Genomic DNA, 576,716 nt, shown 5'->3' with positions numbered 1-576,716 from the left:
AAACTTTGTAGCCTTGAGTGGAGGCCAGGGCCAGCCAGGAAACTTGGCTTCCTCCATCGCCGAGAGCAACCCAAGCCTCCTGCTCTCTCCAGCTCTGTGGCTGCTGACATTTTTGCTGGGATTTATTTATTTTCTATAATTGAAACTTTGTAGCCTTGAGTGGAGGCCAGGGCCAGCCAGAGGAGGCGGGAAGCTTGGCTTCCTCCATTACCGGGGAAACCCAAGCCTCCTGCTAGTTCAGTGGCCACAGCCATCTTGGTTGGGTTAATTTGCATACTAGCTCCTGATTGGATGGTGGGTGTGGCTTGTTGGCATAGCAAAGGTGTGGTCAATCTGCATATTTCTCTTTTATTAGTGTAGATATGAACTACCAGACTATAAACCACAATCATAAAATAAAATTATTACTTACTGTTTCAGACTCATACACCAGTACTTCATCTTTCTTCTGACCCCTTGGGGAGCTGCGACCCATAAGGACTACTTCTTTACTTCTTTTTATTTTATTTTTTCAATTATAGTTTACATTCAACATTATTTTGTATTAGTTTCAAGTATATAGCATAGTGGTTAATCATATTTACTGTTCCCCCCAATATTTCTAGTACCCACCTGGCACCATGCATAATTACTACAATATTACTGACTATATTCACTATGCTATACTTCACATCCTCGTGGCTATATTTTGTAAACAGCAATTTGTACTTGTTAATCTCTTCACCTTTTTCACCCAGCCCCAGCTTCCTCTCTGCTGGCAACCATGAGTCTCTTTGTTTCAACAGCAACTTGGGAAGAGTAAAATCAGTAACTTTTAAGTCTACCAGGTGATTTACGTTGCACTCTGAGCATTTTTTTCACCACGTTCATTGTGTGAAATGATTTCTCTTTTATCTGTCCCCCTCCCGACGAGATCTAAGCAGGGTCCCAAAGATACAGCCAGATGCACTAGAAGACTGGTGCTTTACAAATGTATTATCCCAACAACAGTATTTCTTGCTACACCAATGCGATTTTAACATGCTCAGAGTCACCTGCTAAAGTGTGAAAATTCTTCAGTTAATAGAAATTCCAGAAAGACTTTTCTTCACACACAAAATAGACATTGCTGGAGGAACTGTACTTTCTAAAATAAATCATTAGAAGCCGGTGCCAAAGGGCCAAAATAAAAACTTACATCCACCAGGCTTCCTAAATTATTTATGAGAGACTAAGTCACACAGTGGGACTGCGGCAAAATGGAAAAATCATTTTCGTGAATCCTGCCCATTTAGGCAGATAAATCTCAGTTTTAGCTTCAGAGTGAGAAAACTGCACCATTAACTAAAGACCACTTTATACATTTAAAAGAAAACGTGTCTGCTAGGGGTGGGGCTGCCTGTCCCTGGTTTCCAGCTACAGTGCAGATCGGTAAAGGCTTCCCCACGCAGGAGAAGAGATATCTGTGCCAGACAGCACACACACGCTGACCGACCTTATCAGGGGGGGAGGCCATAAAAGAGGAGACCCTTGTGAGGAAGTTCAGGCAGCATTACCAGAGGCTGGAGAGAATTCCATTCAGTAAGGCAGACTCTGTGACCCTATGGGCTGCAGAAAACTCACTCGGCCAAACAGAAAAGCGTGCAACTCCTCAGCAGATGCACGAGTGGGAAAATAGGGGCTAAGCCTTTGCTCTGTGCTTTCCACCTGGAATCCTCTGCTCAACCCCTTCCATCAAGTTCTCCCGATTCTTTGGTGGAGACCTGGGCCAAGCCGCACATCCTCAGAAAAGCTTTCCTAAGGCACCTTGTGGAGAGCTGACTTTGATGTATCTTGTGAGCCCCCACTTGTCTTGATGAATGGGTGCGGTACAAATCCCCATAACCTGCCTCTGTTCTCATTCTGGCCCCCGTGTGTCCTGTCTTAGCTACATTATAATGTCCCTGCTACCTCCCCACAGAGTCCGGTACAGTGCTTTCACAACATGGTTATTAATGAAAGCAGGCGGAATGACTCAGCCAATTATATTCTCAGTGTGGAAGCTCAGTGTGGGGAGCTACTGAGGGCATGTATGAAAATATCCTGGAACTGGCTTCGGCATGCTAGCCATCAGATCTTCAGGTTTCCCTATGTTTTAGAAAGTTCCTTTTAGTGGAGCATTATTGCAATCACTAGAAATTTTTTTTGTTAATTGAATATAAACTGGAACATCTACTTTATGAGGGTTATCAAATTTCAAAAGTAGGGCCATCCCTTAAGGCACCCATTGAGTGGTGCTGAGAGGTCCATCTTGCAGGCCTGAAACTGACGTGTTAGACAGCAATGGAAGAAAAGCAGTCTCCACACTGCTCAGGCCTCCTCTGTCCGCATGGATGTTAGGTTTAGATGTCAGGTAACCTAGGCAATACTTCTCTAAATTTTTAAATTTCACTTACCTGTAACTTTTGAAAATCAACCTGCGATACTCAACATACAAAGTTACAAAGAAGATACATTAAAAAATTACTATACAGTATACTAGAGTCTTTGCTGCTTTAATAACAACAAAAGGGATGTGAAAATACAGGGGATAGTGGGAAAAACAAACTCTGAGACATGGCAAGAGCAATGCAGGCTGACCCATTAAAATTTTTGGTCTAAAGGATTTTTCTAGTGCTTTCTGTCTCTCTTTTATCATTCCTTTCCCACACATGGTGCTTGCTTCCCATTCACTAACTCTCAATTCCCAATGTAATTTTTTCTAAGTCCTTCTCCTAAAGGACCTTGTCATAAAAAATTAAAAATAAATAAAAAGGGTAGGTATATGTTAATAACATGCTAGTTTTTCAGGGATGCTCCTTTCAGGAATATTTACATTTAAAAGGAAAATAAACTCTTAGAGTGCAAACTTCCAATGCTATAGAGGGCCATCTAGGAGAGTCAAGTGGAATTGAGAGCAGACGTGTTCTCCCAGTGCCCCCAAACCACTCCAAACTGCAAGCCATCAAGTCTCTGATTCTTTTATTTCTATTAAGATTTCACTTACTAGAGTATTTAGACATCAAAATTCAACACACTTCACTTTATGTTCAAATTATTTTAAAGGAAAATTTGTCAAGCTCTTATTCTATATTATTATAAACCGGGAGTGACTTTTTGTCCCCCAACCTGGGGACTTCTGTCAATATCTGGAGATATTTATGGTTGTCACAATGGGGAGGGAAGGACGACAGTTGGTGCTGCTGTCATCTAGTCCATAGAAGCTGGGAATGTTGCTAAGCATCCTACAAGGCGCAGGACAGCCCCCACAGTAAATAATTAGCCAATCAAAATGTCAGCAGTGCAGAAATTGACAAACCCTGCCTTCTATGAACTGACTGATATAAAGTCAATAAATATTTGGATAATATAAACACTAATGGCAATGAAATTACTGTGCCCATAGTAAGAATAAAAATCACTATAACTTGGAAGGACTTACACTATTTGCTTAATATTACTGGAACAGCTTTATTCTGGCTCTGAATTCTTTAAATTACTTTTTCAAAACAGTCAATTGAATAAAATAAAGAGGCTTTATATAGTTCACATACGTTATGCTAGAAATGAGAGTTTTAATTAAAATTGGCATTTCTGAAACTCTAATTGCTAGTTATTACTGAGGGGGGAAAAAGAAATACAAACATATTTCCAAGATCAGCCAGATGGGAAGTCTCAAGATAAGAAATTATAAGCCAATGTTCATATTCCAATCAGAATAAAATTTTGTTTATACATCTTGTTCTGCTTAAATAGTAAGCAGTACATTACTTAAATGTAAACTGCTATTAACTGGCTAATTAATTTTCTAACAAATCTTATTAGATTAATAAGTACAGATTTTTATAAGAACATTCTGTAATGTTAAGGATTCTATAAAATCTACTGGAATCACTAGTTTCTGATATGGCAAATGATCTCTTTGTAGAGGAATAATCTGCCTGCAGAAACATAAAATATCATTTTTCAAAACCCATTTCTGACTGATATATAATGAAGTACTTCTGTTTACATGCCCAGAATCAGAACAACACAGATGTCTTCCTGACATCAATTCATAGGAACATAACCATGAGACTGAAAACTGTCTCCAAACAAGAAAAGACAGCCAAGCGAGGGCTTTGACTTACTGAAATTTATCTCAAGCCCTTCCAGACATAAGAATCTTCAGGCCGCAAATAAGGCTGTTTTTGAGGGGTTTGCTTTTTTTTTGGTAGATTGATGGAATTGTTTCCTTTTATTCAAGTCTGTTCCAAGCCACTGAGAAAGAACTCCAAATTGAGGTACATTTCTTGCTAGTTGCCTGGGTTTGACAAATAAAACAATCATCAAAATCAAGGAGTGTGCACTGCTTTTTAAAGCCTGTTTGTTTGACATAATATAGCAGCGGGATGGCTAGGCAATAAATGGCATTACTTAACATAATCACTTAATGTTGTGTAACCAAGGTCAGGTCTCATTGCTTTATCACTTGCAAAGAGTTTTATGATAATAAGGTTGATTGTTAGTGTGAAGACATAAATTGCTCAGTAGTTAGAGTTGTTAACGAAAGCAAAGGAACACAGAAAAGAAAAAATAGGCTTGAGCAGCCCAAATCCATTGCTAATTGTTTGTGCACTTATTATAGGCTGACCAGGGCTAATTATCTAATTAAACTAAAGCTCTGTGCTGTAGAGGAATTTCTCTGAGCTGTGATGTTGGTTGTCAATTACCTCAGCGGGCCCTGTTGAAATGTGTTGTTCACTCAAAGCATGTTTTGCTTTTCTCAACAGTCATATATGGCACTCTTGTTGCATGGACAATTTATGCTTAGAATGGGGGGGAAAGTTTTCCTTCAAAAATTAATGTGGAAACTTAATAATAATGGTAAACAAGAGCTCCTGCTCATTTTATCCAATGATTTATATTCAGTAAATGTCTATATAATCTGCTTTAGGTAGAAACAACACAGACAAAAGAGAAATAAAGTATCATTATATGCCCATTACTGATGGTTCGCAAGTGCTGTTTTTAAAAGTACATTTTAAAAGTGTTGTTTATGATGCTCTGCAGAATTTTACAGTATTAAATTATATTACTTAATTTCATATAATTACAGTTTTTAAACTCACAGATTTTTTTTTTTTTTTTAGAACTGGAGGGAAAGTAGTAGACAAGAGAATTGAGGTTCCAAGAGTGAAATGACTTACCCAAAGTCACACAGCAGGTTGTTGGAACCCAGACTAGAACTGGAAACCTCTCAAGTGGATTGATTCCTACTGTTCCACTTTAAACCTGTACTGTCATTTATCACACTTTCTCTAAAATGCTATCTATAACAGAGCATCGAGCTAGACAAGATGTTGAGTTTGTCTGGAGGTTTTTCCAAAAGAAGGCTTTAATTAGTAGTATTTCACTTCTCCAGGGAACACGTGTAATTCTGTCCCTATTTATTCCAAGGCAGTCAAATGCCCCAAATATATTCTCAGGTATAAAGTCAAAGGAACAGGTTGAAAAAAAAAAAAAGGCGGGGCGGAACCGGTTTGGCTTAGTGGATAGAGCATTGGCCTGCGGACTGAAAGGTCTCGGGTTCGATTCCGAACAAGGGCATGTACCTTGGTTGCAGGCACATCCCCAGTAGGGGGGGTGCAAGAAGCAGCTGATTGATGATTCTCTCTCATCGATGTTTCTGACTCTCTATCCCTCTCTCTTCCTCTCTGTGAAAAATCAATAAAATATATTTTTTTAAAAAGAAAAAGAAAAAGAAAAGGGGGGGAAGGTATTATTTGCCTTGTCCATCTAAAAAGAAACTTCATGGTGGGTTTTATTAATCAGAGTGATTAAACAATTAAATTGCATCCTACATTTTGTTCCTAGGGAATTTGATCCTAAATTGGTAGACCATTAAACATCAAGCAATATTTTCTAAGCATCCCTCAATGAAGGCATTTCCCGAGAAAGCATAATTTCATTCTGAAGAGTTTTGCCCATCTTCACGTCCTGTGATGCTAGGATACAGCGTCTGTTCTCTGCAAGAACTCAGAACTCTGGGACCTTACCCTGCCCTGTTCCCAGTCATTTTCAGGCAAACATCAGCAATGAACATACAGTTCTTTTCTGCCAAGCGAAAGAAGATGATTTTCCCTTTTACTACCTATTAAAGATGAACATCAACTTGTGATTCAAGTCTATTAATTAAAATAAACATAAAGTAAAAACCTCTTTCCGCCAAGAGGAAAAGGACAGATGGAGAAGTGGAGGAGGTGGAGGTAGCTGATGTCTTCTGAGAGGAAAAAAAAAAAAAAAGAAAGAAAGAAAAACAAGAAGCATGAAATTGGGAGGTAAAGTTAATTAAAAGAGGTGAAGATGTGCTTGGATTTAATTTATAGTTCAGAACTATTTTGGATATCTTAATAATCGCACTACTTAAAGAAATGGAAAACCTCTAATATCAAGTTGGTAGGGGAGTGTTACCATCTTAAATCACCTTGCAAAATGGTAATATCTGGCCTTTGGCAGTGCTTCAGACTGAGCATAGCAAAACTATTGATCTGTGAAAGCTACACTAATTTTTCCCCCCTCAAACTCCCTATATGTCCTCCTAATTTTTTATTTCTTCCTCTCTTGTATCCCATTGCCTGAAATAAGACACTGGCAAGGAAGAGAAAAAAGAAATCAACATACGTCCTTTTCATTCCCACCTTACATGCACTGGTCTATGGAATCACAGTTAAAAAACGTCTACAGCTTATATCACACAACACAACGTCTGCCATTTATTGGTGCAATGTGTACATCTAAAGTCTAACCTGATCATTATCAATTCCTGACCTTAGCAATTTACCTGAACAGCTCATCTACCACACCAAGTTCAATCAGAGTGGAGGGGAGCAGAGTTACTGTATAAGATCGTAGTGGACCTAGACAGAAACGAGAGAGAAATGATATAAGAGAAAACTCATGTTTGGTTTTGTCTGAAGGGTCCTTAGAATTGTCTCCATCATCCGCACCGGGCTAATGAGATGCTGCGAGGAGTCTTAGAGACTGTCTCCCTGGACCATGGAGAAGCCGAAGCTGACATCTAGCGAAGTCAAGTGATTTGCTCAGTGACACACAGCTCGTTAGTGGCAAAGCCTGGCCAGGCTCTTCTGCCTTCACAACTATTTATTTTATTCTTACAACTTGACCTTCATTTGTAAGAATGGATAAGAAATATATGCCAACATTTGGTAAAACTGAAAAGAAAGCCACAATCTAAACCCAAAATATTTCAACTTACGTACAAATCTAAAAATAGGAATTTTTTTCCCCACCAGTTCATTTACCATGTTCTATACTAACATTAAAGGCAGATACAGGAGTAAGGTGGCAAGAGCTATTAGGAGAAAACCTTCCTGCCCACTTAAAAACAAATCAAAGCTCTGCAGGCAAGGAACCCTGAGCGTTTGAAACTGTCAGTGCCCTTGCACTCTTCTGACTGGGTCCCAGTGTGATCGAAGGGGATGGACAAAATAGATTCTGAAGAAAGATTTTGAGAAAAAGTCAGATGGCAAGCTACCTTCTGAATTAAGGAAAATAAATCCTCATACAGAGGAGGCCAGGGGAAGGGGGTGAAAGACAAAATACAAGCCTAGTTCTCTCAGAATGAAGAGATCATATAAATGAGCAGGCAGAGTTAATAAAAAATATATGCTGGGGGCTCTTCCAGTTCTTTTCAATTCCTGGTTAATTAAGCAACTATAAAAAAAACCTCTCAGCTTTACTCATGCTTCTGTGTGCTTCCCCCACTCCTAAATTTAATAGTTAGACGTGGGCAGGAGGTAAGATGTAAGCTGTATCAGTCTTACCTATCACCACATAGCTGTCAACTCGTGAAAAAGAAAATGTGGAGAGAAAATACTTTAAGAAATAGATTGGCAAAGAAATAGCTCATCAGCAAGTCCTGTCAGCTCTGCCTACCTACAAAATAGATCCCTAATCTTTACACCAGTTCTCTTGTCTTCCCTCTGCATTACTGCCTCCAATCAGGGTGTGGGTTTTTTTTGTTTGTTTGTTTTGTTTTGTTTTTTTGCTGTTACACTCCCCCCTAAACTCTGAGGGGGGGGGGGGGGGGAGGAATGTACAACAGATCAAGTCATTCTCCTGCCCAAAGCTCTCCAAAAGCTTCTTGCCACTTATAAGACCTAACTCCCTACAGTGATGCTAAATTCCCTATTACTCCCTACCCATGACTCCCCACCCCACCCCACCCCCAACTTTATCTCCCTCCCAGAACTCTGAAGGTCACCATGTTCTCTAACAGGCCTTCATCCTGGTCCCCAGTTACACCAAGCTCCTTTGCAGCCAATACTGGTTAAAATCACGGCACCCAATACTCTTTTTAACAACCTTAGGGCGGCTTCCAGGACTTGGAGTGTTTTAACTTCAGATATTTCCATGGCTGACTCCTTAATATTCAGGAGCAGCTCACATGTCATCCCTGACAACCCAATTTAAAGTAACACTACAGCCGAAACCTGTTTGGCTCAGTGGATAGAGCATCGGTCTGCAGACTGAAGGGTCCCAGGTTCAATTCTGGTCAAGGGCAAGTACATTGCTTGCGGGCACGTCCCAGGTAGGGGGTGTGCAGGAGGCAGCTGGTCGATGTTTCTCTCTCATCGATGTTTCTAGCTTTCTATCCCTCTCCCTTCCTCTCTGTTAAAAATCAATAAAATATATTAAAAAAAAAAAAAAAAAAAACTTTAACATGCAAAAGATTCAAAGGCAGTAGGTTTCCACATGATCTGGGAATCTGCACGTTCAACAAACATCCCCAGGTGATTCTGACACAGCACGTCTTTGGAAACTTTGTACTCTTTGGCTGAACAAGGAATAGCAAAGGCCTGAGGGGCGGCATTATCAGGAAGATGATTTAACCAATAAAAATCTTTTTTATCTCTACCTTGAAACTGACTCTCAAGACAAGTCAAACTCCATTTTAATTCTTGCTGAACATCATTTAAATTCATAGATCTTTACAGCTTTTAACCATTTTTAAACTATACTAATAGCTACTATTATAGGACAAGTACAATGTTCTGCACGCTATTATCAGTGTTTTACACATTATCATATTATCCCATTTGAATAGATGAGTTTCAGTTAAATAAGTACAGACAACTATTAAGATGTGACAGCTTCAGAAATCAAACACATCTGTATGTTACTAAGGGCTGTATCCTATGGAGTCTATACCTCCACTAATTACAGAAGTAAAACCAATAAATAAAAATCCAGATTTGTAAATGAAGGGAGAGGATTTTTCTCCTAAATACTCCTCCCTTTTTAGAAAAAGAATTCCTGGGATTTCATTAGTTGGTGAACTTTGACAATACATTTAAATACCTTAAAAATGGTATGGCAAACTCTGAAAATGAATTAATCTCAAGAGTCCTTTTCTGAAACAAATTGTCACCCTGTCAATCTAAATCACCAAATATTAAGAACTGATTCAATATTTAAAGATCTAATATTGGTTCTAGACTGATAATCAAGAATCATTCAGGGAACAGCTTAAAAATAAAAATTCTAGATTCGCTCCAGTTCTGAATCAGAATTCCTGTAATGTGATCTCCAAATCTTCACTTTTTAAAAAAAATATATTTTTTTTATTGATTTCACAGAGCAAAGGAGAGGTAAAGAGAGACAGAAACATCAATAATGAGAGAGAATCATTGATCAGCTGCCTCCTGAAAGTCCCCCACTGGGGATAGAGCCCACAACCTGGGTATGTGCCCTCACCGGGAATCCAACCAGTGACCTCCTGATTCATAAGTCTATGCTCAACCACTGAGCTACACTAGCAGGACCCAAATATTTACTTTTATAAAGCTCCCTATGGGCTTCTAATAAATAACCAGGGTTTAGAACAACTGTCACCCTAACCCCAGCATCCTACAAGTGAATAAATTAAGATCTAAAAAGGTAGGGTCTGCCTAAAGACATAAAGTAGCACTGTTAAGATAGAAAAACAATATCCTCCACATTTGGTGCTTTTTAACACCAATTCATGCTACTAGTTTTGGTAAAACTGTATGCTCTGCTGTTTATGCGCTGCAACTTAGCCTCCTGCAACTTACTCCCTCATCTGCAAACTGGGAATGATGGTGCTTGCTGTGAGGATTAAACAGTATAGCAGCCATTAGGAAATGCACTTAACACAGTGCTAGCATATCCCGAGTGCTCGTTATTTAGATTGCAGAACTCCCTATAAAAAGCATGCCGTTTTTAACTGGAAAGGATTTACTGAACCACTCCAACTGCAAAATGAACAAGAAGCCTATGTTTAACTTGGGAAGTCCAAAAGGATTTTGAACTCAGAGTTAAGAGCTTGCCTGACTGTCACAGGATGCGTCATAACCGTCTTCTAGTGCATTAATCTCTGCATGGCGACCAGCAATCTGTATTTTTTAAAGCTTCCTCCCTTACCCCTGCCCCGCCAAAGCTAGGTGCTTCTTCGGCAAACCCAGGTTTGATCAACATTAGTGTACAGAATCCATGACCACACACACACACACAAAAAAAAAAAAAAAAAAAAAAAAAAAGACTGTGCTCTGTAACCAGAAGAGGAGCGTCATCAGACACTGATGCAAACAACAGCTGGGGACAGCTGTGCAGAGTCGTCACTGTGACCACCAGGGACGGCCTCGACCCCTCTCCTCTCCTAAGAAACTTTAAAAAATTAGGAAAGTGCTCTCCCACAATTTCCACAGCCCGCAGTGCAGCCTAGGAGGCCACGAGGGTGCTAACGTTAACCCGGCGGCTTCCTTCCCGGGAGTGAGGCCAGAGAAAAAGCGACGCTGGACGGCTGACCAAGTCTGCACGGCGTCAAAAGGTTATCGACCCTCTTGGCCTGTTCCTGGGGTGGCCAACAAGCCTCCACCAGGATGCCAGCCACCTGCCGGAAGTGCGTCACCCCAGCCCGAGGGGCTGCCGGGAGTTGTAGTTAACTGTCTACGTCTCTTGCGCCCAATTCGCCTTTTTTTTTCAAATACTCAAAACACCTTGGACCTGGAAGGAGAGTCGCTTTATGACCAACAAAAAGAATCCTCCTTTTTTTTTTTCAGGTGACAGAGGAACTCCACTCGGAGCCCTTGCGGACTACCGAACTACAAGTCCCAGCATGCTTTGCAAGGCGCTGGAAGCGCCCGTCCACCATCATAGGTAGGGGCCGCATCAATGGAGCCTCGGGCTTAAGGCAAAGCCCGCCACGGTCCGCCAGGCCGGTACCTGATCCAGGATCGCGAGCGCCGGGCATGGGCCGGGCGCGTGCGCGCTCGGAGGGGGCGTGAGGCATCATCGCCTGCCGTTGCCAACGCGCGGCTGCAAGAGGTTAGCGGCCGCGGTGCCCCGCGCGCCCTACGAACCGGTCGTTGCGGGGGGGCCTCCCGCCCCGTGTGCGCGCAGCCGTGGCGGCCGCAGGTGACCGCAAGGGGCGGAGGAAAGGAGGGGGCCGGCCCCGGCACTCGGAGGATCCGCCGTGCGTGCCCCGAGACAACATGGCCTCCCTGATCCAGCGGATCGCCCGCCAGGCGTGCCTCACCTTCCGAGGCCGCGGGGGCGGCCGCGGCGCTTCCGACCGCGGCGCGGTGCCAGGCCCCGAGGCGCCGGCGCCGCAGGGCTTCCCGGAGAACCTGAGCCAGCTGAAGAGCCTGCTCACCCAGGTCCGCGCCGAGGACCTGAACATCGCCCCGCGCAAGGCCACGCTGCAGCAGCAGCCGCTGCCCCCCAACCTGCCGCCCGTTACCTACATGCACATCTACGAGACGGACGGCTTCAGCCTCGGCGTGTTCCTGCTCAAGAGCGGCACGTCCATCCCGCTGCACGACCACCCGGGCATGCACGGCATGCTCAAGGTGCTCTACGGCACCGTGCGCATCAGCTGCATGGACAAGCTGGAGGCCGCCGGCGGGCAGCGGCCGCGGGCCCCGCCGCCCGAGCAGCAGTTCGAGCCGCCGCTGCAGCCCCGCGAGCGGGACGCCGTGCGGCCGGGCGTGCTCCGCTCGCGGGCCGAGTACACCGAGGCCAGCGGCCCCTGCGTCCTCACGCCGCACCGGGACAACCTGCACCAGATCGACGCCGTGGACGGGCCCGCCGCCTTCCTGGACATCCTGGCCCCGCCCTACGACCCCGACGACGGCCGGGACTGCCACTATTACCGGGTGCTGGAACCCGTCCGGGCCCCGGGGAGCCCCGGATCCACCACCTGTGACCTGCCCCGAGAGGTGTGGCTCCTGGAGACCCCGCAGGCTGATGACTTCTGGTGCGAAGGGGAACCCTATCCGGGTCCCAAGGTCGTCCCTTGAAGGAGCCGCAGACCCCCTCCGCCCCCCCAGAAGCGGGGAGCTGAAGACATGCCTGCTCTCAGATCTGGCTGGGCCTGGCTGCCAGCAACCCACCCCACCACAAGGGCTCTCTCCCTACCCCCAGGCCACCTGGGCATTGGATCTACTGGAGTGGGCTGCGGTGCTGCCTCGGGAGCCTTTGGGAAGCGCGGGCGACTGGACTGCAGCCACCGCTGGGCACGGTTATGGGGGCGGGGGAGGCTGGGCTGTTTCCTGGCTTTGTCACTGCCACCAGGGTTTTGATTTGGGGGGGAGGGGAGCAGGGGGGACTCTCTGAAGCGCTTCCATCCTAAAGCCATAATGAAAAATATTCTTCTTTTGTTCCCATTCTATACAAAGTACACACGGAAAGGTTTTCTACCCCCCCCCCCCCCCCATCGCCTTGGCCTTGGGTAAATAGGGCTTGTTTTCCACTTAATGTCCTTTATGCCCTTTGCTCCTTGTTATAGTTTTATTGACTGCATGACCCGGTGGCTTGAATTGTTTTTAGTTCAAGTCGTTGGTCAAAACTTAGGTTTAGAGAGAGGAGCTGCTTTTTAAGCGAGCTGCCCTGCCTGGTTAATTCGTTGCCAAAATGAAATCATTTTCCCAGAGTTGGGGGATCATGCCCAGAACATAACTATGCATGCAGAGGACAAGATTTTCTTTCCTCCCCTTGCCCAGTAGCCAGTTTACTCCGGCAGCATCTGCTCAGAAATTCACACCTGCATTTCTCAGTGACAAATTGCCACATAGAGCTTATCTTCCCGGGGAGTCCCCAGATCTGTGAGTTGAGCAGATTTCTTGTTGCAGATTCACCTTTAATGCAAAATCCATATTACCCTCGGGTGACCTTCTTTGTCATAGTATAAGGTGGTGGGGTGATTCTTTATTTTCTAACCAGAAGGTTCAGTGGTACTGAATCAGTATGCTTCCAAACAACTGAATGTAAAACACCCCTGGCCAGCTATTGTACTCCATGTCCCTATTTACTTCCAGTATTTTCCTGCAAAAGTAGAGGGAAATGTTGACGAGTGTTCAGATCCTCTCACACCTAATGTTCCCGAGAGCTGGTGTTCCAGCTGCGTTGTTGGTGGCCCTGTTCTCAGAAACCTCTCCCTCAAGCAGGAGAGCCCAGAGCTTGCTTCATCCACTGGTGACCCAGGCTCTGCAATTGAGAATCAGTTATTCTGCTGGCCATTTTAGGGCACTAAAAATCCCCACTCCCAGCCTCTTGACCAGTTGTGCTATCTGTAACTAGTTTTATTTTTGTCCTTTCAATAGTCTGAGCAACTTGACCTTGTTTACAAACACATTGACACCATTTGCTTCCGGCCCTGAAGCACTATTGTTTCCCCCTTTTTACTATTTATAGGATTCCTTTTATTTCACAAACTTAATAACAAATTGTAGAGATGAACACATTAAAATTTGCCCAGCTGTTGTCTAAGCCCTCTTGATTGACTTGCCCATGTGGCAGTCCACTTCTAATATCTGTAATAGAGGGAAATTTGCTATTGGTGGAAAGTGTGGACCCTGTAGGAAAACAGTCTGTGCCTTTGCCTTTTTGTGCATACTGGGTTACAGAGGCCCAGTGAAGAGATATTTGTTTCCCAATTTTTTAAATAGAATGAAAAGGCAAATTCTCAATGAATTACTTACAAAAAAAAAAAAAAAAAAAGATGCTTATTCAAAGCAACATGCCACTGTTATAAATCCTGACACAGGCATAACACCAAGAATGTTCTCCAGAGTTACTAACACTGTTTTATGGTAGCTTTACATTCTGGTGTAATTTAATAATAACTTACAGTTTAATATAACTGCAGTTTGAAGCAGTTCTTCATGCATTCAGTTTGAAAATAAGTTCTAGATATGCAAACGATTTTCTTAGAAAACGTCACCAAATGGGTGTTTTTCATGGCACAGTATGAATGTGTTTGGTTAACAATCACATACCTACCTGTTTTGAATTATATTGTAGCAAAAAGTTAAGATTAACTTATTAAGACTGTGGATAGTAACGTGGATGTTATCATACAACCTGGAGTACATTAAATTAACCATTCTGGCAGTAGCACAATAATAAAGGAGAAAAGTTTTTCCAAACTTTACTATGAGAAATCTTAAAAGTTCTCAAATATAAGCAAGTTGAGTGAAAAAAACTAAGGTGCTTTTCAAAAGAATAACTGAAATTGTTGCAGGCCAGAACAGTAAAATGATATATCTAATTTAGTTCAAGAGGAACAGTGAAACTTTTGGTTCACTAATACATTCTGAATAAATTAATGGTGAACACAAAATGTAACCTGTTTTAATGAGCCACTGAGAAAAGACTATTATTACAAAGACGAATGTGCAGAAAAACCTTGCACTTTTCTGCAAAAACTGTTAGTCATGAGTGACCTCATGTGCTGCTATTGTGTTTCCATGTATTCCTGCAATATAGTCTGTTTTAGTAACAACTGTGGGGAAAAGTTGTCTTCCCTACAAAGATTAATGAGCACAATGATACTAACCACTTAACTTTTCTGTTGCATAACATTCAGTAGTTGCCTCCCATGGGTAAGAAGTTATCTGTCTAATACTTCAATACTTCTAAAGCCCTTTTAATTTTCTGGTTGTATCAATGGCCACTTATATCAATGGAGAGTATTATCTACCTACTACGTTATGAGAATTGATTTTTTTTTATTAAGCCTGATTTGCATGGATTGTTTACACCAATTGCTGTTTATTAATGAAAATGGTGAGCCTATTTTCAAAGTAACGTGTGTTTGTCAACAGGAGTGGGTCTCTGACCTTTTCACATTAATATCCTCTAACTTTTCCCAAAGTTTTCACCTGGTATTCCTCCTTTGGCATTGCCCGCTTGTAGGCACCTCAGTCTTGGCTTCCCAGGAGGACTCTGCCACTCACTCATCTTTTCCAAATGACTTTGAATCTTGTGCTATGGCTCTACAGCTTGATGAAGAAGCAATATACCTCTAACCCAGGGCTCTGCCCATCGCTATTGAACTCTAACACGAGGATAGTAACTCTCATGTAACTCTCCTGGTCTGAATTCGGGACCTCTGATCCCTTTAGTGCAGTGAGGCCTCTACTATCAAAGAGGGAAATCCTTTGTTAAGCCCCATATAAAAACTGAATCTTCAGATCCAGAGATGTTTACATTTCTGGATTAAAATCAGTGTACTTATGGAAAATAAAGGCATGTTTGAAATCGTTTGTAGGTAAGTCATACTTGATTATTGCAAAAATAGAGAAGGAAAATATTACTTGCTACAAATGACTACATTTTTACTAGCTGTTAGAGGTTCATGGTCTATACTGTAAGATGCTGTACCAACAACTGGTGGCCTGCAGAGTCTGAAGTTTAAAATTTCCTTGAGAGTGAGCTTTGAAACAGTTGATTGAAAACATAATCTGAAACTATTTAATGTTTAATCATACTACTTTGCTGCAACAGAAAATGTTTTCTATTTAATTTAAGGAAAAACTTGTACAAGGATACAAAAGTATTTTATCCATAAAGGAAAGAGCCTTTGGGTTTAAATATTTCCTTGTCTTTCCTTTTACTGTAAAATTTGTTTAATTGTTTAGAGTGGAGGCACTTTAGGCACTTGAGATGATGCTGACCATTCTTTCTCTCACACACATTGTATTGAACTGTTAAAATAGCACTACAGTCATTTTTAATATATACCTAACAGTGTGCCTTAATTAGCAGTTTAGGATATTGAAATTAAATAGCCTTGTTTATGAATAATTGAAAACCTTATTTAGGTTTAATCTATTTTTAATGCTTACTGAACCATCTCAAGTGCATTATGATCTTTAAGGAATTGCTCTCCAGAAGTTTATTTTTAATAAGAATTCCCAGTAGCAGCTGAAACATCAATAATATTATTCAATAAAGCAATAAGAAGGAACTAACTTAACTTTATATGCTTTATTTCTTGAGCAAAATAAAAAATGATATACCAGTGACAACTACTGAACATGTCAAGCCAAAAGTAAAATCCAATTAAAGATTGACCTAGCATGTTGAAATCAAGGAGTAAAAGTCATAAGGTTGACTCAAAAAGCACCTTACAGTCTATTATTCCACTTCACCAAGCCCATGTCAGTGTAAAAGTGATTATGTAACCGATTTGACTCATAAAATGTATTTCATGTTACTTTTTCTAGAAAAGCTTTTTTAGTCTTGCAAACTTTATATTATCTTAACTAAAGTTACTCTAAAATTAAAATTTGGCAAGACAATCAGATCTTATAAAACTTAGGTGTGCTAGATATTGATATAATGAAATTTTGGTAGGAGGGAAGTCTTCATTAAAAACAATTATCAAAATGTGGCATGGTTTTGAACGTGTCAAACAAAATCGGCCAAGCTAGGAAATAGGAACCTAAGAATAACGCCAGTCACTAGAAAATCTGACACTGAAGTTTAAAAACTTCTGGTTAGTGGTTATGGAAAGAGGTATTGTACATCTTTGAAATTTGAACAGGGAAAAAAATAAGAAAAGGGTTAATTACTTCCACATATTAGAACTCCAATTCTAGTGCTAGTAAGGACGAAAAGTAGCTTCTGAGAGTAGCTATTGCTCTCTCTGCTAAAGTACAGGCAATCGGTTATCAGCCAGGACTAAGGTCAGGGTTTTCAGGCAGTGTAGCTGAATAGTCATCACTCCAATGTGTTGTTACTCTTGTATAAGGATCCAGAAGCAGTGGGTGAAGTTAAGTAGGCCCAATTTTAGAGAAAGATAAGTTCATATAGATTTTTTTTTTTTTGGTGGCTTTAGATTTTATAATCACTGCAAAAGGCTTGCAGTAAAATGAACCCCATAATGTTCTCTTGCAAACCATCATCCAGTACCATGGAGGACAGTATTTGCCTATTTAATTCAAATTCTCTTTGAAATTTTAGGGTTGGTGTACACCTACCTTATCTAATGAGCTGGGTATTTTGGTAATCTCTAGACTCACCAAACCTATAGCAGATGAATGATCCTTCCCAATGGGGATAATCAGGGAGAAATGTGTCTGGGGTAATTTCTTTGGCGACCCATTAACACCGTCATCAGCCGTGTCTGAATGCATTTTTGATCTGAAGAGGTGATGCTGCTTTTCAAAAAGCTTTCTGTGGTCATGAGACTAATCCAGGAACCTGAAAGTCATTCCCAGCTTGGCCAGGCCACCACACTTTCCACAAAGCCACATTTCGCCTGAGAGCCTGCCCCTGGTCAGGTTTCTGAAAGCAGTTGCAAGCCTGCAGTTTCTGAGTGGGCACTTGTTAGTAAGTATTTATTTTCCGGAGCCCACTCAGGAGTGGTGAGAAGCTATAGGCTGTGGTAGAGGACAGAACAATGAGTCAAAGGAACGCCTCCCCACTTTTACACCAATGTAATGGGGAAATCCCCTGAACACCAGCGTTTGATTATGAATGAAGATTGCTTTGGGGCGAGAGGGCTGGTGTTGAAAGGCTAGCAAAGAAAACTTGGATATCCTGGCTTGGTCAAAGCACTGAAAAAACACTGCGTGACTATTGAATTTCCATCCAGCAAATCTTTCAGAAATGATTTCTAGAGCAGAAATATTGTTGAAAAGTATTTATTTACACTATAGTTATAAACCATCCATTATCTGAACTTCCGTTAGTGGTTTTTGTGTTAGAATAAATCATTTATGTTTCCACGACTATTAAAAGCTAATAACCAAACAAGTCAGTTCAGCAACATTATTTACATTGTTAACTGCAATTTGACTACAAAGGTAACACTTTTAAGTCACAAAACAGAGCATACAAAAATATACTTTCTAAAAAAAAAAAAATTCCAAATATTAATAGGCAGATATATACAGCCATCCTAAACCCAGGGAGTGATTTTTTTTTTTCATAGTAAGGCAACCCATTTACATGCAGACTCTGTAGCATTGTCTACATCACACAAGGCACCAAGGACACTTCCAACACAACTGCATGCATCCTAGCTTCAGAGAATATATGTACATCCCTTTCAAATAAGTTAACCTCCGACTCACTTCAAGAGGTCATAAATGCTTTACTTTTTTTTTTTTTTTCCCAAAGGTTCAGAACTTGGAGTACAGTGCACATCAAAAATACACAAAAATCTGAGTGGATTTACACTGCAAAAATAATCTTCACGTTTCTCAAACAATTCAAAAAGGAGCAGGTATTGCTATGTCCCTCCCATCACATTGCACTTCCGTTCTCCGAGTCTATAATACATATTGCTTAAAGGGTTGAGAGGACTAGATACACACTCTGATTCACTGATCCAGGGCCACACATGGCCGCATAAAGACCATGCGCTCCTCGTTTGTACGGTGTTCCCCAAAATCAATCCCAAGCCATAAAGTGCATGTCAGTTTTGCTTCTGTCTTTGCTGCTCCCCCCACCGGAAAGAATCAGCATCTCCCAACCTACTGTAGAAAACGTCTCAGGTCAACTCTGATGCTCAGAGTCAAACACCTGTAAATTGGTCAAAATAAGAGGGGGGGGGGGGGCAGCAACACCTAGCCAGACCACCCTTGAAAGCAGGGTTAAGGCCTGAGCCCTCTAGGCCAGGGGCTCCCACCGAGCCTCCTTCCAAACCTCTCCAGAGCCTTCGGTGACAGTCAACTCACCAAAAAAAGACTAAGGTGGGCCAACGTGTAGGAAGGACCTGCTCCTGAATGGAAAGGGGGCAGTGCTGGGCTCCACCAAGGCCCTTTGCCCAGAGAAGGGAGAGGGGGGCAGGAGAGGGTGGTAGTGTTTGTTGTGCAGCTCCAGCGGACCCAGGGCCTCTGGGACATCAAGAAACTGTCAGCCTGAGTCTGGTCTCAAGGTGTCCTGGTCCTAGAGGAGCAAGTGGCCAGGGACCCTCCTCCCATGGCGCCGCTGTTGCTGCCGCCGCACAGGGGCCCTCCGGCCTGCGTGCCCCCAGGGCACGAAGAAGCCATGGAAGCAGCTGGCCCGGACGAGGAGGAGGGAGCGCTGCCTTTGCGCTCCTTCTGTCTCAGGTGGATCTTGGTGTGGCGCTTCCTCTCGTCGCTCCTGGCAAACTTGCGGCCACAGTAGTCACAGGCAAAGGGCTTCTCGCCCGTGTGCGTGCGGATGTGGGTGGTGAGGTGGTCGCTGCGGCTGAAGTTGCGCATGCAGATCCGACACTGGAAGGGCTTGTGGCCCGTGTGGATGCGGATGTGCCGGGTCAGCTCGTCGGAGCGGGAGAAGCGCCGGTCACAGCCCTCCGCGGGGCACGGGTAGGGCCTCTCGTGCACCGGCGTCTTGCTGGGCCTGTTGGGGTACTTGCGAGGCCTCAGGATGGGCCGCAGGGGCAGGTGGTGAGGGTTATAAGCGGCGGCAACAGCAGCTGCTGTGGCAGAGCTGCTGCCGGGCATCCGGGGTCCCTCGCTGCCTCCACTGGCCCCTGGCCCGGTGGCCCCGACACTGGGGCCCCCCAGAGTGAAGTTGCGGATGGTGGAGAGTGGGGTGAGCGGAGGCGGGACCCGCAGGGAGTCCAGGGGGCAGGGGAAGGGCTTGCGGTCTGGGCCAGCTGCACCGTGTAGGTCCCTCTGGCACTGCGAGGGGAAAAATCCAGGGTAGTCTGGGATCATGGGGAAGAGGCCTGGGTCCGTGGTGGGCTTGGGGGATGGGTAGGAAGGAGGCGGCGGGTAGCCCAGAGAGGAGGCGGTGGAGGTGGTGCTCGGGGACAGGAACGCGGAGGGGTCCTGGTAGAGGTCCCCGGTGCAGCCGGAATAAGGAGGTGGTGGCGGCGGCGGCGAGTAGAGGTGGTCCAGGTCGGGCTGGGTCTGGGACATGGTGCACACGCCCAGGGGTCCGGCGCCCAGCGGGTTGGGGGAGGCAGAGGTGACACTGGATGAGGCTGTCGTCGAAGCTGGGGAAGTGACCCCTTGAAGGATGCCTGCACTCACAATGTTGATGATGCCTTCCGGGTAGCAACTGGCACCGGCGTACTGGGGGTCGATGGAGAACTTGCCCATGTACGTGAAGGTCTGGTTTCGGGGTGCGGAGACGGGAGCAAAGCTGCTGTGATACGGGAGATCCAGGGACCTCTTCTCTCCAGTCATGTCAATGTTGATCATGCCATCTGGGGAGAAGGAAAAAGGGAGGTGGAGCAGTGAGAACGCAGCCAAGAATCCCTTCTCACCCCCTCTCACCCGGGTCTATATGAGCATCTTAAGCACTTTAGGGTTGGGGAGGGAAATTGCTACCCAGAGACCCCACTGTGGTAGTCAGGACAGTCCGGGATTCAAACTACCTCCAGGAAAGCAGGATGGGCTACTCTCAATCCAGCCGTCCCTCTTCCCCATACACACAGCCATCTGTGGCTCTAGTCCCCAATAAAAACACCCAATAATAGCAACAACATTAAAAAGTCCTCATCTGCCTGAACCGTCTTCTCCCTCTCCTTTGCCCGGGGATCCCACGGCTGCGGCGCCGGGCAGACACCTCCCAGACAACAGATCCCAACAGATCGCAGCCAGTGCCGCCAAGTTGCAAGCCCTAGAGGGGAGCCCAAGAAAAAGGGGTCCGCGATTTCCCGGCTGCTCCCCATCTCTGGTGCCTTCCCTCTCCCCCTCCCTTTCTTGCTGCGCTCCTGCAGGAGGCTGCCGGAGGGGATCCGGCGCTGCGGTGGAAGGAGTTCATGGGTTTCCTTTCCCTTCCAATCTGGCCCCACACCCGCACGTCCCCGGCCCAACCCGGGGCCAGCTGGGCTGCGGGGTTTCCAGAAAGGCGCGGGGGGCGGGGGGGCGCGGCGGGACACTCCTTTTCTCCGCATCGCCAAGAAAACCAGCGGCGCGGGTGTCTCTCAGGGCCTCGCTGGAAGCCACTTCCCGCCGTGTCCTGCCCTCCTCTTCATCCTCCTCCTCCGCCCCCTCCTCCCGGCCTCGCCAGCCCCCTCCACTTCGCGGGCGGCGCACAGGTGGGGGCGCTCCCCAAGGCCGCGCCGGGAGCGCGTTCCGGGGCTCCCCCGGGTCTGCGCCGCCGGGGAGCGAGCGGCGGGCGCTTTCCTCCGGACCTGCGCCGCCGCTCGGCTCTCCAGGCGCGCAGCTCTCTCCTCCAAAAGCCCCGAACTTTCTCGTCATTTTGCCCCTCCCCGGGGAGAGGGGAGGCCGGGATGCCGCCGGCCGATGGGCCAGCACGGGTCCCCAAGTCTGGCGGGTGCATCGCTTCCACTCTCCCGCCTGAGCCCCCCGGGAACCGGGCGCGCGCGGCGCACGCCAGCCGGCTGGCTCGCTGGCGACCCGGTCCCTCCGCCCGCGCGCCCGGCTCCAGCATCCGGATCCCCACGCCCAGGGGTTCCTCTCCTGCACCCACTTCCAAGTCTCTCAAGGCGGTTCTGTCCACACCGATCCCCCTTCTCGCCCAACCCCTCTCTCCTCCAAGCCCTGCACATGTACCGCACCCCACCCACAGCCCCCCGGGTGGCGTGGGTCCCCGGTGCGCGAAGAAGGGAACACGCGCGCGCGGCTTACCTCCGGCCACTCCGTTCATCTGGTCAAAGGGGCCTCCCAGCTCGGCATTGGGGAAGATGGTCACCGACGTGGCGAGGTCCTCCACCGGGTAGATGCTGTCGGGCAGCTGGTGCACAAAACCACCGAGAGTTACTGGGATTTTGTCTAAGGCCTTGGCGGTCATCATTTGCTCCTCGCGCAACCTGGAGACCCGACTCCCTCGCTACCTGGGGTGCCAGAGAAGCCGTGTTGGAGAGGGGTTGGACGGAGCCTTAGGCTGGTATCTCCTTGTGCCCTCCACACTTAAAAGCAACCCCCAAAAAAGAAAGAAGGGGGGAAAAATCCAGGAGCAATAAAAAAAAAACTAGCAAACAAGTTGCTGTCTCTCTTTTTTTTTTTTAAGAAGAAGAATGGCTTATGTGCCCCGGACTCTCTCCTGCGTTCCGGCTGGGAAGCCAGGAGCTGCTGGTGTAGTGTTATGATCACAGTGTGTCCCCTCGCCGAGCTATTAATCAATTGCCGCTCTCTGGGTTAGTCGGAAAGTGTGGCTCTAAGTATTTATGGGCAGGTCCTCAATGCCCGTGACGTCGCTGCCCATATATGGACTGAGGAAAAGGGCCGGGCCAGCCGCCTTCTGACGTCACGAGGCTCATTTGCATACGGGCTCGGCGGCGCGGGCTCCGCCGGGCTCGCCGCTCCCGCCTCGGATTAAGCCCGCGGGTCCCCGTGGGGGTCGGGGGCGCGCGGCCGGAGCCCGCAGCGCGGGTGCGAGACGGAGGGCCTGGCGGGGAGGGGGGCGCACGGTGGCTCCAACCCAGGCCACTAGGGGTGAGCGAGCGGGTTCGGGCGGCGGCGGCGAGGCCTCCCCCGGGGCGGGCGGGGAGGAATTCCGGTTCTCCGGGACTTTCCAAAAAAGGCGAAGATCCGGTGCCGGCGACTCCGCCTCCCCCAGCCCTTGTTTGGAGAGGCCATTCCGGAAAATTAAACTTCGGAAAGAAACCGAGCGGAGCCGAGACGCGACAGTCAAACCCCTACTCACTTTTCTTGGCAGCTCAAAACCGCAAGAAGCGCAAGGAGGCAGCGAAGAAGAAGAAGGAGAAGAGAGAGAGAAAAAAAAGAAGCTTCGTGCATTCACGGAAGCTGACTGCTTTTTTTCTGAATTACTCGGTGGAAAGAAGTCGCTGGTGATAAGAGTGCATGCGGTATTGCTTTTTTGGAAAGTCTGTTCTATTTATACTGGAGCGAAAACGGAACAGGGGTTGGGTTGTTTGTTTGTTTAAGTATTCTGGGTACCTTGGGGCCCGGGGCGGGGTGGGGGGGAGAGGGAAAGAAGGAGGGAGGATAAACCCTAGGAGGAGCAGAATAATTTGGAGCTTGGAGAGAAATCCTCTCCATGCTCCAAGTCTGAGACCACCCCGCTTCCTCTGCCCGCGCGCTCCCCGCCCCCCTCCAGCTGCCGCGCGGCTCGGGCGCCCTTCCCGGCGCGTCTGGGCGGTCGGCTGTGCGGGGGCGTCCAGATGGAGGCTTGGACATTCACCCTGCCCCGCCACACACACACACACACACACACACACACACACACACACTCACTCTCACTCTCACACACGCTCCACTTCCGACGCACACGCTCCCGCCCCCGCCGCCTGCTGCACACACCCACTTGCACACCTTGTGCTGCGCACACACCTCCCTGCTGACAGCGAGCCGGGGCGCCCGCCCGGCCAAGGGAGAGCCCGGCCGGCAGAGCGGGGGCCCGGGGCTGGCTTGCTGGGCAGAGTGCTCTTCGAAGACACCCATCCATCCTCACCTTACTGCCTCCCCCACTGCCACTGGCAGCCCCCGACCCGACACCCCGGGGGGTGCGCCCTGTGGGCACACGTCCTGCTCCAGAACACACGTATTAGAAGGCATAGTATCCCCTTTCCTTGTCCTGGAGGAGCTCAGAGAGGTCCTGAAAGCAAACAGCATCCCCAATGCCAGTTTTGAGCCACGATCACCCACGACGCGTTTTTCTTTGCGATCAAAAGAAAAGAAGAACCTGACCCCAGTGCAAACCTTTCTGTTTAGGTCTCACAGCCCTTAAAACACACACACACACACACACACACACACACACACACTTTGCAGAAATACAGAGAGCGGCGGGTTAATGGCTCTGCTGCACGCACGGCTGCCACCTGCCCGGAGCACCCCGGCTCCCCGCCCGGAGCACCCCGGCCCCCAGCACCGGGAGCGCTCCAGGCCCCGCGGGAGGCTTGTCCCCAGTGCCCAAGCCTGGCGCACCGACGCCCGCCCGGCCCCTTCCCGCCCCAAGGCGGCCCACGTCGGGGATACAGCGCGGGGGCAGCAGCCTCCAGGGCCCGGCCCTTTCCCGCCCGCGGGCCGGGGCCGCACCGGCCGCGTGGGTCTCGGGCGGGAGGGCGGGAGGGAGCTAGGGCGCCACGCCGTGGAGGGAGAAGGCGCTGCAGGCGGCTCTCCCGCCGCTCACCTGCCGCGGCCGCGCCGCAGCCGCAGGAGGAAGCCGAGCGGCTCCCGCCCGGCCCCGCGGAGGTCAGAGCCTCCGGGAGGCCGGGGCGGCCGGGGCTCCCCCACCGGAGCGCCGCTTCTCCCCCCGCCCGCGGCGCGATCTGCTCTCCGGGGCCGGCACGCTCCTTCCTTCGAGCGCCCGGAGGGAAAAGTTTCTCGCTAGTTCTGCGCGCCCTTTTCCAATGGGAGGTTTAAGAAAATGGAAGGAAATCGCACCCTCGTGGGTACCCCACCCTCGGCAGAAACGTGCAAAGAAAGAAAGAAATAAAGAAGCCAAGAGAACTACGCGCTTACCACGTGCGCCAGCCCGTTCCTCCTGCGATCCGGCCGGTCCTGCGGTCCCCGCGCTGACCACCGGCAAGACGACGCCTCGGAGGGGAGCCCGACTCGCATCTCCAGCCCTGAGTTCAGGGGGGGAAAAAGAGGGGGGGGGGTGACCGAGTTATGCAAATGTGGGTCGTGGCAGCGGGGTTCGGGTTACGGCCCCCCGCAGCCTCCGAGGTGAGGCACCCACCGGTGGCGAGCGCGGGCGCGGCGGCAGCGAGCGCTTCGCTCCTCTGGGCGCACGTGGGCGGGCGGGCGGGCTGGTGGCCGGGGCCGCCCCGCTGCGGGCGCTGCCGCCAACCCCGCCGCTGGCCACCAAGCGCCGCCCCGAGGGGGAGCTCCCGGCGCCCCGAAAGCCGGCTGAGCGAGGCGCACCGGGCAGGACGCGATCTGTGGGGGCGGCTCTGGCCAGGGGGGAGCCGCGTGGGTTTGGGGGGCGGCTACTCATCCGGAAGCTGGAGGCTGGGTGGGGGGGTCCCCCGGGGGAGGGGAGGGAGTCCCACGGAGGAGAGGCGGTTCGTAGGAAAAGCAAGTTAGAGTAAATGGGAGTGACCGACCCTCTGGAATGATTCGGAGCTTTCCAACAACTCCCCGAGCTGCGCCACGCCAAGCCCAAGCCCCGGTGTGCAGGGTGTGCCGGGAGGTGGCGGGGAGCAGAGGCAAGCAGCAGCGGCAGAGAGGCTGTGCGGGCTCCGGGGAGGGTGCCTGGGGCCCGTCCTGGGAGGCCTTCCCTGAATCTCCACTGGAAACGGGTCAGTAGATACCTCCTGCTACCTTCTTCTTTTTTTAAATTTCTTTTTTATTTTCTGAGAGTGTAATGGAACAAAACGTAGGCATGATCATTTCAAACCCAGCCACCCTATGGATCGGTAATAAATTCAGGAAGCTCAAGTGACTTGCCTAAAGTCACGCAGCTAGGAACTGGTGGTGTCCAAGTTTGCAACCCAGTCTTCTGACTCCAAGTACACTCACTGCTCTGGTCGCTATGTCCTTCCCTCGGGAAAACCCAGTCCTGGAAAGGCAACTGTTCTGTGAGGATTGGAAGCCTGGGTCAGCCTACGAGGGAAGAAACAGATGAAGTTCTCCAACTTCACCTCTTTTCTCTGGCATTTCTGAGGAGAGGAAAGCTGAGGTCAGGGCTTTAAAGAGGCAAGGGACTGACATGGACACACACACACACACACACACACACACACACACACACACGGAGAATTAGGATTCTTGGGCTCCTCACGTATTTATGGACAGAGTGACCAGGTTGGCACAAAGTCAGCCTACTAATAGGCCCAACCCCCTACTGTATCCTTCCTGGAGGGAAGGAAAGGTGAGAAAAGAAATCGGTGATACAGATTTTAAAAAAATAAATAAATAAAAGTGAGAGATAAGAACTCCAAAGGTGTTTACAGAGCAAGATACTGCGCTGGGAAGGGGTGGGGGAAGGAGAGAGGAATGTGTCAGTTGAATACCGAGATGTCATGTCCTATACCATGGTCTCTGCATTTAGGCGCTTGAACTTATTTTGATCAAAAATTGAACAAATAAATGCCATTCTTTAAAATAGAGCTGTCAGAATGATCAAGTGAATGGGTTGGAGGAGCAAATGGATGCCAGGTTCTGGTGTGCTTTGTCCTGATTCCAGACGCAGAAAGTAAAAGAGGAAGGAAGCATGGGAGCCCTTTAGATTTCCCCCTGAGCGTGGGGGGTCGGATGGGGGCGAGGAGCAGGGGAAACAGCCTGAGGGTCCTGGCTGGCCCTCAGACTCCCCTCTGTGAGTGGTTTTCAGCGTTCCCCCCACCCCCACCCCCAGACACTGAGAATCACAATCAGCCATGAGGCATGTTACAAACCATTTGTATAACACTTGCATTTTGATTTATTAAGAAACATTTTGAACATCCTTGTAGACTATTTCTATTATGTCATTTTCACCCACTTTCATTTTAATACTGCTACTGGAGTGGGAAACAGAGGAGTGTCAGAATCGCCCTTAAATGTGGACACGCACACAAGGTGTGGATCTGAACACGAATGGTGTAGAATAGACATCCCAAATCTTCCATCCCAGTAGATCCTTCTTCAAGGTGCCCGTGTACTGAGAAAACTGATCAGTGGTTCTCTGCATATAGCAGCTCACTATGAGTCTGGTAACCCCAAAGACTATAATCCAAGCCCAGGTTATGGCAATCAAAAATTCTTGTGAAGCCTGAGAGAAGCATTGCATCACACCAGCCAAGTGTACAACCAAAGTCTTGTTTCATTGCACAAATAATCTGGTCAAGAGGAAATAACACCTTTGTAATCTTATTTTGTAGCAGCAGCAGCAGCAGCAGCACTAGCCTAAGCAGGGAGTGCTCAGGGTCCCTTTGGGGTGAACTATCACTAAGTCAGCAGATATCTATTCAGCATATACCATGTGTCAAACACTATGCCAAACCCTGGGAATACAATGGTGCCTAATACCAGGCCTGGTCCCTGATCTCTTGGAGCTTGCAGTCCATCACACAAATACACACTTGCAAGTCATGGCAATCTATGGCCACAAGAAAGGAAAAGGACAAAACCCAATCGAATCTAAAAAGACAAGGAACACATCTCTAAGTAGACAGAGACCTGAAGGATGTGCCAGGATTGGGGGAATGTTGGTGGATAGAGCATTCCAGGGATAAAGAGCAGGTATGGAAAGGTCCTGAGGTGGTAGGAAGCAAAGTGTATTCATGGAATAAAGAAAGTGCGGTGTGAATGGAGACCTCCAGGCCGCCTTCTAAGCCTAGTGCACTGGGGCTGAGGGTAGCCTCTTTGGAAGCACCCATCTCCCAAAATATTTTAACCTCTACGATGCTCCTTTTTTTCTGCCATTATCTTTTTTGGCTAATGACAATGGTATTATAATTTTTCCATTTGAGGTCTTTCTTTCTTTCTTTTTACCATTTACCTTCTGCAAATGAATGAGAACATGTTAACAAGATTTCGGCAAGAAGAGAGAACATGTACAGAAATGCTTATTGACACCAGCATTGTGTTTCAGTGACACACAGTGTTAATGAAATAACATTCCTTAGTTGTCTATTTCTCAATAAGGAAATGACAACGTGAATCATGTCCCATTTAAAATGAAGAGAATGAGAGAAATGCAGTTTTCTTGTAGGATCATATCATGTCAAACCTGCAGATCACTTTTCCAAAAAAATCAAAGGTAAATCAATGTGTCATTTATCAAGATTTAAGACAAGGAAAATATCAACCTCATGTTGCAGTTAATAAGTGATAATCTGTCAGTCTGATCATAAAGGCTTGAAGCAAAATCTCCATTCCAAATCACACTGTTTTATGCCTTTAAATTTTAAATCTTCCAGCTTACACATTTAATTTATGAAAAATGACGTTTCCTATTATCTAGGGAATTCCTGGATATTTTTAATGTATGTATCACTAGCCTGCTTACATTACCTGATTACAGGAAGTAATTTTTCTTTTACCAAATAAAGTCAGACTTCCCATAGAAGCTTGGTTTTTATATGTAGAAGCGGGTAGGGAAAGTAAATGCATCCAGTTGTCAGAGCAAGTTTTCTGCAGCGTTTAAACCATAAAAAATGAAAATAAACATAAACACTTCATATTTCAACTGAATAATCTTGATAAGAATAGTCACCCTTTACTGTGTTTAAGATTATGAGCTCTAGAGGCCCATATGGCCTGGGCTAATATCTTAGGTCCTGGGTTCGAATCCTGACTCATTCATTACCTGACCCTGTGGTTTTCAACAAGTTAGGTAACTATCCTATGCCTCAATTTCCTCATATAAAGTGGACAAAATGATTATACTTATCTCATGGATGTACTGAGGATTAAATAAGGTGATATATGTAAAGCACACATCACACTATTTGGTACATATTCACTAGTTGCCAGCCAGCTATTAAATGGTTACTACTACTGAATGCCCACTTTGAAAACAGACACTGTGCTATGTTTCCCTGGGTTCATTGCTTTACTCCTCACGACGACCTTTAAAAATAGGGTTGTTTATTCCTGCTTTAGAGATAAGGAAACTGAGGCTCAGAGAAGAATACAGAGCTTTCCCAAACTCACACAGGAAGTTGCAGGGCCAGAATATGAACCAGCTTTTGCCTCTCAATTGCCAAAACCACATCATGGGAAGCAGAGCAACCTACAGCAGCTACCAGCAAGCGTAGCTATACTTCAAATATTGATATATAAAATACCTGTGATATGTATTCCTAAATTCTGAGTTTCACCTTCCAAATACAATGATGATAGTATGACTGAGGAGCAACTTCGGGCTTAGGTTGTAAGGAGGAAAGACAATCCAGAAAGCAGTGGTTATTTGCACGTAATTTATATAAAGAGCTATACCCTTGTAGAAAATGTCATTTAAACTTCTAAATGCAGATTCCATAATAATAATCATCCAATTGATGTAACACCTATTTTCTACCAGGAGGATCAAAATGCATAACAATAATACTGTTGTTTTCCAAGGAGGCTTGGAACTGTGGGATAGGAATTTAAGATTTAGGAAGAGTGGATTAGTGAATGGCCTGCAAAATCTGGAGACAGTGCTCCATAAGAGACCTTCTTAGCCTAGGTGTAACCCATTGAGAGGACTTGGTAGTCTCTGTGCTGTTGCTTTTTCAACTCCATTATAAATTCCCTCAAGGCAGGAACCTCGAAGTATGCTTCCTGTCTGTACCCCAACAGGCAGAGATCTGGATAGGAACCCCATAAATGTCTTCCCAGCAGTGAGTGAGAAGAGGCCTGGCCCATCTGAGATTTTGATATGCTATCTCAGCAATTTTCAATAGGTGTGCCACAAGAATTTTTTAAAACATGCAATACCTGACTATATAGTCAGGGGCACTGACCTATCTTCCCTTAGATTGTCAAATTAAAAAAAAAAAAGACAATAGCTATCAGATATGAATGAATCAAAAGTAAACCTATTTTTGGTCAGATCAGAATTTTTTTTTTTTCTGGTGTGCCACAGGATTTTAGTAGTTTGTTTATGTGAGCCATGAGATGGAAAAAGCTAAAAATCGCTCTGCAATCTTATCAAAGGACTCCAAATTAACTAATTTTACTCAGCACACCACATAGTACTTCTATTGATTTCTCTAGGACATAGAAAGGCAAGGACCCCAGAAAATATCTAAAGGATTTGTCCTCAGGTAAGCCCTTTTTTGGAGGGTGAAATCATGAAACTGAGTTGCCACCCTCTGTTCTAGGTGTAGCGTGTGCCACTGAGGAGTGGCATCCAGCAGTGAGGACCCCTGTGGCGACATCTGCACAGAAGCCACGTTCAGATCTTCCCTCCCTCCTTCTAACGTACTACTGGTCACAGATGCAAGATAATGCAAGCACCCAGGGAATGGAAAGGACTCAGGGCAAGGAGCCCCAAGACCCCCTTTCCAGTTCTGTTTCTGCCTCTCGGGTTGGTGGTTGATGCTGGAAGGAACCAGCCGGGCTTCCTGTGCTCACATCACTCCAGGCCTTGGTGGCAGCCATTGGAGATGGGCTATTCTTTCCCTGGAGCTGACCAAGTTGTAGAGACATCACTTTCTCTCACACCTGCCCAGAATTTTAAATGGCAGCCCAAAAGGCCACAAGGTTTAGAGAGTTTACGTTTTCACTGCTTTAAGTGAGAAAGGCGGTCAGGGCAGCAGGAAAAGGATTGGTTAAAGGGAGCCCAGGCCTGGTTCTGGGTGCAGTACTGTGTGGTGGGAAGAATACTAGATTAAAAATCAGGCTCTCCCTGGCTGGGTAACTCAGTTGGTTAGAGTGTTGTCCTGTATGCCAAAGGTGCAGGTACAATCTCTGTTCGTGGAACATTCAAGAAGTAACCAATGGCCCAGCTGGGGTGGCTCAGTGTTTGAGCTTCGACCTATGAACCAGGAGGTCACAGTTAGGGCACATGCCCAGGTTGCAAGCTCGATCCCTATAGGGGGGTGTGCAGGAGGTAGCTGATCAATGATTCTCTCTCATCATTGGTGTTTCTCTCCCTCTTCCTCTCTGAAATCAATACATACATATATATATGTTTTTAAAGAAGCAATCAATGAATGCATAAATAAGTGAAATAAGCCCTAGTCAGTTTTGCTCAGTGGATAGAGCATCAGCCTGTGGACTGAAGGGTCCAGGGTTCGATTTCAGCCAAGGGCACATACCTTGGTTTCAGGCTCCTCCTGGCCTGGGGCCTGGTCATAAAGGTACAGAAGGCAATGTGTTTCTTTCACATCAGTTTCTTTCACATCTCCCTTCTATGTGTCTTTCCCTCCCTCTTCCACTCTCTCTGAAAATCAATGGAAAAAAATATCCTAGGATGAGGATGAATAACAACAATAATAATTAAGTGAAACAACAAATCAAAAATCTCAGGCTCAATGGTGTCTCTTCATAATAACGATGTTTCTAATAGTAACAATGGCTAATATTTATTGAGCATTTAAGAGTACTAAGCACTCTGCTAACTATATTGCCTTATCTCTTCGTCTACCAACCACCCCATGAAGCAGACGTATTAACACTTTACAGATGAGGAAACTGAGTCACCAAAACCCAAGCCACAGAGCTAATTAAGTGGAATTGCCAAGATGTGAACCCAAAGCAGTCTGACTTCATTGCTGGTGCTGCCAGGACCTACCCTAGCCTGTGTAACTAGACAAGCCACCTAACCTCTCTGGGCTTCAGTTTCTTAATCTTTACAATGGGGCTGGGCATGCCTAACCCAGCTGCCCTGGGCCGCTGTATTGTGGTGAATCAAAGGACGAGGAATGAGAACATGTGCTGGAAAGCAGGGCATGCCCTGCAAATCTAATGGTTTCCCAGAACATCAGCTTGGGCTTCTGGACCATTGGGAACAGCTGTGACTGTACATTGGGGTAGGATAGAAGATGACTTTTTTTTTTATTTTTTATTCCAGGACAGGGGCAAAGCACCAACAATTAAATGGAACTTCTATACTGTTTGCTTGATGATCAATCCTAAAGCCCTTCAAAGTGGCCTCCCCCCACCACATACACACACACACACACACACACTGGAGAGTGTCCAGATCTGTGTACTAGTGGAGGGAGGGTTGGGGAAGGTGACCCCAGAGGCTTTGGAACAAGTGCTTGGCAGGTCTGCTTCTCCTGATGCTAATAACAGGCCTAGACACATGATAACATTCCTTCTTGGATCCTAATAATTAACTAGAATGCATGTTTCTGCTCAAGGGCTGCTGGGTCTGAGAGAATATTGTGGTTACAATGCAATCACCACTGGTCACAGAACAATTTCAGTCAATGCCCTTGTTAAGCACATAATCAGCCTCACCAGAGGCCTGGCAACTTTCAACCTTTAGAGTTAGAATGTTTGCTTTTTTAAAATATTATTATTTAGGCAACAGCCTGTGGAAATTTCAAAAAGAGGGAAATCAGAACAATGTAGACCGTTTCTTCTCTCTGTTTGGATTTTATGAAATAAGAGACACCAAAGACTTCTCCAAACCAAACATTTTAGTCCCTTTGTCTGTTACTTAGACATCTTAGGGATAGAAGTGCCTTCATGGGACACTCTTTTCTTTGCTTTCCCTGTATTTGGGGCTTTTCATCACAAAGCTCTCTCTCATATAATGCCAACTTGAACGGAGTGTTACCCCCCAAAATAAAAAATGTTATCTAAAACGTGTGCGTGCATACACACACACACACACACACACACACACACACACACTCCCTCCCTCGATTCCATGCAAATTCCCTGGGGTCTGGAAGCCACTACTGTGACTTATGGAGCAAATCCACATGCTGGGAATGGGATTGCTTAGGTAGGTGACCAGAGAGCAGGTGAATACATAGGGATGAGCCTGTCTCGCTTCCAAATGCTGGGACAAGCTCATAGTGTTCGATTATTTATTCTGTGAATATTGATTAAGAACTTTCTAAACAGCAGGTACTGTGATAGGTACTTGGGATGCATCAGTGAGCAAAACTCCTTGTCTTCATGTATCTTACAGCCTGAAAATTCTTGTAAACTTAATTCCAAGAACCAAAAAAAAAAGGGGGGAGGAGGTGTAAGTCAATTTACAGTATCTTCCCTTGACCTCAGCCCAAATCACTTCTAAGCCACCCACACTCAGGTACAAATCTCTCCTAAGAAGATTGAGAGAATACTTGACTTGCTTTAGTATCACAGTCTGGTGTTTGCTACTCTTGCAAGAAGTTCTTTAGATACAGGAAACAACCCCCTTTTTTATTATGCATTTTACTTGCATTTTTCCCCTCAGGAGACATGAAAGAAGTTAGTCATCAGGTTCTGAGTAAGAACCAGTCACAGGCTGGAATATAGCCCTCCACCTTTTCTATTTAATGTGGACCAATCTCAGTTTCTATAGCCTTAGAATTTTTGCCTTTTGATCCTTTTACCATCCAAGCCAGCTCTTTGATGACCTTCCGAATTCCCCACACAGTGCTGGTAAAGCCCAATAAGACAGTTTATGTAGCTCTCTACCTTCCCAAGTCCCCCTTTAACATATTCCTTCTTTCAAGAATTGAACTATAATCCTATGGTGTTGGCAAGGCTGCCTTCATCTTTCCCACTGCCCACAGAAGCCAAATGAGACGCAGAGAGACCAAGTGACTTACCTAAGGTCACACAGCTAGTAAGGAAGCAAAGCTGGCATTCATAGAAATGTCTGTCAGTGCTGATGTTGAGAGCTCTGTCTGTCTAATGTGAGCCTCAACTACAGTCAAGATGGCCCAGGCATGTGACTGCTTGTGAAATCCCTCATACACTTTCATGGCTGGTGGCCAGTTGACATTTAGGTCATGTATCTCCTTCCCCAGGTGTGTGCTGACCCTGTTCTGTAACCCAGGGTCTGACCCCAGTGGGTAAAGACTGGTCGCATAAAGTTAAACAACTAACCAGCCCGATCCTAGCCCTCTAAGTCGTTGAAATAAATGTAGGGCCACCAGTCCCAGGGCCATTCCCTGAAGTCCTCATTTGTCCCATTTCTGTGAGGTTGGCACTGAATCACTGATTACCACTTTCCGGGTTATCAGCGTCTGGTGCAATGAGAAGAGATTCTTATCTGTGTGAGGTGGCTTCGTGTGGTTGAGTCTACCTTACTGGGGTGACCAGCCTGACCAGGGGGAGGAGAAAAATTCATCAGCTTCATGAACAGAAGGCCTTGATGGTTTTATGTTTTTCCAAACTTAACTAACCTTATGCCACAGTCTGCTAAAAGATGATCACAAAAGTGTTCTCAGGTGAAATCTTTTGTGTTTGTGGCTAACATTTGGCCAATTTTAACCTATATGTCTGATGGGTAATTCTGCCCTGATTCATTCTTGCACAGAGAATTAAAAGAGTATCATTAATACAATGGAAGGAGCTGACTAGCAGACCCAGGAACTGGCCAGTAACTGACCCAGGAACTGGCCATCTTCAGATCTCAGTCATCAGAACTCTAGTTTCAATAATCTATATTAAAACAATAACAGTGAAATTTCTGATAAGCTGACTGCCTAGTACAATTAAAAAAAAAATCAGAACTTCTTTACCACGACCTAGAACTCTTGGCCTGCTCTTGTCCTCCTCCTTTAACTACAGCTCTTTCCTCTTTTCCCATGTTTACCATGCTCAGCCACCTCTTAAACATCTCAAGCTCCCTTCCATCTCAGAACTCCTTTGTCTAGAATGGCTCCTGCCCCACCCTTTTGGTCATCTCATGTGTAGTCTTGTTAGAGACCAACTGTTTGTGACCCTCCCCCAATTTTACATGTTGAAATTAAATGCCCAATGTGATGGTATTAAAAGAGGGAGCCTTTGGGAGGTGATTCGGTCATGAGGGTGGAGCCCTACTGAATGGGATTAGTGCCTTTATAAAAAAGACCCTGGGAGTCTCCCTTGCCCTTTCTGCCATGTGAGGACATAGGGAAAAGACGACCATCTGTAAGCCAGGAACTCACCAGATACTGAATCTGATGGCACTTTGATCATGTAATTAAAAAATATCCTCTTCTCCAGAACTGTGGGAAATAAATTTTAATTGTTCATAAAGTACCCAGTTTATGGTATTCTGTTATAGTAGCCAAAAACAAACATTCAGTTCCCAGCACAAGCCTTCCCTTCCCAGTCTTCCCTGGTCACCTTGTCTATCATTAGGCTTGGTTCGCTCATATTAATATGTTTAGTGAGCCAGAGCTGGTTTGGCTCAGTGGATAGAGCGTTGGCCTGCAGACTGGAAGGTCCCGGGTTCGATTCCGGTCAAAGGCATGTACCTTGGTTGAGGGCACATCCCCGGTGGGGACTGTGCAGGAGGCAGCTGGTCAATGTTTCTCTCTCATGGATGTTTCTAGCTCTCTATCCCTCTCCCTTCCTCTCTGTAAAAAATCAATAAAATATATATTTTTTTAAATAAAAATAAAATATGTTTAGTGAGTAAATGCTCCATGAAGGTAAGGACTATCACCGTATGCCCAACACCAAGACCAGTGTTGGCATAAAGTATGCAGTAAGCATCTGTTGAATGAATGGAGTGAATGAGCAATGATCATCCAAGTTTGGGATCCACTCTTTTCCTCCCTGGGTCTCAGTTGCCTCATTTATAACATAAATGTAGCATCTAAGGCCCCATACAGCTTTGAAAGTCTACTATTAACTGGCCCTAAAGACCCATGGGAAGCCCAAGGCTGCCGCCTCACCATCACCCCAAACTAGACCGTGATTTTCTAGGTAAGGCAGCATCTCAAGTCATGATAAAGCAAAGCAGATTCGGCCTATAGGAGGGGCTCTGTCCTCTACAAAAAACAAACAAACAAAAAACAACAAACAGACTGCTTTTTCAGATAATTCTGATAGGAATTGTTCTATGAAATCTTTTTTACCAAATCCTGTTTGCCTTGCTCATGCCAAAGCATTTGCAGATGGATAGAACAAATCAATTTTAATATACAACGGTGAGCAAAGTAGGTTAATAATAATAGTTGATAATACAAGAATTAATAAATAGAATACAAGAATAAACTCTGCTTTGCATACTCACGACTATAACCTTACGTTTGCCAACTCTCTCTATATATATATATGACTTGTGATTAGATAGTAGACTGCTTAAAATGTTATGGAATGTGATGGAAAGGAGAGAGTTTGTAAAAGAAATGGTTTTTCTATTTAATTAGAGTACAGAAACTTAAAGCAATTTATATTCTTTGGTCTAAGGCAGTTAAGGCTGCGTGTTGTTTTTGAATGAATACTGTTCAATTTCAGTAAGTAAATACCATTATTATCAGCATTTGACTTTGAATACACTAATGGCACTTCAGTAGGCTTAATTTAATTTCAATGATGTACTTTATTTTCAGCTATAGAAGTGAAACTAAAATTTAAATAATTTTTTAGAAAATCAAGAACAAGGTGATCAAGAATAGGTTAGATTAATTGGGGCCTGATTATTTAAAAACACACACAGAAATCAGTGAATGATGTAAAAAGGAAACATGTGCAATAAAAAAGTATAATTTTTTGTTATGTTTCAATAGGATAAAAATGACAAGTTAAATTATAACTGACAGTTATATAATTGTTACCTGTTAGAATTAGGTATGTGTGTGTGGGGGGGAGGGCAATGTTGAAGAAATAATCCACTAACTATTTTTGAGAACTAGTAGGTGTTAAGCCCCACGCCAGAGGTTACAGGGAATAAAAGATCAATTATACAGAGTCCCTGCCTCTTGGAAATAGTAATCCAAGAAGGTGGTAAAGCAAGTACACAAATAAATAGAATATATGGAGGACATGGGATTGTCAGGCACATTAAAAAAAAATTGCCATGGGGTCCCAAGAAGGAAATAACAAGTGTCATAGTAGGGATCAAATAAAGCAAAGCACATGAGGGTTACTCATTTTCCAGATGTTGGTGAAGCCATGTGCTTCGTAACTCAGTACATCTCTGTATTCTATACTACCTAGTACAGTGGTATGGCTATGGAAGATGATCAATAAACATTGGTAAGATAAATAGATAAATACTCAATAACGGACAAAGTAAACATACTCCAAACATACGCTATACCAAGCATTTGGTAAAATTAATGCATCCTGGGGACTTGAAGATTGATCAAAAGTGTGACTCCCATAGTTGCAGACCCATAAACATAAATTCTTTACCTATTTATCATCTTTAGTTTTCTAGACAAAGATTATTGAACCCAATCAAGAAAGGAAAAATATACATTTGTGCAGTCTACTAAAAAAAAACAAAAAACGAAGGAGGTTGCATTTAGCAGCAGCTCAACTCTCTTTTCCCGTCAGAATGCTCTGAGAATTGCAAGTGGTTATGTGGCTTTGTGAGAAGAGAATGTGGCCCCTGAATTGTGCTTGCTTTCATGAGTGGTTAGATAGAAATAAATCAGCCTTGGGCACAGGGCCCTTAAAGCCCTGGTCCCTAGACTCCCCACTGTTGTTCCCCACATCACCTGATTAGTTTGGCCTGCACACACTGTGCAGACAGCTCCCCTGGGATCCACAGCCCCTGCTAGAAATGAACTGTGATAACATTCAACCTTCACATTTCAGTGTGTCTCCTCTGCTTGTACCTTCGCAGGGCTCCTGAATGGAATAAGAGCTGAGAACTCACTTGAGCTGCAGCCAATGAGTTTAGAGAGCCAGGGGTAAGCCCAAATCGTGGCAGGTAGCCCTTTACATTAGGCTGGAGGACCAGAAATCAGGAACTCAGGGGACACAGGGACTTAGCCCCAACCCTACCATTGCCTTCCATGGAGACTGCCTCAATGGGAGTCAGGAGAAGTTTAGCAATGAGAGTCTCATGATAAGGCAGGAGTTGACAAGCAGAGAGAAACCTGCCTCTGGCCCTGGCTTTCAAAGTTTCCATTTGGAGTAAATTTTCAGAATGGAAAATTGACTATTTAAACTTCAGTGATTTTTTTTTTTTTTTTTAAAGAATGGGCTTTTGTTGGTTCTGTCTCAGTGATCTTAATTAACTTTCAAAAATCTACCGCAATAACTATTACCTGTGATGCTTTTATAGATGAAATGTGATGGGCATAGATAAAGTTAAAATGTTAATTGCCGTAATTACCAAGTTAATATTTTAAGATTTATTTTCTACATTTTTCTGCTTTTGCCTTAATGTACATTGCAGCTCATCACAAAGATTTCCAAAAAAAAAGTTGTCTTTATGCCCACTGAGTTATTTTTCACTTTGAGGTTGCTAGTTATTAGTCAGAGATGATAATAATAATTTTTCTTAAAGTGCAGGCTGTAGTTGAGAATTTCCAAATTTCAGTGAGTCACCTCTGAAGTAGTCAAGTAATTTATCCCCAAACCTCAGACTTAGTCGTTGTACCAGGAAAGGGATCCAGAATTCCCCATCCTAACACCAAGCACGAGAACCGTGACCCCTTCATCGTGTGGGATGGCTGTCCTTGGCTAGCCAGTGTGAGCTGTTGTGGGCCCTGCAAGGAGGCCTCTGAGAAGGTCTCTAATTTTCATGCCCCTCAAAGCAGTAGCTTCTATGTTCACTGCCTTAGCATTATTGGACATGTGATAGCCCAAATCTATGTCCTCCTGCCAAACAGTGACAGACCATCATTAGCTGAACAGAAGAATCTGTACAGGTTACTCTTCAAGAAAGGCCAGAATAAGGGCCTGATCCACTAGGAGATCCAACTTCCAGACCCCATTCAATCAATAATGTTTGAATCAAGGAGTCTCCATGTGTCTCAGTGCTGGGTCTCTCAAACTACAGACATTTAAATTTTATGCTGTACTATTATTTACTCTATACTTTTCTTTAAATGGTTTATTTTAATTAACAAATATATCTTTAAAAGGAAAATTTATATTAATACTTCAAAACAGAAACTTGAAACACTTGGCATAAATAAAAATAAATGATAAGAATAGGTAAACTAAGGTTTCCAGCCAACACAGGGAAGTGGCTGTTGAAGTTCAGCTTCTGGGAGTAACAAGGATTAAACAGGGGCAATAGGAACTGGCTCACTGCTTAAGTCCAAAGGCTAAGACAGACTCTTCACTACCATGTTATATAATGTGTATTAAAAAATGTTTTGGGTCAAAGAAATATATAAAGATAAACATAGCCTTAACACCAGGATCTTAGCCAAGCCACCAGCTGACTAGTGGATCTAATTTGTGAATGAAATAGCCATAAGAAGAGAGGAAAAAAATACTGATTAGAAATCTTAGAAATGAAAAATATGCCATTGGAAGGAATAAAACAACTTAATAAAATAAAAATCAGGGCTAGAGATAGTCAGAAAGAGAAGTAGTAAATAGAAACATATTACTGAGGAATTCATCAGAATACAGCACAGACAAAAAAAGAGGAAGACGAGGTTAAAAAAAAAAAGGAAACAAAATGAAAGTAAAAGTAAGCTCACAGGAAGGATATATTTAGAATCTCCAACGGACTTTTTATAAGTTCTAGTAGAAACCAATGGGAAGAAATGATGATGAATCATTATGTGAAGAGATACTACTTGCAAATTTTAGCAAGACAGCCTATGATCAAAAGTGTATTAAGAAAATTTATATAGTATATTGCAGAGAACTCGTACCTCCCAGATCTTGATTTCTAATGCCATTCTTTAATGAAAGGTACTAGGACTCCTTAGAGAAATGGCTGATTTCTAGAACTAGAGCAGGAACTATACAAGATGAGTCTGGAGTCATGTGTAGTTCCAGAAAGTAAGGAAAAAAAAAAAAAAGAATACATTGATGAGGGTATATCAAAGGGATACAGGAGCCACCTGGAAGAGCTTCCACTGGTCCAAAAGTAGAATAGCTTAAACAACAAAATAAATAAGGTATTGGGTTTAACCCTCCCAAAGTATAAAAATACCCATGAGTCCATATTGATATAAATTATTGAATAAAATACAAATATACCAGGTAGAAAATTCCAAGTAATTTATGTTGACCCTTGAGACAGTGGAGCATAACTTCTCATTGTTTAAGTGTGGGTTGCACATACTGATTCCTTCCAAAGAGAACAGTATGGAAAGATGGGGGGGGGGGGGAGCGTAATTTTACAGCAGAGAAACCTGATAAGCACAAACTTAAGTTAGGTGATCAAGGTTAATATCAATAGTGATAAGTCATACTGATAGTATGTACCCTTGATATATGATGAAAATGGCAATTTACCTTTTGATCTTACAAATAACATTTTACTCCAGGCTAATTATGAGGAAAATATCAAACAATCCCTTTTAAGGTACTAGTACATTCTGCAAAATACCTAACCAGTAATCTTCAAAACTACCAAGGTCCTAAGTAGAGGAAAGCCAACCAAAAGGAAACTAAGGAGACATATGACTAAATATAATGCAGTATCCTGAAACAGAGGGAAAAAATGACATTAGGGAAAATATAAGTATAGTATGTACTTTAGTCAATACTGTATCAATTTTGGTTCATCATTGGAAATAAATTAACCATAATCATGTAAGATATTCATAATAGGTATAGAGTATATGGGAACTCTCTGTACTATCTTCTCAATAACTCTGTAAATAGAAAACTTTTCTAAAATTAAAAGTTTTTTTATTTTTTTTTTATTTTTTAAAATATATTTTATTGATTTTGTACAGAGAGGAAGGGAGAGAGATAGAGAGTTAGAAACATCGATGAGAGAGTCATTGATCAGCTGCCTCTTGTACACCCCCCACTGGGGATATGCCCGCAACCAAGGTACATGCCCTTGACCAGAATCAAACCCAGGTCCCTTCAGTCCCCAAGCCGATGCTCTATCCATTGAGCCAAACCGGTTTCGGCGTAAAATTAAAATTTTTGGTCTTTTTTATTCAAGTGACCAAGTGCAAGAATAAATAAAGACCCAATGGAATGAAACCATAGAACATCAATGATAATGAGGCCATCCCGAAAATAACCAGAGTAAAAATTACTACAGTTAAGCTAACTAAAGTTACAGTAAAATTTACCTTAATCAAACCCTGAAGCCATAGGAACCTGAATCCTGACTCTGTTTTCCCACCTGTAATGTGAGGACTAAGTCAATATTTCTGGCCATCATAAGAATGAGAAGAAAGGCTTTTGTCATGTGCTGGCAACATATCAATGCATAGAGCCTCCAGTTCATGCCAAATGCTAATCAGCTTGCTCTTTTCACTATGTTTTATTGTAAAGCTCAGGGTTAGAAGATGCTTTTTAATAAATAGTTATCTCCATACCCCACTTCAAGTCTCTCAGCCAAGGACAGACACATAGGGCTTAAAAACTCAAGGAACAACTGAGCTACCTCCAGCACACCATTTTACATTAGTTTCATCCTTTATGCAGTAAAATCAATTTCTTCCTTTTCTACCTTATGGAGTTAATATGAAATTCTCATAGCAAGTAGATATGAAAGGCTCTATAAAGTTAAAATTGTCTTCCTTTTTTTGTTAATCCTCACCCAAGGACATTATTCCATTGATTTTTAGAGAGAGTGGAAGGGAAGGGGAGAGACAAAGAGAGAAACCTCAATGTGAAAGAGGGACATCAATTTGTTGCCTCCTGCACACGCCCCAACCAGAGCTGGGGATCGAACCTGCAACCAAGTGTCCTTGACCAGAATTGAACCCAGAACCTTTCAGTCCGTGGGCCAATGCTCTACCCACTGAGCTAACTGGCCAGGGCAAAAATTGCCTTCTTAACACAAGAAGTGTTAGTCCTATAATAAAAAGCATCAAGGTACTGTTAAATAAATGGCAATATTATTATCCTTTCTATGTATAAGAAACATATAGGACTGTTTACTGATAAGTCTTTTTTTTTTCTTTTTTTTTTTTTTTTTGCTTACTTCTAAACTATACAGTGCTATTCCAGACAAGTAGGACTGCCTTCCTTAAGCACCACCTCTTGAGTGAATGAGGACTTTCTGTGTACCCCATCGAGGGGGTTCTGCATTGGTCATACTTGTCTACTTTTCTTATTTCTCCCACTAGACCATAAGCATCTTAAAGACAAAGGCCTGTGTCAGGTATGTAGTAGTGTTCCCAGCACTTGAACCCAGTAACCCACAGCCAGCCTTCCAAAATGGAGCCAGAATCCTGGCTCTGACACTCAGTAAATTGTTCTGCAGGCCTGTTTCCTCACCTGTAAAATGAAGTTAATTATGGTGTTTATTTCTTAGGATTGTAAGTAATAAAGATTAAATAGGGTAACTCACTCCCTGGCTGGGTGGCTCAGTTGGTTGGAGCATCATCCCATACACCAGAAGGTTCAGGGTTCGATTCCCGGTCAGGACACATACCAGAGGCAACTTATCGATGTTTATCTCTCAGATTGGTGTTTCTCTCTCCCTTTTTCTCTCTCTAAAATCAATGGAAAACATATCCTTGGGTGAGGATTAAAACATAAATAAAAATAAATGGGGTAGCTCATGCAACATGAGGTAACTTAGCACAGTGCTTGGCCCTTAGCAGTATGTAGGTATCAGCTGCTATTATTACTGCTGTTTCCGTTGCTGTCATATTTAAACCCTGAGGGAAAGAAAAGAACTAACATTTATCGAATTCTCACTTGCTGCTCTCCGTGTGCTTAATCTCTGTAACAACTCCATGAGTTGGGACTTACTTCCACTTTGCAGATGAAAAAAAGCAAAGCTCAGATAAGTCATTGGCTTATGGATTGTCACACAGGTAGAACATGGCTGAGTCAAAATATGAACTCAGGTCTGTCTCCACCATATTTATGGTTAGAGTGTTGGTGCATATGAAGGAGGAGAATGATAGAGAGGAATTCACTCACCTTGGGCTGAAGGGGCAATCCATCCAAGAGAGCTAAAGTAAAGGCAGATCTCTGAGTCTCCTGTCCATCTGGACACCATGTAATCCCAAATGAACATTAGATTTAATGACTACAGAAAAAGCAAGAGGAGAACCCTGCTAGCAGTTCTCAACCTGTGGGTCGTGACCATCAGAAAACACAGATATTTACATTACGATGCATAACAGTAGCAAAATTACAGTTATGAAGTAGCAACGAAAATAATTTTATAGTTGGGGGTCACCACATGAGGAACTGTATTAAAGGGTCACAGCATTTGGAAGGTTGAGAAACACTGTCCTAAAGTATCACCAAATCCACCAACAAAAAGCCCACACAGCAAGAGGAGACTAGAGTTCAGAAACAGTTGCCTCTTAAACAAGATATGTTTCCGTGCTTTCTGTTTTGCCATAGGCCTCAGACACCTCCTTGGTGTCCTTTTGTCTGCTAGGTCTGCTTAATTCATTTGTGTTACCTTACTGGTCACTCTGGACCTTTGCATTTGTGACCCTGCTATGAATAATCTTATGAAAACACATTTAGGAGGACTTCAGGCTAAAGTAATCATATTTGAACCCTCCTAGGAGTAAAAGTCTTACCAACTTTAGTGTGAGATGAAAACTATATAGTAAACATTTTCTGAGATCCTGAAATGAGTCAGGTACCTTATCAGATGCTGGGGTGAGAAAAAAAAAGCAAAGAGAATATAACAAAGAGAAGATATAGTATAGATCCCAGGCTAATGGGGAAGACATACAAAAACTGGCAACATAATCTAGGAGCTGCTATGAAAATGGCATAGGTAAAGTGCAGTAAAGTGGTATAGGGACAGCTTTCCCTGAGAGAAGACCAAGGAGGTTTCCAGAAGCAATGACACTTAACTTGAAACTGGAAGCTCATCAGGTGAAGGAGAAAAGGGAGTACAATTTAGAACAATGGCATGTCATGTGTGATCCATAGTGAGGGCCATTCCAGCATGACTGAGAAATTATAGGTTGTTTGGTGTGGCTGGTGAGCTGAGCGTGAAGGACAGAGAGCTTGGGGATGCAAGTAAAAGATGAGTTGAGGCAAGACTGGCCACATTTTTCACTCTTCCCTAAAGAATTTGAGCTTTAACCTACAGACCAATCTTTTTTTTTTAATCCTCACCCCAGGATATATTTATTGATTTTAGAGAGAGAATGAGAAAGAGAGAGAAACATCAATGTGAGAGAGAAATATTGATCAATTGCCTCCATGACCAAGGATCAAACCCACAACCTAGGTATGTGTCCTGACTGGAAGTCAACCCACAACCCTCTGGTGTATGGTGTGACACTTCAGCTAAATGAGCTCTTCAATCTTTTTTTTTAATTAAGTACTCCCATTACTTAAATATTTGTAAGCCCATACCATCAAATAAGTGTTATTTATTCATAAATCATATAAATATACTAACATCATTATTAATATCCAAATATAGATTTAGGATGCCATTCTTATTAAGTTAAACATAAATTTATATATCAAACACTCTTCAGGAACATGACAAAGTAAGTGTTGTATACTATATAAGATTGTAAATAGTAATGGATGATTATATTTAGGAATTAATATTTAGTTACTCTTCTCAAATTATAAACAATCAAAGATTTAAAAGTATTTTCAAGAAATTAAGTTGAAAGCAGTTAACTACTCAAGGAGTACAATTAACACAAGTTCTTATAATTAATGATGTCCAAGTGTTTCCAACACCAAACCATATTTTAGGGTAGGGGTTCCTATCTAGACTATAGTAAATGGTCATCCTGCTGAACAAAAATAAAAAGACACTTGTTTTCCCTCACAAATTCAACAAAGTGTTTAGATGCCTAAAGAACTAACAAATAAAAAATGAGCAAGAATATCATAGCAAACATTTATTATGCACTTAAATTTTGCCAGACATTGTTATAAGCAGCCTACATACATTAGTTCATTTAATTCTCCCAACTGTCCTATGAATTGCTATTATTCTCCCTGCCTCACCAGTAAGAAATGGGGGCAGAGATATTAAGTGTCCAAGATCACACAGCTTGTAAGATGGGGTCCAGACATATAAGCTTAACCAGTGGTCACAGACAACACGGGGGTGAGAGCATGCATGGGGAGGGGTTTGGGGTAAGAATGGGGGGATGAGAACAAATCAATAAAGAAATAAAAAAAAAGAGAGAGACAACAGAAAACTCATCCTTTCCCTTTGAACAAAGCTCACTGAGGAAAGACTATTCATGTTATTGGCATCAACTTTATTGGCACTACAATCTCATACTTCTAGCCTCCAGAACTGCAAAAAAATTAAATTTTGATTCTTTAAAAAAAAAAAAAAAGATACGGTCCAGTATAGGAAGTCTGGTACCAGAGAGCCTATGCTCCTAACTCCTCAATTATAAGAATGCTCATCTAAGAATTATTTAAAATATAGATAATCTAAATATAAATGTCAATAAGTTATGGTAAATTTTCAATATAGAATAGAACATACCCACAAAATGTGGTTTTTTTTTCAGAAAAATTTAATGATATAGGAAACGTTCATGAAACTATCAACCAAATAGTTAAAAATAGCCTTGACCAGTTTTCTCAGTGGATAGAGCATCAGGCAGTGAACTGAAAGGTCCAAGGTGAGGGCATATACCTTGTTTGCAGGCTCAATCCCCAGTTGGGGGTGTGCAGGAGGCAGCTGGTTGATGTTTCTCTCTATCCCTCTCCCTTCCTCTCTGTAAAAAGTCAATAAAAATATATTTTTTAAAAAGTCAAAAATCGGTGCTATTTATGGAGTGATTACTATGTTCCGGGCTCATTTGAAATTACTTATAATGGCTTATCTTAATTAATTATGGCACTAATTTTATGAGATAGATAATATATTCATCCCCATTTTATAGATTAGGAAATACTTCCAGAAGTTAAATAGTTTGCTCAACTTGATACCACCTTGAATTCAAATGCTAATAGTCTGAATCCAAAAAACAATGCTCTTAATTCTCTGGCAACTTCGCCTTTATTCTCTTATAAAACCGAATATAATTTTGAGTGTCCATTAATTCATTCATTTAATCAGTATTTATTGAGCATCTCATATAATCCAGACACTTCTGAGCAACAGACTAGAACAGTGAACAGACAGACAAACCACTCATTACAATAAAGTTTAATGAGCACTAAGACAAGGAAAGTTCCAAGGTGCCCTGGGAACCAGCTGTCTAATTAATTCCTGGCAGGACAAATCCTTTCTAAGTCCCATTATGTTTATATATTAGCCTGGGCAGGACACAGATGATCAATGGGCACTCCAAACATCCAGCTCAGGAGAGAAGCAGTTTAGTTGTTCCTTCTTCAATGGTTGACATAACCAGCTACCTTGGCCACAGATTGGATTCGGGCCTGCCAATAATAGCTATATTATGAAGAGCTGTCATGCCCCTGGTACAATGAGTGAGAGAGAGAAAGAGAGGGAGTAGGGGCTGAGGGATCACTTAGGGAGACTCTTGGGGAAAAGACTTAAAGGAAATCCACCAAAATTCTATTTCCAGCTAGCTTGATTAGTTGCCACCAGATAGAGGGAGTTGGATGATGTCATTTGCTTTGTGGACTTCTGTATTTTTTGTATTTTATACAGTGGATAATGTGTTGCATTCATATTTCTTGAATTTTCTGTAGTTGATAATATTTTATATGTGTAGGTCAAAACTCTAGACAACTTATACAATGACCAATTAAAGAGATTTAGTATTTTTCTACTATAGGAACTAAAATCCCATTTCCTACCGTGTTATTTTTAATTGTGTTAAAGTACACATAAAATTTACCACCTTAACCCTTTTTAAGTGTACAGTTTAGTATTAACTAAATATACTCTAGGTATTAAGTATATTCACATTGTTGTGCAACCATCACTGTCACCCATCTCCAGACTCTTTTCTTCTTGCAAAGCTGAAACTCTGTACCTATTAAACAATAACTCTCTGCTTTCCTCCCCCCAGCCCCTGGCATTCTACTTTCTGTCTCCACGAATTTCACTACTTTGGGTTCCTCATGTAAGTGGTGCAACACAGTGTATTTGTTCTTTTGTGAGTGCCTTATTCACCTAGCTTAATGTCCTCATAAGGTTCATCCGTATTGCAGCATGTGTCAGCATTTTCTTCCCTTTAAAGGCCGAATGATATTCCATTGTACACACACACACACACACACACACACACACACAATCACATTTTTTTTTAACCATTTACACTCTTCCACCTCTTGGCTATTGTGAATAATGCTGCTAGAAACATTGACTTACAAATATATATTTTCTCTCTGAGGCCCTGCTTTCATTTCTTTTGGGTATAAACCAAAAGTGAAATTGCTGGATCACATGGTAATTTTATGTTTAGTTTTTTGAGGAACTACTGTATAGGTTTTCATAGTGATTGTACCAGTTTACATTCCCATAAGCAGTACACAAGAGTTCCAATTTCTCCACAAACTTGCCAACGATTTTTATTTTATTTTTTTAACAGAGAGGAAGGGAGAGGGGTAGAGAGTTAGAAACATCAATGAAAGAGAAACATGGATCAGCTGCCTCCTGCACAAACCCCACTGGGGATGTGCCTACAACCGAGGTACATGCCCTTGACAGGAATCGAACCTGGGATCCTTCGCAGGCCAATGCTCTATCCACTGAGCCAAACCAGTTAGGGCAACATTTTTTTTTTTAATAGCCATTGTAATGGGTATGAGTTTCTCAAAGTAGTGAAATTCGTGGAGACAAAAAGTAGAATGGTCATTGCCAGGTGCTGGGGGGAGGGAAGCAGAGACTTATTGTTGAATAGGTACAGAGTTTCAGCTTTGCAAGAAGAAAAGAGTCTGGAGATGGGTGACAGTGATGGTTGCACAACAGCGTGAATATACTTAATACTACTAAACTGTACACTTAAAAAGGGTTAAGGTGGTAAATTTTATGTGTACTTTAACACAATTAAAAATACCCAGTGGGATATGGAATTTTGGTTCCTGTAGAAAAATACTAAACCTTTTTATTTTATTTTTATATATTTTATTGATTTTCACAGAGAAGATAGGAGAGGGATAGAGAGTTAGAAACATCGATGAGAGAGAAACATCGATCAGCTGCCTCCTGCACACTCCCCCACTGGGGACGTGCTCTCAACCAAGGTACATGCTCTTCACCGGAATCAAACCCAGGACCTTTCGGTCCGCAGACCAATGCTCTGTCCACTAAGGCAAACGGTTTTGGCCTAAATCTCTTTAATTGGTCACTGTACAAGTTGTCTGGAGCTTTGACCTACATATATAAAATATTATCAAGGACAGAAAATTTCTCCTGTGGTCTTGATTTGCATTTTCCTGATGATTAGTGGTGGTGACCATCTTTTCAGTCATTTATTGGTCATTTGTATATTTTTTTGAGATTGTCTGTTCAAATCCTTTACCCATTTGTTTTTGTTTCTGTAGTGTGTGTGTGAGTGTGTGTCTGTGTGTGTTTTGAATCATGGGAGTTCTTTATGTATTCTAATATAAACCCCTTATCAGATATATTACTTGCAAATATTTTTCCTATTTCATGGGTTGTCATTTTACTCTGTTGACTGTGTTACATCCTACTGTCAATTGGACATTTTCATGAAGTACGGTGACCTAAAAGAAACTGATTTTCCTCCTCAGGCCAGCTATTTATGGTGAGCCCACTGAAACAGAGGGCTAGATCTGATGCTTATGGTTATTGGTATGAAGGATTATAGCAGAAGTAAGGAAATCTCAGGTAGTCTTTGGCACAGCTCTCTTTAGACCTCACATCCAAACCACACGGCAAGTCCTCTCAATTCTTCCTCCTCCAGTATAGTTGCATCCATCCTTCCTGTCCATTGTTCACCTGCCACCCCCGTTCAGACTTTCAGGATTATGCTGTACTGTAGAGGATTTCCAGAGTTTGCTGTTGTTCAGAATGCCATTGTGAAAAATACAGGCTGCAAACTAAATGTTCCAGGTTTCAATAAACGGGAGAAGTACTGGGTTAACAAAATTTAAATAACATTTTAAAAGGAGACGTATGTACTACTCTTTGTAAAACTTTAAACAATAAAAATAAATAAATAAAACTTAAGTAAATTTTATTACAGGACTTCTCAGAGCCTAGCTTATGCTATGAGTATTATAAATCTCCAAGAAGAGATTTAATGTGCAGGTTTTCCAAGACTATTTAGCCACTGTACATATTTAGGAACATGAGTCAGGAAAGCACTATTTACTTTGAATAAGACCTAGAACTAATTTAGAATATAACAATGATTTCCTATATGGGCTCTCTGCCTCCAGTCTTATTGTTCCTCAACCTTCTGATCCCGGGAAGAATTAATCTACCTCACGTGCCACACAGGGGTATTTCCCAAGGCTACCAAAGTAAACCCATTAAAGGTGACTTGAGTTCTAGGCCCAACTTGCTCTTCTAGAGCTTTTGCTGACAGTGCCTCACATGAACCCTACACTTCCAACAAATCAAGGTAGGTGCAGCCTTTCCCATCTTCCGACAAAAACCCCCTTATGCCATCTCTGTTAAAGCCCTGCCATCCACTAGGGCCCACCTCTTGATTTTATCACCTCTCTCCAGGTGGAGGGAACACCTCCTTCATCTGGATTCCCCCAGCACCTCGCATTGTGTCATATCATCATTATCCCTCCTACTGGATTTTATTTTGTGTTGAGGAAAGGAGATAGTACGTCCTCCAACTTTGAATTCTTGGTCTTCCCTAGTATTTGCTTGGGGTTTATTTCCTCTGTCTTAAAAGAAAAACCTTTAAAAATCACACAAATAATAAAGGAACACATGCTTGTAAAAATCCACCAACATACATTCTTTTGAATTAGTGTTTCAGATTGCTTCAGATATATTCCCAGAAATGGGATCTCTAGGTCATAAGGCAGTTTCATTTTTAATTTTTTGAGATAACTCCATACTGCTTTCCACAGTGGCTGCATACCCACCAATAGTGCATGAGGGTTCGCTTTTCTTCACATCCTTGCCAATACGTTGTTCATTGATTTATTATTCATTCTAACAGGTGTGAGGTGATATATCATTGTGGTTTTAATTTGCATTTCTCTGATGATTAGTAACAATGAGCATCTTTTCATATGTCCATTGGCCAACTGTATGCAGGGTTGTTTACAATAGCCAGGATTTGGAAGCAGCCCAAGTGCCCATCAGAAGATGAGTGGATAAAAAACTGTGCTACATTTACACCGTGGAATACTACTCAGTCGTAAAAAAAAAAAAAAAAAAATCTTACCCTTTGTGACAGCATGGAGGGACCTGGGTAGTACTATGGCTAAGTGAAATAAGCCTGTCAGAGAAAGGCAAGTAACATACTAGTATGATTTCACTCATATGGGGAATCTAATTAATAAAATAAACTAACAAAATAGAAACAGACTCATATATAGAGAACAGACTGACAACAGTCAGAGAGGAGGGGGGCAGAGATTGTGGGGCTGAGGGAAAAAGGGAAAAGATTAAGAAACAAAAAAATCTAACCCCCAAAATATGTAGAAGAAAAAACAAAATCTATTCTCTATTCCCATCCTCCTCTTTCTAACTCTTAACAGAAAGGCCCATTAATTATCGTGTTTTTTTAAAACCTTATTTATATTTAAATATAAGTAAATACTTTTAAATATTTTCAGTTCCTTAAGCACAAATGAGATTACATTATATCTACTCTGCTATGACTTGAGTGTTTTCCTTTTATAATATAGTTTGAAGAGCTTCCTGTGTCAGTACATATAGATCTAACTTATTAGTTTTAATGGCTTCATGATAGTCCATTTATGGAGGTACTATACTATATTTAACCATTCCCGTTGGAAATTTAGTTTGCTTTTCTTCATAATTAAACTTAATGCTGCAATTAGCATCCTTGTGCCTACATCATTATGTCCATTATATGAGTGACCTGATCTATAAAATAAGGGTAAACAATTAGACAAATCTTAAGAACATATAAAAATTTGATGCTGACAAGTTGTCCACTAAAAAGCCAGTACTAACAATAAATATGTGTTGAATGAATGTTTCAAATGATATTCTCTAAAAGTCTTCTCTCTCTGGTCCAGTGTCCAGCACAGGATCACACACAAATAGACAGCACACGTTCCTATTTAGTTACAGTAGTGATCAGTTTTTACAAATTCCTACCAGTTAAATAAAGGAAGGGCAGTAGCTAGTGCAAAAGTCATCTAAGCATCCTGGCTGACTAGACATTTAATATAAGGAAAGATAAAGCAGTATCTTAACATAAACAAAATCAATTATTTGGTTACATAAATAAAAGGATAATTTCCAGGTCACAGGATCAAACAATCAATTCAACGCAAACAAACATCTGTCCCGTAGACTTGTACAAAACCATACTACATATTCTTTAATTTGGGGCACTCTTCATAAGACAGTCGCTGACAAGATGGGGGTTACTCAATATGACAAAAGCTCTCATGCCATGTCACACCAGGCAGAGCTGAGAAACTGAGATATTTAGCCCAGGGAAGAGAAAACCTAGGAGGCCCATGATAGCCATCTTCCACAACTTGAAAGGCTGACACGAGGGAAGAGGAAGCAGACATGCTCTGTGAACCAGCACTAATGGGAGGACTTGTCAAGCAGAGAGATTTCAACCCAGTGTGAGCTGACCACTTTCTAACCACTTAGGTCATTCAACAATGAAATGAGCTGTCTCATGAGGTAATGAGGTTCCCATCACTGAAGAGGTTGCAGAAGAGGGGTGTGAACTTTTAAGGATCTCGCAAAGGCTGGCCTAAAGAGGAAGGCATCTGTGGTGTCCTGTAAGCATGGACAGAAACCAGCTTCCTCAGGGCAAAGGAATGAGCTCCGGGTCTGTTTCCCCTTTATCCCAGCGCCTAAATCTGTGGTGCCCGGAACAATCCTCTCCTAACATTCCAACTGCGGAGCACAGACCACAGAGGTGATAAGCTTGCACTAAGGTGTTAGTACTTGCAAGTCCCTGGGGAGGAATGAGATATTATTTTTACAAAAGGTCTGTGGGAAGAGGGCAATACTTAATCTAAAAAGGGGGCTTACTAATAGTGACGATTACATGCACTGTGGCATTTCAGTGGAGGCCACGTCTGGGAGCAAAGAAGAAAACTCCGGGTACCCCTATCATAGGAGACCTCCAGTTCCATTCCCTGATGGACAGGCTCTGGGGGCCAAAGAAAAAAGGTGGACATCAACATTTACGGCATCAACTGTTTCCAACTTAAGGTCCAGTGAAAAGGATGAAAGGATTTTTGCCAAGAGAGGACCATGCTCAATGTCCCTACCCACCTTCTACTCCAAGATCCAAGGAACTGAGGGGATAAATGATTTCCCAGATTTTAAACACTTTCCTCATGTCCTCAAATTCATGGCTGCCTGTCTGCTGATCCTGTGAGCACCCGCTCTCTCAGGTGTGCCTGTTGCTCCTGGGCCAGACTCAAGCCCTCCATCCCTTCACCAGGTAGCTCTGCCCACTCCCCGAGGCTCCCACCCACCTCTCAGAGGCCTGTTCCAAGTATGATGGTGATGTCAGTGGTTTCTGGCTGCCTGCCTGCAGCCCACGCTTTCCTCCACAACAAAAATGCTTCAATTCTTCTGCCCCCATCGCCTTTCAAGTCGTCGCTCTCCAGCCGGCCACAAAGGGCTCTGTTCTGATGTCTCCTTAGCACAGACTAAAGACGGCCCCAGGGCGAGGGTTGGAGTTGGTGGGGGTGGGTGAGGAGACACTCAAGACCTCACATATACCCTTTTTCACTGAATGGTGAGGAAACTGAGGCCCAGAGAAGAAAGGAGTCTCGCCCAAGGTGCTACAGATTCGGTGGTGGAGGTGACACTGGCACCCAGATTTCCCCACATGGCATCCCATCTTTTCTCCCCATGAGCTTCTTCTATGTCGCAGCTCTGGCTGAGACTGCTTGATCTAGTTTTTATTTTGTATATTGTAAAAGCAAAGCACTGTCACTTCCTTTTCCTCCTTGTCTTTCTCCTTTTCTCCCCCTGCCCCTCCTTCCTGGTTCTTGCCTATCTTTTCTTTCTCTCATCTGCATCTCTCCTTCTGCTCTCTTCACACCTCTTCCCTTTCTTTCCTCCCATTCCTTCTCTTCTTTCCCTCTAATGAAGGATGAAGAAGAGCTGCTCTCTCACACAAGGTTGGGGTCCTCCATAGTCTGAGGAGGGACATTGATCAGAATCAGAGGAAGAGGCTGAAGTACGCCCTCTTGGTTAACTAGGTCACATTCCTCCAGACTTCACTGTCTTGACCCTCGTCTGTCTCTTTTCTTTCAAAGGGTATAATCTTATTTTTCTTTATTTTTTTCCTTGACCCAATATCAAAGCAGTCACTCCAAGTAAAGGAAGAATGGTCTGCTGCTAATTAAAGTGTTCCTCCTGTTGAAAACTTTCAGGCAGTGAGGAGAGGGGTAACCGAGAGGGAGGGTGGCAGTCACCTGGGAAGGGAGCACTCACTGAAATGCCGATGTTATCTGATGAAGCAGGTCAGTGTGTTCTCTTCAAACGTTGTTAACAATGAGAGACGAGTAGGAGTGCAGGTTTTGCAACCAGATACCTGGATAATGTGTAATAAATAAGGAACACAGATGAGATGGCCTTTTATTATTTTTCTAATCTATGCTGTTAGGTTTCACTTATGAAATGGAGGCAAGACAAAGCAGACATATTTCTCTGTGGGGTCCTCACCACGTCCCTCGGGTGGTCCTGGGACTACTCCTCCCCTTGAAGACTCACAATGTAGACTAGGCTGGGTCCCTGGGGTGTTGACAGAATTTCCCCAAACCCATTAGCATTGGGATCCTGGAAAGAACACCAGGCAAGGAGTTAGGAGACAGGGGTTCCTCCTCCCAGCACAGTATCTTCTATTCTTTGTGGTTCTAAGTAAACCATTTTACTTTTCAAAGCCTGGACTTTCTCATATCTGACTAAAGGAATTGAACTAGGTAAGTGGTTTTCAAATAATACTCCATGCATCCCCAGGGCTCACTACAAATGCGTTTCTTGGCTTCTACACACATAAAAATATGTATCTGTCAAACTTTTTAGAGAAACCTGCCTGTTGGTTTTATTTGCTTAATATATTGGGGTTCCAGGTAAGATTTAGTTTGAAAAATGTTTTCCTAAAATGTGAAAATCACTAAAGTAGATTCTTTTTTTCCCCCTTATACAGGGGCTGCAGAGATGTGCCCAAATTTGGCAAGATTGTCTTCTGGGAGTGAAAAGATAAGTCAGCCTCAGTGGCTCAGAGCAGAATTATGCAGCATTTCAGAGACACCTGCTCACTCCTAGACCCACAGCACTTAGCTCTGACCTGGCTGAACATATCCAAGGGAAGGTGGGGCTGGCCAGAAGAAAGGTCCTCCACATACAGAAGCGCTGAAAAGGGATGTTGATGGTTGCCAACCAAGCACTACCCAGCATGCCTGAGCTCCCACCCCTAATGATATGTATACGTTGTTTGTGTGTGTGTGTGTGTGTGTGTGTGTGTGTGTGTGTGTGTCCCCGTGTGTCTGTCGATTCATAAGGCTATCTTTGTTGGATGGTTTTATATTAGGGATGGCTCAAATATAACACACGTGTCATTTCTTCAAGATATTGCTAATCAACTGTCTCTTTCCCACCAAGTCTGAATGTGGCCTCATACTTCTTTTCAACACCCCAGACAGCCCTTAACAATCGATAAGAGTTGTTTCTGAAATGAAATCTATCTTTCATCCCTGCATTTAAACAATTGAATCATATAAGTAACTCCTTTTGTTTAGGTCTCTGACTCACCAAGCAGCCTTCTGATTATAACATAGTTTCCCATGGAGGTTACAGAAACCACGTGGACTTTTCTGAAGACAGGATTGTCTAGTCCTCTTGATAATTATATTTTTCACTAGATTTTTACATACGTCTTATTAATTCAGTTATTGATAATCCTTTCTCGAAAGCAAATTATCTTTCTTCCAATATGATGATAAATTAGGCATCTTAATATTTTAAGGTCTGAAGACTGAACCCTTGACTCTGACAGATCCACCAAGATATGATATCTTGATGAAGAGTTATCTGAACCACCACCCTTCAGATAAATTATTAATCATCCCTGTTTGATAAAATAACATGCACCTTTATTTCTTTCAAGTTTCTGTGATTTCTAAAATAACTCCAAACAGACGATTCTATAATTTAAGAGATATTTGCCACTTGAAAAATGAGTTGAGGGCAGAGAATAAAAATGTTTGCCTATTATTTATGAGAATATGTCCAGCCAGCTTAATGGAAAAAAAAGTGAGAATATAGAAGCCTAGAAACAAACACATCCCATTTCGCAACTCTTGTCTAGCAGACCTTGCTCAAAATCTAAAGTAAAATTCCTATATCAGAAACCACCAAGCATCTAATCATAAATTGTCTTCTTTTCTTGCATAATTTCTGAGATCATCTCAGAGGCATCATTAGAACTTAAAAACTATATGCTTACCAAGTGAGCCCTCTCAGAATGTATCACACATTGGCCAGAGAACCATTTGTCCTTCAATCAGTTTTCCTACTTGGCTTTGTCTGTAGAGTCAGTTAATTGAAGAACCACACAAAGGCCAAGGTTAGCTCAGTTTTCCATGTGAGTTCTGTAGCCACAGTCTACACCCAGGTTTGTCTGTAACTTTGCCCATTCACAACACTGAGATCAAGGTAATCTTTTTTTGTTGTTGTTGATGAGAAAATCAAGATAATATTTTTAAACATATGCAAAATTTTGCACATCTTTGTGCAAGATCCTGCAATGGCTCCCCTTATCACTCAGAACATAAACCCGTCTAGGTTCCTCATGATCCTCCTCCTCCCATCACCTCCATCTCTCTCCTGGTTTATTCTGCTTCTTTATTACCCTGGCCTCCTTGATAGTCATCAAACAATAGTGGCACATTCCCACCTTAGAATCTTTGCACTAGTTGTTTCCTTTTCCTGGAACCCTCTTTTCCAAGATATCTGCTTGGCTAATTCCCTAACTGCTATAAAATCTTTGCTTAGATTTCATTACCTCAGTAGGACCCATTCTGAGAACCCACCACCACCTTCCTACTCCCCGTTCTTTCAGTTCCTAGTTCCCCTTACCAGGACTTACTTTCCCCTTTCCCCACAGTTCTTGTCATCTTCTAGCATATCAGATGATTATTTACTTTGCCCATTGTTCACTGCTGGTCTTTTCCCCACATATAATGTGAGCTCCATGAAGGCAGAGATTTTTGTTCACTTCACTGATGGGCCTCAAGCACCTAGTAGTGCCTGGCACATAGTAGATGCTTAATAAATATTTTTGATTGAATAAATTGTTTTACATTTAGTAATTTTAGTCCTAGATAACACAGATGTTTTCCCCCCACCCAAGACTAGGTTAAAATGACTAAACTCAAGTTTCTCCATCCATCATCAGAAGTACAGTAACACCTCTCATGGCTTTATTCTTACGCTGTATAAAATCAAGATGAGAAAACTAACTTCTAGTTCTAGATCCCTTGCTAAGATTCCAAGATTCTGTCAGAACACTTCCTGGTAAACAGTACCCTGGTGGGCTGACAGTGCAAATACACCTCATGTTATCGACAGTGACCCCAATGTTATTAGTGCCAAAATCACCAACCAGCTCAGTCACACTTTGCAAAGTTTAATGAAGATATTATTTGGTATCATAAAGTCAAAACAAATATGAAGTTGACAATATTTTCTACCTTCTTCCAGTAGATGTTCTGTGGGAACTCTGTCTTACCCACCAAGAAAACAAGAACAAGAACTTTTGGAGATTTTTGAGACCCTTGAAGATTGCATGGGCCAATAACTTTTTAATACTTAAGCCAAGACACCTGCTGACTGCCAGGCTAGTTGGGGACAACAGACCTCCAGCAGAAATAATATCCTAATTGTCCTGGTTGTACCACTTTCTGATTAATCAATCCTATGGCATCCAATTCTCAGACCAGATTGTTTTGCTCAAAGCAAACATTATTGACTATGCCTAGGCTGAGATTTCAGACAACTCCTTCATCCCAGAGAAAAGACAATTCTGAATGCAGCAATTCTTGTATGCTGTTATTCTCTGGGGAAGTGTGAGACAGGTCATCTCAGAATAAAAAAACATCTCTAGTGGGTATCTAACAAAATTAAGGTCATCGCATCCTTTTCTCCCCCTCCCCCTCTCCTCCCGCCTGCCCAATTTCTGCCTCTTCTAATTAGTAACTTTGGACACCCAAAGACAAGCCACAGAGAAGTCAGGTCTAAGGAAGCAAGAGAAAACAAACAGCTCAGCAGTACTATGCCACAACTGTTTCTTCTTACTTCACCGTCAGTGATGCTCATGCATTTTCTATGCAGTATGTCATTCACCCTGAGAATATGTGTAAGGAGAGAGCATTGCAAGCATTGGACAAACAGAAAAATTTTCCCTCTCTACCTCCCTCCCTCTGTCTTTTCCTTCTTTTTTAAGGAGCTGTCACCACGCAGTTACTATTCTACACAGAGATACACACAAGAACCTCATCTTTGACCTCCAGGAATTCCTCCTTTAGCAGATACAACTAACTCCTCTACAAGGTGATAAATAACAGGAAGGAGCTGGGTGCGAAGTGCCTGGGAAGTACAGAGGAGAAGGAGGACATGAATTCTACCTGAGGAAGGAGTGTCATCAAAAAATGCTTCCCAGAGGAGGTGCTATTTGAGCTATGCTTTAAAGTTATGAGGCAAAGTTTTCCAGGGAGAAAAGAAATTAAAGGCACTTGATTTAAGTGACCTTTGTGGAAAGCAAACATTAAAATTGAGTTGTCCATAGGCTGCAACCATATGGCCTCAAAACAACTGGTTACCAAAATGAGTATTTGACCTTGGGCAGATGAAAAAAGAAGAGCATGGACTGAAGTTGTTGGTTTTTTCTCACAGGTTGACAGTTGGAATCAAGTAGAATAGAAACATGATCTGGATAATCTAGCCAAACTCAGCATAATTCTCTTGGCCATCCCAACATCACAATCAAACAGTGGAACATTTCACTTCCTGCCTTCCCTTTCCTATTTGAGGCATCTCCAGAGAAACAGAGGCAGAAGGATAAGCTCCAAGAAAGTGTGGTCTCTGGACCTGACATCAGTTGTAGAGATCCAGGGACACCGAAGGCACTGGGACCATATTTCTTAGTCTGTGATGCAGATTTCAAGATCCACAGTGACGGAGCCTTGAGTATATGAACTATTTCATCAAACAGGCAGATAGCTCAAGACGGAAGATGCTGTCATTTAGTCCAGTTCTTAAGAGGATCATAGACTCTGAGAACCAGAAGTGACCTCCCAACATCATTCTCACTACTGTTTTCATTTTACTCTGAGGAACCTGAGTCTGAGAGACTGAATGAGGTCACACAAAGTAGTGACAGAGTCAAGACTAGAACAAAGTTATTTTTACTTCTAAGGAAGAGCTCTATTCAGGAAACTTCCCTCTACATTCTCAAGACTTTATTCATACCTCGTTTTCATGGGGAAGAGAAATGGGAGTGAATGAAGAGTAAATACCAATAGGTAAAGATGATATTCCATAGGAGTCTGCCTTGGTCAACTTGAAAAAAAATCTCAGTTAGACACCCCACTGGAAGCCCCAGACTCCCTCTTAATAAGTCTCACACAGCTAGGTTTTCCACCTAGTGTTGGAAGGATGTGTTGCTTCTTTAGCTGAGCACAGGTAAAGCATTTAGCTTATGTCTAGGGGCTGTGCTGGATGAAAAATACGTATCTCATAAAATCACACCTGGAGTGAGTTAACCTCAGCTGTTGCAGGACCGAAAGCTACACCTCAGTTCTCCTAACCACACCGGAACCACGTCGTCCTCCTACTTCTCTAGGCAGTTCCACTTCTTGCCCCAGTCAAATGTTACCTTTGCAAGATTTCCTGCACAACGTCCGTAGAGTCAGCCTTTCCCCTTTCTGTGGACCTCATTACTCATACTTTTACATTCTGTTTCTAGTACTTGATCAAAGTGTTTAAAAATATCTCCATATAACCTGAGCACATAAAGTCACGTATTTCCAAAGCAACTTACGAAGTTGGGTGTATAAAGGAAAGAGTCCTGGAAAGGAGTAAGAAGATCTGGATTCAAATGTGCGTGGTCAGAGCCTGGGTAAGAAACGCATAACGTATTCATGGACTGTTAAAGCAAAAAGGGACTCTGTAGGAAAGGCAAGGGGCAGGGTTAAGGGGAAGCAGCAAAATCTGATGAAGCAGCCTGAGGCAGAAAGAGCAAGGAGACTTATCATCCTTAGGTCTGTAGGGACAAGGGGAGGAAATGGTTACTAGAATTGAGAAAAGGTAGCCTACAGGACAGTGGTGGCCTTAGGTCAAAGCAATAACCCCCTACCCCCCAACATAGCCCAGTAGGAAGACTGTTGAAGGGAAAAAAAAAACCAGCCTTTCCCTCCTCTCATCCACCAATCTCTTACCCTTGCCTCCCACCCAATGAACCCCAGGGAAAGCCAGAAGGCAAGGGGACTTCATCAATGTAGTTCACGGAGCAGGGTGGAAAAGGAGAGAGTGAGTCTTGAGGGGTAAATAAAGATGATCCAGCACAGGGTTTGAGTTCAATCCCCTCAGATGAGTCTCCTTACTCTCTGATCCTCAGAATCTTTATTAGTAAAAATGAGTGGGCTGATTATTAAACAGTCTCCAAGTCATTTCCCTGTATGACACTCAGTGATGCTATGACTCCAGATAAAATAATACACACATATTGATACTTTAGATTTCCAGAGGCAGACATTCTCAATAGCCCAGGATACAGTGGCTGCTATAAAATATTGCTTGAAGCAGTATGTGGAATTAGAAATCCATGCCTTTGTAACATAATTCAATGTTTAATAAATTTCCAAGCTATTACTATTAATCATTTCTGAGTTATAAAATACGTTACGATATACAGCTCTGTTTGTGCAACATCCTCAATATGAGTCCTGAAAAATTATCAAGTTTTCTTTTATGATGAGGTCTTTGCTTGGCCCTTAGTCTCTAAATGAACTCAGTGACCTTACCTTACCTCTTGGTAAGATGGAACTTCTTTCAATCATTTGTAAATAGATACAATTTACCTGTCAAGCATTCTGTTTCACTATGAGAGTGAAGAGGCAACCCTTTTCAAAAAGTGTTAGTGCCCAGAGGTAGCAAAACTCAGATCCCACAAAACCTCCACATCTCCTACATAGCCTTCACATCTCCCAATCAAGGGTCCTTGTGAGTGTCCTAGTTCCAGAGATAGAACTGACCCCACAGTATGTCAACTTTATTTCTGTCTTCCAACCAGTCTGTATTTCATATGTGCTGGTACTGTGCTAGGCACCTGGGAACAGCTGTGAGCAAAACAAAGCCCCTGCTTCTAAAGGAAGAAGAATCGTGCTCTGATTGGTTTGGCTCAGTGGACAGAGCATCGGCCTGCGGACTGAAGGTTCAGTTCCAGTCAAGGGCATATACGTTGGTATCAGGCACATCCCCAGTGGGGGATGTGCAGGAGGCAGCTGATCGATGTTTCTCTCTCTTCAATGTTTCTAACTCTCTATCCCTCTCCCTTCCTCTCTAAAAATTCAATAAAAATATTTTTTAAAAAATTAAAAAATAAAGGAAGAAGAATTGTGATTCAAGAACATGTACATACAAAATATATAGAGATGTGGGGGGGGGGGCAATGGTAAGATATGTACACAGATAATAATTTAATAAAAAAAATATAGAGAGATGTAAGCTGCATTTATATAAGTGCAATGAAGAACATAATACAAGATAACTGGATAGAATGAGGGGGATCGAGGTGAAGTAAAGGAGACAATGACTGGAGCCATGATACACAGGCTTGGGAGGATGTCAACATATGATATAAAACTTTTATTTTACATATTTTCCCATTTTTTGCATAAATATAAAAATGTTCCTTGATTCTAAGATCTTAGAACATAGTAACTGAAAGAATCCAATCAGCAATATTTATTTTAAAGGTTAAGGAATATAAGACTGAGAACTACAAAAGATGAAGCATCCTAAGCTGAATAATTAATTACAAAAGTTTGCAAATGCTTGGGTAAAATAGGGGCTATTATTGGATCCATGGGTGCCTGGGGGTGGGGAGTAGAGGCAGGAAAGCTAGGGGCTGGACACCTCTGCGTCAAAGAAAGTCAGCCTTAGGATGCTGCGGGAGAGAGAGGCGCAGAGAGGGAAAAGCTGGCTCCTGTGAACACTGAGATTGGTATCAGTCCATGTTATGTAAATCTGAAGCTACGTACATTTTTATGAGTGTGGAGGGGTTATCAGGCAAAGGATATTCCTGTGATATGGATGATAAATAAATGGCCATTTTTGCTGTTGCCTATAGGTGAAAGTGCCTTTTGAGGTGTGTTTAACATTATTTAAACTTTTGTTTTAGAATTAGAATGACTGCCAAGGTGGGGATCAGGAAGGAAAGAAAACGTGGAATGAGGTTTGCGAAAGGTATACTCTTGTATAAAATAAAATGTCAATCCACATGTAGAATTTTGCTTCCTCGGTGGTAGCGAGATAGATGTTGAAGCCAAGTCTGCTATCTTTTTTCATTGTCAGTTTAAGGAAATGATCATTATCTGACAGATCTGAAGCTTCCATGATTCAATGATGAAATAGCTCAGAAAAGAAGCGGTAATTCCATATAATGCCACAGAATGCAATCGTGGCTTCAGATCTGTAGACTGCGTCTCTGAGCTCAGTTCCATGGTATGTGAACCTAAATATTTCCATCAGCACAAATCAAAGGTATAAAGTTTAAGTTTTTCCCTCCAATACTTCAAAAGATTTAACAACAAAAACTGAGTAGAACTCTTATATCTCAGCCTAGGACAGATTCAGCTAACCACAGAAACAAACAAAAAAAAAAGTTGTCCCTATATTAGTAAGTTATTTTAATAAAACTCCTGGAGACGATGTAAAAGTTCTTGGACTTGATCTCCTGCCAGGTGTGACAAGTGACCGATTAAATGATTATACTTTCTCTTCTCTGAGAGAAATATTAATGGTAGATGAGATGATTGGCACGTCATCTGGTGGCATTAATATTAACTTCAGAGATGGAACATTCTACCAGTTTAAAGACTCTTTTTCTAGAAACTGATGACTAACTTCACCAAAACATTGATGACGATTGATTCTAATAGTACACTCATATCAACTCTATAAATAACACATCTGATGATTTTCCAGGTTTTGAGGAAAGTTTTTCTTGTAAAAAATATTTTTATATTCATATATGAATAATCACTACACTAATTTTATGATTTAGTCCAAGTGCAATACAAATAGTATTATATGAAATCCAGGATACCTGAAGGCCTGGCCAGTGTGGCTCAGTTGGTTGAGCATCATCTCATGCACCAAAAGGTCACCAGTTCAATTCCTGGCCAGAGTGCATGCCCAGGTTTTAGGTTCAATCCGCAGTGGTGGGTGTGCAGGAGGCAGCTGATGGGTGTTTCTTTCTCACTGATGTTTCTTTATCTCTCTCTCTCTCTCTCTCTCTCTCTCTCTCTCTCTCTCTCTCTCTCTCCCTCTCCCCCTTTCTCTTCCTCTTGCTCTAAAAAAAACAATAAAAACTTTTTTTTTTTTAAATCCAAGATACCTAACATGAATGCCTTTTCTAAAAAGGAGGTTAAAATATTTGCAATAGTTCATGAGTCTAACAAAAGTAGAAAAAAGCATTAAAGATTCTAATTCAGATACTGGTTCTAATTTTAAGTTTACTGTTTCCACTCATTTTACATGACACTCTTTCTAAAAGAAGGTATGTGTGTCTTTCTAGCCGCATGCAAAAGTCATAAATAATTTGAAGTTTTCACTTTCATTTCAAGCTGAGAGTATCAAGACAGAACATCACTAACAGTGGTTTTCACTCTGGTTTAAATCTGATTTGCTGCTCACAGATGAGTTATATTAAACTGTCTAAATCACAAAACTTTGGGAGAGGTCGTTCTGAATAGGGTCCATCACTAATACTGGATTCAGATGGGAGAAATTTTAAGCAAAATCATCCACAGGAACCATAATTCCTTTCAAAGTGCCTTTCCTTCTTTATCATGCAATGATCTTTTTAATGAACATCATGTCTTTAAATAAGAACTTCCTAGCCTAATGGGCAAGGAGAAAATATCTACAAATGAGAAACAACTGAACATGCAGAAATATATTTATTGTCCTATCTATATTACTATTCCAGCCACTTATTTTAAATTTTCAAATTCATTCTCGCCACTGGTTCCTCCATGATGGAGAGGCAAATTTCAGCAAATAAAAATATTGGATATCTTGAAACAGCTTTAGTGAGCATTGAACCCACTAACTCTCTCTCTCAGTAATTCAAATTACGTACTCAAAAACTTCATTAGAGATAATTGAGAAAATTGGGCAAAATACACAACTACTGAACAAGCTGAGTTTTTTTTACAAGTGCAAGAAGAATAATTTGCTATCAGTCATATTCTATGTAAATGATAAAATTAAAAAAGTAAACATTGTATTAAATTATAATATGTATATGTTTTAACTTCCCAAATTATGATTCATTGAAAAAAAATGTTCTCTGTGCTTTTCTGCAACACAGCAGTCAGGTCTATTTTATTTTATTTTAATAATTAAATTTTATTGTTAGAATAGTTTTAGGTTTACAGAAAACTGAACAGATAGTACAGAGAGAGTCCCCATATGCCCCTCTTTCCCTCTGTTCATAGTTTACACTGTTATCAACACCTTTCATTAGTATCGCGCATTTGTTATGGCTGATGAGTTAATATTAATAATTATATGAACTAAAATTTATACATTAGGGTTCATTCCTTGTGTTGTACAGTTCTATGGGTTTTATCATAGATAGTTTTACCAAATTTTATATTTGTCTTTATCTAATTTTGTTCTTTTATATAGAAAATAAAAAATAAATAAATATGTATAGTGAAATATCATGTAATGTCTATACTTTACAACACTTTTCATGTCAATAAATTCTAGGGAAAAAAGCCCTCGGTTCCTAGTTTGGGTTCAGAATAGGAAGACATGGACAGAGGACATAGGAAAGAGCCTGAGTAGTTCTGGGAAGAGAGAGTCTAGAATGTGAAGTCAGAAACTACATTGACCTCGACCTTGAGCACCACAGTGTCATGCACTCTAAAATCTTTTTGCTGTTTTTTTTGTTAAGCCTCACCCAAGGGTATTTTTCCATTGATCTTTTTAGGGAGAGTGGAAGAGAGAGGGAAAGACAGAGAGAAACAGCCTCCTGCACACGCCCCAACCAAGGCCTGGGTAGCAGAGGAGCCTGCAAACAAGGTCCATGCCTTTGACCGGAATCGAACCGGGGACTCTTTGGTCAGCAGGCCAACACTCTATCCATCCACTTAGCCAAACCAGCTAGGGCCATGCTTAAGTCTTAATAGTTAGATATAAGCCTGATCCTTTAAATGCATCCCTGACACCAGAAAGCCTGGCCACGAAACCTCTGACTGCCTGCCTTGGATGCCCCCAACCCACCAGTCTTGCCAGTTCCCAGTCCATAGAGGAGACTTTGGCACCTCTCCCACCTTGCTCCAGGGACCACTCTCAGCTTTGTCGTGTGCCTCTCTTTGTCTATTGCCTTTATGGTCATATCCCAGCCTCTTGACTTTTACCCAGTGGAGATGGAGAAGACTCATTTTCTTTGCTCAAGGAATTCACATTGGAGTTAGTTGCAGGGGGTTACAAAGTGGTAGCCCATGAGCTGCCTCCAGCCTCTGGATGTCTTCAGATTTGCAGTACAATGTGTGTCTCAGATGCTGTTTTAAATTTGAATTTGGTTGCCAGCAATTAAAAATTAGAAAATTTCCCACAAAAACAAAACAAAACACATCTTTACATCTAGCGTTGCTTGGAAAATCAGATACAACTCTGCACTCACATTGCTAACAATCAGCTGGAGATGAGTGGCAGCTGCCCTCCTTTGAGCAAAGCATTTGCTCCTTAGTTTATCACAGTCCCCACCTCTCTCTATTGCATGGCACTTAAGTTACTTACTGCATTTACATGAGCCTCCTGGCCTCTATAGACAGTTGAGTTTGCAACCCTTGGAGTAGCTGGCTATTTTTGCATTCCCAGTGGCCAAAAAGCCTGAAAAAGTCCAAAATATAACCTTATACCAAGCCCCACCACTCACCATCCATTGATGAAAGAAATTAATGTTCAAATGTGGCCACTCCTGCCTTTTTGTGCAAAGAAAACCCCAAGGCCACATTTTTCTTCCTTGTGGTACCTCTTATTTAAAAAAAAAAAAAAAAAAATTCCAACGTATTCAATGAAATGTCTCTTTATAGCAAAGAACTGCTGACCACCAAGCCAAATTTATGATCTGGAAGTATTATATGAAGAACTTTTGAACCTGGAGATGATCAAGGTGAACCTACTATACTTGGATTTGGAATACCTTAGACCCCTTGGACGATTCTTTTTTTCTGAGGATTTCACAAGGTCTCAACTCACTGACCTTATGTCATTCCTTTTCTCACAGACTTACTGAAATATAGGAGAAGGTAGCAAAGATTCTTTTCCATTTTTCCCTCCTCATGCTAGGGCTCTCTGCCACTTGCTTTCAGCATCACAAACACATGCTACCTGTTCAGCTGGATACACTTTAGCCAGCCTAGAAGGACCAACCAACCCTTCCTGTTCTGCCTCCATAGTAATAATCAAAGCATCAAAAATGTGATTTAAGCCATAGACTTGTTTGTCTCTTGCACCTGGTAATTGGGTCAAGTTGAAGTTCAAAAATTGGACCTACAAGCAGGTATGCACCTGCACCCTGCAGAACCTAGACCTTAACCAGTGTGAAGGGAAGGGCTTCCTAAGGGAATTGGAGATCCATGTAAGCATGCCCCAGGAGCAGCCTTTAATAGACATGTCTTTGTTCACCTCTATTTTTCCGTGTCGAGAATGGTACCTAGCACATTTACAGACATTTGGTGAAGATCTGTAGAGTAAATGAACAACTTTGTCTTCAGTAGTCTTACTTGTCCCCGACCCCTGGCTTCTGGTCATACCCTCACACTCTGCCTTTGGCATCTTTCACTTACAGACTGATTCAAGTCTGACCTCCCAACATTTTGGATCTGACATTTACTTTTTCCTTTGCCATAATGGTTTATGAATACCCTTGTTTTCCGATTTTTATGCTCTCTATTTCTCCCGGCAAATGAAAAGAGCTTAGAAGGCCAGGTCATTTGGCTTCCGGTTCTAGTTCTAACAATGGATATGTTTTGTAACCTCTCTGGGGTTCCCATGAAAATGAGTTGGGTGATCCATGTGTGAGAAATGGGTGTAATATATCCTAGTTGCCATTTAGGAATGTTAAAAGTTTTGGGGAGTCTTGCGGTGAAGAAAATCTGTTCTATGTTGTTTAAATATAGCAATTCCCAACATTCTTTTGATTAAGGAGCCACTCTTACACACACACACACACACACACACACACACACACACACACACACAAGCACTGTCCCTCCCCCCACATAACAGTATCTATTCACTTATATGGAATTAGGATCCCAGGGAACAGACATGCTTTGGGAATTGCTAACGTAGAGACTGTAGAGTCTGTTCAAGGACTGACATTATCTGAGTTAATTCATTTCCATTAAGGTAAAAGGCAAGGACACCTCATCACCAAGCAAATGGTATAAAATCAAGAGAATGACTGGTCTAAGAGCATCCTCTGAAAGGAAGCTACAGTGTCCCTCTTTACCAACTTCCTTTTGTTGGTCCATTTTTATGGGTCTGTCATTTATCAGCCATCAATGAGACCAAATGGAGTCAAAGCCTCCACCTTCCTTCCAGGGGGCATCTAAGTTGGATTGAGGGTAGGGGGTGGGAGAGCCAGCTGCAGCTTTTTATCTTTGGTGACAACAAGCAGTTGTGTTCCTGCTGGGGCAGTCACTGGGTTCATGAATAGTACCACAGTCTTTTAAAGCCAGGACTGCTCTTTTGATCTTCAAGTTCATATGACTCCACCATGGGCAAGGCCTTCTGTCCCATTCTTCCCTCCCCCTTCCTGTGTTTGTCTCTGCCCTTACAAGGATTTAGGCTCCCAGCCAGAACGAAAGCAGTGAGTTGCCCAGTTCAGAGAAATAAAGGAAAACACCCCTCTCCCCAATTTGATGGTCAATAGCTGTGAGGAGATATAATAAGGAGCCATTCAGCAAATGCAGCTTTTAGATACGTGAAGAACTGTATCTCTAAAGCTATGCTTTAAAACTTGTGACGGTTCCACGTGGTCAGAGGCTGTCATGCTGCCATGGAGATGGAATTTAAGTATAGAATTTGAGGGACTTTTGCCTGCGTGGTTGTCTTTTCTCCAGCCCCACCTTGCAGTTTGGTATATTTAAAAAAAAAAAACAAAACTGTAAACTCAACTTCTGATGCAAAGTGTTAAACAAAGAGCATGGATATTTTTTTTTAGGTAACTTATGCATTTATTTATTAAGAATCTACCCATTTTCAGTAATACTGATGTGTATCAGCTTTGCAAAGACTGGTAGGAAAACCCAGGCCTCCTGCCAGCCACAATAGTACAAGGCGGGTGGGGGTGGAGGAGGGGAACTCCATCACTGGTGTGGCCTCTACCAAATGGAACAAGAGCTTTGGTGTTTTCTGACCAAAAACCTCTTTCTTCCTTCCTGGGCCCAGACATTCACTTGGTTCTTTGTAGAGCAAGCTACACCCATCAGTAGAAGATGGCCAAGAACAGTGGTCGGCAAACTTGTGAGTCAACAGAGCCAAATATCAACAGTACAACAATTGAAATTTCTTTAGAGAGCCAAACTTTTTAAACTTAAACTATGTAGGTAGTTACATTGTTATTGACTTCATTAGGGTACTCCTGAGCTGGCCTTTGCTAAAAATTCAAGGGGCCAAACAGCCGCATGTGGCTTGTGAGCCGCAGTTTGCCGACCACTGGCCAAGAGCATCTCTTAGCCGATGACCAAAATTCCCATTTGGGAGGGGGTCACTCAACAGGATTCGAGCACCATTTCCAGAAGATCCCAACTCAGATGTAGTTACCAAAGTGGGCTGTTTATTCAAGCATGACTTTTGTTAGTTGCCACATATCCTGCTGCACACCCCCCTCTCCCTCCTCCTGATCCATCCCCACTGGCCTCCTTAATTCTGTTCGAACACTCCAGGCATGTATCCAACTCAGGGTTTTTGTACTTGCTGTTCCTTCCAACTGGAATGGTCACCCCTGTATATACACATGGCTCACCTCCCCTCTCCAAGTCTTTAATGACATTTTGTTAGTGAGGCTGTCCTAATCATCCTATTTAAAACACCAGTCCCTCCCCTAACCCAACACACTACAACAATTTCTACCTTCCTCTCTTGCTTTATTTTTCTCCATAGCACTTGCCACTATCTAACATATAGTTTGCTTATTTATTTTATTTATGGTCTCCTTCTCCACTGGAATGCAGGACCATGAGGGCAAGGATTCTTTTTCTGTTTTATTTGCTAAAATTTATAATTTTATCAGTAAAATGTCTAGAACAGTGCCTGGCCATGGTAAATGACTATTTGTTGCATAAATGAATGGACTGTCAGGCTAATTTCCACCTAACAGAGATTAGTGCCCTCCGACAAGGAGTATTAGGACTGGGAAGTTTTGACATCAGTCTTGTCGAACAGCTGCAAGAGGACCATCTAAAATCACAGGGCTCTGGGTGCGGAGTTGGCAAACACAGGTGTAAACGTGATGAAGACACTTATTTTTCAAGGTGACACTTAGTGGTGTTTTAAGAACTTTCCCAAGTCCTCTTTCCTACTGTCTCTGGGTTTCTGCTCATCACCAGAAAATTTCAGCCATATGTGCTGTTAACCATGAGGTCTCCTGCTCCCCCAGGCTCAGCCGTGATGAATGGTTCCATCAGCAAGGAGCCCTGTTTAGCCTAAACGCATGCTCAGATAAAGGAGACCCTCAAACATTCTCCAGCAATCCTGTCACAAGGAGGGGCGTTTTGATTCTCCAGCCTCCACAATAAGGCCGTCTTCCAATTCTCTCTGACCCTTTATAGCCATCTGGTTGCCAGGCTACAGAGATTTTATTCCCAGAATGCCTCTTACATCCTTTGCCTCTCTCCCTGGCTCATCACCACAGCCTTGGCCTGGTCCTTCTGGCCCTTAAGTGACCATGGCAATAGCTGCCCAACTCGTTTCCTATCACTGGTACCCTCCTCCTCCATCCATGTTCTGAGCAGCTGCCACAGTAATAGTCCCAAAGCACAAATGTAATGTCACACTCACTCTTGTTACAAAATGACCCCCCCTTACCCTTGAGACAGATCCTTTCATCTATCTACCAGGCTTTCTTCCCACTAGCTCCCCAAATAAGCCCTCCACCATAGTCTGTCTACTCATGTCCTCAAACACTTCTTCTCTCCCAAAGAAAACACGTACTTTCCACTATTCACATCTTTGTTTTTCACCCCCTCCTCAATCTCCCTACCTGCTTCTAACCATTTCCTGTCTGTTGGAATTCTACCCAAAGGTCCCTGGTGGCCCATTTGTTGATTGATTCAGTCAGTCAGTCAGTCAGTCAATCAGAACAGCGATTGGGAAAGCTCACATCTCCCTTATCCCTATCTCTCTAATGTCACAAATGACCTCTCCTCTCTAGATCTCCTGTGCATTTATCATGCGGTCCCCTGATTAGGGTTATTATTCTTACATACATCATTATTTCTCCAGCCAGTGTCTTTGTGTAGCCCTTAAGGGCAGAGACTTTCGTGCCTCTATTATATTCCTAGAGCACTTTACACGACAGCTTACTTGTAGCAAGTGCCCACACCATTCAGAAACGCTGCAAACAGTAAGTATATCTCTGGTCCTCTAAGAGTCACTGTAATCCTTCCGAGGCTGGGTTACGGATTATAACCGGTGAGCCATCACCAAGAAACATCTCCCCTCCCCCCATCCCCACAGTCAGCAGGGCCCATAGTCCTCAAGGTGGCCAGTTGTTATTCAAAGCTGAATGAGCTAGAAGCCCAGGGTGGAAAATAAATGTTACATAACTTCCTTCAAGATGAATTTTAAAAAGGAAATCATCAGGGTGAGAAGAACAGATACTTGATTTACCAGTTCAGGCTGTTGTACCAGGTGCGTACACAGGATTTATCTCCCCGATGCTCTGTGGCACACACCTGGATCCCCTGGGTCCCTTGTTAGAGGGGCAGAAGATTTGGTGACATATAAAAAAATATATTAAATTATAGGGGTAATGTGAGAGAATCAGGATAAGTAGCAAAAAATGGAAGGAGAGAAAAAAGGGAAGGAGGGAGGGAGGGAGGGAAAAAGAATTTCGTTTCATCTTGCCAGACAAGAACATTGTGAAGTAATTAAGTAGAAGGGTATCTGTGATATGCCAATGTGTAGCCTCTGCTGATCAGTTTCAGTCTAATGCATCTCTATTGTCTGTGATTTCCTGGCTGTTTGGTTCACACTCTGCCTTGCCATCAGTACAGACGTCCCACATTTACCAGTTGGCATGTCCCCTCTTGCCTTGACGGTGAACTCTTAGAGAAAGACACATATCCCTTTATCTCTGTTTCCTTGGTCCTAAGCACAGCCTCTGGCAGGCAGTGAGCATTCGGGATATGTGTGTTAATAATGATAGCAATGTAAAGCTGTGTTTCCAAAACTTCAATTACTGGCATGCCAACTTTGTGCTTCTTGTTCCAGCCGAGTACCACCACCTGTACAATTATGTGCTTCTTTCCATTGATGCATGTTGTTTTACTCTTTTAACTTTGTGCTGTTTATTGCAATCACATCTTTTGAAATCACACAGCTTGGGTTACAGTTTCCCTAATACATATAAAAATAAGTGGATCACTATTAAATGGTATTCATCCAGGTACTACCTAAATCATACACCTGCAGAAGGCCAATCACTGTTGGGAGGCACTGATCAATTGGGCTTTATTCCTTAAAACTGTAGAATAATTAAATGTATCAATTCTATACTTTAGGTCTTGCAGTAGGAATCCTGCCCACACCCACCAATCCTGTCTTCCTTTAGAAGAAAGTTAACACTGTATTTAAATTTTTTGTGTGCACCAATTATTTAATTTGTGGAGTTCAATCAGTATTTGGGAAATGGGGAGTATTTTATCATGTTCACAGATACTATAGTTAGGTTAATTTTGATCTTGAGAGGGAATTTGACCATATGAGAGATCAGTGACGAAGATTTTCTCAAATCCTGACTTTCCTCCTTGTTGATCCTCTCAACTCAATATCTTCCCCAAATATGGATTATCTACCTGGGAAATAACTTAAAAACCCTCCAGAAGGTAAATAGGTGCAGTGTACAAGCAGATAACTCACAAAAGAGGAAATGTAATTAATCAGCAAGGACATGAGAAAGCAAATAACCCTATTAGTAGTCAAATGAAGGCCAATTAAAATTGCACATAATAATTGCCAAAACTGGTTTGGCTCAGTGGATAGAGCGTCGGCCTGTGGACTGAGGGGTCCCAGGTTCAATTCCGGTCAGGGGCATGTGCCTTGGTTGTGGGCACATCCTTGGTGGGGGGTGTGTAGGAGGCAGCTGATAGATGATTCTCTTTCATTGATGTTTCTAGCTCTCTGTCCCTCTCTCTTCCTCTCTGTAAAAAATCAATAAAATATATTTTTAAAAGTTGCACGTAATATATCCATTTAAACTTTTAAATGAGAGGATTTTTAAAGAAATAATGCTTAATGCAAGTGAGGGTGGGCTGAAATTGATACTCATAATTTGCATGTGGCTACTCGTATATGATGCATAGTGACTGTGTGAACTAATAAGACATTTCCAACACACAGTTCAGCAATGTGAATCAAAAGTTCACAATTGTGAGGAGGCCTTTGGTCCAGTAGTAATTCTGTTTCTAGAAATCTAGTCTATAAAAATAACCGTATTATGGAAAACATTATCTGCATGAAAATATTTGTTACTCTATTACGTGTACAAGTAAAAATCAAGAAAGGGCCAAAATATCAACAATGAAGATAGTGAGTAAAATTAGTAATCTCTATACATAATGTGGATGATCATGAAAACATTTTATGGCATGGCAGAATGCTTTGGGTACAATAGGATATAAAATTTTATAGGTAATAATGATAAATATGTAAAACCATATGCATATCAGGAGAGACAAAATTCCTTTGTTCCTGCCAGGGCAGCCTGCATAATGGGCCAAGCACACAAACTATGCCATCCGATTGTCTGGGTTTGCAACTCAGCTCTGCTGCTTAGTAGCTTTATGACCTTGAGCAAGTTGCTTAACTTCTCTAAGACTTAGCTCTTCTCATCTGTGAAATGTAATAGCAATCTCCCCGTGTTGTTTTGAGAATTAAGTAAGATAATTTATGTAAAGCAGCATAGGGCTGGCACATGGTGGCACTGACTAAATAGTTATTCATCCTGTAAATATTTACCAATCATTGACTATGTGTAAGATACCTACTCTACTGGTAAGGCATAGAGAAATTTTATCTCCTTTCTGTTTTCTGCAATGTTTATCTTTATAAGGAAGCACTTTACTGCTCCTACCTTGTTTGGCCACCCTATCAGCAGGCTACCCTAAGAGCATGCTAATCACTCTTCCTGACTCTTCCTCTCTCAGCCAAGACAAAGTGAGGGCTTGATCGTGTCACACCCTTGCTTCAGCATCTTCACTGGGTCCCCATTGTTTGCAAGATAAAGCCCAGCATCTTTATTTAGGATTTTAAACTCTAGCCTCAACCTCTGCAGCCTCTGTTCTAGAGACTCTACTGCCCCATCCCAAACCTATGCAGGACAGTGACAGTCAAACCTTCTGTTTTAGGCAGAATGAAACTGTTCAGAAATTCCAGGGCCACTCCCCAAGGAAGTGGATTCAAAAGTCTGAAGTGGGGCCTAGGAACCTCTTTCTTTCATACCCTGTGAGAAACACACCAATCTCTTTCCTGCCTGGTAAGCCTGCTCTCCTGCCTGGTGGGCTCTCCTGCACTCTGCCAGACACAGATGAAAGGCTCGTGATGGGTTTCGGCCTTCCATGGGCAAAGATGGTCTCTGGACTGCCATGGTGTGTTATCAAAACTTCTACTGACATCATTGTTTCCTTGTGCTTTCTTCACTTGCTTACTTCTCTGGCCCTCTCCCCCACTAGATTTCAGGGACCAGTTCTCATTCTCCCTCAGAGTCACCGACCCGATGTAATATCTGACACCTCATAGTCACTTCCAGATGTCTCTGGGGTGTGTTCATGCACTCATTCATTGGCATCAGTTGTGGACAGACTGGATGGTGCTATAGGCTGCACTGAGCTCTAGTTCATTTGTAATCACCAAGGCTCATCTTACTGAGGCTGACCCCTGGCTCTGCTCATTTACCGCCCAGGCCATGCAAAGCCAGCACACTTTCTCACATGGACAATGTAGCAAGTAACCTGCAACCACATAGCTAGCCAGACACCATGTGTGGTTGAACGTGGATGGTGTGTGAACTTGGATGGTGTCTGGAGGAGGTTAACTAACCTTGGAAAATCACACTGCAGACAGGTGAGGAGGGCACAAACCCAGCTGGTTGGTTATCCTGTGCCCAGATCCCAAGTGGCTCACCATGAGCTCTCCTGTTTAAATGCCAAAACATTGCAGTGGTTACTCACATGAGCCCTGGAGTCAGACAGCTTTGGTTAGAGTTACAACTCTACCCTGAGACCCTGGGTATGCTCTGTAACCTATCTGTGCTTCACTTTCCCCAGCTGTAAAATAGGGCTAAAAATAATAATTAAATCAGGGAGTTCATGTGAAAAGTAAATGAATAAAAATATATACAATCTTAAGAATTACATTTTGTATGTAGCAACTGCTCAATAAAAGGCAGCTATTATAATTACATTTCTAAGACATAGCATGGGTTCAATGCCCACTTTAGATGGAAAGTTTTACTCTGGCCTTTTCCTCAAACATGTGCTAAAATTTCTGTGGTAATCTTTGTCTATGCTTACCTCTAACCTTGGAGACTGGACTTATTTCCTATCATGTTGGCTTCAATTCCATAGGACTTGCAAAAAACCACAGTAATACCAAGCTAATAGAATCTCTAACTTATGTGTTGGAGATAGGTTTGAAGTTGGAAAAATATAGCAAAAGAAAAATAAGAGTGTTACATTTGTGGGGGAAAAGAAATTAAGCATCCCAAAAATGATAGGATAAAACAGACTTTGAAGGAAAAAAACTGATAAGAAACAAAGTCCCATCTATTCAAACATTCTAGCAATATCTGCATTAAAAGGTGCCTCTTGCTTTTTATCCCTGTAGAAAAGTGTTGAGAGTCTATTATGGGACAAGTGTGGAGCTTACCACTTTACAAAAATTGCCTCTTTTAAAACTCACTTGCAAACACTATTTTCCTGACTTACAGAGGACAAACAAAAACACTTACTAGTACATTACGAATAATGGCAAAACTCGACTCTCTCCCTGCTCTGAGATGGCTCCACAGTCAAGAATTTTATGTTTTACCCACTGCTTCTTTGTTGCTCCTAATTATGTATCTTATAACCATCGGAGTGTTGTTTCACGGACTAGGGATTATAGCAAATATTTATCCAACATCAGTTTCCAGACCTAGCTCTGTAGCCCCCAAAGCCAGTGAGGAGGACGTGTCTTTGATAATCCCCCATTGAAGTCCTTACCCCCAGAACCTCAGATGGTGCCCTTATTGGAAAGAGGGTCATTGCAGATGTAATTAGCCACATTAAGATGAAGCGGACCCCTATCTCAATAGGGTGATGTCTCCAGAAGAAGAGGAGAAGAGATACAGACACTTGAGGGGAAATGCCAGGAGATGTGTTGACGTGCTACAGCTGCAAGCCACGGAACCAAGAATGCCAGTGATTGACAACCACCACCAGAAGTGAGGAAGAGGAGAGGAAGGATTCTCCCCAACAGGTTCCAGAGGGAGCATGGACCTGATCACACCTGGATTGTGGACTTCTAGCCTCCTGAAAACTGTGAGACAAGAAATTTCTGTTATTTAAAGGCACCCAGCTTTGGGACTTGGTGATAGCAGCCCTGAGTAACTAATATGTGACTCCTGGAATTGGGGGGGGGGGTGCCCTTTTCCCCCCATGAGCATAAACACAGGAAGTCCTTTTGTAGGTTTTTACCCCGTCAGCCTCTGAGAGCTGGCTGTCTCTTGTCACTGTGATAATGTAATGGCATTCATGACCACAAATAAAGAATTCTTAATAAAGAATTCCAGCTGAAACTGGTTTGGCTCAGTGGATAAAGTGTTGGCCTGTGGACTGAAAGGTCCCAGGTTCGATTCCCGTCAGGGGCATGTACCTTGGTTGCAGACACATCCCCAATAGGAGGTGCGCAAGAGGCAGCTGATCGATGATTCTCTCTCATCAATGTTTCTAGCTCTCTATCCCTCTCTCTTCCTCTCTGTAAAAAAAAAAAATCAATAAAATATATTTTAAAAATAAATAAATAATAATAATAAATAAAGAATCCCAGATCAAGTAACATCAGGGTGTAACCTGGACCCAACTACAAGTGTTATCCCTGATCAGTCGGCCTGATCACGGCAGACATTGTTGGCTTCTCCCCAGTAGTCATCCTTCCTTCCCCACTTTTACTAACAAACCCCTATGTTGTTCAGGTGTTGACCCCCACATCCTGCCTATGAGGCCTGTTCATTCTGTAGTAGCCATGGACTTTATGCTTGTGAAAGTATGCTCTGATTGGGCCCCTCAAATCAAATTAGCTTTTTATAGCTCATTTTGTTGGTGACAGTACTTCAGAGCTCAGGAATCTGCCAGGATTTACCATCCACATACTAACACCAAATAGGGCTTCTACATCCTGCCTTGTCAGGCAGAAAGGATGGAGTGATGACTCATCCGCCAACTCAAAGAGTGTGATGGCTTGTATGGCATAATCGCCAGCACTTACTAACAGGTCCCAACGGCAGCATTGCTGGCAAGCTCCTAGAGGGTAAGGGATCATCACTCTGTGCTTCTTCCCCTTACCCTCCCTCAAAACAAGCTGGTGGATAGCCACATTTTTAAAGGGTTCTTCTCATTCAAATTTAACTTGATAATTTTGTATCTTGACATTTTTTAACATACTGTATGATTCCATTTATATCAAGTTCAAAAATGTGCAAACAGCTATATGCTGCTAGCAGTGAGGAGATGGTTACTCTGGTGAGGAGGGAGGAGTAGAGATTGGGAGGGGATGTGGGGGGCTTTGGGGGGTCTGGTAATGTCTTGAGCTGGGTGCTGGCCACACAGGTGTATTCATTTTGCAATACTTGTGCTACGTGCATGTTTTCTGTATCTATGTTGCATTTCAGTGATTTGTTTTTAAAGATCATAGTTTAACTCACATTAATTTTAATGTTCTTTTTCCATAGTACTGTTTCCAGTGAAGTTTATATAAAACAACACCTCTTGGAAGGCTGACTTAATAAAGAATCCCAGATCAAGTAACATCAAGATGTAACCTGGACCAACTACAGGTGTTATTCCTGATCAGTCAGCCTCTTGCCCCTCACACCAAGGCACTGCTTTCTAGGAGCTAACCGCCACTGCCTGAAAATACTTTTTTAAAATATTTTTTCTTTTATTTCTAGAAAATGTCTTGCTAAAGAGGTCTTTCTATTTCACATGAAATGATTTAAGCCTGTCTCGCTGTGAGCTAGGCTCTTTAAATAGGCAGCTTCTCTCTTACATAATGGCCCTCACTCCCCCCCCCCCCCAAATCACACCTTTATTGCCTATAGTTGAATTTATTAAACTGATCATTTACATGAGCAAACTGAGCAGTAAGCAAATGCCTGCTTCCCCATCTGCTCACTTTCGGCATTGGTTTCTGGTGTGTTTACCTGAGACATCTAAAGTAGTTGTGAATAAACAAAATACAATTTTCTGAGGAACGGCTCATTACATTTTATATCACATGACACTCTCATCTTAGCTGAAGAAATAAATTAAAACAAAAACCCTGAAGAGCCGAAACCGGTTTGGCTCAGTGGTAGAGCGTCGGTCTGCGGACTGAAGGGTCCCAGGTTCGATTCCGGTCAAGGGCATGTACATTGGTTGCAGGCACATCCCCAGTAGGGGGTGTGCAGGAGGCAGCTGGTCGGTGTTTCTCATTGACGTTTCTAGCTCTCTATCTCTCTCCCTTCCTCTCTGTAAAAAATCAATAAAATATATTAAAAACAAACAAACAAAAAAACAAAAAAAAAACCCTGAAGAAACTTATTTGTAGACAAATTCCACTTATTCTGAATGTCATTTTGCTCACCTGTGATGACATATAAAATATGGGTAAAATACATTTGCAAACTTATATTTAAGGCTTTCAATTTCTGTTGAGACCTTTGGTCACATATCAAAATAAACTGAAAATTTCTCTGTTTTCCATTGAAGACCTCTTTTGTGAAGAAAGCTTCATTCTTCACAATTTAATAAACATTTATTCATTATCTGTCACAGGCTAAGCTCTGCGGCTAGTTTTAAATGCATATATGATTCATCGTGTTTATCAAGAGGGACAAAAATGTGAAAGGATCCCAAACAGGCAGAGAGTGAAACGACTGAAACAGAACTGGCACCACGACCTTGAGGGAGGAAACATTGGCTCTTGAAGAATAGAGGGGACCTTACAGGTGAAGATGGGGGGGAAGGAAGGTCACTCCCGGCGATGGAACAACTTAGGAAATGCAGAAGAGTGAGGAAGACAGAGGAGGGAAACACTAGAATTACAACAGAACCATGTGGCCAGAGCTGTGGGTGGAAGAGGACATTAAGGGGTTAATACAGGCCTGGGCAGAGGGTGGAAGCCAGGTTTTGAAGCCAACAGGAGTGACTAAAGGAGTTTTCTTACCAGGGTGTGTGTGTGTGTGTGTGTGTGTGTGTGTGTGTGTGTGTGTGTGTGTCTGGTAAGACATACAGAACCTGAAATTTACCATTTTAAGTGTATAGCTCCGTGTCAGTAAATACATCTACATTGTTGTGCAACCATCACCACTAGCTGTCTCCAGATTTTTCTCACCTTTCCCAACTGAATCGCCATACACAGCAAATACAAACTCCCCATTCTACCCACCCTTGTACAATCACCATTCTACTTTCTGATTTCACTACTCCAGGCACCTTATATAAGTGGAAACATACAATATTTGTCCTTTTGGGTCTGGCTTATTTCATTTGCATATTTCAGTAAAGCTGACGCTCTATCCCCTGAGCCAAACTGGTTTTGGCAAAGCTGTAAAATTTTTAAAAAGAAGGTATCAGGGGCTGGGAGGAGGGGGTAATAGGGAATTATTGCATAATTGGCACAGAGTTTCTGTTTCCAGTGATGCAAACATTTGGAAATGGACAGTGGTGATGATTCCACAACTCTGTGAATGTACTTAAGCTACTAAATTGTACACCTCAAATGGTTAAAATGGTAAACTTCGGATCATATGTATATAACCAACTTTAATATCTTATTTTTTTAAAAGAAGGTTTGCCTTACTTTAAAGGGACCCAAATGATTCCAAACTCTCTAGCTAAACACATGACACACATAAAGCCATAAGAATAAATACAATATCACAAAAATAAACACACACAGATCAAAGGACACGGCAAGCTAGAAGAAGGCTGGGAAAAGAGAGAAAAGCTGAAGGCAGGGCCACCAGCCAGGAGCCTGCTGAGACTGATGGTCCCAGTGTGGCCTGAGTTGTAGAATGTTGGCAGAGACAAAGGGAAGATGGCACATCCACAAGAGGCAGAGAGAACTCAGGAGGTGCCCAGTGCATGTGGCACAGGGCAGAAGGAAAAGTGGGAGATGCCAGATCAGGACCACATTAGGACTTCCATCGGCCCTCCTAAAGGGTACCTTCCTTCACAAAAAAAATTAAAATTATATTTTATTATTACATTGATATAAGGATGAATAATTATCTGTCTTGTAGATGACAACATTTTTGTCCAACCTACTAAGACACTTCTCCAAAGAGAACACACTTCTCATGTCTGTTGGTGGCCAACAGACATGAGAAGATGCTCAACAGCAGTAATCATCAGGGAATTGCAAATTAAAACCACAATGAGATAGCACCTCACACCTGTCAGAATGGCTATCACCAATAAATCAACAAACAACAAGTGCTGGCAAGGATGTGGAGAAAATGGAACTCTTGTGCATTTTTGGTGCGAATGCAGACTGGTGCAGCCACTGTGGAGAACAGTATGGAGGTTCCTCAAAAAATTAACGTGGAACTTCCATATGACCTAGCAAGCCCACTTCTGAGCATTTATCCAAAGAAATCTGAAACACAAATTTAAAAGATATATGGACCTCTGTGTCTATTGCAACATTATTTACAATAACCAAGATATGGCACAATCTAAGTGTCCACTGATAGGTGAACTGATAAAATTTAGTACATATACAATGGAATATTACTCATAAACATGAATAAAATCTTGCCATTTGCAACAACATGGATGGACCTAGAGGGTATTATGCTAAGTTAAATAAGTCAGACAGAGAAAGACAAATACCATATGATTTCAAATACATGTGCAATCTATAACATAAAATAAATGAACAAACTCATAGATGCAGAGAATAAATTGATGGTCACCAGAAGAGGGTTGGGGGAGTGTGAAAAAGGTTACAAGATTAAGAAATACAAATTGGCAGTTGCAAAATAGTCCTGGGGGTGTAAAGTAGAGCATAGGGAATATAGTCAATAATATTGTAACAACCATGTATGGTGTCAGATGGGTACTAGGCTTATCAGAGTTATCACTTCACAGTTATATTGTGTAATCACTAGGTTATATACCTGAAACTAATATTTAATAGTGTATGTCAACTGTAATTGAAAAGATTTTTTTTTAAAGTTTGTCCTAAAAGTACATTTTTTTTCCCTTCTGATTTTAAAAGAAATCAAAACATTTTCATGAGCCACCTAAACATACATATGTGGGCCCTTGGCACAGCCTCTTCTGAATGTCCTAGACCCCTGGTCAGCAAACTGCAGCTTTCAAGACACATGCAGCTCTTTGGCCCCTTGAGTGTGCTCTTCCACAAAATACCACGTGTGGACATGCACATACAATGCAATTGAAACTTCGTGACCCGTGCACAGAAGTCAGTTTTCGGCTCTCAAAGGAAATTTCAATCGTTGTACTGCTGTTATTTGCCTCTGTTGACTAATGAGTTTGCCAACCACTGTCCTAGACTAAAGGAATGGGCACTGGCCAGCTCTATCAGAGGGACCAATAGTCTACCTGAGTCTATTTCCCCTTCATCCCACTCCCTTCAGCCTCCCTGTCTGACGGACTGCTCCAGATATTGAGGATTTTTTTTTTTAATATATATTTTATTGATTTTGTACAGAGAGGAAGGGAGAGAGATAGAGAGTTAGAAACATCGATGGGAGAGAGTCATCGATCAGCTGCCTCTTGCACACCCCCTACCGGGGATATGCCCGCAACCAAGGTACGTGCCCTTGACCGGAATCGAACCCGGGACCCTTCAGTCCCCAAGCCGACGCTCTATCCACTGAGCCAAACCGGTTTCGGCGAGATATTGAGGATTTTTTTACTATGAATATGTAACCTGGTGGGGCAAGCCCTTTGGAGATTATTGGCTCGGATGAAAACTGTGAACTCTCGAATCAGAACAATTTGGGTCTGAATCGCAGCTCCTGCTTCCTGGCTGTATAAATTGGAACAAGTTGCTTCATCTTCCTAAGCCACAGTTTCTATGTGCGTGAGTTCCTAACCTCCTGGGGGTCTTGTGAGGCTTAAATGTGATGAGAAAACAGCCAGCTCAGCATGACGCCTGATACGTGGCTGGCAAGTGCAGGCCATGTTTACCTTAAATCCTGGCACTTACCCACCCCCTCTTCCGACTTGGTATAGGCAGGCACAGTCCTTTGGGGCTTGCGCTGAGGGGGAGGAGGAAAGACATAAAGACTATCGGAGAAGGGAACACAAAAGGGCTGAAGGAGTCCAAAGAGTAACGGAAGGAACACGAACCGTGTCATACTTGTGCCCAGGACAAACCCAATTAGCCTACAGTCTCCCACCCACACTGTCTGGACTGTTCCCTTTTCTAAGCACACAGGTTCATGTCATCCCCTACAGACATCCTTAAGATTATTCCCTCCTTCCAATAAGTATTCAGCTTTCTTTAAGTCTTATCCCCCCATGTCTTCTTCCCTTCCCACTTCCAACGCCAAACTCTGGACTTAACATTCCTCATTCTCCTGTCCTTTTAGCCCACATGCTTGCTTGCTTTTGCCTAGAATGCCTTTGTGTGTGTGTGTGTGTGTGTGTGTGTGTGTGTGTGTGTGTGTGTGAACTTCTACTCATCCTACAAGACCCAACCCTGAGGTTCCCCTCCCTCTGCAGCTGCCTAAGTAAAATTAACCCCGCCCTCTCCTGGGCTCCCACAGCACCAGCATCACTGTACTTATATCACTTTGTTTGATAATCATCTGTTTACACCTCTTACCCCAGCTGGAAGGTGTATTCCAGAAGGGGTGGGGCGATTGAACTCGAATTCATGGGTTACCTCCACCACGGGTTCCCACCCCAACAACTGCCTCACCTCCCGCACCTATTGGCAGCTCATGAATGAGGGAAGGTTTCTTCATTGTTTACTTGGTTTTGGAACCACTCTTCTCACACCTGCTCCAATATAGGATGCTGATTTATGCAGCAAATTAAAGACTCGATAATTAGCAAAGTTCCAATGAGGCATGAAGTAGCAAGACACTAGTAGGACTGTTTCCAAGATGAGAAAATATCAGGGAGATTAATTTGATGATTACCCCCTGGGTCTCCAGGTGGCTATTTCTAAAGGAATAGGGTGTGGGACAATAGCAATGGCACTCCCAAAGGCTTTGGGTTCATCCATAAAATCAGTACCCAGAGGGTCATACGGGGTGAGGGGCTGGACAGCTATCAGCCTCCTCCTCCCCAGATAGTTCTTGGCTTCTCCTCTCTTCTCCTCTCCTCTCCTCTCCTCTCCTCTCCTCTCCTCTCCTCTCCTCTCCTCTCCTCTCCTCTCCTCTCCTCTCCTCTCCTCTCCTCTCCTCTCTTCTCCTTTTCTCTTCCCTTCTTTTGTAAGGTTATCCTCCTCCTCCCCAGTTTCTACTTAGCCCTGAGCTCATCCAGATGAAAACCCTGGGATTGGGAAGTGGTTGTTCAGTCTTTAAAGGACTGCTTTCTGGAACTGCCCTTTTCCAGTGGGGAAGGCAAACTGCCAGCCCTCAGTGCCCGCTTTGGAGATATGCACTTGGAAGTGCTGACAGGGTAGATGCCAGGGCCACTGATTCATCGGGATTGCTCTTTTATCCACCCCCTGGAGCCTACGGCGGCAGCTCTGTGCCGGGTAGAGCCACAGAAGGGTGGGGGCGTCCCGGTTCTCAGCGTTGCTGGGGCCACTGATGAATGCAGACTGGCTCCGGACACATGTTCCCGAGGAACATGGTGAGAGGCAGCAGTGGCCCCTGTAGCTGAGAGCCCTGCTTCCTTCGGGGCCCGGAGAGCCTTTGTGCATCAAAGCTGGCTGGGAGGCACCCTGTCATGCCTACAGGATGCTGCCGTGGCAAGCCGGTGCCCAGCAAGGTGGTGCAGGCTCACCACAGCCTGCTTCACTCCCTTTGTCCCCGGGGAACCAGTCGTCCCTACTCCAGCATCTGCTGCCTCTCTCCGATTCTCATGGCCTCCACCCTGGCTCAAAGCCCTTATTGCACCTCTCACCCAAGCTCCTGCAATAATCCACCTTCTCCTCACTTGAACCTTTCTCTCCAGTGCTGCTGAAGAAACTCCCTAAAGCATACTCTGCATGAGTCTATTTACATGAAGCTTAAGAACTGACAAATATAGAAGATGTAAGTTAAACACACACACACACACACACACACACACACACACACACAAACAAACAAACAAAAAACAGTGGTTACACCCAGCCAAGGTGGATCAGTTGGTTGAATGTCATCCTGTGCACCAAAAGGTTGCCAGTTCAATTCCTGGTCAGGGTACATACCTGGGTTGTGGGTTCAATCCCCAATCAGGACATATACGGAAGGCAACCAATTGATATCTATCTATCTATCTATCTATCTATCTATCTATCTCTATCCTTCTCTCTAAGCATGTATTCAGGGGTGAATTTAAAATAATAATAATAAAATAATTATCATACTTTAAAAAAAATAGAGGTTCCTTGTGTGTACAGAGAGATTGCAGTATTGCCTAGGAGGAAGCAGGAGGGAGACTTCTGGGTATTTAAAATGCTCTGTATCTTGATCTGTGTGCTCATTCCATATGTAAAAATTCATGGAGCCTTACACTTAAAATTCATGCACTTTAATATGTTAAGCCTCAATAAAAATAAATAAAAAATAAAAAAGCAAAACAAAATAAGCAGAACAACTCTGGGTTTATTTGGCAAACATGTTGGAGTGCCTACAGTGTGGCAGAGGTTCAGGCATGGAACTCGCAACCCTGCACCCACTCCTCCCTCTGCCTTCCAGACTTCCCTGCTCTTCTGGCAAACACCACTAGACTCTCCGCTGATGTCCCTTTGCCGCTGGGGATTCTCTGAACCCTCACAGGGGCCTCGCTCTCATCCCCACCTCTTCCTACTCCCAGTTCCACTTGCCAAAATCCTTCTGGGAGGCTCAGGAAGGAGGTCAGCTCCTCCATGAAGCTTTCTCAGCTCGGGAAGCCTGTGCTCCTTCCTCTCTGCAGCCTCGTGTGCTCCTCTGGGTACCTCCTGGTTGGGAATTCTGACTCTCCTGCCTGACCTTCCCTGGTAGACACCCACCTCTGCAACACAAATTCACACGGAGCAGAAAGATGAGGAAAGGAAAGGGGCGAGCACCTTGGGCTGTTTCCCGGGTCTCCCAGCTGATCTCAGCCTGCTTAGCTATTGACGGGCACATGGTGTAGGCAAAAGCCTTCCCACCATCACACCACCACCCTCGCTGCTCTGAGCTCTCTGCCCTGGTTAGTAGGAGGAATCTGGCTGCAATGGTTTGTTAAGGCATTCAGTGCTCCAAACATGATCCCCAAGCACCTCATCAGGAAGAAAAAAAAAAAAAGAAGAAGAACAAAAAAGAAAGCAGGTGGTGAGAGAGGAGGGAAGACGAATGTGAAAAAATATACCTCCGACAAGTGGTTCCTTCAGAGATGTGACCTGTTTATTCCTCCCTATGGGGGTCTCTTTGGGGGTCACCTCTGTCTCAGAAGAGAGAACAGACCCAATTTCTGAGCATCAAGTGGATTGGACCCTGGTACCCAGAAAGCCATCAGCTCTGATTTGTACTTCCATTAGAGACCATCACTTTAAAGCATGACCTTGGGTATTAGTTTCTATCTATATGTTGCACTAAGTATGTATGAGCAGTATATATAAATATATTGATTATCTACCATAGGCAGGGCCTTGTGGAAAGGGAAACAGAGGATGCAAAAAATAGGATCCGCTGTTCCTGCCTCCCACAGAGTTTAAAAGCGGTTTGGCATATGTACGGGATATTAGCTGAAGCATTGTTTATAACAAAAATTAGAAGCCACCTAAATATCCATCATGAGGAGAAGGGCCAAATAAAAGGCAGCACACTGGCTTTCTAGAAGACAATGGAATCATTTAAAGGGACTAACTAGGGATTATACACCTCAGTGTTAATCTGTCTCAGAAATACACTGAGTGAAAAAGTCAGATTGTAGAATGATGCATATTGTACAATACCATTTATGCAAACACACAGATGATAAAAAAAATGCTCTTCATGTTCTAGGAATATATAACGTATCTGCATGTAAAAGTATGTTTTTTAAATGGTACAGAGGGACACGAACTCTCTCTCTGGGAGAGGGGAAGAAAGAGTATGGGCCTCAAGCATGTCAAACTGGCGGCCAGCAGGCGGCCCACCAGCTGCGAGTTTGACATGCTTGGAAGGAAGCTTTTGCTTTTTCAGTAATTACTCTCACTTTTTAAATAATCAGGAAGGGCTGAAACCGGTTTGGCTCAGTGGTAGAGCGTCGGTCTGCGGACTGAAAGGTCCCAGGTTCGATTCTGGTCAAGGGCATGTACCTTGGTTGCGGGCACATCCCCGGTAGGGGGTGTGCAAGAGGCAGCTGATCAATGCTTCTCTCTCACCGACATTTCTAGCTCTCTATCTCTCTCCCTTCTTCTCTGTAAAAAAAATCAATAAAATATATTTTAAAAAATTATCAGGAAGGCATGTCCTAAATACATAAGAAGCTAAGTAATGAGTCCATCTATAACCAGGACAACAATATAAGCAATGTGACAAGAAAGAATAGATTTATTGTCTGACAATCAGCATCTTCAATAATGGCCAGGCATTTCAAAGAGAGAGAGCTCACTCGGCACTGGGGGGCTCTGAGAATAGCTAAGGAGTTGGGGCTTCCTCAGAAGTTTTTGGAAAAGGGATTATAAACATTTGCATCATGAATGTATGTGGGGGTTTTCCCATATTTGTCAGGCCCTAGGGCACTGAAGAACACAGCATTAGACAAGCTTAGCTTGAGAGGAAATTGGGTTAGGAAAATGAGGGATGCTTTGGTGTAACCCTTGAGCCAGCTGAGCAAGTGACCAGAGACTCCCAGGGATATCTGCGATCAGCAAAGGTTTTGTATCAGTTTCCTTTATTGGATTGTAAGCTTCTCAGGGGCTGCGGCTGTGATGTCTTCCTTCTTGGACTCCAGTGCACAAAACAGTGTGTGATGTCATGTAACAGGAACTCAGGGAACACGGGAAGGAAGGAAGGAAGGAAGGAAGGAAGGAAGGAAGGAAGGAAGGAAGGAAGGAAGGAAGGAAGGAAGGGAGGAAGAGAGGGAGGGAGGGAGGGACGGAGGGAGGGAGGGAGGAAGGAAGGAAAGAATGAAGGAATAGTATAGAAAGGTCAATGACAATTAAGTACCACAAAGAGGTTTGTTGCTTGAATAGCTAATTCTTGGGCTCTGAGGCACATCTGCCCCCCCACCCCCATTTTCCCCTGCCAGTGTCCCCCATTAGAGTGTGGCTTCCTCTTGCTTCTTGCCTACCCTGATCAGAAGAGGATAAGGAAAAGGGCACTTGGAGGACGGATCTGAGATTTCAGAGGAGTTGGATGGGGACGAGGGGAGCAAATGTGTTGGTTGGTGGGGGGATTGTAGGGCAAAGGAGAGATGAGCAAACAGGAAGAGAGGATCAGGCAGGCAGGTGGAAGGACTGGAGCCAACTTTCAGAAATTGGAAGTGGAACTGGTTCATTCAGAGGTTTTCCAATGCGGAGCGCAGAGCCCAGGATTCCACAGTCAACCTCCAGGGGCTTTCCAAACAATGAGGCTGCCTCTGCCAAGGAGAGAAGATTAAAACTGCCAGAGGGACCTGCTCATCGATTGTCTACCTTACATACTGGGGCTCTGAGTAAGATTTTATTTAAAGGAAGGAGACACGGGTGGGTGGGAGAGAGAAAGAGTTAATTCTGCTAAAATATTTTAAAGAACAGTTCATTTGGGAGTCTGTGTGTGTGTCTCTCATGAAGTGAGATCTTATATAAAAGTATTCTAGGTGGAAAAGGTTCTCAATGCATGTTTGTGTTGGGCTAGAGATGGGGGGGGGGGTCTCAACCAAAAGACAAATTCAGTTTGAATTACCATATATTGCCTACCCTGCAAGATAAGGGAATCAGGAAGGTGTAGATGATTGGTGCTTGGTTCTCATTGATTTTCATTAATATCATGGAGCATTTCTCTTGAGCTCTGCTCAAACCTTGCTTGCATTTCATTAATTCTCACAGGGAGGCCCTATACCCATTCCTACCAAGGCTCACAGAGGTTAAACAACTCATCCAGCATCACAGCAGGTAGCAAACAGCAGAGCTGAGCTCTGAATCCAGTCACCCAAACATCAAAGTCCCTGAACAGGTGTGGCTGAAGCAAGATGCAGGTTCCTGCAGCAAAAGGTCCTGAGGAAGAGAGAATGACACTACCATTTTTGAGAGGGTTCCATGTTACCCAGTCCTCCAAGGAAAATTCCAGAAACCCTGCCTCTGTTGGGGCAATTGTCTTCCTGAGCCCTTGGGTGGACTGACCACACCTGGAAAGTCCATTCCCTTCTGAGAATGAATCAGAGAACAGGGCGGGTGAAGGATCTGGCTAACTACAAAGGAAAATGAGGACATTTCATGTAAAGAAGAGAAGATGAGAAGGAAAAGGGAGAGCTGTCTCAAACACTCCGAAAGCTTTCTCGAGAAAAGAGTGACCCAACTTGCTTTGTGCAGTGCTGGGTAGCAGAACGAGGGGCAATGTGGAAGGAAGCGAGAGACAAACTCCAATCAATAGTACAAATGGTTTTCCTTAGGTCCGTTTGAAAAGGAAGTTGGCCACACTACAGGTAGTGAGTATTCTGCCAAAGGAAGCAATCAAGCAACAATGGGAAATCAGGCATCTTGAGTAGTAAGCAGGAACTCATGTTGGATAGAAGTTTAAATGATTATTAGTGCCTCTTCAGACAGCAAGATTCCACCAGTTTGTAATTACACGTTTCTTTTCCTTTTTCACCATTTCTCGCTGAGCCACAGACTTAAGAATGAAATCGATGGTTATTCTAACCACTGAAAGCATATCGTTGTACAAATTCCTATATTCTGCATGTCTGTGTGAAAGGAGCCCCGCCTGTGACAGAGGCCTACGTGTCTGTCATTAGGGGCAGCATTTTTCACATTAATAGTACAAGTCAGAATAAATACCGTCTCCGTTTGTGAGACAGTCCCTGACAGAGGAGAATTGGCCTGCTTGATTAGGAATATCTGTCAGATGCTGGTAATAGGGAAATCCTTTTCCTCGGAGCCCCTAGAACCTGAACAGTCATAATGAGACCGATTTAATGAGCCTCCTGTTCTACAACAATATTAATTACAACCCTGTGACAGAAGGCAGCCAGCACAAGATAAAAATAGGTAAAATGCACAGGAATTGGATCACATTCAGAATCTTTTCCCCAGATACAAATGGGCGTGCAGTCATGTACATATGCAAACGGGTTGAACGCCTTCTTGAAGCTGTTTGGAATGACACAGAGTCCATCTAAACAGCAGAAATGCTTCTAACGTTGGGGTTTGTCTCTCAGAAGGCACCTACCCAAAGCTGTCTGTGTTGAGCCTGACCAGTCTGAACTTGTTGCAACCCTGGAAAAAGAAGAAAAAGGAGCAGGAAAGGTCCTTCTTGTCAAATGGGGTAGGCGCACCCCCAACCTTTTATTTGGTCAGGTCTCACGCGTCTCTCCCCTTAAAGACATGGGATTTCCTCAGGCAAAAATTTAGCTGGAAATTGTCATCAGTCCAGTTCTATAAATGATCGGCAAGGTCCTATTTACTGCTAATAGGTCCTGAGCACTACCAGACAGCAGATAAAAAATAGGTAAAATGTGCAGGAATTGGATAAATAAATTCTAATCATTTTCGCTTATGTGGTCAATGCTGACTGGTGCCTTTTACAGGAAGCTCAGAGATGTCAAGCAGTTTGTTCAAGGGCACACAGCCAGCTCATTGGAGGCCCAGATTCAACCCTGACTGACCGATGACTGACCCAGGGAACTTAACCGCGAAGTCACTTTTAAGAACCACGCATTTGCAGGGAGCTCATTCATTCAGCAAGTGTGGCCTGAGCCCTTCTGTGTACCAGACACGGTGCGGGTGCTGGGCGGAGATCAATGAGACACTCGCGCTATGCAGAGTGGTTGGGCAATTTCAGCAGATTGCAGCAAACTGTCCCACTCCCAGGTGAGCAGCAAGGAGACCCGAAAATGAGTAAGCCTTAGGCAGCGAATAGAGGGGAATGGAGGAGGGAGAGGTGACAGAAGGCACCCTTGAGATCGGGGTGGCAGGAGCACAGGCACTAATATTGAGGAACTGATAACTTGACAGAGACAGGAGTGATCTATCTGACAGGAAGGACTTGGGAAGAGGAAAACTTGATGGAGGTCCTTAAAAATAGAGTACAAAAGTATGGGCAGTGTATACGATATTTGCTTTAAATTCGTTGAAATTTTCTCATATTCACATAACCCTCTGACTCTTAAGTCAGGCAGAGGGAGCACAGCTACATGGACAAAGGACTGACTCCAAAGGTTAATCACCTGCCAATCAAAAGAGGCCACAATTGTTCTTTTCTCTTTTCTTACCTTGGTGAGGTTTTGATGGTGCAAAGAATAAGGGTAGTTGATGAAGGAGGCACGGAAGGGAACAGACATGGAATCCTGAGCCTGGACTCTGGCAGGCTGTGGTTACCCAGAAGCTGACAAGGAGCAGCAGGAACAGTGGGAAGAAAAGCCCATGTCCACATACACCGAAGGGCCACGGGCCTGAAAACTCACACTGACCCTGGCTCTGACCCCAGAGGCCACTGACTTGTGTTTCCATAAAATAATTCATACACGCCCCCAGTTCCCCACCGCCAGAGTGTAGGTGGCCCTGGCTGGACCACCAGGCTTTCCGCATCTCAGTCCTGCCAGCCTCTCCAGTGGTTCTCCAGTTTTACAATCGTTGGAATCACCTGCAGGACTGGTCGAACCACAGCTTGCAGTCCCCACCCCCAGAGTTTCTGCTCCAGTAGGTCTGAGATGATGCCAAGAATTTGCATTTGCAATAAGATTCTAGGTGATGCTGATGCTGGTGGTCCCACACTTTGAGAATTGTTACTCTTTGGTACAAGACAGGTCACCCGTCTCCAGAAAGACCTCTCAGCATTGCAGTCCTTCTTGCTTCTCTCCCCAGTCCTGCTTCACATTTAACTTGATACATACAGTGCCCTAGCTGATTTGGATAGAGCATCAGCCTGCAGATTGGAGGGTCCTGGGCTCAATTCTGGTCAAAGGCACATGCCTGGGTTGCAGGCTGGATCCCCAGTAGGGGGCATGCAGGAGGCAGCCAAGCAATGATTCTTTTTCATCATTGATGCTTCTATCTCTCTCCCTCTCCCTTCCTCTCTGAAGTCAATATATATATATATATATATATATATATATATATATATATATATATTTTTTTTTTTTTTAAATAAAAGAAATTGATACATACTGCAAAGACAAATCTACTGCCTCAAGGAGAGACCAAACAGATGAACTCATATGCATTGTGTGAAATGTGGGACCTATGGTGAACTAGAAAATTCAAGCAATAATAAAAGTGGGCAACTCACTCAGCTCTAGTTAATTTATGCTAGGTGTGATTTCAAGTCCAGTTTTGCCAGATTTCAAGAGAAGGCAGAAATCCTGATATTTATGTAAAATATCCAAATTTTGTCAAAGTTGGCTTAAGATTTTTAAAGAGAACAAGATGGGTCAGGTGGCCTCATTCGCTTCTTGCAGCTTTAATAGTTGAGGGTTTGGCCTTACAGTAAAGTCTCCTGATGATGTGTTCTGGCCAATCACAGGGTGAATGATTAGAAACACGTCTATGAGGGTCACTTACCCCTGTCATATTCTTTCCAAAAACATATAACCTCAGTCTAATCATGAGATTAGATTGGGGACATTCTGCAGGGTGCCTGACTAGCATTTTTCAAGGTCAAGATCATGAAAAATAAGAAAAGAGTGAGAGACTGATAGACTACAGGAGTCTGGGAAGATAGGACAACTAATACACTGAGATACGCTGGATTGGATCCCAAAGCAAAAGGAGGACATTGATGAAAAACCAACAACAACAACAACATAAAAATCCAAACGAAGTCTGGAGTTCAATTAATAGGAATGCACCAATATTAGTTTCTTAGTTTTGACAAATGTTCTATATTAATAATATAAGAGGAGAAGTCTCTGTTCTAGCTTTGCAGCTTTTCTACAAATCTAAAATTATTCTAAAATAAATTTATTTTTTAAAATTAAGTCAGTAAAATATAACTTTCTTTGTAAAACCTCAAAAGAAGTTCTATGAGCCAAATCTAGGCCGTGGACCACCAGTTTTCAGCCTCTGATTTAAAAAATAAATAAATAAAATAAAACTTCTTATATTTTGTAGACTCCTGATTCCAGATGCACGCTTTGGGATCTCTGAGGTGGCAGCTCTTAGTTTTAGGCAGGACAAGCTGAAATTCCAGAGAGTTTAAATCAGTTGTCCAGGATGTCACAACGGAGGGAGATCAGCTCCAGGTCCCGCCCTGTCTTTTTATCACCTCATTTCACTTCCTCTTGACCGTGTTTATTTACTCCAGGTATGGAAACACCTTACTTCCTCCACCAGATTACAAGCAATCTGAGGGCGTGCTCCATGCATTATTAATGTGAATACCGCAGCATCTGTCAGATAAAAGATATTTAACAAATAGTCCTATTTTTATGAAAACATTGATGAGAAATGGTTTTTGAACTTTGTGGATCTCCTTCACAATATTCAAGAAGCACTGTCCCATGATTGACTGTGTAAGTCGCTTCAGTTCTCCAGGCCTTGGGTTCCTCATCTGTAAAGGGAGAGGGCCGGCCTCAGTCCCTCCTGCCAGTGTGGCCCAGGAGCCAGCAGTACCAATATCACCTGGAAGCCTGTTAGGAATGCAGACTCTCAGGCCTCAGCCCACCTACTGAATCAGAATCTGCATTTAGCATGATTCCCTCCGGTGATCTGACAACTCACTAAAGATTGAGAAGGGCTAGACTAGTTCTCAACTTTTAGTGTGCATCAAGATCATGTGGGGTGCTCAAACATGCAGAGATCTCGACCCCACCGTGGAATCACCCACCAAGAATCTCTGGGTGTGGAGGCTGGGGCTCTGCATTTTTAATGAGCTCCCAGGGCCTGCCTTTGAGAAACGTAAACTGCCCTCTCAATTCCCCCCAGCCCACTGGACATTTTCTTTTCACCTCTCCTGACAGCTGCTCCCTGGGCCCAGCGCCCCAAGATGTTGTCAGATCAGGAGTGCCAGCCTTCTGGGGTGGGGAGTTGGGGTGGGGGAGAGCCATGACATGTCGCATTTACATGGTGCCAATACTCCCACCACAGCTGACTTCAAGCACCCAATGTGATGTCACAGAACCGGGAATTGGGGGAAGAAGAGCACAGTTAGCTCTGGAGAAGGAATGGGCTGCAGCACACCACAGCTCATTGCCCTTATTTTACCTGCACCCTAATTCTGAGGGAGCCAACCCTACCTTTGGTTCTTACTGAGTGCCAGTCGTGCACTCAGCACTCTACTAAGGATTGTGGAGGAGAGCAAAGGGGTACCAAAGATTAGACTAATTGGGTAGAGTGATTAAGTGCTCAGGCTTTTAGACAGGTCTGGTTTCAAATCCAGATCTGCCTCTTATTATAACTGTGTAACCTTGGTCAAATTGCTTAACCTGCTTAAGCAATTTATTTTATATAAATAAATACATATGTGTGTATATAGATATGCATACATATAACATATACACACATGACCATTGCCAAATACTAAAATATTTTATATTCACACACATAAACGATAAACACACAGCCTTAAGGAGGTTTGGTTCTAGTCCATCTAAGGAAATATGAACATGTTTCCATTTTAAAAATGGGTGGTAGGTACATGAATATTCATTTGTCTTTTAACTGTACATATATGGCATGTAATCTTTTGACTGTATTCTTTGTTTCACAATAAAAAGGATAATACTAACCTAAATGAAGTCAATCACTAATATGTGACATCTCATTATTTCCCCAGCTCATCCACGTTACTGTCCTGAAAAGTGGGGTCATTGGACACTTGGCTGAGAATTTGGGGTGTTAGCTGGATGCTTGATGAGGCTAAGGGCATATAATTCTCTTTGCAGCTTGTGGGTGCCAAGCCTGAAGAGACTTGAGGGGACCCCATTCAACTAAGGAGGAACTTCATTTATGCTTCATGGGGACCTGAGTCAGAAATTCTAGCACCGCCTCTCCCAACCAGTGCAGACACAATGGAACTCCTGTATATCAGTAGGCAGGCGCAGCAACAGGGCTCAAGGGAAGTGTGGCGTTTCTAATGCGTCACTTGGAAAAGACACAGGCCACTTTTCCGCTTCAACTGAAAGGCTTTCAAACACTGAAATAAGCTTTTTTACTCCTGCCTAGGATCCACTAAATGTCTGAACTATCTCCCCCTCCTCTATGTGATACCTAGTCTCAAGATGTTGAGTGATGAGAGACTGTCTGCCTGTGACTGGGCCACTATCGGACAGCAAGCACCTGGCTGTGCTAGTCCAGGTTGAAGCCCTTCTTTGGCTCTCAGGCTCTTCCCTAAACCAGCAGGATAAGTCCTGTCACCTCCCAAGTTTCTTTTCACTTTAATATTCTATGATTTGGGCCACAGTAGAGTATTCTAGAGAAACTCTAAACTGCCCTCTCAAGTCCAGTGGTATGTTTTGGCCTATCAAGGGGAGGGAGAAATCAGCACAATCAAATCCCATCACCTCCCACCCCTTGATTTCTTCTGCTTTTCCTGCTTTGTTTCTTGTAAGTTGTTTTTAGATAGGAAATAAGTAGGGGAAACTGTACATTGCTTTTAGCTACATTTAAAAAATAATAAATAATGCCTGCTATGTGCCCGGCACCACTGTAAGAGCTTTATGATATAAATATAGAATATAACAAGAGGAAGATACTATTGTTATCATTATCCCCAGTTTACAGATGGGTAAACTGAGGCTTGCAGCAATTAAGTTGTTTGTCCAAGCTCACACACCAGGTGTGCCATGTACGTGGCAAAGCCAGGATTGTGACTCCAGGTAAGTTTGGTGTTGGAATGCATGCACTGCTTTCAGAGTGTTTGTTACCCAGACAGAGCCTGATAGACTGGCCTTCCTTTGAGGAGAGAAAGCTAGGAGATCTCATTCGATCAATCCTGTCAGATTCTAGAAATGATTTTCCTGAAGAGATAGCCAAATGTTGACCTTAAAATTTGCTCAATGGTCACTTTGGAACAGAGCAGAAGTAGGATGGTTTTTAAACACAGGCAAGATCAGTGCAGAGGACAGCTCCTGTGACAAAGGCAGTGAAGTGGGGTTCTAGTTGTCCAGACTCTGACCCAATAAGCTGTGTACGTTGGGGGAGGTGCTTGACCTCTCTGGACCTGAAGATAGACTTCAGAGGTCCTTTCCTCTCTAAAAGACTTAGGAGTCTCTATTCTGCCTTCAACACAGGTTGTTGAAGATCAAGAGATAAGGCAAATGACAAGCAAGTTTCAACTGTGCTCTGAAAGCAGACACCAGACATGTAAATTCAGATCCCAGGAATGTGAGAGAAGGCTCTGGCATGGCCTTCTCATTTCAACGAACAACTAATCAATGCAGAAACAGCCAGGTAATTAAAAGCCACCTTTTCATTTTCAGACTTTGCCCATCACAGACTCACCCTGCAAATTACCTCTTTTTACCAAAGTTCATTCCAGACCCAGAAAACACAAAATTAACTCAAAATGGATCATAGATTTATGTAAATTTCAATATTATAAAACACAAGCATGTCAAACTCAAAGACTAACACAGGCCAAATAAGCAGGCATGTGGACTGCGGGATGTGAGTTTGACGTGCTTGTGCTATAAGATAACAGGAGAAAACTAGATGAACATGGCTGTAGTAAAGCTTTTTTAGATGCAACACCAGAGACACAATCCATTAAAAAAAAATTGATATTTTGATTGCATTAAAATTAAATCTTCTGCTCTGTGAAACACGACATAAAAAAAACTAGAGGACAAGTCACAGACTTGGAGAAAATATTTGTAAAAGACACATCAGATAAAGGACTATTACCTAAGCGCTTTCCCCCTCCAATATCCTTCCTCACATTCTTCATATCTGATGGTAGAAAAAAAATACCTTAAAAATATTCTATACAAACTGTTAGAAACTTTCCAAGTTTAGGAATCATGACACATCACCAATTTGTCTAAAACATGACAAATAGATGCTACGTTCCTTCATTATCCCTCAGTATCTTAATGAAGAGGAAGCACGCATTTGTTGATTAGTAATAAGCATGCCAATGCAAAGTTCTAATTGATACCAATGAAGAATCAGGCCCATGTATGTGTTAATGAGACCTCAATTTGCTTTTGGTTAATCACATGCTCCGTTCATCATCAGACCGGGCAGTGAGACCTCCACAACATTTACTAAGATTTTACCAGAACATCCATGCCCAGACTGTCCTCCCACTCACTTCACTGAGAGTCAGTGACAGGGATCCAGCACAGACACCAAAACCTAAAGTATGATGCTTGGGAAACCCTGAGTTTAGGACTCAATGAGGGTTTGGTGGATTATTTCCCAACCCTCTTATCCACTTGGTTTTGTAATTTAAAGAGGTCAGAGCCAAAGGGGTTGATAAGTAAATGAAAGTGCCTGGGGCGGGGGAGGAAGGGCAGAATTGTCAGCGAATTTAGGAAGTCACAGTACAGTGGCCAGAGATACCTTCTCTGAAGAACCCAGTGTTCTCACTTTGAGGGACAATGGATCTCAGTGGCATTGCCCCCCAGCCTGGGGAAAACCTGCTTTGTGCAAGCCAGAGGATCTGAATTAATTATTTTAGTCTGTGTCTTTGCAATCATGACACTGGGCAGAGTAACCCAAGGGCCTTTTCTGTATGGCCATTCCATGAACAGTGGTAAGCATCTATATCACACTTGAGCCATGAGTTCATTTGAGAATGAAGTCCTGTGGGATCTATGTTCAATTACAGGTCGGTCAGTCATTCGTGAGTCTAAAGAAGATCTATACTTGAATTATCAATGTCACCATCTGAAGGTATTCAGTGACCGAGGACCCCTATTAAAATTTGAGGAAGATGATCTTCATCCTTTTGGAGTTTCCATACTTCCCACATACTTTAAGCAATCATTCGCCTTACAAAGAAGGCATGGCTCCCCACTCAAAAAACTCTAGCTGGAAATGAAGCCTAGCCAAGCCTTGGAGGGTTTGAATTTAAATTCCGATGAGTAGAAAAGGCACATGGCCATTGGCTAAGTTTTCACCCTCGGTTGAACATTCTTCCCCTCGTAGAAATAATTGCATCATTCCTCCTATTATATTGTATACTTCTTTCCAATTTCTCAAACACCTTCCCAAATAATATCTCCTTTGGAACAACCCAGATCCAACACTGTTTACTTTAACTTGGAATTCTGTTCCGAGTTTTCTTTCCTTTCAGCCAGGTGTGGAGCTTTCTGTTGTCAAGCACCTCCTGGTCCTCTAGAAGCTACCTGGCTCCAGAGAACAAAGGTCAGGAGCAGCACATTCCAGGAGAACTTCCCACCATGAGGATATGTCCTACTCCTGTACTGTCCCAGAGACCCCTGCCAGCTCCACAAAGCTCCTGCCCACCTGAAACGGGGCTAGCTAGCATGACCGAGGCATGGGACATTAAAGTTGATTTCATTTGAATTAGTTCCAGTGAAAACAAGTCACACAGAACTGGTGGTGTTGTATCAGGGGAGTTTTCTCAGTACAAGCTAGAGAAGGTTAAATTGTCAGTCATCGTTACTGAACCTCCTTTCATTTTCAAATGGTACTGCTTTTCACACATGGAACTTTCAGATTTCCATATGTGGACGCTGAAAGATTTTTCAAACTTTGAATCAAGCCTCTATATAGTCCACATGGCCTAATGCTGGGGTGGTGGGCTCTCTCCTCAAATGCAAATATGGCTCAAGACAATGTGCAGCAATAGCAACTTTATTCTTCTATAGGATTTGGGAACCTTCACATCCCTGCTGGGAGGGCTCCGTGCTCTCAGGCTTGTGAATTCCTCACCCTGCACCCACACAGCTCGAGGCTTCTAAAGAGCGCTCTTTGTCTCCTGGGCTGGTGTGTCAAGGAGGCAAAGGGTTCTGCTGCACGGCAATTAATCAAATGGCCCACTTCTACCTTTGATCTGGGAGAAAATGGTCCAGATAACATGAAGAGGAGAAACTGAGAGACAGTGAGAGAGAAATGAAGGGGGGAGGGAGAGGAGGAATGGTGTTGGAGAGAGATGGGGAAAGGAAAATGGGAAGGAAAAGAGAGAGAGAGAGAGTGGTGAGAGTCCAGCTATCATTCTCCAGCCCATAGTCTTAGAAAAATCAGAGGTCTCACACACCACGGTGGCAAGTCCCTTTTCTACTACTGGCCAAATTCAAGCCTGACTGAGAACAGGGGCCTGATCTATGCTTTACTAAGCGTAAAAGGGGTTGATAATACGTATTCACTTCCTACTCCCAAAGTTCCCGCACCTACTTTTCACTCAGGTCAAAAAAAGGTGTCCCTAACAGTGGCATTTGAAAAGATCCTAAGAAAGTGTGCTCAAAAAAAAAAAAAAAAAAATGCGATAAGCCTGCAGGTCTCTGAGACCTCCTGTAGACGTTTAAACTTTCTTTTTCCTGATTGAAAACCCAGAAATCCACCGTTAACTGCAGAGATAGCAGGAACTAGTGATCATTTGCGATTAAATACAATAGCTTGGTAGCAAAGCCCTTCCTTTGCAGGGTTTACCTTTAAATGCAGCTCCTTAGACAATGGCCGGGTGGAAGGTAGCCCTGAAAGACAGGATGGAAAAAGAAACAACGTTATTTTGTTCAAATAAAGAGAGACGAAGTATTCAAAAACAAGGATTATTTTGGGATTTGTTTTGCTTTCCTTAAAAAAAAAAAAAAAAAAAAAAAGAGCTATAATATGTGTTCCTTTTGTACATCTTAAAAAACACATTAGGGACACATTGAGCTGATCAATATGAAAAATTATGAATATTCCACTCAATAATTAAGCATGTCTTCTTTTCTTGGCCCTTTCAATGACAGCATTTCCTGCACAATCCATCTGAATCCAGTTCTTTGATATTTTGAAAAATGGAGATTCCTCTAATTGATTCATAGAGAAAGTTTATTTATCGAAAGGAACTGAACAAAGTTAGGTCTGGAGATCATGGCAAGAGCTTTTGTTAAGAGCCTAAAAGTTGGCCCTTAACAAGGGGGGTCACAAGGAGATGCAACCAACTCATCTGCAGGTTTTCTAGAGGCCAGACTTGGTGGCACAAGTACAGAGACCCAAACACACTTACCCTCTTCACAGTTGTGAACTCTGCTGGATTTGGGGCCAGACTACAATGTTCTAAATTAGCCCAACCTTCCTAGGTTCTGTCCCATTTTCCCCGACAAGACGTTGGGAGTCTGGTTCTATCCATCACAGGTGAATAGGTTTGTTCTTGGCCTATCCAACTCAAACCCCCTAGGAAGTTCTTTGAATACCACGGAACATCATGCCATGCTTGATGTTGCACTAAGATCTTTCAATGGGTTGAAACATACAGCACATAAGAGCTGGTGTTCCCAGCTCACGGCCCAGCTCCACGCCTGAGGAGGCCGCAGAGAGCATGCCATTCTCATTAACAATGCACCGTCTCCACGTCTTTTCCTGAAACAGGCTCACCTTGTTTCAGACTGGAAGGTGGGGACAGAGGCGGGCAATACCTCGACCACTCCATCTCCCAGGAGCATGTTGCTTGCACCAGTGAAAGATACAAATGAGCATTAATACATGGCTGGTCTCTGGAAACCTTCAGAACACCCCTGAAATGTTTTTGAAGGGCAGAAGAGTGGCCTTAGTCCTGATCTGTCTGCATCTGCATTCCTCCAAACATGGAAGAAAACACAGTTACCCTGGATTATCTCTGGGTTTAACAATCAGAATTTTAGATACTGTGTCATGAGAATGACTGGAAACGGTAGGGAAGATTTGCAAATTTGGGAGACTCAGAGACTCCTTCTGTCTTTTTAACTTACAAATGAAGTGCAAATTCTGGTCCATTGGTGACTTACACAAGCTGACAAAATAACAATTCTTTCTGAGCAGCTACCCATCACCTCTGGACAGTTGCTAATCTAAAGTGCTAAGTGACAATGAAATGTTGCAAAATCACAAAGACTCACTCTGTCCATTTGACCCAGATGTCAGTACAGCACTGAGAAAGAATACCTCCTGTCAGAGGTCCACCCACGGCCTTCACTGCAGACTTGGGGGAGGGGAAGGGGTGATTGTGCAGGCATGGAGCCCTATGCTGGCCACACCCAACTTGCTCATACCACAGCCATTTCTTCACATTGGCCTGGCTAGCTGGTTTCAGGTCTCCAAAAACAGGATGGGTGGGGGTGGGGGGAAGAGGAGAGGAGTGTCACCTTTTTTCATAATGCTGTGTCCAGATACTTCAATTCCCTTGCACTTCATAGTTGCTGTAGAAAAAAAGAAAATGAAAAAGAAAGAGGGGGCTGCTCCACTAAGTATGGGAGAAGATGAAGAGAACCATAAGTGGACAAGAAATTGAAGGCACAAAAGTCCCTGTAGCTTGCTAAATACAATTTGTTCTGGAAAAATAATAGCACTAAGTGCTAAATCTCTAACAGGTGCTGAGCATGCATTGTTTCATTTACTTCAAATACATATTGTCCCGTGAGCTAGGCATTTTGTTTCCCTTTTACAGTTGAGGAAAGTCAAACTTTAGCTCAAAGTCACACAGGTGGTTACTGAGAAAGGCAGGGTCTGCACCCAGGTTGGCTGACTCCCAGACCTGGCTCTTAACTTTTCTAACAACCAGACAGTGCCTCATGAGGGCTTCTCCCTAATGCAGCTAAAATCTTCCAAACAAGAGAAATTCTTTTCCGCGTCACATTTCATAATCACCCACCATGACATTTTAAAATGCAGACCTTTCAGAGTCTTCCCTGGATCGCCTGCCGGATAGAGAGCAGGGACTATCTCAGGGGGCGTAGTGTGAACTAGAAATCAGACATCAGTCACGGGTGGCCAGCACAGGTTCACAAGGGCCAAGTCAGGCCAGACAAAGACTAACCACATTTTTAAAAATAAGGTTATTAGTCTGTTCAATCAGGGACATGGTGTATCTGATTTTCGACAAGATATTTGGCCAAATCTCAGGATAGTCTGGTAGACAGGATGGAGAAATGTGGGACTTGGAGTTGTGGCAAGCTGTCCTCCCTAAAGACTACTGATTCATGGATTGATGTCAGTCTCAGACATCGCTGACTAACTTTTTTTTTTTTTAATATATCTTTATTGACTTCAGAGAGGAAGGGAGAGGGAGAAAGAGACAGAAACATCAATGATGAGAGTGAATCACTAATCAGCTGCCTCCTACACAACCCTCCCTGGGGATCGAGCTCAGAATCCTGGCTCCCACCGGGAATCAAACCCAGGACCCTTCAGTCTGCAGGTTGATGCTTACAACCACTGAGCAAAACCAGCTAGGGCCGCTGACCAACATTTTTATCAACAAACCAGACAACCTAAAATCCTACAGACACTCCCATTGCCCTTCTCCTGGTACTTATCTCTTCCAGTCTCATCAATACACACCTATGACCCACTCTCTAGGCCAGTGGTCAGCAAACTGCGGCTCTTGAGCCCCATTCGGCTCTTTGGCCCCTTGAGTTTTTAGCAAAGGCCAGTTTAGGACTACTCTAAGTTAATAACAATGTACCTACCTATATAGTTTAAGTTTAAAAAATTTGGCTCTCAAAAGAAATTTCAATCATTGTACTGTTGATATTTGGCTCTGTTGACTAATGAGTTTGCCGACCACTGCGGCCTAGGCCATGCTTCCTTTTGTCTCTGGTCCTTGACTCATAGGATTCCCCAGCCTGGAACACTCTTTTTTATCTAACACTATGTCTTTCATATCTCCACTTACGGTCACTTCACAAGGGAGCTTTCCTTAACCACTGCCCACCCAGGCTGGACTAGATGTTCACCCCTGGACCTCCCTGCTACTGCCACGCGTGCCCACAACATGTCATAAAACTCTCATCATAACTCATAAGCCACACATGGTTGGTGACTACCAGTTCATATACCTCATTAGACTATAACTGAGGGAGGGGGTATATCTATCTTGGTGATAATACCCAGTATCATGATTGGCATGTAATAGGTTTTCAATATTTGTAGAAGAATTAACAAAATAATCTTGGATTAATTACAAAATCAGAATCTAAAAAAATGTGTCTATAATCTGGGACAGTGGGATGAATCTAACAAAATTAATTTCAACTAGAATAAATGTAAAGTAAAACAAAGGGGTGTAAAAAAAATTACCAACACAAACTAGTAAAGGAATGCATAAATTTAGCAGCACATGTGGAAAAATTGGATTTTTAATTAACTATGAATTGAATGTTATTGGCCACCAAGGAGATTATGTATTTGTAGTCTCTTTAGTTAGGAGCAAAGTATCTAGAGGTAATGAATTCTGCACTGGTCAAGCTATACTGTGTACTGTGATAGATGAGCAAACAAATGTAAGACTTGAAACCATAAAAATCCTAGAAGAAAACATAGGCAGTAAAATCTCTGACATTCCTCATAGCAACATTTCTGATTTGTCTCCTCAAGCAAGGGAAACAAATAAAAAAATAAATTAATAGGACTACATCAAACTAAAATTTTTGTGCACAGCAGCAGAAACCATCAACAAAATGAAAAGACAACCCACTGAATGGAAAAACATATTTTCCAATGATATATCTGATAAGGGGTTAATATCCAAAATTTATAAAGAACTTATACAACTCAACACCAGAAAATCAAACAATCCAATTAAATAATGAGCAAAGGATCTGAAAGGACACTTCTCCAAAGAGGACATACAAAGGGCCAATATGAAAAGATGTTCAACTTCACTAATCATAAGAGAAGTGTTGGCAAGGATATGGAGAAAAGGGAACCCTGGTGCACTGTTGATGGGAATGCAGACTGTAGAAAGCAATATGGCACTTTCTCAAAAAATTGAAAATAGAACTGCCTTATGACTAAGTGATTTCACTTCTGGGAATATACCCAAAGAAATCTGAAAAACTGATTTGAAAAAATATATGTACCCCTATGTTCATTGCAGCATTATTTATAATAACCAAAATTTGGAAGCAGCTCAAGTGCCCATCAATAGATGAGTGGATAAAAAAAGCTGTAGTACATTTATACAATAGACTACTACTCATCTATAAAAAAGAAGGAAATCTTGGCATTTGCAACAATGTGGGTGGACCTGAAGGTCTTGTGCTAAGTCAAATAATCCAGTCAGAGAAAAACAAATACTATATGATTTTATTTATATGTGGAATTTTTAAAAATATATATTTTATTGTGTGTGTTTCTTTTTTTTAGAGAGAGAGAAAGGCAGAGGGATAGAAAGTTAGAAACATCAATCAGCTGCCTCCTATACACCTCCTTCTGGGGAGGTGCCTGCAACCAAGGTACATGCCCTTGACCCGACCCTTCAGTCTGCAGGCCAATGCTCTATCCATTGAGCCAAACCGGTTAGGGATATATGTGGAATTTAATGAACAAAAACAAACAAAATAGAAATAGACTCATAGAGACAGAGTACAAAATGACAGTTCTTAGAGGGGTGGGGTGATGAGGGGCTGGGTGAAAAAGTGAAGGGATTTTTTTTTGAAAACACCTCATAGCAGAGGGAAAGGAGGATGAGATGGTAGAAAGGGGTAAAGGAGCAATAAATGGTGACAAAAGGAAACATCTTCAGTGAATACACATACAATATACATATGATGTATTGTAGAAGTATATATCTTATTAAAATTTCATTAACCACTGTCACTCCAATAAATTAAGTAAAAAAAAAATTTAAAGATTGATCTGCCTTGCCAGTGTTACTCAGTAGTTGAGCATTGAATTATGAACCAGAAGGTTCGATTCCCTGTCAGGGTACATGGCCGGGTTGCGAGCTCGATCCCCAGTAGTGGTGGTGCAGGAGGCAACCAATCATGATTCTTTCTCATCATTAATTTTTCTATCTCTTTTTCCCTTTCCATTCCTCTCTGAAATCAATAAAATATATTTTTTAAATAATGTTTTTTTTAAAAAAGATTGCTCTATCTTGAAGCATGTAATTCTTACTATTATAGATTCTTTTATTTTCTTTAGGGTTCTTCTATTATTGGTTTTTCTTAATTTGTGCTTACATAACTAATTTTCTGCCTTTCTTTTTTTCTAAAATAAACCTTTAGAGCTATATTTTTACTCCAATGACTATTTTCATTATAGTATTTGATTTTCAACATGCACAATTCTTAAAGCATTCAGTTCTCAGTATTTTAAATGTTTTATTATGACTTTAACTTACACCATGAATTTTTTTTGAAACGTGTATTTAAATTTTCAAAATACACTGTTTTAAAACGAACACTTTCTTATTAACTTTTAATTAAATTATTCTATAGTCACAGAATGAGTTCAGTATGAATTCAATCCTTTGAATTGTGTGGAAACATGCTCTGTGGCTTAATAGGTGGCAAATTTTTGTAAAGGCACCCTGTATGCTTAAGAGCAATGCTTATTCTCTGTTAGTATACTATATTTTATAAGAGTCCAATAAAGCAAGTCTGTTAACCCTTAAAAAATAAAAGAAAGATGACCAAACAGATGGCATTTGGAAGAAAATTACTAGACTGAAAAGAGTATAGAAAGCCAAGTATTACAAAGAATGGCCAAAGGACCGGGGGTTGTTCAGCCTAGAAAAAAGCAGGCTTAGATAAAGGGCAAGATCACTCACTGTATGTGGAAGGCAAACTAGACTTATTCGGAATCTCTCTTGAAAGTAAGTACCTGGATCAATGGTAGGAGCTACAGGTAGGGAGGGGTGATTTCCAGTTCAATACACAGAACTGATTGTAATGAGATCAGAGCTGTTAGAAAATGGATGGAAAGGGGTACTCAGGATGGTCAGGAACATCTTTATCCCCAGAAGTCTTCATGGAACAATTGCATGTCCACTTGGCAAGGATATTGTATGAAGAATTTAAATAACCAAAATGCAAGTGTAGACTTGACAACCTTCACAAAGACCCTTCCAAATAATTCAAGAAAGACTCTGTGGGCCTCATGTCGCTGCATTTCTGTGGCATCCCCACATTTACATGCTGGAGGCAGCCATGATGCTCAGTTCCGCGAACCCTGAGCTGTTTGTTTATATGTTGTTTTTTTCTATGTTGTTGTATCCTACCTTATGACTCAGAGCCTCACAAATTAAAAGTGAGAAGACCTAGTTCGTAGTCCCTGATCCTCCCACCTATCAGCTGTGGGACTTACCTTGTTGAAGTTCACATTGTGCATCTGTAAAACAAGACAGTCTGAACTAATCAGTTACTTAGCTCTTGCCACAGTGAAGTCCTAAGCATTAATCTTTCTCAGACTCGGTCCTCAGACCACAAGCATCACAGTCACCAAGGGGGTCTGTTTGACATACAGCTCCTTGGACTGCATCATAGATCTGTGCGTGGAGCCCCTTTTAACAAAGCACCGTAAGTTGTCAATATGCACACCGAAGATCAAAAAAACAACTCAAAAGCAAAAAGGCTACGTGCCCTTGAGATCAGAACAGCAGATAAGCAGAATTCAGGCCCAGAAATGTTAGCTAAGTTGCCCACCTCTCATAGTAAATCAGAGTTGTTCCTAGTAGAAAATAATCAGGTTCTTTCCTCTTCTCACTGAGGACTTGAAGACTTAAATGAGATGAGTGGAATCGTGTCCAAGATATGTCTAGGAAGGCTGAGAAAGCTTAAACCCTGTCAGATGGGGAATCAGCTTTGTAACAAGAGATGGCTGTGCTATATAACTCAAACCTCCAAAGCGAGCAAGTGCAACACCAGAGCAGGTGCAGCCACCAGACTGCCGGCAAAGGGGAAAGTGCAGGGTGAGGCCCATCAGCAAGCTCTTCCGGTTCACATTCACCCCTCCGGAGTGACAGGAGTCAGGTTTTGAAAAGCTGAGAAAATGGAAAGTCAAGGAATGCTCTTAATTAATTGAAAACCACCCTCTGCCAGGCCCAGGAAAGCAAGTCATTCACATGGAACCATCTCTCCATCAGAGGAGCGCTCATGACACAGAAGCAGCCCTGCAATATTCTTTTATTTTCCTCCCCAATTTCTTTTTTTTTTTTTTTTAATATATTTTATTGATTTTTCACAGAGAGGAAAGGAGAGGGATAGAGAGTTAGAGACATCGATGAGAGAGAATCATCGATCAGCTGCCTCTTGCTGGGGATGTACCCGCAACCCAGGTACATATTCTTGACGGAATCAAACCCGGGACCGTTCAGTCTGCAGGCTGACGCTCTATCCACCGAGCCAAACTAGTTTCGGCTTTCCTCCCCGATTTCAAAGTCCTAGTGTGTTGTTTAATAAAATTTGCCGTGAAGCTTTCTTGGTTTGAAGACCTGGTGACATGTGTAGTTCTTTATGTTAACTGGTCTAGAGGAGTTTGTTCTTGAAAGCCCCTTTGGCTGCAGATGTGAGATGTAAGGCCATCACCACCACCACATCCACTTTGTCAGACAGGGTGGGGCCAAAGTAGATTTACATTTTTTCATATGGGAAATAATATAACAATTAAATAAATCATTATATAAGAATAAACTCTGTTTCACAGACTCACAATTGCAAACCTACTTTTGCCCCACCCTATGTATATTTTCACTGAAGTTTTCCCAACATTGAGAGTCAACGGTGTTTTTCTTTTTCTTTCTTTAATTTATCTTTATTGTTGAAATTATTACAGATGTACTCTTTCCCCCTATTGTCCTCCACCCTGCCCCTGCCCTCCCCCCGGCCTAAGGCACTATTGTCTGTGACAACGGGTTATGTATATATGCACATAAATTCTTTGGTTAATCTCTTCCCACCCCACGTAAATTTTTCTTAATCTCTATTTCAAATACACATGACATCATGATTTTGAAAATTTGGTTTTTTTGTCTTATAGCTTATCATCCAGGCAAGCACCCTAAAATAACAAATAGTTGCATTAAGTCTGTGGCTTGCACAAGGCTCGCTGTCTGATATTTAAGCTGAAAAAGCCCAGATGCTGGCACATTCAATATTTATACATTTAGCAACCACCTCAAACCCTCCCCTTTTCCCTCCTACAAGTAAATCTACGAGTACTCATTATACGTAATGTACATATTGCCCAATATAGGGTTTCCAACTCCTCAGATGAGGCACATGAAACCATTAAGACCACAGATGTGCTCAGGAACATGTCAAGTATTGGATCTTGTGATCCTACACAACTTTTGCTGCTCCCCCCTTTCCCCCCATAACATTATAGAAATGATTCACTTATAAATCACAGGCACTAGTCAATCACTAAGTCATTATCACACTGAAATCTCCGGCAGCATTTCCTTAAATGACACCTTCTGCATCTCAGCTCTAAAAGTCACTTAAGCGTCTCCCCCAAATCAACTACAAAGCAAATAAACTCTAGGAAGGCACCTCAACCTAACACAAATATTCTTAATGTTGAAAAGAATAAAGCTTGCTTATGAAGAAAGCTAATTTCATATTCCTATCAGAGAGTCATCAAGAAATACTGCTGGAAAAATAAGAAGTACCTTACCCAGAAACAGTCGAATTAAGCAGATGGATTTTGACAGGACCTGCATAATTAAAGTTTCCACTGCAGCTTTAGAAACTCCTGTTCTGAAATCCATTTTGTCAGCCAATGCTAAAGGATGTTTTTTTAGCTCAGGAACCTAAAATCCAAATAGTCCCCGAGGAGAGGCTGCCTCTCAGCCTGGACACCCTCAGACTCTGCCTTTCAAAGAACAACTCTTTCCCCTGGAAATGGATCTTGGCATTGACATTGTCATGTTAATTGGCCAAATTCAAATACAAGTCATCTCTATACCTGGCGATGGGAAGACCTCTGGGCAGACTGTTTTAAAACTTTTTCCTAAAGGAAAAGAGACATGCTAATAAAAAGTCGACCGGGGCATGTTAGTCCCTAACAATTAAGGGCCCAAGACCAAAATGCTTTTTGTTAGCAGCTGCTGGCCAAGGAGCCTTCTGCTTTGCACTCTTTATTGGACATTAAGAAAAGGCGCCCAGACCTCAAGTCTCTGTATGATGATAAATGGTTGGAGGTGGTACGAATAAATTGCCAATCACATATAATTCAAACTTTGTGTCAACTAACAGTTTTGCTTTTCTCCCAAAGGGAACTGCATCACAGACTGTTCACAAGGAGCAGAAGTCCATGTCTAAAGGGGAGGCACTGAGGGTCCCCTGTAATCTGGCTCTTATGCCATGATCGTTATACAAGGCAACCAGTGGAGGGGTCCTGGGGACAAATATAAAAGGCAAAGCCCTCTTCGCTGGGTTAAAGCTACAGTTCCCCAACTCTACTGTCCCTACCTACAAAAATAACCCTTTTGAGATGGGATTCTTATTTCTGAGCCTGAAGATAAGACATTGTGCTGCTGAAAGCAACACTGGTTCAAAGCCATTCCTTCCCTGGCTCTGGAAATGACCAGAGAAGAATGACTTGGTTTCTGGGAATCCATTGTTGGAAACCTCTGTTGCTTAAAGCCTGTGTCACCATTTACCAGACAATAAATTATTTTTAACTGACCTCTCCTACCTGGTTCGGATCTACTACTGAAGACAAAGCTTTCAAAATGTTACAAGAAATAAATGGCACAATTGGAAAGAACAACTGGAAAGATCTCCATTTGGGAAGTGTAGATTTTAAATACCTGAGAACATGTGAATGTTAGCTGCAATACAGTCTCTGTAAAACTCCTCCCACTGATTCGAAACCCCCAAGCATTTGTTCGGAGGGGTCACTAAGAGATTCTCTCACCCAACTGGCTGGAAGGACCTGGTGATGGCAAGAGTGCAACATGTCTCCCTGGTGTGGAAATCATACTGTTCTGGCCCACTAGTGCTGTGAAGTGGTCTCAGGGCTTAGGGACAAAACTGGAGAGTCAGTCTGTGTGTATCTGAAAGCTGAAAAGCCCAGGAAATTGACTTTCTCCCCCAAAATGAGTAACAAGTAAAATAAAGATCTAGTTCAGTGGCCTGGAAGCCAGAGTTGGCTTACCTTTGGAGAGTGGATGGGGCTCTGAAACCAGGTTCAGATGAGAGGCACTTTGGACTTTCCCCAGAAGGCAACCACTTAGGCCTACGGAGGGGCTGGGCACATCGTGGCACTGCCCCCCTGCTCCAATTGGCGGCCCAGCATGGAAAGGTCTTCAAGATATGGGAAGGCCATAGAAGTTGCTTGATACTGAAGTATTTATGAGGAGAGCACATTATATTCCAAATTGGGTGCAATATAACTGATATAGAAATAGAAATATGAATATAGAACTCTACCTTAGCATTGGTTTTATGCAAAACAAAACAGACAAAAAAAACAGTAGTTCCTAAGGGTTGGTCTGATTTTTAAAATCGCTCTCCCTTATTTCACCTTGTGCCCCTACACACAAAACACACACAAACACACACACACACACACACACACACACACACACACACACTTTCATACAAGTGAAATCAGGTTGAAGAAACATATGTACAGTTTTACTCTGAAGCCCTTAGAGAACACCTAATCTTACTTACCTGCTTATGTGATCAAAGGGAATACTGAGGTTAGAGGCATTTTATGACTTGTCCAAGATGTAGGCAAGACTAGAACCCAGGTATCCAGTCTCCTAATCCAGGACTCTTTCCAATGCACTTGCTAAAATGTCAAACAAAGGGCTTAACCACAGCAATAATAGGCATCCTCCAATCTCTTCACCTACGTGCTCACCAGCCAGGGTTTCAGCAACCTAATCTCTCCTTAAACAGGGCTCCCACCATCACCCGCAGTCTGAATTTTGTCAACTGAGAAGCCAAGGGTCTCTCAGCTCACTTCAGCAAGCCACAGAAACATAAAACTGAGTGGCCCTGGAATGGTAAGCCAAGTCCAGTGTGTGTTTGTGGGAGGAGGGAAAGGGACTGTTGGAGGTAGATGGAGGTGGAAGATATTTTGAGGATAGATTACAGCGAGTCTTGAATGTCCTGATGAGAGGTGGGGACTAAAAAAGATTAAGAGCTTTGCTAATGCATAGGCCTGGCCTACTGAAAAGAAGACAACTGATTCATCATGATAATTATATTCATTTATTTCCCCTTTTAATGTATGTGATCTCACTAGAGTGGATGCTCCTTGAAGGCAGGGTCAATGCCTGTCATGGTAAACATCCCCTCCCAGTGGCTAGGAGGGTGTCTGGCATACACAAGCCTTGAAAGATACCAGTTACTGCCGAAACCGCTTTGGCTCAGTGAATAGAGTGTCTGCCTGCGGACTGAAGGGTCCCAGGTTCGATTCTGGTCAAGGGCATGTACCTTGGTTGTGGGCACATCCTCAGTGGGGGCGTGCAAGAGGCAGCTTATCGATGATTCTCTCTCATCGATGTTTCTAACTCTCTATCCTTCTCCCTTCCTCTCTGTGAAAAATCAAGAAAATATATTTTAAAAGAAAGAAAGAAAGAAAGAAAGAAAGAAAGAAAGAAAGAAAGAAAGAAAGAAAGAAAGATACCAAGTTACTGAGGAATGCAAACACATCTGCAGATATGCAACTCCCCTTCCACTTGTTACAAGAGAGCTCTGTGGGTCAGTGGCCAACATTCATATTTTGGAAAATAACGATAGTCCGATAGGCACTTTTTCTTGTAGTTTTTCTCCACCATTTACAAGAATGGCGGATAGAGGGGTTGTTCTGTTGTTTTTGTTGTGCTGTGGGCAGAGTTTCCTATTCATATTTCTGTTTCTACCTCAGTGATATGGCACCCAACCCAGAACACAATGTATTCTCCCATTGTAAATACTTCTGGATCAAACTTCTGGATCAAGCAACTTCTGTAGCCTTCCCAAACCCTGGAAACAATATCAAGAGGATAGAACAAAGGCTTGGGAATGATAAAGCTTCTCCTACTGGCTCAGTCTGACTCACACCTGACCAAGGACAAAGCACTTAACCTCAGCTTGCCTTGTTTTTACTATATGCAAAATACAGCTGATAACAATACAAGCCTCCTCCTTCCCTCCAAGGGATATTCAGAGAATTGGGAAGATGCTATCTTGGAAGTGACTAGAGCTCCTAGGATCTGGGCTCCCAATACAGAAGTGGTGTTGTTCTTAGGTTGTGCCTCAGCTGCTGTTTGTCAGCGTGAAAGGTAGATATTGCGAGACCTCTTTGGCAAGAATAGGAAGCTATTGCTGTGTGTTGACACAATGATACAACAAGCAGGAAGGCAGGCATCTTAAACGTTTAATGGTTCTGATTTGATTCATTGAACTTCTTCCTCACCTCAAACCTCAACCTCCATTATTCTTTATGGATCGGTGGTGTTGTTTTCTTTCTAACTCTTCCCAGCTTCCAGGACAACTGGAGAGCAACAAAACTTGTCCAAGGCATTGATACTTTTTTTTTCTAATTGAATCATAGAACCACAGGGGGGAATGCTGCTTCTTAAGGGGTCACCTAGTTCATTTGATTTAACAATCACACAATTTCTACCATTTTTTTTTTTCCTGTAACAATTCACTTCAAAACAAGGCAAATTGTAGATTACTTAAAAGAAAACTTGTCTGAGAGCGAAGAGCAGAAAATACATAGTTCCGACTGAGGATTAGAAAGAGGTGTTCAGAAGAGGGAGGTCTAGGCTCAGGGAAGGCAACTTACTCGGCAATGAGAACAAGGTGAGCAAAGCCACAGAAACGTAAAGCTGAGTGGGATGGGGCTGGTAATCAGAGTTCAAGTTATGGGATCGGAGAATATAGTCAATAATGTCGAGATAACAGAGTAGGGGCCAAGTGGGTGCGTGGGGGCAGTGAGGGGATAGAGTATGTGGTTTTCTAGCCTCTTTGCTATGTATCTGAAACTGGTGCAAACCGATATTGAATGTAAACTGTGGTTGAAAAATTTTTTAAAAGTTCATGAATGGATGAGTAATTCTGTGAATACCAAAATGCTACACACAGCCCAACCCACAGGGGCATTCTTACCATTCAGATCCTCTCATTTTTTAGGGTCAGAATTCACATCAGATTTGTAACTTGTCTCCCTTTGTAAGGAAATAATGGTAGGAGAGGATAATGGGAGGAAAAATAATTGCATGTTCTGAAAGTACACAACTCCAGTAACTATATTCAAATGAAATTGAGAAAATGGTTGAAGACACAGATGTATCCGAACAAGTATAGAAGGTGTAGAACAGATTGCCACTCTTTCCACAAACCAGTGATTCGGCAACAAGCCCAGGACGGAACCCAGGGCAGGGGACTTCTTCGCTATGGATACACCTCCTTACCTGGTAGCTAGAGAAGAAGATGCCAGATGCTATAATGTCACTTGAAGGCAACAATCCATAGGGCAGTCACTAATCTATAGAGGGGCCATAACAAAATGTGATCCTAGCAAGCTGATGTCAAAAAGGACTCCTAATCTCTTTTTTCACATGCATAAGGAACTGTGCACCGCATGTCAATGAGTTTTCCCTAAGCAGCCAGGCCATTGAAAACCATTTATGTGGTCCTGGGGATGTATTTTAATGGCATTAGTCTAAAGGTCAAGCAATGCAAAGAAAGCAGCCAGGAAGCAGGCCAACAGCTCAGCCAGGTAATTGGGCATGCAAAAGCCCTCCTTACAGTGGCCACTAGTTAGTTACATTTTTGTTTGTATCTCCATGATGTGATGTGGAAATGGTGTTCTTTTCTTTTCCTTTATTTTCTCTATTTATGTTAGAAAGCCAGCCATCAAGATAGCGTTCTCCTTCTAGAAATAATATTGCTATTGGCAATCGTTTATCAGCAAAAGTTGGGCTTTCATTCTAGAAAGGAGTTAGGGAGAGTCACGTACCAGCTCTCAGAACAAGCTTCAAGCATCACAATGAAGATTGGAACAAAATCGAGAGTGGAGGCAGGGCGTTAAATAAATGGAAATCCCCAGCTTCTAATTCCAGTTTGGGAGACCTGGCAGCCCAGATTGTTGGGGAAACACTTTCTTAATTATTTACAGTACCTATTTTCTTAATTATTTACAGTACCTGCTTGCTAAAGCTACAGAGAATGGCATCAATCTGTCTGTCTGTCCATCCACCCCAAAAGCATTTATTTAGCACATAAGTAATAGTGATAATAAGTAGTTAGAACTCCATTTATTTCACAGTACCTTCTAAGAACTGGACCCATTGGTTTATACATACATTAGCTCATTCAACATGGCACCAGGACATTGTATTTAATGAAGTTCATCAAACCAGCATGTGAAATGCCCCATTTTAAAGGGCTTTCAATATGGTCAGAAAAGAGAAGAGCCATTTGATAACCCACCAAAACTAGAAGAACATGGTTTGGAAGACATACTGTGTGTGAATAGTGCCTATCTTGTGGAGACAGACTCAGGTGAAAATGAACTTGAGTCATCATTAAATTATCCCAGAGCAGGCACATTGAAGAAGTGTCAGCCCAGCCTGAAAAAGGTCTAATTATTGAATGGTCCAGGGAAAAAGCCAGAGAGACTCTCTGTGACCTGTGGATCCATATTTTAGAAGAAACTCTGCTGAGGAGATTGCTTCTCTCTTTCATGTTCCCTCTCTTTGTGGCCTTCACAGCAGATGCAGGTGCTGGTGGCCAGGCCCACACTGCGTGTCCTCCAGTCCCTGAAGCTTCTGCCTGAGGTCTCCCCAGTTGGCATGCTCAGTGACCAGGCATGTGGCAGCCAGACATTTGTGAGGATGTTTCTGGAAGTGCCCTCTGTTCTACTCTGGGTGCTGCCAGAATCCATTCCCAAGATGAAAAAGACACAAGAAGGAAGGGTGTGCCTAACTAGCCAAGGACATCTTGTCCCTTTTGTTACCTCTGTCCCCACACACATTCACTCCCTTTTGCAGGGATACAGGCCTCTGGTGGGCTGACTGTTCTGCTCGGGACCCTTTACCCTGCCTCCATCCCTCCTGCTGCTGAAGAACCAGAAAACAAAACAAAGCAAAAATGCTTATGAGTGAGTAATAAGAAATCATGCAATATTTTTCTGAATATGACAGCATCAAAATGCTTTTTGCTGCTAATAGTAATATGTGCAGCTGGAATAATTTTATTACTAAAATGTGGCTGCAGAGAATGAAGATGGCCGCATAGGTAAACACACCTAATCTGCTGTCATGCACAACAATTTCAAAAATAAAACTACACAATAAAACGTCTATCGCCCAAGGGAAAGCTGGCTGAAAGGAAGTCCTACAACTAGACTGAAAGAGAAAAATGCTCATCATTTCAGGACAGATGAGAAAACTACATCCTAATCCCATCCACCTTTCCTGTGCTTGGTGAGGAGAGGCATAGGATGACACACCAGAGATGTAGAAACACCCCTGGCAGAGGCCGGAGTGCCAAACAACAATTTGGTTCCCAAACTGTTGGCAGCTCTTTGAAATAAAAGTGGATGCCATTCAAAAGTGGGGGTTCCCAATGACAAAGAAAGAAGTGTGGGCTGTTATTAGATATTGCTGACTATGTAAGTCCCACCTAGTACTGATGGTTGGCTATGAAAAAGACCGATAAAAAGTGGCCACCTGTGTGCCTGGGGCTTTTGATCAATAACAAGCCAGCCTATCAGAGGCCCCATTCCTGACGGCTCTGCCTGAGACAAAGGTCCTTTGTAAACTCCAGTGCCCCAGAGCACGGGCTCGGAGCCATGTTGATACAAGCAGGAGGAAGAGGGAGAGAAAAAAGGAAAGGAAAACCTTTTGCATTTCTCAGCAGAACCTTCGGGTTGAGAGCAGGGACTTTTTAAAGGAAAGGGCTGTCTTGGGAATGAAGAGGGCCATCCTTTACAGATTTCCTCCCCAGACCAATAAGACAGCGCTCACTGCCGCACGGTATCCGGCAAAGCAGGATGTGAATTGAGCCACACATATGGCTCGGAGGTACTTTTCTCCTTGTCTTCTCCTAGATCTGGAGAGGTTCAAGAACTTCCTTTTTTCTCTTTTTGGAGGGAAGTTGAGTGGAAGGGGAAGAAAGGAGCCGGAGAAGGTTATGTTCAGAATAAGACCAGAACTCTGGTGGTTATTTTAGTATGGAGAAGAACGGATCATTCTTTTCGAGAACTGTCGCTCACTTAAATAGGTTTCCCCAATTTGGGAGATCTCCAGAAATGCAAATATATCCACCTGTGACACTTCACAGTTCTTCTCAGGCTCTTCTCTTTTTCCTGACTGGATGGATCGGCTAGATCCAGTGGTCGGCAAACTCATTAGTCAACAGAGCCACATATCAACAGTACAACGATTAAAATTTCTTTTGAGGACCCAATTTTTTAAACTTAAACTTCTTCTAAAGCCACGTCTTCCACATAGACTTGCCCAGGCTGTGGTATTTTGTGGAAGAGCCACACTCAAGGGGCCAAAGAGCCACATGTGGCTCTCGAGCCGCAGTTTGCCAACCACGGGTCTAGAATAAAAATGGAGCAATCAAGTTCCCCTTATCTCCATTTTCAGGGACCTTAATGACTTCAATGTCTTTAATGCTTGTTACATGGCTTTCCTATTGCCAGCTTTCTCTAAATTTCTGCAGAACACATTCAGGTAAGCAGACTTATTGGCTGGCTTTGAAATTAAACTTTAACTAAACACAGCTATAGTGGGCAGTTACATTCTAGGCCAATATCTTCACTGACAAAGTCAACCTTTACCTTAACTGAGCCTGTCTTTTTGCATCTATGATAACATAGCCTTGAAATGTCTTGGTAACTTGTAACTTCCCTTTTTCTGGAGCCCCTGGGACACAACCAAATATAGTGGGCTTCAGGACAAATACCACAAATTCCTTCATTATCCTGTTTATTTTTACTGCACCCATCTAAGTATGTGTCATCATTTCATTTTTTATCCAATCTCAGGGGTTTTTCCGGCTTTGCTTTATCTCACCTTCTTAATCTATCACCAATGAATTTTATGTAATCCTCCTATGTCCCTCCTTTGATGGCAATGATTAAATACAAATGTAACCAGCCATTCTCAGGAGCATTATCGCAACTCGTTGAGGTTCTGCTTCCCGGCAAATGTCGACAATTTGGCTCAAATAAAGTCACAAAAATTCTTTACAGGTTTCAATGGTTTTTTTACATTAACACATTCTACTTTTTATATCATTATTTATGGGTCTGTCTTATCTCCTGCACTAGTATAAAAAGGTCATTCTTCATAAACATGACAAATTACAAGGATTAGGCAAAGTTGAGTGAATGTTTATTGAGCAAATTAATAAATAAAGTGAAACTGCATTCTTCTCTCTTAAAGCTACAGATCTTTCAAAAACACCATTCTTACATATTGCCCTCCCTCTGCAATGAGTGGCTCTGATGAGCTTCAATACCCAGCTCCTCCAGTGAGTAGGAGAAGAGTCTAACTAAATTCTGTGGCTTGCCAACGAATGATGTTCTGGTGTTGAGTGTCTCCTCCTCTAATTCATGGCCCAGGAGGTCGTACTCTTTCCTGATCCGAACACCCTCTTAGTGATGGACTTACACCCAGGGAGGCTGTACCTCAGAGCTATCCACCCAGCTGGTCTCCACCTCACAGCTCCGCTCTAATTGCAAAGCAATACTCTCCCCATCTGTAAGTGGAAAAGGAAGTCTCCATCTATTTTTATAGGACTGAGGGGGAGGCAAGAGGAAGCATTTCATTTAATTTCTATTTCTTCTCTTGGCCTCTAACTTTCTGGCCAACGTTTTCTATTTCCAAAGCTTTGTATTATGTAAACATAGAAGGGCCCTTCTCAAAAACAGAAGCAAGCTCTGCTAATTTCCAGCCTCCCTTCTGGCATTCTCAAAACTCCTTGGAAGCATCTTGATCTCAGGAAAATATGTTTTTGGCTACAAGTCACTTGTGATGGCAATGCTGGGTCAATAGATCCATTTGATCTATTTGAAAATTTTCCTATACTGTATAGAAAAATTATGTCCATGACTTTTCTGTTAGTCCAGGTCACACAAAGCTAAATGTGTTTCCATTGAACAAAGCTGGTTAAAGCCAAAAATAATTCTTAAGGAAGGTTTTTGTAACCCACTCCACAATTACACAAATAATTCAGCCCCCCACCCCACCAAAAAAAAAAAAAAAACTATCTTGAGAATGACATTATCCATGTCTTGATGTTGTATAGATTATGCAGCCTGAACTAATTCTAAATGTAGACTATTCGTACCTGCTTCCCCTATTAAGGAGATGTGACAGAAGGTAGATAAACACACAGGTGCAAGCTCCAGTGAAGACTATGTCATTTTCAAAATGGTCCAACACAAACATGCCTTTGAGATTGCTACCAAAGCTGGACAACCTTCATAGCTCTATATGAAAATAAAGGGCTGGGCCTATGCCTTAGAGCTCTGAGGTCCAAGTTTAGAAAGCTCACTTTGATGCAGCCATGAATCAGATGAAGTTATAAAGTTACAGAGATTATTTATATTTTTCCTACCTTAATCCCACATCACTCTACCCTCAGGGAGAGAATTTCTGGAACCAAGATTCTAATAAGGTGTACAAAATATATTAGATGGCTTGGAATTCTTCTAGATTCTTAGTTTTCCAATCTACCAAGGGTGGCAACAGATGGAACAGGACCCACTCTGTTTTCAAATGTTACATTTGTCAATAGAAACAGGCACTTTGAACAGATTCCAGTTGGTAAGATTCAATGAAGAATAACTTATGCCTCAGATTCCCCATTGGTAAAACAAAGGAGGGTGGGTGAGATATTCTCTCAAGTCCCTTACAGCTCTAATATTTTGTGATTCTCAGTGGTAAAAATGCAAGGATTTGGAATGACCAGTCTCATTTTTTCCCATTAAGCTCTGGGTGAATCAAGGGCCAGTATTACATTGCATCATCTCATGTACAGTAATGTATGAATGACATTATACAATGCCTGCTTTTATTAATGGGAACACTCTTCCAGCACTAATGCAATGCCCTTGAGCTCATTTGGGCCTTCTTTGTCAGTACCCAACCCAGTTACATTGTCAGGAGCTACAAGAACATGACATAGACATTGGAAGCAGTAGCAGTTGAAGAGGGCAAGCACATCAGAGAATAACTAACAGCCTATAGTCTTGTTCATGCTCATAGTGGATGCTGTGAATGCCTGGTGACTAAGAGTGAGTAACATAGAAACACACTAGTGGACTTGTTAACTGCCCAGAGTCAACACCTTTGCACCTTGCTATTTTCCTGGGGCTAAATCTTGGCAGAAGTAGAAGAGAGGCAATTCACATTCAGGAGTTCTGTTAGAGATCCTGTATGTTGGGAACTCTATTGGTGTTCTATCTCTTAATTGTATGGGATGATTCTCTTTCATTGAGCAGATATATATTCCATTCCTAAGAAGTTTGGCACAGGCAAATTTTGAGTCAAATCTACACACTTGATTCCTGATTGACCCTTCTGTCCTAAGTCCCCATCAGCTCTCTAACTCGGAATGCAGTAGAACGGAAACAGGGATCTTCCAAGTTTCCCATCATGACTCTTTCCCGGATGGGTCTAAAAAGCTCTCCTTGCTTCTCTCCTTTGGAAACTCCTGGGCCCCAAGAAACTCTCTGCAGATACCACCCTGGCAGAACGGCACCAAATTTCAGCTCTGAAAGGAGAGAAGGAGCAGTCAACAGCCTCCGACAGTATCATCATGCTATTCTTTACAAATGTCTCACCTCCCTGACACTGACTGACCTTGGCAAAGGGTTGAGTTCAGCATTGTCCTTTAATAGTTCCATTTTGCCATTAGTTTCTGGAAAATACAAGTAGCCAACATACTTCCTATGTGTGATACTCTTCTCATATAAAGATGGATCCTCTATAGACTCATTTTCACAAGGACCTTCTTTGAACTATTTTACTGAAATTATCCATTTTTGCTGGGACCATTCATTCCTATTAGTCCTTAGTGCCAAGTCGCAGGATAAGGTTACGAGCCAGGGTGGAGCCATAAAACAAAACAAAACCAATTGTCCATATAGAAACTGAAAAGAAATAAATTTTTTATAATAAGCCATTTGCTACATGGAATTTTAAGAATTTTAGGTTAGAATAAGTTTTCTGTCCATTTTGCCCTACTGTCTCTCCAAATCCTATCAGATTGGTAATGTCAGAGGAAGAGCTAGTTAACATTTATAAAGTGTGACACCCAGCATAGCTCCTTCCTCTGAGGTTGTGACTGATTTCTCTCTGTGCTCATTCTCCCTTTGTGGATATTCTTCTCCTCTTGTCAACTCATATTTCACTGTTTTCCCTTTAAGTACATTGAACAGGTTGATATCTCTCATACTGTAAAGGTGTGGAGTGCACTTGGCCTTGGACAAGCTTGGAGAGCTTTTTCTTTTTTAGGGAACTTAAAGCTGACATCTTCCATCCAACCAGTCATTTGTTAAGTGAACCTTTCACATCATTTGCAATAGGAAAGTAACACTGAACCGAAGTCTCTGCTTAGAAGTCCATACAGATTGCCTCATTAAGATATATTTGAATTTCCACATGGCTAGATATTCAAATAATCCCCAAGAAGTAGAAACACAAGAACTAGAATGGCCACTAATATGATGAGGCTGAGGTGAAGCACCCAGATGATAAATCTATAATTTTACAAGTCACCCAGATTCTAAGAGCCTCCACAGAAGTATGTGAAGAAATGAACCTGAGTAGATCCTATAATAACTATATGTGGTATAAGTTATGGTTGCCTTTTGGAATCTAGTTTGTGGGGAGAGAACCGGTTGGTGCACTCCAGAAGGTTTGGTGTTTATCACCATCTTTGGATATTTGGTCTGTTTTGCTCCTAAAGTATATTTTAGAATCATCCCCTAGGAAATATCAAGTGTGCATGATCATCCAGGCTGCAAGATGTGACCTTGGGGCCAAGGGACAGGGCCTGACCATGATTCAGAGAAGGTGGACCAGCCAGCTTGTGCTGAAAGACATGAGACAAATCTGACAGAGCTGTTTTGGTGTTCAGAGTGAAAGATTATTCATTTTAAAATGACTACAAAAATAAACCACTAAACTTTCTGCTGTTTCCTTCTTTTCAGAGAAAATGAACTATACTCCTCCTCACCCATTCCTCAGGTTCACCCCCTCGTGGGCCTCCCTCTGTTGACGTCCTTCCTGGATCTCTGGGTGAAACTCAAAGACAGAGGGCAACGTGGAGGTAGAAAGATGCTGCTTATCTCACTTGGCAACAAAATATAGAAATGTCTACTGCAAAAATAACTTGCTAATAGCGGCATGATTACATTTTTGCTATAGCCAAATAGCATTAAGAAGCTCTGCTTTTTGCTAAACAACTTAAGGTGCAAATACAGTGTTCAGAATCAGCACTTTAGGAGACAACAAAAGCCAGTGTCCCAGCAATATCCCCTTCCCCGCACTACCCTCCTGCAAGAGTTTCAGCAGGCCAATTAAAAACTCCTCTCTCTTCTCCTCCCAAATTTTGAATTAATACAAATATAGACAGTGGATTCTGTTTTATTGGGGAGGGGGGGGGAAAGAAGCTAGTCTGGGGGTTGTGAATTAAATGTGCAGCCAGAGTGGTTTCTTAGTTCATGGCTGAGTTAATCAGATGTGCCCAGCCAAGTAGGGGTGAAGCTACACAACCTCAGGCCTATCTGCTCAGGCAGGTTCAGGGGGCTCACTTAATGGCAGAGCAGGAAATGAGCTTGATCTGGGGACAGACTGCTGTGAGAAAGTGTGGATGAAGATTGTACACTAATCAAAAGAAAGTTGGACTGGCTGCATTCATATCAGACAAAGTGTATTTCAGATCAAAGAGTATTACCAAGAACAAAGAATGTCTTACATGCCCTGGCCACTGTGACTCTGTTGGTTGGGTTTTACCCATGCACCAAACGGTTGCTGGTTCAATTCCCAGTAGAGGGCATGCAAGAGGCAGTGGACAGATGTTTCCCTCTCACATCCCTGTTTCTCTCTCTTTCCCACTCCCTTTTTCTCTCTCTAAAAATAAGCAAATAACTAAATAAATCATTTTTAAAATTTATCTTTATTGTTTAAAGTATTATAGATGTCCCCATTGACCCCCTGTACCCTACCCCTGTCTACCCTCCCCCGCCCTTCACCACACTATTACTGTCTGTGTCCATGGGTTAGGCATATATGCATATAAGTTCTTTGGTTAATCTCTTCCCATCCACAAATGAAAGTAAAATAAAATGATTTTTTAAAAGAATGCCTTACATAATTATGAAGGGGTCAAGTCATCAAAAAAATATGACAATACTAAAGATCTAGGCACCAAAAATAGAGAGAGATCTAGTAACAGAGTTCCAAATCCCATGAAACAAAAAACTCAGAACTGAATAGAGAAATAGAGAAATCTACAATTGCAGTTAGGGACTACAACTCTTATCTCACAATAAACAATTGAACAAGTAGACCAAAAATCAGTAGAGGATTAGAACAAGGGTCAGCAAAATGCAATCTTTGCCAAATCCAGCTCATTATGGTTCAAAACAGCCACACCCATTTATGTGTCATCCTGCTACAACTGCAGATTTAAATAGTGTGACAGAGAATCCATGACCCACAAAACTGAAGATACTTACTCTCTGGCCCTGAACCTGTAGACCCCAGTAGTATAAGACTTGACAATGTTATTAACTAAACTGACTTAATTACCAGTTATGAAACACTTCATGGTACAAGAGATCATACATTCTTTTTTAATGCACACAGAACATTAGACCATACTTGGACCATAAAACAAGGCTCAGTAAGTTTTAAAGATTTCAAGTATGTGAAGTACATTCACTGACCATATTGGAATTAAATTAGAAATCAGTTTCAGAAAGATCTCTGGAAATCCCTAAATATTTAAAAACTAAAGAACTCACACAAATATCTCACGAGTTAATGAAGAAATCAAAAGGAAAATTAGAATATATTTTAATTATATGCAAATAAGACGAACAAAATGGGTGGGCTTCTGTTAACACAGCGTAGAGAAAAAATATTGCACAAAACACCGCTAGATATTTTAAAGGTCTTATCAATGACTGCAGCTTTTATAAGCAGTTAATCCATTTTATTGATTTTTTTCAAAGAACTAGTTTTCATTGGTTTATTTTGATTGTTTGGTTTTTTTATGTTTTGTTTTGTACTTAATTTTTGTTCTGATATTATTTCTTTCTGCTTAATTTAGGTTCAATTTGTTCTTTTTTTCTAGTTATTTAGAAAGATAGTAAGAGAATATTATGAATAACTTTTTGCCTATAAATTTAACAACTTAGATAAAATATACAAATTTCTAGAAAAATGTAAGCCACTTAGTCAAGAAAAATAATCTAAATATCTCCATGTCTATTAAAGATTAAATTTATAATTTAAAAATTTTCTACAAAGAATACTTCAACCTCAGATAGCTTCACTGGTGAATTCTTTCAAACATTTCAGAAAGAACTAAAGCCATTCTCCATAAGCTCTTCTAGAAAATTTAAAAGGAGAAAATAGTTCTTAACTCATTCTACAAGGCTAACATTTCTCTAATATCAAAAACAGACAAAGCTGAAACCGGTAAACATATTAAACTAAAACTACAGATCAATATCCTTCATGAACATAGATGTAAATTTTCTAAAGAAATTTTTAACATATTAAATACAATGATATGTAAAAAAGGTAATACAATGTGACCAAGTAGAGTTTATCCAAGGAATTCAAGGGTAGGTTAGCATGCAAAAATCAATCCATGTAAAGTAAACTATATGATTATCTCAGTAGATGCAGAAAAAGTACTTGACAGAATTTAATATACACTTCTAATAAAAAATTCTTAGCAACCTAAGAATAGAAGAGAACTTCCCCAATCTTAGAAAAGGCATGTATGATAATCTAAAAGCTAACATCATACTAAATGGGAAGGACTGAATGCTTTTCCTTTGAAATCAGGAACAAGTCAAAGCTGTCCACTTCACTTCTTTATAATATTGTATGGGAGTCTCTAGCTAGCAATAAGGCAAAATAATAATAATAATAATAATAATAAAAGGCATCTAGATTGAAAAAGGAGTAAAACTGTATTAATTCACAGATAATAATGTATATAGAAAATATGATGAAATCTATAAAAGAACTACTAGAATGAAGTTTTACAAGGTTGTACAATAAAACATGAATATACAAAAATCAATTGTATTTCTCTAAACTGGAAATGAAGGATCAGAAATTATATTTAACAAAACAATATTATCTACAACAGCCTCAAAAAATATAATATGCTTAAGTTTAAGCTCGATAAAAAGATGTGTAATACCTGTGCATCTAAAAACTGCAATACATCGCCCTAACCGGTTTGGCTCAGTGAATAGAGTGTCAGCCTGCGGACTGAGAGGTCCCAGGTTCGATTCCAATCAAGGGCATGTACCTTGGTTGCAGGCACATGCCCAGTAGGAGGTGTGCAGGAGGCAGCTGATCTATGTTTCTCTCTCATCAATGTTTCTAACTCTCTATCCCTCTCTCTTCCTCTCTGTAAAAAAGGAAAAAAAAGAAAGAAAAAAATCAAGAAAATATATATTTTTAAAAACTACAATACATCATTGAGAAAAATAGGTAAATGGAGGAATATAACCAAGCTCATAGGTCAGAAATATTGTTGAGATAAATGTTCCCACAATTCATCTACAAATTAAACAAAAACATGATCAAAATTAATCAGAATTTTCTGGGGGAGCTTTTATAAATATAGGGATTTGCTTTTTATAAAGCTTTCTAGATTATTCTCATTATAAGCCAGGTTTGGGAACCACTGGCCAATTGCACTGAAGAATAAATGACTAAGAATAGCTTTGAAAGCTACCTGGTGGGAGAATATGAAAAAAGAATTGTAGATGTTTGCAATTGAATATCATCATAAAATATTAGTGATTAAAAACACACACATTATCCCTTGTAGGGATAATGATTTTTTTTTTTAACTGAAATAGAACCCTTCTCCCTCATGAAATCTCAGGTAGAAAAATATATGCAAAACAGGACAAAGAGCACCTTTCCATGGCTGATACTGGGGCTAAGGGAGTGTCCTGTCTGTTTGCTATCCTCCTTGCCCCTTGTGGAGGCCCCTAAACAATATTGGCGAATCATATTTTAAAAATCATCAGCATAACCAAACCCAGGAGAGAACCAGAAATTCCCTCGGAAGCAATGGTAGATCTAATTACCAAAGCAACTCTCTTGACCCAAGCACAGCTCTCAGAGGGGTGTCATCAGAAAAGCCACACTGCCATACTCATGGAAGATCTGCTTCTCCTGCTGGCTACTACTCCCTGCTCCAGAGGCACCTCATGGTTTCTGCTTATTGAAACATCTACTCGTGGATTCTGTGCGTGCTGCTTTTTCTCTCCTGGATCTCTTGGTTTCTCTCACATTCATATCTCAAAAAGTCTGATTGTGTTGCCCAGTCAACATTCAGTGCAATGCATCTTTTGGGGCAGAGTTCTTCTGTCAAGCTATCTTATGGGTCACTGGCCAAGTCTAAGTACCTTTGAGTATAGATAACTAAGTACCTTTGAGTCAGGTGCCACTCCCAAGGATATTTTGTTAATGATGCCAGGGTAATGAGGTCATTGATAAAAAGTATAGTGACATATTCACAAGGGAACCAGTTCAAATTATTTTTTTCAAAAGTGGGTTTTAGATCATCACAACAGTACACTAGGACATTAAGTTAATAAATAACTATAAATTTAAACCATAATTTTTGCTTAATTTTATTTTTTCCTTAGTATTACTTATTTTTATTTTTTTATTTCTTTATTGATTAAAGTATCACATATTTGTCCCACTTTTGAAAAACAAACAAACCAAACCCACTTTTAGGTTCAAATAAAAAAATAATTTGAACTGGTTCCCTGTGAATATGTCACTATACTTTTTATCAATGACCTCATTACCCTGGCACCATTAACAAAATATCCTTGGGAGTGGCACCTGACTCAAAGGTACTTAGTTATCTATACTCAAAGGTACTTAGACTTGGCCAGTGACCCATAAGACAGCTATCCCCCCCATTCCTATCCCAAACCCCTCCCCACACATGCCCCTATCCTCCTGTTGTCTGTGACCACTGGTTAGGCTTATATGCATGCACACAAGTCCTTTGGTTGATCTCTCCCCCTTATTCCCACCCTCCTCTACCTTCCCTCTGAGGTCCAACATAATTTTTAATATAAAATTATAACAAAGTTGCAAGTCCAACTTCATAATACAAACTTATTGAGCTTATATTAGTAAAATTACCAAAGTGGGTGAAAAGATAAAGATGGGAGAGGAAGCATAAAATAATTATTGTGACTTTGAAATGAATAGAGAGGCCTCCCATTTTGTCTCCATTGCAACCTGAATAGCTCTTTAAATATGTGTTCATTTAAATAGAGGAATCCCTCCCCACTTATTTCCGAGCTTCCTTACATTAAGAAAATCAAACTATTCTTGAAATTAAAAAAAAAAACAAAACGCATTGCACATGATAAAATATGAAGAATCTTGGGACTAACTGACCACTTCAGTGATTAAGAAACGGTAAGCTATCCTAAAGAGCAGATTTTCCACTCTTCTTCATTAAGGTCTGATTGCCTCGCCCATTAGCATTTGGCTCTTTTATTATTATGATTGTGAAATGCTGTAGATGTTACCTCTAATGGACAAAGAAAGTGAACGTGGTTATCTTGATTAACTCATCAATAATCATTTGGAATAATTTTTCTTCATTCAGTGAATGGATCATTCACCTGCCCTCTAATAACTGTGTACATTGAGGTGCAGGAAATTAGCATAAAAATTATCTACCCAGGAGAGCTGGTTTCCACTTCCAACACCATAAAAAGCTAGTTCAGACTAACACTGAAAGCCTTTATCAAATGAGTGAGAAAAAGAAATGACTCCTTGGCCATGTTTTCATAATGCTATTATATATGCAGCCTTTCATTTTTAGGGTCCCACTCTTAAATAAAGAGTAAGATTAGACATGTAAGGGTACTCCTATATCTTCCATGTTGCTATTTTATTTTTGGTAAGGAGAAAACATCAAGCAGCTCTTATAAAGCAATGTTATCATGACTACAAATAGGAAACTGCATGAGGATATTATTCTACTCTTCTTCCTCTAAAGAAGAAGAAAAAAGAGGGTGGATTTTCTATTCTCATTCTTAGAATGGAAGTGAGATTTTAAGAGAGTTTGACATTGTTTGAGCTTCATGTCTCAGCTACTGCCAGGACAACTTAGACATGCAAACCTTGTTTCTAGAAAGCTTCTTATAGATCATCGGATCTAACCCAAAACAGAAAATTAATGTCATTTAATCATTCAGTAAACAATAAGATGGGACCTCTTGCTCAGATCTTCTGACTTAAATCCAACAATTGCTTTTTTAAAACACTGGTCATTACCACAAAATACCCGGAATCTGGCACAAATCCGGACATGAAGACAATATGGAAAAAGTAGGTGGGGGACATGAGGAGAGACTTGCAGATTATTCTCTCTCTGTGGCAATCTCTCTTTAAGCAGGCTCAAGAATGTATTGATTCTGGCTGGTCTCTGTTCTCTTTCAGGAACTTTCGCAATGCCTCCAGTTGTTGTCCTATCTTATAAAGGCCTTGGCACTATGTGTCTATTTGTTTCCAGGCACAGGTGAGCATATCAATACTGACTGACATAATCCTATAGGATTTGATTTCTGGTTACCTTCCCAGTCAGTGTTTACGTCAGCTGATTAAAGTAAGTGATAACCAGTCCAGAGACTCTAGTGCAGTTCTTCCAGGGACAGATGAAGTTCTCAGGGAAATACAGTTCCATGGCTGCAGGCTGGACTTTGAACTCTGACGGGGCGTCTCACAAACAGAAGGACTAGTTTGCAATGGGGAGAGGATGTTATGGGTCAGTAACTCACAGACAACTTGGCATTACATGATGATTGACATTGATCAGGGTGATACTATACATAACCAGATATCTTGGGGATGTGGGAACTATTTGACAAAATCCATAAGGTTGAGACTTTGGGACAAAGTGCTGTGCAACAGAAATATAATGCAAGCAACACATGTAATTTTAAATTTGCTCGTTACCACATTAAAAAGGGTAAAAAAGAAAGGGTAAAATTAATTTTTAAAAATATATTTTTATTGATTTTTTTTTTTACAGAGAGGTAGGGAGAAAGAGAGAGTTAGAAATATGGATGAGAGAGAAACATCGATCAGCTGCCTCACACACACACACACAGGGTATGTGCCTGCAACCAAGGTACATGCCCTTGACCGGAATTGAACCTGGGACCCTTGAGTCCACAGGCCAACACTCTATCCACTGAGCCAAACCAGTTAGGGCTAAAATTAATTTTTAAAAATATATTTTATTGATTTTTTTTACAGAGAGGAAGGTAGAAGGACAGAGAGCTAGAAACATCAATGAGAGAGAAACATCGACCAGCTGTCTCCCGCACATCCCCCACTGGGGATGCACCTGCAACCAATGCACATGCCCTTGACCGGAATCGAACCTGGGACCCCTCAGTCAGCAAACCGACGCCCCATCCATTGAGCCAAACTGGCTTCGGCTAAAATTAATTTTAATAATGCATTTTATTTAACCCAACATTTCCAAAATATTATAATTTCAACATAAAAGTTATCAATGAGATGTATTATTTTTTCTTAAAATCTTTGAGTGACATTGGTTAATAAGATTATAGAGTTATAGAGGCTTCAAGTGTACATTTCTGTGATACATCATCTGTATATTGCATTATGTGCCACTATCCAATGTCATATACACTGAGTGGCCAGATTGTTATGATCTCTGAACGCATAATAATTTGGCCACTCAGAGTGTGTGTGTGTGTGTGTGTGCGCGCGTGTGTGTGTGTGTGTGTGTGTGTGTGTGTGTGTTAGAGGCCAGGTGCATGAATTTGTGCATGGGTTGGGTCTGGCCAGTCTGACCAGGGGGAGGGGACAGGTGCAGTTAGCTGGCCTGCCTGCTGGTTGAACTCCTGATCCAGGAGACAATTTTCATATTAGCCTTTTATTATACAGGATATACAGAGTGGCCAGATTATTATGCATTCATAGATCATAATAATCTGGCCACTCAGTGTATATTTATTCTTTTATTCATACTAAATCTTCAAACTTTAGTGTGAATCTTATATTTACAGAATATCTCAATGTATATGCTCAGAAATGCTTTTAGATTTCACAAAATTTATAGTTAAGAAATAGATTCAGTAGAAACCCAAGTTATTTCCAATGTATAAGTTTTCTAACAATTGAATAAATTATTCAAAATTCAACTTCTTTTAATATTTATTTCCACATTGACAAAACTTGTTCTTTTTTAAAGAAGATTTTATTTGACTTTGAACCAAAAGCAGGTCAATTTCAAAACTACATCTGTACAAGTTAAGTAAATTTAGCCTCCTTTGTGTCCACTCAAGATTATTAACATCAAATTGAAAAACAGTAATCAATTAAAATACAACTCTAAATTTATCACTATCAACCTGTTCAATGTTTTCTTACCATTGTGGCAGCCAATTCTTATGAAAATATTCTTCATATTGATTCATGTTATAAAAATGTGTAAAATCATTATTATTAATTTGTATTATAAAAAGCTTTCTTTCAACACAATATTATTTTATCTGTCTATCTAGGTCACAAAATAGGTTTTCTCTTTCCTTGGACCTTCAAATTTAGCTCAGTGTATCCCAGAAATACAATATGATCTCCTTACTGAGGAAGTCCTTCTTGTTGGAATCTACTCTTGCCAAGTACCCCAGTTGGTGGCCACCTTGGGCTGCCTCCTCCTCTCTAGCTCCAGAAGGATCCTCTTCCTTTCTCTCAGCTCTCTTTTATGCAGAAGAACAGACTGACACCTTCGTTTCCCATCAGTGCTTTGTCTCATGATTGGAACAGGTTTCCCAAAGGGCTCCGCTACCTCAGAAATGAGTTAAGGAAGACGTGTCGATAATAGAAGATAATAATATCATGTCACTTGATAAAAGGATGCCATTCCTCAAGGAACCAGCAAGCACAAAATAGTGCCGAATGAACTGGAATTCAAAATGCTGAGGGAGACAAGATAAAGGTGGGGTAGGATCAGTACAAAAACAAACAAACAAAAAAACATGTTAACTGGGAACATCGAAACTGGCCTTATTCAGAGACAGTTCTTCCATAGAGCAATGTCAGGGACATGGGAGATGTTCACCTCAAGTCCCTCCCCTCCAGCTGCCGATTGCCCACCTTTCCCAGATAAATAATTCTTCTGACTTGAAGCTCCAAAGGCTGCTATCATATTGGAAGTATTAATAGAGAGGTTCAATGTATGGGGCCGTTATCTGCCTTTTGTCAGCACTGATTTTTGCTATTGAATTATTAGATCAGTTGGCCGGTCATCTAGCCAGTTCTGAATAAATGAAACCCAGATGGAAGCATTTTGATGGGAAGGGAAGTGGGGTGAGAACCTGGGATACCGGTCTGCAGGATGCACAGGATGGGAGCAAAGAAGCAGAAAGATACAGCTCAAGACCCAGAGCAGAAGAAGAAGCCAAAAGACCAACAATGCCTGACGAGAAGCCCTGGAAGCAAGGCCATTGGTGGGCAAAGAAGGAAGAAGAGGAAAGCATGCCCCAGCCTGCAGAAGGCATTTGGAGTTCACAGGGTGGCTCATTTGCTCCCCCAATTAAAGGCTTTTTGCTCCCTGCCTTGCCTCGCTGTGGTTTTCCCAGACAGAAGTGGCTTTGTTACTGGGTGAGCACCGGGGCCTGGAAGCAGCTGTGAGTCTGTGGACTTCCTGGTTGCAGCCTTTCTCCTCTGAATGCCGCGCTGGGACCTCTTGGTCCCCAGCCTTTTATCTCCCGTGTTTCATCTGATTCTCATTGAGTATATTCTGTAATTCGCTTTGTCAACTGCCGCTCCCAAGGAATCATTCCCTCTTGATCTTTCACTCTTCAATCCCTTTTTTTGTTCTGTCCAAAATGTAATTTTAATTAATTTTTTTAGCTTAAAATTTTACCAAAGTTCAAAGGTCAAATACTCTAAAATGTCGATCTCTAAGAAAAGCAGTCCCTTTTCTTTCCCACCTCGCTCAGACGCAACTACAATACATCTCATCTCTTCAAGTGATTTTTTTTCTCTAATTTATCCTCAAATCTTTGCATGATATAAACAGATGGTCACCTCTTAATTCATCAAATATACACATGATCTGTTAACTTCTTCTTATGGTAGAGGAAGATTTTAGCCCTCTCCCATATCCTTTACCTTCCTCATCCTCCTAATTAGTTACATCATAATTTGGGAGTTCATCCATTTTGAGTATTTTAGTCATGATTAAGTAAATATTCTTCGCTGTGAACCCACATGGTATAATATGATTAATTACATTCTTATGTAATTTTTTGTCTTTCCTGGAGTTAGTGATTCCTTCTTTTTTTTTTTTTTTTCACTTGATCAGTTAAGAAATATGAACTGCTTCATGAATTTACATGTCCCTCTTGGCTAAGGGCCATGTTGAGTTTCTTTTTCTCTTTTCCATTGTGGTATGTGTGCTTCCAAAGTAATTACTTCTGGGCTGCTTTGAGCCTAATGGCTGTTTCCCTTTCATTCAAACCCCAGAAAGCTACATGTCTTACTTGATGACAAAAATTGTTCCAGATCACAGGACCAACACCAAGCCTTACACATAACTGGTGCTGCATAAATATTCCAAACTCCACACCTGTACTAACTCATTTAATCTTCACAGCTGCCCTCAGATGCTGAGGATTATTTCTCAAAGGGAAATCACAGAGATAAATTTTACTAAAATTGGGTCACTCCCTTATTAATCAATCAGGAATTTACCAGTTTCGAATAGGTTAGGCTGTTCATAACACAACATATAATAAATAGTGGCTTTCCCCTAGTTGGTTTGGCTCAGTGGATAGAGCATTGGCCTGTGGACTGGAAGGTCCTGAGTTTGATTCCAGTTAAGGGCACATGCTCAGTTGCGGGCTCAACTCCCCAGTAGGGGGCGTGCAGGAGGCAGCTGATCAATGATTGATGTTTCTATCTCTATGTCCCTCTCCCTTTCTTTCTGAAATCAATAAAAATATACATATATTTTTAAAAGTAAATAAATAAACAGTGGCTTGAACAAATAAAGGTTTCTATTTCTCATGCAACAAAAATTCCACAGGAAAGCATTTCAGGACACAGAGACTCTACAGTGCCTTTGGACTTCTGTCTTTCCACCCAGCAATCTTTGGTGTGTCTTCACGCTTATTGCTTCATGGCCCAAGATGGCAGCATCATCACTACCATCGCATCTATAGTCCAGGAAGAAAAGGGGAAAGCAAAGCCAAAAATGTTTACTTGCTTTTTATTTGGTCTTATTTGGTCTCCTTTTACAAGAAAATAATAGTGTTGTTTTTTTTTCTAGATGCCTCACCAGGTGACTTTCATTTATATCTCATTGGCCAGAATGAGGTCACATGGCTGCTCCTTTCACTTACAAGGGAATCTGGGAAATGTAGTATTTTAGGTAAGGTATATTGCCATCCCAAAGAGACCTGAAGTCCTCTGTGCAGGCTATCATCAGTGTCTCTAATGTTCTCATATATGGGTAAGCAACACCAATATATCATGGAAATCAGATGAATGTCACACTATAGAAATAATAGAATTGGGCCCATTTCATTCCAGTGTTACCTTAATGCAATAAGATTTTCAGGCTTTCTTTGAAACTAGATCCAGTTTCCCACATATAACCATATTTGTTATAATAACTTCTTATGTGCTGAGATACAACCAGATATTCTGTACTATCAGGATTTCTGACAGTGATCTTGCGAATAACCTCATCCAAAAAGGTTCAAATTTCATTAGTGTATCTAAACCCTCTCATACACAAACAAAGACTAAAAAAAAAAAAAAAAAAAAAAAAAAAAGTAGTGCCAAACAGTAGGGAATCAAGTAAGTCAAGAACATTTAGTGATAATCAGGATTAATTTTTGAGGAAAATGATACTGTTGGGGTTTCAGAATGAATAAACAGCTGACACAATGAAATATTTGCCGTTCTTTTTTTACCTTATGTGAAGGGAGTTGTTTTCCCAAAAAGATGTGAATATCTGTTACACAAATATTAAATATAATTCTTATAATTACAATGGGGAAGAAACCTTCAAACACTCTATAGTTTAAATTAAGTTTATCTTCTCTATCCAAACCCCTCTTTAGCTAGGTAAGGGAGTTATAATTACTTCAACTTTTAAAAGATTGGAACCAAAGAATGGGTTGAAGAAGTTGTTTTTAGTGCCATCATGATGCAATATAACTGCCCAATACTATTCTCTACAGAAAAAGAAGTAATGAAAATATGCAAATATTAACAAACACCATTAAAATGGTCAGCCTGCACATAGAATTCTTACTTCAGCAAGTGTCAGATTGGTACATCATACTCCTCCTTGTCATTTCTCACAAGTTAAAGCATGAATGTTGTATGTACAGTAGTTATATATTCACTGCACCTTCTTTAACTTTCAGGACTCCGTGGCATCAATGAAGTCCTTATTCAAGCATTTGAGCTGCTATGCAGCTGTTTTTGAGAAAAGCTGTAAACTATTCAAAAGGCATTCTAGTGGTTATACAACCTCTTTGCACCTCAATTTCACCATCATACTTCTAGAAGACTATCGACACTCTTCACTTCTCATACATTTCTCACTCTACTTCCTCTGGCTCCAGCACCCTCCGTACCATGGAAACTATCTGACAAAGGCCAGCAATAAACTCCTGCTTAGAAAAGTCACTGGAAACTTTTTCAGGCTTTACTATATCTGAACTGTTCCCACTGACTATTTCCTCTTTGCTGGATGTTTTCTTCCTGTGCCTTCTGGCATGTCACTCCCTCCTGGCCCTTGGTCTCATTTGCATTCCCTCTACCTTCAACCACCTCTTGAATATCTGTGTTCTCCAGAATTCTGTCCTGGGCCCTCCTTCCTCCATACCATCACATTCCTCCTTGCAAACATATTGACTCCCATGGTTTCAACCAATACCACCCAACCACTAAGGATGGGTTTTAAATTTCCCAATAAACTCCAAATTTTTCTATTTTATTTTTCTGTAAAAATTACTTTTATTATGCAGTTAAATATGATTTAATTTTTAGAATTTTATGGGATTTTAATTTTCATAAATATTCAAATCCACCTGCCTTTATAGCCTGTCATACCATCCTTTGTGTGATGATTTTTGGCTATTTCTCAGAGTTCAGATCTCAATTCCTCCACTTACTAGTGTGAGTTTGAGCAATAAATTATACAACCACTTTGTGCCTCAATTTCCTCATCTTATAAAAAGAGGTTAATAATATTAAGTCCTACCTCACATAGTGTCAGGGAAGATTATAAATTACATGTAAAGCACTTGGAACAATGCTTGGCACTATAAGCCCTATATTTCTGTTAGCTAATATTATGTTATACTAGAGGTCTGGTGCACAAAATTTGTGCACAGGCAGGGGTGGAGGGAGTGGCGGTGAGTCCCTCAGCCTAGCCTGCCCCCTCTCACAGTCCAGAACCCCTCGGGGATGTCCATCTGCCAGCTTAGGCCCACTCCCTGCAGGGATCGGGCTTAAGCCAGGAGTCAGACATCCCTCTCGCAGTCCAGGACAGGACCCTTTGCTCCTTACTACCAGCCTGCTCACTGCTCTTTACCACTCAGCTCGCTGCTCCTTAGCACTGCCACAGACGCAAGAGAGGCTCCCACCACCGCCACTGCACTATCCAGCCATGAGCCAGGCTTCCGGCTGAGCAGCGCTCCCCCTGTGGGAGCACACTGATCACCAGGGGGCAGCTCCTTCGTTGAGCATCTGCCCCCTGGTGGTCAGTGTGCATCATAGCAACCAGTTATTCTGGTCATTCCACCGTAAAGGTCACTTGGGCTTTTATTATATAGATGGTCAACTTACTTATACTACCATGTTTCCCCGAAAATAAGACATCCTCCAAAAATAAGACCTAATTATAGGTTTCCTTCTGAGTGAAATATAAGGCATCCCCTGAAAATAAGCCCCCCCCCCCCCCAGGCTAAACATGAGAGATTTGGTCCACTGATTCTGAAGGAAATGGAGTCACAAGAAATTCACCAGGAAATTCAGGAATTGGATTGTTATGATAATGTTCCAGAAGATGATGACATGATTGTCATTGAATAAATGAGTAAATTCTTAATACTGTAGGATTCACAGTTTGTCTGGTTTGTGTTGACAACTACCGTATTACCGTACCATATACAGGTAATAAATTTCCTTTATTTTCATTTAACAATAAATGTGTACTGTATTCTTTTTCATGGAAAAATAAGACATCCCCTGAAAATAAGACCTAGCGCAACTTTGGGAGCAAAAATTAATATAAGGCACTGTCTTATTTTCGGGGAAACAGGGTAGTATACTGAAGATTCCCACATCTCTCTGAGAGATGCATCCTCTTTTGTGAGGATACAGCTACCTGTTCATATAGAAATCCTATAGGGCGCTAGCGCATTTGGCTCAGTGGATAGAGCATTGGCCTGCGGACTGAAGGATCCAGGGTTCAATTTTGGTCAAGGGCGAGTACCTCGGTTGCAGGGGCATGCAGGAGGCAACCAATCAATGTGTCTCTCTCACTTCAGGTGTTTCTCTCTGTCTCTCCCTCTCCATTCCACTCTCTCTAAAAAAATCAATGGAAAAAAAATATTGACATGTAAGGACTAAAAAGAAATCCTATAGGCACCTCAGTTGCAACTCGCCCAACTTGCTTTTCTCAACAGACCTCCTCCTCTGATCCTTGTTTGCATGAGTGATGCCGCTTATCACACTCCACCCAGCCATGAGGTATCACTGGTGGTCTGAATTACACGCCCTCATCCATCTAATTGTTTCTACCTTCCATATGTTTTAGATTCCTCCATTACCATTGTAACTCATCTTCTCTCAGCTTAACCCTTACTTCCTTTTCCAATTCAATCAATGTCTAAGACACCAATCTGGTCACATTATTTCACTGTTTATAAGTCTCTCAAGGCATTCTATTGTCTACAGCAGAGGTATCTAATAGAATTTACTACAGTGATGAAAATTTCTAAGTCTGCACTCTCAATATGGTTGACATTCGCCACATGTGGCTGTTGAGCACTTGAAATGTGGCTAGTGCAACTGAGGAAATGAATTTTTAATTGTTTCATTCTAATTGGTTTAAACATAAACAGCCTCATAAAACTGGTGGATACCATGCCGAAACCGGTTTGGCTCAGTGGTAGAGTGTCAGTCTGCAGACTGAAAGGTCCCAGGTTCGATTTCGGCCAAGGGCATGTACATTGGTTGTCGGCACATCCCCGGTAGGGGGTGTGCAAGAGGCAGCTGGTCAGTATTTCTAGCTCTCCATCTCTCTCCCTTCCTCTCTGTAAAAAATCAATAAAAATATATATTTTTAAAAAACTGGTGGCTACCATATTGGACAGCATAGATTTAGAGGAAAGAGCCCACCCCACCTGGCTTGGCAAGCCCTACATTCCCCTAACACCCAACACCCTGACCCCAGTAGTCTACTTACCTTTTACTGACACCCCTTTGTACTTTTTTTACATTCATGATTTTGCATATGTTGTGTCTTTTACCTAGAAAGTCTTTCTCGCCTTCTCTGATGGACTCTTTTTCAGCTTTGCAAACCGAGATCAAATGTTACTTCCTTTCAACCTGGCTGGTTTTGCTCAATGGGTAGTGCGTTGGCCTGTGGACTAAAGGGCCCGATTTGAGTCCAGTCAAGGGTACATGCCAGGTTGCAGGCTCAATCTCCAGTAGGGGGTGTACAGGAGGCAGCCAGTCAATGATTATCTGCTATTATTGATGTTTCTCTCTCTCTCTTCCTCTCCCTTCCTCTCTGAAATTAATTTAAAAATATTTTTTAAAATGCTACTTCCTTTCAGAATCCTTTTCTGACATCACATACAAGTATAAGACATACAGACTTACTATTTCTTCTGTGCTGTCTTACACTTCATATTTATTGCTATTATAAGTTATACCACATTATATTTTAACTATTTGTTTGTCTCTTCTAACAAACTATGATCTCTGTAAAAGACTCCCTAGCTCAGTATTTCAGACTTACTAAACATTTATTGAATGCAAAAATGAATAAATGAAACATGGAAAAGTAATGTTAATCAATAACTAGATACTTATACTGTGGTTTGCTGGGCATTAACAATCCCGTGTTTTTGTCATCTTTAATCATCTATCAAAATACCAATTGAAACAATCGACTTTGAAATAGTCAGTTGGCCAAAGATGTGTTCTGTTTATTCTGATTCTATATTCTCAAATTCTCAAAGCTCCACCCTGCACTAAATCAGATTTTTCAGAAAGGTATACATCTAACTCCCCTTAGTATTTCTATACTAAGAGCTATAATGTAGCACCACTATGCCTTCTTTTTTTGTTGTGTTTTGTTACTATAAGAAATGTAGGGACTGAATTTTCAATGAAATTCTGTCAAAGACTCTGTTCATGGTGTAGGTCAGCGCCTATATGAGAATTCTTCCCCTAGTACAATACTAGAAAGATTTTTTCCTTTGTATACACTTGCATACCCCCTTTCATTAGCTAATGACAGCTACATGAACCTACACACTTCCCTCTGGCTGACAAGAAGCTCAGAGTTAAGTTTTGTGCATCATCACATTCTCATTAGTAATTAAGTCATTTCTTTTTTTAAGCTCAAGGTAAATTTCATTTTTTAATCTCTGTCATAATAGTTTTATTGGATCTCAGATCAGTTTATATTGTTAAATGTCAGTACTCAGATCAGTTTATATTGTTAAATATTATTTAAGATATTATACATATTTTTCTTAATGCATCATTATTATTGAAAATATTATAGATGTCCCTTTTCCCCCATTGACTCCCTCCACCCATTCTACTCCACCTAGACCTTCCCCACACCATTTTTTGTCCCTGGGCTATCCATATATGCATATATGTTCTTTGGTTTTATATATATTATAAATACTAAATAAATGAAATATACAAGGTTTACAACCTTAAATTATCTATTTGTATGTACAGGTATCTGTATTTTCTCTCCAGCAAGCCATTTTCTTAGAGACAGGAACTCACCTTTTCTCTCTGTCACAGGGTCATACAGGAAGTCAGTGCTCAATCAATAGTTCTTAACTAATGGCATCAAAGCTAATTAATGCAGCTAAAATAAAAGTTTTGTGGTCTAATTCTAATATTTTATAAAACTACTTGTAAAACTGAACTACTATATTATTAGTAATTCTTAAGGTTAAAAACAACACATAATATATTGAATCTCATTAACAATCACAGAAATACAAATAAAAATGCTAAACTACTGTTCTTGGACTATTTCATTAAGAATTTTTTAAAGATGACTAGGTTACATACTGGCAAGCATCCTGAGAAATAAATAGAATTCTAATCACTACAGGTGAGAGTAAACAACCTCTCTAGAAGAAAATGTGACAAAATAGGCAAAAAGCTTTAAAAATGTTTATATCTTTGATACTGCACTTATATTTCTAAGGATTTTACCCTAAGAAAACAATAGGTGTACAAAAAAAATCATGTTCAAGGATGTTTTCACAGTGCAACTTACAATAGTAATAAAATTGGAAGTAAGACAACTGTCAAATAATAGAAGAGTGAAAATTGGCACAAATGTAATTTGGCAACATTTACACATGCACTTTATTTAGCGATCCTTTTTCTAGGAATTTACCCAGAAAGAATGTGTGAAATCTATATCTATCTATCTATCTATATCTATATCTATATCTATATCAAACCCTAATATGTAGACTGAACAGCAGAACAACCAAACAACTAGTCGCTATGATATGCACTGACCACCAGGGGGCATGTGTGGAACATGGCAGGCATTGACAGCAGGCAGCAGAGCATGGAACATGGGGGGTATCAGCCAAGGCAGGATGGTGGAACAGGTGAGCAGGAGCACCAGACCAAGGCAGGGTGCCAGTCACTGTCATCGGGGCTAGCCTCTGGTGATTACTGAAAATTTTTTGCTCCCATGCACCACAGTCCCACCAGGTGTTCACACCTGCTGCCAGCGCCCAGCACTGGTCCTGAGTCCTCAGCACCATCAGCGGGTACAAGTGGCGGCTGCTGGCCCTGATAGCCCCTGAGGGCTTCTGCACCTCCCCCTGATCCTGAGCGGCAATCAGGGCAGTAGCCACCACTCACACCTGCTGCTGGTGCTGGCCCTAATTGCTGCACTGTTAGTGGGTAAGAACAGGCTCAGCACCATCAGTGGCAGTGCATGGGAGCTGTGGCAGCGGGAGTGGGGCTTCTAGCAGACAGAGGACCGGGGCCATGGCAGGAGGGGCCAGTCAGGGGCACGGAGGATGGGCTGAGACCTGCCCCTGTGCCTGCTGCAGCCTCATGGCCCACAGTTCCTTTCAAGATGCACAAATTCTTGCACTAGGCCCCTCGTGGTATATATAAAAGAATATCTGTTTCCGGATTATTAAACTTTTCCACCTCTAGAGAATTGGATGAGTAAAACTCAAAACCTCTACATGATGAAGTACGAGACAATTATTAACTTGATGTTGTAGAAGAAAATTTGTTGACATGGGAAAATGAACACAACAAACTGTTTAGATACAAATACACTCTACAAAACAGCATTTATAGTATGTAATCATTTTTTTTAAATAAATACTTTGTTAATATTTAGGTATTCCATGTGCTTTTCAGTACTTTTCAAATGGTCTGAATAAAATTTTTAAAAAACGGAAAATCTATCCAAGACAAGTATGCATTTATGATTCTTAAGTCTCAGTATGGAAGCCGCTAACAATAAATTGTCCGACTTCGGATGAAAGCTGTTCTTATGATGTGGATCAGGTGCTTTACACTGTCTGTGTGTAGGCACTCTCTAGAAGTTCTATTAGGGCTTTATGAAGGGTGCTGCTTAATCCTCTGACCCATGCCAGGAAGCCAGGCCTATAGAGGCAGGAGGCTTCCATCACCCCAGAGCCCACGCACAGCCCAGAGCCTCTTCTCTGTGTCTTCTGGCCCTAAACACCACAGAGGCCTGCACGCCACTCATGGTGTCTCCAGCAGAGAGCTCATAAGCCAGCAAAGTCTTTCCCCAGAAAAAAGCCCAACTTCTAGGACTGAGGCAGAAGGTGCCAGAGAAAATGGCCTCACCAAGTTTTCTGTTTGGCTGCTGTCCCCCAATAAATGGGCCTCCTCCTCCCCCTCCTCCCCCCCCCCCCCAAAAAAAAGGTAAAACTAGTGTTTTGCTTTCTGGTCTATTTTGCAAATTATTGCTTAGGTGTACTAAGTAGTATTAAGAGGTCTGAAAAGAGTTAACGTTGCTGGCGAAGTCCTAAATTTAATCCCTTATTCAATGTAGTTCAATTTGGAAAACGTTACTGAGCACGATAACTCCGCAGGAAACTAGCCATACTAAAGGATGCGGCGTATACCAAAGGCACACTAGCTCTCAGTAAGCGTCTACTAGATGTCAGGCACCAGTTTGAACCTCACATTCCTGATCTCTGGCATTCTCTCCCTCACCCTGGGAGGCAGGAAATGTGATTCCTGTTTGACAGCTGACATGGAGACAGCAGAAAGAGAATTTGCTTAAGCCCAGACACGTGGTACTGGACCTAAAATTTGAACTGACCCCAAAGCCCATATTTTCCCCACTACTTATCAACTTATCAATTGAGGTTTGCAAGTCACCCATAGAGTGCACAAGTTATACATCCAAATATTTTTTTAAAAGAAAAAGAAAAGTGGAAATGTCCTATAACCACAGTTCAAATCCTTAAAGGAAGGCAAAGCTCTTCCAGGGACCCCGGAGGAAAGTCTCCACCAAAGGGAACAACAGCAGGTAAGCCAGATGGTGGAGTCTCCATAGGGTTCTGGGGGTTCACACAGCAGGAGCAAAGGCACAGCGGGGGACCAGAGGTTGTGCCTGGAGGTAGTAGGTAGAGACGTGGCTGGCGAGGTGGGCTTGAGCCACGCCACAGTGAGGCCTGAAGTTGCCCTACAGACAGTTTTTGAGCAGAGAAACAGCACAACCAGAATTGTGATTCACCATGTTTACTTAGGAATATTTGGTCCCCTTGTAATTTCATATGGGAATTTTAATATTTAAATAGCAAATAATGACCATCTTGAAAGGTCGGGGGTTGTTTTTTTTTTGTTGTTGTTGTTGTTGTTATTTTCTGCTTTTTAGTATGTGGATTTTCTTAGATTCTTAAGTACACTTGTAAATCTGACCATTCAGAACCTCGCAGTCTGAGGCTCACACATTAGTCTTTCATTAGGGTCCAATGTTGTTTTCCTATTCACCTAATTACTTCAATAAGGGCAAATGTGGATCGGTTGCTACGATATTTCAATCTGTTCAGCTTGGTTAATGAGGAAGATGGGATGTTGATGAATGGGTGAGTCCATCAATGTCTCTACCCCCCCCCATCCTACCCCTACTTAGGGTCTGTGTCATTGTAACCTTACTACTCATTGCAATCAGCTCTAGGGGCTCTGTCTTAGGATGGAAAGCTGGGATAACCAGACAAAACCAATAGAAACTTAATTTGCTAGCAGGAATAAAAAAAAAAATGGTGCGTGAACATAAAAAGACAGAGGGATGAATATGGCCTGCTTTCTTTTTGTTGTAACTCTTCAATGCTGCCTGACAATCAATTCAATTTAATAGAACCTCCTGGGAAGCATACTTTCTTCCCAAGCAGGAAACCGAAAAATGTCAGAAACACATGAAAGGCAGCTTACATCTGGAAGAGGAGAGACAGGTATGCTTCTAGAAGCAACACCTAGGAGTTGAACCCTGAGAATTAAGCAATTGGCACTGCTCATATTAACATTTCTTTATTCCCAGCATAAGATTGCAGCTTAGGGACATGTTGAAAACTCCCCTCTCAATATTTTAAAGCAGAGTAATAGGACCAATGCTAGAAGTGAAAGCCAAGGGACAGCAGGAGGAATAATGATCAGTTTTGACAGACATGAGAAGCAGGACAGGTGTCTCCCCTCCATTCCCTCCACCTCCCCCACTCCCACTCCCAGATGGAGCCCTCCACCCCTCCCACCTGAGTTCCTTCACTGTCCCCTGTTGGTTCTCCTTTCCTTACTCTCTCCCTGTTCAGGTTCACCCAGCAGCAAGCTTCCAGGGAAGCTGTGCACCTGTTCACCCACCATCCTCGACTCTGCGATGACTCCCTACTTCCTAAGCTGCTCTGCATTTTCAAACAACTTCCAGGGGAGCACCTACGAGCTATGGACAAGCCGCTGGGGTAGGGTGGGGGCATGGCATTTGAGAGGTGGGCCCCAGACCCATTCCTTCATTTCACCCAGAGCTAAGGGTTTTCATCTGTTTTGTTTACTGGTCTTCCACTTCAGATTTATTAGGTGGATAAAGCGCCAGCATGTGGACCAAAGGGTCCCAAGTTTGATTCCAGTCAAGGGCATGTTCCTTGGTTGCAGGCTCCTCCCTGGCTCAGGTCTTGGTCAAGCATGTGTGCAGGAAGCAACCACTCGACGTGTTTCTCTCACATTGATGTTTCTCTCTGTCTTTCCCTCTCTCTTCCACTCTCCTAAAGATCAATAGAAAAATATTCTCATGGGAGGACTAACAAACAACAAAAAAAGCTTTCATTGCTAATGAAAGTCTTTTAAACATACATACACACACACACACACACACACACACACACACACACACACACACACACACATATATATATATATATATATATATATATATATATATATATATATATATTACTGATTTCAGAGAGGATGAGAGAGGGAGAGAGAGAGAAACATCAATCTCTCAGTCTTCCCTGACTGAGTTGCAGGTTCACTGTGGCAATGGACTGGGTCTGACACTTCTCAGTAAAGCCCAATGGCCTGACTGGCTTTTAGCAAGCTATACTTAAAGGTCATTTGATGAGTCCACTCCTCCTTAATTCCAACAGAAGAGAATTTTCTTTTTCTGTTTCAAAAGGCTAATCCTGCTTTCATAGTCAGTGTGCATTTGACTGCTACCAAAGTCATGAATAGGTATAAACTGTTTTCAAAGAGGAAGTCACCACACTATTGGTCTCATTTCGGTCCTGGTCAGGCTGTTGCAGTTGCAAAGACCAGAAGCATAGTCATCCCAGCAAACCTGTAGCAGGGTGTTGTGTGAGGTGCACACAAGCAGCAAGTGAAGTGATGCCAAGCAGAGACTGAGACAACCCCCAGCATCTCCCCAGAGATCACCAACTCTGCCTTTTGAGCCAGGGCCTCAAGACTTCTCAAATCCCAGATAATATCAGAACGTTATATGGACACATGGCTCTTCCCACAGCCCCAAATGCTGAGGAACGTCTCAGTTCCGCACGGACAGCTCATCATCTCAGGTCCCTTCATTCAAATCTTAAGAAGAGAACCTGATTGGCTCAGCCTAGTCCTGGCTGGGTTCCTCCCCTTCAGTAGTTGAAGGAGGAATGCCCTACAAACAGGCCAACCTACAGAATCTCAGGGAAAGAATTTTACTGGAGAGGATGACGTGTGACAAGGACTGGTCTCTCTAATGATATTTATTACATGCAACACATTAGAAATGTGAAAGTGCATGGACAGAAGGAAATCAGAATCCTGGGACCTCCCTGAGTTAAACCGAGTGTGCCTGGTCAGCCAAAACCAACAGCAACTGGGTCTTTCTCAAAGAAGCTTCTTGGATCAATATTCTTAAAAATCCCCCAACTGTAAACAGACTCAAATGTTGTGTCTAAATTAGGAAATTTTCAAGCTAACTAAGCTTTGCATCCTATTATTTGTACTTTGAGCCCATTTTAAAAAATGCAATTTCTTCTGATTCTCTCAAAAGGACTTCATGCATATGTGTTCCATGAGCTTTCCCTAGTGAATATCTTTGGGATTTTTTTTTTTCTACTCACAACACAGTATTTGCTGTTCAATAAAGAATACTTTGAAATATGAGCTTAATATTTGAAAATCAGCATTTTTTTTAAAAGATGAAAACTTCCGGAAAGCAGATTTTATTTAAAAATTTTCTGCCGGGTTTTGATGTTGCCAATCTTATTTTTATCATAGCAAATAAGCTAGAAAAACTTGTCATACTGAAGCATTATTATCCTCTGGTTCTCCATTCTGCAATTTTTAACATAGAAACTGTTCCCATACAGTGGAAGACCAAAAATAAGTGAGAATTCCCACCAGACTTCTAACAAAAACATAGTCATGTTGTAAATTTCTGAAACAAGAAACTTAATTAATTCTCCAGGAAAGAATTATAGAGACACAACTAGCATTTTATGGACTAAAGGTGTATAACACCAAAAACCAAACTAAACATTTTTGAGACTACTTTACCTTCAGTGATAACAAATTATTGAATTTTCTGCCATAGGAAAGACTTATAGAACCCGCAAGACTCAGATTTAACAGAAAACAAATCAGTATTATTGGACATTAATGATTTTTGAGTCTTTGAGATGGATTTGATAGTCGACAACAATGATTCTGTCTTACTCACATTGAATCATGTAGAAAGGAGGAATTTTGAAATTGGCATTTCCCACACAATTTATTGCCTACCACTAAAGGCAAACACTGGTTTTCCCTAGTATCTCTCAACTTTACCTTCACTACTTCTGCAAAAGAACAGAACTTCCTTAACAAGGTTGGTGTGTGAAATCAGAACTCTGCTGTAGGGGAGAAGCTCTTCAGATCCTTCCCCTACCACTTTCTTTCTGATTCTCTGGGTATGCTTTGATGTAGCCAGTATTGCCTTTGCTTATATTTTCCCTAATCATCTACCTGATGCAATATACACACAACTGTATTGTTATTTTTAGCAGACAGGCAGATCCTTTTCTTCTGATTCTAAATATAGAGGTAACACATTGTCCAAGAATTAATTGCTTCCTCTTTTATGCTCTCCTGGCCAAGGGTACCTCTGTTCTAACATGAGTAATAGAAGTTGCCTTATTTAAAGAGTAGCGAATCAAACCACAAATGTCTCCCTAGATTATGCTCCTTGAGGAAAGTAAGTGTCTCCATCATCCTTGAATATCCCAAGGTCCTTGACATTGGACCTGGTGATATCAAGAAACAGCTTGTGGTTATTACAGTGTCCAGTCCTGAGTCATCCCAAATTAACAGGTAATCCAAGGGAAACTGCACTTGGCAATCTCAATCTTAAAATGTTTTCCTCCTCCCCATGCTCTAACCTGATTGTACAATATAACCCAAGCCTCCTTCCTAAATAGCAATTCTAGAACTGCCTGTTGCTTTGGATAAGGGAGTAAGGAACAGGCAGGAGAAGAGGGTCAGAAGACAGAGAGAAAGAGAAGGAGGAAGAGAGATAGTTAACGTTTTTGAGCTCCTGGTACCTGAAATCATGCACAGATGCCTTATCTCATTTAACCCTACCAACAATCTAAAAGGGAAGTGGATTATTATGTTACTTTTCAGCTGAGAAGATTGCAAAGGTTGAGTAACTGCCCAGAGTTACCAGTGAGAAGCAAGCCAGATACTCAGAAATTGTTAGGGGATTGAATAAATGATCTTATCGCTAACCACCACCTTTCCCCTGGCACTTCAGGGGGACAGGTCACAAACTGGAGCCTATCATTACATCCATCACATATCAGGGCACACATCCACCTGCCTATCAGCATGGATTAAGTGCTCAGTGTATTTAACCAGGAACACAGAAAATTACTGGAAGTATGGAGACCAAGAGACAGGAACAGATAAACATATCTCAGTATAGCTGCTCATGGACTTTGAAACTGATAAAGGGGCCCAGGCAGCATGGCTCAGTGGTTGAGTGTCAACCCATGAACCAGGAGGTCATGGTTCGATTCCTGGTCAGGGCGCATGCCCAGGTTGGAGGCTCCATCCCCAGACCGGGGGTGGGGGATGGGAGGGCAGGAGGCAGCTAATGGATGATTCTCCCTCATCATTGATGTTTCTATCTCTCTCTCCCTCTCCTTCCTCTCCTAAATCAATCAATAAATAAATATATTTTTAAAAAAGGAAAGAACTGCTAAAGGTGAAACCCAGCCAGATCTTGGAGACAGTGTTTACAGAAAGAGAAATCTAACAGAACCGGGAAAGCCCAGTTTTTGCTACACTACAACCTTCCACATCCAGGATTTCAGACAAACTTTCCACTCCAGATAAATTTCCTCTAGCAAGCTGTGTGTCTCGTTAAGGAAACATTTACAAATATTGTGCTCCTTTGGTTCTCGAATCACATTCAGCCTGGTGAGGCCACATGCTCCTCCAGAGAGAGAAACCATAGAGAAACACCACGCTCAGGGGCCCCTGAACCATCTCCTGGCCTCCAACTTCCCCAGCAGAGAGAGCCGATAGCCTACACACTCAATAACCCTCCACTAAACTTTTAGTCCACTATTTCCAAAAGTGTGAACCATCACTACTGGCCAAAACTTCCTGGTACATTTGTTGGAAAATCTCACACCTCACCAAGCCTGGACCTACTAAAATGGAATATCTAGGGTTGGAAGCCAGAAATCAGTATTGTTAGCAAGTTCCCGTGCTGCCCTGTTCACTAACTTCTCATCCTGCTGTGTAAGGCGGCTGGGGAGGAGGGAGAGAAGCTCCCAGCTTGCAAGGAGAGCCTCATTTATGTGAGTCTAACCCTCCATTTAAAACATTCAAAACCCATTACTGCTGCAAACTTTTCATTCCAGTGCCCGGCTTTGTAGAAGAATCCGGGGACCTAAAGTTTCAGCTTTCTTAAAATTGTACTCATTAAACAGCATGTTAATCATGGATCAGGGATTGCACATTATACAACCCATTAAGCTTTTATATGTTCCTGGACGACAGCAGATTGTATAAAATACAAATGATCCAGCGGTTAAAATAATTGGCTATAACAAATAGCAAAATTAATTATGGATGACCACATTGCTTACCCAGTTGACCTAAGTTATTAGCAGATATAATGGATCGGGGGGAAATATGATGTATTTTGGCTTCTACAAAATACTCCACAAGTATCCACTATAGTCTCAGGTCTCAATGCCAGCCCAGAGAATATATATAGAAAAGGCAGCGTGAGTGAAGCCAATGACGGTCCTCTAGAGAAAGACTAACTATGAATCCATGATAGGAACATAAGCTATGATGAGGTCCTGGATATACCAGTATTATAAAGCAGGAAGAAAAATTTTCACCTTTTTCAGTTAAATTGACTCTCCTGATTGTCTTCTGATTTGGCTCAGCAGTGACTTGCTAAGTTAGCATTCCCACCACTATGTTCCAAAGAACTCCAACCCTAAGAGATTCTGGGGAGATTTGGAAGGGGGTGAGGAGGCAGAGCTTCTGGAGCAAATACTTTGGAAAATTCCACATTTTTGAGCACCTTTTGGGGATTCACCATGCAAACTGGTCTGCTAAAGGTTCTGCGAGCCCAGCTGTAAAGACACTCATGAACTCTGCCTTAGTCAATATCTTTGGCTGCAGGCTGCAGGATGAACTCTGCCTAACCTAAGGAGAAAAGGGAGTCACAGAGAGGACATAAAGTATCTCCCAGAATAGGTGGAAGGATGGAAAACCAAAAATGTCAGGCACAGAAAAACACCAAAGCGATCTGGCTAGCGCACCACCATGGCCACCATGAGTCATCTCATCTCTTGCTTTGACTTTGTGACATTCCCCCAGATGAACCATCTCAACAAAAAAAACATTTGACCAGACAAGCCCGGGTATGAGGAAGCCTGTTCTCTGATTATTAGGGGCAGAGAAAGTATCAACATGCAAATCTACCCCATCAAATTCCTTGGAGTTGAGGGGAGGCAATGAAAATCCTTACTCCAGGATGTGCACGTCAAATAGTTCCCTCCCCCTAGACATACCAATAACAATTTTCCAGCTCAATTATGCCTACATTTTCCAAAAGTATCTACTGCCATTTCTTACCTAACACCTATTAACAGAACACACTTTTGGAAATGGGTAAATAATAGTAAACGGGTACATGATTAGCATGTGTATGAGATAATAAGATCAAAATGTATCATACAATATTAGTATATCCCATTATTAGCATGGTTATAGTGAAGGTATAGTGAGCTGTCATTCAGGCTTGCAGTCGTGTTATGAACAAGTCATCTTGGGAAGAAATGGGTCCTGAGGCACTTGGAAATGTTCCTACTTCCCCAATTTTAAAAAAAATATATTTCATTGATTTTTTTACAGAGGGGAAGGGAGAGAGATAGAGAGTTAGAAACATCGATGAGAGAGAGTCATCGATCAGTTGCCTCTTGCACACCCCCTACTGGGGATATGCCCGCAACCAAGGTACGTGCCCTTGACAGGAATTGAACCCAGGACCCTTCAGTCCGAAGGCCGACGCTCTATCCACTGAGCCAAACCAGTTTCGGCCACTTCCCCAATTTTTATAATTGACACGAATTTTGGTTAAAATAAATCCCAAGAGCAGCCTTAATAGGAAGAAATTAATGAGAAGGCACCCTGCTATCTTCAGGTATATTGAAAGGAGTCAGAACCTTATAGTCTTAGTAACAGTGGGCATGATGGTAATTTTGTGGTTATTCTCTCCATTAATACAATTGAAATAATTTGCAGGGCACTTTATATTTCACAGCGTGGGTACCTTACCTCTTTGACAGCAAAAGTTCTAGGCGGATAGCTTTCGTATGAGCCCAGGGTTCTCTGAACTCCAACATGCAGACCTGCCTTCTCCTTGCTCAACAGCAGGCTGCCTCCTTGAGTCACTGCCTAGAAGCGTCTCTGACTAGGAAATGTCACCAGCTCAGGGTCTTATGTGATGCTAACCAAAGGAAAGATGCTACTCTCTGCCACTGTAGCACTGAGGCTTCAGTTGTTTGTGTCTCCAGTTTTCCCACACTTTGGAGTCCAGAGTATTCACAGTCAAATTAATCCCCAGAGAGTACATGAGCTCAGTGCAAGAGAAATGAGGACCAGTAGGGATGCAGCTGGCCCACACATGACACAGAGAGGACCAAAGCTGAGTCTCACAAGCCTGGATGTTAGAGAGAGTCATCAGGCTGCTTACAGCGCTGACAGAGCGGTTCGGCATATGGATTCTGCCTTCACAGTGTCAAACAGAGGCCTGGGCTAGGTCGGCCCCTGCCTGCTTTGGCCACTGCCCAGCTCATGTCAGGCACTAAAATCCTGACCCTTACAGGCCCAGCTGTGCCCAGCACAGTGGATACCTGGTCAGGCAGCACACTAGCTATTGCTACCCACCAATGAGCAGGGCCCAGACGACCCACACCCATACATTGACTAGAGATCTAATACTGAATCTGACTAGTCAACCAGGTTATTGCCAGAAGTTGCTTCTTCTACTCCAATTTCCCAACTAGATGAGACACAGGCCCCATGACCCAGGCCTCTAAGGCTGACCTATGTTTCCTATACCTGTTTGTTAAACTCTAATAAACCTCTCTATAAGATAGGATTGGATTTGGCTGCACCTAATAGAAAACCAGAATAAAGAGACTTAAAAGCAAAAGGTTTGTTTCTTTGTGTAAAAGAAGTCCAGAAGCAAGGGGTCCAAACCTGATAAAAAAAAAAAATCATCAAGAACTTTGGAAAAGACAGGAGAAAAACGCCTATTATCCTGGAGCTCAAGGACTTTCGTGATCTGAAATAGCTGCCTCAACCACACCCACATTTCAAATAGTCAGAAGGAAGAAAGAGGGGAGACACAGGGACTTTCCTCAGCTGCCTATTCCTTTTTTTAGGAAAACTTTCCAGAATGCCATCATAATTTTCACTCTATTTCAATGGCCAGACGTTAGACACATTACCATATATAGCTTCAAGAGAGGCTGGGAAACATAGTTTTATTGTTGAATACATTGCTACCCCCAATAATATAGAAATTCCATTATTAACATAGGCAGTCTAGGGTTGGTTTTGTGGTTCCCCAATTATCAGGGTCTCAGGTTCCTTTAACCTTGCAGTCCTACTATCTTCATCATGGGACTTCTATTTTGTCTTAATCAGTGTGGGCTGCTATGACAAAATCCCATTGACTGGGTGTCTTAAGCAACATTTCTTTCTCACACTCCTGGAAACTGGGAAGTTCAAGATCACTGTGCCAGCAGATTTGTTTCTTAGTGAGGACTCTTCCTGGTTTGCAGGTGGCCACCATCTCACGGTGTGCTCACATGATCTCCTCTTAATGTGTGAACAAAAAGAGCTCTGATTTCTCCTCCTCTTCTTCTAAGGACACTAATCCCATGATGGGGCCCCACATGTGTGAAGTCATCTAAACCTGATTACCTTCCAAAGGCCCCACCTCCTAATACCACCACATTGTGGGAGGGCTTCAGCATATGAATTTGGGGGGACACAAATATTCAGTCCATAACATACTTCATAGCTTAAAAAGTCTGGTTCTGTTCCAGCCTTCACATCTATAATCTAACTATCTATTCTAGAAGAAAGAAAGCTTGGCCGAAACCGGTTTGGCTCAGTGGATAGAGCATCAGCCTGCAGACTGAAAGGTCCCAGGTTCGATTCCAGTCAAGGGTATGTACATTGGTTGCGGGCACATCCCCAGTAGGAGGTTTGCAGGAGGCAGCTGGTTGATATTTCTCTCTCATTGATGTTTCTAGCTCTCTATCCCTCTCCCTTCCTCTCTGTAAAAACTCAATAAAATGAAAGAAAGAAAGAAAGAAAGAAAGAAAGAAAGAAAGAAAGAAAGAAAGAAAGAAATAGTCAGATAGTCAGAAGGAAGACTATCTGACTATTTCCCAACTAGATGAGACACAGGCCCCATGACCCAGGCCTCTAAGGCAGAGGCCTGGTAAGGTAGAAGAGGTAAGGTAGAAGGAAGATTTTCTACCTTATTTAATGTGTCTCTGTGTAAAAAGAAAGAAAGAAAGGAAGGAAGAAAAGAAGGAAGAAAGAAAGGAAGGAAGAAAGAAAGGAAGGAAGAAAGAAAGGAAGGAAGAAAGAAGGCTTGGAGATGTTAAAGATACTTCCTGAAAGTTCCATACATCATTTTGCTTGCATTCCATTAGTCACATGGCCACACCTACAAGCTGAAAGGAAGGCTAGAAATAAATTTTGGATGGCCAGCTAATATTTGGGAATTCTAATTCTGGAAGATGGGGAAATCCATATTAGAGACCAGTATCATTTTCTATCACCATTTGTAAGGAAGACAGAATGGATGTTGGATAAGCGGTTAATAATATCTACCATCACCTCCCTAATTGCACTGGGACACCCACTGATGCTGAGACTTGCTTTGGTCGATAAGTTCTATCATAGTTCTGATCTCTGGAGTTAATCCCTTGAGTCTTAATTCCTGTTGGATTGGACTAGATTTTGCCACTCCTCTTGGGTTTGAAATTATGGTGTCCTCCCAAAGCTGGCCAATCATTCCTTCCTAACTATCCCCTTCTCTTCCCAAACACTATCTAAGAACTCCCAGCATGTTTTATATTGAAGACTTAGCCATTTTTAACAAGGTGCTGTTACTTTTGGGAAAAAAAAATCCACCCATTTCTTATCATGCAATAGATTCGTCTCATGGAAGTGCTTCTTTTCAAATTGGCCTTCTGACAAAACCAGACGGATTTGCATTTGGAAACAGAAACATATGAGGGAATGAAATAATGATTGAATAATTGAGGTTTGGCCTGCAACTCAATTTCTGAGCATTTTATACTTTTCTTCTGCATGATAATGTAGGAAGAAACTCACCAATTTTGACCAATAAAAAAATCTCAAGTTCAGTCCACCATCTTGAAATAAAATAGTAGCCAATGAACATCTTTAAATAGGCGTACTGTGAGTAATAGTTATTTTGTCAAGTTCAGGGAAATTTTATAGACATTTAGAGGTTATAAATGTGTCTGCTGATCCTGCATGAGGTCAACAGATATCAGCACATTAGACTTGGGAAGGGTTAGAATGCTACCATACGACACTGGAGTTCAAATCACCCTGAGTACATGGACTGGTGAGAATACCGAATTCATATCAAGAAAATCTGGGTTTGTAACCCAGCTTTAGCACTTTCTATTTATTTTCTTAATATATTTTTATTGATTTCAGAGAGGAAGGAAAAGGGAGAGAGATAGAAACAATCATGATGAGAGAGAATCATTGATCAGCTGCCTCCTGCGTGCCCCATTCTGGGGATCTAACCCTCAACCTAGGCATGCAGCCTGACAGGGAATTGAACCGTGACATCCTGGTTCATAGGTCGATGCTAAACCACTGAGCCACACTGGCTGGGCACTTTAGCACTTTTTAAATTTTGTGGCTGTAGGCAAGTTCCTTCACCCTAAAGCATCTTAGATTTTCCTTCTCTCTAATGAAGATACCTTCATGGGTTGTTTGAAGGTTAAGTGACCACATATGAGGAAGAAGCTAGCCCTATGTTTGGCCCACATCAATCTAAATTTATATAAAGAAAAAATTCAGTGCTACATTAATTAAATACAATACACATAACTCTTTTTTAATGGACTTTTTAAAAACCTCATTCTGAATTTCCCATTTTAGAAAAACAAACTAAATATTTTTTTAAAGCTCTATAGCTGGTATAGTATTTAGTACCTTAAACCAGTCAGTTATTTCTCATTAAAAAATATAAAATCTTGTATTGGTAATTATACCCATAAAGTCCATTTAGTTTTACAACTTAATTATATATAATAAAACTTTACTGCCACATTTAACAGGTATTAACCTAATTCTTTGTAAACAAAAGTAATATTTGACTGGAAGTGAACCCTAAGTTGAGAAGGACTCCCTTAAAATATTTCCTTAGTGTTTATTTTTCAGAAAGGTCAACTCAGCTAATGCAAGGGTTTGCTTAATGTCTTATTTGTATTATCTCAATATTTTTAGTAAAACAAATTTGTTACTATGGTGTTCAATTTTAGCATTACCACAAAATGGGCCAATATCAGGAAGGCAAAACCAACTGTGAGTTTTGCCAGAACAAATTTTAGTCAATTGCCTTTATACATTGGTTAAAACAAATTCTAAAACTCAGGGAATAGCTGGGGAAGATGAGTATTTTAGATAGATTAATCTCTTACTATATTCTGGAGGATTTGTCACTTTCTTTTATAACAGAACGAAAAAAAGAAAATGAATCTATCCAAGTGCTGAAATACATTACTTTTAATCTTAATATACTTCGGAGTGAAATATTACCAGATTTTCTACCTTATTTAATGTGTCTCTGTGTAAAATAAAATATTCTTTAAAGTTCTCAATAAAAATCCATAGGATACCATTAGGTTCTTAAAATATGTTTCATATGAAATATGTACAACTCGTAACTTCAGAAGGTGTCAACATACATATGTATGAGCAATAATATAGACTTCTTGGGTGATTATCTGAAATTCAATTTGGCTCTACAACTATTTATTGGCTAGTGTATAATCACAGATAACAAATTTATATAATGAATGACATCCACACTTCACAAGACATCATATTAGCATCACCAACTATCATTTGTGGAGCTCCCTACTATATATTCAGCCTTATAATAGGTTCCAGAGATACAGAGGCTTGTAAAATGCAGTCCCTGACTAAAGGACTTTGTTATATTATTCTTAACATTGATAATGACAGCATGTTACCTTGTATAGTGCTTTTAAATTAACCAAATATACTTATATCCATTATTTCACTTAATATCTTCAATATCATCCTCAATATCCTTATAAGGTAAGTTGTATAGCAGGTAAAACCATTCCTTTTTTTTTTTAATCCTCACCCAAGGATAAGTTTTTATTGAGTTTTAGAGAGTGAGGAAAGGAGGGAGGGAGGGAGGGAGGGAGGGAGGGAGGGAGGGAGGGAGGGAGAGAGAGAGAGAGAGAGGGAGAGAGAGAGAGAGAGAAGGGAGAGAGAAGGGAGAGAGAAGGGAGAGAGAAGGGAGAGAGAAGGGAGAGAGAAGGGAGAGAGAAGGGAGAGAGAAGGGAGAGAGAAGGGAGAGAGAAGGGAGAGAAGCATTGACCAATTGCTTCCCATACATGCCCCAAGCAGGGATCAAACCTGTTACGGAGATGTGTACTCTGACTGGGAATCGAACCCACAACCTTTTGGTGTACGGGACAATACTCCAACCAACTAAGCACCCCCCAGGGCAAACCATTTCCATTTCATAGGTTAAGTGAGCCTCAGCAATTAGATAACCTGCCGGGGTCAAGAAGCTAAACTGATGGCAGAAGTCAGGTTAGAACTGCATTTATACCTCAGGATTTTTCTAGTCTAATAGACTTCTTTAAAATATTTATTTAAGGAGTCCAGGTGTATTTATAAGATTTATAAAAAACACCATCAGTATGATAGGTAGCAAAGGCCAAATAGATCCGGACTCTCTCTGCCCAGGAGAAGGTGAATCTGACCTGGGTGTGAAGAATGTTAAGACACAGAAAAGCAGGGAAGAACCAGGAAAGCATCGCAGGCAGAGTAAGCTTGATCCAAAATGTGCTGCTGGACTACCATACTCCCTGGGCCATAATAAGCTGAAAGTAATTCATAGTTTGTTCACCCTTAACCATCTAATGCCCAGCACGGGCCCCCTGAGCTTTGCAGAGTGTAAACAACCTGCAGTGCCCTGACTTCTTTCCAATAACAGGTCCTCAGTAAATGTTTCGTGAGCAAATAGATGAAAGAATGAATGTCAGTAGTGCTAAGGTTGCAAAACCTTGCTTTATAATAAGTAGCAGCAAAGATTTTGGTTTAGTGGTGCAGACAGATGTTTCAAATAAGTAAATAGACTAAACATTATAGATAATAATGGATAATAATTACAAACTGTGGTAAAAAATTGTGTACCCATGTGGAAAAAAATTGGGAAATACCATGAAAAAAAATTATTGGGAAATTCAAGATGCCGTGTTGCTTCTGAGCAGAAGAGGATAATTACTCATTTCCAGAGAACAGCATTCTGGAAACATTTTTAGGCAAATTAATTACAAACTCAAACACACCAGAAATACAAGATAAATTGGATGTCTCTTTGGGGAGATTTTAGTGCCTAAGGCAATTGTTCTGCTATTTCTCCTCTGCCATGAGCATCACCACCAACATGAGAATAAATAGGAGAGTGTTTGAGACTCATTGAGACTCCCATTTTCTTAAAAATGCAAAGACAATTTTTTTAATAGAAAACTATTTGGGATTTTTTAAAAGATCCAGGATCCCTTTTCGGGTGGAATCAGCCCTTCTCCACTCCCTGTGAGTCTGGGGCACTGGACCATTTAATATCTCTGTGCATTAGTTTTCTCATCTGAAAAAGAAGAATCATAAAAGAACCCATTTCTCAAAGTTGTGGGGAATAAATGAAATGGTAAATACAGAATTCTTTAAAAAAAAGTTTCTGGCACATAGTAAGTGCTCAACAAATGTTAATTGTTGATGTTAGTCAGTTAGTTAGCTAGTTAATTAATTAGTTAGGGACTCCCCCTGCCCAATAAACTCCTCTTAAATGTGTGTGCAGTGGTGGCATAAATTATAAAACACATTTCGTCTCACAAGACCCCCAAGAGGTTAATGCTCTTGGAAGGAAGCAGTAAGTTTCCATACATTGTTATTGTTGTTGTTATTATCAAGTGAGCCTAGTTGCCTTCCTTGAGTTTTAAGATGCTTTTCCATAAAGATCAACGCGACAGAGAAACCTTCCCAAGAATAATTAGAAAAGCTGGATAATCAATGAAAAAAGAAAATCAAACAACTCTTTTGAAGGCACTGGATAGCGATGAAGACAACAAGGACCACAGGGACCAAGGTCCCAGATAAAAGGGACCCTTTTGAGATAAGCCCGACTTCTACCTTACCCTTCTCCGGGATCTGCTGATTTGCCTATTGGCACAGCTTGGGCAGAGAGGCTGAGAGCCAAGCAAAAAGCCAACAGAAAGAGAATTGCTGAATGGAGGTGTTGAGAGTCTTGTGGGAACAGGGGACAGAAACTGAGGTTCACGGCCACACGTTGTTCAGATTATAAGGGACCAAGATTATAGACTGAAAGGAAGGGAAGAGGAGGAAGGATGAGTCTTGTGTTTGAACCACTCTTCCCCTTGAGGTATTTGCTGCCTGGACTCAGAGGCAGAGGGCTGAGCAGAAAACCGCAGAGAAGAGGCTGAGGAGCTAAACAGGATAAAGGATTGCTCAGGATACTGGGGAGATAAAAAACGGAGTTCAGAGGCACCAAGGAGAAGGGCATCTGGTATTACCTCAGGCTTTTAGGTCTCCAGAAGGACTATTTTCTTTTTTTAGAAGAAAGGTGATCATGAAAGGCCTGGCTGGGTAGGCATAGTAAGAAACCTGGGCTTTAGATGGGGCTCTGGAGATTTGAGTGATATAAAAGATATAAGACTAATACACCTTCTCAACCACATATGGAATGAGAGAAGGAAAGGCTCAAACATGAATCCTAGGTTTCTGTGGCGAAGAGCTGGTGGTGTCATTTACTAGACAGGGAAAACAGAAGAAGCCAGTGTAAGAGTGAAAGGGGTTAGCAGTAAGGTAGAGGCAGAGGATAAATTCAGTTTGGGGATATGATGACATGAGGGACATCTGTGATGAGAACTACGCTGGGGAGCTGGAGTTGGAAATATAAAACTGAAAGTTAGAAGAGAACTCTGAACTGGGGACAAAGCAATGCGTGGTCGACATTTGCCTGCCATGTGTAAGTAGGCTAGGATGGACATAGGACAGAAGGCCAAAGGATCAGTGAAGGAAAGATGTTCATAAAAGCAACACGGGAGGAATTATTAGAGAAATGAGAGGAGAACCAAGAGAAAAGGAAAGAAGGACAGAGTTTAACTAAGGGAGTCTAGACAGCATCTTTGACCTTCAGAAGTAAAAGTACTCTGGGCTTCTCCTGAATATTTGGTTCATGTTCCTTTCTTTACATTGGCTGCTAGGAAGCTCAGAGACTTGGGACATACATCTAGCAACTACAGAGAGCTTTAAAATCATTATGTTCATTCACCTTATCCTTAATCTTGTTTTTATTATCATTATTTTCTCCACATCCTATTCTTTATTTTTTAAATTATATTTCCTTGTATCACCTTTAAATCCTAAGAGGGAGGGAACATGAGTAAACAAACACATGGCATCTAGAATAAGATGTCAAGCTCCTGGCATGGCACTGTGCCTACTATTCCCATTAGCTTGTGCACAGCCTGCTTCCCTCGTTTACCTTACCTGCCTCAACCCTGCAGGCATTTATTTAAGTTTGAGACTCCCAATCTAAACAATCACTAAGATCCTTTCCTGCTCAAAATTAGGAATGATTTATGACATGTACATAAGGAATCTGTACATCTTCAATGCTAAAAACTCATGAGTTAAGTTGCCAAATATAGTATCAAGTAGTCAGAATAACAATTATTAAATTCCACTAAAAACATCAAAACAGTGAACATATATGTACAGCATTTGAGAACAGGTTGTTTGGGATTCAAAAGCAACATGACATCATTTGCTCCAGATCTTTGTTGCTCACCACTATGAGGTCCAGTGCTAGCACACATGTTCAATGGGATTTAAAATAAAATGACTGTGTAGCATCATTAGACCATGATGTTCAAGGCTAATTCCATGAGCTTCTGCATTAATGGGGCGATACTCTGTTTGGCTTTATTCTATTAATATTTATAGAGTACTCATTACCATAGCAACTAAGTGCTTTCCACAGAGAACTGATCAAATTATTAGGCAGAGGTGAACAGGAGAAGGGAAGACCACTGCAGGAGCTGAAAGAAGATCTTACTTAGATCTCCCTCTAAATAACCCTTTCCTTCCCCAACCTGGCAAAGCACAGTTCCTTTTTTTTTTTTTTTTTTTTTTAACATATTTTTATTGATTTCAGAGAGAAATAGAGAGGAAAATAGAAATATCAATGAGGGAGAATCATTGATCTGCTGCCTCATGCATGTCCTCTACTGGGGATGGAGCCCACAATCCAAGCATGTACCCTTGGCTGGAATTCAACCTAGGACCCTTCAGTCCCCAAGCTAACTCTCTATCCAATGAGCCAAACCATTTAGGACCAGTTCTCACAAAGCATTTGTTTCATCCATTTCCTCCCAGGTTCCCAGCAATATCTTGTCTTGGTTCCCTGGAGCACTGCCCCATGCAATATTGGGTTCATTCTTGGCAAAAAATAAATAAATAAATCTTAAAATGTAAGTAATCTTCAACCCCTGATTTTGCTTTCCTATGCCCCCTTTCCTCTCCAGAGAGGCAGTAGAACATACCATTTCAGAGCCAGGCTTTGAAATCAGGCTATCTGGATTGGAATTCTAGCTCTTCCACTTACTAGCTAAGTCTCCTTTGGGGACTTGCTTAACCTTTCTGACCTTGGTTTTTCTCTTCTATAAAGTGGAGAATATTAAGAGTTCCTACTTCAGCTGAGTCAATGATTTGACTCATGCACATAAGACAAGGGGGGAATGAGAGGGCAGGGCGGGGCGAGGATGAGCTCCTGACTCCACTGTGGGGCAGGGCAGAGTTATCCTCCATTTTGTAACTGGACCCAGCCCAATCAGGGTTAGCCGAGGCAGTGACATCACCACCGACTGGAGTAAAACCCCTGGACTGGGCGAAGTTCGCTCTCTCTTCCGCCATGCTGCAGGCGTGAGTGGGACAGAGCCCATGCTAGCATGGAAAAGGCTCTTTTGTTTATTGCATAGGACCCGGCTCCCTGGTGGTCCTTGGGGATCACAAAGTCTGGGCGTAACAGTAATCAGTGCACACACCAATGTGCTATTAATAGGAGGGGAGAGGTGGAGAGTGGGAGGGAGTATATGGAATGCTTTGTACTTTCTGTTCATTCTGTCTGTAAACATAAAATTTCTCTAAGAAATAAAGTCTATTGATAAAAATAAAAAAAAGAGTTCCTACTTCATAGGTTTATCATGAAAATCAAATGAGTTTAAATACTTTAAATAATTCCTGCCACATAGAAAATGCTCAATAAATACTCACTGTTATTTCAATGTATCCTTATTTTCTACTCCCAGTCTTCAGAAGTATACTCATGCTGTCCTGCTCTTCCTGACTTTCAGTGAATGGATAAGACTTTTTCTCTAAGATGAGGTCTCTTCTAGAAACCACACAGAGGAGTGAGAGGAAGGTAACTCCTATCTGGCCACATCAATTGACCAGACAAAAGTACCTAAACTTCTACCAGTGGAAACACATTTCTCCGGGTAAAACAATTCCTTTATAAATATGTTCTACTAGATTTAACTTTCATAAAGGCAAAGACCATGCTTTTTTTTGTTTTGTTTTGTCTCCAAATGTAAAGCCAAACTTCACCCTCACATCCCATTCAAACTAAGATGTAAGGAAATAGCTTTGTTACCCTTTTCTAAAAACATGTACACATGCATGCACTAAGAGTTAGGGCAAACTGATTATTTCTGGCTCTATGACAGGTGGTAGGGGCCAACACTTTCTCCTTGACTTCATGAAAGTTTAATCTAGTAGGAGACAATACTAAAGAAAATGTTTTACCTAAAGAAATGAGTTTCCAGATAGAATTTAAGGCACCAATTCAGGAAGAATGTGGTTGGGTCTTTGTAAATTCCTAAACCACACTCTATCCCAGCGTTTTTCAACCGCTGTTCCGCGGCACACTAGTGTGCCGCGAGATGTTGCCTGGTGTGCCGTAGGTGCAGACAAGACAAGAATTTTATAATTTTTCACTATTTTGTTTACTTAATATTTCATAATAAAGTAATTATAAAATACTTTCTTTGTGTTTATTTGATTCCTATTCAAGAGAATTACTTTATATATAGTCAATATAGGCACAGAGTTAAATTTTTTAACATTTTCTAAAGGTGGTGTGCCTCGTGATTTTTTTCATGAAACAAGTGTGCCTTTGCCCAAAAAAGGTTGAAAAACATTGCTATAGACCACCAACTCCATCACAGGCGAGCTAAACCCTGGCGTGGAGTCAGAAGTATTCCTCTCCTTGGAGAGTTTCTCACCTGGTATGGTGTGGCAGTGCTATCAGTACTACTGATTCATCATTGCACAATCACAGAGACTATCTCAGACAAAGTCGGAAGCATCAACACCCAAATCTAAGATTTCAGATAAGCAACTCTTGAAACTTGGAAGAGGTCGTTTTAGGATAAATAAAGGAACACATTCCTTTACACTGTAGATAGTCAATTCATTACCTCATCTGGAACTTGTTACTGCAAGAGCCTAAACCAAAATTAAAATTGGGTTCAAGAAGGTTGAGATAAATGTATGAATGAAGAATAACAAACAGGCTCTTGAGGTAAAGTCAAGCAGGTTTCAATTCAATAAGAATCCACCAAGGACTTACTGCTATGTACTGACCATAACCTTGGACACATTTCTAACTTTCTGAAAGTACTATTCTCTTCCATGGAATGTCCACCTCAGGCAGGAGGCTGGGTTGGAGATAGAGTTTGCTAACTACTGGGATATTTCCTATACCTAATGCTCTTTATTAAGCACAATGTGCTTGCCAGATCGTAATAAATGCAGATCCCCTTTTCCCTTCACCCAGACCTTGGAGAGTCATTCACCAAAGGGCAATGGTTCAACCCTAGGAGAACTAACCTGAGTACTAGAAAAAAGGAGGGAAAGCCACATCTGTGCAAGTTTTTCAACAATTTCCAAGCCGAAGTTGAAATACTCTGCTTGTTAAATGGTAAGCGCTATTTTCAGTCTCACATTCAGCAGCTTGGGACCCTTGGGTGGGATGTCTTTAGTTATAGGGAGAGAAGGTCATCTCACAGGAGGAGACCCTGTTCTCCTTAGTGTGCCCTTTTGCCTCAAATCATTGACAAAAGCCCAAAATTCCATTGAGTCATAGCTTGTTTCACTCAAGGTCAGTGAGTGATTCTCAAACTTTAGCATGTTTAGAAACATCTGGAGAGCTTGTTAAACTAGATAGTGGGTGTCAAGGCCCCAGAGTTTCTGCTTCAGTAGGTCTGTTGTAGTGCCCAGAAATTTGCAAGTTTCCAAGTGATGCTAACTCTGCTGGTCCAGGGACCACACTTTGGGAGCCAAGTCTATCATGGTGTTCACTCAAAAGCAATCTTCACCCGGGACAGATTACACTCAAGCTGTCTTCAGTCTCTTACACCTGAGGTTGTAAGACTCCAAGAACCCTGACTGACTGGGGAGGTGGTGGGGGAGAGAGAAGGAGTTGTAGAGGTGGGGGGTCAGAAAGGACTGGATGATCTGGAAGTTTGTATTCAGTGTTTTGCTCTTTTGCCAAGGAGAGGGCTTTGGGGCTACTCCCCACATTATCCCCACCGCTCACACATCCACCTGGCTCTCTTACTCTCAACCTGTCTTCTGCAAGAGCCCTTCCTCCACCACAGGACTCCCAGCCACCTCCCAGGCGGGCAGCTCAGCTATCACTCTAGCATCTCCCTGTCAGGCAACAGCTGCTCCCAGTCCTGGGGAAACTTGCCTGTCAAGGAGTGACTGGCTGAGGCTATGAATTGCAAATCACCTCAGTTCCAGCCCAACCTCCCTCTTGGCCCAAGAGGCAGAGGCAGTTGTCCTGAAGGGAGGGACCCCTTTCCTACTTCACACACACACACACACACACACACACACACACACACACACGCACCAGGGTTGAGCTTCAAGTGGCTACCTATATGCCGATCCTTCAGAGATTGTTCCAGGGCTTCAAATGCCACACTCAGACTCAGACCAGGGAAGCAAAGATCCGAGGAAAAACTTGAGTCACCAGCAAAATGTGGCCCAGAGGAGGAAGGGTGGGGAGAATGAGAATGAGATAATCGACTACTAAAAGTAACTACCAGTCACCAGTATTTGGTTCTGGAACCTTGACATGTTTACTCGAGAGACTTCCCATTAAGGGAGGATGAATATGATAAATAAATCCAGGGCAGCCTCCAGGATCTCTGAATTTGCCCGAAGGAGTAAGACTGAAATGAGTAATTCTCTCTGAGCCACTCATCCTTCTCACGTTGATCAACTGAGCAGTGAAAAACGTTCACGTACACACACACACTCATACTCTATCTGGAAACCCTGCTTGCTCACTGAGGAAGCACATAAGTAACAACTGGTGGAGAGACTGGTCAGGCTGGAAGCAGGCTGGCATTCCCTTCCCTCCCCACCCTCCCTCCCTGGCTCCTTTCTTTCCTGCACCACCCGAAACCCACTTACTTCTCTGGGTGGAATTCACCACCACCAACAAGGTACCCCATTTCTGTGGAGCCTGAGACTCCTTGGCAAATCTTCCAGGGTATCCATCTTGCTCAACCCTTTTTTAATGAAAGCAGTCATATTTAAACAATATAGCCAATACCTTCATTGTCAGCGATACTATTTTCTAAATAAATAATATAAAAGAGAACAAAAGAGTAATACTGCATCAAGTTAAATTCCATCATCCATCTTTGTGGCTCTCAGGGTGAAAATATTAAATGTATTACTTCAGTGAGAGTAATTGCTGATAAAACATCAGATATCTCACTTTCCATGGAGTTATTTTAGGCACTTCTGTTGGCATGAACGTGCATCTTTAATGCTCTGAATTTTTTTAAAAACTTAAAGGTAAGATTGTAAGCAAGTTGTGATTCGAAAGGTGCTGTAAGGAAAAACAGTGTGTCTCCACTTTTTAAAGACCCATTCTAATGTGCTTTGTACAATTAAATTTATTTCCCAGTTTATAAAATTCAATTGCATTTCCGCAAAAGGAAAAGAATTCCCCTCCTTAGGACAAAGCCCCAGCAGCAAGTCATTATCACTTTTGACTAATCAGAGAGACACCACCTGCAGGAATACTCCCCTTTCTGTTGGCTCCCAGCAGAACCTTCCAAATGATGATTAATCACTGAATAAATGGCGGAATTGACAACAGCATAATGACAAAGAGAAAGCGGAGACGGGGCCTGATCAGTGGGTGCATGTGGTCCAGCCCCAGTGGGTGGAAGGCCGAAGAAGATGGATGACCCTGTAAGCGCTTGACACTTGAGTATCTTGTCTTTTACAAGTAAAAGGGGGTCACTTCTGCCAAATTCAACAAATAAGGCAGCACACATCAAGTGGACATGCTTCCTATGGCTGTCAGCAGTAAGAAGAAATGTCTTAAAAATTAAACTAATAAGCTTAAATTGACATCCTAAGCGCAGATGATAACAGAAATAAGAGATACTACAAATGACAGCCTAATCCATTATTGTGGAAGGCATTCGGAAGGTTTTACTGATTACAGACACAGATTACCCTATCCGTGTCCCTACTAATTTGAAAAATGATGAATCACTAAGTTCAAACAGGGCTCAGAAGAGTCAATTATACTAAGCAGTGATATCAAAAGCTCGTATTTTCTACACGAAGGAATAAAGCATGTTATGCCTAATAACAAACAGAAATGAGGCTGATTACCCAATCTCAATTGACCAAGTCATTAGCAATAAGAATGTTTCTCTAATTTTTCAATATTTCTATTCAGGATATGTACTCTCTGCCCCAAGGATTCCTACTAGCCAAAGTTTATTAACATGAAAAAAAAATGTACTAAATGAAATATCGGTTTGCAGTCGGCTTCATGCCCTTCAGGTACCATCAGTTTTCAGACCTTTCATCTCAAATGAAGAGAGCAATTACTGGTCAGGCTCATTACATCTCAGGCATCATTAATATCATCTTCTTTCTCATCATGATCACCTTCACCAATTGTTATTTTTTTCTGCAAAACATGGAAAACTTTCCATTCACAAGAGTTTCATGCACATCTTTCCATTGGTCCTAACTAAACAGACACCTCTCTTCTGTGCCCGCTTCTGCAAACACAATACTCTTTGATACTTGTCAATTCTGTCTTGTCTCAGGGACCTCTTTCCCTGTTGATTTATATCAAGAGAAAGTGTTTCGCTGGCTAAACCATCATATATCAAGATTTCCTGTATTACCCTGGCCAATGTGGCTCAATTGGTTGAGCTTCATCCCATGCTCTGGGAGTTCTCTGATTGGATTCTCCAGTCAGGGCACCTGCCAGGGTTGTGGGCTCATTCCCCAGTAGGGGGTGTGCAAGAGGCAACTAATCAATGTTTTTCTCTCTCTTTCTCTCTCCCTCCATCCCTCTCTCTCACTCTCTCTCTCCCCCTATCCTTTCCTGTCTCCCTAAAGTCAATAAAACATTTTTTTAAAAAATATTTTCTGTATTACTAGCTACCTTTTTCTACATTATTTCTTGTTCTCAACCACACCTAGAACAATGTCTTGTACCTTGTAGGTACTCAGTAAATATCTGTTAAATAACCTAATTTTTGGTTCCTTTTGCTAGACTCAACCAGCACCAGATCTTATATATGAAATCTTCAAAATCCTTCCCAAGTAGAGTTCTCAGGCACTAGAAAGTCACTCACTATGTGTCCTTGAGCAGGTGGCTTTAACTTCCAAAACTTTTCTACTTCTCTGAAAAAGGGGTGAAGATTTGTACCTTAGTGCATTATTGAAAAAAAAATTAAGTGAAATGATGTGTGAGAAATGCCGAGCTTAGATACTGCAAAGACTGTGTCATTTATTTTTGAGTCCCCAGTATAGAGCTTTGGACATGACCCATAACAGTAAATGCTTACTTAATATTAAATGAAAAGTGGGCAGACTTAGAGAGAGATAAAATACATGCACACATGATTCAACGTTTTTAATTCAGTAAAATGTGACAGCTTTGGTTTTCTTATTTTATCTTTTATATTTAAACTAGAGGCCCAGTGCACAACATTCATGCACTGGGGGGTGGAGGGTCCCTTAGCCCAGCCTGTACCATCTCGCAATCTGGGAACCCTCAGGAGATGTTCTTAGCGCTGTTGTGGAGGCTGAAGAAGCTCCCACCACTGCCACTGCACTTACCAGCCATGAGCCCAGCTTCTGGCTGAGCAATGCTCCCCCTGCATTGAGCATCTGACCCCTGGTGGTCAGTGCACATCATAGCAACCGTCATTCTACCGTTCGGTCAGTTTGCATATTAAGGTTTTATTATATAGGATTATTTTCCTCTTTCATTATCTCCTGCTTCTCATATTCACCCAACATACAAGTCAAACATTGGACATCATTCGTAATGAACAGCAGAAACCAAACGTTTAAACTTATCGTAGTACAGAGTTCCAGTTCCTCTCCTCCTCCCACATCCTACCACATTCCCCAGGGACACTGGGACACTCTACAGGTGTGTTTGCTGAAGACAGAGAAGTGCAAGGCTCCACTCCTCACCCCTCACTGGGCTCCTTGGGAGATAGGAGATTTAAAATCAACTAAGAGCCCTAACCGGTTTGGCTCAGTGGATCAGCCTGTGGACTGAAAGGTCCCGGGTTCGATTCCAGTCAAGGGCATGTACCTTGGTTGTGGGTACATACCCAGTAGGAGGTGTGCAAGTGGCACCTGATTGATGTTTCTCTCTCATTGATGTTTCTAGCTCTCTATCCCTCTTCTTTCCTCTCTGTAAAAAATCAATAAAATATAGTAAAATAAAATAAAATCAACCGAGGACAGAGTTCCCCCTGTAGGCAACTAAAGGCAATAAATACGATCAAATAGGAGCTAATTTATTGGAGGAAAACACCATAGAAATTACTAAGTCATAGCTAAATAATACTTAAGTAGAGAAAAACTAAATGTAAGTACAGAAAAAAAATAATTAACACAAGATAGCTTTAATTTGATGGATTTAGAGAAATCTTAGTGGGATTTGTTTGGTGTGTGTGTGTGTGTGTGTGTGTATGTGTATTTTGTTTTCTGTTTGTTTTTCCTAACAATCATATTTTTTACTTACAGCAATCTTTGCTACAGTTAATTAGTAATTACCAAAAAATAAATAAAATACATTTATAAATTATTAGAGTAAAATAGGAAAATAAATAGAAAAAATATGTTTATTTCTAACAACTTTTCTGGGAAAAGCTCTTTGTCACACATCTTTCTGGATATTTTAATTTTGGGTTTCATATCTAGGAACACACAAAACATGACCACTTATAAACAAAACAAATTGCACAAAATGTACCTTTTGTTCCTAATCCAAGGTAGTTCAAATTTATAAATGCTACTTTTAACAAGTGTAACATCATTAACTATTTTCCACAACTATTTCATTCTCTTCTCTCCCTATCTTCCAAAGATAGATTTCTTGGTATCTGGTATTGCCACACCAGCCAGGCAATAGATTTCTTGCCTAGCTGGTGTGGCTGAGTAGTTGAGCGTCGACCTATGAACCAGGAGGTCATGGTTTGATTCTCGGCCAGGGGACATGCCTGGGTTGCAGTCTCAATCCCTAGTGTGGAGCGTGCAGGAAACAGCCAATCAATGATTCTCTCTCATCATTGATGTTTCTATCTCTCTCTACCTCTCCCTTCCTCTCTGAAATCAGTAAAAGTATATTTTAAAAATAGATTTTTCCCCCCACTGATTTAATTGTTATAAATTTTCATATGTAGCCCCAGTGGTCTAATGGATAAGGCATTGGCCTCCTAAATTTTCATATGTATTGGGGGAAGGTTCAGCATACTATAGCATTTTGTTGATATTAGCACTGATTTTTAGCACTTGTTAGATATTTTAATTTGGTCCTATACATAGTACGTGCTCAATAAAACTGGACACTTGGTTATACTCAAGTGTCCAGTGAAAGAGAGAAAAACGTTCCTCTTGTGTCATCACTGTGGTGTTTGAGCGTCTCATGCTCTGAAGGCAAAGCCCTAACTCCAGACTGTCACCTGGGAGCAATGTGGGCGCAGACTCGGTCTTTCCCCAGAGGGCCCACGCCTCCGGACGGACACAGGCTGAAATCTGTGAGGCTGTCTGCTCAGTCAGGCATTTTCCTGAAGCCTGTGGGTGGACCGGGATCAGAGATGAAAGTGGTGGCGAGTCTTTATTTATTACAACTACAGAGTCGTCTGTCCAAGCCATCCATCCATTTATAGGGACGAGAGAGGCGCTTGAAACTGCAGAGAACATCATTAGTGTTTTATTTCCTCTCCCAACTACCTGTCTATGGTCATTGTGCTCACGTTGACCCAATCGGGGCTCAGAAGCGGTTTCCTGGCCTCGGGGACAAATTGTGAGGTGGCTCACCTCCCGGGCCAGGCTGGACACACTGAGACAGCATGGTCCAGTGACCTAATTAATGGGCTGGAAATTCCAGACTAATTGGGCTCTATCCAGCGTCAGACTTGCTGTGTGATGCCAGGTGAAGCACCTACCTTCTCTGGGCCTCTGCCTGCGCTTGTTTGCTGCCTGAGGAAAGTGCTGCTATGAGATAACATGCAACTAACAACCTTTCTGAGCCTTGGCTTCCTCGTCTCTAAAATGGGAATGACCAACAAATGCCTTCATTGCCTCACAGGATCAACATAAGGCGACAATGCATGTAAAAACTCCAGTAACTTTTACAGTGCCGAACTGGTTCTTCCTGGAGTCGTGATTAGTAACGGGGTAAACCAAGGACTCAAATCCAGCTTTGCTAAACAGACTAACTTCCCTTGTCTTTCCACGAACATCCAACAAATACTGAACCAATAGAGTGTGGTTTCGTGACACCAACATTCCTGAGAGGGCGTGAGCATGCCCTAGTATCGGCTAAGTCCAGAAAAATCCTGAAGCCAGCACCTTTTAGGGTGGAAAACAAGAAAACATGGGACAATGTTTAATTGAAAGCAATAGTCAAAGTGAACTTTTAAGTTCTCAAATGCACAGAAAGTTTCCACTTAAGGATTAGACACAGTGGTAAGGCTGCTTCCCTCCATGCTGAATCCCACTTGGCCCTCCCTCATTATATCCCCACTTAATTCCCCCATAATTTGGGGAGCTATGGTCTTTGCAAATATCACAGTGTTTACCACAGTGTATTTACTTCTGAGTGGATTAGCATGAATGTGTCAATTGTATTGGATTGCCAATTTTGTGGGAGTGATTTGAAAGCCTGCAGAATAAGCTGTTATTTAACTTGGGGAAATTGGGAAGGGGGGAAATGGCAGCGTTTTATGTTTTGCTCCCTTTGGTTCATATTTGCATGAAATCCTCATCCCCAAAGGCAGCTGGAATCCCAAGTATAATGATAACATTGGTGGTGAGAGGTTGGGACCTGGCTGGAAGGTGTGGCTTTGTGTAGGAGGCAATTTTCCATGCATGAGTAAAGCGTAAGAAATATTTATTTGTAGAAATTACCTATGATTAGGAAAAAGTAGGCTTGTTTTTTAGGCACCTTGTTTACAATATAAGCCAGCTAACTTGGTTTCTATGTAGAGACAGTCCCCATCATATCCGCTTGCCAACATCTGTCATTCTGTAGGACATTGACTTGTCATTCATTCTCTGCAAGAAACTCTCCTTTGGGGTGATAACACAATTAGATTGTTTATACAAATCAGTTAACTCCAAACTGACAAAAACAAGTTTCCTTTTTTCTGAAGTCACCAGAATCAAGGACGGGACAATTAATGAGGCCAAAATGAAGAGAATGTTGAGTTTCCACACACAGCACTGCTAGCTATAAATGAGCAGTCTGTGCACTAACATCACCAGAGTACCAAACCTAGGGGGTCACTCTTTTCTGCTTCTGGGCTCCCGTGTATCTTTTCTCCTTGTTCCTGTGCCCTGTGTAGTCTCCTAAACGTATTGCTAATGAGCTCCGTTATGATCTTGAGTGTATCTTATGTTAAAAACAGCTACAATGTGCAGGGCAAAGACGCACAGTGTGGCAGCCACCCTGGCCACCCAGTGCAGATGAACTTGGGTGACAGTCTGTGGGGGAAGCCTGGGTCCCAGTAGATCACCCCCAAAGAGCAGGGCATCTCTGCTGGATAAGCCATGGCATTTACCAGGGCTTGGTCATTAGAATCTAAATAACAAGAATGCCCAGTTATTATTGTTGTTTGTCTCCTTTTTATTTCATTTTATTTTTATTTTTTAGAAGAAAGTAGAAAAACATAATGAAAGTATGGAATAGAAAAAGAAGTACTGGGCCAAGAAACTAGACACGTAGATTAAGTGGTATCCCCAAGACTGTGTTTAAGAAGGACAGAGAGTTGGAGCAAGTAGGTTGCTTATCTCTCTGGTCCTCGGTGTCTTAATCTGAAAATGAATGGATTGCACTAGACCTGTGATCGGCAAACTGCGGCTCGAGAGCCACGTGCGGTTCTTTGGCCCCTTGAGTATGGCTCTTCCACAAAATACCACAGCCTGGTTGAGTCTATTTTGAAGAAGTGGCATTAGAAGAAATTTAAGTTTAAAAAATTTGGCTCTCAAAAGAAATTTCAGTCCTTGTACTGTTGATATTTGGCTCTGTTGACTAATGAGTTTGCAGACCACTCACTAGACTAATGAACTTTTTCAGCTTTTAACCTCTGATATTCTGTTTTTATAATGTTCATTTTTTTATAACTCTTCTTATTATATAAGCAATATATGTTAATCATGTAGTTATAGAAAATTAACAATAAAGAGCAAAATTAAAATCACCTGTTGGCTTGCTATGCTTACAAATATATTAAATATGTATTTATTTGCAAATATACCAGAGTGGACTTATTCCAAATATATGGAAATATATTAAGCATTAAAATATATCCAAATAAGCTGATACCAATCTCCCCCCCCCCCAACAAAAAAAAAAATCCACACTATGTTTCTTATTCCAAGAGCATATTGACCCATTCTCCTTCAGCTTCTCCATCAAATTGCTGCTGGCCTGGATACGAACTAACATTGGGATAGCAATGACCCTGACCATCAGAGAAAAAAGTACAGAACCTCAAAAGAACACTCAGAGGAGCCATAAGGACCACTTGGAATTACCTTCTTATTTTACAGATGAGAAAGTTAAGGCCGAAAGAGTCGAAATAATGTCCAACAACATAACGTCACTCAATGGCAGAGGCAGGGCTAGAACACAGCTCTCCTGCCCCCTGTTCCAAAACCATTGGCACTTTTTTATTGTTCTGGATTTTTTATCTACTTATTTAAACAACAACGTTGAAACTTCTGATTAAACTCCAGATCATGAGAAAACCTTAATTAACCTCCTTTCCGGATTAATGGAGGTCTCACCTTACCACACTCCGACCTCACAGCCAGGCACTCGCAGCCTGCAGGGTGAGCTGCCTTGAAAAGCAAGAATGAGTCATGGTGGTAAACTAGGCTTAGTAGAAAAGGTATGTGAGCCTGTATTCACACTACCCCTTGCAGTGATACTACACAAGCTAAGAAGGCTTAACTTTCTCTTAATCCACTGAGTTTTTCTTAAATTAAATGAAGTGACATCCCTACACATCCCTTAAAAAAAAAAAGGACACCAGAAAACGAAGTCAGATACTTAATAAATATTTGTCGGCTGATCGAGCTTGCTATGATCAAAGGTGCTGGTTTTCCTGGTGCTCTTGTTTATGAATGAGATGGGGAAATAGCACCCACCCACGCCTATCTCACGGAGAGGCCACGAGAGCAAAGGAGACAGTGGAGATCAGATCATTAGAAGAAAAGCTCTGGGAGTAGTCAGGTCTCATTCATGTTAACCTCTAGCCAGAGTCTCTGAGGGGCTACCTCTCATGGCTGAGAACTATGAGGCTTATATTCAGTCTGTAAATGGCCTCATTCACCAGGTCATTCCACCTATCTTTTAAAATTCTTCACCTGTAATTTTCTACCCAGTTTGCTTTGCTAAAGTTGTACTTGATTCTGGTCAAAGTCACTTCTAAGGCACCTAAGGCAGTTGTCTTTTGTTTTCCCTACCCAGCTCATGGGAAGGATATAAGATTTCCTCAAAGACAAGATGAGGTAGAAGCTTTCTTATTTTGAACAAAATCTACTGGATGATTCTGATATGCTGACCATCTTCTAATTCCTGGATGAGAATTTCTGAGTCTGGTTCAGCAGAAGAAACTGTGATCCAGACATTGGAGATTGTATGTCCAGGGTTTTATCACCGGTTGGAGGAAGAGGAGAGACCATCTCTTTCATATTTTAACTTGCTCAACCTTTTCTTTCCCCACTAGGAACCTATGTTGTCAACCATGAGGTAGTCTCATTTTATTTCAGAGTATATGTTGGTATCTCCCTGCATAATTAAGCAGAGAACTTTACACATAGCAGATGCTTAATAGATATGAATGAATAAATTAATTAATTAAATCCCAAAATTATTTTTCTCTTGCTACTCTTTAAGTCTTTACCACTTATCTGGACAAGAGATTATTCGGTGAGTCTCAAACTTGAGCACGCAGCAGAATCACTTGGAGGGTTTGTTAAAGAGATTGCTGGGCCCCATACTCAGAGCTTCTTATTTAATAGGTCCAGATGTAGCCTCAGAATTTGCATTTCTAACAAGTTCCCCCACGATGCTGGTATTTCTTGCCCAGGTACTGCATTGTGAGGACTGCTGGTCAATCTTACCCAAGTACTGCATGGGACCTTGTCTTTTTTTTAAAGGTTGGCTCCAATACTTACATTATGCTTGGACATATTCGAATATATATATGTTGAGTGGCCAGATTATTATGATCTCTGAATGCATAATAATCTGGCCACTTAGTGCATATCCTATTTAATAAAAGGCTAATATGCAAATTGTCCCCTCGACCAGTAGTTTGACCAGCAGGCAGATCAGCCAACCACCCATGTCCCCTCCCCCTGGCCAGGCTGGCTGGACCCCACCCATGCACAAATTCATGCACCAGGCCTCACACACACACACACACACACACACACACACACACACACGGGTGGCCAGATTATTGATTTCAGAGTGGAAGGAAGAGGGAGAGGGAGATAGAGACATTAATGATGAGAGAGAATCATTGATTGGCTGCCTCCTGCATGTCCTCCACTGGGGATAGAGCCCAAAACATGGACAATTGCCCTGACCGGGAATGGACCTGTGACCTCATAGTTCTTGAGTTGACGGTCAACCCCTGAGTCATGCCAACTGAGCTGGACATATTCTTAACCAATGGTCTCATTACCAATTTTTGTAAGCACACTATCCATGGTAACCTGCCACACTGATTATATATATGTGTGTGTATACTCACACACACATACTAAACTTTCTATCAAGGAATAAGTATCATTTAGAATATTTTTCCTCATCTATACTATTATTCTCTCCTATACATACAAGTGATGTTTATTAACATAGGCCCATGTGTTAGTCCCCACCTAAAAGAAATTAGCACTATCACTGTATTTTGTTGAGTACTAATGTTCAATAATATTTATTACAAATAACTAGAACATTTTAAATTAGACTAGGCCACAAATATAAGTATAACTACCCATCCATTTTATAGATAAAGAAACTGAAGTCCATAAAATTGTGAGGCTCCCAAGATTTCACTGATAAGTTGTAGCAGAGCCAAGACTAGCATCTAGCTCTCCTTTCTTCTGTTTCCATTTTGAAGCCTGCCATGATGCCCCTTTGGGCACTGTGTGTGATGCTATCATTGTGTAATTATGTGTAAAGGTTATTGAAATGTCTAATACTTCTTTTCCCAAAAAAAACCTACCTCTGTCTATGGAAGTCTTCTAACAATTAACAAAAATTCTTCCCATTTTATTTCAGAGTATATATTGGTATCTACAAAGATCCAGATTTTCTTTAAAAATATAAATACTATATAAATACTGCCCTCACTGGTTTGGCTCAAGTGGATAGAGCATCGGCCTGTGGACTGAAGGGTTCTGGGTTCGATTCCAGTCAAGGGCCTATCCCTGGATTGCTCATTCTCCAGTGGGGGGTGTTCAGGAGGCAGCCAATAAATGATTCTCTCTCATCCTTGATATTTCTATTTCTCTTTTCCTTTCCCTTTCTCTCTGAAATAAATAAAAAATAATAATAAATATATAAATACTTGCAATAAAGATACTGTCTAGTACCATAATATCTCATTGTTCTCAGGCACTATGCTAAGTGCTTTATGTGAAATACTCTTTTAATCCTAGTGAGTCTGATCCTTAATTTTCAAACATAAAAACTGAGACACAACAGGTTATTTGCCCGTATCACTAGGAGATCATTTTCTTTTTTGGAATCCTCATATACACAGTGAGTTTCCTAAGGGCAAGGACTGTATGCAGTTAATCATAGAAAGAACTCAATAAGTATATGTTGAGTGAATGAATCAATACAAGAAAATCTCTTAATATTTGTAATCTTTCCTACTGTTTCCGCACTCCTTAGGCTGCCATGGAGTGCCTTTAAAAATAAAAGCTCACAGTTATCCTGGAATTATGGAAGAACATGTTTTCTCACATAGCAAAACCTATAGTTTATTGTTACTTCCCTGAAATTTGTACACTTGCAAAATTTTCCCAGCTTTTTTCGCATAATGGGGCCCCTGTAGAAGCCTGTGCTTGCAGTGCTTTTTAGTTATTTACAATTAATTGTCCCAGTGGTAAATGTGACTCATCATCTCATCATTCTCATCCAACAGAGGGGAAACACACAACCAAGCCCTACCCAAGGTCAAAGTCAAATGAATGAAGGAGTCAAGGCATGAAACCAGTGACCCTGGCCCTAAATCTAGTTAGTTATGCCGCTGGCTCCGGGTCTCTTCCAAGATTTCTACATAGTTCCAAGCTCTCCTCGCTTTGCCAAATGTTTACCACATCTTTCAAGTGGAAGCAAGTCCTTTCAATTACGCTTACCCGGGGAAACCCACCCTACTGCTCTGAAGGAGAAATGGCCGAACCAGTTCGTCTAAAATAAGAACTGACGTGATTCTTTGTCTGAATTCTGGAGCTGTTCTGACAGCATTTTCTTGTTGGCTAAGGTCTCATCAGTAATGAACTGGAATATAAAAACAAAGACTGTTCTCATGTTGTTTCCCAACCAAAGAAGGCTGAGCACTGAATTGTTGGCGTGTTTATCTGAGTCTTGAGCTTGACTTTTTCCTGCCTAAATACTCCTTCCGGTTCCCACCAGTGTGCGCGCACACACACACACAAAAGCTATGTTTCCCGGTCTGCACAAGAGTCCAAGAAACAAGCCAATTTCTACAGTCATTAAACAGTTTCACCCCGATGTCTCCAGATTTTGTTTTTCTCTTGAGGGAATAAATGAGCAGCTGAAAATAACAGAGATAAAAATTGCACTGAGAATGGAAGTGCTATGACTTGTCTTAAGTCCCAATTTCATAATCCAATTTCATGTCTATACTGGCATCTTAATGGTGCCACATTTGTGCAGTCCCTTTGAAATTTTCATAGTCTCATTAATGTAAGAATCGAGGAACATGAAAGGTGAGAGTAAAGAGGTCATGCAAGAACAAAACCATAGCTCAAGACTTGGATATTTAATTAGACGTCCCATTAAGGTATTTCTTCTGGAGGGAGAAATCGCTCCAGACCAGCTACTATGGATCTACTCTAAGAAGCAAGGAGTAAAGGTCCCTGCAGCAGCCTTCCAGGTTTCCCCAATGCCCTCAGAATTTGAGACAGCAAACCTCAAACCCCAAAGTATTTCTCTGGAGAGATTTCTAGGTTTAACTGGGAACCACAAATAATTAGAGCAAGCTAACTTGTAGACAGTAGCTGCCCTGGCAAAGTCACCACAAGGGCATTCCTTGGCACGCTTGTGAATTGGCTTCCAGGCAAAAGAGACCAGAAGAGGAATCTCCACTCCCCTATCAGCGTCTTCCCAGTCTCCTCCCTGCACTCTCTTCCCTAACCCACACCTACAAGTTTAGGGAAGAGCCACAAAATTCTAACCTTGGTTGCTTCAAACTGGAATCACAATCAACTTGAACATAGAATGGTGTGGGGTGAGCATTTAGACTAATGGTTTACACTTTGTGCTTCTCTAGTTTAGCTGGATTTTTTCTTTTTCTTTACCCGTTACATCAAGGACAAAGCTTAAGTTAGGACAGGGCTTCAAAATTCAGTTATTTTCAGGAGAAAGGCACATCAAATCAACAAGTGAAGCAGGCTGGGTGTAAGAAACACACTTCCTATTCAATCTCGCTTTATTTTCTCACTTTTAATGGTGACGTGGACATAATAAATTGATTTTTTGTTGTCAATCCTCATCAGAGGACATTTTTCCATTGATTTTTAGAGAGAATGGAAGGGAGGGAGAGAGAGGGAGAGAGAGGGAGAGAGAGAGAGAGAGAGAGAGAGAGAGAGAGAGAGAGAGAGGGAGAGAAACACTGATGTGAAAGAGACACATCGATTGGTTGCCCCCTGCATGTAACCTGCATCCAAGGTATGTGCCCTCGACCAGAATCAAACCTAGGACCCTTTAGTCTGAGGGCCGACGCTCTATCCACTGAGCCAAATCGGCTAGGGCAGAAATTGATTTTTTTTTTTTCTTTTTTAACCTCAACTCTACCACACACAAAAATAACATTCCAAAGGCAATGGAAAACGGCGACTGACACTAAGCCTCGTGTTGGCAGTGGAACTGTGGAAAACAGGAGCACAACATAGCACTGAACAGCATGGCCCCTGCACCCCTCGGGCCCATTGCTGACATGCTGGAATTCAGGGCCCAGGGTGCCAAACTGTCTGATGTTTCAAGAGAAGCCAGAAATGTGTACTCTCCCATGTTGGCAACTTAGTCTTTTCTGTTGTTATTGTTGTTTTTTGTTTTTGTAAGAAACGCTGTTCCAAGTGCCATTGTGTGGGCTAAAAAGCAAACAAGAAAGCCTGTGTGCACCTTTTGCCTTCAGGTCTTAAGATCCTGGTGAGATTGGCTCCTTAGTTTTAGCTTCCCAGGAATCTGCACCTCACCCACTCCGCCTTCATCAGTGCACAGCCCTCCACTGCCAGCCTTCGCTCTTGGCCAAATCCAAGCTCAGCACAAAACTTTGGGATCAGCAAAGATAGTATTTGTTTGACTACATGCTTCCTATATGAGATTCACACTTGGTAGGATGAGTATTTTGAGAAATTTTCTCTCAATTGTGATCATGGGTGTACCCTTATCTATATACAATCTCCTGCCCTGAGAGAGAGCACTTTTCTATTAAAAAAATAAATAAATTCTGTTCCTGTGCGGAACCACTTCTGTGGGTATGAGACTGAGCAGTGCTGATTGGCCCACACTGAGCTGAACCCCAGGCACACGGGAACAAGTCAACTAAACAGTGAGAGCAAAGAATATTTCGTAGCAGAAATTAATACTGAAACTATTAAAATTAGAGGATCAGTCATCATTAGACATAGAAATACCCTTGACATAAGCTTACTTCATTCCACTCCTTTTACATCGGAAGAAACTGGGTTCCAAAGAGATTCAATGTTTGAGAAAGGCTGAACACCAGAAATCAAGTCTCTAATGTCCACATTCATTGTGGTTTTGTTATTAGCTATTCGCTATTCTAACAATACTCTCATGGGATTGCAGGATTTATTCACCAAGTTTAAAACGAGCAAAGGGAAGCCTATCCTTTGTCAGTCCTACTCAGATATTTGGTCTCTACTCTCAAATGATAGGATGGCATATCACATAGCTCCAGAGATAACACACTACCACCGTATTCTTATTTTTAAATTTGTGTTCACTTAGCAGGCAAGCGGGGCTTCCTATTAACCACACTGATCCTTGCTCTGTGATTAGCATGTCCACGATGCTACAGAAAAGCAGTATATAAATTAACACAACACCTCATGGCACCTCTGTGTACTTCCCTGAAATTACTCACAATCAGAAAATAACAGCACCTCACTATCAGAAATATGCAATTCGTTATTTCCTCTTGGCAGGCCCTAAGTGGAAGGCGGGAATCATTCTTCACAGTCATTGTTTCCAGCCCTCAAGGTTCTAGGTTGAATTTGGCCCCCAAAGTATCTCAGAACACAAAAAGAGGTGCTACCCTGGAATTCCTATAGCTTGACAACATGGTGTTGTAAGAAAAGAAAAAAATGTGGCCAGCCAGGAAAGAGCAAGGGCAATGAGCATGTCCACTCTGGGATTCGATTGTCTTATCTGTGAAGTGACAGGATTGAATGAGATGACTCTGTGAGTCACCTCCTAGTTTCACCACCTGCTGCTGCCTCTACCACAGCTAGTAGAGACTGGTTTGGGGTTTTCTGATGAGAACACACACGTCATTGACATCTTTAAGACTGACACGTAGTGTAGGGTTAATTGCTTACCTGGTCCAGAATATATCCCAACTTGATATAAATTATTTCACTCTATTGTTGTTGTTGTTTCTGTAGCTGCTGCATATTTACATACTTTTAAAAATGTTGTCTTTAAATTCCAAAAACTTGTTTACAAACGTCTTGGAGTATCTGCTTTTATGTTATTTTGACAATTTGTTTAAAAAAACAAACAAATAAACCAGCACATACACAGCTAAGACTTTGTTTTATCCTTAGTCTTTTAGGAGACATGGAAGCTGGAGGGAGAGAAACACTTGCCATTTCTTGGCTTTTGTCTCTACAGGGAAACCTTTTTTCTTCTTCTTCTTCTTTTGTCTTTGACTCTTTTTTCAAAACAAACATCACAGGAAAGGAAGGAAATTGTGGTAGAGACACTGAAAAAGTCCATACACTGCATTTCCACCCATCCTCTCCTCATTTCCACGTCTTGAGATGCTTCTTTAACAATGAGTTCAAGATTGATGCTTTTCGGGATAATGAAGCATGGAGCTACCTTAAAGACATACAGTTCTTTTTCAGCTCCTTCTCTGCATGGGCCGGGATATTGGAGAGGCTCAGCAGATTTCCGAGCGTTAATGTTCAACCAGGTACAGTAATGGGTATAAAGCACAGAGGACAAGACAGATCCGCCTGACAGATTCGCCACTGCGGCCCATTGAAGTTGGCATGTACTAGCCTTGTATGTTGCCTTGTCTAATTAGCTGCTGAGCTGTCCCCTGGCGCCTCGCTCCCGATGGAAACTTAGCGGGAAAACTCCTGTCACCAGGCATGATGTAGTGCTTGATTGTGTTACAAGATGTCCCGTGGCTGCGGTCCAGACTGTTTCAACTAATCATCAACTTTGCAGATTCCAACACCGGGGCTTGTCTACCAGGGCAGGAGCGTTGCAAAAGTCAGCGTGAATGACCTGAAGCTGCAAAGAGAATATAAGGAATTGCTTCGTTTATATGTAATATTTTTTTTAAAGGAGGGACTACAAAAGACAGCCCCATGAGTGGTCCCGAGAAACAGGATCACTTTCAAGTCAGGGCGCCTCACAACATCATAAGAAGGGAAAAGCACAGACATTTGCCATCTGCATATGGCCAGGTCTGTCACCAACTTCAGGTTAAAGTTCTAGTTGTTTTATAACTCTGTGACTATTCGGTTAGCTCCTCACTTTCTTCCCTTAAGGAGGAATTTGCCTCCCACTTGCACCGAAATGTTGCAAGTCTGTGCTTTTAGACAAATTATTATGCTTTCTGAGTCACAGTTTTCCCATCTGCAGACTGTTTTTTATAGGGTTGTTGTGAGTGACTTCTAAAGTGCTTATAACAATGCCTGACACATAATAAGTGCTCATTAATGCTAGCCGCTGGCATTATTATTTTTATGGTTTTCGAACCCATCATTCTAAAAGTAAAGGCGATAAAAGAGCACCTGTTGATAAGCATTATCTGTGCAGTGTAGGTTCTAAAGTTAACTACAGTTTTCAAGTGATAGTTGAGGGTACATTTTGAATCACATTTAGGGGATTATAATAACAAGTTGTCTTCCCATACAGCTTTTCTCCCTCCCTCCCTCCCTCCCTCCCTCCCTCCCTCCCTCTCTCTCTCTCTCTCTCTCTCTCTTTCTCTCTCTCTCAGTATTATGATACCCTGGTGACAAAAGGGCCCATTCCAAGCAGTGTTTTCAAGGACGAAGGCATATGCTCACTACAAATAGACCTGAGTAGTTCGCACTTAAAATGTTGGATGTCCGTCACTACCACGCAATCATAACTAACCCCAGAAGAATCGCCTCCTGTCATAATGCAACGTTTAGCTCACGAAACAGAAATAGAGCATGTGAGGTTTGGACAGGGGCAGGACCATATTTGGCCCCATCCACCCCAGTTCCTGTTTTCAAAATGAGGAATGTGAAGTCCAGAGAGGTGACTTGCACTGAATCAGGGGCTCACATCCTCCGTAACCACGGGCTGAGCTTCCTTTCTGGATCTGCTCAGAAGGAGTCAACCCAAGCCAGCCACATAACTGAGGGAGGCGCAAACTGAGGTTTCCCTCCCCATTTATCTGTGTCGGAAGGAGACTTCCTAAAATAGAGGGTGATATGAAAGCACAAACATTATTTCATACAACAATATAATAGTTCAAAATAGGCATGCCCAGTTTTTTAAAAAGAGACAGATAAACATGTGAAAAAATATCCAAAACATTTTAAGTGAAAAAAAACAAGTTGCAGAACAAACTATAGAATATCCATAACACAACACAATCCATAGGTGTGTGTGTGTGTGTGCGTGTGTGTGTGTGTGTGTATACTTGTACATACTGCATGGGGGAAAAGCCAGGAAATATATGCACTGAATTGTTAGCTATTCCTGAGGAAGGGAATAAGATTGAGGAAACCATGATACTTAGAAGGTAGAAGAACACTTTTATTGTTTAGCCTACCTACTTCAGCATTGTTCATATGTTTTATAGCAATAATTTTAGTGTTAATTGTATAATTATAACCTTGTTCAATGTGTTTTACTACATTAGCTATTCTATCATCATCTAAAGCATCCCAAGGCTTAAAGCTTTTGCAGAATCTATTGCAACAAAGGGAAACACTTGGCATAAGTGAAGTTACTTGCTGTGCCTCTGTTCTCAAACCAAGGCACACTGCGGTAAAAGTGCATCTCTGCCAGGGGCCAATAATAATATATGAATCTTGATTTTATTAGTGGTGTCAGTAAATACAAATTCTCTCTTACAATATTGACTAAGCTTCCAAAACATTTTAGAGCCTTGTTTAAAAGTAGAAATACAACCCTAGCTGGTTTGGCTCAGTGGGAAAAGTGACCAAAGGATCCTGGATTCCATTACAGTCTAGGGCATGTACCTGGGCTGCAGGCTCCTCCCCCACCAGGGCCCTGTTCAGGGTGTGTGCAGGAGGCAACCAATCAATGTGTCTCTCTCACATCGATGTTTCTTTCTATCTTTTCCACTCTCTCTAAAATCAATGAAAAAATACCCTTGGGTGAGGATGAAATAGTAATAATAATAATAATAATAATAATAATAATAATATAAAATAGAAATACAACAGTATACTGTGGTGTGTGTGTGTGTGTGTGTGTGTGTGTGTTTTAATGAAGATACATAAAATATAACATCCTCTCTGATCTCTCTGATTTGTACAGATAAATTATATTATTTTAAGAATTAATCATAGAATCATGCTTTTCAGTCGGGAAATTCCACCAAAAATGATTTTTTTTTTTTAATTCATGGTTACTTTATTCTCCAAACCCCATGGCTAGTACAATCACCAGCAGCAAAATAAAAATCAAGCTATATTTACCCCCTTAGCAAAAGTTATCTCCCAATTATACTTTTCTCTGAGAAACAGTAAATTATGTCACATTAAGAAATGTTCATTGAAGAGTCCTTATATTTGAATGTCAGTTTTAAAGTTCTTAAATTTTAGTTCAATTTTTTTTCTGTAAAGCAGTAATGAAAGAACCAAACTATTGTGTTGCTTATATAGGAAAATCATCAGAGAACATGACTGAACCTCTGCTTGCCCTAATAATGACTAGGTAGCCGTCATTTTTAAAAAACAATGTCACAAAAGCTATTTCGATGCTGTCATGCTTAAGAATAATTAGTTTCCATCAAAGCAACAGATTATCTGTTCATGTTGTCCACTGGGTCATTACAATGAACAACCAATACAGATAAATGATATCTAATCTTTTCTGCTCTCCTATTGGGCTGATGGATGGTTATAACATCTCCAATATTATAAGGCAGAAAAATTATGCTGACATTTAGAAGCAAAAGCACAGAAAGATAAAACTAAGTACAAAGCATGCCCAACACTATTGGGGAAGAAAGAAATATCTAAAGACAAATAGAACTGAAAACAGAATGGCAATTAGGCCACAGGAGAATTATGGGAGAGAATGGCTATACCTTGTGGGTGGCAGGCAGCTCAATTAATTACATAACAAGAAGGGGGGACCCGGGCATTTCTGTAAGACACATTATTAAAAGGAATATTGACTTAAGCATCTTTTAAATTTTATGCCCTAAAAGAAGACAAAAAGGGTTTCCCTGGTATTGATTTGCTCCTGAATCAGGTTGACTTTAAGGGAACATATAATGAGAAATGGTGGAGCAGCAAATGAGACTAAGAAGGAAATGCAATTACTTACAACTCACATTTACCAGGTTCAATAGCTTACAGCTTTTCCATGTCACTTCGGGTTCGTGTTGTGTTTGTCAGGGGAGTTGGCCAAGAACCGTTTTTGCCTGCCCTAAATGTGAAAGGCAACGAGGGGCTGTACCTTTTGATTCACTTCATTAGCATTTAACATTTATAGAAAAACTATGAAATGAGGATGGCTTAGACTGAGAATCAAGACAAGAGCTACCTTTAGGCGATTTTTTCAGAGATTTAGAAAATATACAGAGCGATGCTGCTTTTGCCTAAGAGAGTGTTGACTTCACTCTATTTTAAGCAGAAGTAAGGAAACTTTTTAGCTCTTTAGTGAGTGTTAATATGGTAAGTCCCTCCTTAGAAAATTCTGCTCAGTGTTCTCATCTGAGAATCAACAGTTTTGCAGGATTACACTCTTTCCATTAAAAACACACACAAACACCAACAACAGAACAACCGAACTGCTCGCTGTAAACGCAAGGAGCAATCCTGGGTTGGACCCTGGAACAGAAAAAGGAGGTTAGTGTAAAAACTGAGACAATACAAATAAAGTCTATAATTTAGTTAATAGTATTGTATTAATCAATACTAAGATCTTAAAAATGTGCTGTGGATGCCAAAACCGGTTTGGCTCAGTGGTAGAGCGTCGGTCTGCGGACTGAAAGGTCCCAGGTTCGATTCCGGTCAAGGGCATGTACATTGGTTGCGGGCACATTCCTGGTAGGAGATGTGCAAGAGGCAGCTGGTCGATGTTTCTCTCTCATGTTTCTCTCTCATCGACGTTTCTAGCTCTCTATCTCTCTCCCTTCCTCTCTGTAAAAAAAATCAATAAAATATATTTTTTTAAAAAATGTGTCGTGGTTATGGAAGATGTCAACATTAGAGGAAGTTGAGAGGAAGATATACAGAGGCACTCTGTGCCATCTTTGTAACTCTTTCATAAATTAAAAATATTTCAAAACATAAAGCAATCTCAGAGGGAAGGCAGGGATGGGTGGGTGGGAAGAGATTAACTAAAGAACTTATATGCATATATGCATAACCCAGGGACACATATGATATTGGGTGAAGGCCTGGAGTGTGTGTGTGGGGGGAGGGGGGCTGGAACAGGTCAATAGGGGGGAGGAAAGAGTACATCTTTCAACAATAAGATTTTTAAAATAATAATAATAAAGCAAAAAAAAAGTATGTTCTCAGACACCAAATCCCTTACCCCCATCACACTTCAGTATTAAATAACAAGTAAGCAATGCTTATTACACTGGCAAGGCTTCATAGCAAGACAGAAGAGTTGTTTTAAAAAAAAATCCTAAAGTTTGAAAATATTCTTTCTACACACACACACACACACACAAAATGAAATGGCAGGTATGCTCTTTTATTTAAGTGAATGGTTCTCAGCTGGGCCATTTGGCAATGTCTATAGATGCTTTTTGTTGTCACAACTGGAAGGTACTACGAGTGCCTGGTACCTAGAGTCCAGGAATGATGCTAACTAAATACCCCACAATGCACAGCAAAGCACAAAGGATTATCCTGCCCAAGATGTCAGTAGTGCAGAGGTTGAGAAACTGCTTTCAGCAATGAAGATTCAAAAGCTAAATGGCTGAGAAGAAATCAGACGAAGGGAAAGCTGTGCAAGCCCCACCTTTTAATGGAGTCCAGTAACGGTGGGAGAGGTTCTGAGGAGGAATGAGTAGCCAGAGTGGCCGCAGAGATAACTATACCACAGCAAGCTTCTCTAAGCAGAATATCCCATTGACAGCATCTCTTCCTGGAATCCCTACTCCTCTTCTTATCCAAATCCACTCTCCTTGGGAGTCTTTATATCCTCACTGCCTCAAGATTCACTGATTTCTCCACAGGTTTCCCCATTTTCCAAATCAGAACTTCTCCTAAAGATTATGTTTGATGAAGCTTATCAGCTATTCCACCCTTTACGTGGTGCACGGTAAATATTGTTTTAGAATGTTACATATTACTACTGTATTTCATAGATTCTGAGATGCCATCAGTTGTAAGCTGCACCATTATTTTACATACCATTAAAAATAAAGATGCTGTCAATTATTAAATAAGTCGTTATCAATTATTAGTTGTATCCCAAGAATGCAGACATAAATATTTTAAAAATTCAGAAGCAATTATATAGTTTTATCCCACCTTTAGTCTTTTTAAAATATATATATATTTTTTATTGATTTCAGAGAAGAACAGAAAGGGAGAGAGAAACATCAATGATGATAGAGAATCATCTGTTAGCTGCTTCCTGCACGCCCCCTACTGGGGATCAAGCCCGCAACCCAAGCATGTGCCCTTGACTGGAATAGAATTCGAGACCCTTCAGTTTACAAGCCTTTGCACTGAACCAAACTGGCCAGGCCTCCCCCTTTAGTCTCAACTTACTATATATTTTTACTATTATTGCATGGAACATATCTCTATCAGCAGTTGAAAATCCCCTTAAAGGCCCATTTTTCTTATATGTCTTAGTTCAATCTCAGCACCATGACCAATGCCCATCGCACCAGAATCAGTACTGGAAAAATAGAAAAGATAGTAGCACTTTGCATGCCATACACCCAAGCTACATTACACATTCCCATAAGCATTTCATAATCCGAAAAAAAAGCACTGTGAAGTAACACTCTTAGTATTCCTACTCAGTGGGTGAGGAAAGCGAGGTGATGAATGTGCCCAAGGTCACCCAGCTGGTGAGTGGCAGAACCTCAGCTCCCCCAGTCCTTCCATTGCAAAGCCCAGCTCCCAACTCCTATGCTGCTCTGCCCTCACGAAGCTTACAAACAGCTGAGAGCTACAAAGGCAGGTTTAGGATGGGAGGGAATGACAGCATTATGATTTTTGGTCACACTCCACATGCACTGTAATTTTACAATAAATATTATCATCTTCAAAAACAGGGACAATAGCAATAGCGACGAAAAAAAATCGAACAAAAATTGTCTGTTTCCAATTTTAAGCCACTAGGGGGCAAGGATTCACAACCCTCAGCCACAAACCAAGAACATGGAACAAATATGCTTTGAATGTGATGATGCCTTCAGTGGCCCTAAGAGAAATAGTTTCATTTCAAGTTTGCCCTGATAGGAAATTCTGTGGCACTCTTTGGATTAAAAACCTACAAAGCTTTAATTTTAAAATCATTGACAAGACATCCATTAATATTAAGAAATATTTCCATAAAAGAACAGCACCAAAAAAATTCCATCTCCCTAACCCCCTCCAAATTCTAATGTCATCGCTTTATTTCCATAGGCTTGTTCATTTTATATGTTTGTGTAATGGGTCAATTCATAATCTGATTTTTCACAGGATCAACTCTTCATAGCAACCATTCCAACTGTTATATTCAACTCAGCATAATATTTCCTCAAACATTTTGTTCACATTTCCATAATGTTAAATACTTAGATTGCTTATACTTTGTTTTAGTTGAGTTTCCTCTCCTAATGAAATTAATACCATAATAATTAAGCATTACAGGGGACAGGGAAACTTTTTATTTATTTTATTTATTTATTTATTTTAATATATTTTATTGATTTTTCACAGATAGGAAGAGAGAGGGATAGAGAGTTAGAAACATCGATGAGAGAGAATTATCGATCAGCTGCCTCTTGCACACCCCCTACTGGGGATGTGCCCACAACCAATGCCCTTGACCAGAATCGAACCTGGGACCTTTTAGTCTGCAGACCGACGCTCTACCCACTGAGCCAAACTGGTTTTGGCGGAAACTTTTTATTTCTGTGAAATTATTAATTTAGGATTCATCCCTCTATGTTCGTGATAATTGAGTCAAAGTATTGAACATCTTTATGACATGCTATATTGAGAGTTGAATAGTATAGAACAGAGATCCATTGACCCATTTCATTGTCCTGAGAAAAGGGGTGAGGGGGGCAGTAGCGTAGGAGAGCTAGCATTAACACACCTGTACTTCTCACAGCACTTTCACACAAAATGAAACGTTACATCTCCAAGCTGTGAGGACCTGACCTTTCTCTGGGGCACTGTGACTGGTGGAGCTCATCAATAACTGAAGTGTGTTCAAGAAAGAATATCGTAAGATAACCAATGTCTGTTACATGAAGAGATGAAATAATGTCTGTCAGGGGGGAAAGAGGTGCCTGTAAATTCTTCAAGGAACATATTGATCGGATTGATCACAGGCGTGCTAAAGGCATAATTACATCTGTCGTGCAAACACCACTTTGTTCATAAAGGATTAGACAGAAACAAGAATTGTTTTCCTGTTAATGAGGCTGTACACTTGGTCTCCAGAGTGGCTCCTTTATGATTTAGTTTATTTCTGAATGCTAGCTCATCAGCAGTCAGCTAACTTGGATGGAGTACCACCACCACCACCACCACCAACCTCCAGAGTCGGGCTCCTATCCAAAATACGCAACTGAGTTCTCACCAAAAACCAAAACCACACAATTCTTTGAGTCATAAGAAAGCCAATCTGTACGGAAACCCACAAGTTACTATTTCTCTTGACTTGATTTTCATAATATAATCCAGGACTTAAAAAGTCATCCCAATGGAAGCTTTTTTTTTGTTAAGTAAGATTATAAAATTAGCCAAATAAACTTGTGAATCATACATAAATAGAGCATTCCTATATCTGTTTCCAGGGAAGATCTACAAGGAGACACATTCTGGTGGAAGTGACACCAAAATAACATGATCCACACCATGGTTTGGCAATGAACCTACCATGAAGAATGAGCCTTCTGGTACTATCCATGCAACATCCCCCCATACCACAGGCTTACAAAAGGTCTTGCTCTTGTTCCTTTGTGCCTTTACAAGTTCTGCTCCATATCCTTAAAATATCTATCCCTGTCAAAACTTGGAAGCAGCCCTAGCGGGTTTGGCTTAATGATTAGACGCAGGGGTCTTCAAACTACGGCTGGCGGGCCACATGCGGCCCGCAGAGGAGTCTGATCCTGCCCGCCAGGTTTTTTGGGCAGTGAGCGCAGCCGAGGTGTTACAGTAGGAATTAGTAGTTCATATAGTCCGGCCCTCCAGCTCTCTGAGGGACCGTGATCTGGCCCCCACTTTAAAAAGTTTGAGGACCCCTGGTTAGAGCATCAGGACTGAAGGAGCCCAGATTCAATTCCAGTCAAGGGCACATGCCTGGATTGCAGGCTTGATCCCCAACAGGTATGCAGGAGGCAACTGATCAGTGATTCTCTCACATCATTGATGTTTCTCTCTCTCTCTCTTCTCTGAAATCAATAAAATGTAAAAGTAAAAGAATAAAACTTGGAAGCAACCAAGATTCCTTTAGTAAGTGAATGGACAAATATACTGTGGCCTATCCGGGCAACTGAATATTATTCAGTGCTAAAAATAAATAAGTTATCAAACCATGAAAAGAAAAGGAGGAACCTTAAATGCATATTACTAAGAAGCCAATCTGAAAAGGCCACATACTGTATGATTCCCACTATATAGGACATTCTGGAAAAAGTAACCCTATGGAGACAGTGAAAGGGTTGGTGTTTGCCAAGGGCTGGGGTATGGAATATAGAGGGAAGGGATGAATAGCAAAACACAGAGGATTTTTTCAGGCCGTGAAAATACTCTGTATGATACTATAATAATGGATACATGTTATTATACGTTTGTCCAAACCCATAAAACGCACATGTAGTTTCATCAGTTGTAACAAATGCACCAGTCTGATGTCAACAGTGGGAGAGGTTAATGTATATAGAGTCGGAGGTACACGGGAAATCTCTGTACCTCACACTAAGTTTTGCTGTGAACCTAAAACTGCTCTAAAAAAAATAAAGTCTCTATTAAAACGAACAACCTTCCACCAACCCCCTTCACCTGGCTAACTACTGCCTGCCTGTCCTTAAAACGCCATCTCAGAGCTGTATTGGTTTGCCCGCTCTCTCATGCCCAGCCCCCAGCCCTCTCTCATGCCCAGCCCCCAGCCCCCAGCCCCCAGCCCTTGAGGGCAAAGATGTAGCTTTATTTGCCTTTGCACAGGCATACAGCATAAGATCAGTAAACCTTGGTTGAATAATGTGTAAGAGGAGAAGCCTTTTTTCAACCAGCTCGGGTGTTATGAAGAAAGTACTTCTTTGGCTTTTATCATAGCCAACATACAGAGAGGTGTGCTAGAAAAAAAACAGCAAAATAAAACCAAAAACTGAAAACCCACCCAAAAGATGACCCGCCATTCTCCCATATCCCACACCCCATATCCCTGCAGGATCACTTCAGTCATAACCCAAAGGGTTAAAGTCCAAACATCCCATTAGCAGTTTAAAAAACAGCTCCAGGAGTCCTGCCTTCACACCAAACCTCACCATAATTAAGAGGAAGGGAAATCAAGGCTCTTGTTTAAAACAGGTGAAAAGTGCCCCCTCTGCCTGGTGAGCTGCCAACACAGCAAAGAAGTATGGAAAGTGCTTGGCCGCTGAGAAGGCCTCACCGGGTTCGAGTCACAGAGAGAAAGGAAACACCCGTGGCTCCAATTTACACACAGCAAACCGACTCTGCAGGCATAAAGGGCGCACACGTGGAGGAGGATACGAACCTGAGAGCCGGCTGGCAGAGTGGCATCCGCCTAATGCAGGGTTTGAAGGGAGTAATTTGCAGTTAGGAGGTGGCGTTCTCGTGAAAGGCACCAGCTATAGCTTCCCTCCTGCTCCTCCAGATAATAGTTTGTTAAATGCTCCAGCGTCTGGCCTACACAGAGGCAAACAATCAGTTCCTGAAACAGAGCTTTCTGGGTAAATCTGGATGCCTCACAGGTGAGGATTGTTTAGCTGTATTTAGATAAGCAACTGGGAATTCACTTCTTTTTTTTAATATATATATATATATATATATATATATATATATATATATATATATATATATATATTATTTCAGAGAGGAAGGGAGATGGGGAGAGAGAGATAGAAACATCAATGATGAGAGAGAATTATTGATCTGCTGTCTCCTGCACACTCCCCACTGGGGATCAAGCCTGCAACCCGGGCATGTGCCCTTGAAATCAAGTAGAACAGGGACCCTTCAATCTGCAGGCCAACGCTTTATCCACTGAGCCAAACAGGCTAGGGTTGGGGATTCACTTCTTGTCACTCCCTCTATTATCCTTTCTGCCCCAAACTTCCATCACCTCACCCCCTTAAAGGTCATCATTGCTGAGAGGAGTCTAGGGTGGAATTCGCTGTTTTCCTTTCACTAACGATGGCACCTTTTTTGCAGCTGCTACAAGGCTTCAAAGCTGTAAAACACATGTGTCAAACACAAGGCCCGCGGGCCAAATCCAGCCCGCCAGGCCTTGCAATGTGGCCCGCACCGCGCTGTCATCACTGCACTCCGCTGTCAGTTTATGACATTGTCAGTTTATGACTGTTCAGTAAACCATTCGGCCCGCGATTTAGGCTGGATTTTAGATTTTGGCCCCTTGTCTGATTGAGTTCGACACCCCTACTGTAAAATGTGCAGCGCGGAGCCTGGCACGTGGAAGGTACAAGCAGCAGATGCATAAGAAGATGGAAGGCAGGGCCCATCTCCACTGAGCTGAGGTGGGGTGGTGGCCGATGGACCATTGGGTTCAGGCCTCCTTTCAGAAAGGACCTCCAATTTAGACTTCTGAAGTCATCTCCAAGCAAGATGATACATGCACAGGAATAGAGCAAGAGATGGAAACCAGTTTCTTTACTAACGTTCAAACTGTGCTGCGTATTCGGACCACGTCACCTCTATTTGCTCTCTTTTTTTATAAACCCTAAAATTGTCTTATGGCTGGCATAGTACATTATATTGCAGATTTTAAAAATCTTATTTTTATTGATTTCAGAGAGGAAGGGAGAGCGAGAGAGAGATGGGAACGTCAATGATGAGAGAAAATCATTGATCGATCCCCCAACTGGGTAGGGCATGTGCCCTGACCCAAAATCGAATCATGACCTTCTGTTTCATAGGTTGATGTTCAACCACTGAGCCATACAGGCCCAGGTATATTGTATATTTGTATATTAAAATTGTTCATTTACTAAGTATAAAATTTTGTAATATGAAAATGATAAAGCATTTGTGAAATTCTACTTTTGGCATTTTCCATTTTTTAATTTACTAGGGGGTTCAAAAAAAAAAAAAATGAAAGTAGCCTAGGACTCTTATGATCCCTGGGATCCAGGCTGGAGAAATGTAGATTTGGGGGTTTTCTTGGGAAGGATTAGCAAAATGCACAATCAGCAATCTATCAGTGCTGTCCCATAGAAATATAATACAGGCCATAAGTATGAGTTACACATGTGATTTTAAATGTCTTCATAGTCACACTTTACAAAGCGAAAGACAGCAGGGAAATTAATTTTAATAATATATTTTGTTAACCCAATAGACTGAAGATATCATTTCAAAAGACAATTAATATAAAGGTTATGCCAAAACCGGTTTGGCTCAGTGGATAGAGCGTCGGCCTGCAGATTGAAGGGTCCCAGGTTCAATTCCAGTCAAGAGCATGTACCTCTTATTTTCGGCTAGCTGCATTTAAGTGCTCAGGGGCCACACATGGCTAGACAAATGACTAGCATGTAGGACAGCACAGGTCAAGAAGCCACAACTTACCCTAACCAGTTTGGCTCAGTGACTAGAGCGTCAGCTTGCAGACTCAAGGGTCCCAGGTTCAATTCCAATCAAGGGCATGTACCTTGGTTGCAGGCACATACCCAGTGGGGAGTGTGCAGGAGGCAGCTGACTGATGTTTCTCTCTCATCGATGTTTGTAACTTTCTATCCCTCTCCCTTCCTCTCTGTAAAAAAATCAATTTATTTATATATATATATATTGATATATTGATATATTGATATATTGAGATATTGAGATATATATATATATATATATATATATATATATATATATATAATTTTTTTTTTAAAGAAGCCACAACTTGCAGAGCCTTCCCTTCAGGTTTGTCTGGATAGATGGCATCTGCGCATTTGCCGTTTTAATGGTTAACAGTGGTACGTATAAGCAGCAGATTTTAAAAGATAGAAGAGATGGAACTGACACCTAGTGGACCTGAACTGAACATTTTTTAGCAAGAAAATGAACTAAATAAGAATCTATAATTTAACAAAAATGTTAAAAATATAAATCTTTTAGCATTCCTAATAGTTTTCCCAGGCCATGGAAAATGCTCTGTGAAAAACAAAAATGAATAAATTTTTTATTTTTTAAATAAATTTTTATTGTTCATATTATTACAAATGTTCCTTCCCCCACCCCCACCCCCTCCATTGCTCTCCTCCACCAGGTTCCCACCCCACCCTCTGCCCTTTTCCCACCCCCCATTGTCCTCATCCATAGGTGCACAGTTTATGTTCAGTCTCTTCCCACATTCCCCTCTCCCCTTTTCCCCAAGAATCGTCAGTTCACTCCCCTTCCATACCTCTGATTCTATTATATTCAACAGTTAATATTGTTCATCAGATTTTTTTTTAATTCCCTTGGTTTTTAGATTCACTTGTTGATAGTTACGTATTTGTTGTTCATAATTTTTATCTTTATTTACTTTCTCTTCTGAAAGAACCCCCTTCAGCAATTCATATAATTCTGGTTTGGTGGTGATGAACTCCTTTAGCTTTTTTTTATTAGTGAAGCTCTTTATCTGACCTTCGATTCTGAGTGATAGCTTTGCTGGGTAGATTATCTTTGGCTGTAGGTTCTTACTATACATCACCTTGAATATTTCTTGCCATTCCCCTCTGGCCTGAATGGTTTCTGTTGAGAAATCAGCTGACAATCATATAGGTGCTCCTTTATAGGTAACTACCTGCTTTGCTCTTGCTACTTTTAATATTCTCTCTTTGTCTTTTGCTCTTGGAATTTTAATTATAATTTATCTTGGTGTGTTCCTCTTTGGATTCCTTTTGTTTGGAGTTCTGTGCGCTTCCTGGACTTGTAAGTCTAATTCCTTCACCAGGTGGGGGAAGTTTTCTGTCACTATTTCTTTCAGTATGTTTTCGATATCTTGCTCTCTCTCAACTTCTAGGACCCCGATAATTCTGATGTTGGTTCGCTTGAAGTTGTCCCAGAGGTTTCTTACATTATCTTCAATTTTCTGGATTCTCTTGCCTTCTTGCTTCTGCGGAGGAGTGTCTTCTGGCTCTTTATGTTCCATATCTTTGACTTAATTCTTGCAATCTTCCATTCTGTTTTTAGGACTCTGTATAATATTTTTTTATTTCAGACAATGTATTCTTTATTTCTTGTTGATCCCTTATCATTTCTTGTTGATTCCTTATTAATTCTAGTTGATCCCTTTTCATATCCTCATAGGTCTTATTGACCTTTTCTAGGAAATTCTTAAAAAAACCTTATAAGCGTAGATTTAAACTCTATATCCAGTCACTTTTTGTCCTCCATTTCTTTCGTTTGTGATCTATTTCATTGTCTCAGCATTTTCGCAGCTTCCCTGATGGGGCGGGGTTTCAGGTTGGAGCCTACCGCCTTGGCTTCCATCAGCCCCGCCCTATGCGGTTCCTGAGTCTCAGGGTCCTTCAGTACTCGCTTTAAGCACCTCTGAGAAAAAGGTGCCCTCGATTTTCGCCTACTACCAAACAGTCTAGGCTCTCCCCCAATGAGCCCGGAACTGGAGTTCAGTTCAGTTGGAAGTGGGATTGGAGGTGACGTTCAGAGCAGTCTGGAGCTTTTCTCTTCTTCCCACCAGGGTAATCCCGCGGCACAGCCAACCGTCCCTTCTCTGCGCGCATGTGCGTGCCTCTGGGACCTCCTTTCTCCGCTCCCCTGGGATTCCGCCTTACAGCCCAGCTCCCTGTTGATGAGCCTGGGTCCCCGGGGTCTGGCCTAGAACTGGGGCCCAGCACAGTCGGAGCTTTTATCTCCTTCCCGCTAGAGAACACCAGCCGGGCACTCAGCTGCCCCTCCTCTCCGGCTCCGTCCTCTCCGAGCGCCGCATGTCTCCGTACCTTAGGCTTTTACAGCTCCTCCACTCTTCCTTCTGGTTTTCTCCTTGCTTCTCATTGTAGAATTTCCAGTAAGTCGACTTTCCTGTAGTTCTGGGTAATGTCCATTTTATATTTTAGTTGTATTTTATTGAAATTGTGTGTGGCTACGGCTAGGTGTTTACTTGTGCAGCCATCTTGGATTCTCCTGAATAAATTTTTTAAATTAAAAAAAATAGAAAAGGAAAATCTCTGTGAACATTTCTGCACAAGAAACCTGTGTAAAAGCACAGAGATGCTAACTGACTGTGCCTGTGGTCTATACCAGATAAAGAAAATTCTGTGAACAAACTGCAGAGTTCTTCAGGAAAAGAAGCCTTGTGCTTGGGCTTCTCACCTGATTCCATGAAAGCAGTAGATTTCTATCAGTCTCAAATATGAAGTTTCTGCATCAAAGTTCACTTGCGGTGAGGGAGTTCCTAGTGAGGGGAAAGAGACTGAAAACCATTGACCAAAGTGATCTCCTGGCTAAGTGAAGGAAGTCAGACACAAAAGCTACATATTATATATTTCAATGTATCAGACATTCTAGAAAAGGCAAAACTATAGGGACAGGAAAAAAAAAATAAGTCAGTGGTTGCCAGGGGGTTGGGGTTGAAGCTAGGAATGAGGGAGGGAATGGATCACAAAGGGACATGGGGTAACCATATCTTGATTGTGGTATCCATAAATTATACTACAATATACCTGACCCCATAAAATGACCATTTTAAGTCCTCTTTGTCTCTAACTGCTATAATTCATGGGGATGTTGGCTATCGGGCAGAATATGTGAAATGTAATTTGGATATTCAAACTGTCATCCCCATTTCCTTTGGAGAACTGCTTTTTCTTTGCATGCTATTTTGGTGAGATTGTCACTCCAATCCTCTCCTACCCAAGAAATGGGTATATAACCCAGTCTTTTCCAACTAGACAGTCTTTTCCAAGATTTTGAATCTTTATCATAAAGGGAGGAATGCTATTCTTAAAAGAAATGTGAGTTTGTTTCTGTGATCTAGGCCTCCAAAGCAGCTGTGGCTCCTGTCATTTTTATTCTTTCCTAGCTCAACCCTTAATTTCTATATCAGAATCTACATCATGGCTCATCCAATATCATATCTAAGTCCTCTGGCATTCCTTTGTGTCCTACAGAAGCTGCAAATTGAAACTATATTTCCTACATTCCTTAGTGCTAGGGTTTATAAGTGGTTTAGGTCCATCAAGCAGATGTATCTGCAAAAGGTTTGGGAGACAGCTGTGAGCTATTTAAGGTGATGGCCTCACAAAGGAGATAAGGTTATCTGGGACAACTTTGGTGAAAGTTCTGTCAATGACAACCAAAAAATCTTACTCATACATCTAAGCACCTCTTCACTCAATAAACATTCACTAGACAACACTGCGTGCCAAATATTTCATTAGATTCTGAGGATATAAAGATGACAGAAACAGTATTGGCTTTTTTGCAAAAGTTCACAGACTGGTACAATCACTCTGGAAAATCACTGGTCATCTACACTAATAAAAGAGTAAGATTCAAATTAACTGTACCTTTGTGACACCCACCAGCCAATCAGGGGTGAGTATGCAAATTAACCCAATAAAGATTGTTAGGTTAATTTTCATGTGCAGGTGCCTAATAGCCAGGCACAAGGTGGGACGCAGGCATTTCACACTACCCCAGCCACTCCAGGCCTCTGGGCAGCATGGGAAGGCGGGAAGGCGGGAAGGTGGGAAGGCTGAAGGCAGCTCTGGGCCGAAGGGAAAAGGTGGCTCAGCAGGAGTAAAGGCAGTGCTGGCAGCTAGGGTAAGGAAGGCCCATTCTTGAATGAATCTTCTTGTATCATGCCTCTAGTTATTTACTAAGCTACTAGAGCTTAGCATATGCTTGTGCTATGGCCCAACAATTCCATATCTGTCCCTAAGAGAAATGAGAGCATACAGCTACCCAAAGAAATGTACAAAAGGTCTGTGGCAGCTTTTTCATATTAGCAAAAAAACTAGAGCTAACATACCCAGTAATTATCAAATAAATAAATTTCAATATATTTGGAATATTCATATAATGGAATACTCTACAATAAAAACAAGACAAAACTATTGCCATACATAACCACATGAATGAATCTCAAAGATATAATGCTGAGAGAAAGAAGCCAGACACAGAAGAGTACATCCAATATTATTTCATTTTTATTAAATTCAAGAACAAGTCGTTAAAGTTCAAGAACATATTTTAGTAGTGCTCTTTTTCCAAACACAGAAATAAATCTATTATGATAGAAATCAGAAGAGTAGTTACCTCTGGGAGTGGAGTACTGACTAAGAAAAGGCCCATAAGTGCATTCTAGAATGGCAGAAACACTCTGTATCTTGATCTGAGTGGAAAAGTAAAAAAAATCTTCAGGCTGTACAATAAACATTAGTGCATTTTAGGTATGTTATATGACAATCAAAAAGGGGGAAAGAAATTTCAAAAGCTTACTGCCTACTTGGACAACCAAATGGCATTTCGAAAACCCTAAATGTAGGTGGTAAGTGCTATGGGAGAGGGGCAAGCTAGAAGGAGTCTGGGGGGAGGGGAGGGCCATAGGAGGAGGTGCCAAGTGGAGAGAAGAAGGTAAGTTTGATTCAACAACCACATGAGCATGAATTGACTGCAGGATTCTCAGAGGAAGCTCAAGTAGGCAGTTAGAAATAGAAAGCTGTACTTTAAACAATAAAGCATTTTTTAAAATAAATAAATATATAAAACTGGAGTCAGATTGACCTAATTATTTTGGCTTTTACTCTTACAAAGAAAACAAGAGCTCCTGAAAGTATAATCCTTGGTGTCTTTTACAATAACTTCTTGATAAACTAGTGTTCCCTTCTTCCTGGGACTTTGTTATCAAAAAATATAATTTGTTTAAAAGGATGAAGATATTCAGTGCTTCTCAGAACTGTCAGCTCAAGGCCAAGTCTTCATAATTCCATACAAAATTATTCATATGTTTTCGAAGGGAAAAGCGATGAGAAATGGGATAATATATTAAAGGAAATCAAATAAATTTACAATAAAAGATCATTAGGAAATGAAATCTTGCCAGCCTAGACAAATGGGCTCCATTATTTCATTTAAGTCAAACTAAATTACTGTCCATGTATCTATTAACACATTTATAAGTGTCGAAAATCGAGATGTTAAGATCTCGACTGTAGGTGTAAAATCAAAGTGATTTTGCTAAGTTTAAACAATCTTTTATTGTGAAGGAAAAATTTTTTAAATAATATAAATGTCACAGGGAGGTTTTCATAATTCCTTTTTTAAAACAGTCAGTGATTCAGGAGGTTAAAGAAAGTTAGACACTATTACATGCATATAAGTACAACCAATGGACATAAAACTCTGGGGAGGGAGGGTATGTATGGGAGGGAGGGAGGGGGGCAAAAAAAATCAATAAAATATATAAATAAATAAATAAATAAATAAAAATTTAAAAAAAAGAAAGTTAGACACTATTTACACAATTAAGCATGACAATGACTCTGCCTCTGGACTTCTTGATATGCAAGCTAATTAATGTATTTTTTTATTTAAATGAGTTTTCGGATACTGAAAACATCTTATATGGTACAATGACTTCACAGGGCCCTAAACACTTGCAGAAAATTGAACAAAACTTTCTAAGAGAACTCTGTACTCTGCAACACACATATACACTGATACCAAATGCACATATAAACTAATAACTCAAACACATATGATAAAATAAACAAAAACACCTTTTTTTTCCAAGTAAATTGCTAATACTGGGTAAAAATGAAGGGACATCGCCCTGACTGGTTTGGTTCAGTGGATAGAGCATCAGCCTGCGAACTGAGGGGTCCCAGATTCTATTCCAGTCAATGGCATGTATCTTGGTTGCGGGCACATTCCCAGTTGGGGATGTGCAAGAGACAGCTGATCAATGCTTCTCTCTCATCGATGTTTCTAACTCTCTATCCCTCTCCTTTCATCTCTGTAAAAAAATCAATAAAATATCTTTAAAAAAGAAAAAGAAAATTAAGAGACATTAGAATTACTCCTTCATGGAAAAAGTCTTGTAGGTTTAACAAATCATTTATTAGAAAAGTTATTGATAGGTGGACGAACTGATTCCACTACTATCCTGGAACCTTTATAATAAAGCGCTTCCCAAATACCCACTTTAAAACTATAACCCAGATGAGCCCACCCTGTTTTTGCCCCAAGTCCTTTATTTTATAAACTCACTTTTCCCTTAAATATTAAAAAGTATATACATTTTCATGGTTTTTCTATCTAAGTGATGGTAGCAGATCTTATTGCTGTTCTTGAATGTTTCCCCAAATTTCTATAATGAAAACAACTTCAAGTGCCACAACCTTTCAATCCCCAAGACTTACATGAGCAACTCTCCCTCTGGTTTTCTGCTCCCACTTGGTCTCACTAAACAGTCTTGTTTCCTGTGTTTCACATCATCCCAAACATTAGACAGGGCCCTTTTGGCTTAACTTCCCAAAGCCACTTCTAACACAAAGTTACTATCTGTAGCCTACTGTTAATAAAGGGATGGTAATAAAGACACGTTAACAGTTAATGTTAGGCATCCTTGTTTTTAAATTCCCTTGACTATCCCTGTCATTAATCATCCTTTCTCCTTGGGCCATGACCTCCCAATAGGCTTCTGGGCCCTCTCTCTCACCAAACCCGCTTCACAGCTCCCCACTGAGTTCCCCTTCCAGGCCCCGAATGGCCCTCTTTCCTGGGAAACTCAAGAATTCCTCTCACCTATTGAGCACAATACATTAGCACTCTCTTTGTTTCACCCCCTCCTCGGAGAACAGCTCCAATCACCTTTCAAATCAAAGATGTCCCTCAGGTTATTTCCTTTAAAAAAAAAAAAAAATCATCCCGAGATAAACTATGGCATTCCCCTTATGAGATAAAAAAGAAGCAGAGGCAGGTTTTATAAATAGCAATATTTTTTTCCCCCACCATGCCAGAATGCAAACAGTTTGTAGTCCATGCAACAGGATATTAACATGGGAGACTTCTGCCTTGATTTGGGGTAAGACCTAATGGCAAGTCAGTGCCAAAGCTTGTAGAATTCTAAATTGAAGCTGTACCATCTAGGAAAGTCTTTCCAAAGGGTAGCTAAGTATAGTGTGTGTACCCCTAACCCAAACCTCTCCTAAAGGCTATCAAGGAATTGAAGTTGCAAAAGGGGAGAGAATTTATTTGGAGGGAGTTTTTTGGTGTTCTGTGCATTCTCTTCCTCCCTCGTGAGGGAGAGGGTGGGGCAGCTTGTGTGCCAGTTAAGCCAAGTGAGAGGGGAAGTTTCATGAGTAACACTCAAAAAGCCCAGTGTGCCTCCAGAAGATCAGGGAGCAAAAGGACTGTGAGGTTGCATTGGAAGAAAACTGTCCACCAATGGCAGGGCAAAAATGCACAAGTGTTTCTTGTGAATCAGATGGGATCAGATGGAAGGGACTCATCCTGAGGCTGGTTAAATCTTGCCCAACAGGACTTCCTCAAGGAGTAAAGTAACCAATGGGGGGAGAGAGGGGTGCACCATGGGAAGCCCAGGAGCTGAAAAAGGAATTCTGGGTGATCAGCCAGAAAAGTGGATTTTCTTATGCCAAACCTATAAACAGGTTTTCTCAGTATAAATATCTCGCGAAGCCCTAGCAGGTTTGGCTCAGTGGAAAGAGCATCAGCCTGTGGACTGACGGGTCCCAGTTTTGATTCCAGTCAAGGCCATGTACCTCAATTGCAGGTTGATCCCCAGCCCTGGTCGGGGCATGTGTGAAGGCAACCAATCATGCGTCTCTCTTACGTTGATGTTTCAATCTCTCTGTCTCTCTCCCTTCTGCTTTTTAAAAAAATAAATGGAAAAATATCCCCAGGTGAGGATTAACAAAAAACAAACAAAACCTCTTGTGAAGAACCCATGAAAACATCAAGTGGGAGGTGGAGGTGGGGGGAGAGAGATCTTCGTTGTGAATATTACATAGCATAGCCAGCAGGCCCGATAACCAAGTTACACATGTGCCCATCATTAAAGATGTTTCATGGGCCTCACCTCTCTTCCCACTCCCTGCAAGATCCAGTTAACCCTGGAAGATCCAGAAACAACCAAGTGAGTGGGACAGCAGAGGGGAAAAACAAGGTAGGGACGAGTGCAAGAATTCAACCACATTCCACCTCCCGAGATACAGGTTTTTGAATGTTTTTCCAAATTTCTACAATAAAACAACTTCAAGTGCCACAACCTTTGTGAATTTGGTTGACACTTCTATTATAGAGAAATATAGATGCATACAATACAGCTAGCGAATAGGACTATCAGACAGTTATAAAGAAAATTCCATCTCATGTTGAAACTGTTTTTTAAACCATATAGAATGCACAGGTTTATCCACTGCAAATACATCTGACTCTGAGTGTTCACTTGCACACATCTGGCTGATGGAAAAATTGAAAATGAATAAGGATAATTTTTTAAAATATATTTTATTGATTTTTCACAGAGAGGAAGAGAGAGGAATAGAGAGTTAGAAACATCAACGACAGAGAATCATCGATCAGCCACCTCTTGCACACCCCCTACTGGGGATGTGCCCGCAACCAAGGCACATGCCCTTGACCGCAATCGAACCTCGGACCTTTCAGTCCGCAGGCCGACGCTCTATCCACTGAGCCATACCGGTCCCGGCAGAAAATGAATAAGGATAATTAAAATGACCAAAAACATCTTTTAGGTAATTAAAACCATCATGTAATGAGTGGTCTTATAATTAACTTTCTGAAATAAAACTGTAATTAGTGTTGTTCTGAATAGGAAAAGAACTGGGCAAAAAGAAATAGATATTAATAACATAGCAGGGTTTTCACACTGAGAAATAAGTGTATCTAGAACACACAAATATTGACGATTTTTCAACCTTTGGGTTCTAATAATGTAATTTCAACCACCCTCTCCTCTGATGAGAGCTAGAAAAGCTAAACAATAATGAAAAAATATTACTTGAAAACAGATAAAAGCTAATGAGAATGTAAAAGTATATGCTTTTGTTTAAGTATAAACTGATAAAAAAATATATAAATAAAATAAAAACAAAATTTGTTCTTAGATTTAATCTTGTTAAAATTTGGTGTGTAACGTTTTTATATGAATATGTGTTTGATTTGCTTTTGCACAGTATACATACTTTTAAATATTTTATCTTGCATCTTCCTTTTAGGTTTCACTGACCAATATCAAGAGCAGTTTTCCACAGCTAAATAATCTCTCATCAGGTGGCAATATAATTTATTTAACCATTTATCAATAGACATTAGGTTTCTCTTCATTTCTTCATATATTGTTTCAGCATTCATAATTCTGGAATGCTTCTTTGATTGTTAAAACAGAATTAAATTCCTAGAAGTGTAATAATTGAGTTAAGGGCATGAAAAATCTGGTATATGTTGTAAATCTGGTATATGTTATAAAATTTACCTCCAGAAGAATAATACTAATATAAACTGCTAGCAGCATTTTCTGAGAGTGTTTCTTTTACTATAGCTTTGCCAACACTGAGTGTTAACTGTCTCATCATTCTCAATTAATTACAAAATAATAATGTTCATTAATTAATTAGACAAATATTTATCAAGTGTCTATGTAGGTACACTGGCAAGCAAAACCAGACCTACTCTTTGATCTCTTGAAGTACATCATTTGGTACAAGACATAGATATTGAATAATTAATTATGCAAATTGAAATATAATTATAAACCAAGATAACTACACAAAAGGAAATTAATAGAGTACTAGGAGGGTGGTTTGAGATAAGGGTCAAGACATAACTGGGGAGTGTAGCATGAAGATGATATGATTGATTTTGAATTTCTAAAAGTATGCAATATAGAGAATGCATTATTGGACGGTCAGAGTGGATCAGGGAAAACCAGTTAATTGGTAATTGCAAGAAGGAGAAAATAATAGTTCCAACTAGAGTTTTACAGTAGAAAGTTGAAGAATATATCATAAATATCTTAATCTGAATATGATAAGTATTAGTAAGATTGAATGCTCTTCCATGTGTTTATTGTCATTTTATGTCCATCTGTGAGGAGGGGAACCAGTGGGCCTGGGAAAGCCTGTGAGAACTGTTCTTATTTTTTGCTCATTTTCAGCTGATGTTTTGAGCATTTTCCTGATTGATTTGTGAAAGCCTTTTATTGTGACCATATTTCCATCATAATATCCTAAACAACCAAAGAAAAGCTAGTGATTTAAACTACAAGTCCCTATTTCTCCTGTATGGGCCTGCAGATCTGCTGCAGAAGATCTGCTTCAGGCGGCCCAGGTCCTGGTCCAGTCCACACCTCTCATTCTGGGACCAGTGCTGCTTCTGGGCATGCTCATGCCTAAGAGAGATGGCAGAAGCACAATTGGCCAAGCCAAACAATGCAAACATAGGAAAGCCTCTGTGTTTCTTTTTCATATCTGCTTCCCATTGGCCAAAGCAAGTCAGGTGGCGATCACTAGGATGGGATGTTTACTCCACCTATTTTACTTGGAGGCTTCCCAAGTCACATGACAAGCTGGGTAACGTGTAATCCTGTTACAGGAAGGAACTGGGAACCATAACCTGATCTACCAAAAAGACATTTGTCATTAGCTCTTTCTATATGTATCAATACTTTTTCACTGGATTTTGTTATCAGCCATTTTTCATGATATTCAAAAGTTTTTAAGTTTATGTAATCAAAGTTATAGATGATTCCTTTGCATTTTTCTGCGCTAGGTATTGATTTGAAAATCTATGCCTATTCTAAGATTTGATAAGTATTTACTTAAATATATTTCTAATCGTTTTCATCATTTCATTTCTACACATAATTATTTTATCCACCTGAAATTTATTTGGGGCATATGATGTGAAGTAATGATCTAATTTATTTCTCCCAAATAATAAATTGCCTAAAACTATTTTAATTTAAAAAAATTGTGTACAATATGAAGAAAACTATTTTGTTGGAGGCTTTTAATGAAACAAAAATTAAATAAATGAATACATGTGGAATACTCGTGGATAAGAAAGTTAAATATTGAAGTTAAATATGAAGTTGTCAATATTAAATTGCCATTCAAATTCAGTAAAAATTCCAATAGATTTTTTTTTTTAAGACAGGATAACTAGTAGATGTCTAGAAGAGTAAACAGATAAGAATAAGTCATGGAAAGCGAAATGTTTGAATTATAATTATTAAATATTATGATTTAGATGTCAAGAACAGAAAGACCAGTATAATAAAATAGGCTGTTGCCTAAAAATAAAAGCCTTTTAAAGTGAGGCAGCATGCATTTATTCCAGAGATGGAAAGAATAGCTATTCAGGAAATCACTGATTCAGGCAGACCCCATTTAGGGGTCATTAGGAGACAAAGGCAGAAGGTATTTATAGAAAGAGAAGGGGGCCGAAACCAGTTTGGCTCAGTGGATAGAGCGTCGGTCTGCGGACTGAAGGGTCCCAGGTTTGATTCTGGTCAAGGACATGCACATTGGTTGCGGGCACATCCCCAGTAGGGGGTGTGCAGAAGGCAGCTGGTCAATGTTTCTCTCTCATCAATGTTTCTAGTTCTCTCTTCCTCTCTGTAAAAAATCAATAAAATATATATTTTTTAAAAAAAGAAAGAAAGAAAGAAAGAAAGAAAGAAAGAAAGAAAGAAAGAAAGAAAGAAAGAAAGGGAAAGGGAACAACTACATCAGAAGAAAGAAGGCATTTCTATTGGTGCAGATAACATAGCATAGTAATACTAATTCTAAACAATTTTAATCTTCAGTCTGATAACCCTCAGCACAGTAGTCTGAATATCTGCTTTCGTGTTTGATATTTTGCACACAGTTCTTTGGGACAAAATTTTGTTTTAGGACTAAGCTAAAGGTTATTTTGTCCTGTCTTAACATTATACCAAAGGTTTGCGGTATAAGTGGTGCAAGGCAGTTCCTCTGGGATGGCAGCTCTAACTCCATTTTATATGTTTTTATTCATTTCAGAGAGAAAGGGAGAGGGAGGGAAAGCTAGAAACATCAATGATGAGACATAATCATTGATAGGCTGCCTCTTGCATGCCCCAGACTAGGGATCAAGCCCCAAACCCAAGCATATGCCTTGACCAGGAATCGAATCATGACCTCCAGGTTCATGGGTTGATGCTCAGCCACTGAGCCATCCCGTCCGGGCTCTGACTCCATTTTAAAGTGACTTCATTTATTACTTTTTGTCATTTCCCCTTTTTTGATCATGATCTTTTCTTGAAAGCATACGCTGATCAATCATTAGAAAGCAGCACTGGTCAGTTACTAAAAGTTGGTGACTCATTTTGGTGATTGCATGCCCCTGTGAATCAGGAAAGCTCACTCCTTGTATGGCTCTTATAGAAAGGAAGTGGTTTTTGGAAGCCTTAGGCCACATTTGAGCAACAAGAACACCAGACCAGAGGAAGGATGTACATCATTTCTTTAAGGGAAAGTACTTTCTGTAGTTTCTTAAGGATTTTCAAATAAAGTCCCATAGGCCTTAGTGGTCATTTCAAACCACTGAATAAATCATATCTGAGTGGTGCCTTTATAACATCAAGCTATGAAAAACAAAGGTTTATAAAAGCAAAAAACATCTTTTTAATTTTTTAAATCCAATTTAATTTTTTTTAATTTTAAAGATTTTTTTAGAATATGTCTTCATTGGCTTTAGAGAGAGGGATAGAGAGATAGAATCTTTGAGAGAAACATGGATTGCTGCCTCCTGCATGCCCCCTACTGGGCATGTGACCTGACCAGGAATCAAACCAGTGACCTCTTGCTTCCTGGGTCGACACTCAACCACTGAGCCACACCAGCTGGGCCAAAAATTTTTATAATAACAAACAAAATGCTAAGTTCAACTTGAATAATCTTAACTAGCAGGCAGTCAGTTAAAGATATTAAAGAACTATGAGGTGCCAATGGACACTGTATTTACAGGATTGATGTTAACAGGCATTCAGCACCCTGAACTGTGTGGACTTTTGCACATTTTGACCTGAGAAGTAGGTTTAAAACTAATGCTAATGTTGATTTAAAAAAACACACACACACAATAGGGCCATGGCCAGTGTTGCTCAGTGGGTTGGGCATTGTCCCATGCACTGAATGGTTTATCAGTTCAATTCCTGGTCAAGGCACATACTATAGGTTTATAGGTTTGATCATGGGTAGGGGGTGTGCAGGAGGCAGCAAACTGATGCTTTGTTCTCACGTGGATGTTTCTCCCTCTCCCTTTCTTTTTAAAAAAGAAAAATCAATTAAAAATATTTCAAAAATAGAAATAAGTGGTAAAAGATCTAAAATCAAGATATAAAATTTTAAAGTCTTAGAACACCATTTATTAAAAAGAAGATCTTTTGAGCTAAAGAATCAAGAATCCTAATATCAACAGCAGCACTGAAAGGCCCAATATAATGGAGCATTTCTGAAAAAAAACATAACTTCCAACCTAGAAGCTGCACTGAGCTAAAACAGTGGGCTCATTAAAGTCATTTTCAAAATTACAGTTGACCCTTGGACAAAACACCTGAACTACATAGGTCTATTTATATGTAGGTTTTTAAAATAAACATATTGGAAATTTTTTGGAGATTTGGAAGAATTTGAAAAAACTTGTAGATGAATCATGTAGCCTAAAAATATTTTTTAAAAGGATAAAGAAAGTTAGGAATGTCATGAATGCATAAAATATAGGCATAGACTAGTCTATTTTGAACTACCATAAAATATACACTAATTTATTATAAAACATTACAATTTATCAAGACGTATAGACACAAACACAGACTGTACCTCTATACATGGTGCCATTCACAGTCAAGAGAAATGGAAGCAAATGTAAAGATGAAGTATGAAGTCATAATTGGGTAAAATTCACTGTAGTGCATACTGTACTGCTGTAATAATTTTATAACTACCTCCTGTTGCTATTGCAGGGAGCTCAAATGTTGTATCCACTCAGAATGCCATGTGACCCTAATCACCTCCACCTGAGCAGTTCATCTCTCCAGGTAATCATATCACAGCAAAAAGTGATCTCTTGTACTTCTCCTGTATTCTTTATTGTGTTTAGTGCAATAATGCTATAAGCTATAATAATGCTATAATGCTATAATAATACCATGGAACCCATCCAAAGTGTCACTGGTCATGCTGAAAGTGCTCCCAAAAGTCAGAGAGAAGTCACGCCATCACAAGAGTAAGTTGAATGGCTTGGTATGTACTAGTGATTAAAGATCTGCAGCAGCAGTTGCCTGCCATTTCAAGATAAATGAGTCCAGAGTAAGGACCATTCTTAAAAAAGAAAAAAAAATGGTGAAACCATCACTGTAGCTATACCAGCAGGTGTGAAAACCTTGCACCTTTTGCAAAAATACCTTTTTATCTCATATTGAAAATGCAGCTTTTATGAGAGAGCAGAATTGTTATAAGAAAAGCATACCTATAGACTCTAATTGAAATCATTATATGACAACTTAAAACAAAAGGAAGATGAAGGCTCTAAAGCTGGAGAATTTAATGCCAGCAAAAAAAAAAAAATGGTTTGACGGTTTTAGAAAGAGGTTTGGCTTCTAAAATGTCAAGATAACAAGAGAAGTAGCTAGCTCCTTCGAACCCAGAGACAGCAGGTGAGTTCCCAGATGCTAATATGAAAATCAATGAGGAGAAATGTTTTTAATGCGAATGAAAGGGCCTTGGTATGGGGGGAGAGTGGGATATCACAAAGGACATTTATTAATAAGGAAGAGAAGCAAGCACCTGTCTTAAGGCAGGAAAAGATAGCCTAGCTCTACTGTTTTGTGCAAATGGCGTCGGGCTTATGATCAGGAGTGGCCTTTCCTATAAAGCTGCTAACCCTGAGCCTTGAATGAAAAAGATAAGCATCCAACTTTCAGTCTTTGGGTTGTACAGTGAGAACGCTTTTTCTGGACTGATTCCATCGATGCTTTGTTCCTGAAGTCAGGAAGTTCCTGGCCAGTAAGGGGCTGCCCTTTAAAGTTCTTTGTCTTCTTTAAATATATCTTGTCAGAGAGCATTGATCAGCTGCCTCCTGCACGCCCCCTCCTGGGGATCCAACCCACAATCCAGGCATGTGCCCTGACTGGGAATCCAACCAGGACCTCTCGGTTAATGGGTGGATGCTCAACCCCTGAACCACACCAGCCAGGACCGAGGATTTGTTTTTATTGACTTGAAAGAAGAGATCATTTTAAGGGGTAAAAAAAAAAGGAACTGAAAGATTACATATGTATGTCTCCACCTAAAAGTAATTTATGGATCTGGTGGAGAGTTTTGAAAAGAATTAGTGATAGATTTTTAGAAAACTAAATATATTTTTAAAAGCCATTATATTCGCCAAAACTGGTTTGGCTCAGTGGATAGGGCATCAGCCTGCGGACTGAAGGGTCCCGGGTTCGATTCCGATCAAGGGCATGTACCTTGGTTGCGGGCACATCCCCAGTGGGGGGTGTGCAAGAGGCAGCTGATCGATGGTTCTCTCTCATCGATGTTTCTAGCTCTCTATCCCTCTCTCTTCCTCTCTGAAAAAATCAATAATATATATATATATATATATATATATATATATATATATATATATATATATATATAAAAGGCCATTATATTCTAGAAATAATAAAATAATATTATATTTTAAAAAGGAAATGCCATATTAGTAGCCTACATGTATTATTTTACATAGACATAAAAATCAAACACCAAGTAAGGATTAAACAAAAACCAATGTGTTTATATTAAAGAATGTGTATAGAGAGGGAGGTGTGAAAGAGTGCTAACTCATCCTCCTTAATTCAAAGTCAATAGGCAATTTCTAAAGTTGAAACTCAAGAAATAACAGTATAATATTAATATCTAGAAATATGGAGGAAAATGGCAAGAAACAGTTGACCAATTGAAAATTACTATTTTGAATGGGGAGGAATAGGGAACGGGTGTTTCATGTTATAAGCCTTTGATTATTTTTTTAAGCATTTGACTTTTCAACATATTTAAGTGTATATAAGCATTCTTCAATTCATTTTTTTAATTTGTAAAGGATTAATAGCAGTTTTCATTTATGTATCTTCTGCTCCCCCAGTTAACACTTTATAAACTTTAATGTAAATAATAATCATAGAAACAATGATATATGGCTTATGTACAAAATCTGGATTTCCGGATGTGAGGGCGATCTGGCTGCGACATCTGTCACCCCATTGATCGCCAAGGTTGATTCAGCTGATCTGGCTGGCTAGGCGGGTGTCCCCCTCCTCCCTCACCGATCCATGTGCGTCCCTCCCGAAGCTGCGCGCTCGGTCGAAGAGGACGACTTTCCCCCAAGAGGAGAGGACCGGTCTTCGGTCAAGGGTATACGAGTAGCTGCGCTCCCCTGCTAGAACCTCCAAACAAGCTCTCAAAATCTGGATTTCCTTTACATTTTTTTTCCTCCTCCAACTGAACTCTCTGACATTAGGACGAACGCTGGAGGGGCAACGTTCTCCCAGACAGAAGTGCTGGCAGAGCCATTGTTCCTTTTCGGAGCCCTTCCCCCACAGAGCCAGCAGGGAGGTGCCATACCTGAGTCCCCATCAACCAAGCTATTTCCTTGTCCAAGCACCACCAATCACCTTCACAAGCAACACACTCAGAGGACAGACTCACCAGAGTCTCACTGAAGTGTGTCCTACATGGAGGAATGGGCCCCTGCACAACTAATTGTCTACAATCGGTGCAACCAGTCCTGGCAGCCGATTGGCCTGAAGGTAAATCCTCCCATTAACGTGCAAACTGCAATCAAGGTTCAACTACAACAGGCACACAGCCCACTTGAGGGGCACACGCTCAGCTCAGGTGAATGGGAAGGCTGTGCCATGGAACCTACAGGACACCTACTACATTAGGCCACTCTACCAAGCCCAGGAGACATAGCAGCTCTACCTAATACATAGAAACAAGCACAGGGAGGCCGCAAAAATGAGGAGACAAAGAAACATGTCCCAAATGAAGGAATAGAGCAAGACTCCAGAAAAAGAACTTTAACAAACTGGAGACAAACAATCTACTAGATGCAGAGTTCAAAACACTGGTTATAAGGATTCTCGATGAACTTAAGGGAAGAGTAGAACTTAAAGAGAATTTCAATAGCATAAAAAGGATATGGAGCCCAGCAGGCATGGTTCAGTGGTTGAGTGTCAACCTATGAACCAGGAGGTCACAGTTTGATTCCTGGTCAGGGCACATGCACCGGTTGCCAGCTCAATCCCCAGTAGGGGACATGTGGGAATCTTAGAAATTTTGCAGGCCAGAAGGGATTGACAATAAATATTCAAAGTAATGAAAAGAAAGGACCTACAACCAAGATTATTCTGCCCAGCAAAGCTATCATTTAGAGAAGAACATATAAAGAGCTTCCCAGACAAGAGCAAGCTACAGTTCACAACACCAAACCAGTATTACATGAAATGTTAAAGGGTCTTCTTTAAGAAGAAGAAGGGGGGAAAAGATTAAAAAATATATATATTAACAACAAAATGGCAATAAATATATATCTGTCAAGTGATTCTAAAAAAAAACCTCCAAAACACCAAAATAAACAAGCAGAACTGAAACAGATGCATAGATACCGAGAACATTTTGATGGCTACCATTTGGTAAAGGGTTGAGGTGTATGGGTGAAAAAGGTGAAGGGATTAAGAAGTACAAATTGGTTGTCATGGGGATGTAAAGTACAGCATAGGAAATATAGTCAATAATATTCTAATAACTATGCATGGTGTCTAATGGGTATGTGATTTATTGGAATGACCACTTAGTAAGTTATATAATGTTTAATCACTATGGTGTGACCTTTAATTAATGTAATATTGTATGACAACTGTAATTGAAAAATAAAACATGATTTAAAATTTTTTATTGAATAAAAAAAAAACATGTAGTTGAGCCTTGATTGTATTTGGTGCCTAATAAAAAAAAATAATTTTAAAAAAATTCCCCCCTCCAACTATTAAATCTTTCAAGATCTCAAATAATAACCTTAGCCCAGCTGGTGTGGATCAGTGGTTATTCTATAAACCAGGAGGTCACAGTTCAATTCCCAGTCAGGGCACATTCCTGGATTGCAGTTTCAATCCCCAGTGTGGGGCGTGCAAGAGGCAGCCAATCAATGATTCTGTCTCATTATTGATGTTTCTATATCTCTCTTTCTCTCTTCCTCTCTAAAATCAATTAAAATATTTTGAGTAAAAATAACTTTAGCTATACAGGAAAACCTTCATTTAATATTTGTATTTCCTTTATAGTCACTTTATTTTGTTAGATGTCTTCCTTAATTGTCTCATTAAAATTTTCCATTCAATCAAAGTCTATGAATAATTCATAACAGCTAAATACATGGGATAAGTGCTTCTAGCTTTCAGAGTCTACAAATGTCATCGGCAGGGAAGATGTAGTTTTCCAATGCCAGTCCTCCAGGAATAGCAATTCAAAAGTTGCAGCCAGCAGGTTCTCAGGCTCCTTAATCCAATAGTTTTAATATATGTAGGTCGTGTCATCAAACAGGATGTCACCTCGCTCATCATGTCATCTGGCTTCTTCCATGTCCCAGCCCTTGCCCTGTCATCACCTAACCTGTAACTTTATTTTCAACAGTCACAGCCCTAGAGTCTCAGATGCTTTGTAAAAACAGCCTCATTATCTGTAGTGTTGTAACAGCAGTTAGAAACTGAATGACATTCAATTAAAATGATATTAGCAGCTCAGGAGTGATTTTGTTTAATTTACTCCTACTCAGATGTAAAAACATTAGCGACTTTTTTAATTGGAACTCATAATGTCTAACTCCTACTCGAATGCAATGAAATTAAAGACTTTGGTGCCTAAATACCGCTTAATTTACTCCTACCCATCTATAATGGCATTAAAGATGCTTTAGGGTAGATATTGTTTCCAATCAATTTTATTCAAAAGAAATCTGAGCTCACAGGTACTATTATTAAGCATGTAATAAAATAACATAAGAAATATATCTTTACAATTGGGGATAGAGTGGTTTTCTGTAATATTAAAAAGTAATCATTTTCATTTTAATGCAAGGATATTAAAAAGTAATATCTTAAATACAAGATGTTGTAAAGTTTTTTTCAATTGTTTAATAAATATGTGCGTCACAGCCTGTTAAACAAATGTGCATTGTTACATATAAATATGAAATAAATTTTATTCAGTTATAGCATGTGATTGGCTCATGCCTGATAAAAAATTTTTACCTTCCATATGGCTTAGAGAAAAGCATTTTTTTAAAGCTAATGTTAATAATTTTTAAAAATTGTTTTCCCATCATCAGTTTAAAGATTTTTTAAAAACCTTAATTTTCCCAAAAAGGCTATTTTTAAACACAGCAGAATTTTGAGTCCATATGTACTTGGGACAGAATAAGTATTCAATAAATAATTGTGGAGAGGGGCAATAAAAACTATTATAAACTAGAGGCCCAGTGCACAGATTCATGCACCGATGGGGTCCCTCAGGCTGGCCTGTGCCCTCTCACAATCTGCAAATAGAAAATATTTATAAAGCCCCTACTATGTGCCACACATTGTTCTGAACACTTTAAATGTACTCACTTATTTAATCCTTTGAATTAAGTAATGCTAAGTAATATTCTTGATTTACATATAAAAAGAATAAAATGATGGGTATTGCTGTTAACATTCTTTGGACTGCCTTTAGTTTGGAAAGTCTTTCAAGAACTTATAAATTCTTACCCCATAATTCTTCCCCATACAATTAATTAGAAAAATTATATTAGAAATTAGAAAGTGAGCAATGAGTCCACAAACACCCATACATGTGTGCATACATATATAGGCTATTTCAGCCCAAAAATAGGACTTAATTTACTTAGATAACTCAGAATAATTTCTCAAGATGTATCTCTTGGGCGGGAGGAATAGTAATGTTTTAAAGGACCTAATGACCAATTTTGCTGTATCCTCGTCACAGTTTCTGGTCGTGATCACTGATGGTCACAGAGTTAGAGGATAGAGATCTTAGTCTCTTCAGTAGTACTGCTTTGGCTGAAATGCATGGCTCCCAGACAGGTAGGCAGGGCCTAAGGTTAAGAAATGTTTTAATAATAGATGTCAGGGCAGTTATGTAACTGCCTAGGATTGAATTCTCACTCTGCCACTTGTTGATTGCTTGATCTTAGGCATGATAGTTAATTCTCTAAGCCTCAGTTTTCTTATCTGCGAACAAGAATAATAAGCTCCATTGTTTTCCCCCAAAACACTAGTCACTTCATATTTCCTATTTAAGTGAATATCACTCAATATATTTGTAATTTTTATTCCAGACTCTGAAGAGTCATCCTAGATCGATTGATATCTTTCTCTCTCTTCCCACTTCCAATGAATCACCAAATATATTTTATCTTCTAAGTATTACTCATTCAGAGCATCCTAGTTGCAATGAGACACAGTAGATATTCATGATAATAGGATAAATACATGAGCATTCATTCACCAAACATTTATAGAACCCCGGGTTTTTGCCAGGAGGTGCTAGGCTGCCAAAGATGCAGAGGTAATAATCTTTGTACTCAAGGAGCCTCCTGTTCAATGGGAGAGGTTAACAGTAAAATCCTGGTTTTAATGTGGAATAGCTCTTTACAGCACTATGGGATATGGTCATGCCTTATTGCAGACATACCAATCAGGAGTGCATCGGGCCCAGAAAACCCAACTACAGTGATTATACCAAATATGGGTGTATGGGAATGGCAAGCACTTAAAACTGAAGGGGTAGTTTGGAGGGAATCAGTGTAATCTGGAATCTGGATAATAAATATTGATTTTTTTTCTTTATTTTAATGTCTGAATTCCAGGCATCAGTCTGCTAGTGAAAATTTTCACTCTTCTAGATTATCTCTCATATGACTTTCCCAATGAGCAGCACATCTCTTGCTCAGTCTACAAAGGTACACATTCTAGGTTGAAGCTCAACCACTGAGCCATACCAGTCAGGCCGAATTCTAATTACTCCTCAAACCACACCTTGCCAAGAGAATTTTAGTCAATTCATTTCAATCAAGTCTCCAAATTTTATGGGAATCCAACAACCCATTTTCACATAAACCAAAAAAAAAAAAAAAATTACAGAAGCAATCTTCTTCACATAGATAGAAAATGTATGTGATGGTAAAGATAAAATTTTAAAATATCAAAAAAATAATAATTAGAAAAAAATCAAGAATTAGTGTTGGTTCTTTTAAGAGAAATTATTTACTATTTTTTAAAAAGACCATGACTGAGAGTGTCAACATAAAGTACTGACTGAGCTTGACATATAATTTTCAGTGATATAATTCTGTAAGTCAATGTGTTTCCCTGGGCCTTCACAGACAAAATGATAAAAACAACAAAAAGAAGAAGTAGTAATTAATAATAATAGTAGTACGGGCTATGGTAATAAGCCACATTGCAGTAGGAACAGTATTTCTCCAGCTCTTAGCTCATTCGTTATTTTAGTACCATCAGCACTCCCTGGAAAGTTCAAACACCATGATTTCCGGGCATCCCTAAGAGGTTCTCACATGCTCTTAGCTCTGGGGGGTCACCTTCCATTTCCCTCCTGTTATGAACTGAACGTTTATGTCTCCCAAATTCAGATGTTAAGGCACTAACGTCCAATGTGATAGTATTTGGAGGTGGGGCCTTTGGGAAGCAACTAGGTTTAGATGATGTCATGAGAATCAAGTGCCCATGGTGGGATTGGTGCCCTTATAGAAGAGAGAGACCAAATATCTCTCTCTCTCTCTCTGTGTGTGTGTGTGTGTGTGTGTGTGTGTGTGTGTGTCTCTCTTTCTCTCTCTTTCTCTCTTTTTCTCTCTCTTTCCCCTCCCCCTCCCCCCCATGTGAAAACATAGTGAGAAGTTGGTCTAATAGCCAGGAAAAAGGATTCACACCAGGAACCAAATTGGCTGCCACCTTGATCACGGACTTCCAGAAATGTGAGGAATAAAGATGTCTGTTGTTTAAACCGTCTATGGTGTTTGTGAAAGCAGACTGAACTAACACATCTCTTCTCTTGCTCCAACTCTCTATGGCCATGAGTGAAGCTCCTGAAAATCCCAAAGGCCCTACTGAGAGCTGCTGTCCCTACTATGGGTGGGGGCACTCATGGTCCTGAAGCCAGGTCAAACTCTGTCACAGGAATGGCTCCCATGAGACCATGAGGATATTTTTCAGACAGACCCTCTCTCTAGGAATCAGGCACAAGACGACACAGGACAGGCTAAAGAACGTTCTGCCTTGCTTTGCTTTGCTCAGGTAGACTTCGGTGTATAGAGCATTGCTGTGTCCCCAGAACTGTCCAATACTCTACAGAAGGTCTTTGATACAGTAGTGTTGGTGGAATAAATGCACACACAAGTATTCCTTTTGGAAGGGCCCTCCTTTTTTTCCTGGGAGACTTCTTGGTCCCTCGTGTAAGTAACCTCCTGGCAGAGAAGTATGTGTGAGGTAGGAGGATGTTTATATTATCTCCATTTCATGGATGTAAAAACTGAGATGCAGAAAGGTTTAGTAACTTGCCTAATAGCCCACTACCTCACTATATTTGCTAAGTACCTCTCATAGGTTTGTTTTTTATTTTGTTTTATCTTATATGAGTAATGCCTTGCCTTAAACAGCTTTGCAGCTCAGTATTTATTCAAGGAAATGGTGGAGGAAGGGGGAACGGGGACTGGAAGGGGATTAACAAATAGATTAATGGTGAAAAAGCCCAGTTTCTGAAAGTCTGTGATCACACTCCTCTCAAAGAATGCCCAAGGGCACTCAAGCTATTTACTTCTCCTTCGAATAAGAAGAGTGTGAGCCTTTAAAAATTTCCCACACTGCCTGACCCAGCAAACTTTTGGGAGGAAAAAGGAACTCTCTATTAGCTTCCAGTCTGACTTCTATGCCTCTGCTCTGAATGTTCAATTGTCAGGCAGGATCCTGGAGTGTATGAGTATATAATTATACTGTGCAGCCAAAACCAAGTAGGTCAGATGTTGGGGTCGTGTCTGTTTTATTATGATCCTCAATTTTTAGTCAAATGGTTTAAACTTTGAATTTCTTATGCTTTTTGGAAATATAAATTTTACATTCCCAAATCTGTTCTCATGTAAAGTGTTTAAAAGGGGGGATGGTTTCAGTATTTTATTTTACAATCTTATAAATTTATTTTCCTATGTGGTACAAACAACTGCATTTTAGGATTAGCCTCCACAAATGTTTAATGGGTATATTTTTTCTATGGATAGTAAGCACATAGCACTTGTATAAATACCAGACATTTAAGAACTCCAGGAGCAACTGGTAGCAGCCCCACCAATGAGAAATTTTGCTTCCCTTCTATTAACGGAACCATTTACAACAATATCGATGGATCTGGAGAGTAGCATGTAAGCAAAATAAGTCAGTCAGAAAAAGTCAAGAACCATATGATTTCACACATATGTGAAATCAACAAATGAACAAATAAGACAAACAACCAAATAAAAACTCATAGACACAGACAACAGTATGGGGATTAGCAGAGGGAAGGAGGGTGGGAAGATAGCAAAGGATAGAGAGGGTCAAATATATGGTGACAGAAGAAGATTTGACTTTGGACGGTGGGCACACAATGCAATACACAGATGATCTATCATAGAATTTTACACTTAAAATCATCATAATTTTATTAACCAATTTCATCTCAATTGATTTAATTTTAAAAAATAGACTTTGATATTTTACTGTCAAATGTAGTCCTATATTGCAATTGGTTTAAGGAGAATGCTTTGGTCAGAGAGTTAAAAAAAAAAAAAAAAAAAAAAAGACCTTCTAAATATATATTATCTTCAGAAGTTATCACTTGCATGTAAAAGACATAAACCAAGAAGGAGGGGTGGACAGAGAAGTTAATGTCAGCCAGGCAATGGCATTTGTTAAGCTGGAAGTCACTTTCTGACTCTTTGATCCATGCTACGGGGATAAAGTTGAGTGACTATTCTGGCACGCAAGGACATTATGTTGATCTATATGATAAATATAATATATATCATAGTGCTTCAGTACTGTGAAATACTAGTGTTTAGTATGAAAAGTCTTATTTTCATAGTTACCCCATTTGAAGTTATTATAGGTCGATGGCCTTTGGCCTCCTACTGTGGGTCTTCAGAGTCCTCCCACACCCTCGCTTCCTTTCTTTTCATCTCCTTCCTGCTTGAAAGTCAAAACCCTCATCTTTGAAGACCAACACTGGCACTATGCTACCCTGAACCTCCGGAGCCTCCGACTTACAAATGCAGAGAGAGGCCAGGAGGGAGCAGCCAGAAGGCAGAAGACTGTCCTCTGCTGTAGCTGGTCAGGAGAGCAGTTGGGAGATCAGAATTTGGGCATTTTGGACGCATGGAGATAAAGCAACCAGCAAACCATCCTTATACTTTTGTGGCAATTACATTCCCTTCATGACACAGTCATTTGTACATGTTGTTGACTGTAAATTCCCCGAGGGAAGATACTGGAGCTTTCAAACCTTTGTGCTCCCACATCACCAAGCCCAAGACCATATCCATAAATGAAAATGAATAGTTGATAGCCGAAACCGGTTTGGCTCAGTGGATAGAGCGTCGGCCTGAGGACTGAAGGGTCCCAGGTTCGATTCCGTCAAGGGCGTGTGCATTGGTTGCGGGCACATCCCCAGTCGGGGGTGGGCAAGAGGCAGCTGGTTGATGTTTCTCTCTCATCGACGTTTCTAACTCTCTATCCCTCTCAATTCCTCTCTGTGTAAAATCAATAAAAAATATATTAAAAAAAAAAATAAATTGTTGATGAATTGGGGTTTGCTGAGTTGCTTACAAAATATGCCACCTGAGCAGTAACCTATGATTTAGCAAAAGTGTCTGTATTAAGTGCTAAGAAAAATATATATTAACTGTGGATTTAAAAACTAACTAGTTGTACCTGGCAGGCATGACTTACTGATTGAGCATTGACCTATGAACCAGGAGGTCACAGTTCCATTCCAGATCAGGGCACATGCCAGCGGTTGTGAGCTCGATCCCCAATAGGGGGCGTGCAAGGAAACCACTGATCAATGATTCTCTCTCATCATTGATGTTTCTATCTCTCCCTCTTCCTTCCTCTCTGAAATCAATAAAAATAAAAAATAATGAACAAAACAGTTGTTTACCTGAAAATAGGGCTCTTAAAAGAGAAGAATTTTTAGAGTATTATTTGCCCAATGATCCTGAAACAAAGGTGATTAGAATTTCTCATAAACGTAGATTAGCATGAAATTAGTTCTACTTTAAGCTGCTAGTTTCAAAGATCTGTAACCTTCTCAATGGCAATTAACTTCCACAGCGAGGAGCTTGCCGTCATGACAGGCATAGTGGGGACACTTGCCTGGAGGAGGGTTCTCAGGCGTTAATGTGAGTGCACGTGGCCCGAGATCTTATTGAAATGCAGGTTCTGATTCAGAAGATTGCGGGGGAGGGAGGGCAGGGCTGAAACTCCACATTTCTCACCGGTGAAGCCCACCCTGGCCCACCAACCACACTTTGAGAAGCAAAGTCCTAGGACACAAAGTACTTACTTCGGCGACTTCACATGCTGACCAGTGGTGTTCAGGCACTAACTTCAGGGCCAGGCAGCTCCTAGTGAGGGCCATTTCCTAGTTCATTAGATTAGGATTAGGGGCCCATGATCCCTCCAATGGCATTGTCATTACGAAGCTGTCAATCAGGCAGACACAGTGACAGAGGGAAGCTGGAATCCAGAGATAAATCAAAGTTTAGGAGGTAAAAACACAGTGGATAGAGGTCCAGAAGACTCTATTAGAGGATGTCTCATAGAAAGATCAAAAGAAATAAATAGATGCATGTAGGTAAAAGGGGGCAATTCTACGCTAATCCTGTGTTCTTTAGATCTCCATGGAAATATGAGTTTTATGTGCAGTTTACCTTATTTCTCTTGCTAATAGTCAGCCTTTTGAAAGGACTCCAGTTGGTTAGACAATAGTGTGGACATAACCTGGGCAGTACAAAATATTTGGCATGTAGGTTTAGTGAAATCATTGGGGCCAGGTGTTTTTTTGTTTTTGGTTTGTTTTTTTTTCTTTCCAGAATTTAAACTTTTTTGGATTTTGTGCATATAGTGTATGCTACTTCACATCCCCAGCCAGGGCCTGGGGAAAAGTGCCCCCCCCCACCCCAATAATATTCTACAGCAAGACATATGGACATTCAGTCACACTGAGTGGGAGAAAATGAGGAATCTAAATAGTGTTACATCCTTTCAGGAGAGGTTTGGTTGGCAAACAATTTACTAAACTAATCTTGTGATTTGAAGATTTAGGGATTAACAGTTTAAGGGAATGTGGACATCTTCACAACCCCTCAGCATCCCATTTGGGGTGTTTTGTCTTCTTCAGACAGGCTGTGCCTATATTACCTTTCCTTACCTTCTCAAAATCAACTTCTTAATGTCTTCTCAATTATACTAAGGTGTAAGTGACTAATAGCCAGCTCAGCTATACTTGCATTTTAACAGGGATAACCACCATGTTTTGAGTTGAAATTTCAAGTATGAACCAATAATTACTTTCACCTAGGAATTTAGAATCCAGGAAAGTCTAATTAAGTGGGAAAAGATTAAGTAGTTCAATTCATCAAAATAAACTTTACCTTACCAAAAGTTGTTCCCTGCCTTTAGCTTAATTGACTTTGAGTTTTTTAATTTACTATACCATTCACTTGCATAGGGCATAGAGCTCTCCAGAATTAAAAGTGCTTTTGTGATCATTATCTCATTCCATGTGTATTAATCTTTCTCTCTCTTTCTCTCTCTCTCACTCTTTTTTTTGTTTTTTGTTTTTTGTTGTTGTTGTTGTTATTGAGGATACAGGTTTAAATAAGTGACTTGTCCAAGGTCACAACGTTGAGAAGTAGCTGGAAATCAGGACCAGAACTTCGATCAAAGTAGACCATCTCTAAAAAATATTGGTTAGAAATTAAGGTGGCAGCATTTATTCCCTCCCAGTTAGTGAAATGCAAATGTGATCTCCGGTGCTGGGATTCACTGTAGAAAAATAAAAGACATGAGAGAAAATACATGTGTTCTTTATTAGAAGGACCCCATTTTATCTGACAGTAGCTCATAGACCAACTTTCAGCAAACGGTCAGCCTGATATTCTTTGAGGTGTTACCGTCTCCTTGATTTCTAATAGCCACAAGGTCTTGGACTCTGGGTCCCCAGGCCACATTTGTTTAGTTCTCATTTATTTTAACTCTCTGACCCTGGAAGTCTGGGTGTCCTAGAAATGGCACAAGATCGATTCCACCACCATGGATTGCACACATTGCCCAGCTCACAATAAGCACTCAACAAATGCTAAGTGAATGAATAAATGCCCTATAATTACAAGATTCCCTCCTGTCATTTTGACTGAGTCAGTAACTCCCCTCCCTCCACTGCCTCAGTAGATACAATTTTCCCCAAAACAAATATCTGAATCAAAGCGTGGGAGGAAGGTTAATTTGCTTCAAAGAATGGATCGGGGAGTTGCTTTAAAAAATAATGCGACTGTGTCTATGGGAAAAGCTTCAAGAGAAAATATAGTGTGTACACAAGCAAAATGGAAGCTAAAACATATTGTATATTTATCTTCCCTAGGAAATGTCTTACCACTCGTATTTCACTTTCTCTGGGAGAAAGGCTCCCTTGACTACACACCACTTGCCTTCCTCTTTTATGCCCTGTGTGGCACGTTGTAGTAAAAATTTGCCAGGTTGCATACCTCTTTCTCAGCAACGATATTCCTTTTTATGCTTCACTTAACAAAAGGTGTCCGTGAATCAGCTCGAAATCTCGGTTCATATTTAGATGACGCATTTTCTTCAGCGAACAACAGTCCACAGTTAACAAATGCCAAACAGGAAGGGCACATCTGTGAAAAACAAGCCGAAGCTGGAAGAATGAATAATGATGATGTGTGGGTTGTGCTTTCTATACAGCAAACGCTGGGAAGACCTTTCTGTGAAGAGCCATCTGATCACAGTTGAAGAGGCTTTGTCCTACTCACCTCCCACACCCTTTGTATCAGCAGCTCCATGGGGGGAAGGAGATCGCTGGTAAAGATTCCTGGGTCAGTAGAAACTCAGGTATCAACTCAGACTCAACAAAATCCTAGGGCAGAGCGTCTCATTCTCACCACTTGTGGCTCTTAGTAGTGAGCAAATCCTAGAGAGGAGTGTTTTCTTCAAAGATAGGAAAGCTGTTTTCACTCTGTGCTTCAAATTGCCAATAGAAGCTTCTAGGTAATGAACTAGATACTTACATGGAATACTGGCTTAATTGGCATTTAATGGAGATTTTTATTATAAAACAATTTCATTTTTACCACAGAAGTCTTATATGGGGGCTCCCAGTTTTAGTCAGCATAAATTCCTATCATTTTTGGAAAATGTGTAAGTTTGCTTCTAGTTTGAATTGTGTATGTGTGTGTGTGTGTGTGTGTGTGTGTGCGCGCGTATGTGTGTCTGTGTATCTGTGTGTGTCTGTCTTTTACTAAATAAGCTCTGTGTTCAGTAAAATAATAAAATTTGAGTTTGATTAGGAAGTCATCAAATTAGCATTCGCTTTCCTGCAGTTTTTGATTCTTGGCAACATTTATAACTAACTTTTCTTGACTATTTAGATCCTTCTCTGTAACTGTCATAAAATTGTCATAATAATAAAACCCCTCCTTTCCATATGGAATTCCATTAACAGTTTGGCTGTTTCATCCATCATGAGAAGAGTTTGCTACTGAGGAAGAAGCTAACAGTATTAACCCTGGAACCTCCCACCTCCTCTCCCCATCCCCAAACTCAATTAAACCAGCATCACACCAAGACACACACACAAAAACTGCCGCCTATTTACATAACACAATGATCGGGTAATAAATCAACATTAATCATGAATGTTGCAACAAGTCACTGAAAATGATGTTTGACCTCACCGTGGACCAGGCTCATCCATCCATGAGCAGCATTCATTTCCAACTGGGAGCAACTTCCCACTCCCAAGGACAGGGTCAAGCCTTTCGGATACATACAACAAGCAGGTCTGATCTTTCCTTCCGGGTATCACTTTCCTTTTTTCCCTAACTCGATTACCTCCTTATTCTGAATCAGTTTTTTTCTGGAAATGATTCCAATTCCAGTAGCCAATCGTCCACGTGTCCATTTTCTCTAAAAGCCCTTCTTAACATCTAGCTTCTCGTGGTGCAGTCCCTGCTAAGGTAGAGGTTAGCTATAATGAATAGCATAGTCCTAGGCTGCCTGATTCCATCTACAATTATTCTGTACTACATTCAAAAGAAAAATTAAAGTTTTGGGCTAGTTTCTGGGTAGTGTTTTATGAGTTACAATATTTAGGAGGAGTTCTTCAAACCCTTTATGAGCTGCATGGTGTCACCTCTGTCTGCTGTCCCATAGCCTTGTCTTCCCTGTAGGTCTCTAGTTATAAAACTACTCCTGTCCAAGGCTGGCCGAACAGCAACAGCCTCACCCTAGAGCTCAGAATGAAGTCATAGTCCCACAGGCGGCACCCTGACGCAATCTTGACATCACATCACACTTATTAGTTATGTATTAACTAGTAAAGGCAGGTTTGTTGGTTTCTCTTCTCAAAAATGCTTTCTCAAGACTCTGAGCCTTTGCACATGCTGTTTGGATTTTTTTTTTTTTCTATTGTAGAAGCACCGACTCTTACCCAGCACTCACATTCCCACCCCCCAATGTGTATCTGGGAAACTGTTATTTACACCTCCAGTCTTCCCTGAGGACTGTGGGCTCCCCCAGCGGGCTCCACCACTCTGCTCTGTGCTCCACTCACTTTGTTCAGACTCTATTTTGAAGCCTGTCCCTGCTTGCCCCTGTGTAAGCTTCTGCCCATCATGAGATTATGAGCTACAGGGAACTAGGGACCATATCATTTCGTTTCTGTAGCCCAGAACTCAGCCCAATGCCTGTTATGAGAAGTGTTCAATAAAAAGTGTAATGAACTGCCCAGCAAGTGAGACTCAGTGGCTGAGCATCAATCTATGAACCAGGAGGTCATGGTTCGATTCCTGGTCAGGGCACATGCCTGGGTTGTGGGCTCGATCCCCAGTATGGGGCATACAAGAGGCAGCTGATAAATTATTTTTTCTCATCATTGATGTTTCTATCTCTCTCTCTCTCTCGCTTCCTCTCTGAAATCAATAAAAAAATAATTTTAATGACATATTTAAATCGGTATTTTACACAGTCATAGGTTAAACATGTGCCATTTCCCCCATGGCAAGCTGATTAAATAACTTAGATAATGTTTTTAACACACATCATTACACACAAAAATTAGAGTAAACTATGAATTATTCTGTCAACTTATGATTCAATGGAACAATGTATATTTTTCATAGTTATTAATATTTAGTGTCTTTAAGCAAATTAAAAAATCAAGCTTAACAAAGGTTAAAAATATCTGATGATACACAGATAATTGTAAAAGTAATACATATTAATGAAGTTTTATGACGGATTTTTTTTTTCTTTTTTGGTTAATCACTCACAGAATTATGTCAAACATATATCAAGACTTTGGCTCCTTTTTCATCCAACCTTCCAGCATTTCATTACTATAGTTACCTGATTAATGGATGCAATAATATATATGGCATGATATGATATGTTCACATTAAGTTTTAATCAAATATTACTAAATTCAGAAAACATTAAGTAAATCATGACTGATGAGGCAATATTGCTGTACTGTTATATTGATGACTCTCAAACTTTACTACTGAGAGTAACAGATTAAGCACAAGAAGTGAATTTTATGAGGAAATATAAGGATCTCAACTTCCACAGTTGTGTTTGGTTAATTGCTTTACAGCCACCAGAGGAGACGCTAGATCCATCACTTCTACCAGTGGCACAGATCCTGTAATTCCTTTTTCAGTTTCAAAATTTATATTTGCATTGAAAGACGGGCCCATTCATTATCCTTGGGGATTTGTTGTTTTCTAATCATAGTTTTAAACTAAAAGTTGTTGTTCCACTTACATGCAGTATCACAAACAGTCAAATTAATAGAAACTGAAAGTAGAATGGTGGTTCCCAGGGGCTGGGGGAGGGAGCAATGGAGAGTTGTTGTTAGGTAGGTATAGAGTTTCCATCCTACATGATGAAAAGGTCTGGAGATGTGTTGCACAACAGTTTGAATATACTTAACACCATTGAACTATACACTTGAACATGTTTCATATGGTAAATTTGATGTTGCATATTTTTTTTACCACAGTCTTTTAAAAAGCCATTGCATTGTAAATAGAATTTAGAACAGTATTGGGTTCTTTAATCTTGCTAAGGAGGGGAAGAAATGAGAAATATCATTTGTTGGATGACAGATGCGCATAGATGGATACACTGTCAAACAGCAGCAGCCTCACCCTAAGGCTTGGAATTAAGTCCTAGTTGAACATGCAGCAATCTGAAGCAATCTTAACCTCTCTATCATACCATGCTTCCTCCCCCCGCCCTCCCAGATTAACTAAATAGATATAATAAAACCCTGAGTACTTTATATGTAATGCCTCATCTAACCTTACAGCAAGGCCACAATATGGGCATCCTTATTCCAGGGTCGTGTGAGTGGCAAGATAATTAGGTTCCAAGAGTTGTGTTCTTCTTATGGTAGAGATTCGCAGCCTTCATCCATATCCCATTCTCCTCCTTTACCTGGACTCTCAGAGGAAAGCAATCCTGGCCCTTCCTGCACTAAGGAAGTTCATAAGACTCATGCAAGTCCCATTGGGGCTAGGGCAGTGAGACATCCCTGTGCGACTCTCCAGGCCATTTTCTGCTGTGACAACTCTGGCAACAAGGCCACAAGATGGGATGTCTGAGTCACCTTGAAGGAAGATGCCTTAGAATCCACTTAACTTGGTTAGGCTTTGTATGAGGGAGAAGTCAACTGGTATATGCTAAGCCACCAGGACTTTGAAGACTCGTGTTATTTCGGGATTGCCTAGCTTGGCTTGCCTATGACACTGCTGTAGATGAAATATGGTTGGTCAGGGATAGAGCTACAAGCTGAAAGTATTGGTTTGTATGATCATCAAAATGTTTTCTTACCTTAGCCTTGTCAACTGAGTCCATGTTTTACAACTACCTAGCCTCCTATTCACCTAACTTCTCCTTCTTTTCTTTCTCCTCTCTTTGCTCCTCCTCCTCCTCCTTTTCACAGAAGAATAGAATTTTGAGTCTCATGTCAGAACAATCTGGAATCAAATCAGTTTAAACCTCCTCACACTGACAGTGGATGCTGTTCTTGACCAAGTGGTTTCTATCCTCCAAGGCCAACATACCATATTCCAGTTTTCCTAAAATGTGGTACTACAAATTCTTTCAAGTGTATCATTAATTAGCACTTGTTATTCTATTTTCATACTTTTTATTTTTTGGCAGTTACATATTTTATTTGAAAGTATAGCCGAAACCGGTTTGGCTCAATGGATAGAGCATCGGCTTGGGGACTGAAAGGTCCCGGGTTCGATTCCGGTCAAGGGCATGTACCTTGGTTGCGGGCATATCCCCAGTGGGGGGTGTGCAAGAGACAGCTGATCGATGACTCTCTCTCATCGATGTTTCTAACTCTCTATCTCTCTCCCTTCCTCTCTGTACAAAATCAATAAAATATATATTTTAAAATAAAAAAAATAAATTAAAAAAAAGAAAGTATATTAGAAAACATCAAACTGGTGACTTTATGGACAAGGTTAATGGAGATATTGATGTTTCAAAAGTAGACAGATGTTTTTAGGAGCTCACCAGTACACAACAGGGCAGCCTGTGTAAAAATAATGAAGCTGAGCCCTGGCTGGTTTGGCTCAGTGGATAAAGCATCAGCCTGCAGACCAAAGGGCCCTGGATTCGATTCTGGTTAAGATCATGTACCTCAGTTTCAGGCTCTTCCCCGGCCTGGGCCCTGGTCAGGGCTCGTGCAGGAGGCAACCAATTGATGTGTTTCTCTCACATCAATATTTCTCTCCGTCTTTCCCTCTCTCTTCCACTCTTTCTAAAAATCAATGGAAAAATATCCTCGGGTGAGAATTAAAAAATAATAATTATTGTAATAACAATGAAGCTGAGAAAATGCTGCCGGATGGTACCCCAAGCCATGGTGGGAACCTTCCAAGTAGGGTTAGTGCTAGTCATGCCAGGTGGCCAGCTATGCCTCCTTCCTGCCAGCCTTTGGACAGAAGGAACACACCCAGAGGTGTTTCCCATACAACTAGGCCAGGTAGGCATGTCATCCAACTCTGCCCAAGGTTTTCCTCCCAGCCTCAGTCAGCGTCAACGAGAGTGCAAGAGGCCATCAGACAGGGCGAGGAATAGTGTTTGATCGCTAATTTCCATCTCCTTTTCTTACTGGAGCCCAAAATCTCACTATCAGAAGCAGATCTGGCTGCTGGTGGGTGCCATAAAGGACCCAGCTGCTCTGAGCTGGCAGGAGGAGGAAATAAAGGGATGGCACCTAGGCAGGGGCGGGGCCTCTCTTGCTCAAACAGCGCTGTCATGTTTGGCCTGGGCCCCTGCCAGGTTTTTGGGAGGGGGCAAGTCATTCACCTGGGTGCAGCCTCAGCACCTGGGTTCTCTGGTAAAAGGTGGTGTAGAAATGCCGAGATAGGCAGATTGAACCAGCCTCCCACGTGCTTAGGTGTTCAGCATAAACTGAAATACGTGAATAGCTTGCCCTGATCAGAACTCCAAAGACTGCTTAATGTTAGTAACACTGCCATAGTATCACTGTCTGTGCTGTACTGTATTCAGATAAAGGCTTCCCCTTGCTTCCCTCCATCCCCACCTTTTCTGCATCCTTCACCTTCAGTTTGACCCCGGGGTGACTCACAGTCCATTCTGGTCCTTATCTCCTACAGAGGGAGTTGCAGTTTTCTCACCACCACTGGGCATGTTGCCTCCTCCCTCAGCCAGGGGATTGTCACGGAACACCAGGCTGAATCTTGGCTCCGTCTCCTTTCCTTTGGTCTCCAATAACAATTCCACAAATCATCCTTCCTGTGGCCCTACATCAGTTATCAGGCCCACATGGAGAAGAGGGGAAGGGATCATGGGTGTGGGACATTGGTTTCCTTTCCTCTGACACCAGCCTGGCCCAGAGCATGGAAGACAAGGCCAGTGACCTGGGTCCTCAGGGTGGGATGTGGGCAAGGAGGTGAAGGTGGCCCACTCAGGTGAGACGCCATGACCCAGTGGCTCTCTGCCGCCACTTTACAAACCATCTGCGGGCCAGAGAGTCCACAGGGAGGGTGGGGAAGAGGAGTAAGGGACACAGGAGGAACTAGAGGCGTTTTTTTCCAAAGAGATTTTCTAAGAACAGAAAATAAATCAGCCGAAACCGGTTTGGCTCAGTGGTAGAGCGTCGGTCTGCGGACTGAAAGGTCCCGGGTTCGATTCCGGTCAAGGGCATGTACATTGGTTGCGGGCACATCCCTGGTAGGGGGTGTGCAAGAGGCAGCTGGTCGATGTTTCTCTCTCATTGATGTTTCTAACTCTCTATCTCTCTCCCTTCCTCTCTGTAAAAAAAATCAATAAAAAATATATTTAAAAAAAGAAAAGAAAAAGAAAAGAAATCAAAAGCACTCCACTAGACTGCTTGGGACCCTAAAGCTGTTTGTGAGGGGAGCTGTGTGAGCAAGGAAACTTTGAATTTACAGGTGAGTTAGAGGCCAAGGTGAAGAACATGTGACCCAAAGCAGGGGGAGAGGAGGAGGGAGAACAAATAGAGATGTAAGATAAAGACTTGGAAAGCTGAGCCAGTTTAGACGACGGATGGAAAGCCCCCTGCTCCCCAGCGAGGGTTTGGGCCTGCCAGGGCAGCACAAACTTCTGCCCAGGCCCTCGGGGACTCTCACCCAGCACCCTGCGCTGCTGTGGGACATGGGTTGGGCCTCCTATTGTTGTCTCAGTCTACACAGCAGAGCCTCTGTGGGGCGAGGGAAGCCAGCAGAACGTGGGCTGACATGCTGAGGAATGCCAGGGGGACATGGCTTCCTCTTGGCCTCACACCCCAGCCACAACTCACTCGGTTCCCACCTGGACTTGGGGTGACGGGGCAGATTATCTGAATTAACTCATAAATATTCCACGCACTAGCCAGAGCTATTATTACTTTGGGTGCCGGTCTATTTTGTTTCTAAAACACAATTAGGCCGAAACCAGTTTGGCTCAGTGGATAGAGCGTGGCCTGTGGACCAAAGGGTCCCGGGTTCGATTCTGGTCAAGGAAATGTACCTTGTTGTGGGGACATCCCCAGTGGGGGGTGTGCAGGAGGCAGCTGATTGATGTTTCTGACTAACTATCCCTTTCCCTTCCTCTCTGTAAAAAATCAATAAAATATATTTTTAAAAATAATAAAAACAATAAAAAACAATAAAACACAATTAGTCCATTAACAAACGTGCAGTTGCATCTTTACAATTGGACCTTTTAAATGATTTGAAGCCAGAGCCTAGACATGCAAGACATTTATTTATTTCTTTGCAACACGTGGCTTCATAAGTATTGTACAAATAGCCTTCGATCTGTGAGTTCTGCCCGCTGTGGTGGGAAAGGAAGAATCGTCAGGCACACCAGCACATAGGGGAATCCCTTTTGTTTAAGAAATGCTTCTTCAAAGGAATTGGCACCCCTGCCTCCCTTTGAGGATGTGGCTGTGTGGGAGGCTCTGCCGGTCTCCCTACAATGACAGAACTGAGGAGCCTGTCTTGGGTTGGTGCTTCCCTCAAAATGCACAGTCTGGGCAAAAAATACAGACACAAAGCATGCACAGAGGAGAAGTCAGTGCCGAGCAGAGTGTGGGCTGAAGAATCCTGCCTCCTAAGGAGGTGACAGTCAAACGACGCTGGCTCATCATGTGTGTCAAAGGCAGCGCTAGGCAGGTAAATAGCAATTAAGCATTTCCCACCCACACACAAATTCCATGCTGGAAATGCTGGTTCTGCAGGAGCCTCTTCCACTATTGGGTCCATTCATATCCAAGCCTTTCTGAGAAGGAAACAAACAAGCTTCTGATGCAGCAGGCACTGTTTCGGAATGTTTTTAACAGCGACCACAGGAAATCTCTAACCTTTCCATCATATTCCCTGGCATTTAGTCACTCACACTTGTTTTATTTTGTTTTCTATAACATGAAGTGAAAAGCCCATTGTCCCACAGTAAGCACAGAATCATTGGGCAGTGACTAAATATTTATTACAAGAAATCTTAAGTGAGCAAGACCTCACTTGAGTAGGACACGTGCTCCCCTGAGTTCTGCATTATTATCTAATTCTTTTGTGTTCAGAAACGCAGAAACCAAAGTATTCTCATTTGGACAAAGTATGAAGTTATATAAAATCCTACAAATAGATGGATTCTATGAGGTAATATCAAATAAATTAAGACAATGTATATATACACACACACACACATATATATGATTTAAAACATATATATATATATAATTTAAAACAATTTCTATCAAGCAAGCTACAACTATATATAATTCAAACTGTGATAAATTTCAAGTGGTAGCTCCTTAAGGGAAGGAACGAAGAGCTGAAGCAACAACTATAGAGGCTTTGTCAGTGAATGATGAACAATAAGGAAGACCTGATACAGTATGGTTTTTATACAGGCATTGCTTTCTAACTTATCCTTAAAATGTAATGCAAATAATACTTTGAATGAGTAGAAGATGTACCCAGATTAAAATGCTGTCTTTCAAAGTTGCTGCCTGTGTCAGTCAATGACACGCATAGCTATGTTACCCAATGTTATGACCTATGGGAAAATTTAGCCTTGCCTGTGTAGGCTCCTATCTCAGATAATGTTACCTCTTATCACAGTAAGACAATATAGTAAACAACCTCCTCGTCTTCCAACTACACCAGGAGTAGTAACTGCATTTTTATGTAAGCCAATTATGCTCTGGGATCGTTTACTGGTGTGAGGGAGGGAGGGAAAGAGGAAGAGTGAAGATAGTGATACAATTAAATAAAACAAATTGTGGTTTGTCTGGGGTTTTGGTCTACAACCTGCCAGGAAGTGAATGAAGGAGATGTTATTGGTAGGTGCCAGGTCTTGGAAGAAGGCTTCTCTGCAGGCTGGGTAAGTCAGTGCAGTGCCAGCCTTATATGTATAGGTAAGCAGGGCAGCCACCTACATGGCATAATTGGAGGCATACAACAAGGCCCTCTGGCCTTAACATTGCTCTTCCACTAGCTTGCAACAGCCAGTACTCTCCTCAATCAATCAATCTGTATTAACCACTCAATATAGCACATAGGTAAAATCATTAACACTTATTCCATGCCCGATGTTTGCTGAGCACAACAGCAAATACAAGATATTGTCCCTGACTTTAAGACCTAACCATTAGGTAAGAGAGACAAAAATAAAGTAGGTGAGATAATATCAAATACTTTAAGACAATATATAATTAAAACTTTGTGATGTCCTATCTGGTTTGGCCCAGTGGATAGAGCGTTGGCCTGCAGACCAAAGGGTCTCAGGTTTGATTCCAGTCAAAGGCAAGTGCCTGGATGGTGAGCTCGATCCCCAGTAGGGGGTGTGCAGGAGGCAGCCTATCAATAATTCTCTCTCATCATTGTTGTTTCTATCTCTCCCTCTCGTTTCCTCTCTAAAATTAATTTTAAAAAATATTTTTAAAAGTTAAAAATATATTTAAAAAGAATAGCTGTGACCCTGGCCTGGTGTCCTGCAGTAACTTGGAGAGCAGCCAGGGCATCGGAAGGTATATAAGAACTGAAAGGTGAAAAGAGGTGAGGAGTTACTGATGAAAGTCTGGAAGGAGTTCTCAATGAAGGGAATATCACTCAAGAATGTCTGCACTTTAATTAGACAATTGCAAAACTAACTCAGTCATGCTATAGTTATCTTTTCATTCATAGGATGACTTAATCCGCAGAGCTGAAAGGGCGTTGGGGATACTTTTAATCAGCTATCAGCCTTCAGAGAGGTTTTTCCCCCGGAGTGTTTTAAACTAAAGGTAATCTAATCTCATTTTTTAAATGCGGAGAGGTAAGACCACCCTAATTTACTTTCAATCATGAAATAGCTTTTTGTTTTCAAGAAATTATTCCCTGACTCAGTGCCCCCCAAAGTCTAGCTTTGACTGAGGTGCATGCCTATCCGGGTATTGTTCTAAAACTGATTTGCAGAGAGCAGACTACTAGGCTCTGTTCTCATAACCACCTTCAAGTACCAATTGTCTTTCCCCAGAGGTTCCTGGCTTCCTTCTTGACCCAGTCTCTTCTTCTCTCTGTCCCAGGTCATACTGGAAAGCATTTGACGGACATTGAGTCACAGAGGACAGGAAGCTTAAAATCCCACCCCGTTCTGCATGGTGCAGGGCAGCTGGCTACTGTTTGTTTGGTTGGTTGGTTGGTTGGTTGGTTGGTTGGTTGGTTTTTAAATCTAACTTGAACTGCTTATCCCATTCAACCCATTTCCAATTTTTATGGATCATATAAGATCAAGAGCTATAGACTTATAAAGTTCCTAAGCTTGACTGAACAATATTTTTCCAAGTTTTACATCTTTTTCAGTTTTGTCCAATAAAGTGGGTGAAAATTGCCTCTGCATTATTCTTTATTGTATACATAACAAACTTTTCAAATATAACTGTCTTCTGTGAGTGGAGCATTATATGAGAGCTTGAAAAAAAGCACTTTGTAGCCAAAATTGGTTTGGCTCAATGGATAGAGCGTTGGCCTGTGGACTGAAAGGTCCCAGGTTCGATTCCAGTCAAGGGCATGTACCTTGGTTGCGGGCACATCCCCAGTGGGGGGTATGCAAGAGGCAGCTGATCGATGATTTGCTCTCATCGATGTTTCTAACTCTCTATCCTTCTCTCTTCCTCTCTGTAAAATAATCAATAAAATATTTTTTTTAAAAGCACTTTGCAAATGAGTAAATGTATGGATATTATTGAGAGTCATGGTTCTCATTGTGGAAGACAGAATATACATTATGAGATGAGAGAAAACAAAAAAGAATCTTAAGAAGTGATTACTGGAACTAGACATATTGGTGTGCATTATGATTTCTAAACTATGTATGTGTATATGTATGTACTTATTCACTTTGGCACATCACCTATGTAGTAATCTCATTGAGAATACAGAACCTCAGTTTAATCACAAGGAAACACAAAATAGCAATGTTATATTTATTTTTAAAAGGGGAGGGGGCAAGTTATATATATATATATATATATATATATATATATATATATATATATATATATATTTTAATGTCAGTATCAGACAAGACAAGGAACAGTTGTAGAATTTGTTCCAGATTAGAGGAGGCCAGAGAGACTTGACAACTAAATGCAATACCTAACCTTAGACTGGATTCACGGGAGAGAAAATCTATATATATAAAAGCCAAGCTACTGGAATACCAGAACAACTAGTCGTATGATGCACACTGCAGTGGCCAACCAGCCTGATCAGGGCTCCAATCACCACCCCTCCCCCCCATCTGGCCCAGCCCCAATCAGCCCCTATTGGGGCTGGCTGGATGGACCCCACCCATGCACAAATTCGTGCACTGGGCCTCTGGTATATTATAAAGGACATCACTAGATAACTGAAAAAATTGAAATATAGATAGTAGATTATTGAACAGCCTTGTATCAGTGTAAAGTTAAGAGGCAAATGATGATATAATCATTCTTGGGAAATACACACTGGAGAATTTATGTGTAAAAGGCCATGATATTTGTAACTTTCTCTGAAAGAGTTTAGAAAAATACAGAGAGAGGAAAAAAAAGAGTTCAAGGAGCACAAATGATAGAGCAAATGGCATAAGAATTAACAACAATAGGTTAATCTGAATAAAAGGTCTAGAAGTGTTTCTTGTAACTAGAACTTTTTTATATATTTTTTTCCTTTATTTTTTTTTTATTGATTTTTCACAGAGAAGAAGTGAGAGGGATAGAGAGCCAGAAACATCGATGAGAGAGAAACATTGACCAGTCAGTCACCTCCTGCACACCCCCTGCCGGGGATGTGCCCGCAACCAATGTACATGCCCTAGTGGGACCTTCCAGTCCGAAGACCGACGCTCTATCCACTGAGCTAAACCGGTTTAGCTGGAACTCTCTTATTATAAGTTTAAAAGTTTCCATATAGAAAGCTTTATTTTTTAATATTTTTTTTTATTGATTTCAGAAAGGAAGGGAGAGGAGAGAGAGATAGAAACATCAATGATGACAGAGAATCATTGATCGGCTGCCTCCTACATGCCCCACACTGGGGATCGAGCCTGAAACCTAGACACGTACTCTTACCAGGAATCTAACTGTGACCTCTTGGTTCATAGGTCAATGATCAACCAGTGAGCCGCCCTGGCCTTGCCAAATAGAAAGCTTTAAAAAAGGCTTTGATATTCTGTAGCTCTAAGAACACAAAAATAAAGGAAGTGATTTCATGGGATGCTCTATTATCTTTTAATTATAATTGCAAATTAAATGTCTTGTTTACTTATTTGAATGTAAGAACTTACTTGAAAAATATTTGAAGAAACCTTATTTGAAAGTGACATTTTTAGGTGCTACAACCCTCTGCTGGGTCATCAATATCTTGGACTAAGTGTCCTGGAGCCTTGCAGAGAGAGAGTCAATAGATCTTCCAGTTTACAACAGAAACTCCCTACCCCACTGTACATTCACTCCACACACATTCATCAGTGTCAAATCTCACACCACGTCCCCCTCCTCAAACTCTTTCCCTTAGGTTGAAAGAACAACCCTATCTCCCCACCTGGATTACTTTTAGACTCTCTTCCCAAGCCTGGAATCACAGAGAAAAACAGATTACAGTTTGGAGTTCAAAGCCTGACAAACTAAGTGCACTACAGAATGTGCTTGGCTCTGTCTTCTGTGACAACTCTAATTTGCATAATACAGACGAGAGGGGCATATTTCCATTATTACACCTTTCATTTCCTAACAGTATCTCCCACTGCCAGAGATGTGCTTGCTTTTGCCCCTCAGGGTTTTGTTTTTGTTTTTTGGTTGTTTGGGAGTTTTGTGTGTTTTTTTTTACAATTTAATTTTAAACCACTTATGTTAGAAGAAAGTTTCCTTGAGCAGTCACATTGTAGAAATATAAGATCAGTATTTTACCTAAAATGAATGTGAAATATTTTTTAAATGTTTAGAGAAGATGAATGTGAAAAGTTTTGTGTGTGTGTGTGTGTGTGTGTGTGTGTTTAGAAGTATTTATTTGCACAAAAGACAGACATGGACTCCAAAAGACTTCATTCTAGATTATCAAAATGCTCTAAAGAAGAGACTGAAAAACTTGTTCTTTCACGCTGAACACCTCACTTGAGGCTCACGTGCAGGAAAATCTCCCTGAATGCTGGTCACTGAAGACACCTAGAGGACTTACTTAGAAACTACATGGGAACAGGACAGCAAGTGTTCAGAGGATACTGTAGCTGCCCCTGGTGTTTCAGGAGCCTGGTGGGGAGGAGGGGAACAGAACTGGGAACCAGGACTTTGGCTCTGAAAACCAGGAATTAGATCCTCAGCACATGCAGGAGGAATGTCTCTCGATGCTTAATGTGCTGCACTAGCTCCATAGGGCATGTTCTGTGATATTTCTGTTGAATAGTTAAGGCTGTCATCGACTAAAACAGAAAACCAAATATCCCTTACATGTGGAATCTAAAGAACAAAACGAACAAATTAGAAACAGACTCATAGACACAGAGAACAGATTGATGGCCACCAGAAGGGAGGGAGGTTGGGGGGCTTCGTGAGAAGTTGAAGGGATTGAGAAGTACAAATTGGTAGTTACAAAATAGTCATGGGGATGTCAAGTGCAGCATGGGGAATTGTCAATGACACTGTAATAACCGGGTACGAGACTTATTGAGGGCATCATTTTGTAAATTATATAATTGTCTGACCACCATGTTGTACACCTAAAACTAACATAAAATGCTGTTGAATGTCACCTGCCATTTAAAAATGCTACTTGTACCTGTGGATTATGTAAATTTTAAAACGTGTAACACTCCCCTTTCACTTACCAAACGCCTGAGCTTTGCATGCCCTGTGGTAAAAAGGAGCGATGACCCATCTTATCCCTTTGGCCCATCGACCTCCCGGCGTTCTTTCCAGTTAGGAGCAGGCTGGTGGAGACAGGGTCTTACTGCTTTGGGAACCTGGACTGTCCTGTCTGGGTGGGCAACCACATGCGGCTACAGCAAATGTAGAGGCCTGGTCAAACACCGCTATCACTGTAACAAGAACAACTACTTTTAACACAAAATTCCATGGCCCAGGGAGAAGTTTACATATTTCAAACAATATTCATTAACAAGAAATGCAGGTCGTGTCTAAAACTCCTTTACAATGGAATTTAACCAGGGCCCTCCGATGGAGGTATCACATTACTTTATGAGAAATTTTACTTTTCCTTTGTTACGAAGGGATCAAACTGCATATTGATCAAGGAACAGCTGCTTTACTGATCCAAATATTGATTACAAATACTTGAGCTTTCTGCCTGAATTTTTCCTTCTTTTGGGGGGGGCGATGCTTACCAGTGTCTGGAAATACTTACCAACAACAAACCCAAATGCGAGGCTGCATTTTTGTGTCCAGACAGGGTGTGGTTGGACATGGACTTGGAACTGGGGGAAATGTGCGTTTGGCAATTTTCAATGTCTTTTTCAGGGAGGAGAGCAATGAATAAATTTCCACCGAGGTCAGGAGGACATATGGGGATGATGTTTTTGCTCCATCTTGCTTGAGTACCTATATGGAATGGGTAGAATTAAGCTGTGTGAATAATTGTGATGTCCATACATAATGTATTTCAGTCTGGGGCTTGAATGATACAATTCATTTAAATCCGTGTAAAAAAAATAACATAGTGAAATGGTTTTGGATGGTTAATTAAGAACAAATGCTATTAAGAGATTTTGAATTAAAGTGGGACCAAGCCGAAACCGGTTTGGCTCAGTATAGAGCATCGGCCTGCGGACTGAAGGGTCCCAGGTTCGATTCCAGTCAAGGGCATGTACCTTAATTGCAGGGACATCCCCAGTAGGGTTGTGCAGGAGGCAGCTGATCAATGTTTCTCTCTCATTGATGTTTCTAACTCTCTATCCCTCTCTCTTCCTCTCTGTAAAAAAAAAAAAAAAAAAAAAAAATCAATAAGATATATATTTTAAAAAATAAAATAAAATAAAGTGAAACCAAGTGACCATTACAGGAATATTTAATACGAGCACGGTGATTCAGAAGACTCATAAAGGTAGAAGAAACAAAGGCTTATTTCAAAGAAATAAACTAATAAAAAAAAATTTTTTTTTCTTAGAAAGTATCCTGCAAGCCTAAAGCAGCTAGGATCATAGGTGCTTTTTTTCTCTCTCTCTTTTAAGTAGCCTAAGAGATTTTCTCAATCTTAATTTACTTATTTTAAATACTAGATACTAGATCATCACGAGTTCAAATTTTTGGAAAAAGAATAAGATATATTATAAAAAGCTTTCCTCCCATTCCTGTCTCTTAACAGCCAGTGTCCTGACTCAGAAGCAATCAATGTTATCAATTTTTAATGTATTTTTTTATGTTATACACACACATATCTTTCCCTTTCTTTTTGCACTTGCATGACATTCTAAACATCATATTCAGTACCTTTCTTTTTCCACTTAAAGTATCTTTGAAAACATAAAGTAGTGCGGAGAGCTCTCATTCTTGTTTATAGCTCTATAGTATTCCTTGGTATGGACACAGCATAATTTACTTAATGAGCCTTGGAGTAAAATTATGAATCAAATGACATGTACATTTGTATTGTTGGGAGATACTGCCAAAGTTCTACCAAAGAGGTTATACCATTTATATTATAGCAGTATTGTATAGAAGTTTTCCTGACCTTCCCCCGCCCCCGCCACCAGCATATTGACTTTTTAAAAATATATTTTATTGATTTTTTACAGAGAAGAAGGGAGAGTGTTAGAGAGTTCGAAACACTGATGAGAGAGAAGCATCAATCAGCTGCCTCCTGCACACTCCCCACTGAGGATGTGCCTGCAATCAAAGTACATGCCCTTAACTGGAATTGAACCTGGGACCCCTGAATCTGCAGGCCGACACAATCCACTGAGTCAAACCGGTTACAGCCAACATATAGACTTTTAAAAAATACCTGGTGTGGCTCAGTGGTTGAGCATCAAGCTATGAACCAGGAGGTCACAATTCAATTCCCAGTCAAGGCACATGCCCAAATTGTGGATTACATCCCCATAGGGGGTGGGCAGGAGGCAGCTGACCAATGGTTCTCTCTCATCATTGATGTTTCTATCTCTCTTTCCTCTCCCTTTATCTCTGAAATCAATAAAAATATATGAATATAAATAAGTACATTATAAAAAACAAAAGCACCTTCTTCTCTGAGCCTGAATGTGGTGATTTTCAAGGCTTTCCCTATTCTCAGTCTAGTCTGCAAAAAATCCCACTGCTTTTGTTTTTTATTTCTTTCTTTTTTTTAAATATTTTTATTGATTTCAGAGAAAGGAAGAGGGAGAGATTGAAACATCAATGATGACAGAATCATTGATGGGCTGCCTCCTGCATGCCCCTTACTGGGGATCAAACCTGAAACCCTGACATGTGCCCTTGACCAGAATCGAACCAGGGACCCTTTAGTCCACAGGCCAATGCTCTATCCACTGAGCCAAACCAGATAGAGCCCTACTGCATTTCAACATCGACCCTCTACTGCCATCTGTCAGTGTCTCCACCCTCCCCAGAACCCCAGTATCTTGCATTCACCCCCACACCTCTGTGCAGGAATGTCTTTTCCCATCAATACCAGCCTTACAACCTAGCACCTTTCAAAGCCAAGTTTTACCTTCACCCCCTCTATGAAATGCTGCTCAGTCATCTGGCCCTCACTGAGCACTTCTGAAAGCGTCCCAAAATAGCCCTAGCTGGTTTGGCTCGGTGGATAGAGTGTCAGCCTGTGGACTGAAGGGTCCCGACTTCGATTCTGGTCAAGGGCACATGCCAGGGCTTCAAGCTCGATCCCCAGTAAGGGGCATGCAGGAGGCAGCCCGTCAATGATTCTCTCTCATCATTGATGTTTCCATCTCTCTCTCCCTCTCCCTTCCTCTCTGAAATCAATAAAGGACCTATTTTTAAAAATAAAATAAAATAAAATAAAATAAGAGCTTCCCAGAATAATTACAGGCCAATGGAGCAATGGAGCTCTCTCAGCTCTCAGGACCGGCCTGGTCTGGGGTAAGAGTCCCTGGATTGGTCCTACTGGCCAAGTCTGTGTTATCAGTTCACCATAGGGTTTACACAAAATTATTATTCTCTATGCATGCAAGACATGGAAAATGAAGGGAAGTTTTCTAGGTTTCCAAATTCTTACTGGGGTTTTTCTCCATTTGCTCTGTATTGGAATGAGAAAGTTGACTCTTGACTATGGCAGCTGGATTTTGCTCAATGATCTAATGGGAAAATATTTTTCTTTACATAATATTGACCTAGACTTCCAATCCTATGCTAAATAGTAGTTGGTGAGGTTCATAGATGGGGAAACTGAGACCCAGAGTGATGAGTAACTTGTCCACTGTCACCCAGAGGAGCTAAGAGTACAGCTCAGCCTGGACCATCAGAGGATGTCATGAACCAGGCACTAGGATGAATTCCATCCTGTGCACTGAGGTGCACAACACCAAACTCCAGTCTGTCTAACTCTGTGTCTGACCAGCTTGCCACACTGCTCCGGTGAAGGCTTGCTGACAGACTGATGGGGTCTGCTGAGCCTAGAATGGCCTTGCCTCATGCTTCAGTGACAAAATAGGTGCCATGAGGCAGCCGGCATCATTACAGGGCCCTTCTCTCCCCACCACTGTATCTGTGTTCATCCTTATTCATTCCTTCCTATTCCAGGAAGGAGGCTAGGGGACCTCTCTTCTCTAGGCCCAGTGCCTGGATACCAAACCCTTCTTTCCCATGCACTGTTCCCTCTCCTGTGTCTTTGTCCTCTCCCTCGCAGCAAACATAATCCAGTATCTCACATCTTTAAAAAAAAAAAAAAAATCATTCTCTGACCTTCCCTCCCCCTTCTAACATCTCCTATCCCTCTTGGCGCTGTTCTCCTTCACAGCCAAGTGTCTCAGGCCAAGTGTCTCCACACCCAGCTCTGCTCTGATGAAGTCTGAAAAAGCTCTTCTGTTCCCTCTGACCCCAGCGAGGGTCTCGCAACAATCTACACTTCCACAGGCACTCCATCCAATCATTCCTGGGTTTTTTAATGAACTAATTTTATTTATTTTTCATGATATACTTACCTCTGACTATACATATTTGTTCAGTTTGAATGAATAAAAAAAGAAAGGAAACCCTTACCCATCAAAAGAAAATAAGCGCCTACCAGAAGCACCAGGTGAGCACATGATTGATCTGGTTGATGTGATTTGCTTCAGGTTCCTTGTTTTCTTCTGTGGTCACTTCCGTTTTTAGCCACTCTCAGCCATTAGTAAATACTATCACTGCTTTTTTTCCTTCTACAGTTGCCATAAATAAAACCTACCCTCCTACTTCCTGAACATTCCTGAGACTGTAACCACCACCTCCACCTTAGGTAACCTGTTAGGTAATCGGGAAGATTCTCCAAACCCTCCATGGAGCATGAGGGAAATAGGCTAAGCTCTAACAGCACTGGCACCCACTGCAGAGACGGAAATGAAAAACCCCACCAGAGATGGCACCCTGATCACAGGCCTCCATGGACGAACCTTGGCTGGGTGGTGTCAGCTGTTGGCAGTTGAACTTGGTAGGGAAGGACACCATGCATCAGAATCTTGATATCCAGGATCAGGGGCTGTGAGAGGAATCTTATTGGTCAGTACTGCTTTTTGTAAATATCTCAAAAGGGAGGCACTATAAGAAAAGGGAACACCTTAATAGTTCATTTTTCCATGGGTTTATTGTATGTCAGACATCACACATATAATTAATTCATTTTAAATCTCACAACTGTAATAAGGGAATATTAATATTATCCTCGTTTTTTATCCTCCTTATTTTTAATTGGGGGAAATTAAGGCACAGAAAGACTAAATTACTTGCCCAAGGTCACACAGCTAAATAGTAGAGCTGGAATTTGGACATAGGTGATCTGAATACCATTTAGGAAGCATTTCCTATACCAGCTCTCTTTTAGCATGTGCTGGTGGTGAATTTTCCCCTTTGGCCTTGGCTGAGCTTAGAGACATCATCAGAGAGACTTTCAGATGAAAACGGACAGAAGAATTAAGGCAGAGAATTAACTAATAAGAATTCGTTCACATAAACATTTTGTGCAAATAAAATATGTCCCCACTAGGTGGACCATAATCCTAAGACTTGTTGAGGAGACAATATTTGTGTGTCAATTATGAAAAAGTACCTCTCAAAGGAACCCTCATGCACTGTTGGTGAGAACGGAGATTGGTGCAACCACAATGGAAAACAATATGGATGTTCCTCAAAAAATTAAAAATAAACCTGCTTTATGACCCAGCAATTCTACTTCTGGGTATATATTCAAAAAAACCCAAAACACTAATTTAAAAGAATATATGCAGCCTATGTTCATTGCAGTATTATTTACAATAAACAAGTAGATAAAGATGTGGTACATACAATAAAATATTACCAGACCATAAAAAAGAATTAAATATTCCCATTTGTGAAATGGATGGGCCTAGAGAGTATTATGCTCAGTGAAATAAGTCAGAGAAAAACAAATAGCATATAATTTCACCTATATGTGGAATTAAAAGAACAAAATAAATGAACAACCAAAGTTGACTCATAGATGGAGAAAACAAACTAATGATTGCCAGAAGGAGAAGTGTGATGGATTAGGTGAAAAAGTTGAAGGAAATAAGTGCATATTGACAATTATTAAATAGTCATGAGGATGCAGGGTATACCATATGGAATATAGTGAATAATATTGCAATAAATATGTATGCTGCCATGTGGGTACTGGAAATATTAGGGGAAATGCTTTGTAAAGAATGTGATTGTTTGCCTGGTTGGTGTGGCTCAGTAGTTGAGTATAGACTCATGAACCAAGAGGTTAACAGGTTCCATTCTGGGTCTAGGCACATGCCAGTGAAGGGCATGCAGGAGGCAGCCTGTTGATGTTTCTCTCTCATCAATGTTTCTATCTCTCTATCCCTCTTCCTTCCTCTCTCTCTAAATAAGTCAATAAAAACATATTAAAAATATATATATATAGCCGAAACCAGTTTGGCTCAGTGGATAGAGCGTCGGCCTGCGGACTGAAGGGTCCCAGGTTTGATTCTGGTCAAGGGCATATACCTTGGTTGCGGGCACATTCCCAGTGGGGGGTATGCAGGAGGCAGCTGATCGATGTTTCTCTCTCATCGATGTTTCTAACTCTCTATCCCTCTCCCTTCCTCTCTGTAAAAAATCAATAATATATATATATTTTTTAAAAAAGAATTCTGGTTTTAAAAAATTAAAATAAATAAAACAGAATATGACTGTAAATAAATAAATAAATAAATATGATTGTAGCCCTAGCTGGTTTGGCTCAGTAGATAGAGTATAAGCCTGCAGACTGAAGGGTCCCGGGTTCAATTCCAGTCAAGGGGAACATGCCCAGATTGCTGGCTGGATCCCCGGTAGGGGGTGAGCAGGAGGCAGCCAATCAATGATTCTCTCTCATCATTAATTTTTTTTTCTCTCTCTCTCCCTCTCCATTCCTCCCTGAAATCAATAAAAATATATTTTTCAAAAAAAGAATATGATTGTTTAACCACTGTGCTATACACCTGAAACCAATACAAAATAATATTAAAAGTGAACTGTGATTTAAAAAAAAAATCAAAAAGAGAAAAAAGAAAAAGTACTTCTCCGTGCAGAAGAAGCCCATGTCAGGGCATAAGGGTTGGCAAATAAAGCAAGGGTTGGATTTCAATGCCCACAGGATCCCTCAACTGTGGGCCCTTAACATTCACAACTACAGGTAGTGGTTCCAAATTAAGGGCAAGAGAAAGAGACAACACAATTATCACGTAGCTCAGTACTGTCTCATAAAACTATTGGGTCGGCAGCTAAGTAATTGCGGGTTTCACACATATATGCTTCAGTTGAATTTTTAGGTTTGCAGACGTAGTACAAATGTAAAACACATTTTGTTATTTGATAGTTGGCTATTCAGCTGTTAATCAGTAAAAAAAGTTTTTTGATCTGTTTTGTAGTTTTCGTTTGGCGTTCGTTGAAAAATGGAAAATCAAAAGGAACATTTTCGTCATATTTTGCTTTTTTATTTCCGCAAAGGGAAAACGCATCGCAAGCTCATAAAAAGTTATGTGCTATTTATGGTGACGAAGCCTTAAAAGAACGGCAGTGTCAAAATTGGTTTGCCAAATTTCGTTCTGGTGATTTTTCACTCAAAGATGAAAAACGCTCTGGTCGTCCAGTTGAAGTTGATGACGCCCTAATCAAAGCAATAATCAATTCAGACTGTCACAGTACAACACGTGAGATTGGAGAGAAGCTTCATGTATCACATACATGCATTGAAAATCACTTAAAACAACTTGGCTATGTTCAAAAACTCGATACATGGGTTCCTCACGAACTGAAAGAATCACAGTTAACGCAACGCATTAGCAGCTGCGATTTGCTAAAGAAACGTAATGAAAATGATCCATTTTTAAAACGACTGATAACTGGCGATGAAAAATGGGTTGTTTACAACAATATCAAGCGGAAAAGATCGTGGAGCAGGCCAGGTGAACCAACTCAAACAACATCAAAAGCTGATATTCATCAAAAGAAGGTTTTGTTATCAGTTTGGTGGGATTACAAAGGAATTGTCTACTTTGAACTCTTACCACCCAACCGAACGATCAATTCTGATGTCTACATTGAACAACTAATGAAATTAAACAATGCAGTTGAAGAAAAGCGGCCCGAATTGACAAATCGAAAAGGTGTTGTATTCCATCATGACAATGCAAGGCCACACACATCTTTGGTCATTCGGCAAAAATTAATGGAGCTTGGTTGGGATGTTTTGCCACATCCACCATATAGTCCTGACCTTGCACCATCTGATTACTTTTTGTTTCGATCTTTACAAAACTCCTTGAATGGTAAAAATTTCAATAATGATGATGATGTGAAATCGTACCTGATTCAGTTTTTTGCTAATAAAAACCAGAAGTTTTTTGAACGTGGGATTATGATGCTGCCTGAAAGATGGCAAAAGGTCATTGATCAAAATGGGCAATACATTACAGAATAAAGTTATTTAGTTCCATGAAAAAATTGTCTTTGATTTTCTTTTAAAAATCCGCAATTACTTAGTTGCCGACCCAATATATTTACAGATTATGTCAAAGATCTAGAGGAATTAAAATGAAGTCAGGTGTCTTCAATCTGTACCTTGATGCCGCATCAAACTATAAACTCAATAAAAGGTCAAAGTTCATTTTGATGCTCAAATGGCCATAACTCTAAATACACCCTCTCAGCCCTGTTCAAGCAGAACTTATCTGCCCCCAACACAAGTAATTTCTGGAAATCCCCAAAGGAAAGCCTCACATGTGCCTACAACCCAGATGGCAGTTCTAGGTACCACATGGTGCTCCATTACCTCCTCCTCTGGCTCCCATTTGCCAACATTATCGGCTTCTCTGAAAACTACAGAAGAAGCAAGCCTTGCCAAGATTTTTTTGGAAGCCACCAAAGCTACCAGTCCTTGAGTGCCATAAGAACACTGGAATGCCGAGACTGGTTTGGATCAGTGGATAGAGCATTGGTCTGCGGACTGAAGGGTCCCAGGTTCGATTCTGGTCAAGGGCATGTACCTTACTTGCGGGCACATCCCCCATGGTGGGTGTGCAGGAGGCACAGCTGGTAGATGTTTCTTTCTCATCGATGTTTCTAGCTCTCTGTTCCTCTCTCTTCCTCTCTGTAAGAAATCAATAAAATATATTAAAAAAATAAAGAAGAAGAAGAACAGCAACAACAACAACAACAACACTGGGAGCAAGAGGGTAAAAGAGTGATCTCCTTCCTGTTCTGCACCACATCTTCTTACCTAAGCCCCAAACAGCTCTGACTGCATCCAGAATCCCCTCCCCTAAATACCCCATGCTCAGAATCTAAGTAAGCCTCTCGGTCAGTTTCTAACCTTCACTTATTAAATTAGAGGGTCTCCATCAAATCCAATCTGAGGAACTGAACTGGAAACAGACTCTATCAGCATCCTCTCCACTTCATCCATCTATTCCTTCATCCATCCATCCATCCATTTAATTGACATTGGTTTAGGCCAACTCCCTGTCTGACACTGCTCTAGGCACTGAGGATAAAATATTAAATAAGACAAATAAGGTCACTATCTCACAGAGTTTGCATTCTTGAGTGGGTAAGCAAAGAACAATAAAATCAATTAATCGATTGATTATTAGCTAGTGCTGATTGCCATGATGAAAACAAAACAAGGTGATAGGATAGGGAGAAACCAGGGAGCAACTTTGTTTTAATTTAATTAATTTATTTTTATTTTTCAATTATACTAGTAGTTGATATTCAATATTATTTTATATTAGTTTCAGATGTGCAACATAGTGGTTAGGCATTTACATAATTTAATAAGTGATTTCCCCTCCCCTTCAGCAAGTCTAGCACTCACCTGGTACCATATGTATTTATTACAATATTATTGACTATATTCTTTATGCTGTACTTTACACCTCATGATTATTTTGTGACTACCAATTATACTTCTTACACCCATCACCTTTATCATACAGCCTCCAGCCCAGTTTTTATCTGTCAATTATAAGTCTATTCTCTGAAAAAAATAAATAAATAAATAAGTCTATTCTCTGTATCTATGAGTCTGTTTCTGTTTTGTTTATTCCTTTATATTATTCTTTAGATTTCACATATAAGTGAAATCAGATGGTATTTATCTTTCAGAGCTACTTTGGATTAATTCAGTATTTTTTAATCCTATCAAACCCAACAATCTCTATTCATAACAAATATAACGGCATTTATGGTTCTAAAATAAAATCCACATTATGTATATTCCTAACTGTATTAAAGAGGAGAAAATAAAAGGATGTAATTTGTAATAAAATATGCATTTCAACATTGAAATGACTGAGCCTGACCACACTTGAAAACATAATGAGGCCATCTGATGTTTGCTTCTATACACTGAGTCATCATGAATACAATAGCCACAAGGTCCACTGATTACAGGAGTGTTACAAGTGACTCAAATTTTACCCGTGATGTTGTCTTTGGTGACATGATTTCTCTAAATAGGGAACGACTCTGGCTGATGCTTCAAACAAAACAAAGGAAACAGGCCTCAGGAAAAACCTGCTAACACCTTGAGAGGGACTTGCAGCTTCTAGAATTCAGAGAAAATAAATTTCTATTGTATAAGTCACCCAGTCTGTGGTTCTTCGTTAAGCAGCCCTAGAAAACTAGTACGTACACTCCCTTTTGGAGTTGGCCTGAATTAGAATGGAGCCAGGTCAACAGGCTATCCTAGTAACAGATGCCACACCACACTTCTCCCCATGGATCACCAATGCTTGTTACTCCTAAGTCAGATGTGTTATGTCTGGATTCTCAGGAGAATACATGGCCCCTCATACACAGAAATGGCTGATAAGTCCATCCTACAAGATCTTCAGACATGCTTAGATGTGCAAATTTAAATATTAGTCTCAAGCTTCGATTACATTCATTGGATGGGGGGAAAGGATGTGATAGGAAGAAGCAATTAGAAACACTGAAAATGAAAAGATGAAACTTACGGTTATTTAGTATAAATATCTTGATAACCCTGAAAAAAAACTCACATGTTATTTTATTAATTTACTATTTATCCAAAAATATTTATTGAGTGCCTATAATGTGCTAGCTGCTATGTGAGGAGCTAGTGCTACACTGGGCAACAAGGAAGACAAGTTCTGCTCTTGAATGCTTCTAGTCAGAAAAGGAGGCAGAGAACAAAACAGATGATTACAGTATCATGTGATTTCGACTGTTAAAAAACAAAATTCAAATGAGATCATTTGAAGAGCTAATTGGCTTTATAAATCAATTCATGATCAGGCTGCATCCCATCGAATGACTAAAAGAGGGCTCCCAGGTGTTGTACAAAATAGAGGGGTTTTATAGGGAAAAGAGTAGGGCAAGAGACCTCTGAAAGAAATGAAAAGAAGACTAGCCTGGTAGCACAGTTGGTTATTGCAGGCCTAGTGGGTTAATGCATGATCTTCCCTCTGTTTCCTCACAATGTGTACTGCTCTTTCATTACAGTCTTGTTATGAGAAAACCACAGGCCCAAAATGGTGTCACTCATGCTTTTAGTCCAAGATACCAAACCTAGACTTACTAGCTGATCTAATAATAGCAATTTCAACCTTTCCCAGAAATATAATCTTAATTAACCAGTCTGGAATTTTCTGGTCAAGTATGGTAATCTACCACATGAGCCCTTTCCATCCTCCCTCTCCAGTCGGTGTGATAAAAACACTTCCTGCCGAAACTGGTTTGGCTCAGGGGAAAGAGCGTCGGCCTGCAGACTGAAAGTTTCCGGGTTCGATTCCGGTCAGAGGCATGTACCTCAGTTGCGGGCACATTCCCAGTAGGGAGTATGCAAGAGGCAGCTGAACGATGATTCTCTCTCATTGATGTTTCTAACTCTCTATCCCTCTCTCTTCCTCGCTGTAAAAAAACCAATAAAAAAAAATATATATATATATATACACACAAACACACACACACACACACACACACACACACAAACACTTCCTTCTTCTTCAAAGAAAAATATATCCAGGCCTCCAAATAATCTCTTCTTTTTATTTTATTTTATTTTTTATTGATTGATTTTAGAAAGAGAGAAATATGGAGTTGTTGTTCCACCAATTTATGCACTCCCTGGTTGATTTTTTTTTTTTTTCTTTAATCCTCACTGGAGGGTATTTCTTCCACTCATTTTAGAGAGTGGAAAGAAGCGGGGAGGGGAAGAGAAGACAGAAACATTGCCTCTCACAGGCACCCTAACCAGGGTGGGGAACCTACAACTGAGGTTTGAGCCCTTGACCAGAATTGAACATGGAACCCTTCGGTTTGGGGGCCAGCACTCTAGCCAATTAGTCACCCTGCTAGGTTGATTTTTTAAAATATATATTTTTTTATTTATTTCAGAGAGGAAGGGAAAGGGAGAAAGAGATAGAAACATCCATGATGAGAGAGAATCATTGATTAGCTGCCTCCTGCACTCCCCCAATTGGGGATCGAGCCCACAACCCAGGCATGTGCCCTTGACTGGAATCAAACCCAGGACCCTTCAGTCCGCAGGCCAATGCTCTATCCACTGAGCCAAACTGGCTAGGGCTAGTTGAATCTTATATGTGCCCTGACTGGGGATTGAACTGCAACCTTGACATATGGAGATGTTGCTGACTTCTCCCTGTGTCTTTTTTTTTTTTTTTTTTTTTTTTTTAAATATATATTCTTATTGATTTCAGAGTGGAAGGGAGAGGAAGAAAGATTTTAGAAAGCTAATATGATACTTATACTCTATATTATAGAACAGGGGCTGGGCAGTCTCTCATAATAAATATACACATTAAAAAATCTCCAGTGACCCATGTGAATATAGCACTATAAACTGAGTTTTTATAGTACTAATTTGGTGGCAAAATCTAACCTAATGGTCATGAGACTACTCATTATCCCCCTTAATGATATATTCACATGGTTCACACATGGCAGTCAAGCTGTAAAACAGTCAGAGTCCTGAGGACTTTAGAACTGGAAAGGGAGAATTCAGCGTGAAATAACCTAAGTGTCTGGCCAAAGCTGACATCTGGCCGGCCTCCACGTACGCTGTGAAAATTCTCTGGCCGCAGTCCTGTTGTCCTAACATCTGAGGTTGCATCATACTTCCCACAGTTGCTTCTGGACCAAATGTCAACAGCATGTGATGTAAACAAGTCAGGGTAGAGAGGATAAGGTGTCTGTCCTATTCTTTCTTCCTTCCCTTCTTTTCTCTCTCCTTTTCCTACCTCCTTTTCTTCCTTCCTTCCTCTTCACCCCCACCCCAAGTGTTTTTCAGTTCCCTGAAAGGTAGAGAAGGCCCTGTGAAAAGACTGTCTTAGAAGTAACGAGTATAGTGAAATGAGAAGTAGGTAGAAGATTCCATGAGTGGTAAATTTCCATGTTTGTTTTTTTCCCCTCGGGCTGCTTTGCTGCTGCTCGCTTTCCTGAAGCCCTCACATGGCTTAACAGGACTCAGTCGGGAGTCTCCTGTGCTCCCGGTGGGATGGCAGCAAGGGGCATGGAACACTGGGGGACTGACGAGATTAGCAATGGACTTAAGAATCTTGGCAACTGGGTGCTGTAGGCAGCGGGAATGGCACCAGGTGTTCCATCAGTGGGGTCAGATGGGACCTGGGTTCAGCAACCTCAGCACTTGAGTTCTGGCTAAACAAGAATTCAGAGCCAAGACCCAAACAACAAGAGAACACTGAGTTATAAATTCACAGAGATAGAGGAGGTAATTCCTAGAAGAAATGGGTTTAGGAAACAAGTTATAGAGGCAAAGGAAGGGACCTTGGAGCTTGGGAGTGAAGAAGCCTATGGTAACACTAGAGGCTCGGTGCGCGGGATTCATGCACTGGTGAGTGGTGTGGCCTACAGGGATAATAGGCCTGCTGTGGGAGATCTGCTCACACTGGTTGATTGGCTGTGGACCTGCCTTCTGAATGACTGCTTCCTGGTCTGGCATCTTCCGTGGAGCCCGAGCGCTCGCCTCACCAGGGGACACGGTCAGGGCCCGACCAGGGACAATAGCACTGAGAGGAGGCAGAGTAGGCCCCAGTCCCACGGCAGCCACGAACTCACCTCCCAGCTTCCAGGGTCAGCTCTGTGAGTCCAGTGGCAGGGCTGCACGGCCTGTGGGAATCTGAAGGAGGCGGCAGGGAGTGAGGGGGAAAAGCCTGTGGCGAGGAGGCAATGATCACAGCCCAGGTTCCTGCCCTTCAGCCCAGGATTCACAGCAGAAGCATCCACTCATCCCAGTCAGCCAAGTGAGCGACGCTCCTGCTCCTGTCATATGTTCTGCCCCCTGGTGGTCAGTGCATGTCATAGCGCCTGGTCAACCGGTTGTTCTGGTCATTCTGCCATTCAGTCACTGGGCTTTTATTATATAGGATGCCTGGGGTAGAGAGGGGAAAGGATGGAGATTTTAGGGGAGGTCCCAAGGGAAGATCTCAACAGAATATTCAGCAGCTTTCCTGGTGTGACCTTTCAGGATTGTGGTCTCCAGTGGCTGGTTGGTCAGTGTATTATCCTATGTAGCTGATCCTAGGTCATGCATGGGGTCTCTGGTCTGGTTTTGTTGCTTTTCTGGACCTGGAGTTGAAATACAACTAAGTGGGGAGAGGGGAAGGGGCTGGTAGGGGATCACTGGGTGGAGGGACACATATGTAATACCTTAATCAATAAAGAAATTTTAAAAATAAAACAAAAACAAAACAAAAAATGAAATACAAGTGAGGCCTAGATGCTATCTCTAGGGAGGAAAGGTCAGAGGGTCCAAACTGCTGACCCTTGATACGCTAGGGGAGGAAAGGTCACCCTGGAGCAAGGTCCCACCCTACAATTGTTCTTTGCTAGGAAACTGGGGCTTTCTGCCCTCATGACCTTCTGTACGTACTTAACCCATTGTCCTTGCTCTGCTAATATCTGTCTAACTGCCTGCCACATGTGGAAAATACTTTTTAAAAGGAGGCTGAAGGCAAATCTCTCCTAGAAAATTTAAGGAAGAACAGTCTCTGCACTTTTCTGCCTTATAACTGCAATCATTTCCCCCCTACTGTTCAGTTTCTAAGAAGAGTCTACATTTATTTAAGGGCAATCAAACCCTTTCATCTTCCAATATTTCAGGATTCCCTTGATCCCTTCCCAACATGTGACCACCCTGTTGGGAAAAAAAAAGTCTAGATGGACTAGCATTATTTGCATCAAAGGGGCAGAGCAATAGGTAGGGCTGAAAGTGTGGGGTCCTGTGTAATTGGGGAGAGTGCATGAAAGGATTTGATTAGGGCTGTCATGTGTTCTGAAATACCCAGAAAGAAAATATAGGTGAAAAGGGATTCCTTCATGCTTGACAGATCAACAGGTTAGTTATTTTTTTACAAACGGTAACAGGCAGCCTTGCTGGTGCACTAGCAGATTCGTGGTTCTGTTGTAGGCAGTCAGATAGACAAGAACAGAGCAAGGACAATGGGCCAGGAACAGAAGGTCACCAGCATAGAAAGCCCCAGGTGCCTAGCAATGGACAACCATTGTAGGGTGGGACCTTGCCCCCAGGGCAACTTTTCGGCCCCTCGCAGATCAAGCTGGTCCTGTGGTTTGGATCCCCTGACCTTTCCTCCCTAGAGATAACATCTAGGCCTCAGTTATAGTTCTGTTCCAGGCCCAGATAAGTAACAAAACCAGCCTTGGCTGACCTCAATGCCAGCTGCACTGGATAATGCGTCCCCTGCCCCGGTGCCGGCCAATCAATCAGTGGAGACCACAACCCTGAAAGGACACACCTGGAAGACTGCTGAATATTCTATTAAGATCTTTTCCTGGGACCTCCCCTAAAATCCCTGCCCTTAGAACCCTTAGGGCTGAGGATTTAGTGTGTCTCCCTCCAGAACATGCCCCTGCCTTCCCCTTTTCTCCCCCCTCTCTGCCCCAGGCACCTTACCATTAGCTTCCCCACTCTCAAGCTCTGAGGACTCTTCTTTAACCTTCAATTGCGTGTTTCCTAAGCCCATTCCTTCTAGGAATTACTTCTTCTACTTCTGTAATTTACCAAATGAATGTTCCCTAAATGTTTGGGTCTTGCCTGGAATTGTTTTCCAGCCAGAGCCCAAGTGCTGAGGTGCTGAACCCAGCTTTGGTCTGACCCCCCCCCCCCCCCCCCGATCAAACACCTGATGCCATTCCCGCCAACAGTTCAAGGACATTTGGGATTCTGGAGAACTCTCTTCTGCTTCCTCACTTGTGAAACACTGACCTAATACAAAATTGATTCCATCATTGCTTTTCTGCCTTTATTTGACTAACTTTCCGCGGTGTCAGCTTACTGGATAAGAAACCTGCCCTGAATTTCTACTTTCCTTGGCCTCCCCTCTGTTGAGCTTTGTTGAATAGAATGCCTGACTCCTGCCTAACTTGGCTCTCTTCATCCTGGCTCATGCTGAAGCAACTGGACAGCTTGCCTCAGAGTCCAAGGAGTTAGAGCCTGCGACCTTACGCCAACCCCTGTTCCTCCTCTGTGCCTGCCCAGTCTGGTTTTTGAATAGTTCTTGGCAAAACCCCCAGAGGAGAATAGAGCCACTAACAATAGCCAATTCCCTTTTTAGCATGAAGCTCTTGATACTCAGGACTATGAGTTTAGGAAAACCCAAAATAACCTATGTAATTATAGTGGGTTACCCTGACAGTCTATTTCTGCTATTACCAACATTAGAGTCACTCCAGTGGATATTTAGCTGCTGATAGTGGAAAGAGTATTGGGCTTATAGCCAGACAGACCTAAATTCAAGACCTAGCTTGACTATTTACTAATTGTATGACACTGGGCAAGTCATTAATTTGAGCCCGTTGAAATCGAATGACCAAATGTATACATAAGTGCTTGGAAACCTGCAAAGTGTTATACAAAGTTGAACTATTGCTATTGAGAGATGAGGATAACTTAAAGTTTCAGAAAAAAGGAGAAATTTAAGTCTTCAGCCCTAGCTGGTTTGGCTCAGTAGATAGAGGACTGAAGGGTCTCAGGTTCAATTCCAGTCAAGGGCACATGCCTGGGTTGCAGGCTCGACCCCCAGTAGGGGGCGTGCAGGAGGCAGGAGATCAATGATTCTCTGTCATCATTGATGTTTCTATCACACTCTCCCTCTCCCTTCCTCTCTTAAATCAATAAAAATATATAAAAAGAAAAATATATATATTAAAAAAATTAAGTCTTCAAGGAACACTTGAATCAACCTGGAGCAAGACGTTGAACACCATACCCAGTCTTAAAACCAAATTATTTAAAACTATAGTTTTCATTTCAAGTTAAAGGCTGTCTTTCCTTTTGTTCATGATGAAATTGAAATGGGGAAGGATTGAGTAGTTTCTTTCATGTGAAAAAGAAAAGCCACAGGCCAAAATGGAGTCACTTGTGCTAAAAGGCCATGATACCAAAGTTAGATGTAATACCTAATCTAATTGGAGTTTCAACCTCTTTTAGGAGTGGAAGTTTACACCCTGTCAGTCTGGAATTTCCTGATCCTTACTATTGAGGTAATCTGCATATAAAACCCCACCTCGCCCCCACCCCTGCCTAGGGAAATTGTCCTTGCCTTACACATCCACTCTTCCTTTTGTTAATCCTCACCATTGATAATTCCATTGATTTTTAGAGAGAGGAAGAGAGAGAGATTGGTTGTCTCCTGTATGCTCCCCAACCTGGGCGGGAATTGAATCTGTAACACAGGCGGGTGACCTTGACCAAAAATTAAGCCCCAGACATTAGGTGCTTGGGCCAAAACTCTAAGCCACACCGGCCAGGCCTCCACTCTTCATTTCTTAGCTCCATCTTCTTTCTGCCATAAGGACCTTCCTTCCATTTTATACAATCCCTAAGAGTACCCTTCTATTTGCTAGATGGGATGCTGCCTGATTCATAAATCACTTAAGCCAAATTTACTTGGCTGAATTTTGTTTTGCAACAACATCAAGAAATGCTATCATCAGAAGATAAATCCTCATATTAGTAAGTACAGGAAAGAGGGTCATCTGCTTGCACGCTAATGGGTGGTTTTTCCTGTAGTTTAATCCATTGTTTTTGTCCCTTATGTTTTTAAAAATATTTTTTTATTGATTTCAGAGAGGAAGGGAAAGGAATAAAGAGAGAGAAACACCTCTGATGACGGAGAATCATTGATCGGATGCCTCCTGCATGTCCCCTACTGGGGTTTGAGCCTGCAACCCCAGGCATGTGCCCTTGGCTAGAATTGAACTCGGGACCCTTCAGTCCGCAGGCTGACACTCTATCCACTGAGTGAAACCGGGTGGAGCTGTCCCTTACATTTTTATCTTACATACAGTGAAAGAGGTTGGCTATTCAGACTTAGTCACATTTTTGTCCTGTCACTCTGTGCATACATGAAAAGGGAATCATAGTAAAAGACATTGGTTAAAGGTTTCCTAAGGAATCCTGGCTGGGTAGTTAAGTTAGTTAGAGCATTGTCCTGACATGCCAAGGTTGAGGGTTCGATCCCGGGACAGGGCACATACAAGAATCAACCAGCCGAAACTGGTTTGGCTCAGTGGATAGAGCGTCTGCCTGCGGACTGAAAGGTCCCAGGTTTGTTTCTGGTCAAGGGCATGTACCTTGGTTGTGGGCACATCCCCAGTAGAATTCAGAGAATTCAGAGAATTCAGAATTCAGAGAATCAGCTGAACAATGATTCTCTCTCATTGATGTTTCTAACTCTCTGTCCCTCTCTCTTCCTCTCTGTAAGAAATCAATAAAATATATATATTTTTTTAAAAAGAATCAACCAACGAATGCATAAATAAGTGGAATAATTTTTCTCTGTTAACATAAGAAACATTCAAACCTGTAAAGAATTTTTGTGAGTTTATTTGAGCCAAAGTGTTGACAATTACCAGGAGGAAGAATCTCAACAGATTGAGATAATGTTCTGGAGAATGGCAGTTTTGTATATTGTTTTATACCTTATAATCAAAAGAGGAGACCTGCCCTAGCCAGTTTGGTTCAGTGGATAGAGCATTGGCCAGAGGACTGAAGGGCCCCAAGTTGGATTCTGGTCAAGGATCAAGGGCATGTACCTCAGTTGCAAGCTTGATCCCCCACCCTGGTTGGGGCACATGTGTGAGACAGACAACCAATTGATGTCTTTCTTACATCAATGTTTCTCTGTTTCTCTCTGTTTCCTCTCTCTCTCTCTCTCTCTCTCTCTCTCTCTCTCTCTCTCTCTCTCTCTCTCTCTTCCTTCTACCCTCCTCTAAAATCCAATGGAAAAATATCCTTGGGCAAATACCTTCATGTGGCTCAATGGTTGAGCTTCTAGCTATGAACCAAGAGGTCACCATTCAATTCTCAGTCGGGGCACATGCCTGGATTGCAGGCTCCATCCCCAGTACGGGACATGCAGAGGCAGCCAATCAATGATTTTCTCTCACCATTGATGTTTCTATCTCTTTCCTTCTCCCTCCTCTCTGAAATCAATAAAAACATAAAGAAAAAAGGAGACTAAGTGGGTTACATGAAATCCATTGGCGACAGATTAGGGAGGCAGGAAAAAGCAAAGCAGGGGAAACCTTTGGGATTGGATAAAAAGTAAAATGATAGACACATACTTATTTTACTTAGGTGGGTGCAGGCTAGTTAACAGTCAACAATTAACTCAATAACAATGAGGGGATTTGTGGTGTCTGCAGAGCTATATTTGTGCTTTGAGGGGTCCGAAAAAAGGGAAATTACTTTGACATTCCAATGATAAATTATTGTAGATGCAAAAAGACAATAGACTCAGTTAAGATAAATAAAGATTGACCTTTGTAAGGGAAGATACTGGGCTAGGGCAATGGTCGGCCAACTCATTAGTCAACAGAGCCAAATATCAACAATACAATTGAAATTTCTTTTGAGAGCCTAATTTTTAAACTTAAACTTCTTATAATGCCACTTCTTCAAAAGAGACTCGCCCAGGTCGTGGTATTTTGTGGAAGAGCCACACTCAAGGGGCTGAAGAGCCGCATGTGGCTCTCGAGCTGCAGTTTGTTGACCACGGAATGTATGAATTGAACCTCATAGCATGCCAGGAACTTCTTCAATGTGGGAAGTCCCTCAGTGGTGGCCCATTTAGGTATGGATTCTTTCACATGGGATGCATTTTCCAAGTGAGTCTCAGAGAATACCAGGACCAGCTTTTAGATATTTTCTTAGAGTTCTCTGGTTCTATCTTGCTGAGTCACAGTGGAGATTTAGCATTAACTAGACATTCTCATCTCTGATTCAGTAATAGGAATGTCCACTGTGCCCTCAGCTGGGACGGCCTGGTGATTTCTGTAGCCCTCCATTGATGGCCTCAGAAGATAAATGGGCTTCTCCAATAGGTAAAGAAGTCTCCCATGTGTCTGAAAAGATACACACCTACAAGTAGAAAAAATAGCCAGCAGCAAGCTTTGGATCTTTCTGCTGTTTCCTAAACTTCAAGGAAAGCATCCAAAATAGGCCTAAAATCTTTGTATGCTTGTAACCTCTTCCTTTGATGACCTCGCTATGCACAGCATGCATGCTCTTCATAGCCTGGAGCTGGTCAGACCAACAGCTTGACAGGCAAGTGGCAGAGAAGAGGGTTGGCAGATGTCATGTTTGTGTACATTGGACATGGTTGTGTACACCCATCATGCCTTCTCTTTTGCTGATCTGGATGAAATTGATCTCAAATATTGGTGTGTGCTTGAATATGTGGACGAAAGGGGCCACATGCTAACTTGACAAGCTCAGGTTAATCATAAAGGATGGCATTAAATTAGACTTTAACTAAAAGCAGTTATGGTCTGTATCTTCTCTGACAAGGTCAACCTTTACCTTAACTGAGCTTATTGTCTTTTTGCATCTATGATAACATACCATTGAAATGTTTAGGGTAACTTGTAACTTCCCTTTTTTTGGACCCCTCAGGGCACAAACAGATGTGCTGGGTGCCAGAACAGATTACACAAAATCCTTCATTGTTATTGTTATCATGTTAATTGTTGACTGTTAGCTATCATGTACACATTTAAGTGAAAGAAGTATGTGTCTATCATTTTATTCTTTATCCTGTCCCAGAGGTTCTCTCCTCCCTTTGCTTTCTTCTGCTTCTCTAATCTATCACCAATGGATTTTGTGTAACCCACCTATGTCTCTTCCTTTGATTGCAATTGTTGACTGTTTGGTTCAAATAAACTCAGAAAAATTCTTCACAGGTGTGAATGTTTTTACGTTAACAAATATACCATACTCTCCTTTTTGTCTAGTTGTCATTGAAGTTATTAAACACAATTACTGTGGATTGATTAGTAGTAACATGAATTCACTACTCCTAGTTATAGTTTTATCAAGAAAATTCTGCCTCTGGATTTTACCCCGAAAGGATCGGCAATAATTTTCTTTGCCACATACCAGAGAATCACAAGTGTAATGACTTAAAGCAACACATATTTATTATCTCACAAGTTACATGAGTCAAGAGTCTGGCTTTTGATGGGTCTTCTGCTCAGGCTCTCAAAAGGCTGCAATCAAGGCATAGGCCAGGGTTGGGGTGTTACCTAAAGCGAGGGGTTCTCTTCCAAGCTCACACAGCTTTTGAAAAAAAAAAAAAAATTCATTTCCTTGAAGCTATGTAACACACGGTACCTCTATCACATCTCCCTGTTTCCTTTCAGCATAAATCACAATTATTTTTTACTAAAGGTCTGGTGCACAAAATTTGTGCACTCAAGGGGCGTGTGTGGGCAGCCCCTCAGCCTGGCCTGCACGCTCTCCCAGTCTGGGAACCCTCATGGGATGCCTGACTGCTGTGGAGGCAGGAAAGGCTTTTGCCATCACCTCTGCACTCACCAGTCATGAGCCCAGCTTCTGGCTGAGCAGCACTCCCTCTGTGAGAGCACACTGATCACCAAGAGGCAGCTCCTGCATCAAGCGTCTGCCCCTGGTGGTCAGTGCATGTCATAGCTAGTGGTTGAGCAGTCTTAGCATACATTCGCACATTATGCTTTGATTGGTTGAATGGATGACTGAACACTTAACATATTAGGCTTTTGTTATATAGATTGCCAGTGAATTTTTTTTACAGAACCCAGCACAGTGGTTTGGCGCATAATTGTTAAACGACTCAAGTATTATATTCGGCTATTTGTGACCCATATTATTTCTTTTATTAGCTTGTCAGCAACTTGAGGGCAGAGCACTGATTCATTCATGTTTGTCTCTGGGAAAAGGGGTGATCTAGTCCAGCACATGGTTTAGCATTGCTCAAATCTGACTTAATAAATAAGCCCAAGCAAGATAGAAAAAATAAAAACAAAAACAAACAAAAAGTAAAAATAAGTCCAATTAGAGTGAACTTGGGAAAAGTCAGGCTGGAAGGAAACTGGGAGAAGCCAACAGCCACTCAACTCCCCAACAACCCCACGTGCCTGCAGAAGAAGACAGCAAAAAGCTGAAGATAAGCATCTCGCGAGAGGAAAGACAGAACGCGAGAGAGCGCACGTCAGCCCGCGACCCGCCTCCCCTGAACCCCGCCCACCGGCCGCCCTCACTCCCACCTTGAACCACCGCATGTGACGTCACGACGCGTGCGTGGCCCCGGCGCAGGGGGCGGGCCCGCGGCGCCGGAGGAGGAAGTGGCGCGGTGGTTGCTCCCTCTGCTCCCCTCGGCTGGCTCCCGGGGCGCGGAGAGGAGCCGCGGTCCCGCTCGCCGCCCCACGCTCCCCGGCTGCGCTCCTCCATGTGCTTCGGCGTCGTCGCTCCGCTCCCTCAGGCCGCCTCTTCCGCCGGGGTCTATGGAAGTGATGGAAGGACCCCTCAACCTGGTGAGTGGCTCTCCGAGGGTCGCGTCCGCCCTCGGCTCCTTTACCTCTCGGGGCCGCTCGGGGCCGCCGCCGACCCTCGGTGCACGGGGCGCGGGGTTTGGCGGGGGTGGCGCTGGAGGCTGGGGGGCGCCGGCGGGCGTGGCCCACAGCGGCTCCGGGGCGAGCCGTCCCCCAGCCGTGGACCCCCTCAGGGATCCCCGGCAAACTCCCGCGTCCCGTCCCCGCCGCCTCCGGGCGCCCCCTGCCGCGGGGCCTGAGCCGGGGGGCGCCCGCCCGCCGGCCCTCCCGCCGGGGCTGCCCCCTCCCTCCCGCCCTCCCTCCCGCCGGGGCTGCCCCCTCGTGAGGCCTGAGGAGACCGATGCCTCCGAGCGCCACGTAAACACCGCCCTGCAGCCCCGAGAGGCTCCGACGCCGGTCCGGGCGGCGGTGGGCTGTGAGCCTGGACGGTCTTCTTCATTCGCAGAGTCTGAAGTCCGAGCCTCTCCGCTTTGGGGAGAGGGAGCAATGCGAATCCCTCTTCTTACCTCGTCTGTCCCCCTTATTCCATTTCTCATCTGTGTCAGATGCATAAGCTGAAAGTCTCCCTTCCCGAGTGAGTTGGAGACAGCTGGAAGGGAAAAACAACAACACACACACACAGGGTCGTCCTTGTTAGCTCAGGTTCCTCACTTCAGCAGAGTTTCCCAAACTTCTCTCGTGATGAGAGTCACCTGGTGGAGCTGTTGAAATACAGATTCCTGAGTCCCAACTAAGAAGTGCTAAACTAGAATTTTTGGGGAACCTATAGGTAAAATTGTATACTTAACTAGTGCTCTAGCATTTTTTGGGAACTAGAATTTTTGTACATACTTAACTATACAATTTTACCTATTTCTTAAAAGTTCCCCAAAATTCCACTTGAGCACTTCTTAGTTGGGATTCAGGAATCTGTATTTTAACAACTCCACCAGGTGATTCTCATCACGAGAGAAGTTTGGGAAACACTTGACTTTAGGCATCGTGACAATACATCCATGTTTGCCTTTCTCAGAAAAAGGACTCACGTTTTGAGGCTTCTCAGGTGTTGAGGTTTCAGCAACAGCTGAAAACCTGTTCTTTTCTGACTGGCCACTACATCCTGTGGTTTCCCAGAGAGAGTGCCTGTTTTGGGTACTTGGAAGGTTGTGTAGAGAGACAGAAGGGACTTTTTTAAGAGTCGCAGGTGGGAGATTGAGTTGCAGTGGTGGACATAGGGAGAATTAGTTTCCCACGTTGGGACCCTGCACCCTGGAGTCGTGGAAGAGCCCTGGGCTGGATTTAAAAACCACTCCATGGAGAAGCGGCAGGACCTGGTGGTTTTAAGAATATGGGTTCTGGAGCTGGACTGCTTGGATTTGAATTCTGGCATTGGCACTCAAGAGGGCGGATTAGTTGACCTCACCGAGGGTTAAAGTAACTACCCTGTTTCCCCGAAAATAAGACAGTGTCTTATATTAATTTTTGCTCCCAAAGTTGCGCTAGGTCTTATTTTCAGGGGATGTCTTATTTTTCCACGAAGAAGAATACGGTACACATTTATTGTTAAATGAAAATAAAGGAAATTTATTATCTGTATACTGTACGGTAGTACAGTAGTTGTCAACACAAACCAGACAAACTGAATCCTACAGTATCAAGAATTTACTCATTTATTCAACGACAATCATGTCATCATCATAACAATCCAATTCCTGAATTTCCTGGTGAATTTCTTGTGACTCCATTTCTTTCAGAATCAGTGGACCAAATCTTTCATGTTTAGCCTAGGGGGGCCTTATTTTCGGGGGGATGCCTTATATTTCACTCAGAAGGAAACCTGTAAGTAGGTCTTATTTTCGGGGAAACACGGTAGGTGTAAAGGGCTTAGAACAGTATGTGGTGCATAGGACTGTGTAAGAGTTAGCAATTATAGTCACCAGAATGTAAACCCGTAATTTAAATCTTCCTTGTAAAATAAAAGATTTGGGCTTGTTGAACTTGAAAAGTTTAAAATTCTTGGGCTGGAGCTAAAGCGATGGTTTCCAAATGACTGGTGCCAGGTTAGCTCCTCTGAGAAGCACCTCCCAGTTTTATTAAGTCCATCCCTTCCCCCATTGGTAAGAGTTGTTTACACATAAAAACAATTTGACTAGATTTGTGAGTTTTTTTTTTAGTTTTTTTTTAAACACAACGGGAAAATATATTGCCCTTTTCTTGTTTTTAAGGTGACATAGTTTGCAGTGAAATATAATGGGTGGTTCAGTATTTAAACGTAACAGGAATATTATTAGAAATAACCAGCAGTTTACAAAGTTCTCCAAAGTTCATGTCCTTGCAAAATGACCATTGGCTCAGTTCCAGTTAGCTTTACTTTATTTGGCTGCAGGCTGCAGCATAACCCCTGCCAAACTCCCACTACTTTGTGGTAGTTTACCAGAAGACTGGACTTGGGTGAGAGTTGTAGATGGAGCAGGAGAATCACCAGTTTAGGAAAGTTTAGTTCACTGGTGCTAATAGTATTATCTTTTTATGGAGAATTAAAAAAAATATTTAAATGTATTTTTTTTATTGATTTCAGAGAAGAAGGGAGAGGGGGAGAGAGAGAGAAACATCAATGATGAGAAAGAATCTTTGATCAGCTGCTTCCTGCACACCCCCAACTGGGGATCAAGCCCACTATCCGGGCATATGCCCCTGACTGGAATCGAACCCAGGACCCTTCGGTCCAACAGGCCGACGCTCTATCCACTGAGCCAAACCAGCCAGGGGCGAGAATTTTTAAACCCAGTCTTGTTAAGCAGGCTAGCACAATTCAGTAACTTTGTAGTCAAGTATTAGAAATTTTGGCATCTTGAATTTTTAAACCAAAAAAAAGAGAGATCTATAATGTATTTGTGTCACTGGTCTAAGTAATTACTTAATTTCTTAAAAATGTCAGATAGTTTGTAGTTCTTTGGTTTGTTTGCTGCCTATGTAGGAAGTGATGTCAGACCTTAATTTATACATGACTGTTGCTCATGCTTTGCTTACCTACTCGGCACACTCAAAGGACACAATTGTATTCTGTGCCTTTGGCCTCGAGTGCTGAGAATGTTGAGTAACTTAGCTTCCCTCTAGAGTGGTCAGCTTTTCTCATCTAAGAAAAGGAATCAGATAAGATCCAAAGAATGGCCTTGTACATACCTAGAATCTTTGTAATTATTCCATGTTAATTATATTGACAATAAGTTTTTAGTTGTTAATCCTCACCTCTTTCTCTCATTTTTTTTTTTTTTAGAGAGAGTGGAAGGACTTACCCTAGTTACTAAGGAATAGGGTTGGTATCAGACACTTTATGTTATTTATTTTGTTTTTTAGTACTATGTAAGATATTCCCCATTTTACTAGTATGGATGAAGACATTGAAATGCAGAGTAAGGGCCCTGGCCAAGTAGTTATGTTGGTTAAAGTATTGTCTTAATACTTCAAAGATTTCGGGTTCAATTCCCAGTCAGGGCATTTATGAGAAACAACCAAAAAAAAAAAAAAAAAAAAAAAAATCAGCCCAGCCTGCATGGCTCAGTGGTTGAACATTGACCTATGAACCAGGAGGTCATGGCTCAATTCCCAATCAGGGCACATACCCAGTTGCAGGCAGGCTTGATTCCCAGTTTGGGGTGTGTAGGAGGCAGCCAATCAATGATTCTCGTTGTTTCTCTCTCATCCTATCCCCTCTGAATAAAAACATATATTTTTAAAAAATCAGCTGATGCCGAAACTGGTTTGGCTCAGTGGTAGAGCGTCGGTCTGTGGACTGAAAGGTCCGGGGTTCGATTCCAGTCAAGGGCATGTACATTGGTTGCGGGCACATCCCCGGTAGGGGGTGTGCAAGAGGCAGCTGGCTGATGTTTCTCTCTCATCAATGTTTCTAGCTCTCTATCTCTCTCCCTTCCTCTCTGTAAAAAATCAATAAAATATATTTTAAAAAAAAAAATCAGCTGATGAATGCATAAATAGAATAAATCAATGTTTCTCTCTGTCTCTCCCTCCCTTTTCCCTCTTTCACTTCCTCTCTCCCTCTCTCCTCACCCTCTAAAAATAAATCAAATTAAAAACTTTTTAGTCTTAAAATACACACTACTGTTTATTTTTAATAAAGTCTTTATTCTTAAAAGTATTACATATCCCATTCTCTCCCCCCGCCCTCCCCATTGACCCTTTCTGGCCCACCCCCAACCCACACTACTGTTTAAAAATAAGTGCAGAGTAAGGGATAACAATGGGATTTGAAAGCAAGTTTCTAAGTAAAATACTGATCTTTCTCTTAGATCAGTGCTTGCCCATTTTTCCCCCCATTTGTTTTGACTGATTCACAGAAAGAAAATTTTCATAATTACTAGTACACACATATGTGCATGTTACTTCAGAGTTGCTACCTTGTGAATGTATCTCCCAGAATTGTGTAGAACACAGGGATCCTCATAAATGTCACCCAAAACAACAAAAAAATTGAAACTATGATGCCACGTATGTGCATATACACATACACGTGTACGCATGGTGCTATATTTGATATACTCTAATATTTACTATTGGAGTTAAGAAAATGCTGTTGTGACCCACTAAATTGATTTCACAACTCACTAGTGGGTTGTATCCTATAATTTGTCTTCACAGCAGATGGTGATGGTTATGAAAAAAAGCTAGGCTCAGTGGATAGAGCGTCAGCCTGGGAACTGAAGGGTCCCAGGTTTTATTCTGGTCTGGGGCATGTTCCTTGGTTGCGGACACATCCCCCGAGGTGGGTGTGTAGGAGGCAGCTGATTGATGCTTCTAATTCTCTCTCCCTCTTCCTTCCTCTTTGTTAAAAAAAAAAAAAAAAAAAAAAAAAAAATCAATAAAATTTATTAAATAAATAAACCGGAAATTTAAGAAAAAAAGATGCAGCAGAGCTGTGTTTGGGAAAAATTAATCCTTAGACTTAAAATAAAAAACAGGTGTTCCTGGACTTATTCTAACACTTGAGCAGTTATCTTAAGTATAATTATTTTATTTTACTTTGACATCCAACTCAATACTTGACTTTTAGGAGCTACTGCTTGCCAGTGGGAGACTCAGTGAATTGGTTGAGAAAGGGGGAGTAAATGAAATTTCTCTTTCTCTGAAGACCCTACCTACTAAAAGGTTCAGGAGTACATTAGATTTTCCTCTATTACCTTTTTTGGTGTTCTTTCTCTTTTCAATTTTACATACAGCTTTCCCCCAGGGACACAGAAATATATGAAAAATAAAATAAGGTAAATGCTGTTTTCTTTGGGAAAGAAGATAATATAGAACTGTATTTTTAAAGCAGGTAGCATATAGAAGTAGAATGTACTTTTTGGTGAGGGCTGTCACTTAGTTGTGGTAGGATTTTTGTCAGTTGGAGGTGATAGCAACCCACTTCACATTTGCTTAAATTAAATTGGGGTATTTTCTAGGTCTGGCCTGCATTTGAGGAAGGGTAATGACAAAGGGTGTGAATACCAGGAGGGCAGGGGCTTTGGGAGCCATATCAGAAGCTGTTTATCACAACTGTTGATAGAGAAGCAGAGAACATAAGTACATGCCTCAGCTGGTTTGGTTCAGTTGGTTGACCTGAGGACTGAAGGATCTTAGGTTCATTTCCAGTCAAGGGCACATATCTTGGATGCAGGCTAGATCCCAGGCCCTGGTCAGCGTGTGTGGGGAGGCAACCAATCGATCTGTCTCAGCAAAACCATTATTACTTGTTTCATTTTTGATTCTTATATAAGTATATTTCCAGTAGGACATGATCTCACTCATTTAGGGGAAACGGTGAACAGCATAGACTGATGAACAAGAACAGATCCAGAGATCAGGAGCCATGGTTCAGACTGTTGGACCTCAAAGAGAGGGTGGGGATAAAAGGGAGAGATCAACCAAAGGACTTGTGAGCATACATGTGAGCCTAACCAGTGGTCAAGGACAATATGGGGGTGGGGCCATGAGTGGGGAGGGAGGAGATTGGAATCGGGGGTTGAGGACAAATATGTGATAGTACCTTAATCAAGAAATTAAAAAAAAAAATCGATTTGTCTCTCTCACATTGATGTTTCTCCTTCCCCTCCTGTTTGTCCCCTCCCCCTCTTTCTAAAAATTATTGGAGCCTTGCTAGTGTGACTCAGTGTTTGTGTCAGCCTCAACCAGGCAGTCATGGATTTGATTTCCATTCAGGGCACATGCCTGGGTTGTGGGCTTGATCCCCAGGGTAGGGTGTGCAGGAGATAGCCGATCACTGATCCTCTCATCATTGTTGTCTTTATTTCTATGAAATCAATAAATATTTTTTTAAGAAGAATCAGTGGAGAAAAATACCCTCAGATGAGGATTAACCAAAAAGGAAGAAAGTACAAAAAAATCCTCACAAAGATATTAAGAAAATACCTGTGGGATTGCATCAAACTAAAAAGCTTCTGCACAGCAAAGGAAATTATCAAATGAAAAGAAAACCTACCGAATTGGGAGAAAATATTTGCAAATCATGTATCTGATAAAAGGTTAATACCCAAAATATTCATATAGCTCAATAGCAAAAATACACACAGCAAACAATCTAAAGAAAAAAATGGGTAGCCATAAAAGAAAAATCTTGCCATTTGCAACACGAGGGCATTATTCTGTGAAATCAGAATAATGAGAAAGACAAATAACATGTGCTCAAACACCGAATCATGAGAAAGACAAATAACATGTGCTCAAACACCGAATCATGCCAGTCCGGCCAGATTTTACTTTCTTAAAAAGTAAATTGAGGCCGGGACCGGTTTGGCTCAGTGGATAGAGCGTCGGCCTGTGGACTGAAAGGTCCGGGGTTCGATTCCGGTCAAGGGCATGTACCTTGGTTGCGGGCACATCCCCAGTGGGGGGTGTGCAGGAGGCAGCTGGTTGATGTTTCTCTCTCATCGACGTTTCTAACTCTCTGTCTCTCTCAATTCCTCTCTGTGTAAAATCAATAAAATATATTTTTTTTTAAAAAGTAAATTGAGGTAAAGTACCCATAACATAAAATTTACCATCTTTATTAAGTGTCCAGTCTAGTAGCATTTAGTATATTTAAACTGTTGTGAAACATCTTCAGAACTTTTCATCTTGCAAAGTTTAATCCTATTAAACAACTCCTCACTTCTCTCTCCTCAGCCCTTGGCAGCCACCATTCTACTTTCTATTTCTATGAGTTTGAATCCTTTAGATATTTCATATAAGTGGGATCATACAGTTTTTTCTTTTTGTAACTTATTTTATATTTCATTAACTTATATCTTCAGAGCTTATTCATGCTATAGCATGTGTCAGTTTCCTTTAAAACAAAAAATACACACACACACACACACACACACACACACGAGAGGGCCCGCTGCATGAAATTCATGCAAGAGTGGGCCTTTGCAGCCTTGGCTTTGCCCAGAAAGTCGTGTGGAAGGTCTTCCAGATGGCACGTCAGTTAATTTGCATATTATGCTTTTATTATTATAGATTTTTATTGATTTCAGAGAGGAAGATGGAGAGAGAAAAATCAATGATAAGAGAAAAATCATTGATTGGCTGCCTCCTGCATGACCCACAACGGGAAATCGAGCCTGCAACCCAGGCATGAATCCTGACCAGGAATTGAATTGTGACCTCTTGGTTCATAGGTCAACTCTCAAACACTTAGTAACACTGACGAGGCAATTTCCCTTTTAAGGCTGAATAATATTCCCTTGTATGTATATACCACGGTTTATTCATTCATCTATTGGTGGACATTTGGGTCGCTTCCACCTATTGACTATTGTGAACAATGCTGCTATGAACATGGTACAATGCTTTTCACTTTTTTAAGATAAGTTTTGCTAATCTGTGAGTTTTTTCGTGAGGAAACATTACATAGCTGTAAGACTTGTTGATTATTTGTCTTTCTCTTTGCCTGCTAACCGTTTAACTTTATGTGAGATATAACCCATCTGGATCTGTTGGACCTCTTAAAGAGAAGGAAACACATTTACGAAGTTGTGGTAAATTTTAAAATGTAACAGAGAGGTAAAGAGCCCAGTGACTACTCACTTAATGCATTTATCTTTACATTTGGGGGCACTTCAGTCACTTGCTTTCAGAACTGTTGCATTTGTCTTTGTTGCTTTGGTGACTTGTACCTAGAAAACTTTCCACCATAATATTAAATATAGGTATTGTAATTACTCAACTGTCCGATGTACACATTTTATATTTTAAAAACATGAATAGTAACTTTAAGGTTGAAAGGGGAAAATGAGTTATAGAAGAGAAGCAATTAGAAATGTTTGTCTTCTAGGCTCATCAACAGAGCAGACGAGCAGATCGTTTATTAGCTGCGGGGAAATACGAGGAGGCTATTTCTTGTCACAAAAAGGCTACAGGTGAGTATCCTCTTTAAGAAGTACTGAGTCTAAAACTGTAGGGCAGTTCTTTCCTCCAGTATTTCTCAATGCTTTATTTGGAATGAAAGTAATAATGATGTGCTGTGAACCCATAGACCCCCTGAACATCAGCTTGCATTTTTTAAAATATATTTTTATTATTTTGGAGAGGAAGGGAGAGGGAGAGAGAGATTGAAACATCAGTAATGAGAGAGAATCATTGATCAGCTGCTTCCTGCAAGCCCACTACAGGGGATCAAGCCCACAACACAGGTATGTGCCCTTGACTGGAATTAAACCTGGGAACTTTTGGTCCACAGGCCAATGCTTTATCCATTGAGCCAAACCAGCTAAGGCAGCTTGCATTAATTTTTAGTGTGTTGGATTTCCAAGTTCCTTCCAACCCAGACTTTTCTTTCTTTTTAAAAAATATATCTTTATTGATTTCAGAGAGGAACATCAATGATGAGAGAGAATCACTGATGGGTTGCCTCCTACACACCCCCTGCTGGGGATCAAGCCCGCAACCCAGGCATGTTCCCTGATTGGGAATCAAACCGTGACCTCCTGGTTCATAGGTTGACGCTCAACCACTGAGCCATGCCAGTCAGGCCAGACTTCTTTCTAAACCATGAAAGTTATACGTTCCATATTGGTAAATGATTTTAGGACATGGCTTTCTGAGCCCAAAGATCCCTAAAGTCAGCAGTGATTGTCAGATGTCTGCCAGTATATCTTGGTTATATTATAGAAAAGGAGTCTGGGTTTTAAAGCTAGCCAATTTGGGTTCTAAAAGTAATAATTAGTTTGACTCCAACCAATTTATTTGCACTGAGTTTCTGTTTCTAAGGTCTTGATAATGCAAGATGCATCAAACTCTTTCCTGATTTTTCATCCATATATTCATGTATATTCATGCTTGTAACATTGTGCAGGTGATTTAGGTATACAATTTATAGAGTAACTGGCTTCTTATTCAGACACTTAATTTTATCCTAGTCAGGCATACAACCTAGCATATGTTGAACTCAGAAATAGATCTTTGGGGTGTGTTTTGTACAGGTTTTTGTTGGCTGAAGAGCATACATAAAAGCTTTGGGGAAAGGACTGTTTTATTCATGTTTCATCCAAAATAGTATAGCTACCTTTCTTAGAGCAAACTCTTTATCACCTGTCTGCTAGAGGAAGTTACTCTCCTTTCCCTTTAGGCCAGCATGATAATCAGAGCAATGTTATTTCCTGGTAGAGTCTGCCTCTCCTGTATTACCTTACTGCTGAAAAACAGACCACATTGTGGACACTGGTTTGGATAAGTCTTATGTCAGTAATTTTTGCCTATAAATCAGTGATTTTCAGAGAATTTCATTTCATTTCACAGATAGCAAAAAGAGCAAAAGCTTAAGTAGGAAGTTGATAATATATATCCATTGACAATGCTTAGAACTCAGAATGTACATTTGAGATGAGCAGACCTCAAAGTGCAGTATTTCTGTGTATTTGGTTGAAAACAAGTCTTTTTTTGGCAAGGTACATATCTTTACTCCTGCAGGGGGGTGCACACACACATGGTCTGGGAGCACAGGCACACTGAGCAGGCAGTCCGCCCCGCTTTTTATTCCGGATGCAGCTGACCTGTCCCTTACTCTTGATTGGAGCTTATGCTCAGTCTTTCGTGATTGGCTAATTTAAAGGAAGGGGTTCACTTTTGCCAGAAAACAAGTCTTGACCCACCTTCCCATTAGACTGTGGTGACTCAGAGTAGATTAGTCTTTGTCATTAAGAGGCAATATTTTGCTCTGTGTGCCCCAGATAAGTTGTACAATCTGTACTTTGGTACCGAATTCATGATAGAATAGTAAAATATGTTATTTTAAGAAGCAATATATTCTTCAGATTTTCTTAGTTTCTTTCCCCCATCATTTGTTTAATATTTACTTTAAATATTAGCCTCGTGTTGTAATTGAAGGAAGCATTTTAACCAGATTTGTTAGGTTTCTGTAAGATAAATGTTTCTTAAGTTTCTGCCTTGGTGGAGCCAGAGCATTTGTTCCTTTTGTGACTCTGGAGCAAATCCATGACCATGCAATCAGATGAAAATGTTTTCCTTTTAAAAATAAAATATTTTAATTGGTTTCAGAGATGGAGAGAAAGTTAGAAACATCAGTGATGAGAGAATCATTGATCAGCTGCTTCCTACACCTCCCCTACTGGGGATCAGGTTCAAAACCTGGGCATGTGCCCTTGACTGGAATTGAACTTAGGACTCTTCAGTCCACAGGCTGACATTCTATCCACTGAGCCAAACCAGCTAGTGCTAAAATAAACCTTTTTAAAGGCCCATATTTAAAATCTGGGAAATACTTTAAATCAGCGGTCACCAACCTTTCGGACCTCATGGACCACCCGTTGGCGACCACTGCTTTAAATGACAGTGTGGCTGCTGTGGAATTCTTTGTGCTTTGGCAGCTCAGTGTCCTTGGGTTTCCTTTTCTCTCATGTTACAGTTTTAATGTTCTACAAAGGGAGGCATTCCAGTTGTTAAGTTTGGTTTTGCCAAATTGTTTGACATCTTTTTTTCTTTTCAGGAACAGGGTAACTATATAATAAGTAGCAGAGTTGCCTCTATGATCATTTCTCTTTGTCGCATGAGGAGTATTAAAACTCTTCTTTGCCCTGTTAATTACAAAATGACAACACTCATATTAATGTGCCTCTTTTCTTTTTAAACCAGCATATCTTTCTGAAGCCATGAAGCTAACACAATCTGAACAGGTGAGACATTTTCTTAATATTTACAAGGGTAAGAAGGATTTCTTGTGAAGAGTTGACTTGTGTATAAAACCAAGCATTGGGCCCCTCTCAAAACACTAATCACAATACATTGTGGGGCAAAAGTAGGTTTGAAAAATAATATAATTATTAATAACAATGCAAGAATAAATTTGTGTACTCTCAACTGTAAACCTACTGTTGCCACACCCTGTATATAAAACAGGCAAAAGAAAAGTATTTTAGAAAGGAAATGAAAAGTAAACGAACTGTGTTGATGTACCAGACATATCAGACGTGGTATTCAGAAACTTCTGCCCTTTTTGTGGTTACTTATGGATCTCAGATTGCCACATGTGTCCTAGAGATGCCTCGTAGGGCTTTTCCCGATCATCAGCTCATTTGACCAGGAGCTCACAGTACGTTAGCTGCCTGGGCAATGGGACCGGTTAGCCTTCCCCTTGCTTCTCAAAGATAATTTAAATCTGAACTTAACCTTTTCCCGAGCTCCTAAGCAATTCTGGTAATTTTTTTTTAATCCTTATTCAAGGATATTTTTCCCATTGAGTTTTTTAAAAAGAGTGAAAGGGAGAGAGGGGACAGGGAGAGAAACATTGACGTGAGAGAGATACATAGATTGGTTGCCTCCTCCTTGCGTCCTGAATGAAGTCAGGGATCACACCTGTAATCAAACCCATGGCCCTTTGGTCTGCAGGGTGATGCTCTAACCACCGAGCAACCAGCCGGGTTTTGTTTTGTGGCTGTTCCCCCGGCCCCACCCTGCCCTGCCCAGGTTTTTTTTGTTTTTGTTTTTTTTTTAGTTTTCAGGTAGAAGCCTAGAAGAGGGATTGCTGGGTCAGGAGCCTATTTTTAATATTTTGAGGACCCAGCATACAGTTTCCCACAGTGGCTGTACCAGCTTACATTCCCACCAGCAGTGGAAGAGGGTTTCTTTTTCTCCACAGCCTCTCCGACTCTTGTTACAGGGGTGAGGTGGTATCTCGTAGTTTTTTGGTGTTTTTTTGTTTTGTTTTGTTTTGTTTTCTCACCGGAGGATATTTTCCCATTGATTTTTAGGGAGAGTTGAAAAGGGAGGGAAAGACAGAAACATTAATAATGTGAGAGAAGCACATTGATTGATTGCCTCCTGCATGAGCCCTAATGAGGGCCCATGCTGGGGGGATCCTGAAAGCAAGGTATGTGCCCTTGACCGGAATTGAACCTGGGACCCTTTGGTCCACTGGACGATGCTCTGCTCAGGGAGCCACACCTGCTTGAGTTGGTTCTGGTACTTTTTAACTTTGTTTCACCAATGGCTTTAAATTGTTTTCTGTGTTTGGGGAGGGCTTCCCTAGGTTTTTAAATTACCGTTACCTTTATACAAAGATGATTTCCTGATTATATAAGTAGTAGGTACATAGGAGGTGTTTGGTAAATGGTTTGTTTAATTGAATTAAGGAGATCCTTTCCGAAAGAGATATCAGTGGCAAAGAAAAAAACACAGAGCTCCTCAAACAACCAAGAGAACTGGAAGTTGAATCCTATCACACAGACTTCCCTTTGATTATATTGTAGAACTGCTCGTGTTAGCCATGTAATATAGATGTGCACTGAACGTTCTGAGCACCCTGTCAGTGAAAAGACTTTAGCTAGTTATAGAATTGATGTCTACAGAGGAAAGTTTTCTGTTTTTAAGCTGAGTATCCATGGGATTGCAGAGAGTTAAGGCACAATTAAAAAAAAAAAAGTCTGATTCAGTATGTTGATTAGGAATAGTACTTCTGACTTGCTGAGTGAATGGTGTTCTGCTTATACATATTTATAAGCTAACATAAGTGTTAACTTACCTAGAAAGAACTAGCTATTTTGGAAAACTTTTGAGGTTTAATTGAAACGCAAACGTAGTATATAGATTTTAAGTGTTATCAGGCTATTCAGAAAGGGGGGTCTTGGAATATATTTGCTGGACATCACTAAAGAGACTCAGAATGTTAAATTGTGCCTTTCTTTCTGTGTAACAGGCTCATTTATCACTGGAACTGCAAAGGGACAGCCACATGAAACAGCTCCTCCTCATTCAGGAGAGGTGGAAGCGGGCCAAGCGGGAGGAGAGGTTGAAAGCACAGCAGAGCACAGACAAGGACGCCGCTGCCCATCTTCAGGCGTCGCACAAGCCCTCTGCCGAGGAGGCAGAAGGCCACAGTCTCCTCCTCTCTCAGAACTACAGCCCTTCCATGGAGAAACACCTGCCTGAAATTCAGAGGGTCTTTGACAGGGATCCAGACACACTGCTATTTTTACTTCAGCAAAAGAGTGAGCCGACAGAACCATGCATTGGAAGCAAAGCCCCGAAAGATGATAAAACCATTATAGAAGAGCAGGCAACCAAAATTGCAGATTTGAAGAGGCATGTGCAATTCCTTATGGCTGAGAATGAGAAATTAAGGAAAGAAAACAAACAGCTCAAGGCTGAAAAGGCCAGACTTCTAAAAGGCCCAGTAGAAAAGGAGCTGGATGTAGATGCTGATTTTGTAGAAAAGTCAGAGTTATGGAGCTTGCCGCCACAGTCAGAAACTGCCACAGCCTCTTCACCCTGGCAGAAATTCTCAGCAAGTACTGGGAAAGCCAAGGATATTCCAATACCCAATCTTCCTCCCTTGGATTTTCCTTCTCCAGAACTGCCCCTTATGGAACTCTCTGAGGATATTCTGAAAGGACTTATGAATAATTAAAACGGAAGGCCATAGAAGAGGTGAGAAGAGGAAATAGTACAGTTAATCCAGAAGAAACAAAAAAGGGAAAAAAGCACATAAAGGGTAATCCTGGAAATGCTTCGTTACTGGCCCCCGGGGAGAGGGGGCAGTGCAGGGCTCCGGAAGTGGTCACTGTGAAATACGCCGCGCATCTGACTTCCTGACTCAAGCTAATGATTCCAGACTCGGCAGACACTAAACTCTCGGAGGTTCGCTTTCTCCTAATACAAACCAAATGGCTACCTGGAATAATTTTTTCAAGCAACAATTGTTTTTCTTATCTTCAGGGTTAAAATGTATAAAAATACGTTATGTGTAATTAATCTGTAATGCCATAAATGATAATGCAAAACAAATAATTTGGTGGCCTGGGAAAGCTGCCTTGTATTTGAAACATGCTTTCTATCATGCATTGACTGTATGCATTTTGTTATGCACATTTCATTTGTTCAATAAGGTGTGTAAGACACCTTTCTAGATGAAACTCTGTGTGCCACACTTTGCACTACTCATAACATAATGATAACCTCAAGACTATCAGGAAAAATATTTAAATTTCCATTTTATGAAGAACCAAATTATTAGTTATGCTTTTTTTTTTAATTACCAGTTTACATAATTAATCAGGGTGCATTTTAAGTTCTAACTTTTTTTTGTTTATTGTATAATGCATCATTTGAAAATACCAAGGAAAGAATCCTTTGTTTTTAATGATGCATGAGTGGAAGTAATGCTAGTTGGCAGTATTTGATTGTAAGAAATCAATAAAGTAATTGTATTTTATACCTTTGGTGAATGTGGTTGGTACTTGAAAAACAAGTTTTATATGGTTTCTATGTTGTAAATTTTGAATATGAATTTGAAGAGATTCTGTCAAAGGATTACTTTGGTATGTTATAGATGTCCTTCAGTGTTTTGTAGTGCAGTTCCTCTCCAGGGAGAAAGAACAAGGAAGTTCCTGAGTTCTAAATGTGTTGCCAGCCTTTTCTTGTCCCAGCACACATGAAAAACGCTCAGGTGGAGCCGCCATTCCTGGGCACCTGCCCCCCAGCCTCAGGGAGTGAGGTGGTGGTGAACCGCTCGCATGGGCATTCTTCTCTGCAGAGTCCAGGGGCTCCGGGATGAGAGGCCACGAGGAGCATAGAAGGGAAACACATGGAGTGTAAGCACTGAGTTTGTTTAAAGCATAGTCTTGGCTTATTGTGTGGAATTGCGGACGTGACAGACATAAGGAGGAATAGCAAACTGCCTCCCCTGAGGAAACCAGGGACAGTGGGACTGAGAGGTAGGGTTGGCTTATATGTTTAGTGATGAAGCTAGCAGAAGCAGGATGACATGAAGTGACCATGCAAAGGTCATTTTTTTTTTCTTGCTACAGATGAAACCAAAAGTACTTCTTTTGACTTCTTAAAATATCTTAAAATGAGTTCCACTCTCTGTTAAAAGTTATATTAATTGGTTCTTCTCAGTGTTGTTGCCTATTTTGCTTGCCTAGCCTTATAAAACTTCAAATTTAACAAGTTTGTGCCAAAAATAAACTATTAGCCTAGCCACTTCTCGTTAAAAAAATATTTATTAGGGCTGACACGAATACTTTGAAATCACATTCCTTTTCTGCCACTACCTTCTTCCTCTCCTACCCTGGCCTCCCATGACTGTTAGCATGATGTGCATTTTGCAGGACCTTGCTCTCTGCATTTCCACTAACAACTGCACATTAGGTGAACTAATCTTTTTCGTTGTCTTTGAAGTTCTTTTTCACACTATTTAGTATTCTTGTTATATCTGGTTTTTAAGTTTCGTGTTTGCCTCTTAATAGAATATATGTGCCTTTTGACCAAGGTGACATGGTATCTTTTGCAGCATCCTAACGCAGGGTCTTCTGTAAAGTAGATTCTTAAAACAAAAAAAACAAAAACACACCTGTTTTCCTCAATTGTAGGACCTAGCCTCTGGGTTTGTGGCCCATCTCTGATTTGGGGTTTTTGGGTGTTCTTGTGTCTTTTCTGTCTAGTTTAAGGCCCTGAAAGGGACTTCAGAATAGCTTTCTTCCCCGTAAGGAATGCATTATTCATACATAGCAAGTTTAGCAAGTCTTGTCTTTCCTCACCAAGTGGTGGCCTCTGCCACTGGACCCAGATAACTGGGCATTAAAAAAGTCCAGGAAGCCTAGCCCTGAGTTCTTATCTTCAGCTTTTCACAGAGTGACACTAAAACACTGCTTTCAGAAAGTAAGTGGAAGGTAGGAAGCATCTGAGCTGTGCCGCTGTGGTGACATAGTAATCCATATTTCCTTGACACCATGCTTAAGAGAAAAGGGAATCAGAAGAAGGTATTTTCAAAATAGTCCCTTCAAAGCCGTTGTTCACATTTTATCAAGGTTATCAAAATAATGAAAATATTTTGTTTCTAGGTGAGTCAGTTAAAAATGTTAAATACATTATCTTTCTGTTTAGTACTTTTTTTGTTTTAATGTATTTTGGATGTCATAATTTTTAGGGCCTTTAAGACCTATTATTCTACAAAGAAAACAAATTGAGTCCCAGAGAGTTATGTTATGTGAAGTTTTATACCAGACTGGGAGCAGAGCCAAGAGGAAGGTGGTCTTACTAGCAGTCCCGTGCTGTTTTTACTGGGCTACACTGGAGCTCAATTGTCTACGTAGTTTTCCTACTGTGGCCAAGGGAACTGGTCATTCAAGTTTCTCCTCAGCTACGGATCATTTGGAAAAGTTGAGTTCATCCTTACACTCAACTGTAAGAAACCTATATATATATATATATATATATATATATATATATATATATATATATATATATATATATTGATTTCAGAGAGGAAGGGAGAGGGAGAGATAGAAACATCGGTATGAGAGTCATTGATTGACTGCCTCCTGCATGCCCCCTACTGGAGGTTGAGCCCACAACCCAGGCATGTGCCCTTAGCCGAAATCAAACCTGGGACCCCTCAAGTCCACAGGCTAGGGCCAAATCAGCGAGGGCTGATTTTTTTTATAGAGAATGGAAGGGGGAAGGAGGAGGAGGAGAGAGAAACTTTTGTTGATATGACGCATTGATTAGTGGGGAATCAACCAATTGATCAAGGTATGTGCCCTGGACCAGAATGAACCCAGAGCCCTTCAACACTACCCACTGAGACAAATAAGCTAAGACAATATCCCTTTTCATTTGTGGGGAGTTGAGATTCAAGTTTTGTTTTAAAAGATGAATACTAGTGTGAGGCAGTCTGCCATATATTATAACTTATTTGCAGGGTCAAGACATGAATTGTAATAATAGCTAGTTATTGAATCATTCTAGACCGGTAGGCTTTATATGTATATATGTAAAGATCAAAGTAACCTTTATATTTTTGTCATAATCTTAGTATTTTGGAGACCTCTGTGGGAGCAATGTGGCATGGCTGTTTAAAAAAGGTTTCTTCAGATTTGTCTCATCTCAGATGGACTCATGTCCTTTTAATAAGCACGGATGATGAACAGTGCCATCTGGTGGGCTGTGAGGAATTTTTCTTGGGTCAAGGAGGATTTGGTGGGCCACAGTTTAAAAGTCCCTAGTCACTAATATTTAAATAGTAAATATTCTAATATTCAAGAGTGGTTTATGGACATGTATAGGCAAAAAAGAAAAAAAAAGGTAAATAAATAATAAATAAAAAATCTCAAATCAGTGTAATCTGGCTAATGAACCATCATCTTCTGCCTCTAAAACTTAAAGCATTGCCCTAGCTGGTTGGCCTGCAGACTAAAGGGTCCCACGTTTGATTCCAATCAATGGCACATGCCTGGGTTGCAGGTTCGATCCCCAATGTGGGACATGCAGGAGGCAGCCAATCAATGATTGTCACTTACTGATGTTTCTATCCCTCTCTAAAATCAATAAAAAAAAAAAATATTTAAGAAATGAAGAGAGAACCATTGATAGGCCACCTCCTGGATACAATACCCCTCCTGGGAATCAAGCCCGAAACCAGGCATTTGCCCTGACCTGGAATCGAACTGTGACCTAGTTCACAGGTCAACGATCAACCACCTGAGCCACACGTCAGGCAGTACTCCGATAATAAGAACTGAGATTATTTAAAGAAGCAAACAGTTTGAAGTCGCCTCGGTGGTCATCCCTGTTTACCTTTTAAATAAAAAAATAAGCTTAATTAAAAAAAGTTTGCTAACACACTGTTAAGTTTTTGTTCAACATAATTTATGCAGAAAATAACTTTCTCCCCCAAAGTTCAGTTGCCAGTAGTGGCTCCTATCTCTCTGAGCCCACAGAAAACACCAGGAACGCTAGTCATGAGGAGGAGTAAATATCTCACTTTAAAATCTCGATAAACCGCTGCTGGTTGGGAAGATGTGAATGGAATACTTAGAAGCAAGTGTGGGCTCCCAGCTCAGAAAGCACTGCGGTGCACCAGTATGTCCTGTGCAGTTCCTCAGAAGTTCCACTAAACAGCAATGAACAGCAATTTCCCATGACTATACAATTTCTAGAGTTGGTACGCTTTAGAATACATAACCATTTGCCATGGAGCTCAATGTAAATGAACTAAATTGCTGCTTTCATTTCCCCTCTGGGAGGATGAGATGATGGATCAAGTCATATGATAACCAACAGATGTGCCAAATTTGTAACGTCTTAGAATTTGTTTCTGAAACCCTATGCTCCACTGGTTTTAGAAAGCTTTAATTTGAAGACTATCTGGTGTAGTTCGACTGTAACAGTTGCTTTGAAAATGCAAATTTGTTCCAACATGATTAATATGTAGAGAACAATTTGAACATAAGAATTTTGTTTTTGCTTAAGGGGTGATTTTTGTCTGCAAGAAAAACTTCATGAGGAAAACTGCATCTCCTTAGTCCTCATGGCGGTACTGAGACAAGCTCATCTACATCTGGTGTTAAACTTTCTAATTTCAGACAACCCTCCTTCCACTTCAGTCTTAGTCACAAGCTGCAGCCCTTCCGATGCCCACTTCCAGAGCAGACGTCAAGGTAAAGTGTCTTATTTATTTGTAGTGCTAATCCATTGCTTAAATATGGAACGTGTAAAAACCACTATTTTATTTTTGTCTTTGATAGTTTTTCAATGTTGGGCCCAAACCCTGGCTTGTCCTCTTTAAGTGCTCTGGTGTTTACTGGACTCTGCATAGTGCAGTGAATTTTTATTTATTTATTTTTTTGGTGGCCTATACCTTTTCCTTTCCCCTTTATACATGGAGAAAGTTTGCTAACACAATATTAAAAGTTTCTGTTCAGCATAATTGTTTCTGCAGAAAGTTAATTATAGTTATAATTTTTACATTACTATAATTACATAATATTGATATTTAAAAATTTAGGTGAAGAGTTCCCATATATGCCACATATGGTTACCCATTTCCAAACATTAGAAGACTCATAAATATATTAGGTTGGCTAAAATTTCATTTGACTAAGAAAAGCACCTGAAGCTATCAGTGTCTCTAGATTCTGATGTGAAAATAATTCATGCTCTTCATAGAGAGTATATCATACCTATGACCTACCCTGGAAGCCATCAGTTGAACTTGATCCTTGATAGGGATTTGTCTACTTAACATTCCTTCACCTTTTATAATCCTCACCATGCTGGCAGGGGACTTTCCTGACTCTCCTTGGGAAAAGAGTCCCCTTCCATTTGGCACCACATTTCGTATTTGTTCACTGAAGCAGCTGTTCAAATCTTTCATCGTCTCTCTAATCTGAAGTCATAGTCTGGGGGGTAGGAAAGCAGTGACCCACACACCCTTGCTATATACCTTCCTTGACCCCGCGGCCAAGTTCCTTTTCACAGACCAGATACAGGAAAGATAGGCCCTCCTCCAGTTTTAGCTGCAGTGGTTGGCTCACTTACAGAGAATGTGAGCAGCTGAATTCAGCTGTGAAAATCTCCCCACTCAAGAAAGGGAACTCACTTTGCATGCAGCCAGAAACCCAGAGCTTGCCAAGATTTCATTTTTGTTTCAGGCACTGCTTTCGTGAAAAGAGCCAGATTCTGTGAGAGCCAAAGTACTTGGTATACTACTAAGCCTCCTGTATCTTCGATACGGTTTCAAGGTGTTAACTATGGAGGTGTAATAGCTTTTGTAGTAAGGAAAAGTCTGAGTCTGAATCTCAGGGACAGACCTGGTGGCATATAGCTTTGTATCTTGGCCACTTGCTATACCCCAATACATAGTGCGTGTACTGAATAGCTGTAGAATGCTAACTAAGCCATTCTTTTTCCTCCCACGGCTGACAGTCCTGATCTGGTCTGAGAGAGCCTCTGTGATAAGTTGTTTTCAAGAAATATAATATTCTGAGCCGAAACCGGTTTGGCTCAATGGATAGAGTGTCGGACTGCGGACTGAAAGGTCCCAGGTTCGATTCCGGTCAAGGGCATGTACATTGGTTGCGGGCACATCCGTGGTAGGGGGTGTGCAGGAGGCAGCTGGTCGATGTTTCTCTCTCATCGATGTTTCTAGCTCTCTATCCCTCTCTCTTCCTCTCTGTAAAAAATCAATAAAATACATTAAAAATAAATAAAATAGAACATTCTGGCTCTGACTGGTTTGGCTCAGTGGATAGTCAGCCTGTGGACTGAAGGATCCCAGGTTTGATTCCGGTCAGGGGCATGTACCTTGGTTGCAGGCATATCCCCAGTAGGTGTGCAGGAGGCAGCTGATCGATGTTTCTCATTGATGGTTCTCTCTATCCCTCTCCCTTCCTCTCTGTAAAAAAATCAATAAAATAGATTAAAAAAAATAGAATATTCTGAATCCATGACTAAAGATGTACACGCACAGCAAAGTAAAGATATGAGAGCAACTTCTGAGGCTCACTTAATCTCACCCAGATATCATTAAACCGTATCCTTCTACCAGAAGGAAGGAACAGGAAACTAGACAATGATATTTATGGGTGCTACAATCCCAAAATGTGTGGCAGAAATGTATTTAGACACATATAATTTATTTTTTTTGAAATACATTTTTATTGATTTCAGAGAGTAAGAGAAAGGAGAAAGACAATGATGATGAGAGGGGAAAGACAATGATGATGAGAGGGAATCACTGACCCGCTGGCTCCTGCAAGCCCCCTACTGGGGTCCTACAACTCAGGTATGTGTCCTGACTAGGAATCGAGCTATGATCTGGTTTATGGTTTGACACTCAACTACTGAGCCATGCCGGCCAGGTAAGTTGAGGCATATTTTGAAAAATGGAATTTAAAAGTAAAAAACTGGGAATTTTCCAAAACACTCAGTGATGAGAGGTGGAGGGCTGCACACACGAACACACTCCTTCCTGCTTCCGCACACCTGCCTCACCTGCACATTAGCCGTGGAAAATGGTAAAAGAAATAGCTGTTTTGGAGGTCAAACCCAATGCCATCCAGGAAGAAGTGAAAAAGACTTCCCATCAACCCTGTGCCAGGTGGGGCATTACTGTGACATGTAATTGCCCCACTTCTGGCTGAACCTTGCTTGGAGTGGAGGGTGGTGTAATAGCCGACCAGGAGCTAAAAGATGGAGGATATACCTGGATAAAAACTAAGTAGCCTGCAAGGTTACAATGTGGATTTACTGCTTTTTCCTTTTAAAGTTATGTGCTTTCCAGTTGGGTAAAAAAGGCTGTGGAGACTTGACTTGGGGTGGTGAACACAATATGTTGTACAGATGTGTTGTAGAATTGTGCACCTGAAACCTGTATAATTTGACCAGTGTCACCCCAATAAATCCAATAAAAAGGAAAAAAAAAAAAAAAAGGAAAGGCTGTCCCTTAATATTCTGCCAGTGCCAGTGGAGAGCTACATATTTCAAGTAAAATTCAAATAGGACTACGTGAACCTCAAGCAACTAAGTGATTAATAGTCACTATTAAAATCAAGACTCTAAATCAAAGCAACTTATCAGGGTCACACAACAATCAGAATTATATTCTATCCAGTAAAGCCCCCGACTTCAGGCTCTTCCAATCCCCAAAAGTTATTGGCAGGAATCTCTGCTATGATACTTATATTTAATTGCGTACTTTTCCCCTGGCCAGTGTGACTCAGTTGGTTGGGTGTTGTCATATGTATTGAAACATTGCTGGATTCCAGTGGGGGATGTGCAGGAGGCAGCCTATCGATCAATGTTTTGCTCTCACATTGATGTTTCTCTTTTGCTCCCTCTCTTTTCCTCTCTATAAAAATTGTAAAAAAAAAAAAAAAAAGAGAGAGAAAATTGCACACTTATAATCATAGCTTTTAAAATTCATGTATAGATTCCCTGCTCCCCCCCCCCCCCTTTTTTTAAAATAAATGTTCGATAAGTAAATGATAGTTCCCTGCATTCTTGTTTTGTTGGGACAAGTAAGCCGAGGACACTTGTTTAATATTAGAGACCTGATGCACAAATTCATGCACTGGGGGTGGGGGAGTGGTGGTGGTTTGCCCTTCAGGCCAGTCTGTGCTCTCTTGTAATCGGGACCCCTTGGGGGATGTAGTAGCAGTGCGCCAAGCGGCAGGTGGCCAGGGAGGAGCCAGAACTGGACCTGGGTGCCATGCCACTTGTGCTCATTCCAGCCTGCTGCGCCTGCCACTGCCAGTGGGTAGTGCTGCTGCAGAGTGGGGACAGGCTCCTGCCACCGCAGCTGCTCACCAGCCGAGCCCAGCTTCTGGCTGCGTGGCACTCTCCTGTGGGAGCACTCTAACCAGGGGCAGCGCCTATATTGTCTGCCCCTGGTGGTCAGTGCGCATCATAGCAACTGTTGACCGGTTGCTCAGGATTTTATATATATAGATCACATGTGTCAAACACAAGGCCCGCGGGCCAAATCCAGCCCGCCAGGCCTTGCAATGTGGCCCGCACAGCGCTGTCATCACTGCACTCCGCTGTCAGTTTATGACATTGTCAGTTTATGACTGTTCAGTAAACCATTCGGCCCGCGATTTAGGCTGGATTTTAGATTTTGGCCCCTTCTCTGATTGAGTTCGACACCCCTAATATAGATGGCTAATAGAGTTGGAAGAAAGCTAGGAAAAAAAAGCTTACAAGGATAAAAGGTAAGGGGGAAATGTATCAGAAAAGAACACAATACCACAAGAAAACGCTGTTAATCACTTTGATACGGATGAAGCAAGCCAATTTTTGATAAAGTCCTTTTAATGGAAAATGTAAAACCCCTTTCAACTTCCATGTACAAAGCCATATGTAACACTTGCACTTAACAAATAAAAGCAAGCCAATGTTTAAAAAAATACATCATTAAATGTATATATGTATATATTTACATAGCATATTAAGTTTAATATTTAGCTTTAAAAGTCACATAAATTTTACCAAAATGAGACAATTTTAAATAAATTACAACTTTTGAAAATGTTTAATTGTACAGTCAAGAACTTCAACAAAATATCGAAGTGTCTGTATTTAGTATCTGCTTTATATACTTTATATTTTACAATTTTTACAATTATTTGGCAGTAATTTTCTGATTATGACATGAATGCTGTGCGATTCAGCAATTTCCCAAATGCAGGCAATAGCTGGTGTTTTGTCCTATTCTCACAGTAACTGTCTCAATGTAGTGAAAAATATCAGTTATTTTAGTAAACTGTACAAGGTCACATTTACACTTGATCAACAATATAGCATAGAATTTTGTATTTTTTTCCAAAAATAAATACATCATTTTAAATCTGGCATTTTCACAAACATCATATACACTATAATACAAAAGCAGCTATGAAGTGCTGCTTTTTAAATGTAGCTTGTTTTAATAACTAACATTGAGTCATAGGAGCTGTGACTTACGCTATACCGCTGTGATGTCAGTAACAAGTAATTACTACAAAGAGAATTTCTTGGCACTGATGGTTTTATGAAGCTCAAGTCAGTGTGCATACATATCATTGTTCAAGAGCAAGTAATCCCACTTCAATGGCCTAAAAACAGCAAACTGGAACACACCTAATTTTCTTCCATATCCTCTGCTTCCTCTTCATGTATTTTCAAAGCTCTTACCACTTCCTTGACTGCATGATACAAGATGTTTTTAACCTGAAACAGATGTTTTGGAATTATGCTAAGATTTAAAATTAACAAATATTAACTGCTATATTAAAAACTTTTAAAGGAAAGCCAAATTCAAGGGAAATAAATGTCAAAGATAAAAAATGTCAAAGTTAACTTCTGGTTGTTAAACCAAAAGTTAAACTCAGGGCCACTAAAAGTTATATAATTAAGTGCATAGTGGGGTTAATCTTTGGTCGTTACCCAAATGTGAAAAACTAGGCCATGATGGCCTATACTGTTACGCATGTATTAATATTTCTGAATATAAAAAGTCTGCAGAACAGAAGCTAGTTAGAAAATTCATCTCTTACCTGTAATTTATCATCATAATTGATTTCATCCTTCAAAAGTCTCAATTCCTGTGTTAAATGAAATGATTGTACGAGATGTTCTGGAGACACAAAGTCTTCAGTTACCTGAATACAGCTGTGAAAATTCTGAACCTATCCCCAAAACAAAAGCAGTGAAATGTAATTTTAGGAGGTGAGGATAGCCAAGTTATCTGTTAATAACAATGGACAATTCACCAGAGAACTTATTTTCTCCAAAATATCAAATGCATTTCAAAGCAGAAGTCCACACTTTCTCAAAAAGTTCTGCCACTGAACAACTTCATGTAAAATGACTGTAATTGGAGTGTTTTTAAAAGATGAAAAGTTTTCCAGGAATCCTTTAGAGAGGCTGATAATCAGATCTTAGATCACCAATTTTGTTAAGGCAGGTTTTTGGTTACCTATTGTATAAATGAACAGTGCAATCAATCTGGATGTTTGTTGTTGCTCCTTTGGCTGCTAGCCTTTCATCACTTCAGTTAAGTTTAAGAACAGAGAGTAAAGAAAATGAAACTTAGTTTATTTTTTTAGGAACTGGGATGGAAACTATAGTTTCGGATAGATTGATAAGAGTTTTAGAATTTATGCTAGTATTTTGTAGAATTGTGCTGTTTTTTCCAAATTAACCAATTAAAAATATCCTTCAATCTTTGGTGGCATCAGTATTATAACTGCTTTTTCAACAGTTGTCTCTCTCCTGACTAAATTGTTTTCATAAGAAGCAGGTAAATGTTCTGTTACTTGTTCAACATGTACAGAGCATACTTCACTCTTCATAGAACTCCTTTCTATTAAGGATCAGTATAATGACAAAGAAAGGACCAAGTTGATCTAATCTTGATTTTGTGATGTTTCTTGGTTGTCTTCTCAATGATATTAAAAAATGTAAGATTCACAGGAAATGAAAAATAAATGCGAGTTGAGCACTTAAGACATTTCATTTAAAAAAATATATATATATCTTATTGATTTTTTACAGAAAAGAAACGAGAGAGAGTTAGAAACATCGATGAGAGAGAATCAGCTGCCTCTTGCACGACCCCTACAGGGGATGTGCTGGCAACCAAGGTACATGCCTTTGACTGGAATCGAACCTGGGACCCTTGAGCCCGCAGGTTGACACTCTATCCACTGAGCCAAACTGGTTTCGGCTATTCCATTTTTTTAAAGAATAGAAATAAATTTAATTAGGAGGAGTGAGAAGAGGGAGATAGTAAGAGTGGGAATAGAGCCTGTGGAAAAACCTAATTAATGATAGGGAAATGGAATTCCTCCTCTGTGCATAATGATCATCTGAACAGCTGCTGAAGTGTGCAGAGTTCTTTAAAAACTAGCACTGTGCCGCTATTGGTAACTACGTAGATAGCCTATATCTATGTATATAGTAGGTTGCTGGTTCCTCTGGAGGATGAACATAGAGGATGCCTCACATTTTCAGCATTGCTGTTTAGTTTCACTACACCTGCAGTATGTATCTGTAGAGTAGAAGCTCTGTATTTCAGAGCATGAAACCATGGATAAGAGGTTCAGGACCTGTTCCAAGATTTAAATATAACAATTTTCCTCTCCTTTCCACTTCCCCTTCTCCTTCCCCTTTCCTTTCTTTTCCTTTCCCTTTCTCTCTGAAATCAATAAAAAAAATATTAAAACAAAAAAACCCTGGAAATTAGATTCCATTCTAGGTAAATATTCTAAAGTAGCCAAAGACACATAAGGAAAAGGCCAAAATTTGCATATTTGTACCAAGAGCACACACAATATATATAAAAAATGGAAAGTCACAATTTTTTTCATCTATATTTATATAAAAACTATGTTGCATTTTCAGGCCTTCAGGCCTCACAAATACTTAAGTGAATTATTCTGAGTATGAGAGAGAGCAATAAAAAACAACCCAGAAATCCCTGTCCCCATGAAGCTTATATTCCTGTAGAGTAGGGGTGTCGAACTCAATCAGAGAAGGGGCCAAAATCTAAAATCCAGCCTAAATCGCGGGCCGAATGGTTTACTGAACAGTAATAAACTGACAATGTCATAAACTGACAGCGGAGTGCAGTGATGACAGCGCGGTGCGGGCCACATTGCAAGGCCTGGTGGGCTGGATCTGGCCCGCGGGCCTTGTGTTTGACACGTGCTGTAGGGAGTTAAAAGCCAATCAAGAAAGTTAAGTAAAATTATGAAGCATGTTAGAAGGTAATGACAGCAATGGAGAAAAAGCAGGGATGATGACTGGTAATTGGGGGACATAATTTGCAATTCTGTTTTATTTTTTAAAAAAATATATTTTATTGATTTTTTTACAGAGAAGAAGAAAGAGGGATAGAGAGTTAGAATCATCGATCAGCTGCCTCCTGCACACCCCCCACTGGGGATGTGCCCGCAACCAAGGTACATGCCCTTGACTGGAATCGAACCTGGGACCTTTCAGTCCGCAGGTCGACGCTCTATCCACTGAGCCAAACCAGTTTCGGCAATAATTTGCAGTTTTAAACTGGTGTATTAGCTAAGACCTTACTGAAAAGGTGATATTTGGGCAAAGCCTTAAAGAATGTGAAGAAGTGCTAAAACTGGTTTGGCTCAGTGGCTAGAGCATCAGCCTGTGGTTACGGGCACATCCCCAGTGGGGGGTATGCAGGAGGCGGCTGATTGATGTTGCTCTCTCATCAATGTTTCTAGCTCTCTCCCTTCCTCTCTGTAAAAAAATCAATAAAATACATTAAAAAAATGTGAAGAAGCAAATTGTACAGATATCTAAGAGGAAAAGAATTTTAGGCCAAAAAATAATAAGGTGGCCCTGGGGTAGGAACATGCGAAAACCACAAAGAGGTCAAGGTGGCAAGAGAGAAGAACAGTGGGAGAGGAAGTGAGGGGTATGTGTGGAGTGTGTACCCACACGTGTGAAATAGGATACATGTAAAGATTAAGGCCTGTGAGGCTCTGAGCAGTGATGTAAACTAAAAACTAGACTTTTTAACAGAATACTTTTTGCTTATTTTGAAAAACCCTTACTCTTCTTCCAGCCCCCCAGCCCCCAAAGGAAGTAGATATATCAAAAAGATGTACAATATATGCATGGATTCTCCGTGGTAACAGTGGTTGCCTCTGGAGGAGAGTTCCTGCAGGCAGAGTTGAGAAAAAAACTGGATTTTAACCATGAACTCTTTTGTAATGTTTAAATGTTTAAAAATCATATAAAGGTATATTTTCAAAAGAAATATATTTTAGAACTGAATGTTCATGTGCAAAAAATTTGAATCCTGATCCATACTTTATACTATATATAGAAAAATTAATTAAAAATTGACCATAGAACTAAATGTAATAACAACAACTAGAAAAATTCTAAAAGAAAATGTAAGAGAAAATTGTTATGATCCTGGGCTAGGCAAAAAAAAAAAAAATAAAAAAAAATTTAGATACAATATTATATAAAAGAAGAAAACTGAGCAATGAACTTCGAAATTTAAAATCTGCTTTTTGGAAGACACCATTAGGACAAATCACATAATTGGGAGAATATACTTGCAAAGCACATAACAGAGTAAAGAACACTCAAATCTCAGTAAGAAAGAAGAAAATGCAATTATAAAAATAGACAAAATATTTGAACACACATTTACCAAGATAAATACAGATGGCAAACAAGCACAAATGAACAGATGAGCAACATATTTAGTTATTAAGAAAATGTAAATTAAAGAGATACTAATGCACATTTATTCAAGTGCTTAAAAGCAAACTGACAATATGTAGAGGAAATATAACTCATATATCTTCTTTGGGGAATGGAAAATGGTACAACCACTTTGGAGAACAGCCTGGTGATATCTTATCAGTTAATCATACATTCATCATGACCAGGCAATCCCACTACTCAGTATTTACCAAACTGAAATAAAGCCTATGTGCATGCAAAATCCTTATGTGAAGCTTTATAGTGGCTTCCTTTATTATTGCCCTAAACTGGAAACAACCAACATGTTCTTCAATTGGTTAATGAATAAAAACCACTGTGGTACATTTATGTAATAAACAGTTAACTATACCTAGCAAGAAAAAGGAAAAAAAATACTGATATACACAATATGGCTGAACTCAAATACATTATGTAAAATGACTGAAAGGCTACATATTATAGCATTGAAATTATGATGCATCTTATATAAGCAGAACTACAGGGACAGAAAACAGGTAAGTGGTTGTAGGAATATCAGGTGAGAGGAAAGGTTGACTAAAAAGGTGCACGAGGAAATTTCTTGGACTGATTGAAGTGCTCTATATTTTGTGTTGTGACCTACCTATTTATTTATCAAAAAGTACAAAACACTACACTAGTAAGAATCCATTTTATTATAAACAAACTAGAGGCCTGGTGCATGAAATTCATGCACTGGGAGTTGGGGGGGGGGGCTATGTCCCTCAGCCAGCCTGCGCCTGCTCCCAGTCCTGCTTGCTGCTCCTTACTGCTTGGCACACTACTCCTTAGTGCTGCCTCAGAGGCAGGAGAGGCTCCTGCCACTGCCGCTGCCCTTGCCAGCTGTGAGCCTGGCTTCTGGCTGAGCGGTGCCCCCACCTGTGGGAGAGCACTGATCACCAGGGGGCAGTTCCTGCATAGAGTGTCTGTCCCCTGGTGGTCAGTGTGCATCATAGCAACCAGTTGTTCTGCCATTTGGTTGATTTGCATATTAGGGTTTTATTATATAGGATTGGAACTTAATGAAAAACAAAAACAAAACACAAAACACCCTGCACCCTCCAGTTCAACACAGAAAATGGACATATAAGAATTTTCAAGGAAACTTGTATTATCTTTTCCTGTTTTCTTTTTTTACTGTTTGAAGCATTACAAATAGTAGATATGTCTCCTCCCCCCCCACCTTGATCTCCCCTGAAAACTTGTATTATCAAAGAATTATTCCTACTTAAATATTTACTATACTTTTATCTTAAATAAGCTACTCCTTTGAGGGCATTTCCCCTTTGGATACAGATTAACCATCCTATATAATAAAAGGCTAATATGCAAATTGTCCCCTCAATCAGGAGTTCGACCAGGGGCAGGGTTGGCTGACCAACTCCTATAGCCCCTCCCCCTGGCCAGCCCAGCCCCAGACCCTCTAGTTTTCTGACAAGAAACAGCAAAACAAAAAAACAAAACAAAACAAAAAAAACCCCAAACTGTATGTGGGGTAATCCCAATTAAACCTGAATCATAAATGATCCAACATGTCTGAGCTATTCATGTAACTCCAGGGGAAAATAAAACAATTTAACATATTTATATTTTGTTATGAAAAATGCTATTTGAATAATAAGAGTGATAAATCTAAATCTAACCTTAAAAACTAAGCACCTTTTATAAGGAATATTTACTTGTTCCATAACAATAGTGTCACAGATGCTAAACAGACAGTAGTAGCATATATAGTTATAGGAAACTCCTTGGTAAAACTACACATAATATATATCCCAATTACGAGGTGGTGGAAAGGTATGAAATCAATTTTGAGGCAAACTAGCTTTTGGGGTTCTTGGTTTTCTTCGTACACTTTTGTTACCGCATGGCCTAACCTCATCTGTGGTAGCTCCAGATAGTTAAGGAAGCCTAATGGATGCTTCCAATCTGTTCTGTACCAGGTGCCACACAATCCAGCCACAGAGAGAAGTATGTGTTTAGTTTTCAAGTTTTGTGGATCAATAGTTATAAAATTTACATACCATCTTTCTTTGGATGTCATTGCTATGTTGGCAACCTTAAGAGGTAGGAGGGACTCTGAAAGCCTGAATTTGGAAATAATCTAGCCAATAAAATTCATTCTACTCATACTGGGCGTGTTAAAAAAATGTATGACCTTGCCCAGATGCATGGCTCAGTGGTTGACTAGCGACCTATGAACCAGGAGGTCACAGTTCGATCTCTGTCGGGCTGTGTGCCCAGGTTGTGGCTTGCAGGAGGCAGCCGATTCTCATCATTGATGTTTCTATCTCTCCCTTCCTCTCTGAAACCAACAGGAATATATTTAAAAAACATGATCTCTAAGATTTAATACACACAGTCCTCCACTATTAAGTTTCAACTATAGAGAACCAAATATATAGTATAGTTAAGTGTTGAATTAATGTTGTCAATAGGTCCAATGACTTTAAAAGTGAAACCACATATAATGAAGCCAATTTTACCAGCCTAGTTGATATAAACAAGTTAAATTCCTATGGCATACGAATCGTTATGTGAGGAACTGCTGTATTTCTTTTTCCCTTAAGTCTTAAAAATTATATTTCAATCCACTAAATCAGAAATAATACAAAAATGGAAATATGGCTGATGTTTAAGCAAGTTAAAAGTTTATCTATACCTGATGAAGTGTTCCTGCTGGTAAGACAATGGCATCACCAAGGAACTGAACAAGAGTGCAGGTTTTAACTCCATATTCCTCAAGCAGTCTTTGACGGAGCTTTTTGTTCACATACCAACTTTGATCACGTATTGGATCATGTTCTGGTAGAACTTCAAGTCCTTGCTCTTTTGAAATCTGAAATATGGATTGAAATTAAAATATGCACCCCAATTTCAGTAAGGGAAATGGTAAATCCACTTCCATTAAATTTCAATTTTCTTTACAAAGTCTTTTGTTCTCACAATCATATGGGATGATTGAGCTTAAGTTAGAGAAAATATTCTACAACCATTTGAAAAGCTAGAGGATATTAAAACACTGCACACTGATAATATTTATGCAGTGCTCTAAAAAGGCACATTCCCTTCTCATCTTCCACTGTGAAGTTTAGTGGGATTACTTGCTCTTGAACAATGATATGTATGCACACTGACTTATAACTGTTTCCTTATAACTGTTTCCTTCCTTATAATTGTTTCAAGAGTACAATGTAGAGATGAGAAAAAGCTTAGTTTAGTAGCTTTCCCCCGAAAGTCAAATAATAAGTATGGACTTCATAAAAATTTCTTGATCCGCTCTTCTCTTAAGGTAGGTACTTTTTTTCCTTTTAAGATAAATAACCTTTATCCTATTAACCTCCTAACCCTTGACAAATCAACTTAAAAGGAACCATTTACTAATCACTGAATACCTTCTTTTTTAAAAAACATAATTCGTAATATTTTAAATTAAAATACCGGTAAGTATTCTGGTATAACATAGTAGATACAGGGCTATAGCCCTCTGCACTGACCAGAGCCCTATGTCCAATCAGAAGGAAAACGAAGTACTATAAGAAAAGCAGCAATGATGTTCCCCTAAAAAAATCTCTATAATTAGAAATTTTAGAAAATATTTTAACAAAGGGTGTTACATTCATTTAGAATGTCCAACAACCAAAATAAGGTTACAATTACTAAAAATTTCAGTCTATTCAAGTAAGTTATATCTCAGCAATCAGATATGATAGAGTAATACTCCCCAGGTCAACAGCAAAAAGAAGTCAATACACAATAAAATAAAGACCCTACGTCATTTAATGACTAGAAGCTCAGTGCACTAGCCTGGACGGTGATCAGGGCCGATCTGTGGGGCGACCAACGGGGCAATCTGGGGGAAGCTCCTACATTGAGCATCTGCCCCCTGGTGATCAGAGTGTGTCATAGCGACTGGTAGTTCTGCTATTTAGTAAATTTGCATATGAGGCTTTTATTTTATAGGATCTTATTTTGAATGCCCAAAAAGTTTTATTAAAAATTAGTCTTTGCTTAAGGTGAAGAAATAAACAAATTTGCAAACTAAATTATACCTTCTGAAGAAATTCCCTTATCTTGTCAATGTCTTTCCCAGCATAAATATGCCACAGAGCACCAGGTATTTCACTTGAGTCCTTCAATCGTTTTCTTAAAATGTCATCCAAATCTTCTTCTTCAAATTTCTTGAGTATTCCTAAAACACCAGAGAATATTTTCAAATTGGTCAGCAAAGGCTACCAGCAGAAAGCCAAGTCTCCTAAAATTGACCTAGCAGAGGCAACACAGTCCTTGATAGACTGGGACTTTTAAAGAGGATTCAAACCTCAAATGTTCCCTAATTCCTGGGAGATCTCACATATTATTTATCTGTAATCAAATGCAAATGTCCTACATGCTGTGGTTTTGAGGAAATAGCAGATCATTCTTTTGAAATGTTGGCAAACCAAAAACTGTACACACACACACACACACACACACACACACACACACACACGTCTGAAACAGAAAAGAAGTGGTAACTATGGTTATCTCTGAGTCTTCTTTTCCAAATTACCAGTTTCACTATACTGACACATTTTAAAGAAATGTTCTTTGAAGAAATCTAGTGCCTGCTACAATGAATACATCAGATGTTTCCTAATTTGCGACCGCAGAAATAAAAGCATTTTTATCTTTAAAATTATCTGTAAGGATTTCTTAACTCAAACATTTATTGTATGTTTACAAGTGCCAGACTCCGTCCTAGAATGTTGGGGATTATAGCTAAGACAGTCAAGACCTCGTAGAGCACATGTGTCAAACACAAGGCCCGCGGGCCAAATCCAGCCCGCCAGGCCTTGCAATGTGGCCCGCACCGCGCTGTCATCACTGCACTCCGCTGTCAGTTTATGACATTGTCAGTTTATGACTGTTCAGTAAACCATTCGGCCCGCGATTTAGGCTGGATTTTAGATTTTGGCCCCTTCTCTGATTGAGTTCGACACCCCTAGAGTAAAAGAGGGTATTAATAAATGTAGACAAATAAATAAGAATATCATGTAGTGAGTGCAGTTACAAGATGGGTTGGGTTCAGTTCTCAAATATAATTCTGATAATGTATATTTATAAAATGCCAGTTGATGATTTTTTTAGTTACTCCTTATCTGGATATTTTTCCAATGATTTTTAGAGAGTGGAAGGAAGGGAAGGAGTAGAGAGGAGAGGAGGGGAGGAGAGAGAAGCACAGATATGAGATAGACATACAGATTGGTTGCCTCCATTCACATCCCAACTGGGAGTCAAGAACGAAACTGCAACCCAGGTACCTCTCTTGACTGGAAATCAAATTCTTCAGTGTGTGGGCCAATGCTCTAACCACTAAGAAAACTGACCAGGCCCAGTTGATTGTTTTTAAATATAGTTTTAAAATATATATATATATATATATATATATATATATATATATATATATATATATAGCATACTTCCCACTGGGGATGTACCTGCAACCAAGGCACCTGCCCTTCATTCTGCGGGTATATGCTCTATCTACTGAGCTAAACCGGTTAGGGCTTAAATGTAGTTTTAAAAAATAACTATTTAAATATATTTTATTGATTTTTCACAGAGAGGAAGTAAGAGGGATAGAGAGCTAGAAACGTTGATGAGAGAGAAACATTGACCAGCTGCCTCTCGCACACCCCCCTACCGGGAATGTGCCCGCAACCAATGTACATGCCCTTGACTGGAATCGAACCTGGGACCTTTCAGTAAGCAGACCGACGCTCTACCACTGAGCCAAACCGGTTTCGGCTAAAAAAATAACTATTTAAATTAATTTTTTTTTGGATAGAGAGTTAGAAACTTCAATGAGAGAGAAACATCGATGAGCTGCCTCCCGCACCTTCCCCCGCAACCAGGGACGTGCCCGCAACCAAGGTACATGCCCCTGACTGGAACCGAACCCAGGACCCCTCAGTCCGCAGGCCAACACTCTGTCCACTGAGCCAAACCGGTTAGGGCTAAATTGATTTTTGATTCTTTTTATTTTATTTTATTGATTTTTTTATAGAGAGTAAGAGAGAGGAATAGAGAGTTAGAAACATCAATGAGAGAGAATCAATCAGCCACCTCTTGCACACCCCCTGCTGGGGATGTGCCCGCAACCAAGGTACATGTCCTTGACCGGAATCAAACCTGGGACCTTTCAGTCCACAGACCGACGCTCTATCCACTGAGCCAAACCGGTTTCGGCTGATTTTTATTTGATTCTTATAAGTGTATGACTGGGGATCAAACCTGCAACCTTGGCTTATCAGGATGGTGCTCTAAGCAGTCGAGCTACCCAACCAGGGCTAATATGTTTCCTTTAACCAAATTATAATTTAACAACCTTAGATAAAAGTGTTTCAATTACTTTTTCTTTAACTTTTATTGCTCTATAAATTAAAATAAAATCATAAGAGAAAGTTTATTCTGTTTAATGAAGATCTCTAGTGGGAGATGATAATAATCAATGAAGTAGCTTTAGCTGGTTTGGCTTCAGTGGATAAAGCATCAAGAGTCCCGGGTTTGGCTGAAACCGGTTTGGCTCAGTGGTAGAGTGTCGGTCTGCGGACTGAAAGGTCCCAGGTTCAATTCTGGTCAAGGGCATGTACATTGGTTGCGGGCACATCCCTGGTAGGGGGTGTGCGAGAGGCAGCTGGTCGATGTTTCTCTCTCATCGACTTTTCTAGCTCCCTATCTCTCTCCGTTCCTCTCTGTAAAAATCAATAAAATATATTTAAAAAAAAAAAAAAAAAGAGTCCCGGGTTTGATTCCGGTCAGGGGCACATGACATGCCTGGGTTGTGGGCTTGATCCACAGTGGAAGGCATGCAGAAGGCAGCTGATCATTGATTCTCTTTCATTACTAATGTTTCCATCTCTCCCTTTCTGAAATCAATTAAAAGAGAGAGAGAAAAAAAGAGTACAGTGAAATACAAGAGATAATTAACCCTGTGGCATCTCTGGCTTTGAAAGGATAAGTAATTCCAACAACAGGTCACACATTTCTGTGCTAGAGCTGGGACTATAACTCAACTGTCCCTGACTCTTAAATCCTTGGGTGTGGGAGAGGCAAAGGGTTTTTATCTATTACTAGAGGCCTGATGCATAAAATTTGTGCATGGGGGGGAGGTAGAAGAGGGAGAGAGAATCCCTTAGCCTGGCCTGCATCCTTTCCATCTGGGGCCCCTCTGACCCAAACTGACAATCAGACATCCCTCTTGCAATCTGGCACCACTGGCTCCTAACCACTCACCTGCCTGCCTGCCTAATGCACCTAACTGCTCCCATGCCTGCCTAGTCACCCCTAATGGCCCTTCCCTGACGGCTTGGTCGCCCCCAACGTGCATACGGCTGGGTTCCCTCAGCCCGGCCTAAGCCCTCTTGTAGTCCAGGAGTCCTCAGGGGATGTCCTTGGGGGAGCGGGCCTAAGCCAGCAGTAAGACATCCTTAGCTCTGCTACGGAGGCGGGAAAGGCTCCCAGACACTGCTGCTGCACTTGCCAGGCGTGAGCCCAGGTCAAGGCTTCTGGCTTAGTGGCACTCCCCCTGTGGGAGTGCACTGATCACCAGGGGGCAGCTCCTGCACTAACTGTCTGCCCTCTGGTGATCAGTGTGGGTCACAGTGACTGGTTGTTCTACCAATTGGTCAATTTGCATATAGCCTTTTATGATATAGGATAATCGATAATCAATAGCAAAGGGACCTGAGAAACAATGTAAAAGTGAGTTTCTATAGTTTTGGGAGAATTTAGGATAGAATGTATTATAGAAGCTGTCAAATATACAAAAAAGTTTAGTGAATACTACAATGAAACTCTTGGCAACTAGTCACTAAGATATACAAGTATTCTGGGCTCCAGATATAGATATGATGATCTAAGTGATAGCTGGATGCCACCCATTTCACAGGAAGTGCATATAAACTAGAAAATGCATAAAATTAAATCTATAACTCTATGAACAGTATTAGGAGTCAGGGAGTAGTTTCATAGGAGCTAAGACCAGTATCTGAAGGTGACATAGTGATTAAACAGTGCCATTTATTTATAGAGGTGGCAAGTAATGAAAGGACCAGAAAGAAAAAATTTGCCAGCTGTGAGAGCCAGAGCACAAGTAATTTCAGTGGCGTAGCATGTATAGAGCCCTACCTTATTCAGATGAAATGTGAAAGGGAGGCAACAGACACAGCAAAGAATTTGTTATGAGAGGAAGAGTAATAGGATGATGGCAAGAACGACATGGTTTGGAAGAAGTTTTCTTTTGAAAAGGAAGGAATGGTCCAGAATGTACTCCTACTCTGAAGAAAAGAAGCTAGGTAGTGGAGAGGGAAAATTTAAACGCCTATTTCTATAAAGAAGGGAATAACGGATAAATAAGGTTTTAGAAAGAAATCCAGAGGATGGAATCTAAAACCTATACACTGGATAGAATGTTATTTCTACTTTAAAAAGTGAGCTTTAACAGTCTATTTTCATTAACACAATATTTAATGCAAAGGGAAAGAGCAAATAAAAATATCCTTTTTAAATTAAAATTTCTATTATGTAAAATAAACAACACACGGGTAAACAATCCCTTTTCAAGTAAGAAAGATTAGAATATCCCTATATCCATTGTAATTCTTTTCGTAATCTTGGCTGTTAACTCACAGGCTGACATTCTGGATAACACTAGTGTGTGTGGTTATTCAACTGTTATTCCAAACATCACTATTCTCTAAGTTTCATTACCTGCTTTGGAGAGAATGCCATTTCCTTTTGCTATGCCAACATAGACTAGAATATTTACAACATCAGAAACTTCGACATGGAGATTTGTTGTTCCTATATCATGATCTTTAGCAGCAGCTACACCTGTATATGAAATAAAATTTTACTTGACTATTTTACATATCCCAAAACAGCTTTATGAGGAAAATTTAACAGTTAGTTTTACTCTCCATGATTCAAAACCTCCCCCCAAAAGTCACAATCCTGAAATATTACATAAAAAGTTAAATCAATAGAAAATGGAAATATTTTGAAAGGAATTAGCAGGTACTCATCTATATATGGGATATTAATTCCTAATACATTGATTTAGAAAAATATTTCAATGGGTCATTAAAAGGATATATTTAGTGTAACCTAAAAATTATTAGACAATTTATCTATGGAGAGAAGTTAGTTAAAATTCCAAGTTGACGGAAATGCAAATATATACCTACCATAGGCACTGCACAACCTTGGTCCTAGATCAGGGCGCACAAAAAATGCTGGCAGATGAGAGGCCAAATTGAATTTTCCTTCTGGATTACAATATTCTGGCAATGGCAGGCTTTTTAAAAAATCTTCATATCTGAAAAATATTGGCTTATTTTTAATACAGACATATTTTTAAGTGCTTCCAAATATATAATTTTCACCTTGTTAAAAAACTGAAGGCCTCTGATAGGTAACACTTTTCCTGTTTAAATGAGTGTATAATACATCCGCAAGCAAAGAACAGAAGCCATACTGAAATGGCAATGCTGCCTAATCAACACAATTAAACACCATGAATAGGGAAGTCCCAAAGAATGCATCCTTGCCATGAGCATTCTTTCCTTTACTATCCTAAAATAGACTCTCCCCTGCTGAGACTACAGAAATTCAATTTCTATTTTATTTATAAAATCCCCACTAGAGGATATTTTTTCCCATTGATTTTTAGGGAGAGTAAAAGGGAGGGGTAGAGACAGAAAGAAACATCGATGTGTGAGAGAGACGTCAATTGGTTGCCTTCTGCATGCGGAGATTGAGCCTGCAACCACCGTACATGCTCTTGAACAGAATCAAACCCATGACCCTTCAGTCCCAAGGCCTATTAACCATTGAGCCAAATCAGTTAGAGCCAGTTTTGCTTTTTAGTTTATTTTTAATTGAGGAAGAAAATGCATAACAGTCACTTTTTTTTTGTTGTTCCATATCTTCTGGGTATAAATCTCAGCTCAACTTCAAAAAGCTAAGTCAAAAAATTTTAACAAAACAACAAAAAACAAACTTCAAAAGATATACCTGGCTGGCATCATACTCTTGAATTCTTCTCCTGAAGGGCAATCTTTCAATTTTAAAATAACTGTTTCTCCACTTTTCGTTTTTTGTCGTTCTATAAAAAAATACAATTAATTACAAAAAAGGTAATCTTTGCCTTTTTATTTTTATTAATGTTTGGAGAGGAAGAAATGTAAAAAGTGAATGAATACATCAATTGTTGCACAGTAGGTATTTAATGAATGCGTGCATAATTGGCTTTTATTTCTTATGTACTTAGTTTTAAGACTTTTGTTCCTTATGCATATAAGTTCTTTAAAAAATACTACTACAATTTTTATTAAAATTACCTTTTTTAATTTTCAGTGTTTTATATAAATTTCATAACTCAACTTCCAAAGGTTTATGAGGTTGCCAAATAATATTCCTCATGTGATATAAGTAACCATAATTAAAAGACTTGTTTATGGCCAAAAGAAATTAGATGTGGAATCAAGAATAGGATTCAGTCTCCTTTTTCCAAGCACAGCTGGTTCCTGACTTAGGATGGATCAACTAAACCATTTTTCAATGGTGTGAAAACTGGCATTCAGTAGAAACTATTTTTCTAATTTTGAATTTTCCTCTTTTCCTATGTGGCATTTTGTGTTTATTTTGCCCACTGTATGTAAGCTAATGTAACACTTAAGGTAGTCTAGGCTAAAAGCTTGACATTCTATAGGTTAGGTCAGTGTTCGGCAAACTCGTTAGTCAACAGAGCCAAATATCAACAGTACAATTGAAATCTCTTTTGAGAGTCAAATTTTTTAAACTTAAACTTCTCTTAATGCCACTTTTTTTTTCAAAATAGACTCACCCAGGCAGTGGTATTTTATGGAAGAGCCACACTCAAGGGGCCAAAGAGCTGCATGTGGCTTGTGAGCCGCAGTTTGCGGACCACGGGTTAGGTGAATGCATTTTGACTAATTTCAACTTACGACTTTATCAGGATGTAACCAATTGTAAGTTGAGGAACATATGTACTTGTTTCTTTTTATTAGACAACAAAGTAATATAGAAGTTTAAAAGATTAAAAACCTGTTAAATTGTATTTACAATTTATTGTTTTGGGGGAATACTAATATGTTTAACAAAAAAACAGTAAACAAACAAAACAAAAACGTACTTGAAACTTCTTCAAAACCATCCCAGAATTCCTTGACATTGCCATTTGAAATAATGCTGTCTTTGCAGTTCAGAAGATCAGCTTGGTGGTCTCCAAAATCAAGACTAATTGATTCCGACTTCCATAAGCTCATGTTCATTTTCTTATGTACACCAGAAACCACTGCAGGCTTATAAATAGATAAGTAAAAGTTGAAAGATACATGGACACTTCCAAAATTAGACTCCATAAGCACATACAACAAATGTTCAGTTTTAGTACTAATGACAAATTGCGAGAATAAGAGCTATCAAAAATAGGCCCTGACTTGGAAAGGTGTTCACAATACAGAATATGATTAAAAAGAAAAAGTGATAAGGGAATTCTGTGTATAATACAGTAAAAATTTCACTTCTAGACAGTATAAATATGATTTTTGGTTGCTTTATTTACAGATTAGTTTTTAGACACAATATAACCTACTCATTTGTTTGTATGTATGTAATATATGTATTAAGATTTTTAAAGCAAATTATATAAAAAGTCCTTGAGCTTAAAAGTTGATATAAAGTTGGGACTAAAACATTTTTTGTTATTATATGTTTATTTCTAGTCTGCAGTTGCAAGATTTTTCAAAGAAAAGAAATGGGAAAAAAATAGTTATAGAGATAAAGAACCATTGGACAGACTATAGCAGGAAGGCAAGGAAGGTTGGGTTGATGCATATAAATATAACCAATGGATACAAGACATGGGGGGGGGGGTAAGGAAGGCTAGAGGGAGATCAAGGGGGGGGGGTGGGGAAAGGGAGACATATGCACTACTATTTATAATTCTTCAAACAATAAAAAATAATAATAATAATTTAAAAAGTTGATATACATTCTAAATTTCCATTACTTAAACCACAGTTACATTTTTTTACCTTGACAAGGATCATAATAAATAAAAATATTAAACTAGGCATAACATTACATCTCAAGCCTAATGACTATTCTCTGAAAGTGAATCCCTCCTTTGAAATCCTATGAATTAAAAATCCCTCAAGGCTCTCTAAACTAAAAACCAACAATTGAAGCTTTATAGCTGTTAAAACTCCAATGCTGATGATTAAAAAAACAAAACAAAACAAAACACAAATCTCTTAGGCAATATGATGTATTATTCTCAGCCTGCTCCCTCGCCCCCACCTTAATTCCTTTATTATAAATGAAGATGAAAGTCTGGGATATAGAGAACACAAAGGTGTGACTTAAAAAGTCTTTTGTAAAAGAAGTTTAAGTACACTTAAACTTAATAAAATAATTAAATTTAGGGAACCATAGAAGAACAACCTCTAGCTAGGGCTCTTATAACAATAGTCATCTCAAAACCAAAGAAAATAAAAAACCACCCTAAAATCTGGTTGACTACATGGATGACTGCTCCATTAAATTTACTTTAATGGGCTTAATGATATGTCCAACTATTATTAAAACAGTTCAGCTATTAGATAATTAACTATTGTTGGCAATTCACATATTAATTCTTAGCACCAATTATGCATATTCAATAACTCTTTTATCCAAACCTATGCCATTTTATCTGATGGTAACCAGCAGCTTAAGAAAAGATTTCTTAAAATTATAGGGGCAAGTTACTTAGACTATTCTGAAAAAGAACCCTTAGACTACCATCATCCTCATCTTCCAAAAATTCTGAAAACTCCATGCCTCTCATTCCCCTCTAATTCAACTATCTGCTTGATGTCATTTTTAAAAAACAAATCTTTATTGCTCCTGCTTGATGTCATTTTAAAATGTCAGTTTAATTTGATTACTGAAGTAAATCTATTGTCTGTAGGATAAAGTACAAATTTTTTAAGTATGATATATAAAGGCCATTCATAATCTGAAAAATCAGATTCACAATCATAACTGTATCTCATTTCTTTACCACTACCCCATAGAACTCTTACATCTGTGCTCCAGACAAACAAAACTACTTACTAACAATTCCCACAAAACCTGATGCTTTTGTTTAAAGCATCTCTAGCCTATTGTCTATCTAGAAAGATTTCACTTAACTCCTAGGGCATTAATTCAGATCAGCCTTTTTGAATTAGTACTTTAGTTTAGTCATTCCCTATTTGGGGTTTGTATAGTTACCTTGAACAAACTTCTTAGAATGTTTAACATGTTTATAAAAAATACTTAAGTGACTATTTCAAACCCACACAAAATTAAGCGGTCTAAACTATAACCCAGCAATGGTGTTGAGCTTTGAGAGACAAGCCTTGCTCCTCAAAAAAAGAAAAAAAAAGGAAGCTAAATATTGTGTGCTATCAGCCTTCTTTTATCCATGGCTTTTGAATTAGCAGATTGAACCAACCGTGAACAGAAAATAGTAGGAAAAATAAAAGATGTTCTGTTGTTGCTGATATGTACTATGTAGTTAAGGCTTACGATGGTTTCCTTTGCATTAAACACATAAAAATACTTTTATCTTTTCATTATTACCTTAACAGTATCATATAGGAACTATACACATAGCATTTACACTGTACTAAGTGTTTTTAAAAAAATATATTTTATTAATTTTGTACAGAGAGGAAGGGAGAGAGAGATAGAGAGCTAGAAACATCGATGAGAGAGAGTCTTCGATCAGCTGCCTCTTGCACACCCCCCACTGGGGATATGCCCGCAACCAAGGCACATGCCCTTGAACAGAATCGAACCCCGGTCCCTTCAGTCCCCAAGCCGACGCTCTATCAATTGAGCCAAACCGGTTTCGGCTGTACTAAGTATTATAAGTAATCTAGAGATAAAGGATGTGAGATACGACATCAAATGTATATAATGTACAGGTATGTATTTTTTCTGGGGAGAGAGAAACTAAACTGTCATTAGATATTAAAAAGAATTACTGACCTAAAAAAAGATTAAGAACTGTATTAAAACAGTTCTTATTCATATCTTACTAATTTTTATATAACTTATTCATTTTCTTTCTTTTTTTTTTTTAAATATATTTTATTGATTTTTTTTTACAGAGAAGAGAGAGGGACAGAGAGTTAGGAACATCAATGAAAGAGAATCACCGATCAGCTGCCTCTTGCACACCTTCTACTGGGGATGTGCCCGCAACCAAGGTACATGCCCTTGACCAGAATCGAACCTGGGACCTTTCAGTCCACAAGCCAATGCTCTATCCACTGAGCCAAACTGGTTTTGGCAACTTACTCATTTTCATATCCTTTGTGGCAAGCATAAAGAATGGCTTTTATTAGGTGCTCAATAACTATCTGAGGAATGAAGAAAGTGAAACAAAATAGCAATGATGTTTTTCAGAAAGCAAGAAAAAACTGAAGGTGTTAGTCCTAAATCATGCAAATTCTTAATTTTGTTCATAATTTGTGCATTGATGTCATACACTGCCATTTGAAATGTGTATCAAACATTACATCAAAACTTGGTTCAAACATTTTTGAAAATTATATAATGGAGTGTGTCATTTAAGACTAGATGAACTAAGTTAAAAATAGTCTATGGGTAAACATTAAAGGCAAAAATACCTATACTTTTCGTCAGTTCAAGAAAAAAATGCTAATATTATTACCACTTTAATAGCAGATATGAAATCTATTAAGTAGACTAAAAGAGAAGTGTCAAAAAAAGGAAGTACCAAACTATGAAAATACATTGGCTTTTTTTTTTTTTAATAAATGTATTTTATTGACTTTTTTTTACAGAGAGGAAGAGAGAGGGATAGAGAGTTAGAAACATCGATGAGAGTGAGTCATCGATCAGCTGCCTCTTGCACACCCCCTACTGGGGATGTGTCCGCAACCAAGGTACATGCCCTTGACCAGAATCGAACCCGAGACCTTTCAGTCGCAGGCCGATGCTCTATCTATTGAGCCAAACCGGTTTCGGCTACAATGGCTTTTTAAGTCAGCTGACAAATAAAAAAATCAGTGTTTTCCTAAATTCATATAAATCTGGCCAAAAATAAAAATTCAGAAACAATCAATCTGGTAATCCTGTTATATCTTACTTCTACTCCAACTGTATTAAGTACTATCCCACCCTTTTTTTTGTATTTCAAAGAAGAGAACCATTTTGCCTCTTTAGTTTCAGTTCCTCTATGAGTGTGCACTAAAATCAGCTTAAAATACTCACTTGTCCATGTTTCCAACACTCTTTGAAAAGCTTCCAATTATTAGTATTTTTATGATCCTTAAGCCAAAGAATATGCTTCTCACAGATCCAAGAATGTGGTATGTCACTGTATAATTTATTTTCATCCGTGGCAAATTTTCTGCTTTCTCTAGGCTCTTCTTTAAGATCTGGTTTTACATTTATCTTAGCGGCTTTATTTGGTGGAATTTTGTTTTCAACAACTGAAGCAATTATGTCATCAAGAATGTTTGGCATGGTCCTTCCACTTTTACCACTCTATAGGGGGGAAAATTATATTTTGAGAAGAAATGCAAACAGTTTAAAACTATCTTTTTTACTCTTCACCAAAGGACATACTTAGAGTAAGATGGAGAGAAAGAAAGAGAGGAGAGAGAAGAGAGGAGAGAGGAGAGAAGAGAGAAGAGAGAGAAACATTGATGTGAGAGAGAAACATTTCATAAGTGCCCCAACTGGGGATCCAAGTGGCAACCTTTCGGAGCACAGGATGACGCTGACCAATTAAGCAACTCCAGACAGACTAAACTTTCATTTTGATTTACTAACATAGCACACAACTAACACACATAACTTATTTGTCCTCAAGAATATGTAATCATGTCACTGAATATGGATCTGTAGTCCTTACACTGTTCCTGCCCTTTCAGGTGGGAATCAGAATTTTGGTGGTCTCCATGTGAGGCCAAGTCTGCAACAACTGGAACTGTGGCTTTCCTACTTCCTATATTGTTTTAGGATTGGGGCAGAGGGCACAAAGAGGTAGAATTTCCAATATACTTTTAATGGCCACTAAAAATGTATGCCTATCTATACAGTTATCTGTATTTTTCTCTGGAGAACAATGAAAGCAAAATTGATTTTTGAATATTTTACTTTAACTAACCAAACATTTACCTCCATGTTCTCCCCTCTCCCCTCATTAGATATATCGTTTTCAGATTCTGCAGGAGTATCTTAGGGCTCCTCTGGCATCAAAATGCCACTTATCTAACCTTATTCATTCATCTTGGAAAAACCAAAATCTCCAACTTTCAAGTTGTGAGTTATAATGCAAACAGGAACATGCCAAATAATTTGGTGTATTTGATCTGACTCTATTTACTATGTAGTTCAAAGCTGAGTATCCAAATCATCTAATCGTAAGGCCCATATTAAGGTAAAAAATCTAGCATTTCACTCACTGAGGTTCCCATCGAATATACTGGTGCAAAGGCAATGCCAGCATCTGTAGAACCCACACGTAGCTTGCCAGCTGTTGTGGTCAGTAAATCCCGTAAGGTTGAGCCTTGTTCATTATTCTGGGACACTGTAGGTGATATTCTGCTATTTGGAGAATCAGGACTGTCTTGTTCTTCCTCTTCTTTAATTTGCTTTTCAAGGGCAAATTCTTTATTTTCTGAAATAAAACATTTTATAAAATTAAACATGCTGCTAAAGTATCGAAAAAACAGGCACTCTGTATTTTATAGTGAGACATAAAAACTATACACTAGTAATTTATTCTCCTCAACACACACCAAAGGATGGGCTGGATCCTTCAAAACCGAGTCAAACGGTTGGAATATAAAAAGGCCTTCCTCAAAATCTTAGACATGAGTTTATACTTGCCACAAATAAGAACACTATAGCTGAGAAAGGAAGGAGGACTAGGTATAACGGCTAATAATGTGGATTTTTTTCAATAGATGGAGTTACACATATGTTGATATATATGCGATTTTATATGTTTGCTATTTTGTTGTATTGACAGCAAGCTTCAAAAGTTCGTATATCAAATTTTCTGAAGGTGTTAACATAGATATTTTTATGCTTAAAAATGTTGAATTTTGTGCCAAAAGAAAAGCATTTGCTAGAAGTTATAATTCATTATTTTGAAGAAAAGTGCTGCTTAATACTTCACAAAGCTTACGGTGAACATGCTCCATCTCAAGATACTTGTGAACGCTGGTTTAAATGTTTTTGTTTTTAAAAAAAATATATTTTATTGATTTTGTACAGAGAGGAAGGGGGAGAGATAGAGAGTTAGAAACATCGATGAGAGAGTGTCATCGATCAGCTGCCTCTTGCACACCCCCTACTGGGGATGTGCCGGCAATCAAGGTACATGCCCTTGACCGGAATCGAACCTGGGTCCCTTCAGTCCCCAAGCCGACGCTCTATCCATTGAGCCAAACCAGTTTCGGCTTAAATGCTTTAAAAGTGATGATTTCTATGTGAAAGACAACGTCCAGGTCAACTGAAAAGGTTTGAAGACTAACAATTACAAATATTAATGAAGAAACTCAAAAACAACTTGCAGAAAGATTAAACGTTGCTCAGTAAACAATTTATGATCTCAGTAAACAAGCAATGAGAAAGATTTTAAAGAAAGGAAATGGGTGCCACATCAACTAAACAAAAAACAAATGGAAAACCAAAAAGTCATCAGTAAAATGTTGCTTCAACGGCACAAAAGAAAGTCTTTCTGCATTGAATTGTGACTGGAGAGGAAATGTGGATTTATTTTGAGAATCCCAAACGCACAAAATCATGGGTTGATCCAGGTCAACCATCAACATTGGACTGCAAGGCCAAATCGCTTTGGAAAGAAGACAATGCTCTGCGTTTGGTGGGATCAGGAAAGTGTGGTGTATTATGAGCTTCTAAATCCAGGTGAAACTGTTAATACTGATCGCTACTGACAACAATCAATTTGAACCACACTTTGATCATGAAACTACCAGCATGTCACAGAAGACACACAAAGTAGTTTTGCTTCATGATGACGCACCATCACACACTTCAAAACCAGTTAAAGATACGTTAAAAGATCTTGCCTGGGTATTAACCCACCCACTGTGTTCACCAGACCTTGCTCCTTCAAGATTACCACTTGTTCTGATTGATGGCACATGCACTTTCTAAGCAGCTCTTCAAAACATACAAAGAAGTGGAAAATTGGGTCTCTGAATGGTTTGCCTCAAAACAAGAAAAGTTCTATTAGGACAGTATCCACAAATTACCTGAAAGATGGGGAAATGTGTAGCTAGCAATGGATATTACTTTGAATAAAGCACTTTTGATGTTTAACTTGAAATTACTGTGTATTCTTTGATTACAAAATCCACATTACTAACCGGTACACCTGTAATATGTGAATAACAAATCTACTGCCCAGAGGCTTTATTGATATGCTCATCCCAGAAATGATTTTACAACTATTTCTGATGTAATCACAGGAAGGTGAGTTCCTAATAAGAGAAGAAAAAGGCTTTACTGAGGCTAAGCCATAATGGGGAAAAAAAGACAAAAAAGTAAATTGTTTTATGTGAATAGTATCAATACATTAATGTATAAAAGTACATTATTGGTTATATTATAATACTCTATTATACAGCTGACCCTTGAGCAACATAGTTAAGGGTACCCACAATACCCCGTGCTGTCAAAAATCCACATATAAGTTTTTATTTCCTTTGATACCTATGGAAGATTGGTCCCAGGACACCCCACCCACCACGGATACCAAAATCCATGGATGCTCAAGTCTCCAATATAAAATAGCATAGATTAATGCATATAGTTGGCATTCCACATCAGTGGACTCCCAATTGTGAATCATAATTCACAATCATAATTCACCTGAACAGTACAGGTACTTATGGAAAAAAATTCACGTTAGTGGACCCACACGTTTCAAATCCATATTGATCAAGGGCCACTGTATACTTAGATAATTAATGATATTTACCTTTTTTTTCCTCTCTGGACTTTTGTTCTGCAAGATCTGCTAACCAGTGTAGTGGTGACTGGGATTCTGGGGGACTTAACTTGCTGTCTGTGCTTACATCACTCCCGGGACTGCTGCCGCCATTACCCTCAGACTTCTGAGGAGTATTTTGCTGCTGAGATTCAGGCATGCACAGAGAAATTTTATTATTGTGATTAAGAACATTCTGTAAAACCTGTAAGAATCGAACAGCAGAATTTTAAAAATTCTATCTCCTTAATTAATCCTTAATTAAAAGGAGTCAGATTTTATAGTAACAAACAATTTTAAAAATGTGTCTTAAATTGAATATAAAGTGTCAAAGCTAATTAACCATGCATTTTATTTAAATAATTAGAAATTTATACTCACTTGAGACACACCATTCATTGTAGGAAAATTACCAACTTGTATATTCTGTTTGTTAGTACAATGACAATGGGATTTAATACCATACTTTTCTCTAAGGGTATGCATCACATCTAGAAGATCTGTCAAAACTACAAAATATAATGGTGGTTAATTAAAAAGTTACAACTAATGTTAAAAAATTATACCTTCCCTCCCCTTTTTTCGGGGGGTGCCATTTAATTTTTTTCTTCAATTCTCCTATCTAGTACAGGTTTGATCATTAAACCAAATTCATATTCTCCATTCTTTACTCTCTTACAATTCAGTATTCAAAAAAAGTAGAATAACTTTTTATTATAAATCTAATAAATGTTTCATTAAACTCTAGATTTCCCCTTCTAAAAAATAGTTCATCTGTGATTTATTATACTTAGTTATGGCTGGGCTTATTAGCTTTATTAAATGGAGAATTCTAAGAACAGAGCACAAACAATTTAATATGAAATAAACACTACCCCTTTCTGGCCGGTTTGGCTCAGCCTTGTGGACTGAAGGGTCAACAGGTTTGATTGATTCCCAGTCAAGGGCACATACTTTGGCTGTGGGCTCAATCCCCAGCCTCACTGGAGTGCATGAGGAAGCAACCAATGGATGTGTCTCTCTCACATCTCACATTACTTTTTCTCTCTTTCTCTTCCCCCACTCCCCCCTCTCTCTTTCTGTCTCTCCCTTTCCCTTCCACTCTCCTTAAAAATCAATGGAAAAATATCCTCCATTGAGAAATAACAAAAACAGAAAAAAAACACATTACCTCTCCATTCCATTTAATCTTACATATGCCCAAATAATCTTGAGCAACTAAGTGCTATTACACTAAGTAAATACCGTGTTTCCCCGAAAATAAGACATCCTCCGAAAATAAGACCTAGTGCATGGAAATATAAGACATCCCCTGAAAATAAGACCTAGCGCAACTTTGGGAGAAAAAATTAATATAAGACACTGTCTTATTTTTCGGGAAACAGGGTAATGTATATTTATACTTACCAGAACTGGGTATAATTTGAGTTGGCATTAAATGTTTGTGATCATGAGGCTGTCCCTTCACACACTTTATCCAAGCATATAGTTCTTTATCTGTAAGATCACAACATATGTACTTTCATATCACTCACAGTTATACAAGTATAGAATTGATGGCTTATATATAAAGACCTTAACAGTTATATAAATGTCAGTGGTAAGATTCAAATGTATGGTACTTAAAAAAAAAAGAAAAAGATAATTCCACCATTCGAAGAATTTTATAAAAATAGGATATTTAGCTTTTTCTAAAATGACCATTCTTTATTATCATTAATGTGTTAGTTACCTCTTTCTACCCTGTCTGATTCTACCTTCTCTGTACCTAATCTCCTTTGATCATTTTTTTTCTGTGCCAAACATGGCTTTTGCCCAATCTTAGTACATTAGACTGATATACTTTCATCACTCACTAACTCACTTTTCTTTTATGCTTCAAAGACATGGAAAGAAATCATCATGAAACATGTGAAAAAGCCATTACTTGATAGCTACAGAAGAAAAACTGTGACATCTTAAATTGCAGTGCACCGGAGAGTAAGATAAAGAGATAAGTAATTAATGAGTTAATAGCTGTGGGCCAACTGACAGACTGCTCACATTCTGAATGTAGTTGGAGCTTTGCATCAATTTCTGTACTGATCATCATCTGCCACTGCCTCCTGCTTATGTATGAAATTTCAGAACTGTTGCCGGTAACCAATCAAAAGGAATAACTATTTCTTCTTTACAAACTATGTACTTACGCTAAACTGTCCCCCGTTCATCTTCCCATGTTTGAGGCACATGCAGGAGACAACCAATCATTATGTTTCTCTCACATCTACATTGTTCTCTGCCTTTCCCTCTCTCTCTTCCATTCTCTAAAAATCAGTGGAAAAATATCCTCGGGGGTTAATTTAAAAAGTAACAAAATAATTTAAAAAAATCTGACCATTAGTAAACTGTGGTTACTCCTATTAAAAACTTCCTAATGTATTATGGAAGAACGGAAAAAACACCACACTTATCTAATTTCCAGATTCATGATCCTAGAGAAAACATTATAAAAAATTTGACTTAAAGAAATCAACCAATGAACCTGTATACATATATGTATAACTCATGGAAATGGTTAAGGGCTTGGGAGTAGGGGAGAGGATGGAAGAGGGCAGGATAAGATTAAAGAAGAAAATAGGAGGACCTATGTAATATTTTCAACAATAAAGAATTTAAAAAAAAATTTAAATTTATATGAAGTTATGAACCAACCTCTAGAACTCTTCCTTTCCTTTGCCTTGTAACAATCTAAGCAAACGACAAATCCACATTTTTGGCAGACCCAATGAATGTTAAACAACGTTGCTTCACATGCATCACACATCTCTCGGACTCCTCGCACTGCCCTTTTCCAGGCAATTTTGGCTGAAATACAGAGCAACAAAAATATAATGGTAAACATACTCTTTTTCATGCAATTTTTGCTGAAATACACAACAATAAAAACATGAAGGCAAATCAAGAACTTTGAAGGATATACAAGGTCCCAAAACCTGTTTACAAACTTTATAGCTGATAGGTCAATTGATGTTTCTTTCTTTTCAGATTTAACCCATTGAAATTAATAATTCAAAATGTACATATGTTTTTGGGGGACACACCCTATACTAAAAATCAAAGGCAGATTCTTTTTAAAAATGTTTTTATTGATTTTAGAAAGAGAGGCAGATAGAGAAACATCAATTGGTTGCCTCCCATATGCACCCTGACTTGGAGCGAACCCGCAAACTGGGTAAGTCCCCTGACAGGGAATCAACTGGTGACTTTTCAGTGGATGGGAAATGGAACGATGATCAATTAACTGTGATGCACAAGCCACTTTGGCCAGGCAATAGCAGATTTCTTGAAGTAACTAGTAATTAATCTTGACACATTTGACATTTTGTACCACAAAATTCTCTGGTGTGGAGGATTATCTAATGGAGTGGTCGGCAATCTTTCAGACCTCACAGACCACTAGTGGTCTAGGGACCACCGGTTGGCAACAGCTGATCTAGTGCACTGTAAAATGTGTAATACTTATGTACTAGTACTCTAATCCCAATACTTTTTAGTTACTGAACCAAAAATATCTCCTGGGGGTGGGAGTGGGGTAAACCACTGATTTAAAGGAAGCCAAAGAAGCTAACATTTAGAGCTCTTACTATTGTAGGTACTTTACATAAGTAAACACAATTAACCTGACAACTTTCTAAACAAATCTATAAAGAAGTTATTCCTATTATATAGTCATACAGTTAATCAGGGTGTAAAGTTGAGTTTTAAATATACATCTAACTCTAAAGACTAAGATGAACTATACTAGATTAAAAACTTAAATAACTGGGATGGATTGTTTTTTCCTTTGGCAAATGCTGTAACTTCCCAATTTTATATCCAAACTGTCTTTGTCAATGCTAAACTATGTCATAATGGCAGAAACAGTAAAATGCTATTGTGATTTCACAAACTGCTAATCCATTCATTTCAACACTAATTGGAAAAAAAAAAAAAAAATATATATATATATATATATATATATATATATATATTTTTTTTTTCCTCATAAATATATATATATTTTTTTTATTAAAAAAATATATATATTTTTTAATATAGCCATAACCAGTTTGGTTCAGGGAATAGAGCGTCAACCTACAGACTGAAGGGTCCCAGGTACGATTCCGGTCAAGGGCATGTATCTTAGACGAGATCGGGCGTGTTCAGGGTGGTATGGCCGTAGACAAGGGCATGTATCTTAGTTGCGGGCACATCCTGAGTAGGGGGTGTGCAGGAGGCAGCCAATAGATGTTTCTCTCTCATCAATGTTTCTAACTCTCTATTCCTCTCCCTTCTTCCCATAGTGTTATACAAATGCCAAAGATAAGTAATACCAATTTTAGGTTATTTCAAGAAGTAACATTTTGCCGAAGCCGGTTTGGCTCAGTGGTAGAGTGTCGTTCTGCGGACTGAAAGGTCCCAGGTTCGATTCCGGTCAAGGGCATGTACCTTGGTTGCAGGCACATCTCCGGTAGGGGGTGTGCAAGAGGCAGCTGGTCGATGTTTCTCTCTCATTGACGTTTCTAGCTATCTCTCTCCCTTCCTTCTCTCTGTAAAATATCAATAAAATATATTTAAAAAAAAAGTAACATCTTCCCTATTACTCAACTTATCAACTTAACTCTTATTATTAATTTTTACAGAGAGAAAAGGGAGAAGGAGAGGGAGAGAGAGAAACAACGATGAGAGAGAATAATTGACCAGCTGCCTCCAGCATATCCCCTACTGGGGATTGAGCCTGCAACCCAGGCATGTGCCTTGTTCGCAAATCGAACTTAGGACTTCCTGATTCCTTATGATGCTCAACCACTGAGCCATATTGGCCGGATTAGAATGTATCTTTTACCCTAAGTATGTATAGGTGCACTTGTACATAAAAAGTGTTATCATCAAAATTAAAAGTCAACAAGACTAGGCAGGATTAGGGACTTCTCCCAAATAAAACATACTTCAAATTCTTAAAATCAAATTTATACAACTTCATGTTCTAAGTATATAATTTCCTTACCATCCTTTTTCACCCAGGACAAAGCTGTTTTTTCAGATGTTACTAATTGACAGAACTTATCACCTATTATATCCAAGATGTATTTAGAAGTTTCTATGTCTAGTTCATCATCTTCATAATTTTCATGTGTCCATAAACTCATAGCTTCATCATCATATTGGTCAGGAGAAGAGAAACCATCTATTCGAACAACTCCATTTTTACTAAATGACAATCTGAAATATTAAAGCATAAAAGAATTATTCACCAAGATAGAAGTCTAGGTATTTTAAAGTTGTACATTTATAATAAATTTATATTTTTATATTAAACTAGAGGCCCGGTGCATAAAATTCATGCATGGGTTGGGGTGATGTCCCTCTGCCAAGCCTGCATCCTCTCCAATCTGAGACCCCTTGGGGGATGTCTGACTGCCAGTTTAGGCCCCGTCCCTGTGGCAGTCAGACATACCTCTCATAATCCAGGATTGTGGGCTCCTAACCACAGGCCTGCCTGATTGCCCTAACCACTCTGCCCACCAGCCTGATAGCCCTCAATCACTCCCCTGCCAGCAAAATCATCCCCAACTGCCCTCCCCTGTTGGCCTGATTGCCCCCAACTGCCTTCCCCTGCAGGACTGAGGGGACTGGGGACTCCAGCTGGATGAGGTGGGGATGAGGGGACTGAGGCTGGATAAGAGGGGGCTGAGGGGACTGGGCACTGCCCATCTTGTGGCTGTTAGCACTGCCATCTTGTGAGGGTGTGATGGTCAATTAGCATATCCCTTTTTTATTAGATAGTATATTTATAATTTAAAAAGAAAACACAGTAGTTCACATATACACACACTTTAATTATTAATTAAATTTAACCAATTTAGATGATTCCCATAGTGTTATACAAATGCCAATGATAAGCAGTACCAATTTTAGGTTGTTTCAAGAAATAACATTTTCCCTATTACTCAACTTATCAACTTAATTTTAATAAAACAAAAACTATGTCCAAGTATTTGATGAGAAAAAGATTTACAATGTTAGCTAAATGTTTTCTAGAGCACTGCAGTTATTTTATACAAAATCTAAATCAGGAACCTCTCAAGTTGACAATGCTAGAAATTACTTAAGACTTTTACTTGGAGGGAGAATCCAAGATGGCTGCTCGGGTAGGCACCTAGCCGCAGCCGCACGCAACAATTTCAATAAAATATAAAATGGACATTACCCAGAACTACAGGAAAGTCGACTGACTGGAAATTCTACAACGAGAAGCAAGGAGAAAACCAGAAGGAAGCGCGGAGGAGCTGTAAAAGCCCAAGGTACGGAGACACGTGGCGCGTGGAGAGGACGGAGCCGGAGAGGAGGGAGGCCGAGTGCCTGGCTGGCGTTCCCTAGCGGGAAGGAGATAAACACTCTGACTGTGCTGGGCCCCCAACTGCTCTGAACCCCCATTCTAGGCCAGACCCCGGGGACCCAGGCTCACCCACAGGGAGCTGGGCTGTAAGGCGGAACCTGGGGAGGCGGCGAAAGGAGGTCCCAGAGGCGCGCACACTGCACGCAGAGAAGGGACGGCCGGCTGTGCCGTAGGACTGCCCTGGCGGGAAGGAGACAGGGGCTCCAGACTGCTCTGAACGCCATCTCCAACTCCACTTCCAACTGAACTGAACCCCAGTTTCGGGCCCATTGCGGGAGAGCCTACACTGTTTGGCAGCAGGCGAAAATCGAGGGCACCTTTCTCTCAGAGGCGCTTGCAACAAGTACTGAAGGACCCTGAGTCTCAGGAGTCCCATAGGGCGGGGCTGACGGAAGCCAAGGCTGTAGGCTCCACCCTGAAACTCCGCCCCATCAGAAAAGCTGCCTGCGAAAATGCCTAAACCAAATAGATCACAAACGAAAGAAATGGAGGACAAAAAGCGACTGGATATAGAGTTCAAAACCACACTTATAAGGTTTTTCAAGAGTATCCTAGAAAAGGCCGATAAAATAAATGAGACCTATGAGGATATGAAAAGGGATCAACAAGAAATAAAGAATACATTGTCTGAAATAAAAAATATTCTACAGAGTCCTAAAAACAGAATAGAAGATCGCAAGAATCAAGTCAAAGATTTGGAACATAAAGAGCCAGAAGACACTCCTCTGCAGAAGCTAGAAGGCAAGAGAATCCAAAAAATTGAAGATAATGTAAGAAACCTCTGGGACAACTTCAAACGAACCAACATCAGAATCATGGGGGTCCCAGAAGATGAGAGAGAGCAAGATATCGAAAACATACTGAAAGAAATAGTGACAGAAAACTTCCCCCACCTGGGGAAAGAATTGGACTTACAAGTCCAGGAAGCACACAGAACTCCAAATAAGAGGAATCCAAAGAGGACCACACCAAGACAAATCATAATTAAGATTCCAAGAGCAAAGGACAAAGAGAGAATATTAAAAGCAGCAAGAGCTAAGCAGGTAGTTACCTATAAAGGAGCACCTATACGATTGTCAGCTGATTTCTCAACAGAAACCATGCAGGCCAGACGGGAATGGCAAGAAATATTCAAGGTGATGAATAGCAAGAACCTACAGCCAAAAATACTCTACCCGGCAAAGCTATCACTCAGAATCGAAGGTCAGATAAAGAGCTTCACTAATAAAAAAAAGCTAAAGGAGTTCATCACCACCAAACCAGAATTATATGAATTGCTGAAGGGGGTTCTTTCAGAAGAGAAAGTAAATAAAGATAAAAATTATGAACAACAAATACGTAACTATCAACAAGTGAATCTAAAAACCAAGGAAATTAAAAAAAAAAAAATCTGATGAACAATATTAACTGTTGAATATAATAGAATCAGAGGTATGGAAGGGGAGTGAACTGATGATTCTTGGGGAAAAGGGGAGAGGGGGATGTGGGAAGAGACTGAACATAAACTGTGCACCTATGGATGAGGACAATGGGGGGTGGGAAAAGGGCAGAGGGTGGGGTGGGAAGGGGGAGAAAGGAACACTTGTAATAATATGAACAATAAAAATTTATTTAAAAAAAAAAAAGACTTTTACTTGGAGGATTAAAAAACAAAAACAAAACAAAACAAAAATAAAACAAAAAACAAACAAAAACGCCAAGTACCTACACAGGTTGCGGCAAAATAGGTTCAGTTGTGAGTGCACTTAACAGTCTATTCTTGTACTAACTATTGTATTTTTTTTCCATACAACTACCTGTAAACCTACTTTAATATTTTTCAATAATTAAAATGACACTTTATTAACCTGATTTCGATGAACAAGGGTGAAACTTTTTTTAAAATAAATCTTTATTGTTCATATTACAAATGTTCCTCATTTTTCCCCCTCCATTGCTCCCCTCCACCAGGTTCCCACCCCACCCTCTGCCTTTTCCCCACCCCGCATTGTCCTCATCCATAGGCGCACAGTTTTTGTTAAGGCTCTTCCCACACCCCCCACTCCCCTTTTACCCTGAGAATAGTCAGTCCACTCCCCTTCCATACCTTTGATTCTATTATATTCACCAGTTAATATTGTTCATCAGGTTTTTTAATTCACTTGGCTTTTAGTTTCACTTATTGATAGTTATGTATTTGTTGATCATAATTTTTATCTATATTTTCTTCCTCTTCCTAAAGAACCCCTTTCAGCAATTCATAAGATTCTGGGTTGGCAGTGATGAACTCCTTTAGCTTTTTTTTAATTTGTAAAGCTCTTTATCTGGCCTTCGATTCTGAGTGGTAGAGTATTTTTGGCTGTAGGTTCTTGCTATTCATCACCTTGAATATTTCTTGCCATTCCCATCTGGCCTGCATGGTTTCTGTTGAGAAATCAGCTGACAATCGTATAGGTGCTCCTTTATAGGTAACTACCTGCTTTTCTCTTGCTGCTTTTAATACCGTATTTTCCGGCGTATAAGATGACTTTTGAAACGAAAAAAAGTCAACCAAAAATTGGCCAGAGTCAGTGAGGCGGTCTATTAAAAAAAGAACTGCTGTTGCCTCGGAAGTGGGGGGTAGTCTTATACTGCGAATATAGGCCTAAACCTATGTTTTAACTGTAAAATTAGGTGTCTTCTTATACACCCAGTCATCTTATACGTCGGAAACTACGGTATTCTCTCTTTGTCTTTTGCTCTTGGGATTTTAATTATGATATGTCTTGGTGTGGTCCTCTTTGGATTCCTTTTGTTTGGGGTTCTGTGCACTTCCTGGACTTGTAAGTCTATTTCTTTCCCCAGGTGGGGGAAGTTTTCTGTCACTATTTCTTCCAGTATTCTTTTGGTATCTTGCTCTCTCTCTTCTTCTGGGACCCCATAATTCTGATGTTGGTTCGTTTGAAATTGTCCCAGAGGTTTTTTACACTATCTTCAACTTTCTGGATTCTCTTATCTTCTTGTTTCTATGGAGGAGTGTCCTCTGTCTCTTTGTGTTTCAAATCTTTGACTTGATTCTTGCGATCTTCCATTCTGTTTTTAGGACTCTGTATAATATTTTTTATTTCAGACAATGTATTATTTCTAGTTGATCCCTTTTCATATCCTCAAAGGTCTCGTTTATTTTATCAGCCTTTTCTAGGAAATTCTTGAAAAACCTTATAAGCGTGGTTTTGAACTCTATATCCAGTCGCTTCTTTCCCTCCATTTCTTTTGTTTGTGATGTTTCCTTGTCTCGGCATTTTCACAGCTTCCCTGAGTCGGTAGGGTGGCTTTGTGTGCTAAGGTGTCCTATATGATTCAGTGAGTCAGCCTCCCATTTACCTGAGGAGGACAGTCTTGGTGTAGCCCTTTGTGGGCTGTGTGTACAGTCTTGTTGTTAAGCCTTGTTGTTGGTATCACTGGGAAGCATTGATCTCCAAGCCAACTGGCTATGAGGATCAAAAGTGTCTCAGCTAGAAGGTTTTCTGTATTCCACTTGAATGGGGCGGAGTCTCGGGGTGGCACAAACTTTGTTGAATCCCGCACGATTGGTTGCATGCACGTGCAGCTCTTTGGTATAGACGCAGACAAGCTTTGGATTCCTGTCTGTCACTCCCTAGGAGAGTCCTATTCACTGCAAACTAGAAAGCTAGCCACTGGAAGGGCTTCTGTGCTCCGCTTGGATGGGGCGGAGTCACAGGGTGGTGCAGACAAGCTTTATTCAGCCCCTCCCTATGAGGGTCTGGTTTCTGAGTCCCACAGTAATGACCGCTGGCTCCACACACCTCTGAGAGATCTCAGCCCACTGCCTGACGGTCTGGCCTCTCCCTGTCTGGGGCCATCTATCAGAGCAAAAGGGTGGTTCTGATTTCCTCCTGAACAAAAAAGCCAGCCGCGCTTTAGCTGTTCGTCCTCTCCATGTGCAGGAGTGAGCCAGTAGTGAACTCAGCCCGCCCTCTCCACACTCTGCAAGCAAGCAGGCAGCGAAGTCGGGTGGCCGCCTTTTTGAGCGCACAGTTCTCTGTACCTTCACAGTTCCTGAGGTTCAGTGTACCTTCTCTCTCATTCTCAGACGGTAGAGCCTCCTCTCAGCCAGCCGTCCTGCGCTTCAGGGCGATGATTCCCCTGTTTTTCAGTTCTAAATTCAAATTTGTTGTGGTAGGCTGCATTCAGGTGTCTATCCTATGCCGCCATCTTGGTTTTTCCAAGGGTGAAATTCTTAATAAGTTTATTAGGAACCCATTAGTGTGTTCACTGCCTTTTAGCTTCTGACACCCAATTAATGTAACTACTGTAAGTACTCAGTACAGAGAAATTTAGGATAAATGGGAGGCAAAATTGCCTTTTCTTATAGCTGGTGGGGATTATTCAATTATTTTTGTAATTAGTCGCAAACATGGGATACTGAAAGTTCATTACAAGTCATTCTGGACTTTTCTAATGGATACCAACGTCTTTGCTTCTTTTTCACATTCTTTTCTTACCTTACCCTTTTTCCTTTTAAAATGCCAATATCTCCCTTTATTTTAGCCCATCATCTTATTTCAGCTTGATATTATTGTATATTTACCTGTATATTACATTCCAAACTTTCTAAGAGTTTATCTTTTCAAACCACTTTCCTTTGATTCCTTTTTTGTACTTTCATGTGTATTATCATCTATAACTATTTTGTTGAGAATTATTGGGTAGAAAGATCATGAAGTAAAGAACTAAGAAATAAAACTTGTCTTCCTACAAATACATACTTTAGGGATCTCTACTGAGCTATCAGCACTGAATACTTGCAAAGTACCTCCTAATTTCTTAGGAAGATAATGCTAATGATTAGAAAAATAACTGCAGCTAACATTAGAGTATACCATATGTGCTTGGCATTACATTAATGACTTTGTGTATTTACATAATCTTCATGAAACCCTTCTGAGGTAAAATACCTCTATCATCCATATTATGCAGATGAGTGAGGCTTAGCCATAGTCCTACCTACCATTATAATTCATACAGGAAATAAGAATGATTCCAGAATCTGAGATATTAGTCTCTACTTCCTAGGGTAAACCAGCTATTCTTCATTCACCTCTTACAAATCTACCTGTGAGATTCAGTATTAAGGTATTATTGGAAATGTTAATATTACCATTAAATATACTTTGGTTATATAATAATGTAATATTACAGAATAATAGTAACTATATCAGGTGTTCACAGTTAATAATGCAGATTTTGTGATCAAAGAATACACGGTAATTTCAAGAGAAACATCAAAAGTGCTTTATTCAAAGTAATGTCCATTACAATTCCCCATCTTTCAGGTGATTTGTGGATACTGTCCTAATAGAACTTTTCTTAGGCAAACCATTCAGAGACCCAATTTTCCACTTCTTTGTATGTTTTGAAGTGCTGCTCAGAAAGTGCATGTGCCATCAATCAGAACAAGTGGTGATCTTGAAGAAGCAAGGTCTGGTGAACACAGTGGGTGGGTTAATACTTCCCAGGCAAGATCTTTTAACGTATCTTTAACTGGTTTTGAAGTGTGTGATGGTATGTCATCATGAAGCAAAATTACTTTGCTGTGTCTTCTGCGACATTCTGGTAGTTTCATGATTAAAGTGTGGTTCAAATTGATTGTTGTCTGTAGTGATCAGAATTAACAGTTTCACCTGGATTTAGAAGCTCATAATACACCACACTTTCCTGATCCCACCAAACGCAGAGCATTGTCTTCTTTCCAAAGCGATTTGGCCTTGCAGTCCAATGTTGATGGTTGACCTGGATCAACCCATGATTTTGTGCGTTTGGGATTCTCAAAATAAATCCACATTTCCTCTCCAGTCACAATTCAATGCAGAAAGACTTTCTTTTGTGCCGTTGAAGCAACATTTTACTGATGACTTTTTGGTTTTTCATTTGTTTTTTTCTAGTTGATGTGGCACCCGTTTTTCTTCCTTTAAAATCTTTCCCATTGCTTAAAAGTGATCATAAATTGTTTACTGAGCAACGTTTAATCTTTCTGCAAGTTGTTTTTGAGTTTAACATGCATCTTCATCCAATAACAGTGGTAATTTTTGGTCTTCAAACTTTTTCAGTTGCCTTGGACGTTCTTTGTCTTTCACATAGAAATCATCACTTTTAAAGCATTTAAACCAGCGTTCACAAGTATCTTGAGATGGAGCATGTTCACCATAAGCTTCACGAAGTATTAAGCAGCACTTTTTTTCAAAATAATGAATCATGACTTCTAGCAAATGCTTTTCTTTTGGCACAAATTTCAACATTTTAAGCGTAAAAATATCTATGTTAACACCTTCAGAAAATTTGATATACGAAGTTTTGAAGCTTGCTATCAATACAACAAAATAGCATACATATCAAATTGCTTATATCAACATAAGTATGACTCCATCTATTGAAAAAACCGCATTTTTAACCAGTTCACCTGGTAAATTTTTAAACTTACACTATAAAACTTGGGAAATGATACTAATAATTCCTTTCTGTCCTATTACAACTTATAATTTTATAGCTACATATATGTTTAACAAGATAAAGGAATGGGTATTCCAATATAACGCACTGACTTTAATTTCATGTCTACATTATTTACCTAGATTTATATAATATTTTGATTGTTAGCTAATGCACAGATATAAATGGGACATTGTTTTGGCCAGGCATATACTAGTAAATGTTTAAAAAATCTCTATATGACACAAACTGTTTCCTATCACTTAAAAAAAAAAAAAAAAAACTAAACATTTCTCATTTCTCATTAGGGAAGGATAAATCTCTCAGTAGCGAAAGGCCATGAATACATATAAACCGTGTAAATATGAATTTATTCCAAAATAGCCATTTTTAAATTCAGTACTAAGTTTAATATCCTATATAATAAAAGGCTAATATGCAAATTGACTGAATGGCTGGTTGCTATGATGTGCACTGATCACCAGGGGGAGCGCCACTCATCCAGAAGCTCTGAGCTCCTGGCTGGTGAGCGCAGCAATGGTGGTGGGAGCTTCTCCTGTCTCTGCTTCAAGGGGGCAGTAAGGAGTGAGGGGTCCCAGACTGCGAAGAGGGCACAGACTGGTCTGAGGGACGCCTCCCAAGTGTACGAATTTCGTGCACCGGGCCTCTAGTTCTACAATGTTTCAGGAACAAGGCGGCTCCTATCTCCAAAAAGGATCCTCCGAATGCATAATTTCCAATATCCATAAACATATTTCCCCACAATTACATGTTTTTTAACTTACCGTCTAAAGTAGTAAAATCTACAAAACACTGGTGAATGGGTTGGTTCTTCTTCTTTTTTACTCCGAATAAGTCTACATTCTCGGCACTTTTGCAAATTAGGCCCTATCTCACAGCAGGAGTCATCCTGTAAAAAGGATTCCCCAGTTTGCTTCAGCTTCTTGACTTTACGCCAATCTTTTAATACTGAACGAGGGATGCCAGCTGTAAAACCAATAGGAAAATATTAGCAAGATTATACTTTAGAAAAGTATACTCCTTTAAGTAAGATTCAAGTCAATTATACAATTGTGATGACATATTAAAAAAAATATATATTATAGAAAAGTAAAGAGATTACAGTTCCACTCTTAATAGCTAAAAAAGTCCAGAGCAACACTTAGTATTTTACTAACCAAATGAAATCTTCTGCCAGTATACTCTAAATGCAGATCCTGAGTAAATCTTCTAGTTGATTCGTAAAGCTAAAAATACAACACTTCTACACAAAATATTTGGGACATGTAGAAGGAAGCTCCTTCAAGATTCACAGGAAGAACTTAAAGACTAAAGGCTAATACTTTTAGAAACAATAGGGTAGTTTCAGCATATTTAAGTTTTTGTGTGGTTTATTTTTAAAATCCTCATCCTAGGATATTTTTTTCCATTGATTTTAGGGGAGAGTAAAAGGGAGTGAGGAGGGGAGGAGAGAGAGACATCAACACGAGAGAGACACATCAGTTGATTGTCTCCCGCATGCGCCCCTACCAAGGCTGAGAAACCTGAACTCCAGGTCCATGCCCTTATCAGGAATCCAAACCACCTCCCTTCAGTCCACAGGTCGATGCTCTAACCACTGAACAAAACCAGCCAGGGCAAAATACTTATTTTTGCAATAACCTGATTCTCGAAAGTATGGTTCATTAAGTCAAGAAACTGGTAATTTCCTAACACCAATATTTAGGAGAAGAGGCACTAAGTTATTCTTCCTAATAGCTCTCTCCCCTTATTATAAGGTCCTCCATTTGTTATCAATGTATTGGTGAATTTTGTAGAAAAAGAAAAAAATTTAAAAGAAAAAAGCCAACATTAACTTAGCTATCTTTTTTTTATGACAGAAAAAAGGGGTACCACAACCCCAAAGAAAAATAAAACTGCAGAAAATTCATATTATAATATATATTGTTGTTCCATCACTTTTATTAACTTGAACCTAATTGTTGTAATAAACACTGGCTCAAGTAATCAATCATCTGTAGAGTAGGAAGAACTCAAAACATTATACACTAATTAAAGCCTGCCTACTTGCCTATTAAATTTTTACTATCTATTAACTTAATAGCAACCTATCTTGGGACAAGCAGTATTTGTTGACTCTTATGTGTTTTTTACTGTGCAAATGTATAATGTATCTATTACATCAGACATGAGATTTACATAGCTTACTATTTCTATCATAGTAAAGGAATAAATTTGATTTCCTATTCTTCTGCTTTCTAATCATGCCTACTTTGTGAATCAAAGGCAGTACAACTATTCTGAGACTATATTCTTCTTGCTGAAATTTTTAGCAGAACTCTGGTCCTGAGTTCCCACTATTGCTTACCTGTTAACCTCTATTGTAGGCAGCACAAAGCAAGACCACACATCTTAAAGTAGGAAGTATTGTGTTTAAACTCCAGTGCGGCACATTTAAAATCAGCATGTCATTAAGCACTTCTATGATTGATACCAGATTCTTTACAATTACAAGTTCTCCTATCTTCTGTCTTTAATTTAGAGCACATGTGTCAAACACAAGGCCCGCGGGCTAATTCCAGCCCGCCAGGCCTTGCAATGTGGCCCACACCGCGCTGTCATCACTGCACTCCGCTGTCAGTTTATGACATTGTCAGTTTATGACTGTTCAGTAAACCATTTGGCCCGCGATTTAGGCTGGATTTTAGATTTTGGCCCCTTCTCTGATTGACACCCCTAATTTAGAGCAAGGAGCAACTTGACTAAATCCACTAGACAGAGAAATGCATGTGTGTACACATATACCACTCATGGAATAAAATGTTTTCCAGAAGGCTTGTATAAAAGGTTTTTTTACTTCTTTCATTTTGTATAAGACAGATTTGTCCTATGGACTATATAAATAGAGCTTTCATAAGTCAGAATGAACAACAGAAATGGTACACTGTTGATAAATTTTTATTTGGTACACTTGCTTCCAATAACTTACTTTTAAAAGTGCAATCTACTTTTATTTGACTGGAAAATAACTATTAACCAAATATGCTTTCTTTTTATTGTTAATTCTTACCAGAGTATATTTTTTCCATTGATTTTTTTTTTTTTTTTTTTTTAAGAGAGTAGAGAGTAGAAGGGAAGGAGGAGACAGAGAGAGAGACAAAAACATACAGAGAGAGGGAGAGAGGGAGAGAGGGAGGGAGGGAGGGAGGGAGGGAGGGAGGGAGGGAGGGAGAGAGGGAGAGAGAGAGAGAGAGAGAGAGAGAGAAAGAAGGGGGAAGGAGAGGGAGAAACATCCCTGCCAGAGACACACATTGATTGGTTGTCTCCTGCACATACCCTGACCAGGAGATCAATACCCTCAATCTTTTGACATACAGGCTGACACTCTAACCTCTTAGCTACACCAGTCAGGGTCCAATATGCTTTTACATTCCAAATAATGGAACAGTCATAGAGTATGGATAATCATATCTTTGTGAACAATTTAAATAGTATTATAATAAGAAGCCAGAAATTTCCAATCAAATCTCTATGCTGTGAAACAAAATAAACAATAAGAGTGTTGTTGTTTTTAAGTGAATTACAAAGACACAAAGAACCAAATCATAAGACCAGTTGTTTTGTATTATATTTTTGATTATACTTAAGCCATTGATTTTATCACAAGACTTAGATATATTTAAATTTGATGGGCAATTTCAGTTCATAAAATTGTTGTGTTTAAAGATACATTATCTACTCAGGTTGAGAAACTAGATTTATAAACTCCCAATTTAGAGAACTTTCTAGATAGCCCAGAACAATAGCAAATCAACTCTGCCGATAATTAAAAGATGGCATTTAACAGTCATGTAATTTTATTTTGGACTTGGGAATAAATGGGACTTAACATAGCCTCTATGATTAATTTCACTAAGCATAACAAGTCGGGATGGAGAGAATGCTGATTCCAGCCTTTGTCTTAGATTTCTTACATAGGAAACAAGAACATTCAATCTCAAAAATGAAACCAGAATATGTACTTCATTAAGAGTTAATTTTATAAATTTAATTTCATTAAGAGTTTTCTAATAGGAACCCTGGAAGGTTCCTATTTTTGTTTTTTGTATGTTTAAGTATTTGACTACCTAACACCAAAGTAAATGTTTTATGAAGAAAGAGAAACAATATTGACCATATTTAGCGTCTTAAGAATTAATTGGTGGAATTAAGTAGAACACATGATATAGAAAAAGCAAAACTATACAATCCAATACTCAAATGGCAAATATTCTTTATCAATTTCCCTATCTTCGTTTTTTTCTGACTATATTTGCATTTCAGTCTCTCAATCTCTGTCTCTAGTTGAGCTAATTTTCCTTTGTTCTCTCTCTTTTTGAAAGTCCATCCTTTTCTGTGATTCCATTTTCCTGCTTTTCTCTCGTTCACTTTGCCTCTGATTTCCACAAAGGCATGTGGGAAAACCTCATTCTATGTGAAAAGGCCCAAATAAGGGCCTTCAAGCATCCAAATGCTCGTGAAAGAACTTCTTGAATGTCCACACTGTCACAGATATTTCATATACTGCATGTGGATTAATACATGAATACAGTGAGACCATTATATGCTTTCTGCAATGTACAACTGACCTAAAAATAAAGAAGCAAACTGAGAAAAACTATTACAAGAGAAAAAACAAACAAACATATGGAAACACTTTATAGTGAATATTAGTAGTATCACTTATATTGCTATTGTAGCCACAAATGAAACAAACATCAGTTTTGAAAGTTTTACTTATTATGCACATTCTTCTTGAATACAAAAATGAACACAGAGAACAATAATGAGTCTCACACCCCACTTTTAACTTTTAGCTATTGTTAAGAACTGCTTGAATGAGTGGCATTATTAAATAGAAGATAATTTCAGTATGGTCTTAGTTTTGTCATCAGTGAGAGAAGCATAAGCTAAGAGGCCACATCCACAGTACTCTGAATTCTCTTCTAAATATGTGACTTAGCCCAGCCAGCGTGGTTCAATGGTTGAGCACCGACCTATGAACCAAGAGGTCATGTTTGAATTCCTGGTCAGGGCACATGCCTGGGTTGCAGTCTGGATCACCAGTGCAAGAGGCAGCTAATCAATGATTTTCTCTCATCATTGAGGTTTCTATCTTGCTCTCCCTCTCCCTTCCTCTCTGAAATCAATAAAAATATCTTTTTTAAAATGTGACTTAAAGAAAGCATGTGTAAATAAGATTTATTTTTCAACTACATATATCTTGTTATAGGTAAATACTTAATATTTGAAATCCACTTTTGATGTGGCAGCTATAAATACAATTTGACAGTTTTTAGAAATGTTCAAAATTCTGAGTAACTGCTAGATTACACATTAATTTTTTGCCAGTATAAGTGCTAGGTAAAACATATATCTAGAAGACTCTTCAAAATGGAGAGAGATATATTCTCTCATTTCCTCTTATAGAATACTTATAAAATGTAGAAATGAGCTCAGTGAGCACACACATAATGCTAGAGCATACAAATAAAGTCAAAAGATGCTTTTAAACTCACTAGTCTTTAGAAAACCACACAATTATTCCAAGAACATATAGCATATTTTATCTGAGATTTAAGAAAAATAAATGTACTTACCACCAGTGCTATTGCTCTGCAATTTCAATTTACTTTTTTCTTTAGCACTCCTGCTGAGAACCCCATTGGGTTTTAAATCTTCCTCCATTTCACCTTTTCTCTTCTGCAAATCATTCTGCTTCTTTTTGTAAGTTGGCTTAGGCTGTCTTTTAGTCCTTTGTTCTGACTTGCTTTCACTTTCATCTGAGTCTCCACTTTCAGAACCAGATTCATAAGTTCTTTTGGCTTTTCTCCTATTGACTTTATCATCTTTTATATATTTATCAACTATGATCTTACTATCTACACTATTTTGTATATCATTAGATGTAGAGGCTATTAAATTAACAGAACATGGCTTAATAATTTCTGAAACAGAATTCCCTGAATTTTCAATTTTATTAGTATTTTTATCTTCTTCTGAATGTCTAGTAAGCCAGGCTTTTTTAAGTTTAGTATGGTAGTTTGGTTGACTTGCCTGGGATGCTTGCCCATTTCCTACAGAGTTTGCTTTGTTTATTGTATTACAGACTACAGTGCTATCCAAGACAAGGGAGGCTGAAGATGTCTGATTTTTCACCGCATTAGGCTCAGTCTCACTAGCATTACTATTTTTATACTGAGCTGCAGCCAATGCTGCCTTGTGCTTTTTTAAATGAATAAAATCAGTTGTGCCTGAGAACCCAGAACTGGGCTGAACAGCGCTTCCTGTCTTACTACTGGCTGGTGTAACTGGAGCTGTGGTGCTGACCTTGCATTCTTGTGTGTGAGCCACTGAATGACTGACACTTTTTGAAGAGGTACAGTCTGAGGATTTAGAGGGCAAAATGGTATTTGATAAAGAGTAGATTATTCCGGAACCACTCCAGCTGGAAACACTAGTGGTAGTGGCAGATGTGAATATATCCATTTTGGTGTTACACACTGTATTTACAGCAGACACAACTGAACTGGGAACACTGCCCTGTGAGACTGCCTGAAAGTTTTTTGCAGATTTTATGTGAGCACTGTCTGAATTCACACTTGGCAGAATTATTCTTCCAATTTCTCCAGCTTCTGCTGGTTTGAGGCAATCTGTTTGATTTGCCTCAGCTGAAGATCTTCCGCTAAGTCGATCTTTGGATGTTAACTGCATTGCTGGCACACTGTCAAGTTTTGTACTAGATGGTGGACGTACAATGACAGATGCCATAGCAGCTTGTGACTTTCCGCTGCTTTTCTCTACATGCCATTCAGCTTTCTCTTTGCTAAGGTTATTATTAGATTTCCACATTTCTGTCAAACTCTGTTCAGAAGAACTCTTAAAATTTGCCTGAGATTCTTTTGGCTCAGGAATTAGAGTTGGAGGCTTTTGTGACTCTTGAACTTTCCCACCAGCATTTACAGGCATCACTGGAGTTAAAGTTGGAGGGGAAAGGCTACTATAGCTGCTTTCCTTTCTATCCAGGCTGTGATGAATTGGTGGATGAAATACTGGTGCTCTATGTAAAGCAGGCATACTCCGAAGTGTATTTGTAGAAGAAACTGTCAAATGGGTAGGACTTCTACAGTCATTTCTGAAGGTTGTCACTGAGTGAGAAGCAATTTGATGGGAAAGGTGATCTGGTATTTTGCCTACTAAACCTTCACTTTCCGGTTGGTGTTTAATCAAAGGTGGTGGTTTTGAAAGAGATGATATAAATGAAGTTAGAGTTTGAGGATTAGCAGCCGATACAAGGGTATTATTCTGTTTTTCTGTGTAAATATTTGAAACTTCTTTGGATGGGTATGACCTTGGTGGTTCATTGACCACACTATTAGACAATGTAGTGAAATAGTTACTTTGGGGCAAACTCTGAGGCACTGAGTGCTTCATTTTATAAAGATCTGATACTGAGCATTCCACATCTTTGTCTTGTTTGATGACATGGCTTTTAGGGCTAGAAGATAACGATGCTATTCTGGGATAGTTCTCTCTCTCACCCTCAAGCCCCTTGATTTTAGTTGTAAATGGAGCAACATCAATACTTTCTTGAAGAATTCGGCGGTGTTCCTCCTTATATTTGTTTAGTCTCTCTCCAGTTTCCTGGGGTAGTCTCTGTAATGGATTCATCACAGGATCCACAAAATGTCTATGCAAATGACCATCTTTTCCAGTCTGTGACCTAGTAAGTTCTAGGTCATTTTTTGCTGATGTAGATGAAATAGAACGTAATGGTTCAATAAAAGCTTTCCTCTCCAATTCTCTGTAAAGAAAATACACAACGATATGATGTCAGATAGTTATTAGTTTTATTAGGGTGATCACTTCATAAATTGTATAAATGTCTAATCATTGGGATCTGAAACTACTAGTGTACACATCAACTATAATGAAAAAGTAAAAATTTATTTTAAAAGTAAACAGGTTTCTGTAATGACTTTTTCTTGGATTATCTAAAGATAGGTTCTATGCAATATCATCTATAATAATAAAAGTGTAATATGTTAATTAGACCGACATCCTTCCAGATGACATTCCGGAGGAAGCTGGGGCTGCGAGGAAAGCCCAGGTCCTGGGTGCCTGGGTCCTGGAGGGAAGCTGGGGGAAAGCAAGCCTACTCTTACACAAATTTTGTGCAATGGGCCTCCAGTTCTATTATACAAGTGAAAGACGATTTTCCATGTATTCTAATATTATCAAGTAAATTAGAGTGTATATCAAAACTGAAAGAACAGTACTTATTAAAAGCCCAGTTTTTAGAGATTAACTTAAAATAACTTGCTTATTAGAAAGTGAATTAAGAAAACGATAAAAGACAAGGCATTTGTAAATTTTAAGCATTGGTGAACTTACTCTTTATGATGATCTACTAAACTTTTTGTCAATGGTGGACTGGAATGTGTTGTAATTTTAAGAGGCCGATGAGGCTCTGCACTGGAAGGTCTGACAGGAATGTGACTAAGTAATCCAATACCATCTGCTGAGGTCACAGGGGTGGGTTGATGTAACCAAGAGCTGGGAGAATTCTATTTAAGAAAAAAAGGCAGACTTCAGTTAATAAAAAAAGCTAAAAAAAGCATCACAGTAGGACTAAAATAATGATATACTTATGAAGCATGTGACTTTTTCTAAATCCACCTAATGAAAAATATTCGGACAATAGGTAACCAACATAACTATATGAATATTTCCATATGTCAAAAGTAACCAGCATTAAACTAGTAATTTCTAGAAATTTTTTATTGAATGTAGATTTTTAAATTATTGCCTTTAAAAGTTATATAGAGAACACTGCTTATACGATTGCCTAAGATTCTATCAAAAGAATATATTGCTAATAAAACACCAGAATTTGTTATTCCTAAAATACTTTTAATCACAAACAGAACTTCTAATCAAGTTCATTTGCCAATTCTGTCATGAAAACAATAAACTTTTTCAATGTAATAATTTATTTAGAATATATGGCAGAAAATTATATTTTAAAATCCAATTATAATCCATCCCATCTAATAAAAGAGTAATATGCAAATTAACCATCACTCTGCTACACCGACAAGCCACGCTCATCAGACAATCAGAGGGAGTATGCAAATTAACCCCAACTAAGATGGCTACGGCCACAGAGAGCAGGAGGCTAGGGTTAATCCCGCAATGGAGGAAGCCAAGCTCTCCACACATCCTGGCGGGCCCAGGCCTCCAATCAAGGGTACAAAGTTTCACTTATAGAAGTTACATAAATTCCAACAGAAATGGCTTCTGCAGAAGGCTTGGCTCTGCTCCAGGCTACAAGGTTTCAATTGTAGAAGATAAATAAGCCTCAGATACCAGGGCCTCCGCTTAGGTCACCAGGGGGCGTGACCAGCCTGCAAACCACCACAGGCCTCTCGCCCAGGCAGCTCCACACCACAGGGGAACCCCCACCCTGATCCGAGACACCCTTCAGGGCAAATCAGCTGGCCCCCACCCATGCGCTAGGCTTGTAATAAAAGAGTCATATGCAGATTGAAAATCACTCCAACACACAAGATGGCTGCCCCCATGTGGTCAAAGATCCTTCCTCCCATGTGGACAACATGGCTGGCAGGGGAGGGCAGTTGGAGGGGCAATCAACTCTGCAGGGGAAGGCAATTAGGGCTGACCAGGCAGGCAGAGGAGCAGTTACACATCTATCAGGCTGGCAGGGGAGTGGTTAGGGGGTAATCAGGCTGGCAAGCAGAAGCGGTTAGGGCCAATCAGGAAGGTAGGCAGGCGAGAAGTTGGGAGTCAGCGGTCCTGAATTGTGAGAAGGATGTCAGATTGTCTGTTTAGGCCTGATCCCACCAGAATTGGATCTAAACGGCAGTCGGACATCTCTCAAGGGTTTCCAGATTGGAGAGGGTGCAGACTGGGCTGAGAGATACTCCCGCCCCCATGCACGAATTTTGTGTACTGGGCCTCTAGTTTCACTATAAACTGTCAGTTGTTGGGTCATTAAACTTGGACATGTGGAGTTATAAAAAAATTGTTTTCTCATACTGAATATGTTATAACATTGCTCTCTATGTTAAGAGTTACAACTATCAAGAGATACAGTTAGAAATTTTTTATACTATAACTCATTGGCATTTCTTCCAGAACATGATTTGTTGAGTCAAGATACCGGGAAAATATAATCCTTTGATTTTAAAATAGAGGGAATAAATTTTATATCTCTAAATGATAATGCAAAAGTCATATGATATAATGCCAAAGATATACTGCTGTCAAATTACTTCGATTAAGAAATATTATCATATATAATAAAAGCCTAATATGCAAATTGTCCCCTCAGGGAGTCATTCAACCGCTTGCTATGATGTGCACTGACCACCAGGGGACAGTGTGGAACATGGCTGGTGTCGGTGACACAGCGCTAACAGGTAGTGGCAGTGGAGCCACTGCCAGCCCGAATGGGCCCTGACGAGAGCAGGACCGTGGCTGGATGGTGGAGCAGGTGAGTGGGCACCAGCCTGTGTCTTTCCCTACCTCTTCTCTCTCTCTTTCTCAAAAATAAAAATAAAAAATTTAAAAATCAATGGAACAATGTCCTTGGGAGGATTAACAAAAAAAGAAAAAAGAATTGGGCTTAAAAAGGAAAATCCTATTACATTCTAACAACATGGATGAACTAACTTTAAGATTACGCTATGTGAAAAAAAAAAAGCCACCAAAGGTCAAATACTGCATGATTCCAATCAAAGGTAGCATCTATCTAAAGCACTTTGAATCACAGAAATAGAATGCAGAAAAAAGTGTTTGCGAAAGACTGGGGGGACAGTGAAGGGGAGGAAAATTAATGTTTAATGGATATAGAATTTCAGTTTTGCAAGATGAAAAAATTACAGCGGTCTGGTTGCACAATATTATGAATATACTTAATAGTACTACTGTACACTGTTGTTAATGACTAGGTTGGTAAATTTAATGTTACCTTTTTACCACAAAGTAAGTATGGAGGAAGATAGCTAGGTAGAAAAAGTTAAAGAAAATTCTGGAGTATTGTTGAAGAGCATCCTTGGCTGCCCCAAGGACTAAGTTGTCTCCTGAAGTTTAACAGGGACTCCTACTCCCCCATTTTTTACATTGGGGCTGGTAATGCCCTCAACACTTTCTTAGTATAAAAATGAATTGGATTAGAGAAACCACATAGTCCATGAAGAAAGGAAATCATTAAACTATTATCTTCAGCAATACTCTATTAAGTAGAAAGAATTTAAACCCCAACTTTACTAATATAAGGACCCTTTAACTTTGGCTGCCTTTACAAAACAAGGAAATTAGAGTCATAGCTTGTAATATAGCATCAACATAATGCATACAGCTGGGGAATATAACAATTTTATCTTTTAAAATTTGATAATATATATAAAAATCCTAACAACTATATATAATTTTTATTCCAGAAACTCCACTTATAGGAATTTAGCTTGGCCAAACAATTATGGATATGTACCATAATTAATTTTTGAAGATAATCTTCATAATACGCATAATAGAAACAATCCAAGAAGTTTTACTTCAAATTGGCTTCTTAAAAAATAGACTTTGAGATTTCATGGCTCTGAAGTTACTCTAACTGGGAAGTTTCATTATAATTAGAAAAATAACTTAAAAAATGTTAATGAATTATATAAAGAAATCTAGACAATTAATGAAATGTTTAGAAAGCACTTGTACATATATTCATGGATATGCGGCTAACTACAATATAACTTACCCTTCTTAATGAAGATTCAGCATTAACTGCATTTTCTGGGTGAACCCACTTGGAAGAAGGCAGACCAAGTCCTGAGTATGCATGTGTTCCATTTGGATATTGCCAAATAATTGGATAAAGACCAAGCTGACTATACGAAGCAGAAGGATGGGCTTGTCCAAGAAGATGAGGTGACTGGTGCTGTAACAACTGTTGCTGTTGTTGGTGTGCTAGTGCTAAGTGGCTCAGGCTGCTGGCATGAGCAGTCTCTAATCGTGGGTGGCCACCAAGTAAGGAGGCAGTAGGCACTCCAGGTAACACAGCAGGTAGTAAATGAGGGTGATGAACAGAATGATGTGGACCACTAGTCAGAGGGTGAGAGTTAATGGTAGGCAATGGAGTTTGACTGGATGATCCGGCCAATAAGTGGGTTGCAGGAGTTAAGGCAGGGTGATGGGTACCTGGATTTAAACAGGTTCTATGAGATGAAGAATGAAGAGAAAAAGGATGCTGGTTTAAGAAAGGTGAAATGTGATTAGCTCCTGTTTCTGACCCAATAAGTGCAGGATCTCTATAAACTGTGAAATGCTCATTTTTATCAATAATAAGAGGGCTCTTCGTAGTTTCTAATGTATTGCCTCGAGTAGGAACTGGATGAAAACTGCATCTTGATAATTCATGTTCTATCTTATTTGCCAGTCTTCTTTCACCAGTGGTATGGCTGTTGACATAAGTAGCCTTAGACTTAACAGAATCAGGAGAATGGGTAATTTTAGATTTAACAACTTCAGGTGAGGGATTAGATTTTGTTTTGTGACCATCTACTGAAACATTAAGTTTAGATTTTATAACCTCTGGGGGCGGACTTCGCTTACGCAGCTTATCTTCTATTACAGAACCTACACTTACAGAAGACGTATAAGAGGCATGCTGATTTTTTTCTTTTTCCGTATTTAAATGATCATTTCCTGAAGGAGCATTCTTAACATTTGATTGGGTTAAATCTACTTTAACTACATCACTGACCCAGCTATGGTCAGAATCTTGTTTTGATGCTTCCAAATATTTTGCATTTACAATCGAATGTTTTGAATCACTAACATTAGAATCCATTTTCTGAAGTGTCTGAAGGCCAAAGGTATTTGAATTTTCCTGAACCACCTTTTCAGAATTAGTGTCATTTGTAATATCAATAACACATTTTGGTGTGGATGGTCTGGATACAAACTGCTCCTTTGGCAATTCCACTGTATGTGTTTTATCCGTTTTTTCCTGAAGAATTAAATCATTAGGATTATGATCAGAAAGTGTGGTCTGTTCTGATGAATGGATAATCATTTTTTCTTGAAGCTGAGAGTTAACAAACGTCTGCTTCTCCACTTCTTCATGTTTTGTATCTCCTTGTATTTGATCCCAGGGAGGCTGGCTATCTATTAGTGTCTCTTCTCCTGTCTTCTCGTTATTTTGGAATTTTCCTTCTTCTCCATTTACCTTCGAAATGTTCTTATTTTTTAACTCATTTTCTGGTTTTGGCTCTATGGAATTATTTACTATCCTCTTATTTGAATTTTCTGAGTCACTGTTTTCAGAAAAGTCTGAAACATTGTCGGTTCGTAGTCTTTTCATATTTTGCTTCTTTTCATCCTCCTCAGGTTTCCTTCTTTTGTTCACCAACTGTTTGTTTTTACCTTTAGGATTTTCTGCAAGATTAAAAAAAAGAGGTTTTCCTTTTAATACTAATATTAAATAAGTATACTTTAAATGTATTTTTGTTTTATTTGTTCTCATTCCCTAAAACACACACACACACACACACACACACACACACAAAACAACAACAACAAACAAAACACAAACAAAAAACAAACACACACAAAAAAAACACCCAGGTCCTACCTCCTCGCCCTATATAATCATATTTTTCCTCCTTCATCTTCTCTTCATCTGGTATACTGCTATCAGAGCCCTTCCTCTTATTTGAACGAATACTTCTTTGTTGCTGGTGTGTATTTTGTTTTGGTACAGCAGCTTGGGAGTTCATTGTTGGTCTGGGACTATTTGCCTGGGCACGTGTATAATGACCCTAAAACAAAACAAAACAAACACAACAATTAACAATGACTTGTTTACTATCTTATCCTAAGCAATCTAAGGGAAATTTTTTTACAATGATCTAGAACTAACAACATACATACGTGAACAGCGTTGCTATTTTGACTAGCACGAGACCTTCGTCGTGATGTAATGCCAATATTTTCACCTTTTAACAAGGAGTGAACAACATCATCTAGAAAGGTCATTTGAACCATAGAAGGGTCGACATTCTGTGGTTCTAGTACCTAATCCATAACACAAAAAAAGAACAAAAATTAAATCCAGTCAGCTAGCCAATGTGTTATCAGGCACATTCATCAATGAGTAGAAATATCTAGAAATCAGTTAGGATTTCTTAATTTATAAGATACTGCTATACTTACAATAAGCTAATTTTAATCATCATAGATAAAATTACTTCAACCTTCTTCTCAGACCTATTATATCTGCCAAAATTAAAAAGCAAATATATCTATTGCAAGTACACCTTGAAAAACAAATGAGTATGATGCCAAGTCATAAAATGTATTTTAAAAATAATTTTCAAAAAACAGGTATAAAATAAAACTAAGAAGATAGAGCTTAGAGGAAAAGAACAAAAGTGTAAATAAATAATAATAAATTTTAAAAGACAGGTTAAAGAAATAATTTTTTAAAAATATTAAGGGTGATTTTGTTCTTCACTGAGAGGTGAAAGTTCATCACCTTTTCAGGAAAAAAATACCATTTAAATAACAGTATTTTGACAAGATTTTTACCAAAGCTTTCAAATTGTTTATAAAGGGGCTCTCATTAATTCAGATACCCTCTACAGGTAAGATGGTGTATCTTTTTTTTTTTTCCCCCCAGGAAAATAAACTACAGCTTTAAAAGATTTGAAATTAAGACTTTCAGACTGCTATTTACTTATTTATTTAAAATCTTTATTGTTGAAAGTATTACATATGTTCCTTTCCTTCCTCACTGACCCCTTCTAAATCCCGCCCCATAATCCCCACTCCCCTTTCTTCACCACTTTACTGTCTGTGTCCACGGGTTATTCATATATGCATACTAGTTCTTTGGTTGATCTCTTCCCATTCACTCTAGCCTTCCCCTCTGAAATTTTTCAGCAGACTGCTATTAAAAAACTTCATTTGAAATTTGTATTCTTAATACTCACCAAAAAACTTAAGGTAGCATACCAATTTTAAAATTTAATGTGAAAAGAACTACAGCATACATTAAAAGTTTTCATAATTGAAAATAAAACATTTAGGAAAGATTTTTATTCCTGGAGAGACGGGAAAGCTGACTTTACAAAATATTTTGCTGACCTAAGTATTAAAAAATACCCCACACTATTCAATTAAAATAATCTGATGTCTCTATTTAACAGACTGATTCTATCAGTGTTGAAACAAATTTGGCATCATTATCTCCCTGTGACCTAAAGACACCTCTATGTAACATCAATATATTTAAACTTACTAGGATTATATGATTAAAATAACAGATGAAAATTATATAGTGTCAGCCTGTTGATCCATTTTTGGGGGAATATTAAAAATTTGAATTGAATATATCTGTTTCCAGAAATATTATTTGTACTAATTACCTGATCATTCATAACGATCATGGTGCGAGTGAAGAGATCATGATGAGTAATTATGCCAGTAAACCACTGGGTGGCAGAGTCTTGTCTATATACTCTCACTCTGTATCCATTTAAGGAATAAGGACCTAAAAGAAAAAAAAAAAAGAAAAAAACCCAAAAACAACACAAATAAAAATAAAAAATAATCCAAGAAATAGGGATATCTTAAGTGGAGACATTTTCATTTAAAAAACTATCTTTTAGGAGAAACATGAGTTGTGACATAAATGGGCACTACTCACTCGGATATAAGTGAGTATATATTAGGGACAGATCATTATCAAGTTATTATTAAACACACTCTCCTAGACACAAATACTTCCTAACTCAATGGAAATAAAGTACCTTTAAGTCAAAAAGAATGTCTCTCGGATTGGATCGTAAGTTAATAAGAGGATTGTACAAAATGTAAAGTTATTGTGATCTAGAAAGTAGTAAGGTTACAAAGCTACTGTAACAAGATTGGGGTACATAGCTACATGGCTAAAATGGAATGGGTAATGTGGAACTTGTTGCCTCAGTCTCCTAGTTGCCAAACTTTACTATAAGAAACTATAAATTTTGAATTCTCTGTGATAACTAGGAAAACCTGCTAACAGTCTTAAAAACATGGAGAGATTGTTAAGTGAATTTATAAATATGGAACTAAAATGCTTTATAAAAAATATGGCATACTTTTGTATTAAACTCACTTCTTAAAAAGGTATCTACATGTAGATATACTATTCTATATGAAAGTAGGCATATTAAAACAAGTCAATCCACAGAATATACAGGATGAGGGCAAAAGTAGGTTATATTGTGAGCCTACAATATACAAAATTTATTCTTGTATTATTATTTATCGATTATTGTATTCTTTTCCTTATGGACAACTGTAAACCTACTTTTACCTCCTCTTGTCCTATCTAATAAAAGAATAATATGCAAATTGACCATCATCCCAATACACAAGATGGCTGTCCCATGTGGACACAAGATGGCCACCACAAGATGGCCACCACAAGATAGCCAGCAGGGAAGGGCAGTTGGGAGGGACCAGGATTACAAGGGAGAGCAGTTGGGGGCAACTGGGCCTGCAGGGGAGGGCAGTTAGGGATGACTAGGCTGGCAGAAGAGGGAAGTTGGGGGATACTAGGCCTGCAGGGAAGGGCAGTTAGGGGGACCCAGGCCTGTAGGGAAGAACAGTTAGGGGACCAGGCCTGCAGGGGAGGGCAGTTAGGGTAGACCAGGCTTGCAGGGCAGGCAGTTAGGGGAAAACAGCCTGGCAGGGGAGTGGTTAGGGGGTGATCAGGCTAGCAAGCAGAAGTGGTTAGGGCCAATCAGGAAGGCAGGCAGGCGAGAAGTTGGGAGTCAGCGGTCCTGGATTGTGAAAGGGATGTTCGACTAAATGGGCAATTGGACATCCCTCTAGAGGTCCCATATTGGAGAGGGTGAAGGTTGGGCTGAGGGACACACACACACCTCCATGCACGAATTTGGTGCATGGGTCCTCTAGTACCTACATTATGGAGATTAAAATTTCTCCAATTCACAGGTACCAGTGCACTTTAGGGAATAACTAAATAATGACCAATTTTCAATTCCCATTAGCACACCATCTATCTTATCTACTTGTTCCCACCACCAAACAATTTGGAGTTAGTCTCACTTTTTATTTTTTATAAATATGGTTTTAAAAATTGATTTTAGAGCAAGAGGAAGCGGGGGAGAGAGAACGATCAATGTGAAAGAGAAACCTTAACCTGTGTTATGTGCTCTGACCAGGGATCAAAACAGCAACCTTTTGGTGCGAGGGATAAAGCTCAACCAATTAAACTGTATCCATCAGGGCACTGCCTTAATATTTTCACCTCTAAGAACATGATAAGGAAGAAAGGTTATTTAAAAATATCAGCCTGGTTTCTCCATTAAATAAATAATAAAAAAAAAAAGACAGGACATAACAATCAATTTGTGGATTTTTTTCTATCCCCTTATTTTGAATCAACCCTGTTAAAAATAATTTAAGGCATTTAAGAAACGAATGGAAGTTTTAACCCAAGTATTCATTCAGTACTTGATATTAAGAAAGCATTTTTTCCCCAGCATAATAATGATGTGATGGCTTTAAAAACAGAATGTGGTGATATCTAAAATTTTATAAAAGTAAAATAAGAGTATGGACGTGACAGGATCTGCCATGGTTTTATAATTCCTGGGGCTTGGATATAAGCACATAAGTTCACTGAAATATTATATTAATGTCTATGTTTTAAATTATCCATATTAAAAGTTTAGAAAGTATTTAGCTTAAGAATTTAGTAAGTAGATGATCTGTTGCCATACCTACACAAAGCAAAACAGCCACAACTTTAGGGTTATCTCTCTTAATACTTAAATGGCTTGGAAGTTGAGGGCTGAGATAAATATGGAAATTTGACAACAAAATTCCTTTTATGGACATTAAACATAATATCAATACTTGTCCCTGTTTTAATTCAATTACACAAAAGCTTTAAATTTACATAATGATTTTACTGACAGAAAAAGCAATCACTGGGAATTCTAAAACCTCACTGATTTAAAAGTCACATGTTGTAGACAAACTTATTTCTAGGGGGGGGAAAAAGAAAGAAAAAACTAAGTAGTGTTGTAGTAATCACCGAGGACCGCAAACTGAAATAGACCACTTTTATCAGATACCAACAGCATTCTTCAAAGGAAATCAATTGTGGCTTTGGGCAACCCTCTACTGCAAACAATGCTTCCTTTTCCAGGAAGGACACACCTAAAGCATTCTGTAAATATGGAAATTTTTCCTATCAAAACATCTGTGAGGCAATAATTTCATGCCAGGCAGTTATCTCAAATTAGTTAACTGGTGAAATTATCAACTTTCTATTAAACTTATTATGATTTTGCTATTATTTTTCCTGGACTGTATACAACTCAAAATATTAGACTGGACTTTCTATTTATATTGCACATAATTGAAACAATCAAAACCTAACATCAGAAAATGTCCAGTTTAAAACAAGACCTAGCCAGTTTGGCTCAGTGGATAGAGCGTCAGCCTGCAGACTGATGGGTCCCAGATTCAATTCTGGTCAAGGGCATATGCCCGGATTGCAGGCTCGATCCCCAGTGGGGGGTGTGCAGAAAGCAGCCAATCAATGATTCTCATCATTGATGTTTCTATCTCTTTTCCTCTCCTTTCCGCTCTGAAATCTTTAATAAAAGATATATATTTTAAAAAATAAATAAAACAAAACAATAAAACAAAATAAGCCCAGCCACCGTGGCTCAGTGGTTGAGCATTGACCTGTGAATCAGGTCCCCAGTTTGATTCCCGGTTAGGGAACATGCCCAGGTTGCTAGGGCTTGATTTCCAATGGGTGTGTGCAGGAGGCAGCCGATCCATGATTCTCTCTCATCATTGATGTTTCCATCTCTCTCCCTTTCCCCTCTTCTCTGAAATCAATAAAAATATATTTTAAAAAATAATAAAATCAAAAAGAAACAAAATCTCCACACAAAGAAATACAAAACTTTAAAATAGTTACCTTGCATAAAAATCTCCTGAACCTTTTGTTCCTTTACCCAAATTTTCACTTCTTCCTGAAGTTGTGGGTTGTCCCTGAGAACTGGGTTTAGGCTGTCTATGTCCTCCTAGAATTACAGATTAAAAGGTCCATGTTATCCTCTTATAACATTAATGTTACCAAATTTTCCTCCTACATATTCTAAAGACGGAAAATTTCCTTGATCTAAATGTATGAAAAAACACAAGTTTTTAAGTAATAACAAAACACCAAAATAAATTAATCCATGGTAAAATTTGGTCCTTGACAACCATGTCATGTCCTAAAGGCAAAATCTGAAATCGACTCATCTGTTTTTAACTTCAAGTATGGCCTTATACAATCATCTTTTTAAAGGTTTTCACTTTTAGAAACAATATACAAATAAAACAGCATCAGGTCATTTAAGGTTGTCAGCAAAAGAATTAAGCTGAATATTTTATTGACAATATAAACATATATACTTGAGTTACCATTATTCCCATAATGCCTAAAACGTTGGCTTTAAATGACAAGTCATTTTCTACTATCTTGATTTAAATGTCATTAGTTTTGTTCTACTCAAATACAGCTGACCAGTAACTTCACTGCTAAAACTTTTCAAGCCAGTGCCAAAGCATCCAGGCAATTAAAATTACGTTATTGATAATATCCTTATAACAAGGTGGAACTAGACACAAAAATAAAAGTTCTCTCATTAGAGATGTGAATTACAAAGTCACACAGTTTCCCACAAACTCTTGGTACCCTGCTGGACTCTGACATTCTGTTCTCTCTTTTTCAAAGCACCTCTGCTGCTCCCCCTTTTGGGATCAGCAGCAGGAGCCCTAGGGTAAAGTTGAGAAGAACAACAAAGCAGCACTGCCAATTGGCGGCCCTTTTAAAAATGGACTGGCAGAATATGGAAACCAGTGAACAGAAGGAGCTAAATGAAGATAATTATAACTGATAAATAAAAATAATTTTCTGGAAGAGCCAAAGTGGCTGAAGAGTACAAAAGATAAATATCCCTAATCAAGCAGGTAGGTCATTCTTCACTCTTCTGCTTTAAAGTTTTTCTAAGTAAAACTTTTCCTTCTTATCTCATCACTGCTTTTAGGGACTACTCTGAATTTTTGGAGTAATACTGTGGTAGATACTGTGATTTCATTTGTACCAGTGAACACTACAGGTGAAATAAAAGCCTTAAGTTATCAGCTATATTCCTTGGAAAAGATACAAAAGTGCTGCTACTTTAAAGCAAAAGGAAATACTATAATGAAAAGAGTCGCACAAAAAGGTAGATTAAAATGTGTCATTTTGAAAAAAAATAATTGCCCATGCTAATAGTCTTCCTTTTTGTTAAAAAAACACACACCACTTTTTAGCAATCCCTTTTGCACACTAGTTAACATCGTTTTAAGAATAGAAAACACCATAGAAAGCTCAGGCTTGGATCCTCTTGATACACCAGGTGATAGACTGATCTATGACAGACAAAACACAGGAAACTTTCTGTTTCCCAAGGAAATCCATTATTATTTCCAGACAGCCCTGACAGCTATGAAGGTCTTTTAAAATCTTTCTTACTCTAACTTCAATAAAAGGGTCAAAGCTTATCTCCCTTAGAGTAAAACACAAATCTAATCGCTTTCCTAAGCTGATAGTCTAATCCAGTGTTTCCCAAACTTCTCTCATGATGAGAATCACCTGGTGGAGTTGTTAAAACACAGATTCCTGAATCCCAACTAAGAAGTGCTAAACTAGAATTTTTGGGAACATATAGGTAAAATTGTATACTTAACTAGTGCTCTAAGACAGATGTTATATATAGAGCACTTAAGTTAGGTATGCAATTTTACCTATATGTTCTCAAAAATTCTAGTTTAGCACTTCTTAGTTGGGATTCAGGAATCTGTGTTTTAACAACTCCACCAGGTGATTCTCATCATGAGAGAAGTTTGGGAAACACTGGTCTAATCATTCAGACATTTCAATTCTGGTTTTAGGTATCCATAGACTCAGGTCTCTAGTTTTAAACATCTATCTACCTTTATAACAATTGCTCTAGGCACTGTTATCCTAGACATTTACTTGGCAAGAAGATGGGTACTCACAATCACCTGGATGCCACTGCTGACTTTATACAAAAAGTTTACTATGACCTATCACTACCAAGCCTTTCTTTTCTTCATATATTTTATTAATTTTTCACAGAGAGGGAGGAAGAGGGATAGAGAGGTAGAAACATTGACCAGCTGCCTCCTGCACACCCCCCATCGGGGATGTGCCTACAACCAATGCACATGCCCTTGACTGGAATCGAACCTGGGACCCCTCAGTCCGCAGACCAACACTCTATCCACTGAGCCAAACCAGTTTCGGCTCCAGCCTTTATATTTGGGGGAGAAATAGGGTATAAACTGCTATTAAAAACAGCAATGCCATATTCTGTAGATAGGTTTAACATCAGTTCCTCTGTATTGAAATTTTACAATTTAAGATATAAGAATATAAAATTTACTTGCTCAACATTTATGTATATTTTATTTATTCAACAGGTTAAAATAATAGGCTGAATTTCCAAGATTAAGACACCATACCAATATCCTCTCAAAAATGACCCATTCATTTTCTACCATGAAAAGCATACCATTAAAAACTGATAACTCCAGCCGAAGCCGGTTTGGCTCAGTGGTAGAGCGTCGGTCTGCGGACTGAAAGGTCCCAGGTTCGATTCCGGTCAAGGGCATGTACCCTGGTTGGCAGCTGGTCGATGTTTCTCTCTCACTGACGTTTCTAGCTCCCTATCTCTCTCCCTTCCTCTCTGTAAAAAATCAATAAAATATATTTAAAACAAAAAACTGATAACTCCATTTCCTGAAATGACCTTATATAAGTTCAAATTACTGTATATCAAGTTCCTCTTCTATAAAGCAATATCTGCATCTTTGCATCTTAATGTTTTTATAAGATTAAAAAAATACTACAAGCAGTTTCCATAAAACATCCAATTCTGAATTATGCATAGTACCGGATGACAAGAATTACTAAATTAAAACCCATGAAAATTATCCCAATACAATGCCTGGTTGACTGTCATATTGTTACAGAAGTTCTCCTCTATGTATAGTCTCTGAAAGTGACAGGTATTTCTTTCTATTAACTAGTCATCATTCCCTTTGTGAGCTTTTTAAAGAGGATCAAAAAAAGATAGATTATAAGAGTTGCCAATGCTAAGGGAGAGCCAAATGAATGCTCCCTTCCCCCTTTTTTATTGAGCTGAACAATGAATTCTGTGAAAGTGCTAAAAATCAGATACGAGGCGGGCAGACTCACAAGATGAGAAACTAAGGATCTGGAAATTAAAAATGCTATAAATAGTCTTGCTGATTTGGTTCAATGGATGAGTGTTGACCTATGAACCAGGAGTTCACGAATCAATTCCTGATCAGGGCACATACCCAGGTTTTTTGCTCAATCTCCAGTAAAGGGTGTGTAAGGAGGCAGCTGATCAATGATGTTTCTATTTCCCTCTCCCTTACTCTCTGAAATCAATAAAAATATATTTTAAATAAAGCACAAAAACCATAGCTTTAAAAAATGCTATTTATTCACTATCTTTCACAGAATGCAACTGACTAATATAGAATTTTAGCTGTGCCTTGAGTAAAGATTAAAAAAAAATAATAAAACCCCCAAGAACAGTGTAGGGGAAGACCCAATCAGGGAGACAAATACAGCTTATATGAAACTTTGAAAAAGAAAATGATTAGGGTTAAAGAGAAAGGAAATGTCATACCACATCCTACCACAAAATTGTCTTCATGTATTACTGGGAGAAATGATCAATATACAGTATTTCAAACATTTTTACCTGATATTTTCTGCTACATAAGGTTAAGTCTATGGTTATTTCTAAAATGTTTCTAACTTAATTCTGAATCTACTAGTACAGTCAGTTTTGGATACCTTCATTCTTTCTTCGTAACACAATCTATATATATATATATGCCTAAGTGACTGAACAACGGAACAATGGACCAGTTGCTATGACATGCAGTGACCACCAGGGGCATATGCTCAACACAAGAGCTGCCCCTGGTAATCAGTGCACTCCCACAGCCAACCTCCTGTGGCCAGCCAACCGCCTATGGCCCCAATCACCCTAAATGACCAGCCAGGCCAAGGGACCCCACCAATGCATGAATTTACACACTGGGCCTCTAGTTTATGATAAAACTTAAAATTTTCCAGATTTACACAATTGCTAAAGTTTTTAGTTTTTGGCAGAATTTTAAATTCTTATAATTATTTAGAACTACTAGATTCCCTGCATATAAACAAACACCAATATTTTAGAGTCAATAGTGTTATAGATTTTATGTATTCACACTAAAAAAATTAAAAACCTGTAAGATGTTAAGGTACATGAATCAGAATTAAGCTGGAACATAGGATTCATTTACTCACTGCAATCCTTAATCTGCGTGATTTAAAAATAAAAACAAAACTGTCATCAATAGCAATTAAGCTTCACTTTTTAAAAAGCAAGCTTTAGAAGCAATGACCTGTTACAAATAGCCTGGGTAGCCTTAGCAAGTTCTTGCAAAACAGAATCAAAGGCATTGACTAGCTGTAGAAATCAGTGAGCAAGCCTGAGGTCAGCAATGAATCTAGAGGCAGCAATAAATCTTGAGGTGGGGCCTATGCTTTGGATTATAAACAAGTATTGTAGAACAAGGAGATATAATTTGTTGTTGCTGTTAATTCTCACCCAAGGATATTCTTTTCATGGATTTTCAGAGAGAGTGGGAGAGAGAGGGAAAAGCAGAGAGAAACACTGATGTGAGAGGAACATATCAACTGGTTGCCTCCTACAGGCACCTTAACCAGGCCACTAACTAGGTTTCTAGCCGTGGAGGAGTCTGCAACCAAGGTACAGTGTCCTTGGCCAGAATGGAAACAGGGAGGGACCCTCTGGTTGGACACAGGCCTATACTCTATCCACTGAGCTAAACCAGCTAGGGCAAGGAGAAGACTTTTTACTTATATGTTTTCCTTATTTATTTATATTATGGACTTACCTCTTACTGTTTCTTCTAAAGTCTTATCACAGTCTTCTTAATTAATTTGTCAATATATTACTATAAATTGAAAACAACCCTCTAGAACAGAGATTTTCAACCTTTTTCATCTCATAGCACACATAAAATAACTACTAAAATTTTTCAGCACACTAAAAATATATATTTTTTTGCCAATTTGGGGAAAAAAGTATAATTTTGATTAATTTACACCAGACAGTTATTACTGTGTTGATGTGTTGGCTGCTGTAAAAAAACAAACAAACAAACAAACAAACAAACAAAAAAACATAACAGAGGTCAGTGCCCCTGAAAATAGTCAGGTACGGCATGTTTTAAAAATTCTTGCAGCACTGGTTGAAAATCGATGTTCTAGAATAATATCACCTCTTCTCACATTTTCCTAACTAAAATAATCTACCAATCTTTCTAAATTGTTTTATTTACCGTATTTCATGGCTCCCAGTTTTAGAAAACAATCTTATAAAGCACATGAATGTTAAAAAAATGTTTCTCACTGAAACCGGTTTGGCTCAGTGGATAGAGCATTGGCCTGCGGACTGAAAGGTCCCGGGTTCGATTCCAGTCAAGGGCATGTACCTTGGCTGCGGGCACATCCCCAATAGGGGGTGTGCAAGAGGCAGCTGATCGATGATTCTTTCTCATTGATGTTTCTAACTCTCTATCCCTCTCTCTTCCTCTGTAAAAAAATCAATAATATATATATTTTTTTAAAATTTTTTCTCACCTAGCCAGTACAGCTAAGTGGTTGAGCACTGACCTATGACCTAGGAGTTTACAATTCAATTCCTATCAGGGCACATGCCCGGGTTGTGGACTTGATCGCCAATCAATGATTCTCTTTTACCACTGATGTTTCTATCTCTTACTCCCTTCTCCCTTCCTTTCTGAAATCAATAAAAATATTTATTTTTTTAAAATGTTTCTATCTCTTCCCCTTTCTCTCAAAAAAAAAAAAAATCCTCAGGTGAAGATTAAAAAATAAAAATTGAAAAATAATGTTAATTCATTTTATAATCACTATAGCTAAAACCTGGTAGCTTTGTCCCAGAATACTACAGACAAGTATTCCATCATCCTCAGAATTCTAACTTGAAGCTTATTGCCACTGTAAGCAACTGGCCATTATATATATAATACATCCAAATATTTAAGGACTCTCTCCTTGAAACTTACACTTGGTATTAGTTGCCATTATTTATATCATTAATAACTAAAACAGAAATGGTTATATTAATTTAAGTATACAGCATGAGAAAATATGAAAGCAGTAAAGTTACTAAATTTTCAAAGTCTCAAAGAGTTTTAGGTATTTTAAAGAGTTCTAGGTATCTCTGAACGCCTGGTAAACCCTTCTTTGATAGTATTCTTTCCAATTTACAGATGCGCAAACAGTCAAAGATTATGTAAATTACCCTCAATTACATGGCTGGGAGGGAGGAAAAGCAGCAAGCATTTGCCTACTGTCAAAACCCTTTCCACACATCTTTAACCAATACATGTACTTGCAGTATCAAGAAGACTACAAATTTTGCTTTATTTGTTCATTTATAATCAAGGTTACATTAAAGAGTTAAGCAGGTTATTTTTATTTTATTCATTAAAAATAATTGCCATTTGGGTTTTTCTGCTAACCTTTCTACTGAAATCAACCTCTCAAAAAATATTTTCTTGAATACACTTTATGTAGACCTAGAATATTTCTGCTTTTAAAAAAATCCTCAATTGAGAATATTTTTTTCTGTTCATTTTTTTCCGATAGAGAGGTGAAGGGAGGTCGAGGAGGGGGAGAGAGAAACACTGATGTGAGAAAGGCACATCCATTGGCTGCCTCCCACACATAACCTGACCAGGGCCGGAACAAACCTGCAACCAGGGTACCTGCCCCTGGCCTTGACCCTTTGGTCTGTGGCCCGTGCTCTAACCACTGAGCAAAACAGGCAGGGCTATTTTTTCATTTTAAATATATAACTTGCTTAGTGTCATTGGTAGATCTTCTTTCAATTACCATAGAGCAAAAATCAAAACAATTAAGTAAAACTTTTAAAACCACTTGAAGGAAAATGTGTTTCCTTCTAAAGCCACATATCAATATTCTTGTGATAATTTTAATAATAGTTTTGAATTTTTATGGCAGTTCAAAAGTCTGGAAGGCAATTTTTCTTACAAGTTATTTATCAGCATGATTTTTACAGAGTTGAGTCATCATGAGTTCAACCTACTGAGTCACCTGCTTATAACATCTGCCAACCACAATTTACTAACTGCAGCTTCCTCAAACTCAACACTGAACAAACTCAGGAAGGCCTGGTAACTGTTTAATGTTTTCTAAAGAAGCAACTGAAATATTCTTTCAGAACAGCCAAAGTTTAAAAAAATAAACAAGAAACAACTCCCTTGCACTGGAGGAGCACTCTACCTATGACAGTCTCACCCTACCTTTAGCTCCCCGCTGCTGGGGGTAGGAGTTCAACCTAAGAAATAAAATTATATGATTATACGTTTTTGGAAAGTACTCTACTAAAAATAATTCCTAGATAGGAACACATACAAGCTAGAGTATACATATAATTGTGTCACAAAATATTCTGATTTTAAGAGTTAACATCTGTTTTTTAAAAGTATCTTAAAAATATAAAAATGCAACCTTAAGCTGGTTTGGCTCAGTAGATACAGGTCAGCCTGCGACTGAAGGGTCCTGGGTTCAATTTTGATCAAGGGTATATGTCCAGGTTTTGGGCTTGATCCCCAGTAGGGGGTGTGTTGGAGACAGAAGATCCACGATTTTCTCTCATCACTGATGTTTCTATCTCTCTCACCCTTCCTCTCTCAAATCAATAAAAATATATTTTAAAAATACTGTTAAAAAACATAAATATAAAATGCAAAGGATATAATTTTAAAATGACTAACACACCAAATACTTTGGAGGCTAATATTTTCAGTGTATTATCATAACCTATAAACTTGAACTATTATACCATAGTTCTCTCAGAAAGCATTACTACAATCTAGTGAAAACTGAAATAATCAATAAGTTCCATAACTTGATTATCGGTGTGCTTGGCACACCAATAGTTGTTAAATGAATAACAGTACACAGCAGGGAGGTCTGGACTAGAGTTTTAGATTCAGAAGATAGGGTTTTAAATGGATCTGCCAAAGCCTTATTTAAATCTTTTATCATATGATCCATATTTCAGACTGTTCCCTTTATTGGGGTCTATGCAGAGGAAATACAAATACACAAGAAATACATTTTATTCATAAAAAAGGAAGAAGTTACAATTCCAATTCCAAAGTATCATAATACAGGAACAACTTACTTACCTAGTACTGTTAAGGAAGATAGTAGGAACCATGCACTTCACAATTATTTAGTCATTATTTCGCTATTCCTACGAAGTTTAACTTATCTAGAAGAGTGATTTTCAACCTTTTTCATCTCATGGCACACAAATTACTAAAATTCTGTGGCACACCAAAAATTATATACTTTGCCAATCTGGAAAAAAAGGTATAATTTTGATTCATTCATTTCGGAAGGCTAATGTTGTGTTGGCTGCTGTCATTTTTTTGTTTTGTTTTTGGACAATCTAAGACAGGGGTCTTCAAACTACGGCCCGCGGGCCACATGCGGCCCGCAGAGGAGTCTGATCCGGCCCGCCAGGTTTTTTGGGCAGTGAGCGCAGCCGAGGTGTTACAGTAGGAATTAGTAGTTCATATAGTCCGGCCCTCCAGCTCTCTGAGGGACCGTGATCTGGCCCCCACTTTAAAAAGTTTGAGGACCCCTGATCTAAGAGAAAACAGGTCAGTGACCATTCTAAATCATCTAATTAGAAAAAACAGAAGAGAACATAAACTGAAAGAGATATGATATTATAGTTTCTATCTACAAAAAGTTTTTTAAGAATATATTTTTATTGATTTTAGAGAAAAGGGGAGAGGGAGAAAGAGATAGAAACATCAATTATGAAAGAGAATCATTGATCGGCTGCCTCCTGCACGCTTCACACTGGGGATCAAGCCGGCAACTCATATATTATGTGCCCTGACTGAATCAAACTGTGACCTCCTGGTTAATATGTTGAGCTCAACCATTGAGGCATGCTGGGCAGGCTATAAAAAGTTTTTAAAGGTAACTTATAGAAGTGAAATTTAGAAAATCCTAGCAACTCTGAATAAAAACAATCATAATTATTGATAAATGTCAAGTGTTGTTACCTCTATACCAAACTATGCCAGAAAGACAAAGTTTGGAGTTTTAACTATTTTTAGTTTCTTCTGTAACCTCTTGTGCTGTCAAGTGCCCAATATGCCATTATCACACTTTTTAAAAATTCTCCTTTTGGCTTCTCACATGTTGTAGAGGAAACCAGATTCAATAGCTTGTTGAAATTATGTCTGAAGTATCGATAGTCTTTGTATATGGGACCAAGAGGTACTTTTATAGGTAAAGTATAGTAGGACTATTTTTTTTTTTAAAGATGTTTTTATTGACTTTAGAGAGAGAAATGGAGAGGAAAAGAGAGAAACAACAATTGGCTGTCTCCCATATATGCTCCAACTGGGAACTGGACTGGTAACCCTTTGGTACATGGATAGGGAAGGGGGTGCAGGGGAATTCAACCAATTGAGCAAACAAGCCAAGGCTATATTAGGACGTTATTTCATTCAACAAATTTTGAACACCAGATGTCAATTACTGTGCCAAGAGCCTGGTAATACATGTAAGAGGTTCTGTCCTTTAAGATTTTACAACCTGCTGGAATACACTCACACACAAATCAATGCAATACAGATTAAGTAAACTTTTATGTAGGATATGCCTTCTCAATGCAATCTACTGTGACTATTCTATTTAATACTCTAACTTGACTCTACCCTCTCTATTTCTAATTGGTCTTACCTTGCTTTATTATTCCCTTTTGTGTTAGTAGTAATTAAACTGTCTTATATGTATCATTTACTTATTATATATATTATCTACTGTGCCTCCTACAGATGTTAAGCTCCAATGAGGCAGGGTGTTTTGAGCAGTGCCTGGCACACCAAGAGTTGTTAAATGAATAATAGTATAGCAGGGAGGTCTGGACTAGAGTTTTAGATTCAGAAGATAGGGTTTTAAATGATATCAACAGCATTGGAAAGAGAACACTGCTTAGGGTGAATTGTAAAATGAAGATAAAAAGACTCTGAAAAACCTCCCAACATTAAAACTAGAGAGAGGCAATAGTTAGCAAAAGAGGGTTGATAAATAGAAGGGAAAGCTGAATAGAAATGTCATAAAAGCAGTAAGAATAAAGAATTTCCAAAATTGGAAGCGAAGCAGAAGTCAAGCTGCAATAATTGAAAATGTTATTGGAAGCTAAGAAAATAGAGATATGAAAGTTCAGATAATACTTTTAATAAATATGGTGATGGAAGATTAAAGAGTGAAGAAAGGGAATAAATGGATGTAAGAGATAACCTTTTAAATTTTAGAATGCAAATAATTGAGTTAATTTATATAACAAAAAGGAAACAACAAACAATACATTTAAGATTTGGTAAGTGGAGCAAGGTATCTGTAAAGATAGATTCCAGACCACAAGGACAAGGATAAGCCTTTTGAAATACAAGAAAAAGAGGGAAAAACCAAGACTAAAACAAAAAAAATCGAATGAGTATAATCCACTAGGGATATATCCTAAAGATAAAAACAAATAAACATAAAAGAAAACCCTGCCACAAAAAGTTTAGACTGTTTTCAGCTACTACACTGTTGGTGGTAATGTTAGTGATGTTATTCTAAGTCTGATAGTTGCTTAATGCAGGATAGAGCAAATTAGTAAACATATGACATTTTTATTCTTTCATTCCTGAAGCTGCTGAGAACTTTCAACTTTTTAGAACATGACTACTATGAATAATTAGAATTGACTACCTACAGTTAATTCTAACACTTTAGAAATTTATGCACATATGCAAACATATAGAGAAACATCTAGGGATGAAATAATACAATTAGTGGGATTTGCTTTCAAGTAATACACAAGAATAATAAGACAAAAGAAATATTGGCTATGCACTGTTAATTATGAAAATTGTATGATACAGGTAACATGGGAATTCACTTTACTCTTTTATGTATTTTTTTTTTTATTTAAAAATTTTTTTACCCTTTAATTATTGGGGAAAGTGTTTCACATCACACTTCTGCTCAAAACCCTCTAAAGGCTTCCCCTCTAATCTTAATCTGAACAAAACCCAGTTTTCACAACTGACTACACAGCCCTATTTAACCCCCTTACTATCTTACTACAGTTTTTGGTAATTTCCATATATTTAGTCTCTTTGCCATTCTTTGAATGTTTTCACTTTAGGGTCTTTCCTCTTTTCTGTCCCAGCTAACACTTTCAACCAGATTTTACTTTTCTCTGTAGCACTTACAGTTGTCTAATATACTACAATAGTTTGATTGCTGTCAGTCTCTTCTCCCTAGAGAGCTATATAAAAGCAGGTTTTGTTTTGTCTTGTTCATGGTTGTTCCTTAAGTATCTTGATTTTTGCCTGGGACATCGAAGGTGTCCAATTATTGCAAAATTTAATTAGTCATAGAAAAAAGGGGTATACATGACACAAGGAAAAGAGGAGGTAAATAAAGATACAAAAATAGGTATAAGGACAGGAAGTTAGGGGGGTTCCTGCTTGAATCTCAATTCCTGTGCTGCAGGACAAAGGTCATCTACTAAGAGAAAGAGAGGAAACTGAGTAGAGAATTTGGAATTAACTGCTTTAGAAATGGAAGCTAGAAAGGAGCACAGAAAATGATGCCAACTGGCCCAGGCCAGGTGGCTCAGTTGATTATAGCATTGTCCCAATAAACCAAGGTTGCAGGGCAGTCAGGGAACATACAAGAAGAAATCAATTAATGTATACATAAATGGAACAACAAATCTCTCTTTCTCAAGTTAAATAAATAAGTAAAATAAAACGATGCCTACTAATATTTACATTGAGAATGGAGACAATACCAAAATAAACGAGTATAATATTCTCTTACAATGTTAAGCATTTAAGGGTAAGGCTTTCCAAAAGAAATTTTTGCAATGATAAAAATGTTACATATATATCTACACTGTCCTAGTTTATTTCAGTATATGAAATGTGGCCGTGGTGACTGAGGAACTGGGTTTTCAAATTTACTTTTATTCAAATTTATTTAATTTAAATAGCCAAATGTGACTAGTGGCTACCAATAAAGAGGAGTGCATTTTTAGGGTGTAAAAGAAAATAGCTCTGGCCAGTGTTGCTCAGTTGGTTAGGTGTCCCATGCACCTAGAGGCTGCAGGCTTAATTCCCCATAGGGGTATGCAGGAGACAGCCAATCAATGGTTTGGTCTATGGCTCCTCCCAACCCTCTCCCTGCCTAAAAAGCAATTAAAAAATTGTAATAAAATAAAATAAATTGTAGTACATTTAAAGGCAGATTGACGAAGACAAAGAAGTAAAGGAATTAAGGTGCTGATAAGAATGGTTAAAATAACGTATTATAGGAGAGGTACCTTGGCTGAACAAAATAACAACAAAGAATAGGAATAGGCAGGAAGTTCACCAGTTACGTGACTCACTGGTGAGGTGGTAAAATCTGTGAAAGACACCTAGTTTAACTGCTCAGGGCTTACAAAACAATTACTTCTAATCAGTTTCTTGGAAGTATATGAACTAAGATTTACCCGACCAGATCTATTTATTTTCTGAACTCCTCCCATATCCTTCTGTTTATCACAAAATTTTATAGGTATAAAGTTCTTTCCTACATATTATCTCATAGGCAATGGCAACATTTACATAAAGCAGATATTGCATATACCTAATTTTATGGATGAAAAAATAAAAAACTGTTACGTGCATATGCCTTGCTCAAGATTTCAGACAGTAAGCAGCAGAGTTGGATTCAGCATCTGGGTCCAAGTTGACCTGTTGTTCTACTACCAAATTCTGAAACCTTTAATAGATGTAAACTTTTGCCTACCCCCAAAGCGCTAATATTTCCTAAAACACATTTTATGTGTGTATGTGTATAGATATAATGGTTCTGTTTCGTTTTGTTTTTTTTAGATTCATATTTTATTTATAAGCAAATGAAGACTATCCCCTATAAATAATTTAGCATAAGAAGAGCAACATAGAAAAGTTGCTGGCTCTACAGTGATATGTGAACGGAGTCCATCCAGCTATTTATTTAAACAATGATTTTGTTACTTATAAGGGGGGGAAAGCCATATGATTTCTTTATGTTACAGATATAAAAGAATCCAAAAGAAAAATCTAATCACATGTGTAATGTGACCAGAATGTCACTTTCATTGAGAACCCATGCTCCTCAAGAGCAATAGCCTCCAAGCAAAAGAGTTAATACTCATTAAGAGTGTCTGCTGGAGGAATGGAGAAACCTTGATCTTTAAGAGCCTGAACCTTCAAGTTCTCAGCTTCCAGCATGGTCTGCTGATCTACCTTTTGTTCTTCTGGGATTTCTTCAATGGACACTTGCTGAAAGGGTGTGTCACTCTCCTTTTCCAAGTCCAAATTGGTTAATGCTTCTCAAAAAGAGTCCTTCCATCTTGCAGCAGGACCAAGTGCTTTTTGTTGATGTCCTCAATGACACTGGCAGTACAGGGCATCTAGTTCATTTTGAGCTGAGAAAAGGCTGCAATGTAAAGCTGCAAAGGGCCTTGAGGTCACCCACCACTTCCTTCCTCCTATCTTGGCCGCTGCCTTGGTGGGCCTGGGAGGGAAACCAAACAGGGAATTGCACTTCTCTATCAGCTTTCAGCCGACGGGCACCCTTTTCTCTATTTTTAAATGTGATTAATTTGTATTAACTATTTGATTTAATTATTTTAATACTAAATCAGACACTCTGAAATCCTGGAGTTCTGAGGCAAAAGGCAGAGAGAGTTAATCCAAGTTGTGCCATCATCCAAATTGAATTCATAAACACTTAAGTACAAATGTTTGCTTATACCTATTTAAGTAATAAGACAGAATGGCAAAGATACTTTGGGAGTGATCAAGACCAATAAAACAAATTAGTAGTTCACCCTCTTCTTTACAGTACTGGTAGGGAACATCATTAACTACACACTCTTGGCCAGATAAGAGTCTTATGAGTCAGTTATTCAAAACACTAACATGCCAGTCAGATGCTATCAATTGATTCAAGTTTGCCTGACATAACATATATGAAATAAACATTAAAAATTCTCAACAATAGGCTTTATAAAGGACTGGAAGGGATTGTTAGTATGTGATGGAACTTAATTCCTTGAAACCAGGAGTGGATGTGGGAGAAAAAATAAATCCCATCCTTCTGAGGTACTTGAAGTATGTACTACATTTTGATACTTTATATACTGAAAAATGTTTTAAAGGTCATTAAGCCTAAAAATTATATATATACATGAGAAGACCTTATGCATCCAGATATTTTATTCATCCCGGTTGTTACACAGAATTTTCCATATCCAAAAATGGTATTGCATCAATAATAGAGGGGAGCAATGACATGTTATTTCCCGGGGGGGGGGGGGGGGGGGAATCTAGAAAAGCACTGGATTTAAAAACAAAATTACCTTACACTACTTGTAAATTTGAGATATATGGATATCCCTATTTAAATGCAAATAAAATGGAAACATATTACCCATTTAGAATTAACTTTTATCAAGTAAGTAGGCCTAAAAATCTCAAAAAAAAATAAAAAAATGAGTGATATAAAAAATTTGATCTGGAATTAACCTGATTAGATAAGGAGTCATGGACAGCCAGGAAAAAAAATCACAATATCAAGATTAAAGAGAAAGTAGAACTGGTAGGCCACTGTCTGCTGGGGGCCTCTCTTCTAAGCTGACTTCACAAGCCTGCTTTGAAGACTTCCACTTTTTCAATTGTCTTAATCTACAGTCCAATAGCTCTAAATAAAAGGAGAGGAGGGTGCACTAAAAATGTGTGGGGATTTTACCATTAGCATAATTACTGGGAAGCAAGCTGCAGGCATTTAAATGTGCTAAAGCCAGAGATGTCTACCACCCTATCATTCACTACAAAGCAAAGAATAAAATATCAATAGCACCTATGACTTAATTTTGTGTGTCAGTTTTGCTAGGCTATGGTATCTATTTATCTGGTCCAACACCAGTCTAGATGTTGCTGTGAGGTTACTTTTTTATGTGATTAACATTTCAATCAAGAGACTTTTAGTAAAGCAGATTACTCTCTATAATGTGCTTGGGCCTCATCAATCAGTTGAAGGACTCAAGAAAAAGAATGAGAACCTGAAAAGAAAAAGAATTCGACCTCCAGACACTCTTGCCAGACTTTCCAGACTGCTTCTCTGCCCTGTGGATTTTACATTTGCCTGCCCCCCAAATTACATTAGTAATTTAAAACTACCCAGCCTCGCACCACTCCCTTTCCTTGACGCAAATGCTTGCAGGCACACACATCTTTTTTAAAAAATAATTATTGCTCACATTTTACATGGTCACTTATGTGACACACTCAGTTCTTTTGTTAACACATTTGATTTCCATGAGATCCGCTAGTGGAGTTAGTGTAAGTGTTCCCATTACTTATTTATTTTATTAGAGAAGAAGGGAGAGAGAGATACAAACATCAATGATGAGAGAGAATCATTGATTGGTTGCCTCCTGCATGGTCCCTAATGGGGATCTAGCCAGCAACCCAGGCATGTGTCCTTGACCAGAATCGAACCAGGGACCCTTCAGTCCCCAGGCCTACACTTTATTCACTGAGATAAACCAGCTAGGGTACACACATCTTAATGGTTTTTATTTTTCAAGAGAATCCAAAGACAATCACTATTGAGAAATACTATTAGCTTTCCTTATCTTTTTCCCATGTTCTAACCCCTTGCCCTTCTGAGAAAAATAAAGCCAAGAAAAGGAAAAAGACAAAAATATGTGGTATTACTGCATTAGTTATTCCAAAGTATAGGACACTATGAATATACCTCTATTTTATAACTTTTGGCATGTTGCTATAACTATATTTTGTCTCGCCCCTGGTCTGAAAGAGGCTCAAATATTTTAAGTCTTTAAATCTTAGGATCTAGCAAAGTTACTGGCACATAGCAATAAATGAACGTCTTTATGTTATAGTTCAATAATCACTGACTCTTTTTTTATTGGATCTTTAAAAAAAAAAAAATATATATATATATTATTGATTTTTTACAGAGAGGAAGGGAGAGGGATAGAGAGCGAGAAACATCGATCAGCTGCCTCCCACACACTCCCTACTGGGGATGTGCCTGCAACCAAGTTACATACCCTTGACCAAAACCAAACCTGGGACCCTTCAGTCCTCAGGCTGATGCTCTATCCATTGAGACAAACAGGTTAGGACTCATTGGATCTTAAAAATGTATCTCTAAAGGCAGGTCTCTGCCCATTAATTTACATGACAAAAGTTACACTCCAAGACTGTATACTTCCACATGATTTATCTTAAGATTTAACAATCATTTAGACAAATTATGCAATTGTAGAAAAGTGAAATAAAGTGGTACCCTAAGTCATAAGAACAGTGTGGTATCAGCTTAAGGACAGACATGTAGCCGGAACTGGTTTGGATCAGTTGATAGAGCATCGACCTGCGGACTGAAAGGTCCCAGGTTTCATTCCGGTCAAGGGCATGTACCTTGGTTGCAGGCACATCCCCAGTGGGAGGTGTGCAGGAGGCAGCTAATTGATGTTTCTCTCACATCGATGTTTCTAACTCTCAATCCCTCTCTCTTCCTCTCTGTGAAAAATCAATAAAATATATATATATATATATATATATATATATATATATATATATATATATATATATTTTTAAAAGGACATGTAGACTAACAAAATAGAATAGAGAACTTAGAAATAAATTCTATCCGAAACTGGTTTGGCTCAGTGGATAAGAGCATCAGCCTGCGGACTGAAGGGTCCCGTGTTCGATTCCAATCAAGGGCACATACTTTGGTTGCAGGAACATCCCCAACAGGGGGTATGCAGGAGGCAGCTGATTGATGTTTTTCTCTTATCGATGTTTTCTTTTCTTTTTTTTTAAAAAAAAATATTTTATTGATTTTTTTTTTTTTTACAGAAAGAGGGATAGAGAGTTAGAAACATCGGCGATAGAGAAACATTGATCAGCCGCCTCCTGCACACCCTCACTGGAGATGTGCCCATAACCAAGGTACATGCCCTTGACTGGAACCGAACCCGGGACCCTTAAGTCCGCAGGCTGATGCTCCATCAACTGAGCCAAACCAGTTTCGGCTTTCATTGATGTTTCTAACTCTCTATTTCTCTCTCCCTTCCTCTCTGTAAAATAAATACATAAATAAATAAATAAATATTTAAAAATAAATAAATTCTAGAATAAATGGTCAACCGACTTTCAACTGGGGCACAAAGATTATATTCAATAGGAAAAGGACAAATATTTTGAACATATGGTGTTGGAAACTTGGATATCCACATTAAAAAAGTTGAGTTAGACCCTTGCCTTATAGCTATATTAAAAATTAATTAAAATTGGGAAAAGCTTAAATGTACACAAGCACTAAAACTATGAAACTCTTAGGATGAAAATTTTCATGATGCTGAAGTTGGTATTAATTTCTCAACTATGATACCATATGCATATGCAACAAAAAAATAAGTAAACTGGACTTCATAAATGTTTAAAAACTTTATATATATATAAAAAAACTATTAAGAAACTGTAAAGAATTCAGTGTTTTTTAAATTAAGAGAGAAAAGAAAACCCAAAGAATGGGAGAAAGTATCTGCAAAGCATCTATCTGATAAGAGATTGATAAAACTCCTAAAGTCAACAATAAAAATAAACAACTAAAAAATGGGCAAAGAACCCATTAGGATGGCTATTATTAAGGAAATGAAAAACAGGTATTCTTAGATATTGAGAAATTAGAAACCTTATTGGTGAGAATATAAAATAGTACATATACTGTAGAAAACAAGTTTTTGGATCTTTATCAACAGTAAAACACAAATTTCCAAATGCTTCAACAATTGCATTCTCAGATGTATGTCCCTAAGAATTGAAAGGCAACTGTGGAAAACAGTATAGTGTTTTCTCAAAAAATTAAAAATGGAATTTCCATTTGACCCAGTAATCCCACTTCTAAAAATACACTGAATGGCCAGATTATTATGATCTCTGAACGCACAATAATCTGGCCACTCAGTGTATATCCTATATAATAAGAAGCTAATATGCAAACTGTCCCCTCGACCAGGAGTTCGACCAGCAGGCAGCACAGTGAACTACCCATGTCTCCTGCCCCTGGCTAGGCTGGTCATACCCCACCCATCACAAATTCATGCACGGGGCCTCTAATATATGTACACACACACACACACACACACACACACACACACAGGCCAAATTATTATGCATTCATAGATCATAATAATCTGGCCACTCAATGTATATCCCAAGAAAACAGAAACACCCAACAGAAAGGATATATGCACCCCTACGTTCATAGCTAAAATTTGGAAACAGTCTAAGTGCCCATCAGCAGATGAGTGGATTAGAAAACTGTGGTACATCTACACAATGGAATACTATGCTGCTATAAAAAAAAAAAGAAAAAAAAGAAAAAGAAATTCTTACCATTTACAACAGCATGGATGAAACTTGAGAAATATAACAGTAATAAAATAAATCTCACCCATTTGTGTAACATAATGAATAACATAAACTGAGGAACCAAAATAGAACCAGAGTCATAGAAGCATCGAACAGACTATTCAACTTATGAGGGAAGGCATGGGATGAGGGGATAAGAGATCAACCAAAGAACTTGTATGCATGTATACGAGCAAAACCAATGAACACAGATTGGGGGGTAAAGGGGAGGGCACACACTGAGTGGTGGGGATGGCCAGGGAGAGGTCAATAGGAGAAAAAAGAGACATATGTAATACTTTAAACAATAAAGAATTATAAAAACAAAAACAAAAAAACTGAAAGGCAAGACTCAAACTTATATTTGTATATCAATGTTCAGAACAGCCTTATTCATAATAGCTAAAGGTGAAAACAAACCAAATGTCCATCAATAGATCAATTAACAAAATTTGATTCATACATAAAATAAAATATAAAGCCATAAAAAGAAATTCTGACATGCTATAACACGAGCGAAACTTAAAGACATATAGATGAAATAAGCCAGTCAAAAAACAAAAACAAAAACAAAAAAACACCACAAAACAAAACAAAAAGCCAACCACAAAAAGATGAACAAGTATTATATAATTCTACTTATATATGGTATCTAGAATAGGTAAAGAAAGTACAGACCAGAAAAGTAGAGCAACAGCTACCTGGGGCTGTGGAGAAGAGAGTATTGAGAAATGGGGAGTTATTATTTAACTAGAGGCCTAGTGCATGGATTCATACACTGATGAGGTCCCTCGGCCTGGCCTGCGGGGATCGAGCCAAAATTAGAAGCCCAACATCCCCCAAGGGGCCCCGGATTGCAAAAGGGTACAGGCTAGGTAAAGGGACCCCACCGCTGCGTGAATCCGTGCACCGGGCCTCTAGTATGCATATAAAGATCTTCGGTTAATCTTTCCCCATCCTCCCCCCTCCCCTCTGAGATTCGTCAGTCTGTTCCATGTTTCCATGCCTGTACATTGAGCATCTGCCCTGTGGTGGTCAGTGCATGTCATAGCTACCGGTCAAATGGTTGGACACTTAGCGTATTAGATACACACACACACACACACACTAGAGGCCCAGTGCATGAAATTCGTGCATCGGGGGTGTGTCCCTCACGCCCAGCTTGCACCCTCTCCAATCTGGGACCCCTCGAGGGATGTCCCATTGCTCGTTTAGACCTGATCCTGGTGGGGCTGATCTTGTTAGCCACACTCAGGTGGCTAACCCAACTAAATATGATTTAAAAGGCTCCTTCATCATCATTTCACTTTTGTAGGCTCGGGCCTAAACGGGTCGTCGGACATCCACTTTTGCAGGAAAGGTATAGTTAGGGTTTCTGCAAGGGGACCATCGAAACACACATTCTGCTTATTAGTTTGATTCCATGTACGGTACTTAACTAGTCCTTCCTGTTGTCCTAGTGGCTTAGCTCATTAATATTCATTCTGAGACAATTTAGGAATCACTTATTCTAAAAATACAAACCCCTATTCATTTGTAAATTACACATCCCCCTTTATATTTCTCCCACAACCAGGGTAGATATACCTCCTTGGTATCTGCTACTTAACTACATTTGCCTCTATATTTTTCTATGTGTGTTCCCCCATTAGATTGTAAGCTCTATGAAGGCAAGGTATATATCTTCCTGAAAATAAAACAGGAGGCCCTCAAATATCTGAATAAACAGCCCCAAGACTTATTAGTTACTGACTAAGGCCTACTGCTCATGTTTTGCCTTTAGTCTACAATATAGGAAGACTTGGATTTTAGAAACAATCCTTATGGCAAGACACGGCTTCATTTTAAAGTAATTTTTTTTTTAAGTTTGAGCAAATCTAGGACTACAAAATAACTACCTATATGCCCAACAGAAAAAAACTAGGCAGCTCAGAAAATAGGGAGAGTGCAAAACATCTTCATCTGTTTGGATTCTCTGCCTAGGGTAGTGCTCATCAAACGCGGCTCATGAGTGTAGTTTGCCGCTCTGTTGACTAATGAGTTCGTCGACCACTGCTTTAGGGAAAAACACTTAAACATTTTAATAATGTACTAATGTCTTTAACTTGAAGTCAAAACTTCTGGGTAAGGGTAATACCTTACGCAGTGGTCGGCAAACTCTTTAGTCAACAGAGCGGCAAACCTCGGCTCAGGAGCCGCAGTTTGCCGACCACTGGCCTAGGGAACAAATGAGTTTGAAAATAATACACAGATTTGGAGTACAGATTGATGCCAGTGATTGAAAAGTCTAGAGAAGTTGTGCAGGCATAAAATTAAGTAAAGAAATTAATTTTATATTTAGGAAATATGTCAACTCTAAAAAAAAAAAAATAAAGTGGCAAGCAAAATAATAATGTGCAAATAAAAGATACTTTCTATTTGATGGCATAAAGGCAGAGTAGTATAGAACTAATATCTTTGATTCTAAAGTTTTTGTTACAAGTTCTGTTTAGGTTACTACTAGCTGTGTGAACTTAGATGCCAAGTCACAATGTCCCTAAATCTCACTTTCTTTGCCTATAGAAATTGCTATTGGGCATATAGGTAGTTATTTTGTAGTCCTAGATTTGCTCAAACTTAAAAAAAAAATTACTTTAAAATGAAGCCGTGTCTTGCCATAAGGATTGTTTCTAAAATCCAAGTCTTCCTATCTCTCCCTACCTCATATTTCTTACTACTTCTTTCAAAGCCTTCCATTCCCCTTTACTCTATCTCTAGTTTTACTAAGAAACACAAATATTAGATCTTATAAGGGTGGGGTAGGTGGGAGAATAAACACTGACACACAAAAGTCACATGGAAACTAGTATTATGAGAAGCAAAACTTATGAGTAAGCAGAAGAAACCTGTCTTCAGAAAGGAGATTGAGGAAGGGGATAAAAGAAGGAATAGAATATGTGACTCGAGTTCCTGACTTTCTAGTTCCTAATTCCATTTTGAATAAGCTTTAGTTGTACTTTCCTGCTATGGATGTCCATGACATTTCCTATTAATATTTATAATATCCCACAACCCTTTTTAATTTAAGTGAGCTTCTATTTCTGCTACCCATTTATTTGTAAGTTACTTACCAAAGACTTGTATAAGTTAAATAAATTTATATAACCCAAAGGCATTACACAAAACTAAGATAATAAAATAACCTGTTCTCATAGGCTAACATAAAAATCAATCAAAATAATGAACATGAAAATAGTTTGGAAACTATTCAACTTTACAAATGTAAAATGTTAACAAACTGGGGGGGGGGAAAGCTTTAGTTTTCAGATTTTAAATAATATGGCTGTGAGGGTACAGAGAAGATAGATGGTGGTAGGAAATAAATAAATAATATGGCTGTGTTTTAGCAAGAATAAATAATATTAATACATTTTGACTGGCAGAAACCAGAAAATCCTTCTAAATGGTAACTAGTGATGGCTTAGAATATTTGAAATCTGATGTCTTCAGCATAATTTCACATACTTTAAATTCCTAACAGCAGGCACAAAAAATTAAAAAGAGTCTGGCAGATTTTTCAGCATATGATCGTAACAGATTTGGTACCAAGAAAGAACTATTGCAGACTGTGACTTATGAGTGTTTTTAATCTGAATATTGCAGAACAGCTCACACTTGCGCCAAATTTCAGTCAAAATAACATGTTCCTGGACTCCATGGGTACATCTTCAACACGCAAGTTTTGCAATCAATTTTTAGAAATTAAGAACTCCCCTTTTAATGGCAGCAGATATGAATTTGGGATAAATCAACATACCTGGATTTAATGGGACTTTAGTAAGCATATTTATAACTAACTTTGAAATTATGCCTATATAAAATCTGCAGATAGGAGACAAAGGAATATTTAAACAGAGTAAGGGCAAAATTACTAAATATTAAAACATGATGTACCAACTTTAAATTTTAAAAAAGCCCACTTAAATAAGGAAGTACAATGACTGTTTTAGCTCCTGGTTCCCCTTTTCTTATAGTTCATTCTACTGTTTAGGTTTCAGCTTGGTTCCACTATTGCAAGCTGTCACTTTTGACTAGAAATGGAAAAAAGCCAAGTACGACACAATAGTAGCTTCCTGCTCTGGCCTCATCTCCTAGACCACCCCCAGGCCATTGCCTTCTGACAGATGCTGATCCTACCAATATTCCACCAGCAGTCAATTCACAGCTATGGCTATGATCCTTTATTTTTCACACTCATGGTACAGTGTATTTTCATGCTACAAGCTCACAGTTCTCATTTTTAATGACTTTATGGCAAGAAGGCATATGTAAATTTCAATCAAATGCTAATATGAAGGTAAAGTGAAATAAAAGAATGCATATAAAAACTCAGGGACTAATTGAGAATGTGCTCACTTCTGTCAAAATACAATTCAGAAACAAATCTACAAAAATACAGAATACAAAGCTACCATTAAGTAATATTAATCCAAACAATACTGCTTAAATAAAAACAATTATTTTACATAATTGTGATTTGCATTGGCACTGCCTAAACTCATTAGTCACCTCTTTAAAAATAAACCTAGATTTAGGTTGAATGTCTCTCATCCATGAGACTAAAATAAGCTAGACATTTCTTATGGCTCCAAGTGTTCTGAAAGGAACCTCAAAAGTCATTTAGTTCAATTCTTATTCAAGTTTTCGAGAGGACTTCCAAACTTATAGTACTTATCTACATAGCATTATTAGCCCAAAGCCAAACAAACTTACACACACGCGCGCACACAGACAGACACACACACACACACACACACACACAACAACAACAACAACAACAACAACAAATAATTCTGTTACTTGCCTAAATTATCACTTACACTTTTTGAAATACAAATAACTATCGGCAGCAAATGGAGCTTATAACTATATTTCCCTGTGGGGGGGAAAAAAAGTATGCTTTGTGGAAGGTAATAACCACACAAGGGTTCCAAATCCTTTTAAATATAAGTTTCTTAAAATAATTGTTTAAGAAACCACCACGGAATCTTATAAATTAAAAAAAAAAAAAGGGGAGAAGAAAAAACACTACTAAGACATGTTCTGTGTTTTACATTGACCATAGCTTATACTGAGAGTGATAGTTTATCTAGCACCAGCTGCAGAAAAGAATAGTAAGAACCCCAGAGAAGACAAATAAGACAGATTGTTAAAAGTAAGAGGGGCAGAGTAATGTCCAATGGTTGTAGGAAAAGTTTAAATAACTAGCAAAAAGGTTTAAGATAACATCTACAAAAATGGAAATTTAGGGCATGTCTAAATAGCTACCTTCTACTGAACAGTTTCTATGTAGTAATAAACTCTTTATCATTTTATTTATTCTTCATAACAACCAAAAGGGAGATAATATGGTTATCATATAGATGAAGAAATCATTTATTTAGAATGCTTTAGACTTTCCCAATGTCACAAACTAACAAACAACAAAGCTTGAATTTGAAGCCATATCTACATGAATTGACTTGAAAATTCATGGTCATCAAAATTATGCTAGACTGATTATTCTCTAAGACAAAAGACTAGTGAAGACCCAGTTAAGTAACTGATTCTGATATATTTCAAAACAATGAAGATAATTTTTTTACTCTCTTGCTTTAAAACTTCTAATAATTCTTATGGCCTATAAGATAAAAGTAACTGTACTTAGCGATCATTTTCTTCTGGCCCCAGAATACTTATTTATTTAGTATGATGCCTATTATTAAAAAAAAACCTCTCTTCTCTAGCTAGGCTGTTATTCTACTTTCCCCTAAATCTTCCTTCTCTATCACCGAGCATGCTGTCCTTTCTGCCAAATGTCTGCATTAGGCTCCCTATCTTGCACTTCCATCTCTGTTATGATGAATCCCATTCCAAATTTTACCTCCTTCATGAGACTTTACAATTGCAATCTTTACTGACTTCTTTCTTTGTTTTTACTATGTATTTATTTCTTAAATCAAGCTATTTCAAGGAAATTGTTTTTATATAAGTTCTTAGCATAGAATATAACAAACTCATTGGGGGGGGGGGAAAGGACTTACACTTTTATCAACTTTTTAAAACATTAAGCAACCAGCAGGATGTTGTGAATGGGAAACCCACAAAATTTAAATAACTGTTAAATGAATCAAGTCAGCGAAATACTTCCAAGGCCAGACACTTAAAAAAAAATAGGAGTAAACCTAAGCATAAAATTTCCATTTAAAGACTTATTTTTTGGGGAAAAACCAAGTATCAAAAGTCAGTGGAACACCAAGAGCTCTCTAGTCCCTACTTCTCTAAATCACAACTACAATGCAGATGCTCTCATTTATGGTGGTATGGGGGTGTGGGTGTGTTCTACTTCCATATCCAGTGTTTCAAATAATTCTTACAAAACATTTCTCTTAAAATCAAGTTTAATTATCATTTCAAAATTTTTTAAAAACCTAAATTTTTATCTTAACAAATAGCAACAGTTTGCTGGGTGTTTCTGGAAATTAATTTATTTTTTTCTTTTAGTAAAATTAATAGGGATATAGCAATTTTTAATACCAGAAAGAAAAGGAAACAAATCAGAGGAATTCTGGGACAGAACCATTTATATAATTACACTAATAAATCCTGGACCAGATCAAATTTCCATTTCCTCTGTAAGAATGTTATAGTTTTAAAATACTAAAGTAATATATCTGAAGTGAGAGTAAAGAAAAAGTTTTGTGTTTTTTTTTCTACCCACCCAAACAATACTAACACGAAATTCTGTCTATTTCCTCTGTAAACTATTAGCAGTATCATCTTAGTACCTGCAGGGGGAAATGTGCTTATAAGACATGTTACTACCAACAAGATTTTTAAACTTGTCAGTGGCTGTCTTATGGCAACCATTTAATTTAATTCAAAATATAACATTTGACTAGTAACAACCAGCTAAGTGGTTTTTAAAAAAATCCTCACTTGAGGATATTTGTCCATTGAGAGTGGAAGAGAAAGGCAAAGACAGAAATACTGATGAAACACATTGATTGGCTGCCTCCTGCAGGTGCGGAGCCTGCAACTGAGGTACATGAGCTTGACCAGAATCAAACCTGGGATCCTTAGGTCCCAGGCTGATGCTTTGTCCAATGAGCCAAACCATCCAGGGCTCAAATAATTGTTTACCTTAGCTGACTAAGGGCTAAATTTCACCCTCAATCATCTCATCTCATCTTGGTTGTGAAGCAATTTCGAACTCCATAGGATAATAACAAAAATTTAGGGAAAAAAAAAAAAAAAAAAAAGAAATCTCTGCTACACTCCACTGTTTAAACTACTAATAACTTATCCTGGGCAATTGAGTTATTTTTAGTAAACCAGGTATACTGAGCAACAACTATCTCAGGGATATTCTGAAACCACAGCCAATAAATTTATACAAATCAATGATGGAAAAACTGTGGACCAAAATGGACTCAAAAGGGGAAATGAACTTTCTCATTGAAGGACTACGGAATGATAGATATACAGATCTGTTAAAGTCTAGACACATCCATTAACTAAATAATGTAAGACTCTTCTCTGTTCAAATTTTTAGGTAATATTTACTCCAGGTAGTAAGAAAATACTCAGGTTTGCTCCATCCATTTATTTCCTTTCACCAGCAATTCACAGTACAATAATATCTAATGTTTAATAAGGTAGTTCAAGGTCTATATTCTGTGATGACAGACACTATAGTATTAATAATCTTTTATCTAAACTTTGATCAGTTTATTATAACCCAGAACTTCAAATAGAATCATTCCTTCAGGTCTAGGATGATTCTACCCGATTACAGTGAAAAATGTCTAACAACAATTAATTTTAAAAATACAATAAGATAAACATAAAGCATAATTTTGAACAGGCACATTCTGCTTCAAATCTCTAATAGTTTTAAATTAGTACTTTTTGTATTATTCCTCCATTACCAATAAAAGCAAAGAGGATTGTTATCCCTGGAAAATTCTGGACCAATAAGGCAGACAAAACCCAGATGAATTGGTGTACAATTTTCAGGTAAAAATTAATTTTTATATCCTCTCTGAAGCAACCAATATGAAACTGTAGGTGTTAATGACCAGAAGCCAAAATCCAAGGCAAGATGATTTCAAAATCATGCTAAAAGTGCAATGACATACTTCATTATATAACTAGTTTTTATATTCATTTGATCATAACTTTACTTTTTAATGGAAACATTTTTAAACGTTTGTAATCACCCTCCAAAGTAAAGTAACAACACTAAAGAAATCATAACTCAACTGACAAAAAAAAAAACCCCAACAAACCCAAACCTATAAAAAGCACCTTTAAGAATAAATTGTTCTGTTTTTTTCCCCCTTTCTTTCACAGGCAGCTAAAGGACAGGAGAATATGCAGAGTTCCCTCCTACTTCCTCTCTTTTTCCCTTACCCCTTTACTTCAAAGTTAACTTCAGCCAAGCAAGATCAGGAAAGCTAAAAGGGAGAAGCAAATTTGTGTGCAAAAGGAATGAAAAAATAGAATTAACAATACCATGGTATGCTGCTTTAGTTGTTTAAATTAACATACATCCATTATACAGTCTATAAGATGTTGGTTTGACTTTTCTGTTTATTTAATTTTCTTTCCAAAATATTAAAAACTATAATCTATGATGGCTGTATTGCAATCTTCCAACTATAGGTCTCTTAAAAAACTGACTATATCCACTAACTTAATACATGCCATCTGATATTTAATGCACTGAGATCATTCAAAGAGGTAAGTGTAGGACTCAAACTGGTGACCTAAAAGTGAAAATATCTGTATTAATTCCATTATCTTACAATATGTTATCACTGTGATATACTAAAAAAATAGGAACCCAGAAAAAAAAAATAGAGTTATGCAACTATCAAAGAAACTAAAGGGAGCATATTATTACAGAATAAAATGCTGAGAACTCGCCCGGCCAGTATGGCTCAATGGTTGATCACCGCTCTATGAACCAGGAGATCACATTTTGATTCCTGGTCAGGGCACAGCTTGGGTTTTGGGCTAGATCCACAGTGTTGGGCATACAGAAGGCAGTGATTCTCAGCATCGATGTTTCTATCCCTCGCTCACTCTCTGAAATCAATAAAAATATATTAAAAAAATAAAATGAAATGCTAAGAACTCAAATGGAAAGATGATGGAAATTTCCACTACAAAAAACATTTCATTAGATTCACAGCAAAACATCATTTGTGGGAATTTTTAATACACTACTTTTATGTGCTCATCACTGTATAGACAAAAGCCATTTCCAAAGACTTTCCCTCATCACATTAAGTCTATAAAGGACAATTAACACCTAGATTCAGAAGAAATTGCCTCATCAGCCAATCAATGATTCTCATCACTGATATTTCTAACTCTCCCCCCCTCTTCCTTCCTCATGAAATTTAAAGAAGAAAAAAAGGAGACCATTTAAAAACCTGTTCAATTTTCCCCAAACTATTTTGACTTACACAGGTTATCCTAAGATTAAGGTATGTCAAGACACTATTTACAAAATCTATGCCAGTAACAGTTGCCATGTTTAAGACACCAAGGAATTTAATGTATTGTTTGGACAACTGGTTGGAGAAATGTATTCTGGGATAAAGCTATTCTAATTACATTAACTCTAAAATTGTTTCCTTTACCTAGAATATGTCTATATTTTCCAAATTCATTTAAATATTTTTAAGAACTACTAAACCATCATAGGTCTCTACAGTAAATTTTCATTCAAAATATTACAGCAAGTCTACTATGTACATATATTTTTAATCCAATTAAAATACTAAATATAAAAATTAAAACACAAACAAAAAGCTCAATAGTAAACCATCTATTACTTCTAAAACTAATAAATTCTAAAGATATGCTGGATCCTAAAATCAAGTGCTCTTACTCCTTCCAATTTCTAACTGCAAAGTTACATAATTCCTGAAACACAAATGGTTAAATGTCAAGTGAATCACTTTACTTCTGGAAGAAATAGCATTCTTGTAGGACAGAGGTCGACTTATCTATACTAGCAGAGCAATATAAGTAGCTTACTAATAAAGATAATCATATACTTCACCAAAACAAATAATACTACTCTTATGCCTTTATTTATTTATTATTATTTTTTGTTAATCTTCACCTGAATGTATTTTCCTCATTGATTTTTAGAGAGAGTGGGAAGGAGGGAGGTGGGGAGGGAGGGAAGGAAAGTGAAAGAGAAGGATGGGAAGAGAGGAGAGAGAGAGAGAGTGGGAGAGGGATGGGGGGTGGGGGGGAGGAGGAGATGAGACTGAGATAGACTGGTGCTGGGGATTGAACCTGCAACCCAGGTATGTGCCCTTGACCAGGAATCAAACTCAAGACTTTTTCAGTGATCAGGCCGACACTCTTACCACTGAAAAACACCAGCCAGGGCTTGTGCCTTTATTTTTAATAAAACAATAGAATTATTAAACTCTAAAACAGTTTTAGAAAGGAAAAAACAAAACACACCCACAAACCTATGAAATGTTAGCACATTCTTTCAATCATTATAACTTTTAAAAGCACATACTGTGGAGTATTAGGCCATCTGGCAAAGGGTCTAGCTTTTTAAAGTAATTTCTACATAATGATTTCACTTCTCTAAATCAATCCAAGCTGAAACTTCCAGAGTGCTTGCTAATCAGAAACCACAGATTTTTACCTAGACTCGCCTAGTTTAATTCCCACTAAAATAAATAAAACAAATATAGTTAAGGTGTATAGTAAGCTAAATGGCATTCACAATTAAGAACAAAACAAAATAAAACCCAAGGGAAAAGCTCTAACACCTCCACTATTAAACTGGGACTTGCTATGAACTTTTGGCTATACACAAAGTGCGAAAGGTAACAAGGACAAAAATGAGGCCTTATTAATGAAGTAATGTGAAAAGACCAACACACACCTATGAGGAGTTTATATTGATTAAGGTAACTATCTCATTTTAGTACTAGATCTAATAGAAGCTGCAAATAACTAATTCCCTAAGCATTATAACTCCACACACAACAAATCGCTGCTCATTAACTCAAGCTCATGTTCTTCCCATAGAAACAATGCCTCTAACATTTTATTACTGAAAAAACAAACAGTATTCTGAAATGAATTAGGAGTGCTTTCAGCCCTATGTAAAAAAAAGTCAAACTAGTTCACTTATCTTTCCTTTCAATGCTATTGCTACATTGTTTTAAACATATTAAGAAAAACCTATAAAATATACAATTAAATTAACCTAAAATCCAAATATATAGAAACTTTTGTGAAATTCTACCATAAAAAACTGTTAGAATGTTATAGAAAATTTAACATGTAGCTTATCCGACTTTTGATGAGTTTCTTCACATGATTTACATCAAAAAGCCTACGAGAAAATGTTTTCCCAATTAAATGTATTCGTATTTTAATTAATCACAATCTAAATGAATACGCCCATTTAAAAATAAAATGAATTATTATGCTAAACTGATATGTATGCATATAGTAAACACTAATTTCATTTAATTACATTAATTCATCCAATTTTTTAGAGCTGGAGAAAAAGATAATTTATACTAATATCTAATGAGTTATTTTCTAACAATGATTACTTAACACAGCAGGTACTTTATTTTGTTCATTTGTGTATTCCCAGTGACAGAATGCTGCCTGCATCATAATAAATTCTCAGTACATATTGGTTAGTTGAATAAATTAATAATTTGTCCTATAATAAAACTGAATTGGATTCCTTGCAGACCTAAATGTTAGCTGAAATTGAGTATTAAAAGAATTTCTGAATATCAGTGAAGTTTAATGAAGAGTTAACTTTTAAAAGAAACCTAAAATTTCTTACCTGGTAGGGCTGAAAGGCACTATCTTCGGTTAAAAAATCCAGTTGTTTATCTACAAGGAATTCTACTGCAGTGATTGAACAGGGTACATGCTTTTCAAACAGGGGTTTGAATATCTGGTAAGAGAAAAAAAATTTTCTAATGGTTATTTTCTGGGTTTTACCCTAAAAACATGAAGGGAATTATAATTTATTATAATGTATTACTGCCATTATAATGGTTTTAGGATATCAATTAACATTAGTTTTTATAGTATAATCTAGGGTAATGTTTTTATTCATACATTAGATTTTGTATTTATTAAAAAGGAATCAAACAGATTTACAAAATATGATGAAAAAATTTTAATATATTAAGCCCCAGTTTATTTTTTATGGGATATAATTAAACACAATGTGTATAAAAATTTCTGCTAAGATTAAAAAAGGAAAAATTGCTTCTGAAAAAGTAAACTGGGTAAAAATATTTATCCCATCTCATTTAAAAATTTTTGAGTATTATTCTTTATAAAAGAGAGTAATTACAATTTTTCCCCAGCTCACTTACAAGGATTTTCAATGATCAGGATGCATCTGGTCTTTTAACTCCACCCTGTGTTCTAGCCATTCCCCGCCCCTGTCCCTACCCAGAGCACAAAAATCCAGCTGCTTCAGTAAGAGCCACATGGGGGAGGGGAACCGGAAAAGAAAAGAGATGTAAGAAGTATTACACAAAACCCACAATTCAGTCAAGTCTTTCTAGATCGCCACTACTTTAAAAGGTGAAAGGCACCTTGGGGTTAGGGGGTGAGGGATGGGAAGAATTCATGTTCATTTGACTAAATACTCATCTTTTACATAAAGGATTTCACTCATACCTTGAGGTGGGGGAGGGAGTGAGAAAGGCAGGAAACGAAGAGGAAGGAAATAAAGGTATTATGCATGCATTTTTTAAAATGACTATAACACTCACTTTTGAAGTGGAAGCAGAGTAGAAACCAAGTGTCTTATATCCATGATACTATTCTAAAATTTACAAACCATGGCTTTACTATAATAGAATCTAAGTTTGGAAAATGGTATTAACAACCAACTCAGTTTTTAAATTACTTTTATCAAGGATAAATTTTTCTTGCCTACAAGGCAACTGTGTGACTGTTTCTATATAAACCAAAACTTTTGGCACAGACAGTAAAATTCCCAAGGAGATCCAAAAGCCGTAGTATTTCCCCCCATCTCTTATTATATCTCAACTCTAACATCGTGACAATCACAATAAACATTCTGAGGGAAAACTTTTCAAGATTCTTAGCTCAGAATGGCTCTTAAGGAGTTAATTTCTATACTTATAAAATTCCTTTTACTAGTAAAAGCTTTCAATTCAATTCATTGAGGAGCCTAACAAATATGTAATATGAGAATAAGCATTTAAAGCATGCCTTATTTCTACATTAGCCACACTGTGAATTTGTAATATTCTCTTTCCTAATTTAAAACATGATAAAAATTCTAACATTCCCACTTAAATGTTCAGTATTTATGTTTAAAAAATATAATCTCAGTAAGATTCTTCCTCCCTTGTCCTAGGGCTGACCTTTTAAGGAAATGTACTACATATATATCAAAACTATTTTTATTTGGGTTAGAATTACATTTCAAAACAGACATTCCCCCATTATTTGGCTATCTCTTGCTACTACTGTTGCCATCTAACACTTTCATTTACCAAGACTAAATCCCTAAAATTATCATTTCATTAAGTCCTATTCCCAAGAAATGACTAAAGCTTGTAACCCAAGAGTATTCTTTTATTTAGACTCTAAAATGTCTACCAATATATGACTAATTAACATGAAATACGTAACACTTTCATATTTTATCTGTTTAGTTTTTAGTCAACTAGAAAACACTGGAACCTTCTACAGAACTTTTAATCTTTGAACTTTAGCAAATGCTCTATTTCTTTTCAAATAGTACCAAGTCAGGTCACCACATGAAGGTTAACAAAAAGGTCTACAAAAGGTATTATCTAAATGACTAAGGAAACAATTCAATTAAGTAGGATTAAAAAAAAAAAAGCAAACTTCTTCTGAGTGCCTTTTTCTTAAGCAAATGATACAGGTGGTTTGCATTTCCTATGCGACTAAGTAATTTTATAATATGAAAAACATTCTTGTGAAGGGAATCTCTCAGAATTCTTGTTTTTCAAGGTACATCAAGAGTTCTAAGGATACATTTCAATAAGCCAACTTATAATTTAAATTACTGAGTTACGTAAAAAGCTTAGTTTCTAGACCAAAATTAAAAACAATTTCTCATTTTATGTTAGCATTTAGCTACCACAAATGTTAAAAAACTACTTTCATAATGTTCTATTTCTAATATATGAATACTTACAATCATGTACAAATGGAGGTCAAAAGTATGCTATATATCTTAGATAGTAAATAGGGCCACAACTTGCAAAATTTAAATGTTCACTCATATTTAAACTACAAATATGTTCCCACCAAGTACCGAAAAATATTTTTATATTTTTAAGTAAATATTTCAATAGATACTAAATGAGAATATTTGAAAATGTGTGACTGTCCCTACTTTATGGAAAATTAAACAATATAGAATACATACTGATTTTTAAAGTGGTAAATCAACGATGTATGTTATTAATTTTTATGGCCAAATCTAACATTTAGAAAACATCATTAACTTAGAAATAAAAAAATGAATCCTACAGCTTTTATGAATCTGTACTAAATATTTCATGGGTATAGGTGCACTGGAATGTAAAGAAACTAGAACTCATGCATAACTAAGTAATTCAAGATCTATCATTCTATGAGGAACTTCCATAGCCTAAGGGGAAGCAATGAGTTACCATCAGATGAAAGTCACAGTAGAATATAGCCCTTAAAAAAAAACAAACAAAAAAAAACCACACACACACAAAAAAAAAAAAACACAAAAAAACCAACCTATTATCCCATCTGATAAAAGCCTTCAAAAATCTAAATTAAATTAATTTAAAATTTATACTTTTTCAATTTTATCATTGAATTGAGTGTCTTTTTAAGGTTCTCTGTCAGTGTTAACAATAATTTAAAGAATAGTCTGCAGCCAAAATAAATAACTTGGTTGAGAGCCTGCATTTCTAGTAGGGCCTACCACGCTATAGGAAGAATGCTTAGAACAACTGTATCCTGTTTGGGGCTCCATGCTGCACCACATTCCATTCACATGAGGAAGAGGCAAACAGATGAGCCCTCCTCGAAAAAACATTTTTAAAATAAATCAGCTATACTTCTCCAGCATAATTCAGCTGGTCAAACAACCCATGTTAAAGCTCACCATTTAACATTTAACTGGAAATTCATGGAGTTTATGTCTGCAGTCCGAGTTTTTAACAAGCGCCGGTTAACATTTAATTTCTTTTCCAAGTAAAAAACTTGGGCTCTTTAACTACAAAAGTCTGATCTATATCTAGCTAAAGAATATACTGAAGCAGAAAACAATCTAAGCAACATTTTAGAAGTTAAAAAAAAAAAGCGGGGGCGGGGGGGGGGGGGGGCGGCTGGAGTGACTTGAAAGAACAAAGTCCAAATTCCCACCCAAGCAGGTCTATTGAAAAACACGATACTGTTAGCAAACAAGTTGGGGGTGGGGATGGGAGTACATCACACACAAAAAACCTCAGAAAACATCCCCCACTCACTTAAAACATTATATTCTGAAAAACATAATCGGAAACATTTTTTTTTCTGTAAACAAACTCGTTTTTAAAATAATCTTTTTACAGTTATGAATTTACCACACAATAAACTACTTTCTAAACAAATGAAATAGTTAAAAATTCTTAAAAGAACACTAAGGCTAGATCTATAAAAGGAAGTGACCTTAATACATAAGACCGAGAAGCAAAACCAAATGTAAATTAAGACAAAAGAAAAAGGAAGCAGAAAAATACAAACCGTACTTTGTTCTCGGTAATTTTAAAATATCTTTAAATCTCAGAAATCCACGACCCGGCTTTAAAGGTCAAGAAGTACAGCTGGTATTTCCATTTTGTTTTTGAGCAGTATTTTTTTATCCAGCCTAAATACTATTTCAGTCTTTTAAAAAAACGAAACAAAAAAACACCCAACACAAACTCACAGGCAAATGGCTCTCGAACCAAGCATTTCTGAAATCACTTGAAGCGTCGTCATTGTACAGGAGGAAAAGCCAAGACCACTAAACGAAGCAGAGGCTGTAACCCAACAAATCTCCGACGAGCAAATGACGATTTTCTGTCTGCTCCGGCTCAACCCCGGCAGTGATGAGGATTACAACTCGCTCTTTGTCATCGGCGGTGTGGTGTTAAGGACTAAGAAATCCTGCAGCTGAAGCACTACTGCATCCTCCGATCTGGGTCAGGATAATTTCTCTTGAGGTCGCTTACATAACCAGTAAGATACTCCAAATAGAGAGAACAGCCATCCACCAGCTAGAGAAAGCCTTTCCCACTGTACTGTCTGCGTGGAAACAAACTGCAGCAGCTTCCAACAGTGCAGACACCCAAATGAGAACGACTACTTGGCTGAGGGCACACAGAGAAGGGAAGAGGCGGTGCTCTGTAAACTGTAACTAATCCCCGTCACAGGTGCTGATGGAGTCACTTCCAGCACGAGTCACATTACTGGTGATTACTCATTTGGCTGCGGCCATAGAGACTGGCTCATAATTTTAACAACAGACAAAGACAGACTAGTGGCTAGACTGAAAGCTCAAGTTTACTGTCTCCTTCATAAAGCAAATGCAAATACAAAGTTTTTGCTTTCCAGATTTAACAAGGTGTGAAAGTGCAGAAAACAAATACTATATAAATCTCTCTCAAGTAGACAACAATTAAGCATAACTTTAAATCATCAAAAATAAGTTCAGTGTTTTCAAGTAAAAGATTTATTAGTATAATCATTTTTCCTTAAAAATATACTAATATAAACAACCTCAAGAAAAAAAGTTTAAAATAGTCTAAGTGAAATCAAATGATATAACCAACAATCCCAGAGGCACTATACTCAAAAGAAAAACCTGATAATATTAATTTTGGCAGATTTTTAAAAATATTCCTGGAACATTTTCATTCTTTATAAAAACAATTTAATATAATTTACAGTTATAAATAAACCTTATAATTTGAAAACATAAAATATATTTTCTGATGTTATTTAATATGTACTTTTTTAAAATTTATTTTTATTGATTTCAGAGAGGGAGACAGAGATAGAAACATCAATGGGACAGAATCATTGATCAGCTGCCTCCTGGACACCCCCCACTGGGGATTGAGCTCACAAGCTGGGTATGTGCCCTTGGTCAGAGTGGAACCTAGGATCCTTCAGTCCAACCGCAGGCTGAAGTTCGATCCACTGAGCCAAACTAGCTAGGGCTCTAATGTGCACTCTTAATTTCTTTCTTTCTAAACTGGAATTATACCAGATTGTCTAGTGTGGTAGCCACTAGTTACATAGCTACTGAGCCACAGAAATGTGATTAATCTGAATTTTGAGATGTTTGCTGTTATGTGTAAATACACATGCTAAATATGAAACATAATTCAAGTACCTGCAAGTGCCAGAAATTTTTAGATTTCTTAATGATGTATGTGAATTGTACTTTATTATAAATTTGGCCTATATAGGTACCTCAATTTCAAGAAATCTAAAAATTCACATTGATTTTTTTTTAATATCACATATGCAACCAGTTCATCAAGTCATGTTAAGAGAAAAACTTCAAACCACCAGTCCTGTCAGTTTCTTTTTAAAGAAAAACATCAAGTTAACTATTGAAGATATTTTGAATTTAGTATATAATGGACTTACACTTATAAAAAATCTTGATCATACATTTTGTTATAAATGCAAAATATGCATAATAGCTATTCTAAGAATGTTATTAATATATAGCTTTAGAACACCAATGGTGCTAAAATACAAAACTTAAGAAAGAAGTATTTTTCAAAGAATGAGTCCAATAAATATTAAATCATACACAACAGCCAAAGAAGTCATTAATAAACAACTCACGTAAGACATGACTATAAAACACTATATGGGAGAAAATATAATTTGCAATGTCATATAAGTTACCAAAAACCAAAAAACTGCATAAATATGTCAGCCTTATTATGATCCCCAAACAAAAACAAAAAAAACATATTTTATGCAGGTTATTATAAGCTACTAAATTTTAAATACATTTCATACTACATTTCTACCATTTATTGTATATTAGAGAGTGAATTTGTTGGTTTACAGGATTCACCTTACAATCTCACATAAATTTAGGTTTGATATAAATTTGAAAATAGCTGTTTTTGTTCCTCAAGTATTATCAGGCCCCTACAGAATCAAATAGCACACAGAACTACAATTAGCTAACTACTGCCATAATATTTATATTTCTAATGACATAGAATGCAATACTTTTTATAAAATAAAAATAAATACCAATACTGAAAAATCATTTATTTTAATTTCATTCTACATCAGGGCTGAAATAAAATGAGATACTTCATTACTATAAAGAAACACTAGCCTGCCGAAACCGGTTTGGCTCAGTGGTAGAGCGTCGGTCTGCAGACTGAAAGGTCCCGGGTTCGATTCCGGTCAAGGGCATGTACCTTGGTTGCGGGCACATCCCCGGTAGGGGGTGTGCAAGAGGCAGCTGGTCGATGTTTCTCTCTCATCGACGTTTCTAGCTCTCTATCTCTCTCCCTTCTTCTCTGTAAAATATCAAAAAAATATATTAAAAAAAAAAAAAAGAAGAAAAGAAACACTAGCCTGACTGGTTTGGCCTAGTGGATGGAGCATAAACCTGTGGACTGGGGGGACATATGTCTTGTTTGCGGGCTCATCCCCAGTGGGGAGTGTGCAGGAGGCAGCTGAATCGATGTTTCTCTCTCATCGATGTTTCTGACTCTATTCCTCTCCCTCTTCCTTCCTCTCTGTGGAAAATCAATGAAATATATTTTATAAAAAACAAAAACAACACTATACAGTCAATTCTTAATGCAAATGAAGGTGAACAGAGGTGTAACTATTTGAAAATCACAAATACCTTTTTTAAGATAGATTTTTTTTTATTTTTTTTTTGAGAGAGAGAGAGAGAGAGAGAGAGAGAGAGAGAGAGAGAGAGAGAGAGAGAGAAAAACAGCGATTGATTGAACCCAGAACCTGGGCTTGTGCCCTGACCAGGAATTGAACCAGTGACCTTTAGGAGCACAGGACTATGCTCAGCCTACTGAGTCACAGTGGCCAGGGCCACAAATATCTTTTTAATATTGAAGTTGAACTTGACATATTTTATAAATATATGAATTTGAGTTTGACCTCTGGTAAATTTCTAACACAAACAAAAGGAATGAACTAACAATATACTAGTAGAGAACCTACTTGGTAGCAAGCATTAAGTTGCTCAGCTTTCACATCAAGTCTCTTCATTCTCTCCGGTCCTTACAACTTATTCGGGGTGATAGATACCATCTTTCAGACAGTAAAAAGCACCAATTTAAGGACAACAGCACTTCAGTTCTTTAAATTGGTTGTCCTTGTGGTTGATCTGTACCTTCCTTAATGGATTAAGGAAGAATATTGAAGAGTTACTGTTAATTTTTCTTTCCTTTTCTTTTCCATTTTTTAGGTGGGGGGAGGGGAGCAGAAGGTCTTTTCTGACAGCTAATCGAGGCTAGAGGAAGAGGAAACTACTCTAGTTACTGCCCAGAAATACACATCTCTGACTTCCTTCCTTTTTGGCTGGTTTCTAGGTTACAAGCTGAATAAATCAACAGAGGTGAGAAAGTAAACAGAGGCTAAAAGGAAGGCAACATTGTATGACTATCTTAAGAAAATATGTTCCTTCCAATAATATAAGAACCTTTTTGTGCAATTGAAAGTTAAAATAAATGAATATTTTGGTTCCATCTGTCATGGGCCATAAAAGAAATAAATCCTCATCTTAGAGATACAGAAGCCTAAACAAACTAGTAGATTTCTGTAAATATATAGACTTTACAAAAATAAAAAACCTAACTGATTAACAAAAACAGATCCAGAGACAGAGAAGCATTGATCAGACTGTCAAACTTCAGAGGGAAGGTAGGGGAGGGAGAGGAGGGTAGGGAAGGAAGGGGGAGAGATCAACCAAAGGACTTGTATGCATGTATATAAGCCTAACCAATGGACAGACACCAGGGGGGGTGAGGGCATGAATGGGTGTGAGGGGGGAGGCAATGGGGGGATAACGACACATACTATGTAATACCTTAATCAATAAAGGGGGAAAATTGCAAAAAATAAAAAAGCTCTAACTTCAATGGCCTACCATTCTATATATATTTTTATATGTAAGGGTAGGAAAGGAAGATGAACAATGGTAGCTAAGAGGATTTCAAACTGATATGGTCTTATAGGAAAGCTAAATTAGATTTAGGAAAATATTTAATATGCCATACTGTACTAGAAATCTATGCCATTTTTCAATATGCCATGTTGTACTAGAAATCTATAAAAATATTTAATCAAACGTGTAACTCCTGAATCATGGTAATATACAAAGGATTAACTTCTTCACATTAATGAATACCTGAAGATCTTCCAGGTACTACCAAGGTTGTATACCACAGTTTCACATCTTCCACAGTCTATGAGCTCTATAACAATGATAGGAATTAACCTTACTGATTTTAAGAACTCTTTACACATCCCTAAAGCACAGAGCACAACCACATCAACCAATATGTATCAAATGTTTTATATGTGCAGGACACTGCTTGGCCCTGAGGACACAATGGTGAGGAAAACACAACTAAGTTCCTACCCTAGCATGCTTTACAGACTTTTAGAAGGAAACAGACATATAGAAATATCAAAGAAATAAAAAGTTACAATCCGGTTAATGTATTCAAGTAATACATGAAGAACTAGGGCTCCTTTAATTTCTTCACTATATCCTTGAAAACTGCCTCAGGCATCAGAGGAGGGGAGTGCAAAACAATGTGTCCTTTTTTTTTTTTTTAACTTTGCAGATATGTCATTGATTTTAATGACATAAGTTTAGCTAAAAAAAAAAAAAAAAAATCAATGCTGAGACTATGAGAACGTAATACTTTCTATGGAAATAGTCACTATATTTTCCAATAAGCATGATGGCTGACCCCAGTGTCCTTTATTTTTTCATTCTAGACTTTCTGAATACTAATACAGGACATATTCTAACTCTAGAATAGTTCCCAGAGTTTATCATCTCTTTGACTTCACTTTCAGAATCTCCCTGATTAGTCCTTCTTTCCTCCCAATATTATGAGGTTTTACTCACTTTTCTTTCTACAACTTTGCAGATGTGTGCGGCTAAGATAACCATATTTCCTGTGTACAAATAAATTAATAATTAAAAACTGTGTTTTGAGATCTGAAATTTAATGGTCTCCCAACTTACTAGGACATAGTAATATTTATATCCTGTTAGCACATAAAACCAAACATAACTAGAATTAAATGCTTAAACAACTTATGTGAGTTATTTAATTCTTTCAAAACACTGAAGTATCACTACTTCAGAAGTAGATATCTCAAAATTCATTAATATAATAATCATGCTTTGTGATTTACTTTGTTTCCCTTACTCATATGTAATATTCTGATTACTTAATATTTTTCCTTTAAACCTCTGTCAATAATAAATATGTAATTTTCCTACAAATTATTCCATAACTTTAATATAACTTTGATAAAGAATTCCAAAAACATTTTGGAACCAGACAAATCAACTTCATGAAAAAGCAAATATAATCAGGAGTGTTCTAGGAAGGAAGGAAAAATAAATAAATGATAAGAAACTAGCCCTAACAAATACTACAATATATTTCAATGTTCCAATTACTTATAAACCTTGTGTGAACTTGTAGTATAAATTAACAGTCATCAATGTACAATTTAGAAAGTCTTAAAATATAGCATCACATGAGCATGGAAATTTAGTGGAAGGTAAAAGGTGTTTTCAAATCAGAGGAAGAAAAAAAAAATGAGGAAAAAGTTTGAAAAGAAGGAAAAGAAAAACAGGTCAGCCCTAGCTGATATGGCTCAGTTGGTCATTGTCCCATGCACCAGAAAGTTGCTAGTTCCATTCCTAGTCAGGGCATTTACCTGGATTGTGATCTCAATGCCCTGGTGGTCAGCATACAGGAAGCATCTGATAGATGCTCTTCCCTCACATCAATGTTTCTCTCTGCCCCTCTCCCTTCCTCTCTCTCTCTTAAGAAATAAGTAAATAAAAATGTTGAAAAGAAAATCAGGCTGTTAAAAATGGAAATGGAACTTCACGGATTAGTAGTCTAATTTTTACAGATGAATATATGAACACTCAGAGACTGTGACTTCTTGTCAAAAATTTTTCTTTATAGAAGCTTTGGTCCTAGAACCTGGATTTCCTAATTCATAGTTGAATGATTTTTACATTGTAAAATAGTGTCAAAAAACTGTATTGTTTTCATGCTTATTGGCATGAAGTGACAAAGAGCAAAGTATTTTGCCATCTGCTGAATAAAACTTTAAACTTTGAACTTAAAATGGAGGAAAATGAAACCAGTCTAAAAGAAACTGCAAAATTATAGATTAACAAGGAAAAGTGGTAGAACATAATAAATTTATATATTTTTAATATGCTTTACTGACAGTTATGTCACCTTTCAGAAAGAAAAAAATAAGCAGAATTAGGAAAAGAAAGCAACTTGAGTAAAGATTTTTTGTTTTGTTTTTTTATGTTTCAAATAAAAATGTTTTAGAAGTTATGTTCAGAAAAAGAACACATGGAAAGATGGTAAAACACTAATAGTTAAAAGAAAAGTTTATTTAATTCCTATTTTGTTCTTGTTTTTTTTCAAGAAAAAATTTTAATATATTTTATTGATTTTTTTCAGAGAGTAAGGGAGAGGGATAGAGAGTGAGAAACATCGATCAGCTGCCTCCTACACACTCCCCACTGGGGTATGTGCCCACAACCAAGGTGCATGCCCTTCACCGGAACCCTTGAGTCCACAGGCCAACGCTCTATCCACTGAGCCAAACTGATTAGGGCAAGAAAAAATATTTTTAATATGTGAAGGGTAAACTAAAGATTAAAAATATACTAAACCATAAAGGACAGGTAGAGAAGCCTTTTTTGTTTAAAAAAAAGAAAAAAAAAGAAAAACCAGAATTAGTTTCCCTTATAAATAATAAAAGTGTATTAAATATGATTTGAAAAACAAAATGAGTCAAAAGAATCCCATAGTTTTAACCAAGAAGTCAAGCAGTTAACCATGTCATTCATTGCACTTTCAGCTTGTTTTCAAAAGTATATTTGTTACCAAGTGATTCAACTTAAATCACTCATTTTACTTGGTGCTTTTTATCATATTATTACATTGCCATCATTTCAAACAGCTACTTAATAAATACTTTAGCCCTAACCGGTTTGGCTCAGTTGATAGAGAGTCAGCCTGTGGATTGAAAGCTCCCAGGTTCGATTCCAGTCAAGGGAATGTACCTTGGTTATGGGCACATCCCAGTAGGGGGTGTGCAGGGGCACAATGTTTCTCTCTAATCTAACTCTTTCTCCCTTTCCCTTCCTCTCTGTAAAAAATCAATAAAATATATTTAAAAAATATATTTCAGGTTTTTAAAAAAGTAAATAAATACTTTATCAAGTAAATGTGCATTAAGTTTAATTACGTATTTTCTAGTGTTGGATATTTAAGGACATTTTTACTTCCCCTAATATTACAAAAAATAGTAAGAAAATCTTCATACTTATATTAAAGAACTAAAAATCAAGTTTAGATGGCTTAAATAAGTTACAGGTTAGAGTATTAAATTGATATAAACTCAGAGCCATTACTGGTAGTCTTTAAAAAAAAAAATACCATGTCATTAACAACATATTAGAGATAGGCATCTATTAATATTTATAAAGCAGAAAAGGGGCAAGTTACAAACTACACCTAATAAACTTGAGTTCAAAACAAAATCTGAAATGGATGATTAGAATCATAAAAACAATAGTGATTACTAAGAGCAAAATACAGGATGGGACAAAGTAGATTTTAGTTGTTCCTATGGAAAAGAATGCTAGAATTAATAAACAACAAATAAGCCCTAGCTAGTTTGGCTCAAGAGGCAGCTGATTGATGTTTCTCTCTCATTGATATTTCTAGCTTTCTTTCTTTTCTTTTTTTTTTTTTTAAAATATATTTTATTGATTTTATACAGAGAGGAAGTGGGAGAGAGAGAGAGTTAGAAACATCGATGAGAGAGTCATCGATCAGCTGCCTCTTGCACACCCCCTACTGGGGATATGCCTGCAACCAAGGTACATGCCCTTGAAACCCGGGACCTTTCAGTCCCCAAGCCGACGCTCTATCCATTGAGCCAAACCGGTCCTGGCTGTTTCTAGCTTTCTATCCCTCTCTCTTCCTCTCTGTAAAAAACTCAGAACAAACAAACAAAAAAATAAAACAAACAAAACCCCAGCATTGTACTGGCAAAAAACATATCGATTAATGGAACAGAATAGAGAGCCCAGAAATAATACTAAACCAAACTAATATTTGACAAAGGAGGTAAAAAACACACAATGGTGTAAAAGAGTCTATTCAATAAATGATGTTGGAAAAATGGGACAGATACATAAAAACATAAATTAAAACACCTTCCTATACCATATTCAAGAATAAACTCAAGATGGATTAAAGACTTAAATGTAAGTCTGGGAACCATAAAAACCCTAAAAGAAAACATAGGCAGTAAAATCTCAGACTTTTCTCTTGGCGATATTCTTTTGATTTATCTCTTTGGACAGGAGAAACAAAAGAAAAAATAAACAGATTGAACTACATCAAAACTAAACAGTTTTTACACAGCAAAGCAAATAAAGAAGACAACACACTCACTGGAAGAACATATTTGCCAATAATACATCCGAAAAGGGGTTAATATTCAAATCTCTGAATAACTCATATAACACAATACCATTAAAAAAATCCACCTAAAATATGGGCAGAGAACCTGAATAGACTATTCTACAAAGAGGACATAAAGATGAGCAATGTAAACATGAAATTATGCCTTAACATAACTAATCATCAAAGAAATGCAAATTAAGACACAATGAGACATCACCTTATATTTATAAGAATGGCTATCATCAATAAACAACAAGTGTTGGCAAGGATATGGAGAAAAGGCAACTGCAGTGCTCTGTTGGTGGGATTGCAGATTGGTGCAGCAACTATGAAAAACAGTATGGAGGTTCCTCCAAAAATTAAAAATGTAACTGCCTTATGATCCAACAATTCCATTTCTGAGTATATATCTGGAGAATTCTAAAACATTTGTTTTAAAGAATGCATGTACCATTATGTTCATTGTAGCATTATTTACATTACCCAAGATATAGAAGCAACCCAAATGCACATTAACAGTGGATAAAAAAGAGGTAGTACATGTACACAATGGAATATTACTCAGCCATAAAGAAGAAGGAAATCTTCCTATCTGCAACAGCATGGATGGATGGACCTGATGCGTATTATGCTAAGTGAAATAAGACCATCAGAGAAAGACAAATACCATTTGATTTCACTCATATGTGGAGTCTAAAGAACAAAATAAACAACAAAACAGAAAGAGGCTCAAAGAGAATAGACTGATGTTTGCCAGAGGTGTGAGGAGTGGAGGACTGGGTGAAAAAGATAAAGAGATTAAGAAGTATAGGTTGATAGTTACAAAATAGTCACAGGGATATAAAGTACAGCATAGGGAACATAGGCAATAATATTGTAATTACTATGTATGGTGCCAGATTGGTACTGGAAATATTGTGGGCAACACTTTGTAAAGTAAATGATTGTCTAGCCACTATGCCTGACACCTGAAACTAATGAAGTAGTACTGAATGTAAACTGTAATTAAAAATAAATTTAAAACTAACTAACTAACTAAAGATAAAAGGTTACTTTTAGAGTGGTTCTCAATCAGCCAGCTACAATGGCAGCTCCATGAGTTGAGCGAGCAAAGGGAGGGGTAACAGCCACAGGTGCTGATTCCTGTGGTCACTGTATATGGAACTTTATCTAATTTACTCTCTGTGGCCAGCAGTAAACTTGGCATAAAAGCCACTAGTGTGTATAATGGGAAAGGTAGACTGATTGATGACATTGCTTTGATGAAGGATGATAATGTTTTGTTTGTGTGTGAAGGAGAGCCATTCATTGATCCTCAGGCAGATTCTCAACTACCTGAAGGGTTGTCAGGATCTCATACAGACTGGCTTACATTAAATGTTGGAGGGCGGTACTTTACAACTACACAGAGCACTTTAGTGAACAAAGAACCCGACAGTATGCTGGCCCACATGTTTAAGGACAAAGGTGTCTGGGGTAATAAGCAAGATCATGGAGGAGCTTTCTTAACTGACCAAAGTCCTGAGTACTTTGAACCAATTTTGAACTACTTGCATCATGGACAACTCATTGTAAATGTTGGCATTAATTTACTGGGGGTGTTGGAAGCAGCCAGATTTTTTGGTATTGACTCACTGATTGAATACCTAGAAGGGGCAATAAAGAATTCTCATCCACCAGAGGATCATTCACCAATATCACAAAAGGAATTTGTCTGATTTCTCCTAGCCACTCCAACCAAATCAGAATTGTGTTGCCAGGGTTTAGACTTTAGTGGTGATGATCTTTCTTATTTGGACCTTCGATACATTAACTTCAAGATGGCCAATTTCAGCTGCTGCAATCTTGCACATGCAAATCTCCGCTGTGCAAATCTTGAAAGAGCTGATCTCTCTGGATCAGTGCTTGACTGTGCAAATCTCCAGGGAGTCAAGATGCTCTAATCTAATGCAGAAGGCACATCCTGAAACTGTGTAATTTTGAAGGTTCTTCTGGTCTTAAAACCAATTTAGAAGGTGCTAATCTAAAAGGTGTGGATATGGAAGGAAGTCAAATGACAGGCATTAACCTGAGAGTCGCTACCTTAAAAAATGCAAAGTTGAAGAATTGTAACCTTAGAGGAGCAACTCTGGCAGAAAGTGATTTAGAGAACTTAGACCTGTCTGGGTATGACCTTCAGGAAGCCAACCTGAGAGGTTCTAACGTTAAGGGAGCTATATTTGAAGAGATGCTGACACCACTCCATGTGACACAAAGTGTCAGATGAGACTTTAGGGCTGGAGAAAGATACTCAAGATGAAAATGTTTTCCTTATCACTTTTATTTCTCCACTCAGTTGTCTAGAAGAAAAACACAAAAAGACAAAACCATTTAGAGGATTATGCTTGTTCTAAGTGGTACATAAGGAAAAAAGTGGCTTTTCCCCACATTCTGGTTTTAACAGAGAAGCACTCATTTACCAGCTATAGGGAAGCCAATTAGACTGCTGCCTTTAGAGTGGAGTGGGGGGTTTGCCTGGCTTTATGACCAGGAATGGTATCTATCATGTTTGCTTTAAATAGGCATGATATGGAATTACCATCTTGATTTGAAATGCATTTGAGGATTTTCTTTTATGAGAAGCACAACATATTAAATTGTATTTATTGAGTCTATAGATGCATATGGATATTTAAGTTGTTAAACTTAAAATTTCAAGAGGTTGTTCAGGTTATAAAAAGCTTTCGGGCTGCCTCCCTTTACATGTCACACCATGTGAATATGGTGAGATCAGACTCCCAAAGGCTCTCTTTTCAGGTTCATTTTAATAATGGTTATTTTTTTAGAACAAAATAGTAGCTGAATTAAAGAAATCCTCCGTTCTTACTGGTTGAGACAAGAGTTGAAAGAAAGACATCATTGTCAGCTGAAGCTACAGTGGAACTCTATAGTAACAACCTATAGCAACAACTTTTAAAGGAACACTCCTCAGAATTTCATTCTAAGCAAGTTCCACTCAATGCAGACCAGGCAATTTTTTTATTTACACAATCAGCCTAGTTTCCTCCTGAACAGTCAAAACAAGCATAGGAAGATACTTCAAAACCAAAAAACCAAGGTGTTACTAATATTTAATTCAGTGACCAAATAGTTTAATCAGGGCCAGCTTAGAACTAGATACTAAGTCTCAATCAACTGTAATCAACCCTGCAAAATATGAATGGGTATTGCAAAGTCATCTTTTAGATAGCTACACAATAGATTGCAGCTAAAACTCTACAGTGGAGAATAAGAGATTTTAAACTATTTAATTATAGCCACCGAAAAACTTAAAAATAAAAATATTTGGCTGGTCCAAAATGTAATACCAGTCACTCAGCACTCGTGGTTCTTTAACTTTTATTTTCTGGTTTGGTTTTGTTTTAATAATTTTAGCCTCATTTTCTTGAGTCATTATCTCTCTACAGAAGCAGAGAAGAGGCCTGTACTTCCTCACCAATAAACGGTGTCTTTACATCTGCCTTAAATGGATTCTGAATTAAGCAATGAATTATTAAAACCCACTTTGTATTTTTTTGGAGGATGACATGTCTTGAATATTTACATAGCTTATTCTATATATACATATGTAAAGCTTTCCTTACAGTGAAGGTTATATGCATAGTGGGAGGAGATAAGGCCTTTACAGGTAAAGGAAAGCAACTTCAGAAATGAATTTTTATTTTTACCAGAGAAGTACTGTACTGAAAGTTAACTATTTTCATAATCAATATGTGCCTAAGTTATATTTAAACCATTTCACTCTGTAGTATATTTTCAACAACTATAGAAAATGTGGTTCAGTTACTTAAGGGTACCTCTTGTAGACATAACCTAAAAGTGCAAAAGAGTCTGAAAGAGGAAACATGATAGTCTTAGAAACTGCATAGTTCGGGTCCAATGTATACTGCACTAATAAACAATGTGAAATGTTGGGGGGCGGGGAAGGTTACTTTTATCAAGACAACCTGTGGTATGTAAGTCAATGAACTATGGGCTGGATGACAGTTCTTGATGCATTTGTACCTGATAAAGAGTACTGAATAATTGTATTGTTTTTAACTTATAATATGCTATCTTTTCATCTTTGTTCTTACATACTATGACTTGAAGGCTGTCTTTATATGACAACTAATGACAAAATAATTCTGAAATATATCATAAAATATAATGAAGAACTACATTTTTAAGTGATCAAGAAAAGCTGGGATAAGGATTAACCCCCAACGTTAACAGTGAAAAAGTTAGATCCAATTTTTAGGTTTAAAAAAATCACACCGTGTTTCCCCGAAAATAAGACATCCCCCAAAAATAAGACCTAGTGCATGGAAAGATAAGACATCCCCTGAAAATAAGACCTAGCGCAACTTTGGGAGAAAATATTAATATGAGACACTGTCTTATTTTCGGGAAAACGGTAGTAGAATATAATGAAGATCCAGCTCCCTAGAAAACCATGCGAAAGAATCTCAAAGACACAAAATCAATACAACCTATATATTAAAAAGTGGGGGTAAATTTTTGACACAAAGTGCTAAGACCATGGGAGTAATAATAGTCCCTTCATATTCTGCATTGTTTATACCATCTCCGAATGACTTGTTCAATTTGGGACATCAGAATATAAGAGAAACAATTATAAACTAAGGTGTGTCAAAGAAATGTAAAAATCATGAAATACTAGGATCATTAGAAGAAATAGATATGTCTTGCCTGGAGATGAGGAGGAGGACAAACAATAATTATGTACTATACTAGAGGCCCAGTGCAAGAAATTCGTGCATGGGAGAGGGGTGTCCCTCAACCCAGCCTTCACTCTCTCCAATCTGGGATCCCTCTCACAATCCAGGACTGCTGACTCCCAACTGCTCACCTGCCTACCAGCCTGATCACAACTTAACCACTCCCCTGCCAGTGTGTTTGCCCCTAACTGCCCTCCCCTGCTGGCCTGGTTACCCCTAACTGCCCTCCCCCTGAAGGCCTGGTCCCTCCCAACTTCCATCCCCTGCTGGCCTAATCGCCCACAACTGCCCTTCCTTGCAGGCCTAGTCTCAACCAACTGCCCTACCCTGCTGGCCATCTTGTGTCCACATGAGGGCAGCCATCTTGTGTGTTGAAGTGATAGTCAATTTGCATATTACTTTTATTAGATAGGCTAGAGGCCTGGTGCACGGGTGGGAATCGACTCGTTTTCCCTGAAGGGTGTCCCAGATCAGGGTGGGGGTTCCCTTGGGGCATGGGGTGACCTGAGCAAGGGGCCTGTGGTGATTTGCAGGCTGGCCACTCCCCCAGGCGACCCAAGCAGAGGTCCTGGTATCTGGGATTTATCTATCTTCTGCAATTGAAACTTTGTAGCCTGGAGTGAAGCCAAGCCTCCTGTTTGCTTCTTGGGGCAGCCATTTCTGTTGGGATTTATCTTCTATAATTGAAACTTTGTAGCCTTAAGTGGAGGCCTGGGCCGGCCAGGGTGTGCGGAAAGCTTGGCTTCCTCCATCACTGGGGAAACCCATGCCTCTCTCTGGCTCTCTCAGTTTCCACAGCCATCTTGATTGGTGTTAATTTGCAAACTCGCTCCTGACTGGCTGGTGGGCGTGGCTTGTGGGTGTGGTGGAATGATGGTTAATTTGCATATTATTCTTTTATTAGGATTATTTAAAAGGTTTGGAAAATTGAAAAGGTAGAGCCGCATAAGAAAAATTTCTAAGAACGCCAATTCTAGCTTCACACAAAGAAGAAACAACATTTCTAATAAACACTACCAAAACAAGCAGTTATTCACAAAATAGTGAGCTTTCAGCTTCCAATAACTAGAAACTATTCAGAAGAATCTCAATGAAAACTAACTTGACAAGTCTGTCATTGAAGGATTCCAATTCTCCTGTTAGCAAGGGGTAATTTATAAAATATTAAAGATTCTTTTCAATTATAAGACTCTTTCTTTTATTCAATTTATTGAATTGAATAAAGACTCTATAATTTATTCAATTATAATACAGCTTTCTTTAAGCCGCTTCAAGTTTAATGGCAAAGTGAAGCAAGTTTAAACCAAATTTTTCATCAACACTGCTACTACTTTTGCATATACAAAAGCGTAAAAAAAAGTACTGCTGAATGTTCATGTATTATTCACATAAGGTGGAAGAATTAGAAATAAAACATGTTATCTCCCATCTCAGAGTAAATTAACCAAGGCCTATATAGTTCAGCAGAAATAAAACTACATGGGAGACTTCTGTAGCATGGGATTACTATAATCCACAGATTATATCTTCTGATGAAAAAACAATGTAATTTTGTGGGAATAAAAAATATTACATAACGAGTTGCCTGAAATGCATACATGGGCAGGGTTCCTAGACCTGGCCAGCAATCAGGGCCTATCAGGGCCTTCTGACTGCTGGCCAAGGCCTTTCTTCTTTCCATGCCACCCCCTGGTGGTCAGCGCATGTGATAGAGAGTGATCAGTCTCCTGGTTGAACTCCTGCATGGACAATTTGCATATTAGGCTTTTATATATAGATTATATCAACCCAATCATAATTAAAGGCATGTGTTGAAATGATAATTTTAAAAAATCACAAAATAAAAAGTTAAGCTAAGATAAAATGTCTTACAGACTAAGGACCTGTCAACCATACCATCCTTAGAGAATAGAGCATATGCCCTTGTTTGCATATGAATGTTTTCTTGGCCTTTTTTGTTCTAAAACTAATTTAAAAAATCTCTTTTCCAATTTTCCTTAATAATTTCACTGTTTATAGTTTTGTAAAGTTGAATCAAATCTCCTATTTCTTTACTGGTTTTGTTAATTTCTGTCTGGCAAACATCTGTTTCTTGTGCACCACAGCTCTACAAGTCAACAAGGCTCTACAATTATTTCCCCATTACCTCCTTGTTTGTCAAAAACTCTGATGATGTCAGCAATAATCTGGAAGCTGGAATGTTTCAATTTAAAAAGGGGGATTCACAGTTCTCCCTCCAGGGAGCACATCCTTGCATTTCCTTTTCCCTCTTCTTCCCCCCAGGTTTGTATCCCCTAACATCTAAGGGACCCCATGAGACTTGTGACCAGAGGAGCAATTGGCAGCAGAAGCTCATCCAGGCTAACCCCTGAACCTGTTTCCAAGGTCGCCTTTCCCCCCCTTTCCCAGTGAGTCAAAGCAGCCCAGCCTAAGCTCTCTTGTTGCTTCTTCTACGCCTTTCCTTGTTTTACTGCCCTAAATAAGTTTTTGTTGCAGTTAATAAATTCTTGCTTGATTTTCTAAAAGAAATGAAAAAGGGAATTTACAATTTCCATTAAGTATGATACAGTAGCTATTTTGAAGAAATAATACATTTGTAAGAATTAATACATTTTAGGTGACAGTGATCACATGTGCTAAGTAGTATTTAAATTCAAAATATATATAGTAAGGTACTGACAACCATAGTTTTCTTTGTGTATTGACAATTTATACAAATATTTTGGCAGGTATGAAATATCAAAGTACTGCTGCACCAAGTAAAAGGAGTACAATGGAAAAGAAAACTTTACATCACACTGCAGTGTTTTATTTCACTTATAAATTATTATTCATTTAAATAAACATTCCTTCCCTTCTAATAAGTTGTAGGGCAACTGAAAGTTATATTTAAAAAGTGTACAGAGAAAATGAATACCCATAATCTACTTTCAGGTCAATAACCACTAATTTAATTTTAGTACACTTCCTTTAATCAAAGTCCCTCCCCTCTATGCTTAGTTCAGGTCAGTTGCTGTTTCACGGAGGACAACTTCCTTTAAAAGGCATGAGGCAACAAAAGTTCCAAGGTTAACTGAGAAAGGAAAAAGTTGAGGCCCATTAATGATACCCAGAAGCCTTACTTAAGTTTATCTCTTTAGAGAGAGGAAGGTTTGACAATTAGACTCTTCAAGGCTAATAAAGATTCCACCCAGGGTCTTAGTTTCCTCCAAAGTTTCAGCCAGCCTGTAAGTAGTCTGGGCAAATACACTTTAAGACTCCTGTGGATTTAGTAGTGTTTTTATAGCTCCTGAAACAGTTGTTTTGTCTTTTGGGACCTAAATGTTTCTCTGCATTTGACCACCTGTTTAGGAGCTTTTTAAAATAGAACAAATTTTCCTAATTTCAGGAGCCCTTAAAATCATCTTTCCTGCTTCCTGTTACATGTAAGTCAAACTATACTGTATTAACTTTGAGCTATATTTTACTCGGCCTTGGAAAAATGAGCACTTAAAAAGTTACATTTTAGCACTGGCCAATGTGGCTCAGTTGGTTGGGCTTCATCTCAAGCACTGAAAGGTTGCCAGTTAGATTCCCTGGTCAGGGCACACGATGAGCTTTCTGCTCAATCCCCAGTAGGGGACATGCAGGAGGCAGCCAACTGATGTTTCTCTCTCACACAGATGCTTCTCTTTCTCTCCCACTCCCTTCCTCTCTCTCTAAAAGAATAAAAATATTTTTTAAAAAGCATGTTCAGAATATTAATTTTTTTAAAATTACATTTTGGGTCCTGGCCAGGTAGTTCATATGGTTAGAACATCATCCTGATATGCCAAGGTTGTGGATATGATCTTGGTCAAGGCACCTACAGGAAGCAGACAATCTATACTAATAAAAGGGTAATATGCTAATTAAGGTGGATGTCTTGCGGACATCCATGCAGACAAAGCACCAAGAGGTGTGGGCCTCAGGCATCAGTAGGACAACCCCTGAGGGCTCCTAGACTGTGAGAGGGGGCAGGACGGACTGTGGGATCCTCCTGTGCACAAATTTTCGTGCACTGGGTCTCTAATGAATGTATAAATAAGTGGAACAACGAATCAGTGTTTCTCTCCCTCTTTCCTCTACCTTCCGCTATCTCTCTAAAATAAAAAATAATAAACATATGCATTTTTAAAAGTTATGTTATATTTAGGTAAAAAAAAAATCAAACCACTAAAAGTGGTTACAGCCTGGCCAGTGTAGCTCCGTGGTTAAGCATCAATCATGAATTGAGAGGTCCCTGTTTCAAATGCCTGGATTGTGGGCTCAATCCCCAATAGGCGACATGCAGGAGGCAGCCAATCTCTCTCATTGATGCTTCTATTTCTCCATCCCACTCTCTTCATCTCTCTCTCTCAAATCAATAAAAACATTAAAAAAGGGGGGGGGACTATTCATTTTCCTACTCTGATAGGAAGAAATGCTACATATAGAAGCAACTATTTATGAAACAGGTTTATCAATGTGTCATTTAACAATGCTTGTATACTTTCCATGGCCACTTCCTTTGCCAGGAAGAAGGGAGATTTTTTACCATTCTTTTACAGTGATAAACTAGACTGAGCTTTGTTATGCTTTATTATGTGGCTATAATAATTGATGAAGAATCCTGAAAGATATACTTTGTTTCAAGAACTTGATGCTCTCCATAACAGATTTGGCTAGTGGATAAAGTGGATAGAGCATCGGCCTAAGGACTGAAGGGTCCCGGGTTTGATTCCGGTCAAGGGCATGTACCTTGGATGTGGGCACATCCCCAGCAGGGGTGTGCAGAAGGCAGCTGATCGATGTTTCTCTCTCATTGATGTTTCTAACTCTCTATCTCTCTCCCTTCCTCTCTGTAAAAAAGTGTGTGTGTGTGTGTGTGTGTGCATATACATATACATATACATATACATACATACATACATACATACATACATACATATATACATACATATATATATATATATATATATATATATATATATATATATATATAAACTTGATGCTGATGGCACACAGTTGTGTTAGCCACATCCTAGATCAAAGGCTAGCCCCCCGTCCAGAAGCATCAGCAACACCAAGGGCTAAAAAAAAATGCAATTTCTTAGGCTTCACCCCAGACTACTTGATGCAGATTCTGGGGGTGGGACCTAGTAATTTGTATTTTAACAAGTCCTTATGTAATTCTGAAGCACTGTAAAATTTAAGAACCAGTAACAGTGTTCTTATTCTTAACTTTTTGGGAGTTGAGGAACTCTCAATCTGATGAAAGCTGTAGCTCCCAAAACATGACATGCATAATTATTATTTTTTCAAATGATTTGAGAGAGGAAGGGAGAGGGAGACAGGGATAGAAACTTCAATGATGAGAATCACTGATTGGCTGGCTGCCTTCTACATGCCCCCCACTGAGGAACAAGCTAGCAACCCAGGCATTGCCCTGATTAGGAACGGAACAGCGACCTCCTGGTCTATGGGTCAAAGCTCCACTACTAGCCACAGGAGCACTGAAGGGTCCCAGGTTCAATTCCGGTCAAGGGCATGCACTTTGGTTGCAGGCACATTCCCAGCAGGGGGTGTGCAAGAGGCAGCTGATTGATATTTCTAGCTATCTATTCCTCTCTCTTCCTCTCTATGAAAAGTCAATAAATATTTTTTAAATATTCGTTTAAAAAAATGTTTTCCCTGTTCTCTTAACGTGCCCACAAGTTGGCTGTAAGCAGCTTGCCCATATGACCAGGTGAAGAAAGTAGGCCTCTGCCACAGTTCTCCTTCCTGCTCTCCCCTGACTTTAACTTAGTAGCATTCAAATGCACCAATAAAACCCCATCTTCCTTTTCTAGTTTATTCCAACCAAATCCCCAACAAAGCCCACATGTCCTTGTGCTGCCTCTTGGCTCTCGACCTGCTTGGCCGAACCTGCTTCCTTGTGGCATGCAATGACTATTTCTAAAGGACTTATGAGTATAATAAACTTTGTTTTCATGTGCCTCTCTCTCTCTCTCTCTCTCTCTCTCTTTTTAATATATTTTATTGATTTTTTTTACAGAGAGGAAGGGAGAGGGATAGAGAGCCAGAAACATCGATGAGAGAGAGACATCGATCAGCTGCCTCCTGAACACCCCCCACTGGGATGTGTCCGCAGCCAATGTATATGCCCTTGACCGGAATCGAACCTGGGACCTTTCAGTCCGCAGACCAATGCTCTATCCACTGAGCCAAACCGGTTTCGGCTTCATGTGCCTCTCTTGTGTCTCCTCTGATGGCTTCATGTGACTGACCTACACATAGGGCAGGCCTAGGAATACTTAGTTGTTTTTTTTTTATTAATTTTTAAAAAATATATTTTATTGATTTTTTACAGAGAGGAGGAGAGAGGGATAGAGAGCTAGAAACGTTGATGAGAGAGAAACATCGACCATCTGCCTCCTGCACACCCCCCACCGGGGATGTGCCCACAACCAATGTACATGCCCTTGACCGGAATCGAACCTGGGACCCTTCAGTCCTCAGACCGACGCTCTACCACTGAGCCAAACCGGTTTCGGCGGGATACTTAGTTTTAAATGATATGTCAGTTGAATCTGAGGTTCAGTCAGCTTTGTGAACCATGAATCTTAATTGAAAACACATGACCTAGAGTGACTATATGTCAGAGAGAGTGCCCCAGTCCAGGACTCAGACATTCTCTAAACAGATGAGTCTCCTTGTCACTTTGCTACTTCAACTTCCTACCTTCTCAGAAAGCACAGAACTTTGAAATAGCTTACCAACAGCTTAAATTGGAAAGCTGCTCATTCACAATGTGGGTATATCTGAACCATGTAGCAAAGATCAATTTCACACACTGGATTTTCAAATTCAAATAATCTAGTGCTAGCAGAGGATAAGCTCTTTCGTATAATGTAGAGAGAAACCTATTTAAAGATGCTTTCACTTCCTAAAAATATGAAGAGGGTAATGTAGCAATCTCAGAAAGTGGCAGTGGTGCTTCCCTAGATTATGTGGAAAGAAAGATCACAGCCCAAATATAAAACAATATAAGATATTGTTTTCTCTTGAAGCTTAAAAAAGATAAGAATCCCAGCCCAGGCCAGTGTCTCAGTAGTTAAAGCATTGGCCCACACACCGAAGAGTCACAGGTTTAATTCCTGGTCAAGGGCAAGCACCTGCGTTTCAGGCTCACTCCCTGCCCCACTTCAGGAGGCAACCAGTTGATGTGTGTTTCTCCTGTCTGTCTCTCTCTTCTTCTCTCCCCTTCTTCCTTCCCGCCCTTCTTCCTTCCCTTTCCATTCTTTTCGAAAAGCAATGAAAAAAAATCCTCAGGTTAGGATTACACAAAGAAGGAAGGAAGTAAGGGAGGAAGGGAGGAAGGGGGGAAGGGGGGAAGGGGGGAGGGGGGAAGGGGGGGAGGGGAGGAAGGGGGAGGGGAGGGGAGGGGAAGGGAGGAGAAGGGAGGGGAGGGGAGGGGAGGGGAGGGGAGGGGAGGGGAGGGGAAGGAAGGAAGGAAGGAAGGAAGGAAGGAAGGAAGGAAGGAAGGAAGGAAGGAAGGAAGGAAGGAAGGAAGAAAAGACTACAATCATTGTTGTTCCCTACTTTCTACTTATAGGAGGAAAAACAAAAAGGAAGTTCTTCAAGAGAAGACATAAAGAGCCAGAAGTGTGGTTAATCATTCAACAAAAGATTTCAAAGCTGATTAAAATTGCCTTTAAAGCAGCAAAAATTTCCCAGATCACATGAACTATGAACTCAGAATGAGTTGGTAAAAGATTGTGGCCCAAAGAGGTGAAGGCCCGAAATTTATATTACAGATTTTTCAATTATAGCAATTTACTGTTGTTGTTTTTTGTGTGTGGGAATGGGAGAATAAGCTTAGGTATCCTATGCTGACATCTAGAAAGAATATATAAAGCTATAATTTAAGGTGCTTATCTTTAGAAAAATACATTCAAGTTACTCATTGAAATATAACACATAAAACATTCACTAGTAGTGAATCGAGCTTCCAAAGTACATACTTTATAAACTATAAGTTCATGGCATTAATTACTCATTTAGTTAGCAAACATTTATGAAGCACCTACCCACTGTGCATACATAGTATTATATACAGGAAAGTAAAAGTAAACTAACTTTGTTTTCCCTGGCATCTCTCCAGATAGCAAAAGAACTAAATGCTCTTGTCCAATGAAATTTAGCAAGAGTAAAAATGTTCAATATCCAGTTCAGGTTCCAAAAAGTCAAAAAGTACTTACTTAAATATGGTGCAACACACACTCCTACCCCATCCCTCACAGGCAACACATTACTATAATATGTGGTAAAACTTGCTTGACAACTTTTGATGCAAAAAGGATTAGGAAGTTTTATTCATTCTACAACTATTCAGTGGAAAATCTACAATGTCTTAAATATTGTCCCAGCAATTTTAGATGATATAAAAATAAAGCTAAACAGAAACTCAGTATAAGGCAACAGCCCCAATATATTAGGATCCCTTCAAATGAAAACTGAAGGCACCCATTCAGAAAATCATAGACATTAGAATATAAATAAAAGTAGGTAATCTTAACAGTGAAGGTCTGTGTGTAATCAAGTCATGTTAGGACTGGTTAAAGGAACTGGAAATATTTAGCCTAAAGTTTTTAATTATAATTTAATACACAGAAAAAACTTGATGTATCCTGTTCTAGAGCAAAGGATCTCAACCTGGGTTTAAAACAAAGAAACAAATAACAAACAAACAAAGCCTTTAAGGAGTCCATATAATCCTTGAAATTATTTATAAAAAATTATGAATGTGAGCATTTTTTTTTCCTAGAAAAGGGGCTATTGATAGTTTCTATCAGATTTTCAAAGAGTTCCTGACCTAAAAGATGTAAGAAACAGTGACCAGAAAATAAACTGTGGTCAATATATAAAAGTTATGTATAGCTAGATTTTAATTCAATGTAGTTGTAATTGTACAGTATATGGCCTCTTCAGATCTGCTTTTTTCATTTAGTAAAATATGCATTTAAGGTTCTATGTGTTTTCATGGCTTTATAGTTCATTTCTTTCGGTGCTTAGTAATAATCCAATGTTTGGATGTACCATAGTTTATTTATTCATTCTCCCACTGAAAAACTCTTGATTGCTTCCAAGTTTTGGTAACTGCAAATAAAGTTGGTATATATACTGAATGGCCAGATTTTTTTTTTTTAAATATATTTTATTGATTTTTCTTGCAGAGAGGAAGGGAGAGGGATAGAGAGCTAGAAATGTTGATGAGAGAGAAACATCGACCAGCTGCCTCTTGCACACCCCCTACCAGGGATGTGCCCGTAACCAATGTACATGCCCTTGAACGGAATGGAACCACAGACCGATGCTCTACTGCTGAGCCAAACCAGTTTCGGCTGAATGGCCAGATTTATATGATCTCTGAATGCATAATAATCTGGCAACTCAGTGTGAGTGTGTGTGTGTGTGTGTGTGTGTGTATTAGAGGCCCGGTGCATGAATTCGTGCATGGATGGGGTCTGGCCAGCCTGGTAAGGGGGAGGGGACGTGGGTGGTTGGCCAGTCTGCCTGCTGATCAAACTCCTGGTCGAGGGGACAATTTGCATATTACATATTAGTCTTTTATTTTATAGGGTATAGACTGAGTGGCCAGATTATTATGTGTTCAGAGATCATAAAAATCTGGCCACTCAGTGTATGTCCATGTGTAGGTTTTCGTATTTAAAAAAAGTTTTCAATTCATTTGGGTAAATACCAAGGAGTACAATTGCTGGAGTGTATGATAAAAATATGTTCAGTTTTGTCAAAAACTGCCAAACTATCTTCCAAAGTGGCTGTACCACTGAGTTTCCACCAGAAATGAATGAGAGCTCCTGTTGCTTCATATCCGCGTCAGTATTTGGTGTTGTTGTTTTGGACTTTTTTTTCACTCTGTAGCTGAATAGAAAAAGGATTTCTACCCAGCAATAGCAGAGCCAAACACTGAATACCAAGAATTTGCAGCAGAGAAATTAGGGTGGCTTTACTGGTAATGCTATGTAAGGGGAACGGGAAAGCTATTGTTTAAAGGCCCCAATTCCCCAATTCCCCAACTGTTTACTGGCACTTGGTTTTAAAGAGTAAAATTGGGGTAGTGCTGTTGAATGCTTGATCAGTTTCTGGTTATCTTCTGATTGGTTAAAGCTGGAGTTAGATATATTTTTAAATTTCTGGTCACCAATGCTCTGGCGCCCTCTAGTTTAGGGTTTACGTGACTGTAGGTCAGCAGTTTTACATCTTAAGTGAATATGTGTAGGGAAGAGGGTAGGAGGTTCATATTCCTGTAAAAGTAACTCGAGGTATACACAGTATGTTATCTATGATTACAGAAGGGGAACTAGTGGAGACCCTGATTTATATCTGAGAAAATTAACTTAGGTGAATAAGGAAAAGAAACTTCATCTTGTTTTTTTTATAAGTAAGAAACTGGGAAGGAGGGTGCGGTAGGAGGCGGGGTGGGGTGCCAGTTCCCAAAGGGATTCTGGCTTGATTGCAATTCTAGTAGGTGTATAGTGGCATCTTTTTGTTTAAATTTGCAGTTCTCTAATGACATCTGATGTTGAACATCTTTTCATTATACACATTTTTTCATATGTAAGTCATTTTTAATGAGATGTCTGTTCAAGGTCTTTTGCCCGCTTTTTAATCAGTTGTTTTGCTATTGAGTTTTAAGAATTCTTTATATATTTTGAACAACAGTTTTTATTCAGATGTCTTCTGTAAATATTCTCTCAGTCTGTGGCCTGTCTTCCCATTTCCTTAACTCCTCCCCCTTCTTTGTTGTTATAAATTTTTAAAATGATTTAGTAACACTGTAATTCCAGTATTTTAATAAGCTTCCTATGGATCTTTTTGTAGCACAGCCTCTGCCCCTGGGAGACTGTGCCAGTTAGTGTATATGGAAGGGACCACTTTATCATAGTAACTTCCTACACAAAACTAGTAAATTTCAGCTTAGCCATCAAAAATTCTGAATTATTTTGAAGTTTAAATCATTGTACTTCTCCTCAGTTCACTCTTTTGGTTGTCATGTAAAAAAGTTTTCACTTAGTTTATTCATGTAAGAATTTCAATACTGAAAACTAAAAATGGTCTCTCTTGTAGAACTAGCAATTTATGTCTAATTATTCATTTTGCTAAGCACATTATAATATTTATAATTTAAATTAAAGAAACAAAAACATGAATGTAAATTCAAAGCAAAAAATGTTAATTGAAACAGCAAAAAATAACTGAATAGTAAAAACCTTTGGGAATATTTCTTCCCTTTTTTAACAAGGGCAGCAATGATCTGGCTTATAAAATAAAATAATGAGCAGTGACCTGCTTTTTATGACTAGTGATTGTGCTATTTGATGGATAGTATTTACACATTTATAGTTTAAGTTTATATATTGATAATTCCACAAAAGACTACGAATTCCCAATTCTACAGTTAATATTACTGCAACTGATAACAAAGTTTGTGAGATACTGACTGAATCTTTAGCACTTACTATAATAAAATATTACATGGATATAAAATCATATCACATTTTAGAAATATCATTCATTATTCAAAAACATGATTACACAGCAAAAAGTCTAAGATGATTGCTACTTACATCATAAAAAAATTAATAAAAATGAATATGAAGTCACAGAAAAATAGCTAAAAGATTCATGACAGGTGCACAAAAATCAAACATACGCAATGCAGTTTTCAAATAAAGAGATAATAAACAAGACAATACTTTGAAAATATGTGAATTACATGAATGTTCTAAGAAGCAGTAAAAGCAAGTTTAGGCCAACAGTGGGAAAATACCCTTAATAAAGGTCTACAGGCAGGAATTATACTACTGGGAAACTTCAAAACCTTATGTAAATTTCTGAAAACACTGAAAACTGGTCGAGAAAAAGCTCCTGAGATTTTCCTATAGGGAAAGGCTCTATACTGGAAATATACAAACAAAATAACCTAGTAAGACTTGTTCATTTCTAATGCATACAATTCTCAAGATGCTTATTTATAGAAAAATATTGATAGTCAGAGCTGGAATTCATTTTGCAATAAGAATCCAAAAGTGAATAAATGAGGGCTAGCTATAGAAGTTTATGTTACTTAGTACACAAAACAATATTGACAAAGTAAAGAATACTATCGTCTGTGAGATTATTTCCAAATATTAGTTCTTTTGTAAAAATATTCTGATCAGAATTATAAGTTTTACAGTATTTTTACTACCCTTTTTCATATAATAAAGACCCTTTAAGAACTAATCTTTTAACAGTTTTGTTTTGTATTGTATAACTTCACTTCCACAGGTTTGATTTAAAGCAGGGGCAGGGAATGTCCAGCCTGCGGGCCACTTTATAAGGCCCACAAAATCTTTGGTTTGGCCTTGCCAAGGCAATTGGAGTGATTAATTAAATGTTTGACCAAACACAGTAGACTAACTTTTAAGTTGATAATTTGTATGGCCTGTGAATGGTCATATAAATATCCAAATGGCCCTTGGCAGAAAAAAAGTCCCCCACTCCTATTCAAAGAATTGTTTAAAAGTCATCCTAGCATTCATTCCCACAGACTAGATTACTACTAGGATCTATTTAAGGTCTGTGGGAGTAATTAAGACAGGACAAAGTAATCACATCATACTAATATTTTACAAATATTCCAATGCAAATCCACTTCATAGCCCCTCATTATTAACATGATACAAGACCACCTACCACTCTTAATCTTTCTCAGAACCATAATCCATTGCCATTCTAGCCAAGTATTTCCTCTAGCATGGTCACACAGTACAATCCTTCTAAACAGGAACAATCACTTCTACTATTGTTATTTTAGAACCTTTTATTAAATAGTCTCCTTGCCAACAAACATTTAACTAAAATGAAACCTGGCCACCCTATCATATTCATTCATCTAGCCATCAAATCATCAACAAATATCTGGGTAATAAGCATTTGTAGAATTAAACATCTTTTGCTCCACAGGGGTGGATAAACAACAATCACTACTTTCCGAGCCATATTCTTAAGAGAAGACCTTTTCTGTTTCTTTTAGTTACCACTATGGGCATGCTACCATGCTCTCAGGTGCTACACAACATAGATGACATTTGGTTTCCTCCTTAGTGAAAAATACTTTTCATAATCAATGCACCATCCTTAAGATAGGGCCTAAATTATTTTAAAGTCTAACATAATCTACCTTATTATTTCTGCATTCTCCTGAATTTGTTTTCTCACAGTAATGGCCTACTTACTGATAAATTCTAGTCTCTTTTTAAGTCTTCACCCTACTAAAATTCAGAAGCATTTCACATTACTGTTTTTAGAAACTTACTGCTCCCTTCACTGAAAATACTAGATTTTTTAAATACTTAATTTCAATCTTCCCAGCTGGCCCCACTTTTCAACCCTTAAACATGGATGTGGCTCAAGATTAAGTCTATCACTTTAATGTCCAAGAGTCTCATGGCTTTAAATATTATAGAGAGAAAATTGACACATCTACATGCCTTTTTTCCCCTGACCTTTCCCACTGTACTATTTCAGATCTTTTCTATTTCTTAATTGACTTTCTGGCATTTAATCTGACTCTTCCAAACTGACCCTAAAACAAATGGACTATTCCCCTTGTTCAAATCACTTTAGTATTACATATAGAAAGGTGTCCAAATCTTCTTCCCATTGCAGTTTAACTCCCCTTTCTAATTTTCTACTATGTCATTCCTCTAATTATGCACACATCATGCATTCTTAAACACCCTTTGTTTTTTCTTGTTTATTCTCTCTGATTTAGCTCAAGATAGTTCCCCATATCCATTTATTAAAATTCAATCAATCCTTTCAAAGGCCTAGTTCAAACAGCTTTTCGATGACTTTTCATATGTCACCCATCAAAATTAATCTTTTTCTATCTCATAGATCCATTGATGATTGTTAGACTTTTACTATAACACATATAATAGCTTTATTTATGCATGTATTGGGTCGGCAACTAAGTAATTGCGGGTTTCACACATATATGGCTTCAGTTGAATTTTTAGGTTTGCAGACGTAGTACAAATGTAAAACACATTTTGTTATTTGATAGTTGGCTATTCAGCTGTTAATCAGTAAAAAAAGTTTTTTGATCTGTTTTGTAGTTTTTGTTTGGCGTTCGTTGAAAAATGGAAAATCAAAAGGAACATTTTCGTCATATTTTGCTTTTTTATTTCCGCAAGGGAAAAACGCATCACAAGCTCATAAAAAGTTATGTGCTGTTTATGGTGACGAAGCCTTAAAAGAACGGCAGTGTCAAAATTGGTTTGCCAAATTTCGTTCTGGTGATTTTTCACTCAAAGATGAAAGACGCTCTGGTCGTCCAGTTGAAGTTGATGACGCCCTAATCAAAGCAATAATCAATTCGGACTGTCACAGTACAACACGTGAGATTGCAGAGAAGCTTCATGTATCACATACATGCATTGAAAATCACTTAAAACAACTTGGCTATGTTCAAAAACTCGATACATGGGTTCCTCACGAACTGAAAGAATCACAGTTAACGCAACGCATTAGCAGCTGCGATTTGCTAAAGAAACGTAATGAAAATGATCCATTTTTAAAACGACTGATAACTGGCGATGAAAAATGGGTTGTTTACAACAATATCAAGCGGAAAAGATCGTGGAGCAGGCCAGGTGAACCAACTCAAACAACATCAAAAGCTGATATTCATCAAAAGAAGGTTTTGTTATCAGTTTGGTGGGATTACAAAGGAATTGTCTACTTTGAACTCTTACCACCCAACCAAACTATCAATTCTGATGTCTACATTGAACAACTAACGAAATTAAACAATGCAGTTGAAGAAAAGTGGCCCGAATTGACAAATCGAAAAGGTGTTGTATTCCATCATGACAATGCAAGGCCACACACATCTTTGGTCACTCGGCAAAAATTAATGGAGCTTGGTTGGGATGTTTTGCCACATCCACCATATAGTCCTGACCTTGCACCATCTGATTACTTTTTGTTTCGATCTTTACAAAACTCCTTGAATGGTAAAAATTTCAATAATGATGATGATGTCAAATCGTACCTGATTCAGTTTTTTGCTAATAAAAACCAGAAGTTTTTTGAACGTGGGATTATGATGCTGCCTGAAAGATGGCAAAAGGTCATTGATCAAAATGGGCAATACATTACAGAATAAAGTTATTTAGTTCCATGAAAAAATTGTCTTGGATTTTCTTTAAAAAATCCGCAATTACTTAGCTGCCGACCCAATATATGTCTCTAGAAAACACTGAGCTTAAAGAAGACAAAGATCTCTTCCTTTTTACCTGTATTTTCCATAGTACCTAACAAGGTGTTTGCATAACAAAAACTACTAAATATCTGTAAAGAAGTTCTAAAATTGATGGTCCTTAGAAAAACACCATATAAAACCTCTTAGGAAATTAATTTTTAAAAGGCACTATTGAAATGTATTTATAGCCAGCATGCAATTTTAAATGAGGCTAGTATGTAAGGGTAGTACTAAAGCCATCTTGAAGTCATCAAGTTAAAAAAGAGAATAAGCAATTAGGGATTCTTCCTGAGGTAGTAAGAAATCTTCTAAAGTTGATGTAATATTCAGAAGAATTCTGAGTATTATAAAAGCCTTAAGTATTATAAACTGCAATTGTGAGTAAGAAATTAAGTGCTTCAGGCTCATGAGTTACAGCTTCTTGCCCAGATTCCATATAGGCTCACAAGTCAGTCTATTGATCAAGAAAGATGTATCTTTGATAAAATGCAAATTTAAATGTTGAGTTAATTTTTACAAGTAAGCTTCTTTACATGCAAAAACCCTACAATTTAGTTCCAAAGTATCAGAGGACAATTTTTTAATGTTATCGTCAAGAACAATTGATAGAATAGGTTGTTATTTTTTGCATAGTTACCAGTATGTTCTATAAAGTCACCATAAATGCTGAATAACCAAATACTGAGTCCTCCCCTCCAAGTGGGAATACAGGAATATATTCCTGTGATCATTGGGTCACAATATTTTCATCAACCTATCAATATATATATAATCTTTTATGTGGTTCTGCTTAAAGACACACTACTAATTGAGTCACTAAAATTGAAATCAAGGCCAACAGTACTATAAAACTCATGCCTAAATGTTTATCTCACTTTTTCAGCTACAAAATCTGATATAAAAATTTAATTATCACTGTGTTTAAGTATTTCTCAAATTTAATAATAATAATAATAATAATAATAATAATAATAGTAGTCTGGTTGGTTAGAGCTAATATTTCAACTATAAATATGACACAAAGTTATCCTTTAAAAAACTTAATTTTGAAAAAACTATATACTATCTGAATATATAGTATATAGTTTACACTTTCACACACCATGAAAAATTCCAGCTTTTAATTTTAAGTGCATAATTTTCATAGACACCTGTTTTTTTCTTTACAATTTGATTTTTAAAAGCCAAGTGGAAAGATGAGATTAACATGAAGTCTAAACCATACCATTTCAGAGACTGAGAACATTCTAAAAGGAAGAGATAATACAGTTTACTCCTACCTACAAAATGAAAAGGTTAAACAAGATGACTTTTTAAGTCCATTATACTGCTCTAAAATTACAGGAGACTAACTTTCTTTCAAGGACCATTAGGGGCCATGAAGGCACGTTCTGCAATATTTTTTGTGAATAAATCAGTGTTTGATAATGCCCATGTATTACAGAGTTGACAATGTGAAGAAGAATAATGTCTAATAAATAGAATAATAACAATGTGTAATCCAGTTTAAGATATACTTTAACTTTGCTTAAAAAAAAAAAAAGGATTGTTTTAATTTAATAAATTTCAAGCACAAATTTTGGATACATTAAATTTTTTAAAAAGATAATATGTAGAAACACATTTTAATTACATTTCACAAGATTTGGGATTTGCCCTAATTGGTTTGGTTTCATGAATAGAGCCTTGGCCTGTGGACTGAAGGGTCCCAGGTTCGATTCCAATCAAGGGCATGTACCTTGGTTGCGGCCACATCCCTAGTAAGGGGTGTGCAGTAGGCAGCTGATCGATGTTTCTCTCATTGATGTTTCTAACCCTCTATCCCTCTCCCTTCCTCTCTGTTTAAAAAAAAAAAATCAATAAAATACATTAAAAAAATAAAACTTTTAAAAAATATATTAAAAACATATTTAGGATTTTTAAAAAAATATATATTTCTTCATTGATTTCAGAGAGGAAGGGAAAGGGAGAGAGGGAAAGGGAGAGAGAGACAGAAACATCAATGATAAGAGAGAATCATTGATGAGTTACCTCCTGCATGCCCCCTATTGGGGATCGAACCCACAACCCAGGCATGTGCCCTTGACCAGAATCAAACCTAGGACCCTTCAGTCTGCAGGCCGACGCTTTACCCCTGAGCCAAACTGGCTAGGACAAGATTTAGGATTTTCTGCATTTTCTATCAATAGATGAAAAACCGTTAGCCATAACGGGCATATAAATTTTTTAAAGAAACAAACCACATTAACACAGCTTTAAAAAATAAGACAGTATCTATACTCTATTGCATAAGAGAATGACAAAATACTGCCACTAGAAATTTATCCCAAAGAATGAATTTCATGGAGTAAAAATGCTACCATCCTGTGGTGAGTTCCCTGACTGCCCCGGAAAACTTGCCCATTGAGTTGCCATTCACTGACAATTATGAGGCAGAGACCAACAAGAATACATTAAAAGCTGACTAAAAATGAGGTAATAGTCATATTCCATTACTATTTCACATGTACCACGCTTCAGGCTGGACGCTTAATGTGTTAAATCTGATTTATTGGCACCAAAACTTTTGATCAATAAAGGAGAAACACAACATGGTCTTGCTATTCTTTTTAAATATAAATTTATGTTCAAACTAGCTTTAAAAAAGAAAGCTTTAATCTTTTTAGATTTAGGAAAACACACCTAATTTGGCTTTCACTTTAATAAATCAAGTTATATCAATTTTATGTTCTTTGAGTTATGATAATAATAAACACACCTTAATATAATCTATAATTATATATACAAAAAGTACATTTCAAGAGTTTTTTAATTTAATTTTGACTTTTGTTTTTAAATCTTGTTCTCTAGCTAGAGTTCCAGTTCTTCACAAAGGAACTGACCCAGAAAAATGGAGACACTACCTCACAAGAAATAAGGTCAGACACAGCAGTCTGACAAAGTGCCTCTGAATGTTGCTATCAGACTGTTATTATAGGTACTTCAATCTTAATAAAATCTGTAAGACAACCAACTTGGAGAACATATCCAAAAATAGTGATGATCTAAGGGTGAGAATAATGCAATGCCAAGAAATGTCTTCCTACTACAATATACTAGTAAAGCTAAATATACCATTTAACATTCAGTTAAAATAGACTTGATTTCAAATGCAAATGCTCTTAAAAGCTTGCATTTTCATTGTGTATGTAAGTGGAACCATTATACCTGCCTAAAAAATTCTTATTTAAAACCAGCCTAGCCCTAACCAATTTGGCTCAGTGGATAGAGCATCAACCTATGGACTGAAGAATCCCCAGTTCCATTCAGGCCCCAGTACGTGACATGACTGTGGGCTCGATCCCCAGTCGGGGGTGTGCAGGAGGCAACCAATCAATGATTATCTCTCATCATTGATGTTTCTATCTTTCCTTCAACCTCTCCAAAATCAATAATTTTAAAAATTAAAAATAAATAAAAATAAAACCATCTTAACATCTTTTTTATTTTTAAAATATGTACTGTTTAAAGTATTACAGATGTCCCCCCTACACCCCATTCCTAACCTCTCCCCAGGCCTTCACCTCACTACTATCCATGGATTTTGCGTATCTATTTATATAAAAGCCTAAGGGACTGTTACAACTAAATGACTTGAATGACCGAAAAGACCGAAATGAGCGAAATGACTGATCATTATGATGTGCACTGACCACCAAGGGGCAGACACTCAACACAGGATCTGCCCCCTGGTGGTGAGTGTGTTCCGAGCCAACTCCTGTGGGTGGGTGGTGGCAGAAGCGGCCCCTTTCCCAGGAGGACCATGAGACTGGCGGCCAACCTCCCTCGTCCTGTCCCTCCCCCCAACCAGCAGACTCTGATAGGCACACCACCTGCTCGCCATGGTAGCAGCATAGCAGCGAGGGAAGGAGGAGGAGGGAAGGTGTGAACTGCGCAGTGGAGGAGGGCAAATGGGGGCGTTGGCATTCGTTCCTTCTGGCCCATTGCCTCTTCTCCCAACCCCGTTGGGGCTTTCAGGCCCTGGGTTGGGATAGGGAAATAGGGGTGAGTAGTGGAGGATGTGACCCCTTTCCCTGGGGGGCCAAGGGTCAGCTCCCTCCTTGGGGCCAGTGGCCCCTTCTCCATAGCTGGCAAACTTCCCATGGTCCCTCCCCCAGTTGGCAGGCCCCGTCCCTCACCCCAGCCAGCAGGCCCCAGTAGCGGTGCAGCAGCGAGATAAGTAGGAGAGGGAGGAGGCGGGGAACTGTGTGGTGGCAGGGTGCTGAGGGTGGTGTCAGCATCTAGCGTCCACTCCTTCTGCTCCCAGCCCAGTTGCCTCCTCTCCCAAACATGCCAGGACCTTTAAGCCCCGATTGGCCTACCCCAATCAGCCCTGATCACTAGCCAAGCCTAGAACCCCTGGTGAATTTCGTGCACCAGGCCTCTAGTGTGCATATAAGTTCCTTGGTTCATCTCTTCACATCCCACCTCCCTCGTCTCTCTGAAATACATCAGTCTATTGCATGCTTTAATGTCTCTGGATCTATTTTGTTCATTAGATTCTACATTTAAGTGAGATCATGTGATACTTGTCTTTCTCTGACTGGTTTATTTCACTTAGTGCAATGCTCCCCAAATCCATCCATAATGTTGCAAAGGGTAAGAATTCCTTTTCTTTTACAGCTGTGTAGCATTCCATTGTATAAATGTACCATAGTTTTTTACTCATATACTGATAGATACCTAGGCTGCTTCCATATCTTGGCTATATATATGGCTAATATGTAAAGTGTCCCCTAGAGAGTTTGACCAGGATAATGGGAGTTCCATTGCTCGCTATGACATGCGCTGACCTCCAGTGGGCGGCACAGAACATGGTGGGTAACCAGCGGCAGAGGGGAGCTGAGGAAATGAGAGGAGGAGGAGGTGGGGAGGGGGGAACCTGATCAGCTCTGATCTTCGGCCATGCCTAGGAACTCTATCCATACACGAATTTCGTGCACCGGGCCCCTGATTATAAATAATGTTGCTAATAACATAGGGGTGCATATATTACAAGGTTTTTTAATACCCTTCCTTTCAACTATTCATGTATCTCTGGGTAAATGGATATCAAATATAAGAAGGTAAGAGCCAATAATTAAATACTGTGAATATGCTATAAAATAAAGTAAAGCAATGTTATTTTCAAAATTAACTACCCTGATTTCAATGCTAACCATAGATTTGTTCACTTATCATTGGCTTCCACAACTCAATTCCTAGAGCTATTTCCTGGAATACTTTAATAAAATCCAATGCACAAACAAAGAAAAAATAATTAAAATTCAACTGAATGATGTTTAAAATACAATGGATAAATACCATAAAGGCTGTCAGCACTCATTATTATGTCTCATCAAGGTGTTATTATGGTTCCTTGGTTTCACATAAATCTATCTAGTTAACAGAAAATAAAAATTTGTAAAAAACATTATAAAGTAGCTAAAATAAAAATTAACAAAATATATGCAAGCCTGTTATGTATAAAATTTTGAAAGGCATCAAAGAACACAATACAGAAAATAGCATGAATTTGAATAGGAATAGCAACAGAGTAAAGATGTAACTAAACTGATAGAATTGGAATAAAAACACCAACAGATAATCTATTATTAAACTGGTATTTTGAGTTCTAGAATGTCACCTTGTTTCAAACTAGTTTCTTGAGAGAGGTCCCTCAGCCCAGTATGCCCCCTTTCACAGTCCAGGAGCCCTCAGCGGCAGGAGGCAACATGGCAATCAGGGGAAGGCATCCCTCCCATCACATCTCTACTGCTACCATTGCCAGCAGCGCAAGCCTTGGGCAGCCCTAATTACCTGAGCCTCAGGCCGACCTGGGCGGCGGGGCAACTGCCATCTGAGGCTTTCCTGCGCCTCAGGCCGGCTCTGGGTGGCTGGGGGGCTGAAGGGACTGGAGGACTCCAGAGGCAGGTGCGCAGGGTGGCCCCAGCCATGCTATGTGCCTGCTGCCTGGGCGGGGCTGAGGGAACCAGATGCTGCCATCTTTGAATCAATTAGCATATTCCCTCCTTATTGGTTGTGGACACCACCATCTTTGAGGGCGTGGTGGTCAATTAGCATATTCCCTCTTTATTAGAAAGCATCTTTAAAATATATTTTTACTGATTTCAGAGGGAAAGGGAGAGATAGAAACATCAACAATGAGAGAGAATCATTGATTGGCTGCTTCCTGTATGCCCCCTATTGAGGGCAAGCCTACAACCCAGGCATGTGCCCTTGATTGGAATTGAACCCGGGACCCTTCAGTCCACAGGCCAACGATCTATATAGAATAATGAATAAAAGTGTATGGTAGTAAAAAAAAAAATCCAACTGCAAATTGGACAAATGACAATAGGTAAACATTTTACTGAAAAGGACACACAGATGGCAAATAAGCACACAAAAAGATGTTCAACATCATTAGCCATCAGAGAAATATAAACTAAAATTACAATGCGATATTACTGCACAAAAAAGGGTAACTAATATAAAAAAAGTGATGACATCAAATCTGGCAAGAATGTGGAGAAACTGGATCATTCACACATTACTGATGAGAATGCAAAATGGTATATCCATTCTGGAAAAGATTATGTCAGTTTCTTAAAAAACTAAGCATGTGCTTACCACATAAACTAGCAATTGCACTCTCAGGCATTTATCCCAGAAAAAAAGATGACTATGTCAACACAAAAACCTATATGTGAATGTTCACCAGAAACTTTATTCATAATAGCAAAAAAATAAATAAACCAAATATAGTATCCCTTCTCACTTTCATACCATAATTTAATTCAATGAAAGAGCTTAGGTGGATGTATGTGTAGCCCAAGGACATGGATAATAGTGTGGTAAAGGACGTGTGTGGAGGAGAGTTGGGTGGATAGGGACAAAGGGGATGGGGATGAGGGACATCTGTAATACTGTCAACAAAAACAAAAACAAAAAAACATTTTAAAAACTAGTTTAAAATTCATTTGCTAGTGAGAACTTCAGTTGTGGGGAAAAGAGGGAGTTGAAAATTTTCAGGATTTAGGTGTTCATGCATGATATGGCATACCAACTGTGTTTTTACACAAAAAAAGTCACTTGCCCCTGAAGCATAGCATTTTTCAATAAACTTTTTCTATTCCACTGTATGAAATATAGAGGACAAATTAACCCTTTGCACTCCGAACCATTCTGGACATTGACTACCAGCTACTCGACGCTACTTTGTGGCGGAAACGTGCGTTGAAATAACTCAATTCCCTGTAATCACTAATAAACTGCAATGTCCCCTGAGAGGGGACATCTGAGTGATATGCTAGAATTCCGATGTCCCCTGAGAGGGGACAGCGGAGTGCAAAGGGTTAAAATTATATTTTATTATATAATTATTATTGAATCTCTGATTTAATTTTTCATATATGAACATTCAATTAGAAATAAAGGAAATAATGAGAGATCCAAGATGGCGGCGTAGGTAAACATCTAAACTGCTGCTGTGTACAACAATTTCAAAACTACAACTAAGAGACAAAACAAATATCACCTAGAACCACGGGAAAGCTGGCTGAGTGGAAGCTCTACAACTAGACTGAAAAGAGCATTCAGGGCACAAGCGCTAAAAAACTGAGGTACAGGGACATGTTAGTGGTACGGGCTGGCGGTGGATCCCAGCTGGCAGCGGGTGTGGCTTTCTTCAACCTGAAGAGAGACAAGCTCTCAATCTCTCTGAAATCCAGTTTCTGGGGAGAAGCTGTACTGTCTGCCATCAGGTTGAAAAGTGAGGGTGGCTTGCTTGCAGAGCTGCATGCAAGAATAATTGTTTGCTGTGCTAGGATACAAGATGCAGTCAGAGAGGCAGAGATGGCTGACTGGCAGCCATTGCTGTTTGCCATGCCCTAGCCTAGTGATGCCCTGAGACTCTGCCCCTCACAATCTACAAACACACCCAAGCTCCAGGCAGCAGCTTTTGCATATAAATGGCCTTCTCTATTGCAGTTTAACCTAGCAAACTTGCAACCTGGTGCAGACAGCTCCAAAGCCTCCAAGCTCCAAGAAGGGAGAAGAGGACTGTGGTCCTCACTGTAGCTCCTGCAGGGTGGCCTCAGATAGAAGCTGAACTGAACCCCATTGGAGATTCAGAAGCCAGGGTACCTAGTGGTCAGTGTGAGACACGAGATTTCAACTCTTCACATCCATAAGTGACACATTCGGGAGGCAGACTCAGTGAGCACCAAAGCCCCACTGAAACAAGGCTTGCACCATAAGCATGTCTCCAGTGCAGCCGTTCTTCCATTATAGACACAGCGGGTCCTCACAGCCAATTGGCCTGGAGGTCAATTCCTCCCAGTGCACCAACGGCAATCAAGGCTTAATTATACCAAGACTTTGCACTCAGCCCACAAAGGGTGTACCAAGAGCAACCACCTGGGGTGATTGTGGAAGCTCAGCTACTGGCCCCTATAGGTCACCTAGCACACAAAGCCACTCCATCAACATAGGGAAGCAGCCAAAATGTGGAGACACAGAAGCATGCCACCAATGGGAGAGATGGAGGAAAGTAAACTACTGGATGACAGAGTTCAGAATCACATTAATAAGGTTACTCAAGAATCTTCTAAAAACTGCTGAGAAATTTGAAGAGATCTTAATGAGAATGCAAAAAAAAAAAGGAAAAGGACCAGTCAGAAATAAAGCATATACTGTCTGAAATAAAGAATATACAGAAACTCGACTGTAGATCAACGTACCCCAAGAGTCCAACCAAAGATCTGGAATATGAGTAAACAAAAATCACTCAAACAGAAAGGTTGAAAGAAAGAATCCAAAAGTGTAAGGATACTGTAAGGAGCCTCTGGGACGGCTTTAAGCGTACCAACATCCGGATTTCTGGGGTACCAGAAGAAGAAAGAGAGCAGGATATTGAAGGCCTATTGAAAGAAATAATGACAGAAAACTTTCCCTACCTGGTGAAAGAAATAGACTTACAAGTTCAGGAAGCACACAGAACCCCAAACAAGAGAAATCCAAAGAGAACCACACCAAGACACATCATAATTAAAATGCCAAGAGCAAAACACAAAGAGAATATTAAAAGCAGCAAGAGAAAAACAGTTACCTACAAGAGTGTAACCATATGACTGTCAGCTGATTTCTCAATAGAAACTAAGTAGGCCAGAAGGGAGTGGTAAGAAATATTCAAAGTGATGAACAGCAAGAGCCTACAACCAAGATTACTCTACCCAGCAAAGCTATCATTCAGAATTGAAGGTCAGATAAAGAGCTTCACAGACAAGAAAAAGCTAAAGGAGTTCATCACCAGCAAACCAGGATTACATGAAATGCTGAAGGATATTCTTTAAGAAGAGGAAGAAGAAAAAGGCAAAGGTAAAAATTATGAACAAAAAGACATCAAACACATACCTACCAACAAGTGAATCTAAAAATCAAGTGAATAAGAAATCTGAATAACAGAATGGACTGGTGAATATAATAGAATCAGGGACATAGAAAGGGAGTAAACTGACAATTCCTAGGGGGAAAGGGGTCTGAGGGGTGCGAGAAAAGATTGGACAAAAATCTTATACCTATGGATGAAGATAGTGGTGGGGAGTAAGGGCATGGGGGTGGGTTGGGGTGGGGAATTAGGTGGAGGGGAGCTATGCGGGGGGGAAAAAATAGGAACACCTATAATAATCTGAACAATAAAGATGTATTATATTAAAAGAAGGAAGGAAGGAAGGAAGGAAGGAAGGAAGGAAGGAAGGAAGGAAGGAAATGAGTTTTCTTAATTGCAGCTAAGAAAGTCATAGAAGTCAGTGAGTAAACAAATCCTTGAAAAAAAATTTAAAGACTATACATTCAAATGATTCTCAAAATACATAAAACAATATACAAAAAAGTCTACTCCTTTTCCCTCCTTTCCTGTATCTCTCCTCCAAACAAAGACCCCAATCTGAAATATACACAGTGAAGGCAACTACACTTACTGGTTTCCTAGCATCTTTGTCAAGTTCCTTTACATGTCTATAAGTAGATAAAAACCTATGTATTGATTTTTCTCACCTGTTTTAAATGTTATTTTTTTTTTTACAAGAAAGGTAGTAAAGTATATGTAGAGCCCTACATCTTTTTATCACTTAATGAGATACATATTTAATTACTAAAATGCCAAATATAAAGCTAAATAAAAGTCCTACCATGAAACATTATGCACACATATAAGAGATTTAAATTTCAAAGCTGTCAGCAACACTGATGTAAAACTAAATAAAGAACATGTTAATGATTTACACAACTGTAAATGAAAAGTGAGACTGACTGGGAGTTAGCTGAGGCTGCTTGCCTATCTCCAGGAAAACATTAACCTCAGTAAGATCCTAAAGGCCTCTGTACAGTATGGCAATGCCAAGGTTTAGCTTCCTTATGATTAGCAGGCAAAGATCAAGTTACCTAATTTAAATCAGGGACCTCCTTTTTCAACACAGCAGCTATTTTTAGGTGGAGTGGCTAAAAACATTAAAATAAATAAAGTGCATTTCATAAATTAACAATACCATTTCAATTCTCACCCCCTGTGAAATAAAGCAGCAAAAGAAAATACCAAAAACACCCAAATAAGAAAACCCAGAAATGGCCATGTAATTTTTCCTCTGTTTGCAAATTCTATCAAGGGATGGAAAAGAAAAACATTCTATTCTTTAAGCTATAATGAAGCCTGAAATCTTGTCATCTTCAACTTCATGACTTCTTGGAAAAAACTGTTTTCAATATGGAAACTATATTTGTTAATCCAAGCCTAACGCATCTACCCTGAAGTATATTAAAAATTATGTAAAAGTTTACCAAAAACAAAATTAAGATCTAAAACCTACTAAGTATTCTTCTTCTTTTTTTGTTAACCATTATCTGAGGATATTTTTAGATTGATTTTTAGAGCAGGGGTCCTCAAACTTTTTAAAGTGGGGGCCAGATCACGGTCCCTCAGAGAGCTGGAGGGCCGGACTATATGAACTACTAATTCCTACTGTAACACCTTGGCTGCGCTCACTGCCCAAAAAACCTGGCGGGCAGGATCAGACTCCCCTGGGGGCTGCATGTGGCCCGCGGGCCGTAGTTTGAAGACCCGTTTTAGAGAATGAAAGGGAAGAAGAGAGAAAGAGAGCAAAAAACATCTATGTGAGAGAGATACATGGAATGAGTGCCTCCTCCACACGCCCCAACTGGGGATCAAGCCTGCAATCAAGGTACCTGCCCCTTGACTGGAATAGAATCCAGGACTCTTCAGTCCATGGCCTCTGCTTTATTCTCTCAGCCAAACCAGCTAGGGCAGTATTATTCATTTTTAAGCAAAATAACCTAAGGTTGCTTACAAATGCTAACTATGTTAAGAAAACATTAAAATTTCATCAAAGTGCCAAAAAGTGTTGGCAGATGAGCAAAAGACATATCCTAAGCAAGTGTCATTAGATCAGTCATGAGATTTCCTTCAGACCATGAGACCTTGGAGATGTACTAGTTGTCTGAACTAAGACTAGCCCAAATCTTACAAAATGACTAACAAAAAGCTTTATGTACTCCATAGGAATAACACAATTCTACAAATAGTTTATTGGGTTAAGTTAGCCTAACCTTTAATCCCATACCTGCCAGTCACCAGCTGTAGATCCATAGGCAAGTTGCTTACCTCCCAAAGCTTGCTAACTCACCTGGAAATGTAGATGATAAGGATGTTGCAAAGTTTGAATTAAATGATAAAAAAGTGATTTAGACAGTGCCTGGTATGGAGCAAAAAGTTACAGATAATGGTTTTGTGCTTTCAGATACCATATGTCAATGATGTTCAAGAAGCTCTAATACTATGTAATACTTTCAACAATAAAGACCTTTTAAAATTAATATTTATTTATACTAAAAAAGAAGCTATAGTACTGGAGAAAGAGAACAAAACATATGAGGAAAACACATGAACAAAAGAATAGTGTGCAAAAATATGTAGTACTTCTGGAAGTGCTAACCATAAGCAGACAGGTATAGATAAAATATAGCATTGTGGGAGGGATAGTGGAAGGATAATAAATTTAGTGATATCCTAAATTCACTAAAAGAATAATTCACAAATTTCAGGCAGTAACTATTTATGGTACATAAAGAGTCTCTAAATAAACATTTAACAGTTTAGGGTTTTAAAAACCCTTAATATTCTGCTTTGCAAAAGTAAAAAGAGGTAACCTGGCTTATAATTTAAAAAGACAGCACTTATTACTTCTATGTAATAAACATCCTATGAAGTCATTAAAAATGTCTGTCTATAAAATTACACACAAAATTTTTTTTTTAATTTATTATTTGAAAAGATTTCTCCATTTGTTTCAATGAAATTACACAAATACTTAATATTTTTGTAACTTTGAAAAGTTCATATTAAATGCTTTCATCTGTTTGTTTCATGTTTTAAGACCTTATTACCTAATCTGGTCTACTGACTTGAAAATCATTCTACCTTTTTACTTATGATAAATACATAATACAATTGTTAAAAACTTTATTTTTCGAAGTCAAGTAAGTTCTATATAATTAAATGCATTTAAAACTTACAACCATCCCCAGCCAGTTTGGTTCAGTGGATAGAGCACTGGCCTGCGGATCAAAGGGTCCCGGGTTTAATTTCAGACAAGGGCATGTACCTTGGTTGCAAGGCTCCTTTCCTGGCCCAGGCCCTGGTTGGGCGAGTACAGGAGGCAACCAATCAATGTATTTCGCTCACATCAATATTTCTCTAAGTCTTTCCCTCTCTCTTCCACTATCTAAAAAAAAAAAAAAAAAATCAATGGAAAAATATTCTCAGATTCAATAAATAAGTAAGTAAATAAATAAATCTTACAACCAATTATAATCCATGTGAATAATTCCAATACATATATGGATTAAATTAATAGAATACTAATTTTGAGACTTAGAGAATGTCAATTTCACTTCTAAATCATCATTTTAAAAAATAGTAACAGCATTAAGAACTCTTATCTTGACAGCACGTACTGAATTGGGGGCAAACTTGAGCTAAAATTCTTAAGAGATTGGAGGAAACAACAACAGAATGAAAAAGAGTCTGCTCAAAGACAGTACACTAACAAGAGAGACACTCCTCAGAACCCTGAGACCATAAAGGCTAACTAACCTCACGTTGAAATAAAAGGAAAAATACCCCTTTCTTTTTACTTTTGTGTGTCTCCAAGAAAGTTGGATTGGAATGGAGTAAATGTAGCTTCTAAAGAATGTCTTGAGAGTTCTAACACAAAACAGCCCTCATATGGATTCATTCACATCACCTTGGTGATACAAAAACTTCCAAGCTTTGCAATTAAAGTGGTCTAAGACCAATCAGAACATCATGATGGTACCATCCCAGACACATGGCAGATTCAACAGCAAATCCTCTATGGAGGAACCTACCATTTCCAGGCCTCAACATATTTTCACAAAACTCCCCCAACCATCTCAGCCTGGAAAAGGTATATGTGGAAGAGTAAAAAGTTATTAAACACAAGAAAACAAGGTAACATGACTGAGAACCAACAGAGACAGCAAACAGGACAATATTTAGAAATGAGTACAGAATAATTATGAATATTGTATGTTTAAAGAAATAAAAAGAGAAGTTTAGAAAAGTGTAGGAAAAAAAGAGTATTATTTTAAATAAGCAACAAATAAATGGGACAACATCAAACAAGATGTAGAAGGCCACAGTCAGCCTCCCTCTGTGGGAGGCAACTTGGCCAACCAGGGGAAGGCACCGCCACCACCCTCTCGCCCTGCTAGTACTTGCTTCTTACGCTAGCCCCGCCCCCCACCAACTGGTGGGTAGGGGGCTATCTGGGGACAGGCCATGTGGGAGGTTGAGGCACAGCAGGTCACACCCTATCCAGCCTCTGCAGAGGTGTGGCGCCCCCTCCACTCCTTACCCCCTACCACCGCCACTGCACCGCTGCCTCTGTACTGCCTCTGCAGAAGGGGCAATACTGAGACAGGACCACGTAACCCCCTCTCCCACTGCCTCTGCAGAAGGGGCTGCGGCGCTGGACTGGCCCACGCTACAGACTCTCCCACACTGCCGGCCACAGCCTTGCAGCTGCTGCGGCTCTGTCCGGAGGGACGTCGAGTCTATCAGGTCTAATTAGCAATTACCTTTTATTAGTAAAGATCATTAGTATAGATATGCATAGCCCATAGACACAGACAAAAGTGTGGTGAAGAATGGTATGGGAGCTGGGGAAGGGGGAAGAGGAGGAAAAATAGGGGACATCTGTAATACTGTCAACAAAAAATAAACTTAGAAGACATATGTACTGCTAATTGTAATAGTTCAAACAATAATAATAAAAAGAACTGGAAAAGAACCAAATAGAACTTTTAAGTAAAAGAAAAAGAGATTAAATTGAATCATTTTTGGAAAAGCAATGGATGGATAAAAGCTTATTCGATACACCGAAAAGAAAAAGTAAACTGGAAGTCAGGTCATAGAAAATACATGTATCACAGAGACCAAGCAATAAAATGATAAAACAGTGTGCAAATATTCACGAAAATGTGAAGAATACTTTAAGACTGTCATTGAGAGTTCCACTATTGAAGGAGAGGGGTTCTGATACTGAACAAAACCATTACTTTGTATCCATGGGATATACAATTTAGTAAAAAAGGCTGACATTCATCAAATAACCACATAAAATATATAAAATTATCCCGTGATAAATAAAATTAGGAAAATTTACTAAGTACTTTCCTCAACTTACTTATTTTTCAAAATGTATTTTTACTGATTGCAGAAAGGAAGGGAGAGGGAGACAGAGATGGAAACACCAATGATGAGAGAATCATTGATCAGTTGCCTCCTACACTCACCCTACTGGGGATTGAGCCTGAAACCTGGGCATGTGCCCTTGATGGGAATCAAACCTGGGATCCTTCCAGTTTGGCTCTATCTACTGAGCCAAACCAGCTAGGGCTACTTTCCTCAAATTAGATAATGAAGGCATGAAGTAATGAATAAAGTTATGTAGAAAAGTGTTCTTAGCAGAGAGAATATTATGTGCAAAGGCATGAGGCAGGAGAAAATGTTGTATTTTTTAAATACTCAAAGAAAATTATAGGGATGAGCTATGAAAAACAATAGGGCAGCAGAGGGTAGGGGTGGTTCTTAATGCTATAAGAGCAAGATTATGCAGTCTGTTAAATAGATAATTTGGTTTTCACTAAGAATAATGAGAAGTCAATGAAGAACTTTAAGCAATTAAAGTATAATATTAGATTTTGATTTAGAAAACATAAGTCAAAATAATTGTTTCTTTTGGGGAACCAAAGGGCATTGGGAATTCTTTTTAAATCATTACCGAATTGACATCCTTAAAGTAATCACAACTACAACAAATCAATTAAGATCATCATAAATCAACTAGAGGCCCAATACAGGAAATTTGTGTACTTGGGGGTGAAGGGGGTCCCTCAGCCTGAGCTGTGCCCTCTCACAGTATGGGAGCCCTTGGGGGATTATGATTGACAGCTTAGGCCCGCACCTTGCTGGGAGCAGGCCTAAGGCATCAGTTGGACATCCTTAGCGCTGCCACAGAGGCAGGAGAGGCTCCAGCCACCATCACTGCGCTTGCTACCTGTGAGCCCGGTTTCTGGCTGAGCAGCACTCCCCCTGTGGGTGCTCACTGACCACCAGGAGGAAGCTCCTGGGTTAAGCATCTTCCCCCTCGTAGTCAGTGAATGTCATAGCAACAGGTCTTTCTGCCATTTGGTTGATTTGCCTATTAGCCTTTTATTATATAGGATTGCCCTAGCAATGGAGAACTTCCTTCATGTCATTAAGAGATAAGAGAAAGGTAGTCATCAGATATCTTTTTATTCTCTTCTAAACCAATGAAATTGTCATTTTATATATATATATTTTTTTACTTCAACTCTTATTAACCATTTCTTCATTTTAACCAATTTTTTTCATTTTTATAGTTTTTATATATGTTTCAGATCTCTGGATTGAATAATACTTTTCTTAATCCTTACCTGAGGATATGTTTTTTATTGATTTGAATGAGAAAGGAAGGGAGAGAGAAAGTCTAAAAGAACATATAACAACCTGTGGAAAATACATGAAAGTTATCACTTATAACCTTATTTTTTAAACTTTTCAATACACAGTTGATTCATGTCTCCCTCAGCTCACTCATCTGGAAAATAGGAATTATGGAAGCATTTATCTCAAAGGGATGATGTAAAACTCAGAAAAATGGGTGGAACTTGGTAAGCCTTCAAAAATTAAATAGTTACATTACTCATATTATCTATCACATGTAGGCCCAACACTCCATAAAAAACACCTCCATCCTGAGACAAGGAAGGCTATAGGAAGCTTATGTCCATTTAAAATTACACCTAGGTGTGACAATGACTCATTTAGAAATAATCATAATTTTGGAATATAAAAGATGTATCTTAACTATACTTCATTAATACACAATGTATGTCATTGGTATATAATGGCAATAACATGTATGTTGAATTAAACAAAATGGAAGACAAAAGAGAAAAGGGGTTTAAAGGAGATTGATGCTGATTTAGGCATTGTGCGACAAAATAAATTTACTTTTAATGGGGAGCAATGTTCAGAAGAAAAAGACTTATTATCCAGAATGAGCAAATTAAAAAGAGTTTTCTTTCAGGAGAAAAGCAAGGGACAGGAATCAGCCTATGAAAATAATGAGGCTTTAGAAATATGGGCTAGGCAGATTCAACAAATAATGCTGAAAATACTAGGAATTAGTATTGGAAAATGAGTCTTATTCTGACCCAAAAGGAACTCTTCACTACTTTAATACATATGGAGGACAAGGCAGCCATGGGACAATGACACTCCATCTTAGCTGCTAAGGCTCAAGGAGCACACCTATGAGAATCCTATGGATCTACAAAGCTATAGAAGTTCATCTAGGAAACAGTTACAGGTGGCCAGGCCGGAGAGGAGGAAAGTTGGGGGCAAACAAGCTGGCAGGGGAGCAGTTAGACATCAATCAGGCTGGCATGGGAGTGGTTAGGGGGTGGATCAGGCTGGCAGGCAGAAGCGATTAGGGGCAAACAGGAAGGCAGGCAGGCGAGCAGTTGGGAGCCAGCAGTCCTGAATTTTGAGAGGGATGTCCGACTGGTCGTTTAACATCCCTCTAGGGGTCCCAGATTGGAGAGGGTGCAGGCTGGGCTGAGGGACACCTCCCTACCCCGTGCATGAATTTCATGCACCCGGCCTCTAGTAACTAAATAAAGATAAATTGTGACTAAGCCTATCCACAATAGTATTTGGAATATGGGTAAGATTTCATTCAGTTGAGAACACAAAACAAATTTCTCTGCAATTCTACCTGATATGTTCTTCAATGAAATGGAATTGTATCATGACCATACAGTCATATGGCCTTACACTGGCACTGTTGTTAGGATTCTATTACTTTATGTAAGTTATAAAAAAAATGATACTGATAATCACATGTATCAGGAGACTGAATTAAAGCCTTCTTTGTGATGTAGTACTGACAGAAAGAAAAAAAAATGGCTTGAGGAAGAACTAGATTTAGCTAACTTAACCATCAACCAAATTCTATTCTAAATATTTTTGTACCAGTTTGTCATAAAGGAAAAATAGCAGATCATGGGGGAAACAAATAATAGTACTAGAATATGAAAATGTATGTAATGGCTTTATAAATCAGATTAGATATTTCTGTAAAATCTATCCCTATTCTACACTGGCTCCTCCAAATATAGGGCATATTCATACTGTTGCTATTGCTATGACTGTTATGTAAATGCTACAATACATGTAGTTGTTCAGACAAATATAGTCATTTTGCTGGAAGAGACCATAGGCCAATGGCTACAGAAGCAACCCTACTGAAAGAGACTCAAAGTACTTGACACTTCAGCTATTGGGAGGTGCTCTCCAGGCCCCTAAAATGTCCTACTTGTTAAGAGTGTTACTGTTTGCCTGGAATTGGTTATTGCAGTCTAACCAGATGACTTATGATGAGTACTTTGAGCACTTCAGTATCAGTTCCAATCTCTAGAGATATTAGTTAGATTTATGAGAGGAAATAGAGACTAAAGCTCAGGTGTGCAGATGGTATATGACTGTGCTCCAATAAAAACTGTGCATAAACTCCTCTGGTTGGCAATATTCTGCATAATGTCATACATACTGTCTGGCTGGAAGGACATACTGATGCCCATGACTTCATGGTCCATATGTGGACCCCTGCCATGCATAGGGTTACTCTGTGCACTATGCATTTCTTCCCTTAGCTGATTTTAATTTACTTCTCTCTTTAGTAATCCTTAAGCATAAGTAGTATCATAGTTTTCAGTGAGTTTTATGAGTCATCCTAGCAAATCATATATCCTGAGAGTGGGACAACTGGTATCAAGAGAGAGGACAGTCTTATAAGGATTCTCATAAAACTGTACAGTTGGGTAAGATTGCAATGCTCTACTGAGAATTTTATCTTTCGTTGCTTAACCTTCACAACTCTATATGGTAATTTAGATAGACAGAGGGAAAATAAGTAACATAAGTTCATCCAGATATCAACAGCAAATGGCAGAGCAGGAATTTGAACCAGAAAATACAACATGAAGGCTTATGTTCTTAATATATTACATTGCCTCCCTAGATGACTGCTGAGGTTTTTCTTTCTCAGCAATTTCATTTCCTGAACCTATGACTAGATGACTTCTAAGGTCACATTAAGCCATGTAAATTAATGAGCAAACAGTGATTCATACAGAACTTAAAAAAAAATAACACCTTAAATAATCTTCATTATATTTTACTTTCCATTTTTATTATGTTTTAATTCTTTGTATTATTAAGGACAGATAATAAAATGCTATATTAACAATGACAACAAAAAGCTATATTAACAAACATAAAAATTAGCTGTTAAAATATATTAATGAGCCCTAGCAAGTGTTGCCTAGTTATTGGAGTATAGGGCCGAGTATCAAAGGGTGGCATGTTTGATTTCCCATCAAGGTTACATACCTGCGCTGCACATTTGATCCCTGGCCCTGGTTGGGGCAAGTGCAGGAGGCAACCAATCAATGTGTCCCTCCCTCTTCCCCCATCCACTTGGTTCCTTTCCACTCTTTACATTAATTAAAAAAATAAAAAAAAGTCCTCGGGTGAGGATTAATAGCAACAAATTAATGAAAGACTAAAATAATCTGCTAATCTAATTAATTTATAAAAATCTATTTCTAAAATAAAAATTACAATATGAAGTTATTACATTAAAATTTCCAATTAGAAAAATTGTGTTTATTAAACACAAATCAAAGTCAGGCATAATCCCACTATTCTCAAAAATGATTTCAATTACTTTATAATATTTTCTAATTACATAATTTTGATACTGCTATAAAATAAAGATCTGTGCTTTTTACTTGAATTTTATTTGCCCATATTGGCCTAAAGTATTGTTTTTAAAGCTGCATCTCAGAATATTAATTTAACAGCATTCATAAATTGTCAGACATCAGTGTTTTGTTTTGTTTTTAAATATATTTTTTATTCATTTCAGAGAGGAAGGGAAGAGAGAGAGGTAGAAACATCAATGATAAGAATCATTGATCAGCTGCCTCATGCATATCCCTATTGGGGATCAAGCCCACAATCTGGGTATGTGCCCTGTCTGGGAATTAAACTGTGACCTCCTGGTTCATAGGTCAATGCTTAACAACTGAGTTACACCAGCTGGACAGACATCCGAGTTGTTTTCCTCTTTTTTCCCTTCAGTTGGATTATAATGAATATCTTTCTATGTGTAACATTATGCTTTTCATTTTTCTATCTGCAATCCTAGCATACTGACTGGCTCATTTAAGATGCCTGATAAATTAAAGATAAATTAAAGATAATTTCCTAAAAGTAGAATTAATGAATCAAAGCATATAAACTTCTTTATGGTTCTTGCAACATAATGCTCTCCTACAAAATCATGTCATTTTTATGACCCACAAGAAATAAATGAGTACTTGCTCATTACAATATTTACCAGTATTAGATTTTATCATTAGAAAATTTTAATACTTTCTATATCTATAAGTTGACCTCAGAAAGTGCTTTGCCTTGCAGAGAAGTCATAACTCTTACAGTATACTGTCTTTACCACCACTTCACTAGTTACGAAAGTACAAAAACTAATAATTCTAATTCTGTAAACTCAATTGTAATTATGCAAAAACTCTATTTCAAAATTAAATTCATAGTTGGAATTTGGCATGTCTTCGTATTTTAGTAACATCTGGTTGAGGTCATAATGTAAACCAAGTATATGGCAATAAAATAGCCAGACATAAAGGCAATTTTGTGTCCAAGAACAGTGAATTCTACTTTCACCAGAAACACACACACACACACACACACACACACACACACACCCCTCTATAAGGAACATATTGATAAAGGTTTACATGCTTATGATCTGATCACAATTCCTCTTGAAACCAGAATAACCTATCTATGATGGAAATATTGCACTGAAAAGAAGAAAAAGTCTGAGCTTCCTAAAACTCACTACAGAAATTCAGATAAATTATTATAGATTAGCATATATAGTTAACAATAAAGAGGTAAGTTCTCTCCTTCTACATTTTTAAAGTAACTCATTTGGGTAATTTTATATTTTTCCCCATGACAATTTCAGGAACTACATTTGTGTCTGATTAGAAAAAAGGCATTGATCATAGCACTTTTATTATTTGTTTTGATTATTTGTAATGTTTCATATTGGTTACTTCCTTTTACAACTGGCTGTTTATGCTTTCCTGTCCTTTGATTTTAGCATAGAGTTATAATAACCAGGAAACCTGCTATAATTCTCAGTAGGGTTCTTTTTAACTACCTGGAGTAAATTCATCATTTTAAAATAAGCAATTAATTACTATTTGAAATGGATAAGATACTGTGCTAAATTCCCAGGAATTATACAAAAACATCTAAGACATAATTCCTGTCCTCAAAGAACTTACAATCTAGTAGGGAAAGACAGACATACAAACATAAAAATAATACAAAGCAGAATGTGCTAGCTGTTAAAACAGAGGTGCAAACAAAGCTCTACAAGAGCTCAGGATGGTGAGATTAATTTTGGTTGGGGTGGTCTGGAAGATGGGCCAGGAGAAAAGTAGTAGAAAATTCTGCCCCTTAGAAAATACAGTAGTATTACAACCCAGCTGGGTTAGGGTCAAAGCTCCACTCCCCACAGAAGGTTTTCCTAAAGGAGATGGAGCCAGGGCCCTAACCCAGTTAGGTAAGTGATTCGTTGATTTCAATTATGAGTTCCAACACTTTCTTTCCCTGGTATAAATAAATGTGATTTCATGAATATTTTACTTTATTAAAAAATATATAATTTAACATTATATTAAGCAACTTACATAAAAATGTAAGTTACCTAGGCCTCTATCATCAAAATGGCCTCAGGTGGTACCCTGATCATAGAGGACCAAACAAAAAATAGACACCATTTAAGCATGTTATATATGTGGTGCTCCAATACATATTTTGCTATTGATATCCTGGGAAGAAAAATGAAGAGATGCTGGAGAAGTAACCTCTGCATTATACTATCCCATATTTTGTTAAAGTTTTATTTATTTTTAAATTTTAAAAATGAATTTGAGAATAGGTTAATGAGTTTACATGATATTTTTGTTCTGTCATGATTTCAAGAACCAGCAGGCATATAGTCAGTTTCTAATAATTTCTCAAAGATAATAGAACCAATATGTAATATTTAACAGGTACCACAAGAGGGTGAAACAACTAAAAAGAGGATAATAAATATAAACATATGCAAGAACATAAAAGCAAGTATCATGTGTACAAGAGTTAAAACATTAAATTTGTAGAAAAGCAAAGAGTATTAATTTCCATTGTATTTCATTCTATTTGATACCTAATATAGATCCCTAAAATTTCTCAAATTTGTAGATATTTTGTTTTGCTATATATGAATTTAAAAATTCTGGTTTCATAACTGCTGCTTGAAGATAACCTTAAATGAGCCTCATTTTAATAAACAGATAGGAAAATAATAGAATCTGTCATATACTATAAGTAAATGAATGTTTGCCAAGTCTTGTAAAACTGAAAATGGTCATTTTCTAATAATTTTTAAGCATTCTTATTTCTTGTTCTATTAATTTTTACATTTTGAAACAAAGAAAGAAAGCAGGAAGAAAAAAAAGACACAATCTAATTGTCTAAATTAAGGAGCATACCCATTACTTAGATTTTCTTTAAATATAAACATACAATTCAAAAAGACTTGCTATCATAAAATTAGCTAAGCAAACCATGAAACAAATTGACAAGGTTTTTTATAATAGCTGTAATATAAAGAATGATCATAACAATTACTATAAAAACACAAAACCCAATACATTTTGCTAATAAATATGAAAAATACTCATCACATTAAAGAAATGCAAATTAAAACAAGTAGTATTTTAAAATATCAAATTAGCAGATATAAAAATGGTATAATAGTCAATTCAATTCTGCCCTCCTCAAGTTGGAAATATCCTCCTTTTGCATATGTTTGTTTGGGATTTAAAACAAGATGGTATAAAAATAAGTAATCAGCCCTAGCCGGTTTGGGTCAGTGGATAGAGTGTCAGCCTATAAACTGAAAGGTCTGGTCAAGAGCACATGCCCAAGTTGCGGGCTCAATCCCCAGTGTGGGGCATGAAGGAGGCAGCCAATCAATGATTCTCTCTCATCATTGATATTTCTCTCTCTCTCTCTCTCTCTCTCTCTCTCTCTCTCTCTCTCTCTCCCTCCCTCCCTCCCTCCCTCCCTCCCTCCCTCCCTCCCTCCCTCTCCCTTCCTCTCTGAAATAAAAAAATATTTTTTAAAAAAATAAGTAATTAATGCTTGCAGGCGAGGGGGGTAGAGGGACAAGAGTGTTAGGGCCCAGGTTAGATGAAAAGGCTCATACACTGAATGGAGACAATGCCAGAAAATACAAGATTTAAATAATTTGTGGAGCATCAGAAGATTTTTAGATTTTTGTTGTTTTCAAGTTCATACCCTCTGACCAGTAATTCTATTGTAATTCAAAATTCTAATATTAATCACAATTGTAGACAAAGATTTATCAGTTATTTACAATCACACAAAAATTAGAAACATTTATACTACCAATTATTAAAAAACTGAAATATGATATGATCAAATACTATGCAGCCATTAAAAATTGTTAGTTATTGCCATGTGAGGAGAAATGTATATAATGTAAAACAGTAAGTAAAATAAAAAGGCAGGAGCTACAATTTTAATGCAGTCTTAATTAAAACTATGATTAAAAGAAAACAGATTTGTATCATGTTGCTTTACTTCATTTATTAGTTTTCATATTTGTGTGTGTGCATGCATTTGTGTCTATAATCTTTAAGGTTTTCTATATATAGGATCATATCATCTGCAACCAAATAATTTTATTGTTCCTTTCAAAATTAAATGCCTTTCCCCCCTTTTCTTGTTTAATTGCTCTGTCTAAAAATTTCAATACTATTTTGAATAGAATGCCATCCCTCTCTTGTTCCCACTCTTAGTGGAAAAGCTTCCAGCTTTTCACAATTGAGTACGATGTTAACTAAGCAGAGGGATATAAAATCAACATGTAAGTCAGCTGCATTTTTCAAAAATAAAATTTAACAAAATGATTCCATTTACAATAGCATCAAAAGGAAAAAATTTTGTAGGAATTAACTAAGGAGATGAAACACTTGTATACTGAAAATTACAACAACTACTAAAAGAATTTAATGTCATAAGTAAATGGAAAGACATCCTGCATGGATTAGGAAGTGTAATATTGTTAACATGTCAATACTACCCAAACGCATCTACAATTTCAATGCAAACCCTATCAAAATCCCAACAACAGAAATAGAAAAATCCTGAAACTCATATGGGACACTAAGTAGCTACACAATCTTGAAAAAGAACAAAGTTGGAGGACTCACATTTCATGATTTCAAAACTTTCTATAAAGCTACAGTAATCAAAGCAATGTGGTAGTGCCATCAAGACAGACCTATAGACTAATGAGAGGCTGGGAAATAAATTCTTGCATATATGTTTAAATAATTTTTGCCAAGGGTGCCAAGCCATTCAATGGAGAAAGGACAATCTTTTCTTCAACAAATAGTGCTGGGAAAACTGGATATCCACAAGCAAACAAAATAAGTTGGACCCTTACTTAAAACCATAAACAAAAATGAACTCAAAAATGGATCAAAGGCCTACATGTAAGACCTAAAACAATATTATTCAGCATAGCCAAGAGGTGGAAGCAACACAAGTGTCCACCAATAGACAAAAGGATAAATACTAGTATAAATAGATAAGTACTAGTACAACTAGGATAAATACTTGTATATACCTACAATGGAATATTATTTAGCCTTATAAAAAACATTCTGACACAGACTACAACATGGAGGATCTTGCAGACATTGTGCTAAGTGAATTAAGCTGTCACAAAAAAGACAAACATTGTATGATTCCATTTATATGAGGTACTTAGTCAAAATCATAAAGACAAAGTAAAATAAGTGGTTGCTAGGGGCTGAGAAAAAGAGGGGATGAGTACATTTTCGTTTTGCAAGATGGAATAAGTTCTATAGATAGATGGTTATACAACAATGTGAACATACTTAATGCCACTGAACTTTATACCTAAAAATGATTAAAATGGAAAATTTTATGTTAAGCATATATTAGCATAACTAAATTTTTTTTTAATCTGTGGGGGGAAAAGAAAGCAGACAAATATATTTTATAAGACGATATGTCAAAGTAAGTTGGCTATTTGGTAGTGAAAATAGAATGATTATGATTTTTCTACTTTATAACATTTTCCAAATTTTTACAATGTGTACATTTTTTTGTGCACATTAAAAACACTAAGTTGAGCCAAAGCCGATTTAGCTCAATGGATAGAGCATCGGCTTGGGGACTGAAGGGACTCGGGTTCGATTCTGGTCAAGGGCATGTACCTTGGTTGGGGGCATATCCCCAGTAGCCGGTGTGCAAGAGGCAACTGATCGATGACTCTCTCTCATCGATGTTTCTAACTCTCTATCTCTCTTCCTTCCTCTCTGTACAAAATCAATAAAATATATTTTAAAAAAAACAATAAAAAAACAACACTAAGTTGAGATTTAAAAGGAGGTTTAGTGATTAAGTAGTTTGTGAGGTTAAAAGCTTTACAACACAAACAAATTTCTAAAATTATGAAAGTCATTTTCTACAGAAATTTTCTTCAAAATACTAAATAACTTATGAATATACATTAGTAATTGACCTTGATTTTAACCCTAAGTTTTTTAAGGTTATGTTTATTCATTAAATATAATACTGAAGCATACTTTTTAGCATTACTGATATTACTGCTACACACTTTTGAGACTTTTCACACAAAATTCACACCCTATATAATAGAAGTCCAATATGCAAATTGTCACTTCAGGTGGTCATTTGACAGGGAGACTGGGAGTTCCACCTCTCGCTATAATGTGTGCTGACCACCAGGGGTAGGAGGGTGCGGAACATAGCGGAACAGGGCAACACCACCCTGGCAGCAGGCGGCAGTGGAGGTACTGCTGGCCCTAATAGGCCCTGACAAAAGCAGGAAAACAGTGGGATGGTGGAGCAGGTGAGCAGGCAGCACCAGGCCAAGGCAGGTGCAAGAGGAGCCCGATTGGCCTGCCAATGGTGTCAAGTGACCGGGGAGCCCTGATTGCCTGATCAGGGCCAGGCCCCATGCTGGAACAGGGGGTTGGCAGTGACCAACCTCCCACAGCACCCAGAAGGGGGAGTGCAACCTCTTGCTAGCTACCTGGGGGCGACAGGGACAGGGAGAGAGGTGCATTGAAAATCCAGGAGGGTCCACTGAACTTGTTCTCAGTTCCCTAGGATGCCAGGACTCAGGTGCTAGGGAAGTCCTTGCGCTCAGGTACTGGGCACACGTGAGGAGACTGCCCCACACCCACACAGCCTCTTCCATGTGAGCCAGGCTGTAGCTGCCAGGACCACAGAGTCCAGTCGGGCTCCCCATGGGTTCACACAGGAGCCAGTCTGTGAGGCCAGCTGGGGAGAGCATACTGCCCACCCAGCTTCTGTGCAATACCACTGGGCAGCCCAGAGGTTCACACTGCGCCCCAACTCACTCAGAAGGCATCTGGTCGTGCTCACTGCATCTCCATGTGGGGACTCATGGAGGCGCAGTGACTCAGGTGGAGGTGGGGCACGTGAGGCATCTGGGGGCCCAGGTGCTGCCCAGAGCCCAGAGGTCAGCTGGGACCTATCCTTCCATGCCAGATGCTCACACTTCAATCACCGGCCAGGCCTAGGGACCAAACTCGTGCACAAATTTCATGCACTGGGTCTATATGTCATAATTACAAGTTTTAACCAATTTTTGAGATAATGTTTGTAAAATAAAAAGTATGCTAGTCATGGTTTTAAAACTACATATTAGCCATTCTACGTATTCATTCAACAAATAATTTTTAATACCAATCATGGATAAAATTATCTTCTTTATTTTGCTAAAGTATTAAAGGTATCCTATAAAAAAATCATCTTTTATCCTTCCATATTATATATATCTTTTTAAATGCCATTAATTCAATTTGTTGCATCTCCTTCCTCCATCCCTATCTTTTCTTTTTAAATACTTATCTCCTCATACTTTTAAAATATTAACTAAAAAGAAAAATTTGTAAGTAGTATAATTATTAGCAACTAACACTGTCCTTATAAATAATTTACGTTTAAAAGAATCTGAAAGTAAATACCCTGATAATACTTATACTAAAGGCCTGGTGAACGAAATTTGTGCACGGGGTGGAAGGTGGTATTCCTTAGGCTGGCCTGCGCCTTCTTGCAGTCTGGGACCCCTCGGGGGATGTCTGGCTAAGCCAACAGTTGGACATCCCTCTCACAAATTGGGATCCCTCACTCCTTACTGCCCAACTCGCTGCTCCTTAGTGGCAAACTCCTTACCACTTGGCTCGATGCTCTTGCTAGTAGTGAGCCCAGCTTCTGGCTGAGCGCCATTCCCCTGTGGGAAAACACTGACCATCGGGGGAAGCTCCTGCGTTGAGCATCTGCCCCTGGTGGCCAGTGCACCCCATAGTGACCTGTCATTCCACCATAATAGTTGCTTAGGCTTTTACTACAATATATAGATACCTGAAATACATTTTAATTGCTTTTAAAATATTTCCTCAATATTAATGTAAGAAAAAATTTTATACATATACATTGCATACCTATTACATGCTAAACAATGTCAAAAAACAGATAATAATGATTAAACAGATGTGGCTTTTTTCCTCATACAATTAATGACCTTACTAATTTAGCATGTTTCTTTTATAAAACTGAGAATTTATTATAATCTATTTTCTTAAATGTAACATTTCCTGATATGAAGTAATTTTACCTATTATTTGAACATATAATTTCACATTAAATATCTGCTATTATCTATAATCCAAGAAAACTATATGCAATTAAATCCTTTATAAGGAGCAGTTATAAAGTATCTTCTTATCCTCTTATTATTCACCTACAAAGTTTCACTTGGCAAAGTTGTTCCACACTGCACACAAACCAGTCAACTTTTCGTATCTTTTAATCCAATTTATAATTCCCTAATGCACATAATAAATTATTAGGAAACTAAATATGCTGAAAGACTACTAACAAAAAGACACATAAAGCCTTTATGTTCTTTCTTCCTCTTTTAACATGGCAGCTTCAGCAAAAAGAAAAAGAATAAGACAGAGAAGACCCTAATAAACCTTCTGGCTAAGGATGGAGGGACTGGTGGAGGAAGCACCTCTGTCCCCAATCCAGTCAGCTGGGCTCATGAAACTGCAACATGGACTGCAACATGGAAGGAGATGTTTCAACCACTTGGCACAAAAATGATAATGCGGTGTACAGAGCACCTACAGACCGTTCTATCCTTCCCACTGTTCCACAGGCTGCTTGGGAACTCAATATTGACAGGAGCTGTTTCCCAAATTGCCACCGCACACTGCTTTTCTAATCACCTGTCCTATAATGTGACAGAAGATTCCATTAAGGAATTCTTTACAGATTAAATAACAGTGTGGTCTCTTTACCAAGTGAATCCAGCAATCCAGCAAGGTTGAAAGGTTTTGGTTACGTTGAGTTTGAGGACCTAGATTCCTTGTCCAATGCCCTGAGTCTCAATGAAGAGTCTCTAAATAATGAGAGAATTCGAATGGACATCGATGATCAAACACAAGATAGACAGGGATGATGGTTCTTTTAGCTGAGATTAAAATCAAGATTCTGACTAAATAGATACACACTGGAGGACCCATCTGATACAGACAGCTTTGAAATTTATCCACCTAAGAAGAGGTGCTGACAAGTATTGAGATCATTATGATTGAGACCAATACTGTGATAGCTATTGGCACAGTTTTCATTATGGCCCAAGCCAGAATATGGATCCATACTGGGGCCAGGATTACTATCATGATAGAGGCAGCAGAGACTATAATAGAGGTTATGATTTCAGGATAGGCAGTGGCAGAAGAGCATTTGGTAGTGGGTACTGTAGAGATGATCACAACAGAGGAGGCGTGGACTGCTATGAAGACAAATATGACAGATATAATGATTATCCTTGGAATGATTACAGGTGTAATAATAGTATTCTCCCAAAGACCCAAATTGAACCTAAAGCCTTGGAACACTCCTAAAGAAGATAATTTCTCTGCTAACACCTTCTAGTCCAATGAAGCAGCATCTATCTTTGGAGAGGCAAAGTCTGTTGACACAGCTGCTAGACAATGAGAAGCGGAGCAGAAAAAGTGGAAGACACTGCAATGTTAGCTGAAATGGCCTAAACTAGAACCATGGACTTGAAAGAGACACACAAGATGGCTAAGTAAATAAACTCAGGAATAGGAAAAGTTAAGGATTGGAAGTAAGTCATCACAAACTGAGTCCTTAGCCACATCTGGCAGAAATTCGAAAAGGAAAGTGTGAGAAATCTCTAGAAAATGAAACACTCAATAAGGAGGAAGACTGTCACTCTCATCTTCTAAGCCTCCCGGCCTGGCCTGTGGGATTAGGCCAAAACTGGCTCTCTGACATCCCCTGAGGAGTCCCGGATTACGAAAGAGCGCAGGCCAGGCCGAGGGACGCCACCGGTGCACAATTGGGGCCAATGAATAACGTGGGAGGTTGGGAAACCGGGAAGGGACCATGGGAGGGCTCCAGAGCGTGTCTTGCTCAGTCCTGATAGACTGGACCCCAGCAGCAAGCTAACCTACCAGTCGAAGCGCCTGCCACCTAGTGGTCAGTGCACATCATAGAGAGCAGTTGAGCAGTCTTAGCATATCATTATCATATTAAGCTTTGACTGGTTGAACAGATGACCAGACAACTGAACACTTAGCATATTAGGCTTTTATGATATAGGATAATCAGCAAATAAATATAAACTTACATTCAGTTCTTATTCTTTTAAACTAAATAAAAATGCTTAATAAAACAAAATGTGATCTTACCAATGCAGGCCACTGAATCTGCTTGCTCTTTGATCCCTGAGTCTGGCTAGGGTTGTTCCTCCTGGCCCAGATTAAGTGGTATTCCACCAAGAAGGTTGAAAAATCTTCATAAACTCTAACCCACTCTCGTTTATCCCATTCAAGATCATCAAATTCCACATATACCTATAGAAGAGAAAACATAAAATTCCATAAGCAATATAGACTATGATATTTTAAAATATGTATAAGCTATGACATTGAGAAGACATTACCAAATTCATTATTCAAATAAACATTTCTCTTAAAATCATTAAGTAACCTATCCATAATCATATTATAACCCCTTATTATATAATATAAATCATAAGTTTATTAAGAAAAGCAATTTACAATAGACTGATCAATATCTAGTCAAGACATACTAGAGCACTCTATAGATACTGATGATTCTAGAAGCAGAGGTCGGAAAACATTTTCTAAAAAGGACCAAACAGTAAATATTTTAGGCTTTGCAAACCATATGGTCACTGTCACAGCTACTTACTTCTGACTTTGTAGTATGAAAGCATTCCTAGACAATATGTAAACAAATGAGCTTGGCTTTATTCCAATAAAACTTTAATACAAAGATAGGCTGCAGTGCAAAGATAGTTCAAAGCATAAAATCAATCAATGCAATATACCACATTAACAGAATGAAGAAAACATGATTATCTTAATTGACACAGGGAAAAAAAACACATTTGACAAGCAACACCTTCATGATTAAAAAACAAACAAACGTCAAACTAAGAATTGAAGGAAACAACCTTAACATAAAGATCATATTGAAAAACCCAAAACTATCATACTCAATGGTGAAAGACTGAAAGCTTTTCCTTTACACTGGGAACAAGACAAGGATGTTACATTTGGAAAACCAAAACTGACATTTTTATAAAATCTCACTAGTGGCCCGATGCACAAAATCCATGCATGGGGTTGGGGATAGGTGTTCCTCAGCCCGGCCTGCACCCTCTCCAATCTGGGACCCCTAGGGATCAAGATCAGGCCTAAACTGGCAGTTGGACATCACTCTTGCAATCCGGGACTGCTGGCTAACTGCTCTCCTGCCTGCCTGCCTGGTTGCCCCTAACCACTCTGTCTGCTGGCCTACTCACTCCCAACTGCCCCCCCACCCCCACTGGCCTGATCTCCCACAACTGCTGTCCCATCCTGGCCTGATAACTCACAACTGCCCTCTCCTCTTGGCCCCTAGCCACCTATACCTAGATCCCACCACCATGGCTTTGTTCAGAAGAATGTCTGGAAGGTCTCCTGGAAGGTCTCCCAGTCTAGTTAGCATATTACCCTTTTATTAGTATAGACAGAGGCTTGGTGCACAGTAGGGGGTCAGCTGGTTTGCCCTAAAGGGTATCCTGAATCAGGGTAGGAGCTCCCATGGGGGACAGGGCGGCCTGGGTGAGGGGCTTGTGGTGGTTTGCAGGCCAGCCACGTCCCCATGGGGTGAGAATCCCTGCTGGGGGATGTGGTCAGACTGGGTGAGGGGCTGAGGGCCGTTTGCAGGCCCCTCCCTTGGCGGCCTGGCCAGAGCAAACCAAGCTTCCCATGCGCTCAGGCCAGCTCTGTGGCTGCTGCCCACAGGCCCTTCCTTCAGCGGCTGACCAGTGCAGACAGGAAGCTTGGGTTGACCTGGGCAATGGAGGAAGCCAAGCCTCCCGCCCAATCCAGCTGGCTCCATGACCTTTGCCATCTTTGTCCTGCTTATTTGCATATTCCCTCCTGATAGGCTGTGGGTGTCGCAGAGTGATGGTCAATTACCATATTTCTCTTATTAATATAGAAGATTCAATCATTCTACCCCTTCTTGGCCCTCATTTACATCCTTTTCCATTCATTCTCTAAAATTATCTTGTCATAGAACTGTCTTCCCAATTAGTTCAGTTACATTGAAGGTAGTCCTTTATCTTTTTCTCCCACCCATCTTTTGTTACATTATACCTAAAGTGTTTCAGTTTCCCTATATTTAATTCTTGTTTGTACTGGACTCTTTCAAGTTCTTCAGTATGTATGTAACTCCCACGTTAACAAACTTAGCTTTGAACTTCTATAAACAGTTACCTGTCACACAGATTATATTATCATAATCATATACTCTCCTATATTCTTCAAATATAATATCTTTAAATTATATATGCAAATTCATTGAGGGTAAAGCTGTTATAGTGTCCAGTACAATGATGCACATTTACTAAGTGCTTAATAAATATTAAATATCTTCTGACTCCTGCCGAAACCGGTTTGGCTCAGTGGACAGAGCGTCAGCCTGCGGACTGAAGGGTCCTGGGTTCGATTCCGGTCAAGGGCATGTACTTTGGTTGCGGGCACATCCCCAGTAGGGAGTGTGCAAGAGGTAGTTGATCGATGATTCTCTCTCATCGTTTCTAACTCTCTATTCCTCTCTCTTCCTCTCTGTAAAAAAATCAATAAAATATATTTAAAAATATATATCTTCTGACTCCTGTAATCATGTACTTTTAAACATGGAGATAAACTGGTAAAAGATATATTTGATTCTGAGGTTTTTGTGCTGCTGCCTGTTAGAAAGCTAGTTAGATGTGTTTACCTATTAGAACTGGTAAAGACAGGAATACACTGTTCAAGGAGTTAACATCTGTTTCTAGTTATCCACACAAAGTCAACAGGAGCCCAAGTCAAGGCTTCTTCTAAAAATGATCCTTAGGGGTTGAGATAAGGTCTATCTGGCGTTATGCAAATGTTTCAGAGTATAGAAATTCTCCCACTATTTAAAATTGTATAAGATTCTCATATTTAATTATTTAATTGTTAAGCTATAGTATAAATGGGCTTCTGGAAACTCCAGAAAAACTAAAGTAGAGACAATGTTAAGGAAAACCTGAACACTATCTGCTTTGCCCTCGTGAACAATTATAATATGGTCTTATTGACAAAACATTTCAGTCAAGAATCTAAAAAGCCAAGGTTTGTATACATTTCTCTAACCCAAAGGACATATATCCAATGTAAAGTCTTGTAAATGTCAAGACCTACTGCAGATCGGAAGTCATACCACTAACAGTCTATGTACACATATTTTGTGTTGTGTATATTATGTACTGTATTCTTATAATAAAGCAAGCTAGAGAAAATATTAAAGAAAATAACAGAAAATGCATCTATAGTACTTATTTTTAAGAAATCCATGTATGAAAGGAATTGAGCAGTTCAAACCCATGCCATTCAAGAGTCAACTGTAGACGTGAGGCCCTCAATAAACTGAGCTGCAGACAGAATTGGAACCTCCTGTTTCAGCAAGATCCTGTTTCTCCAGTATTACCTCAATGAACAAGGAGACTGGGTCTATACCCCGAAGAAGTTCAATCCTACGAGACAACAAATCTGCTCAGTTCATCCTGCTTGGTTCTCTCCAGATGACAAATACTCTCAACACTGAATCTCCACCAACAAACGTTTCAAGATGCTGATGACCCAGTAGCTGCACCCTGTACTGTGACAGTTCTTTAAATTTCATGTCTTTCCTGCCACCTGTTACTCATCTGAGACTTTCCGAAACCAAGCTTTTCAGTCTGTGAGCCTGGAAGCCTTGCTCTTTGGAATCTGGTATCATCATTACCTTTGATCATGCAGTGCAAAGCAATCATGATAGCACCACCACCTTTAAAGGGAACACGTTTGCATCTGCTTTTCATATTTTGACTGCCACATTATTAAACTTTTTTTAAAAAGGTCAACTGTAATATTATACTAGGCGAAATAAGGCAGACAGAGAAAGATAAGCATCACATGATCTTACTCATATGTGGAATCTAATGAACCAAATAAACTGATGATCAAAAATAGAGCGAGACATAGAAGCATGAACAGACTGTTGAACCTCAGAGGAAAGGCAGGGGCGGGTAGGTGGGAAGAGATCAATCAATGAACTTGTATGCATATATGCATAGCCATAGACCAGACAATAGGTTGATGGGGGAGGGGGCAGCTGGGAAAAGGTTAATGGGGGAAAAGGAGAACCTATGTAATACTTTCAACAATAAAGATTTGTAAAAAAAATTTAAGCTAAAAAAAAGAGAGAAAATCAAGATTGCAGCATTACACAACAATTTCAAAATGCAACTAGAAGACAGAGGGGACATCGTCTAGAACCACTGGAAAGTTGGCTGAGTGGAAATTCTACAACTAGAAGGAAAGAAAAAAGTACAGAGACTCAGAGGAGCTGTGACGGTGCAGAGACCTGTGCATGTGAAAAGGGCGGGCAGCTGAATATGTGGCTGGCTTACTCGAGGTGCACAGAGAAGATGGACAGAAAGCTCATGGCTAGCTTTCTAATTCATGATGGAAACAAAATCTCTCGAATGCACTGAAATCCAGCTCCGGGTGAGACTTTGGGTACCAAATTCATTCGGGAAGAAACTGGACTGTCTGGCAATGGGCGAAACTCAAGAGCAGCCTTCTTTCAGAGGTGCGTGCAGCTATTGCTATTGCCGCAGGACACTAAGACACAGGGCCCTCTTAGGGTGGGGCTGATGGGAAACAAGGCTGTCTGTTCCACCCTGAGACTCCACTCCATCCAAGCTGAGCACAGAAGCCCTCCCAGTGGAGACACCACTGGTCCTCACAACCAACTGGCCTGGAGGTCAACTCCCCCCTGAAATACCAACAACAATCAAGGCTTAACTACAACAAGACTGCACACACAGCCCACAAAGGGCTGCACCAAGAGTATCCACCTCAGGTAACTGGGGAGGCTGAGCTACTGGGTCCTGCTTATACACCTAACACACAAAACCACTCCAACAACTCAGGGAAGCAGCTAAAATGCAGAGACAAAGAGGCAGACCATAAATGAAGGAAATGGAGGAAAAGTAAAAGATTGGATATAGAGTTCAAAACCACGGTTATAAGGTTTTTCAAGAATTTCCTAGAAAAGACAGATAAATTTAATGAGACACTTGAGGATATGAAAAAGGATCAACTAGAATTTAAGCATACACTGATTGAAATAAAAAAATACTATACAGAGACAAAAAGCAGACTAGAGGATTGCAAGAATCAAGTCAAAGATTTGGAATACAAAGAATCAAAAAATACTCTTCTGAAAAAAGCAAAAAGAAAAAAGAATTCAAAAAGTTGAAGATAGTGTAAGAAGCTTCTGGGACAATATCAAGTGTACCAACATCAGAATTATGGGGGTCCCAGAAGAAGAGAGAACAAGATACTGAAAACCTATTTGAAGAAATAGTGACAGAAAACTCCCCCCACCTGATGAAAGAAATAGATTTACAAGTCCAGGAAGCGCACAGAACCCCAAACAAAAGGAATCCAAGACACATCATAATTAAAATTCCAAGAGCAAAAGACAAAGAGAGAATATTAAAAGCAGCAAGAGAAAAACAGTTACCTGCAAGGGAGCACCCATAAATTATCAGCTGATTTCTCAACAGAAACTATGCAAGCCAGATGGGAATGGCAAAAAATATTAAAAGTGATGAATAACAAGAAACAACAACCAAGATTACTCTACCTAGCAAAGCTATCATTCAGAATTGAAGGTCAGATAAAGAGCTTCACAGATAAGAAAAAGCTAAAGGAGTTCATCACCACCAAACCAGAATTATAAGAAATGCTGAAATGTATTCTTTAAGAGGAAGAAAAAAGAGGTAAAGATAAAAATTATGAACAACAAATACCTTTTTATCAACAAGTGAATCTAAAAACCAAGGGAATTAAAAATCTGATGAACAGTATTAACTGGTGAATATAATAGAATCAGGGACATAGAAAGGGTGTGAACTGACAATTCTCAGGGGGCAAAGGGAGTGGGAGTGCAGGGAGAGACTGAACAAAAAGTGTACAAATATGGATAAGGACAATGAGGGGGGAATAAGGGCAGAGCGAGGGTAGCAACCTGAAGGGAGGTTTGGGGGGGGGGGGGGAAGAGGAACAACTGTAATAATCTGAACAATATTTATTAAATTTTAAAAAATAGTTAAATGTAGTTGGAAATCTTATTAGTTACCTTCTGATTATAGGTAATGGCTGATTCATTATTTACTAATAAATTTCCCACTGTATTTTATACTCAGTGGAAACTATAAATGCATAATATATTTAATTTACAATATACTAAGAGTTTTCAAATATTTTGCTCATCCTATATTCAACACAATCTTACAAAGAAAAAAATATGGGTGTTATTTTAACATATGATAAAATTGTTATCACAGAGGCTAAATTCCAAAGGTTCTTCACATAATAGGATTGGAACTAAAATTGAAAATTGTAGCACTGATGATTAGGATTAAAATTGAAAATTGTAGCACTGATGAGGAGCTGGGATTCCTTCTAGACTTAGTGATTCCATTTTTTGAAGCAATACATTACTTGAGCCTGTGTTACTAACTTTTTAATTAAAACTACCTATCCAGAGCTGGTGACATGGCTCATATGTCCCCATTTTCCCTCCCTTGGCTCATCTTCACCCTGCCCTTTCTTCCTTCTGGCCATCATTCTGTTGTCCATATTATATGAGTTATGCATATATGTTCTTTAATAGAACTCATGAAAACCTGTCACAGCTGAAACCGGCTTGGCTCAGTGGATAGAGAGTCGGCCTGCGGACTGAAGGGTCCCAGGTTCGATTCCGGTCAATGGCACGTACCTTAGTTGCCCGCACACCCCCAGTGGGGGGTGTGCAGGAGGCAGTTGGTCGATGTTTCTCTCTCATTGACGTTTCTAACTCTCTATCCATCTCAATTCCTCTCTGGGTAAAATCAATAAAATATATTTTTTAAAAAAAAGAAAGAAAGAAAAGAAAACCTGTCACAGTGATCTCTAAATGCTAGTAAAACTCTACCATAATTTCCACTTCTCTGGATTGTGTATCTTCTGCTTTCTTCCTTTAAATGAAATATGGATTTTCTCCAAAGACAGTTTTTTTGCTGGATTCCTCTCAAGTTATGTCTGTTTTCCCTACTATATCCCTTATACTACTGAGCTTAGAGATGGATTAGGTTGCTCATTATTCCTCATTGCAAAATTCATTCTTCTTCCTTGATCATCTATCCTACATGAACTATTCCTTCCCCTCCTCCGGTTAGAGTTTCTCCATAACTTCAATTTCAAACATTTGACTCCTGGAAACCACTTCCTAGGTTTCCTGCTCACTCTCTCCTATTCTGGCCTCATCAATCAATCACTCAGCCCAACACAGGACCTGCAACTTTTTACTGTTGTGCTATTATACTACAATTCTACTATATACATATGTGTGTGTGTGTGTGTATAAAATAAAACTAGACAAGCCACTTGCAAAATGCTAATGAAAATTATCCAAGAGTGGTATACTAAGTTTTCTTTAAGCTTTCCCAAATTTTCCAAGTACATGCTTTAAATTTTGTCTACTCCTCTGTATTGAGCAATAAATAAAATTGTGACTGTATATATAAAAAACACCTGAAAAAAATGTTTTAGGAATATCTTAATTTTCTATTCACATCTGAATGAAGAAAATTGGTTGTGGTAACTACCAGGTTTCAGGGTTTAATTGTCATGTTGCTCCCAAGTATAAAATAGCTTTCAAGAGCTCCAGCTGTAGACTGGGAAGAATCTCTATACCTATCTATAATCACACAGTGACTCCACTATAAACTATATATAGTTTCCTCATGTCAGATTTTAAAAGGATATAAGGAAGAAGGGAAACGTAACTAAGAATATTTACAAATTGGTATCATAAACCTTATAAGAATTTTGTCAGAATAAACTAAACTTTATAAATAATATTAAAAAAAAAACAAAAACCAATACTAGCCCATTGGATGCATAAGTGTAAGAGGATGAACTAAGAAGAAACAAGAATATTGCATGGGAAAGATGATGTAATGTTAACAGATGCAGAGAGAATAAAGAACTACTCACACCTCCTCTTTTGCATCCATCTTCTCCACCAAGGAGAATTGAGTAGAAAACTGGAAAAGGTAGAAGAAACATAGTTATAAAGTAAATGAAGTTGAAATGAAAAAAGAAGACAGTAAGAGAACACCTAGACACTTTAAATTAGTTTTTGTCTCATGACTCTAAATAGTCACAGACCCGAATTAGGCATGCATCTCTAATGTAATCTGTAAAACATAATAAGAAAGGAAAACAATTTCTAAAATGCACTGATTCTGGAAACTGGGAAAACTTTTTAAAGAAAATTATATATTAGCCCAGCCAGTATGCTCAGTGGTTGATCATAGACTTATGAACCAGGAGGCCAAGGTTCGATTCCCGGTCAGGGCAAATGCCTGGGTTGCAGGCTCCATCCCCAGTGTGGGACGTGCAAGGGGCAGCCTATCAATGATTCTCTCTCCTCGTTAATGTTCCTATCTCTCCCTGTCCCTTCCTCTATGAAATCAATAAAAATATCTATAATAATAAAAGCATAATATGTAATTAGACCAGATGACCTTCCGGATGAAGCAGGAATTGTGAGGAAAGCCTAGGCCCCAGGTGCCTGCCAGCTGTCAAAGAGAAACCCGGGCCCCAGAGGGAAGCCAGTGCCGGCAGCTGGGGGAAGGAAGGCCTATGCTTGCACGAATTTCGTGCAGTGGGCCTTTAGTGTATTACAAAAAGAAAATTATATATTAAAGGAACATAATTTGAGTTTAAAAGGCTCTTGACAATCCATTTATGTCAGTTTATATCTAGAATATAAAAACTATTATTTGCAATGTGTCTTGTAAGCACTACAAAAGAAAAAGGTTACACCAAGAGCAAATTTTGTTTCACTAGAAGTAACCCTAAACTTTGTTTAAAATACATTTTATTGATTTTTTTTTTTTTACAGAGAAGAAGGGAGAGGAGGGATAGAGAGTTAGAAAAATCGATGAGAGAGAAACATCGATCAGCTGCCTCCTGCACACCCCCTACTGGGCATGTGCCCACAACCAAGGTACATGCCCTTGATCAAAATCGAACCTGGGACCCTTCAGTCCACAGGCTGATGCTCTATCCACTGAGCAAACTTGGTTAGGACCTAAACTTTTTCTTTAGCAAGAAATTTATTCTTTTTAGATAGACGACTGTAACTAATACACTAAGAAATTTTAAAAATTATGAAAGAACTGAAAATATTCTTAGGAAGAAAATGAAAAATGTAAGCTCATTAATAATATAGCACACCAGGGTACTCAACTGGTAAACAACTATAACTTAAACTATTAACCAAGAACTAAAGTAAAACTTTTTGAATCTCTTCTAAAGTAATCAATAGGACTTTATCCTCATAATTCAGTCAAGATATAAAAGATTTAAGAGCCCTAACTGGTTTAGCTCAGTGGATAGAGCGTCAGCCAGCAGACTGAAGGGTCCCAGGTTCGATTCTGGTCAAAGGCACATACCTTGGTTGCAGGCACATCCCCAGTGAGGGGTATGCACGAGGCAGCTGATCAATGTTTCTCTCTCATTGATGTTTCTAACTCTCTATCCCTCTCCCTTCCTCTGTAAAAAAAAAAATCAATAAAATATTTTTTTATTAAAAAAGATAAGTCAATAGGACTCAACATTAAGAGAATAATTCAACATGCTGGGTAATACGATGAAGATTGCAAGAGATTTCAATAGAGCCCTAGCTGGTTTGGCTCAGTGGATAGAGCATCGACTTGCAGAATGAAGTGTCCCAGGTTTGATTCCAGTCAAGGGCACATGCCCAGGCTGCAGGCTTGATCCCCAGTAGGGCCCATGCAGGAGGCAACTGATCAAATGATTCTCTCTCATCACTGATGTTTCTATTTCTCCCTCCCTTCCAATAAAAAAAACAAAACATATTTTAAAAAGATTTAAATAGATTGGTAAAATGGGCAGAATAAAACTATAACTAAAATAATAGCAACAGCAGTGGCAGGTGACTTTATGCAATAAAAGAAGCTTAAGCTAAAGCTAGAATTTGGCAAAAGTAATGAACACTCCAATTTACAACAGAGAAGCCCCAAAGATTAAAAAATGAGGGGCAAGTAGGGCTAATAGGAAAAGTTAGACTAGTCTGTTTCTTTTCCTGGCTTCAGTCTCACTTTGGCAGAAAATGTGTGTTTTTCCCCTCACCCCTAGAAAAGGTTATCTTTGGGTCTCTGGATCAGGGAGCATATTTGAAGCAAGCTGAATGCAGACATTACTACTGAAACAGCGGATTAAGTGAAAGTTTACATAATGAAATGATGTTGAAAACCAACACCTTTCTCCCACTTCTAAGTCTATTTTTACCTCATTGGGTGAAACTTTTGAGAATTGGGGGGAAAGACTAGCAGATTTTTCTGGGAAACGTGACCAGTTTACAATAAAAGGCAACTAAATACACAGATATTGGGTGTTCCCCAAAGCAATGACCTGATCTCTAAACAGACAAGACTATATAGCCAACCAACCCTGTCCACAGGCTGAGAGCTCCCAATGTGTTTTAAAATATGAGTAGTCAGAATCATCAGTTATGTACTCCAAGTAAAACATCAAATATAAAACAGACAAAATAACACAGGGGGGAAAAAGTGACTTCAAAAAACAAGACTCTGAAAAGAGAAGAAAACATACCAAAATACTAATATAATATTCCCAATAAGAGAAACATAATCAAATCACAGAAACAGGATTATACACACACACACACACACACACACACACACACACACACACACACTATCTGGAAAACAAAAAAGTTAAAAAAAAATTAAACTTTAATATGAAAAATGAAAAATACAATAGAAGCTTTAGAATATTAAGTTAGAAAAAATTTCCCACTAACTGTTAGAAAAGAATGTAAAATGAGAAAAAAATAAGGACCATCATACATACTCTCATACCAATACAAAAGTTTCAGAAAGAGAAAAATAATTAAAAATTAGAAAAAAGAAGAAACAATTTAAAAAAATGTCCTAGAACCTAAACTCAAAGTACCCAGATTTAAAAGCAGCTCCTCAAGAGCTAATAAGCACCATGGATGAAGAGATATCCATCTAGGAATGTCATTGTGAAATTTCCAAACACAAACAACAAAGAAGATTCCACATGATTCTTTCAGATGACAGATCAAAAAGCAGAATGGCATGACTTTTCAAAAGCAAAACCAGTATCTGGAAAACATTAGATCAATACTTTCAAAATTCTTAGGAAAAATAATTTCCAATCTCTAAGCCAGAATTCTATAACCAGTCAGAAATAAGTCAAGTTTAAGAGTAGAATACAAATACTTTCAGATGAACAATCATAAAAGAAGTCCACACAGTCCTTTTAAAATAAATTACTGGAAGATATATTCCACCAATAATACAAGAGACTGTGTAAACCAAAATATGGAATCTAAGAAAAGAGTTAAATAAAAAAGACAAGGGAATCACCAGGATAATGGCAAAATAAGACCACAAGAGTTCTTAGAGTGTCCAGATATAAAAGCCCAAGATTCTAAAGATTAAGATAAAATTGCCAGGTTACTTAATATACATAATTGAGTGTACTGAGAGAATTCTACATAACTTGGGGAGTATCTGATTAAATCTGTGACAAGTACATAGAACACTAAATAAAGGGAGAAAATGCAAGGCAATTATTAACTCCCCCCAAAATAAAATTATTTTTCAAGAAATTAAAAGTTAGTATATAGGCAACCAAAAATACTGTTTATATAGTCACGATAATATAAACATTAGGTACCCATTTAACCAAAACTGAAATATATTGTAAGCACATATGGAGGAATATCAGTTTATCAGGTTTTTATATTTTTATCTATCCTTGTTTGTTTTTATGTTCTGTCTTTCCTACCAAGTATTAATATAAAAGAAAATCACTAAAGTTTAATAAGTATCATTAACATTTCAAAAGCATGATCATTGAGGAACCACAGTAAACCCTGATTTTTCAGAACTTTGGATTTAATGGACAAAATTTCTGGTCTGTATGTCCTATGTGAAAATTAACACTGTTAATTTTGAAATGCTTTTAAACAAGATTTGCTTATAATTAAAGTAACTGTTTATTTATTGTTATTAATTCACTTTTTATTTTGAATACATTTTAGCAAATAGGCAATATGTTGGGGAAAAAAACACTACTAATTTTGCCAACATAGATATTACATATCTACACTATAGTCTATAGATGTAAATCCAATGGTAAACAATTTTCAGTGAATGATTAGCACATGACCATTCAGTATCACTTGAGGTAACTGGTTCTATTGTCATATGGCATGACTGTAGCAGTTTTAACTCCTGCCGGCATATGTTTCCACATGTGTTAAGCCACACCTTAGCCATGTACAATTGTTTACTCACAGTGATTGGTGAATGCACAAATTTACTAGACCTATTCAGTATAAATTTTAAGTTACAGTAATACATATTGAAATCTTTTCTACAAAATTAAATTTTTCACACATAATTTTAATTACACAAACATGTCTACATGATTAAAAATAGGCAAACTAATTTGCCAATTTTTAATATACATATTCGGAAAAGCAACTTTATTATATAACTTAGAGGCCAGGTGCACAAAATTCATGCCTGGGGGGAAGGGCGGGAGAGGGGGGGCTCGTCCTCAGCCCAGCCTGCACCCTCTCCAATCTGGGACCCCTCGAGGGATGTTAAACGCAACATTTGGACCCGATCACACCGGGGATACCCCTTTCACAATCCAGGATTGCTGGCTCCCAACTGCTTGCCTGTTTGCCTGATTGCCCATGAATGCCCCTAACTGCTTCTGCCTGCCAGCCTGATCACCCCCTAACCACTCCCATGCCAACCATATTGATGTCTAACTGCTCCTCTACCAGCCTGTTTGCCCCCAACTTCCCTCCTCTGCTGGCCAGGTCACCCCTAACTGCCCTCCCCTACAGAGTTGATCACCTCCAACTGTCCTCCCTTGCAGACCTGGTCCTTCTCAACTGCCTTTCCTTTCAGGCCTGGTGCCTCCCAACTGCCCTCCCCTGCTGGCCATCTTGTGTCCACATGGGGGCAGGACCTTTGATCACATGGGGGCAGCCATCTTGTGTGTTGGAGTGATGGTCAATCTGAAAATTACTTTTATTAGATAGGACAGAGGTCTGGTGCATGGGTGGAGGCCAGCTGGTTTGCCCTGAAGAGTGTCCTGGATCAGGGTGGGGGCTCCCTTGGGGTGTAGGGCAGCCTGGTTTGCAGGCTGGCCACGGCCCCCAGCAACCCAAGCAGAGGCCCTGGTATCTAGAATTATTTACCTTCTACAATTGAAACTTTGTAGCCTGGAGCAGAACCCCCTGCTCACTCTGGCTTACTTACCTTACTTATACAATAAAACAGCACTGATAAAGGGCAGTAAACGTTTAAATATTGTTCCACACTTAACAGTGGTGTGAACTTGGGAAATTATATAACTTTTCTATGCTTCACTTTCCTTATCAGTGTAAATGGGTTATATAGTTTTTGTGAGGATTAAATAAGTTAACATATATAATTCAATACTGTGCCTTACATATAGTAAACTGTATGTAAGCCTAAATGTTTCAAACTATTCTCTCTGCCTCCAATCACGCCCTCCCCGCCCTCCCCCCTCCAGTCCCCAGCTTACCTACTACTGACAGACTCATTTTCTTAGAACACTTTTGTCTTCCCATCATTCATGTAAGCTATAATGACTCCTTTTGAATCAAGATCAAACTTCTAAGTCTCAGATTTATAGCTTTCCATTACCTAGGATAGGAGTCAGCAAAATATAGCCCACAAGCCAATCACCTGTTTTTTGTATATAAACTCTTAACACAGCCACCCTCATTAATTTATGCATTGTCTATGATGCTTTCTCCCTGATACCAGAGTTGAGCAACTGTGGCATAGTCCATAATGCCCACAAAACATAAAATGTTTACTAATTAGATTCTTTACATAAAATGTTTGCTGATCCTGGAACAAGTTCAGTCTCTTATCTGTACTATTCCATAAATATATTCTACAATGTCTAAAATAAAACTCATCTCTCTTTTTGTATATTTGCTCTTCTCAAATTCCTTATACAGTATTATTGATATTTAAAAATATTTATTGAGAAATTATCACACGCAACACACTACTCTAGTAACTGAGTAGACAGCAGGGGACAAAAAGAAAGCCCTAGCTTTCATAAAGCATATCTGCTTTTGGAGGGCAATAAACCAAATATTTAAAAAATCATACATATAAATACATGTCAGTTGGTAAGTACTTTGAAGAAAATCAAAGTTGTCTAGGAAAACAATGTCAGAAGACTGGTGTGCTATTTTACTTTTTTTTTTGTGGCATATTATCTCTGTTTTTATATATGAATACTTATTTCTTGGTTAATATAATTTTGTTTTTTCCATAACCATTTATTCCTCCATACTCTATCTCCATCTCTTCCAGCCCTTCCAAACACCATGTGTCCATGAGGTTTTTTTTCTTTTTTTAATTTTTTTTTTTTTTTTACTCAATCTCTCCACCTCTATCCTAAACAGAGCTATCGGACTGGTATGAGCCAGCCTCTATTTTGCCTGTTAGTTCAATTTGTCATTCACTTCTAAGGAGTGAAATTTTAAGTACCATGCTGGTTTTTTTTATTAAACCTCACCAGAGGATATTTTTTCCACTGATTTTTGCTGAATCTGTAGATTGCTATCGTGAATGTGATTATTTTTTTTAGTTTCCCTTTCTGATAGTTCATCATCCTATATAATAAAAGCGTAATATACAAATTGTCCCCTCGACCTGGAGTTGTCCAGGAGAAGGGAGGGAGACCCCAGCCAGAGGCGGCGGGAGGTGGCAGGGGGAAAGGAAGGAGTACCCATCCGGCCGCGCGCTGCTAGGAACCCTACCAGCACACAGAATTCATGAACTGGGCCTCTAGTTGGTGTATAAAAATGCAACTAATTTCTGGATATTTATTTTGTATCCTGCTACTTTACTGAATTCATTTATCACTTCTAGTAGATTTTTGGTAGAATCTTTAGGGTGCTCTATAAAGAGTATCATATCATTGGCAAATAATGACAGTTTTACTTCTTCCTTTCCAATTTGTATACCTTTTACTTCTTGTCTGATTATTGTGGCTAGGACTTCCAGTGCCATGTTGAATAAGAGTGGTGCATGTGCACACCTCGTTTTGTTCATGATCTTAAGGTGAACACTTGTAGTTTTTGCCCATTGAGTATAATGCTGACTGTGTGCTTGTTACATATGTCATTTATTACATTGAGGTATGTTCCCCATATTCACACTTTTGCTGAAAGTTTGATCATTAATGGGTGCTGGATTTTATAAAATGCTTTTTCTGCCATTTATTGATATGACCCTGTGGTTTTTATTCTTCACTTTGTTTATGTAGTGTATCATGTTTATTGTTTTGTGGATATTGTACCAAACTTGCATCCCCAGAATAAACCTCACTAAATCATAGTATATCATCTTTTTAATGTATTGCTGGATCTGGTTTAATACTTTGTTGAATATTTTAGAATCTATATTTACTAGAGATATTTTATTTGCCTATACTTTCCTTTGTCATGCCTTTATCTGGTTTTGGAATTAGGGTAATTCTGGCCTCATAAAATGAACTTCCTTTTACTTTTTTTGAAATAATTTGAGAAGGATAGATATTATGTCTTTGAATGTTTGATAAAATTCACTTGTAAACTTACCTGATCCAGTGCTTTGTTTGTTGGGATTTTTTAAATTACTGCTTCAATTTCACTATCTATAACCTTTCTATTCAGATTCTCTGATTATTCCTGATTTAGTTTTTGAACAATGTATATTTCTAGGATTGATCCACTTCATTTCAATTGTCCAATTTGTTGTTCACAATATTTTCTTACAGTCCTTTGTATTTATTTGGGGTCAGTTGTTACTTCTCTTTCATTTCTGATTTTATTTATTTGGGTCCTATTATTTTCGATGAGTCTGTTTAAAGGTCTGTCAAACTTGATTATCTTTTCAAAGAAGCAACTGTTTCATCTTTTTTTGCGTTGCTTTTTAAAAATCTATTTTATTTATTTCTGCTCTGGCCTTATTATTATTTCCTTCCTTCTACTCACTCTTTTTGTTTGTTTGTTTGTTCTTTTTCAAATTCCTTTACATATAAAGTTCAATTATTTATTTCAGCTTTTCTTATTTATTGAGATATAACTGTAATGCTATGAATTTCTCTCTTAGGACTGTTTTCTCTGTGTTCTGACAGATTTTAGTTTGCTGTGTTCTCATTTTCATTTTTTGCAAGGTATCTTTTGATTTCTTCCTTGATCTCGTTGTTTAGTAACATGTTATTTAGCCCCAGGTCTGTGTGTTTTCAGTTTTCTTCTTGTGATTGATTTCAAGTTTCTAGCATTACAGTCAGAGGAGATGCTGAATATGATTTTATTTTCCTAAATTTATTGAGACTTTTTTTGTGTCCCAATATGTGATCTATCCTAGAACATGTCCCATAAGTACTTGAAAAGAATATACACTCTGCTGCTTTGGGGTGAAATGCTCTGAAATATCAATTAAATTTATTTGATCTAATGTCATTTAACACTACCATCTCCTTGTTGATTTTCTGTCTGGAAGATATACCCATTGATAGTTAATGGGGTGTTGAAATCCCCTAATGTAATGGCATCACTGCCAATCTCTCCCTTTATGTCTATCAAGATTTGCTTTACATATTCATCAGGTGTGCCTATGTTGAGTGCATTAATGTTTAAAAGAGTTCTATCTTCTTAGATTGCTCCCTTTATCATTATGTAGTGTCCTTCTTTGTCTCTTACTATAGCCTTAGTTTTGAAGTCTATCTTGTCAGTGTATTGCTACCCCAGTTTTTTTTTTTCCCTTCCATGGACTAGGGTGCTAGTTTAGATATGGTGGCCTAAAATGAGGCAACATTTTAATAAAGTCCTGAATTAGTGAACCACAAAAATGCTTTAGGGAAATGCAATCCAGGAGAAGAGGAAACTTAACCCTCCAGTGGAGTGGATGCTATAATAAAACTGCACTCTAGGTGCCTTCCTTACCTCACTCGAACTTATATTCAGAATTATAAAGACCCTAGACCTTCCATTAATTGAAAAGCAAAGATAATCCAAATTTTTAAGTGGACATAAAAATTGATCTGGCACCACAACAGAAAGAGTATATATCCAAATAGCCAATAAGCATATGAAATGCCAGCAACTCAACAAATAACTCATCAACTAAATGCAAACTAAATATGAGAAAATTAACAAATATCAAAATAATACTGCCCTGGCCGGTGTGGCTTAATTGGTTGGAGCATTGTTCTGTGCACCAAAACGTGGCAGGTTTATTTCCTGGTCAGTGCACACACACAGGTTGTCAGCTTGGCTTAATCCCTGGTAGGGAAGCAGCCAACTGTTTTCTTCTCATATTGATGTTTCCTTTCTCTCATTCTCTCTCCCGATCTCTCTCTAAAATAGATTAAAATCATACATAAGTGCGCACGCACGAACACAAGCTGCCTTAGTTTTGTTTCTTATGAATTGAAAAGAGATCAATTTTTAAAAATTATCTGGGGATTAAGAATAAAAATATCTTTGGTTAAGGTATATTAATACTCTGAATCCTTAATTTTGAAACTTTGTAGCTATAATTAGACAATCACTTGCCTCCTTCATAAGAACATCGACATAGCAAGGTTGTTTTCCACAGACATGTGACCAGGCTTATCTCATGCTGAAGCAGAGGCAAATAGGCAAATTTAAAGACAGGCAAGTAATTTTCATCTCCAGTTTTTGAAAGTAATTACTGAATTTTGTCCACAAAATTCTGACTTTATAGGTACTTGAGTATAGAAATTCAATGTAAATATATTTAGAAAGTATTTTGAATTTCTAATTTGTAACAGGTAAAGATAGTAAAGAATAAGAGTTCCATATCCTTTCATGTAGAGGAGAATTCTATAGCTTATGTTTTAATCTTTTAAAATTTCATATAAATAAGTAAATATCCAAGGATTATTCTAGAAAATTTGCATATTTAGATGTACTTACATATTGGTTATATTCTCTGGCCAATCAGTCTACATATATTTATTTACTCATCTTGGTTGTTACTATACATCCTGTCAGCACTTTTGCAAAATGTTTCAAAACAAGTAGGATTTACTTTAAACATCCAAAATTTAAAAATATATAACCAAATGAATCATATAATTTAATTGGGCATCCAGTTTGATATTGACATAATTCTCCAGTAATAAGTTCACTAAGTAGCACAATTAGCAATTTCATACACCAAAAATTAATGAAATGATAATAGTGCAATTATTGTTTAAGTGTAAGTATAAATGTAAGTATAATAGTACAATTACTAACTTAAATATATAAATTGATTAATGCTAAATGCACACTATTTACTACAAATTATATCCTTCATTTAAAAGAACTAATTAAGTATATAAACCTATGCAATACACAATTACTTCAAAGCCACAAAATGGAAATATGTAAGATTATAATCTTTAAACTTTCGTTAAAATAAACAATTTTTAGAAATTCTACATCTGATACAATGGAAAGCAATTGGAATGCCCTAAGGAACAGCAGCACCTGCAGGAAAAGATCCAGTCTCACAACTACTGGTACTATCAATTCATCACTTCATTCTCAAACATTAAGGCACTCCTTCTCTCTCTTCCTGTGCACTCAATCAACGAAGTTGAAGCAAACAGAGCTTAGTGTTCATAACGACTCCCACAACTACACAGCTGGACCTCTTACATCCGCTAAAAAATACTGTCCTTTAGAGAACAGGCTTTATTTTAACACAAATTCATTCGTGCAACATCCTGCCCTTAGCTAGGAGTTCCAGATAGGATAACTTATCTGTGATACATTTAACCTCAATAAAAAAATCTTTACTTAAAAAACAACTTATAATTAAATAAGAACACTAAAACAAATGACACCTGCAATGTTTAACTTACAGAAGGAAAAATATGACCAAGGCAGAAAATAACATATGTCAACCCTTCATGAGAATTTCATAGGCAAAAATATTTTCAATAACAAAGTAAAATATTATTCATGCAACAATCAGGATTTTCTTAGTTGTTCTTAAAAAAGAAAAAGAAAAAAAAGTAAACATTTAAAAATTACCTAAACTGTACTCCATGATTTGGGGAAAATAATCTATCTCATTTTGTCAATATTTTTCACAGTGTTCTTAATATTTTAGAAAGCTTTTGATATAAAAAACAGTTTAAAATTTCCTTGACATGTTCCTAACCACTAAAGGCCTGTCAAATAACAAGGGGAAAACTGTCTAGTTGGCTGATAGTGCTGTGCTGGTAATTTCTCAAACATCTGCTAAAGGTCAGATTTCCATTGCATGGAACCAATCAATGGAACTACACAATCCTCCTTGTGCCATAAGAAGCTGAACAAAGACTATTTTATGTAAGTAATGACACATAAACCATAGCTTTGTGATAAATTATAGCGAAGTCTATCCCTTTCTCTTCACAGAATTCATACATTTAAAATACGATTATAAATTCTATTTGTATTTTATTCTAAAATTATGTTTATTATGTTCACAAGGTATATATAAAAAGACTCTTCCTTCAACTTCATAAAAAACAGTCATTTTTTAAATTTCACACTCCAAAAAAGTGTATCTCAAATGAAATTTTAAAGATAATTTAAACATAAATATTTATAGATATGGTTTTTTTAAGTATGAAAACTATAGCAGAATACCATTTAAATTCAGAGAATGATTCATTCTACAACTAATTCACATTAGTAGATAACAGTTAATTTATAAGATACATTATTAAAACTAAACTTGTCATTAGGAACATTCAGATTTTTCTAAAATCATGAGACTAATCTCATATACATATCATTTTTAATACATTCCGTACCCTAAATCTCTGGGAACTTGATCAATTATTAAAACCAAGTAATGAAACACAATAGGTTACTAAAGAATTATAGCTAAATATTATAAGAAGCATTTTCATTCAACACACATACAGAGAGAGGTACTACTTTATGGGGTCTTCATTTGTTTTTGTTTTTAAGATTTTTCTATTGATTTTTAAAAAGAGAAGGGAGAGGGGGAGAGAGAAACATCAATGCCAGAGCATAACATCACAGGCTGCCTCATGCACACACCAGGGACTAAGCCAGCAATCCAGGCCTGTGCCCTGGTGAGGGATTCACAAACCCCTGGGACATGAAACAAGGCCTAACCAATTGGGCCACACCAGCCAGGGTGGGTCTTCCATTTTTTAAGAGCAGAAATATTAAAACTAAATTTAAAAGTTAAAGTATTCTTCCCTTCAAAGTACCACTACTATGTGTTAAATACTAAAACTCTTGTCAAATTTTGATAAACATATTGTGGCTATCAAGTGATGATAAATACAAAAAATCATGCCATTTCATATAAACTTCCCATTTATGAATGGTTTTAAATCTTATACTAAAATACCTTGCAAAATTTAAATGATCAAATAACCATTTGAAAAGCTTTTTAAAAAGAGCCTAATGTCAGCATTTTCATGTAACTGAAATCTCTCATTTAAAAATATTAAAGCTACTATGAAATAAATAAATCATAAAACTCTGATTATGCCATATACTAAGGAATTTTCACCATATTATAGATGTAAATTGTTTCCTTCCAAAGAATGAAAGAGAACTTACTTCTAATGAGACTATCATTAAGTCGTAAAACAGTCCAATTCTTTGGCAAGACAATTGAAAGAAACCAGATATTGTCAAGTTAGAAGCACATAATTTTCCTGTGTAATACCTACAATTTTTTATTTTTCAGTGGGCTCTATCATTTACTTACTTTTGTAAACATCAGCTTTAAAAATATTTTTTATAGATTATTTTTTTAAAGAGAGAAACATGGATTGGTTGCCTATGAGGACTGAATCCAAAACTTGGGCATGTGTCCTGACCAGGAATTGAACTGGTGACCTATCAGTGCCTGGGTCAACCAACTGAACCATACCAGCGAGGGCTGGACCTAACGATTTATAATTTTGCTCTAATAACCTTCATTAAAGCTAAAGAAACGTAAGATTGGGTAATATTCTATATAATAAAAGCCTAATATGCTGTCTGGTTGTCTGGTCGTCTGTTCAACCAATCAAAGTGTAATATGCTAATGACATACTAAAACAGCTCAACAGCTTGCTATAATATGCACTGACCACTTGGGGTCCAGCCGATTGGGACTGAGCAAGACAGGCCAGACACACCCTGGAGCCCTCCCGCAGTCCCTCCCGAGCTAGCCAACCTCACACATTTCTTCCCAGCCCAAATCGTGCAATGGTGGGGTCCCTTGGCCTGATCTGTGCCCTCTAACAATCTGGGACCCTCAGGGGATGTCAGAGAGCTGGTTTTGACCCCATCCCACAGGCCAGGCTGAGGGACCCCTGGTAGGGGTGCACTTGGCCTCTAGTGTTAAAACATTTTCCACGATTATCATCATCACAGGATATAATGAGTTCCTAGGTAATGCTGTTGCTACTGGTCTGAGGACCATACTTTGAACATGATCATATTAAAGAACATCTGTTACATGCATCCTGACAAAATACATATTTTATGCAGTACACCGTTTTCAATTTCCCTTTAACACTTAAGCACAAATGGCTGTTCAGAAATTTCCTCACTGCTAATAGCATAAAATCCAAATCAGGACTACTAAAGGTATTAAAAGAAATAAAATCATTAGATTTTGATTTTTCTTTGATGACACAAGAGAAAGTCAGTCTGCTTATTTTTTGGCAATGCCAAAACCATGGACTATTTTCTATATACTTATGTGTCAAACTGTCAGGTGATGAATCATCTACCTAATAAAAGAATAATATGCTAATTGACCAACCATCACAATGCCCACAAGCCAATCAGGAGTGAGTATGCAAATTAACCCAACAACGATGATGGGTTAGTTTGCATACACAGGCGCCCAGTGGCTGGGGGTGTTCCACACCACTCGGGCCACACTGGGTCTCTAGGCAGCATAGAAAGGCAGAAAGGCGGCTCTGGCCAGAACAAGATGCTGCTGGCAGCCAAGGGAAGAAAGGCCCATTCTTGCACAAATATTCTGTGCATTGGGCCTCTAGTAAAAAATAAAAGCTACATTTATCTAATATGTAAACAAATACAGAGGGTCCCCTACTCATTATGGCTCAAGTTACATGACTTTATGGTGGTGTGGAAGTGATATGCATTTATTAAAAAACATACTGCAAATTATTTTTGTTTCTGTATTCATTGGGGTTTTTAGTTTTGTTTTTTGAAGCCAAGGATTAACAAGATAGAAACTATTGACCCAAGAACCCTAAGAGATAAAAAACCCAGAGATACTGTCCCCTGAGGTTGACTCGTCAAACAAACAAAGCACTTACTTGGTGGCCTTCACAGGCTGGATCTAACAAAATTAACCCATGTGCTTTAAGAAATTAAAGGTTGGGGGTACACTGAACATCTGAAAGAATTAGAGAAATTCCTGAAGCTCACAGAGCTTAAACCAGTTCTTCTTCCCAACAGTTAAAAGTGATTGACCTGCCCCTGGCGGGGGAGCTGTTGGTTAGAGCACCATACTGAATGCACCAAGGTTGCAAGTTCAATTCCGAGTCAGGACACATACAAAGAGCAACCAATGAATGCATAAATACGAAGAACAACTAATTGATGTCTCTCTTTCTCTCCCTCCCTACTTATTTCTCTGTCAAAATCAATAAATTACAAAAAGAATAAGACTGACTTCATACTTCACATGGCAGTAACAGAGTACTTAGATAAGTTTGTAATGGAGATTAAATAGCCGTAAACTAACAGATGCTCTGGTTGCACTATAAAAATAAAAAACTAGAACCTCCCCCCGCAATCAAACTACAAGTAACTTGACTGCATATCAGAAAAAAAAAAAACATTTTAGGAATACTAAAAAACAACACAGTACATAACAAGGTAACATTAATAGTATTTGGAATTCAAACAAAGATTACGAGGCATCTAAAGAAATAGGATTTATGAACCATAATGAGAAAAAAAAATTATTTAATCAAAACAACCCAAAGAGACACAAATAATAAGATTTTTTAAAAAAAACAAAAAAACAATTAGTAGACAAGAAGATTTAAACAATTATTATATTCTATGTGTTCAAAAAATTTAAAGATCAAGCACTCTAAGTAAGCACAGACCTGGAAGATATTTTCTTTAAATGTATTTTACTGACTTTAGAGAGGAAAGAAGAGGGAGAGAGTGATAAAAACATCAATGATGAGAGAGAATCACTGATTGGCTGTCTCCTGCACACCCCCTACTGGGGGATCAAGCCCGCAACCCAGGCATGTACCCTTGGCCAGAATCGAACCTGGGACCCTTCAGTCCATAGGCCAACACTTTATCCACTGAGCCAAACCAGCTAGGGCTGGAAGATATTTTAAGCAATTAACTCAAATAGAAATTGTGGAGATGAAAACAATGGTGTCTAAGATTAAAAATAACACTAAATGGGACTGAGAGCAATTGATATTACTATAGGAAATATTAGCGGAACTGAAGATCAAGCAACATCAATTAGTTGTTCTTCCTATTGATGCATTAATGTAGGAAAAGACTGAAAAAAATAATGAAAAGAGTATCAAAAGTTGTAGGACAATGTAAAATCGATAAAATACGTATAATTGAACTTCCTGAAGGAGAAAGCTAGGGGAGGAAAAAACAATTTTTAAAACTAAGAACCAAATATCTTACTAATTTGATGCAAATTAAACCTGCAAATAAAAAGAAACTCAAACTCAATCTCAAGAAACATGAAGAAAATGGCACAAAAGTCAATCATATAACCAAACTGCTTAAAGTCCCTGGTAAAGTGAAAAAGAAGACATGCTATGGATAACAAATGTTTGTTTTCTAAAACACTGAAAGTCTGCCGAAACCAGTTTGGCTCAGTGGTAGAGCCTTGGTCTGCGGACTGAAGGGTCCCGGGTTCGATTCCGGTCAAGGGCATGTACACTGGTTGCGGGCACATCCCCAGTGGGGGGTGTGCAAGAGGCAGCTGGTCGATGTTTCTCTCTCATTGACATTTCTAGCTCTCTATCCCTCTCCCTTCCTCTCTGTAAAAAATCAATAAAATATATTTTTAAAAAGTAAATAAATAATTAAAATAAAAATAAAATACTGAAAGTCAGAGAACAATACAACACTAAAGTACTTTAGAAAAAAATAACTGTCAGCTTAGAATTCTATATCCAGTAAAAATATACTTATTTAAAAGGTGAAAAAGTACTTTTACAGATGTGCAGTACTTTTACAGATGTGCAGATCCAAAAAACAAAACATGAACCAATGACTTCTGCTTGCTTCTACCTTTAAAAATTACAGAAGAAAATTTAATAGAAAAATAGGGAAGTACCAATAAAACCAGAAGCTAGTAGAGAAAAATCAATAAACATCATAAACCTATAATTAGATTAATCAGAAAAATATGAAAGAATACATATTACGAATTCCAGGAATGTGTATCTCTACATTCTATAACTATTAAGGGAAAGCATAAAGTAATATCAACAATTTAACACCAATAAATTTAACAAATTGAGTCAAAGGGATAAAAATTCATGAGAGAAACGGACAACGTAAACCCACTAAAAAGAAACAGCACAAATCCTATACAATAAAGAACTAATACACAAATGGATGTCACACCCTCAAGCCGCCACGTTTTAATGGTTCAGACACTCAACACTGGGGAGAGAGGAATGGGGACCAGCCAGGCTGCAGCCCAGGAGAGGGACAAGCTGCCCGCCCCATGGTCCCCTGTGGCTGTGGCTGGCCAGGGTCCTGGGTACCTGCAGCCAGCCAGAGGGAGGAAAGCCCAGGTCCCGGGTGCGGTGCAAGGCAGAGGCAGTGAGGGGCAATCAGGCCAACAGGAGAGCAGTTAGGGGTGATCAGGCAGGAAGGCAGAGGTGGTTAGAGGTGATCAGGCAGGCAGGCAGACAGGCAGGAAGAGGGGTTAGGGGCGATCTGGCAGACAGGCAAGCCGCTAGGAGCCAGGGGTTCCGGATTGCAAGAGGCAGTTGGACATCCCGAGGGGTCCCAGATTGGAGAGGGTGCAGACCAGGCTGAGGATCAACCTGTCCTTCAGGCCTCTAGTAAAATTATATTTATTAAAGAAAGCAGAGTACGTTCTTTTTTTTAAAAAATCAATACATTTAGACTTCATCAGGAATAGTAATTCTGCTCTTCAAATAACATGAAAGATAAAACACTGGGAGAAAATATTTTGAAACATCTCTTGAGCCGAAACCGGTCTGGCTCAGTGGATAGAGCATTGGCCTGCGGACTGAGAGGTCCCTGGTTCGATTCTGGTCAAGGGCATGTACCGTGGTTGCGGGCACATCCCCAGTGGGGGGTGTGCAAGAGGCAACTGATAAATGATTCTCTCTCATCGATGTTTCTAACTCACTATCCCTCTCTCTTCCTCTCTGTAAAAAATCAATAAAATATATATTTTTTAAAATCTCTTGATCATACACTATGTATAGTCTCAAAACTGAATAACAAGAAAACGGGTAAAATATGAACAGATACTTAACTAAAGAATACATATTAATGGCAAATCCTATATAATAAAAGGCTAATATCCAAATTGACCAAACGATGGAACGACCAGTCGCTATGATGCACAATAACCACCAGGGGGAAGATGCTCAATGTAGGAGCTGGCCCCTGGTGGTCAGTGCACTCCCACAGGGGGAGCGCCACTCAGCCAGAAGCACGGCTCACGGCTGGTGAGTGCAGTGGCAGGAGCCTCTCCCTCCGCTGCAGTGCTAAGCCATCAGGGAGCAGGCCTAAGCCATCAGATGAACATCCCCCAAGGGCTCCCAAACTGTCAAACTGTAAAAGGGCACAGGCCGGGCTGAGGGACACGCCCCCACCCCGAGTGCATGAATTTTGTGTACCAGGACTCTATTATGTATATAAAAAGATGCCCAAAGCATTAATCTACAGGAGACGGACAAATTAAAATTTCAATGAGAGGATTCTGGGAAGGTAGCAAAATAGAAATCATCAAGAATCTATCTCCATGCTGAAACAATTGATCTGAATTACAATATTTCAACCTGAATCTATTTTGAACTTGCAAAGTCTATTGTAGGCTTACAACTTCCATGGGAAGTCTTGGGTTGTAAACTGGCTTAATATTAATCAATTGCAGTTCTTACCATTCCCAGTAGCAGATAATCATTCCCAGTCCCCAACCAGGTGGCAAGCATCTGTGCATACGTTCCTAAAATAGCCTGCACACAGCTTGCAGAAGCTAAGGCAGGCAAAAAGGACCCTGTCCTACAAATATCAAAATTGTGCTCTGATCATTGATTAATAATTCTGATCACAAAAGTGCAGACTGAAAGGCAGACAGCCATTGGTCCACTGTAGCAAGACCCTACTCCTCTGGTTGAAGTAACTACCTGGGTACCTGAAGGGCCATAACAATTCCAATCACCCCTTCATGTTTCTTTTCTTTTTTGGGGAAGCCAAACTATATTAATTAATATACTTAAGAACACTTACATATAAAAGAAAATTAGAAGTGACTGCTCAAGCACAGGGAAAGGCACTTAGCAGATCCTGGACAAAACAAAACAAAGCAAATAAAAAAACACCACTCCCCCCCCCCCCCACACACACACACAAATAACATAAAAAGCAAATGCTGGGGAAAAGAGCACATCTAAAAGTATTGATTCTAATGCCAATATCCAAGAAAAATATACAAACATACAAAGAAACAGGAAAGTATGGCCCATTACACACACACACACACACACACACACACAGAAATTGTACCTAAAAAATACCTAATGACAGATATATAATACAAGACTATTTTTTTTTTTCAACTACAGTTGACATCCAATATTATATTAGTTTCAGTTAACAGTATAGTGGTTAGACATTTATATAACTTACAAAGTGATCTCCATGATAATCAGAGTAAGACTTTAAAGACAGCCTTCTTAAAATGCTCAAACACACATACACACACACACACACACACACACACACACACACACACCAAACAAAAGAAAAACATAAGCTGGAAGTATTGATGGAGAGAAAAACTAAAACAAAACTAAGAAATTCTGAAAATGAAAAGTGGAAGACTGAAATGAAAAAGAAACTGGAGGGATTCAAAGGTAGAAATAAGTAGTAGAAGAAAGAACAGTGAATTTTAAGAAAGAATCATATAAATTAGTACATCTAAGGAACAACAACAACAAAACAAATTGAAATGAACAGAAACTAAGGAGTTGTGGGAATCCCAGAAGGGGAGAACGGGTTCCATACAAGGAAGAGAAGTCCTCATAACTTCTGGCTGTAAAAACCAGTGGGAATGGAGGCTGAGGGAGAATAAGGACTGCTGGAGCCCCAGTGCTAGGGCAGCAGCTTGAAAGGCACTGGAGACACATGGGAGGAATTAAATTGTTATGTAATGTCTAATTACTAGGTGTATAATGTATTCCTGAAACTAATATAATGTAAATCAACGGAAATTGAAAAAGAAAATTCTGCAATATGCTACAACAGGAATGAACTTGAGATTATGCTAAATGAAATAAGCCAATCACAAAAAAACATTGTATAATTTCCCTTATATGAGGTCCTTTTGAGTAATTAGAGTCATAGAAACAGAATAGTGATTTATCAAGTGATAAAAGGAAGGAGGATTTTGGAGTTATTCTTTACTAAAGGCCTGGTGCACGAAATTTGTGCACTGGGGCAAGGGACCTCAGCCCAGCCTGTGCCATCTCACAGTCCTGGAGACCTGAGATCGATAACCCCAAAGAGGTAGGCCCTGCCTACCCAGCAGGGGCTCCAAGATTTAAAGGCTATGCCAAATGTTGGTGAGGATGTGGAACAATTGGAACTCATGCACGACTGAAACCAATGGTGCTGGTGCCTTGAAAAGTATGGCACTTCCTTAAAAAGTTGAACATAATTGGTGTATGACCCATTCTCCTGCTAGGTATTTTTCCAAAAATGAAAGAACATTTTCATAGCACATTTATTTGTAATAGCCCCAAACTAGAAACAACACTGCTGTTCACAGATAAAATGATAAACAAATTCTGGCATATCTATGATGGGATACTATCCCTAATAATAAAATATATATCCCTGAATAAAAGCAGCCAGAAAAAACACACACACAAAAAAAAAACATATACTATACGATTAACTTGCTTTTTCCAGAATTCTGTGTAAGTGTAATCTATAGTGACAAAAAGCAAATCAGTGGTTGCCTGAGATTTGGGGTGGGTAGGGAAGGTAGGAAGCGGGAGTTATGAAGAGTTTCAAAAGAAACTTTTGGGATTAAGAGATATGTTTAATTTCTTGATTATGCTTGTTTTGCATATATTTATACAGTTAATCCTTGAACAACACAGGGGTTAAGGTGTCATCACCCCCCTTCATATTCCCAATTTTATGAATAACCACTGACTATCCCTCACCCCCAAAACTTAAGCTGTCCCTCAGTATTTATGGGGGGATTAGGTCCATTCTCCCTATAGATATAAAAATCTGTGGATACTCAAGGCCCCTATATAAAATGGAGTAGTCAGCCCTCTCCATCCAAGGACTCGTAACTTAAAACTGAAAACAGCACAGGTATTTACTGGAGAGAAAAAATCATGTTAATCAAGGTGGACTGCATATATCAGTTATATACTATGTGCAGTTTATATTGTATGCTAGTTATACCACAACAAAGCTTCCTCCACTAGAAACATAAATTCCTTTAGAACGGTTTGTTTTTTTAAGAAATGGCAAATTTTGTATTAGCTTACAATGCTGACCACATGATAGATGCCTACTGATTCATCCAACAAACATTTATTAAGACCCAATGTATAACAATTGGAAAGCTTTCTGATTTCATATATATGTATATTATAAAGTTCTCTTCTTATTTTTAAGTCTTTTTTACTATAGAAGTATCTCAAAAAATTAGTATTAAATTTCAGAAAATTCTAGGATATTGCTTTGCATATCAATTAAACAAATAGCTACTAGATAGAAAGCAATGGTCTAGGTCACATATGTCAAACACAAGGCCCGCGGGCCAAATCCAGCCCGCCAGGCCTTGCAATGTGGCCCGCACCTCGCTGTCATCACTGCACTCCGCTGTCAGTTTATGACATTGTCAGTTTATGACTGTTCAGTAAACCATTCGGCCCGCGATTTAGGCTGGATTTTAGATTTTGGCCCCTTCTCTGATTGAGTTCGACATCCCTAGTCTAGGTGCTGAAAATTCAGCAGTAACAAAATAGGCAAAAACCTATTTCATCACTCTCAATTCTAGTGTAGAAAAAAATATTTAGTCTGATAGAAATCATGCACAACTCAAGGAAAATGGGATAGGAGATTCAAAATGTTGAGAAAGGAGGGAAAGGATTAATTTTATTTTTTTATTATTTTGATAGAGAGACAGAGAAACATCAATTGGCTCCCTCCTGCATGCCCCCACTAGGATTAAGCCAAATAAACACATTTACCTGAGGGAATGAGTCACGTTGTATCTTAGGGAAGAGCATTTTATCTAGGCAGAGAAACAAGTACAAAAAAGCCAGAGGGGAGGACAATACCTGTAATATTTAAGAAATGGCAAGGATACCAACATGGCTAGAAAAGAAGACATAAATCAGGGAATAAGAAATAATGAGGTTAAAGTAGGCTAATGGGGAACAGCATATAATGTAGGACCTCTCCAGCCATTGTAAGTCTTTCACGTCCTTGGATGCCTTTAGAAGCATTTGATCCTTGGAGTGACATGATATGAATACTTTCTAGAGGCACTTTATGGACTAAGGAGAACTGTAGTTAGGCTAGTTATGCATCTAGTTATTAATAATAACTAGGAGGCTACTGCAACTAAGTAGAAGCTACTAAAAAAATTTGGCAAAAGATGATTATGTCTTAGACTACCATAGAATGGTAGCAATAGGAGAGGGATTCTGGATGTATTTTCAATGTACAACCAAAAGACTTTGCTAACAGTTTGGATTTGGAGAAAGAAAGAAAGTAGCCAAAGAGGACTTCAAGGGAACTAAACTGGGAAGATGGAGCTGCCATTTACTGGATGATAAAAACTCAGAGCAGTGCAGGTTTAGGAGACTATATCAGGAGGTCAATTATGGACATGTAAATTTTGAAATGTCCATTAGACATCTGAATGGAGACAATGATTGGGCTGTTTCATTATAGGTCTAGAGTTCAGAAGAAAGGTCCAAACTAATATATAAATGTGAGAATCACCAATTCTCAAAGTTAGAAGAACAGATTTGATTATCAAGGACAAGAATGAAGATATAAGAGAGAGAGATCTCTCAGCCCTCTAATAGGTTCTAAATATGAAACAAACAAAACAAAACAAAACACAACAACCACACAATAAAGAAGAATGCAAGGGAGAGGTGAAGGTGGAAAGAAAAAACAGGTGAGCACAATGTCCTAGAAGCAAAGTGAATACAATATTTGAAGGAAGATGATTAGTTACATTAAATGCTGCTGATAGGTCAATTAAAACAAAACTAGGAAATGACATTTGATTTAAAAAATACACAGATCTGCCAGGACCGGTTTGGCTCAGTGGATAGAGCGTCGGCCTGCGGACTGAAAGGTCCCGGGTTCGATTCCGGGCAAGGGCATGTACCTTGGTTGCGGGCACATCCCCAGTGGGGGGTGTGCAAGAGGCAGCTGATCGATGATTCTCTCTCATTGATGTTTCTAACTCTCTATCCCTCTCTCTTCCTCTCTGTGAAAAATCAATAAAATATATATTTAAAATAAAATATAAAATAAAAAATACACAGATCATTTGTGGCCGTGATCAGAGCAGTTTCCCTGGAGTAATTGGGCAAAAGCCGGCTGCAGTGAATTTTTTAAAAAAATAACATGAGTCAAGAAACTGGGGGACAGTTTTGATAACATCAAACATCTTCTATGTCAAGGGTCCAAAGATACAACAGACACCACTTTCTTTACAATGTAAAGAATTCCGACTTCCTTCCAATCACCAGGAAATTTCCTTTGCAACACAATTTTTGTTATTATATTTATGTTTCAGGTTATTTGTAAGGGATTGGTATAACCCAGGGAACAAAATATAAGCATTTTATAAACAGAGAAACGCAAGATAAATCAACTTTTAAATAAAACTCAATCTACCCAAGAGACTAAAATAAAAACAAGGCAGTCTAAGTGTAAATGGTTTCATTCTTAACAAGCAAATTTCTCAAGCTTGACCTTATACAGGGCCTCCCAGAGAGCTTAGCACATCACAAAAGCACTCAAAGGTTTATAGCTTCCCTGACCTCATCTTAGTTCTTCCCCACATTCCCACATAATTTCTACAAAGCTCAAAAACCTTTTCACCAGAGTAAAAAGCAGCAAAGTCTTCAAATGAAGACTTTGAAAAAGAATAAGAAAAAATCATCTACTAATTTTAAAGGGTACAAAACGGTAGTGCATTTAGATATCCTCCTCATTTTTCTTGTAATCAAATTCAACACATTTCTGACCTCTTTCATTTCCTTCTGCACCACTAAGAGAGTAGTCAAATTTCACTGGGTCTGTACATTTTCCTCTGAACCTTCAGGGTACTCTAACATAAACCATACTAGTAATATTCCATATTATTTAAAGGACAGAAATAATAAAAATATTAGCTATAATCTGAAGAGATTAAGTCTTATTTTCTATAACTCTGGCATTAATATTGCAAATAAAAAGAATCAGCATGTAAGTGCACTATCTATCTAAAATTCTAAAATGTTAAGTATGAAGGAAAAAGGAAGGAAAAAAACATTGTTTTATTAAAATGAAAAAATCATATGGAAGACATTGTGTGTGTGTGTGTGTGTGTGTGTGTGTATGTGTGTGTGTAATTTGATTTCAGGGAGAAATAGAAACATCAATGATGAGAGAAAATCATTGATCGGCTGCCTCTTGCATGCCCCATACTGGGGATCAAGCCCACAACCCATGCATATGCCTTTGACCAGAACTGAACCAGAGACCCTTCAGTCCACAGACCGTTGCTCTATCCACTAAACCAAACTGGCTAGGGTTCACATGTTTAAAAAAAAAAGATATAGATATAAAATATAAAAAGAGCACCTACATGCTGAAACCGGTTTGGCTCAGTGGTAGAGCGTCGGACTGCGGACTGAAGGGTCCCAGGTTCGATTCCAGTCAGAGGCATGTACGTTGGTTGTGGGCACATCCCCGGTAGGGGCTGTGCAAGAGGCAGCTGGTCGATGTTTCTCTCTCATCGACATTTCTGGCTCTCTCTCTCTCTCTCTCTCTCTCCCTTCCTCTCTGTAAAAAATCAATAAAATATATTTAAAAAAAAAAAAAAAAAAAAAAAAAGGAGCACCTACAGATCAGTAAGGAAAAGAAATCACAAAATGGATCAAAATATAAACAGATTACTTGTACTTAAAAAAAAAAAATAAGGCTAATAAATACATGAAACTCAAAACACATAAGTGCAAATCAAAGCAAAGTACAATTTTTTTGGCCCGTCAGGCAAAGATTATGACTAACATTCAATACTGTTAAGTGTGGGAAAAATGGTGTTCTCATAAACTGCAACTAGAAGTGTAAACAGGTACAATTTCTATGGATATGAGTCTGTTGTTTCAGCTATTAAAATTAATTATGTGCATGCACCAAGGCCCTTCCATGTACCTTCAGAAATATTCATAAAGGTGGGGAATGGCACAATCGCTGTTATCATTTCACCCAACCATTCCCTAGACATATCACAAATTTCTCAGTCTGATATTACAATTAAGCCCTGATTTTTTAAGTTATTCTTACTATTTCTCCAATATAAACTCTATTCTGAAACTGACTAGTTTGCCTTGTCTCATTCTATTTTCCCTACCAAAACCATTTCACCCCTTTTCTCATATTCTAATTGCCAATTACTCTTCAGGATTCAAAACATCCTATTTCCTTCATAAATGCATCCTTCAATTCTGTACACTCACCTCTGTGAATATGCATAGCTATCACTATTTATCATACACTAAGAATTTAAAATTAATGATTAAACTATACATGACAATATCTTACATTGGATTAAGGTTGTATACCTTACAATATACACGTTTTAAACAGTACTTGACATAAAGTAGGTGCTCAAATATTTATTGAACAAAAGCACTTCAATATTTACTGAATGATAGTGTATTTATTGACTATACTATATCATTCACACAACTATCAGTGAGACAGTTCTAAAATACTGTAAATCATCTATGCGCCTTTGCAGCTCCTCTGATTTGTGAGCTTTTCTCTTTCCTTCTAGTTGTAGAATTTCCACTCAGCCAGCTTTCCTGTGGTTTTGGTTGATGTCTGTTCTGTCTTTTAGTTGTTTTGAAATTGCTGTGCACGGCAGCAGTTTAGGTGCTTACCTAGGACACCATCTTGGTTTTCTAGGAATTGATTTTTAATTTTATTAAATTTTAATTAATTTAAATTGCCACGAGGCAAGTGGCTACCATATCAGATTGTACAGCTTTACAATTGCCCAATGTGCATGTGGCTGACTGCATCCTCAAGGTCTAAGTTTCACATGCTTCTCTACCCTCTTATGTTCTGCAAACTAGTGGTTATATATAGAAGCTTGATTATACATGCAAGTTCAGTAATTTTCAGTAAACCTTCAGTTGTGGATTATGTAATCCCTACTATATATTATCAGGTGACTCGTATGTATGGTTGCTTTTGTCTTAGTAATGCTCAAATTGATCATATCTGAATGGGAGAAATGCAATATACACTTGCTTATGTATTTGTAAAGAACCTCTAAAAGCCAAGGTAAGCTTAAAACAATGCTGCAATCACCCTAAGAATAAAGGCAAGGTAGGTGGGTAAATGAATGGATGGATAATATATGGCTGACAGGTTATGGAAGGTAAGTAAAAAAATATTTGAGTAAAGACACTTTTGCTCTTTAATAAGTATCACAATATTTTAAAATAGTACTTCTCCATTTTTAGCTTTCCTTCTATAATACTACCAAAGTTCCAACAAAGTTCCTCAAAAAGTAGGGTACAGTAATAACGATCAACATGTATACCAAGGCAAAAACGTAAGTAATGGGGTTAAAAAAAGAAATCAACATGCTGAGGTCTCACAAAAATACTTGCAATATATTCTCACAATATACTTGACAACTTTTCAGAAGTGACCACAACACAATAGGTGAAATTATCCAAGAATAGTTTAGTAAAAATTCTACATTAGGCTCATTTACTTAAGAGATCAGATAGTAATGACACTGAAACTGCTGGCATGAAAAAATACACTTTTAGTCTTATCTTATTTGCATTAAATAATATATGATCTTATTGTAAAAGAATGCTTTTGCTACCAGTGTGGTGAGCTGAATAGTGCCATCCCAAAGATGTTCATTCCCTAATACATGAAACCTGCAGCTATATGACATAACCTGGCAAAGGGGAATTAAGGTTCAGGTGGAATTAAGGTTGTGAATTAGCAAATGGGAAGATTACATGGATTATCTGGGTGATCACAAAGGCATTTAAAAGTGGAAGAGGAAGCAGGAGTCAGAGGGAGGTGTGCCTGGAGAACAGTCAAAGAGATACAATGTTGCTGGCTTTTAAGAAGGAAGAAAGCTGAGCTAGGTAATATGGACTGCTTTTAAAAGCTGGGGATTCTTTGCGCTTCCTGGACTTGTTAAGTCTATTTCTTTCACAAGGTGGGGGAAGTTTTCAGTCATTATTTCTTTAAATAGGTTTTCAGTATCTTGCCCTCTCTCTTCTGGCACCCTCATAATTCTGATGTTGGTACACTTGATCTTCAACTTTTTTAATTCTTTTTGCTTTTTTGGTAATCCAAAGACACATCATAATTAAAATGCCAAGAGCAACAAAGAGAGAATATTAAAAGCAGCAAGAGAAAAACAGTTACCTACAAGGAATTGTCAGCTGATTTCTCAACAGAAACTATGCAGGCCAGACCAGACGGGAGTGGCAAGAAATATTCAAAGTGATGAATAGCAAGAACCTACAACCAAGATTACTCTACCTAGCAAAGTTATCATTCAAAGTGGAAGGTCAGATAAAGAGCTTCACAAATAAGATAAAGCTAAACCAGTATTCATCACCACTAAACCAGTATTATATGAAATGCTGAAAGGTATTCTTTAAGAACAGGAAGAAGAAAAAAATAAAGATTATGAACAAAAAATACATATTGTATCTATCAGTGGATAGAGTGTTGGCCTGTGGACTGAAGGGTCCCGGGCTCAAGTTAGTCAAGAGGACATGCCTGGGTTTCGGGATCAACCCCCAGCAAGAGGCAGTCAATCAATGATTCTCTCATCATTGATGTTTCTCTCTCCCCCCCTCTCCTTTGCCCTCTGAAATCAATAAAAATATACTTAAAATAAATATCTAGCTTAATACCTTGCCTTTTAACATAGCATATGTAAATACCTCTCTTTATATCATTTAAATTTCCATGTAAGATAGTAATTGTTTTTCATTTTTATAACTTGACTGTCACCAATAATATTCATAACTTAAAAATGTATTTCCTAATTTTCATGTGTGTACTAAGATAAAATACTGTGGAAAACACAAAATAGCACTCCATGTTTGTCTTGAAATAATATTAAAATGCTCAGCTTTAATTCAACTATCCTATCTAATAAGAGATATGCAAATTGACTGTCACTCCAACACACAAGATGGCTGCCCCCATGTGGACACAAGATGGCTGCCTCAAGATGATCAGCAGGGGAGGGCAGTTGGGAGGAACCAGGTCTGCAAGGGAGGGCAGTTGTGGGTGATCAGGCCAGCAGGGGAGGGCAATTAGAGGCAATCAGGCTGGCAGGAGAGCAGTTAGGCATCAATCAGGCTGCCAGGGGAGTGGTTAGGGGGTGATCAGGCTGGCAGGCAGAAGCGGTTAGGGGCAATCAGGAAGGCAGGCAGGCGAGCAGTTGGGAGCCAGCAGTTTCGGTAGGATCTGGACTTAACCGGCAGTCAGATATCTCTCGAGGGGTCTCAGATTGGAGGGTACAGGCTGGGCTGAGGGACACACACACCCATGCATGAATTTCATGCACTGGGCCTCTAGTCTTCTACATAAAAGCCCAATTTCATATCATAGTAAAAGGGAAAATACAGAACATGTCTTTTACACAAACAAAAAAGTTATTGAAATGCCACAATTGCAGATCATGATCAAATTTCAAGGTCCATTATTTTACTTTTCAACCAGAATAGCAATGAAAACCTTCAAAATTACTATATTCTGCTTATTTCCAATCAGAACTACCTATTAGCAAAACAAATGTATTTTGTAATATCAAGTGAAATGCCTTAGTGACACATCATTGACTATGGAAATGAAACAAGGTTTACAAAAACACTCAGAAACTCCAACAGAAATATTAAAATAGGTTATGTACATGTATAGCTATTAAAGTGAATTTGGAATTGTGAATCCGCATATTTATATAAAAGGAAGAATATTCCCAAATTTTAAATTTCCAATGAAAATTAAGTGCCCAGGACACTTACCAATAAATTGCATGGATTATGTATTCCTAAACCAACTGCCATATTCTGAAAGAAAATACTGGCAGTGTCATATGTAAGGAAAAGATTTCACGTTTTAATACACTTTATTTTTTGTTTCTCTTAAAACAGTATAAAAACCTAAAACGGACGATCTTAAAAGCACTTGACTTCTAACAAAACACACACACACAACAGTGTAAAAAAAACGGAAGGCAGGCAGGAAGGCAGGAAAGAAGGGAGGAAAGGAGGGAGGGAAGGAGGGAGAGAGGAAAGGGAAAGGGAAGGCAACGGGAAGTAGAGGTTAATTTTTATGGCCCTCCAAACCAAAACTTTTCATTTTCATCGTTTCCGGTTAGAAATATAAGCATCTACTGTGGAAAGAGGTGAACTCTGGGTACCACTGCCGCGGCCTTTGCCTCAAAAACATACTCCAATCCCAGGCCTGATTGGAAAGCAGCGGTCTCTGTCTGTCCCTCCCCTTCATTACCCCGCGGGCAAGTTTCACGTCCCCAACCCCCGCGCGGTGCAGACTTGGGGAGAGAAGAGGTGCTGTAGACTTGACCCCACAGCCCCGGGTCCGCCCGTCCTCTCCCCGCCCTCCCACCTGCCGGCAGACGCCTCCCAGGAAGGTCTGGGGGCCGCCGGGAGCCGCCCCGGAGCCTCGGCCGCCCCTCCGGGACCGGGGCCGCCCCCTCGGGACAGGGGCCGGGGACCGGGCCGGGGCCTGGCGGGCGCCAGAGAGTCCCACTCGGTCCGGCGCCCCTCGGGAAGCTACAGGCAGGGGCGGCGGCGCCGCCAGGGCCGCGGGCAAACCCGCCTGGAGCCGCCGGAGGGGCGTGCCCGCCGCGGGCCGGAGAGCCGGGGCCGGGGCGCCCAGGTGTGGCTGCGGGAAAGGGGCGCGGGGCGGGGCCGCTCTTACCGCCAGGTCCGGGTGGCGGCAGTCCCGGTGGGACACCGCGCGGATGACCCCCGCTCGCCAGCCCCGCCGGCCGCGGCCGCCCTCCCGGCGCTCCGGCCGCGCCTCTTCGCCAGCCGCCAGGCACAGGAACCGCTTCCCCACCAGCTCCGGCCGCGTCTCCGCCGCCATGGCCCCGCCGGCGCCGCTAGGTGACCCGCGAACCGCTGCGGCTAGCGGCCGCCCATGCCGAGGCGAGCGGACCGAGGACGGCGGCAGCCCGGAGCGGACCGAGGACCCCGGGGCGCCCGGACGCTCCGCGCGGAGGGCACCGCGACCTCGGCGGCTGCTCACCGTCCGGGCTCCCGGCCCGCAGCCCGGCCGCGGGTCCGCACGGACACGCGCCCCGGACACACACACGAAACTGACAAACCCCGCGGCCGTCCGTCCGTCCGTCCGTCCACCCGGAGCGCCGCGCAGCCCGGCCGGGAGCGCTCCGCCTCCGCCCCCCGCGGCGGCGAGCGGCGTCTCCTTCCGCGGCGCGGGCGGGAGGGCGCGGAGGGGGTCCCCGGCCGCCGCCGACGCAAAGTAGTGCCCGGCGCCGCGGCGGCCGTTGCGGGACGAGGCGGGCTAAGGAGCGCGGAGGGGGGAGGGCAGAGGGGGGAAGGGGAGGGAACGCTCTCCTCCGGGAGCACGGAGAGCGTTGGAAGCCCGTCTTCCCACTCGTCGCTCCTTGGGGAGGGGGAGTGGGAGTGGGGGTGGGGGTGGGGGGGGTGTAAGGCGAAAGGGAAGCGCGCCGGCTTCCACCCTGGATCACAAAATAAACTCCGGAGCGGGGCTCTGGGAGCACAAGGTGCTCGCCTTAGGGGTGGACCAGCTTTGCCTGGATTAACAGCCCTGTGGTCCCAGCAGCAAAGCACAGCTACGTACACTTCCAACTGAAAACTAAGCCCGCAATCACTGCAGTCATTGCAGAACAGTCCACGACTTTAAAAGAAAATGAAGAAAACACTGTCACCCTATCATTCTTCCCTTTAGCGGAGGCAGCAGTTCCGTGTTTGACCTCTTCAGAGATTTACACCTCGCTACTGCTTTGTTGTCAGATCGCCAGACGAGGCGCCCCGTGGAGCGCTTTTGTCAATGACCTTAACATTCACAAACTAACTGAGCAATTTGAGTGGTTTGGTACAGCACTAGTGCATAGCTCAAACTCACTGGTCAGATAATAAAAACAGGGAGATGCTCCGATTCAGTTATTAGAAAATACCATAGAAAGGAAAGGAGTTTGGCCAATCGCAGCTCAGAAAAATAAATTGTTTACTACCCGTCCAATCGCAACAAGACTGTGTAACCGATACACATACAGATCTCCAACCCTGGAATCCTTGTAAATCAAACGGTACAGATTTTTATTTCTAGTGTTTTTAAAGAGTAGTTTTTAAAACCCACTTTGTTGTTTTTAGGGCCTTTATGGTTATAATCAATTCCAAAAATCTAGCCCAATAAAAACTTATGCTAAATTTTGGTTTCTTAGAGATTTTCCTAAACATGTACTTTTAATAAAGAAGTTACCTTTCTAAAGGAATTTACACTAATAATCTGAATGTTTAAAATAAACATAAGGCTTTTATCTTTCTTAGAAAGCACAAGCTGAGCTGTTTGAGGTGGTGAAAACATGGCGACTTCTTAATAGGTTAGAAACCAAAATTACAAAAATATAGATTTTGTTTTTTTAATATATCTTATTGATAGAGTTAGAAACATCAATCAGCTGCCTCCCGCACATTCCCTACTGGGGATGTGCCCGCAACCAAGGTACATCGCCTTGACCAGAATCAAACCAGGGACCCTTCAGTTTGCAGGCCAACATTCTATCCACTGAGCTAAACCGGTTAGGGCACAAAAACATAGATTTTAATCATAATGGTCTATTTTTGCTCATCTTAAGGCCAAATAGAATTGTAAAGGAAAACCTTTTCCACAATGCAAGTTATAAAAAAAATTTAATTTTACATGTGCAATTTTATTTCCAAGTTCATTCTTTTAATATCTAGTGTGTAATACTTTGCAAATCATCTTGTGAACTACAAACTTACATTTCTAAACTCTCAACTTGTATTAAGGAATCAGTAAAATAATCTGGTGAAAAAAACAGCATGTGGAAAGAGAAAAGACAGAAGAAGATCTATATTCAATTACCAAATTATCAATGACTTGCATTGTGATCTTGGGCTTGACACAACTCCTACAATGGAAACTGCCTGCTTCCTAATCTCAATGATATTCTATGAGCAAGTGAAAAATATAAAGTAGTTTGAGAGAAGAGATGCAAACACTATTATATAAATCTCAGTCACTAAATTATATTTTTGGAGTATATATTGTCAGATTGCATATTACATAAACTTCAAACTGACTTCAATCTGATAGTCAAACTCCTCTAAATGGACCCCTAGGAACCCTCACTACATGAATTTTTCTTCTTGAATTCACTGGGGTGACATTGGTTCACAAAACCATCATAGAGATTTCAAGTGTACAACTCAACAAAACATCTGTATACAGTACAGTGACACTCACTACATGTTGAAAGCAGTGCTTTAAAAAGCATGTAAATTCACTAAACCCATCAAAATATTTCAAGTGCAAAAACAAAGTTTTCATAAGGTCATATATCCTCACAATATTTTCCATCAGATGTCTTCTATTCTTAGATAGTATTTTACGTATCCCTTGATTATAGCCAGTGTGCCTAGAATATACAAGAAAAAAAAATCACCAATTTGTGGATATCTTGCTATTGGAAAAACTTGAAATGCATTTTTAAAAATGTAGAATATAAAGGTCTTAAAATGTTTGTTTACTGGCACTTTTTGCTTTGTTTTAGGGAGTATTTATATTATTTTTGAGAGCAAATCATCACTACACATAACATGGAGTTCAAATAAATTTTAAAGTCAGATTTGAAATCTTAGACTATTTGTTCAATAAAGTTCCCTTACATCCTTTGATTTCATTAAGATCCTCAAAAAATGACAGTATTAGTCAATGTAAAGAAAAGAGTCACAGTATTTTTGCCTATGTAGGCAAAGAAATTTCACACAGGAGTATTTGAAATGACATAGTTTACTTATAAAGCTGAAAAATTAAAAGTACAGACTAGATTTTGTATTTCTTCCATTCTCACATCTAAATATGTAAAGCATCAATCTTATATAAAAACTGCTGTTTGAAATTTTAACCCTGCTATTTGGCTTCTGTAATTGCTTACTTACTTAATAAGACTATTCCCACTTCAGAGAGGCCATTAAACCTTCCCCGGATGGGGTTATGGGGTTACCAGTGCTGGCACCAGACCAGGCCTTTGGCTGAGGTCTCTAGGCCCAAACACAGAGGGGCTCTTTAAGAACTTGCAAAGGGGGCCGGAAACACCCCATATTTGGGAGACAAAGAAGGTAAAAACATATATAGGAATAGTTCCTCTATGTTAGGGCCCAGAATTTGAGAGACATTTTCCTCTGGACCCACGTGTAATAAATGTAACTCTATCTCTCTTAAGTATTGCTTGGTTCTTCTCTGGTTTTCTGTACATTAAATATATATACACACACCAATTCAAGCAAATGTCTTACAATTTATATAAAAGATACATTAGGAAATCATTTTTAAAAGGTATTCATTGCAATTATAAGCCATAGTTATCCATTTAATTATCAATGATTAGTGATTCATGAAGTTTAACAAATGGCCTACCAGCTATAAAATTATCACTTTTTGACTTCATGTAATTATAGGAAGGGCTAATATCTGCTCTCATTCACACCAGTATTTTGTGTTACTATAGGTGCCTATTTTAAACATCACAAATAAAGCAAATTGATTTAAAATTTTACTGCATGTATCTTACAATACTAGCCATCATTTATGAACACTTACTATGTGTCAGACACTATGCTAACTACTTCACACATGTAATCTCACTTTATTTTTTAAGATGAAGAAAATTAAGTTTAGAGTAGTTTAGTTCTTGCTAAAAGTACACATTAAGGAACTGGGATTCAAAATTTGGCCTTCTGATTTCAAAACCCCCTGCATTATACTAAAAAGTCACTAAAAGGAAATCTAAAGGTAAGTCACCTAGTTTCCTCCTCTTTATGAACACAGATCATTCATAATTGATTTGTTTATTTAGCATTTACTGTGTGTCTCATATCCTGAAAGGTTCTGGATATAGGGCCTTGTCCTTGAGAGGTCTATTTGGAAAGATAAAACAATAGAAATGCCTTGATTTGTTTATTTAAGGATGTATCCGTAGAATAACACATAAGGTGGGTTTAGTGCATTTTAATAAATAATTTTCAAATCTATTATATCTTGGAGGTTTTTATCAATTATCAAATATACATATTTATGGACGCATTTATGCACTGTGGAAGCCAGTATCAATATTAAGGAATCCAAGAATTTAAAATGAATTATGCAAGTGAAAGACCAAGAATAGAATGGAAAAAAATTTGTCAACATGTTTATTTTTAAACCTTAAATAATTTTCATTTTGATATTTCCTTAAGCTCTTAATTAAACTGAATTGCTCAATCACATTTATGATAATGATAAAAAACTCAAATGTCACCTCCTCAAGGAAGCCATCTCTGATTCCCAGACTAGGTCAAATTCCCAATTATGGATTTTCAAACCATTTCTATTTGTCTTATCACAAGTGTATTTATAACATTTATTGTGTAATTGACTGTTTTATATTTGTCTTCCTTGATAGAATGTAAGCTTCATAAAGGCAAGAAAAATGTAACTTGTTCATATTTATAGTCCCAGCATCTACTATGCCTTTAAAAGAGCATACACTCAATAAATGTTATTGAATTAACAAAGGACTATAGCAAAATGTACCTTTTGCTAATTCGAACCCAACTAAGAGAAATTTATTTTATTTCTAAATCAAGAGTCCTAAATAGATTTCATGTTCTTCCTACAGGGTTATTCATCATATTCAAAATAATGTGTTATGTACATTATCTCATTTCACCATGGAGGTACAATGGAAAGCCTTCAAAAAAAAATTGAGCTTTACCCAGCTGGTGTGGCTCAGTTGGTTGAATGCCGTCCCATGCACCAGGAAGTCATTGATAAGATTCCCGGGCAGGACAAATTTTGGGAGTTGTGAGCTTGATCCCCAGGGTGGGTCGTGCAGGAGGCAGCAATTAATGTTTCTCTCCCTTCCTCTCTCTGAAACCAATAAAAACATTTAAAAAATACAACAACAAAAAAACTTGAGCTTTACCAGAAAGCAAAGCTGTTCCTGAGAATAATTTCTAAAGAACACATAGAAAGAGTTACAATTCACAAGAAAAACATTCATTTTGTTACCAAACTACCAATTTAATGCAAACCCAAAAATGACCCTATGAGTATATATTCAAAACACCAATCTATTCTTAGTATTCTAAAGTGAACTGTCTCAAATAATGTATTTGATGGAGCCAAAACACAAACATAACTTTCTGACTGTCTTCTTGATGCCATGTGAACTGAGCAAGAGAGATAAAGGAGGAAACTAGAATGAAAGGAAGGAAGGAGAAAAGAAGTACTGGGCCTTTTAATTGTACACTGTCCACATCTGTTACCCAGGTTCCAATTTAAATTCTGGCTGCACAAAAACCTACCACTTCTTTTCAACATTTTCTATTACAAATGAGACTATGAATTCAATTTTTAATTATAACAGACTTAAAACACTAGCAGAATGTACACAGCATTGGATATTTCCTAACCTGTTGAAGCTACAAGAAACAAATGGAAAGTTCCCGTGAGCATTCAGGAAGGGTCTTCCCAGGGGTCCCCACAGTACTTTTTGTTTGCTCATCACCCCTCTCACAAATGCCTCAACTAACTACCACTAAAATATGCTAGATGGCTGCTTGCATTTTGTATCTTCAACTACTTGCTATATTAGCTCCTTGACTTATGAACAAATTAAGCTCCTAAAGGATTATGTTCCTGTTAGTCTCACAAGCTTTCACTATTGCCACGTGTTATTTGTGGCAGAGCTAGAAGTCCTAAAGAAAAAGAGCTTCTATAGTTGTATGTAAAACTATGAGGGAACGTCAAAGTAAAATCTAAGCTAAAAAGTAGTATGGACTGACTAAAAAAACTCAGCATGCTAACTATACTCCATTGAAGCTCTCCCTCAGATGAAGCTGGATTCTACACAAGGAACTTTTACAACCAAGAACACACAGTTTCTGAGGCACATTTCTCAAATTAGTGGCATCTGGCTTCAAAGAAACAAAACTAAACAAAACAAGATCTAGCAGTGAAATATGGAGGATCTAGTCATTCTTTTCTTTGGCAAATTCTAGAAAAAGCCACATGATTAAATATAAGATTTATAACATACAACAAAACATATATGTATTAAAAATAAATTATTCCATATAAAGGAAAGCACTGTCTTTTGGCTCCACGTGTGCTTTACTACCATAGATAATTTATTTATCCAATTAAAGAGTGTATATTATAGTGCTCCAATTCCAAGGCTTGTTTTTACAGAAGCTCAGTATTTTTCCTTTGAAAATCACAATCAATACATATGAAAACCAGACCTCAAAAAAAGACTTTAACTACAAACTTAATATTCAAACTAACCTCCCCAAAACATTCTGCTACTCCAGGGCACATTTTGATAGTATCTAAGATTAAATGTCTAAGAGAAACACTCAGAAGGATAACCAATTTCTCTTTTTGCAAAATATGCAAACACTTAGGTTACAACTGGTCAATCCCCATTCCACAGAGCCATTTACAAATGTATGTTTTAAGATATGTATCCCAAATTTAACAAAGTAGAAATTAGCAATCACATAATGCAGTGTAATGAAAGAGCGGGAATCTGGGAAATCTACATTACTTCTACCACTAACTACTGCATAGCTTGGACAAACCAGTTTGCTTCTCTAGGAATAATATGTAAAATGTACAGGCTGATATAATCCTTAAAGATTCTAAGTTTGCTCCTAAGGCTTCTGAATAATTCAGCAAGTAGCAAAACATACTCTCCTATCACACAGTGGGGGGTTCAAACCTGAAAAATGTTAAAGGGTTGACAAATGTTAAAGGATTATCTCAAAAGTCTTGGAGAAGATATTAATCGTCAATACATACATACCAAAAATACATACCAAAAAACTTCCCAGTTTACCACCACTGCAGAATGGCTTCTTGGACCTGCTTTCTAAATTTGCTCTTAAAACTAGCATATTAAAATAATCTATCAGAACTAACTTCAAATGGAGGATTTTTTAGATACTATTCATTATAAATAACCTTTGTATTTTAAATTTTTCCTTGTATGCCTTCATGTTTTTCTGTGTTTATAGTGGCTAAAAATCCTCTTTTCAACTATTCTAATTATGAAATTATCTTACAACCAATTTATTTGTTTTTATATCTAAATTTACATGAATGCTTTCTTCCACTTACAACTTGTTTTTTATATTCACAAGTTTTAAATTTAATACAGTCAATATGCTAATATCTTTATCTTTTAACCTTAGATAACATGTAGGTTTTCTTTTGTATTTTCTTCTAGTAGTCTTATAATACAATTATTATAATCACTGTAAAATTAGATGATAATATCTACCCCTGAGGGAGGGATGAGAAATCATGCTGGCCCCAAACAATGAAGGTCTACTGCCATGGGAGAAAGGTTAGGCGGAGCCTGTCAGCAAGAGTAAAGATGGTCTGACAAAAGATGAGGCCTCATCCTGTGCCCACCACTAAAAAGAGTCAATTCTCCCCAAGTTGATCTATAAATTCAAAGTAATCTCAATCAAAATATCAGCCAATTTTTTTATGCTGACATTGATGAGTTGGTTCTAAAATCACTAAGGTAAGGCAAAGAAAGTGAAATAGCCAAAACAATTTTATAAAGAAAAAATTGGAAGACTCATATTATCTTACCTCAGGACTATACTCTAAAGTTACATTAATCAACTCAGCATGCCATTAGCAAAGGAGTCAATAGACAGATAGAACAAAATGGATGTCCAGAAATAGACCCATATATAGATACAGATACAGTCAATTGATTTTGACAAAGGTAAAAATGCAATTCAATGGAGAAAAAATAGTCTCTTCAACAAACAGTGCTAGGGCAATTAGATATCCACATACCAAAAAAATTAAAAGATAAATAAATCTTTACCCATATCTCACACTATATACTACTAAAATTAACTCAAAATGGATCACGGACCTAAATTTAAAAATAAAACTAAAAAACTTTTTTTTGTTATTGAGTTCAATAACAATCCTTTCACACCTGTAGCTACTCAAAGATGGGTAGGTATAGTTCAATGTAGAATAATGAGAAGTGATATCTTATCCTAGAAATAAAATTCTCACAACCAACAAAAAGGTATTACAGATATAACCCAATTTACTCAAATTTCAAATTAGTAGAAATCACACTCTGAAAAGCATCACTGTGCATGATTTCTTCCCACAACTGAACCAGAGGTACTTTGAAATCAGAGACTGAGGATTTTTTAAACCCCCACAGCAATTTTCACAATGCCTAGCACACAGTGAACATTAGGTAAAAGTGTTATATGGCTGAAACTGGTTTGGCTCAGTGGATAGAGCGCGGCCTGCGGACTGAAAGCTCCGGGTTCGATTCTGGTCAATGGCATGTGCCTTGGGTTGCGGGCACATCCCCAGTCGGCGGTGTGCAGGAGGCAGCTGATCGGTGTTTCTCTCTCTCTTCTATGTTTCTAGCTCTCTATCCCTCTCCCTTCCTCTCTGTAAAAAATCAATAAAATATATTAAAAAAGTAAAAGTGTTATATGGATGAATTGTTTTTCTCAATTTAATGACAAAATATCTGTTCATTTATTCAGCAAATAATTGTCAAGGCTTTCCGATATGCCAGGTACTGTACTCTGGTGTGGGGATCCAAAAGTGAATGGGAAAGACATGGCCTTTGCTCTCACCAAGTTCACACAGTAGTAGACATACAGACAAGTAAAAAGATCTTTATAATTTGGTGTTAAGAAGTGAGCAATCCAGGAGAAAAATAATAAATGGATGGATGAATGGACAGATGGCAGCACACAGAAGGGGAATCTAATCCAGGCTTGAAGTTGGGGCAGGGATGAGGAAGAAATTATAGGTTTGATGAAGCCTGAAGAATAAATGAAAGTCAGCCAAAGGAAGAAGGTAAAGGGTTCCAGGCAAATGTAAAAACTAGAAAGGCTGAAAGAACATGCCATGTGTGAAGAAGTGAGAGAAATTCAGCACAGCATGACTTAAATTTGGAACACTTAATGGCACAAGGGTATCTGGGGACAGAGGAAAGATGGAGGAGTCCAAAAAAACAAAATGGTGAGAGCTGAGGGGCATATGTTAGCAGGAACCAAGTGGCCATAACCTAGCTAAAAAGGCCCTTTATGAAATTTGTATTATAGACTATTGGCAAATGGAGGCATTTAAGGACTTGAAGGGAATAGAATCAGATTTGCATTTACAATGATTAATCCAGTGCAGCATGGAAAATAATTAAGAGGTTGTTGTAATAAGTTAGCTTATTCTATCTCTTCTTCTAATTGCAATGCTTTTCTAATGGCACCTTACTATATGGGCATTTTAAAACATTCATGTCTCTCCCACCTGAAAAACAAGTCCATCCACTTCCTTAACTGCACATCACCCTGCAGTTACTGTTCTTTCAACTTATTCTATTTAATAAAGAGGGAATATGCTAATTGACGGTCACACCCTCACTAGACAGCGGCACCCACAGTCACAAGATGGCAGTGCCCAGTCCCCTCAGCCCCACCTCATCCAGCCGGAGTCCCCTAGTCCCCTCAGGGGAAGGCAGTTGCGGGCAATCAGGCTGGCAGGGCAGGGCAGTTGGAGGCAATCAGGCTGACAGGGGAACGGTTAGGAGGCTATCAGGCAGGGAGGCAGGTGAGTGGTTAGGAGCCAGCAGATTTGTGAGAAGGATGTCCCAGATTGGAGAGGGTGCAGGCTGGGCTGAGGGATACCCCCCCTCCAACATGAATTTTGTGCACTGGGCCTTTAGTATTATTATAGTCACATTTCTTAAAAGTCCTTTATCCAAAAAACTTTGCCTGGTTCACTCCTCACTTTTCCTAGGCCTCTACTCAAATATTACTACAAAGTGGCACTTTCTCTGCACCCCCTTTTCCAGCTCTGACATTCCCTAACCCCCACCACCATCTGACACTCATGGGCAAGGCATTATGCTAAATTCATGACAGCCATTACATCAGCAAAGATGACACTTAAAGACTAACTTGCCAAAGTTCACAAAATTAGTTAAATGCAGGTAAGCTCATGGTTGGTATCACAAAGCTAAGGTAGAACAAGTCTAACAATTCTGTCTTCTTTTCTCTTTGAAGAGAAGACAAAGTCACCTGCTAAGAATAAGAGGAAGACAATGAGATGGGAAGTTTGGGGACAATAAAGAAGTAACTCTATGAAAGTATTAAAGGACTGCCAGGCACAATTAAGAATCTGGCTGAATCAGAAAACACAAATTTATGGTTACATGATCTGTGTAATTTTTCATCAAGAATACACGTGAAAATAGATAAGGCATACAATTAAACTAATGGTTCTTAATCAAGGAGAGTGGAGTTTGGGGGTCGGGGGAGGCCTAGAAGACAATTATGGCTGTCTCAACCTGCATCTAGTTGCTATTGGACAGAGGCCAGGGAAGCTACTAAACATCCTATAGTGGACAAGACAGACTCCCACAACTAAAAATTATCTGGTCCAAAGTGTTTACAGTGCTGAGGTTGAGAAACCCCAGGTGAGAAGCATCTAAGTTAGGTAATTTCCTAGATATATCAATGGAAAGATAGTGAGACAAGGTAATTGAAGGCAGGGATTAGAGTTAAGGTGATGGACCATGAAGGCAGGTAAGAAAAAAATTTAATACATAAGGAACCTTAGAAGGATGGGCAAAGTGGCTTATGTATTTGAAATGCCTCAAATACTCACCTACAGTGGCCACCTCCGTTATTTTTCCTTCCTCACCGTTCTATTTCCTTTTTAGCATTCAGCACAACCTATAACTATTTGCTAGTTTATATCTGTCGTATTAACAAGAATGGAAGCTTTATGAGGCAGCTTTAACTTCCAATACAGTAGTCCAATAAACATTTTTTGTTAAATACATGAATAAAGAAGGTATTAATAAAAATGAGTGGATAAAAAAAACTATGTTACATAATGGAATACTATAATACAAGACAATAAAAAAGAAAGAACTCTTACCATTTACAATAACATGGATGGACCTGGAGAGTATTATGCTGAGTGAAATAAGCCAGTCAGAGAAAGATAAGTATCACATGATCTCACTCATGTGGAATCTAATGAACCAAATAAACTAATGATCAAAAATAGACTCAAGAGTCATAGAAGCATAAACAGACTGTTGAATCTCAGAAGGAAGGCAGGGAAGGGTTGGTGGGAAGAGATCAACTTGTGTGCATATATGTATAACCCGTGGACACAGTCTATGGGGCAGGAGGAGGATGGGAGTGGGCTGGAAGAGGTTTATGGGAGGAAAAGGAGGACCTATGTAATACTTTCAACAATAAAGATTTTTTTAAAATAATAGTGATGGAAATAACAACAGCTAACATTTATCACCTGCAAGGCACTCATATTGAGTGATTTACAGATAAAGTACTAGTTTATCAACCCTAGAAATACCTACAGGGTAGCCCAAAAGTTGGCAAAGAAGAATTTACTCATTAGTTGGAGAAATCTAGAGCCATTCTTTTTCTTAATTACTCCACATCCATAATTTTTCTTACCTTTCTCATTTTGCTTCACGATTACAGCTCCTCTTTTTCATCACCACCTTAACCTTCCCCCACCATTATTTTTCATTACTGACCTTTTCTCCACTCCACTCAATCTGATTCAAAATAATTTCAGGATGTACTTTGATATTTATTCATAATATTCTAACCTAAGATAATTAGTATTCACTAAAATATTATACAAAGACCTATGATTTTACTTTTTAAAAATATATATATTTTATTGATTTTTTACAGAGAGGAAGGGAGAGGGATAGAAAGCTAGAAACATCGATGAGAGAGAAACATCGACCAGCTGCCTCCTGCACACCCCCTACTGGGGATGTGCCCGCAACCAAGGTACATGCCCTTGACCGGAATCGAACCTGGGACCCTTCAGTCTGCAGGCCGACGCTCTATCCACTGAGCCAAATCAGTTTCAGCTGATTTTACTTTTTATATGAAGATCTGCATCTACACTTCCTATCTTCCTTTTTCTGGCATAGTGGTTCATATGGCAGTGAAATTGGTTGTGGACCGTTTAAAATTTTTAAAAATGAGAAAAGAAGAACTTCCTTTTCTTTCCTTTCTCTTGGTTTCCTAAAAAGGTGGATAGGAATATAAAAACTGCCCAAGCCTATCTGTACCGTAAAGAGCCCCTTCTTTACTGTGTCTGAAAATTTGCTTTGGAGTACAAATTTTAAATTTATGCCCCACTTCACACTGTCACCACAGAATCTTTCATATTATAGTTGTTCCCACATCAGCTTAGAGCTACAATCCTCCTCAGGGGAAAAAGCAGATCTGGGCTCCAGACTCTTTCCAGACAAATAAGGAAACTTTCAGAGAGCTTTCTAAGCAGTTGAATCAGATAGCTGCCACAACACTTCTATGGGAGTCCCAAGAGGAAGTTTTCTTGCCAACTTCAGAAACAGCTATTTGTTACCACAAAAGAGAATTCATTCTAAAAAAAAAAAAAAAACTAAATTAAAAAGAAAATGCAACTTAGAAGAAATTCCTTGCCCTTATAGAGAGTTTATTTTTAAATAATGCATAGAGTAATTACACCTTTTATTTGAAAGACAAATAAAAAGTTTCCTTCTAATATGAACAGAAACCTGACAAAATTAATAAAGAAAAGGAAAGCTTTTCTTCTATAATATAGAATTAAAAGATCATTTTAAAGAAGTTAAATAGTAAAATACAAATAATCATTAAAAATACAAGAAAGAAATTTATACTTTTTAAGCTCAAAATGGCAAGTTCAAAGGAGGTGGGGAGGGATCAAAGCAATTGAAAATAGTTCAGACAACCCACCACAGTTTTGCCCAATAATACCAATACTAACTAAAATCACCACATTGTTTTAGCTGTGAGTTTCTGACTAAAATATGAAGCTAGGTAACAGTTACATTTTAAGGGATGCGTCAGATAAAAGTGTTAGCTTTCTGTTTAAGTATGTGTGTGGAGGGGAGAGGGAAGATGATTTTAAAATTGTCTGGATTTCTTTCAATTTCGTTCTCTTCTTTATTATTTCCCTACCTTTTTTTCAATACCACCCATAATTCAAGAAAATTCTCTGGGCATGGGGAGCTAGTAAAATTATGTATTTATAGAAGAAAATTTTAAACAAAATCTAGATTGACACGTCTGTAAGAATCACAGGCTATTTTTAAGTAGAAACAAAGTTCTACTTTCCGAAAGTACAGGTTTTTAAAATAATAAACGCAACAGCACCTAAAGAAGAGAACATAAATGCTCTGCTCTCACACATAAATTAATTTATGGGCTAGCTATTTTCATAGACCACATACGTGACCACTACAAAAGGAAGTAATAAAGACTTATAAAGGTAAAAAAGGCTGTCAAGATTAGAAAGCTTCCAAACTACATTAGGGAAAAAATATACACAGTAATTGGAGAAATATGGATACTGGATAGTTGATATTATTAAAAGGTTATGATTTTGTTTTGATTTTTTGGGAAGGAATGGATAGTGGTACCAAGGAAGGACGGGAGGGAGGGACAGAGGGAGGCTAGTCCTATCTTCTAGAGAGAGATATTAACATATTCACAGATTAAGTTATACAATTTGCTTCAAAATAATCTTAGGCAGGGGAGTGTCAGAGAGGAAGGGAGAGGGACAGAGAGTTTGAAACATTGATGAGAGAGAAACCGATCAGCTGCCTCCTGCAAACCCCCCACTGGGGATGTGCTCCCAACCAAGGTACATGCCCCTGACCGCAATCAAACCTGGGACCTTTCAGTCCACAGGCCGACGCTCTACCCACTGAGCCAAACCGGTTTTGGCATAAGGTGACTTCTAAAACATCACCAGCACCTCATTATGGCACCTCAGTAATCCACTCACTTCTAAAGTTGAAGTCTGTTTCCTCTCACCCTATGCTCAGTGAATGGAAAACAGCTGTGTTTGTTATTGTTGCTGTTGTTGTTTAGGACAGAGGCTTTAAAAACTTGTCAGCTCTTCAATTCTCTCTCTACCTACAATTGCCAATATAATAAATTCTTTACTCAACTCTATCTTTCTTGGGGTTAAAGAAGAGGGAATCAATACTTGGTGATAAAAAGATCAAACTTAGAATCCAAACTGTGAAATACAATTTCAGGAATATGAGCAGCATAGCTCTAAATAGCAGTAACATAAAAAGAGAATAATGGTTAATAATCATTGAGGTCATACTATGTATCAAGCTATATGCCAATGTTTATTTCCCGTGATCCTCAAAATAACTTCCTGAAGTAGGTACTATTATAATAGTATACTCACTTTGCAGGTGGGAAAACTAAGTCTAGAGCTAAGCAACCTATGCAAAATAACATAGCTCTTAAGAGACAAAGATTTGATGTCAAGGGGCCTGAATATTTCTTTGTGACATGAAAAAATTTATTAACGTGTGAATGTCCACAGTCTTCCTCCCTCCACTTATTTTTCCTTTCCTAATAGGGAATGACTTCCTGATACTAAGTTGATCAATAAGACAAAGGAATCAGTAAGGAATGTTAGGGGAAGGGCAACCTTGTTAATGAGGATTTGAGGAAAAAGCTTTAAGAGTCTGAGCTATGAGAAGCTCCCGGGCAGTAAGAGAAATGAGAAAAGGTCTTATAATAATTATTAATCTGGTTATGAATTCCTTTTAATGCTCCTTAAGAACAAATGGAATTCCTTTTTAATAACTTTTGGTGCTGAACTATGCTTCTCGAAGAAGATCCAGTTCTGAATTTGGACTATGTATTAGCTCTAGTTAGGAATAGTATGACCTGCCACTTGTACTACTTTTGTAAATTGCCTTTGTGCGTTTTTCTGAGATTTATTTTTTCATTAATAAACTTAATTAAAAAAATTTTTGTAAAAGTTTATTGGAACTAAACAAAGGATGCACCTCAATAACTCCATTTTTTTCCTTTCAGTATGCCTTGTAATTTTTTGTGCCCTGGAGCCCTCCAGCAGTCCCTCTCTGGCTGGTCAACCTCCCACATCCCTCCCCACCCTGATCATCACTGGTAGGGTCCCTCAGCCTGGCCTATGCCCTCTAGCAATCTAGGACTCCTCAGGGGATATTGGAGAGCAGGTTTCAGCCTGATCCCACAGGCTAGGCCGAGGAACTCCACTGGTGCACAAATTCATGCACTGGGCCTCTAGTTTCTCTTATAATTTGATTTCGATATCAGATGCCATATGTGACCTCTGTGGTAACCAAAATACCATAATGCTGACTGGCCAAGACAGAAGAAATGCAGCAGGTGGAAAAAGAACAGATTTTGTCTTATAAGTCGTTCTCTTTAAGATCCCCTCCCTCACACTAGTTTCTAAATAACTATTAAAGGTAGACTCATTTAGTAATTTTCGCCTTTTTCCAATAAAAATACTTTCAAGCACTTGAAAATACTCCTCCACTAAAAATGGGAAGGTGGCCCAGTATCTAGTCTCATTAGCATACTCATTAATAATTACATAGATTAGATACTATCTCTGTGCCCTGTAATTCTGCTCTCACTACCTACTCATCTAGGTAATTTCACACTCTTTTCTTTTCCTAATAAATGAACTCCTTTAACATGTAGAAGATGCATATTCCACATACTCCCCCAGGAACATTGTTAAATGAAGATGTAAAAAAAGGAAGCAATTCTCTTAATATGATCTAATTACTTTAGGTTTTAAAACCCTTGGCAATTGATTTACATAACATTATCATCCCCATTTAACAGGAGACAGATTGTTACTGGTAGAAATACCTCTCCTTTTGCCCTAAATATGCTTGCTACTTCCCACCATGATTCAACTCAATACCCAATGAAAATCATCTTGGCAGAACACAATGAAGGAAGCACTTCATAGCACAAATGAATTCTAGTGGTATATGAGAAGCTTAATATTTAAAACAAATAATTTTTATCTTGAATACAGGAAATGATCTCAAGAACACCAATGAGACCACACTTTAAAAGCTTCTGGGCAGCTGGTAATGTATTTCCTTTTGTTCCATTGTCTCTTGAGCCTAGCTTTGCACCATGAAGCACTTATTTAATGGCCACCTATGAGTAGATCTCAACTATCCAAGGCACAGCCCAAGTATACAAAGATTAGAAACACTATTAAAATCTAAGTACTTTTCATGAAAGGTTCCTCCTCAGGTGAAGTTACTCTTGGTTTAGACCAACAATACTCAACCAACATCAGACTTGATTCCTCCCTTCCAAAAAATATTTTCCAACTTCTGCTTTGTCACCCTGACATGAAATTAATAACAATATTCCTATAGACAACTTCAAAAAAATTCATATACCCCAAATAAAATACAAATAGAAAAGGGAAATGGAAATAATTTATAAGATAATATGTATTTCAATATTAATCCTGAAACAAAACTGAACTAGAAGACAAATGTAATTAATAGCTACACATGACAGCTACAAATGCAAAGTTGTTTGTGATGCAATTTTTCAAAGCTGTCAACTTTTGGTCAAGTTGTGAAGGAAATAAATCTTCCTTTCACACATGGGTTGCATGTGGAAATAATGGAAAATTCAGTCTCACTTAAAACCATGAGTTTATATGTAAAATGGAGGTTCTAAGTTCACATAATTACAAATAGTACACAGATGTCAGGCAGGATATTCCTAAACCATGCAGGACATTGTGACATTCTTTGTTCAGGATAGCTCACAGACTGCAAAAAACTATAGCATCCCTGAAACCTGCCCATTAAATGCTATTGATTACGCCCTGTCATTCCAACAATAATAGCCAAAATGTCTCCCAATGTCCCCCTAGAGGGCACTCCCCAACTGGACCCACTGCCTTGACACAATTTTATATATATATGTGTGTGTGTGTGTGTGTGTGTGTGTGTGTGTGTGTGTGTGTGTGTGTATGTATACCTAATATGCAAAGTGTCCCCTTGGGAGTTCAATCATTCGCTATGACATGTGCCAACCACCAGGAGGCGGTGTGGAACAAAGGAAGACCCCAGCTAGCAACCGGCAGCCACTAGGGACCCTACCTGTGCACGAAATTTTGTGCCCTGGACCTCTAGTCAGAGTATAATGTAAAGAATGCCCAGGAAGCATGGACTACAGTTTCAGTTATGTTTCCTATGAGATATGAGGTCACTGGCAGAGAGCTATCTAATCTCAGTTCCCAATGTATCAAAAGGGAATAAACATTACCTAAGCTTTTGGGGGTGTAGAGGTTGACTCAACAACGTAACAACTTGGGTGTAGGTGGATTCCAACACATGGCATATTGAGTTGTGAGTAAGAGGGCTGGATATTCCAGACTGAGTGTGGCAAAAGGCAACATGAATGTGGAGGAGACTGAAGATATAATAAGCATTCAAAATGAAATTTAACACACAGTAACCCAGGGACATTTCAGAAAGCAGTCAGCAATCCTAAATATCTCAGCAACCCCTGAAGGCATTACTATATTACAATGCAGTGAAATAATTTATATTCAGAATGATGACCCCCAAATTAAGAAGACAAGAAAGACTTAGATCTTTAAGAGACTTACATTGTGCATGGCTGAAATTTTGTCAAGTTGTGATACTTCAGAGAGTAACTAAGATCATTCAAACTTTTATTGGGCAATTACCCTATTCTAGACACTGGGAAAACACAAAGATATTTAATATACTATATCTTGTCCTCAAATATTTTACCATCCAGTAGCTTAGACATTAGTAAAACATAGCCATAATATAAAGCAGATTGGCACAGGCATTAAATAGAAACTCAAGTAATAAATTATGGGAGCCTAGAAAAAATATAATTCTTACTGAGAAAAATCAAGGCCATCACCACGACATAGAACATGGGGGGGGGGGGGGGGCCTGGATTCTGAAAGAGAATGGGGAGAAAATCATTTTTTTTAAAAAGTCACTGAGGATGAAAACACAACTTGGCTCTGAGAAGTGAGCTAGGGAAGGGTATATAGGGATTGAGAAGACAATAAAATTAAAGCTCTAAAAAAAATCTCAGGGCCTGTTCATGGAGGGATTTGAATGTCATTCAAATGATTTTGAGTTTTTATTGCACAAGATTTTTCAGAAAACTGGTGCTTATGTGACACACCTGATCCCCAAATAATGCTAATGGCCAAAAATAGGATTCTGAACAAACACAAATTTTCATTAGCAAGACCTCTCAAATTAAAACACGTTCTTAATATGAGAAAAACAAAAAGAACCCAACTTAAGAGTATAAAACAGCTTCTGAGCTCATTTCTTAAATAATCAAAATATTACTAAATCTATTGAACCCCTGGGAATTTAAAGGAACTCGGGATAATCTTAATCTTATGTGTCTTTGATTTTCATCCAGGCAACTCTGAGAACTTCTTAAACATGTTATTTAGCATTGCCTCATGTCACCCCTAAAAAGCCAGAGGTAGGCCACAGTATTATTAGCCTCTTTTTACCATGGGGAAACTGAGGAACAAAAAGACTAAATTACAGTATGGCCACAAAATAAGCTATTATATTTTCTTGGACTTTAATTAAAGACTCGGGGCCCACGTATCACCCATTATTCTTTGTTCCACCTAAATATTAGAATTACCTTTCCTTATCTTGACTGAGAACAACAACAACAAAAAAAGGCACGACTAAACTTTCAGATTATTTTCTCAACTTGGCACTGCCACCAAAAAAAGCTTTAAAATCCTACCTCCTGGATTATGCTATCTGTACGAACTGCAAAGTGTTCTAACAGCATAGGAATCCAACACCGCCCCCCCCCGCCCAAAAAAAAAAAATAAAAATAACTGAAAATAGCTGAACAGGTCAGTAGTCCTAGGCCCAGCTTTGACTTTGAATTATCTGGCAAGCATCACACGAGCTTCTGTCAAACTGGCTTTGCAGATTTGGGGATGGAAAGGTGGCCCCTAAGCCAGGCCCCGGAGAGAGAGCGTTATCAACAAACACTACGCCCACTGCTGCAAAACGTGAAATCCAATGCTTCCCTCCTCCGCCCCTCCCTGCACTGCAGCCGCCGCGAGAGAATCCCGCAACACCCGAGGCCCGGGCAGGCCTCCGCCCTCCTTTTAAAAAGTTGCCCGGGGCGCCGGGACCGGAGACCGGGGAGGAGGACACCGGATGTGGCTCCGCGCGCCGCCACAACTCGCCTCATCAGAGCCCACGGCCCGGTCCGGGCGGGCCCACGGGGCCCGGAGTCCCTGCTGCTCACTCCCTCCTTTCTTTTTTCACACACGCACGGACCACCCCGGCCTCCCCGGCCCCCTTTCCCAGCCTCCGGCCACGAAGCGCCTTTCACGCCGGGGGCACGATCCAGGCGGGGACTGGAGGAGGAAGGAAGAGGGGGGTTCCAGCGCAGGGTCCCGGCCGCGAGACCGATCGCCTCGGGCCAGGGTCCCAGGGTCCCGGGGTCCCAGGGTCTCAGGGTCCCGGGGCCCCCCTCGCCCGCCCGCCCACCTACCTACCCAAACCTCGGGCTCCGCCGCCCGGACCCGCCGCCGCCGCCGCCGCCGCGCCGCCTATCAGCGGAGGCCGGGGCGGGGCCGCGGCTCCGGGCGGACCGGCCGCGGGCGGGCGGGGGCGGGCGAGGAGGGATCCGCCGCCTCGCGACTCGGGCCGCGGCGCGCGCGCGCGCACACACACACACTCACACACATACACACACACATATATACATACACACACGCACACATACACACACCGGCCCAGCTCCCCAAGGCACCGGCGCGGCCCCGGGAAGCGCGCGGCCTGCCGTTGGCCGCCTGGTCCGGCCCGGCCCGCTCGGCGCCCGCCCGCCCGCCCGCCCGCCCGCCCGCCCCGGCGGCGGGGGTCCTCGCCTCCGGGAAGATGGTGTCCTGGATGATCTCCCGAGCCGTGGTGTAAGTGCTGCCCACGGCGCCCCGCGGCACCCGCAGGAGGCCCCGGGGGAGGCGGGGAGGGAGAAGCAGGGGCAGAGCCAGCAGGGCAAGGGCAGGCAGGCAGGCCGGCCCGGGCCTAGGCGGGTGCGGGGCCGGCCCGGCCTCGGCCTCGGCCTCGGCCTCGGCCTGCCCGGGGCTGGGGGGCCTCGGCCTCCTCCTCCTCCTCACCCGATAGTCCGCGTCGCTGCGAGGCTCCCTGCGGCGGCGGAGGGTCCGGCGGCGGCGGCGGGGTCGCGGGCGGCGGGGGCCCTGCTCCCGCGGAGCCGGAGGAGCAGGCGCGCTGGGCTGGCGGCGCGCTCCGCGCTCCCTGTCCGCCTGGCCGCGCTGCGCGGCACCGCCCTGCGGCCGGGAGGGAGCGGCGCGCCCGCCGGCGGCCCTGCGCAGGCTCCGCGCACGCCGAGCGGCCGGCCCCGCGGTCCTCGGGGGGGATGCGCCGGCGGCGGCCCCGAGTCTTTGTATCCCGAGGCCGGTGCGCGGCTAGCACCTCTCTCTCTCTCTCTCTCCCCCCCCCCCCCTCCGCGGCGGATGGCCACCCGGTCACGTGGGGTAGGAGGAGAGATTTGCCTGAAAACCCGAGACCGCTCCCAGCTCCCAGCTCCCAGCCCTGGGAAGGGTCCCAGTGGCCCCATGATTTATTACAGTTTCCCCCCAGAAAGGAGCCCACGGTTGAAGGATGACACACCCGCCTGCTCTCCCCCGAGTGGAGAATTTGGTGGTTTGGGCGGAAAAGATCTTTGCTTAAAGTGATTTAAAGAGGCTGCAGGTGCCTGTGGCCCTTTGTTCAGATGATCGGTTTATTTTGATGGCGTGCTTACCAAGTGCTACAGGTCCCACTTAAAAAAATTTGCTCGGGTTGTGGTTTATGCTGTGAAGCTATTTGTTGGACTACTGTGTGAAACTGATTTTGCCTCCCATCCTTGCCATTTTACCTCTCTCCTCCTCCTCCTCCTCAAAAAAAGTTACAAAGTAAACAACAACAATGTTGCAGTTTCAGCCGGGTACCCGCGGATGTATTATTCATGATCTCTGTAGGAGTCATTATCTCCTGATCTTTATGAGATGTTTTCGTGAGGCGCTGGCTTCTCTGATTAGCTTTAGAATGTGGGAGAAAGCATCACCAGATATTTAACTTTGTTTCCAACTAGGGAGAAAGCTACATTTTCTTTTTGGGTGTGGATTTAATAGTCAACCCGATTTGCAACAGCATTGAAACGTTGTCAGTTGATTGTCTTAAAGCACTTTGTCCTTCCTCGGGACAGTTTCTAGTTTTAAAACTTCACAGCTTCCTGTGTTCATCTGTACAAAACTAAAACTCGAGAAATAAAAGCATTATCACAGATTATCAAGTTGTTTTTTTAGCCTTTTTTGGTCTGTCTTTATCAAGTGTTGTGTCTGCACCCAGAAAATCATGTGCCCCATTAAGAAACTGTACCTTTAAAAAAAAACACCTCTCTGGGTTCTCTTTATTAGTTCTTTAACTGATTCAAAAGAGGGGGGGAGGGGGAGTAAGTGAAGCACAATTGATTTCATTTGAATTACTCAAATAATATTTTTGTTTTTTTTTATCGATGGCTACAAATTTGAATGCCTTTTCTAGATGTTACCTATATATAACACAAAGGTAGTAACACAGAGTTGATCTTAATGGAACTGGCAGTTCAGGTACACTATATCTGCAATATAGATCAGAATGTCAAGTCCTATGTCCTATGAGTTACACCCTGTGTTATGTCGGACAGAGAAGGAAGGAGTTATATCTTGTTGGAGAATCAGAAAAAGCAAGGGAGATTACATTTGAGATGGGCCTTAAAGGACTGACTGAGTTTAGACAGCCAAAGATTAAACAGAAAAGGATTCCAGATAAAGGCATCGCTGGTGAGCCAAAGCACAGAGGAGGGGAAAGCCCGGATTAGTTACACAGGACTTGAGGGACTGGGGAGAGAAAAGGCTGGAAATTTAAGCTGGGGCCTGTTTTCAAGGAATTTGAGGAAGAACTGATAGATTGTAATGGGAAGCAATGGCTTTGCTTTGGAAATGTCTCTCCCTTGTTGTAGGAGTTGGTTGTACAGGAGAGAGACACCGAAGACTTAGAGAGCTCCCTAACCAGAGAGAGGGTTAGGCTTGTGATGCCAGAAGCTACAGAATTTAAAGTGTGTGGTAAAAGAAAGGAAGAAAAATGTGAGAGAGGAAAGGTCATGGAAATGTATTTCTTGAGCCATTGAACCATTAGCATATTAGAACGCACCCTTGTCAGGTAAGGAAAGCATCATTATTATGTTTTGCCCCTTTGCTCCTCAGTTTCCCTATATCTATGCGCTGGATATTTTCTTTTCTCTTGATTATATTATGAGGACACAAAAGATCAATCACAGGATCTACCCAAACTTGGAAACCTTTTACACCAGGAAATAGAATTTTCTTACATTCTTTCTAACCCAGTGGAACAGCCAGCTGGTCCTGAGCCTAAAGAAAAATCAGACAGTTATCGCACTGTGAACCTCCGGTGGCATATACAAGGAACCTCCTCTGTAACCGGAGCTCCCTGTGGGCATGAGCACTTAATCCCCAGGCCTTGGGGCAGGCCATTGCAGGGAGGAGCACTGGCTTTGGAATCAGACCTGGATGCCAGCTAATAGTTCTGTGGTCCTGGGGAACATACTCAACCCATCTGAGCTTCAGTGTCCTCGTCTTAAAAAGGTTATCATAGCCGAAACCGGTTTGGCTCAGTGGATAGAGCGTCGGCCTGCGGACTGAGAAGTCCCAGGTTTGATTCCAGTCAAGGGCATGTATCTTGGTTGCGGGCACATCCCCAGTAGGGGTGTGCAGGAGGCAGCTGATGGATGTCTCTCTCTCATCGATGTTTCTTTTTTCTTTTTTTAAATATATTTTTATTGATTTTTTACAGAGTGGAAGGGAGAGAGATAGAGAGCTAGAAACGTCGATGAGAGAGAAACACCTACCAGCTGCCTCTTGCACACCCCCTACCGGGGATGTGCCCCCAACCAACATACATGCCTCTGACTGGAATCGAACCTGGGACCTTTCAGTCCGTAGACCGACGCTCTACTACCACTGACCCAAACTGGTTTCAGCTCATCGATGTTTCTAACTCTGTCCCTCTCCCTTCCTCTCTGTAAAAAAAAAATCAATAAAATATATTTTTAAAAAGGTTACAATATTTACCTGTTGTAAAGATTGTATCAGTTCAACTAAAGCACACCAAATGTGGTACCTCATATTTATTGTGCATTTAAAACATAATACATAAATGGGGTGTGTGTGTGTGTGTGTGTGTGTGTGTGTGGAAGAGGAAAGTAAGATAGAAAGAAAAATCATTGGGCTATCATTTTGAAACGTGGAATTTATAACTAGCTTGTGTTATATTAACCAGATGAATGACATTGAGTCAGCCTCTTACTGATTATGCACCTCAGTTTCTGTCTCTCTCAAGATAAAGGATCTGATCTGGTATTCTCCAAACTCTTTTGTATAGCTCTAGCATTCTGCGAAGGTATGAGAGGATTTTTCATTAAAATCAACTTACTTTAACTTTACAGACAAAATTCAAAGGTTAGTTGGCAATTATTAAGGTTATAATAAGCTGAGATTACTAAATAATATTACATTCATATCTAATGCCCATGCCTTACCTTTTGAAGCATGATTGTTATAGTTTGAGGGAAATCCCACTTTTCCAACTTTCCTTAATTTGTGTTTAAGATCAGGACTAAAGACAGATTGCCCGAACTAAAATATCAGCTCTACCATTCTTGACTATAACGTACTCCATAGGATTAAATGCATTTGCACACATAATGTCCATAATCCAGCATTGTGCACATGGTAGATATTCAATAAGTATTAGTACTTGTTATCAGGGCAAGAACAACTGTGTTCCCTGACATTCCCAGCATACTGAACGTTTAAACTTTTCAGTTTACATTTTTTTTAAATGTTTTCATTCATTTTTAGAGAGAGAGAAATAAAGAGGTATAGACAGATAGAAACACCAATGACAGAGAAACATCACAGGATCAAGCATGTGCTCTGATCGGGAATCCAATCAGTGACCCCTTGATTCCTGAGTCAACGCTCAACTGCTGAATCACACTGGCTGGACTTTCAATTTACCTTTGTCTTCCAATTTTTTTTGCCTAATTAGAGTAGGGCAAAAAAGTTTTTATTCAATATTTTTTTTTATACTGTAAACATTTTCTGTGTTGTTCTGAAATCTTATTTTTTTAATTTTTATTTTTGGATAATTACTAATATTTCATTGTAAGTAATGCCTCAATGTAGTTATAATTCTAAAACGGACATCATTTATATATACTTTTTATATATTTCCTTAGGATAAATATCCAAGAGGAGTATATCTGAGTCAAAGGCTATGAATACTTTTGTGACAATTGACAAATATCAATTGACAGATTGCTTTCCAAAAGGATATTAATATTTTACATTGCCACCAATAATGCATGAGTAATATCTTTATCACAGTGTAACCAGAAAAAAGGGGAGTTTGACTTTTTTTTATACTTTCTTACTACGTATAATGGATCTCATTGTTTTCTTTTGCATTTGAGTTATTAACAAGGTTAATATTGGTCCTAATATTTATTAATTATATCTCCCATGGTACAAATAGTCTGTATGTACTTTATCCATTTCTCTCTTAATTACATAGTAATTTACTTGTTGGCACACCTTACATAATAAATTAACCTTAAGTCATATTTGATGCAAATATTGTTTCTCAATCTAATTATACTTCTCTTCAGATATTTTATTTTTAGTTGGAAAGGGAGCATAGTTTTAATGTAGTTCAACTTGTTCATATTTTACTTTGTGACTTTTCACTTCTAAGTATAAATATCAATTACTCCATTTGATAAGTACTACTTTTTCATATAGAATTGGATAAATTTGGAGACATCCTTTTTTACACATCAGTATTTTCCTTTTTAACATTAATAACATTATTACTTTTGTTTTACAATTTTATTATATGGCAGTACCAGTAAAACATCAATCCTCTTTCTTTAATTGATTCTTTTCAATTATATTTAGCGGGTGCCTTTAGAGTCTAAATTACATACCTTGAAAACCATACTCCAGCAATTTTTCTCTATCTTTCCAGCAGCATATCTGTTTTCTCTCTGCCAGATCATTCAAACATGCTATTATTTCTCCCATCTTAAAACAGCAACAAAAACTCAGTCTGTTATACTTTTCATCTCATTACCATTTCTCTCTCATTCTTTAAAGCCAAAACTCCACAAAAGAACAACCTACAGACAAACTTTCTTCACATCCTCTTTTTTTTGGGTCACTTTGAACCCCATGCCATTCAGGCTTTGCCACCAAGCACTTCATTGAAATTGCCCTGCTCCAGGTCAGAAGTGACCACATGGCCAAATGGTTTGGTCCTCATCTGACTTAACAGCTTCTGATACCATTGCTCACTCTCTCCTTGAAGTCCTTGCCCTTGCTTGCTTTTTTCTTCATAACTCACTGGCTACTCCCTGCTTAGTCTCCCTTGCCACATTCCCCTCACGTGTCCTAACTTCTTAAAAGTTGGTGTGTGCAGGGCTCAGTTCTTACATCTTTTCTCTTTCCTATTTACATTCCTATGAGGATGCTCAATAATTTACATCTTCAGTCCAGACCTCTCTGCTGAACTCATGATCATACACATATTTTCAACTGCCTACTTAATTCCACTTGGAAACATTTGACAGTCATCTTGAACTTAAGATATACAAAACTGAGCTCCTGAATTTCCTTCCCTCTCTGGCTCCTCGGCATCCTGCCTCGGCTCAATTAATTACAACTGAGTGCATGCAAATAGCTGAGGCCCCAAACCTAGGAATTATCCCTACTCCTCCTTTTCTCTCTTTCTCTCCACTGAATTCTACAGCAAATCTTGTTGACACCACCTTCAAAATATACCTGGGATCCACCCTCTTCTCATCACCTTTACTTACATTACTTTAGTCCAAGCCAGTATCATCTCTTAAATGTATTGTTATAATAGCATCCTGCTTCTACCCTTTGTGAGTGTTAGTTATGATTATGATGGAATGGAAAAAAAAATCATTTTTAAATCCTAGTGGAAGTTTGAGGGCCATCACAATTTGTAAGTGATATATTTCTTTTTTATATTTTTTAATTTATTTCAGAGAGGAAGAGAGAGGGGGAGAGAGAAATACCAATAAGACAGAATCACCAATTGGCTGCCTCCCACATGCCCCCTGCTGGGGATCCAGCCCACAACCCAAGCATGTGCCCCTGACTGGAATCAAAACCTGGACTCTTCAGTCCACAGGCTGATGCTCTGTCCACTGAGCCAAACCAGCTAGGGCTACATGATATATTTCTTCTTTTTTATGTGCTTTCAGCATTTTTAAATGGTTGTAAAATCTCAATGATGGCTAAAATATATTTCAGTTAGGTTAAGGTAGATTTTATCTTTGTTTACCAGTTTTAATGAGATCCTTTATGGGAATAGCTTAAATGTTCATGAGCTGTATCTAAGAATGTGTACTTACTGAAATTGCTCTTAGTGTAATAAATAAGGTAGATAGAAATGATGTTTTCAAGGAAACTGAAAAAGTTAAAATCTTAAAAATACAATTTGTTGTGAATGAGCTATAGGAGGTCATCTTTTCTGTCTTCCTTCATTAAGACAGAAGACACATCCTAAAATATTGGGTCTTGTTTTCATTGCATAGGCCAGAACTTCCAACAAGATGCCTTTATTAGCCTTTTCAGAAATAATTGGCTTTTGTACACTTTTTGTTACTGCTGCTATATTAACTATTTCTTTTACTGCTGGATTTTTTTTTTTAACCCTTTTAGGATGGTGGTGTTTATATTGTCTACTTTCAATATAGTTTTAAGTGTTCAAAAATGGTATATTACAGTAATAATGTCATCAATGGCTAATTTCAGTATCTTAAAATAAATATATGACTGTTTTGATTGTCACATGGAAAAAGATTATTGCTGTGTCTGTGTTTTCTATTGGTTTTGAAGATAGAGGAAGGCAGGAGAAACATCGATCCGTTGTTCCACTTATTTGTGCATTTATTGGTTAATTATTGTACGTGTCCTGATCCGATATTGAACCCAAAACCTTGTGTAGAGACAATACTCGACCAATCGAGCTACCAGGCCAGAGCCATATGTCATTGATTGTACATTTGCATTTACTTCCTCTTTCATATATTTTTTAGGTTAAATGAGAGGTTAAAGGTACAAATTACTCTGTTAGAAATGTCTTTATGTTTACAAAACTGATTGTGAAGGGTTTAAGTATACCTATTACTGAAGTAAATTTACCCATCAATCATGTTAACTTTACAAAGGCCACTGTGCCTGAAAATCAGATGCCATACTCACTAAGATATTGTGGACAGAGAAAACAGTAGCAGTTGGGATGGAATTATTGAACAGTGGCTAAAGATAATTTTAAATAAAGAGCAGACTAACTAATGTTATAATATTATACAGCCATTTATAATGATATTCAACATATTTTTAATTGTATTTTAAGATCCTTAAATATATCAAGGTTGTGTGTGTGTGTGTGTGTGTGTGTGTGTGTGTGTGTGTGAGGGGAGTTGTGGGGTTTTGTTGGCTAATTCTCATCCAAGGTTATTTTTTCCATAGATTTTTAGAGAGAATGGAAGGGAGGGGGAAAACATATTTGTGAAAGAGACACATTGATTGGTTGCCTTCCACATGCACCCCAACTGGGGCAGGGATCAAGCTCGCAACCCAGGTACCTGCCTGCCAGGGTGTTTCTCAGCATCTAGAAGGGTTCAGGAATCTGGAGAAGGGCTGTGAGTAAATTAATAAAGAAACTAGATATGAAAAATAAATTTGGAATATATGGGGGAGCCAGGGAGCTTAGCTTTAGTAACTAAGTTCTCCCTGAATCTCAGGACCCAGGGCTTTTTATTCACACATTTTTGCCTTATAGCAAAGCAGATATACATATCAAAGGTAAGGTTTTGGTAAACAGTAGAATTATCAGGTTGGGGGAACTGCTCTCAGCTGTCTGGCAGCAGGCAATAATATGCAGATTTTCAGGTTTGGGGAAATGCCCTCAGCTGTCTGGCAGCAGGCAGTCATGTGTATCTTCAGGTTTGGGAAAATGCTTTCGGCTATTCCAGCAGCAGGTAATTTGATCAGCCCTGCTGAAGCCTAAAGATTCACCAACCTTGATGAACTTCTTGCATTTTTGACCTGCTGGAATTAGCCCCCAGCACCTGCCCTTGATCAGAATCGAATCCAGACCCTTCAGTTCACAGATGGAAGCTCTAACCACGGAGCAAAACCAGCTAGAGCTATGTTAGGGTTTTTTAATGTAGCACTATGGACATTTTGGACTGGATAAGTCTCTGGGGGAGGGGGACCTATCCTGTGCATTGTAGAATGTTAAGCAGCAAACCTGTCCCCTACTCCAAAGATAACAGCAGCCCCCTGCCCTCTCTCCTCCGCTATTATAACAGCCAAAAATGTCTCCAGATACTGCCATATGTCACGTAGTGTGCAGAATTGCTACGGGTTGAACCAATGTAAAAAGGGAAGAAAATTACCCTGTTTCCCCGAAAATAAGACAGTGTCTTATATTAATTTTTTATCCCAAAGTTGTGTTACGTCTTATTTTCAGGGGATGTCTTATCATTCCATGCGCTAGGTCTTATTTTCGGAGAATGTCTTATTTTCGGGGAAACACGGTATATATGAGAGGGAATGAGCCTGAATCTGTGCTGCTCAATATGCTAACGGCCACTCGAATGTGGCTATTTAAATGTAAATTAAGTAAATTTAAAATTAACTGCCTCAGTCACACTAGCCACATTTCAATTGTTCAATAGCCACTCAAACTTAGTGGTTACCTTATTGGACAGCACAGAAGTAGAACATTTCCATCATTGCAGAAAGTTCTATTGTAGTGATCAGATCAAAAGACATTTAGCTTGGTATCCCCATATGAAAATGACTTAGTTGTTTACTATTTGCTGCTTCTGTGTACTCTATGGGAGAACTTATAGGCTATACTAATATTTGGAAACTCATGAGCATCTTGGGATATCTCTCACTTAAGAATTTTCTACATGAATGTTTCTGATCTACCTGTCATAATTTTTTTTGCTATTTCAAAATTAATTCCTACATCAGTATTACAGAGAATTTCCCAAAATTGATGAAAATTGCTGAAACCGTACACTTTGAGAACAATTTTTACAATGTTTAGAAAATAAGGAATATGGGTGTTGAGCTGCACATCAGCACCCATATTCCTTCTTTTCCAAATTTACAAATGAAATGTGGTTTACAAGTTATAATTTTCTGGTCTTAGAAGTTGGTAAAATGCTTGAATTTGAATACATACCCAAAGGTTAACTACCAGTGTATTGCCTTTCTTGCTATTAACAGTGTCATCAACCCAGCAAAAGCAGAGCTACCAAGGAAATCATGAAAGCAAAACTCATAGGAAAAATTTAAACATGATAGGTTTGTACTGGCCAATGATTCAAAACATATTTCAGGATATATTTAAATTATATTATTGCTGAGAGCATTAATATTTTCAAGTTTTTGATATGTACATTTTAGAAAAGAATTATTCTCATCCATAAATAAAACCAAGCATTCTGCTGTGGAAAATTTCTGGGAAGTATATTTGTTTGCTGGTATAACAAACTGGGTGGCTTAAGCAACAGAAATGTATTATCTCACGGTTCTGGAGGCTAAAGGGCCAAGATGAAGCTGTCGATAAGGTTCCTTTTGAGGTCTGTGAGGGAGGATGTGTTCACCTCTCTCCTAGCTGCTGGAGGCTTGCTGGCCATTTGTGCATTCCTTGGCTTGTAGATGTATCCTGATCTCTGCCCTCATCTTGTACATGGAAGACTCCCTTTCTGTATGTCTGTGTCCAAATTTCCCATTTTTATAAGGACACAAGTTATATTGGATTAGGGCCCACCCCAGTGACCTCATTTTAACTGGTTTACTTCTGTAAAGACCCTGTCTCCAAATAAGATCACATTCTGGCTGAAGCCAGTTTGGCTCAGTGGATAGAGCATCAGTCTGTGGACTGAGGGGTCCCAGGTTCGATTCCGGTCAGGGGCATGTGCATTGGTTGCAGGCGCGTCCCTGGTGGGGGGTGTGCAGGGGGCAGCTGGTTGATGTTTCTCTCTAGTCGATATTTCTAGCTCTCTGTCCCTTTTTCTCTGCCTTCCTCTCTGTAAAAAAATCAATGAGAATATATTGAAAAAGATATATATATCACATTCTGAAGTAGCAGGGTTATGGTTTTAACATATTTCCTCCCCCCACCCCACCCCCAACATACCTTTTTTTAGGCAAACACAATTCAACACATAAAAATCTCTTTTAAATATCCGAGGAAAACCAATGGATTCCAAGGAATAGTTTTAGGAATTAGAAAAAGAGAAAGAAAAAAAAGGCTAACAAAAGAGCTTTCTGGGGGGGGAGTACTGGTTTTTCTCAGGGTGAAATGTGGGACTAGAGCAATAGGTAAATGTTATAGGGAAAATGATTGTATTCAATAAATATGGGAAGGCCTTGTAACACCTGGAGGTGTTCAACGAAGACTGATAGTCAGCCTCATGAGAGCAGTCTGCTCTCCATCCCTGGAGGCAGGAAAGGGGGAGTAGAGCCTTAGTTGAAGATCTTGACTGTTATTGCTGGTATGCTTCCTGCGGAGAATCATAGATAAATTACTACGAAGTATTTTGTGTTAAATAAAGCAGATATTTAAGTAAGTGAATACATTAACCTTATATTATGTAAAGATCAGCAATAATTAATAAATGACATTATTTGGCATTTTATAAAAAACAGCATGAATATATAAAGCACTGAATAGGTTATATTCTTTACTTTTTAATATATTTTATTTTATATTTTTAAATATATTTTATTGATTTTTTACAGAGAGGAAGAGAGAGAGATATCGATAGAAAGTTAGAAACATTGATGAGAGAGAATCATCAATCAGCTGCCTCTTGCACACCCCCTACTGGGGATGTGCCTGCAACCAAGGTACATGCCCTTGACCGGAATCAAACCCAGGACCTTTCAGTCCGCAGACCGACGCTCTACCACTGAGCCAAACCGGTTTCTGCTACTTTTTAATATATTTTATTGATTTTTTTTTTTTTTTACAGATAGGAAGGGAGAGGGATAGAGAGTTAGAAACATTGATGAGAGAGAAACATCAACCAGCTGCCTCCTGCACAGCCCCCACCGGGGATGTACCCGCAACCAAGCCCTTGACTGGATTCAAACCCGGGACCTTCCATTCCGCAGGCCGACGTTCTATCCACTGAGCCAAACTGGTTCTGGCTAGGTTATATTCTAAAAATTCTGCTAATTTGACACTCTTTCATCATCAAACTTTAATCACTAATCTTTGGGGCTCTTAAAATTTGGAATGCCCTTTCACCAAAACTGTAAATTGGATAAAGTGGCTTCCTTTCCTTGATTAACATTTGAGGCCCACAGGAACAAAGAGCAGTAGACATTCTTGAGTGTTAACTTAAAGAAGGCACAGGTATGGGAATAGAAGAAAACAAACTTGGTGATACTTGCCTAATGGTATCATTATTGCCATGATTGGTTCTCTACTGCTTTGTGCCTGTGGTCTTGTTTTCTATTGGGAGCACCAACCCATCTCACTATAACTAAGGTCAGTAAAGCATAAGCAGTAAACCATTTTTAAGAGTAATAGGTATCATAAAAAGATGGCCTGATTACCTTGAATGACTAAGAAATAGAAGGGAAATGCTGAAAATTAAATAACCTGTAAACTAAAAATAGCACTGCCTAGGTGCACGTTAAGTATGTGATAGGAGGAACTATATTAAGAAGGAAAACATTCCATTTTTTCCTTTGAAGAATTCATTTCTGCTCCACTTCAAAGTATGTCATCACTGTCTCTTGTCCTCTTTTTATACTTTCTTCGCTTTTCTTGTCTAGTTTTACTCTTCTTTTCCTTTACTTTCAATAAAAGTGAGGAGAGAATGTTACTGTCATATACAGATAAAATAATTAAAATGTTATAAGTATAATCCATAGTTTCAAACCAATAGAGAAAAAAAGGAGGTCAAAGGAGGGATATAAAAGACCAAAATAAAGAGGCAATAGATGAGGGACATAGGGACAAAAAATGGTAGAAATGGGTTCATATAAATCAATCATGACAAAAAATGTAGACAGATTATATTATTCTGTCAAGAGAGAGACTGTAACACTGGGAATAAAATCTCCAATGTTAGAAACATTAGTGATGCCCAGCCAGTGTGACTCAGTGGATGAACATTAACCAAGAGGTCACGGTTCGATTCCCAGTTAGGGGATATGCCCAGGTTGCGGGCTTGATCTCCAGTGAAGGGCATGAGAAGGCAATCAATGATTTTCTCTCATCCCTGATGTTTCTATCTTTCTCACCCTCTCCCTAAAATCAATAAAAAAAAAAAAAAAAAAAAAAAAACAGAGAAGCATCAATGATAAAAGAGAATTGTCAGTCAGCTACCTCCTGCATGCCTCCACTGGGGATTGAGCCAGCAACTTCATCCATGTGTGGACGCTCAACCACTGAGCCACACTGGTCGGGCTGTATGGTGTTCATTTGTTGTTGGTGGTTTTTGGTTGTTGTTTTTAAGAAAACAACAACAAGCAAGATATGACTGCATTTCGTATGATACCATTTTAAAGGCCCCAGCATAGGTAAAATTAAACATTATGTAATTTAGAGATATATATACACATAAGGAAAATCTATTTTTTCAGAAAGAAAAGAGAATGATGAACACAAATCTCTGAGGTAGTAGGAAAGAGTTCTGGAATAAAGGTATTGGTGGTATTCTACTTTGAAGTCGGATGACTTAATTCACTTCATTGTGCTTCATAATTTAAAAATGTGTGTCATATTTATGTCAACTGTTACATTTAAAAGATGCTTAACACTTGCAGTAAGTGAAGACCAAGATACCTACAGTAACTAAAGGGAGAAGCTAAGACAACGGGGAGCAGATAGGAGAAGCTGCCCCTGCCCCAGCCCATATGCTTCCCGCTGTAGCAGAGGCCCGTTGTAGTGCTGAGCCAGGGCCCAGGTGGACGGAGGCAAGGGGCCGCACCTGTCATGAGGAGAATGTGAGCAGAAGGCCAGAGCCCGTGTGCATTCACCAGGCAGGCTTGTGTCAGAGCTGGTCTGAGTCCAAGGAAGAATGGCCAGTTTCTTATTTACCCAAAGGATTTTTGAGGGTTTAGAAGTAGCTACATAGATGACCACCTAAGCTTTCTCTTGCTTTTTCCTTTCCCTAGTTATTTTCAGATAATGGTAATTTTCTTATCCATCCATTTGATATGTGGGATATTGCTATAAAAGAACTCAGTGTCCTAGAAACTATATAAATTAATGTGCCTTCACCATGGCTACTTCCAAGTTAAAACAGACCTGGTTGCTCTGAAAACAGACTAGTGGGACAAGGTTGGAAGCAGAGAGACCAGTTAAGAGGCTGAATCCACCTGTGAACTGATGTTGGTTTGAATCGGGATAGTAATGTTGAATCTTAATGTCTGCTTTGTATTCTTAAATGATGTTGTCCATTTTGTAGTTTAGCTGACCAAAAATGTTACATTGCTTGAAATCCCCAAATGCCCAGATAAGAATAATTTAACTTTTAGGTTATGTATTTCAAAGCAATTCCCCACTATTGCATAGGAGGTGACATTAAGTCCTAGAATCTGGGATGGGTTTGAACCTACAGTGGGAGATAATGTCTAATAGTAACATGTATACTAATGTGTAGCACTGATTCCTTATGCACGCTGAGCATCATTTATACTAGAGGAGGAAAATGGAAAATAGAGAGTTCTGTGTCTTCCATGTGGTTAGCATTGCTGTGGGGTGGTCTGGCTAAGACATCTGTCACCCACTGATGGCCAGGATTTATTTGGACTGTTTAGGCTGTCCCCTGCTCCTTTGTCATTCCTTAGTCAGTAGGGATGGACATTCAGAGCCTTGCAATTCCTCAGGAACATGATTCTGAGACATTAGCTAGATTTCCAGTTCTGTCTTTAGAGATTTCTTTTTTTTTTTTTTTTTACATTAACATTTCAAGAAAAATGGCCTTAAGTATAATAATGTTACATGCAGTAAACACCAATTATTCAAGAAAAAAGACCTTAAATATAATAATATGCAGTAAATATTAGTATTTCAGAGATTTCTAGTTTGAGTTATACAAACAAAAGAATGGTAGCATATAAATGGACTCTGAAATCAGTGACCATTTATTTCTTTCCCTGCTATACAGATTCTTGTTTTATTATTTTGTCACAGTCTTATGTTTTGCTCACCTTTACTTCCTCAAACTAATACTAAAACTTCCCAGTAAACATACAAAATTTCCTAACCTATTCACCCATTATGAAGTAATTTTATATGACGGGGTACTTTAAAATTACACCTTTACAAATGTGGGAAATTGTTGCTAGTGTTTAATTTGAGAAAATTAGTTGATTAAGTGGTGACTTTCGCCTCTTAAATGTGTTAATACTGGTGTTTTCACTACAACTGAACACATGATACATTACAAGTATCTATTTCAGAGATGCTTTGGAATTTAGAATTAAGCATTCATAAAGAGCTCTACTGTATTTAAATGCTTTTAGAACACCTTTCCCAGATCCCATTCCCAAAGATTCTGGCTTAATGAATCCGAGGAGGGGCCTGGACATCCTTATTTTAAAAAGGTCCCCAGGTGATTAGAAGGGGTTTAAACTATTACATTAGAGATTACATGATAGAAAACGTGGTAGTGATTTTTTTTCTTTCTTTTTTTTTTTTCTTCTTCTTTTGAGAAATAGTAGTGTCACAAAAATATCACAGAATTGAGTGGCCAAAAGTTGTTACCATTTTAAAACAAGGAAACAAAAATTGTAAGACATCCTTAGTTAGGTTTTCATGATGATATTAAAACAAGGACAGTTGAGTACTTGGAAATACCTGAGGCATAGTAATAAGCAACATGAGTGATCTATAAAGAAGTAGTCTTTCCAGAAAACTTGGTTGGTCTTTTCAGATTGAATTACAACAGAAGTATTAGAGGAAAGGAATGTAGTGGAAGGAATGTCTGGATTTTATTACAACATACTCTGTAGTACTTCATGAAATACAACTCAGAAATGCATTTCATATTCCCTACTAGCATGTGAACACAGTCAAGCAAACAGCAAAATATCGCATTTGTCAGGTTGACTGAATAGCACATTTGCAGCAATACACATTTATGCTGCCTTCAAAGATTGCATGTAAAACTTGTCAGTATGGGGTTTTAGGATTATTTTTAGTTGAATTCATCAGTCATTCCATGCCTTTAAAAGTTTCCATAGTATTAATATTGTATATTAGAATGTATTATACATCTTGATTAAAAAATTATAGTTAATGAAAATCGGGGGGGGGGGGGGGGGTGGAAGAAAGCATCAGGTCCTTAACTTAAATAAGGTCACTCCAAAAGTTTGACTGTGAGTCTAATAGATTACTAACCCTGACTAATTTAGGTAAGACCTCAGTTCCTCATTTCCTTCTCTGGGTGCATTCAAGGCTATAGAATGCCACACAGGTAGAGTCCCTGCGTGCAGCCCTGCAGTCCTCTTCCTTGTGCCATTGATGCTTTATTGTTCCCACTAATGCGCCCCAACCAACAGTCAGTATTGACTCACCCCTGACTTCCATGTCCCCAGGAGTCTGTCTCACTGCCACCAAGGCCACCTGGAGGTTTTGTTTGTTTTTGTTGCTTTCAGTTATCTGTTGCTGAATTTACAAACCACCCCAAAATTTAGTGGTTAAGAAAAAACTTATATCTCACAATTTTGTTATACATGAAAAAGGACATTGGCTTTCTTTAACCTTTCTAGTGTTATGATCACATGACAAGCTTCTATTGTTTGGAATTATTTTAAAGCTATTACATACATTAGAAGGATTCTGGTGCATTACTTTTTTTTCCAGTGATAGTAGACCTAAAATCTTAAATTGGTGGTGGGATAACAAAATCTGCAGATATCATCTTTAAGTATTTAACTTAGGAAAGTTTTTTCTTCCTCTTTCTCATAAACAAGTTCTAGCAGGATGATTTGATTAAGTTGCCTCTATTTGGTCAATAAAAAAAGTAAAACTGATTCTAAGTGAAGAAGAAAATAGGAAATTTGTTAGTTCTTAGATGATTGTGATTCCTACTGGAAAATGTAGCTAGTGTTTAGCTTATTAAAAAGGTTGATTGGATTGTTAAAGAATAAATCTCTTATGAAACAGTCTTAACAGGTTTAAACACTTGAGTGAAGAAGAAATATTTTCTAAAAGTGTTTTCCCCCCTGCGTAATAAATATGTGTACATGTGATTTATTGCAATACTATTTCTAGCACACAATACTTAAAGGAGTGTTCACTTTTTAAATTATTAAATAAAACATAATATTTTTTAATTGTTTAAAATATTACATATGTCTCTTTTTCCCAGATGACCCCCTCCTCCAACACCTCTCCCCAGGACAAGCCCCCACCGCCCCAGTGTCTGTGTCCATTGGCTTTGCTAATGTGCATGCATACAAGTCCTTTGGTTGCTCTCTAGCCCTACTCCCTCCCCTGCCTTCTCTCTGACGTTGGGAAGGTCTGTTCAGTGTTACCTTGTCTCTGGATCTATTTTTGTTCATCAGTTTATGTTGTTCATTATATCCCACATATGAGTGAGATGATGTGATGTTTATCTTCCTCCAACTGGCTTATTTCGCTTAGCATAATGCTCTCCAGGTCCATCCATGCTGCTGCAAATGCTAAAAGTCCCTTCTTTTTTTTATAGCAGCGTAGTATTCCATTGGGTAGATGTACCATAGTTTTCTAATCCAGTCCTCTGCTGATGGGCATATAGGGTGTTTCCAAATCTTAGCTATGGTGAATTGTTTTGTTATGAACATAGGGGTGCATATATCCTTTCTGATGGATGTTTCTGGTTTCTTGGATATAGTCCTAGAAGTGGGATCACTGGACCAAATGGGAGTTTCATTTTTAACTTTTTGAGGAAACTCCATACTGTTCTCCAGTGGCTGCACCAGTCTGCATTCCCACCAGCAGTGCATGAGGGTTCCTTTTTTCTCCACATCCTCACTAGCACTTGTTTGTTGATTTGTTGATAACCATTTTGACAGATGAGATGGTGGTGCCTCATTGTTGTTTTGATTTGCATCTCTCAAGATGATTAATGACTTGGAGCATGTTTTCATGTGTCTCAGCCTTCTGTATGTCCTCTTTCGAAAAGTGTCTATTTAGGTCTTTTGCTCATTTTTTTTTTTATTGGATTAATTATCTTCCTTTTGTTAAGTGGTATGAGTTCCCTGTAAATTTTGGAGATTAAACCCTTAACTGAGATAGCATTGCAAATAAATATGTTCTCCCATGCAGTGGGCTTTCTTATTGTTTTGTTGATGGTTTCTTTTGCTGTGCAGAAGCTTTTTATTTTGATGTAGTCCCATTTGTTTATTTTCTCTTTAGTTTCCATTGCTTTAGGAGCTGTATCGGTAAAGATATTGCTACGACATATGTCTGATATTTTGCTGCCTATGGAGTCTTATAGGATTTTTATGGTTTCCTGTTTTACATTTAAGTCCTTTCACCATTTTATATAACCTTGTTTCTCTGCAGCTAATATGGGTATGTGTTTTAAAAAGAAATTGTTGCAATTTGTCCAACATTTTTATATTCCTACCCTGAGAAAAGCTGTATGGCATTTAAAGTATAGTTCATTGTGGACAATTTGGGAGAGAATCCAAGATGGCTGCACAGGTAAACACCTAGCCACAGCCACACACAACAATTTCAATAAAATGCAACTAAAATATAAAATGGACAACCCCTGGGGAGGCAAGGACATCTTCTAAGAGGAAAGGTGCCTTTCAATTCCTTCTTTGAAGTTATCCACCTTGAGAGGAGGCCTCAGTCAGAGGTGGAGGAAATATGCCAAGGCATAGAGACAAAATCACATGACTCCTGGAAATTAGCAAGTAGTTCAATATCTTTGTAGCACAGAGATACAAAAAATTAGATTAGTCAGAAGAGTTAGGTCTAATCTTACTTAGTCTGATGAGTTATTTCTTTATTGAGAAAGCAGGGGAAGACAGTTGAAAGATTTTAAGTAATGATATTAACAGGGGACCTGTGGAAAGTAATGAGAGCACAGAGTTCCCATGAAAATTAAGAAGGATCAGAATAAAGGCTGAGGTGAGTGTTTGGGATGTGGGGACAGATATGAGATTTAGGGGGGAAATTTTACAAAACCTCGTGTTTGGATATGAGGAAGGAGGAGGAGTTTCAGATGCCTGACTTGGATTACTTAACTACGTGGGAGGTGTCACCATTTTGTGAGATGAGAAACCCGAGAGGAAGAACAGGTTTAGAGAAAGAAAGGAATAATGAGCTTGAACAACAGCAGCAACTATAAGGTCATGATGCACTCAGAGGGTGGTCAGAGCACTTCAGATAGGAAGAAGTACAGACGTGGATAAGATGAGGCAATGTTCTCATTTTTAAAAAAATGTATATATTTTTATTGATTTTAGAGAGAGAGAGAAACATCAGTTGGTTGCCTCCCAGTTGCCTCCCCTATGTACCCAACCAGGATCAAACCCACTACCTGTGTATGTGCCCTGACCGGGAATCGAACCAGTGCATAGGACGATACTCAACCAACTGAACCACACCAGCCAGGATGGAACATTCTCATTTTAATTTGGGTATTAGATTTCATAATTTGCAAGTATATTCTATATGTTCTCGAGTATAAATCAAATATTTAGAAAGTAACATTTAGAAAAACTGCTATAAGAAAAAAATACTCTTAATATCTTAGGATTTTGAGAAAACTTCCCAATTGTACATGTATGCATTTAGTTAAATGCCACTAAAGCAAAGGCCATTTGATTTACCTAGTCTTTTCCATACATTAAAAAATAGAAATAAAAAAACGAAAGAACTAGGGGAGCAATGGCCAGTATCACCTGCTGCTCTTATCAGTTATTATGTGATAGGGTAATCTTCATAGCTATCTTATTTTTATCAAAGGAAGACAAATTGGCTTTTTTTGAGGGAAAAACTTTTTAAATTGCTTATGGTCAATATGGGTCATATTTATCATTTTGTGTTTTTGTTAAAAATAAAAATAAAAATCAAGCATCTTGAAATCAGTCAGACAGAAAAAGCCAAGAACCATATGACTTTGCTCATTTTGGGATATAAACCTGAAAGCAACAGAATGAACAAACAAGAAAAATAAACACTCATAAAAACAGATAGCAGTGTGATGGTTCCCAGAGGATAAGGGTGGAGCGGGGTGGGGAAATAGTAAAGAATAAAGGGGGTGAAACATGTGGTGACGGAGGGAGATCTGACTTGGGGTGGAGGGCACACAATGCAATATACAGATGACGTATTATAGAATTGTGCACTTAAAGCCTATATAATTTTATTAGCCAATGTCACCTCAATAAATTTAATTAAAAAAATAAAGCATCTTGTTTGGAATTGAGTTTTTATTTAATCTTGGGAGTGACTTGCAATTTTAAACCTGGTAGTTAGGGAAGGCCTCAGTGAGGAGTTGACATATGAGCAAAGACTTGAAGGAGGCAACGGCTTTAGCCATGCAGAAACTGGGAAGAGTATCCCGGGAATGGAGCCAACCAAGTCCTAACCCCAAGGCAGAGCTCTGCTCAGCACAGGAGGTTATTGTGGCCAGAGCAGTAGTGTGGCCAGACATGTAGGCCACTGTTAAGGACTTTGGAATTGACTCTTGAGTGAGGTGGGTTTTGAGCAAAAGAGTGACATTATCAGATTTTACTTTAAAAGATATATCTATCATTGAAAATAATCTGTATAGGCACAAGGTTGGAAGTTTGGAGACCAGGTAGGAGACTAATAAATCAATGAGAGATGAACAGTGACTTGGGTCAGGTTGGGAGCAGTTGTCAGATTCTGGATTTTTAAAGGCTTGTTTGACAAATTGTGGATATCCGAAGAGATGCATATGTGGAAATGCAGAGGACCAAGAATAGCTAAGACAATGTTGAAACAGAAGAGCAAAGAATAAAAACAATGGGATGACATACTTACTTAGATATTAACAATGGGGTGAGTTAACAAGATTTATTACAAAGCTACAGTAATTAAGACAGTGTGGTATTGGGACAAGAATAACAAATAAGCCAATGAAAGAACATAGACTCTAGTTAGTAGGAGTCACATATACACTGAGTGGCCAGATTATTATGATCTCTGAACGCATAATAATATGGCCACTCAGTGTGTGTGTGTGTGTGTGTGTGTGTGTGTGTGTGTGTGTGTGTGTATTAGAGGCCCGGTGCATGAATTCGTGCATGGGTGGGGTCCTGCCAGCCTGGCCAGGGGGAGGGGACTTGGGCAGTTAGCCAACCTGCCTGCCTGCTGGTTGAACTCCTAGTCAAGGGGTCAATTTGCATATTAGCCTTTTATTATAATATATAGTATATACACCGAGTGGCCAGATTATTATGATCTCTGAATGCATAATAATCTGGCCACTCAGTGTACATGCAGATACTTGTTTTATGAGAAAGGTAGCACTACAGAGCAGTGAAAAAATATTATTTACAATAATGCTATGTCAATTAGATATCCATATATTTATATCCCTTAACTCAGAACACATACAAAAATACCAATTGCAGTCTGGTTGCAGATAAAAAGTAAAACAGTAAGGTTTCTAGAAGATAACATAGAAAAATATCTTTATAACTTTGAAATAAAACAATCAAAAAGCATTAGTTATATATAAATAAGAAAAGTGATAATAATAAATTGAAACAGACTAAAATTAAGCACTACTCTTCATCAAAAGACACCATTAAGAGAGTGAAAAAGAAGCCAGAGTGGTAGAAAATATTTGAAACAAAGGTGACAAATAGGTCACATTCAAAATACATAAAGAAAAATGGGCAAGGGACTTTACACCAAAGAGGGACAGGAGGACACATGCAAATAGCCAGGAAACTTGGGGAAGGTGCGCTCACTTTTCTTTCTGGAGTGGTGGCAACATTATGTGACGCTGGACCTTATTTCCATTCCCTTCATATATCTTTGAGGGGAAAAACTAGAGCTTCTGGGTCTTTATTTGTACTACTGAATCTTTAAGACTCTTTAAGAATTGGAGATTGTTCAAGTTTAATCTAAAATTTGAATGATTACACATTTAAAGAAAATCAAAACCTATTCATGAACACTGAGATTACTATTTTAAGGAAAGCTTTCCTGCCATACCCACCCATGAGCATAAGCATAAATAACATTCTAGGCACATCCATGCATACCTTTTTAGAGTTAGATTCTTTGACCTTGCTGTTAAAACTTGTGGTTTGGAGGGGGGCAGTGATATCAGAAAAATAGCAAGAACACTAACATTTTATGTCTTAAAAGAAATATGATCCCTAGGGAAGAAGAATGTGGGAGACTATTCTGTAGACAGAATGCGTATTTTTAAATGATGTTTCTAAGTTTGTTTTGCCCTTTTTTCAAGATGTAACCTACAGGTGGAGGCTGCCCTGAATGGCAGTTATTGTCATAGGAGGAAGGTTTTCATTAGGTGTCACTGGGATCCAAGGTAACCAGCATGTGTTTATCGGGGACTGGAAGTGATAAGGATGGAAAAGCATCTGTGTTTAGAATGCTCCAATGAGCAATCAGCACTCTCCTGAGATGACCTTTCGCTGTTGCTAGGCGCTCGTTTCTGTTTCTGGAGTGGGTAGCAACATTATGTAACGCTGAGCCACATTTCCATCCTCTTTATACATCTTTGGGGAAAGAATTAGAGCTTCTCAGTTGTTTACTTTATGCTATTAAATTTTTTAGATTGAATAGAAATTAAGTTTGTTCTAATTTGGCCTAAAAATTGAATGTTTATACATTCTAAGAAAAGTCATAGATGTGACTTCTCAGTCCTAATTACAATGTCTCCTAAACAAGGGCATTTTTTAAATATAGTCACAAAAATTGCTATTATATAGATTATATATATATCACCTAAGATTGTGATAAGTTATCAATGATAACTTATGAACACCTACAGTTCATATTTAGATTGCCCAAGTTGCCCTAATAATGCCTTATGTAGCTGCACTGTTGTTTTTAATACAGAATTCATTCAAAGATCATACATTGCATTTTATTGTCATTTCTCTTCAAGTCTCAACACAACAGTATCCTATGATGAGAAATTTTAACATCTCTTTCTTTTTATTGATAGATCAGTTGCTGTTTGTTTAATCACTTTGATATGTTTTTAGGGAGAAAAGCAGCAAAGCCAGTATTGGTGGAGATTATACTGTTTCTCAAGAATGGGAGAGGGGTCATCCCAAACTGCCTTTCATGAAACAATCAGTGATGTTTCATTCAAGGCAGAGGGCTTGGCAGTGCCAACCAGCCAGCATGCTGGTTTTGTGTTGCTGTAATTTCTGATGTCAGAATTAAATTAGGTGGTATAGGCACACGTTTGCTCTATTTTTCCATTGGTGTGTTACACAAGATAGTGTCAAGTTCCTGCCTCTCTGATATTCTTGTACAAAGAACTTAGACATCGCCCTAGCTGGTTTGGATCAGTGGATAGAGCATTGGCCTGTGGATTGAAGGGTCCCAGGTTCGATTCTGATCAAGGGCACATGCCCGGGTTGCAGCTCGATCCCCAGCTAGGGGTGGGCAGCAGGAATCCAATCAATGATTCTCTGTCAACATTGATGTTTCTTTCTCTCTCTCTCCCTCCCTCTCTCTCTTCCTCTCTGAAATCAATTATATATATAATCAATAATATATAATATATATTATATATATGTATATATATTACACATAAATACACACACACACATATATATATATGTATATATATGAACTTAGACATTTACTCAGTTGATCATCTCAAGAGAAGAGAACATAGTGAATATTTTTAATGCTTTGCAATGTTTAATTTTTTATGTACTGGTTGGGATTTCTTTCTTTTTTTCTTTTATGTACTGGTTGGGATTTCTTTTTTTTTTTTCTTTTTTTTGTAACTTACTTTTGTTACTGTTTTTTGCTATACAAAATAAAGAGACCCAACCTTTTTTCAACCTCATTAATGAAAGGCAGTAACATGCAGGGTGCCTATGAAAAAGGGAGAGTTCTTAACATAGATTGTTCTAGCTCTAAGGAGTGGCATGAGAAAAGTTTACCGACTTGCAGACTCTGGAAGTACTACAATAAGATTTGATCAAATGAAATGAAGGAACTGGTTTAAGAAATATGAAAATAGAATGTTTTGATTTCCAGACCATCGAAAGTTAGTTTTAATTAATGAACAATGGTGAGCTCACTGTTGTGTCTCAAATGCTGGAAGACGACCTGGCACGCAGTGTGCCATCAGTGACCCTGTTTTTCTGTAATGGAGAGGAAATTAAAAGATATGAAAGCAGAATATTAAATCCTCTTTAGGTTGGGTGGGGTCTAGTAAAGAGTTGAACTCATCTCTGAAGTGACTGTAGATGACTGTAGCTTGGATTGCACATAGGTATGAATGTACATGGGAGGACTTAACAGTATGTTAAGGGAAGTTCACTTTGTGATCATGTGGTAATGAGTTGTACACCCTGGACTGTTGGAGCATCCTCTTGTTCACCTAAAGGTCACAGATTCGATTCCTGGTCAGGGTTCAGCCCCAGTTGGAGTGCATAATGGGAGGCACTCTGAAGTGATTTGTATGTGTTTTTTTTCAGACCCTTCATTTTAAGCCTTAGATTAAACTGAGCTCTCGTTATCTTCAGTGTTTGAGGCTAATGATAAATTTGGGTTTTAACACATCCTGTGCTTAAGGGGCAAAATAAAGAAAACCACTCCTCTGCATTAAGAATTACTCAGGAGGCAGGGTTGGTCAGATGATATGAGTAATTCTAAACTCCATCAAGTATAGCTTCCTCACCAATTTGATAAGAGCTTATGTGAATGTTGATTAAAGCTGTGGATATTCCTCTCTGCAGACTTTGTACATAATCAAAAAATGGGTCTCAGATATCTTTTTATTATATATGACAGTAGGTCACAATTCCAATTACTCAGATAACATCTGAACATTGACTTCATTCAACTACTAATATTAGGGATCTTTGTGCTGTGAGTTATACATTATATGAAGTACAAAGTATGTTTTTTCTATATAGGAACAAGCACAGGTCTTGAAATTAGAAGTTCATGTTTGTTATGTTTTGCCTTTAGCCCTTGCTGGGTGCTTAATTCATGATTCTTAATCTCTCTGAGCCTTACAGCTTTATTGTCTGTAGAAATAGAACAATACCACCTACCCCACCTATGAGTTTCTTTTTCATTTTTTAATCTTCACCCAAGGATATTTTTCTCATTGAATTCTTGAAAGAGTGGAAGGGAGGAAGGGCTGGGACCAGGAGGGAGGGGAGAGAGAGAAACATTGATGTGAGAGAGACACATTGATTGGTTGCCTCCCACATGCTGGGGAAGTTGCAACGCGGTACATGCCCTTCACCAGGAATCAAACCCAGACCCTTCTAACCACAGTCTGACACTGCAATCACTGACCAAAACTGGCCAGAAGTTTCTTATTTGTAATGACAATCAGAATGGAAAAATTATACCTGGTAAACTGGGGGATGCTGTAGGTTGTGGGGACCATCATCTTTTAGCTATGTGAGCCATTCTGTGGAACTGCCTACAAAATGTGGTGTTGTTTGAGTGCTTCCAAGGTTTATGACCTTTGGTTTTATAGTGTACTCTATTTTGAGTTCAGCATTCTTTTTAAACATCTTTCTTTGGTTTGGGTCTACCACATAGTAAGTTCCGGTGGTTGGCTGAGGAGAGAGTGAAAGGATGATGAAGTACATAATGATTTGCTCTGGATTGATTTCTTAGTTTTATCTTAGCTTTCCTTCCAGAGTAGAAAATAGAAGCTCTGGAGTAAATTTAGAAGTTTAGTTCTGACAAAATGAAAATTTCAAGCTTCATAGCTCCTGATGACTATAATTAAAAAATGTATAAAGTCTTTCAAAGGAAATTTTACTTTTTCTCTCCTTGGCAGTTTAAACTTGTATCATTGATTATAGATTTCAGGATTTGGGTTTGACTCATGGGTTTGACTTTTTCTTTCTGTATGTAATTTTCATATTTTTCTTTCCCTCCCTAATTCTTGAGGATATATTTTTTTATTGATTTTAAGGGGAGGAAGGGGGGAGGGGGACACGGGACTACCTTCTATTCAAGCCCTGACCAGGGAACAAACCTGCAATCAAGGTATGTGACCTGACTGGGAATCAAACCCACAACCTTTTGGTGTATAGGATGATGCTCCAACCAACTGAGCAACCTGGCCAGGGCTGCTGCTGCTGCTGCTTCTTTTTAAGGCCACTTAACTGTTATTTTACTAAATGGGAATTCTGTTAGCTGAGATTCTTAGCAACAAATCTCTTTTCCTTGAAATTTGTATGAGACAAAGGTTACATAATATATTAGCAGTAATCATGCATGGACTTTTGCTACATAATGGCTTCTTTATCCAGTGGCATAGTGACTCATGTAGGAAGAATATACCTGGGTACATTGGTTATCACTGCACTAGTTGAAATCATTTGGCCTTATACAGAATGAGGCAGAAAATTCATTTCAAAGATTTGTTAAATTTTATCACTTGAATTTATGTAACTCTTTGTCTTTTCTCTATGATCTCTTACAATTATTTTAGTGACTATGTAAGGATAGAGTTTAGCAAAAGTTATTTCATTTTCACTTTACTTTTAAAAATCTAATCAGAGTGAAACCAGCTTACCATATTAAACCTATTGCTTGATCAGTTTTAATAATAATAATAAACAAGGTAATCATAACATTGTCACACCTTAAGTTTGTTGAAGATGCAAAATTCAGAAATTCAAATTTCTTCACTTCAAAGATTTTCATTCCCAGTTGATATTTTTTTCAATATATTTTATTGATTTTTTTTTTTTTTTTTTTTTACAGAGAGGAAGGGAGATAGAAACATTGATGAGAGAGAAACATTGATCAGCTGCCTCCTGCACACACCCCCACTGGGAATGTGCCCGCAACCAAGGTACATGTCCTTGACCAGAATCGAACCCGAATCGAACCCGGGACCCATCAGTCTGCAGGCCGAAGCTCAATCCACTGAGCCAAACCTGTTAGGGCCCCAGTTGATTCTTATAGACATACAGGTTTGGGAGCTACTGAACCATTTGTAGAGGATGCTTTCCAAATAGTTCTCACGGGCTTAGGATTCCTCAGTGAAATTCAGTTCTCTAAGGACAACTTAATTTCATTTGTCTATCATTAATTTGCATTTGTCTCATTTATTGAGATCTCTAAGAAAGATTTCCTCTGAATGAAAAATATTGCTTTGGAAAAAAGTCAGAAAACTAGTTATTAGATTATTTCTAGGATTCCTTGTTATTTAAGATTCTAAATGTGTTTTTAAAAATTCATTAGAGTCTGTTAATTTGCAGTTCTGATAGTCAAATAGAACTGAACTACGATACAGACAGAAAAATTTTGCCCTCATTGTCTTTTTTTTAAATCTTGCTTAAAGACCTTTTAAACTTGGTTGCCATAGTAGCCTCCCTTTTTTATTTCACTAAATTCTGTGCATTCCCTCTGCATATAGTGTTTCATAGTTTCCCTCAGCCAAAAATACAAATAGGCAGTGTGTACCCGTAACGCTTAACAGCTGGAGGAAAGGGGACTGATTCATAGCATTTGCTAATATCCATGACGTAATTACTCCATACAATAAGCCTATTTCAAGCTACCAATGTGATGTCATTTAATGTGGAGCTGGGAAGAGATGCACACAGCATACTTGGTATTTCTACAGATAGCTATAAACAACTTTAAGAGCATGCCAAAGTAAAATAATTAGAAATAAAATAATTAGGAAATGAGGAGGTTTTGAGTATTTGCTGTTTTTATATTTGTTTTCTTTATTTAAATTATTTTACTGTTAAGATATCCAAGAAACCATTTCATGCTTATCTGCAGAAGTAGATAGTTTCCAAAAGGGAGAAGACTTTTACTTTGCATTTTCTGCCTTATTTTGTTGTAAATTAATCAACCTATGTTTAACTTATGAGCAACAACAACAAATGGTATTAAAGTAGCAGCTCTCTGGGTGATTTTGATGTGTTGCAAAGTTGGTGGTTCTCAGTTACAGCTGCCTCAACTAAAAACATGTTTTTCTTGGTTCTCTGAGAGCTTAGGGCTGAATTTTGTGCTTGATTGCAGTGACTACATCACTACTACATTTTAACTATGCCCTTTCATGTTCTTTCAAATTATTTGATACACTGTTTGCAAAATGTGTGTGCTAAAATATTTTTTAAAAGAAATTTAAGACTAGGAAAAATAGCAGTGAAGGTAAAAAATCAAACTAGTGAATATGCCAACCTTAAGGCCCACCAGATTTTGAACACAGATTTTGCCTATGAGCTTCCTGGCAATCCAGGAGAAGGATACCTTTTTCTCAAAGAAAGTAAAGCTTTCCATTGTACTAAATTCCAAAGTAAATTTCACACATGGAAGTTTATATAATACAATTAATAAATAATAACACAAGAATAAATTCTGTTTCACATACTCACAGCTGTAACTTAGTTTTACCCACCCCTGTATGGAAAGTGCTTAATGTCCTGCCTAGTATAAAATGTGATAAGTAGTTGTCGTTATTAGTAATCATAGATTGTTCATCATAGCATCAAAATAGTAATCATATAGAAAATTATTTGATTGACTTTCATCTCTAAGCAGCAATATTACACTTTGTAGTTGTTAAATGATGTTCTTAGAGAATATTTAAAGATACAAAAAAAAAGCTCATGATGTAACATTTAGTAAAAGGGCAGGATAAAAATCTATATGCTCTATGATGTCAATTAATTATACTTAAATTATGTTATGAAATATTATATTTTGAAAATAGTGTCTTGGCATTTTTAAATGTTTTAGAAACATTTTCTAAGAAAACTGGAAAAGATAATACCAAAATGTTAAGAATGGGCTCACTGTTAGTAATTCTTAAAAGTAGGTGATAGGTACAAGGGGGTTTATTATGTCAATATTATTCTATTTCTACCTTTTTTTATTTTTCATAAGCATTTTTAAAAGGAATGACAGAAATATATAATTTAAATTCCTGTAATGAATATTTTATATTTGATCAGTTATGTTATTAAGCTATCACTAATACATTTTTAAGGGTTTTTGAGCACTTAGGAGAATGATATATCAAACTTGTGAGAAGTTTGATAAAAATTATATGTAAATGTGTGGAATAACCTTTAACAAAAAAGAAAAGATGGTTCAGTCAGTAATGGAATTAGTAGTGAGTTTTATCCTTTTTATACTTCTGTACATCTAAAAATTATACAATAAGTTGTAATCAATTTTTTATGAAATTATGCTAATAACTTTTATGATTAAATGACCTTATTTTAGTATTGAGAGCACTCTTGATAGTTGCTTCTGAGATTTGCCTTTAGACATGCTATTTTATTATTCTCTAAAACAGTTTTGGTGAAGGATGCATTGTGTTTGAACATCTGTCCAGAAAAAAGCTAATTCCTTGAAAAGTGTTACAAGGACCATTTCCACTACTGCATTCCCATAAATTTTATTTCCTTTTTAAAACAGTGTAACTTTTCAGTATAGCCAATGTTCATATAGGCAACTTTATCTTCATGGAAGGGAAGGGTGTCAAGAATATTTTGGCAGAGTTCTCCTTTATTAGGCAAAAATAAGACTAAAAGGAAATGAGTATTTCTTTCTGCCTCTATAACTAAAACAATATTCTAATTTATAGGTGAATTTTATTTATAGCAAATAAATCCCTATATAATCCTTAAGTTTATCCTGCAGGTGGCCTTCTAAAATAAACTTTATTTGATTTTATACACTGTGCTCACACTTTGGCTTTATGCCTCACCTCCCAGGTTGCAAACATCTACAGTAGGACCAAATATTTTTTAAAAATAAGCTAGAAAAAAAACACCTGTAAAATATTACAGATGTGAATAATAAATTACTCAGTAACATTCACAACGGAGCAGTAATAAATTCTAATATTAATAGTGGGGGTCCTTAAAATGGTCCTGTTAGTCACTAAGACATTTAATCTTTCCCATATTCTAAATGAAATACATTATTGTTCTCTACTCTTACAAAAGATAGGTGTTAGGGATATTGTGTTTATTCATTTGACTGGTTCTAATCAATACAGGGCTTAAAAAATAAAGGCAAAGCACCTGTATGCATAGTACCAACTAGCACCAAATCCTTACTATATATAAGAAAATTATCTATTTTAGAAGTCAGTTATGTCCTTAAAAAATACATCCATCTAAAATAGAATATGCTAAAGGCAAAATGACTAATTCTGACAAATTTTAAAGTTCAGAAAAAATGTAACTTAGAAGTGTATGGAGATAGAGTATTGGATTAGGGGTTTGGGAGGGGGGGAGCTGGGAGGGTGAATTAAGCAAGAAAATGGAAGAAAAGAAAAAAGCAGAGGAGGAAAGATAAGGAGGGTGGGAGGCATTGCAAGCAAGGAGCATACATTCCAGGACTGCAGTAGAAATATAAGAGAATATTGAGGAAACCATATTGGCTTAGATGGTTTATAGAAATAGTAGTTTTCACATTATGTCCTGATGACCAACCCCCCCTTCCCACCCCACCTACACACACACACACACACACACACACACACACACACACACACGGCTCATCGGCAAGAGGGTGAGAAGGCCAGCTACTCAAGTCCTTAAAGCAAGGCAGCGCTGCAGGTATATTAGGAAGATTGATCTCACGTGGAGCCAGAGGCATGTGTTGGGAAACTAGTCAGTAAGTCAGAGGAGATGACATGACCCGGCCTAAGTGTATTATTAGCCACTAGTTTTGAAACTCCAAGAGAATGGCTGGATGCATGAACTTTCACCCAGGAAAACCAACAGGACCGGGTTACTGATTGGATGGATGTCATAGCAGGGGAAAGAGGAGCCCAGAAGCCATCCAGTGATAGAAAGGAAGAATCTCGGCTTGATTTTAAAATCAGTGGTACTAGCGTATATGGGGATATGGAAGATAATATGTTGATTGTATTAATTCTAAAGGAAATACAAAGTGGATTGAAATTATTATGTAAACTGTAACTATGATGGCCTACTATGGGACTCACCTGTGGCAGCTGTGAGGATGAACACATAGCAGGAGCTCTGTTCTTGTTCACCCTGGTTTTCTTAGAAGTCATTAAGCTGGAAAGCCTCTGCGCCTTGTGGGGGGCTGCCCCGGTGTTAAATTAAAAGGCCTTAGGCCCTGTGGCTCAGCTAAAAATCCCATTATCCAGAATCTGGGGATTAGCTTCTGGTGAAGCAGATTCAGAGGGCAGTATTGTTAGGTAAAGCGGAGACTGTTACTGATAGGGCTGCCAGTTTGGTAGGATTAAAATCCCCAGGAGGAGAAGACTTGATATACATTTGACCTGGTAGCATCAGCCCAAAACAAAGGGTTCAGCTTTGTGATGAGAAAGTTACCGGGGATGTACTGCCCCTCACCAAAGTAAAATATACTTATAAACAACTAATAATTTGAGATGCAGGTATACATCTGCTCTCAGTATAAGGAAGACTTATTTAATATAAATGCAAACACATTTCATATAAAAGTTCATAAGTATACAATATGTGTTATGTGCTGAACTGTGTGTCCTTGTCGCCCCAAATTCACGTTAAATTCCTAATCCTCATTTAGATCAGAATGTGACTAGAGATCGGTTATTTAAAGGAGTAATTAAGTTAAAACTAGGTCCTTAGAGTGGGCCTTAATCCAATATGACTGGTATTCTTACAAGAGGAAGAGATTTGGACACACAGAGAGTCCAAGAGATGACCATGTGAGGACACAGCGAGATAACAGCCATTTGTGCAGCCCAAGGAGAGAGGCCTCAGAAGAAGCCAGCACCTTGATCTTGGACTTCTCGCCTCCAGAATTATGAGAAAATAAATGTCAACCTGTGATATTTTATTATGGCAGCCCTAGCAAACATGATATAATTATACTTCAGGAAACCTCATAAACAAAATCAAAAGATACAGTAACCTAGAAAAATGTTGGTTAACATATAAGTTAGACAGAGAAGGGCCTAGCATCAATTATGCTCCACTAATAGTGAACATATCAAGCACCCAAATCTTGGTCTTAGGTACCATCTTCCAATAAAAGAAGCCGAGGACTCTTGGAGAAATAGCTGATTCTAGGAGTGAGGCAGGAAGTACACAGTGGGAGCCTGGTACATGATGTAGTGCCAGGAAGCAACAAATTGCTTAAAAAACAAAACAAGAAAAACAGCCCTCACAATTATAGAGCTGTGTTAGAGGGACATAGAAACCAGCTAAAGATTTCACAACGTTCAAGACTTTCATCAACAAAATAAAGTATTATTGGATTAGAAACCAAGTGTAAAATAAACACATGAGTTCATAGTGATACAAATAAATCATTGAATAAATAAATCTCAAGGGGGAGTATAGACAAATCTCCAGTGCAGAAGAATTCCAAATAATTTATATAGATCCTGCACCCTCAAGGTGGAGCATAACTCCCCACTGAAGTGTGGCCTGTGCATAGTGACTTCCTTCTAAAGAGTACAACATGGAAAAGGGGGGAGGGGAGTAGCTTTGCAGTGGCCAATCCAACAAGCACTACCTCAGCCTGGTGGTCAAGGTTAACATCAAGAGGAGTGATAAGTCATGTTGACAGCATGTGTCCTTGATATATTACAAGGAAGCCGTGCTTGACCTCTGTGGTCTTCCTCCCCTCAACCCATATCTCAGACTAATCATGAGGAAAACATCAAATTCCAGTAGAGGGGCCTTCTATAATTCACTTGACCAATACTCCTTTAAGCTGGCAAAGGCCATTTCCCAAGAAAACTCTGAGACACTGTTACAGCCAAGAAGAGCTAAAGAAAAAGAGGACATATGAAATATTTTCAACAATAAAGTTTTTTGTTTTTTTGTTTTTTTTAAAGAAGAATAGCTAAGGAGGCAAGAAACAGTTTAATATGCAATTCTGAGTGGGATCCCTGGACACATTTACACTGTCCTGTCTTTTCCATGTGCTTTCTACTTTTCTGTTAGTTGATATTTTCATGAGCTGTTGAAAGCATTGTTTGATTAGTTTTCTCATACTTTTTACTTGTAGGTTGCTGTTTGGAATGCTGTATCCTGCATATTATTCATACAAAGCTGTGAAATCAAAAAATGTGAAGGAATATGTAAGTATAGTTTTATGAGTGATTAAATTTATTTTAATGTAGCTATTATATACAAGACTAGAAAAATCGTTATTATTTTAGAAATGGCTGGCATAATGTTTTGGATTAAAAATGTGATATAAATGTGGAGTACTGGGGAGGTTTTTGGGGGGAGGACTGTAAGAGATCAACCGAAGGACTTGTATGCATGCATATAAACATAACCAATGGATACAAGATACTGGGGGGGAGGTAGGTGAAGGCATATGGGGGGCGGGGGGATAGGAGAGACTGGAGGGAGGTCAAGGGTGAAAAAGGAGACATATGTACTACTATTTGTAATGCTTCAAACAATAAAAAAACATGGAGCACTGAAAATTAGTCTGTTTTTAAACTAATTTTCAGTGGAATTCTAAAGTAGGGTATAAAAAATAGTGCACTGTCAATTGGCATTTAAATAAATCTGATTCCCAAATGAATAATTGCATGTCTCTTACTCAGTCTGTAAGTTCCAGTATAATTAAGCAGTTGGGGGACTGTCTGATTTTTTTAGCCTTATAAATTTATAGGTACACTGAGAATACTAGTATATTTCTTCAGCCTCAGAACCTTTTCCTTCTTTCATAGGTGTTCTGATACTTTCTAATTGATTTAAAAATGCAGATACCTCATCATTACTGACAACTGTAATCACCAGTTTGCTTGCTATTTCTATAAACTTAACTATTCTGGATATTTTATATTTATGGAATCATATGTGACCTTTTGCGTCTCGCTTATCTCACTTAGCCTGTTTTCAAGATTCATCCACATTATAGCATGCATGTATTAGTATTTTATTCATTTTATGGCTGAATAATATTCCACTGTATGCATATACAACATTGTTTCTCCATTCATCCATTGATGGACATCTGGATTATTTTTATCTTTTGTCTATTATGAATAGTGTCACTACTAAGCTCTTACACTTATATAATTCCCTACCAATTTCAAAATTAACACAAATTTATTTTCTTACAGTCCTGTGTAGATCAGAAATCTAAAATGGATCAACAGGGCTACATTCCTCCCGGAGGCTCTGGTGGAAAATCTGTTTACTTACCTTTTCAAGCTTCTACAGGCTGCCCACATTCTTTGGCTTCAGGCTCTATTCCTCCATCGTCAAAGTGAGAAATGTTGAGCTGAGACCTCACGCTGTAACTCTCTGGTTCTCTCTTCTGCCTCCCTTCTCCACTTATAAAGACTCTGGTGATTACAGTGGGCTCACCTGAGTCATCTAAGATCCTTTCCCCAACTCAAGTTCACCTGATTAGCAACCTGAACTGCATCAGCAACTGAATTCTCCTTTACGTGTAACCTATCATAGTCACACATTTCAGAACAGTGCGTAGTATAGGGTAGGCATTTAATATTTTTTGAATGAATGAATAAATGAGAGAAGGAATGAGAGTAGAATTTTAAGTCTATATCAAACACTAAATTGTGTTTACAAGAGAATATACACTTCTTAAGTAGATTGGTCTAGTTTCTCAGCTTTGCTGCTGGGGTAAGGAGCATACATTCTAGTCCCACTTGTCCCAAAGCCCACTTTCTTTGAGGTACTTGGTTATTAACCTAAATTACACTGGTGTCTGCTTCAAAATTATTTTCAGAAAGCAACATTTTTTATTAATTTACTTTTTCCCACCGTAACTACTACCATTCCCTGTAATCCTTCAAATAGTAGATTGCACCTGATAAAACAGATGGCTGTGTTCAAATCAAAACACATGGAAAGTGCTGTATATTTTGGCAGCCTTCCTTTCTTCCTTTGCCTATTTTTAAAAGAGAGCTTTCCTAGGATATAATTTCCTGTGTAGTGTGGCTGATATGGCCTACTTAAAGTCTTTCAGTCTTGCAGTAATTGAAATGTAAACTTACTGAAGAATTAGTATGGTTTTGCAAATTTTTTCAAGCTTATACCATTTCATGACTTGAAAATAGTGTGTTTACTTCCAAGTGGTGTGTAATTGCTGTAGCTTTTCTAGGAAACCAGTGTTTTTATTCTAAGAATGTTGAAGAAAGTGGCAATGAAAAGATTGTCTAACAGCACATAAAAATCAAAATCAGACATTTGGTCCTGAGACTTACTGTGAGCAAGAACAAAGAACAGGGAAAACTTGGGAGATTACTCCTTTAAAGGGCTAGAAATGGCCCTCTAAAACCCTTTTGACTTGGGTTTTGAAAGTGACCTAATTTTTGGCTGAGTATTTGGGTGATATGAAAATGAACAGACATACCACATACTGGTTCTTACCAATTGTTAAAATCTGAAGTTGCTTACTAGTTTTAAGGTGGAGGACAAAACACACTGAAGAACTTCTCTTTATTGTCAAAAAGTGTTCCTTAGGAATCTTTTCATATTTGGAATTAAAAATAGTTACTCGGTTCAAGGATTGTAATAATGTAGGTATTGTAAAGATTAACCCACTGCTTAAGGTGGAATTTAATTTTTTATTTTAGTTTTGAAAATTGGTTTTGTCAGGCCACATACTTATCTGTTAATTTTCCATTCAGATATTCTTAGATTTTATTTATTTTAAGGTTGTATTTCTTTATAATTTTAAAATCAAAGATTTTTCAAGGCTTATTATGAAAAACAGCAGTTTCCTACCCTCTCCTCATCTCCAGAGACTACTTCCAACTCTTTTATCTGAATCCTTTAGTGTATGTATTCCCATATCTAATTAACATGCATTACTTTTTTAATTTTTCACATGCACATCATCAGTTGCCTTCCTTATAATAAAGATGACTTAGTAGTTGCTTTTATTCTGGTGGGGCTCTAACTATTCCATTTATAAACTTTTACTTGGTTCCTATTAGCCCTACTCTAAACTGCTAGAAATTTGCAAATCCAGAGAACCTTTGATTCACTCTTTTCTGAGAATAAGCCTCAGATTTGGGCTGCGGGAAAGAGTGGTCCCATCAGGCAGCTAAAATAGGAGGGCATTTAAGGGGCCCACCTACTCCTTAAGCAGACTGACAGCCATCCTTTTCTTTTTTCTTTTTTCTTTTTTCTTTTTTTTCTTTCCTGACAGCCATTCTTTCTTTCTTTTGCCCTTTTTGGCCAAGAGTTGTGCCACCAATTCTTGAGCCTTTTTGGAGAGTTTTGCATTGAAAGTTAGGTTTGCAGTTTTTCCCACTGTTGGCTAATAGTTTTCTCAGGCTAATATTTAGTTTTCTCAGGCCTCCTGGATCATTTACTGCTCATCCATTTCCTTCCTAGCTTCACAAATTTGATGTTCTCTTCTATATCCTTCTGAACTTAGGTCTTTTAAAAATACCAGTTTACTGTTGTTTTCATGAGATTTGTGGTGGGGATGCAGTTAAATGTGTATTCAGTCTACCATCTTCCCCCAGATTTCCAAATTGACCTTGTTAGTGGGATACTTTGGTTGAATTATTATGTGACACCAAGTAAGACTTATTTTATCATTAGCATTGATTTTAAATAAGAGATAGGTTTAATGGTAATTTATATAATTTTTCAATCTTTGACAATAATTTCAAATTTTCATTTTAGCTGACAAACAATGAATACATGTGTATCTTGTCTTGAGTTATAGTTGTTTCTAAATCAGGTTTTGATTTTAAAAAAAATCACAATTTTCACTTTGAACAGTAAATAAAATTACTTGGAACAGTTCATTATCCTTTAATGAAGTAAATGTCCTTATATTTACGTATAGTAGGTGATGAATATTCTTTGTAAGCGTAATTTTTGATGTATCAGGTTTACTTATTTTATATGTAATACATATCAGTATGTAGCTTAGCTGCTGAAATAATTGATAGTGTTGTTATTATCAAGTGAGATACTCTACCTTATGTTTTCTAAACACAATTTCTTCATGAACATCTCAGGATCATTAGTTAAATTGGATCCACTTTAGAAAACAAGTGTTAAATTTGAATAAGGCTGTAGAATTGGGGAGCTTTAAATGAATGCCCAACACGGTCTCTTCTATAACTTTAGCATGTGAATTAGCGTACCCCTTTGCCTTCATGAAGTAAATTGAAAACATCCTCACAATTTTCATGCCAAGATGTAGCTGACCAAACACAGCTGTCTTGACCTTTTCTAGCTTCCAGGGCAAGTACTTTGGAAAACAGACATAAAGAAAAAAAAAAATTCTCACGGTAACATTTAAACCTAGGAGGCTGTCAGGCATTTGCTAATATCTAGGAAAAATTTTACCAACTATCGTGCCAATGGAAATAGATTGTTAAAAAACAGGGACAGAAACCGTTGTTTCCATGAAAGGAAATGTTGTTAAGTAATAAATTGGAGGGAGGCCTAGCCACCTCCACCCTAATCCCTAGTGATGGAACAGCTTAAAATCATAAAAGCTACAGCAACCGAAAAACTCAGCTGCCACCACCCTCCCCGCAGGGAGAACTGTGTTCCGAAGCAGCCAGTGTTCTGCCTCCCCCTGATCTGTTCAGAAATAACCACAAACTCGCTACTTTGAAGAAAACCCCTAATAAGTTCCAAAAGGGAGCAATAATAATTGAATACAAGAGAAAATATAAAAATGCAATACCAAATGAATTAAAAAATTTAAATGGCAGTGATACATTTAGATTAGATTCTTGAATATGAATCTAATATTGAGTAGATTCTTGAGTATGATAGATTTATAAGCCTTTATTTTGAAAAGGAAGTGAAAAATGAAACATTAAACTCACAAAGCAAGAAAAACATCAAAATTAATAGGAATTTGTAAAGAAAAGTAGGGTGAATAAAAAGGCAGAGATAAAAATATAAACGAAATTGGGAGAATTATGGTATCTGAAAGGTGTTCCCCTTGAACACATCTAATAAGATAAAAGCTTGAAATAGCTGAGATAGAAGAGTAGAAAAAAGGTCTGACAAAGGTGAAACCAGAGTGGGTTAAGCAAACAATGATAAATTTGACAGTAAATACTAGACTACCTAATTTTTTTTATTTTAAAATAGAATGTTTTATAATAATAAAAAGCAGAGCAGATCTTTTTCCTTTTTGGCTAAAGGTTACATTATTCATGCAGGAAAATCTTCTCTTTTACACAATCCAGGATCTACCTTTGGAATGTTCAGCTGCATACATCATCTTTCCACTATGTAATTTTAGAAATATAGTGCTTTACCAGCTACAGCTGTAATAATCAGATTGTCAGCCATATTGCCAACACACTACGAAAGGGCCCCCTAAAAATATAAAAGCTAGAGCTGTTCCTGAAGATTTTAACTAAATAAGAAAACTAAAATCTTTCCCAAGACTTCATGTAATTTTTAAAAGCTCATGAGATGTTACTTCAGAAATGTAATAGAATTGCAAGAAGGTGAAGTTCTTTTTTAAAGCTATAAAGTATTTAAAATATATTGAATTATATAAACATATGAAATTTTGTCTTGCTGTTGGCTATCAGAATATGGATTGATTCTTAAAAAACAAAACAAAACAAAACAAAAAAACCCACAAATCCAACTACCAGTAAAATGAAAAGTTATTTTCAAAAGGTTTTGAAAACTCAGAAATAGATTGAGTCTAGTGGTTTCATTTTAAAATACTACTTTAACTTCCAAAGATTTCCAAATGTTAGGTCTTTATTTTAAATAAAGACCTAACATTTCAGTTTTATTGTTATATCCTTCTTGAGAAGATTGGCAAAATAAATTATGGAAGGCAACTGTTTTTGTTATTAACAGTGTTTGAATATAACATCAGCCTAGTAATCAACCTTCTTACCTTCTCTCTGTAGGAGGCAGGTTTAGACTTGCTCTTAGGGAACAGTCTAAGGGCACTTCCTCCTTGGGAAGGGAGAGAGAGTTCACCGAGGGGTCACTCTTGAGATAACTGGGCTCTTGGGTTGTTGGGTTGACATCAGGGACCGTCCTTATGGAACTTGCGGGTGGAAGAGCCTGAAGGCTTCCCTTTCCTGAGTAGTTTGCTCCAAGCTTTAGTCTGCCCAACTGCTAGACACAAAGCCTCTGAAAACTGGACTAAAGGCCCAGCTTCTGTTTTTTTTTTTTAGCTTTTTTGTTTGGGAGGGTTTTGTTTGTATTGTTTTAATGATGATGTGCCTAAACAGTGTTATGAAAATAAGGGTGCATTTTAACTTTTTACACTTAACTAATTACCACACAAAACTGAGTTCCTCATCTTTTCTCTAAACCCAAGCCTCTTCTGACATTCCCTTTATGAACGATACCACCTTTCTCTGCCTGATGCCACCAGAACGTGCACAGAGTAGCCTCCCGCTGCAGTGTTCCTCTCACTTTAAGGGGCATAGAAATCCCCTAAGATTTGTTAAAATGCAGATTCTGATTTCGTTGGCATGGCCTGGGTTTCAGATTTTGCATTTCCAACAAGCGCTCAGGTGATGCCAGTGCTGCTGGTCTATAGACCACAGTTCCAGCAGCAAGACTTGTGTTGTGCATGTTCTCAATGGCAGTTACACATAAAAAACTCATGGAACTTTGAACCCCCCTCACTGCCCTCTCTCTGCACACTGGCATGATGGAGCCTAGGAATCTATATAAATTTTTTTTAATCCCCAAGTAGTTCTTAGCAAAAATCAAGATGAAAATCATTAACGGGTATCCTATTTTATTGTGAAAAGTGACTGTAATGACCACATTGTGCTTTTTAAATATGTTTATGTATGCAGATGGACTTCATCCTACTTTTCCCTTTTGTAGGGCTGGCCATATCCGAAGTTCTGCTTTAGTGAAGTTTCTCTTGAGAATCATCCATCTTGCTTTCTGCGTCTCTCTCCAGCCTTTGTTCTCCTCCCTGTGTTTACCCAGGGCCTTCATGCTGTCCTGCACCCTGGTACGCGGCCAGCCCTTCCTTACCCCAAGTGTCCTGTGTTCCATCACTCGCCTCTCTCTGCCCTCACCCCAATGTGAACCTCAGTTCTCTATGTGAGGTTGACTGAACATGCTTTTGAAGGAAAATAATTTAATAACACAGGCTCATTCCAATCATGACAGTGATTGATGCCTGCTATAGTTATTTCCTACTAATCTTTGCTTCTCAAGAAGGCCATGTTTTATCATGTGGTTTATAAAGGCTGGTTCTTACTATCTGAATGATTATTGCATATTTAAATATGCTACCACTTGTACATAGAGAGTGGTATCTGAGCTAGAGAATGAAATTTTCATCTACTATGTTAGTCATATAACCTTGTCAGTCACCTGGAGAAAGGAGCATACCTTTTAAAAGGCGAAAGATTTATGTGATCTGAAGAGAAACCAGAGCATGAGGAGCATACCTTATAGTGACTAGGTTGGTTCGCTTGTGAAAAAAGCCAGATGGAATTGACTATGTCATAATAGATTGGGCGCAGGGGGACCTTGGTGCCTGAGAGGTGGTTCCAGCCCTGGTGAATATCTCAAGTAGGCAACATAATGGGCCAAGACATTGTGAGCACTAAGGGAAAAAAGAAGGTAGGATGACAGTTCAGCATGGAAACTTGGATGACCACTAGGATGTCCATTTAGCCCAGTTTAGTTAGGCGCGCTTTACCATGCTAACATATGGAGGAATGCTAAGTGGTATTATTATGAAAAGGGAACTGTGCCTCTTCTATTTATTATCCCCTGTAAATCAATAGGACTTTAAACAATATAAAAAGTGAACTTCTGGGAATATATCTGAAGAAACCCAAACACTCATTGAAAGAAGTTCATTGTTCCACCCCTATGTTCATTGCAGCATTGTTTACAATAGCCAAGATTTGGAAGCAGTCCAACTGTCCATCAGTAGATGAGTGAATAAAAAAGCAGTGATACATTTACACAATGGAATACTACTCATCCATAAAGATAGAAGGAAATCTTACTTTTTGCGGAGGCATGGATGAACCTGAAGAGTGTTATGCTAAGTAAAATAAGTCAGTCCAAAACCAGTACTGATACAGAGAACATACCAACATCTTTCAGAGGGGAAGGTTGTTGGGGGCTGGGTGAAAAAGGTGAAGGGATTAAGCAAAGAAAAAAGAACCCATAGACGTAGACAACAGTATGGAAGTTACCAGAGGAAAAAGGGGTGGAGGGGCCAGTAGAAGAAGGTAGAATGGTGATGGAGGAAGACTTGACTTGGGGTGGTGAGCACATGATACAATGTACAGATGATGATGATGCCTTATAGAATTAATTGTACACCTGAAACCTATATAATTTTATTAACCAGTATCACCCCAATAAACTCAATAAAAGTTAATTTTAAGAAGTGAAATGCGAGTTCTCAGCCAGCATGGAGAGAGTTATTCTGGACAGAGAAGTCATTCCTTCCTAAATTCTGCTTCTGGCAACTACCCATAAGCAGTTCCTGTGTTTTACACTGCCTTTTCGACACTTTTAAAAAAATTAATTATCTTAGCAGAGTCGTGCAGCAGAAGCGTGCTGGGCCCATAAAAAATTAATTATCTTCTAGATTTTAAACATTTTTGCACTTTTTCCTTCTCTCAAGCTCCTCAGACGACCAAAGCTGAGGTGACATCCTGGCTTCTGGGATTTGAGGGCACTGGGGAAGACCAAGGCAATATTCTGACCATATTTCTGGTTACAATCTGCCCCATTGTAATACCAGGTACATCTATGTTATGTGAGGCTTTCTTCAAAACAGCAGGCTCTTCTGGGAGGTCTTTGGCAGTGGTACCTGGAAACTGCAGGTAAAGCATGTTGCTGTGAGTTCAGCATCTGAAAATTAACTCCCAAGTAGCTGAGTCCCGCGGAGCTGGAGAGAGTGGAGACATTCTTAAATGGGCCGTGGGGAAGAAGTTCCCCAAAGTTGAAGAAGCCTAAATCAATCGCAGCCTCACATACTCATCCCCAACACATGCCCCATCTTTAAAAAATAAAAAGACAAAAAGCTGTTTTCAACCATGGTCTCTCTCCACTTTGAATTGAACTTCAGCTAGCTTATTTTCTAGCATGCTTCTATCTTGGCACAGCCCTGGGGAAAAATCCCATAGCTGAACCATCTGGGTTCGATAAAAGAGGGAGTTTTTCTTTTTGATTTCTCATATTTTGTTCCTTTTTGTTTTTAATGGGGGAAATCGTTATGAAGTAACCAAATTATTGCCTAATGTTAATGAAATAGGGAGAAATCTTTCAACTCTACTCTTTCTAAAAAATTCTGTATTAGAAGGTCTCGCTGTGGTCTCCAAAACATGGTGTAGGATGAATGTTTGGGGTGAGTTGACTTGAGTCAATAACTCATAATGGTCAAAAAATAAAGTTCTCTTTGGGTGGTCTGAAATTCATCAGTGTTTATTTCTTTTGAGACTCAGCAAAGATTTTTTTTTTTCCCCGGTAAAGCATATTTTAGCATTTTATCCTCTGGATTTACTTAGTGTGGTTATAATTGAAATCATTATGCATATGTAATTTTTCTTTTTTTTTCTTAGAGACCAACATTAATTGCTTTGTGATTCCAAGAGTCTGAAATTAAGAGATGTTGGAAAGTTGTTGAAAACAACTGTAGCAAAATAGGCTATTTTATGTTATGAACTGCTGTTTGCAGTCCAGTTACTTGTTTGAATCTTAAAACTAAGAAACTCTTATGTAAAAGTCTGTTTGTTTTACCAAACTCAGGGTACTAGGTCCTGAGAATGTGATGATAAACAAGACAATTTCAGCTCCTATGAGTTATTATAGTCAAATAGCAGAGGAAGATGGTATGTACACCATTACACAGATATGCTGCAATAGAAAATACAGTGCACAAAGCATATACATGAGCTGTGGAAGACATTCCTTTAGAACTTCAGATCATTCATACAAGGCAAATGAATAATCTTATATAATAAAACTCTAATATGCAAATCAATCGAGTGGCGGAATGACTGGTCGCTATGACATGCACTGACCCCCAGAGGCCAGACACTCAATGCAGGAGTTGCCTTCTTGTGGTCAGTGCCCTCCCACAGCAGGAGTGCGGCTCAGCCAGAAGCCTGGCTCACTGCTGGTGAGCGCAGCAGCGGTGGCAGGAACCTCTCCCACCTCCTGGACTGCGAGAGGGACCCCGGACTGTGAGAGGGTATAGGCCAGGCTGAGGGGTACCCCCGCTCCAGTGCACGAATTTTGAGCTGGAGAAAGTGGAGACATTCTTAATGGTATATAATAGCAGTTATATGTTGGGTCAAACATTGTTACTCTTACGCTTTTTGGTCTTCTTTTATTAATTCCACCCATGAAGGCTTCTTGTAGGGATGCCTTCATACCAGGATTTATGATGATTTACTGTCAAAGGGCTTTGTTTATAATAAGCCCTAAGTGATATTTATCAAATAAACATACCACATAATTTTTATTTTCATCATACAAGTATCATTTAATAGTTATGTTACTTAACATATATGGTTGTTGATATTGCTGTTATAATATCATACTAGCTGTAGCATAGAAAGAATAAGTTTTATAAAGATACAATTTAAGAAAAATACTTTTTAATTATCAATACTATGCCACTGCTGCTACCGTGTTTCCCCGAAAATAAGATATCCTCCGAAAATAAGACCTAGCGCATGGAAAAATAAGACATCCCTGAAAATAAGATTTAGCGCATCTTTGGGAGCAAAAATTAATATAAGACACTGTCTTATTTTCGGGGAAACAGGGTAGTATCTATAGCTGCATGCCTCCCATCAGAACATGTTAGTCCCCTATGTATTTGGGGCCTATGCATTGCTCTCAGTTTCTGTTATGGAAATCCTAAACATTGTTTTTATAGTTGTAGTTAACTTCTGTTTGCTTTATTTGTTTGTCTGGAAATCAAAATCAGTTTCATAAAAAATTGTCTAAGAACGTGAATCACGGAACCTGTTTTGTTAAAAAAAAATTTTTTTTTAAAGATCATGAAATGAGGCCAATTTTTCTCTTGGCATATGGGTAGGTAAATGCATACCTATTAAATGGAGCATGGTCTTTTGATAGTAAATTTAGCCTATAGGTATATTCATTTTACAGCATTCACTCAGGCTTAAAATATCCTCTCATTCCTCTGAGAGAGTAAAGCTAAGAACACCATCACGTGACTGTCTGGGTTTCTGAAATGCTAAGGCTTTATGAAAGCCTGATGGATTTTGAGTAATAATAAAGCAAGTGCTGGCTTGGTAAGTAAGATAATCTCTTCTATGCACTATATAACCTAGAATGTAATTTTAGATACTGTGGTATCACATCACACATGTCTCCATAATCATCAAAAGAACTTGCCTAATTATAAGAGTGTATTTTCTTAGGAAATAAGTTAATTTGGGTATTTAAATGATTTCAAGATTTCATTTGAGGAATCTTTTATATATATTAAATTAATGCATTTATCACATTTCTCTACTCATGAAAAATATAGTGGGTAAGGTATTCCAAGATTGGAATATGGCAACCATTGCACTATAATCACTTTCAAAAGACATTTATTACCAAGTAGAAAAAATGGAAATTACAGTATTGCTTGTAAGTTAGCCCAGTTCATTAATTCTTCTAGTAAATATTTTTTAGTTTCTGTTTTTGTGCCAGTTACCTACTAGGCATTAGGTATGCTCTTGGGAAAGAAAACAAAGTAAGCAAAATAGGCCATCAAACAACTTTTTAATGTAGTTTTCGCATCAACTTTTATGTACTTCAGTCTTGGGCTATTTCAATCTCCCATCCAGGTTATATTTAATTTAAACTTCATACATATTTCTAGCAAGTTTATAATTTATCTGATTTCTTGGCCTATCAAAAGTAGAAGGGCATCACTACTAAACTCAAGCATACTGACAACACAGCTGATGACTAACATTCACACAGAAAAAGTCACATTTGCCAATGGGTCACAATAAAAATTCAAAATTGTATTTCTCTGGTTCTGCTCCAATCTGCTACGTGAGAACATCCATCCTTCCTATCCTTCAATTTCTTCCCAAATCCTTCTGGGAGTCCCTTGTGAGTATCTCAAGTAGACTTTCCTAATATGGTAGTCCTCTCCATTTCCAGCTCATTGTAATATCACCCATCACCACTAACCAGGGCACTGGCTGTGCCACAGATGGCAGCCATGGCGCTGTGACTGATACCTACCTAATTCTGGAACTATTATTCCCATGGCCTTGCTCTGGGGTAGGGTGAGCTGCTAAAATTATAATATGCAACAAAAATGCAGTGGCGAAAGAAGTATAGAAATGTATTTTTTCTCTCACATAACAGTCCAGCTTGGATGTTCATTTCAGCAAGGAATTCTCAGTAGCCATTTAAACTTGGGGCTCTCTCCACCTTGAACATGTAGTTCCCACGGCTGCTCTGCTCTGTGCCCTCCCTGCCAGCAGATTAGAGGGGACTAACCTGTGGGCAAGGCCCTCCCACTTCTCAAAAGCCTTGGCTCACAGTCTGTTTGTAAGAACTGGACACGTGACCCCGCCTGCCTGCAAAGGGGGGCTGAGAAGTGCTCTCTCTGGCCGGGCCACTTCCTAGCCACAACTCTGTTACCGTTATGCCTTTTTATGAACCACAAGCCATCGCCTCTGATGCTCTCTTGTTTCACTGTCCTAGGCCTTTCATTGTGGCCCCCTGTCTCTAACCCGCAGAGCAGCTGAGAGCATCCTCAGCCACATACTCCAATCCATCTGTACCCATGGCGGCAGTTCCCTTTCCATCTGTATAGACAATTTTTCTAAATCCGTGGTTGGCAAACTGCAGCTCTCAAGCCACATGCGGCTCTTTAGCCCCTTGAGTGAGGCTCTTCCACAAAATACCACGGCCTGGGTGAGTCTATTTTGAAGAGGTGGCCTTAGAAGAAGTTTAAGTTTAAAAAATTTGGCTCTCGAAAGAAGTTTCAATCGTCGTACTGTTGATATTTGCCTCTGTTGACTAATGAGTTTGCCGACCACTGTTCTAAACCTTTACTGCACTCCTTAAATCCAATCATCCCCAGCTTTAAAAGATGGCCTGCCCTCCTAAACATGACCACTTCAATCCTCTCAACACGGCCACTCTTTCCTCTCCTTTTGTCCCAGGGAAGATGCATCCCTGCTTCTTCCTAATCTTTCTTCCCCACTCTTCTTCCTAATCTTTCTTAGCCTCATCTTGGGTCTGGTTTCATTAAGGATTTCTGCTTTCTCATAATTTCAATCTATCTCCATGTTAAAATGCACCATCCTTGAGGATGCAAACGTGCTTTCATTTTGTTTCAGGCTACTTAGTATTCCCCTTCCTTTTTGCTCTTTACACCAGATCTCTTAAAAAACTAGTTCATGCTTACCCATCATGTCTTCACCTCCTGTCTGCTGTCTAACCTTTTACACTCCCAACAAAAGAGAGCACACTAAGCTGTGTGGAGGCCCTTATGCAGTCAACAGTTCAACGTATATTTCCTGAGCTCCTGTGCCGGGCACAGGAGCGTCAGCAGTGCATAAAATAAGGCCTTTGCCCTCTTGGGGTTTACATTCTGGTAGGGGAAAGTGGGGAGGGGCAACAGATGTTTGTTAGATGTGTTTATGATATATATGCTAAAGAAAAAAGTCAATCAGAATGGGGAGTTAGGAGGATACAGATATTTTAAGCAGAGTGGTCAGGAAAGGCATCTCTGATAATTATTTGTGCAGGGACCTGACGCAAGTGAGGAAGCTCTTCATATGAGGAAGAGCATTTCAGGCAAGGGAACAGCACGTACTAAGGCTCTGAGGCAGGAGCATATCCACACACGTGCCCAAAGGACAGGAAAAGGGCCACTGTGCCTGGAGATGAACAGGGGAAGGAGTAGGAGTGCCAGGTGAGACCAGAGGCAGCCAGTGCAGGATCCAGAGGACCTTCGAGGCTGTGTTGAAGGTTCCTGATATAATAAAACTGGGCCATGGGAGGGATTTGAACCAGAGAAATGACATGATTTGGCCTGTGTTTTAAGGAGATAACTGACTGCTCTATGCAAAATAGACCCAAAGAAGCAGAGTGATCAGCTATGGGAATCATCCAGACAGGAGATTATGGTCATCTGGGCTGGGAGGTGTCTGTGGAAGTGATGAGAAGTGACTCCATTCTGGGAATGTTTCTAAGAGCTGACAGGCTGAGTAGTGCTGGAACCTTCCATCCTTCCAGTGAAATTTCCTCGCCATTCTTTTCCTTCCTTATGGCCCAAGAAGCTGGCCCATACAGACTGCATTAGCTCTGGCTTCCCTTTGGGTTTGCCCATGAGAGGGTGAACCCGAGGTCTGAGTATTGTTCTCCCCACTTCCTGCCCCCACTGGTTGACTGTGTCTTGACCTGAGGCTGCAGTCCTCCCCTACAGTGACCCTGTCTGGACTCCTGGAAACCTTTCCTGCTCCTCCCTCCGTCACACCTAGGGGTGATGGCAGTTCCTGCTGTTGCTAGCTCAAGAATACACCACTATCCTGTATTGATTTTCCTCTACCTGTGCACAACTTATAAATAGGCCCTTTAGTAAGCTTTCCTTAATTTCTTGTGACCTTGACTCATACTGGGGCTAGAGCATCTAATGTGAAAATAACAACTTTTTTTTTTTTTTTTTTTTGTCACAGTCCTTCACTCATTTTTCTCCCCAATAAAATGTTAAATCCTTGAGGACAAAAGTTGTCATATTCCTATTTCTGTTACCATGAAGTGAAGTAGGTAGGGTTTGCTACTGTTTTGTCAATGAATGATATAATATAGTGAAGCCTCTTGGGTCCTTAAGAATTGCCTAAATTATTCTTGATTGGAAAGATTAAAAGTAGGATGTGTGTGTGTGTGTGTGTGTGTGTGTGCACGCGCGCACTTCTCCATCCATCTTAGTGTTTATATGTAGACGTTTCACCTTAATGGATAATTCAATTTAATTCCCTGGGATCAAAGAGACTTTTAAGAAAAAGTTGAGTACTGTTTTATTACTCATTGTTCTTGCAAAACTATCTAAACAACAGTTTGTTGATTTTACCAATTGTTTTTGAACTGGAAGAAATATTATTTGTTCAGTTTTTCAAGAACATAAATTTTTACCAATAAAGATGATGCCAGTAACCTTTTTCCAGTAACTTGAAAGGGGGATGGTGATTTATTAGTTACCTGTTAAGTGACTTTTATATGCATGACATTTTAATAGCACTTATTCCCATTATATTTGATTGTATACATTTACAAGATTATCAGTGTGATTGTTTTCCTACCAATTTTTTGTTGTTGTTTTAATGCTGCATTTTGTTATTGGTGTTTTCTGCTGGTCTAAAGAATATTTTATCATCACATATTTTTAATTGTGCTTATAATTTGGTGACTTGCCCTCTTCTTTTCTTCTTTTTTTAACCTTGACTTATTTCTATTTTTCCTTTGGGCAAAACCTTAAACAGTAGGCTGGACAGCCTTGAGGTATAGTTTTAATAAAAGCTTTGCTGAGTAATCATTTGGTATAAAATCCCTACCAAATCCATTAGTGGAAAAAGGAAGTAATATCTTTTCAAGGTTAACTTTCTTTGTGGTTGCTCCCATGAATAACACACACACACACACACACACACACACACACTCTGAATACATTTAACTATTGCTTGGATTGAACTATATTTGAAATCCATGTTTCTTAAAAGGAGAACAAAAATTCCATAAGGTTAAAAGAGCATGTTGTCAAAAATTTTACTTATTAAAGATAAATTAAAACCATGGAGTTTTGCTTATGTAAAATTATACCAAATCTTCCAGGAAAATGTCCAGGAATATCCCATTGATTAGATAATTTGTTGATATTTTTTAACTAAAAAGGCATACCCTTTTTCTTCTTTTTATCCTCTTTTAAAAATGTTGACATTATTAAATATTCTCACAATCTAAGTACATGTTTTGCTTTCTTGGAGATAAACTTTATATATTTTAAAGCAATAATTTATTTTGTGGGTTTTAAAATTAATTTGATAATTTTATTTGAAAACTGAATAAGCACTTGACTACACTGAAGCAAGGATGTTGTTGAAATCTATGGGGTGTGTAGCAGCTATAAATCCAAGAACTAGTTTTTCAAGGCATACCACCAGTTACTGTCTATACAATCCCTTTCACCTTTACTCAGGTCTATTAACAGGCAAATTAAGACTCTCTTTGGAGTATTATTTATTACTAGTGACCTGGTGCACTGATTTGTGCACATTGAAAGGAAATTAACTAGAAGGTAGCTGGTGGGGTGAGACTGGGTGGACATGCCCTGGAGCCAACCTCCCAAGGTTGGCCATACCTGGGGTGGCACTGTGGCTCAAAGGGCATCTGCGGAGTGAGCAGAGTCCCTCCAGCAGGTAGGGTCCTGGGCCTGGCCTGTGGGGATTGGGCCGAAACTGGCTCCCCAACATCGCTGGAGGGGTCCCGGAGTTCGAGAGGGCATTCTGCAAAGTTGCTGTCATACAGGGTGTAAAATGCAAACAAAAGTGTGCAATAAACCAGACTCAGGGTAACAGTGCCCCAGCAACTACATAACTCACTGCCGAAGGTGGAATCGCCTGGCCTTGCAAGGAATTGGGCTCCCTCCTCTCTGGTTTTGGGGTGCATCACCCAAGAGCCATCACTGCCAAATCACTGCAGCTCAGCAGCTCCTGTGTTGAGCATCTGCCCCCTGGTAGTCAGTGTGTGTCATAGCTACTGGTCAGATGGACACAACATATTAGCCTTTTATATAGAGAGATTCTTTTCCACTTGGAAGATCACAATCATAATGATGGTTGTGAAACTGTGAAATAATGAATAACAAGCATTGACTTAATAATATATGTTTCTGAAAGTTTCCTAAACTTTCTATGAAAGAGATAATTTAATTTAAGCCTCCACCTTCCTAGGAAAGATGGTGATGATATTCTCTGAGATCCCTGTGCAGAGTATAGGAGAGGGAGAGCACTGAAAAACAATTGGTTCAGACACCATCATTTTTTGGCTGTGTCCTCGTGTGGTGGAAGGGAAGAGAGCTCTTTGGGGTCCTTTTAGGACCCTAATTCTTGAGGACTCGACGTTCATGGCCTAATCACCTCCCAATAGCTCCACCTCCTAATACACATTTGGATTAGTATTTTAACATGAATTGTGGAGGGAGACAAACATTCAGTCTATTGTAATTATCACTGTGGTAAATGGATTAGAAGAAAGAAATGGATGTATGAGCTGTAACAGGTTTGTATGTAGGAAAAGAAGAAGACACTAACCTTAGACTTTAAAAATGAGTGATTAGCATTGTGCATATACAAATCCAGAATTGCTCTTTGGTTTCTGAAAAGTTTCTATGTAAGGAAAATATAGGAATGCAAAACTTAAAAAACTGGTACAGTTTAAATGTGGTCTACCATATTATTTATATAATAATTAAATAGCCAATAGTCTTCCAAAAGAAGGATTATAGATGAGATCTTTTACTTTCCTTTAGTTAAGAGAAATATGTCCTATATTTTCTAATTCTTTAATTCAGATCCCTATATGACATTGTATGAGGCCCAGAGATGTGTTATTCTTTGGTTCTTGTATCCCAGGACTGCTGATACAGTGATGTGAGGAGTTCAAACACGAAACTCGTTGAAAATTAAACCATTGCCTTCTGCATTTGATCCAACATACTATATATTTAGAAATGTACATATATGAGATATACATAATTATTCAGAGTTACAAATAATCTTACTCTTATTTCATAAGTATTTTTATTATTTGCAGGTTCGATGGATGATGTACTGGATTGTTTTTGCTCTGTACACTGTGATTGAAACAGTAGCAGATCAGACAGTTGCTTGGTAAGTTCTAGTATTGATAAAGGACCAGACTTGTTATCAGGTATCCTGAGTTCTGATGCTGCTTTTGCTGTTAACTAAGTGAATCTGATCAAGTGACCTAATTATCCAGTATCTCGTTTTCTTGATCTGGTTTCCCCATGAGAACGTTACTTTTCTTACAGTCTCTCTGAAATAAAGGCAGCTCATTCTTCTCCCCAGGCCATGCCCTGCCCATCCCCCACACATCTCCCAGGATCTGGAATAGAGAAATTGGTTCTCATTCTTTTTTTTCCACACTGATGTCTTCAGGCTGTTTTTCCTTATCACTTTCTAAAAGACTCCTCTGTGGACACCCAGGGCACTCCCTCCCCATCCTTAAAACTCTCATCTATATTCAAACTGGGTGGCGTCCCTGGTGACATACAATGACCTCCATCTCTGTTCCAATCCTCTGAGATAAAATTAAAGCATGTTTATATCCTCAAGGATTTAACATTTTACTGAGGAGCAAATGCTTATGAGGCAACTTGAATCTCCTTGTGCTGTATTTCAGGAGTGCATTTCTATCTAAACCTTGCCATCACGTGGAAAAGTCCTCCTTTCAGAATCTGTAAACTTGCTACCTTGCCAGAACCTTCAGCTGTCCTTGCGCTAACCCTCAGCCTAAATAAGCCCAGTTGTCTACTTCTTTCGCAGACTACTAAATGAGCTGAAAAAAATCAATCAGTTGCTCATATAGGTATCAATTTGAACTTCACTATTCCTTTTAGTTGCTTCTGGTCAGTTGCTACTTCCAATTCCCTCTTATATCTGCTTCAGACATTTATTGTTCTCTCCTTAATCGGTCTTCCTGACTTTGCTATTCTCATCATATTCTCACCGCACATTAGGTCACATTGGATTGCTAGAAAAAAATTGAAGTCATCAAACTTCAGTTCTTAGCATCCTGCCCTTATTTATGAATTTCTCTGGACTGCATCTTCATCCATCTTTCTCTTCCTTTTTCTGTCCCATCGCTCATTCACTTACCTGGTATGTTTTTGGTATAGAGGTTTGGGAGAGAGTTTTCTATTTATTTGTTTTTAAATGTCCAAACACGGATTCCAAATCATGTCAGGCCTCTTGAGTCTCAAAGTTCTTTTTGTAAAGACTTCTCATTGTTTAATGATTGAAAATATGGCAGATATTATTAAAAAAAAAACTGACCCTGGCCAGGTGGTTCACTTGGTTGGAGGTTCATATAACCAAAGGTTGCTGGCTCAATTCCCAGTCAGGGCACATGCCTAGACTGCTGGTTTGATTCCTGGTCAGGACGCATACAGGAAGCAACCAAATGGTATCTCTTTCTCTTCTCTCTCTCTCTCTCTCTCTCTCTCTCTCTCTCTCTCTCTCTCTCTCTCTCTCTCTCTGTCTTCCCCCCCTCTCCACTCCACCCCTCACCCCCTCCCTCTCAAAAAGCAGCAAACAAACAAAACTGCTCAGGTACAGAATAAAAAAAAATAAAAAAAACCCACAAACAATGTAGGGAGCATTTACCACAAACAGTGAAACCAGACATTCCTCTGTGATTGCAGCATCGCAGGGACCTTCTGCTGGCATTCCTCACTGGATACCCATCTGCCTCCTCACAAGAGTCCAGGTTTTTCAGTCATTGTGTGTCTTCATGACCACAGGATGTTGATTCCCTCATGCTATGTTAGTTAACTTGCTGTGGCAGCAAGTAATCCTAAAAGCATAAGAAGTTAGAAAAACAAATCTTTATTTTTTTGTTCAAACTACATGAAGGCAGATGGTTGCTGCTGCTTGGACTTGACTATTTCAAGTGTCTCTTTATGGGACTTAGGCTGAAGAAGCACGTGTCACAGCAGAAAGCAAACATTTAAAGCAAGAAAGAAGGTGGGGGTGTTGGGATGAGGGAGTCAAAGGGCATCACAAGCTTCTCCTTGCATGTGACTTGTCACGCTCATTCTCTTTGCAAAAGCAGGTCACATGGTTAAGCCCACTGTCACTGCAGGGAAAATGTACTCAGCCTGCAGGAAAGGCCTTGCAAAGTCATGAAAAGGGGCATGGGCCAGATCTAACCCTAACTCTCAGTCTACTACAATGTTAATTCCGTTTCTTTTGCAAGTGAATAGTTTGTGTCTGCAAAGTGCTGGAATTCTGGCCAAATGAGATGGGAGGGGAAGTCTTCTGGGAGTTCTGAGAAAGAGAAGATGTGTGTATGGGCTAACATTGTGCACGTGTGGCCTATAAATATACGGTCTTGTGATTGGAGGTATCAGGAACTGCCATGTCTTCGGGCTCTGCAGACAGAGCGGGGATACCTTACGGCCTGGTTCAGTGCTGTCACTGCCCTCTGGGCTGCCACTCTCAGTTGGCAGCTTCCCTGTGCTTGCTTACACTGAAGAATCTTCACTAGAAGGTGTGAATCTCTGTGGGGATCAGGTTGCTCTTTCCTCAACTGATATCTATATTTAACTAAATTAGTTTGTCATTCAAACACAGGCGGTTCTTCTATCTCTCAATCTTACATGTGAAAATTTAACATAGTGACTGAACTTTTTAAGAAGTTTTTTTGTTATGAGACAACTTGAATCTCCTTGTGCTGTATTTCAGGAGTGCATTTCTGGAGTTTATTTTCATAGACTTTTTTGTTGTTGTTCAACTTTTTTCTTGTTAGGTTCCCCCTGTACTATGAACTTAAGATTGCTTTTGTCATATGGCTGCTCTCTCCCTATACCAAAGGAGCAAGTTTAATATATAGAAAATTCCTCCATCCACTTCTTTCTTCAAAGGAAAGGGTAAGATATTTAAATTATTGCCATAAATAATTTTTTAGAAATATATATTATCAAATGCTTTATGCTATAAAAGTTTTGAAATGATTATATTATGGGGGGAATCCTATTTTTTTTTTTTTGCTTCTGGACACTGTACTTAAATATAATTAATATCTATGTTGTTTGTTCTCCCCTCTCCCCCCCAGGAGATTGATGATTATATTGTACAAGCAAAGGAACGAGGCTATGAGACGATGGTAAACTTTGGACGTCAAGGTTTAAACTTGGCAGCTACTGCCGCGGTTACTGCAGCAGTGAAGGTAATTTCTTATTTACAGTGTTTGTCCAAGGCACATTAAGTCAATGGATAAAGTAGGGTGGCTCTTTATTTCAGATCAGTATAAAATGTTGGCAGAATTTTGCTTCCTGTTTATTTTTTTTTAATACTGGGAAAAACAAGTATGTAATGTTACAAGCATGTTCTGAAACTAAATATTTTGAAACTCTTAACCAATCACAAAATGAGAGCTATTTAATAACTAAACCAGAAAATGTCATTTGTCTTAACTTTCCTACTTTAAAAACTTAAAATAGATTGAGTAAATCACCTTTAGTAAAGATGACCATTCTTTCTTTCCTTGTCTTTGGCATTCTCTCTCTCGGTGGCAATATCTTGATAGGATTTCTGGCTTACTTCTGCACCCCTACTTCAACCAATTTGAGGTAACTGATTATTCAAAATAAGGCATGGAAAAATATCTGTTCTTAAAACTTGAAATTTTACTTAGCCACTACTAATGTCATGTGTTGTGTTTTGCAAGCCAAGTTATCAAATGAATGCCTTCTGTGAAAACTTGCATTGTGGCTTTTGGATTCCTTTGCATGTAGTAATTAGTGTGGTTTATTTTAAATGTGGTAGTATAATTGATTTTGGTGTGCAGTGTATGGAGAGAAAACAGGCTTCAAACCCCAAAAGTGCTGAGTGTGACTCTCTAAATAACCATCAGCAATTTACTTAACTTCGGTATTCTTTAGTGGGTTCATGTATAAAACAGGGATAATATACCCATCTGTGAGAGCATGTATAAAAGCACAGTGCTTATCAAAATATAATAGGAACCCAATAAACATAAATATCATGTATCTATCAAAATTCAATGGAAAATTTGAGTTTGTTGCTATTAAGTTAAATTGAGACTAAATAGTATTTTAAGCTTTTGAGTTAGGCTTTTTCAACGTAGTTATCTTGAAATAAAACATCAATGCTGTGGAAATAAATATTCTAGTGAAGTGGTGATTTTATATAATAGCAATGGTGAAGGGATGTAAAATGTCAAATGGGATTTCTCTTCATGGTGATCTTTGGCTGAAGTGTCATAATAGGATTAACAGGATGAAAAGTTGACATTATATATTAAAAGTCTTACATTGATAATTAAGCGGAAACATTATACAACAGTATACATATAAGTCAAGCCTGTTATTAATTATTATTGACTACCAGCACTTTAATACAGTTTCCCTAATATTGGCTTCTGAAGGTTTTTTATTAGTAGAGATATAAGCAAATACCAAAATAGCATTATTTCCAGCTTGTTTAAGGATAATTTTTTCTGCCAAAACCGGTTTGGCTCAGTGGTAGAGCGTCGGTCTGCGGACTGGAGGGTCCCAGGTTCGATTCTGGTCAAGGGCATGTACATTGGTTGTGGGCACATCCCCGGTGGGGGGTGTGCAGGAGGCAGCTGGTTGATGTTTCTCTCTCATCGACGTTTCTGGCTCTCTATCTCCCTTCCTCTCTGTAAAAAATCAATAAAATATATATATTTTAAAAAGGATTATTTTTTCTTTTAGAAGAAGTACATATGCTTTTTATTTCTTGCTTAATGAAAATGCATTTCTGGTACCTATATCTAACAAAAAAAAGTCACCCAGGAGATCCACCACTCAACAACCAGGAATTGTTATCTCACAGAAATACCTCTCTGTAGAAATTCTATAAAAGCAATTATATACTGATATTTCTGTCTTTCTTCTTTGTGATTCATTGTTTGTTTTTATTTATATATTTAAAGACAGGAAACAGCATAAAATCATCTAAGTGACCACTTAGGTAAACCGTTATCCCATAATTTGAATTCATTATGGAACTTGCCCTTTTTGTTTGTGATTTCATGATCCTTTCGTTATCAAGATCACTGTCTGTGAGGTAGCCCTTACCCTTCTCAGTGTGATCACAGCAAGGTTGGCTTCAACCATCCTGGATTTTATTCATTAGAAATACTCATTAAACATGCTGAGCATAACATCTCAGTAACACTATTTGTCTCGAGTTGTACCGTGCCTATTTTAAAGTAGGTGAAATTAATTTCATCTCTGGAGATATCAAAGAAAGACATCATGATGGAAGAATCACTGAACCAGACAATTCATATCAAGGAATAAATTGAAACTAAAATAAAAAAAATAGGTCAAGTTTGAGGAGAAACTGCAAGAAAGCCAGGAGTAAGATTTGAAAATTGTTTAAAATTTTTACAACATGTAGTTTGTTAAAATATATCTTTTAGGCTAAAAATATTTGGACTCTTGGTGTGACCTTTTAATATTGGTAATGCCCCTGATTAGGATTCCTGGGTTGAACCACTTGAGCCTGTTAGAGATTAAAATAGGAATCTAACAGAGCATTTATTACACCATAAAGCAATTTTCTGAAAATGTTACTCAGCTCTATGACCTCATTACCAGGCATCTGTTCACAAGGTCAGTGTACGAGATTATTTTGGCTGAGCAAAGCATAAACATATGAAGGACCTTCAAGGATTTTGCTGAGGGTGTTCAGTATTCCGTAGATTTTCACATGAAAAATGCAGGTGGCTTTTGTACAGATGAACAGCACTACTGCCGATGAAGGGCAAGTTAATAAGAACGTTAGTCACATTAACCATCTCTTAGAATTTTCTCTGGCAGCCTTTGGTAAATTATTTAGCAGATATTATTTTCAAATAATCGATTATCATAGGAATTAGAGCCTTACAGGTAAACTTGATGAACTCTAATTGACTTCAAGTGTTCATGATTCGGTCAGAGATCCTCCTGACATTTTGCTGTCTGTTCTAGTGTCTTTAGTTTGTGAAAAGATTTGAGGATATTCAGCTGCTTATTAGCAATTTTAAAAAGAAAGCAGTTGTTCAGACAATGGGGGGGAAATAGCCTTGCTATATCCCTATTGTCTAGGAAGCAGAATGTTATAATGAACATGGAATTCTATAGCAGTCAACTTATCTGCCATTTTTAGCCCTGATGCTGCCACAAATTACCATGAGATTTTTGGGCAAATCATCTGCACTCATCTTTTTCTGTATAAATTTTCTTACCTGTAAAAACAGAGGGGTGAAACTAGACTTCTAAAACCTCTTATATCTCGAGTGTTTCTCAAGGGGGTTGATTTTGCCTTCCAAGGGACATCTGGCAATGTCTGGAGACATTTCAGGTTGTCACAACTGAGGGAGGGGATGCTACTCCTAGCATCCAAGGGGTAGAGATCAGGGTGGCTACTTCATATCTTACATCGCACAGGAAAGTTTCCCTACAACAAAAAATTATCCAACCCAAAAGAGCAATAGTGCTGAAGCTGAGAAAGTATGATGAATCATATAAAGCTAAAAGGATATATATAAATACGTATAGGTAGCTTTGGTGGTGGATTACAAATATTTTTTTCTTTTGTATTTCTGTTATAAGTGTTCTTTGATAAAAATGTTTTTTCATCTTAAAACCACTTAAATAGGAGCGATCAAAAAAAATAAAAAATAAAAATAAATAAAAGCACTTAAATATATTATTCATGTAATGCAAATACAGTCAATTATATTCTAGACTTGATCAGATTAATTGTTGAATGTCCATAGGGAAAAGAGATTTCCCTAAAACCTGGGAACTTGCCTTCTCTGCATTATAGTATAGTATGTCAAGGATAACAGAGCTTACTGGCTATTCATTGTTGAACAGTATGGTAAGAATTGTTCTGTAAAAGATTGTTGTAAGCTTATAAAGCATTATTGAAATTTTTATTATCCATAATATTTACAATTAAAACTTCACTTATACCATCCATGACTAATTTTGCAATGTTAAGGAAATTGTTGAGAAAAAGGGGAAAAAATCACTCATCCCATCTGCCTAAACATTATCCTGTTCATCTTTTGCATATTTTCCCTACTTATAACCATACTTCATACTTAGTAATCATGCTGTGCATATGATTTTGAAATCTGAGGTAGAGGGGAAGTATTTCCACTTATTTTATTACAAACATAATTTATTTCTTAATGGACTTTTTGTGCTAAAGACATAAAAATTAAAGGGAATAGGTCTGCATCTAGGCGTGATTATTTTTTTAATAAGGACTTTTCCCTGCATACTTACAACTTATATAATGTTTTCTGAGTTCACAATACTGCATTAATTTTATTTTTCCATATTAACTCTATTCTGGGCTCATCAGAAGATATACAGTGGGAAAATATAATTTTTTGAAGTGATAATGGCTGTTGAAGTGTTGGGGGTCCTCAAAGGTGGTGTATCGCTTCTACTTGCTTTTCCTGGCCTTTCTTGGAACCTTGAAGAGATTGATAATAATTAGAGCTATAGGGTTGGTTACTCAAGAGCTACATTAAAATCTTTGCTGTAACTCCAAAACCGGTTTGGCTCAATGGATAGAGCGTCGGCCTGAGGACTAAAAGGTCCCAGGTTCGATTCCGGTTAAGGGCATGTACCTTGGTTGTGGGCACATCCCCAGTAGGGGTTGTGCAAGAGGCAGCTAATCTATGTTTCTAACTCTCTGTCCCTCTCTCTTCCTCTCTGTAAAAAAATCAGTAAAATATATCTTAAAACACACACACACACACACACACACACACACACACAACTATAGCTTTAAAAAAAATTTTTTTTAAATAAAATCTTGCTGTAAGTAGATCACCCAGATACCTCAGGGTTGGTCCTTGCTTGCCTTTAATTTAAAGTTGAAACAAACCTCTGAAGGACGATATAGCCTACCAATGTAGATATCCTTGGCAAAACTTGTAGTTTGCTACTGAATCTCTGCATAAAAACACCAGTGTTTATGTTTAAACAAGCTCCTATCTTGGAGAACTCAAGCAATCAAGAGTAAAAAAAAAAAAAAAAAAAAACTGGCCAAGTAGCTTAGTTGGTTAGTGTCCTCCTGATATGCCAAGGTTGCAGGTTTGATCCCCACATACAACCATCAATCAATGAATGCATAAATAAATGGAACAACAAATACATGTTCTCTTTCTCGTTCCCTCTCTCTCTCTCCCTCCCTCTAGCCTTTTTGGTTTTAAGAGTGATGAAAAAGAAGAGGCATAAAAAGAATAGTTTATTATCTACTCAGTATCTCAGTATCAGAACCGTACCAGGTACATTAGGAAAATTGAAGAAGCCTAAGGTTTAATCATCTTACCTAGTTTCTTAAAAATCTTGTTTTGGAGGCAAAATATATACAGCACAACAGAACTAACAATAATGTGTGAGTTCATTTGTGGTTAGTAATTAGTTGATTATACTAATTACTTATACTGAGTGACTAGTTGATTATACCCAAACATACCAAAGTTTGTGGACGACATAAAGCTAGACTGATTCAGAGGCACTTTGACTCATTTGCATGCTGAGATGTACTTTCTGGAGTAGGAGACTTGTGTGGGCATTACAGCCACCCTAGAAATTGCACCTGAGTTGAGTAGAGGGTAACATGGATGTGTATCCCTTTATCATTTGTTCGGCAGTCAGTAGGTAAAAAGTCAAGACTTTCTAAGAGAGGGCACAGAAATACAAAGACATTGATAGTCCTGAGAAAACCAGGCATCTGTTTCAGAGAGCACTGGTCACTTTCTTTTAGTATCTATCTGAAACCCTCAGTCACAGATATCTGAAGTCAATGAATGACATCTGATAAGGAGGAAGAAAGGATAATGAATTAAACCATTTAAAACAGGAATGTTTTAAAGAATGTGTGGAGCCCAGTTACTTTTATTGAAGATATAGACCCTGTAATTAAATAATTCCTTTTCACAACTCAAAAAATTATGGCAGAACTGCAAAGCTTAAGTGGGATAAGGCATTTGGTTTTAATGTAATATATCACTAACTCAGAGTAGCTGAATCAAGACCATTTCCTTCAAGATAAAATACATGTTCACAATGATGTTCAAACGTTCATATTGCCATACCTAGGCTTTGAAATTTAGAGACAACCCAGTATGGACAAATTTCTATGATAACTTTATAACTAGAGGCAGTCATAAATTGACATGTGTGAGAAGGAGAAAGAAGTGTAAAAATCCACCAGAAGAATATTTTTAATTCAGCTATACATAAGAAATGAGTCATCTATGTGCTATGCAAATTTTCAAAGTGAGTAAATTTAGAAATCTATTTTTCCCTTTCCAAAGCTTTATACTTTGGGGGGAAATCTGGTTGTGTCGGAAAGGCTCAGAAATGCCCTTTCCGAGCCGTGCAATGATGTAATAATTGAACTTTCGGCAGTGGCGGAAATGTCCTGCATCTGTATTACAGTAGCCACTAGCTACATGTGGCCGCTGAGCCTGTGAAATGTGCAATTAAGGGCCTAGATTTTAATTTAATTTAATTTAATTTAATTTATTTAAATTTAAATACCCACATGTGTTCAGTGTCTACCATATTGTTAATATGACAAAGTCAGATGGCATAGTAGTAGATATGCCTTGCGAGAAAGTGAATTCATTAACTGAAAGTTATTTGGTATACAAGGTTCTTAGGCTCTTACTTTTTTTTTTTTTTTTTTTACCCTGTTCTGGGTAGAGACATTACCACTTCTGACTCAGTTTATCTTACAATAGTACGTCTCTTACTTTAAAAATTTCTTCTAAATCATAAACGTAAGCCCCAAATGCTAGTTAGAAGAGAGAACAACATAATTGGTGCCGTTTACTCCGAGAGTAAGCTCATTATATGCTTCTTACCTTTTAAAATTCAAAAATTGTTGGTTGGGTAGATAAATGATAGAAATGTGATAAAAAAAAAAATAAAGCGAAATGCAAGTGATATATGGGTGTTCACTCTATAATCATTTCAACTTTTCTTAAAGTTTCATAATAAAATGAATAAGCTTCACGATCAAGTGGTGGGGGACATGTCCAGTGTAAACACATTAAACATTTTGAACTGTACTTTCCTTTCCTGGATCTGTCGCTCTCTGTTCTCTAGAGCCAAGGAGCGATCACTGAACGACTGCGGAGTTTCAGCATGCACGACCTGACGGCCATCCCCGGGGAGGAGCACGTGAGGCAGAGAGCGCTCCAGCCCCCATCAGAAACAAAAAAGAGAAGCAAAACAGCCTCCAGTGAGTCGGCAGGTGCGCTTCTTTGTTTTAATATACCATCCTTTCACAATGTGATTTTGAGTCGAGATGGGTATTAAGATAATCCCTGGTAGCTCTGAATCGAGGTACTAGACAAATTTCCTTTTAAGCTTATATTTTTGAGTTTGACAGTTTACTGTAGTTAGTGCATGCCTTTTATTGACTCTGGAGATAATCCAGCTAAGAAAGTAGCAGTAGCCTTTTATGCTGCCATGAATGTTTAGAAGCCCTGGGTGTGGTTACCCCTACTTCCCCGCCATCAGTTCTTGTTCTGACCTGTGATCAATACTCTTTCTCCTTAAACTATAGTGACATCTAAGGAGTTTTATTGTTAAACATTCTTTACTTTTAAGTACTCTGAACAAATAAGGATATTGACTCACAAGATAAAAGGCTTTAAGTGGGTGACAAAAGATGACTCAATTTGAAAATCGGATTACTTCAATGGAAATGTGTTGAAATTACATGTATTTCTAGTTCAAGAACTAACTTGTAGGCATATTTTAATGTAAGCTATGAGCATGTCATAGTTGACATGTCCAAAACTTTACTAAAAAATGTTATATTACACATAAATTAAAAGACATAGTTCCTTAATCATTTTATCACATATAATAAAGTTTTAGTTCAAGACTCAGCTGAGAACTAAGATCTTCAGGACCACTTATTACTGTATTATTAAGTCCATAAAGTATAGGCCTACTTGATGATCTTGTTTTTTTAGGGGATTTCTTTTGAGGAAGATTAAAAATCATCCTTTATAATTGAAACCAATTTGACTCTGGGCAGTTGGTTAGATCATCATTCCAATATGTCAAGATTGTGGGTTCAATCACTGGTCAGGGCACATACAAGAATCAACCTAGTGCAAAAATAAGTGAAACAACAAATCGATGTTTCTCTCTCGCTCTCTCTCTCTCTCTCTCTCTCACTCTCTCTCTCTTTCTCTCTCTCTCTCTCTCTCTTTCTATTTCTCCTTTGCTTTCCCCCTCACTCTCCTTTCCTTTCTCTGTCTAAAATCATAAAGATTTTTAAAATAATTAAACTGGTTTGAAAAATAAAATAACTCTCTCTTCTTATAGAGGAATATAGTGAACTTTCTTCTGAGTTCTTAGAATGAATAACTTTACAAAGTTGGTGACTAATATCTGAGAAATAGTAATTAGGTTTGGTCATTGATTAAGGTTGTAATATCTAAGAGTGAGGAACCATTGAACTTTGAACCATCATTCTTAATACATAAATAATGTAAAAGTAGTTTCCAATATAGGCTTTTTCTTAATATGCCCCTAAAAATTAGATTTGCTGATTTTGTTGTTGTTGTTGTTAATCATCCTCACCCAAGGATATTTTTCCATTGATTTTTAGAGAAAGGGTAAGACAGAGATAAACATCCATGTAAAAGAAACATATCGATTGGTTGCCTCCGCCCAGACCAGGCCTAAACCAGGGAGGAGCTTTCAACCAAGATACGTGCTCTTGACCAGAATCGAACCCAGGACCCTGGTCTATCCATTGAGCCAAACCAGTTAGGGCCCGATTTTAATTAAGGAGTCTGCTGTATTATTTAGCTGATTTGGACCAATTCTCTGAGTCTTTTATCAGCAGTTTATTTATAATTTTATCTTAGAATTAGTAAAGAATTATATTCCAATTCTTTAAATAAAAATGGGATTATATATAGGAAAATCCTTAACACTACTTTTATGGTATTCATCTATTAAATTTAAAATGGTGTGACTAAAATATTTTAAGTTAGTGAGGTGGTGCTATTTAGTTTTTTAATTAAAATTCAAACCATGAAGTTGAACTAACTGAAGATTTATAAAATACAAAGTAAATGGTAGCAGTGCTAAAAAAGTACTTGTTCGGTGATGAGATTAATATTTTAATATGCATTACTTGCCCAACTTTCCTACAGAATAGTGTATATGATGAGTTTTCTTCCCTAAAGAAAAAATTTAACCAAAACTTTCTCTCTTGACAATGTTTCTAATAAAGTAATATGGTTCCAGGAGAGGAATGGGGTAAAAGAAGATAGTAATAGACAAACGACAGAGATATAAGTCTGGATATACATGGATATTTATCAAATGAGAAAGGTGGCTTTTCAGATTGGTCTGAGAAAGGCAGATTAAAAAATGGTGTTAGGATAACTGATAGACTTAGGAGGTGGGAGAGGGAATGAAGTTATACCTCTACCTGAAACCTTTGATCAAAATAAATTCTGAAAAGATTAAGACTGAAATGTAAGAAATTAAATAATATACTAGGATATTCCTGTGTATATTTTGATACCCCTAGGATATATCAAGCTTCTTAAGCATGACATTGAAACCAGAAAACATAAGGGAAAAGTTTGAGAGATTTTTCTACCAGATTGGGGGGAGGGAGCAGGGGAAGAGAAGAGCCCTTACAAGCTCATTATTGGCAACTTTGTCAAAGAATACAGCTGACCAATCAATACATGAAAAGGATATTTAGCCTCAAATGGTAATTTTTGCTAACCAGATTGGCAAAAAGTTTTAATTAATAGTGTTCTGTGTTGTAACAATTCTAGTTGTGTGTTGTTGTGTAATAATAAACCGCTTCCAAATAGTGATTTAAAAATATTTTTATTGATTTCAGAGGGGAAGGGAGAGGGAGATAGAAACATCAATGATGAGAGAGAATCATTGATTGGCTGCCACCTGTGGGTCCCACACTGGGGGATTGAGCCTGCAACCCAGGCATGTGCCCTGACTGGAAATTGAACCTTGACCTTTGGACTCATAGGTCAACACTCAGTCACTGAATCACATGGGCTGAGCACCAAATAGTAATTTAAAAAACAACAACACCATGGTCATTTATATTGTTTATAGTCTGGGGGGTGACTGGGCTCAGCAAGGCAGTTTTTGTTCAGGGTCTTGTGCATCTATAGTCAAACAGCAGCTAGGGCTGGCAGCTGAAGGCTCTCAGAGCCAATGTCCCAAGAGAAAAGTGTCAGAATCCGTGGACTTGTGCTAAAACCACCACAGCACGCATGCTAGGAAACAAACACTCTCATATGCTTTTTATGACAGTTTGAAGTGGAATAATCCTTTTGGATGCCAGTCTGGCAATAACTATAAAAATTTAATCCCTTTAACTCAACTTCTAGAAGAAACTTCTAGAAATATCCCATAAGGAAATAATCAGACAAGTGTTCAGAGATGTATGTCCATCCCGTTGTTTGTAGTAACAAAATGTTGGAACAAATCAAACACCTACGAGAAATGTTTAAGCAAAAAGGTGGTTTATTAGCCATGAAAAATAATAAGGTCAGTCTAGACTTACTGAAATGAAAATATAACCAGGTTGTGGGGGATTAAACAATACAGCTAAACTGTGTGTATTATAATCCTGCACCAATTGTGCTATATTATATTGTGTTATAATGTACAGACACAATAGATAATAGAGAGTTTGAGGGGATATTACTAAAATATTAACAGTGCTTAGCTCTAAGTAATAGAACTTTAGTGATTTTTTAAAAAATCAACCTTTCACTCAAAATGAAAATAAAACAACAGCACTTTCCCTTTTGAGAATACTTAAGTACTACCTTAAATTTAAAATATATATATATAATTGATATTTTACAGAGAGGAAGGGAGAGGGAGAGAGAGCTAGAAACATCAATCAGCTGTCTCCTGCACACCCCCCACCGGGGATGTGCCCACAACCAAGATACATGCCCTTGACCGGAATCAAACCTGGGACCTCTCAGTCCGCAGGCCGACGCTCTACCACTGAGCCAATCTGGTTTCCACAAAGTACTAAATTTTTTATCATGCATTCTTTCCTGTTTTATTTACTTCCAAAATTCCTCAACCACACGCAAATTGCTTACTATTATAGTTTTTAAGTGTGAAAATTACATTCACATTGCAAAGTCTTTACTGGTTCATGTGATCAATACATTTACCTCAGCAGCTCTGTTTGTGCACTCAAGCAAACTCAAATTATCTGCAAAGGTGGGTTCCCTTTGCAAACTCACCATGGCCTGCTCTAGGCAGTTTGAGGTTAGCTGATCAAAAGAAGTCCTCCTGCTTTGATGAAATTATTCAAATCTTTATGTTGTTACCACGGGGAAAAAAGATCTTCCTCCAAGTGCTTTCCTGTAAGAAAATGGATGCCTTGAACATGATTGTTCACGTCCCTTGAAAGAACATCATATTTTGACAGGTGGAAATATTTTCTCTGCAAAGAGCCTGCTGCTCCCATATTAGTTACAAGTGGTTCAACATTCAGTTTCAATACCAGTGCATAAAGAGATTCCTTGTTTGTTTTGGGTGCTTTACATATTTATTTAATCCTTAAGATGACTATGCAGGTTAAGTACTTTACCCTTATTTTATAGATGAATAAACTGAGATTTAAAGAAGATTATTTATTAAAGGCTATATATTTAGTGACAGAAATGGGGTATCCAAGGTTCCTAAGCAGATGTTTATTTTTTTTAAAAAAAAAAACCTTGTGATATGCTTTTATTTATTTTAGAGAGGAAGGGAGAGGGAGAGATAGAAACATCAGTGATGAGAGAGAATCATTGATCAGCTGCCTCCTGCACGCCCCCTGACTGGGGATCAAGCCCACAACCCCAGACATGTGCCCTTGACTGGAATCTAACCCGGGACCCTTCAGTTTGCAGGCTGACACTCTATCCACCAAGCCAAATCAACTAGAGCTTTTAAAAAAATCTTTATTGTTGAAAGTATTACATATGTCACCTTTTTTCTCCCAGTGACCCCTTCTGGCTTGCCCCCCACTCCAGGCCTTCACCACGCTATTGCTCTTTTTAATTTATAAAAAGGCTACACATAGTGAGACAGTTGGGCTGAAACGATGAATTTTAATAATTTGAGCAGGAAGGACCTTAGAGATGCTTTAGTCAAAGCCAGCGAATAGGTGGCAAGCGTACTCCCCGTGCCCGTGCCGGCAGACATTGCTGGTGGATTGTGGCACTTTCCCCCACTGGCCCAGAGTCCCACCCCCCACAGTGCCCCGGCAGCTGGCTCAGAGTTGGCACTGACATCGTCTCCTCTCCCTCACCACCTTACCAGGTAAGAAAGCAGGCCTGGAGAAAGGCATGACTCTGGGTCTCACAGCCAACAGAAGACACAGTGCTCCTTTCTCCTTACATGTGTCCAGGCTCCTCCCACCTCAATAGCTAAGGCTCCTTTCAGGTCAAACCTCCGGTGATTCTGCACTTAACGTTAATACATGGAAACCGTTTAGAGCTGTGCCTGGTACATGCTAAGTATTGGATCAATATTGGCTATTACCATTTGAAGGAGAGAAAATTTGAAATACACCAACTGTAAGATGTATTGTACAAACTGCGAATAAAAACCAGGTCAGTTTTTAAAAGGCTCTGCTGGTTTTCTAAAATGGTTACAGAACTGGAGGCCGAAGCCAGCCAAACAGCCGCAGCCGCGGGCCCGGGGTGGGCAGCGCAGGCTCCTCATTCTTTGGTCCCCAGTCACCACTCCACAGGAACAGGCCTGGAAGGCCCCATACTGAGGGCTCTCTCCAGTCTAGATTGATGACTTAAAGCAGCCAACCTTAGCATCACCTTTGTATGACACCAGCAGTATCCCACCAAATCTACCTAGCCTGGGCTTGGCAGACCCATACACCACCCAGCCAGCAAACTCCTTGAGTTCCTGCTCAATTCAGCATCCAGATTTGGGTTTCTCTCATAATCTCAGGTCTCCCTCTCCTCCAAAGACTTTTAAATACTCGCATAACATTGACTAACATCATTTTTAGTCAGAATTTTCATACATACTCATTTCCGGTTATTGGGGGAAGCGGGGAGGCAAAATGCATATTTTAGTGAGGATATTTGGCTTGACTCCTCTCTTTTGAATGGAGGTATTGGTTCACTAAGTTGCTAACTTAATTGTTTCACCTCCCAACATTGGCTGCTTTCTCTGTCCTCACTCCTTGGACTTGGTCATTTCTGACCTACCATACTGCAGTAACCCGTTTTCAGTCTTATCCACCATTCTCCAAAGTGCAGGACTAATCTAAAGAATCCAAATATAATCATATAACCCTTCTGCTTACACATGCTTCCATGGCTCCCCATTGCTCTCTGATGAAATCCAAACTCAATAGCATGTGGTACATTAGCTCCTGGGCCCTGTTCTCACTCCATCACGTGCTAGCTGTATAGGATCACGAGCCTTTCAGGATTTAGCTTACTCACGACCTCCTACAAGAAGTCTTCCTTCACAGCCCACTTCCCCCACCCTCAGGCTGAACTAGCGCTCTTCCTGTGTGCTCCCACCGCACCTGTCCTTCTCTTCCATTCATGGCATCTCTTATAGGGTTCTGATGCCCATAGAGTCTATCTCCCCTTTTGTACTGTAAGTTTGTTGTGTGTGTGTGTGTGTGTGTGTGTGTGTGTGTGTTTTAATATATATATTTCTTTATTGATTTCAGACAGGGAGAGGGAGAGAGAGATAGAAACAACAATGATGGGAATCATTGATCAGCTGCCTCCTGCATGCCCCCTACTGGGGATTAAGCCCACAACCCAGGTATGTGCCCTAGACTGGAATCAAACCCGGGACCCTTCAGTCCGCAGGCCGACGCTGTATCCACCGAGCCAAACTGGCTAGGGCTGGACTGTAAGTTTTTTAAGGTAGTAAATGATAGTGTTCCGCCCTGGCAGGTCCATGCCCACTGCCCAAAAGCCCTCTGTTGCTGTGGCGACAAAGCAAGCATTCCACCAGGCCACTCATACTGCCCGCTCTCGGTGACAGCTCCCTCAGGACTGGGAGACTCCGACAAGGCTGAGGGGACTGGCGCCGCCATCTTTGTGACAGAGTGATGGTTAATTTGCATATTATCCTTTTATTAAATAGGATTATTAAATAGGATATTTGTCTTATTATCAGACTAAGAAGCTTATGAACAACTTAGTGAGTCCCGTGTCCTGTGAGAGATTAATAATGTTTAGTATCTTTTTCTTCACACGCAAGCAGTCCTTCTCTCGTTCCCTTCTGATCCTGAAAAAACCTGCTGCTTAATTCTCACAATAATATTTGGGTATTCATGTTCCTTTTTAATAGGAGCATTTGAAGTGGGCCTTGTAAACTCACCTTTGTCTTCATAACCTATCTAGCACTCTGGTTGCCTTAGACTTGGGCCCCTCCTTTGCTCCATCCGGGCAGTGGTTCTGAAAGGGTAGGCCCTAGACCAGTAGCATAGGCATCACCTGGAAACTAGCTAGAAATGTAATTCTCAGGCCCAGCAATCCGGGTATTAACTAACAAGTTCTCCAGGTGACTCATAATAATCTGCTAAAATTTGGTGCCATCTGCTTCAGGAATAGGAACATTCTTGTCCCTGAATCCCAGCATCAGGATGCTCTCAGGCTTCCTGACAACAATCAGCCTGACTGCCTGGATGTTTGCATATTTGCTTATGTTAAGTCTTTGTAGCTACACTTAGCAGCCTGTTAGCACATCCCCACAGTCTCTTACTGCCCTTGCTGATGCTGCCTCTTTTCTTTGACATCTGTCTCATAGCCTGGGGTGTTTCTGATTTCTGTAGCCTGTCTGGTTGGGTTTTATCTCAGCAGCTACAACAGTGTTGGTTCAACATGTCTATCACTTGCCCCTAGTGCACTTGCCCAAAATGCTAGTCCCTTTAGGTCATATATGAAGTTCACTCTACCATTCCCAGTCTTGACAAAAGGGTTGACACATGGGATAGGGAAAACCCTCAATTCCTAATTAAAGTCAAAGGTACAAATGACAGACTATAAAACACACAATTGCTTAGACTATAAAACACACAGTTGTTTAGGTTATTTAGAATTCATCAAAAGGAGAAAGGGCAGGAAGAGACTTTTTACTATATATCTATTTATATTCTTTGATTTTTGAACAAGATAAATGTGTTACCTACTCAAAAATAATTATTTTTATTTATTCTGAAAAATGCATAGTAAAAAAAAAATGGTCAGGGAAAACTTTCTGGGAGAAATGAGTGTGAACTTCATGTAGAATAGTGCAGTAGGCACAGATTAATGCTGGGGAGGCCGGAGCACATTCCAGATGAGGAAGGGGAGGAGTGACTGGACAAATGCAGAGAACTGCAGTACTGACTGGTATGCTTTTACCAAAACATGCTGGTTTGGACAACTCCCTTAGGTTATGGAATTCCACTGAAAGACGGAGATGAGAAGACAGATGAAGAAGCGGATGGGCCGTTTTCAGAAGATGAGATGTTAACACACAAAGGGCTTCGAAGATCGCAAAGCATGAAATCTGTGAAAACCATGAAAGGCCGAAAAGAGGTTAGTCAATCATAGAGTTGTTTTCCTAATGATTAATATGAAAGGATTTCCCTGTTGCATTATCATTCAGGTTGTTAATGATCCGTAAGTGAAGGATTGGGATGGTAGAGCCAGTTATTTTTTAAATTCTTTATTCAGATTAGATATAGTAGGATCTTTGGAAATTTAGAAATTGCTAGTCTTCCACTACATGTAGAAAATGGCATTCTCAGATAGAGAATGATATGGTTGTCATAAATACCTAGCACCAGCTCTACACATAAGCAAAGAAAGCAGTTAACAAGTTTAACTACATAGATCTGTTTTGAACTAGCAACCCTATATGAGGATTAAATAGTAAAAGTTTATAATTATATATTGTCTATGTGTCCAGAAAGCAATGGAGGATTCCAGGGAATGGCCTCAGATTACTAAGAGCAACGTACCAAGCAAAGCATCAATAATAACAGTTATTGTTTTTATTATTAGTGATAATAATCTGTAGCATATATTCAACATAGAACCAACTACATTTTTTTAGAATATAGTGTTGTCTTTTGCATACACACTTATAGGATAATTGATATCAGAAAAGTTAAAAAATTCTTACATTGATTATGAACTATTAAATCTTATATCATTTCAAAAAAGTAACCATCTAATTTGTAATAATAACACATCTCTCTCTTCAGGTGCGGTATGGGTCACTAAAATATAAAGTGAAGAAGAGACCACAGGTGTATTTTTAGTCATGTGCGCTTCAAGTATCCCAAGACAAATTATGCTAATGCATCAACTTTTTTCCCCTAACATTATGTTCAAGATTTAAACATTAAAGTAATCCTTTAGATTGTGGCGGTGGTAGGGTTTACTTTCGTTAATATAAATAATTTTTATTTCTTTAACAATTATTTCCAAATGTTGACTACTAAAGGTAGTTATGCAATATATCAGAAAGAATAGAAAAATTGTGTTAATCTGTTTTCAAATTCATCAGAAACATCAAGGGCCTGGGATATAAGAGGAAACACAAACCCAGTATACTTGAAAAGAGTCATCTTATGGTTCAAGATCCATTGGCCTTTGTGGTATTGTATTGTCTACCTCCATTTACATGATAGCTATCAAATGAGGATAGTCATTACATAGGCCTCTGATCCAGCAGTGATAACACAAGGGCATATTGTGAGATAAAGTATGTTTTATATATTCTTTAAATTTTTTACTTTTTTAAAACACTTTGTAGTTTTTCCACCATCAACTGAAAGTTTTCAAAACAAATATTTGAAAACCAGGTATCCACATAGCACTTTTTTTCCTGACTAGTTTTGCACACTTGAAAATTGTTTACTTTTTTTATGACTGTACATTTTAAGTTTTACTGACACTATTATTTGTTGGATTCTGTTATGTCAAATTTATGCCTTAAAATGATGTCATCTTTTTTCCTGTGGGTTTCATTTGTTAAATTTGCTTGATTTTATTAGTAGAAAACTATAGCTAATTGTTCTTATCTCATTTACAAATAAGAAATTATCTTAATGATTAGTTTTCTGTATTTAACTGTATATTGTAGGTGAACTCAGCATGTTTTTTATTAACACTGGTTACATTCTCAGATTTCAAAAGTTGTAGCTTCTATGAAATAGAGTCAGAGACCAGTATAGCACTTAGGTTTCTTCTAACTAATGAAAATATCTAGCCAATCCATTCACAAGCTTGGCACTTATATGTGCTTCTGATTAATAAATCTGGCATTAACTAGAATCATTTGAATCACTTCTTTTCTGGCTGATATAATTTCCTGAAGATAGTTGCCAATGCAAAATACAGATGTCATTAATCTGTATTAGAAGCTATTAGAATAGATATTAGAAAATATCATTTTTTTAATCCAGGCTGTTTGAATTACTGGACTGTGAGGCATTTTTAGCTTGCATTCATAGCTGTGCATTGTGAGCTCTAAGTCAATATATTTCTGGTGATGGTTTTAGTAATCAGTAATGAAATTTGTACAATTATACTTGTTCAGGTAATTTACTTGACGATTCTACTTGTTTGTCCAAAAGAATAAACAAAGAGATTTGTAAGATCTTTGACTTTTCTACCTTTTAAGAAATGAAGCCAGCTGACAGTGTATATTCAGAACCTCCTCAGAGTGTTGGCAGAGAACAGAATGTTTACTCAGGAGTACCTTAGTATAATTCAGACACCTCTCTTGATACAAGTCTTAAAATATTTTCTAGCCCACTGGTGTGGCTCAGTGGTTGAGCATTGACCCATGAACCAGGAGGTCACAGTTAGATTCCCCGTCAGGGCACAAACCAGGCTTTGGGCTTGATTCTCAGTAGGGGGCATAGAGGAGACAGCTGATCCATGATTCTCTGTCATCATTGATGTTTCTCTCTCTCCCTCTCCCTTCTCAAATCAATAAAAACATGTTTTTAAAAATATATATTAAAATATGCATTTCTTTCTAGATTATCTCACATTCTTGATACATAACACTAAGTAAAAATTCATTTAGGAGAAAACTTCTTTTCTGCTAAAGTTTATTTCTATGAGTATTTTCATCTACTTTACCTTGACTAATTTTTTGCTCCTTTGTTTCTGGAAAAACTTTAGTTTGTGTTCAAAATTTCTATGAATTCTGATGAAAACTCTTGAAAGAGAGCTGTATTTATATTGCAGAGTCCTAGACTATCAATATAAATGCTACACCTTGCTTCTTTTGATGTGCAAAAATAGTGTCATCTCAAATTATCTGACAAGGTCATGTAAAGGACACTATATTAAAAACATTATTTATTGGCGCTGATTTGTACCATTTTATCATTTTCAAATATAATTTCACTATTATACCTGTTCTTTAATCATGGTAAACTCATACTTTTCTAAACTGGAGGAATTATGTATCCCTCTACACTTTTAGAATCAAAACGTTTAATCAAAGACAACACCAGTTTCAAAGAGGTAATTCTGTTTAATTGTCTCTCTTCACACTTACAATGCTTCCTCTGATATAGTTCTGCTGTACTGGTGCATCCTTATATACAGTGATGTAATTTTGCTGTCCTGTCATTTACTTCCTCACCTTTTCTTAAATTTTGCTTCTTTTCAACTTTTTAAAAAGAATAGAAAGGAGGGAGGAGGAGACAAAGAACGAAACATCAATTTGAGAGAGACACATGGATTGGTTGCCTCCCGCACACAAAGGAACAAACCTACAACCCAGGTACTATGCCCTTGATCGGGAATCAAACCCTCCACATTTCTGTGCTTGGGCCAACACTCTACCACTGAGCAACACAGGCCAGGGCGCTTCTTTCCTCTTATGTGTTTTAACATGCCCTTTTCTTTAAACCTTGTATAATAAGCTTATACATTTTAGTTTCTTTCAAGGGTGAGCAGGACATTTTTGTTTCTCCCTTTTAAGTCTACCGCTTTTAGAAGAGGTAAATTTATCCCTAGACCACAGTGCCTTGCTTTCACACCACTACCACTTGGTGTGAATGGGCATCACATGCTGCACAAGCCTATTCAGGGCGCTATTTTGGTAGCTGTTAAAGTTTATCCAGAAATTGTAAGCCATTTTATCATATACGCATTCAACTTGTTCATTAATATTAACTATTTTCAGAGTTTGTTTGGAAGTGAGAATTGACCTGTTCTTCAGTTTATTGTATTTTTTCTGGTATAAAAAATGAGCCAGAAATAAGCCTACTTGCTAAGTAATTAATTACATAAGCCCGCCTACAACCTGCATAAGATTTCCTCCACACACTTTATTATATGTGTGTGGATTTGGCTAGAAAATGATACTGCCAGCATTACTAATTATGAATACTTGACTACACAGATTGATGGAACAAATTTATTAAAGTGTTTTCAGGGAACTTAATCCATATGTCACCACCAAAGATTTCTACAGTGTTATAAAGGATGTAAATATTCTAAATTTCTGTAAGACAGTGGTTAGTCAGATATATTTTTCTTCCTTTTATTTTGTTTTCTTTTGAAATAACAGTTTATGCTTCCAGAATGCTTGAACTTTTGTGTTATTCAAAATAATACAATACTATCTTACCTTTAATATTAATAATCTGTGTGTTTAATTCTAATAGACTAAATTTTTATTTTATCAGGAAAATTAAGTAGTCAATATGTATTAGAAAGCAATTTCCTGTTTTATCTCATATGGAGTGATTGACTTGCAAGCTAAGTAATTAATTAGTAATTAATAAGTAATTAGTAATTCACTACTACTAGTTTAAGCTAGTAGTTAAATTTGGGAAGATCATTGTTAATATGGTACACAGTGTACATTTCTTAATAAATATCATTTAAGAGTAAAGTTTTCTGAAAGGGAAAGACATTTTTTCTCTAAATGTTTTGAAGATGTAACCTTCTAAGCTAAGGTATCCTACAGATTTAATGTGTAGGAATTTTTTTAATGTTTACCATTGGATTAACATTTTTTTCTCCTAAAACCTTTTAACTCTATGTACTTTAATAGTTAAGAGAAAGTAGTTTTGCAAACTCTTTGTAAAGGCTACCTTTTAGGCCTAATATAGGGGTAATTTTACAAATGTAGTTTTTGAAAACTGTAATATAAAAATAAACTCGTTTTATTAGTGACGATTTGTTGGGTTTTTTTTCTTGTCAGAGTACACATGTTGAGTTGCATGAATTGATTATTATTAAGTATGATTTGATTGAGTAATAGACAACATATGCACACATTTAAGATTATAAATCACAGAGCAAATTATGAAAATCATATACATTCTAGAATGCTCATCCATGGAATTAAAAAACACTGAATTATTAAATGTGGATGTTGGAAAGAGAAGCTAGGAAAAAACAATTAGTAAAGAAACCCTAGCCATCAATTTGTATTGGTTAGATGTCTCAGACATAGAATATAACACAAAATTCAGTTTTACCTATCCCGGGAAGATTCTGGGGTTCCATCTGTTGTAAAGTCATAGGTCTGTTTGCCTCACATTTAAACTTTAGAGGGAAATCCTGTGTTTAAAAGTTCCTTTGTGTTACTTCATTATGGCATATAATGTGTGCTAAAGTGTTTCAATTGGAGTTATAGTTTAACTTTTATTAGGAGGTACTATATCCTTGTGATGATCCAAAGGAGTTAGAAATGTAAATAAGAAATCTAAATAGCACATGGACATATGAACTATGACATTTCCCTCCAGTGTTTTTTTCTCCCTTTAAAGTGGCTCACTGTTCTTAAGAGATTCATAGAACAAAAAGCATGCCAGAGACTGAGTCATTGTTCCCTGAAAAACATTCTGCCCTTTTATCTACCTATCAATATGCTAACCTTGAAACACTCTCCTTATGGTCTGGTTCCGATAATGTTTTTTAAATTGCTTTTTATAAGGTAATGCTTCGAATTGAAATTTTAAAGCACAAGATTGATAACTATAAGTATAGGATACTAAAAGTAGAGCACGCTAAAAGACTACTCAACAAAAGCAGGAAAGTCACATTTACCCTTTGATGGCCTGGCAATTGCAGACTAAGGACAAGAGGAGGAAGAAAGAAAAAGGAAAATATGGTGCTTGGCATATGTACAGACCAGATTAGCACAATTTTCTTTTCCATTCAAAGACATTTTTTGAGCCCGGCCAACGTGGCTTGGTTGAGCATCAACCTGGGAACCAGGAGGTCACGGTTTGATTCCTGATCAGGGTCCACGCCTGGGTTTCAGGCTCTGTCCCCAGTAAGAGGCGTGCATGAGGCAGCTGATCAATGATTCTCATCATTGATGTTCCCATATCTCTTCCCCGTCTTCCTCTCTCTGAAATTAATAAAAACATACTTTTAAAAATATATGTTCTTTTAGTGCCTACTGTATATAATATATCTGTTATGTTTTTTCACAGTACCTATATCCAAGTAGGATAGCATAACAATTTAAGGAAAATAAAAACAAATTTACTTTTACCAGATGTTTGGATTCTTTTATAATAGTATCAATGCTGGGATTTCTCCTTAGTTACTGAACAATCTATTAGATTTCTCTTACAGCACTCTTTTTCCCTTCTTTTAATCCTTGGATCTCTCTCTTTCCCTCACCTCTACATTAATACATTAGTAAGTCCTTCTGACTCTCTTCAAACTATACTCTCTATTTGACCATTACATTCGCCTCTCCTTCCACTGCCCTATTTTAAGCCATCATCATCTCTCATCTGAAGTACTCAGGGCATTACTTTTTTGTTGTTGTTAGAAGGATTTTGTTTTGTTTTTTGTATTTTAGACAGAAAGAGGCAGGAAGAGGGAAACATCATGTGAGAAAGAGACTGATCTGTTGCCTCCCACACCAGCAACCTGGAATCAAAGCAGCAACCTTTCCTGCAACCAGCTGAGGCACACCAGCCAGGGCTCAGAGCATTACTTTTATTTTACTTAAGGTGGAATTTCTTGAAACCTAACTACATTTTTTGTAGCCTTACAAATTTTTCAAGGTAACTTTTAACATTTAGTCCCATAGAACTACCGGTTTCTTAACGTTTGTAATTCATTGGGAAATACAAAAAGAAGGTTATGAAGAAGGGAAGGAGGTAAAAAACAGAAACAGGATTTTGTATATCATCCTTAGAAGTATCTCCCTTCCAAGCGTTGTTGAATGCTGAAATTTGGAAAAGGAGAGAAAGAGAAACTGATGAAGCCAGGTTAGAGCTTTTGGCTGAATTATGTATTTTGACATGATGCTATCTCAGAGTACTAAGAAAAAGTTTCAAATATAGATGATATTCTCCCCCCTTTTGTAATGTTAGACCTAATTTTGATATGCCAAACTTGTGTGCTACAATAGATCATGGTAGTGCCAGAGTCAACAGTAGGTATCAGTATTGGTCAAAATTCTCCAGGGAAATGGCACCAATAGGATGTATGTGGGTGTGTGTACAGTTAAGTCCTCACTTAACTCCGTCTGTAGGTTCTTAATAACTGGGACTTTTAAGCAAAATGATGTAGAGAGACACGAATTTCACTGTAAGCTAACTGGTAGAAACAAGAGTTAAGTTTCTGTGGCATATTTCTGGTCACAGAAACCTCATCAAACTTCTAAATAAAGACACAAAGCACCTCTAATAAACATTGAAATAAACGTGAGCTATGCAAACATTTAAGAAAGATCAGTAGTAAGTAAAATAAGTCTTTTTCAACCCGCTGGTTCCCGTTCCCGTCATGAGTGGCTGGAGTCTCTCCTGGCAGCTCAATGAAAAGTGGGAACCAGCCCTGGACAAGATGGCCATCCAGCACAGGGCACACTCACACCGCACTCACTGGGAAAACTTGCCAGTTAACCTGGAGTGCACAGCTTTGGGAGGTGGGAGGAAGCCATGCAGACATGGGGAGAATTTGCCGACTCCACACAGACAGTGGCCTCACCAAGAATCTATCTCCATTAAAGTTATAAAAACACAATGTTGAAGAAAAGATTATTGGAGCACCTGCTATATACAGGCTTGCACTGCTTAATGACATAGATACATTCTAAGAAATGCCTCCTTAGGCGATTTCATCATTTTGTGAATATCATAGAACGCACATACACAAACCTAGATGGTATAGCCTACTGCACACCTAGACTATAGGTATAGTCTATTGCTCGTAGGCTGCAAACCAGTACAGCATGTCACGGTACAAAGCAACAGGAGACTCAATAGTGACTAATCTGGGACCCAGCCACAGTTTGGATTTAGACTCTGCATCGTTAGTTCCATTACACTTGGTTATCTTGGCCATCACAGACTACTTACGCAGCTAACATAGAAATGATACGAGCATTATACAAAAATTTTGGATTATTAGAAGATTAAATTGACTTTTTAAAAAAGTCATTTGTAGTTAGTAATAGATTTGGTTTTAAGAGTAACTTCAGTAAGGAAAGGATGCTTTTAAAATAGGAAACACAAAGACCATGTATTATCAATTACTGGAGAAGACAGAGATTTGGAGAGAGGATGTGGCTTCAGCAGGAGGAGTATCCTCCCCGGAAGTGCTTTCCTTCCTTCCTTCACCTCCCCACCAGCATTTGCTCCATGACTTCCTGTCCTCAACCACACCTTGTAAACCCTTTTATGGGCTCTGTCGACAAGAAGAATTCTCCTGTGTTGCTCCACACTGGGTCTTAACTAATAAAAACACACAAAAAGGGCCAAGTGTCTTTTTACACTGTGGATGGACTTTATTGTCTTTTTTTTCTTCTTTTTTTAGGTTGAAAGTGAGTACAGTTAGGAAATATAACAGGCTACAGTTTCCACATGTTCTAGGAAGTGGAACTGGATTATTTGTAGTTTACAACATGTGTAAAATTTAAAACTTGCAGGGGGCTCCCAGGAAGATAAATTAGACAAAATAGGGAAGGCTTGGGGGACCATTTTGCTATGACCTGAGACTATAACAAATAATAATACGTTTTTTTAATATTTAACAGTAAACAATGTACAGAGGAGGTTGTAGTCTTTACCTTGCAGTACCAAATTCTAAAATTAACAAAAGCTTTGAAGGCTGAAGAGGGGGAGGGAATGACAACTTTGTAACCTTAACAGAAAAAAAGAAAAAAAAGAAAAAAAACAGTTTCAGAAAAGCAGGGAAAATAAAATGGTCAGGGGGGAAAAAAAGAAAAAAAAAGATGTATCTTCCGAAGTGCAAAGTCAAGTTACAGGAGATCTGGTTGATATTTGACCCGACAGTCTCCAAGCCAGTCAGACTGCAGCAAGGAATTGCTTCCTCATTTAGGTTAGACAATGAGCTCTCTCTGCAAGCTGCTCTCCTCTAAATAGATTGTACAGAGTCATTGGAACGAGTTATCCTGGGAAGCGAGTGACCCATTCCTCAAAGCGCGAGAGCCGAGCCATGGTAACCTCTAACGCCTGGCCTTCATCCTGTTCCTATTTAGGGCGTCCGCGGGGCAGCCAGCGTGCAGTGCAGGCTGCACTCCGCCGGCTTTATTGTGGAGACTCTGAAGGGGAAGGTCACATGCCCGCTTCGACAGGGAGGTTTATGGGCTCTCTCTAATTAGCAGCGCCCTCCACCAGACAGGCTGCTGGCCACCTTCCAAGAGCGGGGTTTGGTAGCGGCCACGGATGAAGGAGAAAACAAGGTTATTTACCCTGTGACTGTAATTCCTGGCACGAGGTCTCTCTTTACACTAAAGACACGTTTTCCTTTTGTCCCAACTTGCCTTTGGAATTCTGAGCAGGGCGTTCAGAGAGGGAAATGCGACTATCTATTGAATGGTATCAGCAGTCCATATGTTAGCCTCACTTTAAAACAAAACAAAACAAAACAAAACAAAACAAAAAAACACACAAAACCTATTCTGGAGCCTCTGGCTTCCACATCCATTTTTCCAAAAGGATAACATATCCAGAGCGTTGCTTGCAAATACAAATGCTCGAGCACAAGCCCACACACAACCTCAGAAAAAGGAAGTTTAATTTGCAACATCTATAAGGAACGACAGTTGTACGTTAGTTAGGACCCTTGGAAATACCGGCGGTGAAATGTGATTGGGGTTAGTTGGCTAATGCAGGAGTGTCATAGGGGCACCGTGAGCTTGTTTGGCTTGTCCTGTTCTGTCAGTTCTGTGGGACGTGGGTTAAGCGGATAGAAATGCTTTCTTGGCTGATTTAAACCAGATGCCCGGACTATTTTTGTCCCGCCCGCCGCCCTGAACAAGGCGATGCTGCCCCCCTCGGCGGCCGCCAGCCGCGGGCGCAGGAGCCTCGCCCCCTCCGCCTGGGCCGTAAAAACCTCTCACGTCCCCATTATTATTCCAGGCACATTCCAAGGGGGTTGAGTCACAGGGTTCACTTGGCTGGTCTCCCGACCTGAACTGCCTGCACCGGTTGGAATACGACCTCCAACTTCAAAAAAAAAAAAAAAAAAAGGAACCTTGAGAGCACTTCAGGGCAAACCCCAAATGCAACCGCCACCCGCGGGGTTTGCTGGCTGCGCACGTGGGACCCCACGGCCGGGACTCGGGGCGCAGGGCCATGACAGAGGGGCTCTCCTGTGGGGAGTCCCGCGGCCCCGATCAGTTTCCCCCGCTGGTGTGGGAGGTTCCTGGGGCTGTTGGGCAGCAGGGCCCGGGGCTGGGTGGGAAAGTTCTGGTCTGGGCGGAGGCGGGGTGGCCCGGGGGCTGAGGCTCGGGCTCCGGGGAGCGCTCCCAGCCCCTCCCGCGCGCCCCGCCCAGACGCGCCGGCCTCCGGGCCGGGGCGGGGGAGCGCGCACATCTGGCTGCCCGGGAGCCGCAGCTGGGACGCCAACCCCCCACCCAGATGTTCAAGGAGCTGGGGGGAGGGAGGGGGTCTAAGACACGGAAGGGCGGGGCAGCCCCGATGTGGCTCCTCCCTGCGGCCCGGGCTCCAGGGGTCTAGACCCGGGAGATTATCCCGGAGCGGGGCCAGCCGGCGCGGGGGTGCGCGTGCGGATGCCTAGTTGGGCTGGGCGGTGGGGGGAGGAGGCTGGGAGGAGGGGTGTGGTGATAGCAGAGCCAGGCTAGAGAAGGGGCCGGGGAGAGGGTGCGGAGAGGCGATTGGGTGCGGGGGTGGGTGCGGGGGAGGGGTGGCAAGGACCTTGTTGGTGCCTCGCCCCGCCCCGCCCCGCCCCGCCCCGCCCCTGGGTCCGTCCCACTCGGAGGGATTTTACAAGCCGAATCCCCAGGAGGTAGCGAAGGGCGGGGAGGGGGCAGACCGGGACGTTTCCTGCGGTGCAGGGCGCCGGTCCTGCGGGGGCGGGGAGCTGAGGGCAGGGTTCCCCTCCCTCCTCTCCCTCCTCTCCCTCCTCTCCCTCCTCTCCCTTCTCTCCTTCCTCTCCCTTCTTTCCCTCCTCTCTCTCCTCTCCTCTCCCTCCTCTCCCTCCTCTCCCTCCTCTCCCTCCTCTCCCTTCTCTCCTTCCTCTCCCTTCTTTCCCTCCTCTCTCTCCTCTCCTCTCCCTCCTCTCCCTCCTCTCCCTTCTCTCCCTCCTCTGCCTCCGCCCGGCGCTCAGGAGCCCTGCGCCCCGCGTCCTCTGCACTTCACTGGGGCGACGAGGGTCGTCCTCGCGTACCCCGACGGGGCCTGGCTCGCCTTTCCTTCTCTCCTCGCCTGACCCTGAGCCGGGAGGGAGAGGAGCAAGCAGCATGTGCTCTCCAGACTTTCCCCCCAAACTTGATCTTGGAGAGTCTGTGGAGCTCGGGTGGGCGCGCCCCCGGGTTGTTTGCACCCGGGAGGCTGACGTTTCGCCACGCAGCCCCGTTTACCCTGGAGCCCCGGCTGGTCCCGAAGAGCCTGGTCTGCTGATGCTTTAATTAAGAGTTGACCTTCATCCAAGCTGTCCTCAGAGTTTCATCTAAGCGTGTCTGCACCAGGTCGTTACGCAAATGTTTTGTGACCATTTGGAGAACCAGAAGGGGGAATAGCTTGGGTTTGGGGGGTAAGGGGTAGGGTGGGGAGAGAAACCACGGCAGGAAATGTTAAAAGACGTTCTCCCCTTTTCATCACATATTCTCCGCCAAAGTAAAATAAGAAACTCTGTGTACAGCTTTCTTCACCTTAAGGGAAACCTTCCCCCGCCCCGGTAGGGGCAATGGGCGCGAATGGGCTGACACCACGTGAGTCACCAGCTGAAACTGAACAGCCTCTGGTGTTTCCCAGAGACCGCTGGGCTTCCCCGAGAACAATAACAAGAATACAGGGTTAGACTCACTGAAAAGTGGGAATCAGCCCTGGACAAGATGGCCATCCAGCACAGAAAGAGGCAGGAAGAGGGTTCAAATAATAAATAGCACTTCTATCGTTATGTTTGTGATCTGTGGCAGGTTACTCTACTTTTTGGCGCTTGGTCCTTATACCACACGACGCCATAGGTACAGTTACATTTTAAAAATGTAACTGTACCTATGGCGTCGTGTGGTATAAGGATCAAGGATTCGTGAGCTTGTGCACAAAGCCCAACGCATAGCAAAAACTCAATAATCATTATTGCTATCAATGAGGGTAGCATCTGTTTGCCACTGGCATACAAGTTGTGGGCACGGGCAGATGGGCAAGTCTGCCCCCAGAGCTCACTGCTTTTAAGAGTGTGAGCTTTTAAGAACCTGCAACCCTGGTCACATCTCCCAATCTAGATACCCTGGTAGAGTTTTCAGTCCGATTAGATTAAATTGGATGAAGTGGTAATGATGCATAGGCTTTCCTCGTAATGTAACTTGTATTTATAAACTGAATCTGACTTGTGGGTTTCCCGTGATATACCTCCTCCTCCTTGTTCTGCACATCGCCTTCTCCCCCTGCTAAATAAGGATAGACGAATCTGATTAGGGCAGCCTCCGTATCGCATGGAAATGTGGGCACATGGAACTGGTTTAGTTTAGAAATGGTTTAAAATATAATTCTGAAAAGGTCGAGGCTACTGTATATTCTCTGGGTTCAGGGTCTCCCACTTTAAAGTGTGTGTGTGTGGGGGGGGGGGGGGGAGGAAGGAGACTGGCTTTTCCTTCCTTCGCTGATACACTTTGGTTTCTAAAGGTTGTTGTATCCAGGCGATATTTCCTTTGTATACCAGGGCCTGCAGGGGAAAGAAAGGGACTTTGAGAAGCTTTGGGATGGAGAATGACCATCACTGGGTGATAAGGACAGTGCGGGAACTCAGACCAGTACTGAACTACAGTTGACCCCTGAACCACACAAAGGTTAGTGGTGTGGACACTTTCTCACAGAGAGAAAAATCTGTGTATAACTTTTGACTCTTCAGTCGTCCCTTCCCAATGCAGATTCACCCAACCTGCCGCGCGCGCCGGTTGAAAACAGTATTTTGATCCCTGGTTGGGAATGAGAAAATACTTATTGGTTATGGGTTGGTTGAATCCACAGAGGTAAACCCCTTAAGAGGAAGGTCCCACTGTATTTATTGAAAAGGAATCAGCATATAAACGGACCCGTGCTGTTTGAACCAGTGTTGTTCAAGAGTCACCAGTATACAAGCAAGGTAAAGTACTTATAACCAGGTAAAAGCTAACATGTTCTGTGCATACAGTGGATCTATCATCTCATGAGCATTGGTATACATACTTTAAATACATAAGGTGCATTTGTATTTATATATGGCATATCCAGCAGAGATGCTATATATACACACAGGTCCCTCCCTCCTTTAAGAGGTTTTTCCACCACCTGCCAAAAAGGTAGAAGTTTCTTCTTCTGGGCATGATTGGTCAGACTTTTCCAAAGAGGAAGCTGCCCTTGAATCTGACTGGATGAGAGAAGTGTGACCTCTTGTGGGCCTCCTATCATGCTAACTAGAAAGTCCCCCCAAAAGTAGGAGTAGGATGGTGGTCCTTATGGTCAGGACCCCAATCCCATTTTACCTTAAAATGTCTCCCATGCAATTTCCCCTCATCATCTTCCCTGAGAAGTATTTCCCAAACAGTAATGCAGCTCCTCCTTTCCATCACCCGAGATTCCTCTCCCTCCTGCTCCACGTCCAGTCTATCAGTCACTCCTGTCAACTCTAATTTATAGATGTGGATATTAATATAGATACAGATATGTCACAAACTCCACCCCCTCATAATACTTTCTACACTAGCAACTAGTCCAGGCATCATTATTTTTTGGCAAACGAACTGCAATAATCTTCTAATTATTCTTCCTGCTTCCACGCCACCCGACGTTTCACTCTCCACACAGCAGCCAAAGTTGTCCTTTTAAGAGATAAAAGGGCTCCTGCTCAAAATCCGCTAGGAGTCTCCCATCAACACTTGGAATAAAACCCGTACTCCTGCCAGCACCGGTTTGGCTCAGTGGTAGAGCGTCGGTCTGCAGACTGAAAGGTCCCAGGTTCGATTCCTGTCAAGGGCATGTACCTTGGTTGCGGGCACATCCCCAGTAGGGGGTGTGCAAGAGGCAGCTGGTCGATGATTCTCTCTCATTGACGTTTCTAACTCTCTATCCCTCTCTCTTCCTCTCTGTGAAAAATCAATAAAATATATTAAAAAAAAAGAGTAAACTTTATAAAAAAAACAAACAAACAAACAAAAAAAACGTCCTCCTAACTATGGCCCATATGATTTGACGCCTGTCTGATTCTCTCACCTCATCCTCTGTCACTCTCTTCCTTGTTTATCCCTCTTTAGTCACACCAGCCTTCTCGATGTCCTAAAATAGATGATAAGAAGACTCTTCTTTGGGGTCTTTGCATTTTCTGTTTGCCCTGCCTTCAACCCCGAGATCTTTCCATGGTAGTGGGAAGGGAAAGAGGCAAGGATAGATGTGACTTAGTGAGATGCACTGCATTACCACAGTGGCCCTGTTGGGCAGTGACACAACAAATCACTCAGCAAGCATGGGACTTCTCCGAAAGGGTTACAAGGAGGAACTACAATACATCTCCGGATCATCCAGCAGAGAGAAAGGAGGAGAAATGTATCTGCGGAAGTCTCTCTTGGCTTCTGCTGGCGAAGGTTTATCTCGGAGAGCTACAGGCCTCCAAACTTCTCGGTTGTAACATATGGCCACGCGGTGGCTCTCAGGAAGGCAGGTCTCATGTCCACAGTGTGGTGCTCCATACAACTTCGAAAGCAAAGCAGCAACGTGGCACTGATGAACTGCTGGCCTAGAGAGAGAGAAAAGGAGGAGGAGGCATTCAGGGGATCTGAGAAGGTGCGTGAAGTTTGTGTCTCGATATAAAAGAAAGACTTCATAATTTTTCCTTCAGATTTTTATGACTGCCTCTGTGGACTTGGTGCCAACCATTCCCTTTTAGCCATTCTTCACGCTGTACCTAAAGTGACCTTTCAGACGCACATCTTTCACTAGATCTCCTTTAACTTTCCAATAAGAATCTATCCTTCTGCCATGCATGCCAGGCTCCACAGTCTCCCCTCGCCTGTTTTTCGGTCTTCTTAACGATAATTCTTACCAATACAGTCAGATGGTCATTCCTCTCAAGCTCCTTGTCAGCATTCACTGTTTTGTTTTGTTTTTCTGACTCAAAAATTAATATGTTCATTATAGAAAATTTGGAAAATACAAAAATACAAAGAAGGCAATAAAAACCAATTATGTTGAGGAGAAAACTTGTATAACATTTTGGAGTACATTCTAGCTATATGTTTTCTATGCATATATGTGCATTTTTTACAAGTCTCAGAGGTCTATTTTAAATGAAAATTGTACATCAAGAATTACTGCATTGACATTTATATTTAACCAAAAGTACATGTCAAGACCACCCAAATGGTTCAATTTGATAAAATGAACTTTACTACATTTTACTCATTGCTTTGATTTATTTCCTTTACTGTTACTTAAATATGCATTAAAATGTATGTGTACATTTCAGGAATATAGCATATTAGAAATCCCTCAGTAAAAATAACCTCAATATCTCTTTTAATAAAATAGCTTAGTAATAAATTTAATAGATAATCTAAAAACCATAAATTCAACTATTACATTTTGTTTTACTATATGGGCAATTAAAATAAGCTGCTTTCCCCATTCTGGCCTACCACTAGATTCAAAATTTGCCCTTTATTAAGGGCTTGACAAAGCTATTTTATGATTCTATAAAGACAAATATGATATTTTACTGTTTTTATTATCAATAAATTGACACATTAGAATCACAAATTACTATTTTTTCCCAGTCTGTCAAGCATGGACTTTCCATAGCATTTGATAAATTAATAATATGGTCAGGATTTTGAAAACAAGAGCTGAGAAAGTGATCTTTAAAAATCATTGTCTTATTAAATTGCATTAGCATGTCTAAACAAAAATAAAACTACTAAATAGTGAATGGATATATATTCATTTAAGTTTTAAAAGTATGATATTCAAGAAACAGTGAATCAGATTAAATCCATGTAAGTATTATGAAAAGCCTTACATTAAGGTTCAATCAGAGGAAGAGAATCTATGCCATCTTACCTTCTCTAAAAATTATTTTGAACTACCACTTCAGTTAGATAAAACTTTTAGAGTGTAAGTAGCATAACAAGTAAAATGAAGTTAGAAAGGCATTGTTATGATTCTGAATATTAGAGCATTTAACTATTTAGTCTTTCTTATGGCAGGGAGTCTTTATTCCTTAAGGAAATATTTACACAATTATAAATGAAAAGCATATTTTGTCTATAATTTATTAGAGGACCATTTATGGTTCATTAACATACTCATTAAATAACCACTCAAATTGTTTTACTTAATATAATACAATTAAGAAAAAAAACAAAAACACTGCATGCTGGCCGCAGCTCATTTTATACATCCTATTATTCTCTTAGGCCTTCAATTAAATGGTATAAATCATAGAAAGCAAACATGCATTCTAACATTCTCAACTAATATTCTAATTATATTTAAATGATTCAAAGTGAACATAAGTAATTATTTTTAAAATCTAAGTTTCTACAAGTTCAGTTTTTAAAACAACATAATTTGATTATATAACCAACAGCTTAATTTACACTTAAACTAAGTTTTTTAGTTATAAAAGCAGAATATAATTTTTTTCACAGGCTCTTACTAAAAAGTTTCTGAAGTACATATGGAATCTAAGTTAGTATTCACAAAGACTTTCTGAAATTCTACCAGTTTTCAGCCCAATGTAAAGTAAAACCTTAGTTATGCATAAACAATACAAAATTAGAGCTTACAGTGGAAATGTCAACAAGTCATAATTTCTATAGCTATAATGATGGGTTTTGCTAAACTTCCCCTGAGATGCAACAGATGGCAAAATGTGGTACAGAGTTTCTAGAAAAACTAACACCATCAGCGCTATAAATAAGGAATACATTGTCTACTAGAACATAGCAAGGCCAGGACCTCAATGCTGTTGAAAGTGAATAGGATTTGAACTAAATATCTGTGAAACATAGAACATAAGCAGCCCACAAAGCAAAAAATTCTATGCTTTCCCCCCCCAAATATATCTTGATTTTTTACAGAGAGGAAGGGAGAGGGATAGAGTCAGAAACATCGACAAGAGAGAAACATCAATCAGCTGCCTCCTGCACACCCCCTACTGGGGATGTGCCTGCAACCAAGGTACATGCCCTTGACCAGAATCGAACTTGGGACCTTTCAGTCCACAGGCCGACGCTCTATCCACTGAGCCAAACCGGTTTCGGCAATTCTATGCTTTTAATAATTATTTTCAAAAGAAAAACATTGATTTCTACACTGCAATGGGCAGTGATTTTTTTCTATCTCCCAGACTACTGTGCAATTTAAAAAAATATATTTTATTGATTTTTTTACAGAGAGGAAAGGAGAGGGATAGAGCGTTAGAAACATTGATGCGAGAGAATCATCGACCAGCTGCCTCTTGCACACCTTCTACTGGGGATGTGCCCGCAACTCAGGTACATGCCCTTGACCAGAATCGAACCTGGGACCTTTCAGTCTGCAGGCTGACACTCTATCCACTGAGCCAAACCGGTTTCGGCTACAGTGCAATTTTCAAACCCTCTTCCCGACTGGCATTAACTCATCAAGATTTCTCCCTGAAGTCAGCTTTCCTGCATTGATGGTCTTGCAGAGTTCCTTCCTCCTCTTCCCAACTGAGGGCCTTCTGCCAGCCTGCCCCTCTCCTCAGTGTTCTGTCCTTTCCATGTGAACCTACATGCATGTTCCTACCACGTCCCCACAGAGACCTCTCCAAGATGGGGAGTGTGGGCACCAGCATCCAACCTCCTCCCCTCCTTTCTTCCTTTCCCCTCTCCATTTCCCTCCTTACATTGAAATGCTCCCTAAGCTTCCTCTTTTTGGCTTTAAGGTGCTGCTCTTACATCATATCCTGCTGTGCAGGTGACCTTTGCCCTTTCTCTTCCCTGGGGCCATAATGCCAGGATGGCTGGCTGCAGAGGAACACAATTTATAAAAGGAATAAAAAAGTACATCGGTTCAGTATTTTCTAGATAACCCTCATTATGCTATAGTAAAGGATACCCAACATTGCTGATAACGTTCTTATCTGTGATCTCACTGTCATCGTGTTACAATGTGCTGGTCGAGTTCCCAGAAAACCGATTCTAAGATGGAAAGATTCTGGGGGTGAGTGTTCTCAGGAAGGGCGTCTGAGAGGGAGTGAAGAAGCAAGACTGGGCGGGGAGAGGTTGAACTGAGCTGCATTCTAACAGAGGGCTCAGCCAATCTCATAAAAAGCACGGGTGTTGACTTAGCCCTTCCCATTTCCCCCAGGTTGAAGCCAGAGGGCCGGTCCTTCAAGGTCCTGAATTGACAGTCAGTGAATATGAGCCGCTCCCTGGGAAGGGGACATGACCTCGGAGGAGACAGCTGTTTTCAGCTGCAAGCAATTCTCCAGAGCAGCGATTTTCAACCCCGTGTGCAAGAGGCACACTGGTGTACAGCAAGAATTTTTAAAGCTTGCCATACCTGACTAGTTAGGGGCACCGACCTCTTTTCCCATATATTATCAAATTTAAAAAATGACAACAATAGCCATCCGGTGTGACTAAATATCATACCTTTTTTTGGGGGGTCAGATCACACACACAAACCCCCCCCCCCCCCCCCCCGCAGATTTTTAGTAATTATGTGTGCCGTGAAATGAAAACGGTTGAAAATCGGTGCTCCAGAGGGACTAGGATGAGGCTTGTTTGTTACCTGGCAAACCCCAGGCAGCTGGGGAATGAGTGCTGTAGTCCTGAAGGGGGTGGGGTGGAGAATGGAGGGGTGGGGGTGGGGTTTGGGGCCACATCACAGCATGTATTTTACCAAAAGTGAACTTGCTTCCTTCCATATTTTATGCATGGGAACCTGGGATGCAGGGAGAGTAATTAGAGCAAATTTCCAGAGGAAATAAGTGACTTAGATATTTCCTTTGGCCTGTAAAATAATTCTATCGGGTATTTCTTGTTAACCCCCTTCTATGGACAAGGCTACGAAGACTGGGAAAGTTTAAATGATTCCCCCCAAGTATTTAAAGTCAGCAAAATTGTAGAACAAAGATTCAGATGATCTAATGCTGAGTCTGTGCTTTTCGTGTCTCACACACTGGCTTGATCTGGTTGAAGTCTCTCGGAATAAAGGAATTTCAGGACGGAAGAGACTTCAGAAGACAGGGCAACCCACGCGTTTCTCAGAGAGGTAAAGGAGCTTGGTAAATTGCTCAAGGAAATGAGGCTGCTAACCTCTCTGGGTCTCAGTCTCCTTATCTGTTCAATGGGATCTGTTAAAACCCACAGCGTGGTTTTAAGACTCTGATAATGGATGCAAAATCAACTTGAGACTGATTAAAATTGTACAGGCCCGTCAGTGATGATCCATTTAGACGCTCCATTGTGGGTAAGCAAGGACCCCTAATTGTTAACAAGAGTGCAGTCAGACTAGTACAGCAGAATGTAACATTTTAAGTTTGGGAAGCACTTGCACAGAAAATAAGTTATGATTTAACCAATCCTGTTAAAGGTGGACGAGTTTCCAGAAAAACAAAAAACAAACCCCCCTCCCACCCCCCCACACATTTTGGCAAGTTTTGGTTAGACATTACATCTTGGAAGGTACTTGCTGTGAAAAGTTCTGACTGATGTTCAGAATTCAAAATCTCATAACTTCCTATTCTCAGACAAAACAGCACAGCCGAGTCTGCTTTGGCATAAAGGAAACACCAGAGTTCCTTCCTCTGAACTTTGGAATTATTTATGACATCAAAACAAAAGACCCAACATAGTTTTGTGCTCTCTTTTGTCAGGCAGGCTGAGTTTCTAAACCACCACCATTGAACACAGTTAGGGTATTTGGCTTCTTTCTCCACAAATACTCACAACTTGTGCTGTATCCGTTCCTTAGCATGGAGCTTGGAGTTCAAGAGTCTGTCAGTTGATTGTTTGACTGCTTCTCTTCCGGAAAACTCACAGTACATTTATTGCCCATGTTTTTAATACCGCAAAATGGAAGTTCGAGTCATCAGGTTGTTCATAACAACAATGATGCTGTCTTTCTAAAGACAAAATGGATGTTACCTATTGCTGCATAACAAATCACCCCAATACTTAAAATGACAACTGTGTATTCTCTTTCGCAGTTTCTCTGGGTTAGGAATTCTAGAGCAATTAATTTGGACAGGCGGTTCTGGCCTGGGGCTTCTCAAGAGGTTGTAGTCAGATGTCAGCAGAAGCCTGTGAAGGTCTCTGAGCCTGGGGTACCCACTTCCAAGGGAACTCACTCACGGAGCTGGCGAGGCAGTGCTCACTGCTGGTGTGAGACCGCAGCTCTTTTCATACGAACTCTCCAAGGCCCGCTGGTGTTCTGAGGAAAGGTTAGTTGGCTTCCCCCAGAGAGAGCAACGCAAGAGAACAAGGTGAAGTTGCAATCTCATTAGGACCTCGCCTTAGAAGTCACCCATCTTCATCTTTTGATAATTCATGTCAGCCCTCACCCCTGATTCACTGTGGCAGGAGACTGCCCAAAGACATAAATACAAGGAGGTGAGAACCATTGGGGGCCATCTTGGAGGAGCGGTCACCTAATGCGTAATGTGTGAATTCCAGTAATTTAAAATATCATGAATCAAACGTGTGCAGTGAGAAAGGTCTGACAGCTCTCTTCACCTTCCACCAGAGGAAGAGAAATGCCACGACAGCTAAGAGAGATTCCATGTGGAAAATCCAACCCCCCAAGAACAGTTGCTCAGCACTGAACGCCTCAAGTGGAGACCGTTGGGTGGACCATCTGGTTGCCTCCTCCGCCCTCTGAAACCATTATCAACCCTCAGAATTCCAAGCCAAGAGTTAAAGTCGTTGTGTAATTTAAACGGAGATAGGACAGCCAGCAATGGGGAAAGATCAACTGTGGCGCCGATACTTCAAGGCTCATGTGTGAGAAACTCTTCTCTTCTACCTGCTAACTCAATGCTGCCAGAGCCAGCATGCCATGGCAGCACCTTATGTCAAAGGATTTAAATGGCTGCTGAGAACGATAAATATCTGACTCCCCACCACCAAATTCCAACTCTAATGCCCAGTTGGATGGCTACTAGGCAACTAGATAGCACTATGTCATGTCTAAAGCAGAACTCGCCCCTCTACTACTCAAAGCCTGTTCCACTCAATCTTTTCTTTTTTTTTTTTTTACAACAAAGTGTGTGTGTGTGTGTGTGTGTGTGTGTGTGTGTGTGTGTATATATATATATATATTTGATTTCAGAGAGAGTGAGAGGGGAAAAACATCAGTGATGAGAGAGAATCTGTGATTGGCTGCCTGCTGCATGCCCCTTACTGGAGATCAAGCCCATAACCCAGTATGTCACCTGACCAGGAATCAAACCTGTGACCTCTTGGTGCATGGGATGATACCCAATCCATTGAACCACATTGGCCAAACTATTAGTCTCAATTTAATATATATTATCCACCAACAATCAGCAGCTGAGGAAAATGACTTAATGTCTTTGAGCCAAAACTGGTTTGGCTCAGTGGATAGAGCGTCAGCCTGCGGACTGAGAGGTCCTGGAAACAATTCCGGTCAATGACATGTCCATTGGTTGCGGGCACATCCCCAGTAGAGGATGTGCAGGAGGCAACTGGTCGATGTTCCTCTCTCATCGATGTTTCTAGCTCTCTGTCCCTCTCCCTTCCTTTCTGTAAAAAATCAATAAAATATATTTTTTAAAAAACAATGTCCTTGATTCCTCCTTTTCTTCAATCCCTATATCTAATTCATGAATACCTTTTTATTAATTCTTCTCCAAAATCTATCCCAAATTCTTTCACTCTTTTCCATCTTTATCACACTGATCACCACCATTACCATAACAACCCCTATCATTTCTTACTTGAACAAAGTAAGAGTCTTCTAACCGAAATCTCATTTTTACTCCTAGAGTTCTCTCCTTGCCATTTTCCATTAATGGTGTCACAGGAAACCAGCATACAGCACCATGTCACTGAACACCTGAGTCTTAAGTATCAGAGAGAGACTGCTTACTTTCCAGTGTTAGCCAAAGTGAAGTGCCACCAATATCGACATCATCTTTTTTCTTATACTCTCATTTATACCTGGAAATGGCATGTACTCCCATTCTGTTTAACTAGGATTGCTGTAATACAAATCTTCGAGCTTAGAAAATTGAAGCAGATCTAATTATAGTTTAAAGATTACAATATTCATCATAGATTTTTGTTGTCTTACAATTAACAGTATGTTGTGAGAAGACATGAACGGATGTATTTTGTAGGCCATCAACCTCTTAAACAAGTCAACTTTGAACCCCCAGATGACAGACACCATTGGTGGAGTAAGGGGTGAAGATGGAGGTGAGACTTGGTCTGTAGCACTATAAGAAAAACAGAAAGACAAGTTCTGAGTGTGTATGACAAGTAAAGAAACCTCATGAAAATTATGGTGGATGTAGATCTTTAGTCAACCATAAACGGTGTGCTCTTTTTATAGAGACTTAGGGCCATCTCAGTTTATGCTTACTGTTTTGGGGGGTATAGTGCCAGAGGTCATCTTGATCAAAACAAAAGTCACATGAGTCATAAAAATCTCACCAACTACGTCTAACAGAGGAAATGGCATATACGTATAGTAATGGAGAGAGGGACCTAAAAGCTTTTGGTGAAACATGAATTTCTCAGGCCTTTCTTATTTCACTTTTCATTTGGAGTTCAAAAAAGAAATTGATGGTTGAAGTATTTCTGCAAGGATTATGTATATAATTAGAAATAATATTTTTCTTAAAAACAAAAATACAAACAATAGTCTTAAATATTTTTAATTGAATAATTATTTTTAGAAAGCGAGAGGGAGGGAAAGACAGGGAGAAAACACACACACACACACACACACACACACACACACACATTGATTTGTTGTTCCCCTAATTATGGTATTTATTGGTTGCTTCTTGTATGTGCCCTGACTCGAGATCAAACCACCTTGGCTGTAATCAACTGAGCCACTGGCCAGGGCACAAGAAATACTCTTTATAAATAAAAAGGTCTGAAGCTAGGACCAGCTTTTTGGACTATATTAATAATGAAACAGCTCTCAAGTGCATAAATTTAAACCAAATTCATGCTAAATGATTCATAGGATTGCTTTTGCATTTTCCCCTCCAAAATTTGAATTTCTCACCTTGAATGTTAAGAAAGGTCATTAAAGTTGTTACAAAGATTTATTCAAATCAGAGTATGATTCAGGGTTGCTGAAAATATTTTTAAAATTGGCAATCTACCTATATTCAGGGTTGCTGAAAATATTTTTAAAATTGGCAATCAACCTACCTATTGGCAATCTACCTAGATAAAAATGTGTACTGTACTTTACTTTTTAAATCGCCTTTTAATTTTTAAAGTATATTCTGCTGTCACAAAAATGAAGAGATGATTACTTACCATAAACCAGTAATGATGCCAATCCCCAAAGCTAAATCAACATCAGACAGGGATTTTCAATCTTACTTTCAAAACACTGTGAATATGATCTAGAATTACCTCCAGGTTTATTATAGAATTATAAGCCTTAGCAGGTTGGCTCAGTGGATGAAGGCTCAGCTGGTCCCAGGACTCAAGGGTGTCGGGTTCAATATCCATCAAGGGCACATACGTTGGTTGTAGGCTCAATCCTGGACCCTGGACGGGGCACATGCACAAGGCAACCAAAATCAATGTTTCTCTCTCTCTGCCCCCTCCCCTTCCATTCTTTCTAAAAATCAATGGAAAAATATCCGCAGGTGAGGATTAACAACAAAACATTCTAAAACTAACTTGCAAAATTTAAATATATATATATATATATATATATATATATATATATATATATATATATATATATATAAATTGATTTCAGGGAGGAAGGGAGAGACACAGAAACATCAATGATGAGAGAGAATCATTTATTGGCTGCCTCCTGCAGGCCCCCTACTGGGGATCGAGCCCGCAACCCGGGCATATGTCCCAGGCGTGTGTCCTTGACCAGAATCCGAAACTGGGGCCCTTTAATCCACAGGCAGATGCTCTACTCACTGAACCAAACCAGCCAGGGCACCATTTGCTAAATTAAAAAAAGACTTTCCAAATACTTTGATTTCACTTTAATCTAGGAGCTCTCTGACAAACTTTTTGAAGAAAGGAGACAGTTTTGTTGTTGCAAAAATCTTCATTGTTTCCATTTGGTCCAATGCATGATAGAGGAGGGCTCCTGGTGGTTATAAGGAAATCTAGTGGTTTCCTGGAGAGGCTCAGGCAAAAGCCAGACACCAGGGGAATGCAGAGGGGCCCCTAAAAGGCCTCTGGGCTCCAAAGGCTCCGGTTGTACTTGAGGATGAGCCTCTCAAAGAGATATTTGCCCAGCCCAGCCCAGCCTGGGGCCCGCAGCATGCAGAGGTGAGTCAGGTGTCCTCCATCTTCTTGATGAGTTTCACTGCTCACCCAGGAAGTGGATCTCCAGGAAGTGGATCTCCGGGAAGTCACGGAGCTGAGGGTCTGCAGGTAGAACCAGGGCACTCAGATCCACCAGGGCCTGGCTCAGGCTCTTCTCCAAGGCCATGGCAGTTCCATGGTGTCCTGAGTTTTACCCTGGTTCATCTTAGGACGGCTTCAGCATGTCCTGGAAGATAATGCAGCCACTGAGCTCCTTTTGCATCTTTAAGAGATGCCCTCCATCTTGTCCTTAGCCAACTTGAGGAAGAAGAGGCCCACATCTTCCAGAGCCACATCCTCCCGGTCAAAAGAGAATCCCAGAGAGAGGTAGGTGTAGGAGGCCCGCA

The 576,716-nt window shown here is 39.4% G+C and overlaps 5 protein-coding genes and 1 pseudogene across 15 annotated transcripts; 4 read left to right on the top strand and 2 right to left on the bottom strand.

Moving 5' to 3' along the window:
• Positions 1–11,027: 11,027 nt before the first annotated feature.
• On the top strand, positions 11,028–15,561 carry ADO (2-aminoethanethiol dioxygenase). Its single transcript, XM_084903970.1, has one exon. The coding sequence runs from the start codon at positions 11,514–11,516 to the stop codon at positions 12,318–12,320; it is 807 nt and encodes a 268-aa protein (XP_084760096.1). The 5' UTR covers positions 11,028–11,513; the 3' UTR covers positions 12,321–15,561.
• Positions 15,562–17,980: 2,419 nt separating this feature from the next.
• On the bottom strand, positions 17,981–24,743 carry EGR2 (early growth response 2). Of its 2 annotated transcripts, none has more exons than XM_084903963.1 (3): positions 24,642–24,743; positions 21,843–21,948; positions 17,981–20,452 (listed from the first exon to the last, which is right to left on the bottom strand). In XM_084903963.1, exons 1-3 carry the CDS (start codon positions 24,738–24,740, stop codon positions 19,185–19,187), a joined length of 1,473 nt encoding a protein of 490 aa, XP_084760089.1. In that variant the 5' UTR covers positions 24,741–24,743; the 3' UTR covers positions 17,981–19,184. The 2 variants fall into 2 exon arrangements, with proteins under 2 accessions (XP_084760089.1, XP_084760090.1); XM_084903964.1 differs by lacking the exon at positions 24,642–24,743 and adding an exon at positions 22,049–22,626.
• A 227,948-nt stretch (positions 24,744–252,691) lies between these two features.
• On the top strand, positions 252,692–267,646 carry NRBF2 (nuclear receptor binding factor 2). The gene is made up of 4 exons (XM_084903969.1): positions 252,692–252,927; positions 261,257–261,341; positions 264,073–264,113; positions 266,132–267,646. The coding sequence occupies exons 1-4, from the start codon at positions 252,898–252,900 to the stop codon at positions 266,840–266,842; spliced, it is 867 nt and encodes a 288-aa protein (XP_084760095.1). The 5' UTR covers positions 252,692–252,897; the 3' UTR covers positions 266,843–267,646.
• An 8,363-nt stretch (positions 267,647–276,009) lies between these two features.
• On the bottom strand, positions 276,010–483,754 carry JMJD1C (jumonji domain containing 1C). Of its 9 annotated transcripts, none has more exons than XM_084903943.1 (27): positions 483,435–483,754; positions 433,394–433,443; positions 425,450–425,614; positions 362,710–362,823; positions 332,023–332,128; positions 328,439–328,563; positions 326,943–327,086; positions 326,644–326,830; positions 324,769–326,447; positions 321,384–321,556; positions 318,590–320,793; positions 313,736–313,937; positions 305,091–305,305; positions 302,756–302,908; positions 301,469–301,558; positions 300,443–300,570; positions 300,053–300,266; positions 297,504–297,718; positions 296,305–296,580; positions 292,166–292,334; positions 291,025–291,115; positions 290,196–290,326; positions 289,720–289,842; positions 285,018–285,157; positions 283,628–283,804; positions 277,251–277,382; positions 276,010–276,924 (listed from the first exon to the last, which is right to left on the bottom strand). In XM_084903943.1, exons 5-27 carry the CDS (start codon positions 332,027–332,029, stop codon positions 276,835–276,837), a joined length of 7,065 nt encoding a protein of 2,354 aa, XP_084760069.1. In that variant the 5' UTR covers positions 332,030–332,128; positions 362,710–362,823; positions 425,450–425,614; positions 433,394–433,443; positions 483,435–483,754; the 3' UTR covers positions 276,010–276,834. The 9 variants fall into 9 exon arrangements, with proteins under 9 accessions (XP_084760069.1, XP_084760075.1, XP_084760070.1 ...); XM_084903949.1 differs by lacking the exon at positions 483,435–483,754 and adding an exon at positions 463,017–463,420 and having other exon boundaries at positions 433,396–433,443; XM_084903944.1 differs by lacking the exon at positions 433,394–433,443 and having other exon boundaries at positions 483,435–483,724.
• On the top strand, positions 376,736–377,930 carry LOC311632829 (BTB/POZ domain-containing protein KCTD9-like; annotated as a pseudogene). Its single transcript has one exon. The product of its transcript is annotated as a BTB/POZ domain-containing protein KCTD9-like (transcript).
• On the top strand, positions 482,936–556,592 carry REEP3 (receptor accessory protein 3). Its single transcript, XM_084903971.1, has 8 exons — positions 482,936–483,227; positions 515,641–515,713; positions 533,382–533,458; positions 536,118–536,238; positions 536,424–536,537; positions 543,484–543,631; positions 551,830–551,975; positions 552,647–556,592. The coding sequence occupies exons 1-8, from the start codon at positions 483,196–483,198 to the stop codon at positions 552,701–552,703; spliced, it is 768 nt and encodes a 255-aa protein (XP_084760097.1). The 5' UTR covers positions 482,936–483,195; the 3' UTR covers positions 552,704–556,592.
• The last annotated feature ends 20,124 nt before the right edge of the window (positions 556,593–576,716 follow it).

Source organism: Pipistrellus hanaki (assembly GCF_964339955.1).
Source record: "Pipistrellus hanaki genome assembly, chromosome: 14".
In the NCBI taxonomy this organism is placed as follows: Eukaryota; Metazoa; Chordata; class Mammalia; order Chiroptera; family Vespertilionidae; genus Pipistrellus; species Pipistrellus hanaki.
The sequence above is the reverse complement of the archived record's forward strand: the minus strand, read 5'-3'. Positions and strand labels throughout refer to the sequence as shown.

Excerpts from the sequence above, each read along its gene's own strand:
- NRBF2 (XM_084903969.1), top strand. The coding sequence starts at position 252,898 with ATGGAAGTGATGGAAGGACCCCTCAACCTG. Across the intron at positions 252,928-261,256 it reads TGGAAGGACCCCTCAACCTG|GCTCATCAACAGAGCAGACG; the intron begins GTGAGTGGCTCT and ends TTTGTCTTCTAG. Across the intron at positions 261,342-264,072 it reads TTGTCACAAAAAGGCTACAG|CATATCTTTCTGAAGCCATG; the intron begins GTGAGTATCCTC and ends TTTTTAAACCAG.
- REEP3 (XM_084903971.1), top strand. The coding sequence starts at position 483,196 with ATGGTGTCCTGGATGATCTCCCGAGCCGTGGT. Across the intron at positions 515,714-533,381 it reads CAAAAAATGTGAAGGAATAT|GTTCGATGGATGATGTACTG; the intron begins GTAAGTATAGTT and ends TATTATTTGCAG. Across the intron at positions 536,239-536,423 it reads TTCTTTCTTCAAAGGAAAGG|GAGATTGATGATTATATTGT; the intron begins GTAAGATATTTA and ends TCTCCCCCCCAG.
- EGR2 (XM_084903963.1), bottom strand. The coding sequence starts at position 24,740 with ATGCGAGTCGGGCTCCCCTCCGAGGCGTCGTCTTGCCGGTGGTCAGCG. Across the intron at positions 21,949-24,641 it reads GGAACGGGCTGGCGCACGTG|CTGCCCGACAGCATCTACCC; the intron begins GTAAGCGCGTAG and ends TTTGTGCACCAG. Across the intron at positions 20,453-21,842 it reads GATGAACGGAGTGGCCGGAG|ATGGCATGATCAACATTGAC; the intron begins GTAAGCCGCGCG and ends CCTTCTCCCCAG.
- JMJD1C (XM_084903949.1), bottom strand. The coding sequence starts at position 463,184 with ATGGCGGCGGAGACGCGGCCGGAGCTGGTGGGGAAGCGGTTCCTGTGC. Across the intron at positions 292,335-296,304 it reads AGTGTTGGAAACATGGACAA|CCTGCAGTGGTTTCTGGTGT; the intron begins GTGAGTATTTTA and ends TCTATTTATAAG. Across the intron at positions 276,925-277,250 it reads ATTATGATGATAAATTACAG|GTTAAAAACATCTTGTATCA; the intron begins GTAAGAGATGAA and ends CATCTGTTTCAG.
- ADO (XM_084903970.1), top strand. The coding sequence starts at position 11,514 with ATGGCCTCCCTGATCCAGCGGATCGCCCGCCAGGCGTGCCTCACCTTC.